General features: G+C 36.6%; 21 protein-coding genes across 46 annotated transcripts in view; 9 read left to right on the top strand and 12 right to left on the bottom strand.

Moving 5' to 3' along the window:
- Nucleotides 1-1,481, bottom strand: part of ccnp (cyclin P) — a 7,457-nt gene extending 5,976 nt beyond the window's left edge. Inside the window, exon 1 of the mRNA XM_051134647.1 lies at nucleotides 1,338-1,481. Coding sequence (XP_050990604.1) covers nucleotides 1,338-1,388 — 51 coding nt within the window. The 5' untranslated portion in view covers nucleotides 1,389-1,481. The remainder of the gene's footprint in view (nucleotides 1-1,337) is intronic.
- A 1,974-nt stretch (nucleotides 1,482-3,455) lies between these two features.
- Nucleotides 3,456-20,925, bottom strand: akt2 (v-akt murine thymoma viral oncogene homolog 2). The gene is made up of 14 exons (XM_051134639.1): nucleotides 20,529-20,925; nucleotides 16,580-16,735; nucleotides 16,302-16,430; nucleotides 14,655-14,766; nucleotides 14,118-14,265; nucleotides 12,129-12,260; nucleotides 11,963-12,028; nucleotides 11,801-11,869; nucleotides 11,591-11,713; nucleotides 11,285-11,413; nucleotides 8,739-8,953; nucleotides 8,569-8,656; nucleotides 8,178-8,280; nucleotides 3,456-5,707 (listed from the first exon to the last, which is right to left on the bottom strand). Exons 2-14 carry the CDS (start codon nucleotides 16,623-16,625, stop codon nucleotides 5,628-5,630), a joined length of 1,440 nt encoding a protein of 479 aa, XP_050990596.1. The 5' UTR covers nucleotides 16,626-16,735; nucleotides 20,529-20,925; the 3' UTR covers nucleotides 3,456-5,627.
- A 4,946-nt stretch (nucleotides 20,926-25,871) lies between these two features.
- On the bottom strand, nucleotides 25,872-70,329 carry vaspb (vasodilator stimulated phosphoprotein b). 3 transcript variants are annotated; one of them, XM_051134641.1, is made up of 14 exons: nucleotides 69,850-70,329; nucleotides 44,210-44,381; nucleotides 39,821-40,001; nucleotides 39,670-39,730; nucleotides 37,194-37,306; nucleotides 36,146-36,393; nucleotides 35,446-35,606; nucleotides 31,655-31,712; nucleotides 31,050-31,077; nucleotides 30,921-30,960; nucleotides 30,678-30,734; nucleotides 28,692-28,764; nucleotides 27,155-27,212; nucleotides 25,872-27,049 (listed from the first exon to the last, which is right to left on the bottom strand). In XM_051134641.1, exons 1-14 carry the CDS (start codon nucleotides 69,852-69,854, stop codon nucleotides 27,012-27,014), a joined length of 1,293 nt encoding a protein of 430 aa, XP_050990598.1. In that variant the 5' UTR covers nucleotides 69,855-70,329; the 3' UTR covers nucleotides 25,872-27,011. The 3 variants fall into 3 exon arrangements, with proteins under 3 accessions (XP_050990598.1, XP_050990597.1, XP_050990599.1); XM_051134640.1 differs by lacking the exon at nucleotides 69,850-70,329 and having other exon boundaries at nucleotides 44,210-44,389; XM_051134642.1 differs by lacking the exons at nucleotides 30,678-30,734; nucleotides 69,850-70,329 and having other exon boundaries at nucleotides 44,210-44,389.
- An 11,353-nt stretch (nucleotides 70,330-81,682) lies between these two features.
- Nucleotides 81,683-85,189, bottom strand: snrpd2 (small nuclear ribonucleoprotein D2 polypeptide). The gene is made up of 3 exons (XM_051134659.1): nucleotides 85,045-85,189; nucleotides 84,403-84,582; nucleotides 81,683-82,187 (listed from the first exon to the last, which is right to left on the bottom strand). Coding segments are annotated over exons 1-3 (357 nt in total). The 5' UTR covers nucleotides 85,047-85,189; the 3' UTR covers nucleotides 81,683-82,012.
- Nucleotides 85,190-93,272: 8,083 nt separating this feature from the next.
- On the bottom strand, nucleotides 93,273-95,123 carry foxg1c (forkhead box G1c). Its single transcript, XM_051134648.1, has one exon. The coding sequence runs from the start codon at nucleotides 94,483-94,485 to the stop codon at nucleotides 93,337-93,339; it is 1,149 nt and encodes a 382-aa protein (XP_050990605.1). The 5' UTR covers nucleotides 94,486-95,123; the 3' UTR covers nucleotides 93,273-93,336.
- A 465-nt stretch (nucleotides 95,124-95,588) lies between these two features.
- Nucleotides 95,589-100,110, bottom strand: pglyrp5 (peptidoglycan recognition protein 5). The gene is made up of 4 exons (XM_051134656.1): nucleotides 98,859-100,110; nucleotides 98,585-98,780; nucleotides 96,629-96,747; nucleotides 95,589-96,389 (listed from the first exon to the last, which is right to left on the bottom strand). The coding sequence occupies exons 1-4, from the start codon at nucleotides 98,899-98,901 to the stop codon at nucleotides 96,205-96,207; spliced, it is 543 nt and encodes a 180-aa protein (XP_050990613.1). The 5' UTR covers nucleotides 98,902-100,110; the 3' UTR covers nucleotides 95,589-96,204.
- Nucleotides 100,111-100,244: 134 nt separating this feature from the next.
- polr2i (RNA polymerase II subunit I) lies at nucleotides 100,245-104,083 on the bottom strand. The gene is made up of 6 exons (XM_051134657.1): nucleotides 103,905-104,083; nucleotides 103,734-103,788; nucleotides 103,363-103,436; nucleotides 100,804-100,878; nucleotides 100,644-100,695; nucleotides 100,245-100,414 (listed from the first exon to the last, which is right to left on the bottom strand). The coding sequence occupies exons 1-6, from the start codon at nucleotides 103,964-103,966 to the stop codon at nucleotides 100,352-100,354; spliced, it is 381 nt and encodes a 126-aa protein (XP_050990614.1). The 5' UTR covers nucleotides 103,967-104,083; the 3' UTR covers nucleotides 100,245-100,351.
- Nucleotides 104,084-110,266: 6,183 nt separating this feature from the next.
- Nucleotides 110,267-141,943, bottom strand: LOC127180528 (uncharacterized). Of its 4 annotated transcripts, XM_051134646.1 has the most exons (10): nucleotides 137,128-137,425; nucleotides 134,987-135,139; nucleotides 127,349-127,497; nucleotides 126,445-126,585; nucleotides 121,542-121,660; nucleotides 121,118-121,186; nucleotides 116,779-116,935; nucleotides 111,617-111,723; nucleotides 111,335-111,450; nucleotides 110,267-111,141 (listed from the first exon to the last, which is right to left on the bottom strand). In XM_051134646.1, the coding sequence occupies exons 1-10, from the start codon at nucleotides 137,302-137,304 to the stop codon at nucleotides 111,127-111,129; spliced, it is 1,203 nt and encodes a 400-aa protein (XP_050990603.1). In that variant the 5' UTR covers nucleotides 137,305-137,425; the 3' UTR covers nucleotides 110,267-111,126. The 4 variants fall into 4 exon arrangements, with proteins under 4 accessions (XP_050990603.1, XP_050990601.1, XP_050990602.1 ...); XM_051134644.1 differs by lacking the exons at nucleotides 134,987-135,139; nucleotides 137,128-137,425 and adding exons at nucleotides 139,503-139,655; nucleotides 141,643-141,943 and having other exon boundaries at nucleotides 110,267-111,450; XM_051134645.1 differs by lacking the exon at nucleotides 137,128-137,425 and adding an exon at nucleotides 141,643-141,943 and having other exon boundaries at nucleotides 110,267-111,450.
- Nucleotides 135,032-184,336, top strand: LOC127180533 (transmembrane protein 255B). Of its 4 annotated transcripts, none has more exons than XM_051134652.1 (10): nucleotides 135,035-135,171; nucleotides 149,517-149,714; nucleotides 150,608-150,753; nucleotides 154,869-154,931; nucleotides 162,352-162,441; nucleotides 163,436-163,516; nucleotides 165,999-166,084; nucleotides 166,333-166,492; nucleotides 180,324-180,461; nucleotides 183,241-184,336. In XM_051134652.1, exons 2-10 carry the CDS (start codon nucleotides 149,657-149,659, stop codon nucleotides 183,397-183,399), a joined length of 981 nt encoding a protein of 326 aa, XP_050990609.1. In that variant the 5' UTR covers nucleotides 135,035-135,171; nucleotides 149,517-149,656; the 3' UTR covers nucleotides 183,400-184,336. The 4 variants fall into 4 exon arrangements, with proteins under 4 accessions (XP_050990610.1, XP_050990609.1, XP_050990611.1 ...); XM_051134651.1 differs by lacking the exon at nucleotides 135,035-135,171 and adding an exon at nucleotides 139,551-139,687; XM_051134653.1 differs by lacking the exon at nucleotides 149,517-149,714 and having other exon boundaries at nucleotides 135,032-135,171.
- Nucleotides 184,337-193,364: 9,028 nt separating this feature from the next.
- rasa2 (RAS p21 protein activator 2) lies at nucleotides 193,365-259,334 on the bottom strand. The gene is made up of 24 exons (XM_051134299.1): nucleotides 259,129-259,334; nucleotides 247,615-247,738; nucleotides 241,502-241,611; nucleotides 241,316-241,410; nucleotides 236,807-236,883; nucleotides 232,749-232,832; nucleotides 232,419-232,491; nucleotides 228,632-228,708; nucleotides 227,837-227,938; nucleotides 222,842-222,995; nucleotides 219,649-219,803; nucleotides 218,485-218,599; nucleotides 217,404-217,478; nucleotides 216,506-216,629; nucleotides 216,236-216,342; nucleotides 215,881-215,967; nucleotides 215,636-215,713; nucleotides 213,793-213,866; nucleotides 213,601-213,707; nucleotides 203,947-204,029; nucleotides 202,484-202,692; nucleotides 202,292-202,395; nucleotides 199,988-200,159; nucleotides 193,365-198,991 (listed from the first exon to the last, which is right to left on the bottom strand). The coding sequence occupies exons 1-24, from the start codon at nucleotides 259,184-259,186 to the stop codon at nucleotides 198,961-198,963; spliced, it is 2,475 nt and encodes an 824-aa protein (XP_050990256.1). The 5' UTR covers nucleotides 259,187-259,334; the 3' UTR covers nucleotides 193,365-198,960.
- Nucleotides 259,335-262,572: 3,238 nt separating this feature from the next.
- On the bottom strand, nucleotides 262,573-286,025 carry zbtb38 (zinc finger and BTB domain containing 38). 2 transcript variants are annotated; one of them, XM_051134297.1, is made up of 3 exons: nucleotides 285,706-286,025; nucleotides 285,122-285,258; nucleotides 262,574-267,131 (listed from the first exon to the last, which is right to left on the bottom strand). In XM_051134297.1, exons 2-3 carry the CDS (start codon nucleotides 285,239-285,241, stop codon nucleotides 263,478-263,480), a joined length of 3,774 nt encoding a protein of 1,257 aa, XP_050990254.1. In that variant the 5' UTR covers nucleotides 285,242-285,258; nucleotides 285,706-286,025; the 3' UTR covers nucleotides 262,574-263,477. The 2 variants fall into 2 exon arrangements, with proteins under 2 accessions (XP_050990255.1, XP_050990254.1); XM_051134298.1 differs by lacking the exons at nucleotides 285,122-285,258; nucleotides 285,706-286,025 and adding an exon at nucleotides 277,935-278,788 and having other exon boundaries at nucleotides 262,573-267,131.
- Nucleotides 286,026-293,461: 7,436 nt separating this feature from the next.
- fbxo36a (F-box protein 36a) lies at nucleotides 293,462-295,287 on the bottom strand. The gene is made up of 3 exons (XM_051134691.1): nucleotides 295,191-295,287; nucleotides 294,160-294,281; nucleotides 293,462-293,629 (listed from the first exon to the last, which is right to left on the bottom strand). Exons 1-3 carry the CDS (start codon nucleotides 295,285-295,287, stop codon nucleotides 293,462-293,464), a joined length of 387 nt encoding a protein of 128 aa, XP_050990648.1.
- Nucleotides 295,288-295,653: 366 nt separating this feature from the next.
- On the top strand, nucleotides 295,654-345,988 carry trip12 (thyroid hormone receptor interactor 12). 10 transcript variants are annotated; one of them, XM_051134530.1, is made up of 43 exons: nucleotides 295,664-295,812; nucleotides 298,440-298,469; nucleotides 304,622-304,768; nucleotides 306,042-306,167; nucleotides 306,276-307,177; nucleotides 316,082-316,187; nucleotides 318,334-318,470; nucleotides 319,520-319,603; nucleotides 320,034-320,129; nucleotides 320,228-320,379; nucleotides 321,959-321,994; nucleotides 322,191-322,286; nucleotides 322,648-322,740; nucleotides 323,768-323,929; nucleotides 324,179-324,247; nucleotides 325,931-326,096; nucleotides 326,256-326,373; nucleotides 326,573-326,729; nucleotides 326,816-326,969; nucleotides 328,940-329,168; nucleotides 329,384-329,502; nucleotides 329,605-329,809; nucleotides 329,916-330,016; nucleotides 330,169-330,343; nucleotides 331,381-331,522; nucleotides 331,692-331,883; nucleotides 333,126-333,277; nucleotides 334,990-335,147; nucleotides 335,233-335,306; nucleotides 335,392-335,591; nucleotides 335,702-335,829; nucleotides 335,928-336,079; nucleotides 337,208-337,350; nucleotides 337,454-337,610; nucleotides 338,073-338,171; nucleotides 338,790-338,904; nucleotides 339,030-339,187; nucleotides 340,225-340,389; nucleotides 340,492-340,656; nucleotides 340,749-340,862; nucleotides 342,084-342,178; nucleotides 344,071-344,174; nucleotides 344,258-345,988. In XM_051134530.1, exons 3-43 carry the CDS (start codon nucleotides 304,671-304,673, stop codon nucleotides 344,452-344,454), a joined length of 6,291 nt encoding a protein of 2,096 aa, XP_050990487.1. In that variant the 5' UTR covers nucleotides 295,664-295,812; nucleotides 298,440-298,469; nucleotides 304,622-304,670; the 3' UTR covers nucleotides 344,455-345,988. The 10 variants fall into 10 exon arrangements, with proteins under 10 accessions (XP_050990485.1, XP_050990487.1, XP_050990492.1 ...); XM_051134531.1 differs by lacking the exon at nucleotides 295,664-295,812 and adding an exon at nucleotides 296,434-296,603; XM_051134532.1 differs by lacking the exon at nucleotides 295,664-295,812 and adding an exon at nucleotides 297,437-297,853.
- A 4,751-nt stretch (nucleotides 345,989-350,739) lies between these two features.
- On the top strand, nucleotides 350,740-475,201 carry veph1 (ventricular zone expressed PH domain-containing 1). 4 transcript variants are annotated; one of them, XM_051135283.1, is made up of 14 exons: nucleotides 350,740-350,883; nucleotides 363,318-363,522; nucleotides 369,137-369,352; nucleotides 373,624-373,798; nucleotides 405,276-405,439; nucleotides 410,692-410,901; nucleotides 438,088-438,305; nucleotides 440,402-440,626; nucleotides 440,931-441,271; nucleotides 444,976-445,115; nucleotides 446,810-446,944; nucleotides 459,542-459,659; nucleotides 469,177-469,313; nucleotides 473,393-475,201. In XM_051135283.1, exons 2-14 carry the CDS (start codon nucleotides 363,385-363,387, stop codon nucleotides 473,627-473,629), a joined length of 2,454 nt encoding a protein of 817 aa, XP_050991240.1. In that variant the 5' UTR covers nucleotides 350,740-350,883; nucleotides 363,318-363,384; the 3' UTR covers nucleotides 473,630-475,201. The 4 variants fall into 4 exon arrangements, with proteins under 4 accessions (XP_050991240.1, XP_050991239.1, XP_050991238.1 ...); XM_051135282.1 differs by having other exon boundaries at nucleotides 363,274-363,522; XM_051135281.1 differs by having other exon boundaries at nucleotides 363,228-363,522.
- On the bottom strand, nucleotides 391,549-398,520 carry ptx3a (pentraxin 3, long a). Its single transcript, XM_051135299.1, has 3 exons — nucleotides 398,194-398,520; nucleotides 396,776-397,354; nucleotides 391,549-392,898 (listed from the first exon to the last, which is right to left on the bottom strand). The coding sequence occupies exons 1-3, from the start codon at nucleotides 398,342-398,344 to the stop codon at nucleotides 392,267-392,269; spliced, it is 1,362 nt and encodes a 453-aa protein (XP_050991256.1). The 5' UTR covers nucleotides 398,345-398,520; the 3' UTR covers nucleotides 391,549-392,266.
- Nucleotides 475,202-500,841: 25,640 nt separating the features above from the next.
- Nucleotides 500,842-512,502, top strand: ankrd67 (ankyrin repeat domain 67). Its single transcript, XM_051135300.1, has 5 exons — nucleotides 500,842-501,018; nucleotides 504,025-504,277; nucleotides 507,120-507,672; nucleotides 510,597-510,893; nucleotides 511,004-512,502. The coding sequence occupies exons 2-5, from the start codon at nucleotides 504,039-504,041 to the stop codon at nucleotides 511,181-511,183; spliced, it is 1,269 nt and encodes a 422-aa protein (XP_050991257.1). The 5' UTR covers nucleotides 500,842-501,018; nucleotides 504,025-504,038; the 3' UTR covers nucleotides 511,184-512,502.
- A 3,219-nt stretch (nucleotides 512,503-515,721) lies between these two features.
- Nucleotides 515,722-525,279, top strand: ccnl1a (cyclin L1a). 3 transcript variants are annotated; one of them, XM_051135290.1, is made up of 11 exons: nucleotides 515,736-516,033; nucleotides 516,400-516,474; nucleotides 517,323-517,432; nucleotides 519,389-519,509; nucleotides 519,592-519,656; nucleotides 521,653-521,752; nucleotides 521,836-521,940; nucleotides 522,030-522,171; nucleotides 523,962-524,073; nucleotides 524,159-524,257; nucleotides 524,335-525,279. In XM_051135290.1, exons 1-11 carry the CDS (start codon nucleotides 515,791-515,793, stop codon nucleotides 524,753-524,755), a joined length of 1,593 nt encoding a protein of 530 aa, XP_050991247.1. In that variant the 5' UTR covers nucleotides 515,736-515,790; the 3' UTR covers nucleotides 524,756-525,279. The 3 variants fall into 3 exon arrangements, 2 of the variants coding, with proteins under 2 accessions (XP_050991248.1, XP_050991247.1); XR_007829710.1 differs by lacking the exons at nucleotides 522,030-522,171; nucleotides 523,962-524,073; nucleotides 524,159-524,257; nucleotides 524,335-525,279 and adding an exon at nucleotides 519,900-519,913 and having other exon boundaries at nucleotides 515,723-516,033; nucleotides 521,836-521,853; XM_051135291.1 differs by lacking the exons at nucleotides 521,653-521,752; nucleotides 521,836-521,940; nucleotides 522,030-522,171; ... (1 more) ...; nucleotides 524,159-524,257; nucleotides 524,335-525,279 and adding an exon at nucleotides 519,900-521,340 and having other exon boundaries at nucleotides 515,722-516,033.
- Nucleotides 525,280-533,590: 8,311 nt separating this feature from the next.
- Nucleotides 533,591-535,833, top strand: selenot1b (selenoprotein T, 1b). 2 transcript variants are annotated; one of them, XM_051135305.1, is made up of 6 exons: nucleotides 533,591-533,762; nucleotides 534,212-534,322; nucleotides 534,430-534,556; nucleotides 534,871-534,958; nucleotides 535,067-535,223; nucleotides 535,791-535,833. In XM_051135305.1, exons 1-5 carry the CDS (start codon nucleotides 533,632-533,634, stop codon nucleotides 535,189-535,191), a joined length of 582 nt encoding a protein of 193 aa, XP_050991262.1. In that variant the 5' UTR covers nucleotides 533,591-533,631; the 3' UTR covers nucleotides 535,192-535,223; nucleotides 535,791-535,833. The 2 variants fall into 2 exon arrangements, with proteins under 2 accessions (XP_050991262.1, XP_050991263.1); XM_051135306.1 differs by having other exon boundaries at nucleotides 535,067-535,227.
- A 1,871-nt stretch (nucleotides 535,834-537,704) lies between these two features.
- Nucleotides 537,705-542,083, top strand: tsen34 (TSEN34 tRNA splicing endonuclease subunit). The gene is made up of 5 exons (XM_051135302.1): nucleotides 537,705-537,882; nucleotides 538,036-538,449; nucleotides 538,546-538,687; nucleotides 541,311-541,583; nucleotides 541,689-542,083. Exons 2-5 carry the CDS (start codon nucleotides 538,081-538,083, stop codon nucleotides 541,904-541,906), a joined length of 1,002 nt encoding a protein of 333 aa, XP_050991259.1. The 5' UTR covers nucleotides 537,705-537,882; nucleotides 538,036-538,080; the 3' UTR covers nucleotides 541,907-542,083.
- A 1,711-nt stretch (nucleotides 542,084-543,794) lies between these two features.
- On the top strand, nucleotides 543,795-546,997 carry bcl7bb (BAF chromatin remodeling complex subunit BCL7B b). Its single transcript, XM_051135303.1, has 6 exons — nucleotides 543,795-543,977; nucleotides 544,565-544,640; nucleotides 545,116-545,218; nucleotides 545,491-545,673; nucleotides 545,975-546,054; nucleotides 546,195-546,997. The coding sequence occupies exons 1-6, from the start codon at nucleotides 543,886-543,888 to the stop codon at nucleotides 546,264-546,266; spliced, it is 606 nt and encodes a 201-aa protein (XP_050991260.1). The 5' UTR covers nucleotides 543,795-543,885; the 3' UTR covers nucleotides 546,267-546,997.
- A 601-nt stretch (nucleotides 546,998-547,598) lies between these two features.
- baz1b (bromodomain adjacent to zinc finger domain, 1B) lies at nucleotides 547,599-571,036 on the top strand. Of its 2 annotated transcripts, none has more exons than XM_051135260.1 (18): nucleotides 547,599-548,302; nucleotides 551,522-551,638; nucleotides 554,675-554,819; nucleotides 555,075-555,267; nucleotides 555,474-555,793; nucleotides 555,877-556,065; nucleotides 557,781-559,293; nucleotides 561,669-561,947; nucleotides 562,209-562,329; nucleotides 562,568-562,666; nucleotides 562,788-562,965; nucleotides 564,503-564,685; nucleotides 565,631-565,778; nucleotides 567,602-567,749; nucleotides 567,897-568,003; nucleotides 568,107-568,405; nucleotides 568,767-568,873; nucleotides 569,374-571,036. In XM_051135260.1, the coding sequence occupies exons 1-18, from the start codon at nucleotides 548,184-548,186 to the stop codon at nucleotides 570,083-570,085; spliced, it is 4,977 nt and encodes a 1,658-aa protein (XP_050991217.1). In that variant the 5' UTR covers nucleotides 547,599-548,183; the 3' UTR covers nucleotides 570,086-571,036. The 2 variants fall into 2 exon arrangements, with proteins under 2 accessions (XP_050991217.1, XP_050991216.1); XM_051135259.1 differs by having other exon boundaries at nucleotides 567,599-567,749.
- The last annotated feature ends 5,680 nt before the right edge of the window (nucleotides 571,037-576,716 follow it).

The following is a 576,716-nucleotide window of genomic DNA, read 5'->3' as shown; positions in this document are numbered from 1 at the left end:
GTTGTTTGAACATTAATGCGTGTCGGCAGGGAATGTATGAATCTACCCTATAATGATACAAATCCATGCAGTGGTTAATTAATCTGTAAAAAAATAACATTCCCTTTTTCAAATCAAGCCATTCTCAGAGGCCTGTGGCGTCACACCGACAGAGGCCGCTCCCACCATAGTTGATTGACATGAGCGTCTTACCTCAGATCAGCTGTAACATTCAGACCTCCATTGTTTCGATGCTGGAGCAGGGATGCAAGTTAGACAAGAATATCTCTGATTGAGCGATTGAGGTGTTGTGTTGCTGGATGTAATAATGAACATAGTGGTCGTTATTTACTCCAGACATCTGCTCAAGATGCAGTGGATTACATTCGTTTGTAAAGGGAATGCGCCTCCCGATCACACATATCCCTCTATGTTTTCACTTACAGCAGAAGTGAGTATAAGGGTTGTTCATGAATCTCTGCAATCACCTTTCCTAATAACGTGCTAGTTAGCAAGTTTCACGGCTAAACACGCTAAATGCAGCTAAAGTAAACAAACTCTCAGAGCAGCTCCTCACTCCACAGAGAGAAGAGAGGGGCGGGGCGAGCAGAGCTCATTTGCATTTAAATGAAAAATCACCCCATTCTGAGGGATTTTTGCAGAGCTCATTTTAACAAGGTAAAAAGTGTGTTGTTTTACAGACAAAACTTTATAGACTTTTCATTAAGACCCTAAAGAATCAAATCAGCTTGTGGAAAATGGGCATCCGATGACCCCTTTAACACTTCAAAGAGCAGCAATCATTTAATATGAACAAGAGTCATTCAGTTTTTAGTCCTAAACCTTGGAAGAAAATTAGCATGGATTCCTAATACAATTCAAATAATTACATTACCCAGAGTTTCAGGTTTTGTTCTACAAAAAAAAAAAAAAAAAAAAAAAAAAAAAAAAAAAAAAGATTCTGAAACAAAGTTCTCATGGAGCAACTTGGATTTTTAAAGGACAAAACAGTTTCAAGGTTCTCATTTGAGGTACAACTTGTGTGTAATTTAAAGCAGAGCAAATTGTTACTTTGAGGAATGTTAACAACAGACCACATTTTACTCAAAATAAGATGCACTGAAGTTCTAAAAGGAAACCATGGTCTTCAAATTGATCTTATGACTAAAACATGGAATCGAATATATTGGTTAACTTCAGTGTGTGTTCAGCTATCAGTAATGTAGCAGACATTGGTGAACTTACACAAGTCTCCCGTTGATAGGTTAAAACACTTTTTTTCTGGTCACATTTTGGCCATAATTTAGTTTACACAGCAGGTCTAGGAGTTAAAGAGAAGATTTTACAAGCATTCTCACCATATGGAGGTCCAACAGTTGCCTGGAACCACAAAACCCAGTTCGAGCCATGATTCACCTGGACACTGTAGCTACCTACACACACTGAGTCTGCAGCTGCGCACTGGCATGCACCATCAGCTAATTAACACCTGTGACACTAATAAAGCTTACTAATTGAACCTTCATTGAGCCCCGCCCTGTGCCACCAGCTTGCTTTTGTCATGCACTTCCTCTGTCATTACCCAGACTGGAAGTTTTGTCTGTTTGGCTTAAATAAAGAGTATGGTAAGAGTATGTCTTATTTTTCTACGATAAATTAAATAACAAAAATTAAAAAAAAGTTAAAGAGAGCTACTGCCCCATTTAGGAGTGTTTATTACTGAGCATAAGTGTTAATTTATCTAAACTATAAAACAATTACTAGAAAAACAAAGATTTAATCATGTTAATGTGTAAAAGTGCATATGAAATGAATTGTGTTAAAGACATTCTTATCATCACTGATTAATTTCTGTGACAAGAATAAGTTTATGAATCCTGGATTTCCTGGATGTCTGCATTGATTACTCATAAAATGTGATCTAATCGTAGTTTGACTTACAATTATACTTTTCACATTTTTATGTAAAACATTAAGAAATCATTTACAGTGCAAAGTAAGTGTACGCTTGAACCTAGTAACTTGCAGATTGTTCTCCAGCGGCACAACCTCCAGCAAATGGACTTTTGACCAACTTAAATCCCTTCCATAAATGTTACAGATTACTGGCATGTCTTGATAGCATAAATCACTTTATGCCACAACATCTCTACTGAATTAGGCCAGGACACAGGAAAACACATTTTGTTGTTTTTCCACTATTCTGTAATAGGTTTACTTTAGGGCATGGTCTAACATCACCCAACCTAAAATCTACAGCTTGAAGATACGAGCTGGCTTTCACCTGTAAAATGTCTTTAACACGGCTTTGTGATGAAAAACGATTAAATAATTTTAATTTTTGGTGAACTATCACTTTTGGGTTAGGGGTTAGTATTTGTTGGAAAGCACTCAGTGCTGTGACTGACATGACCTTTTTTTTTGTGCTTGTAAACAAATATTTTGCCTGACAATAGATTGACAAGCACATCTAAATGTGTGATTCCATTAGTTTCAAGAAATGAATAATCTTTTGGGTTCCTACACTTTTTGAGAACTTTAATAGCGTTTACCAGTTGTTCATAATTACTAGATAATGACTTTTTATTTTTAAGCAAATTTATGATTTTAGAAATTTTATAGCTTAAGATTTTGATTTTCATCATTTCAATCACATTTTAAAAATCACAAGTTCTCTGTGAATGTCAAAAACCTCTTAAAAATGATTTGAAACAATTATGCTAGTTTACGTTTTGACTTTTTTTTTGTTTGTGTTTTATATAGCTTACACTCTTAAATATAAAGATGCTTCACAATGCCATAGAAGAAGCTTTTTTTTGTGGTTCTTTGTGACGAAACAAGATTCTTCAGATTATAATAAGGTAAGAAAGAGATGGTTATTTGTAATGGTTCTTCTATGGCATTGCTGTGAAGAACCTTTTAAGCACCTTCATTTTTAAGAGTGTACTTCTTTCATAATTAAAAAAAAAAAAACAGGCCATCTTGCCCCATAGTTGCGATTTACTGCTCTACAGGAACTTACCATAGCATAACTAGTTTTGAAATTAATAGTTCCGGAGCTGAACGATGATTGATTAGAGCAAAAACTCCAACTTCTGGCCACAGAAGTTTTTTTTCCAGTGTCATTGTTTAGATGCACATTATTATTATCCAAACTACTACTTAGGTAAAATGAATGACCACTAATTATGGTAATTAATAATCACTGCATTTTCTAGATATTGTTGGGGCAAAACAATATCTACAGACACTTCAAATACTTTTGAACAAATAATGTTTATAGTGTAAACGTCTTCAATAAAACAAATATTGTGAACTTTGAGCTGTAGTCGAACAAAGTGATTTGCTGTCCATTCGGTTAATGTGGCATATCGCTGGGTTAGTAAAAGAGGCAGACATACAGTTTTTGGTAAAAGAATTTACTTGCATGAATGTCCTAATAGCAAAGCATATCCCATAGCACTCTGTAGCAAAAAAAAAAAAAAAAAAAAAAAAAAAAAAAAAATTCAAAGAGTTTGCTGAAATATTTCAAGTTTCCCCCAACGTTTGCATCCCCAGCACTAAAAAAGCAAACTGAGCATCAATGATGACATTCGTGATTGTTCATCACATTCAGAACAGAACAGTCGATGGTTAAAGTTGCAAAATAATTTCACTTCAAAGCTGATTTGTCCTACGAGTAGGTATATACACACAAGTGAAAATGGGTGAAAGCGCTACAGCAGAGCATTTTAGATCTTTGCCCCTCATGTCTCCACCCAAAAGTTACTTTTGAGCATCATTACTGTTGTGAACTAGAGTGTGCGTGTGTTATTGTTGTCCGGAGCAATGTGTTATTTGATGACGCAGGCAAATGGCACCATCTAGCGGTCTCTCTCAGTCAAGGCAATAAGGGCCGTTTCAAAACCTACAATATAGAGCGAGTGTTGGGCTTGACCCGTAGAAGCACTTGAGTTGGGCCCTGCTGTTGGTACAAGTGAGGAAGGACCTTTCTGTATGAGCAAGTTCATGGAGGAGGGATGATAATGTAGATCATGTTTAAACATCTCAAAGGAAGCTTTTCATTTCCCCTTGCAAATATATACTGTGACTACCTTATTACACACCCACGCATGAAACCACACATTCACACAAATGGAAAAATGGACAAAAGAAACAAACAAAAAAACTTTACTATTGTAATATATATTTTTATATATATATTTTATCAATTTCAGGGAGTGGGCGAATGAGGGAAAAAAATGATCCAAATAAAATAAGGAATAAAACAAAAAAACAGTTTGATGTTCCTTACACGTGAAGCATTTTAAAAAAGCAAAAGAAGAAAACACCTCACACATCTAAGCGGTGTGTTCTGACAGCATCTGTCTGGAGAAGCACACCGCCGTTACACATATGGAGATGAAGTTGAACATTTTCTCAAACATCCTAACCATTTTATTTCTGACTACACTAATAAAAAAAGGAGAAATGAAAAAAGTGTCAAGGCTGCGACAACGATGGCGTAGCACGCAGGGGTGCATTTCCACCGTTTGCTACTTTAACTGATCGGTCATGCTGACACAGTAGCTCTTGCAGTTAAATAACAGGACATTCAACTCCTCGTTTTTTTTTCCGTTTGTTTTTTTTATGGTTGTTGCCTGCATGTTTGCCTTTAATTTTTGACATCAATGCCTGCAAAACTTTGGAGAGACCGAAAACAGCTTGATGGACAGTTTCTACGATGCGCTAACCTTGGAACATCAAGCCTCTGGGGCTGCGGATGAAAACTGGGAAAACGGCTCTCCGGAAAGCCGGTTTCAAGGTTCCTGGTTGTGGAGGAAACCACAACCTCTCTGTTGACACGCTAGAGCCGTCTTCCTCTCTCTCTTCCCTTTAAAGCACAAACATTTTCACATCTATAGTGTGCGAGCCGCCAATCCCCTAACGATCCCACCCCCCCGTTCGACTCCTTGACATTATGCCCATGTAGAAAATCGAAACACAAAGAGACACACGGTTGAAGATGTAGACTGAAAACACGCATCCGTCGACGCACGCACACGCACACGCACAGCATTCGGTACGCTACCCAGGCAGAGAAACAGCACTACTCCTTTCTGTGTTACCCCATCGTCGGTCCTCCCGCTATTGGTAAAAACACTATTGGTAACAGCTAGTTCCAGAAAGAGCACTTGTACATTTGCAGAAATATGGCTTTAAAACTGTAACAATCAGTGGGAAATTAGTCCAAATTGTTTGATTTCTCTCGTCCCCACAAGATGATTTAGAGTGTGTTCGCTATTTGTGTTTACAAGAGGCTTTAGTCCCGTAGTCCAGTGTTTTGAGTGTGAGCTTGTGTCCTGAAACCTGCTGGTGCCGAGCTGTGTTCTCGATGGTACCTGATTGGTTGAGATTTATTCAGTGATTGCAGTGTGTAGTGTCAGGCTACGATTGGCTGGAAGAAAAGCCAACCGGAAACCAGGACTGACCAGAGGGTACCACCTGTTCAGGACCGTTCGCAGATGCCGTACTCCCGCCTTGAACCCGCTCCTCTCAGAAGGCTTGGGTTGCTGGTGCACGTGTCCTTGTATGAGTTTGCGTTTGTGTATGTGAGGGGCGTCCGGTTTGCTGGTAGGGGTGGGAGAGTGGGGAGGGATGGGGGGTGGTCACTCCCGCACACTGGCTGAGTAGGAGAACTGCGAGAAGTGTGTGCGTGTATCTGGGTCCTCCGCATCAAGACTGTCATCTGCAAGGGATGGAAACGAACAACAAATCGTCTCAGTTAAATCATTTATTTCTCTTAAAGGGACAGTTCATTCAGCCCATCCACAGTTGAGCTCAAGTTTACGTACACCTCGCAGAATCTGTAAAATGTTAATTATTTAACCATAATAAGAGGGATCATACAAAATGCATGTTGTTTTTTATTTAGTACTGACCTGAATAAGATTTTTCACATAAAAGACGTCTACATGTAGACAACTGAAAAATGACCCTGTTCGAAAGTTTGCATACGCTTGATTCTTCATACTGTTGTTGTTCCTGAATGCTCCACAGCTGTTTGTTTAGTAGTTATATAGTTGTTCACAAGTCCCTTGTTTGTCCTGAACAGTTAAACTGTTAAATCCTTCAGGTCCCACAAATTCTTTGGCTTTTCAGCATTTTTGTGATTTGAAAACCTTTCCAGCAATGACTGTATGATTTTGAGATCCTTCTTTTCACACTGAGGGACTCGTATGTAACTATTACAAAAGGTTGAAACGCTCACTGATGCTCCAGAAGGAAAAACTATGCATTAATAACTGGGGTGAAAAATTTTTGAGTCTGAAGATCAGGGTAAACGTAACTTATTTTGACTTCTGAAAAACATGTAAGTATCTTCTGTAGCTTCTGTAGGGCAGTACTAAATGACAAAAATATGATACTTTGGCAAAATAGGAAAAATGTAAGAGCCCACCCGGCTCTTAATGCATGTTTTTTCCTTCTGGAGCATCAGTGAGCGTTTGAACGTTCTGTAATAGTTGCATACGAGTCTCTCAGTTGTCCTCAGTGTGAAAAGATGGATCTCAAAATCATACAGTCATTGTTGGAAAGAGTTCAAATACACAAAACAGCTGAAGGATTTTTCTGAAGAACAGTGTGCGAACTGTTCAGGACAAAAAAACAAAACAAAAAAACAAACAGGTAACAACACAGTATTAAGAATCAAGCGCATGTAAACTTTTGAACAGAGTTATTTTATAAATGCAACTATTATTTTCTCTTGTGGACTATATGTAAACATCCTTTATGTGAAATATCTTATTCAGGTCAGTACTAAATAAAAAAAATAATTTCTTATTTTGGTAAAATAATTAACATTTTGCCGATTCTGCAAGGTGTGTGTAAACTTTTGACCTCAACTGTATCTTCCAAATGCATGTTCTAGATCTTACTGTGAACAATTCATCCATGCATGTGCATGCTTTTTATTTTTTAAAAACGCTTTGACCTTGCATTGTTTAATCAAAACTTCATAGATGATCTTCCAGTTAAAGCGACAGATATATCTGGTGACGTATGCAAAAATTCTCCAGTCATTTAGCCCACTTAAACCCACCCCTGAAAGCTTATGGCTATGTGCTTCCACTTTAACTCTTTTCCCACCATTGACAGAATTTTCCATCATTTATGAGACAGTGTTTCCCCGCTACTGATGTAGGAGGCACTACTACGCATTCTCTAAAAGAGCACTGAACACCTGGATCAAAACACAGCTAAGAAGCAGAAACAAGCCACTACCATCGCTATCATCAAACTTTAAATCAAGCATATAAAATCAAATAATAAACTGCATATAAATCAGAACTGGCTAACGTTACCAAATGACATGTCTGTTCTGTGTTCTAGCATATTGCACATTAAGATATTTATACAACAAAATATTGTGGGGCCATTAAACCTTTGTGAAAATGACGGCATTGACTGGCAACTTAAAAAATGCTGGTGGGGAAATATTTAAAGTGCAAAAGCCAACCACCAATAAATAAAACCAAATCCCAGATTTTTGATAATGCATTACAGTCAGGTGTACATCACAATATGTAAGAAAAGATCGGTTGCTACTTCTGTTTCAACTTTAAATGAACATGGTCATCATCACAAGTAAACAGGATCAATTTTAAATTCATGTGGACTTTAACTAGTTATATTTGTCTTTTTGTGCACAAGCAAGAATGAGATCTGCGAACTATGATAAAATGGAAGATTTTCGGCAAAAAGCTCAAATTTTAGTCTGTTTGACACTTGCGGTCTTTATTAATTTTTGTGCTGTACAGAAACAGCCTTTACATTCTGCTAAATATCTCGCTCCGTGAAAAAAAAATTAAATATACTTTTCACATTTTATTCATCGACTGAAATGTGCTGTGACTTAAGCAGGTTTGGCCTTTATACCAGCCTAAATGTTGTTTACAATGAATGCCACTATACTCTTCAGTGTTTATATTATATTTAATTTACAGATATTTTACATTATTTCTGCATGTAATAATAACATGCATCATGTGACAGTTTTTCAACAATGCATTTTAGATCCAAGTGCAACTTATTACATTTTTGAGGGCTGTGATATTTGCTGTCATTTTGCACAAAGTGACTTGTTCATTATTTTCAGACTCAAAGAGTGGCGACACCTCACAATCAGACAAGCAAGGAAGAAGAACTGAGCTACTCACATTGGTCAGGTGGCGTGACAGTAATGGTCTGTGCAGTGAACTCGTCATCAAAGTAGCGTGTGTCTGTCTCTGAGGTCACTTGCGGCTTGAAGGGTGGGATGAGCTGCAGAAAACAGCAGGAGGGTGAGAGTTGAGTGAGAAAAAGCTCTAGAGAACATGTGGTTTTCACACATCCCTCCTCAATTACATGCAGAGATCAGCATAAATAACTGTTCACTGTTAAATGTCTAATGAAGTGAAAAATAAACAAGCTGGGTTTATGCTGCAATCAATCACGCGACACACATGAATGCAAACAAAATTGGAAAGCATCTGTGAAAGAGATTACCACTGTACATTCTCTTATTTGTGCGATGATTACATCTGATGAATCGGTTCTTTAAAGTCTCACCTTTTTTTGAATGACATCTTGCCAGTTCATGATAATGAAGAACTTGTGTGTCATCACTTCTTTGGCATCATCAGGACCTCCTCCAAGCCTTAAAAACAGCAAATTCACATTATTAAATCACACACAAGATGCCTGTTCATAACCAAAGTAGGAACAGATGCTCCTCATACCTTTGTTTGGGGTCTTTCTTGAGCAGGCCGGCTAGCAAGGCCTTGGCCTCCGGCGAGAGGTTTCTAGGAAAGCGAATCTCTTCCATTAAAATGAGCTCAAAAAGACGTTCATGGTCCTGGTTATAGAACGGCAGCCGACCACACATCATTTCGTACATGACCACTCCCAGACCCCACCAATCCACCGCACGGCCGTAATCGTTGTCTTCTAATACCTACAGCAAAGAGAAAAATGAAAGAGAGCATTTACAGATAGAAAAGAAAACAAGTAGCTTAAACAAGAAATTCTTCAATATCTGGACGGCGTATGAAGGTAATGCAGCTAGCGCTTAAAGACGTGACTTGAGGTGGGCGATATGGCAAAATCTGAATCTTTTTTTCAGAAATTTCACAATTTTATCACAATTCTGTCATGTTTATTTTACTATTTAGCAAGTTGTCTGAGCAGCCCAACTAATGTTCCCATTTTAAAAACAAAGGTTTTCAAGGTAACAAAGTATAACAGCAGATATTTAGGCCAAAGCGAGCGAAGATAAAAAGTCATTATTTTATCTTTGTTATTAAAAAATTAGAACAAAAATTAGATACACAATACAAATAAAACAGTGCTTTATTTTTCAGGTACAGTAGGTGGATATAGCAGTAGTATTCAAGAAACCTAATTAAATATAAAAAGTGAAACACTATATACTTATACACAATATACATCAATTGTACATTGATTCTTATTAAAGCAACTGTATTAAAGTTCTTCAGTAAAGAGCAGTGAGTGATTTTTCTCTTTGTGTTTTTTTTTTTTTTTTTTTTTATTAACATTAAAAAGAATAGTTCACCCAAAAATAAAAACTCTGTCATCTGTCTGTCAATTCTGTCAGTGTTTTATTTTAATACCATCATTTACTCACTCTCAGGTTGTTTTAAACCCGAGTTTCTTTTTCTGTTGAACACCATCTATTTGATCTTTTCTATTATTAAATTCAGTGGGGACCAGCTACTGCTTGGTTACCCACATTTTTTAAACCATTTTATTTTGCGTTTAGCACAAGAAAGAAATTAATACAGGTTTGGGAAAACATGTGAGTAAATAATGACCGAATTATACATTTTGGGTGAACTATCCCTTTAATGACAAGTAGCAGCATGTTTAGTACTGCCCCTTTAAGAGTTGCACGCATCAGGCAAACATCCCTTTTTCTCTCAGTTGTTTACTTTCACTTTACACATAAGCTTCTATAAACTGTGTTTATATGTAAATCTTGTGTGTTTTGATAATATTGCCTCAATCGGACGCAATACATAACTTAGTTCAGTAATTAGGCACTGTTTGACAGGATTTTAGTGTGTGCGCACTGGAAAAGCTCATGTCGGAACAGCACGCATATGAAATGTTTAACTGGCAAGGCTTTAAAATTGTATTATTTTTATGAAAATAACCGATTGTTTCGCTAGATAGGACCATTCTTGCTCAGCTGGGATCATTTACAACCACACTTGGGATCTTTTGAAGCTGCATTTAAACTGCATTTTGGAAGTTCAAAATCAGGGCACCATATCAGTCCATTATATGGAGAAAAATGCTGAAATGTTTTCCTCAAAAAACTATTTTACGACTGAAGAAAGAAAGACATGAACATCTTGGATGACAAGGGGGTGAGGACATAATATGTGAGTCTTTGTTTTGGAAGTGGACTTCTCCTTTAAAGCAAATAATGTACATTCGTGATTGTGAATAAGTGCAGTGAGTGTTACTCTACTCACACTGCTGTGAATGTATGTCGTGTTGTACAGTATATTGAGACGGAGGCGTCAGAACTGCAGCTGATGCAATAGCACGATACTAAGATATTTCTCCAAAAGCAGATCATGGAGACATTTTTATCGTCCACAATCAAAAATAGTCATATTGCACACACCTAACGTGACTAAACTCTTAAATGTGTGGGAAAAAATATCCTAATGATAACCCCTTATTTGGAATTATAGTTATGAACTATATTACATTAACCAGCATTAAATTACATGATTAAGTTAAATTAAAAAAATTAAATATTTTTAAACCAACCTCATGCCTTTAAGACTATTACATTCATATGAAGTAAATGTAACAAAAAAAATAGTTTCAAGCCTTTTGTCTTTCAGCTTTCAGCTACAATGGGCTTGCTTTAAATGTTTTAATATTTAGAGACAAAATTTACGTGATATGCTAAATTCCACATCAAATGATACTTCATAAATTCAGCCTCAACACATTTCTTGTTTAATCCTTTAACTTCACTTCAATACCACAAGGCAAAAATATTTTCTTAAACCTTCATCTAGTACTTCTTGACATGTATTGCGTAATATTGCGAAGATGCTTAGTAGCCCAAACACAAACAACAAGATGGTTTCCTGCTTTAAAACATCGCAGGGCTTCATTATAATGGGTCACAAAATGAACTAATTAAAGCTGGATCTGATTCACAGGGTTTTCCCATTTTTAATCTATCAAAATATGATCCTAAATTTGATTGAAAAAACACATTTATGGAGTGAGTTGGCAATACCTCAGGAGCAAGGTACTCTGGGGTCCCACAGAACGTCTTCATGGTGGCCTCATTAGTAATGCCCTCTTTACACAGACCAAAGTCTGTGATTTTAATGTGACCATCTTTATCCAGCATTAGATTCTCCAGCTGCAGAGAGAAATGCAGTTCAAACAGAATTAGGAAATGGCATTTTGCCATTTGTTGTAAAAAAAAAAAAAAAAAAAAACAAGGAACACGGACTTCATGTCTTTGTGGTCTATGACACAATTTTCAAAAACAATTCAAACTATTTTCACAATAATTCGAATGTTAAAATGAGAAAACCTTTAGGTCCCTGTAGACGACATCTTTAGAGTGCAGATACTCCAATGCTGAAACGATTTCAGCCCCATAGAAGCGAGCTCTATCCTCCGTAAACACACGCTCTCGAGACAAGTGGAAGAACAGCTGGAAATGCGTAAAAAGAAGACAAAAAGAATTTTAAAAAAGGCTTTTCTAGTTTGTTTTCGTAAGGAGTGACAGGATGTGACAAACCTCGCCTCCGTTTGCGTACTCCATGACGAAACACAATCGGTCTCGTGTCTGGAAGGCGTATTTTAGTGTCTGTGAAGAGATTGAAAACAATACATGAATTGGCAAATGTAGAACCAAGGTAATTGTGCAATAAAAAAAAAACCCAGGCGGAGATGAACGTACCGTAAGGAAGGGGTGCCGTGTGTTCTGCAACACTCTGCTTTCTGTGATTGTGTGTGCGACCTCATCCTGAAATAAGACAAAAAAAAAAAAACACACACCACAGTGTCGTGAGACTCGAACAAATCATTTAGGAGCATTTTAAACTTTTGATTCATGCTCTGCCCACCTTTGCAATGATAACCTCTTTGCGCAGGATCTTCATGGCGTAGTACATGCCAGTAGCCTTTTCCCTCACTAGAATCACCTTTCCAAAAGTGCCTTTACCCAGCAGCTTTAAGTAGTCAAAGTCACTCATTGTCTAAAAAAGAAAAAAAACAAGTCAAATTTATTAATTTTTTTTTTTCATAAAATCTCACTATCTATAAAAGGCTTTATAAATAAAACCTAAAACTTTATATTTTATTTATAATAAACACGTTATTGAGACCAAATGAAAACACATTTTAGTCCTACAAAAACGAATGAACTCTCAATTGAATTATCTCAAATGTAGATGCATTTGTTTTTTTTATCAGAACAGATTTGGAAAAATTAATCATGTCACTTGCTCATCAGTGGATCCTCTGCAGTGAACGGGTGCCGTCAGAATGAGATTTCAAACATCTTATAAAAACATCACAATAATCCACAAGTAATCCACACTCCAGTCCATCAACTAACATCCTTAAATGCAAAAACCTGTCCATCATTAGGCAAATCATCAAGATGTTTTTAACTTCAAACAGCTGCTTTTGAGTCCTCTATCAATAATATTTCTTTCTCCAGTAAAAGAAAAAAAATATATGTTTCTGAAACAGGACAGAAATCTGCACAGATCAAACACTCTTTATAAGCAAAAACAGTCCAAAACAGCTCAAAACAAATGCGTGTGTGGATTTTGATGTGAGAGACAAGGATTATGTTCAAATTAAATAGACCAATTTGGAGTAGACGTCACAGTTACATCACTTGCAGCTGCGCGTGCATAGTGGTGGCAGAAAAACACTGGTAACAATTGGAGGTAAACGGGTAAAATTCATGGAATAATTTTGAAGCAAAATGCAGACGTTTAAATGGACATACTATGAATGAAAACTTACTTTCAAAGTATAAATTTGATTTAAACAATAGGTCTCATAATAATAATAATAAATGACATATGCTGTTCATAGGGAACGTATTGTATTAGCCCTACAGTTATTTATACCCATTACTATTAACTTTTTACATAACATTTATTTATTTTATCTCACAATTCTGGCATTTTTTCTTGCAAATGCAAGTTTGTCTCCTAATTCGGACTTTATAACTCAGAGTATAACTGCAGAGTTGTTTTTCCTTATTAGAATTGCGAGAATAAAGTCAGAATTTTGAAATATAAATCAAATTTACCCTTTTTTATTCTTTTATTCCATGGCTCCATAGACTGCTACTTGAACCACCCACAAAAATGTCATCCCTGTTTCGGATCTGTAAGACTATCCCACTATTTAACCATTTTGTTAAATAACAGTGCTTATCGCCGGGTGACAAGCTCTTGTAATATGCAGAGAACATTTTGAAAATGACATCTGATCAACATAATCTATAATCTTTTTAAATCTCACTATTTTGTACCACATCCGTGTAATTCTCTAGCCGTAAAAGCCATCTCTCCAGGGTTTTCGGCAACTATGATGCGTGTGCATCCCGAATGTTTACAAACTGATAATTGGTCTATACACCTTAACAATAAATTTGCTTCTTACAAACAAGCAGCTTTTTGATTTTAACAAAAAGTTAACTGATAAATTAGAGTTATGTCAATTACTTGTGAATTATTGTGATATTTTTATCAGCTGTTTGAACTCTCATTCTGACGGCACCCATTCACTGCAGAGGGTCCGTTGGTAAACAAGTTCATCTATATCTTGGATGGCCTGAGGCTGAGTAACATTTTTATTTTTTGGTGAACTATTCATTAAATAACTGAATATGAAATACCATTTTGTTATTTACGAAGATTAAGATTTAAAAAGAGTACACAGTGTTACGAGAAACATGAAATTAGCACAGCTATGTACGAAAACTAGTTGCTTGGCACAATGGACAACTGAGATGGTTTCTTACGGTGTGCAGACATTGAAGGTTACCCAAACAACCAGAACATGGTTACACTCTTAATTAAGGCACTCACTACTTTGGTGCGGGACTTTGCGATGGCAGCCTCCATCCCCTCCAGGCTGTTGTCTCCCGGGGAGCCAAAGTTAATGTCCATTGGCTCCTCTTCTTCCCGGGACTTGAGCCCATTGGCCACAGCCTGGATGGCACGTATCCACTCCTCTCTGCATTGACATCAAGATGAAATCATATTAGTCATTCATTAAATTAATTAAAATATAAAGCAAGTTACAGTTCCTCTTACTATTTTCTATGATCTTACACTGATGTACACGATTGCTATCCTTTGAAAGAATTGGGCATTTTAGTCACAGTGACCTAAACACAATTCCTGTTTCCACTAAAATGTTTTTCAACTTTCTTAAGATTCAATTTAAGCAACAGGCAGTGAGTAATAACCTGTTTTGGTTGGCCAAAAAACCTGGTTAATACAATTAAATCTGCTTTCCATTAAATAACATTCAGTATCTGCTTCTTAAGTTCTCTCTTTTCCCCTCAGTCATTCACAACAAGGACACAGATTCCAACAGGACCCTTCATCTCATCTCCTCACCTTTCAGCATTGCTGTCCACGTGGAAGGTGCGCTCAATAACAGTGGTCCACTGCAAACAGCGGATGACAAACGTGTTCGGCCGAGGTCGTTCAGTCTTCATCAGCTGACACTCTGTGAAGAATATTATTGAAAAGTTGGTTTTTGGATTCAGATTTGTTCAAATATTTCTAAACAAGGGCCCTATGATTTTCACAATGTGAATGCGGACAGAAATCACAGAATCCAGTCACAAAAACTGAAAAGAATTTGCTGTATAACGCAGAATATATATGTATATGATGATAGTTTGGTGAATATTGGAAGTTTGGATGCAAAAAGACAATACAATATTAAGTAAAAAGTCTATTTAAATATGAATCATTCATGTTTTGCGGTTTTGTTTACTACACACATACTGAACTGCACAACGCTTGCAGTGATTTCAGTGTCTGCCGTTTTGCCAAATGAGGATATAAATACATAAGTACATATTTCCAGAACTGCTCTGAAGTTTCTTCATGAGCATTTTACAGTTTCTTTTCAAAGAAACCATCATCATATACTATACACACAGAAAGGTATTCATAGCAACCCGTCAAAATAAAAGTTTGGTTTAACTTGAAGACATAGTATTATTTAGTAGAATGTACGTTAAGACTACTACAACTATTAGTAAAATTGTTAAAACTTTATTTTTTTATTAAGGAATAATCACACAATATTTCTTTCATGTTTTAATTTTAATAGTAACTTTGTCAAAAATAGTTTGCTCAATTTTTATTTGATTAAAAGATAAATTCAATTAATATTTTATGCCTTCATTTGATAACCAGAAAAATTTAAATATTGTAAAAAAGTTGTAAATATGAAATTTAATAAATTAAGCTGTTTTTATGCATTTAAACAATTAGACATGCTTAAACAGAATTTAGTAACAATAAAACTGAAGGTGAAAAAAAAAAAAAAAAAAAAAAAACATTTCATAGTGACCAAAACATATAATTTGTTAAACTTAAAATAAACTGATGTTAAATTGTATACATTTTATAATTTTAACTAATTAGACTCGCTTTTTGATTAATAACATATAATTTAACCATTAATAAAAAGAGTACAGAAAAATTCAAATGGAATTTGGGGAAAAAAAAAACCCAAACGGAATTTGGGAAAAATTAAAACAGATTTCATAGGGCCCCACTAAACCACATTTTAAAAGTAAACCGTTACTTGATGTTGATCAAATGGCCTCTTGCTTTCTTAATTGGGCAATTCTTCTTACATTAATGCACTTTTATTAAGGTTTAGGAGATTTAAACAAACCAGAGCATCCAACATCGATTAGTGGGGTAAAAACTAACAAGTAATATTAATTTGTTTTGTTTACATACTTCAACAAACATGTACATTGTGTAATTTCTGGGCCACTTTTGTAAAATTTAAGACAATTTAAACAGGTTCTCTTAAACACTGCCCCATTTATAATTGGTCAGACAAACAGATAAACTTTTGCCATAATTTACCACTACCGCTTTAGGTGCTAGATGATGGCAAAAGTGATCCATTTACAAACCATAGCTCAAACTCTAAACTACCTAAGGGGAGCCCATATGTCAGAATACTAAACACAATCTGCTGTGTGTGGAGAGATGCAGTAAAGTGTGGCAGACCTGCAACTGAGAAGTTATTGAGAGGTGGCTGATTGTGATCTGACGTTTCTGGCTTCTCCTTGTAGCCAATGAAAGAGCCATCGCTCTTTAGGATGAAATATCGGGGCCTCCAAGTCTTAATGTATTCACCTGCAGACAGGAGGAGGAAGAGATACAAGGAAGTAGATGGCAGAAGGAAGAAAGCAGGGGAAAAACAAAAAGGCAACAACTCAGTGTTTACAATCCAAAAACATGATATGGATGGTTGCAAAGAATGAGAGATTAAGCGTAATTCTCACCTCTCTTGTGGAGCCAGCCCTCTCTGACGACGCTGACCTCGTTCATGCTGGGTTAGGGGTATGTGGGGCGTAGGGCAGGGTGACAGGGAGGTTGGGGGAGGGGGAGCGCCGAGTCTCGGGTCAGGCAGGCTTTCAGTACCACAGAGCCAGACTCACCTGGAATCATGCAAATAATCCATTGTTAACCACAATAAAAAACAACAACACAGGAAACACCACAGACTTGGGAGTTTTACATTTTTGTCGCTGCGTCTTTTAAGCAAACAGTGTTCATGAACAAAACAAGAACGACGCCAACATTAGATCCCATTGACTTTCAATGCATGGCAGAAAAACATTTTTCATAACATCCTTTTTTGTGTGTTCCACAGACTAAAAAAAAATAAAGGTTTGGAACAGAGGGTGAATACATGACAGTATTTTCAACTACTATTTTCAGTTTTGACTGCATCCAACACACTCTAGCACGCAACTGAAATATTTTCCACAAACGGTCACCTGACTAAAGCTGCAGGAATGCCACCTGTTTAGAAAAGTTTGTAATGTAAACTTGCCATAAACACAGCAATCAGCACTCCGCAGCAGATAAGCCTCAATTTCAGATTTAACAGAAAAGGAACAGCTGAATTTCACTTGTCATCATCTTACTGAATAAAACCGAGAGTCCTGTGCACAATTAAATATCAAACTCTAACTGGGAGCGAACTACAAGATCTTGACAAAGAAGTGAGTGCAAGATGTGCGATGGAAAATTTCAGTGGTATTATACTGCATGAATGAATCTAAAGTGCTGAGTCACTATTCACAAACAAGTATCTTTATATGCGGGATAGAAGTGCTGATGGAGGAACAGGGTTTTGATCCCAGTTGATGCCGATGCATATAATCCATGTTAGTTTGTTTTTTTCATCTTGCACATCTTTAAGATGAAGTAGTCTATGAGTGGACCACGGATCAACTTTTATTATAAAATGGCTTATGTGAACCATGCAAATATTAACCTAACGTCTGTTAAGCACAACCAATCCAGTTCAAAAAGACAAGATGTCTCATTCTTTGAGAAGTAATTTATTGTAGCCATAACGAAAGCAAAATATGAGAATGTATGATGATGGTTTTTATGTCTGTGCTTTACCTGTTCTGAAACCATTTACCTAAATTGATTTGCATGTGATTAGGCTGACATCAGTTACAAAAAGGAACAAATACAATTTTTCTTCTTTTTTATGTTCCCGTGGAACTTGATTTGAATTTACAAACGTGTTTAATTTATGCTTTGTGCTTAGACCAATAAAGTGGGTGCTAAAGTGTTACCTGCTGGAAGAAAGAGCAACATAACCACAAAACCTGCATTTCCCACCCTTACTTGCAAAGCCTTTGCTCTAATAATATACATATAATGCAAATGCTGTGGTTTTTTAAAATCACAATATGTGTGAAGAGAGTAACACACAGACTTAATGAACATGGGACAAGGATGAGGCTCATTTACCACAAAGTGTTTTTAAACCATTTCTGACGGGAAATGCAAGAGCGCTATTCTATCACCATGGAGATGCCAATTAGACTGCAGTAAAGCCGGTGTGAGCCACAGGTGAACGGACCACTTTGTACGGCGAACAACACAAGACACCTGCTGTTTTCAGAAGCAACATTAGAAAGCACAAGGCTTTTGCTGCAAAAAAAAAAAACAACGTTTGATAACTGGGGGTCAGAAACATTCATCCACTTGAAGACAATGTGAGCGTAGTTTGTATATCTAAGCATTACAACGTCGATTTGGCAACTACTGATACATTTTTAGTACTTTATTTATTCATTATTAAAATAATATTGATATACAATAACATTATTAAAATGACAAATTTTAATTAAATAGTTTGCCTAAAAATAAAAATAAAAAAAAGCTGTCATCACTTTGACAATGTGCCCACAAGAGCTCCAACCATCAGAGTTTTTGTTAAAAATTGAAGTCAGTGGACTGTACACTTTGAACGGCCATTGAAAAAGCAGGTGAAACTTTTTTTAAATATCTTCTTTCATGTTACTCAAAGAAAGTTATACAGCTTTGGACCAACATTTGGGTGAATAGCAGTTTTCATTATGAGCTGTACCATCCATTTAGCTAATGAACATAACATTAAAAAAATTATTGGCCTATTGTCTCTGTCAGGAATGTTAATATTGGTGAATAACTTCTAAAAAAAAAAAAAAATCTAAACAAGCTAGTTCTTAGATAAATCCACTTGAAAAGCAACATTACGTAAAATATTAAACTAATGTGTATAAGAGTTATTGTCAGAGACAAATTCAACTATTATTAGTTTTCTTACTGCATTGCCAATTTTTAAATTGGTAAAGCTAAAACTTATCAAATTATGTTACATTTATGCGTAAAAGATTTTAAAAAAAATATTTGAGGAGCAAAAATCAACTTGTTATAGAATGTTTATCAATCTTTCATTAACCAGAAATTGTTTTTTTGTTTTTCTTTCTTTTCTTTTTGCAGTGTAGCAAGTCCAAAAAGTTAAGTTCCAACTCACTTAAATTTTTTTGGTGCTTTGACATGGCTCTGTTCTGGTCCTTTCTTTCATGTAAATGATTTTCCGCTCTTTAGTTGAACACTTAATAAACAACACCACATCTCTCCTTGCCAAGACATGTGATTTGATGGAGTATTTTTTAAATTTGTAGCACAAACTCTGCAGGACAAGATGCGTGTCACGGTTCAACATTTAGTCAAAGGTGTTTGTTCAAATAACTAACCTTAGACAAGCAATATTAACAGAGATTCTGGTCCTAGCAAATGGCATAAAAAAATAAATAGACTGTTCTTCTGCCTTTTTTTTTTTTTTTTTAATTGTTGAGAGTATACAATCAGTCTGTGCCAGAGGAGTTTCCTGGCACAGCATTGCCTCTGGCACAGATCTGGCATGCTGTCCTATCACCATGGGCACAACACTGGATTATCCCTGCAAAATAAAATCCCCACCTTGTGACGCCCCTGCTAGTCCATTACACAACTGCTTAACACATGCTCCAGCATTAAAAACACACTGACCGTCTCCATCCGTACATATGTGCATCTAGTGTGCATGTATCAGTTGGTCAGTGGTCTGCCTCTTCCTCTTTTTCAACAACAACTCTCTGGCACCCACACGCACTTTGAAGTCCACAGCAGAAAGACAAACAAGAGCTGAGACCATTTCAACAAACTAATCATTACATGTTTTCTGTACAGAGCGGAATAATTCCAGACTGAGAAGTCCTATACCTGACCCCTCTCAACCTCAATAACCTTCAGGCCTCATTTACACACAAGCACAAACCTGACAGATGCATTACTTCATATCTGTCCAACAACTGACCACTTTTACCTTAAACATACTTTGCATATTTTAAACAAGCGTACAGAACTCCACGTGGAACAGCATGGCAGCTCTATTTAAAAAAACACAAGGCAAAGTGGCATCCTTTTGATCGATCATACAGTATGTACAGTGAGTTCGCCCTATAGATCAGCATCCATCATGCATCTGTACAGCGTGTAAAGGGCCTGATCGATAACAGTCTCTCATTTCCACTAATTCAGCTGTTCTTTTTTAACTTAATAGACTGACATCTCCATCAAAACACAATGATGCACTTACAATAGATCTGCAAGCAGGGACCCCGCAGGAGAGATCAACTTAAGCGCCAAACGGATTTAAATTAATCTATAACTGTGTTATTTAATAAATTGACTGTAAAGAGAAACGACAAACATGCGTTATGACGGGAGATGGTGTTTTGTGATGTTAAACCTAAGAAACACATATTAATAAAGGGATTTGTCTGGTCCCAAAGCGCAACAAAACATAACGTTTAAGTGCAATTTAAATATAGAGACTCGGGCTAGGCTAAACATCACGCTAGCCATCAATCATCGATGCACGTTTTAGTCCCTTACCTCCACTTTTATTCTCCTGCGACGTGTTGGTTGACTGAAATGCAAAAATCCTCAAAAGCCCATGTAAGTGAGGTGAAACAAGGGTGTTTAGAGACGTGAAGTGTGTGTTTATTCCTCTCGCGAGCTGCTGTGTATTGAGCTCTGCCAATGACCACTCAGCTGCCCCAAAAATAACAACACCCAACCGCCCGATTATCCTCACAAACCGCCCCTCAGTGGCCCGAAAATCGAACCCGGTCGCCCAAAGTCATACCACGACGCTTATTTGACGCGTTTAAGGCTTGTAAAAACCTCGCCGTGGCCGTCCTGTAGGTCTGTGAGCGATGTTACGGTGGTGGTGGTATCGCGGATAGGCCTCCGTCTAGCGACTCAACGGGAGCACAAACAGGAAATGACCTCAGCGCACGCTCCGCGCGACGTCACGAGCAACGTCCGAAATTTGAAAAGGTCCGTTTTTTGCGTTGCTGTCTGTCAGCTTGTAATGATAGCGAGGTTGCGACTTTATAATAAAATTATAAACGTCCGGATTGTTTCGTCGGTTGCTATTTTAATATTATAACACATACATACATTTGCCATATAAGCTCCCTCTACTGGTTATCAACCACAGTTCCTTTGCAGTGTTCATTTTTCAAAGTTAAAGCCTTGAGGTTAAAAGAGAAGATTTGTATAATCCAATGTGAGCATGTTTTCATATTTCCTAAGGATTTGTGAGCATCTTTATAAATATCAAAATCATCAGAAAGCGCTATGGTACTGGCTTTTTGCTACTATTTTTATAAAAGCACCAATTTATTAACAAGATATATGATTATGCTTAGTACAATGCTATTACTTTATCAGAATCAGAATCAGAATCAGAACAGCTTTATTGCCAAGTATGCTTACGCATACAAGGAATTTGTTTTGGTGTCACAGGCTTCCAGTGCACAGAGACGACGACAACAACACAGAGAAAATAATATAAGTTGACAATAAAAAAATACACATATGTAAATATAAATAGACAAAAATTGCAATATAAGATTTAAGAAAATAAATAAATTGTATATACAGTTGTGCTACAGATGATAGAAAAAGAACAGAATAGAATAGAGTAGAGTAGAGTTGAGTAGAATAGAATAGAATGAGATGTCGGGATGTACTGAGATGTAGGTGGTAACAAATAAAGGTTATTGCACAATTGAACAATTTAACTGTTCATTAGGTATATTGCCCGAGGGAAGAAACTGTTCTTGTGTCTGGCTGTCCTGGTATTTGTGGCTCTGTAGCGCCGACCAGATGGCAAAAGTTTGAAAAGGGGATGACGTGGGTGTGAGGGATCCAGAGTGATTTTCTGAGCCCTTTTCCTCACTCTAGATGTATACAGCTCTTGAAGGGTGGGCAGGGGAGCACCAATAATCCTCTTGGCGGTCTGAACCGTTCTCTGTAATCTTCTGGTGTCTGATTTTGTAGCTGAGCCAAACCAGACAGTTATTGATGTGCAAAGAACAGATTCGATGACGGCTGAGTAGAACTGTTTCAGCAGCTCCTGCGGCAGGGTGAACTTCTTCAGCTGTCGAAGGAAGTACAACCTTTGTTGGGCCTTATGATAGCATTATTGCTCCATGGTACCACCCCAGTATTTTTGTACGTGGTGAGTAAATAAATTCTGATTAAACAGTCACTGGCAAATGTTGCATCACAACAAATACAAAATATGAAAAAATACAAAATATGAGAATAAAATTATTTTCTAATCTTTATTTCGGCACCTTACATTGTTACTAGGTGGCAACAAGTGACTGTCCTTAAGAGTGAGTCATTTAATCTATCACTCACCTGATTGGTTCGTTCAGAACCAAAACAAAAGTATGTAGGAATTCATAGTATTTGTGAACAGGCTGCTACTGTAAAGCATGCGCAGAATGACAACATGAGAATTTTGCCTCCTGATGTCATTCTGTTCCATTCAGACTCATACCACACACACACGTGCACGAGCTGGTTAGATTACTTACAAATTGTAGTCCATTAACTGATTCCAAATTACATTACAAAAATCGTAGTTAGTAACATAATCCATTACATTACATTTTAGATAATATAATCTATATTATCAATATAATCAAATTTTAGATTACTTTTGACCTGACTCATATATTGCATTGATTTAAATAGGATAACCTTGCACCATATTGATATAGAAATACAAAGAGTAAGAAAATATATTTTATTCATTGTTATAAAATGAAGTGTATTAAACATATCAAAGTTTCCCAAACTGGTGTTTGTGAAGGAACTGCAGTTAAAGGAGTTAAAGAAGTAGTTCACTTCCAGAACAAAAATTTACAGACAATGTACTCACCCTCTTGTTATCTAATTTGTTCATGTCTTACTTTCTTCAGTCATAAAGAAATTAAGTTTTTTGAGGAAAATATTTCAGGATTCCTCTCCATATAATGGACTGCTAAGGTGCCCCTGAGTTTGAACGTCCAAAATGTAGTTTAAATGCGGCTTCAAAGGGATCCTAGCAGAGGATGAAGGGTCTTATCTAGTGAACTGATCGGTTATTTTCTAAAAAATACATTTACAGTTTACATACTTTTTAACCTCAAACAGTCATCTTGTCTATGTCTGCGTGATCTCTCTCCAATCTCATTTTCTCCTCCAACTTACAGATCGTCCTACACCGCTGTTTTACCTTTTTTTCTAAAAGGGGTTTGAGCTTCTTTGCATGTTCACTTTGTAAACACTGGGTCGGTACTTCTGCAGCGATTTAGGATGATTTTAGAGTTGGAGGAGAAAATGAGATTGGACTGGACCCTATCTATCATGAACTAGAAAATACAGAGTTCATGCAGATCTAGACAAGACGACCATTTGAGGTTAAAAAGTATATAAATTGTAATTTTTTTTTTTTTTTTTTACACAAAATAACCGATCGTTTCACTAGATAAGACTCTTTTTCCTCGGCTGGGATCGTTTAGAGCCCTTTAAAGCCGCATTTAAACTACATTTTGAACGTTCACACTCAGGGGCACCACAGAAGTCCACTATATGGAAAGGAATTCGGAAATGTTTTTCTCAAGAAACATAATTTCTTTATGACTAAAGAAAGACATGAACATCTTTGACAAGGGGGTGAGTACATTATCTGTAAATTTTTGTTCTGGAAGTAAACTACTTTTTTAAATGAAAAGCTGTTTTTAAAATGCTTCATTAAAATAAGTCAATATAAAATCAATCAAAATAAAACACTAAAAAATTTAATATTTTAATTATTTACCTGCATGTCATGTGACCATAACCAATGTCAGAAAAGCATGAACATGCAAATGTGATACCTAATTATTCAAATATTTATTTTAAAACCTCAGGGGTACTTCAAGTAAATATATTAGGTGAAAGAGGATCCGATAAGAATTTTTTTTTTTTTTTTTGTAAATTTGTGAATTCATGAATTTGTGCATTTTAATGTGCTTGAAAAACAAATGCCTTCTAAAGACATAGAAATAAATTCATCAGTAGTTGATGCGATGTTGAAACACTTCTTAAACCAGAAATGATTTTTGTAAAATCAGGGGTCAAATTCTGTCGCCACCTGAATAATGACTGATTATTTTGTGAATGTCCACAAAACTGAGTGTATATAAGCAGCAGGCTATTTTAGAAAGGAACATCTAAAAAACGAGAAAGAGGAATTAGAGAGAATCAATAAATTATTTATAATTTATTGCTATTATGTGAATAATATGTATGTAATTAATAAAAAAAAAAGTAACTAGTCTGATTACGAGTATTTAAAAATGTAAAACCTTACTGTAATTATAAGTACTTAAGTTTTGGAATCTGATTACGTTATCCAGATTACATGTAATCAGTTACTGCCTAGCTCTGCACATTCATACTGTAAAGAGCACACTTTTTTAACATTCACAAAGTAATCACTTATTCAAAAGAAGTACCTACCAGTGTTGAGGAAAGTTACTTTTAAAAGTGATAAATGCTGTAGAAGTAGAGGAAAAGACAATAATGTGCTCTAAACGCATGCACCAATGGCACTTACGTTCATATGCATCCATGTTTTATTTTCGTAATAATTAATATCAATGCATTACAATATTGCAACTTGCATTACCCCAACACTAATTCATTTTCAAACAAACACCACTACTGAACTGCTGTGTGTGGCTCTGTAGAACTACATTTTGTTGGAGAAATAATAGACCAAGTAGGCTAACAAGTAAAACTGTTAAATTCTTGTTTACCTAACTGTTCCATAAAAGCAACATCGTTGCAATCGGACTGTTTGTACTGAACGATTACCATATTTGCGTAATACGATGCATGTCTGTGGTTATTATGACCGTGTTTATTTCCATATGTGGGGCCAGTGCAAATTGAAAAACATGCATGACAAAGAAAACATTGAAAACTATTTCTAAAAAGCAGATATTATCTTAAGAATTGTACCATTTGTGTATTGTTATTGCGCTCGGTTTTGGTCTGTTGTTGAGGTTATTCTAATCCTCTATTCTGAAATCAAATGTGTTTATCAGGGTTGGCTTCTAAAAGCAGAGTGAGATAGCAGTTGTTGACAACTCTGCTTGGGTCCATTCATAACAGGAAACAACAGCTCATTATCCTTCTGCTGTTGCTCTCTCAGCCACGGCTAAATAAACATTTATATAGTCAAAGAAATTGTTTCCTGGATTTCATAACAAGGCTGTTTTTATTATGCCCTGTATGTGTGGATAACAATACATGTGCTGCAAACATGTTTCCTTCAAATCAAAAGCGAGTTTCACTCCTTGTGTCACACGTAGGATACTACTGTATAAATTATTGCACTGAAATAATGGGGGGGGTTTCACTTCAGTATTTCTCATCCTATGTGTCCATGCTAGGTAAACCTATTCATTTTTGTGTCCGAAATACCAGTCTAGCTATAAAAATCACAGAAAATCTCCTAAGCCAAATGTGTTTGTGGCAATATATATATATATATATATTTTATTACCCGTCAAAATCCATTTCTCGATTTTAAAAGAATTTCATTTTAATAAACCAATATCGATTCTTAACTCACAATCAATCTTTTGGTCTATGCTGTTTTCTTCCATTAAAATAGCAATAGGCTAGGCTTTGTGTTACTTTTGATATGAAACAAAGTCTCAGATTTCAAATTCTGTCAATTTCCTTAGGAAAGTCCATAGACTGTTAAAAACTTAGACATATTGTCCTTGACGTCACCCGTAGGTTTCTGAAGAGCATTTTTGAAGCTCTTAGTGGACTTCAGATTTTTCCTCATTGATAAAAAATTTCAATTTTTTTTAAATAAATAAGAGGCAGACACAAGTGCAGTAGAAGAAGCAGCTGTATTTGACTATAAAGGCATCTAATCCAGTGTCTCTACGCAATTTTCTTTATATATTTCAGTGTAAAAAGCCTATATTCTATAGAAAAAAAAAGAAACAAAAGTTTAACAGAAAACTGAAAATAACAATCTCTGAAAAGAAAACATTATAATCACAATAAGTCCCCATTCACCAATCATTTCAATTAAAATAGAAACATTATCTCAAGTTTTCTATCTTTTTCCCTCAAAACAAATATATATACCTTATATATATTTATATTTATATGTATTTTCCAAGGCAGTTTGGCATGGCCAACAGACAAAAATGATCATGACCATATTAATTCATATCTCAACACAAAGTTTAAAAACATCTCAAATGAGGGCTGAAGCTATGACAACAGTTGTTTCGCGCCACCAAATAGCGGCGGTTGACTGACCGCACACAAGATGGCACTGATAAACAGAGGCAAGTGCGGCCAAACGTCCATAAACACAAACATGCATCCACACACGAAACACAAAGCTCTGAGGCTCAAATTAAAGTGAAAAATACGCTTTTGTTTTCCCTAAACCAGGTCTGATGTGAAAATCTCCCAGCTGAAAGCACAAGAGTGGGACACGACATGATGGTCCGGTCATGAGGTGTGTGCGTGCGTGTGTGCGTGTGTGTGTGTGTGGTGGATAGTGTGTACACTGCAGGTCTTCTTCTCCAAGATCTTGTTTTTGCCTCCTTATTGTTGCATCATAGCTCTGCGGGTCTGTATATGCCCATTACAGTCACTGGGATGGTTGATATGCTATATTCCCTGAATACAATCACTTTAGGCAAGTATTGAGTTTATGATGAGGATTTATGCACTGTGTATTACAGGAATCAAGCGTGAGGGTGACAATGTGTACGCCGGTATGTAAAACATCAAGTGGAAAACAAAATATGTAAAACTAAACATGGAGAGAAAGAAAATGGATGAGTGTGAAAGAAAACAATAGCAGGTAAAGGTACAAGAAAGCTCATCTTGGGCTGAACGGTAATGATTGAGGATCAAGTCCCTGGGTGCTTGTGTGAGTGTGTGTGTGTGTGTGTGTGTATCCCTGGGTTCTCAGGACCAAGTGATCCTTTCCCACCCATTTCTGTGGGACTATGTAGATCCTCGTTTCTGTAGCTCCTGAATAAAGGCTGTGCAGAACACACAGGAACAAATTAGTACAGCAAATAATCTTCATTTGAAACACAGCAGAGAAAGGAAGAGAAATGCAGGGAAAAAAAAGTTAATGTTCTCACCTCTGATGATTTCGTCCTTAACCTTCTGAAGCTCTTTTCTCACTTCCTCTAGCAGTTCCTAAATATAAACCAATTCAAGTTCACATGATAATACCTCCTAGTTGAGTAAAATCATGGTAATATCTACAGGGTCATCACAAAACAAAAAAGTACTACTTTTTATTTTACATAAACTCTGCAAAATGATTTCTTAATTAAATAAAGATTTAATTGAGAATTTCTAATAATTCTCCAGTCATTTAGCCAAGTAAACAACCATACATACAGGGCTTAAAAATCGGCATTGGTGAGTTTATTGAACAGTGTCAGTCGCAAGTTGGCGTAAAAAAGTGAAACCTAACCTTTAAAGTGAAACCTAACCTGCTGAAGTTTGCCATTGATGTAAATCAAACAACAACAACAACAACAACAACAACAACAACAAAAAAAAAAAAAAAAAAAAAAAAAAAAAAAAAAAAGAAAGCATCACTTGACTGCTCTAGTCGCTGATTAACTTTTGTAGCTTGAATGAAGATTAATATAGTTTATGCATGTACACTGCCCTCCAAAAGTCTGGAAACGCCCTAGAAAAGTTGGGTTTTGGACAATACTGGCATGAATCCTTTTTAATTTGTGATACTTTTGCACTGATAAAGGACAACACAAACTACAGAAACAAATTTTATTACATAAACAGTTTATACACAGAAAAAAAACATTTCATCAAAATATCCAGCATTAGCAGCTATTACAGCTCTGCACAATCTGGGCCTAAATTCTTTGTATTCTAAACTTAATTGGCAATCAATTGTTGAAGCTATTAAGGTGTGCTGACCCAAAAATCCTTTATAAACCTGGGCCAAGTTTACACCAGTAACCAGGCGTCACAGCTGGCAAAGGGGCATGTCTGACTTTGACATGTATATATTGCCATTATTATGTAATTAAAATGAAAATTAATATTGCTGGTCTTCAATGATAATGTCAAGTTACTTTAATGTATTTGCACCAAAAAATGATAAGGATTTATGCTGATATCGTCCAAAACCACACTTTGCCAGGGGTGTTTCCAAACTTTTGGTGGGCAGTGTACAATTTATAGTTTATGTGAAGACTGTTTTAAAATCACTTAAATTAAAAGTTGTTATACATTTCAGAGCCTAACAATAAGAAATAATAGTTTTTAATTATACTGTAATGTTGAATGGCTATAATTAATAGGTAAAATTGAGGGGAAATGCATCTAAAAGAGACAACAGTAGCAGCACATTAAAAACACTGTAAATATGTTTAGCCATTGTAGTAGTAATAACTGCCTGTTTTTGCAAAAAGTGTTTCATAGCCGGTAAAAAAAAATGAGGTGTGGCAAAAAGTTAGTTTTAGGCCCTGCATATATATATATATGCTATTATTCAGACAAAAGTATTAATTTCTAAAAAAAGAAAAAAAAACACTTACTGAACAGGTATTTTATACTGAACTTTGTAATCAAAGCACTGCTAATCTGGTATTTTTGACCTGTATGGTTAGCTATTGGTTAATTGACTTCAATTCTGACCTGTTTAATTCGTTCCATCTCCGACTCCCCTTCTCCACTCTCAGCCTCTGCTGATTGGCTACTGGGTTTCATCCTGGAAATAGAGGAAGACAAGAAATTAATAAATAGGAGTAGGAAAAAAGAGGAGGGAAAAGGAGAAGGGAAGGCGAAAGCAATGGCCTGCACACCATACCAAAATGCAATAAACCGGTCTAAAGAAGTCCAAAGTGACTTAAGAGTTATTCAGAGGAAAAACCACATCAAAGTCTTATCCACTTCCATGCCTTCAACTGGACTAAATGTCATTGCAAAATGTGTGCAGTTCATTTCTATATCTATATATTTTCTTTAACTGAAGTCCAAAGGGCAAGGGTGTATGCAGTATTAGCTGAACAAATTTGCAAGGACATACATTTTGAAAAAATGCATATCATCAGTGGACATTTAAATTAGTACTTAAATGGTGCTACTTTTAATCGCTATTTAGGAGGATTAATATCTAAATTTGGACAAAAAGTGATGGTGCGGTTTAAAGTCATGGATGTGGAGACAGCTTTAATATGGGCTCCTGTGCAGATCTGGGAACAGAAGGAATACAGTCAGTAACAGAGAGCCCCCAGTGGACAATAAGAGAATAGCAGCAGGATCAATGAAATAAATCCAAGCCTGAAAACGACTGCAAGTACCCTCAAACAAAGCATGTAATACTGTGACAGTGTTGCACAGATCTACAGACACTACAGAAAGCCAAAGAGTCTTCCAAAGGCCACGGGTTAAAGCCAGACAAGCTCAGAAACTCAGATCCACTCCAGTCACATGATGGGTCAAGTCCAGTCCAGTCTACCTGAACCAACTCTGTTTGTGTATGTTATTTTTATAATCTGACAAACTTCCTGACAATCTGCTTAGAAATTACAAGTCAGATAAACATGACTAATTTTGACAACATCCTTAAAGATTAAATTTTAAGGATAATCATAATCATAGGGTCACGTCATGTCATGTCATGTCAATAGCTGATCTTATGGAAACACCCTCCAGAAGTGAAGACTGTCTGAAGTCCATGCAGAATCACGCCAGTGTTTTTGCTGATGGCACAAGCACAGGGCCTCAGAAGGACACAGTTTTATTACTTAAAAAAAACAGTGACGTTACCACCTCATTACTGAGAAATATTCATTATCGAAGGCATTTTATTAATAAAATTCACAGGGCTCCTGAATGTTTCTGTGTGTGTGCTTAAGTATAGAACTGTGATTAAAAGACATGTGCATATCATGGTTTAATTGCACACCTTCCAGCCAATCAGAATTAAGTATTCAGACAGACCATAATATATATAAACGGCCGTTTAGAAGTCTGAGGTCAGTAAGATTTTTTTAATTTTCATTTTTTTCAATGTTTTTATTAAGCGAGGATTGCAAATAGACCAAAAATAAGTCAAGACTTTTATATTGTTGCAAAACAATTCTATTTCAAATAAATGTTGTTCTTTTAAACTTTCTATGCAAAGAATGCTGAAAAACGTGCATCAGTTTATACAAAAACATTAGTACAAAAAACATTATAAAAATAAGATTAATAATGCTTACTGCGCAGCAAACGAGCATGTTAGAATAATTCCAAATTGCATTCAAATTGCATATTAAATTGCATATAAAAACAGAAAACTGTTAATTTAAACCATACTAATATCTCATAATATTCTATTTTATACTGTACTTCTGATAAATGAAGGCTTGTTGAGCTTAAGATACTTTTAAAGAAACTTTTGAATGGTGGTGTGTGTGCGTGATATATATATATATATATATATATATAAAAGCTATAAGATACAAGTGGGCAATGTGATTTTCACAAGACTAAAAGCTGTAATGCATGGACTTGAGTGGTTTACTACTTTATTGCATGTTTAGCTGAATGTGTGTGTGTGTGAAAGCAGGGAAACCAGGGGTCGCCAGCAGTGTTAGTCCATAACCACATGAGAGCATACCGTAGTAAAAGTACCTGGTAAATGGGCTAGAGGAAGAGGGTGACTCCTGACCTCTGGGTGCTGAGTTAGTCCTGTTTGAGACATGCACTGTATATATACTTCACTTTACATTTAAACTACAGCGCCCTATGGACAGTCACACTCAACAGCTGGAGTTCTTCAAACACCAGACTAATGGAGACTCAAGTGCTGGTACATGATTTAAACAATTCAGTGTATAACGAATAAACATATAGTGTCTGTAAATGAATGTTTACCTGGGCATGGTGGCTGATTTTTCCCATGGTCTCCTAAATTCTGTTAATGAAAAATCACAGATAATAAGAAACCCCTCAGTGGGTTTCAAAATATCACAAATCTCAATCACAAATGCACTTCGTTCTTACCGCCTGGGCCTTGAGTGTCAGAATCATCCTGAAGATCATCAGGCAAAGGAAAAAAAAACAGACGAGAGGAGAATGAATGAGTGTTCCCTCAGCGTTCAGTAATAGAGTTGGCTTTTCAAGTCTAACTCAATTTTAGTACTTACATTTAGAGTAATAGAGACTGTATTCCATCTCAAGTCTATAGACACCTCTTTAAATACCTTAAGACTTTTGCATGCACTTTAAATAGTCGATTTACAGGAAACTTATAAGATATGCAAGAACTTTACAGGAAATGCAGCAATTTTTGCAGGATTTTCCCCCCAAACAAATTCCACCCCACAGCCAATTTCATTGCTCAACTTAATGTCTACTTGTAGGAAAATTATAGACTTTACATGGTCACAATAATAATAATCTATCAGGATGTGCTACCAACACTACACTTAAGGTTAAGGGTAAGGTTGGAATTTGTTGTAGCGTTAACCAGCACTGTGACTGATTGATATGACTAATGAAATGAAGAGTCGTTGTTTTTGCACTTTACTGGTTTGGGGGAAAAACACAAAAATGCTTTCTGACACAATTACCCTTAATGAGCCTTAAAAAATTGAAGGGGTTCATACATTACTGGGCTCCTCTGCTTTGGGGGGCGCCTTCTCCCCTTTATCTGCTGCTTTTCTCCTGTACCAACAGACACAATGACAACAATAAAAATAAATAAATAAATTTACAGTCATTTACAGCACATTATACCACAAAGTCAAAAAATTCAAGGAATACTATGGGCTATTTACTAAAGTCTAAAACAGCAACAGTAGCATGATGTCAGTTAAAAAAAACAATAATAATTAAATAAAGTGGAAAATAAAATAAAGTGGAAAAACACATGTACAGTAATATAGTAAGAGTAAGAATTTCCTATCCCTTTTAGGTGGCACACATTTGTCAATTTACTCTAATAAATGTAAATGCTAAAACTGGTAGGACAGAGTGATTCACAAACATTCATATAATCCAGGAAGTAGTAAAGTGCTATGGAATAGAGCTCTGCAGCTGCAGTTACAGGAATTATGTCAGTAATGCAAAACCAGAATTTCATTAGCCTAGTCACACTTCTTCACAGCTCAAGTAACAAATATTTTAGTAATGAGGAATTCATTTAACGAGGAATTCATGTAAGTGCTATACATTGTTGCTATTAAAGCCTCCAGCACCCTTTACATTACAAGTTTATTACCAAAGACCTTCGATCAACAGCTATCTCTGTTACACCCCAGGCTGTTCATTTCTATTTATGCAAGTACATCTTTTAATTCGAAGAGGGAAAGACAGAGAAACTTCCAAAAACCAATTTGCGAGACTTAAATTACCATGCATTTCAGATCTATGGTTAGAAACTGAGAGAAACATTTCAGCATTTTTCTCCATATAATGGACTGATATGGTGCCCCGAGTTTGAACTTCCAAAATGTAGTTTAAATGCAGCTTCAAACGATCACAAATGCGGTTGTAAACGATCCCAGCCGAGGAAGAAGGGTCTTATCTAGCAAAATGATCGGTTATTTTCATTAAAAAAAAGTACAATTTAAATACTTTTTCATCTCAAATGCTCATCTTGTCTTACTCAGCCTGAACTCTGTGTATTCTGACTCAAGACAGTTAGGGTATGTCGAAAAACTCCAATTGTGTTTTCTCCCTAAAATAATTTCAAAATCATTATACACTGCAGAAGAACTGACACAGTGTTTGCAAAGTGAACATGCAAAGAAGATCAAACACCCTTAACAAAAAAGGTAAAACAGCGGTATAGGATGATTTTGAAGTTGAGGAAGAACATGAGATGGGAGTTTTTCCACATACACTAACTGTCATGAACCGGAACAAAAACAGAGTTCATGCAGAGTAAGACAAGACGAGCGTTTGAGATTAAAAAGTAAATAAATTGTACTTTTTTTTAATGAAAATAACCGATCATTTTGCTAGATAAGACCCTTCTTCCTCGGCTGGGATCGTTTACAACCGCATTTGTGATCGTTTGAAGCTGCATTTAAACTACATTTTGGAAGTTCAAACTCGGGGCACCATATCAGTCCATTAAATGGAGAAACATGCTGAAATGTTTCCCTCAAAAAACATAATTTCTTCACGACTGAAGAAAGAAAGACATGAACATCTTGGATGACAAGGGGGTGAGTACATTATCTGTAAATCTTTGTTCTGTACATGGACTTCTCCTTTAACTGTGATAAACACTGCCACTAAATGGTGTAAAGCGAACAGCACAACCGTTCCCAAATTAATCAGTCCAGTTCTTTTTACTGAATCAAAAACAAAGCGTGAAGAATGTAGCTAACCCTCCACATTCACCTTGGCAATAGAATCACCACTGGCTAGTTAATTTTTTAGTTTACACACCAAATTGAATATTAAATCATGTTGTCTGCATTCGCTTGCACTGATTTGCTTAAATCAAAACAATGATGGTAATAGGTGGGTGCCAGCCAATGAGATTGTCGTTTGCACATTAGCTCTGCCTACTACCAAAAAAAGTGGCTTGAGCTTGTTCATAAAGGCTGAATAATTCCAAATTAACTCCAGTATTTTGACAGGAAAATACAACAAAGTAAATACTTTACATGTAATTTACATGTCTCGCTCTCCCTCTCTTTGCATGTGCGAGAGGAACAAAGAGCGATGACGAGTCACACAGCGCATCCACTGAGACGAATTTAAATAGTGTGATTTAAAGACTGAGTGAGACAAGTGAAATATCTGTATTGAACTTATACTTAGCCTCTAACTTAAACACTGGCGAGTGAAATCTTATAATTTATTAGCCAACGGCATTGTTTGGTTGCCTAGCATGTAAATTTAGTCGCATATGCAAGTGATTTAGTCGCACTGTAGAGGTTTGGCAGCCCAATTCAAAAAACTCAAGGTCAATTAAAAAAAGCTGGTTGAAAAAAATAATATACTGTATGTTTATTTGTCCGCCTTTAAAATCTATTCTGCAGTGTCCAAAATCTATTTTTGCTTTATGGATGTCAAATGGAGAAAGTAGGCTTCAGTAGGCTGAATAAACTGCTTTCGTGAGGATACAGCTCATCACATAATGAATCGGCAGGCTATCAGTTATTATTCTATGCTTGCCATTAAAACTGCAATTTGATTTTACACTTTACAAAGAAAAAAAACATTGCTTTGTAAGAGTACCACTGACAATTTTGCAACAGGTAGGGTTTGTTTATGCCGTTTCTTCATTCTTCGTTCATTTTACATACAAGTCTGACTCAATGACGTCAAAGTGATCCAAGTTAAAGGAGTAGTTCACATCCAGAACAAACATTAACAGATAATTTAATCACCCCCTTGTCATCCAAGATGTCCATGTCTTTCTTTGTTCAGATGTAAAGTAATTATGATTTTTTGAGGAAAACATTTCAGAATTTCTCTCTATAAGGTGGACTTCAATGGTGCCCATGAGTTTGAACTTCCAAAATACAGTTTAAATGCAGCTTCAAATGGCTCTTAACAATCCCAGCTGATGAAGCCTTATCTAGCGAAACAATCGGTTATTTTCTAAATGACAGTTTATATTCTTTTAAACCTCAAATGCTCGTCTTGTCTAGCTCTGCGATGCGTACTCGATGTGTAATCCGGGTCAATACAGTTAGGGTATGTCGAAAAACTCCCATCTCATTTTCTCCTCCAACTTCAAAATCGTCCTACATCGCTGCAGAAGTACCGACCCAGTGTTTACAAAGTGAACGTGCAAAGAAGGCCAAACGTCCTTTACAAAAAAAGGTAAAACAGCGATGTAGGACGATTTTGAAGTTGGAGGAGTTTTTCGACATACCCTAACTGTCAAGAACCGCTAGACAAGACAAGCATTTGAGGTTAAAAAGTATATAAATTGTAAATTTTTTTAGAAAATGACCTATCGTTTCACTAGATAAGACTCTTCTTCCTTGTCTGGGATCAAGAGCCCTTTGAAGCTGCATTTAAACTGCATTTTGGACGTTCAAATTCCCAGGCATTGAAGCCCACTATATGGAGAACATTCCTGAAATGTTTTCCTCAAGAAACAATTTCTTTACGACTGAAGAAAGAAAGACATGAACATCTTGGATGACAAGGGGGTGAGTACATTATCTGTAAGTTTTTGTTTTGGAAGTGAACTTCTACTTTAACTGCTGTGTAAAGCTTTAACGCAGTAAAGCAGCGGATGTTGATATCCATTTAAGTGAATATTTTAATTTGACTGCTCCTTTACAGCTCTTTTTTTCCAATCTGAGGGACAAGCTGAAGTAATTGTGGTAACTGATTCCTTAAAACAGAGAAATCTTCCAATGATAATTGAGGATATATCCATGTACACGTTTACTGTATGGTTTAGAAATTTTTTTTTACTGACCGTCGTGCCAAAATTGCGCTCATCTCTCCCATCAGGCCTCCTCCACCGCTGGGCATAGACACACTGCTGCGGCTGCTGTCTGCTTTAGGAGGTGCTGGAACACTGGCCGCAGAACTGCCGCCGCTACTGCCACCTCCTCCTCCACCACTACCAACTTCATCCTGCAGGAGGAAACACTGAGTCAATAACGGCAGCCAGGATTGAATGCATGCAAAACATCATGGGAGATCAGGGGATACATATAAAAATTTATTTTTTAGTATTCACATGGACATTTAATTTAATTTCTAAAGTTCCACCAGGAAACCAGGAAAGTTACCCTCACATCTGGCTTTATACAGCGACTGGTTTTCACCTTCTACCCCATTTCTACTCCACCCCTATTTCCAGTTCTACTTTTGTGAACTTGTAGTATACAAGTTTTAGATTTGCCAGTGTTTCATTCTCTGCAATCTCCAACATGAATTACTGATTTCATCATACTTTATCATATCAAAAATATTGCTGGTCTTTCGATAGTGCATGATTCACGAGGAAGCGTTCCATTAAAAAAAGTGTCATCAAAATGTAACAGCTTGCTCAGCTTCTAAATAAGCTACGTTTCATTTTTAGATGATGTCACCAAGACCGTAAATAACGTTACCAGGAAATGACTCACTGTTTTGACATCTGGAGATCCTCTTATCACTTATTGTCTCACCTTGTTCACTTTGCGGAGTTTGGCACCTGCCAGGGCAGCAGCGAGACCACCGCCACCTGGTCCACCTCCCTCACCTCCACCTCCTCCAGAAGAGGGCAGAGGAGGAGCAGGTGGAGGTGGAGCTCCTCCTCCTAAGGGAGGAGGTCCAGGTGGTGGGGGAGGTCCAGCTGGAGGGGGCCCAGGGGGAGGTGGGGGTCCAGGGGGAGCCGGAGGGCCTCCGGGGGCCAACGGTGGTGCTGGAGGAATGGCTAGAGTACAACAACAGGACATGATTATTAAGCAGAAAAATGATGTTCTTAAAATAATCTCAGAAATAAAGCCAGACATAATCAGTTTGACAGAGTACTTTTTGCATTATTGCAAATAATGATATCACTCATTATTTATTCTTTAATAAGTTCTACGTAATGCAATTAGACGTGATTGTAAAGAACAAAATGCATCAGTGACAGACAGCCCACTTTTTAGATTAATTTCTTTCATAGGAATTTAAAAAATCTTAAACATAATTTAAACAATTTGTATCTATCATTAAAAAAAAAAAAACTTCTTGGTTGGTCTCTACTTTCAGAAGACAGCAATGATCTCATAATCCAAATTGTGACCCTGGATTGCAAAACCAGTCTAAAGTAGCACGGGTATGCATGGGTCAAAATTATCGATTTTTCTTTTTATACCAAATATCATTAGTATATTAAGTAAAGATCATGTTCCATGAAGATATTTTGTGAATTTCCTACCGTAAATATATCAAAACTTAAATTTTAATTAATAATATGCATTGCTAAGAACTTCATTTGGACAACTTTAAAGGTGATTTTCTCAGTATTTTGATTTTTCTGCACCATCACATTCCAGATTTTCAAACAGTTGTATATTGACCAAATATTGTCCTATCCTAACAAACCATACATCAATGGAAAGCTTATTTATCAGCCTTAAGGCAATGTATAAATCTCAATTTCAAAACATTGACCCTTATGACTGGTTTTGTGGTCTTGGGTGACAAATATACAAAATTCTCATCCATAAAACACTTTCTACTCACCTGGAGCTGCTTGCCGTTCTCTCTCTTGTCGTTCCCTTTCCAGTCGCTCTCTCTCCTGTCTTTCTTTTTCTTGTCTCTCTCGATCTAGTTGCTCCATCCTCTGCTGTTCCAATCTGCAGGAAAAAACATGAAGGCATTGCAATTATTTTGATATTTTGCAATTTGAAATGAGATTTGTGAGCTGATAAGGTAGTAACTAAATTATACAAATTGTAAAATTAAAATAAATAAGTGTAAAAAAATACTAAAACACTAAAAAAAATTAAATACTTTGTTTACCTACATGACATGTGACCATTAACCAACATCAAAGAACCATAAACATGAAAACGTGTTGTGAAATTTGCAACTTAAATGCAAACTTAAAATTACAGATGGTATTTCAAGTGAATAAGTTCATAAAAAGCAGGTTTAAGTGGACTAAATGTTTGGAAAAATCTGGAATGTGTTACTAGAAAAAATATCTGATCCATTTAATGGACATTCTGATTAAAAATGAGAAAATTCTCTCAAATGAAATGTATACATGGACAAATTAAACATGCATTTATATATATGAATTATATATATATTTATATATATGAAATATTCATTTCATGCTAACTTAAATAATTCGCTGTCATATAGAACAATTTCACACAGGCTTCTGGGGCCAGTTGCATAAAAGGTTTAGATTAGTCTTAAAAGTTAGTCATCTAATTTTTTCTTTTTCTTTAAGACTGGTCAAAATTTTTTAAATTTGGTTACATAAAAACTTAGATTAGTCTAAGTTGAATCCAAAATATAAGACTGATTAACCCTTAGTTGACTGCTAGTTGGTCAAACTAGTTCTTAAGACACTGCTAAGTTTATGCAGTTGGCCCCTAGACCCAAGTTTCTTGAGTCTAAAGTCTAAATTAGTGAATACAATAGGAATGATCTAGTCTTTGTCACTTTCACAGTAGCTGTGGGGTGAGATGGCAATTATTTGGTGGGTTTACACATTTTGAATCACTCTGAGACCCCTCAAATGAACCAGTTTGTCTTCAAACTTGAAACATGCGATCACAGTAAAACACACAAACAACATGGATACTCTCTGTAGCGACACTTACAAGACTGCAATGTCAAGTTTCATGTTAAGTCAAGCCTCTCTGAGAGCCATTCAAAACATTTCAGTCAAGTCAAGACATGAGTCAACCAGCTCCATGTAAAGTCTTTATCAAGGTAGCCATAACAACTAAACAGTGAAAAAGAGAGAGAGAGAGAGAGAGAGAGAGAGAGAGAGAGAGAGAGAGAGAGCGCAGCATGTTCTGGAATTACAGTCTCATTCCAGAGATTTGAAAAATAATTTCACTAATTTTTTCCACTGCTGCCAAGAATATTTTCTCATGAATGCTCCTGCTATTATTAAGACTATAAAATAGCTTTAAAAATATACACTGCACAGTTCACCTATACATTTCTGCCACGAACATTTGTTACATGCCCAATAGTGTATTTGTTTTTACTAACATCTGCAAGCTGCATTTGTTGTATAAACATTTTTTTTATTAATGCTAATGAACTGATAGTAAGCTAAAAAAAAAAAAAAAAACCCTGCTCCTACTTATAATGAATGCATTTATATAGAGCAGACTGAAACTGAATTAATGTTACAACTGCATTTTTTGCCAATTAGTGGCACATAAATTGTCAGAAGTGGTGCAATACTTGAAGCTTGTTTTAAACCAATAGTAGTTAAAGAACGGTCACATTTGCAATTTTTTGGTGTTGCAAAAAATGCGTGTTTACAATCTGCATCCGGAAATTTTTTATTCTCATGCGTAATTCAAGATTGCATGGATTCCTTTTGAAATGACACAAAAAAATTGCTGGACAACAGTAAATGTGACCTCTAGGAAGCAAATTTTGTCTAGAAAACTCAATCAAATAATACTATAGTAACCTAAAACATCTGTGCTGTAGTCATGTATGTCCATAAACATTTTAGATGATTTTGTACTGTGAGGACTGTTGTACTGTGTGAGCAATGCAAGTTAGACTTCAACTTGCCTGTTTTATGCTCCTCTCCTTATTTTTTATTTACGTTATTATTAAACTGCACAAAGGCCAAAAATGCAACTTAAAAAAAATACAATTTTAAGTTCAAAAAAAGACACAAGGGTTTAATTTTTTGGCCTCCAGTCCTGCAAGAAGAAAGAAGAGGAGAATGAGGAAGGGAAGGAGAGGATTTAAGTGTCAGAAGACCTGACCCAGACTTCTGCCCCATCACTTCAGGGGCTCACGGAAAGCTAAATACTTGAGCGTTAATACCAGTAATCCCTTGAGAGTGTGTGTTTGTGTGTATGTGTGTGTGCGTCTGTAAATGAGGTCAAAGATTGACCAGGAAAACCATGACTTCAGGCAATTCACACAGTGCCACCGGAAGAGAACTAAAACGTCATATAAAACCATTTTGTTACAAACACCACTATAAATGATCCCTAGTTTGTACCTTCTCTGTTGTTCCAACTCTTCTGCCGATGGTCCGTTGGACACGGGTCGTGTGGAGTAACCTAAAGACAGTGCATTTGTAAAAAGTTGTTTAATTATAAATTAAAAGATACAGTCTATTACAATCGTGTGAAAATCCATGTGCGCATTACCTGCATCAGGCATGGAGTTGAGGACATCAAGTGCATGCATCATGCCGTTGGCGAACAGCGCCGCATCTTCCTTGCTGCCAAAATTCAGTCCCCACACCTGCCGAGCGTCCCGCCACTGGTGGAAGTTTGGTGTAGCCTGATTATATTTTATTCCCTTTACAATTGGACAGTTCATCACAACCTGTAGAGAAGAACACACAGATGTCCAAATGTAAATTAAGTCACACATACACAAAGGCATGCAGCTTCTCTTTTATGCCATAGTTAATTTGTTTATTATTCTTTGTGACACTCATTTTGGTGTCCAGATCCAGATCTATTAATGTTATTTATACAAAATTTTAAACGCAATTCATAAACATATTTTCAGTTTATCAGGATTTTTTTGTGGCAATAAAATAATTATATAATGAGCTGTTTGGATTTATTTATAAAGTAGAAGCAATTATATTTAAAAAATATTTTGAATTTAAAAAGACTTGAAAATTTGAAAAGATTTCAAAATAAGTTTCTCAAAATTTCAGACGCATTCTTGTTTAAAAAGTGCAACTGAAAGAAAACAAAAAGCAAGGTTCATTAAAAAAAACTTTAAGACAGAACGCAAATGTGAACAGGCTTTGAAGTCAATGACAGCCAATTTTCATTCTTTAAATTCACTTTTCTACTGAATAATTTACATCATGCTGTCTTTCTCAGCAGATATATGATTATCTACAATTATTTACATTTTTTTCAATTTATTCTAAAACAACGTCTAAGAACGTATCACACACTCATTTTAAACTAGATTTAGATTGACATATATTTGAATGTGCAAAGAGATTTGCTCCTACCCGCCCTTCAACCCTAAAGCTTAAAGCAGATTTGTAAACTTATTTGCATATTCCAACAGAAATAAAACTTTGTTTAACAGATTGTCCAGGAGGTGGCTCCACCTCTGCGGAGCGCACGAGTGCGTGCCCGAGAGATTGCGTGTGTGTGAGCGTTCGCCTTTAGTGAATGTGCTGACACTTCGTTTCTCTGTTTGCATTACAATCATGAATTCCACAAAGTAGAGCAGAGGAGAGAAAGGGAAGAGAGAAAAGAAGAAAACGTCCAAAAAAGCTCAACATGCCAGCCTCAAAGAAACTGACAGCATAGCAGACGCTATGCAGAAAGAGACAAAAGTCACTGAGTCATTCAGACAAAGAGAAATGAGTTCATGGAATCAGACAGATGGACTGAGAAGAGGCAGAGTCATGGGAATGGGGGAGGAGGGCCTAACTGGCACAGGAAATGGTTTGGCTATCTTACAGGAAACAACATCTACTTTAGTAGCCATCTCTGGGGAGCGTTCGCGTCTGTGCGTATAGAGGGCGACAGTGCTGGGAGGGGAAGAGAGAACTCAAGACGCAGGTGATGAAAGGACTGTAAAAATGAGAAACACAGAAATGATATTCTGGCAGTTTGAGGAATATTCCCCCCAGAAATTATATTTTGGTCATTTGCTGACTGATGTTTAAATAGAACGTCCAGACTGCTCTCTTCTATACGATAAGAAAGGATGAATAGTCTGTGCACTATACACTCTTAAAAATAAAGGTGCTCCACGATGCCATAGAAGAACCATTTTTGTCTAAATGGTTACATGAAAAAACCTTTAACATCTAAAGAACTTTTCCCTTTAACAAAAAGTTCTTTGTGGCAAAAAAAAGGTTCTTCAGATTATAAAACGGTAAGAAAGAGATGGTTCTTTAAAAACCATCTTTTGACTGAATCGTTCTTCGCGGAACCAAAAATTTATTTTTAAGAGTGTAGTCTTTTGAAAATATCCGATAGCTTTGTTTGATGAACAGAACAGTATTCAGTATTCACTGAAAGTTATAAGGCAATATTATATACGCATTACTTAGCAAGTGCTCATCCTGGCTGCATTTATTTGATTTGATTTTATATAATTTAATGTGTATTTGATTGCTGGGATGCACAGCGGAATTTTCAGCATCACTACTATAGTCTTCAGTGTCACGTGATCCTTTAGAAATCATTGTAATATGATGATTTGCTGATCAAGAAACATTTCTGATTATTAGCAATGTTATATAAAAAATATTATCATAAAAATAAACATTATAAATTGTGACCCGGAACCACAAAACCAGTCATAAGTGTCAATTTTTTGAAACTGAAATTTATACATCATATGAAAGCTGCCTCTGGTTTATTGTTTGTTAGGATATGACAATATTTGGCCGAGATACAACTATTTGAAAATCTGGAATCCAAAAAAAAAAAAAAAAAATCAAAATATTGAGAAAATCGCTTTTAAAGTTGTCCAAATGAAGTAGTTCTTAGCAATGCATATTACTAATCAGAAATTAAGTTTTTATATATTTAAAGTAGGAAATTTACAAAATATCTTCATGGAACATGATCTTAATATCCTAATGATATTTGGCATAAAAGAAAAAGCAATCATTTTGACTATTGCTACAAATATACCTGTGCTACTTAAGACTGGTTTTGTGGTCACAATTATTAATAACATTTCTGCTGCTTTAATTTTTTGGTAACACTTTAGTATAGGGAACAATTCTCACTATTAATTAGTTGCTTATCACCATACCGATTATTAACATATTGGCTGTTTATTAGTATGTATAAAGCACACATTCTGCGTGACCATATTCTACATGCCTAATCCTACCCAATACCTAAAACTTAAGAACTTAACAACCTTACTATTAATAAGCAGCAAATTAGGAGTTTATTGAGGCAAAGGTCATAGTTAATGGTTTGTTAATAGTAAGAACTGGACCTTAAAGTGTGACCACTTTTTTAAATTAAATTTTTTCCTTTATTTGAAATCAAAACACTTCTGACTAATGTAATGCATCTTTGCTGTAAAATAGCATTTATTATTAGCATTCGATGTATTTTTTTATCTATTCCACTCAATGATGATGGAGGGTAAAGAAAAACAGAAAATCATGGATATGATTGTAGTTTGGGGTTAAATGGTGGAATCATAGACCAATCTGAAGTAGTGGCATAGTGGTTGCAAAAAAGCACTGGTAACAAGTGGAGGTAAATGGGAAAAATAAATATTTTTGTGTCAAAATCAGAATGCAAATAATTTTTATAGAATACTGTCATCAAAGACGCCATTTGAAGCTAAACACAGACACTTAAATGGACATACTATGGATGAAAACTGCTATGATTCCTTTTAAAGCTTAAATTTGACTTAAACAATAGATCTACATAATAATCACATATGCTGTTCATAGGGGATTTACTGTATTAGCCCTACAGTTACAGCATGACATTACTGAAACCTATTACTATTAACTTTTTACATAATATTTATTTATTTTATCTTACAATTCTGACGTTTTTTCCTTGCAAAAGCAAGTTTATATCTCCTGATTTGGACTTTATAACTATGGAAATATGAAATTTAACTCAAAAATATTGAGTCTGTCAGTTCTGAGGGGAAAAAGCCAGAAGTGTGGGATATAAACTCCTATTCTGAACCGCAGGGAAACGAGAGAATGATGAGCTGTTTTTCCTTATTAGAATTGTGAGATATAATCTCAGAATTGTGAGAATAAAGTCAGAATTTTAAAATATAAAATCAAATGTACCTTTTTTTCTTCTGTTATTCCATGGCTCCATAGACTGCCACTTGAACCACTCACAAAAACAACATTCCTGTTTCGGATCTGTAAGACTATCCCCTATCTAATGTCAATTTTGTTGAATAATAGGGCTTATCACTGGGTGACAAGCTCTTGTAATATGCGGGAGAACATTTTGAAAATTACATCTAATCAATATAAATCTATCATCTTTTAAATCTAACTATTTTGTACCGTATCAGTGTAATTCTCTAGCTGTAAAGACTATCTCTCCTGAGTTTTCTGCAACCATGATGCTTGTGCATCCCGAATGTTTACAAACAGATTCAAGTGTTTTGATGGGGTCACTTGTACACAACAACCATTTTCCTTGTGGACCAGCTATGCCATACCTTTATGACTTTTTATGTTTTTTATCTTTGTAACATGGGAAACGCAGTGGAGACATTCTGCTAAATTTCTTCTTGTATTCTTGAGGGGAAAATAATAATATGGCTCTGGAATGACATGAGGTCACTAAATGAATCATTTTTATTTTTATGTGAACTATCCCATTGACACTATAAAAAAAAAAACACACAATAGTGTGATGCTTCTTTTTAGCTGTGGAAGAAAAATAATTCTTGAAGACAGCTGCAAACTACTTTAAAGTGTGAACCGGATGCAAAGTTTGGAATGATCTTTTTTCAGTTGCCCTAAATGTGTCAAATCTCTGCAGTGTAACCTTCAATGAAAAGCAGTTTGTTTGTTGCAACCCCACGCTGTTTACCTGCTGGTCGGTCTGCATCTTACGTCCCACCACTCTGAAGGCGTTATTGCTGGGGTTGTGGTAGATTTGGACCCTGCTGAAAGCTTGGGCACCCGTGCCTGCCGGGACCCACTTCTTATTGCCATCATCGTAGATCATCACGGTGGCCCGTGCCTGACAGATACTTGACTCACTGTACATTTGATAAAAAAAAAGAGAGAGAGACTGACATTAAAAACATTTACAGCACCACCATTCCATATTAATAAAACTGCAAGATAGGAGAGAAAAGCAAAAGAGAAATGGGTACTGGATACAGGGAAAAGAAAGACAAACTGAGGGGGAAGAGAGACTGAGGCATAATGAACAAAGAGACAAGTGTGGTTAGAAATGTGTGAGGTAGGAGGAGAAGTCTGTCTGATCGAAACAAGCCCAGCAAGTACCAACAATGGGGGCAGACAAAGACAGGAAGTGCTCAACATTCCGCTGCTCAGGAGAGAAAGCAGGTTCTAGGAACTTCAAAACTGACCGCGTATCACATTCCCCCAAGTAAACATGCAAAATGAAAATCTGGAATCTGAGGGTGCAAAAAAATTTTTTTTTTTTTTCTCAATATTCAAAACATTGAGAAATCACCTTTAAAGCTGTCCAAATGAAGTTCTTAGCAATGCACATTACTAATGATAAATGAAGTTTTGATATATTTACGGTAGGAAATTTATAAAATATCTTCACAGAACATGATCTTTACTTAATATCCTAATGATTATTGGCATAAAAGAAAAAATGATCATTTTGACCCACACAGTGTATTTTTGGCTATTGCTACAAATAAACCTGTGCTACTTAAGACTGGTTTTGTGGTCCTGGGTCACAAATTTGGAACAAAACTTCTTTAGAATTATGCCTAAAGTTTACAGTTATTTTATATTTACAGTTATTTATTAGTTATTTTTCATATGAAACATAAATGTCTATAACTTCTTTGTGTTTCAATCTGTTAACTTTTTTCACTTAAGCAATAATCTGTCAACTATCTTCCTTTTCAGAAGCATTCAAGATTACAAAAGCAGAGGTTGGAAAATATGTTAACAGGTAATAAATGGCTCGTAGCTATTCCATACATTTAATTTAGTATCTAAACATCCTTTAAAGTGCCCCTATTATTAAAATCTTAAAGTGCTCGCTGTATAAAGCTATTGTCCTTCAAAAGAAAGAGTCGATTTCAAGTCATAAAAACGAGTCGTTTTTAAAACGAATCTTAAGCTGTTTCAAGTTGATCTCAAATTAAATATTAATATTTTTGAGAAAATGACTGATTGTTTTGCTACACAAGACTTATTCCTCGGATGGAGTCATTTAGAGCCATTTGAAGCTGCACTGAAACTGCATTTTTAATCCGTTGAGCACCACTGAAGTCCACTATATGGGGAAAAATGTCCTGAAATGTTTTCCTCAAAAATCTTATTCTTTGCGACTGAAGACAGAAAGATATGAACATCCTGGATGACAAGGGGGTGAGTAAATTTTCAGGATTAGTTGTATGTGTTGTGGTCGCTCGACTCAGCTTGTATCTGTATCTGTTTGCTCGCAATTTTCTAGAAATGTGTTTTTGAATAGTGAATGTTTGTCATTGTTATTACTTGGAGTTCTGATAAAGAATCCAGCAATACGTTGGTGCACAAACTGCAGTGCTTTATCAATACATTTCTGCATTGGGTTACAGTGCTGGGAGTAACGCATTACAAAAGTAATATTACAGTAGTATATTACTTTTTGCTGTAACGCAGTTATATAATGCATTACTAAAAAAATTGGATAATATTATTCGGTAAAGCAACTTACAACAACATATTTAACTCAAAATTAAGTGGTGAATTTACCAACACTGCAAAACAGCACCAGAGAAAAAATTCAGAGGGTAAAATAGTTTGTCTAGTTCCTGTTGCTAAAATTCGATGGTTGAGATGACTGAGACAGATTCTACATATGTGAGATGGACACACTCCGTTATTTTTAGTTCATCAGAGAGAAGCATACGAATGCAAAGTCAGGTCTAAGTGCGACACCAAACTCCCAACATGGAGAAACAGCATGAGTAACAAAAGACTATAGAATAGGCCTATCTTAAAGGGACTTTGGTAACACCTGGACTGACACTAACACTGAGCTAATGGAGAGAACTGTGGGGATGGAGAAGATAAAGTTAGCGGCGGATGATTGCAAGCAAACAACAGAAATAAAAAAAAAAAAATAAAATCTGTTTTTATTAAATCAGTCTATAAAAAGGAATGAATACCCACAAAATATTTGTCTTAATTAACAAAACAAAAGAAAAGGACTGAGTGACAATGCTGAGTTCATTTTTGTGTGGCACGGCGCTCTACAAACAAGTTCACGGAAAGGAAACCAAGATAACAAAAAGTGCATCCTAAAATAAAAGCAAGTTTCGAATGATCTGTATGACCAAAAATGCATATTTTGTGTTTCTGCTGTTTGATTGCACCAGCGCCTCACACACACATACAGCACTGCACATTGCAGCCTGTTCATTATTAGAACAAAATATAGTCAACCAAACATATAGATACACTGGTTAATTTAAATAGTCCATAGGACAACCTGTGCAATTCAGCCTAAACTCGGGCCAAGCACATATTTGCTTATGTGAAGAGAAAACACTAACACATTATGAAAACATTTAAAGGAGTAAAGTTCACTTCCAGAACAAAAATTTACAGATCATTTACTAACCCCCTTGTCATCCAAGATGTTTGTGTCTTTCTTTCTTCAGTCGATAATAAATAATGTTTCTTGAGGAAAAAAATTCAGGATTTTTCACCATATAATGGACTTCAATGGTGCCCCCAAGTCTGAACTTCCAAAATGCAGTTTAAACGCAGCTTCAAATGTCTCTAAACAATCCCAGGTGAGGAAGGAGGGTCTTATCTAGCAAAATGATTGGTTATTTTCAAAACAAATTGACAATTTATATACTTGAATATTTATAATTGAATATCTATATACTTAACCTCAAATGCTCATCTTGTCTAAGTCTGCGTGAACTTTTCCCATTTTTTTTCCCGGTTCAGTCAAGACAGGGTGTGTCGAAAAAAACTCCCATCTTGTTTTCTACCCCAAATTCAAAATCATCCTGCATTGCTGCAGAAGTACTGACCCAGTGTTTACAAAGTGAACTTGCAAACGCCCTTTACAAAAAAAATGGTAAAGCGGCGATGTAGGATGATTTTGACGAGACGGGAGTTTTTCGACATACCCTAACTGTATTGAACTGTATTGAGACGAGACAAGACGAGCATTTGAGGTTACAAAGTATATAAATTGTCAATTTGTTTTCGAAAATGACCAATCGTTTCACTAGATAAGACCCTTTTTCCTCAGCTGGGATCATTTAGAGACATTTAAAGCTGCGTTTAAACTGCATTTTGGAAGTTCTAACTTGGGGGCACCATAGAAGTCCACTACATGGAGAACATTCCTGAAATGTTTTCCTCAAGAAACAATTTCTTATCAACTGAAAAATAAAGACATAAACATCTTGGATGACAAGGGGGTGAGTACATTATCTGTAAATTTTGGTTCTGGAAGTGAACTTCTCCTTTAATGCATTTAAATTGGACTCGTGCCGAAGAGGTTCTGCGTGAGAACAACACCGTTTGTGCTTATCTGTGTTTAACCAAAACTACAATGTAACATTAATGCAGACCTACATACTGGTATCTAAATATGATTTTATAATTTTTTGCTATAGTAGACCTATCACACTCCGCTGGATATAATGAGAAGTAATAAACTAGCCTACATTTTGGCATTTTCAGAAAGTCTAGTCACACTTCTGTAGATATTTTGGTTAAAGTAATTCAAAAGCTTTTTTTTTTTTTTCTTTAAATATTTAACGCCAGTTACTTTTTCCCCCATTTATTGATTGACAAGTCTCCTGTTGGGAAATTGGGAGTAAACATGATGTTACTGTATTCTAGACTAAATGTGAACATGCATTAATTCATCTTACTCACAAAAAACAGATTCAGTTCCTCAAAAAGAATAAAAACGGTGAAATGCAAACTCAGAATATCACGCAACCCTGCAATAATTAAATATTTTAAATAAAACAAATATCTTTATCTACATTACTTTAGATAAACTAACATTTGTGCTTCATTTTTTTATAGCTGAAGGGTGGTCTCCTGCATAAATGTACTTTTCTTTCAGCCTGAGGTGAATTCATTTCACTTTTGGTGTAAAATGGCTTTTACATTAGAATTGTTTTAGATTCAAAACAAAGAAGCTGCCCCGATTTAAAAAGTAACATAACATATTACTTTTCTATAAAAAGTAACTTAATTAGTTACTTTTTCAGGGAGTAACGCAAAATTGTAATACATTACTTTTAAAAGTAACTTTCCCCAACACTGTTAACTAATAATATAAAATGTATTACATTTTGGAAGTAACTTTCCCAACACTGTTGGGCTAATGCATATACCATGGCTGTTAGGGTGTTTACCACCGAGCTGTGGATTAGAGTAATGGTGATGGGTGTTCTGTTTCCAAAATGTGCTGCACACAGTAGACCAATCACAACAGACTGGGTCATCGGACCAATCACAGCAGATTAGCATTGTGCAAAGGAGGAGTTTGGACAAATGATTCTTTGACCAAAACATTTGGGAGTCGTTGTGAAAAATAAATGCATATTACAAGACAATGAAAGTGTTTTCTGACCTTGCATGCATGTCAACCTGTTGTTAGGGACTCCCAAAACCAAAATATGAACCTTTCATAATCCATACATTTTTTTTAATAAACATCCTTCACATGAAAAAACATCTCAGCCATATAAAAAAAAAGCTTATTAGGCAAAAAAAATGTAAATAACAGTCACGGCCATATTTATACAACCACTAAGGGTAAAAAAAAAACAACAAAAAAAAAAACAAAAAAGACAAGTTTTGTTTTTGGCTTAACGAATCCTTTCAGCGATCCACTGACAGCAGACACAGATGGATTTGTCTGCTACTAACATATACAACAAGGACTAAGACATCACTAAGCGAGGGCTGTGATGTCATACTCATCATCTTACTCGTGGTGTGCGCATGTGGCGGCACATTTGTGCCTGGACTGTTTATAATGTCTCTGGAGAAACAATTCTGACACAAACAAACCGTTCATCTTCAAACTCAAATGTGCTGCTGCGCTGGCTCCTTGTTCACATTCTTCCATGCTTATTAAATTAAATCTTTTCACCTACACACAATTACTCAACCAGTGGCAGATTTTTGGAGCCCTCTGTACAGAGAAAGTAGAAAATGAATAGACATTTATAGCGGTTGCATAAAATATTGCCACTTTAGGTCCTGGGAACAGAAAATTAACTTCAAATACACTCTTAAAACTCTCATTAGCTTATTACATTTGTCTCCTAACAACAGCAGACATTCATGCATCATCTGTAATTGTAATATTTTTTTCTCCTTACTACAATGCTATTTTATGAGCATTTTTAGTGGAACTTACATTAAGATTTCTTCACTGACACTTCTGTTTAATTAGTAGCCAATTACACTAACATTGCATAAATTCTATTAAGGGAAAACTGTCTGTCAAGACGGAACTGGCATCACAACTGAGAAACAGTTATTAATAAACAAAACAAAACAAAACAATAAATAATTTAAGTCATTTTTAAAGTAATTTGTTAAAAGAAAAATCATATAAATTATTTTACACAATTTGAAATGCTTCACTGTTTCACTATTTGTTTATATTTTAATACATGTAAAATAACAAAATATATAGAAATTGGATTTTTAAATTCAAGATCTGACTACTAGGAGAAAGGTAAAATAAATTGTTTGTAAAATGCATTATTATTATTATTTTTTTTTTAAATAACAGTATTAAAATTAAAAAAAAAAAGGTGAAAAGGTTTTAATGAAATAAAAATGCCCGGGACACAAAAATGACCAAACACTTATTTAAATTTCTATTTTCCTCATTCTCTCTCTCATTTTTTTTTTCCAAACTGTGATACTATCTTCTCTTCCCGTTACATCACTCAGAGGCCACAGCCCACTTCCTGCTCCAAGAAATGCCGAATAAGGACTGACTGTAAGGCCTGCTGAGTGGTTGGTGCACACACACACACACACACACACACACTTCTCGAGCCCAGATGTTGATTGCTGTTGGAGGGGGAGCTTAGGTTAACCAGATGGAAGGAAAGACGGGATAACAGAAATCACAGAAAGAACAGAGGATAAGTAAAGGAGGACAGGAGATCAGGATGAGCCTGGCTTAGACTCAGCCATACTGTTATGAGAAATAAATACATTTTTAATATGGGAAGGCCAAGCTGGAACTAGGGACGAAACTGAGTGTATGCAGTGAATTATTTATGAAGAGAAAGACACGCACACACACACATACTGTACATAAACAATTGCCTTCATGTACAGATGACAAGCAAATGCAAACTGTAAAGTGTTCATGATAGTAAAAGTACGTATAAAACAGATCAAATATATTCACAACATGAACAGCATTATTCCCTCTTGACCCAATGCAAAAACAAGCATACAGAAAAATGTACATTTTACGGTTGTATTTTTATTTTTATTAATATACATTTTGTATAAATTCTCAAAGACATTTAATTACATTTTTTATTTATTCATGGTAGATTTAAATCCATGCCATATCATGCCAATTTAAATATAATAATATGCAGTAATAAAATAATAAATAAAAATAAAATAAAAATAATAAAATAAAATAAATTTTTTTATTTTTAATTCTTCCAATATTGGATGTTTAATTGTTTCTGTCCATTTTAATTGCCAATTCTGCCTGATATACATTGGTTTTCATTTCAAGTTATTGTTCATCCTGGTTTTATTGGTTAAATAATCTAAAACCTAGCTGGATTTGGTCTTGGAAAACCCATGGCAAACATATATGGTCTATATACACTCAAAGTAGTGGCACAACAATATGTGACCCTTAAGTCGCTGGGGTATATTTGTAGCAATAGCCAAAAATACATTGCATTGGTCAAAATTATTGATTTTTCTTTTATGCCAAAAATCATTAGGATATTAAGATCATGTTCCATGAAGATATTTTGTAAATTTCTTACCATAAATATATCAAAACTAGTAATATAATATGCATTGCTAAGAACTTAATTTGGACAACTTTACAGGTGATTTTCTCAATATTTTGATTTTTTTTTTTTCACCCTCAGATTCCAGATTTTTAAATAGTTGTATCTCAGCCAAATATTGTCCTATCTTAACAAACCATACATCAATTGAAAGCTTATTTATTTAGCTTTAGATGACGTATAAATCTTAATTTTAAAAAATTGACCCTTAAGACTGGTTTTGTGGTCCATGGTCACAGTATCAATACATACTATTTTTAAGTTTTAGCTGTGTTTTCAGTAACCCACTTTGTCCAAAGTTTAAGTATGCTCCTCTCTAGATACTATCAGCAATTTAAACCTCATAACAGACTGTCTCTACTTCAAATAAATACACAACTCCACCACAGAACCAAAAATTGCCAGTTTCCTAGCAATGAATGAGTTAACAGGAAACTGCAAAGCCCGGCTGAAGAAATGTCTGTATAAGGCTGTGCAGACAGCTGCCCTTGAACACTAACAAGTAGAGTCAAGCCCACTAATGTGTCTCAAACTCTCTCTCTCTCCCCTTCATCTCTCCTTTAACGTCTTAAACATGTTCTGTTCCCCTCCGTTCACCTGGTTCTCTAGCTCAACGACGGCACAAAGGGGAAGTTAAGGGCTGAATGGTCACAGCGTAATTACAAGTGACTCACTAAGGATAAGATATGACAGAGACTGGCAGATGAGTGTTTGGACAAAAGAAGAAAAGAATGTGAACTCAAGAGACTCATGGGACTTGAAGGGTCTTTCCCTCAGCAGAATGTGTCATGCTTTATAGCCGTTTAGATCAGCTGTCAAGTCTTGCTTACAGAGTTGTAACTCTCTATGAGTTTTGAGTAAGTTTCAACAAATGCTCACACAACAGGTCTCCTGGTCAAACAATAACTGAATGGTATAAATAGAAATAAACAGCTAGGCTAAAACTATTTTTAAAAAAAAGCTTAGAGAAAAAGAATTTTAAAATCATTCAATATGAACAATGTTGTTAATTTTATTCGTATTTCAACCAAGAATTCAAGGTTGAAGAGAATGCATTCATCTACATTAAAAATGGATTTCAAAATCAAAACTAAATTTCGATTGCTATAAAATATTTTGAGGTTGAAAGAAAAAAAATAATGTTTTTCATGACCCATCACTGCGGTCCTCTCCAAGTACGAAAATTTTTGGATGCTTGTGTCCATTTATAATTATAACTGGAGAAAAAAGCATATTTCCATGGCTGAAATTCTAGATCTGCTTTTCCACTCATGTAAGTGACTTCTAATGCATTCTGAGAAGCTATAATGTTGAAATGTCTAAGTACAGGCTGCTGGAAATGACATAAAAACAAATCTTACACACCACATATGCGTCTATACCGGAGTGCCAAAACTCAAATTTTATTTTCCTCTCTACTGGCCAACGTTAAAGAGTTATTTCAAGAGAATCTACTACTTTGCTACACTGCTATGTCACACAGATGTCAGATTCTGCTTCTAGCATTTCCAGAGAATCATTACAACCACTATGTTTTTCATTAACCACATTTCCATATTAACTAAAAGACAGAGCAGCATTATGCAGCCGGGAAGTAAAACTTTTGGTAATCACTCTCGTGAAGAGGACGTGTGTGAGGTGGCTTAGTGGTTTAAGTCTGGAAAATACAAAGGTCACTGGTTCAAGTCCAGAACTGGAAGAACCATCATAGTTGAGCACGACAACTAACCTCATGTTACAGAGGGACCATGGCAAGAATAACCTGCATGGTATTAGCAAGATACTTCCAAGAAATACGATTTTATAATTGCATGGTAGACATCCAAGTAATAGTATTACTATGGTTTAAAAAAAAAATCTGATATAAAAATCAGTATGCGAGTTGCAAGATAGCAGCATTACATACTGTCGCATTAAAACATCTCAAGTCTGGAGTATGTTAAACCGTTTTTTTTTGGTTGGTTTTTTTTGCCTTAAGTACAATGACTTATTCCCTTGTACTAAGGACTTAAATAAATACATCCAAAAGTTAAATTGGTCATTCAAAGCTGAAATTTGAAGGAAAGTTTGTGATGCCTGTCAAAGCAAAGCACAGCTAAACAGCTTACTTGCTTCGCTCTAGTTACGGTAACTTTTCTCTTTGTCCCTCCTCTCTCACAAGTCTCAGCTTGTTGTTCGAAGTGCTATGGGCTACAGCTTTAAGAGTCTCTGTAAGAAGCACTGAATCATGCAAGAGTCACCTTAACATTTCATTTAGGCTTTTTCCTCTTTAAAAAATCATTTCTCAAAGCAAAACAATCCCAAGCACAATTCCAAGTGGATTTGTCATCCCTTGAAAGACAATATAATTGTGCAAATCAATTGAAACCATAATCAGTGTGTTTTTGTATAATGCACTGAGGTTTGAACTTGCTTTCTCACAAAGCATCAGCTTTTTGACTAACTCTGGGAAGTGATTGAAAGTGGACAAGCTCAAAACTATCTACTTTATACCTGTATGTGTTATCCACTCGGGATTGGATCGATAGAAACGCATACCGGTTGTGAACAGATCTGCCAAATCCCAGTCAAAAGAGTTGGTCAGGCTGGAAAAGCTTACAAATGTTTTGTAAAGAGTTTAAGGTCCATAGCGTTCAACTGGAAAACATTCAACACCACTGTTACTCTAACCAAGAGTAGCCATCCAACAAAAACACTCTAAGAGCAAAGATGTATAATAGTCAGGAAGGTCATAAATAACTCAACAGCAACTTATAATAATCTATAGGCTTCCATGGCAGGAACGCAATGAGCAAGTCCCTGAAAGCGCTGCATTTAGTTGGAATTAATGAAAAAGTCTTGGAAAAGCTGGTTAAAACAAAAGAATGTCATGTTTTGGAAAGTCCTAACCAAAGTCCTTATCTGAATCCAACAGAAATGTTGTGGAAGGAGCTGAAAAGAGCAACTCATCCAAAAAAGCCCACTTTTTCACAGATAACCGTTTGGATGGTTTAGATGGTTTTTCCAGACATTCATTCCTGGGTCATTTTGCTCAAGTAAAAACATACAATGCAGTCTGATTCTCTGTGTTAAAGATGACAACTTGGACAAAGATCTTAGCTGTTTGTAAAATGTATGCAAAAAACATGCTAAAGTCTTAAAAAGGGCCATTGTGACATAATTTACTTACATTTTAAGTAATTCCGATCTTGTATGACTGACTTTCTTCTGTGGAACACATCCTTAAAAGAAATGTCTAAGAGTTTTTTGTCTATATATTGAAACTCACTGAGGTCCAATGTTGTCTGGACTCTGTTCTTCCAAATATCATCATATTTCACAGAAGAAAAAAAAAAAGTCATACCAATTTTTACCAACATGAGGGTGAGAAAATCATGACAATTTACATTTTTAGGCGATTTATGCCTTTAAAGGTTCACAAGTTTTCTAATACTACCAGTGTTGCCAAGTCCACGGTTTTCCCGCAGAATTAGGCTACTTTAACACTGTTGCTGCGGGTTGTTTTTGATGTCCGTGGGTTGAAACGACCCCAATATCGTCATATTTATCCCTTGGAACGTGATTTTTAACAGGCGACCCCCTTGAAACACAATTGGGCTAGTTTTGAGAAGCAATTGGGCAGGTTTTTTTTGTTGTGAAAACCTGGCAACCGATTACTGCTGTATTTTTATCTAATGAAACAGAATGGGCTGTCAAACTACAAAATTACAAAACAAAGATCATTGAAGTAGTTCAGTTTGACTTAACTATATTGCTAACACTTTAGCATAAGGAACAATTCTCACTATTAACTAGTTACTTTATATCATGGCTATTATTTACATATTGGCTATTTGTTAGTACTTAGAAAGCACCTATTCTGCATGACCATATTCTACATCCCTAATCCTACCCAATAGCTGAACTTAACAACTACCTTACTAACTATTAATAAGCAGCAAATTAGAAGTTTATTGAGGCAGAAGCCGTAGTTAATGGTTTGTTTATAGTGAGAACAGGACGTTACAATAAAGTGTGACCACTATATTTCAAGTCAACATTTGTCATCAAATTCAATCTTGAACCATTTGTTGTGGCATTGATCAATTTTATTTTAAACACAAAACATTATTCACTTTCACTGAATGGAAAACAAAGGCCAGGACATTCATGAAACATGTTCCATTTGTGCTCCACACAAGATAGAACATCATACAGGTTTGGAGTGATATGAGACTGTGCAACAGATGACATCATTTTCATTTATGAGTGATCTAGCCCTTTAAGACTCCGCTTCCTCAACATTCAGCGAAAGCTCTTTGAAGCAGCAACAGAACAAACACATTCCTCCTCCTTCACGTCCCTGGCTGGCACTCCACATAGCCATATTTGGCCGATCAAACACGGCAGTAGGTTTTTGCTCTTAATTCCTTTTACAGGTTGGAGCATATCCCCCCCTGACAGATATTTTCCTGGGAGAACCCCCCTTCACAGGGAAATCGAGGGGAGGCAGCCAATCATTCCGCTCTCTGTTGTTCTAACACGCTCATCAGTAAAACTCCAGGGGCGCTTGCAGTTAATACCAAGTGGACTGAGTTAAAGAAGCAGAAAGACAAATTTAATATGAAATTCTTGGAGTTAATAACGCAGCAAATGCAATCCATCACTGGAGATCTGTTGGGGATGAATTGTCTGGTCTGGACAAGCTGATCTGTAACAGAAGGTGAGAGCCATGGCCAACGCTGAGGTCAGGCCCCAGACATCTCAGGACACCAGAACAATTTATCTCAGACTACCGCACTTAACCTCAAACAAAACACTTGCATTGTATTGATTCTCATTTGACTTAAAGATAAATTAGGGGAAAGAAAATAACGCACAATTTACAGTGGGACTCAGAAACAAACAATCAAGTATTAGCGCTTTGACAAAATACCAAAAATAGCTGAGATAACAAAAAGAAAAGTCAGTGGCCTTTAGGTTACGTCATACTGTAACTACAATTTGCAGTGTGCTATTGCTAGTACAGGGGTGACCAACGTCAGTCCTGGAGTTCAGCTCCAGCCCTAAACAAACACACCTGAACAAATGAATCAAGGTCTAACAGTTACTAGAAAGCTACAGGCAGGTGAGTTCTTATCAAGGTTGGACCAAAACTCTGGCAGGACTGTAGCACTCCAGGACCAACGTTGGCCACCCCTGGAATAGCAGGTGGTGTTACACTGAACAATGACATTTTGAAGTAGAAAGGCTTAAAAGGTATTTTCACAGTTTAAAAAAGTGTGTTTTCACACTTTATTTTTTAACCTGTTTTTTTCATCACCTGTTTTTCAGCTTGTTGGGTCATTTTATTGGGTTATTTTTAATATTTTTTACCCAGGTGCTGGGTATTTTTTTCTGTAACTAAGCTGCTGGGTCACTTTTAATGGGTTATTAAATACTGGGTAATTTTTTCTACCCAACCACTGGGTTGAGCCTGTCTCCGATGAAACAACCCAGCTGCTGATTACGGTCAGTCAGCTAAATGATGTCAGTCAGCTAAATGCATTAGCAACGTTCATTGCACATGATGGAAACACCTTTTGCTTTGCATAACATAAATTGATTTTATTCGTTATAATACGGAGTTTAATTTATTTTGATGTTAAAATATGTTATCTAATGTCAGTACTGTTTGTTTATGGGCAGGTTATGGCATCTTTCAGCTACGAGTGAAACGCGAGGCGGCGGTCTGAGGTTCGTAGTTCCCCCGGTGAACATCAGCCTTTCACCGGCTTTGATTTTGTCGACCCACTGGCACGAGAATAACCACTATTTCAGTGAAAATTTATTACAGAAAACAGTTCCATACACTTAAGTTAAATAAATAACTTTAAAGTAATATTTTTACAGTGTATGGGGAAAAACACATTTTTTACAGGGACCGTTCACCCAAAAATGAAAATTTTGTCATCACTTACTTACCCTCACGATCAAACCTGTGGGATTTTCTTTCTTCTGTTGAGCACAAAATAAGATATTTTGGAAAACAATTGTTAATGACTGCCATACTGGGAAAAATTATACTATGAAAGCCCATGGGTACCAGAAACGTTTTGGCTCACATTTTATAAATGTATTTAACTTTGTTTAACTGAGGACAGAAATTCACACAGGTTTGAAACAACCTGTCAGAATTTTCATTTTTGAGTAAACTGTCCCTTTAAAAATCAAAACTTGTGAGTTTGAATCAGTCTAACAACTCATTCATCACTAAAACTATTAAAATGTTTATTACTTTATTGTATCTTATTTTGAAACCATTTTACAATCCAATGAGTCGAAAGGACTTGTCTAGATGTGGAAATCATAGTTTTGTCTAGGTTTCTATATCCAGGGGAGCCCTGTCTATAGAACTGATGCCACACAGATCAACTCTTTTTTTTTTTTTTTTGTGCTAATATAGTGCTATTGAATTTCTTCACATCTGTCTAGACATACTCACGAGACATGAGATCTGTGCTAATAAAGAGTAAATCACAGACTCCTTTACCACCAGGTCCATTAAACCCCATTACAGCCCCTCTCTCTCTCCCTCTTTCTTTCTCTCTCTCTCTGAATATATGGAGCGTGTGTTTAAAACGGTTGTTCTCTGCAGAACAGCTGGTGATTATGACATCACCACCTGTGCACATGGGTCTCAGTGTTGTGTTATCTGAAATCATATGCTGAAAGAAACAGTCTTCAAACAAATAAGTGTACTATGATAAGTAAAACAGCATACGTCAAAGTTTAAGGGTTATTGTTATGTGTGAAAAACCGCTTGGGGCCTACAAAAACTTCCTGCTGTTAAAAAACGAATCAACACAAGCCACACAAGACCCCAGTGAATAAATTTCACTGTTTCAATCAGGAGCTTTGTTGGCACCATGAGGCATCAGCTTTCATGCTCAGCTGTTCAATAGATTTGGAGTCGGTTGGTTTCCTGGATGTCTCTATGTAAATCTGGCTCTAATTTTTTTTTGTTAGTCCCAGAGCAACACATTTCCTTAATATAAGGGGTTAGGTTTACATACATTTGAATTTCACAAAAATCAAACAATGCTGTCCACAACAGAAAATAAAAGCACTAATTTAAGGTCCCTTTTTTTCCACAAACATATCCGTAAGTTTCAGAAATCCTCATATCTGATTGCTAATTAATGGCCTAATATTGGGCCATTTGAAGTTCATTGTCATTTGCCATTAACTTTGTATGCTTGGCCAAAATAAAAATAAATAAATAAAGGATCAGCACTCTTTTCCATCAGCAGGCCAACCAGAATCTATGCCATATAACACCGCACAAGGTTCCCAACACCCCAATAATCTTTTGAATGATTTTCCTTCATTTATACAGTCAAATATTACTACCAAATTTTTTTTAATAAAAAAAAAAAGGTTATTTAAAAATTAAAAATTTCACAACAATCAAATAATGTGTTTATTTCTATTTTATATACATTTTATAATCTTTTACAACATCAAAAAATTGATATTTTAGTGCTGAATAATAGTATAATATTATTATAATATTATTTTATTATAATATTTCAGTGTAAAAAAAATAATTATTTAAATAAAAATAATAATAATAATAATAATAATAATAACCATATATTATTATTATTATTTTATTTTTTTAATTATTTTTTATTTTTAACTGTAAAATTACAATACTAATATTCATGGTCATCATATGGGAGCCCTTAAAGTTTCTTTTTTTTTGCTGATATCAGCAAGTTTATAAGCACTTCTCATTACAAGTTTCAGAGGATGGTTGGCAATTTCTGTGTAAATCCAAATTTTAGAAAAACTTTCTTTGTGCATTAAATAAATATTTGGCTAATTTAATTGTATGCTACTAGTATTACTGTCTATTTAACACAGCTTACCATATTTAAATATAGTACCTCAGTAGATTATCTTTTTTTGTGTGTTCAAAGAGAAATCAGTTCTGGTAAACGTATGTAGAACACAGTCCATTTCCATGGCACAAAACATGCAGTATGGTTATTTTAACTTAAACACCCACAAACATTTAAGAAATAATGAAACGTATTTTCCCAGCATTTAACGCTAGAGGATTCTATAAGCAAACTGTGGCAATTCATGCACCTAATCCTGTACAAGGGCTGCTTCACCAGCCATTCAAAAGCAATCGAGCTGGATAATGAACCAATCAGCAAGTGGCGAGGGCGTGACAGAGGCTTTGTAAGGAGGCCAGAGGCCCAGCTCAGCGGTGTGACTCTGGCCGAGCGCCAGGCTCCTCACAGAACAGAGGCCAATGACAGTGAGCAAATACACACGCCGCAGGGTGCAGGACGACCCCCACTACTGATCTAACATGGTAAATAGATCTCAAAGCACCTCTGAGACATCATATTGCACTTGAATATAGAAAGCGAAGTTAGTTTTTAACATTATTAATAAATCAGTGGTGCAAATGTGGAAGTCTTTCAAGGATTTCCACAATTGCACAAATCCAAAATGGGTTTTTCATAGTTGCTGTAAAAGTGGAATTGTGCAGCCTGAAAAAACCCTTGTTTGTTACAATAAACAAAGTAAGGTTTAGTAGCAAAACCATTAACAAAAACTAAACCAAAAAGTGCAAGACTTAAATCAGAAATTATGGTAATAAATATAAAGTAAATGCTAATTGTTTAAAATAAATTTTCTGTTGTTATTATTAATCTTATGTATCTATATGCATAAAAATACAACTATATACAGATATGCAAGTTGTTTATGAGCACAAGGACTTTATTCATGACTTTTTTGGTGTGATTTCCATTTCCATGTTAGACAACGTATCTGACTGTTGTTTTTTTTCTTTAGGATGATGGCTAGTGTAACTCTTTATAAAAAAAATCTGATTTTTTTAAATAAATCAAAACTTAGATTTTTGGGTCCTAAAAAACATTTATCTGCATTGAACAAGCTTAAATCTAGGTTGCTTCTTGAACGGTTTCATTAATATTAATGTTACACTAAAATCAATTCCTCTTTGAAGAAAAGGAATGGAATTTTTACCCCCGAACATGACTATATATAACAAGCTCAGTTGTTGCAAGCTACTTTACTGTAGCCATACAGAGAAACCTATTATGTTGTTTTATTATTTCAGATTTTTTTTTCTAAACATGCTGTGAGCTATTTGCTATTAGCAACCAGATTTGTATGTCAAAGTACAGCACTGCATGCAAGACCATTACGGCTTTGTCTTCTTTGAGGCACTTATTCTTTATATATTTTAAGCCATTTGAATACACAGAGGGTCAGTCAGATCAATACGCATTTGAGCTTTCAATGCCTATGGGTGATTCATGGCTGGCACAAGGGCTGTAATTCCAAAGATTTACGATGGACCAGCACCATTAAAAATACCAAAGAGAATCAGGACATGTTGAGGCAAGAAAGGCTGTAATTACACAACAGAGTCTGGTTCATGACGAACAACACTTGAAATCAAACAGCCATTTTTGGTCTCAGTCATAACACAAGACTCTATGATGACACACAAGTGTTGTATGATGGGAAGTCCTCTAAGTAGAGAATAATTAATGACGGTCCATTGAATTATTGAAAATTAACGCACACTGTGCATTAGGCTCTCCGAGTTTTTGGGCAGGAGACGCTCTACAAATAGCAAAGCTATCTGAGTTAGTAACGATTTCAAAAATAGCATGTTACCTCACTACTGAGAAATCTGATGTAGATTTTCAGTGTAGACATTAACTGTGTGCATGTTTCTGAGAAAGACAAAGAAATTCATTACAATAAGGATCAATTAGACAATGTTATGTATTAACTAACATGAACAAAGAACAACACAGCATGTATTAATCTTTGTTAATGTTAGTTAATGAAAATACAGTCGTTCATTGTTAGTTCATGTTAGTTTACAGTGCATCAACTAATGTTAACAAACAACTGTTGATTTTAATAATGCATTAGTAAATGTTGAAATTAACATTAACTAAGATTAATAAATTCTGTAGAAGTTTTGTGCATTCTTAGTTTAACTAATGAACCTTATATTGTAATGTGTTACCTTCATTTCTTTATTAATTTTATATAAATATGATAACTGTCATGTATGAAAGCCTGTTTAAAAAGGTAATTGGAACTTTTTATATCAAAATTCAAAAAAAGTTACATCTCACAATTCTGACTTTTTTCTCTGTAAGATATAAACTCGCAAGCACAAATTATAAAGTCAGAATTGCATGATATAAAGTTGCATCTGCATGTTATAAAGTCAGAACTGTGAGATAAAGTTAGTCTTTTTTCCTCAGAATTTGAATTTTTAACTCACAATTGCAGATTTGTATCTTACATTGATGGAAATCATTGTAAGTTTATGAGTCAGAATTATAAGATAAAAAAGTTGCAATGACCTTTTTTATTTTTCAAGTGATGGAAACCAGCTTAAATTGTAATTTTCATGTTGACTGTCAACTTATTTGCTTGACTAATGTCTTTAGGTTCTTCCATGGTAGGATGTAAGGCTCTTAATTTAGCAAAGTGATATGAACCGGTGGTTACGATTTTTAACGCAGTTCAGAACTATTTTTTGTCTATGCACAACTGCAACTATGAAGTAATCAACACCTTTGAATGCCTGTCACGCCAAGGCACATCTATTTATACAGCACTTTATACAAAACTGATTGTGTCTAAGCCACATCCCAGTTATAAACAGGAAAATAGCAGTGTTAATGTTCATAAGTTCATCAAAACAGCTCTACAGAAGGCAACTGTGCCATTATTCAGCTCAAGTCAGGCTGTCATTTAATCAGAATTTACATTCAACATGACTTTTTGCTCATCCTAAGGTCCATGTCCCCTTTAATGGTCTTTCTTGGCAGTGACTATTTCCTGCAAATGTACTGCTACAAGGATTTACATTGAGTAATGTCCACTTAGGGTTGATGAAGACCAAATGATATGCAGTATGTGACCTCAGGCTGACCCGTTCTCACAAAGTATAGCTGCAGTTGTGTGAGGACAGAACAAAACTTTAAAGGGGTCATTGAGTGGAAAGTTGGTTTTTAATTAATCTGTGAAAATAATTTCCCCTTTTTTAAATCAAGCTGTTCTCAGATTCTTGTCTGTGTGACATAACACACAGAGGCTGATCCCACGATAGATTGATTGGCACTGGCGTCTTACCTTAGACCCGCCCTGAATGAGCTGTAACAGTCCGATCGGCCATGTTTCGATGCCGGAGCAGGGACGTAGACAAGAATGGCTAAGTGATTGAGGTGTTCTGTTGTTGGATGTAATAATGACATCTGAACCTCTGAAGATGCAGTGGATTAGATTTGTTTATCAAGGGAATACGCCTCCCGATCTACATATATCCGTCTATGTCCGTGCGAATCATTCGTGATCCAGTTTCACTTACAGTAGAAGTGAGTATAATGGGGTTTTTTTATGAATCTTTTCAATCGCCTTTCCTAATAACATGCTAGTTAGCAAGTTTAGCGGCTAAAAGCAGCTAAAGTAAACAGAGCACGGCTTGTCACTCCACAGAAGAGAGGGGTGGGGTGAGCAGAGCTCATTTGCATTTAAAGGAACATGCAACACAATGGGCTGATTTCTGCAGAGCTTATTTTGACATGGTAAAAATGGTATTTTTTACAGTACCATTTAGAAAGTATGTTACAGACTTTTCATTAAGACACTAAAGAATCATATCAACTTGTGGAAAATGGGCATCCGATGACCCCTTAAAACGACCCCTTTTAAAGGTCATTTCTGTCCATGTAGCATCCATCATCAGCTGGAGTTTACCCATTGAACTCTTTTTTTCTACATTAAAGGAATAGCTGACCCAAAAATGAACATTTCCTGAACATCTACTCACCCTCAGACCATGCCATATGTAAATTTGCTTGTTTGTTCTTCAATCGAATTTATCATTCCATCACTTGCTCACCAATGGATCCTCTGCAGTGAATGGGTGCCGTCAGAATGAGAGTGCACACAGCTGATAAAAACCACCCAATAATCCACAAGACTCACTCAATTAATGTGTTCTGAAAGGAAAAGTTGCATATTTATAAGAAACAAATCTTTTATTAAGGTGTTATAACTTTAAATTGCTTCTGGTCAAAATATGAGTCAATAATCCATAATAACGCTTCCTCCAGTGAAAAAGTCCATCTCCTGTTGTTCTCCCTCACATCAAAACCCACCCACATATTTGTTCAGAGTAGGGTTGTAATGGTATACCGGTATGGCGGTTTATTGTGATATTGACATGTACGATTATCATATCATGCACATTTGCTTATCCGCGGTTTTTAAAAAAAAAAAAAAAAAACAGATCTCACCCGCGCTGCCGTGTATATGCAACTTCTTTCCGCTTGACTGCTGCACAGCGGCGAAAATGTCCGATACGGAGGCTGCAAATTCTAATCTCTATCTCCCGCAGAAAAAAAATTAAAATCTGCAGTATGGGAATATTTTGGGTATCCGAAAAATGATCGTGGGGTTGTCCTTGAAGATGGATATCCAGTTTGCAAGAAATGTGGACGAAGAGTGGCCGCAAAAGGAGGAAATACGTCGAACATGTTCTCCCATATTCGCGAACACCAAACCTCCGTGAAGATAAAGTTAAGTTCCATTTATAACTTAAAGCCGTATTATTTCTGTGATGCAGAGGGAATCCCGGAATCCAGTCATGTAATTGGAGTCAATTACAGTATAATACAGATGCCACGTAAAATGTGCGATTTGATAGATAGATAGATGGATGAATAAATCAAAATATAGCTGTGCAGTAAATCTAATCGCGATGTGCGTGTCTGTGAATATACAGCGCAAAAAGGCTGCCATATATTGTAATTCTATATTCTGTGTCTCTGTATGAATGAGCAGCGCCGTTTCGCCTAGTAGATCTAGTACACACTCAAGTGCGCATGATGCTCATGGTTTTTAAAGCGTCTGCTGTCTCACTCACTATGTGAAGACGTGAACACATGAACATATCCAGAGCTACTCTCAGAGAACACTTAATGATCATTTTATAATTTTATTTAAAAGAATAATCATCAAATACACTAACTGTAAACTCATAGGTGTTTAGTACAACCTGTCAAAAAAAAAAAAAGTTTGGTTTAGCCTGAAGAAGTAATGACTGAAATATATTACTGTTGTGTATAGCTTTTTTGCCCATGTTTTAATTTAGTAAATCTCTCGTGTAGAGAAACAAAAGTTGTTACATTTCATCTGATTGCATTTTCAATAATATATTTTGTATTGAATTATAGAATCCAGACCAATTATATCAGACAACCCATTCAAGTTATGGATATTATAATAATAATAATGATAGTTTAATACCGTATACCATGAAACCGCGAAACCGTGATATTTTCTGAGACGATTATCATACCGTGAAAATCTCATACCGTCACAACCCTAGTTCAGAGATTTTTAGATGTTTTCACTTTAAAACTGTGCTTGATTTGTGCATATTTCTGTCCTGATACAGACCAGACTTTGTCACTGAAGGAAGTGTTATTTAATATAGAGGACTCGTATTTAGCCAGAAGCAATCTTTCAAAATTAATGAATAATTGGTTTAATACACAAAGCGTTAACTTATGGACTGGAGTCGGACTGATCACTTGTGGATCATTTTTCTGATGTGCAGACTCTCATTCTGAAGGCACCCATTCACTGCAGAGGATCCACTGTTGACCAAGTGATGAAATGCTACATTTCTCCAAATCTGCTGAAGAAATAAACTCTTATACAACTGGGATGGCGTGAGGGTAAGTACATTTTCAGCTAATTTTCATTTTGCCCAACACTTTCAGCTTTTTTTCCCCAGCAAAAACACAAAAACTGGTGCATCCCTGGTTTCTTTCTTATTGTTTATCTAAAAATCCACAATCCATTATGTACAATGTAGCAACACAATATTCTATTGCCATTTTACAATTCTATTTCAGCCTTCATCTTAATGCTCTGCTTTTATCCAGCACTACAGTTTATCATTGTGTTCTTGTAAGCATTAAGGTTTTGCATTAATCGAATTGTACCCTGAGCTGAGGTATTCATACCAAACAACAAATGCACCTTGCTATAAATAACATTGGTGAAGTCAAGAAGTAGCAGACTACAAGTCTATCCAATGAGCTTAGGGCACAACATCTGCTCAGAGTTGATCAATGCATTCAGTACTGCTCAATCCATACCATGAAGACCAATCCATACAGCTGACAACACGACTTATATTACTTTGTGATAAAACAAATATATATGTCAATATTCTGGTCAAAAAACAAGTGTAGAGCAGCACAAATGTTTAGACTCGTAAAGATTCTGCTGTACCATTCACACCACAGTGTGTTAGTATAACGTATTTGTGACAGTACAACATTTTATCATACATCAGTCAGCTTGCTCTCTAGATACTGGTATCAGGCATTGAAAAACTCTATCCTTTCAATATCTAACGGTCTGCAACCACCCAGGATCATAAGAAATTAAATACCAGCAGCAGAAGGGCCACACCGCAGCATCTGGCATGGGTCGCAAAGCCACCGGTGCCACCCTAAAGCCCTGGAGAAGTAGCAGAGTGGAAGCCATTTAGATAAAGACATGCTGGGCGAGTCCCTCGCAGTCATCAGTCTGATAACAGCAATGAATCACAGAGCTGCCATTAATCAGACATGCACTTCCACAACGACAGGCTGTGTCTCAGCGACAGAAATACACACACAGTAACAAACTGGACTGATTACACAGCAAGTGTCGAAAGCCAGCTGCATGTGGACCACCTGTGTGCTTGTGTTTTCATTTAAAGCTGAAGGGTGTCATTTCCACTAGTGACACCCAAAAAAAAAAAGACTCCAGTCACTGCTGAGACAAAACAGACGGTCCTGCCTCAAACAACTATTTTAAACCCCTTAAATACAAGCTCTTCCTGATTTTGATTTTTCTGGGACACGTCCTGCTCTATATTTTCTCATTACTCAATGTTTCTGCGTGTAAATATCATAAAGCTTTCCACACCACTAATAGTCATGCAAATATATCTACTGCTGTATATGAATGCTAAAGCAATAGTTAGGGCACAGTGATGTCCAGGATGCTGAAAACACAGACAGAATCACAGAATCCAGTCATAAAAACTGAATTTACTGCAGAATGTCACAGATTTGGCAAACATTTGGATGAATAAATCAAAAGTAGGTCTGTACACTCAATCAAATTGTGATATGGGTTAGTGTCTGTGAATATTTAGACACAAGGAAATGATGAACGAAACACACTACTATTGTACAGTGGAATGTATTTCTTAAGATAATAATATAAAAATAAAGTATTAAAGTATTATGTTTTAAGGAATATCACAATTTCCCTGCCAATTTAAATAGAAAACTTGTCTGGCAAAAAATAAAAATAAAAACTAATATAAAATTTATATTATTCAAAAAAAAAAATGTATTTAAATTTTACAAGATTAATTAAAGAGTAAGTTTTATGCATTTATTTAAATACTACCATTTGTGACCCTGGACCACAAAACCAGTCTTAAGTAGCACAGGTTTGTATCAGCAGCCAAAAATAATTTTATTGGTCAAAATTGGTCAGATTTTTATGCCAAAAATCATTAGGATGTTAAGTAAATGTTCCATTAAGATATTTTGTAAATTTCCTACCCTAAATATTTTTAAAACTTAATTTTTAATTAGTAACATGCATTGCTAAAAATTTAATTTGGACAAATTTAAAAGTGATTTTCTCAATATTTAGATTTAGATTTTTAGATTTTCTCAGATTCCAACTTTTCAAATAGTTGTATTTCGGCTAAATATTGTCCTATCCTAACAAACCATACATCAACGGAAAGCTTATTTATTCAGCTTTCATGTAAAAAAATGTCAAAACATTGACCCTTGTGACTGTTTTTGGTCCAGGGTCACGTGTTTGATCCAGATGAATTAAAAGACAATACAGAATTTCCAAAAAATATTTCATAGGGCACTATTATAGTTCAAATTTTAAAATATTGTTCAAGTTTTAGGAAATTTAAATTGATTAGACATCCTCTTTGATTATTAAAATTTAATTCAATCATTAATACAGAATAAAAAAATGGAAATGGAAAACACCGAATTTGGATGGGAAAAATGAATTTCACAGGGCCCTGAATAGTTAAGTAAATCTTCGGCCACTCGCACTGTTTGATCCATTCTAAGCCACTAGTAAATGGCATACTTCACTTTTGAAAAAGAGGACCATGTATGGTGTTTGAATATCTTGAACTTTGATTGTTCACCTTTGTAATTTTAACCCTGGGACTGGAAGTTAATGATTAAGTCTGGGTTCCCATGCATTCAATGCTGGGCTTCCCACATGAGAAGGTCAGTTTGAGAGGCCATTGTTGCATTGGGTAGGCTTGTGAAATTCAAAACAAGGCGCTAAACGCTCCACTGCATTCTAATATTGACATTCCAGAACATGACGGGACAATAAACTTGTAAATGTGACAACATTCCATTCTTCACCTATTATGCAAGCAGACCCGACACAGTAAACTCATGGTGGTACACATGGTCTGCGCCTACCCGGGCACCCTTTGCTTAGACCCAGCAAACCTCGCTGAGCCAAGTTTTCCTGTGCCACACTGGACATGACATGTAACCCATGTTGCTTGATTGCATCGCTAAACTAAAAATTTGCATGGAATTGCATGCCTGAGGTTTTAGGGCATCTGCTTACTTAAACATTTTTATTTTGGTGCAAGACAGATCTAAAAGATGCTTTGACAAAAACCTGTCAGGCAAGTTACTATTGTTATTTACATTGCAAAATGAGTGTTTTAAATTCTCAAGGTGTTGAAAGAACATGTCTGTGTTGGTGGTTCCCTTCTTTAAGAAATAAACTATGTTTTAAGAACACGAAAAACAGAAAATTCATGATGTAAAATGAAGAAGAAATACTTAAGACCTTCACACTATTCAAATATAAACAAATTTGTGACATTTTGTACAGACCATTAACTCCTTTGTACACATGGACAGATTTGCATTCAAGCACAAGATGTTTTGAAACATTTTAAAGACACTGGAGAACATAATCAGTTTTTTCCTGTCAGTATTTACAGTACTTCTGATATTATTATAACGTAATTTAGATTTGTTGTTTTGTTTTGTTTTTAACTTCTCTGGGCATTGCTAGAATGACACTAAACTAAAGTTGCGCATATCTGTTTAACTTAAACTAAGTGCCCTTGAACTGTCCAAATGTAAAACTGCACAGGCCGCAGCAGGATGTGGAATTATCAGGCTTCGGTGCTCCATGTATGGCGCAAATGTAGGTTAGTTCCGGGTACAGCCCTGATCGCCAGTTTACCAATCCTACTATGGCAAAGGCTGTGCTCATAAATATTACTAAGAATGTCTGACGTTCGCAAATGGGTGGACGTCCCTTGACCTAATTAATATTCATGAGCCAACCCTTCCCCACAGTAGGATTTGCGCATTCGCGCCGCGGCCAACTCCCAGAACAGAAAGAACCGGGAGGGCTCACAAAAGAGGACTGGCTACGTGTTACAAAGAGCCAATTTACCGTTTGACAGCTGCATTTTCAACATGCACAATAAACAACTTCGTGTACACCGCCTGAGTATACAGCTATCGGTATCAGTTGGTATTACTGTGCGTTTTGTAAAACACAATTCTTAATTTTATTCCAAATATTACACCTAGTGCACAATGCAGGTGCAACTTATTTTAAAAAGTACTTGTAAAACAGTTGAAATAAGTTCCCCGACATCTTTTATAAATAAAATTTAAATTTTAAAACGTACAATTAATATTTTAAGTAGTATAAGATAATTTCTCAAATAAATGAAGTATTGTGAGTCCACTATTGTGAGTTTTTACAGTAAAAGATAAATCATATTTGAAGAAAACAAGGCTAGTGGTGGATAAAAACGGACTGGAAAACTATTTTTAAAGAGATGAGTATATCCCACAATATTTATTTTAAAATCACTTCGCTTCAGATGTTAAAGTCTATGTATTAAACGTCATTCGTTTGACAGAATGCCTAAAATTCTTCTCACGACGGAAAAGGCTCTCATTTTGGTTCGTTCAATTCAAACTCATTCAGAAGTATTTCATGAAAAATCAGTGCAAAATTCTTAACAAATGTAGCAGCTAGCAGAGCAATACGAGAAAGAAAGAAGAAAGCCTCTGGCTGTCAAAAGCCAGACAAAACCAACGAGTTTGAATGTGTAAACACTCAAACTCGAAAGAACACACTTGCTCCTGTGATGACCCACCTCCAAAAGGTGCGAGTAGCAGCACGGAAAGTAAGTAACAGACCGAACTCTCTCACACATGCGGCCTCAGTCATTATCAACACTATAGAGTGTTACATTGTAGCGCGCAAAACTAAGTACACACAAAAGCGGCGGCAACAAATGCGCTTTGACGGGCTTTACCTCATTGTTCGACGACAGTGCGGATCCTCTTCAGATGTAAAGCCGAACTTCCAGAGGCGAAAACACAGGAGAGAACGACGAGATCCTCATGGATAAACCCACGGAGGGGTTTGGTGTTTTTGTTTAATCTGTGGGAAGAAGGATAAGCAGCACAGCACGATGATTTCCTGGTTGAGGAGTGAAGGAGGGGGTTGGAGGTGAAGTGTGGATAGAGTTGCTACTGGAGCTGGGCTTGTGTCAACTCTAATCAGTATCCTAGACTCTTGTCTCGCTCCGAGCAAAGTCTACACATATTCCGCCTCATGCCCTCGTCTCCATTCGCGCGGCTGCTTGTGAAGTATGGAAGCGCTTTTCGACAAACTCCTCTCGTTCGCCGGTCAGTCTGTTAACGTTCATTCGCGACCGAAGCCCAACCTGCTCCTCAACTCTGAGGAAAAGCTTTCATTCCTGTCTGTCTCCCCCTCTCCCGAGCTGAAAAACAGGCAGAGAAATGTACTCATCCACTCCCTAGCGGCCGAGCTCCGCAACTCCAGTCCTGCTTTATAAATTAAACTGCTGATGGGGAAGACACGATGAGTTCTAGGGTGAATTCAGGTAAAGTGGGCCACTTGTTGTAAAACGTGAAATTTAGATACCTAGATTTTTTTTTTTTTTACTTTTGTTAACTTGAAGGTCCAGCTGTAATATTTCAATTTGATTATAGATACCAATAAACATTTTTAGATCACGCACTTCAGAATTTTTTTTTTTTAAGTGGGCCATCCCTTATTTATCAAAAATTATTCTGCATCTTAATTAAAACCACATGGTTTATTAATACATATGTGACCCTGGACCACAAAACCAGTCTTTAGTAGCACGGGTATATTTGTAGCAAAAGCAAAAAAATACATTGTATGGGTCAAAATTATCATTTCTTTTTAATGCCAAAAATCATTAGGATATTAAGTAAAGATCATGTTTCATGTAGATATTTTGTCAATTTCTTACCGTAAATATATCAACTTAATTTTTGATTAGTAATATGCATTGCTAAGAACTTCATCTGGATCATTTTAAAGGTGATTTTCTCAATATTTTGATTTTATTTATTTTATTTTATTTTTATTTATTTATTTTTTTTGCACACTCAGATTCAAGTTTTTCAAATATTTGTATTTTGACCAAATACTGTCTTATCCTAACATAACATACATCAATAGAAAGCTTATTCAGCTTTCAGATGATGTATAAATCTCAATTTCACTTATGCCTGGTTTTGTGGTCCATCTTCACATATTATCAGACAAACATATTTAACAACATATTTAACAAATCCAAAATAAACAACCTAGTAAAATAAATAATGTAAATCCTCATCTCAATTCATGTCTGAAATTCCAACTGATAACTTGTTGTGCTGACATTAAATTTGATGATATCTGAATATCAGAAAACAGAATATTGATCAAATTAACTTTACATATGTTAAATGTGACTATAGCACAAGCAATAACAAAAAGTCTAAAAATAAGGGGAACTTTTAAAATGCTCTCTAAACACATTAAATAAACTTTAACTGTGTACATATTTAAAGCTTTATATTCTGCATCGACATTTTGCTCCTCTCATCCTTTCTTCACTTCACAGATTAATGCCTCGACTTTTATATTCTTTTATATTATATTATTTATATTCTCTCTTTGCTAACTTCCATTTCTGACTTGAATTTCCTGACTGCAGTCTCATTTCTGTTTTCTAAAAAAGTAAATTATATATGTCAACTTTACAAAGGTCAAATAGCCAGTTAAATGTCATTATACATTTAATGAGTTTGAGTATAATTACAGAAGGTTAAAGGTCGGCCCACTTTACCTGAATCTGTGCTAGCAATATTATCGCCTCACAAAAAAAATAAAAAAATAAAATAATAATAGTAATAAATAAATAAAAAAAGCATAACATTGTGGAAACACAAACAGCAGGAACTGTCCTAATAATATTTGTTTCCATTTAGTGAGCAAATAAGTTTCAAATAAAAATTTTGTCAAAGGGTTTTTTACCTTTCACCATGACACAGTTCTCCTTTGAGGTGTCATATGGCATCAACCTAAACTATTTTATAATTTAGAGAAATTATAGTGTCCGTTTAATTAAGAACCATTGTTATGCTCTGAAAGTCCAAACCCATTGAGCATAGTTCAATCAAACTTAAACGGCCACTTTACCTGAATTCACCCCACTTCTGACTGAAAAGTTTCCAATATAATTTCTAATCTTTATATGTTATGTACATTAAATATTGGTTTTATGCCTAACGTAAAATGTTTGTTGCATACCAGAGTGTGTGTTTGTGTTGTAGTGTTTATTTTCAACCATTATACCATTAAGTTGTAACCTATTCCCAAGTAATACTTTCTAATGTATCCAAGTCTGCTGATAATGAATATTAAAGTGTTTATAATTAGGTAAATGTTAAATAATGTTTATCTTTCAAAAAAGCGAATCATTTAATAACACTGTTAAATGTAATCTTCAGCAGGTTTCAAAATGAATAAATTCACTTGTGCATTTAAAATGTTTTTTTTTTTATTTTTTATTAGCATCCATCCATTTATTATATAAAACTGGTTATCCCCTGTGGGAGTTATTTAGCATTTTACTTTCAATTTAAATTTTTATTACATTTTAAATCTTTATTATTATCTGTATATAATATATAAGCCAAGCTGAAAATGGTCTTTAAAATGATGCGGCATCGGTAAAGTGAGCATATGTGTCCACACTAGTAATTAAAATTAAAAAAGGAAAACTGTGAGAAATAGCATTTGTGAAGATCTAATATCTTCTCATCTTCTGGCATTTCTTTGGACACATGGAAAATATCCAACCGTGTCACATCTGCCACCTTACTGTCTGTCTCGCTCTCTCTTTCACACACATACACAAATAGTTTGTCTCATGTCTGGAAGCCTATTTAAAACCTTCAGAATTAAATGCCAAAGTAGATATGGATATGTCTGACAAATATATCTGTTCATAAACCACCTATAATCCTCCAGAAGGCAGTTTACATCACTCATGCATGATTAAAAAAAATGTAGAAGCATTTGAAGTAATTATGTAAGCCTCTGATAATTACATAATCAGATTTTCGGCCTGTCAGGCGTGTCGTTTTGGTTCGGAGGAGAACACATGAGAAAAGACACAGATGTATGACTATCAAAAGACCTTTTGTAGTGTGTGTTTGTGCATGTGTAATGTGAATTATACACATCTGACTGCTTTGATAAGCGCCTTATCTGAAAGGAAACTAGTGAGTTGTAATTTTAGGCTCACCCCTCCTCCATCGAGCCACTTTTACAAGCTCCCATTCTGGCTCTGCTTGCATGGCACAGTTTCACAGGATAGAGCTTCGGACTCTGTGGCCTATAACATTCTTCATACTCTTCCAGAAGCATGCTTTTAAATGCATATGGCGTTCAAATGTGAGACAACAGAGTGATGCATTAAAGCATAAAACACCATTAGAAAAATACTGTGCATGTGCATATTATGTGAGTGTGTTGGTCACAGGCGGCCAACTAGCAGGAAATTGTAAAGAATCTCTAAAGGCAGAGGCCAAACAACACTGACCCCGCTTATGTACACTAACAAAAATATGAGCAGTCTGCAATCTCTTGACATGTGCAAAACAAACAGAAAACAGTCCGTTTTATTCTTCTCACGAAAAGTATTTACAAAGCATTTTCACGTCAATGGCAAATTTAAATGATGGTTATATTACGCCACCTAGTGGACAATCTTTGGTTTTACATTAACAGCAAGCTAGTTCTCATATTTACCACTAGATGGGGATGTAAGTACATAGCATGATATAGACACGAGATAGCCCACAGAATTATTTATTTATTTATTTATTACGGTTGAAAAATAAAGTCTAGTCCCTACCCGGAGGTATAATATCACCAAGGTTAAGAATTAGAAACTATAGGGTTCGTGGAAAAAATCCTACTAAAATGACAAAATGACAGAGAAATTTAAAATGTTGGGGGCAAATGTCTTTGTAAATTTTAGTTTTATCTGTTATATATTTCCATTTTGTTCTGGTTATGGCTTTAGTGTCACTGTCACTGTCACATTGCTGCATGTGTAGCTAATATGAGACATTTGCATGAGAACTAAAAAAAGGAACTGAAACAGTTGTAAAGAAACCATAAAATATAGCTGTAAAAACCATAAATGTAAGGAAACACACTTAAAAGGAACAAAACAATTGTTATATGTGACCCTGGACCACAAAACCAATCAAAAATGATTATTCTTTATACATTATAAAGCTGAATAAATAAGCTTTGATGTATGGTTTGTTAGAATATGACAATATTTGGCTGAGATACAACTATTGGAAAATCAGGAATCTGAGGGTGCAAAAAACAAAAAAATAAAAAAAATTGGGAAAATCGCCTTTAAGTTCTTAGCAATGCATATGACTAATCAAAAATTAGGTTTTGATATATTTATGGAGGGAAATTTACAAAATATCTTCATGGAACATGATCTTTACATAATATCCTAATGATTTTTGGCATTAAAGAACAATGGGTCAACTCATAACTCAAACAAGATGGTTCAGCTTCTTAAAAATACTTGGTATTAATGTATTGGTCTGATTGCTTTATTATGACATTTATTCCCATATATTTTAACATACTGGATAAAATATTAAACATAAATATCCAACCTTTTAAGGTTTACTGGTTTACATAATTGTATTAAAATACATTTTTATAATACATTATTTTATTTTATTTTCTGGGTGCTATAATGTTAAAAAAGGACCATATTAAGAAATATTCATTTTTCTTTTTAAAATGACAATGTTTTAAACAAAACATGTTCGTAAATATTTTAATTTGTGATCTTTTCCCCCCAATATCACTTTCTATCCTGTTTTGATATGTTTTGTGGTGTAAGCTGGTTTGTGGCAGTCTAAAACATCTTATCATGTTTGATTACATTTACAGAAATCATTATGAGAAAATCAAAATGTCTAAAGATAGTTAAGAAAAAATAAAATTAAAACCAGTTGTCACCTAAAACCTTTATGATGTTTTGTATCTTTTTTCATTTTTCATCCAGGCAAATAAATAAGTATTAATTAATAATGTTTAATTACATATTTCCCAAAATGTAGTACAGGCCTACATGTTTATAGAAATATTTCTAAAAACAAGCAGGGTACTTAAGTTTTGTTGTTGTTGTTGTTTTTTAAATAAATGGTTTTCATTCTTATTTCAGTTATTAGTACATCAAGATAAACGGAGTGTTTTATTTATTTTATTTCAGTAAAAGTCTATTGTATTTCAAGCAACTAAAACATTTTATAGGTTTAGTTACCTATAATAACCCTGAACACAAACACGTTTGAATATAATAGGAATGAGCCCGGTAACTAATGTGGCGTGTGCACACAGACAGACAGAGAGAGCCAAGTGGCATTGAGAAGCCAAAGGGTGACAGCACGGTTTATCGTGCATCGTGACTGTCCTGCCACCCTTCGGCTGCCCAGCGCGCATCTGATCTCGCGGCTGCGGAGCTGCTTGGAAACAAACTGCGGCGTCTCGAGTTACCGCGCGCGCGATCGATGGCTGATGTGAGAGCGACAGTATCGCGTTGCGCGCGCGGGGGAGACTGAGTATCGACGCGTGACCGATCGCTATCATAATCACACTTCCCCTCTTATCGCCTCAACTTGCTGAATAAAACATACCGCTTTCCTGCCAAGAGCAGTCACCCCGAACAAACTTATTCAAGTTCATTTCACACACTCCGAGAAAATACAAAAAATGAGGAAGATGACATGAGAAAACAGGATAAATCTTAAAACGAATATGCTTGTGTTGCAATTTCAAGAATTAGTTCTAAAACCATACAGCAGTCTTTCAGAAATATGCTCTGGTCGGGCTCAAGAACTTTATAACATTGGCAAAAAGTTTATTTTTATTTTTTCAGTTTTATCAGGTTCAGCCACAGTGAGGGATTAACAAATTAATCGCTAATAAATATTGACATGATGCATGATATTATTAAGGAATTACATACTTTGCTAATGGGGTTTTCTTTGAAACTTTTCAGAGAAACAAAATGAAAATATGAAGAAACATGAAATGTTTCTTAAAAATTACCCGTTTTTTCATCTGAGCTTTTGCATTATCCAGTAAGATGAGATATATATATAATGATGGGAATATGATGGGAAAATGTACTGAACTTGAAGGAGGCTAGAAGAGCTTTGCTGGGTTTCATGGATGTAATCCACTCATTAGACACTGTAAGCAAACAAGGCAGCGAATTTATTTCATTTGTGTCAGAAAACAATAAAACAAGTAAATATGTCATGAACAATTTCAGGTCACTGTATATATTTTCTCTCACAGATATTTGATATAGGATGTATCCAGTTTCCAGAGCTGCACCAAAACTCATGCTTTCTCACATATTAAAGATTGGTCGAAGTTGTAAATATGACAAAGATTATTGGAGCACGTTTATGTCTTAATTTGTTTATGTTGTGAAATTTACTAGCAATTTCAGAGTGAAAATTGCTTCTACACCATTTTTTTTTCTTTACAAAGAGGCTTTTATAATCTTTTATGTGTTTTAGTGGCATTCTGAATTTTTGTATTACCTTCAGCATTTTACACAACTATTTTTTCCAATGTAAATATTTTGTGATCCTTTTTTATACAAATGCAGAAGCCCCAAACCTTTATAATGTAGCTATCAGAAATAAATGCCTGTGGCATTTTTAATGGAAATAGAATACTTTTCTAATGTAAAATTTCATAAAAGCTTCATTTCAAATGATAAATCAAGGAGTGACAGAACTAATACTAATAATTATATTTCAGGATGTGTGCTTTCAAATGAAGTTAAAAGAAAACATCTGTAACAGCAGAGTTAGTGTTTGTAATTTTAATGATTTTGTAAAAGTATGGTTTTATACACTGTAAATTCAGTAACATTTTTGATATTTTTAGGGCGGAATGAAAATCCATTAAACTCATTTTACCTCATTTGAATTTTTTTCAAAATCATTAAAAAATAAAAAATATTTTTTGTTTTGTTTTGTTTTGTTTTTTACAAACAGTTTTGAACAAAAATACTCATTTTACATTGTTCAAAAGGAAGGAAGAGCCCATTTTGTGACACGTGGTTGTAAAATGTTAGTAAATAATGTTAATAGCTAATGTGAATCTCTACATCTGTGGTTACTCTGAACAGACAGCTGGTTAAACAGGACGAGAACTAATGACTAAATATCATCAAATACCAAGATTTGATTAGATAAAGCTGAAATAATAGCTCTGACTATTTGTCAGCACTGTTTGTTTGCAAATTTGTATAAAGTTGGTTTTATGTTGTATATGTCATTAAATAAAAAATTCACACAATGTGGTTTTAGTATCCAAATCTTTGGGACAGTTATTACGGCTAAACTGCTTTGGTGTTACACTTACCAACATTATGACATTATGTAAAATAAAAGCTTTGGAACATGTGAAAGAACTAAATGTATTAATGCTGCAGTGCCAAATTAAGATTAAGTTAAGTTAAGAAGTTTTGAATCTATTTCTGGAGCAATAACGATTTGACTTTAACGTAAGTTACAACAGATCGAGACTTAGTTTACTTTTTAGGTGTGTGCTACAGGTGTGGACATTACATATTACATTATCCGTTGTTTTATGGAATTATTTCTGCGTACAATAATGTAGCTGTCAAGAAAGTGGAGAAAATATTTTTACTAATAACAGACAGTAATTTACAGTAGGGTCAGGAAGGTTATTTTTTTCCTGCCAAGTAAGGATTAAGTATTCACTACTGAGTGATGAGTATTTATGTCTTAGACCATACATATCATATTGTATAAACAAACCAAGGTCCAATAGAGAATTCCCTACAAAATGACTCGCTGTTGAAAAAAGGACAACTCAAACATGACCAAAACACTGCAGACTTCAGCCTATAAATCACAATTTTGACAGCAGTTCATGATATGATCTCAGGCTGAAGCGTCACCTGTAAGTCAGAACTCTAGTATTCAGAGCTTCAGGCAAAGCCACACGCAGCATCCAGGTGCAGCGGCCCAGGGGAAAACTCCACACGCAGGATGTGCCTCTCGCCGCTGGACGGGAGGAACTGGAGAAGTACCTCAAGGTGCACAACACCTCTGGCTTGAACTCAGTTCAGGAGCCTGGGAAAATGATCTCAAACAGACACTCTATAGTGCTGTAATTCATTTTTAAAGGGTTTCTTTACCATTTGTGACCCTGGAGCACAAAACCAGTCATAAGTAGCACGGGTTTATTTGTAGCAATAGCCAAAAATACATTGTATGGGTCAAAATGATCAATTTTTCTTTTATACCAAAAATCATTAGGATATTACAGTTTTTCTGAATTGCTAAAACACATTTTTTGAAATCACTAATTTTTCTCAAAACCTTAAACACAAATCCAAAATCCCTGACTCTTCTGGCAAAATCAAACAATTGCCTCAAAACCTTTTCACCTGTACTCAATATCAAACAAAGCTTTCAAATCATTCACACATTAGTCAATACTATACACACTACAGATCATTCATTAGACACTACAGCAAAAAATGGAGAACACAGTGTCCAGTGCATGTTACAAAAAAAGAATGTTTACTGTATATAGTAATTATTTAGCAATAAAAAGAGATACATAAACATAAACACACTCAAAAAACATACACACTGAAAAGAAATCACACCTACGTTTGGTAATAAACCGCAAAAAAAGGAAAAATACACACACACACACATATATATGTGTGTGTACATATATCTATCTATGTATCTATATATATCTACACAGAAATATATATATATATAGATATAGATATATATGCACACACATACACTGTAAAAAATAAAAAACACAATTTGAGTCAGCTTAAAATAATTTGTTACCCCGCTGCCTTAAATTTTAAGTTCAGTCAACTAAAATTAGTTTAGTCAACTTGAAATGTTAAGTTGTACTAAGTAACAACTTAGATATTTGTGTTTGCTAAACTTAACAGATGGGTAAGTAACCCAGCTGCCTCAAAATTTTAAGTTGATTCAACTCAAATATAATTTAACATTTCAAGTTGATTAAACTTTTCTGAGTTGACTGAACTTAAAATTTTAAGGCAGCCAGGTTAAAAAATTATTTTAAGTAGACTCAACAAATAGTTTTTTACAGTGTACGTACATACATACATATATATGTACATGCATATACTGTAATTGTGCATGTGTACATATATGTCTACATATCTCTATCTATCTATATATATATACACACACACATAAGTGTGTGTATTTTCCCTTTTTTTGGTATATTCATCAAACTTAGGTATGATTTTCTTCTTAGGTCTGATTACTATATACTGTATATAATATCATCTTACGGTATAACAGATACTGGACTTTCAACTACACTGTAAAAAATAAAAAACACAATTTGTTGAGTCATCCTAAAATAATTTCTTACCCTGCTGCCTTATAATTTTAATTTCAGTCAACTAAAATAAGTTTAGTTAAGTTGAAATGTTAAGTTGTACTAAGTAACAACTTAGATATTTGTGTTTGCTAAACTTAACAGATGGGTAAGTAACCCAGCTGCATTAAAAGTTTATGATTCAACTCAAATATCTAAGTTGTCACTTAGTATAATTTAACATTTCAAGTTGAACAAACTTTTTTTGAGTTGACTGAACTTAAAGTTTTAAGGCAGCCAGGTTACACATTATTTTAAGTTGATTCAACAAATTGTTTTTTACAGTGTAGCTTATATTTTGTATATTTAAACATTTCGAAACAAGTGTGAAGAATTTTGAATTATTGTGTGTAAACGATGACAGCTGTGTTACAGTTGTGCTTAATCTGTGCTTTCTTGTGTTTAGGGTTTTGCATCACAAGTTCATCACATATTGTGTTTTAGTGAGTGAGATTGTGTTCAGAGTTTTGCAAAAAGTGTGCATGAGATCTGCAAACAGTGTCTAAACTGCCTAAACTTGTTTAAGGTTTTACAGAAAGAGTGATTTATTTGACAAATTGGTTTAGGCTATTCAGAATTTGGTTTAGAGAATGGGGTTTAGTGTTTTAGCAAATCTGAAAAACTGGAAGTAAAGATCATGATCCATGATGATATTTTGTAAATTTCCTATTGTAAATATATTAAAACTTATTTTTTTATTAGTAATATGCATTGCTAAGAACTTCATTTGGACAACTTTAAAGGTGATTTTCTCAGTATTTAGATTTTTCGCACTCTCAGATTCCAGATTTTTAAATAGTTGTATCTCGGCCAAATGTTGTCCTAACAAACCATACATCAATGGAAAGCTTATTTATTCAGCATTCAGATAATGTATATATCTGTTTCAAAAAACTGACCCTAATGACTGGTTTTGTGGTCCAGGGTCATATTTACCAATCACTGATTGTACAAGCAGGCTCCAAGATGGGTTTACAGGATTTTCACTCATTTATAGTTCACCAGGCATAAATTCAAGATGCTTTAAAAAGTAAAAGCTGTAACATATGAGGCATCATTCATGTGTGGTAGAAATTATGATCTTAAATAGTAATAATCTGAAATTTAAAATGTAAAATAACCAATCGTAACAATTGCTTTTTTATACATATTTTAACAGTTCATTTGTTCCTGTGATGCGAAGCAATTACTCCAGTCTTCAGTTTCACATGATCCTTTAGAAATCTTTGTAATATACTAAAATCTTTTACACTGTGGTACTTTTTTCCTTTTTCTTTTGATGAATATAAGGCTCAAAATAACAGCATTTATTTAAAATATAAATTTTTGTAACATTTATATCTTTACCTACACTTTAGATGAATTTAATGCATCCTTGCTGAAAAGTATTACTTTCTTATAAAAAAGTTAGAATCTTTAAAATGTAATTCTGTCCCCAAACTTTTGAACCGCAGTGTATGTAATTTAATTATATTTATGAGCAATACATCTAGTGATGATTGCCTAAACAAACATTAATGAAATGAATAAATTAAATATTTTAACCCTGATTAACAATTGTTAGAACATACCGAAGCAGATTCCATCAGTTTACATTTGTTTTCTTCAGTTTTGTATTAAAACACATTAAAAGAAATGAACAAACATCTTTAATAAATATGATAGCACTGGATCACAATAAGCCAAACTGATACACAGTGTTAGATTTTCACCGTTCCACTGAATATTTAAGTAACCTGACTGAGTGATTTCCTGAGACTGTCCTCTCAGGTCAAGTCCTGAGATAACCCTTTTGTCCATATATACTCTTAAAAACACCTTTACGTCTATATTCATTTCATCATGGTAAACCCCATTCAGAAAGCTCATTCCAAATGTAAATTACTGTAATTTTCGACAACATTAGACAAATCTGTTAAAAACAAATATGAATTGTTTTAAGCGGCTTTTAGTACGAGGGGTCAGCGCAGCCCACGGTGGAGGGCAGGGGTGTGAAGTGACAGTCAGCACATCTGGTCACATTAATAATGCAGAGAGCTTTAAACGGCAGTTTGTCACTTATTGAGTGCTGCCTGCTGAAATCTACACTGACACCCAAGCTGCTGCCAAGGGACTCTACCAATGAGAGTCGGATGGAGGGAGGGGGACGGAGAGGATGAGAGGGGCACCAGACAGCGAGAGGGGAGGAAAGAGGACAAACAGCAACGTGAAACTTTTGTCTGACGAACACTCTTTTTGCTTTGTCTGTAAACGGTTAATTTCTGAAAGAATCATAAAACAGATTTAGAAGTTTGAATACCCAAACATTTATTTAGAAAAAAAGCACATTTTTACACAACTTAAACAAAAAAAGGTTCAAATGGCATCATCTTTGTATTTTATTTTTTCTTTCACCAGACAATCTCTCACAACGATGCTATCCAAATACAACTGTGACAGCACAAGGCAAACTCTGTATCGTTCCTTGAGTGCAAAAGATCTAATTTGCTCAAATGCCTAATTAACACTTCAACACGGGCTGAGAAGTCATTGAGAGTTGAGCTCACAGGTGAGCAGGTGTGTGAGCGTCCAGGAGATTGCCTGTACTCGAACAGACGTGTTACATGTCAGGTTTATTTCCCAGTGATGAGTGGGTTCCTCAGCACCACGATGACTGAATCGCCTCTCAGGAACATCTTTGAGATGTAACGATCCTTGTTCACTGGCTTTGACTTCTTCTTGCCCTTGCCACTCTTGGGCACCTCCGTCCACATTTCCTTCACATTCTCCAGAACCATGTTACAATGCCTAAAAATCCAGAGAAAAGAGACAGTGAGGATCTAAATTATGAAAACAACCTTTTTTTTTTTACCACTTGGCGCTAAATGTGATTCAGATTCATTGTTTATCTACAGCTGAATTAAAAGTATGCGTGTCTTTTCATTCTGACTGAGATAAATCCACAATAAATTCCTAACTGCCAGAAAGAAGTGCTGCAGATCATTAATAACCTGTTAAACACAAGAATAATTGCAGAGTAACCCTCTGAATCAGACAATTACAATCAGATTTGTAAAAAAAAAAAAAAAAAAATTGCACATGACCTTTTTTCTTTCATTTTTATTGAAAACAATCACCTTTCTGATCTGATATGTGAAGGGAAAAGACAAAACAAAAAGTTTGCCAAAAGGCAGATTAAAGGAGAAGTTCACTTCTAGAACAACAATTTACAAATAATTTACTCAATCCCCTTGTCATCCAAGATGTTCATGTCTTTCTTTCTTCAGTCGTAAAGAAATTATGTTTTTTGAGGAAAACATTTCAGGATTTTTCTCCATATAATGGACGGATATGGTGCCCTGATTTTGAACTTCCAAAATGCAGTTTAAATGCAGCTTCAAACGATCCCAAATGCGGTTGTAAATGATCCCAGCCGAGGAAGGAGGGCCTTATCTAGTGAAACAATTGGTTATTTTCATAAAAATAATAGAATTTATATACTTTTTAATATCAAATGCTTGTCTTGCTGTTCCCGACCTCTTTTTTCCCGGTTCATGACAGTTAGGGCATGTCGAAAAACTCCCAACTCCCTCAACTTCAAAATAGTCCTATATCGCTGTTTTACCTTTTTTGTTAAGGGTGTTTGATCTTCTTTGCATGTTCACTTTGTAAAGACTGGGTCGGAACTTCTACAGGATGTAGGATGATTTTGAAATGATTTTCTGCATTTTGGAAGTTCAAATTCGGGGCACCATATTAGTCCATTACATTGAGAAAAATGCTGAAAAGCTTTCCTCAAAAAACAATTTCTTTACGACTGAAGAATGAAAGACATGAACATCTTGGATAACAAGGGGGTGAGTACATTATCTGTAAATTGTTGTTCTGGAAGTGGACTTGTCCTTTAACTTATGAACTTCTTAATCTAACATAAAAGTTCTTTAAAGTTGTGTTTTGGGCCATTATGATTTGGCACAGCATTTGTCAAATTAACTAAATCCAAAAGCATAACATGGCTTAATCCCTTCAAGTTTTTGCTGCGTGTTTCAAAGCGTAGAGCGATCAGCTTGTGATTCTGTGTTTTTTCGTGCCTCAGAACGGCTCCATTCACAGCTTAATGCAGTGAACTCATTTATTACACGTTGAGAGTTTAGTGCATATTTTAACGGCAGATGATTACAGCAGTACACTAGATTTGTAGTGAGCCAGCCTGATTTCACTGAAGCTTTGTGTCAAAATAAAAGCTTAAAAGCACAGTATGAACTGCTGACAGCTAGCAGTTTAAATGGGTAACACTGCTCTAGTCCACATTAAAAATACCTCTTTCAAGTGTAGAAATGACAAAAGTAGTATTGTAATTTCCCTACTGTAGTGTAAAGAAAAAATAATTACCTATGAAATATATTTATTTTCATTTATTTTACAGTACAATTGTTTTACAATATACGGCTATTACTGTCATTGTTATTATTCTTGTTTTCTAATTAGTTTGGCTTCCTAAAACATCAGTGTGAATGTAATTTAGTCTGAGACAGTACATCACAAATTAAAAGAGGGTTAAGTGTGAAAGTGCATTAGATGGAACAATTTAACTTTAAAATGTAAACATTTTTTTTTTTAAATATTGTAATAAATATTGTATCATAGACTTATCAATATTGTTACAGCCCTATAACTTTGTCTATCCCACCCAGACACTGGTGTAGTAAATAGCCTCTGCCAACAAGGTGACATAGATATTTCATCTCATACATACATTTTTTCATGTACAGTAAAAGGGTAACAAAACGGTGTTTGAAAGGGCTATCTGTATAACACAACATCTATACATAAGTACAGCTGGCTAACAAGTAATCTGGGTTGGTATAAAGTTGTTTATTTTGTTTATTACTGAATGAGACCCGTTCCTTGCCATATATAAGCTTTTTTGTTATAATGCATTAAGATTGACAGAAATCTGTGTGTGTAACTAAAGCTGGTGTGTAGTTACAGACTATATTATATATCAAACACATCAGGGTACCTGTCGAATGCTTTGACTCTGCCCAGCAGCTTCTTATTGTTGCGGCAGTTGATAAGAACCTGTGTGTTGTTTTTTACAGACTGGGTGAGCACTGAAAGTGGACCGGTGTTAAACTCTTCCTCCTCTCGCTTCTGGAGCTCCTCTGGAGTCATCTCAGATTTGGGCTTGTTTAACAAACTCCTGACAAACAGAATAAGGAATTTCAAGAGTCAGAATGTCTGAATGAAGAGCTGAGATGAATATAGTTTACAGTGCATACATACAGCTACTAGCTAGAGAATATTCAGTGTTCAGTGAATTACATTTATACACCGCAAATATGGAAATTGAGTCATGTTTGAGAAAGAGCGATAAACAATACGCAACACTACAACTTATTCACAGTAAATAAAGGAAACAATATAAAACACAACCAAGAACCAATAAATTGGACAAACACATAAAGATTATATTTGTATTCACTTAGACAGGAGAATCCTAATGACCAGTACAATAGAAGGTTGATTGTGGCTGCTAACGTTAGCATTAGTGTTGCTAAATGACCACTTCACCGGCTATAAAACTACAGACTGGCTATTTCAGTCCCAACAGTATCACTTAAACATTTATAACCACATATGTTGTGCAGAAAAGTGAACTTACATGTTTTAGAAGGTTTCGGCTATTCGACTGTCTTCAATGAAATGAGAGCAGCTCCACACAGGCGCCTCACGTTTCCACAACGTTAAAATCACTTCCGGGTTTGTGCCGCCTTACTCAGTTGTAAGTTCCGGTTCCGGTTTTCTCCCGCAATATGAATGTGTAAACTTGTTTTTAGGCGTAATATATATATATTTATTGGGCAAATTATGATGAATAATTACATTTTAAATTAAACTTATGTATTTAATATACTGAAATATAAAATACAATGAGCAACAGCAATAATAATAATGGTTCAAAAATGCCATCATTAAAATTTTATTTTTTCACATGCATACTGTTTAATGGCAGGTTGCCATTGTGCCAAATTACCACATTTAGTCGGTTCCACTCTGAGTTAATGTATATTTTCTTAAAAGCAAAAAGTAACCAGTCAAAAGTTTTTGAACAGTAAGCTTTTTAATGTTTTTAAAGAAGTCTCTTCTGCTCACCAAGCCTGCATTTATTTAAAATATTGTTTACTTTTTAAAATAACTGCTTTATATTTAAATATATATTTTAAAATGTAATTTAATCCTGTGATTTCGAAGCTGAATTTTCAGCATCATTACTCCAGTCTTCAGTGTCCTTCAGAAATCACTCTAATTTGCTGATCAAAAAACATTTGTTATTATTATTTTTATTATTATGTTGAAAACAGCAGAGTAGATTTTTTTCAGGTTTCTTTGATGAAAAGAAAGTTTAGAAGAACAGCATTTATCTGAAATAGAAATCTTTTGTAGTGTTTATCATGACTTTTGATCAATTTAAAGCATCATTCAAGATTTTGAATGGTAGTGTATAATGTTACAAAACCTTTTTATTTTAGATAAATGTTAATCTTTGGATCTTTCAATTCACCAAAGAATCCTGAGAAAATTTTAATCAACTGTTTTGATTATAATAATAATAATAATAAATGTTTCTTGAGGAGCAAATCAGCATATTAGAATGATTTCTGAAGGATCATGTGACACTGAAGACTGCAGTAATGATGCTGAAAATTCAGCTTTGCATCACAGGAATAAATTACATTTAAAAATATATTCAAAATAAAAGCAATTATTTTAAATAGTAAAAATATTTTACAATGTTACAGCTTTTGCTGCATTTTGGATCAAATAAATGCAGGCTTTGTTGAGCAGAACAGACTTCTTTCAAAAACATCCAAAAATCTTACTGTTAATTTTTTTTGACTGGTATGTATTGTGTATGCATATGCTTTTTAATAGCTATATGCTTTTAATGTTTTGTTACTTCTGCTACTTTAGAAATATTTTGCTGTGATGAAATGGAGCAGTGTGATCTAGTGATCTGCCTCATTGAAGTGTTCATGTATCGATAACAGAAGAATGTGTCTGGCCTCTTAGCCGTGGTGTGGGGTAATATTCGTGGGGCAGGGGTCAGGTGTGTAGACCAAACAGACATCTCTTTGTTATGTGTCATGACTGACAGTGAAGACGGCTGTATGATGTGGTGAGTTTGTGAGACAGACAAAGATGTGTGTCTGTACGGCGCTTAGGCTCCAGGGGATTGGCTTACTGCTTAGAGACAGGCGGGCGCCCGCGGAGCGCTATCCCACCCATGTGATTTCACAGGGTGGTGAGTTTGCTCGGGATAATCGCACCCTATAGTGTGGAGATTTGAGGATCATGTCTGTGGAATTGGTTTACAGCCCCGAGTCTTTCAGGTACATCGGCTTATGTTTTCACCTCTCCAGATCACTTCCTTCCTCCCGGTTTCTCTCTCGACTTCCACCAAACACTCTTCACAAACAGAAACCAGAGCATGGAATCTAACCGTGATCAAAGTTGTTGAAGGAGCGCAGCCGTGCTTAAAACCTCCTTCAATCTGTGTGGGTTTGTTTGCTATAATTTGGGGACAAATGTGTCTGATGCAACAACTGAATGAGATGAGATTCAGGCAGATGAAGTCTTTCAGTAAAATTGTAAACTTCAGTAAAAATGGATGCGTAATTCAAACTCAATATGTATTCTATGAAAAATCTCTAAATTAGTAATCTAACCTGATCTATGTAATAATCTTCAGAAGTCAAAGACAAAAGCCTTTGCACATGTTCTAAGAACAGAAGAAAAAGGGAGATAAACTTAAAACAATCGAGGCATAAATATGTGCACTTACAATTTTTTTTTATCACATCATCAGATGTTTGTCTCTAGAAAGTCAATGGCAAGCACATTTATCCATTATGTCATGTTTGTTTCAGTTCAAAGCAAGGTCACGCTGACATGACGCTTACCCAAGGTATGCATATTGTGGTTTTACACCCTTCAAGCATAAACTGTAGAGTTAACATCCTTCAGATCACTTTTGAAAACCAAGAAATATATATATATATATATATTTTCTTTTGCATATATATATTTATATATTTTTTTGGAAAATTCCAATACACCAGTGCCCCAAGAAGTTAATTCAGTTTGACAAGACATCAATTTTGGGACATCTTCAAAACAATATATACATCTGTAAAAGTAAATGAATCTCTTCTGCTAACCAAGACTGCATTCAAAGAACAGTAATTAAAAAAAAAATAATAATAATAGAAAAGTAATTTGTTCCTGTGATGCAAAGCTGAATTTTACTGTCTTCAGTGCCACATGATCCTTCAGCAATCATTTTAATAAGCTGACTTGGTGCTCAATTATTATCAGTTATTACTGCTTAATTATTAATAATGTTTGTTATTATTATCTGTGTCAAAAACTGTGTGTCTTAATATTTTTGTGGAAACTAATTTATTTTTCAGGATTCTTTGATGAATAGAAAATTCATTAAAAATGAATAGAGAGTTTGAATAGAAAGTTCAGAAGACTTTCAGAATAATGTTTCTTAAGCAGCAAATCTGCATATGAGAATGATTTCGGAAGGATCATGTGACACTGAAGACTGGAGTAATGATGCTGAAAATTCAGCTTTGATCACTAAAATAAATGACATTTTAACATAGACTTTAACATAGAAAACGGTTCCTTTAAGCTGCAATAATGTTGCAATTATTACAAAATTTCTATTTTTATTTCTTTCTACTGATATTTTTTAAATAAATGCAGCCTTGGTGAGCATAAAAGACTTCTTTCAAACACATAAAAAATAATAATAAGTAATAAAATAATTATTTAACTTGTGACCAGTATATATTTTACATTCTAAAAATGTTATAATTAGGTTTAAAAAATTAAATCTCAAAGCTAGATATTTGTGGACGTTCTTAATTAGCCAAAATGATTAATAAATTATAATAATAATAAGAAGTCTTGTTAGTCTGTAGTCATTGCAATTAGCATTAATTAGAATAAAAATAGTTAATTAATAATAATAATTATTGTTGTTGTAATGAATTAATTAATTAATTATACCATAAAATATTATAAGTCCCAGGTATGTCCATTTAGATCATAGATCATTATCCTAGTAATTATTTTTAAGGATGCCAAAGTTATCACATTCAATGTGAAAAAATGCTACAAATAAATTTAAATGAAATTTATTTATACTGTAAATCTGAACTTCAAAAGTAAATGTTTTCCAGATAATATTCTAATTAGTTTTAGTTACAAAATTAAAGCAAATTATTTAATTTTAATTTTATATAAAGTGCACGTTGTATTCTAAAATGTGTAAACCACTGTATTTTCTCATACTGTTTGAATGGGTTTTTATACACAAACCTTAGTACACACACCTTAGTATGCGTGTGTGTGTGTGTACTTGTTTTTGCTACATTGTGGGGACCAAATGTCCCCACAAGGATAGTAAAACCTGAAATTTTTGACATTTTGACACTGCAGGCCGGTCCCCACAATGTTAAAAAATGATTAAAAAATAGTAAATGATGTTTATCTGAAAGTGTAACGATGCAAACATGTTTTCTGTGGGGGCTAGGTTTAGGGTTAGGGTTGGGTTAGGGGATAGACAATATCGTTTGGTCAGTATAAAATCTATAGCAGTCTATGGAAAGTCCCCACAATTCACAAAAACAAACGTGTGTGTGTGTGTGTGTGTGTGTGTATGTGTGTGTGTGTGTGTGTGTGTGTGGTCTCACCAGCAGGTTTCAGTGGATACCTACCAGCTTCAGGTTATCATGTGAAGAAGCACATGCTGAAAAGACTTTGATTTATATCTCAGCAGTTTTTGAAGGCTGCACATGTGTGATGTAAGTGTGTAGAAATCGTTACTCACACCTGTCAGAAGGGAGGATGACATTTATTACACAAATTAAAGGAAAATAGTATCAACTTACAGCAGCCTCTGGGCATCTCTGCACCTGTCTATTTGTTTACCTCTACATTTTTCTCTTTTCCTTTCCGCCTCTTATTGTCCTGCAGACAAATAATAAAATTACTCAGCAAAAGTTAGAGTTATCTTTTGCATCAAAGATTGTAGTTTGCCAACAATGAAGTTACAGTGAAGCCGTACTGAGAGACGTCTAAACACATCTGTGTGTTCTTGCTCTTTTCAGGAAATATTGAAAGGTGAGATAAAGTTCAGCAGCATATAATGTGATGTAATGTGTAGGAATGTAGTTTGCTGTAAGCCTAAAAATTGTGTATTGTACATTTTGGCAAATGTAACTCGTATGATAATAGTATGAGTAGTATGCTATTCCACTTTATTTTAAGATGTTCTTCCAGTTGTTCCAGTGTAATATTATACATTTAAAGGAATAGTTCACCCCAAAATAAAAATTTGCTGCAAATGTACTCAGGTCATCCAAGATGTAGATGAGTTTGTTTCTTCATCAGATTTGAAGAAATGTGTCATTGTATCACTTACTCACCAATGGATCCTTTTTAGTGAATGGGTGCCGTCAGAATGAGAGTCCGAATAGCTGATAAAAACATCACAATAATCCACAAATAATTCACACCACTCAAGTCCATCAGTTAACATCTTGAGAAGACAGAAGCTGAAACAAATCCATTATTAAGACGCTTTAAACTGTTGCTTATGCACTGTAAAAAAACAATTTGTTGAGTCAACTTAAAATAATTTGTAACCTGGCTGCCTTAAAATTTTAAGTTCAGTCAACTCAAAAAAGGTTTATTCAACTTGAAATGTTAAATCATACTAAGTGACAACTTAGATATTTGAGTTGAATCAACTTAAAATTTTAAGGCAGCTGGGTTACTTACCCAACTGTTAAGTTTAGCAAACACAAATATCTAAGTTGTTACTTAGTACAACTTAACATTTCAAGTTGACTAAACTTATTTTAGTTAACTGAACTTCAAATTTTGAGGCAGCAGGATAACAAATTATTTTAAGCTGACTCAACAAATTGTGTTTTTTTATTTTTTACAGTGTGGACAAGACATGAGTCCTCTATTTATATTATTGCTTCTTCCAGTGAAAAAGTTGTCTTGTCTGAATTAGGAGAGAAATATGCACAGATAAAGCAGTAAGAGGACAACAGGAGATCACTGGAAGCTTTCGCTTCTCAAGACGTTATTTAATGGACTGGAGTGGTGTGGAGTACTTGTAATGTTTTTATCAGCTGTTTGGTCTCTCATTCTGACGGCACCCATTCACTGCAGTGGATCCACTGGTGAGACAGTGAAGTGATGCTACATTTCTCCAAACTGTTTTAATGAAGAAACAAAGTCAGCTATATCTACATCACTAAATTTACAGCAAATTTTCATTTTTGCATAATTAACTAATGTACTTAAACCTTGGTTTAAGGTTAGTTGCATGTAATTATGCATAATCCACAGTTTTCCTGTGTAACATGTTTAAGATGAACACTGTAACCCCATTATCCCATTTATTAGATGAGTAAAAAAGCACTTAAATTTACATTTTTATCCATTCGATAACAAATAAAATGAATAGAATGAATGAAAATAAATTTTAAATACAGATTTGGGAAAAGGCACGAACTGACTGATGACTCGGTGAGGGCATGTAAGGTCTGCTTGTCTGTCTTTTTTCTGAGGTGAAACCTGTACTCAGTAACTGGTTTCCTTGGTTCAAGGGCAACACATTTCATCTGGCTCACTCAATTACCGCAACTTGTACAAATGTGAAAAACCACTTGTGTCTATTTGAAGTGGTGTAATCTGATGAAAGTGATTTTTTTTTATTTCAAGCGTGCTGTGGTTGAATTCTCTCTCTTTCTCTTTGAATTTCCTCTATCATCTCTTTTTATCTCTCTCCTCCTCAGCCATTTGAAAAAGGAGATCCACTTCATTACTGAGCTGAGGCTGTGATCGCACTCTGGGGACCCTCAGACATTGTGTGTGTGTGTTTGAAAGAGAGAGAGGGGTGAAGAATGCGAAAAACAGTATATAGCATTTTCAGATTTGTTCTATAGACTCAAGCTAAACCTGTTTAATCAGTTTTTTATCATTGCATTGTTTAACACACACATAAACCATTTCTTAAAATATTACATATGAAGTCATAAGTTCCCTATATTCTCAGTATTATTTAATAAATTGAAAATCTATTCATTCATAGGATGAGTTTTAAGAAGATTTAAGAAGAACTGTGAATTTTCCAAACCTCTGCTTTGTTTTTAAAGGCTTTATCTGTTCTGCCCTTTATTAATCAGAGCATATTATTAAGTTTAAAATATTAAACGACAAGCTACTAAATATTACTGATAAGCTACTACTAAATATATTGTAGAAACTTTAATTTTCTGTAAAGTTTCTGTGCAACGATTTGTATTGTGAAAAGTGCTATACAAGTAAACTTGAATTGAATTGAAAATGAAAATTTTATATAACTGTATAAGAAGGTTAATGTTAACTGGAAAATAAACTGACAACACTGGTCCTTTAGTCTTGCAGACGTGAATAAAAATTAGGTTATTCAGGTCTTTGTTTTAAAGTACAAAGAAAAAAAATATTGAAAATGAATAAAATGACAACTTATAATATGGTTGCATTTGCAATTTGAATATATGAAATTTGCAGCTGCAGTGGAAAATTCTTTCATGAAACAATTAATGAACAAATAATTGTCATGAACAACAAAGGTCTGTTCCTCCAAAACATTTATTTCCTTTTAGTGTGTACATGTTTGGGCCAAGACAAAATGACAGGCCAAAACCAGCAGGTTGTGGAAAGCTAATTCGTTGTATGAAATAGTCACACAATCAGGATTATGTGAGTGACTGTAAATGCTGAACAACACGAAGACACCTGACATACGGAAAAGCACCAGACAGAATCATGCAGTTAATCATTTCGCAACCTACATACAACTCACCCAAACTACACTGTATAAAAAACTGTTCTCAAACAGGATAGCATCAAAATGCTTTGACAGACATATGGGGTCAGAACAAAGCATGATTGTTTCTTTTAGCTACTTCCCTTTTTTTCTTTATTAGTAAGTGCACTGTTTTTAAGATCAGCATATTGCTGTCATTTTCTTAAAATACTTGTTTTGTTCCAGTGGAATTTATTTTTTATTTTTAAAACTGAAAATTGCAAAAGAAAACTTTATTTGTTTTTGGCCACAAATATTTGGCCGGAAATTAATGCATAAAAAATATTGCACATGAACTGCTTGTTAATAATACGCTAGGTCAAAATAATTGAAATATTTGAGTTTTTTAAATGTTTCTGAAAGGCTGCATTTATATGATGAAGAATACAGTAAATGTAGTAACACTGTACAATATTATTTGAATATATTGTAAAATGTAATTTTTTGCTGTGCATTTTCAACATCAGTCTTAAGTGTCGCATGATCCTTCAGAATCATTCTAACATGCTGATTTGCTGTTTAAATAACATTTCTGATTTTATTCAGCAAGTATCCATAGACACAAAAATATTAGCAGCAAAAACAATGTTTTCAACATTAATAATAAAAAAAAAACTATGTACAACTGAGCACCATTAATAATTGCTACAAAATCAGCATATTAAAATGATTTCTGAAGGATCATGTGATACTGAAGACTGGAGTAATAATGCTGAAAATTCAACTTTACAAGGAATAAATTAGATTTTAAAATTAATATTAGAATAGAAATACAATACAGTTCTTTCAAATTGTAATATTTCATAATACTATTTATCATATCATAATAGGCTACTATATAATTGCTATATTTTTGAGTACAAGAGGCTTCTTTCAAAAACATAAAACCTTAATTATTACAATTTTTTGACCTGCAGTGTAATAATAATAATATTATTAATAATACATTAAGAGATTTAAAAAAAAAAAAGCTTTTTATCAAACAGCTAAAAAAAACAAATTGCAAGTTTTTCAGTGCATGGAGCTGGCTGTGTTAAAATGAGGAAAATAATTGGGAATGTCTGTACATAGTCCTCCAATATATTCAGTTGAAGCAGATGGCTTTCCCGGGAAAAACTGTCCAGAAGGAGATGTTTTGGAGAGGTACGATTCCTCCTGCGACCAGGGTGACAGTCCCGTTGTGTGAGGCACCTGATGAGAGTAAAAGTAACTGGACTGATTGGAGAGTAAATTAAAAGAGCAGGGCGCGGAGAGAGGAAGAGGCACAGAGGCAGATGCGGTGAAGGAGGAGGTGGAGGTCATCTGTTCACAACCCATCCCATAATAAGCTGCCTCTTGGCCGGACGGGAGAAGAAGTCTTTCCGCAGCGGGACTGACCGAGCTGAAGTGACGCGAGCTTTGGGACAGAACGGACGCGGCGTAGTTGTTGTGGTGAGTCGCGGGGTTCGGATGACGATGCTGGAGGGTCACGAACGGCGGGACGGGCCAGTAAAACGAGCCTGCGAACGCCAGTCCGGCGGCGGTGGAGGTGGAGGACAGCCGCGCGCCTCTCTTCATGGCCAGCTTGGCTCGGGACGCCGCTGTAGACCGGCGCCTGAGCTTTCCGGTGGTTCCGCCGATGAACACATCATCACTGGACGGGTCCAGCATCCAGTAGTTGCCTTTTCCAGGGTCGTCGTAGTGGCGCGGGACCTTGACGAAGCACTTGTTGAGGCTCAAGTTGTGTCGGATGGAGTTCTGCCAGCCCTGCCTGTTTTCTCGGTAGTACGGGAAGTTTCCCATGATGAACTCGTAGATGCCGTTGAGGGTGAGCCGTCGCTCCGGACTCTGGCGGATGGCCATCATGATAAGCGCGTTATAGCTGAACGGAGGCTTGTCGGGTTTACTCTTCTTTTCCTGTCCATCAGTTACTTCGCACTTGGACTCTCCAGCTACCTCTTTTTTATCCGGTCTGTTCCCTAATTCGTTCCGCTCTCGATTCGGCTTGTCTTTTCCGTCGCTTGACTGATTGGAGCGGGTGGGCGGCTTTGCGGCACGGGAGCGCAGCGCTTCGGGCGCGGCGATAGTGTCGGTTCTCGCGCCCTCGTGTCGGAGCAGTAAGCTGCTGATGCTGAATGAGGACTTGTGGAAAAAGCCCACGGGGGCTTTTAGTTCCTCCATGTTTAACACGCTCCTAAAGGTGTCCAACAGGACTTAAAAGTTCAACCAAAGTGGCACCAAACCCCCTAGAAAGTGCTCGTTCATTCTTAAGAAACACTCGATAAAAAACAAAACAAAGATCTGATAAGTTTCCAGCACGGCCAATCTCTCTGACTGATCAATGAACTCTGAAGGCTCAATTATAACACTTCGGAAGCCGGTGAAACTCAAGCCTCTCACCTGAGACCGCCCTTCTGTTTACACATTCATCTGACTGAATGCCTGTCAGAAACGAGTGGGGCAAAAGACGTTATGCTAAGGAGTTCAGATAGACGACAACACTTGGGGATGTGAGTAAACAAACAGTTTAGGATGGACATGAACCCTAATCTCTGGAGGATGCCCTCGGCTCCATATGGGAGCGGGTCGTGCAAAAAATGCAGTGGCATATATAACCAGCTACTGTGCTTATATGCGCTTCAGACTTTTTTTACCTCAGATAAACGTTGTTTTGAAATCTAGTTCCTAAACTGTAGCGTCAAGTAAAGAGAACTGTGGTTACAATCTATCCCGTCATCACAGTGCATTAGAAAGCACGCATGAAAAAACACGCATTTCAATTTTGCGCTTGAAATTTTGCTTTATGTTAAAATACATGAAAGGCAGATGTTATAAATAAATTATTAAACTATTTAGATTCAGATGATACCAGCTCTGTCTTTTCAAACACGAAATTAACTGCAATTTAAACATACAAAAGATTCGAAATTGTAAGAATTTGCTTCTAATTTTTGTTTCTGTTTTGTAATTCAGAATCCTATGGATCCATGTTTGAATTCTGTGTTTGCACCTTCTACTATGAACTTGACAGGATGATGATGATCATTATGCTTATTTGTAATTGGTTGAATGTGAGTGATGCTTTGATTTCCAGTTTAATATATTTATATAATATGTGTACTAGTTGAGGGTATATGGACAGTGCTAAGGCAACTGTATAACTAATAAAGTAGAATAGTAAAAGTGCAATTCCTAAACAGACTAACAGATACCATTAAGTGAAAAAAAAAAAAAAAAAAAAAACAAATAGGAGAAATAATGACAATAAATATGAGTTTATTGATAAAAACACAGACACAAGGATGATCACTGATTGGCTGATGAAAAGGCATTGATGCACAACATCAAATAGACATGTCACTGGGACAAAAATAAAATAGAAAAGCATATTTGCAAACGCTTTCATTTTCTAGGATATTTGACACCTGAGTACTCATTTATTGCACGTAACTGTTCAGTCCATTTGAGTTTTTTTACTACAGAGAAATTATAAACATAACTTAATTGTGATTTTGGACATTTCACAAAAGTCTAGTCTTTAAATAAATGATCTGGACTGCTAATGGGATTTCTATTATAATTTGTATCCAGTCCTAAAGGGATCAAACAAGATGAATCTTTTTACCTAATAAACATAATTTACAGTTTTTATTTTTCGTAATTGTTTTCTATGTTTTACTAGGATCTTGTTTGACTGGACTTTTGGGACTGGTTCCAAATTTTGATAAAAATCAATTCATTAGTATTCCTTTAGAATATTCTGACAATGGATTTTAACAAGGCAAAAGTCGTAACATATAAGACAAAAAACATAACATATTTTAGAGGAAATATCATTTTCACATTCATACATTGCTACACACACACAAGAGGGATTAAATGCAATTAATAGAAAAGAGGTCATTGGTTTTGTAATTGGTCTCGTAGTTTTGGTAGTAGAGCGTATAAATGTTCCCCCGGACACTCTGTTTTGGCCACGTCTCTGTGTCCCACAAGCACAAAATTGGGCCGCAGATGACCGTGAAGCACTCCAATGCGCAGCAGTCTCAGCAAAGCAGACAGTGATGCAGAACTGGGCAACTCATCTACAGACAAACAGAAATGTACTTTAGAACATGCTGTAAACTATCATTTGCATTGTACAGCTACTCCCGAATATTATTACAGTAACATTTGGAATGCATTACATGATCTCTATTTGCATTTATAAACTAACTAAACATCACAACAGAACAATAAATAATATATATTGGGAACACCATAAATTACATTACACATTATAAAACGAAAAGTAATATGATAATGGAGGCAGTCGTATTCTCACCGCTGAAGTTGCCCATGAATGCAACGCCAACAGAACTGAAGTTGTGTTCCTTTGCATGGGCTCCTACAATCCCCCATCCTCGCCCTTCATACACCATCCCATCTCCAGAGATCAGAAAGCTGGAGTAAGACAGACAGAATGGATGTTTAATGTCACAATCCGGTTATGTCAGCAAAATTTAAACAGGACAAAACGATATAAACTATATATATATATATATATATATAGGGCTGTCAGTCGATTTATTTTTTAATCTAATTAATTACATGATGTGTCGATTAATTAATCAAATTAATTGCATATATCACAAAATAAATTTGACTGTGAAAATACCCACAAAACATTATTTAAACCTATTTTTGTGTTAAATGAGAAAGTAGCAAGTAGACATTACAAATTGTAGCTTTAGAAAGAAATATTTTATTTGATTCAGCATAAAATTTATTACACATAAACATTTAGGTTGCAATGGCCTAACGTGAAGTATGGAACATAAAAGAAGATAATTTGAGACACATCTCAGTGTATTTCTAAATAAGAAACTAAATCTGCCAGCAGGTGGGGGTAAATGTCTTAATGAATCATTCATGATTCCTCCAAAACGCGGATTCATTCAAAAACTAAACACTACTTTGTTGCTGGGAGACACAACTATTCTGCTATGGCTTTAAAGATAATATCTTCTCAGCAAAATCGATCAAAAAACACATAACATAATTATTATGTTGCCCTGCGTCATGTCTGTCAAGATGATATATATATATACACTACCGTTCAAAAGTTTGGGGTCAGTACATTTTTATTGTTTCTTTTCTTTTTTTTTTTTTTTTTAAGAAATTAGTACTTTTATTCACCAAGGATGTATTAAGTTAATAATTAAAAGTTTATTAAAAGTTAATAATAAATAATTTACATTGTTATAAAATATTTATATTTTGAATAAACACTGTACTTTTTAAACTTGTTATTCATGAAAGAATCCTGAAAAAAAAAAACACAGGTTCCAAAAAATATTTGGCAGCACAACTGTTGATATTATCCAACACTGATCATTCTAATAATAAATCCACATACTAGAATGATTTCTGAAGGATCATGTGACACTTAAGACTGGAGTAACAGCTGATAAAAATTCAGCTTTTCATCACAGGAATAAATTCTATTTTAAAGTATGTTAAAATAAAAAACATTATTTTATATTGTAAAAACATTTTGCAATATTACTGTTTTTTTTTTTTAATCAAATAAATGCAGCCTTGATGAGCATAAGAGACTACTTTAAAGACTATTACAAGTCTTACTGACCCCAAACTTTTGAACGGTAGTGTATATATATAGAGAGAGAGAGAGAGAGAGAGAGAGAGAGAGAGAGAGAGAGAGAGAGAGAGAGAGTTCCAATGCAAAAGTATATGCATATATCCACTATCCACACATAGTATATGTTCATCAGGTACTTATACTAGCCAGAAAGAAATGCACATTTAAAAAATATATATATGTCAGATGTAGGCTACTTAGAGGCTTTTGCATCTGAACTCTATGTATGCGTGTGTGTGATTATTATTAGGTTATTTATAAAGGGACACATTTAGACACAATCTTGATGATCTACAGGAATGTTTTCTGTATGTTTTTGTTTTGGGGTGTGTCACATGACCACAAACTCGCTTCCTATATGTTGGTTAACACGTCACTGACTTTTACAAATATGGTGAATATCTTAAAGCAAAATTGCTTCAGTGTTTTGTTTTTATTTGTAGCCTATATAACGTAGCCTGTACAAATATAACAAAATTAAACAGTAAAATTCTGACATTACCACTTAATTACCATTTGACGACCAAGCAAACATCTACAAGCATTTCCGCAACATATGCATTTGTATTAATTAGGACTTTAACTGCACTGTGATATAAAGAATGCTCAGATGTTAAATGTAGCGTTTTATTTTCTTACTTGTAGCCGATGTCGTCGAAGCCCCTCTCTTGCATGTGCATGTGTTGAATGTGAGCTAGTTGAGAGATGCTGTCCCGCGGGTGCGCGCAGTACCGGAGCGCAGTGTGGTGAACGATCACAGTCTGCGCTGGATTCTTCATCTCTGTCCTTTCTCGAGGTTCCACGGCGTTCCAACCACGTCGACACACTACAGCCACTGCAAAACAACAGCGCGATCAGATAATCATGCTACGAATTATTATGCACGCGATTGCTTTTGGACGCTTGCTCTCACCTGCGTTTATAGCCACGGTTTGTCCAGGTGCGTGTCCGTCCATATCAGCGATCGACTTTTCGTTCAAACCCGGCGATTGTACGGGACTTGCAAGCTGGCAAGTTTAATAGCCCTGAATGACTGGGAGGGACAAACGTGTTGAGCTTCCGCGTACTTTCCTGTGTCGTGCAGATTCAGGTAGTCCTACTGGCAGACGTGAAGAAATTCTACTGCATGGGCTTTTTATAGATCACAGTGGAAATGCCACTATGAATAGGCGATATTTTACCATTGCAGAAATAACAGAAGTGACAGCTGGGCAGAATTGCATAACATAAAAGAGGCAGTCACTTGCATGAATGCTTTGCACGATTACACAACTACTTCTCTAAGTACAGTGGGAAAACTTGTGATTACCTTGTGATTATTCTCTTGGTAATAATAAATTAATTTGCACTTGAATTCAGGCAGACACGCTGGTAGTCTTTCTGATATGCAAAACAACAGCATGATTAACTGTTTGAAATTGCTTTATGGAACAAGACATTAATACAGAGTATTATACGTTTACGAAACATTTGACCAGACGATGCAATTATTACGCTTTAAAAAACTTTCCAGGGGCACTCGGAAACACCGGGATCAGTGTTTGCATGCAAGCCAGTTCCATTCCGGGCTTTCACCTCCACACACAACTGAGAAAAATAATTGAATTGCGATTTTTCTGCACAGTAGTCAAACATTATGTGATTACATTTTAGCAGAACTACTGTAATATTTCCCTGCGAAAGAAAAAAGTGAATTTTTAAGAAGAAATGTTTTACACTACAACTTACCAATATTTCTTCCTTTACAAACGTTGAACCATCAAGCCTTTATTTTGACGGAAAACCAGACAGACCATAACTTTTCTCCATTTTTTTTTTTTTAATAGTCAGTGTATAAGCTCTTCTCATTACAAGTTAGTGAAGGTGGTTGGTGCATGGAGCAATGGTTGCACATTAAAAGCAACCCAAACTCAGAGCAGATGCAGAGATGAGTTTGTGTGCAATGGCACACAATCAAGCCATTATGAGATGCTTGTATTTAAAAGCTTCACTCTGAGGCACGCAGCTTATATTTATTTAATTTGCAACACAAATCCATATCACAAATTCTGTTTTATTTTAACTGTGCAGTCCTACTCCAAGCCACCATGGAATAAAAACTGCATCCAGAATTCTCAAAACTATAACTTTTAATGAATACGCAACTTATTTTTGTAATCTTTTATTACAAACCTTCAAAAAAATACACGGTGTAGAATTAAAATGACAAACTATAAACACTTCGGGTCAAAGGATGAGTCGCTGGTGTTTGTGCGTGAATCTCACAATAAAATTCACAACTAAAGTTAAACACCAAATGCATCAGTCACTGACAACATACATCCACTCCAGAATAGACGTCTCCTAAACTGAGAAATAATGTTCGGGAATGGAACGACAGTAACACAGGATCCCTAGAACACCTCCTCATTCTGTCCATCTGTGGCCGCAGTGTGGAGCAGTGCAGACGTAGTAAAGCCTCATGGCATCCTGCATTCAGAAAACACGCCATAAAGTTCAATTTTATCCTAGATAGTATTAATGATATTGCTGTAATTAAAAATAAATAACACACAGGAATTTATTGTAATTTAGTGTGTTAGCTTTGTAATTACTTATGAACTTTGCTAGCAATTTCTGAGTGAAAACTGTTTAAAAGTGATTTTTTTTAGTGCAGTTGTCAAGACGAGCAGCAGCAAATGATTGTGCATGTCTTTACCTCAGCCTTCATGCTGTGAGACTGGAAGAACACCGCCTCCTTGTGGCCACACCTAAAACCACACGTTCATCATAAAACGGACCATAATGGGAATCATGGGAATTACAAGAATACCATTTTTTAATGTCTGTCTACATCAAGAAACATATTTAAGTCTGACTTTGGGCAAGGATGATCCTCCGTCCGAGGCAGAGTTGGATCTTGAGCCACGTCTGCGATAATCTGAGTGAGTTCACTGGCGGAAAAGAGGGTTGAGGTTAGAGGCGTCTAGAAAAATCTCTTCAACCAGTAAACATTATAAAATAATCCAGTTTTGGTAGGTAGAACATTTGTGTTTTGAATAGGTTATTTACTGCTCATATGTGTATTTTTTTTAATTAAAGCTCAGATGACACAATTGATTAATCTATTTTAACTGATCTTAATTTTGATCAACAAATTCTTAAATTCTAAGCAACAGTCTTTTAGACTATTATTTTCTGTTGACGCATGAACAAAACTTCCCTAACTTGTAGCACACCTACCGTCTAATAATAGCAATGATCTCTGAACTTTCATTATTAAATAAAGTTAGGGTTAGAAAAAAAGGCATTCAATGTCTATATCTAGTTTTAGTCAACCAGAAAAAAAAAAAAAACACCTATAGTGAGGAGCAATTCCTTAATCTATGCAACACATTACATATACAGTATATATTTAAATAACCTGTAAGTGATGTCTTATTTACTGTATGTTTGAATAAATGTTATAAAAAGTAATGGCCACCTTCATATAAATATTAATAATTTAACAACGAATTGGAGGGGAAAAAAAGCACAATTATACAATTCAAACATTTATGTAAAAACTGGCTGACTACTATATCTAAAATAAACAACAACTGAATTTTAAATCTATTGTTAACTTTAATCTTTAATATTATAGTAATGTACCAACTGACAGGGCTCTCTTTCACAACACATCATCAATCGGCCATATTGGTGGCACTAAAACATAAACAACGCCACTAAACCAAACTGATTATTGCTGCTGGAAACGGTTAATTATTTAGGGCCCTATGATTTCCACGATGCGGAATCCAGTCATAAAAATGGAATTTACTGAATAACGCGGAATGTCACGCAATTTGTTAAAGTTAATTAATTAATCAAAAGTATGTCATTACACTTAAATCAAACTGCAATATGGACTAGTATCTGTAAATATTACACCGCAAATATACCATTTAAATGTGAATCCTGCATGTTCTGCGTGTCTCTGTTTTAATGAATGGCGCAGCGCTTTTGTTCTCTACACACACTAAAGCGTGCGTGACGCTCACGGTGATTTCAGCATCTGTCGTCTCACTAAATGAGGACATAAATACATGAACAACATCTGCTGAGAGTCACTTCATCAGCATTTGACCGTTCCATTTTAGGAAAACTAGCGTTATATCTTATACACACAGAAATGTAAAGGTAGGCAAGGCCACTGGTCAAAATAAAAGTCCGGTTTAACTTGAAGACATTGTGCCAGATATATATTACTACCATTACTAATACTAAAATGAAACAAACATTACTTTTTTAGGGTATAATCACACAACATTTCTTCCATGTTTTAATTTTAATAGTAAATTCCCCTTTTTGCCAAAAAAAAAAAAAAGTTTGCTTAATTTTCAATACTTAAAAGATACATGAAATTAATGTTTTATGCCTTCATTTGATAACCAGAACATTTTAAATACACAACACAGAATTAAGGCTATTTTAAGAATAAATTTGACTAAATTAAGTATGCATTCAAATAATTAGACATGCTAAAACACAGAATTTGCTAACAATAAAACATACGTAAAACATAACATAAAACATGCAGCTATTAAAAAGGAGTTGAGAAAAATTAAAACGGGAAAAACGGAATCCAGAAATATTAAAATTATATTTAATTTTCTAGATTTCCTAGCGCCCTAATTATTGTCATGTTTTGGGCTGTACTAATCGGTCAGTCCGGGAAAAACACTTGGAGTACTATAGATTGGCAAAAGTTATAACAATCAAGCAGAAGAGTACAAAAAACTGTCTGAGCAACAAAACGCATTTGTGGTTGGCCAAACTGAACCAGGATTTCCAGGGCAAGAATCTTGACAACATTCATTTTTGTTCTTATCATTTCCGGTCAGGTAGGTGAAATATTAGGCTAATACCTTAATTAACACTGCTCGTACGGATCTTCTTCACCACCTATTAATTTTAGCTTGTCAAAATATTGCGGCTTTCCTGCTTACTAAGTCTTTCTAAATATGATTTAGCAGCTTCCACATGTTTTTTCCGTAGCTTAGACATGATAAATTAGCAGACCAACGTATTCAGTAGTACGTTACATTAACCGCGCAATCCACGCTGTTGTTTACATCCGAGTATTGTCGATATGGCCGTGCATCCAGGTAACTGACCAAATCGTGTCGTAAGTGCAAAAGCATTAGTTAAGAGATTGTTTTCCTTCAGAAATATTGACATGTGCTGTACCTGATATATCCAAATTCCAAACAAATCCATACTGAAGTCCTATTTTTTTATCCAGCAGTCACCGTGCTTCTCTAAGCAGTACTAACATGCATTTAATGTGACCTAAAAGGCACAAAAAGTCATTCTACAGACATCTTAGTCCAGGTCACACCTGGCATTGTCTCAAACATTGCATCATCTCTCAGTAAATAACACAGTAAGACACTCACTCAACTTCATGGGTGATTTTGTTCACATAGATGCAGCTGTTGTCGGCTTCTTGTTGATAGTCACAGTTTCTGCACTGAAGACACACATGAACACAAACAAGTCAGGGATTGCTCTGTCTAATAATAAGAATCAAGTTATATAGATCACTTCTATGTTAAACCACTTTTAACAACCAACAGACACTTTAAAAGTAAATGCTCTGGATATCATCATGTCATATGTGTGTTAGAGCACATCTGTTAATCAGATCTAACTGTAACCATAAATCAGTGCATGAATCAACGCAAAAAACGCTTGTTTACTGGTTGATCTCTCTCACGTGGACTAAAAGCACAATCCCTGCACGTAGATTTGACAACAAATAACTTACAGCATACAGCAGGATGCGGTTTTCTTTATCCTCTTTAGGATACAACATGTTATTACTGTGGAGAGAGAGAGAGATTTACATTAAAACCGGCTACTGCCATCAAAACAAACACACACATCTGAACAGCGACATGAGTTTGAGACACAATCCAACAAACTCATCTAAACTCACCACTCCTGACAGAACCTGATGCCCACAAAACCAGGCTCGTAGTTGCCACCTTCCAAATCCATTATAAAGTTACCACCGCTCTGTTAAAGGCTTTAGATGTAGTAATAAGGCTAAGAGATAAAGGATAACAACCCTCTTCCACTCCGCCGAAATGTCTAGAAACAATAGTTTGTGCGCATGCGTGACCTCCGGTTAGTGCTGCACAGATAAATCACAGCGCCTCCTGGTGGCGGAGGACAAACAATGATTTTTCCGCGGAAAGAGATCCGTGCTCAATTTATGCTCAATTTATTCTGATTATTTATACATATTGCTATTATTTTATTGACATTAAACTAAGTGATGTAACCCTTGTGCTGTGTTAAAACCCTATAACATCGCTTGTTAAGTTGGCTTGAGAAAGTGAACTTACTGATCTACTATTTAAGAATATTATTATTCTTCTTCTTCTGAGCCAAATTTCAGTATCTACCTCCTCCTGGAGTTTTCAAGCTAGAGCCACCAAACTCGGTCCAGACCTTCAGACCGGTCTGACTCGGTGTGCTGTATCTTTTCTAACTGATCCGGCTTACGGTTTTCGTAAACCAGACTATCAAAACCACCAAAATCCCATGGACTTACATTGACGGAATGTTCAAATGAGCAACACTATTCAAACTCCAACTGTCAAAATTCAAATCTAAACTCCCAGAATCCCTTGAGGCTCAATCAAGCTTCCCTTCTATGTTCTATTTCTAATCCATTTACACTCATTTAAGCTTCACTCTAATATTTCTAATATTCCTGATCTATCTAGCTATCTAAATCATGCTAGCAACATGCTAGTAAAATGCTAATCATGCTAGAAACTTGTTAACAACAAGCTAGTAACATGTTAGCCATGTTGGAAACATGCTAGTAACATGCTAATCGTGTTACCAACATGCTAATCATGTTCGAAACATGCTAACAACATGCTAGTAACTTGGTAATCATGCTAGCAGCATGCTAATCATGTTAGAAACATGCTAACAACGTGCTAGTATAATGCTAATCATGCTAGCAACATGCTAGTAACATGCTAATCATGTTAGAAACATGCTAATTATGTTAGAAACATGCTAACAACGTGCTAGTATAATGCTAATCATGCTAGCAACATGCTAGTAACATGCTAATCGTGTTACCAAAATGCTAATTATGTTAGAAACATGTTAGCAACATTCTAGTAACTTGCTAATCATGCTAGCAACATGCTAGTAACATGCTAATCATGCTAGCAACATGCCAATCATGTTAACAACATGCTAGTAATATGCTAATCATGCTAGAAACATGTTAACAACAAGCTAGTAACATGTTAGCCATGTTAGAAACATGGTAGTAACATGCTAATCGTGTTACCAACATGCTAATTATGTTCGAAACATGCTAGCGACATGCTAGTAACTTGTTAATCATGCTAGCAACATGCTAGTAACATGCTAATCATGTTAACAACATTCTAGTAACTTGGTAATAATGCTAGCAACATGCTAGTTACATGGTAATCATACTGGAAACATGCTAGTAACATGCTAATCATGTTAACAACATTCTAGTAACTTGGTAATAATGCTAGCAACATGCTAGTTGCATGGTAATCATACTGGAAACATGCTAACAACATGCTAGTAACATGCTAATCATGTTAGCAACACGCTAGTAACTTGGTAATTATGCTAGCAGCATGCTAATCATGTTAGAAACATGCTAACAACGTGCTAGTATAATGCTAATCATGCTAGCAACATGCTAGTAACATGCTAATCGTGTTAGAAACATGTTAGCAACATGCTAGTTACGTGTTAATCATGCTAACAACATGCTAGTAACATGCTAATCATGCCAGAAACTTGTTAACAACAAGCTAGTAACATGTTAGCCATGTTAGAAACATGCTAGTAACATGCTAATCATGCATGAAACATGCTATCAACATGCTAATCAGGCTAGAAACGTGCTAGTAACTTGCTAATCATGCTAATAACATTCTAGTAATTTGCTAATTATGCTAACAACATGCTAATGATGCTAACATTGTAATCAGCGTATAAAAATACAAGCAACAAACTAATCATGCTAAAACATGTTAACAACATGTTAAACCATGTAAGCAATGTGTTAAATCATGCTAGCTGCTTTCATACTTTCATACAGCTGCTTCAAACATTCAGGCTAGGCTTTCTCAAGCCAACTTAAAGTTTGTTCTCAAACTTTACTCATCTAGTTATGCTGTAAAATCACCAACTATTGGATTCCGTTTCTGATTTAGCTTTTTTTCCCCTTTTAATTAGTACAGGTTTTGTATTTTTGTATCGTTTTGGAACCTTTTATTTATTTATTTATTTATTTATTTATTTAACTAGGACAGTATTTATTTATTTATTTAACATTATATGCATTATATGAATTGTCTTTCAAAAGTTTGGCATCCGCAAAAGTTTTTTCAAGTCTCTTCTGCTCATCAAGGTTGCATTTATTTAAACAAAAATACAGAAAAAAGCTATACTGCGAAATATTATTATAATTTAAAATAACGCTTCTTTGTTTTAATATACTTTATCATGTAATTTATTCCTGAGATGCAAAGCTGAATTTCCAGCATCATTACTTCAGTCTTTAGTTTCACTTCATCCTTCAGAAATCATTTTAATATGCTGATTTATTATCATTGATGGAAACAGTGCTGCTAATTTTTTTTTTTGGACCTGTTGATCCTTTTTTTATGGATTCTTGATAAATAAAAAGTTTAAAGAACAGTGTTTATTCAAAATAGAAATCTTTTCTAACAATATAAGCATTTGCTATCACTTTTTTCATTAATATTATTAATTTTACACATCCTTGCTGAATTAAAGTATTAATTCAAACAGACCTCAAACTTTAGTGTAATGAACATTGTCACAAAAGATTTCTATTTTCTTTTATTGAAGTCTTTTATTATATACCACAAGTGTAACAAGGTGGGGAAAAACAAAAAACAAAAATTGGCAAGTAGTTATACCCTGTGTGAACAAAGTAAGTTTTAGTCCATTGTGATAACATTAACTAACTTTTTCAAGAAATATAAAATCCTCTCCAGGTGAAAATGACCAGAACACAACGTGAGGGTCAAACCTAAAGAGCGTATTCTTTCTTTGAGAACAATTGGCTGTCATTCATAGCTTAAAAACCACTGATAGACAAATTTGCAAGAAAAACAACAGTTTAATCATTTTTATTTATTTATTTATTTATTTATTTTTTAACTAAATACAACAGTAACTTGTCATGTAATTTCCTTACACACATAAATACAGCTACAGGAAACATGAAAATAATCATGACCTAAAAACACATTTTCAGTATAGTTAAATGAAGAAAATTGAATACATTTCATTTGTGTTAGCAGGAATTTAGTCATGTTTTAGAAAAAGTCAAGAAATCCACGTAAATTTAATATAAGCAAGGTAAAGTGTATGCCTATACTGAATTAAAAGATTTTGTTAAAATATCGTTCTGGTATTAATTAAATGATGTTTGCCATTGAATAGTTTTGCTTGTTCATTTCATGGTCTATGATATTTTATTTTGGACCATAATTCTGCAACATTTGGAGCCATAAAAACAGACATTCCTTAATATGATCCAGACAAGTGAAATTCTGCATTATGCTGTCAAATCAAATGTCATGTTTGGATACTCATTATATTGTGGTGTGCCAATACAGAGGCAGAAGTAAAATAGACGACAAGCTTGTGGATTCTAAATCAATAGAAATGAACAACACACAATGCAGTCTCATTCTTAGCCATAGGGTGGAGACAATACCAAATTTACCAGAAAGCATCTCTAGTCAGGTAGGCTACTACACACAAACACGCTTAAATGCTAACTCTTTCACATTATTCTATGGAGTATGAACATGTCATGCATTAAAAAAAAATAAATAAAAAATCCACGCCAGATAGTTAAGATACAGCCTCGGAGACCAGATCCTGTCAGAAAATATCTGTTTTGTCTGGTAACAAAACGACTGCTCAGCAGGGTTGTCAATACCCCCAAAAACCCCATTAAGTCTTGTCTGGTTTCCAAAACCAGTGTTTTGTCTGGGACCCAAAACTGTAGCCTATTAACAGTCTTCCATCAGCCAAGAACTTGACTGAGTAAAACCAGAGAAGAACAGAAGCAGACGATGAAGTAATGATGATAAAGAAGGAGCAGAGTTTATTGAATAATAAGTTGCGTATGTTTCAATGCTCAGACTTCATCTGACCAGCACATCCCTTACGAAAAAGAAGTTTATTCAAGTGTGCTATTTGTATTCTTATACTTTCAGTCTACTTTTCATGCACTTCTCAGAAATGTGCTTTATGTATGTCTCAGAAATATACTTAAAATTACATTTAAGTATACTTGACATATAAGTCAAAATATATTTGTTATATACTTGTGCTCCTAGAATCCATGTTTTCATTGTTATACGGCAGTGGGGCGCTAGTACACATCTACTGTACAGAATTTCCAAAACACAAGTGAAAAAGAAACTGAGACAACAGATGCTTCCACGTGTAATCTAACATGATCATCAGACATAAAACAGCATCAAAATTGTGTAACGTTGTGGAATAAAATGTGACCCATGAAGAGGTAATAATGACTGTCAAGCTTTGGAGTGTTGATCAACACAATCTACGTTTTGGTTATCATTCTGAATCCAAATCATAGTCTGTTTATTTCTTTCTTTTTTTTTCTTATTTATGAAACTTACCCACATTCAAGTGTTTATAAAAAAGAATGCATGAAGCTAGAATAAAAATGTTTTTGTTTACAAGCAGATATCCTGATCTTTCTTTTGATGTTTTGAATGTTTAGATATTCATATAACAAAATATATACAAATTAATTCTTAAAAAGGAACATATAGTATACTTAAAGTATGATGTAAAGTTCACTCAAAGAAAACATATGAGTGTACTTGCAGTATAAAACTACTAAACTGGTAGTTTACTGAGACTATACTTCAAAGTGTACTAAAAATGCTGCAAGTATTTAATTAGTAAACTATCAGTATACCTATAAGTTCACTTTTAGTGTAGTTGCAGTACAAACTAAAAACATTGATGTAAACTGGTTGTGTACTCAAAGTTTACTACCGTTATACTTCAAGTATACTTAAAAGTATACATTTATATACTAGAAAGTGGGCCAATGTAGTCATAAGGGTTACTGAAATAGTAATATACTACTAGTACACTAGTATTTGTATACTTGCTAGATAAAGTATGCTTAAAATATACTTGAACTTTACTTAAGTATACTTGATAAAATAAACTTGAAGTATACTACTTTTTGGTAAGGGAAATTCAACATGTAGCCTAATTTTATACCAAACTGCTTCACAACATCCCATAAACATCCCATAAAAAATCTCCATAAACATTCCCTCTTATTCATAAAGACAAAACAGCTCATGAAACCCACAATCATAAGATTAAACAACAAAGAAAATGCATAACCAAGGTAAATAAGAAACATAAAAACATCATAAAAATAATATATGATTAAGCAGTAACAATTATATAAATGGTAAAAATAATCAAATGATAAATTACATGAATGACTAATGATCAGAGTTGGCAGCAAGAAGAATGGCTAACGTTACGTATAAGAAAGAGGGAGTTTAAGATGTCGACATGACTGAGAAATAAGACATTCTCAGGGCTGTACAGGGCCACATGTGGAAAAAAAATTGGTCTGAGCAATGAATAAATTTACCACAGTAGCACGTGTGTGATACAGTTTTGCAACGTGTGTGAAATCAACAACATGTTTTTAGTCCAAGTTCACCTAATAACTTCAGTCCAATGTTTGAAATAACTTCCTTGTGTGATCTGACATGGTTTTATAATCACAAAAAAGAGGCAGAACTCACTATTATTTTTTTATAGTATTCTATACAGTGATAGAAGACTTATGACTTTATTCATATAGAAATAACCGAGATGGCTTGATAAACCATACATTGTCACTATCATATTTTTATTGTATTGATGTTTCATCAGGTAAAACGTCTCTATGTGCATTGGATTAACAGGTCACCCTGCAGTTTACTAATTATTATATTGATTCCTAAATACTCTTTTGTACATTATAGTGCAAATGTGTTATTACAATAGTAATATGGTCTATTTTGTTTAATGTTTTTATACAGTAATATATTCGAACAGTAATGCCCTGTTTAACTGATATTAGCATACAGTCATATGGATGCACATTTTGCTAACAAATTAACTTTAGTTAATGGCGGTTTATATATATATATATATATATATAATTAATATATGGTTTGTTAGGATAGGACAATATATGGTCAAGATACAACTATTTGAAAATCTGTAATCTTAGGGTGCAAAAAAAATCAAAATATTGAGAAAATCACCTTTAAAGTTGTCCAAATGAAGTTCTTAGCAATGCATATTACTAATCAAAAATTAAGTTTTGATATATTTACGGTACGAAATTTACAAAACATCTTCATGGAACATGATCTTTACTTAATATCCTAATGATTTTGGCATAAAAGAAAAATGTATAATTTTGACCAATACAGTGTATTGTTGGCTATTGCTACAAATATACCCATGCTAATGACTTCTGACTTTCGATTTCTTTAACTTAAGTAAAAGAGTGTAGTCAGTACTTCAACTTTTACCAGAGTCTTCTTAAACATAAGTATCTGTACTTACTTGAATGAAGAATATGTGTATTTCGCCATCTCTGCTAATGATTATAAAAGATTTATGAACAGATGATTATAAATGAATAAAAATAACGAAATAAAAAATTGCTCTCTTGATCTAAAACACACAGTTTGCATTTGAGGATCCCTGAAGCCTTCATACTTGAAGGGACAAGAAAAAAGAAAGAAGCACTTAAGAACAAACATCCTAATGCTATTTGAGCTCCCAACAGAGCGACATAAAATAAGAGTTGATCCAGAACCCCTGCTGGTGCAGCGCTGACAAATGAGCTTCATAATCTGGAAGTTTGTTGTGCGGTCACATTTGGTGCACGGCTGTTGTCAAACACTATTCAGACCACATGAAAAGAAAGCGATTTCTAAAAACTATGGTGACAACTGAAAATATGGAGAAATGATCCAGAAAAACATTCTTGTCTAAATAAGTAATGTTCTTTCAATATCCTCCAGACAGACAATCTACTTCGTTTTTCCCTTTAGAAATAAAAAATGACATAGTTATGAGAATTATGGCAGACCACTGAATTCAATTACATTTAACAAAATTCCAAGACACTAGTGTCCTTAAAATGATTTGAAGCCTTGTGACTAGAAACACTGATCAAAAATAAATCTCTAGTGTCAATGGTTTAGTCAAGTGTGTAAATCACAAAATCTCATACTGCACCTTCATCCTTCTCCTCTTTTTCCCAGATTTAAGCTCCTTTGCACTTCTAAAAATGGCACCGAATGTTTCTGTGGACATGCGTGTTGAAACTTGGATTTTTACTGGAGATAGTTTAGCTGTCGAAAAGACCAACAAAATATTTACAATCTCATTTTAACAAACTGTCATCACTTAAATGGCTATACGAGTAACCACTTCAATCCACTTCAAAATCTAACATCCTGGCATGAGGTCACCGCTGCCCTATTAAAGTCATATTTCCATATTTTTATAAATCCGTACCGGCTTGTCTGTCTCTCAAGGCCTCTAAAAGCACTTTCCCACCATCTTCTCCGATGTGATTTTCACCGAGATCCAGTTCGGTCAGGTAACTGCAGAACTTAACTATACTGAAATACATTTACAGACACACATACAGTACAATGAGACAGCGCATACATATGTCATATTACATATATTACATATTACCAGTGTTGGGAAGGTTACTTTGGAAATGTAATAGGTTACAGATTACAAGTTACTCTATTTAAAATGTAATAAGTAGTGTAACGTTTCAATTACTTTATTAAAGTAATGTAACTTATTACATTTGATTATTTTTCTAAATTTCTAATATTTTCAACCGTTAATCATTTTGAAACATTTAAACCAGGCAGAGTTAGCCTTACAGTAGCACTCAACACTGATTACTGTCAGACTTTCAAAATCCTTTATCACTTGAATTAAGATCATAATAAGTAAGGGATAACATACATCTTTATTTTGTGATAACAACTGGCTGGATGTACATTATCTCACTTATTACACAGCTGCTTGCCACAAAAGTATATAATTAGACACGAAACACTGATCTGAGTTTAAATATTATTTAAAAATAAGCAGTTGCTAGCAACCTGCAAGTTCAAACTAGACGGACATTTAAGGGATACAGTGCAATCATACCACTTTTATTACACAACATTTCACCACATAAATAATTAAGTACTAGTACTAACAGTACAAGTTTGTTAGTTATCTTATAATCCATTACAGTGTACAAAGCACAATGGCAGCAGCTGCGTTTGCATGAAAAAACAGAGTGAGCCCACAATACCAGGATGACTGAATTAAGAGATTGTACACATAATATTGAATTAGGTTTAAAATTTTATTAGCTGACCAAATGCAAAGCCTCCACCAAGAAAACATATCAAGCGTATAGCGCCAACTTAAGTTGCCCAGTTAAGTCTGTGTTATTAGCTTTTATCAGTTGTTATCAGGGAATAACATACCTTGGAATGTCATGACTGACCAATCAGAATCAAGCATTCTACAGAGCTGTGTAATAATATAAATTTAAAGCACAGCCACCACAAATTCAGACTTAACACCTCTTATTTACTTTGAGATAATTCTGAGGTTAAATACAGATTTAAAATCATAACAAGAAATAGTTTAATAGTTATGATACTGGTTTTGAAATCAAATGTTTGCATAGTTATGACAGGAAATACGGGCATCTAACAATGCCTTGGTAAAAAACAATTAATCTTAAAAAATAAAGTATATGCATAAACCCAAACAGGAAATAAAACTGAATAAGTGTCCTATTCTGTGTTCTAAACTCCTGAAACATTGTCTCATTTAGAGCAGTCAATGCAATTAATGAAGGAAGCCAATTAAATCTGTATGTAGGTGTGTGTGAAAATTCAGATGTAACCCCCTTTGTAATCATTAACATTTTCAAAAGTAACTAATTTAATTACACTTTTTTTTTTCTCAGTAACTGTAACTAATTACAATTACATTTATTTTGTTATTAAATTACATAATTCCGTTACATGTAACTAGTTACTCCACAACACTGCATATTACACACAATTAGCACAAACCTGTTGAGTAACAGCTGTAAACAATTTCAAATGTAAACGCTGAAAGAGTGTATTTTGATCAGCGTTAATTAAGAATATTCAGTGTGCCGCCAGAGAAATCAGATTCCGGTTTACTTAATGTTAGCCAAAACTGATTTGCACCAAAAACAATGATCATTTAATTGTTCTTGATCATTTTCCACTCTCTCTCTGGTCCTTTCAGTTTTACAGGAAGTGAAGTAGCACTGATTTCTTCTGGTGTGCAGCCAAACTACGGCTCTATATTGTAAATGACATGAAATTATTGATTATTTACTATATAATATGATAATGGTCATACTGATAACACGTGAGAAGGAAAGGGGCTATTGGGGCTCTATGTATTATTTTACAGAACCAAAAATAAACTACTTAAATCATTTAGATTTAGTCAGATATACTAAATAAAAATGGCTATTTGTGTGCATGGACAGTTGAATTTCAAACACTATTTTGCAAAATTATTTTGTTACCTCATAAAAGTTTAGCAGTTTCCACTGATACATTGTTTAGAATGTTTTTGACTTTCTCTCCTGAGTTTTGCATGTGATGTGTAAAACATTAGGCCTACTTGTAATGCTGGCTCTTCTACACAGCAGTGAATGCTGTAATCTGTTCATATGGATGTAGAAATAAACAAGTGCTGCATACGTTTTGCAGATGCTTGTGTTAAACAGAAATGCCCGTGCTCAGATGGCATTGCCAAAAGTCTGTTCACAGACCTTGGGGGAAAGAAAAATTAATCAGCAAGGCATGATTTGCCCCATATAACACTACTTTGGAAAAATTCAGTTCACTAAAAGCAGTCATTTTTAGAGAGAGAAGGGAAATGCACAGACAAAAAAAATAAATAAATCACAGTGAGAACTGAAAACAGACATTCTTAATGGAAAAGTCTTATTAACTGGGTCAACCATTATTGAATCTGACCTCTGTGCATAAAATATGATGTGAAGGTATGCAGGCTGAGGAGAAAGACTTAGAAGAATCAACAGATGATTCATTGCTAAACATAACACAGCACTGGTACAAAGCTCAATTTCACAGCTTGTTCTTAGAAGTGCACTTGTAGTCACATCTAGGTCGAATCAAAGTAGGCCTATATTTTTACATTCAGATCATATTAGAATTAAAGAAACTAAAGGCCACCTAATCATACTTAAAGAGCGTACACGTTCGTAACCATGTTTCTTAACACACTCAGACTTTTAAAAAGAGCACTTTGCAAAATGTCAAATTAAGAGTTTTACTTTAATAATCATGGGGAATAACTGAATTAGACTGATGATGAACAGACTTAAATTACTCTTTTCAGAGAATAATTTGAGCTCCATTTGTTTGTCAGCTGTGCCCTGATTGATGCTGCCATGCTCACTTTTGTAAAAAATTTAAATGAGAATTCTCAGAGTGACCCTAGTGACAAATAAATATACTAAAATGAATTTAAAATACATGTATTTCATGCTTAGTATACTACAAATACATATACATTTTATGTACTTGCAATTGTACGTTTAGTATACTAAACATATTTTAGGCTTAATATTAAGAAATGTGCATTGTGCACAAGTAGTACTCCAAATAAAGTTTAATTACAATTTTTATATCAGTAAGTCCGAAGCACTAATAGTCTCAAATGCTAAGAGATACACTTGTGTAAAGTACACTTTAGCATACTTTTAAAAAAAATAGTGCTTGTTTTAGAAGCAATATACTTTAAAAGAATATACTTACATGTGAATTGAATTCATGTTTTTGGACACTTAGTTGCATTTTTAATTGCATTTAAATGAAAATGTATTATGGTTTAAATTTATTATAAATGCTGAACTTTACAGTGCTTTTTTGACCCTCTTAAGCACATCTTTATATGTAATTTAATAGCTATTTTGATTTTCTTTAAATCTTTCTTTAAATCTAAATACTCTAAATGTATTGACAAGCATTTATGGTAAAATAAAACATACTTAATCATAAATATTTAATTACACATTTGCAATAAGGTTTCAATTTAGTACATTTAAAATATAACAACTTTAAATTTTATATTTTATAAAATATCAGTTAATTATAATCAAGTATCCAATATGTGTTTTTGTACATAAAAATAAGTGTACTTCTTGAAAGCATGACAGGATTATTAAAACGTAATGATTTAAAAGTGATTCAAAGTAAAACATTTAATTTGACAGCAATACAAAGTGCACACAGCTACGTTAAGAAATATAGTCATGGAAGTGTACTCTCTTTACTCTTAAAATTCTGTCATTAATTACTCACCCTCGTGTCATTCCAAACCCGTAAGACCTTCGTTCATCTTCAGAACACAAATTAAGATATTTTGTAATGAAATCAGAGAGCTTTCTGACCCTCCATAGACCCTAGTGAAAAAAAGATATACTAAAGTGTATTTATATTACATTTATTTTATGCTAAGTATACTACAAATACATTTACATATTATGTACTTAAAAATACCCTGTAATTGTACCTTTAGTATACTAAACTGGTATATTTAAAGTCTGCTAAACTGGAACAACTAATTTTGTACTTAATGCACTTTAATTGTACAGAAGTAGTGCTGAAGTCCAACTAAAGATATACTTAAATATATTTAATTATGCTAAAGTGGAACTATTACAAGTACACTTTAGGTGCACTTTAAATATTTTGCATTTAAAGACTGATATTATTTAAAGATCATACAATCCTCATCAATAGTAACATTAAAACATATCTTAGGCTTAATATTAAGAAATGTGTATTGTGCACAAGTAGTAAGTCTCAAGCAATATGTCGGTAAGAGACTTGAACTATACTTAGTATAAAATAAATGCATTTTAAATCTATTACTTTTTTACTAGTGGACAGCAATGCAACTGACATGTTCAAGGCCCAGAAAGGCAGTAAGGACATTAATAAAATAGTCCATGTGACAGCAATTGTTTCTTTGTGCACAAAAAGTATTTTTTGTAGCTTCATAACTATTATTCATACGGTTGAACCACTTATGTCACAAGGACTATTTTAACGATTGTCCTTACTACCTTTCTGGACCTTCAGTTGCATTGCTGTCTATGCAGGGTCAGAAGGCTCTGACTATCTTAATTGAAAATATCTTAATTTTTGTTCTGAAGATGAACAAAGGTCTTACAGGTTTGGAACGACATGAGGATGAGTAATTAAAGACAGAATTTGCATTTTTGGGTGAACTCTCCCATTAAGTGGCCTGTTATGTTATAAATACTATCTGCAAGTACAAACATATACTTTTAACAATTTAATTACACTTCAAGCACACAAGGGTAACAGAGAATGCGAATTTAAAGTGCATGCTTTAAGTTTTAGGGCGTGTGGTTGAGGGAATGAAGACAAGCTAATTTAGTAGCTTAGTCTGGTGCGAGTAAACACAGCAGTTTTAAGCCTTTCAAGCATATCTGGTCTTATGGTCAGAAATATATCATATGTGTTGACAATTCCAGTCCCCCAAAAAACGTCAGTTGAGATTTTGAACAATAAATACACACAGTCATGTACTGAGGAGGTGACACTCACATGCAAAGGATTTCCAGGAATCGCGTTAACTGATCTGGTCCTTCCTTTCCTGAGTCATCAATGGAATTGTCAAACATGTGCAGCTTCTTCAGCCACGGGCCCCGTGCAGCGCCACAGCCGCTCTTGGTTTCTTCTTTTTTCTTCTTTGTCTTCCTCCCTGACCACAGCATGACACAGCTGAGAATGATCTGGAATCCATCAAAAAGTCATTGCCTCTTCCCGTTCATCATAAGATGGAATTCATTTTTATGAAAACATAAGACATAAAAAATAAAATATAATTAGACTGGGAAACTAGATCAAATCCTTATGAGAGGCCTATAAATTAAAACTTACACAGTGGCTGAGAGAAATCTTTCCCTGAGTTCTCTCGTTGGCCTATGGAGCAATTGGGGGAAACGGCAAAATGCCATTGGTCACACTGACCATGTGACAACCAGAGTGCGAGACCGGCTCTATTCATCATCACAAACCACAGGTTTAGTTGTGGCCTCCCTATATGCCAATTCACACTGCTCCGACATCACTTCTTAGACATTCCAAGACCCGACAAATGCTGGCCCCACATGTCTGTCAGCGCAGTGTGTATTGGTCAAGACAACGTGATGGATGGATGTGTGTGAACACATTCAATGCATCATTTAGAAGTGTTGACATAGGAAATGATCTTCAGGACCCATCCTTTTGGAAATATTTCTGCGCACATACTTTTGTTAATACTTGTTGTATTTCTGTGTTTTTTGGTTCAGTTATTTACACTGACCAAAATTAAAAACACAACACTTTTTTTGCCTCCATTTTTCATGAGCTGAACTCAAAGATCTAAGACTTTTTCTAAGTATACAAAAGGTCTATTTCTCTCAAATATTGTTCACAAATCTGTCTAAATCTGTGTTAGTAAACACTTCTCCTTTGCCGAGATAATCCATCCACCTCACAGGTGTGGCATATCAAGATGCTGATTAGACAGCATGATTATTGCACAGGTGTGCCTTAAGCTGGCCACAACAAAAGGCCACTCTAAAATGTGCAGTTTTACCGTATTGCGGTAATACCAGCCAGTATCTGGTGTGACCACCATTTGCCTCACACAGTGCAAGAGTTGATCAGGTTGTTGATTGTGGCCTGTGGAATGTTGGTCCACTCCTGTTCAATGGCTGTGCGAAGTTGCTGGATATCGGCAGGACCTGGAACACGATGTCGTATACACCAATCCAGAGAATCCGAAACATGCTCAATGGGTGACATGTCCGGTGAGTATGCTGGCCATGCAAGAACTGGGATGATTCCAGCTTTCAGGAATTGTGTACAGATCCTTGCAACATGGGGCCGTGCATTATCATGCTGCAGCATGAGGTGATGGTCGTGGATGAATGGCACAACAATGGGCCTCAGGATCTCATCATGGTATCTCTGTGCATTCAAAATGCCATCAATAAAATATACCTGTGTTCATTGTCCATAACATATGCCTGCCCATACCATAACCCCACCTCCACCATGGGCCACTCGATCCACAACGTTGACATCAGCAAACCGCTCACCCACACGACGCCATACACGCTGTCTGCCATCTGCCCTGTACAGTAAAAACCGGGATTTATCCATGAAATAACACCTCTTCAAAGTGCCAGACACCACTGAATGTGAGCATTTGCCCACTGAAGTCGGTTTTGACGAGGAACTGCAGTCAGGTCCAGACCCTGATGAGGACGACGAGCATGTAGATGCGCTTCCCTGAGACGGTTTCTGACAGTTTGTGCAGAAATTCTCTAGTTATGCAAACCGATTGTTGCAGCAGCTGTCCGGGTGGCTGGTCTCAGACGATATTGGAGGTGAAGATGCTGGATGTGGAGGTCCTGGGCTGGTGTGGTTACACGTAGTCTGCTGTTGTGAGGCCGGTTGGATGTACTGCCAAATTCTCTGAAACGCCTTTGGAGACGGCTTATGGTAGAGAAATGAACATTCAATTCACGGGCAACAGCTCTGGTGGACATTCCTGCAGTCAGCATGCCAACTGCACGCTCCTTCAAAACTTGCGACATCTGTGGCATTGTGCTGTGTGATAAAACTGCACATTTTAGAGTGGCCTTTTATTGTGGCCAGCCTAAGACACACCTGTGCAATAATCATGCTGTCTAATCAGCATCTTGATTTGCCGCACCTGTGAGGTGGATGGATTATCTTGGCAAAGGAGAAGTGCTCCCTAACACAGATTTAGACAGATTTGTGAACAATATTTGAGAGAAATAGGCCTTTTGTATACATAAAAAAAGACTTAGATCTTTGAGCTCAGCTCATGAAAAATGGGGGCAAAAACAAAAGTGTGGCGTTTATAATTTTGGTCAGTGTATATTAATGATTATATTAATTAATTAATTATATTAATTTTTAAATGTTTGATTTCTAACAGAATATTAGCCAGTTTGTATGTCCCCATCATTACTGTTCAATTTTAATAAATTTAAATTTTTGTCTTCTTTGTTTTTAATTGTATTAAGTTTTAATCAACTTTATGTTAAAGTTATGATCTAATTACCCAGTCAATTCCCAATAAACAAAGTCTCACCATATTTTTATTTAAGTCGTTTCCCTCCTACATGTCACAAATTTAATTTGGCTAATATTCGGTTGGAAATCAAACATTTAGAAATCATTTTAATAATAATTTTTCGTAAACTTTATGCTGTTAAATTTAAAAATTCTTGTCAACAACAAGCATGGTTAAATTAGTCGAATAATGCAAGTAATTTCAGTATCTGATTTTTCTTGTTAATTATATTAGAGGTGCCCAATTTGTTTGTTTATTTTTTTAAATCAGCCAAATAAAATATTTAATTGAAATAGAATTATTTAATGTTGGTTAATGGTCATATGACAAACAGATAAACACATAATTTACAAAAATCATAACGATGAAGATCTTAAAAAATAAATGAATGAAATAAAATAGATCATTAATATAAGTCTGCATGAATTGGCCAAAAAAATCACATTGTAAATATACACAGTGCTGCTCTTTACTCTATACTTTTTCATTAAGTTGCAGCTTTTGATTTGATCTTAAATCAGTTTTATTTCAAACGATTATGCAACCCCATTTGTTCACTTTAATGCTACATTTAATTTAATTAATTATTAGCTTTTCTTTACCTCGCAAACCTCAGCATTTCCCTTACAAACCCGATTACTACATAAATAGTAAGTCATGGGTAAGAAATGGCCCCACTGCCTCAGAAAGTGCCACAAATCTGTGCGTAATATAACACAAAATAACTTAGTTTGATTAAATGAGTTTGTACACGTGTATATCTGCCCACGGTAGATATGTGTGTTTGTGTATAGGCATGTGTGTCCTACACAGCCCAGTGTGAGACTATGATATTTCCTGTTTCTCCACCACATTGTCTCTGTGGATGTGCTGCGTTGTGGAGGTGCTGTAATAGGAGTCCTAAGCAAGTATATTTGCTCAGGTGGTTTCAGTGGAAGTTTTGTCAAGTGTGTTTAACCCAAGGGAAACCAAGGGCCCATTAAGAGCTCCTAGTGAATATGCAGATGATAGTTTGTCTGTTTTTAATTTTTAATTCTTTAAGGTTGTATGAATAGGCTATATATATATATATATATACTACCAGGCAAAATTTTGAAAGTAAGATTTTTGATGTTTTTTAAAGAAGTCTCTTCTTCTCACCAAACCTGCATTTATTTGATCCAAAATACAGCAAAAGCAGTAATATTTAAATATATTTACTATTTAAAATAACTGCTTTCTTTTTTAATATATTTTAAAATGTAATTTATTCCTGTGATCTAAGCTGAATTTTCAGCATCATTACTCCAGTCTTCAGTGTCACATGATCCTTCAGAAATCATTCTGATATGCTGATTTGCTGCTCAAGAAACATTCATTATATGTATTTTTTTAATTCTAGAAATTAATACTTTTATTTAGCAAGGATGCTTTAAATTGATCAGAAGTGATGATAAAGACATTTATAGTGTTACAAAAGATTTCTATTTCAGATAAATGCTGCTCTTCTGAACTTTCTACTCATCAAAGGAACCTGAAAAAAATCTACTCAGCTGTTTTCAACATAATAATACATGTTTTTTGAGCAGTAAATCAGAATATTAGAATGATTTCTGAAGGATCATGTGACACTGAAGACTGGAGTAATGATGCTGAAAATTCAGCTTTGAAATCACCGGAATAAATTACATTTGAGATTATTATTATGGTAAAAATATTTAACATTTTTTACTTTACTTTGGATCAAAGTATATATATAGTCTTGTGAGAAAGTCAAAACAACTCAGTAGTTCTGAAAATTAGTAGTACCTTTGATCTTTGCTTTCTTTTGTCTGGAGGATGTCATATTGCTCCTTTGGGAGATCAGCTCTGTCTCATCTTAAAGAAAGAAACGCGTGAATCACTTTGCACAAAATGAGGTTACGTTACACCCTGGTAATTGTTGGAAAAACAATGATAAGATAATCATTCTCATAATTTAGTCTCTTGACACATTCCAGTGCATGACATAACACACTGCATGTATGTAGCCCACTCATACACAACTGCATTCCATATAGAAATCTGAGGTTGTAGGTTTAGAAAAACAGAAAGAAAGACAAAGTCTTGTTTTGACTTTTTCAGGATAAAACAAGTCCCTGAGTATCAAACAAGTCTCTGAGGCACAATTAATTCAGCAATGATCTGCACTTGATAGAATGAATTAGGTGAAAGTAGATAAACTCACACACACCTGTGATGGATGTGGTTCTGTTTTGGATCTCTGCCAGGTTTTGGCTGTTTTCAGCCACAGGTTTCAGGAGCTCAATGGCACCCACACACTGCAGCTCATTGCCATTGATGTAGAGCTCCCTAAAGATGTGAACCAACCAATGAATGCATTTAATTTAATATTAAAATATAGAGTCTGTTATGTGTGACTTCTAAAGATCTGATAAGAAGTCAGAAACTATTCAATACATACAGACAACAAATTAGGCCCCTGTTTATCATTAAATGATGAGAAAAATAAACAAGTTCATTTTCTTATTTTCTCAATCACCATGACTTGCAAGTAGGAAGGTGTTCAGACATGTTTTAAAATTTAAACTGGTTAAATATCATTCTTACAGACTGTCAGATTCAGTACTGAATCTAAATGCAACAATTAACACATGACTCTGCGATGCAAGATGTCTCTTGAGCTACAAAACCCCTCAAACACATTAGTTTGATTTCTTCTTCATTCTCAGTTGATGAAATCGATTCTTGACAATAGCCTATGCATTTTTGCATCTGGAAAGAGCTTCACTTTATTTAACCTTTGTAAAGTGCATTTTTTCCTACAGAACCTGCAGTTTTATAAGCATTTTTTCCATGGTAAGCGCTGTCTTATGAAACTTACTTCTTCAGAACACGCTGATTTATGAGCAGCTTCTTCTCCAAAAGGTGCACCCAGGATGGCCATGTGCCTTAAATTTCTAGGTACCTACAAATATTAAGTTTACTCACATAGCCTAATTTTGTCATTTTGGACTGCTCTCTGAAGAGTACTGAAGCTCAATGTGGATACAGTTAGATGATCCACATGCCTTAGTGTGATGAATAGCATGGGTGGAATTAATCTCTTTCTAACTTGTTACTGACGCTGTCTAAGCCACATCTTGAGTGCCCCATGATGCCACTCATTGTGCGACAGCATGATATAGGACTGTAGCCCAGATTACCTTTTTTTTCTAACTGACATTCCAGCATGACATTAAGCAAACATTTCAGAATGAAAAAAACCCTCCTGGCTAGAGTCCAGCCTACCACAGGCCACTGAGCAGTAGGGATGATCATGTACACCAACATCACCAGCTATGCAAACATGATTGTAAAGTGTTGGGTGTATCGATTCAACTCCCTGCTGAAATAGGGGAGACTGGGGGCAACTGTAACATTGTTTTTACATTAACTCATAACTTACAGACTACTTGAAATACAATAGTCATCTTCTGATACAAAAAATAAATATAGGTGCACTAATTAATAATACAACTGATATATATACACTAATAAGGACAAGACTATAATATTAAATGCAAGAAGTCAGAATGTTAAAATTGCCCCCTTGATTTGCGCAAACATAGATGCATTTAGGTAGATCGGGGGCGTGTTCCCTTCAAAACAAAAGTAATCCTCTGCATCTTCAGCGGCTCAGATGTTGGGAGTAAATGACGACTGCTATGATGATTATTAACTGCAGCCAACAACAGGATACTTCAGTCACTTAGGAGCCATTCTTGTCTATGTCCCTGCTCCGGCGTCAAAACAATGGTGGTCGGACTATTCTCAGCTCACTCAGGGCGGGTCTAAGATAAGACGGCCCTGTCAATCAACTATCGTGGGAGCGGCCTGGGTTCGTGTGACGTCGCACAGACAAGAAGCTGAGAATGGCTTGATTTGAAAAAGGGGATTCCACTGAGTGGATTTTTATCATTATAGGGTGGTTGTGTACACACACAAATCTTATTTATTCAGCTTTCATATGATGTATAAATCTTTCAAAATGACAAAAATGACCCTTGTGACTGTTTTTTTGGTCCAGGGTCATATATAATATTTAATACATGTGACAAATCCCCCCGATGTTGCAGCCATGATAAAATCTTATATGCTGGCTAGCCACAAATATAAGGATAGGTTGTTTATGTTAATTTTTTATCAATAAAACAGAAATAAAATGTATGTATTAGGGATGTAACGATTTCGCAATCTCACAATACGATAATATCACGATATGAAGTATTGCGATATTTAAAAAAAAGACAAATGAAGAAAAACTGAAAATGTTGTATGTTTTAAAGTTAAATTATACTATCTAATGCACTTTGAGAATTCAAAATTAAGAGCTCCAACCCATGTTCTTAACTAGGATAATTTAAGTAAAAAAAAAGTCAGTGAATTGATGTCACACCCCTGTGGACTGTTTCGTTGTTTTTTTCCTCTTGTCTCCTTATTTGGTCTTTCCTGTTCTGTTTCTTATTATGACATCATTGTTTAATCACTTACACCTGTCCTTGTCTCATTAGCCGGGTTATATAAGTTGGATTCAGTTCCTTGGTCTTGGTTGGTTTTCAATGTCATTTAATGTTAGTTTTCGTTGTGTTAGCGTGTGGTTTCCCTGCTGTTCCTGTTCGTTCCTGTTCCCTTGTTTGGATTATATTAATAAAGTGCGTGTTCATGACTTCCTCGTCCCTACTCCTCCTTCCCGCACATGACGCCTGACAGAAGAACCGACCGAACACAAATATGTTCTGGGTTGAGGAACTCCTCATGAATATTCAGCAGGCGGAGAGGCCATTGGAGCAGTACGTGGAGGAATTTTTGAGCGTGATACATCTGGTGAGTTGGAGCGACTTGATGATTAACGCGTGTTTTCAGATGGGGCTAAAAGATTACCAGTTGTTTTGTTCCGTGACTCCTGACAATTGCCGCAGACCCATAGCGGAATTCATTAACTATATCCTTGCTTTCTGTCATTCCAACTTCAATGTCGATGTAAAGGATTCTAATCTTCCCCCCCATCCGAAAACACACGGACGCTCCAGCTCACCACCAACCAGCGTTCTCCACCTGCTGCTTCAACGAGCTCACTCCCTCCGGTCCTCCCTCGCTCTCCCCAGTTCTCCAGAGCTCCTCCCTCATCCTCAGCCCAGAACCCGCGGCCCGCTCACGGACTCCGGCCGCAGCCCCGCGCTTAAGTCAGCCTACCGCCGCTTCGCGCTCAAGTCAGCCTGCAGCCGCCCCGCGTTCTGGGCCGACGACTTCTCATATGGCGAGCCACATAGGCCATAAAGACATTATGGACCACAATGGATTACTCTCTCCTTCGTCTCCGCTGGTCCCGTCCAGCCCTCCCACGTCTCCACTGGTCCCGTCTAGTCCTCCAGAGCCTGAGCGCCGTCCAGAGCCTAAGCGCCATCCAGAGCCTGAGCGCCCTCCAGAGCCCGCGCCTCCAGAGTGCCCTCCAGAGCCCGCGCCGCCTGAACGCCTTCCTGACCAGCAATGGCATCCCGGACTGTATGCTCCGGCGTGGCCCCCCGAGCTCCCTGACCTGCCATGGCATCCCGGACTGTATGCCCCGCTGTGGCTCCCTGAGCTCCCTGACCCGCCATGGCTCCCTGAACTCCCCGATCTGCCCTGGAGGTGTACCTCCTCTCCCTCCTGTGTCTGCCCTGCACGAGCCTCCAGGGCACCCACCCCCCCCTCCCCGGTGTACTCGAGACGCGCCTTACGGGAGGCGGGAGTAATGTCACACCCCTGTGGACTGTTTCGTTGGTTTTTCCCTCTTGTCTCCTTATTTGGTCTTTCCTGTTCCGTTTCTTATTATGACGTCATTGTTTAATCACTTACACCTGTCCTTGTCTCATTAGCCTGGTTATATAAGTTTGATTCAGTTCCTTGGTCTTGGTCAGTTTTTAATGTCATTTAATGTTAGTTTTCGTTGTGTTAGCGTGTGGTCTCCCTGCTGTTCCTGTTCGTTCCTGTTCCCTTGTTTGGATTATATTAATAAAGTGCATGTTCATGACTTCCTCATCCCTACTCCTCCTTCCCGCACACGACGCCTGACAATTGACTTGTACCTGAACTTTAAAGGGGACCCTCTTTTTATTTGTGATATAATCTCTGTCTAAATTACATTCACACTGGTGTTTACATTTACATTTATTCATTTAGCAGACGCTTTTAAAAAAGCTAAAGAAATGTTTAGAAAGCAAAACAAATTAGAATATAATAATTATTCAAATAAAGGAAAATTTATATTTAATGGGTATATTATTTTTGCTTTACACTACAGTAGGGAAATTACAATAGTTCTTTCCTAATTTCTACACTTGAAAGAGATATTTTGAATTTGGACTGCAGTAATGTTAACGTTACCCATTTAAACCGCTAGCTGTCAGCAATTCATACTTTTAAGCTTTTGTTTTGATGGAAAAATCAGTAGAGCTTTTATTTTGAAGGAAAACTCCACCTTTAGTGAAAACAGGCTTACAAAAACGCGTCTCATTACAAATCTAGTGAAATGCTGTAATCATCTGCCGCAAAATAAAGCATAACTGGTGGCCGTTGTGTTTCCAAACACACGCCAAACTCACAGCACATGCAATAAACGAGTTCACTGCATTCACTGTAAAGGAAAACACCGGATCACAAGGTGATCACCTGAATGGCGTGCGTGCTTCGCTTTGAAACACACAATAGGTGCGTTTACATTACCCTTCAAGATGTGCAAATTTACACCTAATGGAACGCATAATCGAATTTCGCTAAAACTCCCACATATCCCAAAAAAGTTTTACGCTCGCATGAGGTAGTTTTTCAGGAAATTTGAAAAAGGAATATTTAGCAAAACTGCAATGGAAACGGCTTTTTTGCATTTACAGGTCACATGGCACATGTAAAAAATTATATGGTCAGCCCTGTAACTCTTGTCTCTGCTCTAAAACCCCTGTGGCCCAGTAAGATGTCATCAGCTGTAAGCTGTGAAGCTCACATTCATGAATTAATATGTGCTGAAATGTTTCTGCAGAAGCTGATGGATCCCACGAGTCACAGAGATTCATAGGTTAATGGGAAACATAAGCATTAGTGGTCATAACAATTTGTACCTCACAGAACTGTTGGTGAGAAGTGAAGCTAGCAGAGATCCACTCCATGAATCCAAACCACAATAACACAAACTCAGGGATGATATTTGACTGGCCCCCAAACCTCCACTCAGCAAACCTTTCAACCCTTCCTGTCCCACGCTGAGAGAGAAACAGACAGATAGACAGAGAAGACAGGCCATTAATAAACCTACCTGTTAAAAACACACCAAAGATGACTGAAAAAAAAAAAACAAGATATAAGCACAATGGTCAAACATGTTTGTCTTGTGCATAAACGTATTAAAAAATGCAACTGCACTAAGATTTTTTTTGTTTGTTTTTTTAAGGTTGAGCATTGTTAAAATCACCATCCCATCCATTGTGTAAAAAACACTGTTTGTACTGGGAATAATTTTATTTTCTAACCATCATAGCATATGCTTGAAATGTAGTCACACTCTCTAAAAGTAAACTTTTACACCTTTTAGGAACCAATTTGTACATTACAGATACTAATATGCTCCTTTAAGGTATTAATATGGATCTTTTAGGTACAAAGGTGTACCTTTCGTACCTTAATTTCGTACGCTTAATATTCTGTACACTTTAAAGTGTAAACTGGAATGGTTGTGGTACACAAAATGTAAATGCCACGTCAGTGAGTTCACGCTTAACTGCCTGAACTCACAGTAACAGCTTTTTTGATTCTATTGCTTCTTTGAAGCATTCTAATATTGTCTCTTTGTTCACTTTGTGTGACTTTTTTCCCAAACTAGTTAAATGCAAACCATGCCCCGCAGTCAGTTCTGAAGATTTTATTGGTCATATCAATCACAGTGCTGACTGCACATGCATAGCGTTGCGCAGTTTTTCAAGATTTTAAGTGCATCTGAGGATATTCACACAATACACAATCACTCACCGTGTGTAGTCCAGGCAGAGAGTGGTGAGGTAGCTGACGCCTGCAGCCGTGGCCAGTCTTTCCAGAGACCATTCAGTTAGTTTGCAATCAAGTAGCTCCAGCGATTTGAAGGAATAAACGGTCCTTCCCCTCTTCTCCAAAAGAAGACACTGTCAGAAGAAACACATGTGCATTAAATTATGCAGCTGGGTTGGTGAAATGCATCTCATGCAATGATTTTACAGTCACTGTTATTTTGCGCACACAGTCAACAACCACTAATAACACTTCAGCACTGACATGCAGACACCACTTAAATTTTATGCATTTAATCAGTGCTTCTTCGTTTCACACTTTTTATGCTTTTAATGTACAATTTTATCAAACATACACCACATAATAGCACAATAGTCCCAAGATATTTACGGCTGGTTTGTGCTAAGTTACTGCTAAGCAGTTATGAAGAAGTCACTCAACTGACTTACTGAAATTAGAGATCAAAGCTGCAGTTCTTGACAATACTGCCATGTGTAATATCCTCCGGTGAGAAAAAATGACATACAGATATCTATTGTAGCCTATATGACACTCCCCTTGAGATTAGTGATGATCTACAGTAGGAAAAAACTCCCAGAATCTCAACAACACCTTAAGAATGAGGACCACTTATAGAACTCCCAGGCACGTATTGTTATAACCATCTGACCGGCACATATAAATCTGTTTATGTGCCAAATTTATATGTTAGGACTGTCCTAACAGCATTTGAGTGCAGAACTTCAATGGCATGCTTATTCACCATATTGTTTTCCTTACATTCACTGTCTGCAGGTCACTGGCATATGGCATTGATTTTCAAAGCATCAAAGCTGTTCTGGAAGTAAATCTCACCCTTTAATTGGACAGATTTTTCCGATTTATATGAGCTGAAAGTGTGAACATGTGCCCCTGGAAGGGAATGAGAATGGGTGTGGACCGCAGGATAATAAAGTTTGTCAGTAGCCATAACATATAACCGGCAGAAGCATGCGTTGTCTGAAGAGAGGCTTTTCAGTGGTTATACAGAGTGGTTTAGGAAATGTAACACTATGATATTCCAGCATAATTTGGCTAAATTGCACACAATTTTGGAAACAGAAACCTGTTTCTGAGAGGTGATCCAAGGTTGCATCCATCACCTCCAGGCAGGTGAAAAGCATTTGGTTAACAGTGAATACTGACCTATTGTGCATCCTGTTGCCGAGGCCCACCTTGATTGACAATGATTGACAGGTCGGGGGCGTGATCGGCTTGGAATGCATTTTCAAATCCACATTGACTTAAACTACATTCATCACGGGGTATTTAATGAAAATGCAATCGAAATGCCATACATTTAAGTGTCAATGCATTTAAGAAAAATAAAAGACTTTAAGAATTTAAATCACCATTTTTCTACCCTTTTGCTGCATCTTTGGTTCAGAATGCATTCTGAAATTCTCACTGCATTTTGCTATAATTATCACGCGGTATTATAATGAAAAATAAATCCCAAGTGTCCCAATGCATTTAGGAAAAACAGCATTTAAATAATCATTTTCCTACAATTTTTGCTTAGACATGTTAAACATACACTGTCTAATCAATTTGGGTCATACAATCATCATCAAAGCGTTAAAATATGTTTTTGATTTGCATATTAAAACTAGTGTAGGAAATGGCAAATGTAAATTATATAATTGAATTTTCATTTTCATTTTGCAATAAATGTTGTATATAAATAAGCATTCAACTGATGCATGGTTTGTTAGAATAGGACGATATTTGGCTAAGATACAACTATTTGAATATATGGAATCTGAGGGTGCAAAAAAATCAAAATATTGAGAAAATCGCCTCAAAAGTTGTCCAAATGAAGCTCGTAATAATGAATAATACTAATCAAAAATTAAGTTTTGATATATTTGCAGTAGGGATTTTACAAAATATCTTCAAGGAACATGATCTTTACTTAATTTCCTGATGATTTTTGGCATAAAAGAAAAATCAATATTTTTGACCTATACAATGTATTTTGGGCTATTGCTATACCCCAGTCACTTAAGACTTAAGGTTTTGTGGTCCAGGGTAACATATGTATGGGAAAATGTAAATTTAAATTCAGAAATACATTACCATTTTACATATTGCATTGACATTTTGCATATTACATTTCTAATTGAATTTTGATTTGAGTAATTTAGTTTAAGCGTGGTATTTGTAAGAATCTTTCATTTTAGGCATGCTGTGCATTGTATTATATTATCAGCACGTACATGTACATCTATCTACATATCAGTGGGCCACTGTTTTAACTATAATCAAATACAACTGAACAATTTAAACTAAGATTTCAAGTTCAAAGTTGAAAATAACATCTACAGGACGGTGGCTCTCCTGCAGCAGAGTTGATCTGTAACCTGCTAGGCCGTTTTCAAATTGAGGCTGGCTTAAAACAGCAGTGAAAAATCATAAAACAATGCAAGTTGGCTTCAAACTAAATGTTTGCTAATAGGCCTACTGTATATATCACCTTTGAATTAAAAAAAAAATGTTTTTGAATGTGATGTCATCCCTTAGGTTTCTCCCAAGTTCCTACAGAAGTTACAAATCTCATAGTGCTGGAAAAAAAAATCTAAAGTTTTGGCAGTAGCTGAGTAAATCTCCTGATTTTAATTAGGTCTTCATGGACTTGACAACCCGCCATAGCCTCAGAGGTACTGCACTTCTTGTTGAAATTACAGGCCAGTGGTTGGCTGCAAATGGCCTCTCAAACTGAAAAAGCACCACCACAGTGATAATAAGTCAACTTGTCTATATCCAGAACAGAACACGTGTCTCTGTGGTAAACAACGTCTTCAGTTGCTTCTGGTTTAAGCAAAATCTCACCCAAATTTGACAATTCAGTCATCATTTATTCCAAACTCCCATGGTTTTCTTTCATGGAACACAAAATGAGACTATACTGATTCCTCTTTACCATGCAGCTTCAATAAAAAAAAGTAATGGAGCTTTCTAGCTTGAAAAGAGATGCTATAAAAGCACTTAGGGGAAAAATGCCCCACAAATTTAAATGGGACCAGCACAATTAAACAACTTGACAACACTTGACAAGTTGACAACAACTGTTGTGATTAAAGTGAAATGTGAAAAATCAATAAAAAGTGTCACTTTGCAGTATTTCATTTAGATTTATTTTTATGTGTTTTTGCAGCATTGAGCATTGGCCGGTCAGATTGCAATGGCTAATCAGATGCATTCATTTATTTACTTCATGTAGTAGGCTATTTACATTATGCAACTGTTGTGTAAACACATGTATGCCACCTTTAGGCAGCATTTTGTTGACAGCTGTAACAGGCAGGACTCGTAGGAAGCGTGTAAAATCCAAACGCGAGCTTTATTTTACAGATCGTAGTCAGACAGGCAGGGTCAGTATCCAAACAAACAGTGTAGCAAAGGCAAGACAAAAGCGTAATCCACATAAACAGGCACAGTCCAAAAACCAGAGAGAGCAGTCCAAAAAGTGACAAATGAACAGGGCTGTGAAACTTGGCAAAAACTGACAAAACAGTGGCAAAAACAATGACAAGAAACCAGACCGTAATAATCAAAAACAGGGCAATGAAAACAGGAAAAACGCTTGGTAGAGTCCGCTGAGCAAAACAATACTTTGCGCTTCCTGTTTGGTGCAGGCCTCCTTTTATGGCCACCAAACAGGAAGTAACCAACGAGGCAGCAGAGGGAGCAGCAACAGTCAGTTCATGGGTAAGGGCTCCCTCTGCTGGCGTGGCGTTACAGAACCCCCCCCCCAGGAGCGACCCCTGGCGCTCAAACAACAACAGTCCAGGAGGGTGGGGGAACAGAGGCAAAACAGGGGGTGGGACGGAGGGTCAGGTCCATATAGAGGAGGTGGGCCTGGATCGTGGAGCAGGGACAGACAGTGAAGCACTGGAGAACCTGGACCATGGAGCAGTGGCAGACAGTGAAGCACTGGAGGACCTGGGCCATGGAGCAGTGGCAGACAGTGAAGTACTGGAGGACCTGGGCCGTGGAGCAATTGGCAGACAGTGGGACCTCGGAGGACCTGGGCCGTGGAGCAGTAGCAGACCGTGAAGCAATGGCAGAGTAGGAAGCCATGGTGGGGCAGGCAGAGCAGGTAGAGCAGGGAGCCATGGCAAGGCAGGCAGAGCAGGCACAGCAGACAGGAGCAGAGATATCCACAGTGGAGCTAGTGACATCCATAGCAGAGCAGTGTGTTCACGAACGATTTCCTTGGCCGTGGCATGACAGGCAGAGAGTTCATTATTGGCCTTCTTGATCGTGACATGGCGGTCAGAGAGTCCATAATAGGCCTTTGTGGTTGTGACATGACAGGCATAGGGTTCATGGGAGGACGCCGCCCCCATAGGAGGATCCACAGTGGGTGCTGACACCTCTGGAACCATGGGCGCAGATTCTTGGGCAGACGTGGCAGTGAGTTCATACATGGACGCCACCTCCTTAGGAGGTTCTACAGCGTACGCTGACACCTCTGGAGGTATAGGCGCAAACTCATGGACAGTCGAGGCCTCTGGAGCAGACTCATGGACAGTCAAGGCCTCTGGAGCAGACTCGTGGACAGTCGAGGCCTCTGGAGCAGACTCGTGGACAGTCGAGGCCTCTGGAGCAGACTCGTGGACAGACGAGGCCTCTGGAGCAGACTCGTGGACAGACGAGGCCTCTGGAGCAGAGTCGTGGACAGACGAGGCCTCTGGAGCAAATTCGTGGACAAACGAGGCCTCTGGAGCATACTCGTTGCAGGCAGCACAGTAGATAGTGGGATGTCTGTTGGCCTTGAGGGTGTGGATGCTGTGGACTTGTGGCTTGGGAATGTGGGCTCTGCGTGGCTTGGGAGCGTGGGACCTGGCTTGTGCAGTCCAGCTGTGACTTGACTTGGCTCGTGAAGGTCAACTGTGACTTGACTTGGCTCAGGGAGATCAGCTGTGGCTTGACTTGGCTCGGGAATAACAGCAGCAACTTGACTTGGCTCATGAAGATCTGCTGTAACTTGGCTTGGCTCATGAAGATCAACTGTGGCTTGGCTCAGGGAAGACAGCAGCAATTTGACTTGGCTCGTGAAGATCTGCTGTAACTTGGCTTGGTTCATGGAAATCAGCTGTGGTTTGACATAACATAGACATCCCAGCTGTAACGTGACTTGACTCAGGAACAACATGGCTTGACTCAGGAACAACAGCTGTAACGTGACTTGACTCAGGAACAACAGCTGTAACGTGACTTGGCTTGACTCATGGGGAACAGCTGTGACTTGGCTTGACTCATGGGGAACAGCTGTGACTTGGCTTGACTCATGAAGAACAGCTGTGTCTTAACTTGGCACAGAAAGTGTAGCCCTGACTTGACTTGATTCCGGAGGATCAGCCATCACGTGACTTGCTTTGGGTGTGGCAGATATGATGAGATGAGATTTGGATGAGATGATCTTGATGAAGCTCAGGCGTGGCAGCCATCTTGGCCGAGGACTCAGACGGGGCAGCCATCTTGTGAACAGGCTTGGGGATGGCGGCCATCTTGTGGACTGGCTCTGGGATGGCGACCATCTTGTCGACTGGCTCTGGGATGGCGGCCATGACGGGTTCAGATTCTGGAACGGCGTGAGGCCCTGGAGCGGCAGGCATGGCGTGAGCAGGCCCTGGAGCAGAATACGTGATGTGAGTTAACTGTGACTTGGTAGATGTGACTTGAGCAGACCTTGGCTTGGTGGATGTGACTTGAACAGGCTTGGCAGGCATGACAGGAACTGGCTTTGGCTTGGTAGGCTTGGCATGAGAGGGCTTTGGTATAGCAGACATGACATGAGCAGGTTGTGGCTTGGCAGGTATGGTGTGAGAGTGCTCTGATGCAATTTGAATAATCCCAGATATGACTTGAACAGGCTTTGGCTTGGTAGACATGATGTGAGCAGGCTTTGACTTGGCAGGCATGACGTGAGCAGGCTTTGGAGCAGGAGACGTGACATGAGCAGGTCTTGGAGTGGCAGATGTTGTGCAATGAGGCTTTTGAGTGGCCGGCATAATGTGAAAAGGCTCTGGCTTGACAGGCATGGCATGAGCAGGTTTTGGCTTGGTGGGTACTGGAGGATCACGGGGTCCCTCATCCGTGATCCCCACAGTGAATGCAGAACCACCCAAAAGCAGAGCAAAGTCAATGTAACAGACCAGAGTCCAGTGAGGGGTATTACGTGGCATTTTGGATGATATGTCCTTATTTAAGCCAAAGCGAAAAATGTCCTTCAAAAAAGGTTCCTTAAAGTCTACCTGATAACATAGGTCACAGAAGTCAGCCACATAGTTTTCAATGGATAGATTACCTTGACGCAGTCGGACCAGGCGGTCTGCTGGGTCCATGGCGATCTGTGTTTTGCAAGCCACTGGATTTTTGGGAGGCGAAGTATTCTGTAACAGGCAGGACTCATAGGAAGCGTGTAAAATCCAAATGCGAGCTTTATTTTACAGATCGTAGTCAGACAGGCAGGGTCAGTATCCAAACAAACAGCGTAGCGAAGGCAAGACAAAAGCGTAATCCACATAAACAGGCAGAGTCCAAAAACCAGAGAGAGCAGTCCATAAAGTGACAAATGAACAGGGCTGTGAAACTTGGCAAAAACTATGGCAATGAACAGACAAAACAGTGGCAAAAACAATGACAAGAAACCAGACCGTAATAATCAAAAACAGGGCAATGAAAACAGGAAAAACGCTTGGTAGAGTCCGCTGAGCAAAACAATACTTCACACGTCCTGTTTGGTGGCCATAAAAGGAGGCCTATACCAGGAAGTAACCAACGAGGCAGCAGAGGGAGCAGCAACAGTCAGTTCACGGGTAAGGGCTCCCTCTGCTGGCGTGGCGTTACAACAACATTATACTGGTAAAAGTTTATAGTATCCCGACTGATTGAAGTAATTGGATAAATGTACATATTTGACATAAAAGATATTGTCAAAGCCCTTATGTAGGTAAAAAATGTAATTCGATCGAGAAATAATTTCCAGTGTGCACATATTGTCCGTAAATGGAAAAGGTCATTTCTGACCCTACAAAAAAGTATCATGAAATTGATTCCATAAGACACAGAGGTTAATGTTTTTTGATTCTGTTCAAGTTTTACTGCCTTAATTACGTAAAATGATGTGGAAATGCACAGACAAAAATGTGATTCATGGAAAGGGAGAGCGAGAAAGCAGGTGCATTTAACACGTAAAGCCAAAATGTTTTGCAACAAAATGCCGAGATGACAGAAAAAAAAAAAACCTTCGAGTTCTGGAACCTGAAATAATTGTGCAATGCAGAACTCTTTCCAAAACTAAACTGATCCAGTGTTAAGATAAAATGTTAACAGTTATGCCTCATTACCACTTTCTGCTGAAATAAAGGACACACATCTTACTGTGAATGACGAGGCTAAACAAACATTTTTTTGTTTGTACAGAAAGGTTTGGGCTGTATTGCAGCAGACTTGGCTGCCCTGGTGTACTCCTTGTCTCTCTTGTGTACTGGAACAAGCATCCTGAGACTAAATGATTTCCATAACTGCCAATCACAGAACTAGGATATACAGTAAAGTGGGACCGGTGCTCACCAGCTCAACTATATCTTTTTGCTTGAGAGACAGACTCCAGATGTGGAATTCTTGTGCATGTGTGTAACGCTCGTCTCGTATTGCCATTAACAGAGGCTGAAGGCTGGGCAGTACAGCGTCTGACGGCCCGCAATCTGGAAACGACAGCATTATCTAAAGGGGAGGGAGAGGGACAGACAGAGACGGTGAGTGAGAAGGAGATAAGTGCAGTAGACATTTTAACAGAACATTAATATAAAGTGGAGTCACTGATTAACAGGTGAGTCTCATTAAATCTGTCAATGAACATGTCAATTGCACCCCAAAAAGAGAAAATGAGAAAATGAGGTAATTTTCATGACAACTGAATACATTTTCCCCTGAACCTGTGTTGTAATACTAAAAATCTATTTCTTTTGACTGTAATGCACAAAAAGCAATATAAAGTAAAATCTCATTGGTTCCTACAGGTCACAGGACTAAATATCATGACGCTTCAGAAGCATAAATGTTTGACATCAGTCGAGGTGATCAATAATTAATTTAAAGGAAGTAAAGACTTGCATTTGAATCTGTTCATCATGCATGTCATCGTTTCAAATTATGTGCCACAACACTCTAAAAATGCTGGGCTAAAAACAACCCAGCGCTGGGTGAAATATAAACAAACCCAATTGGGTTGTTTTGATATGGTTAAATGTTTAACCCAACCTTCTGGGTAGTTTTATATAACTCAACTATTGCTTAAAAAAAATGACTTCATTTCTTGTTTAAGTTGAATGAATAATAATTTAATAAAAAGCATTTTTTCATTTGCTTATTAATAAATGTTTACTTTTTGATTATTGCTAATGCCTCTATAGTAATTATGAATCTCATTTTTAATTTTGGGTTCATTTTGAGCCAGCAATATAGTCATTTTTAAGCAATAGTTGAGTTTAATAAAACTACACAAAAGGCTGTGTTAAACATTTAACCCAACCACTGGGTCAAAACAACCAGCACTGGGTTGTATTTACCTCGCATTTTTTAGAGTTTAGTATTCACAAATTTTGCTTTTAAATAATTGATGAGAAAATAAATTAAAGATATTACACACAAAATATCCAACTAATATTTTACTCTTTTAAGATTATAGCAAAAATGTTGAGGAATCCTTATGTCATTTGTTTTCTTGCTGTCAAATTGTACAGACATTTTATTAAGTTTATTTTATTAAATTATTTTACTTTTTTGAAAAAAAAAAAAATTGTGAATGGCAAATGGCAAGTGAATACTATTGTGAATGGCAAATTCTTTATTCACAAATGCCTATTGTTAAAACCCCCTCCATTCTGAATCAGAATCAGAATAAGAATGAGCTTTATTGCCAGGTATGTTTACACATACAAAAAATTGTTTTGGTGACAGAGAGCTTGCACAGTGCAACAGAATGACAGTGACACAGATAATAAAAAATAGAACAAGTAAATAGGGAATAACAATTTACAAATTGACAATTATATTACAGTAGGTAATTTTGTACAGGTATATTACCTGCAAATTCTAAATGTATTTTGCATAATATACCTGTACATACCTATTATTATATTAATATTGTAATATTAGTATTCTGTAAGGCTTTCTGTAACAAACTTGCTCTTTCATGAAATCACTTTAGGTTGTGGAAAATGTAAACAGTACATCCGGGTAAGTACTATAAATCTGTATTTGGCATCTTGTGTCATATTTTGGCGTCATGCCATAGGCTATTTGCATTTAGAGGCCTGTTTTATGTAATAATGTTATCTGCTATGTGTTTGCTTAAATGCATACATATAGGCTAACGTTACAACATACTGGAGTGATATGGATTAATTTGACACTTGATAGGTCTGGAGCACTTTCATGAACAAAAAACATTTGACTTTTAAAACATGGACAAACGCAGCGTATGTTCCGCAGTATAAAAAGAAAAACATTTGTGATTTAAACGCCATGACAGAATAAATTAAATTATGACAGAATTTTAGTTTTTGCCTGAACTATTGCTTTAAGTGTCTTTCATTAATCTGAACAATCCAAGCTATGGGGTTCATAAATCAACCTTTCTTGAATAACTTTTCGGTTCCGAGCCCACTTCGTTGGCCACCTTTGGCCAAGAATTTCACTCTGTAAAGTACCTTTTTGAGAGGCTGCTGTTTGTCGATTTGGTGAAGGATGTCCTGTTTGAGCACTGCACTGGGACAGCTGTCCGTCTGAATGCAGTGATGCTCGTATTTCCTCCAGAACGCTCGGAGCTGCAGCACCACAACATCATCGGCGGCGCTCGATGCTGCAGACTGCGCCTTTCGCATCATTATAGGCTACTAAACACTTTAAGAAATTATTTAATGAATAGCAGTTGATATGTTAAGGTTAGAGTGTTTACACGCATTTAAACACATCTATCGGCACCTTAACAACTTTGTTTTGGAACGTTCTCCGGAGCGCTTTGTCTGTTGCCGTAGCAACAGTAAAGTCATACAACAAGATACACCCTCCCTCCCGCCAGTTAGTTTCGTTTGTGTACTGTGTTGATCACATTCCTGTTAACAAGTTAAAGAGACAGTTTAACCCAAAATGAAAATTCTGACTCGTTAAACGGAGATATTAAGCATATGTTACTCAGTCTCCATGCATTCTATTATATATATATATATATACACAGTGTTGGGAAGGTTACTTTAGAAATGTAATAGGTTACAGATTACAACCCAACAAACATGAGACGTCCACCCGACGTGCAGATCATGTCTATATTCCGACAAAGACGTTGAAATGACGTCGTTTGGACGTCGTTTGCTCAGTGGGAAGTTACTCTATTTAAAATGTAATAAGTAGTGTAACTTTTCAGTTACTTTATTAAAGTAATGTAACATAACATTTGATTACTATTTGATTACTTTTCTAAATTTCTAATATTTTCAACTGTTAATCATTTTAAAACATTTAAACCAGAGGCTCTGGCTTGACAGGCATGGCATGAGCAGGTTTTGGCTTGGTGGGTACTGGAGGATCACGGGGTCCCTCATCCGTGATCCCCACAGTGAATGCAGAACCACCCAAAAGCAGAGCAAAGTCAATGTAACAGACCAGAGTCCAGTGAGGGGTATTACGTGGCATTTTGGATGATATGTCCTTATTTAAGCCAAAGCGAAAAATGTCCTTCAAAAAAGGTTCCTTAAAGTCTACCTGATAACATAGGTCACAGAAGTCAGCCACATAGTTTTCAATGGATAGATTACCTTGACGCAGTCGGACCAGGCGGTCTGCTGGGTCCATGGCGATCTGTGTTTTGCAAGCCACTGGATTTTGGGAGGCGAAGTATTCTGTAACAGGCAGGACTCATAGGAAGCGTGTAAAATCCAAATGCGAGCTTTATTTTACAGATCGTAGTCAGACAGGCAGGGTCAGTATCCAAACAAACAGCGTAGCGAAGGCAAGACAAAAGCGTAATCCACATAAACAGGCAGAGTCCAAAAACCAGAGAGAGCAGTCCATAAAGTGACAAATGAACAGGGCTGTGAAACTTGGCAAAAACTATGGCAATGAACAGACAAAACAGTGGCAAAAACAATGACAAGAAACCAGACCGTAATAATCAAAAACAGGGCAATGAAAACAGGAAAAACGCTTGGTAGAGTCCGCTGAGCAAAACAATACTTCACACGTCCTGTTTGGTGGCCATAAAAGGAGGCCTATACCAGGAAGTAACCAACGAGGCAGCAGAGGGAGCAGCAACAGTCAGTTCACGGGTAAGGGCTCCCTCTGCTGGCGTGGCGTTACAACAACATTATACTGGTAAAAGTTTATAGTATCCCGACTGATTGAAGTAATTGGATAAATGTACATATTTGACATAAAAGATATTGTCAAAGCCCTTATGTAGGTAAAAAATGTAATTCGATCGAGAAATAATTTCCAGTGTGCACATATTGTCCGTAAATGGAAAAGGTCATTTCTGACCCTACAAAAAGTATCATGAAATTGATTCCATAAGACACAGAGGTTAATGTTTTTGATTCTGTTCAAGTTTTACTGCCTTAATTACGTAAAATGATGTGGAAATGCACAGACAAAAATGTGATTCATGGAAAGGGAGAGCGAGAAAGCAGGTGCATTTAACACGTAAAGCCAAAATGTTTTGCAACAAAATGCCGAGATGACAGAAAAAAAAAAAAAAAAAACCTTCGAGTTCTGGAACCTGAAATAATTGTGCAATGCAGAACTCTTTCCAAAACTAAACTGATCCAGTGTTAAGATAAAATGTTAACAGTTATGCCTCATTACCACTTTCTGCTGAAATAAAGGACACACATCTTACTGTGAATGACGAGGCTAAACAAACATTTTTTTGTTTGTACAGAAAGGTTTGGGCTGTATTGCAGCAGACTTGGCTGCCCTGGTGTACTCCTTGTCTCTCTTGTGTACTGGAACAAGCATCCTGAGACTAAATGATTTCCATAACTGCCAATCACAGAACTAGGATATACAGTAAAGTGGGACCGGTGCTCACCAGCTCAACTATATCTTTTTGCTTGAGAGACAGACTCCAGATGTGGAATTCTTGTGCATGTGTGTAACGCTCGTCTCGTATTGCCATTAACAGAGGCTGAAGGCTGGGCAGTACAGCGTCTGACGGCCCGCAATCTGGAAACGACAGCATTATCTAAAGGGGAGGGAGAGGGACAGACAGAGACGGTGAGTGAGAAGGAGATAAGTGCAGTAGACATTTTAACAGAACATTAATATAAAGTGGAGTCACTGATTAACAGGTGAGTCTCATTAAATCTGTCAATGAACATGTCAATTGCACCCCAAAAAGAGAAAATGAGAAAATGAGGTAATTTTCATGACAACTGAATACATTTTCCCCTGAACCTGTGTTGTAATACTAAAAATCTATTTCTTTTGACTGTAATGCACAAAAAGCAATATAAAGTAAAATCTCATTGGTTCCTACAGGTCACAGGACTAAATATCATGACGCTTCAGAAGCATAAATGTTTGACATCAGTCGAGGTGATCAATAATTAATTTAAAGGAAGTAAAGACTTGCATTTGAATCTGTTCATCATGCATGTCATCGTTTCAAATTATGTGCCACAACACTCTAAAAATGCTGGGCTAAAAACAACCCAGCGCTGGGTGAAATATAAACAAACCCAATTGGGTTGTTTTGATATGGTTAAATGTTTAACCCAACCTTCTGGGTAGTTTTATATAACTCAACTATTGCTTAAAAAAAATGACTTCATTTCTTGTTTAAGTTGAATGAATAATAATTTAATAAAAAGCATTTTTTCATTTGCTTATTAATAAATGTTTACTTTTTGATTATTGCTAATGCCTCTATAGTAATTATGAATCTCATTTTTAATTTTGGGTTCATTTTGAGCCAGCAATATAGTCATTTTTAAGCAATAGTTGAGTTTAATAAAACTACACAAAAGGCTGTGTTAAACATTTAACCCAACCACTGGGTCAAAACAACCAGCACTGGGTTGTATTTACCTCGCATTTTTTTAGAGTTTAGTATTCACAAATTTTGCTTTTAAATAATTGATGAGAAAATAAATTAAAGATATTACACACAAAATATCCAACTAATATTTTACTCTTTTAAGATTATAGCAAAAATGTTGAGGAATCCTTATGTCATTTGTTTTCTTGCTGTCAAATTGTACAGACATTTTATTAAGTTTATTTTATTAAATTATTTTACTTTTTTTGAAAAAAAAAATTGTGAATGGCAAATGGCAAGTGAATACTATTGTGAATGGCAAATTCTTTATTCACAAATGCCTATTGTTAAAACCCCCTCCATTCTGAATCAGAATCAGAATAAGAATGAGCTTTATTGCCAGGTATGTTTACACATACAAAAAATTGTTTTGGTGACAGAGAGCTTGCACAGTGCAACAGAATGACAGTGACACAGATAATAAAAAATAGAACAAGTAAATAGGGAATAACAATTTACAAATTGACAATTATATTACAGTAGGTAATTTTGTACAGGTATATTACCTGCAAATTCTAAATGTATTTTGCATAATATACCTGTACATACCTATTATTATATTAATATTGTAATATTAGTATTCTGTAAGGCTTTCTGTAACAAACTTGCTCTTTCATGAAATCACTTTAGGTTGTGGAAAATGTAAACAGTACATCCGGGTAAGTACTATAAATCTGTATTTGGCATCTTGTGTCATATTTTGGCGTCATGCCATAGGCTATTTGCATTTAGAGGCCTGTTTTATGTAATAATGTTATCTGCTATGTGTTTGCTTAAATGCATACATATAGGCTAACGTTACAACATACTGGAGTGATATGGATTAATTTGACACTTGATAGGTCTGGAGCACTTTCATGAACAAAAAACATTTGACTTTTAAAACATGGACAAACGCAGCGTATGTTCCGCAGTATAAAAAGAAAAACATTTGTGATTTAAACGCCATGACAGAATAAATTAAATTATGACAGAATTTTAGTTTTTGCCTGAACTATTGCTTTAAGTGTCTTTCATTAATCTGAACAATCCAAGCTATGGGGTTCATAAATCAACCTTTCTTGAATAACTTTTCGGTTCCGAGCCCACTTCGTTGGCCACCTTTGGCCAAGAATTTCACTCTGTAAAGTACCTTTTTGAGAGGCTGCTGTTTGTCGATTTGGTGAAGGATGTCCTGTTTGAGCACTGCACTGGGACAGCTGTCCGTCTGAATGCAGTGATGCTCGTATTTCCTCCAGAACGCTCGGAGCTGCAGCACCACAACATCATCGGCGGCGCTCGATGCTGCAGACTGCGCCTTTCGCATCATTATAGGCTACTAAACACTTTAAGAAATTATTTAATGAATAGCAGTTGATATGTTAAGGTTAGAGTGTTTACACGCATTTAAACACATCTATCGGCACCTTAACAACTTTGTTTTGGAACGTTCTCCGGAGCGCTTTGTCTGTTGCCGTAGCAACAGTAAAGTCATACAACAAGATACACCCTCCCTCCCGCCAGTTAGTTTCGTTTGTGTACTGTGTTGATCACATTCCTGTTAACAAGTTAAAGAGACAGTTTAACCCAAAATGAAAATTCTGACTCGTTAAACGGAGATATTAAGCATATGTTACTCAGTCTCCATGCATTCTATTATATATATATATATATACACAGTGTTGGGAAGGTTACTTTAGAAATGTAATAGGTTACAGATTACAACCCAACAAACATGAGACGTCCACCCGACGTGCAGATCATGTCTATATTCCGACAAAGACGTTGAAATGACGTCGTTTGGACGTCGTTTGCTCAGTGGGAAGTTACTCTATTTAAAATGTAATAAGTAGTGTAACTTTTCAGTTACTTTATTAAAGTAATGTAACATAACATTTGATTACTATTTGATTACTTTTCTAAATTTCTAATATTTTCAACTGTTAATCATTTTAAAACATTTAAACCAGGCAGAGTTAGCCTTACAGTAGCACTCAACACTGATTACTGTCAGACTTTCAAAATCCTTTATCACTTAAATTAAGATTATAATATGTAAGGGATAATATACATTTGTATTTTGCGATAACAACTGGATGGATGTACATTATCCCACTTATTATACAGCTGCTTGCCACAAAAGTAAGTAATTAGACACAAAACACTGATCTGAGTTGAAATATTTGAACGCAAAACTTTCATGAAGAAATCAGTTGCTAGCAAGCGGTAAGTTGACAGAATTAAGAAATTGTACACATAACATTGAATTGAGATTTAATAATTTATTAGCTAACCAAACGCAAAACTTCCACCACGGAAAAACTATCAAGCGTATAGCGCCGACGTAAGTTGCCCGGATGAGTCTGTGTTATTAGCTTTTACCAGTTGTTGTCAGGGAATAACATACCTTGGAATGTCATGACTGACCAATCAGAATCAAGTGTTCCACAGAGCCATGTAATAATTTAATTTAAAGCAAAGCCACCACAAATTCAGACTTAATACTTCTTATTTACGTTGAGATCATTCGGGGGTTAAATACTGATTTAAAATCATAAGAAATGGTTTAATAGGTATGATACTGGTTTTAGAATCAAATGTTTGGATAGTAATGACAGGAAACACTGGCATCTAACAATGCCTTGGAAAAAAAACTATTAATCTTAAAAACTAAAGTATATGCATAAACCCAAATAGGAAATAAAACATACTGAATAAGCAATGTCCTATTCTGTCCTAAACTCCTGAAGCATTGGTGTCTCATTTTAGAGCAGTCATTGCAATTTATGAATGAAGTGTATGTGAAAAAATTCAAATGTTACCCCCTTTGTAATCATTAATATTTTCAAAAGTAACTGTAATTTATTTACACATTTTTCTCAGTAACTGTAACTTATTACAATTACATTTATTTTGTAATTAAATTACGTAATTTTTTTTACATGTAACTAGTTACTCCCCAACACTGTATATATATATAAAATCATTAGAATGAATGATGAATGAGGTTGTCATTATGCATAACATATCTGCCTTACATTTAACTGAGGAAAAAGGAGTTATGGGTAATGACAGGGAACTGAATAAATAATGGACTAATTCCTCAAATATGTTATTTTGTAACAAAATCTAGTGAATTTATGGGGTGTCAGTGCCACGTTGTATAACGGAAAAAAAATGTTTTGCCAGACCAAACGTTGCACAGCTTCTTATAATCTTTTCGAAACCTGCTTTTGCCAAATGGAGATGAAAACATGTAATGTGCCAGTGTTGATTACTGCCACAAGCTGCATTTTATGCAGCCACATTTATAGAAACCACTTATACCATAAAAAATACATTATATGAACGACGTCTTTTCTGGGACTCTGCCTGAAGCCAAACCTGAGTAAAATAGCTAATGATGAAGACTTTTTACCATACAGGCTCTTGTGGTATTAGACTGGTTCTCTATATGTAACAGGCCTTAGCCTATGAAGTAATTTGCCATGTGCCAGTGAATTGTACTGCAAAGGTTTATATATGCATTGTATATGTTTTGCCACTTAAAACTACTTCAGCAGCCTCTCTTTTATCACATAGTTACACTATGTACAGGAGATTCATATTTACATGGCTCCATGCGGTCATGGAAAACATAGAAATAATAGAAATTTTGAATTTGTTTTGATAGATACATAGATAGATAGATAGATAGATTAGACAGCTATCCCACCTACAAAGCTGTAACAGCTGGATTCAAAGCAGGAGGGGTTTAATGTATTGCTTTCTGTTCACTGAAGTGCCTCCCCGCATGAAAGATGTTATGAAGGGGATTACGAAGGGAAGATGTTCACAGGACTGTTGACGGGACAGAGCAACAGAAAGAAAATGAACAAGACACATCATATTTATAGAGCACTTTTGGTGCTTGTTTGCGAAGTGTTTCATGTACTTTCTGCCCTTGAACTTGTAAGGCTTGGGAGGATCCATCTCCCATGGTAAGTCAGATAAGTGTTCAGGAATTGAGTGTACGGCTTTGTGTCTGTATGGTATTAGGGTGGATGCTTTCTAAGAAAAAAATATATTTGATAAATATGAAGCATATGAGTGTCTCAGAAGACAAATGCAGAATGCTGTGCTAAAATGCTATTGTCTTCACTCCAAATTTCCAATATATGGTTTTAATAATGCCAGGTGTAAGTTTCACAGATCCACTATTTTTGATAGAGGGGTCGGGGTTATTATGATTTTTTTTTTAGGGCTGTTAAAGTTAACTAAAATTGGTCAGTTAAACAAATTTACAGCCAAAAGCACTATACAGGTTTATTCATCCACCATGTAATAGTGGGCACTGTTTCCAGAAAATATTTTAATAATTCACTTTGGCGTAATAATATAAAGGCCACATATTTACATTTGTGGACAACATGTTTATAATATCCTGCTTTTTCTAAGCATTTATATAGGTCTTTTCCCCCTTTTATATAGGAGATTCCTCACAGGCTTCATCATATATGTGACCCTGGACCACAAAACCAGTCATAAGTGTAAATTTCTCGAAATTGAGATTTCTACATCATCTGAAAGCTGAATAAATAAGCTTTCCGTTGATGTATGTTTTTTTTTTTTTTTTTTTTTTTTTACTACGAAAAGACAATATTTTGCTGAGATACAACTATTTGAAAATCTAGAATCTGATGGTGCAAAAAAATCAAAATACTGAGAAAATCACCTTTAAAGTTGTCAAAATGAAGTTCATAGCAATGCATATTACTAATCAAAAATTATGTTTTGATATATTTACGGTGGGAAATTTACAGACTTACTTAATATCCTATATTATAATATTATATATTTAATATATTATATATATTATTAATATATATTTTTGGCATAAAGGAAAAATCGATAAATTTGATCCATCTGATGTATTTTTGGCTATTTCTACAAATATACCCGTGCAACATAAGACATAAGTTTTGTGGTCCAGGGTCACATATGGGCTCCTTGGCATCAATGTTTATGAATACTGGAAAGACATTTATGAAATTTTAAGAAACTGCAGTGAAGTTTTGATTTTCATGAGGGGCAGAGACGAGGAGAATCATGAATCTTTAAAGAATGTCAGAGCACAATTTCAGCGTCCTAGCTTTAAAGTTAAAGCACATGTGAAGTTTGTCATTTATTTATTCAAACATTATGATTTATAAAACTTCCTAAACACTTTGAAGTGACTGATAATGTACATTTTAAATGTGTGTAATTCATCGATATATCAAAATATGAATTGGATTGTTATGATTAGGATTGGTCAATATAACATATATGCTAAAATATAAAATATAGTACGACACAAAACAATAGCTGATCATTATTTTTGTTACATGTTCTGATATGTCTTTGATTGTATCCGCTGCCTGTTTAAAAACCCATGACCATATTCACAACATAGAACAACCTCTTGTACTGTATCGCTTAACTGAAACAACAATCAAATCAAACCTAATTTATGTTACATGTGATAGACTTGTAAGCTGTTATGGCAGAAAGCTATTTGCTTCAAAATTTATATTCCATAATATACACTAAAACAGTACTGTAAAAACTAGAATTCCTATTTGTATACATTAGACTATATAGTAGTAACACAATGTGAGGTTAACCACTTAGAAATGAGAGGTGACACAGACCAATTTCCAGATATAAATATCAACATTTTACCCCAGTACTGGAATAGATTTTAACTACAGCACTCTTTACTTACATTACTTAACATTATACAGTGTAAGGTTAACATGCTAGTTTCACAACCATTTTACTATGTAGCAGATAAACATGGGGGAAAATGAGTTAAAGATGTTAACGGAAAAATTGTTACAAGCATCCTCGGTCTCATCAGTATTGAGTTCACTGACCTCGTTGAAATCTGAGATGCTGTTTTTTAGTTTTATGTCAGTGAACCCACACTGACCAATCCTGACTGTCACTGTGAGTTCCAGAGATTCTAGCTGCAGGCAGAGGAAAAACATCACCCACCAAGCTCCTCACACACCTATCAAATATATCATGTATCGTTGTGTGAGTTTGAACACCCTGCAGTACACAGAAGAGATTAATGAAGACATATGAAGACAAGGATGAATGTAATATGGCAAGACATATAGGCAGCTGACTGAATTTGAAGGTCTAATGCATACAGAATCTAAGCTTTTATCACAATACAAAGTCATTTCTCACTGCTAACTAGATCCACCTGCTATCTATAGAAGAGTATGTTGAACAACAGAAATAATTTACAGCCTGGCAGGAATGTGACTTCTAAATGAATCCCAGCTAGGAAAGCATTTGCTGCGCACTTAACACTTTAACTAGTTCAGAAAGGCCAGAAACAGTACAACACCTTCAGTGTTGTTATTTTTATAGCACTTATTTTGGATAAATTTGTTCATTAAGACAAATTTTATTTTAGAAAAATGCTCTGTATATCTAAACACTGTAGTTTTATAGTATTAGCTGTACAAAGTAGGCAAGGTGTCAAACAACTGGTAGATTTGATTGTTTTTAGTCACAAAAAGAAAAGAATAGACACATCTGAGCCTTCTTTCATAAATTATATTTTGCATGTTCTTCAAAATACAAATAATAAGTAGTATAACATCATGAGCTGGACCACAAAAACTTAACGGGTATATTTATAGCAATACATTGTATGGGTTAAAATTATAAATGTTTCTTTTATGCCAAAGAATAATTAGGATATTAAGTAAAGATCATGTTTTACAATAGTTGTATCATGGCCAAATATTGTCCTATCCTAACAAATAGTTCAGGTTTAAAAAATGGACCCTTATGACTGGTTTTGTGGTCCAGGGTCACATATTGCTGAGTTTCCCAACAACACTTTAAATGCAAAGAACTGGAAAGTGTTCAAAGATTAAATCTATTAAAATGTATCTTTGATATTTGAGAGAACGAAAACTGAAGAACCATTTTACCTCGTTTAAACATTAAGAACAGACCAAATATTGGTTATTATATGCATGTGAAAATAGACTTTATAACAAAACCACAGCCGTTTTGGCATGTTGTCACATCTGAATTACAGCAATTTATGTGTTGTAATTATACTCAACATTAAACATAGTATAAATCCTTTCTTTTGGCCAGCTCAATGTTATTTCATGAATTTTTTATGCTTTATTGTTTTATTGTTAAATATGGCAGAAAAGTCTATAATTGGCTTGTTAATGGTCACGGAAGAGCAATATGTTTTTAATAAACGCGGACAGCAGCGCAAAGTTGATTCTGTGCTTACTTAATCTAATATTTGATGGGTTTTTTTTATGTTGTGGATTTAAGTAGCAAATGAGAATCACTAAAATGAATGCATATATTCTGAGACAAATGTCTTCTTAAAGGCACGATAATTAACATGATAATTAATAAAAGGCCGACTTTTCCATTTGTTGACATGACATGGTTAGATTCATATGGTAAATATCATATAATATGTTGGGTGTCCATCTTAGAGATAATCACCATGTTTAGAATGAAACCATCATATTTAAAAACATGCTAATCATATCATATAGTAAAACAGATTTTGTTTCTGTATTTTAAAATGTGTTTTATAATAACATATTTTAATCATAGTTATTGAACAAAAATGATTATTTAACAAAATAAGCAAAAAATAGTACAAACTTTGCTAAAGTGATTGTTTTGAACAAGTAATAAACATTATTTTAGCTAAAGTATTTATCATAAGATTTTTAAACAAAATAAACGACTTGCATGATTTATGTTCACATAAAATCTGTTGCTCCATAAATGTTCAAACAAATGTATATATTTTTCTGCAACCATACACTTTGGGCACAGAGAAAAGCACATTTTTTTCTTACACTGATAAAAATGATTTTGTGGTGAAGTAAATAATACAGAAAAACAAATTTAATTTCTACATTAAATAATTTAGTTCAGGCAAGAATTACAAAAAAGAGTAAATTCAATATTATTACTCAATTTAAGCTTGTCGAATTTAAAGTTTGAACTTATAAGTATATCTTACTTGGAATTGTTTAAGTAAATATCAAAGTCATGATCTTGTTGCTTCCATCATACATTTGGGCATGAATAATTAATAAGGATCATATTGTTTGTTGTTTTCGAGTTGTATTTACACTGTTTTATTATTGCTTTTGTTGTTAGGTTTAGTAACTTGTTAGGTTTAGTACATTTGCTTCTCCAAAATGACCCATTTATACTCAAACACTATTCACTGATTGTGACTGTAGTTGTGTATCATGTGCCAAGTACTGAGGTCTCTGTGTTCATTTAGTTAGTAAATACATTGAGTCAACATATTACCTTAAAAAGAATAAGGTGCTGTCTATGTACATACGTACATGATTGTAAGTGAACCACATGCTGTAATAGCATGCCTTTTTCCAGTGCTACATTGATGGAGTAAATCTTATAAATCATGACTAAGTGAAATGTACTTGTGTACTGCAGATTTAACTTAAAGTAAGTAAAAAATACTCATCAAACTCTGACTACATTAAACTTACTTATTTCCTTTGCTAATTTTACCTAACATAAGTAGATTTTACTTAATTCAATACTTAAATTTTACTTAAAAATGTATGTGTGCAAAAACTTGCAAAACAAAAATTAAGTAAATCTTACGTATTGTTTTTTTCAGTGTAGTAGGGTGTGCCTTTAGCCCCGTTGTGCCCTATAATAATCATTTTCCTGAGCTGTTCTAATATGTAAAAACTTTAAAGTTAGTCTCTTTACAGAAAAAAAAAAAAAAAACTACCCTGAGTACAAGGAGACAGCAACCCCCTAAATAATCTACGTCATATTCTGCCATTAGTCATCTGATTGATGATTTCTATAAACACATTACAAAACCATCAAGTCAAATAGTCAAACTATTCCAAAAAATAAAATGAATGAAAAATCCCAAAACTCTGAAAATAAAATGACGTAACACCACCAGGTTAGACGAGTATCAGTTGAACTGTCCACTTTGTTTAGGCTCTTATTTTACGACGCTCAATTCCTCGGAGGGCGCGGGCACGTGTATAAAAGCTCCAGCCGTCGCGGTGGCGCGCACAGTCTGGATTTACACAGTGAGTGAGAGAGATCGGTTGGATTATAAACATTAACGGGGAGAAATGACAAACGCACAGGAAACGACCCGGCGCGACGCCACACCTCCGCACACTGCTGCAGGTAAGTGTGAGGGGTTTGGATGAGATTTCAGAAATATAGTCCGTTTAGCGTGAGAAAATCTTAAAATTAGAAAGTATTTTTGAATGTAAAATGTTATTATAAATTGAGAGAAATAGAATTTTGTGCACTGACCTGCACTTCTCATTTTAACATTCGAAAAAAAAATGTGTTTAAAGTCAAAACTATTTTCTCTTTTATAATCTTGCATTTGATAAATATAAATTGTGTAGCCTACTGAATAGGTTCAGCGTAGGAAATGTGAGTGGGACCAGAACCAATCATTTTAATGAATGATTGTCTTTAAAATATCAGTAGACAATCAAATGTACCAGTCATTATTAATTCTTTGTCATTTTAAAAAAATGTTTTCATTTGTCTGACGTCCTCATAGTGGATATGACCAAGCTTCAGCATATGGATATGTGTTTTTAAGGTGTAAAAGGTGTATTTAATAAATGAACCATAATAAATTAGATAAAGTGATATATATATATATATATATATATATATATATATATATATATATATATATTGTATTATTTAAATGTAATTACAAATAATACAATAAAAAAGTACTCCAAGGTTTGGGTTATAAAGCTTGCAGTTCACTCTGCATGCCATATGTCATAATCAACTGAATCATTCAATATTTTCAAAACAGTGGAGGTGTTGAGAGATCTTTGACCAAAGTTCAATCCAGAAACCCGGGAAAGGCCAAGAATTTTTCCTCACGGGGCAGAGAATGATTTCATATGTAAACTGAGTTTGTCAATCAAGAGGGGAAACCTGTACTATGTATTTAAGCAGATATAAACTGTTTATGTTATTGATTTGCAATCATTTAAAATGAGTTAACTCCTAAACTCTCTCTCTGTCTCGCTGTCTCTCTCTAGTAGATGCAGTGAGGATGAGGAGAAGAAAGGCTCAGTGGCTTGTTTCAGGCATGTTGTGTCTGTCTTTGGTCATTGTTGTGATTGGTATCTACATCAGCACACGCACTGAGAGCGTCAGCATCACAGGATACGTGTCTGGAGTTATTGTAAGTGTCATAATCATATTTTGATTTGAATTTGGTGTAAATTAAGAAGGGGGTGGTGGGGTGATGTTGTATTTATTTTCTTTGGTATTCTGTCTAACTATGAGACCCACTGACATTCTTGCTCTTTTTGTACATACCCTGGGGAGCTCAAGTTTATTCTAGTCTCAATGAAGATTCCACTCCATCCAGTAAGATCAAAATGTACTTATATGTCTCATTCAGTCGATAATCTGATAAGAAAGTAGTAATTTGAAACTGATCGTCTGTCAAGAAGAACACTAATTTTGGTTGCAACGGTAATTCCCTCAACAACCCAATTCAAATCCACTGCTCTGACTCTATTTAAAACTCATGGACGTTGCCAAAATAGACAGAGACCAACCAAACCTTTCCAAGATAAATTTTCATGAGAAAACCACACACTCTGAAATCAGATAAAACTCAGTTCTATCTGAAATACAATTTGTAAGTTCTGTTTTGGATTAAGTCATTTTGAATCGCACAAGCCCTTCTCTAGATATAGATACTAACTTTATGATTTAGCCTGTGCTTGAAGATTATGTAATTACGGTTATTCCCAAAGAAATTATGGTTTACAGTAAATGCTATAAAATCAAACAAATAGCATTTAATTGTCTTTGGAAATATGTGTTTGATGTGGGTTCGTGTAATTTTCTTGGTCTTCGACATGTGATTATAGGCCCACACACTGATTACCATCATTTAAAGCAGGGGTCTCCAACCTTTTTTTCTCCACGGACCAGTGTATAACTGTTTTTAGACAGTTATACACTGTTATCGGCATATGTTGAAGCAGATTCGTCTCCTGTCGTCTCTGAGAGAATATGCACCGTTAATGCAGCATTAGAAAACTTGGTCAGTTTTTTTACTTTCACTTTCTGTATCCACCTTATTTTTCAATGTGGAAGTAAGCTATTTTTTGGTAATGTGTTAGACATCCGGTTCATAATCCGCCATAGGGAAATAACTAAAAGAATCTCAAAGTGCAGTAAACTGTAAAATAGTTTGCACTACAAACCAGTGTATTCATAATTAAGATAATACATTAAGACACACCAGTTTGCAATATCAAGCAGCAAAACAAGCTTTTTGTGCAGCTAAAAATAGCTGGAAGTGGATGAGACCGGAAGCCAGACACAAAAAATGTACAAATGGCTGCACCCATTCTTTCCAATATTGTGACGTAACCGCAAACCCCCATGCGTATGTATCTTACATGCGGGGAGACATGAAAGAGGAATCAACTCGGTATGCCGTGCTGTCTGAAACGCGTCTCTATGCTTGTGCACGCTTTGGGTGTGTGCAAGAACATACTGCAAGTAACGAATTGAGTTCTGTTTCATTTCTTCTTGTTGTGGTTTTAAATAGCTTGAACTTATAAATTGGCAAATTGATATGCAAATCACATGCCGAACAGTGGGGTCAGGACCTGGTTCGTTTAATTTAACATGAAATCATCAAATTGTTACTCCATATCAATCGCATACAACGAAAGTACAGAATAATTAGAACAATCATTTACGCACAATAAATAACAGAGCATCATAGCTATACAAATTTTCCCCAGAACTTTCACGGCCCGGTAGTGGGTCGCGGCCCGGTGGTTGGGGACCTCTGATTTATAGAATCAAGTTTAACACATAGGAACATTTTAATCACTCATTCTATGAGTATGATAATTATCATTTTGTCACATACTCAGGAGCTTTAAAGTGTGGGCACATTACTGAAATTTTTTGCAAAAGTTTGTGGGCAAAAAACTGTCCATTGTATACAAAACGACCCTATAGATTGTTTGTGCAAGCACCTTATTACCACCTATAGTTACGTTTTAAGTTAAGCACCCTCTAGTGGGCGTAAAAATAATGATAGTGCCCTGTTGTGTCTGTCATCATAAAATGCGTTTATTTAAATGCAATGTGTGAACTTTTTACACCGATCTCACAGTAATTCGTAAATATTTTACTAGGTGGGTAATTGGTATGAATGACCACACTTAACCCCACCCCTAAACCGACCCTCACAGAAATCGTGCAAAATCATGATATATAGTGCATTTACATTTTATGACCACATGTGCTCTCTGGGATCAAACCCCTGATCTTATGATCACATGGTTATATACTGTAGTATAATACAATGCTCTACCAACTGAGCTACATGCAACCTGAAAGTGTTTTGTTGCCGATAGGGGTGCAATTGTAGTATACACTCTGATGGGTCGCATTTCAGAAATTTTGACAAACGACCTATATGGGCGTATTGGTTGGGGGACAGGTTGCCATTGTATAATGTCAATAAAGTAGCGATTAATAAATCACAGCTCACAATGAAGTTACTTTTAAACCAAGCTGCCTCCTATTGGTCAACATGGCAAATCCGTATGATCAGCCTGATCCTGCTGTGAAATCTGCATTGGAAAATCTTCCTAAACAACTTGATTTAGCCAACAAAAGTGTATCAACCAATGCTAGATGTGACTGCATCTTCAGTCTTCCGTCATTATTTTTCACTCCTCATGTCCTTTCTGCCTTTAAATTAATAAGATAATAGTAACATATTTTAAAAAATGTCTCTGCATACAATGAAAATTAATGTGGTCCATTGTTGTTTTGACTTGAATCTGCCAGATAGAAAGGATCCTCTTCATCTCCACACCAAACAATCCACTGGCGTTCCACAGGGTTCAGTAGTTGGACCTCTTTTATTTTCTCTGTACTTAGCAAGATCATCAACTCTCAAAAATCCTATCGATCTTGCAGATCATACTCATACTACTTATCAAAAACCATGTTGTTGTTCATTCCCACTAGAAACCGAACTTGTTAAGATCTATCATTTTCCATCAACAACTCAATCGGCTCACTCACAAAGGAAGCCAAGAACCTGTCATTTGCACCCCATATGCTAACCAGAACCTTTTTTTACTACTACTGATTCCTGGCAAATAAGTAGACCTCTGCAGCTCACCCAGAATGCTGCAGATTGGCTGTTCAAGCTTCCCAAGTACTTCCACGCCACATTGCATCTCAATTTCATGTCAATTTCTACTGCTAGATCAGGTCTGAAACACTTCTAGTGTTAGTTTGTGGCTCTGTTATGGCTTGTCAGCCATCACAGAATAATACATTCTGTATTTTTGTAATACAGAATCATCTTGCATGTAAATATAAAATGTTGTATCCCTAAATTAATCAGTGTGGAACTCAATTTGTACCTTTATTTAAGCATGTTTGGCCTTGCACTCCTCAGTTCACTGACGATATCTGTTGTAAGGGTCTAAAAGAGATCATCCATAAACTGATACAATTTTTATTACACTTTTATTATACGTTGCGTCCTTTTTGAAACTGTAGTCAAGATTGCGTCATACAGGTTTGGAACAACACAAGTAAATAATGACAGAATTTCCACCCCATTCTTATGAACCGATGTTAGAAAAGTCAGTGGTCGCATCTTAATAATACTCAAACTTGCATTTACCCAATTAATGAATTACATTAATGACTTCATCTGTGAGCTCAAGGCTGTTTAGACATTATAAACAAGGGGCTTCTTGTTAATACAATGTCAAATATTATCAATGGGTTCACAGCAGGAAAAAGAAGATAATAAAATCAGTCTGACAGTGAGAAATAAACCTCAAACTGGGTTACCAAAACATCTCTGTTCCATATGTGAACTTGGATGGTCCGTGAAACTTTCCACAACTCCTGCAGATACCCTGCTGGAGACTTAGACTATGAGTACAGCGTGCCACCTCTCATAAGCTGATGGCTACGAATTTTCGCATCCAAAAGGATTGGTTCTTCCAATTAGCTATCAGCAGGATGTTGTGGAGAGGCTTGTTGTGTGTTCTGCAACAGGATGTAATCTCATAATCCTTGAAATATTTGGGTTTCAGACTTCCCTTCATATTTTCTTGTCATTTAAGCTTGAAAAAACATAGAGGGAATGCCATAAATCATTTAGCTTGAAATGTATTGAAACCATGATAATGATTTCCAGTGCTCGTACGGTCATGCTTATGTTCCCTAGAGTTCTTTGCATCATTTGTTTCTCTTTTTACATTCATGTCTGTCTGCTGATTGCAGTTGGCGTTTGGATCATTCTTGGGAGTTCTTGGACTATGCCTAGAGGAAAACCGCAAGCAGCTGGTAGATATCACAATGTAACATTTTCAGTCTTCCATCATCATTCGGGTTTGTCTTCCTGTTTTATGATTCTGCTCAGCATGATACCTTGTCATCCTGCCATGGTCATTTTTAGTTATGCTTCACAAACTATGTACCCTTTTTTATTTTCCTTTTTCTTAGCTCTGGTTAAGAAAACATTTGAATCTCACGCTTTCAGTGTGCAAATATGTGAAGCTCAAGCTTTTAAAAACACAAGATTTTGCACAATTTTTATACCGCAGCCCTGACGAATGATTAACTCTGATTGGTTGAGGGATATTTTATGATGTTCAGAGTTTTTAGTGACTGAATGACTGCTTTAAAGTTTCATATCACTTGACCACAGCCTTTCCAAAGTGTTTAAATGGAATTTCAAAAACCATGAACTCCAGTTTGGAAAATAGTCATAAATTATGCTATTGTGTGTGTCATTTATATGTCTAAGAGCACACACAATTGTTTAGAATTTCACACTGGTTTCACTTAGTGAGGAAACCTCAGTAGTTTTTATTAGGAGATGACGATATTTGCTAAAGACCAGGTTTACCTCTAAATCTAATCCTCACACAAACCTGTTAGTAACTTTAATGAAAAACATAATTTGGTTTATGAGCTGATTTAAGAGCCTATCAAATAGTGTGGACACTTTAATGTCCACACAGTTGGGTTTCTAACATGTTTCTCTATGTTTGTAAAGGCATTTGGCCCTCACAAGTATAATCAAACCTGCACACACACATCTGGTTTGTGGTGGGGCTTTCCATTGACTTTTATTGTCTTTACAATGAGTTTAAGATATTTTCCATCACTCAACCCAACTCCAAGACCTAAGCATCACACAAGCTTTTTTTGCATTTTAATTAAGACATTATTAAGCCGTTTTTTCTTATGTGGTCTGTTGATTGTTTCCAGTAATGTATAGGTGAATTCAGGATTACTTAAATTGCAGTTTAGAAACAGTCCAAGATGCTGCATGAGCTGGGTGAATTAGCGATGTAACAGTGAGCTATGAAAATACAACATGACTATCATTGATATCAAGGTCTGCATTGATCTACCTTAACAGTTTAAAGGAATAGTTCAAACAAAACTTACATTTGATGAAAATTTTTCACCCTTAGGCTGTCCAAGATGTAGATGAGTTTGTTTCTTCATCAAATTGTACAGAGAAATGTAGCATTGCATCACTTGCTCACCAATGGATCCTCTGCATTGAATGGGTGCCGTCAGAATGAGAGTCCAAACAGATGAAAAAAACATCACAATAATCCACAAATAACCACTCCAGTCCATCATTAAACAACTTATGAACTGAAAAGTGCATAGTTAATAATAAGGCATCCTCCAGTGGAAAAAGTCTATAATTTGTTTTCCTCTCAAATAAATATAAATATCTCAAATATATATTTTCACTTATAAATGCTAATTAATCAGCACATATACTTCTGATTCAAATGTGACTTTTTCACTGGAAAAAGAGTTATTACGGATTGTGGACTTATATTTTAGCAATGGTTTAAAGTTAAAATGTCTTAATGGTGGATTTGTTTCTTACAAACACACAATTTTTGTCTTCTCAAGTTGTTAATTGATGGAGTGGATTATTGTGATGTTTTTATCAGCTGTTTGGACTCTCATTCTGACGGCACCCATTCACTGCAGAGGATCCATTGCTGAGCAAGGAATTGCTACATTTTTTAAATTTGATGAAGAAAAAAACTCATCTACATCTTGGAATCCTTTAATGGATGATATAATACAGGTTACTTTAATTACAATGCTACAATCTTCAGAGTTCAAGGCCAATTGAACTCCATCAGCAGTATCTTTGATACACACCCTGTGAAAAGAAAGTACACTTCATATTACTTATTACAGAAATAATGTACGTGCGAATATACTTAAGTGCTGTGAGTAATGTTTTTGGACACATAATTCCAAATTAACTGCCATTAAAAGTAAATGTATTACAGTTGAAATTTATAACAATTGCAGTTAGCTGAACTGCAGAGTGTTTTTGAACTACTCAAAGAGTAACAGAAATGAAAACAAACGTGATCATGAGAAAAATAAATAAATCGTGATAATGACAAAAATGTCGTGATCACAAGAAAACTAAGACTTGATCACGAAAAAAAGGCGTTATGTCGAGATCACAAGAAAATTAACTTGTGATCACGAGAAAACAAGAAGGAAAAAAAAATGCATGGCCGCTTAGAACTTCTGTAATTATGTCACATTTAAATATAATTGTAATTACTCATTAGTAATGTTAAAGTTGCAAACTAGTAGATTTTAAATATTTTAACTTTATATACTATCAAAAAAAATGTTACATTCCAGATTTGTCAACAAAATAAGTGTATGTCTTTAAAGTATGACAAAAGATTTTTCAGGATTATTACACTTTGTAAAAGTATACTTAACTGTGTTAAGAAAGTCATGAAAGTCTCTTTAAGGCTTAAGTGGCCTTTTATGTCATTAATATTACATTATATGCAAATACAGGTGTTTTTTTTGGCAAGGTAACACTTATGATGAAAGTCAGGGCAAGGCATTCTGGAGCATTTTATTTAGTATTGTGCAACTTTTTGTTGAAGCTCGTTCATGAAATTTTCCAGAAAACAAAGTGTGTTGTTTATGCTAAAAATGTTCCAAATGTTCCCTTTAACAGCAGGATGAATTTAGTTATGTGTTATGACCCCATAGATTTCCACTGTGCATTACTGTACATGTTTGTGCTTATTTTTACAAAATGGACACAGTTATTGTCTGTGGTAATCAGCAGCATTTCAGAGGTGCTGTTGATGGAGCACAATCACAACGTAATGGGTTCCTTTAATGATTCACAGATGTATATTGTTTTGCAATGTAACACAATCCATTATATTCTTGACCAAAACATTTTTGCATGTATTAACAGAAAACAACTTTCTTTAGTGCAATAATGATGTTCAGGAAAATGCTTCAAATGAAGCAGACCACCCATATTTTAATCCATGGTACATTTGCTCCCGCCCAGAACATTGTATCTTTATAGCTTTTAGTTAGGTTATATATTCCGCTACGAACACTTTTAATAGAAGTTTAAAAAGATTAAAAAAGGCTGTAGTGGGACAGATACATATCCAAGTCACAGGATTTGCTCTAGGTTGGTGTTTGAAGGGTCATTATACTAAAGGGAGTGCAGACACAGCATGAGCTGATTCCCTGCCCAGTGTTCATGGGCCTGGTGTCAGTCAGTCTATACCCAGCTCCAGCGTAAATTACATTTTATATCACTGCTGGATTTACCAGGGTAACAGGAAAGACTTGATTTGTACTACAAAGTAACTTGATATTTATTGTGAGTGCATGTACAACGCCACTATTCCAGGGCACTGCTGTGCGGCTATGAGTGCACTACTGGGTGGTTGGTAGGTTATTCTGCGTGGAAGAGGCATCATAATTGACCAGAAAATTATGAGGAGAGCCAAAGGTCCATTAAAACTGTCTCCGTTCATCACGGTCCAGCTTCAGTAGCATGCTGAACATATCTGGAAAAGATGCAGCAAATATAAAAGGCTATAACCAGATACAGACTGTTACATGTCTGTGAAAGAGGAAAAACATAAATGCTGGGTGAGGTGAAGAGAAAAAGAACATTTTGTACAGTGTGAAGTGTCCAGACAGATGAGAAAAATGTTTTACAGAAGATGTAAATTTCATATTCCGTAATTCCAATGTATTGGTGAGAAAGCTTTCATAAACCAGAAAACATTTGCTATCCCAGGGAGAGTGTATTTAGGCATTTAAAGGGATCATATTCCACAAGAGTGTTTTTCTGGACAGCCATTTTCGGACAAATAGTTGAGGTTCTACAGTTTACAAAGAACATTCTGTCATCATTTACGCACCCTCACGTTGTTTCAAATCTGTATGACTTTCTCCTTCTGTGGAGCACAAAAAAACATTGGTAACTAAACAGTTGTGGTGACTATTGACTGCCATTGTTTGGAGAAAAGGTTTCTCAGAAGAGAAAGTCATGCCGTTTTTAAAATCAGAAATAATTGTTTAAATTCTTATTATGGCAATAAGATTTTTGGATCTTTTATTTTATTTTATTTTTTTCAAATTGATTTCAGAATCACTCATTTCTCTTTAAAATGTGTTTATTTTCATTTTTACTATGTTAAAAACAGCAAAAATTCTGTCCACAGACAAGTCATTTTTTTGATACCATGCTGTTCCCCACTGATCTGGATCTGTTTGCATGATTGTTTTCTGTTAGTTGCCTAAGGATGATATAACTGAATCTCAGATAAATTCAGTTCTGTGCAGCTTTAAAGAAACAACCGTGTCTAACACTAGAGTAGTCATAGGTTAGGACACAGTGTTATCAGAAATTTGTCATATTCATATATTTGTTCCCCTAAATAACTATACTTAAATTTGAATAGCTTTTTTTTTTTTTTTGAATGAATGAATGAATTAATTCATTAATTAATTTACATACTCACTGGATTCCAACCACAATGGAACAGGGAAAATGGAATATTATTTTCAGGCTAATGTTTCAGAGTAAAAAAAAAAGATGATACACTCTTAAAAATAAATGTTCTTTATTGGCATCAATGGTTCTATGAAGAACCTTCAAAATCCATGGAGCCATTCAAATGCAAAAAAGGTTCTTTAGATTCTTAAAGGGGTAATCAGATGCAAAACTCAGTTTTACATGTTGTTTGAACATTAATGTGTGTTGGCAGTGTGTGTACACAACCACCCCATTATGATAAAAATCCACACAGTTGTATTTTTTAATCTTTATAAGTAATATCCCCTTTTTCAAATCAAGCCATTCTCAGCATCTTGTCTATGTGACATCACACAGACCAAGGCCACTCCCACGATAGTTTATTGACATGACCGTCTTACCTTAGACCCGCCCTGACTGAGCTGAGTGAACTGTAAACACTCCGACCGCCATTGTTTTGACTCCGGTGCAGGGGAAGACGAGAATGTCTCAGACTGAGCGATTGAGGTTGTTCTGTTGTTGTATGTAATAATGAACAAAGCAGTCATCATTTACCCCCGACATCTGTGGCGCTGAAGACGCAGAGGATTAACATTACTTTAGTTTTTGAAGGAAATGCGCCAATCCTCGATCTGCCTAGTTGCGTCTATGTTCCATGAAACATTCGTGATGCAGCTTCACCTACAGCAGAAGTGAGTCTAAGGGTTTTTTTAGGCATCTTTGCAAATCACCTTTCCTAATAATGTGCTAGTTAGCAAGATTCGCGGCTAAAGTTAACAGTACTGGGGCGGGGAGAGCAGAGCACATTAGCATTTAAAGACAAATGCAACAAAATGGTTGATTTTTTACACTACCACTGAGAAAATTTCACCATGTTATAGATTTCTCATTAAGACCCTAATAAATCATATCAACTTGGAAAATGGGCATCCGATGACCCCTTTAAAATGTTTCTTTTATAAACATTTCTGGAGAATCAAAAATGGTTCTTCTATGGTATATGGAACCTTTATTTTTAAGAGTGTATAGATACATTATTTCATAAAAAAACAGATGGTGTGAGGTGTAAAAAAGCTAATATGCCTCATCATGCTACATGTGCTTGTTTTCATGTGCTACTTAGTTCGGAGTTTGGCACTGTACATTTGCTGGCACCAATAAACAATTATTTCACCTTAAAAGAATAATCGCTGCTAAATATTTTTTTTCATAGCTGCTGATAAAATTTGATATATTAGATAATCACCAATAAAACTCTCTTTTGTCATATGCCAAACTTTGTTTTGGAGACCTATAATCATATAATAAAAAGAAAATAATGCATTGGGAGCCCTAAATGAAAATATCCCTCTGCCCTAAAAAAAATTTGAAGCCACACAGCCTAATGTTGTGATAATTAAAACTCTTGGGAAACATTGCGTGTATTCTTCTGTATTTCAGGCGGTCATAGAACAAAAGAATGTAATGTTTTTTCAGGCTTTAGTGGTTGTTATAAAGAAGAAAAGTTTTTAGTGGTCATGTGAAGCAGTTCTGTGACGCAGTTTGGTTTACTGGCAGATATTAAGACGGGAAATGGGACAATCTTGAGAAATGCTTCATTCTTAAATCAACATTTGGCTGTTTCTTCAACATTAGGCACTTTTATGTTCCAGGATCCGAGAAACTTATTTTCTATATTGTGTGAAAACGATTTATATTAATCTTAAAATATATGACTGTCCCACAGTTGTAACCCTTCAAGTTTTAGAGAGAAATATGATGCATCTGATATGTGAATATATCACTTGAGAGCAGATTTTTTTTTTTTTTTTTATTGTGCATCATTTTCAATCAAGCAGTAAAATTGTCAAATTATGTGCTATAATATTAATTATCGTAGCCAAATAGGCAAAGCAAAACAAAGGAGTTAGCCTTTTAATTGTTAAAATGTAACGTAATTTCCACTACTGTAATTTAAAGCTGAAATGACTTTGGCGCCACTAGTGTCACTAAGTGGAATTACCAAAATAACTGTTTTTAAACAGGTTTCTGAACATTCCCCCATCTGCCATTGGTTTGACAAACAGATAGCTCTGTCCCCCGAGAGTCAATTGAAAACAAAGCACACAGTCATACCACAAGACAAGAATGTATGTTTGTGTGTGTCTGTGATTTACATCTGCTATAGATTTCATTAAACTGAACAAGAAGCACAGGTCCAGCTGTCCTAAATGTGGACCTTGTCCTTTAATCTTCTTTCCTGTTACTCTCCTCTCTGTTCTTCCGTTGACCTTTATATACAGTCTGACCATTTACTGTCTCTGTTCACTTCCTCTCTTCCGGGCTCTCCGTTTCTTTTTATGTGCATCTGTCTCTCTGCTGGTGTGTTCAGCTTCTCTTGGCAGTCTGTCTCTGATCAGCTGAGAAGAGATGTGTCCCTGTGGATATCATATTGCATGTTAAAATAAATACACTGTGACATTTGGTGGAATCAGTGCACTCAGTTATATGTAATTTATGGCTAGTTTCAAAGCCAGATGAGTTTTTGTTGCACCCTTAGGAATCACTTAAAAATTTATAGCTTTGGTTAAAGACTGTGTATATGTGCTTATATATAAACATGCTATATACTATGAAAGGTATTTGCTACACTACAGTTCATTTCAAATAAAGCAGTTTTGTATACTGTAATATTAGGCCTGTCACAATTATTTAATATGACTGTGATGATAATCTATCTCTCATGGTGCAGTTGTTAGACTTTAGGGCATGAAAATATTAATACAATTTTAGTAACATTTTTATTATTTGTTATATTGTGTATTATTTATATTTTAATATTAGCTATTACATATTTTGATGTATGTGGAGAAACATGTATCTGTAATCCATTTTTCTTTTTCTGTCCAGCTAATTGCAGCCATCGTGTTCCTGAGTTTTGGTATAATTTCCAGTTTCCTGTGTCTTGTGGTTGATGGCGTTTTCATCCTACTCAACATTGTGAGTATACAGCACAATCACAGTATTAAATGGGTCATCGGATGCAAAACTCACTTTTACATGTTGCTTGAACATAAATATATGTTGGCAGTGTGTGTACACAGCCACCCTATAATGATAAAAATCCACCCAGTGGTATTTTTTTAAATCTTTATAAGTAATATCCTCTTTGTCAAATCAGGCTATTCTCATAATCTTGTCTGTGCGGTCACACCGACCAAGGCCACTCCCACGACAGTTGATTGACATAACTGTCTTACCTTAGACCCGCCCCTAAATGAGCTGAGAACAGTCCAACCACCATTGTGTTGACGGGAAGACAACAATGACTCCGACTGAGCAATTGAGGTGTTCTGTTGTTGGATGTAGTAATGAATACAGAAGTCATCATTTACTCCCGACATCTGTGCAACATGTGGAAAATGGGCATCCGATGACCCCTTTAACAGCACAAACATGACCCACGAAGTCTGAGGGAAAACTCGAGATGTGATGATAAGAAACGTCCTCTCTGAGCTTCTCTTTTTACTCAAGATTTACTCAGACTCAAGACATCCTAGGTGTATATGATTTTCTTCTTTTTAAAGAAACAATCAGAGTTATATTATAAAATGTTGTGGCTCTTCCAAGCTTTATAATGGCAGTGAATGGCTGTTGAGATTTTGAAGTCCAATAAAGTGCATTCCAATTCAACATAAAAAGTACTCCACATGGTTTAATAAAGTTTAATCTCTTTAATGCTGCTGTGTCAATGTGTTGTTATTGCTTTAATCTGGAAAGCCCTAAATTTCACACAGTTTTATGTCTGACACCCTTTTCCGACACTTTTGATAGAAAATAATCTGCTCTGATCATCAGCTGTTTTTAAACAACCGGCAGATGGTTGATAGTGCAGAAAATCACTTATTGGCCAATACATCTGTGCTTCCCTAGTTTCAACACAGTTCCAGGGTAAAAGTCAAACTGAAGACATTTCTTACCTCTCTGCCAACAGGATATGCGTCCAATGAAAGCAGGAAGATGTCAGTTCTACACCAGTGGAAATAGTTACATCTATGAGAACTACTATGCCACAGTGAGTCAAGTCAGCTGTGTAAAATATATTTGTTTGCCTACATGCAGTTACTTAATGTATTTATAAAACATGCACACTTTAATAGATTAAATAACAAAGACAAAAGTCCTAATTTTATGTTGATTTAGGTCCTTGATGGATGAATTGATACTGTGATTCCTGAACTATTACATGCAGTTATTTAGCATCATAATTAGGAGTTCAAGCGCATAGCTTAGAATGGACAAAGATCAGCAATCTCCACTTAAAATTGATCGGGCAGACCAAACCGTAAGTCACAGAGGCTTGAAATTTGGAGGAGCGGTAGTACACACACCACCTACAATGTCACTGATGGGGCCAGACGGGGGCGCTACAGCATTCAAAAGTACAAAATTGCTCATAACTTCTAACCATCAGTCGCAGACTCAAGTCTCTTATGTCATTGGAATCCTTGGCTCATGTCAGAAAAAAGTGCATGCCTTGGATTCATACGTCACCTGGCAAAACTTTTTGGTATTTAGCATTTTTTGAAAAACATACTTTTGCAAACTCATCCTAGGTTTTTTGCCTGATTGGAACTAAACCAGTGCAGGACGATTCTCTGGAGAGTGAATATGAATAATTATCAAAAAAGTTTAACTTTTTACTCCACTGCAAAGGGACGCCAAAACATTTGAAAGAGGCAGGGCTGCCTTTACTGAAACGGCTATACAGAATAAGGTATCTTCACCAAACTCACAATACTATATACTATATACTATATGTAAGAGCTGAATCTGAGGTCACATGAAAAAAGTCGCGGAGCTTGGCCACTTGGTGGTGGTGGGAAAAACATAAAAACAGCCACAACTATGCAACTGTTTGCCCTGTCGACATGAAAATTGGTGCACACTGTCTTGGTCCAAAATGCCACAAGTGGCTATAAGGACATTTGCGTATCTTGCCGTCACTGGCCGATGAGTATTGAGCATCTGCTAGACAAGGTTAATGGAGGCCAATCGGAATGAACTCCGTGGGCCTGTTTGAAAAATTAATAGAAATCAGCCACTGCGATATCACATTTTTCAAGGGTGTAAACTATTGTACATTGCATTTGTTTTTGCACATACACCCGATATTCATATCATATGATATAACTCCTCATTCTGGACAACTTTGTCTCTAGATAGGTTTTTCGCTCATTCTGGACTCTCTAGCTCAATTATTATATAAAATAAGTTAAAATGTACCCTTTGGGAAGTTATAACGGGGTCGTTTAGAAAAGGGACCCGTCCAATTATACACAGAAGCCCTATAAAGTCTAAACAAAAACTCAAAACTTTACAAAAACTGCTGAGCATATGCAACAGGTGATTCTAAATAATCATGCAAAGTTTTAAAGGGGTCGTCGGATGCTGTAAAAGCATGTAAAGTTCACTTTACATTAATGTGTGTTGGCAGTGTATGTACACATCTACCCTATAATGATAAAAATCCATGCAGGGGTTTTTAATTAATCTGTAAAAATAATATCCCCTTCTTGAAATCGAGCCGTTCTCAGATGCCTGTTGGTGTGGCATCACACCCACAGAGGCCGCTCCCACAATAGTTGATTGACGTGAGCGTCTTACCTCAGATCAGCTGTAACAGTCCAGTAACCTCCACTGTTTCAATGCCGGAGCAGGGATGTAAATTAGACAAGAATATCTCTGATTGAACGACTGAGGTGTTGTGTTGCTGGATGTAATAATGAACATAGTGGTCGTCATTTACTCCCGACATCTGAGCCGCTGAAGATGCAGTGGATTACATTTGTTTGTGAAGGGAATGCGCCTCCCGATCTACATATATCCGTCTATGTTCGCACAAATCATCCGTGATCCAGCTTCACTTACAGCTGGATCATGTGCTAGTTAGCAAGTTTAGCAGCTAGTTAGCAAGTTTAGTGGCTAGTTAGCAAGTTTAGTGGCTAAATGCGGCTAACATAAACAGGCTCGTCACTCCACAGAGAGAAGAGAGGGGCGGGGAGAGCAAAGCTCATTAACATTTAAAATAACCTCGACCAGAACAGGATGACTTTTGCAGAGCTGATTTTGACAAGGTAAAAAGGGTGTTGTTTTACACAACAATTGAGAAGTTTTAACTATTATATTATGGATTTTTCATTACAACACTAAAGAATCATATCAACTTATGGAAAATGGGTTTTCAATGACACCTTTAAGAGGATCAGACCAAAGCTGGCACTATAACAGTCATAAACGTTAAAAAAAAAATTCTATGCTGGATTTGCCAAAAATGCTTTTTTTTATGTCATTAAATGCCTTAAGGCACTTGAACCCCAGTAATTGCTACTTGCAGCTATATTTTATTATTATAACAGTAGTTACTGTTGAATGAAGAAGTTTAATGAAGAAGAGATATGTGGATGAAAAAGTGTGCACTGAACAGTTTGTTTGTAAAACAGCGAGAGTTTTGTATATAATATTTTATTTCTAAAAGACACTCAACTGTTTTGTAGGTTCCCTGTCAAGGACTAACGGAATCCTGTAATATGAAAGTCCGCAGTGGAACCTGTTACTGTTGTGATTTGTATGATTGTGCCAAGTAAGTAATTTGCATATTGGTGAAGACAGAAACAGATGCTTTAGGAAACACTCAACAATAATGCAATAAGAACTGTTATTTGTTCACTGCATAGCATAAAAGAAAGCAAAAAACATTTCACTCTTTTAGTAGCACGTTTGCTAGTTTTTGCAAGTATCTCTTATACTACTATTCATATTTACTGGATGAGCTACTTGCACTTTCTTCAGAACATCTAATACCATGACAATGCTTGCTTTGTTTTCCAGTGGAGGATATCTGAACAATTACTATGAGTTTGTTGGTGTGCAGAGCTGTCAGGAGGTTCACTCTCTGTATGTTCTTCTCTGGGTCCTAACCACCCTTAATCTGCTGGCCTTCGTGTGCGGAATCCTGACCACTGCTGTACTGGGCAGCATCAAAGACATGGTGAGTCACAGCTAATCAGAGACAGAGAAACAACGAAAAAGAGTACTCTGTTCTAGAATTGTGCGCCATTCAGAATTTGTTTTTAACGAACGGGATCCAAATAACTAGCAATAATTCAAATTTTAGTCCATTTCTTAAAATCTGTATTTTGTCCATCACTTCTCTGCATAAATCTAAAGCTTAGAGATTGTATTTGCAAGCATTTTTTGACATATCTTGCAAAATTTAAAAAGAGTATTAAAAAGCTTTTTTAATATGAAAATGTAGGTTTGGTCAATATTCCAGCAGTTTCAAAGACAAGGCTTAAGCTTAGTCCTACACTACAATGTAAGTATGAGCAGTTTCAAAAAAAGTAACACTGACTGATTTTAAAATATATTAGTGCCTTTGTTCCCCTTCAGTTGTTTCACTACGACGTTACATATGGGAACTCGCTTGAGAGTCCAATCATCTCCAAGCCTTATTCAAAAGGCCAATGAACATTCATGAACATTGGCGAGTGGTATTTGCATGCCGAGCCACTCCCCCCGTATATACGGGTATATAAGATGGCGGCGTGCAACCACTCATTCAGACTTTTTGCTTTGGAGTCTCGTTTCCTGAGCCGAAAATAAAAGAAAAAGAGTTCCTGAGTTGCCACTCTCTCTGCTGGCGTGCTGCCAAACAACTGAAAGAGCTTCATCTAAAAGAGAGTTTGGCAGCCGCCAGCATAATCCTGCAGGCTGCCTTTTTTTTTACGGCACTTACGAGCCTCCCGCATTCCAGCGAGCCTGCCCGTTTGAGTGCACTGTTGTGCCACGGTTCCTCCCTGGGCGGACCGGGATTTCAAAAGAGTGAATTTTTCACGGCTGTCGAGGGCATCTTCCCGGTATGTCTCTACGGCCGTGCGCTTCCAGGTGCGGTAGTTTCCTCGCCTCTTTGGACGAACATGATCGCTGTCTCACGTGCCTGGGCCGATGGTACATGCGTTCATTGCGAACGTATGTCCATGGCTGCGTTAAAGTCCCGCCGCTCATTCATGAGTAGGCACCCCTTGTTGTCTTCCCGCGGTAAGTCATTGAGCCGTCAAGGTTTTTCGGCTGCCGCGGCGAGGCACTTGGGGAACATTCAGGTGACTGTGCAGAATGTTCCGTCGGCCCCCAAAGCCCCGCGGACTTCTGCGTCACCGCGCAGTCCCGTTGAGCTGCCAGAGCAGTATACCTCCCCGTACAGCGGGCTGGGTATCTCCTTTGGCGCTCCCCAGGAGATCGAGATGTCTGCTGCAGCATCAGAGGGAGAGTCTGACGATGAGGCTGACGACTCGGCGGGTCGGTACCCCTCTGCGGTTGCCGCCCCGTCTGAGACGGATGCTGAACTGTCAGCTATGCTCCTCCGAGCCGCCAAGGAGATCGGTCTGGAGGTGCCCAAAACACCTCCGGCCGATCCCTCTAGGCTGGATGATTGGTTTCTGGGGAGGGCTCCCGCGGCACCGCCGCGCTCTCCCCCAGTGCCTTTCTTCCCGGAGGTGCATGAGGAGCTGGTGAGGACTTGGCGAGCCCCGCACTCTTCTCGTCCACGTCCCAGCTCCTCTCCCCTCGCCTCTCTCGTCGGCGGTGCAGCCCGGGGTTATGAGGCGGTCCCTCAGGTCGAGCGCGCTGTCGCGGTGCATCTATGCCCGCCCGGCACTGCCACCTGGTGGGATCGGCCCCATCTCCCCTCCAGGGCGTGTGAGTTCTCGTCCGCTCTCGCGGGCCGGACTTACCACGCCGCTGGACAGGCTGCCACCGCCTTGCACGCCATGGCCACCTTACAGGTGTACCAGGCCAAGGTGTTGAAACACCTGCATAAGAGGGGTTCTGACCAGGGTGCAATGGAGGAACTCCGCGCCGCCACCGACTTCGCCCTCCGGGCTACGAAGGTGACAGCGCGTTCCCTTGGTCAGGTGATGTCCACCATAGTGGTCCAGGAGCGACATCTATGGCTGACCCTGGCCCAGATGGCAGATGTCGACAAATCACGGTTTCTCGACGCTCCTATCTCCCAGGGCAGCCTATTCGGCGACACCGGACGGAGGCGATTAAACACATCCTGCCCCGCCGCGACATTCCAACCACGTCCGCAGGGCCCCAACCTCCGCCTGCTCGTCGCCGAGGGCGCCCCCCCGCGGCTTCCAAACAACCAGCTCCGTCCCCTGCTGAGGTACATGACACCAGATTGGCAGCCCGACGTCGAGCTGGCCGTGGGAGAGCGGAGGTGGAGAGAATCGCTCTTGGGGGGATGACAACATCAGGCCCCGAGTTCCATCTTTGAGCAGCGCCCAAGAAGTGTCTCCTCGGATTCGGACTCGGAGCCTGATGTCGCCAGCGCGGGAACCAGGGAAGAAGGTAAGCGCTGCCCAGTGCAGTCTGACTTTTCTCCAGGACGTTCTTCCTTCTGGGATCAGTCCCCTTCCCCTTCCCCCCCCCAGGCTGCCCCACTGCGGTCACGTCGGTCAGCGTCCCTTTGATACCCCTGGCGACCAGGCTGGGAGCCTGGCTTCAGCTTCCCAGCCCCTCGCGGTGGTTGATTCGGACGGTACGTCTCGGCTATGCGATTCAGTTCGCCAGGCGTCCGCCCAGGTACAGAGGCGTCCTTTCCACTTCTGTCCATTCGGACACACATGCCGCTGTGCTTCGTGCGGAGGTTGCAGTCCTACTGGCGAAGGACGCAATCGAGCCTGTCCCTCCAGCCGAGATGAAGTCAGGGTTTTACAGTCCTTACTTCATCGTGCCCAAAAAGAGCGGTGGGTTAAGACCCATCTTGGATCTTCGAGCCCTGAATCGGTCCCTTCTCAGGCTGCCGTTCAAGATGCTCACGACGAAGCGCATGCTAACATGCATTCGTCCCCAGGATTGGTTCGCAGCCATCGACCTGAAGGACACGTACTTTCACGTCTCGATCCTGCCTCGACACAGACCCTTCCTACGGTTTGCTTTCGAGGGTCGAGCGTATCAGTACAAAGTGCTTCCATTTGGCCTCTCCCTCTCTCCCCGTGTCTTTACGAAAGTCGCGGAGGCTGCCCTGTTCCCTCTTTGGCAGACGGGCATTCGCATCCTCAACTATCTCGACGACTGGCTTCTCATAGCTCACTCGCGAGATCTGTTGTGCGAACAGAGGGACTTGGTGCTCCGGCACCTCAGCCATCTGGGCCTTCAGGTCAACCGAGAGAAGAGCAAACTCTCCCCAGTGCAGAGGATCTCTTTTCTCGGTGTGGAGCTGGACTCGGTCAGTATGACAGCCCGCCTCACCAACGAGCGCGCGCAGTCAGTGCTGAAGTGTCTGGAGTCATTCAGACACAAAACAGTGGTCCCTCTCAAAACATTTCAGAGGCTCCTGGGGCATATGGCAGCCGCAGCCGCAGTAACGCCGCTCGGCCTGCTTCATATGAGACCGCTTCAGCGCTGGTTACACGATCGAGTCCCGAGATGGGCATGGCACCGTGGCACACTCTGGATTGGCGTTTCCCAGCAGCGTCGCCGCCTGTTCAGCCCATGGTCAGACCCGGCCTTCCTTCAGGCTGGAGTCCCCCTGGGACAAGTCTCCAGGCATCTTGTGGTATACACGGATGCCTCTTCCACGGGTTGGGGTGCTGTATGCAACGGGCAAGCAGCATCAGGCTCCTGGACAGGACCTCGACTGCAATGGCATATCAATTGCCTAGAGTTGTTGGCTGTGCTTCTGGCCCTTCGTCGCTTCTGACCGACGTTGCTTGTTCGCACCGACAGCACGGCGACTGTAGCCTACATCAACCGTCAGGGTGGTCTACGCTCCCGTCGCGTGTCACAACTCGCCCGCCATCTGCTCCTATGGAGTGGCTGAAATCGCTACGTGCCGTTCACATTCCAGGAGAACTCAACCGTGCAGCCGACCAGCTTTCACGGCAGTCCACCCATCCTAGAGAATGGCGACTCCACCCCGAGACAGTCCAGCTGATTTGGAGCCATTTCGGGGAGGCCCAGATAGATCTGTTTGCTTCCCCTGAATCCTCCCACTGCCAGCGATTTTACTCCCTCAACGAGGCTCCCAACAGCCTCGGCAGGGACGCACTGTCACACAGCTGGCCTCCGGGGCCCAAGTACGCCTTTCCCCCAGTGAGCCTCCTTGCACAGACACTGTGCAAGATCAGGGAGGACGAGGAGCAGGTTCTGCTGGTTGCGCCATACTGGCCCACCCGGACCTGGTTTCCAGAACTCATTTCCCTCGCGGCAGCCCCTCCCTGGAAAATCCCCTTGAGGAGAGACCTTCTTTCTCAGGGGATGGGCACAATTTGGCACCCGCGCCTGACCTGTGGAACCTGCACGTCTGGCTCCTGGACGGGACGCGTCAGACCTCTCCGGCCTTCCACAGGCCGTGATAGAAACTATCACTCAGTCCAGAGCCCCCTCTACAAGGCAGGCTTATGCACTGAGATGGGGTCTGTTCGTCGACTGGTGTTCCTCTCGCGGGGAGGACCCACAGAGATGTACGGTTGCAGTAGTGCTTTCCTTCCTGCAAGAAAAGTTGGAGCGCAGGCTGTCCCCTTCAACTCTCAAAGTGTACGTTGCTGCCATTGCAGCGTACCACGATGCAGTGGATGGAACATCCCTAGGTAAGCACCAACTCATCGTGAGGTTCCTGAGGGGTGCGAGAAGGGTTAATCCCCCCAGGCCGCACCCCGTACCCTCTTGGGACCTCTCCGTCGCCCTCCAGGGCCTGCGGGAGGCCCCATTTGAGCCATTTGCGTCGGTTGAGCTAAAATATCTGTCACTTAAGACAGCGCTCCTGACCGCACTGGCCTCCATCAAGAGGGTAGGGGACCTACAAGCTTTCTCTGTCGACAAAGCGTGCCTGAAATTCGGGTCCGGCGATTCTCACGTCATCCTGAGACCCCGGCCCGGTTATGTGCCCAAGGTTCCCACCACGCCTTTCCGCGATCAGGTGGTGAACCTGCAAGCTCTGCCCCTGGAGGAGGCAGACCCAGCCTCTGTGCTGCTGTGTCCAGTTCGCGCTCTGCGTATATACGTGGACCGCACTCGGCACTTCAGACGCACCGAGCAGCTCTTCGTCTGCTTTGGAGGTCAGCAGAAAGGGAATGCTGTCTCCAAACAGAGGTTGGCCCATTGGGTGGTAGATGCCATCTCCCTGTCGTACCAAAACCAGGGTGAGCCATGCCCCTTAGGTGTTCGTGCCCACTCCACACGGAGTGTTGCCTCATCCTATGCGTTGGCTCATGGCGCCTCACTAGCAGATATCTGTAGAGCTGTGGGTTGGGCGACACCTAATACCTTCGCCAGGTTCTACAACCTTCGCGTAGAGGCCGTATCCTCCCGTGTCTTAACATAGACATCACAGGCGAGCGGGAGTCCGGCTGGTGTCGGCTTGCTGCGCCATTCCTAATGGATCCGTGCGTTATTTCCCTCAGTTGTTCCCTCCGGTGAACCTGGGTCCTCCATGCCCCGCAGTCAGGCCTAGTGCGGAGTAGTGCTTGTCTGTTCTCCGGTTGGGTCTCCTTCGCCCAGCAGGTTGTGGCAACATGTTTCAGTATTTTTCCACGGTCAGCCAGAAGGCCGATGTTTCCCTCATATATCCCTAAAATCTATGGATATATTGAATTTCTTGTGTTCCACATGTAGAGATTTCATGTGCTCCGCCCCCCCAACTCCTGCTTCAGTACAACTGGCATCCCTGTGGGGCCCCCTATTGGCCCCCAGGGCGTTGGGAAGGTTACGCTCATATCTGTCTGCTGACACGTCCGCCTGTCGGCACGCGGTGTGTTGCGTAACGCGACGTCTGGTTCGTGGCCTGTTCCATGGGTCTGTTCCCATATGTAATGTCGTAGTGAAACGACTGAAGGGGAACGTCTAGGTTACGTACGTAACCCTCGTTCCCTGAAGGAGGGAACGGAGACGTTACATCCCCTGCCACGACCTGACGTCGCGCTGACGCCGGGCTGCAGCTCGGCTCCTCAGCAAAAGCCTGAATGAGTGGTTGCACGCCACCATCTTATATACCCGTATATACGGGGGAGTGGCTCGGCATGCAAATACCACTCGCCAATGTTCATGAATGTTCATTGGCCTTTTGAATAAGGCTTGGAGATGATTGGACTCTCAAGCGAGTTCCCATATGTAACGTCTCCGTTCCCTCCTTCAGGGAACGAGGGTTACGTACGTAACCTAGACGTTTTGTCTCTGGATGCATAACAGTAATGTAAGCCAGTCTAACTCCTGGCTTAGTCTAAGCCCTGTCTGTGAAACCAGGCCATTCTTTTCAGTAATTGTTTTTGGCTTCCAACAATTATGACAAGACAATCAAGATAAAACACTGCTCATTAATTGCAATGATGCTCTTGTTAGGGCCCGAGCACCAATGGTGTGAGGATTCTTTTAAAATTGCTCAGCTTCTTCTGAATCGCATTTCTGAGGGCCTAAACATGCTCAAAAACTCATGAAACTTTACACCAAAAGTGGTGTAAATTTACATCTGAATTTCAAAATTGGGTGTGGCAAAATGGCCACCACCTATTAAAATTTCAACAAAGTGCCCCTCAAGCTGTGTTTCACATACATGTATGAAATTCGGTGGACAAATGTAACAATACACATCAATACCTACAAAAAAGTCCCTGGTACGAAGTACAAAACCCAACAGGAAGTCTGTTACTTTTCGTTTTTTGCCATTTTCAGGTGTTGTATTTAAACAAGCTCCTTCTAGGGATTTATTCACATCAACACCAGATTTGGTCAGTCTAATCTAAAGCCCTTTCGTGATGTTAAATTGCTAAAATCTTAAGTATTTATTGATGGGTGTGTCCATGGCAGCCTGACAAACTTTGATGTTTCGCCTTGAAACAAGAAGTTGTTAAAACTCAGGCATACAATGCCCGATTTGCACCAAAATTCACATGTTTGATAAGAAACCTGTCCATGCCCAAATTCACTTACAGCCATAGCGCCACCTGTTGGCAACAGAAAGTGACATGTTTTACACTCTAACGAGACTTAATGACATCAACATTATATTCGGTCAGTCTACTCTGAAGGCTTTTGCAATGTTAAATTGTGAAGATCTTGAGTTTTCGTTAAAGGGCGTGTCCGTGGTGGCCTGACAAACTTTGATGTTTTGCCATGGAAAAAGTTGTTGTTGTAACTCAGCCATACAATGACCGATCTGCCCCAAACGTCACACATTTGATTAAAATTCTGGCCTGAACACATCTGAAGTCCAATATTCAGTTATAATCATAGTGCCACCTGCTGGCAACAGGAAATGACTTGTTTTACACTAATGTAAACATGCAATGTCCAATCTGTCTCAAACTTCACATGTTTCATAAGAGTTTTGGCCTGAAGACATCTAATGGCCAATATAGGCTACGTTAACACTGTCAGTTTTTGGGACTGACAACCACATTTACTTACAGGTGTGAGTCTCGAAATGTCCCGTTCACACAGCAGCTTACAGTACCGTCTCAAATACTGTCTGTTTGAATGTGCAACAGGAGTCAAGCCCGTATTCCTTACCAGTAAAAACAGCAACAATGATCAAAGTAATATCAAACATGGTGACGTCCATAAAACTAAGGCTTAACATTTTTTGACACGAGTCCAATCAAGCCGCGAGTTTATCTGTCAAAATCTAATTAACCGACAGCAGATTTTATATTTGTGTGGAGAGCGGAGCATTTGAGTCAAAATTGACAGGAGCAGCTCCGGTAGAGACTAAATATAAAAATTTCAGATGACACACAGCTTATTTCTCCATCACTGTAAGTGAAACCACAAATTAAAGCACACAGCACACGTTAGAGACGCATTTGTGTGGCAGCTCTCTTGCACTGTACGACGTGACAGAAAGCTAGTTCCAGTCCTGCTCAGTTCACACAGCGCGTGTTTTCCGAGAATGCAGTTGTGAATCCTGAAAATTTACGGGTGTGAGTTTGCTTACAGAATGCGGTTGTAAATAACACTGGTAAATATCCGCACTGTGTGTGAACGTAACTGTATTAAGGACTCAAATACAGGACTGACAACCGTACTCTTCTGCTTAGTTACAATCATAGCGCCACCTATCGGCAAACAAGATACGTCATGTTTTGAACTCAAACATACCATGTTTAATTTGCACCAGACTTTGCATGTTTGATAAAAGTCCTGGCTTGAAGACATCTACATGCCAATATCTAGTTATAGTCATAGCACCACCAGCTGGCAGGATTAAGTTTGGCACATATAAATGATTTTGACATATTCCTCCTATATTTACCATTTTAAAAGCACATTGCCCACCATTCGCCTCAGGCACCAGATGGCGGTGAACCCGGATGTGAGGGCTCTTTTAACGCTGCTTGCAGCTTTAATTTTGCCTTGCGTTATTAAATCCAGGATAGATGATTTCAAAAAGTTTCAAAGAGTTTTTAAAGTTCAAAAACATTTTTTGTTACGCTTGTTGAAATTCTCTTCACATCCCGGCAGCAATCAAATGCAGTCTAAATGTATTTAAACTGTCTAAGTTGGACATCCCTTGGTCCAAGGACTACAGTAGGCTGTCCTATGGGCCTGTCAACGTATGTGTTTGCATACCTCATCGCACCTGTTTGTGCAGACATAATACGTCATCATCACGCTCCATTACATTATTGCAGATCAGTGAGAATGGAAGGTGTTATTATTGTAATATTATGCGCTTTGTACTGTAATGTTTTCTCAGCAGTGAATGAGACATGAAGTAATCCGACATTGTTTCACAATTCTGGCCACAATTGGGAGCCAGCGGAGTGAGATCAGTAGGGGTGTGATGTGGGTCCTCTGGCTGATTAATGCTGGATCGTCTGCAGAGTTTAGTCACACTGGTTTGAAGGCAGTGAAGTGACAGTCTCAGCTAAGAAACAGAGAAAGTGTTCTTTCTGCTTTTGTTTATTGATTAATTTTGTTTATTGTGAAATTTTGTTTCTAATAATCCTTCTGTGTTGAAGGATGGGAAGGTCATTTTCCTGCAGGAAAGTCAATCTTGGTTTACAGGCAGATGTTTGGCTGACCAAACCAGATTCTGCTCAAGGATGTTTGTGTATTTGTCCATGTTGACCTTGATACAAACAATCTTTCTAGTTTTTTGTTTTTGTAACTGTGACTATAATGCTGTCATCACCATGTTTGACCGATGGTGTTATCTGAGAGGAGGGCATTATTTGTTTTAAGCCAGTTGGATTACACCTACTTAATTTTCTTTGTTTAATTCCAATTTTTTAAAAATGATATCTGTGACAGAATATTTTTATTAATCATTAATTGAAAAAATATTGTTGTAGTAGTGTAATCAAAATACAAACAGTTTACAATTCACTGTTGGACACATCCTGCAACTATTTATATAATTTATAAACTATTTAATTTGTATTTGAAAAATAAAATAAGTTCATTATTAGTAGTAATCTCAAGTACTAACTACAATTGTCTGATAATAAATGAGAAAAAAGTGCACAACACAACTCGGAGAGTGTTTTTAATAATTTAGCCAGCACTGATCTGTTTTTTTGTTTCGATATTGCTGTGACAGATCTCGCATTTACAGTAGATTGCAAGACTTAATGCACACATCTATTTTGACATTTTAGATTTTCCGTCCAATCTGTTGCTATCAGCATCACTGTCAATCATCACAAGTTGTGAGTGACACAAGAAATAATTCATTCCTGCATTTAAAGGCGATTATCGCTCTCAACACTTTATACAGTATGTGGCTGCTGACTCTTAGCAGTAAGCAAATCTAACTTAATCTAATAGATATGACTGCGATTGATTACAATGCTGCAAAAAACCAATATGTTCTCACTCCTAATTCATCACAACTGACGTTTGGTCGCTTTTTGACACTCAACACTGTAAAAAACAATTTGTTGAATCAACTTAAAATAATTTGTAGCCTGGCTGCCTTAAAATTTTAAGTTCAGTCAACTCAAAAAAAGTTTATTCAACTTGAAATGTTAAGTTATACTATGTGACAACTTAGATATTTGAGTTGAATCAGCTTAAAATTTTAAGGCAGCTGGGTTACTTACCCATCTGTTAAGTTTAGCAAACACAAATATCTAAGTTGTTACTTAGTACAACTTAACATTTCAACTTAACTAAACTTATTTTAGTTGACTGAACTTAAAATTTTAAGGCAGCAGGGTAACAAATAATTTTAAGATGACTCAACAAATTGTGTTTTTTACAGTGAAGGTACTTTTTTAGCATCACTTTTTAGCACACAGGGTACACACATCTTTAGCATCACTTTCAATGTGCAGGGTACTCCATTGCTTTCAGTTGTTTGCCTTAAAGGAGAAGTCCACTTCCAGAACAAAAATTTTGAGATAATTTACTCACCCCCTGGTCATTCAAGATGTTCATGTCTTTCTTTCTTCAGTCGTAAATAAATGATTTTTTGAGGGAAACATTACAGGATTTCTCTCCATATAATGGACTGATATGGTGCCCCAATTTTTAACTTCCAAAATGTAGTTTAAATGCGGCTTCAAACCATCCCAAATGTGGTTGTAAACAATCCCAGCCGAGAAAGAAGGGTCTTATCTAGCGAAACAATCTGTTATTTTCATAAAAATAATTCAATTTAAATACTTTTTAATCTCAGAAGTTGATCTTGTCTTGCTCTGCCTGAACAGTTTTTTTTTCCGGAAGATATGTCGCATAATCTGCCTGTTAAATCCTGTGTTTTATATTGAGAAATGTTTAGGTTTAGGGGCAGGGGTTTGGATTAAGTGCTCATAAATGTGTAAATAGTGTAAATAAAACAGAAGCACAGAACATGTGGATATACTGACATGCTGGCTTTCTCAGACTTTTGTTACTGTTTTCTTTTTATTTCATTTTTATTAGGTTTGTTTACATTTGTACTCTTTTAGTTTTACATTTCATCATTGGCTTGTTTACATTCATACTTTTTTTCGGTAAGCTACTGAATGGCAAAGTTGCCAGTTTAATAAAATGTTCTTAAGTAAAAGTGATTTTTTTGTGAACATGAACATGAACATCAGACATAAAACAGCATCAAAACTGTGTAACGTTGTGGAATAAAATGTCGACCCATGAAGAGGTAATAATGACTGTCAAGCTTTGGAGTGTTGATCAACACAATCTACGTTTTGGTTATCATTCTGAATCCAATTCATAGTCTGTTTATTTCTTTCTTTTTTTTCTTATTTATGAAACTTACCCACATTCAAGTGTTTATAAAAAAGAATGCATGAAGCTAGAATAAAAATGTTTTTGTTTACAAGCAGATATCCTGATCTTTCTTTTGATGTTTTGAATGTTTAGATATTCATATAACAAAATATATACAAGTTATTACTTAAAAAGGAACATAGTAGTATACTTAAAGTATGATGTAAAGTTCACTCAAAGAAAACATATGAGTATACTTGCAGTATAAAACTACTAAACTAGTGGTTTACTGAGGCCATACTTCAAAGTGTACTAAAAATGCTGCAAGTATTTAATTAGTAAACTATCAGTATACCTAGAAGTTCACTTTTAGTTGCAGTACAAACTAAAATTATAGATGTACACTAGTTGTGTACCCAAAGATTACTACTGTTATACGTAAAGCATACTTTTAAAGTATATGTATACTTTTATAAACTAGAACGTGGGCCAATTTGGGCCAAAGCAGTATTGAAATAGTACATTTACAAGTATTCTACTAGTACACTGATATTTGTATACTTAATATGTAAAGTATACTTAAAAATAGACTTGAACTTTACTTAAGTATACTTAATAAAATAAACTTGAAGTATACTTCTTTTTGGTAAGGCAACATATTCAACATTACTGTTTTTTGAAGTGTTTACAGTTTGGCAGCCAAACTGTAGCTGTGGGCGTGATTCACTTGCGTTGTATACGGAAAGACCAATCACAACAGACTTGGCCAGCTGACCAATCAGAGCAGAGTATGCTTATGGAAGCCCAGAACCACTTCAAACGAATCATTTCTAAATCATTGCAAAATGATTCTAACATTAAATGTAGATTCTGAGAAAATTACAATGGTTTCTGACCTTAGATGCATTTAAACCTGTTGTAGGGACTTTAAAACACCATATGACCTGCTCTTTAACCATATTTTGTTAGTTTGTGGCCTTTTTTAGCAAGTAAACTAGATTTCCATGAGGAGGACTGTACTATATATTACTTTAAGATAACGTTTTATCAAAGTGCATGTACCTTTTATGCTAATACCTTCTTCGTTGTCTGTACATGTGTTTGCAATGATTTCTGTGCCATTATTTGATGCAATACCAATTTATTACTTGCCGTTCTATTATGTCAGGTTTCATCATTTGAAGAATAACTTGTGTAAGTCATGATGTGTTCCTGTCTGTTGGTGGCTCATAGCCATAATAAATTCTAAGTTGGCAAGTGTTATTTTTTAGGTTTTGTTTTGCACACATCCTTGGTAATATCTACATAGATTTAAATCCTTTCAAAGTCTGTATGTGAAGTGACAGATGACAGATGAACTCCAACTTTATTTTAAAAGCTCCTATCATTGGATTAGTGTTGAGACACAGATGTTCTTCTGGAAACACTTCTGAAAAAAGAAAGGAAAACAGTTACCTTTACTGGTCCAATTTTTCACGGAAGGTCAAAATAGTGCTGCTTTGAAGACTGTAAGTAGGACAGAATTGGACAGCGTATCACATAAATCACTACAAATGTGTTGGACCGCTGAAGGGGCTTTTTAAAATCTGTCAGAAAAGTACAGTGAAGAGAAACTTTTGGGGTTATTTTTGACATAATTTATCCCCTGGAAAATCCGTGTAAAGACATTGTAAATGTTTGGACGTTTTTTTGCTGATTCAGCTAAATAACTCTGACACTTTGTCTTCATTACTTGGATCTTTCTCTTCTTGATCAGTTAATCCATGTTTATGTCCGGCTTAAATTTACTAGGTTTCTATGTTGTGCCATGTTTATTGTGTTTTCTGAAAAGCCAATACACGACAAACTACGACTCTGCAATCACCAAACCACAACTGTAAACATACGAAATTCTTGATGTTGTATACATACTTGTAGAAATGTATATTAAATTAACATGATATGGCAGATTCAACATGTATACATGTGTGCATTTCAGTATCCTAAAACCACTGTAACCATTTCACTCACACAGATCTCACTCTGTCCAATTGTGTTTAGTATATTTGATGGTTTGTGTTTGTATTGAACATTTTTTGACACTGTGTTTCATTTTGCCTGAGGTTTGTGATATTGAGTTGGTGGTTTTGGCTTTGCGTTTATAGTTTGATTAATGTGGTACTGCTTTCAGGAAATGTGTCTCAGCAATCAGGGGAAACGGTGCCAAATCAGCCACTGTTGTTTCCAAAGACGAGCATTTTGAGTTATATATGGCCCAAGGGGGTTTATGAAAGCTTAAAAGACCACATAGGCTTTAATGAACAAAATTGGAAGTTAATATCTGTTATCTTCCATGCAATTCTTTTAATGCTTCCAGCTTAAATCTATTGAATACCTAAGACCTGCGTGTCACTTTAAGGATCATCAGTTACAAAATAGATTGTGTGCATGCATATAAATCAAATTAAAACACGATTGCATATCGGCTTTTACGCAAACACACAAAATCGCCCCGTGCAACAGAGATACACCAATAAACAATGGACCCTTTTCACATTTCCGAGATTGGAACGCAGAAGTAAACTATACTTTCTTGGGCAATTGTGTAGATAAACTGCTTTGGTAAATATTCTATTGGCATATGGCAGCCAGAGATGACTCTTATTCTTTTTTTCCCTTCTCAACAGAAGTCTGGGGTGGTCGCTCTTGATGTGTCCCAGTGGGGAGGTTCATCTCTATTCTCTTTTGATGGGGCCAACTGTTCTTCCCCAACTGCACCCCTGCTAATGGACCCAAACTCGCACGCAGGACACCAGCTCTACCCGGTCAGTACATCACGCTCGCATGCATGCGGATTCCGCTCACGGTCTTTTATGGTATTATTCCATTGCGGAGAGTTCAATCTGTGTACCACAAAATTAGTGTGAGACTCCGAATCGAATCCCCTGGTGATGCGGTGTGTACTAACAGAATGATCCCTGTCCAAAATCCCACAGCATTCCCTTATAAATCTGTGCCTAAGTACACTGATCCTTGGGCTTGTCCCGATCACACCCCTGCCCTGCCGAGAACGCCAGCCAGAAGTCCAACCAATCCCAGATCATGGATCTTCCAGCACTCTCACCCCTGCTGAGTGATCTGAAGTTGCTTTTGGAAGCATCGCCGCAGAACTTCCACTGGCCAACTTAAACACACATTTCTAAGCATCAGATATTCGTCTTGAACACAACAAATACACAGCACAGACAAATACCCTTACGAAGAAGAAGTGTGCTATTACTTTGTTTACTTACTTATACTTTGTATATATTACTTATATACTTTGTTTAAACTTAAAAAATAGGAAAGTACACTTTTAGTCTACTTTTTGTGTACTTCTCAGAAATATACTTAAAATTACAATTAAGTATACTGGACTTAGAAAAAGTCTAAATATATTTGAGCTCCTAGAATCCATGTTTTCATTGTTATACTGTAGGGGGCACTAGTACACATCTACTGTACAAATTTACAAAACAAAAGCGAAGAAACCGAAACAACAGATGCTTCGACATGTAATCTAACAGGATCATCAGACATGAAACATCATCAAAACTATGTAACGTTATGGAATAAAATGTCGACCCATGAAGAGGTAATAATGACTGTCAAGCTTTGGAGTGTTGATCAAATCCATTTACATTTTGATTATTATTCTGAATCCAATTCATAGTCTTTTTTCAGCTTTTTGTTCAAAATGTTTACTTATTTCTTTTTTTTTTTTTTTTTTTTTTTTTTTTATGAAACTTACCCACATTCAGATGTTTATAAAAAAAATAATGCATGAAGCTAGAATAAGCAGATACCCTGATCTTTCTTTTGATGTTTTGTATGTTTTGATATTCATATAACAAAATATATACAAATTAATACTTAAGTAGGGACATAGTAGTATACTTAAAGTATGATGTAAAGTTCACTTAAAGAAAACTTATGAGTGTACTTGCAGCATAAAACTACTAAACTAATAGTTTACTGAGCCTATACTTCAAAGTGTACTAAAAATGCTACTACAAGTATTTAATTAGTAAACTATCAGTATACCTATAAGTTCATTTTTAGTATAGTTGTAGTACACACTAAAAACATAGATGTAAACTAGTTGTGTACTCAAAATTTACTACAGTTATACTTTTATATACTAGAAAGTGGGCCAATTTAGTCCCAAGTACTGAAACAGTTCACTTACAAGTATACTACTAGTACACTGATATTTGTATACTTACTACATAAAGTATACTTAAAAATATACTTGAACTTTACTTAAGTATACTTCTTTTTGGTAAGGGATTATTCTTAACATTAGGAACTAAATGGCTCATTTTAGGAATGGTTTACTGACGTTAGTCCGCCAATGTTAATCTACTCTCATGTTTGGTTTATTTAACGCAAATTCTGCATTATGATTGGCAGAGCTGGTTAGATTAAACGTTAGATTAAACGTTATATTACATCAAGGTTTCCCAAACTAGTGTCTGTGAAAGAACTGCAGAGGGCTAATAAAATGAAAAAGCTAATAATTATTAAATTATAAAGTATATTAAATTAAAATAAATCATTAAAATACTAAAAAAATCACATTTCATTTGTTTACCTGCATGTCGTGTGACTATAACCAACTTCAAACTAACTAATGAGAATGTGAATGTGATACTAAATTATTAAAATGATTATTTTAAAATCTAAGTGGCACTTCAAGTAAATATATTAGATGAAAGGATAAGATGGCAAAAAAGTTTTTGTGAATTTGTGCATTTTTATGTGTTTTAAAGACAAAAGCCTTCCAAAGTAATTCCAAATTACTGTGTTCATCAGTAGTTGATGCAATGTTGAAACACTTCTTAAACCTGAAATGATTTTTGCAAATCAGTGGTCGAATGCTGCGTCGCCACCTGACTAATGACTGATCTTTGTGTGAATGTCAAAAAAAACTTTCTGAATATAAGCAGTAGGCTATTTTAAAAAGAAACATTTAAAAGATGAAAAAGAGGAATTAGGGATCAATAAATTATGAATATTGTGTAAATAATATGTAATTATGTAATCCATAAAGAAGTAACTGTAGTTTGATTGCGAGTATTTTAAAATGTAATTTAATCTAATTACAAGTACTTAATTTTTGGAATTTGATTGCGTAATCCAGTTACTACCCAGCTCTGATGATTGGTCAGATCACCTGTCAATCAAACTCCCAGCAAAGGGTCTGTTCCAGAAACCATTATGAACCCTAAATGAAAACTTTCATTTGAGATTGTGGATAGGTCATCGTCAGAGAAAACTGAGGAAATTGTCTTTTTTTTTTTTTATTCAGTACTGAAAAAGTACTTTTTTTTATATAAATCAAATGCATCATTTAACCCAGTGTTTCCACTGTGTGCTCTATTTACAGCAGGCAATGAGGTAGTTCACTAGGTTACAGAACACAGCTGAAGTAAAACAATAGTTCTCTGGAAAAAGAGCTAAAAAAATCTCCTTAGTGTACAGATCCAAAAATCTTGATGATGTGCAATTTAAAAGCTAGAAAGGTTGATTTCAACGCAGTTTCTTTTCTTTCCTTTCCTTCAGAAGGCATCGCTTTATGTTTCTCCAGCAGCACCTGCGGCTGCAGGATCTAGTGTGTCTCCAGCAGGATCGGCGGATACGTCCCATGTACAGCCCAACCCTCCTCCCTTCGCCCCTCTCTACAACCTGCTACCCTACAAGACCTCAGGCTTCTCAGCTTAGAGCATTTGAATCCAAACCAAAGACCTTTAGACTGCACTCGCCCTAAACACAACATGAAATCAAAAATGGACTGTTTGCTTTCTGAATAAATGTCTTATTGTGCAAGATTCTTGTAAGCAAGAAAATGGCTTGTTTATGAAATCTTTCATCAAAATGTCTTTTCACTTTCATCACCTCTGTAATGGTGAAACAATGGCTTTTCTACTGCAAGCCTGGGTGGATGGGAAAATAATGATAACTAATGATATTTTTTCGACTTTTCATGAGCAGTCAAACCCTGACGAATGAAGCCCCGCTCTACCTTTGGTTCTAGTGGTTTATACACTTCATTTATAAATATGCCACATTATAGACATTTACTGCAGAAATGCATTGCTGATGCCGTTTCATGTTGTCTTTAAGGTGATATGAGGCTGCAAAGTCTAGTTCTTACTATGGCTGTAAAATATACAATTCTAATGTATCGCATTATAACGTAAATGGCTCATTAAAAAAACAATAACACTTATTACAATCAGTTGTAGACTGTGACTCCATTTGAACTAACTTCTCCACAGAATAATGTTAATTATCATCAATCATCATTAGTTCTCCCATACTTCAAAATCACAGCTGTTAACTTCATCAGCTTGTTACAACTTGAGGTTTTCTTGAAGCACTTTGTGAAAGCAAGGGATTGGAACAGACCGTCAAAATGTAATCTAGATGTTTGTATATGATGTGTGAATGTTTCTTTTGATGAAGTTGAATTGTTGTTTCTCTGTAATGTTTTGTATGTCTTTTATACTTAAAAGTGTTACTTTAATTGTAATTATAATGATATATTTTTGTTTTTGTACAAGCTCTGTTAAAAAAAGAAGTTCATATTTTATTCCAAAGGCATTGTACTTGGCAGTAAAATAAAAACAAAGCTTTATTCTCATAAAGCTGTATTTTAAGGCTGAAATAAAACATTTGTGCTTCTGACTGACACAATCACATATGGCAGTATAAACTTTACATGATTCAAAACTCTATTGGCACCATAACTCTCCATTGTATTAGTAAATATTTGACATTATAACCTGGTTACAGATGTCTAATCACATAAGACAAAAGTTAAAAGCAGCATAAGACTCCAAATAACTGCATTAAGAACATCTTACATTTTGAGAGGGCACGGAAACAGAAAACAGGACACATATTGAGCACAGAACAGCGCAGTGTTTAATTACAGCGTTCAGAGTCTGTCAGCAGGTCGCGGTTCTGCTCATTGTACTCCACAAATGGAGCTCTTTAGCTGACGTCATGCATTTTGAAGCATCACCTGCTTTTATTAAAATGTTGTTTCTATTAATGTCAGGGTTTCTACATGTTCCAGCCTCTCTAAAAATACCCCAAGATATTTAACATTTATGGCTACGGGACGGATTTCCATTAGACTGGAAACAGCTAGGCCACGTGTTATGAAAACCAAATGTTTTGTGTTCAAGCGATGTTCCAGGTTCAAAATCAGTTAAGCTTGATGGACAAGCTCTCTGTTATACTACAGAGAATAATTTAGTTTGTCAGTTTGTAAAACAGATAAAAATCACGTTTACAGTGATGCAAGGTTTACGATGCTTAGTTCAAAATTTTCAGAAGTATTGACAGCAATCACTAAATTAAGTGGTCTAAGTGTATTTATGTGTATATTTATATTATCTGTGGAAGGTGTAGGACCAGGGTTGCCAGGTTTTCACAACAAAACCCACCCAATTACTACTCAAAAACAAGCCAGATCGTGTTTTCGAGGGGTGGTCCTCCATTAAAAATCGGGTGTAAAATACATGTTTTTTTTCTCAGGGTTTCCCTGGTAAATTTGCATTCCAGGAACTAAACATGACATGGGGTCACTTAGACCCGTGGACATGATAGCAACAGTGCAGCAACAGTGTTAAAGTAGCCCAATTCTGCGGGAAAACCATGGACTTGGCAATGCTGAAGTATAAGTCTCTACAGAAAAGTAATGGGAGTTACTAGATTGGGGTGTTTTTTTGACCATGTTATCTGATTGGCTGACGTCATAGTGACAGTAGGTTTAGGGGTGGGGTCAGGAAATGGGTATAATTTTTATTGCATGATTTAGAAACACCCAGCAGTTTAAACCTTCGTCTGAATGGACGAATCCAGGTCTCAGTCAAGCCCAGGACACTAAGTGTCGACTGTGTGGAAAAAGCGGAAATGAAATCTGCTTTGCTAACAGCTGACTGGCAATTCCAGAGGCCGACAGTAAACGAGAAAGTTTCGGTGGAGGAAATGACGATAGGGCGAATTTATGAACACCCAGCAGTTTAAAAACACCCACAAATTTAGAAACGCCCACTTTTGTGCTGCAGAGACCTCAATCTCTCTGTGGAAGGTGTTGGACCAGGGTTGCCAGGTTTTTACAACAAAACTCACCCAATTGCTAATCAAAACTAGCCGGATCGAGTTTCGAAGGGGGGTGGTCCCCCATTAAAAATCCCTTTAAGGGATGTAAAATACACATTTATTTTTTTTAGCGTTCCCCTGGTAAATTTGCATTCCAGGGACTAAATATGACATGGGGTCGCTTAAACCCGCGGACATGAAAAACAGCCCACAGCAACAGTGTTAAAGTACCCCAATTCCATGGGAAAACCATGGACTTGACAACACTGAAGTATAGGTCTCTGCAGGAAAGTAATGAGAGTTACCATATTGAGGTGTTTTTTTTGACCATGTTACCCGATTGGCTGACGTCATAGTGACCATAGGTTTAGGGGTGGGGTCAGGTAATGGATATCATTTTTATTGCATGATTTATAGACACCCAGCAGTTTAAAAACGCCCACAAATTTAGATACACCCACTTTTGCTCTGCAGAGACCTCAATCTCTCTGTGGAAGGCGTTGGACCAGGGTTGCCAGGTTTTCACAACAAGACCCACCCAACTGCTACTCAAAACAAGCCCGATCGAGTTTCAAGGGGGGGTGGTCCTCCATTAAGAATCACGTTCAGGGGTGTAAAATACATGTTTTTTTCTCAGGGTTGCTCTGGTAAATTTGCATTCCAGCAACTAAATATGACATGGGGTCGCTTAAACCCGCGGACATGACAAACAGCCCACAGCTACAGTGTTAAAATAGCCCAGTTCTGTGGGAAAAATGTGAACTTGGCAACACTGAAGTATAGATCTCTGCAGGAACATAATGGTAGTTAGCAAACTGGGGTGTTTTGTTGACCATATTACCATGTTCAGGTAAAGGGGGATCATTTTCTTTGCATGATTTACAAACACCCAGCAGTTCGAAAACACCCACAAATTTAGGAACGCCCACTTTTGGTCTGCAGAGACCGCAATCTCTCTGTGGAAAGCATTGGACCAGGGTTGCCAGGTTTTCACAACAAAACCCACGCAATAGCTACTCAAAACTAGAGTGTTCTTATGCCTTAAAAAATTACGTTTACTCAACTTAAATATTTAGGTTGTCACAAGTACAATTTAACATTTCAAGTCGACTAGACTTAAAATTTTAAGTATGCAAGAACACTTCAGTTGAAACTTTTTTACAGTGATAAACTCACTGTGAAAAGTAATAGAATTTTTTTTTTGTTAGTTTTTTTGATTGTCGCAACATATTTGGGTTTATGGTTTTTGATGAAAGACAGAAATGTTGTAAATAGGCCTACATTGTTCTGCTATTCTCTCTTTTCTGAGTTGAAAAACATACAGAATCACAAGTATACAAATGTCGTAAAATAAACGAATAAGAAATTATACTGCAGGAGAAATATGCAGCAGGAATATGAAAGGAATAGTTGGGCAAAGAACAGCCTGGACATTCTGCCAAACATCTTTTGTGTTGCTCACAAGCAAAAAAAATCATATGGGTTTGGAGTGGCGTAAATGTGAAACAGAATGTTCTTTTGTAATAGTATATTTAATGCATAATGCATAATGTATATAGAAAATAATGCAACATTACATAGCAAGAACAACAGTCGTGAACACAAACAAGACTCTAAAACTGGGACTTGTGCTGTGGTGAGTGTCCCTGGGTGCCGCAGATTTATTGATCCTGAGTCAGGAAACAAGTAACAGAGAAACTCCTGGATGGAAATATGAAACATGAGTTTAATGAACTACAGTAACACATCCTGGCAGTGTTCGAAATGTGTGATGACATACCAGCCAACTCCAATAAATATACTCTATGTGAAATCAGCGGGCTCGCTTTGTCTGCGGCATGTGTTTCAGCGCTGCATTTAGATTAATAGGAAGTGCGTGCGTGTTCTCTGTTGTTTGGTCGATGTTTATGTGTAGATATATGGGAGGTTTTTATCTCTGATTCCTCTGAGCTGCACAACATCAGCTTCATTGTCGGCAGTCTTTTACCGCTGTTATTGGCTGTTCTGTTGGGAATGGGCTCCTGAGCAGCAGAGAGAACGGAGAACGGGAGTGGAGAGAACAGGCTTTGAGAAATATGGAGACAACATAGATGTCAAGAGCAAAGATTGTTGAGGAGAAGTGAGTGAAAAACAAGGGAGGGAGAGGATCATGCCAGGGCAAACACAACACTCACAGCTGGACATGGCTTGGCTTGGAAATGAGAACGCGTTCTCAACGGTCTGGCTGATGGATTCAGACAAATAAATCTGGAGGAAAGATGATTTTTAAAACCCTAAATATATGAATAGTCAGAAATATAACAAATATATATATATATATAATACACATACAGAATATAATAAATAATACACTATCAGTCAAAAGATTTTTAATGTCTTTTCTTCTCACCAAGCCTGCATTTATTTGATTCGAAATACAGCAAAAACAGTAAAACTGTGAAATATTTTTAATATTTAAAATAACTGCTTTCTATTGTAACACATTTTAAAATGGAATTTATTCCTGTGATCAAAGCTGAATTTTCAGTGTCACATAACTCTTCAGAAATCATTCTAATATGCTGATTAGCATTTTATGAAACATTTTTATTAGTATTATTATTATCAATATTTAAAACATTTTTCTTTGATGAATAGAAAGATCCAAAGATCAGCATTTATCTAAAATAAAAAGCTTTTGTAACATTATACACTACCATTCAAAAGCTTGGAGTCACTATAATCTATTATTATTATTATTATTTTGGGTGAAAGCAATTCTAGAAATTAATACTTTTATTTAGCAAGGGTGTTTTAAATTGATCAAAAGTGATGATAAAGACATTTATATTGTTAAAAGATTTCTATTTCAGATAAATACTGTTTTTCTGAACTTTCTATTCATCAAAGAAACCTGACAAAAATCTACTCAGCTGTTTTTAATAATAATATTAATAAATGTTTTTTGAGCAGCAAATCAGCATATTTCTGATTTCTGCTAAAAAATCAGCTTTAAAATTACATTTTAAAATATATCCAAATGAAATACAGTTATTTTAAATAGTAAAAATAGTTGTACTGTTTTGCAGTATTTTGGATCAAAAAAGCAGGCTTGGTGAAGCAGAAGAGACTTCTTTAAAAAACACAAAAAATCTCATTGTTTGAAAACATTTGACTGGTAGTGTACATATAATAATAATAATATATAACTATCTTATATATCCTCTATTTTTAAATAAACCTGAATGCAAATTCATAATTTATTCCTTACATGACCATATAGGTGGATACATTTATCCATATGTACTAATATAAAGAATATGTAAATATTCGTATGTAATAAGATTATGTAATAATCTGGCATTTTAATTATTTATTTAAAAGGTGTCATTTATGTTAAAATATGAATTTATTAGTCTATATAAATTATAACTGAATAATGACAACAAATCAAAATTCTAGTCATACATATCCATCTGAACACCTATATACATTTATAAAAATTACCTTTTTTATATGAAGCAATGTAAAAAATATCAATATAATGAATTCAGATTCAATGACTGTAATAGCTGTAAAGATATGAACGATATATTAAAGGATGATGCTATGTAGCATATCTCAACTGCCTGATTGCCTTTATCATTACAAAATGAAAAATACATAATTTCCCAGCTCTAATCTGCTCAAAGGCATGAAGATATAAAGATATTATCAACATTAACAACATGATTTGTCAGCAAAGTTGCCTTTAAACAATGTGCATGTGTGGACTATATAAATTTGACTAGACTATTATCCAAAAAAATAAGATATTTTTCCTGAAAATTACATGCAATAAATCTCACAGTTGAAAAGTCTGCATATGAAATAGTGTGACATCTGACAGATAAGCCGTTGTGAAGAGAACACAGTTCAACACTGCTACAATGAAAACATTTACTCTGAATGATACAAGTGGAAAACCACCTTTATTTTTATGTTAATGCATCACTTATCAGGTACGAACAACCAGAATTGAGCCACTCAACATCCACATCCAGGTCCAGAAGGAAACCGTGCATTTTTCTGCATTCAGAAATCTGTTTGTCATCAGTCATTATACATATACACAAACTTTACATCACCTCACTGTACAATAAATAGTTATATAAATATTCACGGTTCCACTATTGTTTATACATCTTCCTGTGTTGTTTATAGTCTGTAAGAATTTGTTGAACATGTTACGTGCATTTGAGTTTCCTGGACCACACTTTGTGTTTCTTTGTGTTTCTCTATTGTTATAAATAGCAATAACTTAGAAGGAGGAACTAGTATTGTTGTTGGCATTGCCTGGTTTGCCCATTAAAAGGTGTGAGGTGTGAGGCAATGAAAGGTCAGAGGACTGATCTTAATGAGTTGTGTGAGTAGTTGGTGGATAAACACGCTGCGGTTTGAAGATTGAAGCCATCATTTCTGACTTTAGTGGACTGTTAAACGGAACTGTTTTGGGGGAAAAAACATGAAAAGTTGTGTTGGTTTAACTTTGGCAAACAATTGTGAATTTTAATGTTGAGACTCCAGCTTTATACGACTGTATTTTACACAAACAGGTCAGAAAAATGTTGGCACAACAAATTATATGAGCTATTTTATTCTGCATATATTTGATGAGGTGTATAATTTATTCATTCACTTTGCATGCAACCGAACCGAGTTTAGAAACTTGATTTGTTATAAAACAGGCATTAAAAGTAAATACTAAGAAATTATACAAAAAAAGCTAATTTGAGACAAAATGTTATTACTACAGAAGCCAAAATGATGACATTATGTGAACTTATTAGTGGGATATGGTCGAGAAGGTCAGGATCTCTGTGGTGGGACAGACCATGTGCTTAGAACTTGCTGCTTTTCATGCTGGTGATTTTGCGATAGATAAAAGCTTAGCATTATTATAGCATTTGTTCATTTAAAGCCACATTATCCTGTTTCACTGCAGTGATACTAATAGAGTGGAACCATATGGTTTTATCAATCATTTAGACTTTCTATTTATCCTCTGCAATGTTTAAATTCAACTGATATCACCCATATTATTCTTGACAGCAAATGTTTGAGATGAAGACGTTTGTACGCGCACATACAAACAATACTCCGCCGTATGTTTTCATTTGCACTGGAGCGGTTCCCAGCGTCTGATAATGCAGTTAATCACAGTTCACACGAGGAAAAGCTCAGCACATTTCTATAGATTGAAGGCCACGGGAAAAGGTCGCACAAAAAATGTACAGAAATGTGGAATTTGGAGGGGTCTGCGCACGTCTCCGGTTCAGTACAACGCACGCAACCACCATGTGCATTGTAAAGACAATTGCCAGAGTTCATATTTTACAGGTTTCTCAGTATTTCTGTGAGAAACTGAAGACAGTTTTGTGATAACAATCTCAGTCATTGCAATTTATTCAAATGTGCCAAGTTTACACATGTGCTTTCTTTTAAACACAGATCAACTGATTTTACGCATCTTATTCTTACTATAATCAGTCGGCCAGTTGTGATATTATTGGCAATGTGAAGGTTTAATCGTTTTCTTCTGTCTTTTCTGTAATTTCGTAATACAGGATCCCCCCGTCACTGTTTTTTGTTTGTTTCCCAAATTTCAGTGACTTTTTTTTTTTTGCAAAAAGAAAGAAAGGCAAATTAAATAATTCATCATTATGAGCATTTTTTTGTTCAATATATTATGCATTTATACGAGTACATTTTTAATTATGACTGAGGTGGGGTTCGATTTGTTGCATTCACAAATAAATCAAATTAATTCCACAAATATATGTTTCACAAATATGAAATAAATTCACAAATACTTTCACAAATACTACAAACCTTTGATTTGTGGATCACTTCTTTTGAAGCCATGTCATGTTTTTAATTGATAATTAGAATAACAAAATGTCTACAACAGTATTTACTATTCACTGCTGTAAAACAGTTGATTTGAACTGAATTTAGTTTCATTTAATAAATAATAGTGTGTCACAACAGCTCAATGTGCTATTGATGCAAACTCTGAAAATTACTGTATTTAAATATCAATGTTGGTATAACCGGGGCTTTACAGTTTGACTATTTCAGTCGTGTTTGTGACTAAAAACTACTGCGTGCAACTATGAAAAAATATTTAGGAGCACCATGATCTGACTGACCTGATCAGCATATGTGTGTTTACGCTGAGGGGATTTTCAAAGATTTCTATGCAGTGTTGGCAACTAATTTTCAACAATTTGTTTCTAAAAGTTGCTAGGCAAAACTGCATAGAATACACACTCAGATCTCAGCCAAAAAAAAAAAAAGATTTGAAATGTTCAGTTAGACTTGTTACTAAAAAAATAAATACAATAATATAAATACAATTCATGATGTGTGTACTGCTTCAGACCTTTGATTTCCTCTTTTTGTGTAATTTAGAGGGAAAATGTGTGCCTTTGTATCATTTAAGTCACAGTTGCTAAAAGTTCCCAAATATTGTTAAAAATAGCTACATTTGTAGCTAGGTGCTTTTTGGAAAAAAAAAAAAGAAGTTGCTAGGGTAGTCTGAAAAGTTGCTAAATCTAGCAACAAAAATGTTAAGTTGGCAACACTGTTGCTATGTGATTTTACAACGTTGAGCAATGTTTCACGCACATATCTCACCAATCCTTTCAGAAACAAAGTGTAGAGAGAGTGTAAATAAGAGATTGTGCAGTGCAGAGAGCTTCACTGATTGTAACTGTGAGATCGCAATGAACTACGAGTGACAGCTTTTAATGATCTTTAAGGGAGTTTGTAAATGAGATATTGATTTGATATAACAGTTAAATAAACAAGCAATAATATTAAGTGACTTACATTGTCTGACTATAACACTATTTCCTGATTTTTCTCTATTTCTTCATCAAAACTAGTTTGAAACAAGTAACAACTGAGCCGCTGCACATCTCCATTCAAACACAGTTTGAGTTTAGTTTATGAATGAATTTGCATTTTTAAACGAATCTAGTGAGTCAATGATTCAATTTCCCATTCATAAAGAGTCACTTGCTTTATTCCTGAATGAATCACCCGTTCAAACGAATCAAATGAATGAATGATTCAGTAATTAAATTCAGTGACTTTCTGCCACCTACTGGCAGATTTGGTTTTATTTTTGAAGTATCTTTAAATCATTTAATATTTTTATATTCAAAATGTAATATTTAGAACATTAATCTAACATGAAATTATGAACTTGAACTTTGCTCGTGCCACCTCTGAGCCTCAGTAAACACATGAAAATACACCTACAAGCAGCTTTTGTGTTCTTCTGTGCAAACTCTGTAGTACAAATTTTAAAAAGCTTAATTAAAAACAAAAAAGACATATTTTTAGAATTAAGTTAGAAAAATGCCATTACAGAGGTAAAAACAAAATTCCCCTGTAAATCACTTTAAGGAGTCAAATATCACCTCGTAATGGCAAAGATCATTTTTGATCAGATTTTTTAATTGTTGATTAGAAGGTGCTCCTTAAAAGAAAAGTAAGTGTAGAGCCCTGGTACAGAACCACTGACATCACACACACACAAACCAGAATCACACAAACAATATATTTATTGCAAATTAATTCCACAGAACTAATAACACAGGAATTATGTGAGCTTGTATTGTGAAAATAATGGTATAAAAACATTTAAATAACAAAATGAAGCAAACATGTCCAGTACAATTAGTAATACATTGGAAGAGGAATGGGAATGGGTAGACAAAAAAAACAAAAAGTGGTCAAATTTGTGCAAATATTTATAGCAGTTTTACAGACCTACATTATTGATCTAAAAATATAATAATTTAAGAAATGCATTTAAACTACAAGGTTTTCAAAAGGCGACTTGCAGACCCAATTACAGCAACGGGGTGGAATTCGAGCACAAACATCATAATAACAGGAGCACATAATGGTTTGAAACGTTAGAATCGTACCGATATACATTCGAGACTTCAAGAAAATGAAAAATGACATTGTTCCGTCGACTCAATAAGTGCTAAATTGGGAATGTTAAAGAAGAATCCGGGTCGGGGGTCTTAAAGGCCACTGGATGCTGGTTGTAATGGTCTCTGCGTGTTTACACGAGATGAAAATATGCCCAGTTCAGCGACGGCCGGGAATTACGTGAATACGCACAAACCACTAAATTCGATCCGACAAGTCTAGCCAATGGAGGAGGTCTGCGGTATCACCGCAATGCTAAGCGAGCCCACGCGGCCCTTTGGCTCTACCACAGTTATGAAGTGAGGATGATCAGTACCACATTTCTACTAAAGCTCACTGGAGCCTCGGAGTACCAGATGAGCATCCACGTACCATTCAACCAATGCATCAACAGATCATGACAACATTCAGTTCACAGTGTGCTACGAACATCTACACATCACACGTGAGAAATGATAAATACACACAAATTGGACGTATCTCAAGGACCAAATACAAATATATATATATATATATATATATATATATTCTGACACCATGAGTGGATGGTGAATGTTGCATAATTGTTCGTGCTGAAATGGCAAATTGTTTCCCAGGCCTCTTTAGCGATGCTCAATACAATCTTTTAGCTTTCAAAATTTCATGATTACAAAAATATAAATCTGGTTGGGAGGCACAGCACTAAAATTTCACAAATGTAGACTGATGTTCTGTCGTCTTACTCGTGTTTGTTCAGAATAGAGTGTTTTGACATCTAAACTGAGGTGTGACAGAAATCAAGTTTGCTTTCTCCGAAATACCAAAGTCAAAGAAAGCAACACTTGCTGGTTCCTACGTTCCCCAATGATCATTTTTCACATATTCTTCTCTCATATTGCTAAAGAATGCAAAATGATCATGCTAAGTACACTTTAACTTGATGTCACATACTAACAGGTTAGACTTTTTTTAGTTTGTCTAGATCAGTGGTTCTCAAGTGGTTTTGTGTTTATATTGGACATCAGTTGGTGAACCAACATTGTACCAAAATTGTGTATCACACAGTCTTTCAAGGCTTTCATGCTCTTAGCAGCCAAAATGTTGTGGTTTCGACAAATCATGTCCTCACTGTAACCCGTACGTAATGTAATCCGTCCATGCTGGCATCTGCTTGATCTGGTGAGCTTCTATAAATGACAGATGTCATCAACTCAGTGAATTTATAAAGACTCACATATCCATATCCAGACTGGAGAAAGCCATTTCTGGATGAAATTATCATTTGGGACAACTGTAATGCAATGTAAAGGAAAACGCTGCAAGTGGCACACTTTGAAAATCCTTTCACGCAGGTGTTTATACTTATAGAAAACATTCTCTTCAAAACCAATCAGTCCTATAGACTGCTGCAGGGATGATATATTTTTGTAGGCCAAACCCAGAACAAGTTACCATTTTAGCACTTCCCGTTCTATCATCAAGTCAATGTTTATTTTTTTTTCAGCTGGTTTTTGGTTAAATGCATGAAATGAGATCTTGTCATTTGTTTTATTAAATCAGTAAAACCCCCTTGTAATTTTTTAAAGCTTTTACTTTGTTGCAACCACAACCGTTTCTGAGGAACTACATTGTTTGGCGGAAGAATATTGTTTTTATTAATATCATTACACTTTATTTGCTCTGTTTTATTTTGTGAAACCTTACTACGTATATGGAATACCATTTTTAGAAAACCAATAAGCCCCGTGAAGCCATGGTTTACAGTGAATTTATAACAGCTAAGAGGCTTAGCTGTTATAAATTCACTGTAAACCACAGCTTCACGGGGCTTATTGCTTTGTTGGTCAAAGAGTAGGGCTGTCACAATTTTTTTTCACCGATTAACAATACACGATTACTGATTTGCCTGTGGAAGTTGCACGTTCCATGGACAGGAATCCACGAAAAGCATTATTACACTGTTTTCTAAGGCTGCGTGAAATATGAAAACCAATTAAAAATCACAATAAAGCACAGTGCTATTGTGAAGTCACGAAGGCTGCATTCAAATAAATATATGCGCTGCGGTTTAATATGTTCTTTATTTCTATGCGTTTGTTTCAGCTACGTTCGCAGTAAATGCTGCTCCACACAAACACTTATCATTTACATGTGCAGACAGTCTCAAGCTCCATCTCTGTATATGCTGTGAGTCTGAGTTGCTTGTAATGGTAAGGTAAATAAGGTAAATCATTTAAAAGCCTACGGCAACACAGGAGAATGCATCATTATCTTTCTAAATATGCTAATTGTTCATTGTGACCTTAAAATAAAAGTTCAAACTCTCGCTCTGAGCTTGCATGTTTTAATGTTCTTCTTCAAGAAATGACAGCGGCTGTAGCATCTCTATCACAAACAAGTGGCCAAATATTAAAGATTTGTGGACATTTGAATTAAATGTTGTTTAGTCAATATTAAACAAAGATTAGATTGTGCTATAAAGTGTAAAAACAATCTGTTTTGCTCAGTAAAGCCATAATATTACTTGCTTTTGACATTTTATTTGAACCAATTATTATATCCTCATTGTTATTATGTAATGTTTAAAGACTTTTTTTTCCGCTTAGGTCTATTTTTATATTTTTTGAAACAAAAAACAAACAAACAAACAAAACACTTTAACGTCAGAATAATTGACTAATTATCCGATCACCAAATTAATTGTTAGTGACATCCCTGTCAGAGAGCTTATTTTCTGCAATAAACCAAAATCCAAGAAAAAAGTCCTTTATGGATTTTGTTGAGGGAACCAGGCCTACAACAATACGTCCTGACTGCAGCAGTCGATTGGTTCTTTAGTGCACGTGAGCTATCAAAGTCTCAAATGCAATCAAAGTCAAATGATGACAATTAATAGACTTTTCAATCGCAGAAATTGTCAATTTGTAAACAAAACAGTACAGTGTGCACTGGGCACATAATGACACATATACAGAATGCACAGATCTGTAGTGCCCATAAAAGTGATGCTATTGTTAAATACTGCTAGTGTTTTTCATAATTACAGACGAATAAAACTGAATTGTTAAAATGTTCATTCCTATGTATTTGTTGTATCATTACAAAGAGTGTTATTTTTAAGTTTAAAAGTTGAGCCATTCTTTCTTCTATTTATTTCACTTTTTATAAAACGGATGGTTCCAGTTCTTGATTCTGATTGGCTGAGCCGCATTCAAAGCTGTTGTAAATGACTCTACTAACATACACCTTTGTTTACTTTGGGTGTTGCTCAGCAACCGCTTTGTTGCAACCGCGACCAGAAGAATAATGTTTTTATCAAAATTAAACCTTAAAATGAATATGGAATAACCGTTTTATAAAAGCAACAACCCCTGTGAAGCCGTGGTTTACAGTAAATTTATAACAGCTAAGGGGGTTTTTGCGTCATGCCCAACAACGCCCCTTAGCTGTTATAAATTCACTGTAAACCACGTCTTCTTGGGGCTTATTGCTTTAATCTTAACTATTCACTATCAGTGCTTTTTATTGTTTGCATTTCACGTTGTGTATTCCCATGACCCTTAAACAACAGACTTGTGGAACATTTTTTAACCTTCCAGTTGAGAACCATCGATCTAGACTACGAACAATAAATGCAAAACACAAGTACTCCAAGCAGAACATTACAGTCTCCAATGTTACAGCAAAGACATGTTACAGAAAAACCCTGAATGGGATCATTTTAAAACAACCGTGAATGTGTAGACCTGTAATAAATAGCAGGTGGTGAGCACGAAATGACAATTCCACCACAAAACTACAACTGTGACACAACATCATGATGCAGGTGATTGTTACATATCAAGCAATCTATGTTTACAGCTCCATTCAAAACCTTAGCGAGCTGCCTGGCTGACACTTAAGACAGCACGGTCTCTTGCAAGTCACACAAATAGCTTTAAATCCAATTCCAGATAGACTGTTTGCACGTTGCTAAGCCAGCAGCTCATAGCATACACCCGTATTGAGAAATTAGTTTCTACTGTATCAATGCTTTTGAGTTTGTTGCAGTGGATGATGGGATCGCATTCCCTGCAAAGAAGGCAGAACTCACACAATTAGATGCTGCGAGCACACCTTTGTAGGCAGCTCGCTAGGTTTTGGAACAGAGCTTATGACAGCATTCGATGAAATATCCAAACAAATGTCCTTGTGTGTATGGGGAAAAAATGACCAAGATTGAATGTAATCTTCTTCACGTTTATCAAAATGTTTGATGCTCCCAAAATGTACGTCCGTGAAATATAGATAGCCATTCTCCTTTTTTAAAAGTATTTTAAAAAACTACATATATACCATTTTCAAGTCATGAAAACCTACAAAACAACATCTTTGGCGTAAGAAAAATAGCTAGTAAAAATCTACAGGATATGAACGTTATCTACAGAACATTACACAAGGGTCGATCATGTAACTGATCGATATATCGGGAAAAAAGGTTGATACGACGTATCTAAAACAATCTCATCTGGAATATTCCAAATATCTAAAGTGCTTCTGCATTAGTCCCTAATTCATACACAAGTGTGGGATTGTAAGTACCTCCACGGAATTGATAAGGCAGATTAATTCTATCCACTACAGATAGAAAACCGTGCACACGCTCAAAGGGATGGGTGAGAGCGGGACGATACTACAAGAACATAACATAACAATGAAGATTCCCTTTGACGTGGTTATTTTACTAGCCAAAACATCAGACGACCGGTGTTCTGACGGTTTATAAAGAAAAATGTGAAGGTTGAGTTCTTTCAAAGACTATTTTAGCAGCTATAATTTCTCAGACAAACTCCTGCTGTCTGGACTTTCACAGCCTGTTTAGGAATGGATAAGAGGTGATTGGAATCTTTCCTTACTGTGCGGACTGGCGACTGAGGTTACTAAACGATCTTAAGAACTGATATAAAACAGACACCGAACAGGCACACAGAGAAAAGAGCTAGATTTTTCCAATGATAGCGACTCACGGACACACCACTCCTCTCTCGACTGGCCAAATTTGTCCAAGCACACCGTAACTCCAGACAGGCCATTGCCGGAGAGGTAAGACTCAGTCACGTGTGGGACGGCAGCGCTTCTCTGAGCGTGATCAGAGCGCTGTCCTGCTCCTCCATGTCGACAAACACAGCGCCCCCTGCTGGTGTGGCTGTGTCAGTACCACTTGGTCCTGCCGTCACAATGTTACGCTGTCTTTCCAACTATAGGATTTTCGCTATAAATGAAAAGAATTTCACAAAAAAAAAAAATTACTGCACATATACACACACAAGACTACATTTTGTTAAATAGCTTTTTGGGGGGAATTTTGATTTGGGACTTTTTGCCGTTTGCTGAAAATTCACTTATTTGTCATCCAAAATGTAGATGAGTTTGTTTCTTTCAACAGCAGTTAAGTGCATTAAAAAAACCCTAATATTTCAAGATTAAAGTCATAATATTCTGAGAATAAAGTCAAAATTAAGAGAATGAAGTCATACCAATATGAGATTAAAGTTATAATATATTGAGAATAAAGTCGCAGCATTATGAGATTAAATTCTAAGTATTTTGAGAATAAAACTGTAACATTATAAGATTAAAGTTGCAATATTTTGAGAATTAAATTGTAGCATTATGAGATTATGAAATTGTAGCATTATGAACCCTGCTTGATTGGTGACTGTCCCTAAAGCAAAGTTAAATCTAATCTAATATTTAATTATGTAGATAATTACCTTGAATATTTAGGAATAAACATTTGGCTGGCTAAATGACAAATATTTTTTAACATTACATCAAAAGTTATAGGCCATAATGAGGTTCTACAATGATGATTGACATTTCAGCACTTCATGAACAGACAGCGACTTAAGTACCACTTAAGAGCGTTAATGTAAACAGCATTTTTGGGAAACACATGTAGAAAAGGAAAATATGTTTGTAACCTCTCACATAAAAACCCTCTGAAGACTTCCTATCAGGCAGACAGGAATACAAAGTAATAATAAATAAGCAAGTGTGGGTTACTTGAGGATTATTGTGATGTTTTATCAGCTGTCTGGACTCTCATTCTGACGGCACCCATTCACTACAGAGGATCCATTGGTGAGCAAGTGATGCAATGCTACATACATTTCTCAAAATCTGATGAAGAAACAAACTCATCTACATCTTGGACACATTTTGTGTCTTAATTCTTGCCCATTTCAACACATTTTGTGTGTCTTACATAGTGCCTGGTTCATCAGTTAGTGCCCCCTTTGAGTCGTGGTGAGCCTGCAGATCATCCAGTACTTCTCCGAGCTCTTGAATAGTACGGAAGGTCTCTTTAGGGTCCTGTATAGTGAAGGCTGAGCACTCCTCCTGCTGCCCAAGATACACTGACATCCCGGCACAGGCATCTGTAGACACACGCACATGCGCAAATAAACCAACACTTCTTATTGAATACAATTTTTTTTGTCAAGACAAAGTGGAAACGTAAATAAACTACGTTTCCATCTAAAGTTGTACATTTAACTTATGTACCAAAATTGGAATTCTGCATAAAACATTTGCGAATTAGCACCGTTTCCATCCACTGAGTTAAAGAGAACATTGTCACTTCCTAATAAACTGGCACTAAAAAAAGTAGGAGAAGCCATTGAATATAATAATATTCATATATAATAAATTCCTAATAAATTAGCAGATGAAAAACAATAATACGGTCACAGCTTTCAGAGGCAGATGCTGCTGTTTGGGAACGCAGTCAAGTAAGACACTTCAGAGGCAGTTATACAGAAATACTTTGATGAAAGGCTTTGCTAAAACATTTCAGAATGACCAAAATAACATTTCAGATGCTATGCAATGAGATCAGTCCTCTGGTTAGCCAGGTTATGTCGTCCCATAAAGTGAATTTTTCGATGCACATGGAGGAATTTATTTAGTAAATGTGATGCCATCTCCCATTATTCACATAAAACCTTTTTTGCACAAGTCAAATTTTGCCGTTTCCATCACATTTCTGATGCGATATTTTAAAATGCGCATAAAAACAGGGTGATGGAAACATACAGTAGCTATAGTCATGCATATAGTTTTGCACATTTTGTAGACAAAAGCTATTCTTTTAAAATGTCTATATACTGTATATATATATATATATATATATATATATATATATATGTATATGTATGTATATTTTCTTTGTTAATGATTGATTTAGACTAAATAATAAAGGGAAAAGAGTCATAAAGTGCAGTCATGGGAACTCACAGTATAAAAAGCATGTTGGTTAAGAGAAAAAAACAGTCTGCTGAAATATAAATATGTTTTGATTTAACATTTTTGGTCATTTTGGTATTGCCAAACTCATGCTTCATGGTTCACATGTAGGAAATTATACTGTTAAATGAAATTCCAGGACTTTCAAGGACTTTTCAAGCACTACTTTTTTTAAAAAATTTTTTTAGGACTTCAATCAGAGATCTCACTTATCAAACAATGTCTTCTATTTCAAATTCTAAAAACAAGAAATAGATAAATAAAAATATACTAATAAAAAAATGGCAAAAATAAAGTCAAACACATGCAAAGTATAATACACTTTTACTACAGTAAAACCACTGTTTTGTGTTTTTTATAACTGTACTGCAGTTTGATGATTTCTACTGTTTAAGAAAAAAAAAAAAAAAGATGAAACATCGCTCCGAAATCCTGATCTGAAACAAAAGTCCCGATCTGAATTTGATTTAAAATCACGTATTGTAAATCATTTGATTTGAATTATTTAATTCGATCCCGTTCCGATCTAAATCTAATTATTAGCAATACGCGCTCTGAAGTCCCGACTTAAATCAAATGATTAGCGATACGCAAAGTTCCAATCTAAATCAAATTATTCACGATATGTGATCCGACTGGAGCGCTTCGAAACAATGGTTTAACTGATTCAGAGTTTCGAAAAGCTCAGTTTCACCCATCACTACGTGTTTTTCAAAAAATGTTACAAGTGATGTCGAAATTCAAAAATGATCTGGTTTTTATTTGTTAAATCGCTTGAAATCGATAATCAAAGTCACGAATTTGAATCAGTGGGAATGGTTCCAGCAAAAATGACTCAATTGATTCAGTTCATCTGCTCCTCTTTTCGCATCTTCAGCCACGTTTACACGACACTTTTCTGACATTAGCTGAAATAAGGGAAAAAGGTATGTTTTTTGAATATCGTGAATTTTGTGTGAAAAGATATGTGCTTATTGACAAAATGAAACACTTCTTTCATAGATACATTGTTTTTCAATCATTCAAGCACTTTTCAAGTACCTCTTCGGGAATATTGCTATTTTCAAAGGGTTTTCCAGGCCTTACATTTAAAAAAACAATCAAATTCAAGTACTTCAGCCCTCTAAGAACCCTATAAATAAAAATGACTAAAGTGTGTTCACACATTTAACTGGTACTTTTAAGGGAAACTAAATATTAAGCAGGAAATATCATGCACAAACCGACAAAATGTTTATTAAGAAAGTAAATCGGCTATACACACCCTCCATCTTCTGTAGTCTGGGGCGGTTGGAGGAGAAGAAAGAGAAAATGCGTTCTGTTTCTCTGTCACAGTCGATGTCCAGTTGAATATTAGCCAACACTGTCCTGTAAGACAAAATCAGACATCAAAAACAAGAACGTGTACACGTTTGCACATAAAGCATCAAAGTATAAATGTATTAATAAGTCTTACGCAGTGCAGGGTTTGCAGCCCGGGGTGTTCTCATTGGGCTCCTTACAGCATAACCAGGATCCACCCACGTGAGCGGACGGGTGAAACGTGCTGAGCCGTCCCGCGTTACAGCGGCTGACCTGACTCAGAACCTCGATCCAGCTGTTGGTCTCCACACAGTTCCCCGCCTGAACGTACAGAGGCTTCTCTGAATGGATTACCTGAAACATCTGCAAAACAAACACCGGTAAAGGAGGATGTTACATATAGGTATACACTACAAGTCAAAAGTCTGGAATAATTACATTTTTTATTGTTAAATTTATTTGATCAGAAATACAGTACAAACAGCAATACTGTGAAATATTACTGCAATTTAAAAGAGCTGTTTTCCATTTTTATATATTTTAAAATTTATTCCTGTGATGCAAAGCTGAATTTTCAGCATAATTTTTTTTTCTTTTAATCAAACCAATGCAGCCTTGATAAATAAATATTAAAAAAACACCTTCAAAATCTTTATTTTTTCATGTTTTATAATAATTATTAGGGCTGTCAGTCTATTACATTTTTTAATCTAATAATTACATGGTGTGTTGTTTATTTACTTAATTAAATCACAAAATAAATTTGATTGTGAAAATACCCACAAAAGTTTATTTAAAGCTATTTTTGTGTTAAATGAGAAAGTAGCAAGAAGACATTACAAATTGTAGCTTTAGAAAGAAATATTTTATGATTTAACAAAATTTATTACGCATAAAGATTTAGGCTACAACGGGCTAAAATAAATTATGGAACATAAAAGTAGATAATTTGAGAAACATCTCAGTATTTTTCGTTCATATATTAAAAGTCATTGGTAGCAAACAGTCTTCAAAATACCTTTTTTTTATGTTCCACAAAAGAAAAGTTTGAAAACGACATGAAGGTGAGTAAATGATGACAGAATTATTATTATTTTTTTTTTTTTGGGTGAATCCTTTTAATGTTTTTATTATTATTATTATTCTATTAAATGATACTGTGCATAAGAAACTAAATCTGCCAGCAGGTGGCAATGAAAGTCTTCATTCGATTCATTCAAACATCTGATTCATTGAGGAATGAAGTAAACGGCTCTCTTTATAAATGGGAATTTGAATCATTGATTCACATGATTCGTTCAGGAACTAAACACCGCTGTGTTGCTCAAAGACAAGCAACAATTCTGCTATGGCTTCAAAGGTAATATGTTCTCTGCAAAATTGAGCAAAAACACATATTGTGTTTAAAATATAACACAATATCAACTTCTTATTTACTGAACTGTCGTATAAAATCACATTTAAATCAGCACTCGTGTCACATTGCTCTCCTTGCTCGTGTGATATCGTATAATATAAATATGAGATAAAAACACATACAGGCGTATTTTTTGAGATACAGTAACATAGACACGCACAAAAAAAGAAAAACTGCATAAATACAACTGAGCTACTCACGTTTTTGCGGTTAAAGGCACTTTCTTCCAGTTTCTCGACACCGAGGATGTTTTTCACAGGAATGACGCACAGTGCTTCTTTCCCTGTACACAAATATAAAGATACATTTATCCATGATGTGTAACACGAAAATAAATAAATAAATAAAAAATTCACACTTTAGCACTTGTGTAGGGACATTGATGAATAACGTGCATCATTAAATAAATCTGCAATAATGTAAATACAGAGCCCAGACCGGTGGGACTGTTTGGGTCTGTTTTTGCATGCACACATCAACAAACATCATGGGACTGCGCTTCAGACATGGACACTAAATCTCAAATGATGTTCTGCAACGACCCGTGACTCAGTCTAGTCGGGCCGAGCCCGAGGAGCTGATAGCACAACGTCTTGCCGCGCCAATACAAACACACAGACGTTTCTCAAGCACATTCTACACGTTTGATGAATTTCTATTTTCATCTCCTCCGCTGACGTGCAGCATTTCGATCACAGAACGGCCAAAGTACACAGATGCTTGAGAACTACAGCCACACTCGCCACGTCAGCCCATCTTGTTCTCTTTCTAATGCATCTTCTTCCTGAACGTTTAGCAGGTGTGTACTGCCACTACCTGCCTGGCTGTTTTTCTCCCTGTTCTTCTTTACAGCAAAATCAAGCAAACAATTATATCAAATTCTTTTTTTTTTTTTTTTTTTTTTTAACTTTATTTTTATAAACTTCAACACAATAACAAACAAACAACACTCCTTCATGGGTACATACATAAATATTTTTCCAAAGTATAACACAATAAGTGAAAAATAAATTGAATAAATTTCAGCCTGGTCAACTGGTTACAAAATAAGCAAATATTTGTAAGCATGTATATGAGAATATTTGTGGTCGTACATTCATAGACATGATACTTATTTCTGTAGGAGTACTACCAAGCAGCCATTGATCCTAGTTACATATATTTACAATAATAAGTGAACATATTCCACTTTGGCATTTATCTGACTTCTCTCTGTTTTGATGTGTAGATTGTCCACTTTCCCCAATGCTTCTTAAAAGTCTCTTCTTGCAGTCTCAGTCTGAATGTTAATCTTTCCATCTTGTAAATTTCTGTAACTATTTGTTCCCACTGAGTTCTTGTTGGGGGAGGCTGCTGAAGCCATAGACGAGTGATTGCTTTTTTTGCTGCTGCTAGTAGAATCCTGAGTAAATATTTGTTCATCTTATTAACTGAATCAGGTATATTGCCAAGAAAATTATATCAAATTCTATTCCTAGACAGTATGCTGTATCTCCGGGTAAAACATCGAAATTATTCTTAAAATAAGTTATACAGAGAGATTTCTTGGGATGCTGACTGGCTAATACCAAGTGTCAGCCGTGCTAAAAATAAACAGTAAAGTAAATGATTTAAAAAAATATACACCACCAGCCAAAAGATTTTAGTGTTTTTTAAAGAAGTCTCTTCTCCTGCATTTATTTGATCCAAAGTACAGTTAAAACAGTAAAATTCTGAAATATTTTTACTTTTTAAAATAACCATTGTCTATTTCAGCGTTTCTCAACTCCAGTCCTCGCGCCCCCCCACTATGCTAATTTTGAATGCATCTCTTATCACGTACGGCAATTGTTCTATTCGACCATGAAGTGCCCTGCGAAGTGGACATCCCCGGATATTCCGCCATGATTCCGGTTCGAAACGAGTGTATACGTTCCATTCAAAGGGCATTAAAGAGTGCGAGAGGTGAATTTAAATTGTATTTATTTACAGAAGTATATGATGTCACATTTCACACTTCTCTAGTAAGTTTCGTCTGTGTGTGAAGACGCTGCAGGCAGCGGCGCAGCGCAAATCCATAAAGGAACGTTCCGAAGTGAAGCAAACTCAGGGAGCAGGGAGCAATGAACACTATGTAGGGATCATGTCAATCGGAACACAGTTCATGCACGTAGCTCATGATAACGAGCTGGTTATCTGAATCAGGTGTGTTAACTAGAAGAGACACGCAAAATAAGCATAGCGGGGGGGCGCAAGGACTGGAGTTGAGAAACGCTGGTCTAGTTGAATTCATTTTAAAATGTAATTTATTCCTGTGATCAAAACTGAATTTTAAGCATCATTACTCTAGTCTTCAGTGTCACATGATCCTTCAAAAAAATCATTCTAATATGCTGATTTGCTGCTCAAGAAACATTTTTTTAAATTATTATTATTATCAATATTTAAAACATTTGAGTACATTTTTTCAGAATTCTTTGATGAACAGAAAGATCCAAAGATTAGCATTTATCTGAAATAAAAAGCTTTTGTAACATTATACACTATACCTTTTAAAAGCTTGGATTTTTTTGTGGAAAGAAATTATAGAAATGAATACTTTTATTTAGTGAGGATGCTTTAAATTGATCAAAAGTGATGATAAAGACAGATTTATAATGTTACAAAATATTCCTAATTTCAGATAAATCCTGTTTTTCTGAACTTTCTATTCATCAAAGAAACCTGGAAAATTCTTCTCATCTGTTTACAGTATAGTAATAATAACAATAATAGTAATAATAATAAATGTTTTTGAGCAGCAAATCAGCATAATAGAATGATTTCTGACGGATCATGTGACACTGAGGACTGGAGTAATGAAACTTCAGCTTTGAAATCACAAGAATAAATTACATTTTAAAATATATTCAAATAGAAAGCAGTTATTTTAAATAGTAAAAATATTTCAGAATTGTACTGTTTTTGCTGTATTTTGGATCAAATAAATGCAGGCTTGGTGAGCAGAAGAGACTTCTTTAAAAAACATTAATCTTAATGTTCAAAACATCTGACTGTTATTTATTTTATTTTTCAATGTTTTGTCATTTTCATTTATTTATTTTATTTTTTAACCAGCTGTTTATATCACTGCACATATCATAGAGACCAACTTAAAACTTAAACTTGAAAATTTACTTAAAATTACAACCTTAAAGCTGCTTATAGCTGAACTAATGAACTGATGGACCCTGCAGCATTGACAGTTATTGAGCTGACATTAAATTAGAGTCTTGTAGAGCTGCTTTACATCTGAAATGAATTTGGTTCTTAATTAATTGTACAATGCTGCTTTAAATTGTATTGCCTAAAGTGCTATTTAAATAAATGTGTTTTGGCTCGACTCCACAGAATAAAGAGAATAAACTTATACAGGTTTGGAACAGTATGATAGGGAGTAAACGATGACAGAATTGTAATTTCTTAGTAAACCTTAACTTATATAAAATATTTTAATGAAAAAGCAAGCCATTAGAATTTTATTATGTAGTAAATGTTTAGTACGGCAGTAACACACGAGGCGTTCCTAACAGCACACTTTAACTCCTTTACTTTATTACTTAAACCATTTGCCTGAGAATTAAATAGCAAGGTATTGAACATTTTGAATATATTTTGCCTTGTTCTGCTGGCAGATATTCTTCTGGTTCACTAAACATCTTTTAATTTCTTAGTTTCTCACAGCAGCTTCTCTAATGTGGCTAAACAGACTACAACACCACAAACACATGGTTTTTAGCTTCATGAAACATGAAATGACAAAGATTAACGATTGGTGGTTTGACATTAAAATCCTCGGTTTTGTCATATTAAGCTGCTTGAAGTACAGTAGCAGAAAACTCTGTAGTTCCGAGGACAAAACGGTCTCCAGAAGTGATCAAAATATGGGTAAAAATGATGTGTGTGTACGTGGCTCAAACGTTTTTTTTTTTACTAAATGCTTATCACTGTAGACGTGTGTTTCCGGCCTTGAATAGACAACGGGGCCTGGACTGTGTAGCAGCAGGCCTGCTAAATCATTTTCTCAGACGTTACTCTTGTAAAACTATGAAAGAAAACGGTTAAAATCAAAGGGAGGCTGGTTGTTGCAATCCCATCACCCCAGACTTAAACTGCAGCAGGAAATCTCATCAGTCTGAAGTCAGAAGAGGATGGGCTCTCCTGCCGAGTCTCGATTCAGCCCAAGGGCTCTTCCTCATTTTGGATAAGGTACAATATGTGCTGTCAACTTCCATGTTTAACTGATACGGTAGTGTTTTCATAAGCAAATGGTGCATTTCCAAAACTAATGTCTCATCAGGGTTTATTTTCAGTTATGTTAGTACACAAAATCACAAAGTATCCCATATTTATCAATTATATTTCAAAATGCTATCACTATTACACTTCATGACTTGAAAAACTCTATAAAAAAAAAAAAAAAAAAAAAAAAAAAAAAACACTTTTTTTTTTTTTAAAAAATGCACTTTGCAATAATGTCAAAATAAATCTTTGACTTTAATAATATTAATATTTTGTCATGCTTTAAATAATTACACTTGTTTTGATGTGTTGACTAACATATTGATGCACATGTAAAGTATGTAATTTTAATGTAGTGTGTTATTCAATATTACATTAAAAAATTATTATTTAAATGTACTAAACTTCAGCCTCACCAATACAACTGTCAAATTACAAATATATGTAAATACATGACATAAGTTTATAGAAAAGCACATGTAAAGCACTTGATTACAATTTTACTGTATTTACAAACTAAATATAATTTATTGTACTAATGCACTAAGTTTCAAACTTCAATACAAATGTCAATTACAAATACAGGGGTTGGACAATAAAACTGAAACACCTGTTTTTTAAAAAACAATTAGTACGTTGTTGAGCCTTTTTGTGCCCAATGCAGCATCATTTCATCCTGGGAATGACAAATATAAGTCCTGCACAGTAGCCAGAAGGATTTTAAGCTATTCTCCTCTTGCAAAAAAAAAATTGGCCAGGTCACTACGTGATGCTGGCGTAGGAAAACTTTTCCTAACTCGCTCTTCCAAAACATCCCTCAATAATATTCAGATCTGGTGACTGTGCAGGCCATGGGAGATGTTCATCTTCACTTTCATGTTCATCAAACCACTCTGTCACCAGCCTTGTTGTGTGTATTGGTGCATTATCATCCTGATACAAGGCACTACTTTCAGGGTACAATGTTTGATCCATTGGGTGCACATAGTCAACCTTCACTCTCTGCTCTTACTGGTGCAGTGTGCAATCAGTGAAGATAGGCCACCAGGCTGTGCAAACATATCCATGAAACCTCCAACACTATATTGGCCAGTGTTTCAGTTTCATTGTCCAACCCCTGTATATGATATAATATAAATATATGCCATATAATTTTATAGAAATTAGGGCCCTATAAGTCGAGCAATGTGTAAAACGAAAACTAAATTGAAAAAACTGTGACAGAAATATATATTCCTATAATGATATGTAATGTAATGATAGTACTACTACTAATAATAACACTATTATTAAAACAGAATAGTTACCAGAAAAATGTAAATGAACAACATATAATTTCTGCAGAAATAAATAAAATAATAATACATTTAATAAAAAAAATAAAATCAACTGATTAGAAATGCTTTTGATTATTACAATTGAATTACACCATTACAGTGGAATCCAGAAAATTTGTTAAAAATAAAGATTTTTTTTTGGTAATAAATTGCTGTTTAATTGTGCAATTTCATGATTTCAATAATTTGACATGCTTTTTGATTAATATATATTTTAAAATTTAACCATTAAAACCAGAAAAATTCAAACAGAAAAAAAACGGAATCCAAAAAAAGGTAAAACAGAAAAAAGCTAAGTTTAGAGAAAAAAATAAATTAAATAAAACGTAATTTTAGTTTAGCATAAATGCTTTTAAGGACATTCCACATGTAAACTTTGATCACATTACTCACAATAGAAGCAATTATGAAATTACATAAAGATGTACTTAAGACCTTCAGCTAATTTAATTATGAATTTAAACTTATATATTTTTATTTAATTGCAAGCAAAATGCAATTACGCATCTGAAAACAGTTAATCCAGTTCTTATTTAAATATATTCTGTAAAAGTACACTATTTCTTCAGTAAAAGTAGCATACTTAATTTCACAAGGGAAGGGTGATTTGAAACATGTGCAGTATCTTGCATTCTTTGTTCTTGAATTAACTGATTGCTAAAAGTAGAAAACCTGAAAGATGATCATACTGTTTTGGTGATTACACCAAATGTTCCCAATACATTAAAATGATTTTGTGATTGAACTGACCGCTTACTTGTGGAAAAAGTATCAAAGCAAAAACAGAAACCTTTGTCCGTGGAGCCAAATGACCGCCGTAGATCAACAGATTCTGGCCACGTTTATTAGATGGTGAAACACTTTTAGTATCTTGATTTTTCTTTCCAGTGAGATTTCCGATCACTGAAAGGGTCAGTTTGAGTTTAGCCAGTGAAAAACACACAGAACCTTCCTAACATCCCAGATCTGATATCTAGATGACAGATACGAATGAAAGAGGTGCACGTCTACAGAGGACAGTCCATCATTTAGTCCAGACGCTCAGCGGTCCTGACTAAGAAGATGACCCTCCATTGATCAAATGAGAGGAAATGAAACTACAAGTTATTCATTTCTCTCTCCCTCTTTTACCTCTGATGTGAGCGCATTTAGTCAAAAGTCACTGTCTGCTAAAAATGCAACCTATACTCCCTGATCCCAAGGTGAATTGCATTTTAAGTGTCCTAATACTTTTCAGGGTCACTGCATGGACATATGGTCAGTAGAAAATACAGGAACTGTTCTGTTACTCAGAAAATCCCTTCATTGGTAAACTCAGAAGAATAGTTTGTAAATGAGCTAAGAAAAGTCATATAACCTAACAAGAAACAACACTAATGTCAAACATTATAATTCTTGCCATGTGTGTGAACACAAACAACATGCTTTCTGCCAGAGTCACTCCCTGCACAAGTGCTTGAATTGTATGATAAATTACAGTTACATAATTAAAGCAATGCGGAAAATCAAAATGCATAGAGGAGAAACCACACTGCTAATCTAAAAAGGCTAATCTTACTTAGTATTTGTGTCTTGTTTCTAGTCAAAATATCTAAAACTTCTTAAAGCAAGATGCATTTACTAGATAAGCAAAATTAGCTATTTAGTCTTGTTTTAAGCAAAATAAACTTAATTTATTTTTTCCCCACTGGAAACAAGTAAAATTATCTGCCAGTGGGGTAAGTAAAATATTCTTAAAACAAGAACATAAAAACAAATAATAAAAACGTGTTTTTTACCCCTGGAAACAAGACTAAATATCTAATGTTGTTTTGCTTATCTAGTAAATGCATCTTAATTTAAGAATTTTTAGATATCTTGACTAGAAACAAGACAAAAATGCTAAGTAAGACAAGCCATTTTTGCAGTGCATCAAACAAGATAATAACTGTAATTGTAAAACTATTGCTTTGTGTCAGAATGACTCAGTTCAGCATCCAAAATCTGCTGGACACAGACACACCACATCACTTATTAGTCAACGTCCTTATATTAGACTGATTTCTGAAAGAGCACGTGACGCTGAAGACTGGAGTAATGGTGCTGAAAATTCAGTTTTGATAACAGGAATAAATTTTATTTTAACATAGATTCACATACAAACCATTTCTTTTAAGCTGCTAAAATATTTCATAGTATTGCAGTTTTTACTGTACTTTTACTTTTTACTTTTTCATCAAATAATCCCATCCTTGGTGAATTTAACAGATTAATTTATGAAAAAATTTCAAACGTTTACCAGTAGACAACAGTAATCCAGTTTTGCTGACAGTCCAGCAGGGAGCAAAAGAAGGTCAAGCCACCATGCTGTCATCTTTAGAGATGATCACGCTGAATGATGTTTATTATTACAACAGCGGTTAACGTGTATCATGCGAGGATTGCAATTGGTGACCTTAAAAAACATTACACCTTGGGAACTGACACAGCTCTCGTTTCACAGGAGAGTTTGCTTTTAGAAAATGTGGGAATTACGCAGTTAGAATGTAATGAAACTGGCTAACAGCAGCGCTATAGGGCTGGGTGCTGCACACTGTAGGAATTTAATTACATATTGTTTATCAGTTTGTTGGCGGTGCAAAATTAATCAACGCTGTGAATATTTTCTGTTCCGTATGTCATGACTCATAAGTGTGGTAGTGCTAACAGAGATATTTGTAATAGTGTCCTCATTCGAATCGCAATAATGTATACTGGTACAGATGGGAAGTTTGATTCATGTCTAGAAATCATTTCTTTTGAACTGTCCATTTCTGTGAATCAGTCAAACTATGATTCAGTGATTCATCATCACTCAAAAATGTGGAAATGTATAAAACTGACCAAATGTAAAATTTGCTGTATAAAAGTCTATGATCAGTAAGATTTTAAGTCTCTAATGCCAATCCAGGCTGCATTTATTTGATCAAATACAGTGAAAATATTGTGAAATATTATTTTTTTATATTTTCCATTTGAATATACAGTAAAATGTAATTTATTCCTGTGATGCAAAGCTTAATTTTCCGCATGATTACTCCAGTCTTTCACACTATTGCTGGATTGGTGCATTATAATTAAATATAATAGAATTATAAATTAAATAAAATTTAATAGTATACATATTAATTATACATAAATATATTATAATATAATGTGATTATAATTTCTGATTATTATCAACGTTGAAAACAGTTGTGCTGCTTCATGTTTTTGTAAAAACTGATACATTGTTTCAAGATTCTTTGATGAATAAGTTCAAAAGAAAAGATTTATTTGAAACATAATTTGTAACATTGTTTCTTTACTGTTACTTTTGATCAGTTTAATGTGTCCATGCTCAATAAAAGTATCAATTTCTTTGTTTAAAATTCTTACCAACTCCAAACTTTTTACTGGTAATGTGTTTGAAGGTAAATATTGCTGTTCATTGCAGTTTAAATATTTTAATAAACATTAAATATTATTCTTCCACGTGTTCCTTTATTGACAAACTGTCTTGATTATTCAAATGTATCAGTATATAAACTGAATATCCTGTTATAATGTCATTTTAGGACCTAATTCTCCTTTATGTTCCGATTCCCCTGCTGAAAAAAAACAGCTAAAACCAGCCTAAATTTGTCGGCTGGTTTTAGCCACTTCCTTAGCTGGTCAGGCTGGGAGACCAGCTTAAATCAGCAAAGACCAGCCAACCAGTTTAGGCTGGTTTTAGCTGTTTCTTTTCTCGTCAAAGCAAAACACACGTTTTCCTAATTATTTTTGAGAAAATATTGTGTCAAATAATTAATCTCAGCGATGTCACTAGTTTTAACGAATTAATTAAACAATATTGCATCCATTATATACATAGTTGTATATGTTACACATTATAAGTGAACTACTCAAAACTCAACACTCAACACATTGCTAAACACACACGACCTACTGACACCAAGTACACACCCATGACATAAAGCCGATTGCATACATCAAAAAAGGGAAACAGAACTTTTCACATCCAGAACTGGCCGACCACACTACACGTACAGAAGCTACACAAACAAGACTGTGAAACTGAGGACGAGCTAAAACAATCCAGGGATGCTTTTCATGTTATTTCAACTTTATTACCATATACAAAACTGCCAGCAAAAACAACTGTCTGCACACCCACATTTTAGAGCTGAACTGGATGACTGCTCACAAACTCAGTTCTGCGGATCATGGACCAAACACATCATAGCCGGAATGACTCACCTTTCTGCTTGTGATACGACAGCTCCTGATTGGTCACTCGTAACCAGCGTTTCTTAAAGTTCTTCTTTCCTATTCGCTTCCTGCCCTGGGCCCGCTTATGTACCTCTCTGTTAAAAACCATATACAGAGGTTAGAAGTTTGAGCTACTCAATTAATCAGAATAATCTGAGAACTGTGGCGTGTTTTACTCACCCCTCCTTCAGCACAAATGAGTCCTCCACTCCACTGGACTCCTTACTTACATTAGAGGAGATCTCATCTAAGAACTAATGGGAAAAGATGACAGAAAAGAAATGATACGTAAAATAAAGCCTAAGTTTAAGACACATCATGTTTTATAATAAACAGGGTTCGTACAGATACTGTAAAATGAAATTCCAGGACTTTCAAGGACTTTTCAAGCACCAATTTTTTTTTTTTTTTTATTGCTTAAGGGATTTGTATTTGTGTATACTTTCTTTTTTCTTTTTTGTTTTGTTTTTATAACTGTACTGCATTAATAGTTTGATATTTTCTACTGTTTAAAAAAAAAAAAAAAAAAAAAAAAAAAAAAAAATTCGTGAAAACTGAGAAATCCTGATTTAAAACAAATGATTCATGAACCCACACAAAAGTCCCAATCTGAATCAAATGATTTGTGATCCGTTCTCTGAAGTTCCGATCTAAATCAAATGATTCCTAATCTATGCTCTGAAGATTCCGATCTGAATCTGATTTAGATTGGGATTTCAAATCGCTTATCGCAAATAATTAGATTTGAATTATTCAATTTGCAAAATGATTCACAAATCACTAAATATTTGCGATATGCGATCTGTTCAGAGCGTTTCAAATTTTTTAGTTTCTAATTTTGCGACAATGGTTTTACTGATTCTGAGTTACGAAAAGTTAAGTTTCATCCATCACTTCGAGCTTTTTAAAATCGTTACAAGCGATGCTGAAACTCGAAAATGAATTACTTTTAATTTGATCTGGTTTTTGCTAGTGAATCGCTTGAACTGAATGATCAAAGTCACAAATTTGAATTAATCAGAGCGGTTCCAGCATAAATTACTCAGTTGATTCAGTTCATCTGCTACCTTTTCACACCTTCAGCTATGTTTACATGACACTGTCAGTACTACTACTGTCTTAGCTCGATTGTTTTCTGACATTTACTGAAACAAGCGAAAAGGGTATGATGTTTTTTGAATTGCATGAATTTTGTGCAACAAGATATGCGTTTACTGACAAAATTAAACACTTCTTTCATAGATGCATGGAATATTGCTATTTTCAAGGGTTTTCCAGGCCTTAAATTTCACAAAAAGTCAAATTCAAGTAATTCAAACACTTCAAGCTCCTTGTACGAACCATGAATAAATGAACACAATAAATGCACACTGAGAGCATTTTCATAAAATCATAAACAATACCGCACTGAGAAATGATGTTTACACTGCCACGTATGCCAAGTTCTTAGACATGTACTAACTTTAAAATCATTTTGGTTTAATTTGGCTTGAAAAAGTAATTTTACAGCATTTTTAAGAAATATCAAATGTAGCCATCAAGGAAAAAGCAATAACACATTTTGCTTACACCTTGAGTGTAATCAAAATGTTTGTAAAAATGTTCAATTTATTATTTACTAATATATTATGAATATATTTTATATGTTCATATATTTGAAAAATATTCTAATATATTTTTAACTTAAAAAGGATTTCCATAAATATATACGTTCATTAACATTAAAATTTAAATTATGAGTGTTTTCAGGGGAAAATCATATTTTTAAATAATATTCTTTTATTAAGGCATTATGATATCAGGACAGTCGTATCACACTGACACTTTTTACTTTATGCACTAAAAATCTAAAAATTAAATTTAATTAAACAAAGCTTAAAATGAAATTTAATTTTAATTTAGAACTTAAAAACATGCTCATCACAGAACTGCATTTAAATGTTTCAAATAAAAAAAAAATCTAACTGTTTAAATTAAAAATCGACTGTATCAACCTCAAAAGTGGTTAGTTAGAAATACGTACCTTTTTTACTTTTTCTATACATTCATCTTCTTGGAACAACTTGAAGAAATCGTACATATAGGTTTCTTTAAAGCTAGACTGGGGAACAAAAAAAAAAAAAAAAAAAAAAAATCCAAAACGTCACAACTTAAACAAGACCAGGAATTTAAAACATGCAATCATAGTTTGGTTTGGCTCTACATCCAGAGGAAAACATTTCAAAAGCCGATTCCCTCAGCATACCGTATGACTAATAGCTGACGTACCAGTTTGTTCTTGGAAAGGCTGCCCCAGCTGCCCAGAGACTGGATGGTTTTCGAGATAAGAGTAAGCGTGCGGGAAATTTCAGGGTCCTGAGAGAGAAAGTAGAAGTGAGGTGATTTCACCAACTTATTTTTAATTCAAAGCACTTTCATTTACCGTTCATTACTTTATGCTCTCATAAATAACACATATTGCTGTCTGAAAGCATTCTCAGAAAAGACTGCAGTGTCTCAATGGGTCTTTCCTGGCATAAATAAATGAGTCACATGCTTAAAAAAGGAAGTAAGTCATGTATGTTACAACTAGGTAGTTTGTCTTAGATGTGGTGCGATGTGGCTGTTTTTCTCGCACACTCACAGGATGATGGGATCTCAGCTGGAACGTGTGTGGAGACAGAACAGCCACCGCAAAGAACCTCAGAAATATGAAACTACTGACCGCTGAGTACTGCACATGAGGATCCGCTGTGGTGAGAAACACACAGAGAGAGATTATTAGTCATGTCTGAGCATCTGGCTCCTCCTAGTGGTGAATCAACACAGTCAGCGTGAAACACTGCTGGACGTAATACAAGCGTGCACGAGAAAATGAGACTGAAAGTGCGTCTGCGTGCACGCGCCGCCTCACCTGGAAAGCGTTTGGACGCGAGCTGTCTGAGTGACCTGAAGACGTCACACATGAGGGGAGGACAGCTGGAGCTGGACTGTGTTATAGACGTAAAAACCTTATGCACATAACCCTGAAGATTCTCCTAAGGGCACACAAACACATGCACATGAGATGTAGAAAATTACTTTGTTTTATAGAGCACATACTTGTTTCTAATATCTCAATCATGAGATTTTATTACATCTAACCTCTGCTACAGATAAAATTGCAAATTAAGAACTATATCAGAGGAGACATTTAAAGGGTTACTCCACCTCAAAATGAAAATTTTGTCATTAATCATTTACCCCCATGTCGTTCCAAACCAGTAAAAGCTTTGTTTGTCTTCGGAACACAATTTTAGATATTTTGGATGAAAACCGTGAGGCTTTTGACTGTCCCACTGACTGCCAGGTAAATACCACTGTCAAGACCCAGAAAAGTATGAAAGACGTCGTTAAAATAGTCCATCTGCCATCAGTGGTTCAATTTGAATTGTTGAATAAAAACGTTTTTTACTTTGCGTACAAAAAGTATTCTCGTCGCTTCATAAAATTCATATTAAACCACTGATGGCAGATGGACTATTCTGATGATTCTTTTCATACTTTTCTGGGTCCTGACAGTGGTATTTACCAATGAGACAGTCACAAACCTCACGGTTTTCATCCAAAATATCTTAAACTGTGTTCTGAAGACGAACAAAGCATTTACGGGTTTGGAACGACATGGAGATAACTGATTAATGACAAAATTTTCATTTTGGGGTGGAGTAACCCTTTAACCAACACATATTCAATCAGTTTTAGTTACATATTTGCCTTAATTTCCGACAACTGATATATATGGTCAAATAATGTACTAAAAAAAACCTCACCTTGTTGACCTCCACATTATCGCCCTCTTTCAGTTTGACAGGATCGATCTCACAGGTTTTATTTGATTCGAAGATCTATATAAGCAGAATGAAAACAACAAACCATTTTATACAGTGCAGGTCGGAGTTAAAAGTTAAGTCGTAGTTTACTTCCAGAACATACATTTACAGAAAATGTACTCACCCCGTTGTCATCCAAGATGTTCATGTCTTTCTTTCTTCAATCGTAAAGAAATTATGTTTTTTTGAGGAAAACATTTCAGGAATGTTCTCCATATAGTGGACTTCAATGGTGTTCGCGAGTTTGAACGTCCAAAATGCAGTTTAAATGCAGCTTCAAAGGCTCTAAACAATCCCAGCCAAGAAAAAAAGGTCTTATCTAGCAAAACGATCGGTTATTTTTTAAAAGAAAATAAAAATTTATAGACATTTTTAACCTTAGATGCTCGTCTTGTCTAGCTCTGCTATGCGAATGTGAACTCTGTGTAATCCGGGTCAATACAGTTAGGGTATGTCGAAAAACTCCCATCTCATTTTTTCCTCCAACTTCAAAATCACCCTACATTGCTGCAGAAGTACCGACCCAGTGTTTACAAAGTGAACATGCAAAGAAGCTCAAACGCCCTTTACAAAAAAAGGGGTAAAACAGCGATGTAGGACGATTTTGAAGTTGGAGGAGAAAATTAGATGAGAGTTTTTAGACCTACCCTAACTATTTTAAACTGGACTGCACAGAGCATGCATGCACATGGCAGAGCTAGACAAGACAAGCATTTGTGGTTAAAAAGTATATAATATTTTTTTTTTTTTAGAAAATAACTGATCGTTTTGATAGATATCGGCTGGGATCGTTTAGAGCCACTTGAAGCTGCATTTAAACTACACTTTGGAAGTTCAAACTCACGGCCACCACTGAAGTCCATTATATGGAGAAAAATCCTGAAATGTTTTCCTCAAGAAACATAACTTCTTTATGACTGAATAAAGACAGACATGACATCTTTGATGACAAGGGGGTGAGTACATTTTCTGTAAATTTTTGTTTTGGAAGTGAACTTCCTTTAAGTCTTGTGTGTCTCACCTCATTGAGAACAGGTTTGAGAGTGACGGTCAAGTAACTTTTGCCCACGATCTTCATCATGTCATCTATGCAGCGGGTGGCCAGAGAATTCCCTCTGAATATGGTGTTGGCCTCTCTGCACAGGGACAAAGATGGCATTTCAGAGAACAGATGAAGAAACCGTGTGTTTTTAACCTAGACAAACTTTGGGGCTTTTCACACTGCGCTTAACCCCAGATTATGGTTGTTCTAAACACCACTTTTAACCCAGAGTAAAGGAACGTTTCACAAAAACGTAATTTAGAGTCACAGGAACACTGCACACTGCAAAAACAGTCATTTCAGTTTTTGAGGGAAAAAGGCCAAATTTTGACTGAAAACATGTCATTTAGAGTGAAAAGAGACTTTAATTTCTGCCTTTATAGTCTGAACATCCATTTAGGAAAAAGCTGATAGTACAGTCTGCAAAATATACTGTGCACAATGCTAGAGCTGTTATGTGATCAGGTCACGAGCTGAATTCATCTAGTCAATGAGACTTTTAACCCAGGGTAAATTATGAACAGAGTAAACCCAGGATTCAGGGTTTAGAATGAACCAAGCTTAACTGTTTCAAGTATGAACACCCCAGGAAATATTGCTGACAAAACAAAACAAAACAAAACAAAACAAAACGGTAACACTTAAGTTCAGGCACCAATTCTCATTACTAACTAGTTGTTTATTATCATGCGTATTGGCTGTTTGTTAGTACTTATAAAGCACACTTTAATGCCTTATTCTGCACGGCCGTATTTTTGATCCCTTATCTTCTACCCAATTCCTAAACTTAACTACCTTACTAACTATTAATAAGCAGCAAATTAGGATTTTTTTTTGAGGAGAAAAGTCATGGTGAATAGTTAGTTAATGGTAAGAACTGGACCTTAAAATAAAGCGTGACAAACAAAAATTCAAAAAAAAAAATTAAAATAAAATACAAAACAAAAACTATGCATATTACAAAACAAAACAAAAAAAACAATTATTAACAAAAAAAACCTGTATGCATATTAACAAATCAAAAACAGAAAAAAATGCATGCATTTTAACAAAAACAAACAAACAAAATAAAAATACAAATAGAAAAAATTCAAACCGAAACAAACTAAAAAACAATGTTAGTGTGTGAAAGTAATACTGAACTGTGTATTCTCCAGCTCCAGGGCGGCAACAGAAGTGAGAAATGGCAGCAGTCTGTTGTGATGGAGCAGCAGTCTGACCACAGGAAGCAGTGCCTCATACCCCAAACTCTCTCTGCAAATATCTCCCAGAACATGAGCCGCTGATGCTGAGATCGGCTAGACACACACACAAAGAGAAACCAAAAGATGTTATGTTTGCTAATTAAGCGTGGCTAGTAGTCATAAAATGACAGTTCACGCAAAAATGCAAATTGTCATTATTTACTCATCCTCATGTTGTTCCAATCTAGGGCTGCCCTTGACTAAAGATTTTTCTGGTCGACTAGTAGTCGTTCATACTTAAGCATTAGTTAACTGTTAGTCTTATATTTATTAAAAAAACATATAAATCATAATAATGCGCCTTAAATTGCCTACATAGCTGATTAAGCGCTCAAGCACGTGCAAAAAAACCTTGCCACAGCACACCGGCAGATATAATAATTATGAATGTGTCTGGGAAAAACAGTAAGGAGTCAGCATTAATGTTCTAATAATTTATTAGTAAACTAGAGCTTTCTATGTTTTCGTCTTAAAAGATGAAGTCAGCGACACTGACTCCTCATCTCCGCAGTAGTGATACGCCTGTATGCACATTTCATATGGATTACATAATCTGAGATTATTTGTTTACCATTTCAACTGGTTCATTTGAAAGTAGACATATTGCTCTACAGATATATTTTTAATTTCTGTAAGGCAAGTATACACAGAGTTTTGCACGCAAGTTTACAGAGACCAAGATGGCAGAAAGCGCATCCTGTTTGCTTGAATTATTTTACAAAAGCACAACGTTTTGTGGTTATTGTGAGTGCACACAAATAAACGTCTGTTCAGTCTATACAGATTCGAAAGATGTATTACTCTTATCTGTATGAGCAAAAATGACTAAGTATTTTAAGAGCAAGTGACCGCACCGGCGCCTCCATCTGTCAAGCAGGAAGCGCTACTGTTCAGCTTCCACCCTCTGCACAGACACTTCAATAGTGCACATTTTACAAGGTTAACATTAGATTAAGCTGCCATGTGAAGCTGCTACTAGAGACTGACTGATATATCGATTTACCGATATTTTTCCTGATATTTAAGCCTTTTAACATAATCAGATACAGGTTTTGTAATATCGGAATCATTCATTGCTGTATTTAATCTCTCTGTTGTCTAAATGCTCATCATTTGTCTCGTTAAGTCGCTTTCATTTTGCCGTTCACTCATCGTGTTGATGCTCAGGAAATCCTCCAGCACAGCCACCGCATTATCTTTTACCAAGATTCACTTGTCTAAAACACTCTAAATTATTTTAACATTTACTATATAACCATTATTTCGCTAATACACATCTAAATAAATACATACAACTCTCTGGAAATTCATTATTTAAGATTTCCACAAGTGATCGCAGTTTGAGTATAGTTGAGTATAGTTAAATGCATAGATAAACAGCACTTTGACAGAAACGACAAAAACATTAATAATTCTGATATAACATACCAGTTGAGAAATACAGTAATTCTGTTAGTTATATTCCAGTATTCCAGAGAATATTATTCAGTGAATTATTCTTCACTCTTTAGCCTATTAAACAGCTTATAAACCTACTGAAACTAGTTGATATGACTCCTGTCCTTTATTTTCTCCATTTGAAAACATTAGACATTCTACATTTATTTTGCTTATTAGTGCAGCTGATGCTTTTTATAAAGAAAATGTTTTTATTGTTGTAATATGAAGATTAAATTTAACATAAAAGACTGCTAATTTTCAACACTTTTTTAAGATGACTAAAAGGAGGAAAAACCAACTTGATAATCATGCTAGAAAAATGCTAGCGACATGCTAATACCTTGCTAATCATGCTAGCAACATCATAGTAAAATGTTAATAACTTGTTAATCATGCTAGCAACATGTTAGAAACATGCTAGTAACTTGCTAATCATGGTAACAACATGCTAGTAACACCCTAACAACCACCATGAGTACCTAGCAACTGCATAGCAACACCTTAGCAACTGCTCTGGGTACTCTAGCAACTGCATAGCAACACCCTAGCAACCTAAAAAACACTCAAAGTACCTTGCAGTACCAACCACATGCAACACCTTACCAACCACCTCAGGTATCCTAGCAACCGCCCCAAGTACCCTAGCAACCACATAGCAACAGCCTAGCAACCACCCTGGGTACCACTGCAACCACACAGCGACACCCTACTCTATCTCTGACAAACTGTATTGCCTTCAAAACATTCAACCTTTAACCTTTTAAAATTACTTTAAACTTAAAACTATTTCAGACTGAAATGTTTCTTGCATGTTAGCAACATGTTAGTAACTTGCTAATGATGCTAGAAACATGCTAGCAAAATGTTACCATCTTGCTGATCATACTAGCAACATTTTAGTCATGATAGAAACATGTTAGCAACATGATAATAACTTGCTAATCATGCTAGAAACATGCCAAAACATGCTAGTAACATGCTAGTATCTATCTATCTAAATTTTCAAACTTCAGGCGTTTATAACTGCTTTAAACTTTAAAGCTGGACTTTCTCAAGCCAACCTAAAGTTTGTCTTGACTAACTTTATCTAGTTTTCTTCATAACAGTAAATAAATATTGGTTATCGAGCACATCAACAGGCAAATAATTGGTACTGGTATCGGTTATGAAAAAATCAGTATCGGTTGATCACTAGTTGCTACTACATATATCTTTCAGATGAAAAGCCATATTTGAGGTCAATGAATGATAGATGAGAGTTTGCATGTCCTGCCCTATATACTGTATAACCACACACATCAGCCATTAATGATCCGTCCATCACAGACTGCATGACTTCACCACTTCCTGTGGAATTTTTCAGTGACTAAGCGACTAATACAATTTTAGTCGACCAAGCCTCTTCGTGTCAAATAACGGTTAGTCGACTATTAAGAGGCAGCCCTATTCCAAACCCTTTCTTTCTTCTGATGAACACAAAACAAGATAGTTTGAAGAATATGGGTAAGCCAAACAGTTTCTTGTCTCCACTGACTTCCATAGTATTGGAACGACTTATGTAAATGATGACAGAATTTCATTTCTGGGTAAACCTTTAAGGCATGTGTCAAAGTGCATAAGGTCTTCCAGATATACAGGGCGCACTATTGTACCTTGACGTCCGGGGATTTGAGCATCAGGTTGCGGAGGGCTGTGTAGCAGGCCGAGGGCAGGACGTTGTCCTCCGTGTACGTTACTTTCAGACGTAAAGAACCCAGATCATCTGGTTTAGACTTTGTACCGTTTCCTTTCGGTTGCAGCAAGTACCTACGAACACAAAGCAAAAACAATTTCCCCTTTTTAATGAGCTGTTTTACAGTGTCACACAGCTTTATCATTCAATATGCTGTATTGTTGGATTACACAGTGTATATGAAACATTCATAAAATATATTCAAAACAGTTTAGCTGGCGATGCAAAATTAAGTATCATTGTGACTATTAAAATGATTATGAAGTTCTTTTAATGTAGTCATTTGATGCGTCACTGAACTAACAGCTTAAGAAAGAGACAGTTTAAAAGCAAAATCATTAGATTTGCAATCTTTCCATGAATCAGTTCAAACTATTTCAATGATTTGACTGGAAACATTGCATCAGAAAGTTCTGGTTGAACATTGCGCCATCAGTCAGAAATGTTATATATATATATATATATATATATATATATATATATATATAGCAAGATTTACCTACATATATATGAAAAATAATATATATAAAATCTCTAATAACAGTAAGATTTCTCAGGCACCAAAGCTGAATAACAAAATGATTTCTGAAGGATCATGTGACACTGAAGATATATTAATATAGAAATTGCAATATTTCACATAATAACTGATTTAACTGATTTTTTATCAAATAAATGCAGCCTTGGTGAGCATAAAATACTTTTTTTAAAAACAGTTGAGATATATTAAACAGCGAATAGTGTTAAAAAGCTGAGTGTTGTTAAAATCTAATTTTTGTTAATTTTGTTGCCCAGTGCTAATTTAAAACCACAAGATTTTTCTGTCAGCATTCTTTATTCTTTCTATATGCATGTCTGACACGTACAGTATATAATTTCATCCTTCGTGTCATTTGCATTGCTCAAACTACAAAGCACAGGAATTAATGTGGCAAGACTGTATTTGAGTGTCAGCGTCTGTGTGTGAATATGTGTGCCTGTTTTATGCTGGGTTCATGCAAAAGCTCACCCACGCAGTAGACTCACTGCCCTCATTCAAAACATGCAGATCAGTATCAACAAGTTCCCTCTCTGTCTACACACACACGCACACACACACAAATGCACGCACATACGATGTTTACACAACACTACCGGCAGGACGCTGTGATCCACAGTCTGAGGACACAAGGGAAGCGGGCAACGGAAGCAATCCGCCCAAAACACACACACACCTACACACACCCACAGTGTGTCAAACGCTTCTCAACAAAAAACTATCAGATATAAAACACAATTGCAGCTAAAATTACAGATGCGGCAGACAGCGGACCTCGCAAATCTCACAATGCGTGGCCTTGAGTAAAGGCTTTTAGAGTCAGTAATGCTGAAGTATGTTCTTTTAAGCTCTGACGTCAGAGAGGTGGTGCTCTCATGCCTGATTGGGCAGATAAGAGCAGTGCAGAGCTGGGATTGGCTGTTATCTCCCTTCCTCATCTGTTCATCAGTATACCTCACTCAGACACTGAGATCAGCACATTACAGCACTGCATTAAAGTTTGTGTGTGTGTGTGTGTGTGTGTGTGTGTGTGTGTGTGTGTGTGCATGCACACCTTCACACACCTTGATTTCACATGGTTTGTCTATTATGTATATTATAATTTGAGTGAAAAATTGGTCACCCTTTAATATAAGGTTCTATTTGTTAATATTAGATAATGAAAGTACTTCTAAATCACTTATTAGTCTTAGTTAATGGTAGTACCAGCAATTACTAACACATGATTAAAATCAAAAGTTGTATCTGTTAATATTATTTAACAGCCCGGACCTGCCCAAACATGAACTACTGTGGTGAAGTAAATGCTACAGAAAAACTAATGTAATTTCTACATGAAAAAAGTTAGTTCAGGCAATAATTTAAAAATACAAAGTAAAATCTATATTAGCACTTAGTTCATGCTTGTAAAAATTAAAGTGTTTATGTGACCCTGGACCACAAAACCAGTCATAAAGGTCAATTGTTTGAAATTGAGATACATACATCATCTCAAAGCTGAATAAATTAGCTTTCCAGTGATGTGTGGTTTGTTAAAATAGGACAATATGTGGCCAAGATACAATTATTTGAAAATTAGGAATCTGAGGGTGCAAAAAAAATCAAAATATTGAGAAAATCGCCTTTAAAGTTGTCCAAATTAAGTTCTTAGCAATGCATATGACTAATCAAAAATTAAGTTTTGATATATTTACGGTAGGAAATTTACAAAATATCTTCATGGGGCATAATCTTTACTTAATATCCTAATGATTTTTGGCATAAAAGAAAAACTGATAATTTTGATCCATACAATGTATTGTTGGCTATTGCTACAAACATACCCGTGCTACTTACGACTGATTTTGCGTTCCAGGGTCACATATGTCAATGTTGAAAAATTAAGTAAAATCTTCTCAGCTTTTCTGATCCTGGTGTTTTTATGCTGTTTTATCCTTGCTTTTGTTGTTAGGGTTAGCAACCTGCAATGTTGTTACATCTGGAGTTCATTTTCTACTTAAAATGACATATTCATACTAAAGAAGAACCTCAGAATGTTACCGTCATTGTTTTACTGTGTACCAAGTACTGGAGTATTTGTGTTGGGGTGACTCCCGCATTACTTTTTTATAAGTATGATACGCTGCCTACATGATATTTGTTGTACACTCAAAAAAATGACTTGTTCAGTGAACTTAAATAAATTAAACTTTTCCATGCAATTAGTTCAGATCCATACAACAAGACTAAAACAAGTTCAATTAAACAACTAATGTTTAGTTGGCTCAACAAATATTATTTGTTTAATTGAACGTGATTTAGTCTTATTGTATGGGTCTGAATTTATTGCATGGAAAAAAATATTTACTTAATTTAATTAAGTTCACTGGACAAGCTATTTTTTAAGTATTTGGCAAAAACACATGCATGTTTATAATAATTTTGAAGTATTTGGGCACGTTAAGGACAATTTCATTTATAGTTGTAGTATATACAATAAGAGTTGAACAAAAAAGAACTGGCATTAGCACAGTTATTGCTCACTGCATGAATCATGAAATCATTGAAGCTGCCAGCACCCTAAGCATGAGTGCTACTCTTCTGCACAGTGGTAACCTCAAAACTTTTTCTACTCTCTAAACTTCTTCTAAATCTCAAAAATAACTTACCATTGCACATAAGAACTCTAATATGTAATTTTCTTTCATTAAAAACACTGTCAACGTGTTTCCCTCTTAATGCGACCCCATGCAATGCAAGCTGGGAACTACACATCCATTTGTCAGTTAGTTGTGTCAACAAAAAATATTCATGTAGTTCCAACCAGTGTTGGGTGTAACTAGCTACCGAGTACTAGTTACATTAGTTTATTAACTTCGCACTTGAAACAGTAAAGTGAGGGATTACTCTTATTTTTTCTGTAATTTAATTACAGTCACTTATTATGTAACTGAACTTAATACTGTTTTATAGCCTGTAGAACATTTACAAACAATACAATAGTGGATATTACTAGTTGGTTACTAGCATGAATATTACTGGGATGTTGGCTGTTTATTATTACTTAAAAAGCACATATTAATGTATTATTCTGCAAGCTCTTATTCTAAATTGTTAATCCTACCCAATTCTTAAACTTAACAACTACTTTACTAAGTATTAATAAGCAGTAATTGGGAGTATATTGAGGCAAAAGTCATAGTTAGTTATTAGTGAGAACTGGACTCTAATTTAGTGTAACCAGAATAATTTATGTAGTTTTAATAGATTTATGCTGTAATAGATTTATGTTATCTATTATTTATTTAAACAAATTAAAAGAACCATTTGATGTCCATCCTTGTATCATTAATTTGTCGAGGTTGATATAGGATTTAGAAATAAGTAATTAAATACTTTTTGAAAATTTGTACAGTAATCTAATTACACTGTTGAATATTATTAGTAACTAGTAATTAATTACTTTTTTTTTTAGAGTAACTTACCCAACACTGGTCCCAACAGCTCAGTTAATTCTTACAAATTTAAGTGGACTCAACTTAATGGAAATAAGTTAGGTAAGAAGTTGTTTCTGCTTGAACAAGCATTAAAATCCTTTTTGAGTGTATTATTTACTTAGATGTTTCTGAGTAACACATGCACTTCAAAAGCATGGATTAATTCAGTGCCATATTGAGTAAAATCAAAGTTAAAGTAAAGCCAAGTTAAAGCTACTTATTTTTTTTATGTTAAATTTACTTAAGTAGATTTTCCTCAACAATAACAGGTAAACTGTATAGAGTAGGAGCAGTAAAATGTACTTGAAATGTTGTGCAAATTGTTGCAAAGATTTTATTTATTTAAGTAAATCCTACAAGTTGAAACGAGCAGCTGTATTTTTCTTAACTACAATTAAGATTGTTAAATAACAAATGTAATGTAAAAAATCAAATGTGAAATGAATTTTCAAAGTTAAAAAAGATTACTCAAGTATGTTCTACAAGAAAATGCTATTTCAGTCTTATTACTTTAAAATTTTAATGTTTTTAATGTGTTTCTGGCCATTTATTTGTAATTGTTTGTTACATTTACAAGCGAATACTTAGTAAAAATAGTTTTAAAGTAATCTTACCCTGTTAAAAAAAAAAAAAAAAAACAAAAAAAACTTTAAAAACAGTGCACAATGTATTGTATTTGAATTAAACAAATGTATTAATTTTCAGTTTTGACTTTTTACCTGAATTTTGTGTTTTACCCAAATTTTGAATTTTTGCACTTTATTGTGTTGTGGGTGTTTTAGAGTTACAGAAATGTTCATAAAAAAAATGAATGGATAACGCAGAATTTTGTATCTCCAGAAAATTGAATATTTAATATACTGGCCAGTCTCACTTCTACAGTAAGTATGTGAGTTCTTACCATGCTCTGTGGACATGGTCATTTCTCAGGATTTTCACAGATACCCGTGTCTCTCCGAGGAACACGTCCTGTGCCAAGTTACCATTATTCCACAGCTCCACCCTGCATGGAAAGTACAAGAGAGTACGCATTAACTAAATGTTCATTTACGAACACATACACAAACAGAGCTCTATTTCAATGTACTCAACACACGTTTGAACTTCTCCCATTTTCAGTCAAACTGAATCTGAAATTCAGCACGCAGAGCACAGATGCAATCGCATCAAAGTGGGTTAGTCATTTTTGTCTCCACTACCGAATGAAGCTTTTGCTCACATCAAACATGCACACAAATAAATTGCCTTCGAGTGGAAAATAAAAAACCAACAACACACCAAAACCATGCATAAACACACACACGCACACACACATTAGTGTCATGATCTAATGTGCCGTCCGGTGGTTTCACCTACTCTTACCTGTCAGCTTCTGCAGAGGGCTATATGGGACAGAGTGGCACATTACGCTATAAATCAGATCAAAGCCGCATTCATCAAAACATTTGTGACAGAACAGTCGTCCAATCAAATAAGCACTCGCCACTTATTACCGTATTCATCCACAAACAGTCAGTATGAGCAGTTATATGCTGTTTAGAAGAAAACTTTTAACAAAAACAAAAGTTTGGATCTAGTGAAAGGAAGCAGAAGATCAAACAGAACAAAAGAGAAGAGAAGAGAAGAGAAGAGAAGAGAAGAGAAGAGAAGAGAAGAGAAGAGAAGAGAAGAGAAGAGAAGAGAAGAGAAGACTCACTTGATCTCTAGTTTCTCTATGTCCTCCTCCTCCACGTGAAAATGTGACCTCCCTTTATAACTGCTTGACCTTGTGACCTGCCAAAACATTGTGAAGTGTGAAATTATGGGTAACACTACAGATGCATACAACAAGATACCTTACGAAGTTGTTTAGGGCAAGGCTGTAACCATGTCTTGAACCTCAAGGGGGACCATTTTTTTAATTAACCAAGGAAATAAAGGAAATTCTAGGTCTAACGCTAGTTGGGAAGAAATCGTTTTGAACTACTTGTCAATAAAATTTTTAAATATGCACACATTTCAAAAACATTTCTTTTCTTGTCACATTCAGTAAGGGATTACATGAATCATGTATATTTTTAAATAAAAATGGACATATTTGAGAAAATAAGTTGACTAGTTTGAATCACTGGATATTACTGTCAATCATTTAAAGGAGACCTATTATGTTTTTACAATATGTAATGTATGTCTCAGGTGTTCCTAGAATATGTCAGCTCAAAATACCCCTAAGATTATTTATTATATCATTTTAAAAATGCCTATTTTGCCTGTTTTTGTGCATGTCTCTGTAAATGCAAATTAGCAAGTGCTCCCCGCCCCCTTTTCCAGAACAGAGCTGTGCCTTTACAGCTCATACGTCGGATACTCTGATAAAAAGTCATGCGTTTTAAACCATATCAGTTTAAACTCCTGCACACATTTGAAGCATACGATCAGAAAGCGACTGTCACGCCAGTGAGTACTAGACTAAGTTCTCTTTCATGTCTTATTGCGCTTAGACTGTAAAATACACACAAGTTTATGTTAAAAACACATAATTTACAAAAACAGTCGGTTATGTCTGTGAAGGTAATCCACTGGGAAAGAAATCACATGTTTACATTATATCTATGTATTAAGTGGCAACACTACTACTGTCTACACTGTTAATATGACCCAAACAATAAAATAAAAGCAAAAAAATCACTCACTGCTCTTGACTGAATAACATCTGTAGTAAAAAGAAGACATTTCTTACTTGAACGCTGCTTTTAAAGGCACAGTACGAAAGCTTGTTTCTGTCCTAGGACAGTGTTATGTTTTGTTCACTTGTGTACTACAAAACACAGCTATTCTCTACTGTTTGCAGCTGGTTCTGTCGGCAAAGACAACTCCTATAAACGTAAACATATGGGTCAAATGGAGGTGAAGTTGACAACTCCCATTATTCAGCGCTCCTTCACAGTGTCCTCAAGCTAGGTAGTTTTGAATATTCGCATAGGGGAACGTGTGCGGTTTACTCAGGGAGAAGTTTCTGCTAATACGGAGGTGTCAGTCATTAGTCGTGGGCGGGGCTTGTACAAAGTGACCTCACACTGAACAGATTCTGCGAACGGCTTGTCCTGAGACACTGCTTATGATTTATGGGATTCAAACAAAGGTGCGGGATGATTAATGTCATTATAGGGTGGTTGTGTATTTATGTTCAAACAACACGTAAAAGTGAGTTTTGCACTCATAATCAAGGACACGGTCAGTGTCTTTGCATCGACTGACAACGGTCAAATATCCACATTATCTTTTCTTTCCACTTTTAATGCCGTAGAAACCATGTCAACACAATCTCATGGACAAATGCAGAAATAATAGTTATAGCCTCTTTTAAGCCACTTGCTTGCTTCACTCAGTCATCACGGAACAGTTATTCTTTACCATTTGCAGCTGGTTCTGTCGGCAGAGACACCTCCCATAAATGTAAAGGTACGGGTCAAGTGGAGGAGAAGATGAACCTCCTATCATTCCACGCTACTTCACAGTGTCATCAAGCTATGTAGCTTTGAATATGCGCCCTCTAGTGGCAAAAATTGTTGTGCCTTTAAAAGCTCTCGCGTGAAGATAAACATGGAGGATTGTGTGCGGCTCACTCAGGGCGGAGTCTCAGCTAATACAGAAGTGTCCTTCAACAATCATATCTGCGTCATATCTGCGTTATCCCTGCGTAATCATTCCACGCTCCTTCATAGCCTCATCAAGCTACATTGTTTTGAATATGCGCCCTCTAGTGGCAAAAATGATATATTATGCCTGTACAAAGCGACATCACACTGGACAGATTCTGCGAACGGCTGGTTCTGAGACACTGCTTATGATTTATGGGAATTTAAAAAAAGGAGCGAGTGGATTTTTGTCATTATAGGGTGGTTGTGTACACACTGTCTACACATATTTATGTTCAAACAATATGTAAAAGTGAGTTTTGCATCCAATGACCCCTTTAACCAAGGACACGGTCAGTGTCTTTGCATCGACTGACAGCGGTCTCATATCTGCGTTATCCATGGTTTCCACTTTAAATGCTGTAGAATCCATGTCAACACAATCTCATGGACAAATGCAGAAATAATAGTTGTTGCCTCTTTTAAGTCACTTGCTTGTCATGACGGAACACAGTTATTCTTTACCGTTTGCAGCTGGTTCTGTCGGCAAATACACCCCCCATAAATGTAAACGTACGGGTCAAATGGAGGTGAAGATGAACCTCCCATCATTCCACGCTCCTTCATAGCGTCATCAAGCTACATTGTTTTGAATATGCGCCCCCTAGTGGCGAAAATGATATATTAGGCCTTTAAACGCTCTCGCATGAAGATAAACATGATGGATTTTTTGCAGTTTACTCAGGGCGGAGTCATTGACAAATGCAGAAATAATAGTTGTAGCATCTTTCAAGCCACTTGCTTGTTTCGCCCAGTCGTTATGAAACACAATTATTCTTTACCGTTCGCAGCTGGTTCTGTCGGCAAAGACAACTCCCATCATGGCACGCTCCTTCACAGTGCCATCAAGCTACGTAGTTTTGAATAAAAATTATATATTAATTAAACATGGGGGAATGTGTGCAGCTCACTCAGGGCAGAGTCTCAGCTAATATGGAAGTGTCCGTCGACAGTCGTGGGCGGGGCCTGTACAAAGTGACATCACACTGGACAGATTCTGCAAACGGCTTGTTCTGACACACTACTTATGATTTATGGGATTTAAATTTATGGGGCAGCTGTGGCCTAATGGTTAGGGAGCCTGGTTGCGGGTTCAAAGCCCAGGTCCGGCAGGGATTGAAGGTGGTGGGAGTGAATAACCAGCGCTCTCTCCACCCTCAATACCACGACTTAGGTGAGTCCCTTGAGCAAGGCACCGATCCCCCAACTGCTCCCCGGGTGCCGCAGCGATAGCAATATGGCTGCCCACTGCTCCGGGTGTGTGTTTATGGTGTGTGTGCGTGTTTGAGCACTTCTCACTGCTGTGTGTGTGCACTTGGATGGGTTAAATGCAGAGCACAAATTCCAAGTATGGGTCACCATACTTCGCCACACGTCACGTCCTTTCCTTTCCTTAAACAAAGGAGTGGGATGACACGTCTTATGATTTATTGTGATTAAAAAAAAGGAGCGGGTGGATTTTTATCATTTTAGGGCGGTTGTGTACACACACTTCCAACAAACACTTCTACTGTAAAACAGTTGTCAAATATTAAATGTTTCACTGCCCTTTTAGTGTTAAAATAGACACTTCATGCTGGAATTTACACTGTCTCTGTGAACAGCCATCTCAAACATTTTGACATTCCAGTAATCTCCAGTACTGGGAGGGACAGTTTGGCCATTTCTAACTATTGGGGTGGGGAAATTGTCCCCCTCAGGGTCTACTGTGGTTATGGTTCTGGTTTAGGGAGGTTCAGAAACAGAATTTAGACTCACCAAATCAACATTCATTAACTAATGTTCAAAAAATGAATGAGGGTGTACCTCAAAATGAAAGGTCTCATCAAACTGAGGGTCACTGGTTTTCTTCTTCACTTTAGTTTTTTTCTGGTCAGACCTGAGAGAGAGAGAGAGAGAAACAGAAAGACAGAGAGCAGGATGTTATTATTGAATCAGAGCGGATGTTATGTACTCATTTCTGCCTAGATCAGAAACAGAGGTCTTATGACTGACTGATTTAGAAACAATCACAATAGAGCATTTTGACTGTTCTCAATACTTCATGAGAAACCATCATGTTTAAGGCAAACTTTTGTTCCTTTACAGTAAATCTGGTGATTTCTGAGCACCTTCAGAATGACTTTATAAACCCACCTGGCGGGCCCCACGAGTGTTACTGTGGCGTACGGGTCGCAGTTCTGCCCACTTATTAACGGCAAACCTTGACATGCAATTATCCTGCAAAAGACGCAGCTGTGTTAATGAGCCTGTTATTGAAAATAACAGTACAGATCAAACAGTACAATGTTTGAAAACCACATTCAAGTCTACATGAATCAGCATTCTTAACCCATTTTACTTCTAAAATGTGACGTAATTTCAAGTAAAACAGGATATTTATGCGACTGTTTTAGGCTATATCCATTTGGCCTTTCCCTTAAAAAGCAAAGCTTGAAATTTGATCAAATTACAACTAGATTTATTCAGTTAAATAACATTCCATTGGTGACATTCAAACCAGCAGAATTCACAACAATGTTCAGTTCATCAGAGGAAGCCACATGTTTGAGTTTGCAAGGCATAAACACAAGTACGTGATCACTGAATGTATGCAGTGGCAAGAAAGGCCCCGAAAACCTCTCACACAGGCCCCCTTCCTTTTGTTCATCTCTGACGTCGACATTTTCAGAGGTTCCTCTGCGTCACATTTAAAAATGTGAATGAATGAGAGAATACGAGGATGAAAGAACAAGAAGCATAAATGAAAGTGTCAGATAAGAATGCTGAAAACAGAAGCACTGCTATCCAAGACAGGAAGTAATTCACACTTGTAGTTGTCATGGTGACAGCCATGAAGCGGTGAAGGAAGGTGAGAAAAAACGACAGAGAGCGAGAGCGCATGAAAGAGAGAAAAAAGCAGTGTGACGGCAAAACAAAACCACAGGAGCGGCGCAGTACGAACTTCCTGCCGTCACGGCATCACTTCCTCTTTCGTCAGCCTGCTCTGTGGGAGAGTGTGAATGAACGGCGATGGCCAACATGAAACACACAGACACACGTCAACAGCTCTGTGTCAAGTCAAATCATTTTTCACACCGTTAAAGAAAATACACACGCCCTGCAGAGGTGTGAACGTGAACTTTACAGGTACTCTTCCCCTCTCACACGACACACACACCTCTACAGTTATTAACACAGTGTCCACATGTCGCTGAAAGCACACCGTATGAAGGATTTCATGTGAAAACCACAACAGTAAACCAATTAAGGACCAAAATTAAGGACCAAAATATGCATGATTAAGTAAGCATATACTCCGACATCCTGTTATCTCAGTGGCAGTCGTCCAGACCTTTTTTGGCAGCCAAACCCTTTGGCAATTATTTTCTTGAAATATATTCTAGTTATAGAATATTTATCATTTAACAGCACATTTGAATGTTTACAGTTCTCTGATGTTGGTTAATAGTCACATGACAGAAAAAAAAAATTAAAAAATAAAGTATGAGTGAAAAATAATGAACTAGGGTTGAATAACTGCATTACTGTATTCAGATGTCAAAAACAGATAAATACTATAGAACAGGGGTGCCCAAACTCAGTCCTGGAGGGACGGTGTCCTGCAGGGTTTAGCTCCAACTTGCCTCAACACACCTGCCAGGACGTTTCTACATTTTACCAAATGCTGGGTTCAGCCTGCTGGGTCATTTTATTGGGTTCTTTTTAATTATTTTTTTTTTACCTAGGTGCTGGATAGCATTTTTTAGAGTGTTTTTTAACCCAAATGCTGGGTTAAGCTTGTTGGGTCATTTTATTGGGTTCTTTTTAATATTTTTACCCAGGTGCTAGGTAGTTTTCTGCACTCAAAATATGCTGGGTTATTTATTTTTTTACCCAAATGCTGGGTTCAACCTGCTGGGTCATTTAATTGGGTTGTTTTTAATACATATATATATTTTTTACCCAGGTGCTGGATAGTTTTTCTGCACTCTAAAAAATGCAGTTTTTTAAACCCAAATGCTGGGTTTAGCTTATTGCATCATTTTATTGGGTTCTTTTTAATATTTTTTTTTACCCAGGTGATAGGTAGCTTTTCTGCACTCTAAAAAATGCTGGGTTATTTTTTTAACCCAAATGCTGGGTTCAGCCTGCTGGGTCATTTTATTTTGTTCTTTTTAATATTTTTTTTACCCAGGTGCTGGATAGTTTTTCTGCACTCTAAAAAATGTTTTTTTTTTTTTTTAAAACCAAATGCTGGGTTCAGCTTGTTGGGTCAATTTATTGGGTTCTTTTTAAATAACTTTTTACCCAGATGATGGGTAGCTTTTCTACACTCTAAAAAAATCCTGGGTTATTTTTTAATCCGAATGCTGGGTTCAGCTTGTTGGGCAATTTAATTGGGTTCTTTTAATATTTTTTTTACACAGGTGCTGGGTTTTTTTCTGCAACTAAGCTGCTGGGTCATTTTTTCATGGTTATTAAATACATGGTTATTTTTTTCTACCCAAATGCTGAGTTGAGCCTGTCTCCAATGAAACAACCCAGCTGCTGATTTACAGTCAGTGCACAAACTTTTTGCATCCTCTACAGGAGAGAATGATTCTAAGAACTGATTTGTTGCACTTCTTCAGCAAAATAAAGGTTTGCATACATTTTATTTCATTTATAAAGTCTTTACTGTGCTGTAAATGACATTTTTTTATGCAACGCAACATACAAGGACAAGATGTCAGTCAGCTGCGTCAGCAGCAGTCATTTTGCATGATGGAAACCCCTTTTTTACCTTGCATAACATAAATTGATTTTATTCGTTATTATACTAAATTTAATTTAATTTGATGTTAAAATATATTCTGGTCTGAGGTTCGTAGTTCCCCCAGCGAACAGCAGCCCATCACTGGCTTAGATTTCGCGACACACCGGCATGAGCGTTAGCAGAGAGTTTCGGTGAAAAGTGATTACAAAGTACAGTTGAACACATTTAAATTCTGCAATTTCTAAATTGCTTGTTAAATGACTTTAAATGTATGCAATATTGTAAACTATGCTGTATTCATCCAAATAAATTAAATTTGTCTTATATTTTTGTCCATGAGTGTTCTTGCTTAATAATAAATGTTCATCTTTTGATTATTGCTGTTGCCTCTATAATTCTGTGTGATTTTTAATTTGCAGCCCATTTTAAACCAGTAATATAATATTTTTTAAACAATATTTGACTTTGATAAAACAACCCAACTAGCTGGGTCAAAATAACCCAGCATGTGTTCTGTCCAATATTTACCCAGCGCTGGGTTGCCAAATAACCCAAGTTCGGTTGTTTTTAACCCAGCATTTTTAGAGAGCACGTGCCCAGTAAGAGATGTTTCATTGGTTCAGGTGTGTCTAATTGGGGTTGGAGCTAAACTCTGGCCCTCCAAGACCGAGTTTACTTCAAAATGCACTACAAAGTGCCAATCCTCAAAGAAGCAAAAATCTATTCATAGAATCTAATCTTTAAACCCTGCAGAAGACATAACTATAGTTGCAGATACATCTAAAAATGCATTAATGATACAGCAATTAATTCCATGTGTTAGAAACAAAAACAAAAAAACAAAAAAAAAAAAACTGATGATAAACTGCAGGGAGACCTTGAAGAGTTTAAATGCTTAGTTAACGACACTTTGTGTTGCAAACCTAATAAAATACTCAAACCCACAAAAATGTTCAAAATTATGCCAATGTAAAAATAAACGCACAGCACGCAGAGATGGAACACCCATTTGGGAAGCTCTGGCCTACAGTCACAGAAAAACGATCATGACAACACTGCACAACACGAACCTCCCAGTTACAAACCTTCAATATTGACTACATTGAGCTGTGACAGCAGGGCGTTCAAACCCATTACACGCTTTTAAAGGTCGTACACTGGATGCTGCAATATGGATAATGGATTGGGTCCTAGTTAAACACACTAAAACATACAGTAAGTGACATAGCCTATATGATTTTGACAAAAAGCTACGTATGAATTGCCAACAATGGAGAAAAATGATTTTTAAAACCACCAGCAGGAAATAAAGAGGCCAAACCCTGACCTCTTAATTCAATATCCTGTTTCACTTTTAAGCATGCAATGTTACAAAAGCTGAGAATGCCAATTCATGTTGAGCCAAATAAACACACGTGAAAACACACAAACACATGCACTGACAAGCATCACTTACTGAACCACAAGCTGTTGGCAGATGGAGCCGTTCTCTGTGATCAGTTCATTCAGCTTCATCTCTAAATGAACCTTCCCCTGTAAAAGTAAAAAGACGCATTTCAATTCCAACAGATGCAATTACACTTCATTCAGCTGAGTTATCTACTGGATAACACAAGCAAACACAGTCATGTTGTCTTCAGACAGGACACTGCTTCTTTGTCTGTGTGCGCTGACCCATTTATCACCATTCACAAATTGCATAAAAAAAGAGAAAAAAACTGTAATGAATATATATTTAATTTGCAGTGGTCTGACATTTTATGTAATGACATTCAGACATTTTAAATCAAGTTCATAAATGCTTTTTCAGGTCACTGCTTATGAAATTCAGATTAGAGGATCAATTCTGTCACACAAAACATCATTCAGACGCCTGCTTAGAAAAAGTTTCCTGACATACAGAACGGGTGCCACTGAAGATCAACAGACGTGTTTATGATATATACAATATATGGTGAAATAACCCATCCAGGCAGTCAAATTTGCTGAGGCTGATAATGTGGGAATGAGAAAGAGTGCAAACAGAGGAGAGGCGACGAGGAAAGGACAGGGAGGGAGAAAGATAAAGACGAAAAACAAAATAAAAACACCCACGTACTCCTACGCAATATTTTGTGCAAGTTCCTTTGAGAAATGACACCGAGAACGCACCAATAATTCAACGCTAACAGATGTCCAAAGCAGATAAATAATACTTTTTAAAAATACATTTACGACGTTTTTTTAAATACTTTAAAATACACTACGAAGTGCCAGTTCCCGAATCTATTCACAGAATCTAATCAGTCAGCCCTGCAGAAAATACAACAGTTGAGAAGAACTATATTTGCATCTACAATGGATTAATTACAGAGCAATTAAGTTCATACGTATGTGGAAACAAAACACTTGTTTTGTGTAAATAAGTTGTTGTTTTTTGGAGTAGGTAAGGGCTTTAAACACAGCGATAGAGGAACGTCTTGTGATTTCAGCCAGTTCTGGGCGGCTCTGAACATTATCTGACGGAACTGCCACCCACCTTTTTCTCGTCCTCAGGGTTAAAGACACTTACACCGCAGTGTTTAACCACTGTCGTAAAGTAACAGCGCAACATGGCTTTCATACTAAGTATACTTCAAATCCATTATCATATTTATTGACATATCACTTAAAACTGACTGATATAACAGTATAATTAAAGTTTTGGAGCATTTCTTTATTGCACAATGTATATTTTTTAATATTAAGCCTGCAATGTGTGGTAATATCACTATTAATATGGTTTGTATGATCTCTGGATAATATTAGCTTTTAAATGCAAGATATTCCAAGTGTACCTGAAGCATACATGCAATAGTTCCACTTTAGCACAATCAAATATACTTAAGTGGAGCTCAGCACTACTTCAGTACAATTAAAGTGCATTAAGCTCAAAATTAGTTGATCCAATTTAGCAGACTTTAACTATACCAACTTCGTATACCAAATAAGCACATAAATATATAAATGTATTTGTAGTATACTTAGCATGAAATGCATGCATTTCAAACACACTTTAGTATATTTATTTTTCACTAGGCATGAAAAAATGTGATTGTTGACTGATAAAAAAAAAAAAGAATGATGAAAAAAAAAGGTTTAAAATAATATTTTTTTCCACAGTATTTTACTAAATAAATACTGATACAAATAATCTTTTTTTTTTATTTATATGCAACAATATAACAATACACTAAAATAAAGACCAATGTTTTTACAAAAATATTTTAATGTATGAAAAACGCTACACAGAAACTTGCCGAGAACAATTCTGTGTGAGTGCAAACAGAGAACTGAATTTTTGTCTATTAATTAAAAAAGACAGATCGAACTGATTTAGGGAAAATAATTCAATCTGCGTCATTTTTTGCTACTAAAAAAAAGTCACAAAGTTGCAAAGTGCCAAAGCAGGAAGAGAAGGATTGCAAAACTAGTCTGTAAACATGGCTGCTCTGAGGAAGGCTGTGCGAAGCTGAAATGCGTTGACCAATGATATTACAATGAAATAGCCCAGTTTATTAAAGCCGTTTTTTAACTATTATCCATGTGAATGCCTTGAAGTATTACATTGTTTTACTAGTATTTGACTAGTTTTCTGTTTCTGTCTGACTTCTATCAGACTTCTGAATGATGATCTTTGGGACACCCTAACATCTGAAGCTCATATACAACGAGCCTAAAAATGACTTAAACACTGTAAAAAAAAAAAATCAGACAAATAAAAAGGCAATTAAAATTAGCACAATAACCTAAATCACAATAATCTATTGCCAAATTCCAATTAAAAGCAATGTTATCAATAAACATTAAAAAAGTAAAAACACAAGCTGAAGCTTGCTTGCTATAACAAGTGGAAAACTGCTGTTTAATTCTCTTTGGTATTTTCTACAGTTTATTTCAACAATTTACTGATTTATTATCAATACACATAAAAAACACAAAAGGTCTTATGCAGAAACTTGGTTGCCAGGTTTACTTTCCTGAGTTGGAAAAGTAGCAAACCGTAATTGCCTTTTCATTGTTTTTTTCCCCCAAATACATCGCAAAAATATGTTAATATTTCATCAATTCCAATTAAAACTAATGTTATCTCATAAAACATAGAAACTCTTATGCAGAAATTTGCTTGCTAAGTTTACTTTCCTCAGTCGGAAAAGTGGCAAACCGCTATTTGTAATTGCCTTTTCATTGTTTGTTTGTTTTTTACAAATATATTGCAAGAATATATTTTTTCATTTACAAATACACCACAAAAAAAAAACAACACCACACACAATGGAAGGGCAATTAGCGAATAGCGATTTGCCACTTTACCTAGCAAGCAAATCTCTGCATTTTTTTTTTTACATTTTATGAGATAACATGAGTTTTAAGTTTTATCTGGAATTTAGCACAGTATTGAATATATCCAATGTATTTTTTTAAAAAAGTTGCGATGTATTCGTAATAAAGAAAAAAAACACAGTGAAAAAAAACAATTAAAATAGCACTTTTCCACCGTCCCCAGCAAGCTTAACCAATGTTATCAACACACATATAAAGGGTAAATACACTTTTATTTGGAATTTGATATTTTGAATATATGTGGTGCATTTGTAAAAAAAAAAAAAGAAATAAATAAATTTTAAAAAAAAAAATTCTTCCAATACACTTGTAAAAAAACACAACAAAAAACAAAAAACAAACAAAAAAGAACAATGGAAAGGCAATTACAAATTTGCGGTTTGCCACTTTTCCAATTGAGGAAAGTAAACCTAGCAAGCAAATTTCTGCATTTTTTTTTTACGTTTTAATTGGAATTTAGCGAAGTATTGAATATGTCCAATGTATTTTTTAAAAAAAGTTGCAATGTATTTGTAAAAAAAAAAAAAAAAAAAAAAAAAACACAGTGAAAAAACAATTAAAAATAGCGATTTGCCACTTTTACAACTGAGAAAAGTAAACCTAGCAAGCAAATTTCTGCATAAGAGTTTCTACGTTTTATGAGATAATATAAGTTTTAACTGGAATTTAGTGAAGTTTTGAATATTTCCAATGTATTTGTAAAATAAAAAGCACAGTGAGAAAACCACTTTCCCTAGCAAGCTTAACCAATGTTATCAATACACATACAAAAGTGTAAAGACACTTAAGCTTGCTAGGGAAAGTGGAAAACTGCTATTTGTAACTGTTTTCTTACTGTGCTTTTTTTTTTTACGAATACGAAAATTGTTTAAATACATTAGAAATATTCAAAACTTCGCCAAATTCCAATAAAACTCATAATATCTAATAAAACGCAGAAACGCTTGCCAGATTTACTTTCCTCAGTTGGGAAGGTGGCAAGTTGCTATTTGTAATTGCCTTTGCACTGTGTGTTTTTTTTTTTTTACAAATACATTGCAAGAATATTTTTTACAAATACACAAGTATTTAAAATATCAAATTCCAATTAAAACCAATGTTATCAATACACATACAAAACAGAAACTCATATGCAGAAACTAGGCTTGCTTTCCTCATTACTTTCCAAAGGTGGCAAACCACTATTTGACATTGCCTTTGTCGCTGTGTGTGTTTTTTTCAAAACACAACAGCAAAAACCTTTACATAAACACTTTTTGTTTCTTATACAGTCCACACCCCCGGCCCCTGGTTCAGCTGAACAGTGAATCATACTTGTGTACAAAACAGATCCGTGCATACACCATACACAAAAACAGGATGTGGAGTTGGGCCTGCATCTGCTTTCAAGTCATTGGACCACATATAAGAGCTGACTAATCATACATTGATCTCATTGGGTACGGCGAGGCAATGAGTAATCATAAACTCACCCGATTGGTCCAAACCACGACTGGAGACTAACCACAGAAGGGAAGTAAGGCCGCGTATTCGTGTAGTGCTCTGTCGGGTGTGCGTTCGTGTTTTAAACGATAACTTCTGTGCCGTCTAACCGTTCACTCACCTGTACTTCTGAGTGTGGATCCACAGGCTGCAACTGAAACCAATTCTCTTTCCCGCAGTACTTATATAGATCTTCCTTCCTGATGGCTACTTTCCCTACAAACACACACACACACAAGCTTTAGTTGACATGTACACTGTGCGTTAGTCTTGTAAATGAGACAAAACAAGGGCGAAAGATACTGACCTACAGGTATATCCCCCCTTATTTGGAACATGCTCTTGGCGTACACGTAGAAGGACAGGCATTGGAACGGCCGTGGGATTTCGAAGTAAAAGTCCTCGCTATAGAACGGACTAAAGCACAGAACAGACTGTGTTAATCACAAGCACACTCACTCCATAAACAAAACATCTGCATAAAATAAGGCATTTCTGGTTAAATATAACATCATCCACTTAAGTTTAAAATGTACAGCATGGGTTTGATTCCCAGGGAAAGCAAGGACTGATGAAATGTGTACTTTGAATTCAGTTTCGCTTTGAATAAAAGAGTCCGCCAAATGCATAAATGCAAATGTGATGGTAAACATTATTTGTTTTGCAGTACAGTAATGAGAATGACATTTTTTTGCATTATGCAATGTTCAAACCATTGTGCTTTAGAAATAAATTGCCTTGGCTTATATGGGTTTCTTTTTGTAGAATTTGTGTGATTTCCCTAGTGAAAAATAAATGTACTAAAATGTATTTAAAATACATTTACTTCATGCTAAGTATACTAGAAATACATTAGCATATTATGTACTTAATAAAAATACCCTGCAATTGTACTTTTAGTATACTAAACTGATATATTTGAAGTCTGCTAAATTGGAACAACAAATTTTCCAAAATTTCCAAACTATTGCAAGTATACGTCAGGTACGCTTTAAATCTTTTGCATTTAAAGATCACACAATCCTCATCAACAGTTATATTAAAACATATTTTAGGCTTAATATTAAGAAAGTACTACTCCAATTAAGTTTAATTAAAATTTTTATATCAATAAGTTTCAAGCAATATGTCAGTAAATAGATTAAATAGACTTGAACTATACTTAGTATAAAATAAATGCATTTTAAATCTAATCTCTTTTACTAGGGTTGCCACATAACACACTATTTACAAAAATAAATTAAATAAAAATCTGCAAAAACACATGTATTTTGTGCCAAGTATGCTACAAATATATTTGCATATTATGTGCTTAATAAAAATACCCTGCAATTGTACATTTAGTATACTAAACCGATATATTTGAAGTCTGCTAAACTGGAACAACTAATTTTGTATTTAATGCACTTTAATTGTGTGTAAGTAGTGCTGAAGTCCAACTAAAGATATACTGAAGTATATGTAATTGTGCTAATGTGGAACTATTGCAAGTAAACTTTATCTACACCTAAAATATTTTGCATTTAACGGCCGATATTATTTAAATATCACACAATCCTCATCAACAGTGACATTAAAATATGTTTTAGGCTTAATATTAAGAAATGTACACTGTGTAGTAGTACTCCAAATAAAGTTTAATTGCAATTTTTATATCAGTAAGTCTTGAGCGATATGTCAGTATATAGGTTAAATAGACTTGAACTATACTTAGTATAAAATAAATGCATTTTAAATCTATTACTTTTTTACTAGGGTTGCCATGTAACACACTATAAAAAAAATATAATAATAATAAAAATCTGCAAAAACATGTATTTTGTGCTAAGTATGCACAAATACATTTACATATTTATGTGCTTAATATAAATCCCCTGCAATTGCACTTTTGGTCTACTAAACTGGTTTACTTAAAGCACTTAAAGCAACAAATTTTGCGCACTTAATGCACTTTAATTGTGTGGAAATAGTGCTGAGCTCCAACTAAAGATATACTGAAATGTACTTGATTGTGACATTAAAACATATTTTAGGCTTAATATTAAGAAATGTGCATTGTGCACAAGTAGTACACCAAATAAAGTTTAATTACAATTTTTATATAAATAAGTCTCGAGTTTATATGTCAATAAATATGTTAATAATAGACTTGAATTATACTTAGTACAAAATAAATGCATTTTAAATCTATTACTTTTTTAGTAGGGTTGCAACATAACACTATTCACAAAAATAAATTAAATCAAAATTAGCAAAAACACATGCATTTTGTGCTAAGTATGCTACAAATACATTTACATATTTATGTGCTTAATAAAATACCCTGCAGTTGCACTTTTGGTCTACTAAATGCACTTAATGCACTTTAATTGTGCGGAAGAAGTGCTGAGCTCCACCTAGAGATGTACTTAAGTATATTTGATTGTGCTAAAGTAAACTGTTGCAAGTATACTTCGGGTGCACTTTAAATATCTTGCATTTAAAGACTGATATCGCACAATCATTATTAACAGTGATATTAAAACACATTTTAGGCTTAATATAAAGAAATGTGCACTGTGCATAAAATAAATACTCCAAATAAAGTTTAGTCATAATTTTATATCAGTAAGTCTCAAATGATACTTCAAATAAATGTTTTTTAAATAAATTATGATGTAGGAACTTTTCCTTTTTTAAAATCTTTTTAAAAACTGATTTTTTTTACTCTAATTCTAACCATAAGCAGTCTTCCCTAGCCCATGTTTAATGTTTTTAATACATGTGGAGCACTACTTCAGTCAAATAAAGTTTTTGGCAGTACGATACACAGAGAGCAATCAAAAACACACAAAATGATTGAAAAAATATTGTCGTTTTAACTTGTCGCAGCTGGTAAGGATAAAATACGACTAGGTAATGAAAATCTGATGTATTGTCATAGAAATAATGCCACAGTACAAACAAAATCTTAATTTCGAAGGCCACGATATGAAACGGTTTGAGAGATTCACCCGCTTAAGACATAAAAGCAGGAATTGCATTAAATATAGCAATAGCAATAGCAACAGCACATAAAACATTTCACAAAAAGTAGGTATAATTTTAAAAGATAAACAAAAACAAATAAAATACATTTTTTTAAGTATGCAAACACTTTTTGTAGTCAAAGTAAGCAAGGGATTTAAAAATGTGTATCTCATAAAAAAACAAGGTGTCCAGATTAAAAAGCTTCAACGTGCAAAAAAAAGACTTCTAGCTGTTTGACTACAACAGTCAAATACCTCAGCTGAGACTTGAGAGGAGAATGCTCATCCACCCACACACACTCCAGCTCACACACACACACAGACACGGATTACACACTCATAGCCCCCGCACTCCACAGCGCATGCGCTCACACATACATTCACGCACAAACAGATTCTGACCTCCCGAACACTGCTACAGGTAAAACCACTCGACTCCGAACGCCGAAATCGTGGCGACACGGCACACGCGAACAGGCCTCAGATTCAAAAGTGTTTAATAATAAGCCAGATGAGAGGGAGAAAGATTAGGAGAGGTGAAGAAAAAAACGTCACGCTCTGACAGAGGCCGATTGCAAACGAGTGTGTGAACCAAAGACAAGCGGCGATAGATAGCAAGTGTGAGAGAGAAAAGTGAGGGAACGCGTAGGTGGACAGCCTTCCTCAGACACAGCCAACAGAGCCCTTTGAACAGAGGGGAAAAAACAGTTGTGAAATACCACGAGAGGAAAAGCCTTCAGAAAGAGAGTGAGATAAAGAAAATGTGCTTCTTTCAATGACTAGACGCTTTTGCAACTGAAAATGTACACAATGTAATATCGCCAAACACAACGTTGTACGTCCCATATCAAGATGAACTATCAGAAGGGGCCAATCCGCTCCACAGCGGAAGGTCCACTTTAGTAAAAAACTAATAGATTTAGTATAGTTCAAGTCTATTAACATATTTACTCACTAATCGCTTTATTTGGTGTACTACTTGTGCACAATGCACATTAAGCCTAACGTGTTTTAATGTCACTAGCATTTTGCATTTAAATACACTTTGCAATTGTTCCACTTTAGCACTTTAGTTGGACTTCTGCACAACTAAAATGAGTTGTTCCAGTTCAGCAGACTTTAAATATACCAGTTTAGTATACTAAAAGTACAATTGCAAGGTATTTTTATTACGTGCATTATATGTAAATGTATTTTTAGTATGCTTAGCATAAAATAAATGTATCTGAAATACATTTTAGTATATTTAGGGTACTTTGAGTATAATGAAAGAGTAGATACAACCACATATCTTGCGTAGAATAGCATTGAAAGAGAGAACTGGGATTGGACTTTTTTGACTTGGACAGTCAGCAAACGCCCATCACACCTTAGCAACAAATCAAAACACTCTGGCAACCTGCTAAAACACAGCATAGCTTAAAGTAACTTTCTAAGATATTTTGAACCATTTTTGTCCAATACAATGAAAGTCAGTGGGGTCCAAATAAATTCCAACCCTTTTTTAAATGTTTTCACACACTTTTCAAAATACTTTCTATAAATATATTATATAAAAACATCTTCTATAAATATAATAAAGCGATATGAAGGTGAGTAAATGATGATCTTAAAATATGCATTTTGTGCTAACAACAGAATTAAAGGAGAAGTTCGCTTCTAGAACAACAATTTACAAATACTTTACTCATCCCCTTGTCATCCAAGATGTTCATGTCTTTCTCTCTTCAGTTGTAAAGAAATTGTTTTTTTGAGGAAAACATTTCAGGATTTTTCTCCATATAATGGACTGATATGGTGCCCCGAGTTTGAACTTCCAAAATGCAGTTTAAATGCAGCTTCAAACCATCCCAGCCTTATGTAGCAAAACGATTGGTTATTTTCATTTTAAAAAATACAATTTATATACTTTTTAATGTTAAACGCTCGTCTTGTCTTACTCTGCCTGGACTGTTTTTGTTCAGTTCATGACAGTTAGGGTATGTCAAAAAACTCCCATCTCATGTTCTCCCTCAACTTCAAAATCATCCTATATCACTGTTCTACCTTTTTTGTTAAGGGTGTTTGATCTTCTTTGCATGTTTACTTTGCAAAGACTGGGTTGGTACTTCTGCAGTGATGTAGGATGATTCTGAAATGATTTTTGAAGTTGAGGGAGAAAATTCGATTGGAGTTTTTCGACATACCCTAACTGTCTTGAGTCAGAATACACAGGTTCAGGGAGAGAAAGACAAGACGAGCATTTGACATTAAAAAGTATTTTTTAAAATGAAAATAACCGACCGTTTTGCTAAATAAGACCCTTCTTCCTCGGCTGGGATTGTTTACAACCACATTTAAACCGCATTTTGGAAGTTCAAAATCGGGGCAACATATCAGTCCATTATATGGAGAAAAATGCTGAAATGTTTTTCTCAAAAAAAACAATTTCTTTATGACTGAAGAAAGAAAGACATGAACATCTTGGAAGACAAGGGGTTGAGGACATTATCTGTGAATCTTTGTTTTGGAAGTGAACTTTAACTGAAGTCAAAATTACTGACAACACCAAACACCAACAAAACTAAATTTAAGGGTTATATCAGCCACAAATGGAGGTAACAATTGTGGGTTACCAAGTTTTAAGCGGTTAAGTACTACTCACAATTTCTTCAGAAAATGTTTACATCTATTTGCATATTGCAATATGCAATATTCTAAGCCACGTCTAGTAAAAAGGTAATCGTTTTCAAATGCATTTATTTTATACTAAGTATAGTTCAAGTCTGTTAACATATTTACTGACATATCGCTTGAGACTTACTAATATAAAAATTGTCATTTGGAGTACTACTTGTGCACAATGCACATTTCTTAATATTAAGCCTGAAATATGTTTTAATGTCAGCATTGATGAGGACCGTATGATTTGTGAATAATATCGGCCTTTAAATGCAAAATATTTAAAGCGTAAATAAAATGTACATGCAATAGTTCCACTTTAGCACAATCAAAAAAACTTCAGCATATCTTTAGTTGCACTTCAGAACTACTTCTGTACAATTAAAGTGCATTACGTACAAAATTAGTTCAGTTTAGCAGACTTAAAAATATATCAGTTTAGTATACAATTGCAAGGTATCTGTATTAAGGACATAATATGTAAATGTATTTGTAGTATACGTAGCATTAAATAAATACATTTTCACTAGGGACTACTGTGAAAGGCGACATAAAATGACATAAAAGGGCAGCGTTTCCGCTCTCATTTGAATTACGTGTAAATGGCAGACAGAAAAAAATATAGGCCTGCATTTTGTAAAGCAGCATGAAAACCACACATATGAGAAGTGCTGTAAGATAAATATCATCAGCATCAGCATGTAGTTTGCATGTGATGTTTGTGTGCTTATGTGTGTGTTTACCGTCTCACCTTACACTCTTCTCATAGACTTTTGTGCGATATACTTCCTCCTGGTCCAAACTGATTGTACAGAAGGTGCAGAGGTCACGGAGACGGTTCGGCCCTGAGCTAGGACCCAGATTCTTTGCTTCGCCTGCCGAGAGGAGCATAACATGGGTGTAAGACGACACACATACACTTTGCACGCTTTTATTTACAGAAATAGCTCTTCTGAAAGTTAAAATCTCAGTGTACGGAAAGGACTTTCTGTGTGAGACCCCTTTAATGTTTTTCACAGGAAAAAGAAAATAAGAAAAGTCCATTTTATTTGGTATCTGCATGCGAAATAGAGGTTTGTCAGTTGTGGGGTCGGCAACGTACGGCCACCGGCGCACATTATTGCGCGCACACACACACACACACACACTTGCAGGAGCGCTGTGGTGGTGCAGAGGCTTGAGGCGGATGTGGCCGCTGTACGTGGAGCTCATCTAAGATGTGGTTACAGACGAGAAGCATTAACTTCCTCCCAGCATGCACTGGGGCTTCCAGGAGAGCGCTGATTCAAAAGATCAAATTCAAAAGCACACACATACACAACCACACATATTCATGTGTCAGAGGGCAGATGTAGCCATAACTGATCCAGACCACATCAAACCAGGACGTCACAGCTAGAGATCTTTTCTGAACGCAAGAACAATTAATAAAAACGAAAATGCACCTTTTACCTTTTTACGACAAATTTAGAACATCAGATACTCTGGATTCTTTATTGTGGTTCACAGCTTTCAGTTTTATGCCTCCTCTAAAATCACCACAAAATACTGCTTTTTTTTTTTTTTTTTTTTTTTTTTTTAAATATAGTCATTCATAAATTTTAATTGAGAAAGTTCTGTACTTGTTGTTGACATGCAGTTTGGCTGTTGATCATGGTCTTAGAAGTACAGACAAACCTCAGGTTTGTAAAGAGGCATAAAAGTGTAATTTCACCAAATTATGGCCATATTTCACTACAAAATACAAAACAATAAGAATAATATTTTGCATAAAGATAATAAAACTTATTTTGTGCCAATTACATTTTTTTATTGAACATTATTTATTTAATTTGCAAATAATCACATACACAAAACATTCGTTTTGATATATTTACTTATTTTATATTTCTATTTCGTGTTGCAATTAAAGTAATTCAATATAATTACATAATGTAATTAATTAATATTTAATGTACTAAATATGTAATATTAATGTAATTAATATTTTTTTTTATATTTTGTGTTGCAATTAATGTAAATCAATATAATTACATAATGAAATTCATTAATATATAATGTATTAAATAGTTAATTACATTAATTAATAATTAATAATTAATGTTAATGTAATTAATTAATTCATAATTCATTTAATTCATCAATTGTCAAAACAGGATGATTTTCATTAATTTATTACAGCGAGAATTTCTTTTTTTTTTCTGGTGAAGCAATAAACTTAAAATAATGTCACTATACAATACATATCAAAAGTCTTTGAAATAACCCCCAGCTTTTGTATTTTAAATAGAAATACTTTAAATAGAAATATAACTTCTGACCAGTAGTATAGTGTAATATATAGTTTTAATATATTTACTTATTTTATATTTCAATTTTGTGTTGCAATTAATGTAATTCAATATAATTACATAATGTAATTAACATGCAATGTAATAATTATTTAATTACATTAATAATTAATGCAATTAATATTTTATTCTATATTTCAATTTTGTGTTGCAATTAATGTAATTTGTGCTTATTTTAATTAACTAACTGTCAAAACAGGATGATTTTCATTCATTTATTACAGCAAGAAGTTTTTTGTTTTTTTTGTTTTTTTCTGCTGAAGCAATAAACTTAAAATAACGTCACTATGCAATACATAACAAAAGTCTTTAAAATAACCCCCATCTTCTATATTTTAAATAGAAACATTTTTTAAAAATACCAACTTCTGACCAGTAGTATAGTGTAATATATAGTTTTAATATATTTACCTATTTTATATTTCTGTTGCAATTAATGTAATTTTTGCTTATTTTAATTAAAGACGCATCAAAACAGGTTGATTTTTTTTATTAATTTATTACAGCGAGAATTTTTTTTTTTTTTTTTGGTGGTGCAATTAACTTAAAATAATGTCACTGTGCAATACATATCGAAAGAAAAAAAAAACCCCTCTTCTGTATGCAAAATCTATTTTTCAATCTTTAGAGCTGATATATGACTCTATGATGCATTAATGACCATATAAAATGCACCCTACAGATGCTTATTTTTTCATTAGGGATCAGAAACTGAATGCACAAGTCTGCAGCTTACACCTTTAGCAATTACAAAGTCTCTGTTTCCGGCACACACACATACACACACACACACACACATACACACCTCTTCCCCTGAACCATTCAGAAAACAACAGCAAATGCAACCCTGAGCAGCTCATAATGATGCTCACAGTCGACACAGATAAAGACTCAGAGGAAACTAAACTCCCAAGAGCACATTGCTGCAGGGAGCCGTGATAGCAGCCAATGCCCTACAGTTAACCCTCTCTTCTCACACACATACGCACAGGTGTGATGAAGACAAGCGAATGTGTGTAGCACTGTATGCTTAGCAACGGAAGTGAACACAAACCACAACCGTGAGGCCTGAACAAACAAGCTACACAAGGCTTCACACACATGCAGATACAAAACGCTGGAGTTCCCTACATGCAAGCACACACATGCACTCATACTTACACACATTCATAGATATAAACAAACATGCATGTAAACGCTGTAAAAAAAAATGCAACCATACCGGATACATTTCTGTGAAATCATCTGGGCCGATGAAAAGATATGATTAAAATCACACCAGCTACATAATGCAGAACTCCACAGAAATCTCTGATGGGTTCAACAGAACTGGATGGTCGTCATTTACTGTCCAGAACCATCATTAAAATTCAACACATTCGTGGGCTGTATGACATATTTGCCTGATTTTGATATTTCTTTCAGCTAAAAATAAAAATCTCCTTTTTATTGTTGTTTTTATCACTTTTTTACGGCATTCAGCATTCATCATCACTCTCAAAATGATGATGAATTTTATCCTCTGATGGCAACCGACTGAAATCATTTAAATCAACATCCATTAATACTTTAGGACAATACGGTCCCGTGAGTGTCATTGCCTACACAACAGTTAGTTAATATCACATTCACTCACGTAAAGTGTTGCATCACATCATTAAACAGTGCTTGGTGGTAAAAGCAGAGACTGTTTAGTGTTAGCTGTGTACTGCTGAGGGTGTGTGAGGTGACAGCGTCAATCTGCTTCAGCTCTTTAAAGAACTATTAATGTCTAATCCCAGCGCCGCTGCCTGTGAAAACTGAAGCGACTCTTGAGCTCTGTGCTAAACCCTCCTGCCCCGAATCGCTCACAACCGGCCCCAGAGACCCGTGTGAAGCCAGGCCAAACTGCTTTTAGAAGATCTTAACATAGACCCACTGAACAGTCCAGAAGTTTTTGACCCCATCTTTGACCCTCAGTTCCTCAGAAAAATTATGAATAGGCAGAAAAGCTAACTTTAAAACTAACAGGCCATGTTTGGAACTAGCCTCATGCTGCTCCAACGGTATGTGTTATTCAACCATTAACATTAGCATGGTGTCCAGTATTATCTAAGTAATAAATACTTTAAAAAAATAATAAATACAGTTGCAATCTGCAAAATGTTAATTATTTTACCAAAATAAGAGGGATCATACAAAATGCGTGTTATTTTTTATTTAGCGCTGATCTGAATAAGATATTTCACATAAAAGACGTTTACATATAGTCCACAAGAGAAAATAGAAGTTGAATTTATAAAAAATGACTCCGTTCAAAAGTTTACATATGCTTGATTCTTAATACTGTGCTGTTCCCTGAATAATCCACAGCTGTGTTTTTTTGTTTAGTAATTGTTATTCATGAGTCCCTTGTTTGTCCTGAACAGTTAAACTGCCTGCTGTTCTTCAGAAAAATCCTTCAGGTCCCACAAATTCTGTGGTTTTTAAGCATTTTTGTGTATTTGAACTCTTTCCAACAATGACTGTATGATTTTGAGATCCATCTTTTCACACTGAGGACAACTGAGGGACTCATATGCAACTGTTACAGAAGGTTCAAACACTCACTGATGCTCCAGAAGGACACGTGATGCATTAAGAGCCGGGGGTGAAAACTTTTGAACAAAATGAAGATGTGTTTTTTTTTCTTCTTTTGCCTTAATATTGCATTTTTTCCATTTAGTACTGCCCTACAGAAGCTACAGAAGATGCTTACATGTTTCCCAGAAGACAAAATAAGTTAAATTAACCCTGATCTTCAAATTGAAAAGGTTTTCACCCCCCTGCTCTTAATGCATCATGTTTCCTAACTGGAGCATCAGTGAGTGTTTGAACCTTCTGTAATAGTTGCATATGAGTCCCTCAGTTGTCCTCAGTGTGAAAAGATGGATCTCAAAATCATACAGTCATTGCTGGAAAGGGTACACGGTATTGAAAATCAAGTGTATGTAAACTTTTGAACGGGGTCATTTTTTTATAAATTAAACTACTACATTTTTCTTGTTGACTATATGTAAACATCTTTTATGTGAAATACCTTATTCAGGTCAGTACTAAATAAAAAAATAACAAGCATTTTGTATGATCCTTCTTATTTTGGTAAAACAACATTTTGCAAACTTGTGACCTCAGCTGTATATATATATATACAGTGCACAGCATAAATGAGTACACCCCCACTAAAACGTAACAAATTCAGTAATTACTCTTTACTTAGAAGGCATGTTAGGGTTCTTTGAATATAATATAATATACAATATAATGTTCCAACAAACCTGCTTGATCAGTTACCAAAGAAGGATGTCATTATTCAGGAAAATAAGATTTTCTTATCAAGGTTATAAAATCTTGTGTTGCAAAAATGAGTACATCCTCCTGAAAGTTACTAAAGAAAAATTGCGTGGGCTTGCGGCAACTTCTGATCAACAGGTAAGTATACTGAAATAAAACTGTTAAGGACAAGTAATTTCCTGACAATTAAAAGTGTTTTATAGCCCACTGAATCATACTCAGACTTAATGCCGGCAACAATGGAACGAAATAAAGAGGACAATAATACAAGAGGAATACCAAATTATTGTTTTAAGTGTAAAAATATATCATTCATAAAAAACGGACTTGTGACAAGGCTCCTGAAATAATCAGGTCTTCACTTTAAGTTTTCGTTTAGTGATGAGTGAATTTTCAGCTACAAAAAGAGCTGGAGAAATACCATACAAATGTCTCAGAGCCAGCAAAAGCTATGAAAAGCGTGACACTTTATCTCACAGAGTACGAAGCAGCCTGCAGAAGTGACATGCATGGTTGTTGTCACCACTAGAATTACCTACTGTAGCCAAAGCACAATAAACTCATTTAACCTCTTCCAAGGCCCATATTTACAAAATATAGACTTCTGGGAATCCATACTCTGGTCTCAAGAGAACACGCAATCATTTCGGATCCAAAAGCATCCAAAATGTTGTAGTGTTGCTACAGGAGGAGTACGGTGAGAAGTGCCTGGTTCCCACAGTGACATTCAGTAATAGTAAAGCTCTTATATTGGGATGTATGAGTGCTGAAGGTGTGAGTGAGTTGTGTTTTATCAACGCTGTCATGAATTCACACACAACTGTGTGATGTAATGCAAAAACCTAAAACAGATGCTACCCTCTCCTCATTCCCTGCATTCTTAGGCATTTTTTCAACATGACAATGAAGATATTCATTCACCCAAGGTGAAAATCCTTCAGTGGACATGTATTTCACTCAATCTTAACACTCTTGAGCAGCTGTGGGAAATTCTGTAGAGACAATCTGAGCAAAACCCCCGATTAAAGACCAGGGCATTTAAAGAGGTCATCCTCCAGGAGTCCTTCATTTAAACAAAATTGGCTAATTTAATTATTTTACAGAAATTATTGGCATATATTTTGCTGTTTTTATTAAGTATATGTTTAATACATTTCAATTCTGCCATCTTTCAATGAATCATATTAGTGATCATTAAAAAAATACATCTTTTATATTTATTTAGAGGGGGTGTACTCATTTATGCAGTGCTCTGTATGTATGTTTGCATACAAAGACCTATATAAAGAAATGAACACTTCTTTACCAACATGTTCAGAATCATGACTTTCTGGATAGTTTTAATGTGCTGCTCAAAACTATTTGTAACAAAGTACTTATTGCGAAAGAAGCATGAAGACGCAAGAGAAGGATGAGGTTTGAGAGTGAATGAAGTAAGCGGTCAGAAGGTTATGAGTCAATGAGTGTGAGCCACAACTCTTAAACACCAACCTCAGCTTGTTTGCTACCTTTAAAGGCCCCATGAAATCACTTGACACAGTACTTTTGGGCGAGACATATCAAAGAGCTTTACTGAACTACTTCACATCGCAGCTCACAAAATCATTGCTACATGCTACTGGACAGCCCTTCGGACACGCCCATGAGTGCACGATGAGTCATCAATATTTTTGTATCTGTTTTCTAAGGAGAAAGACAACCTCGAACAAACAGACATGAACTAAAACCCACAAAACTAACCCACTACAGGAAAAGCGAATGCTCGTACAGTGGTTTAAATATAATAGACTATAATATTACATACGTCTAGTACTGGAATGTTCTAATAAGGGCATCAGAATTGGTTGACACCGGAACAATGTGGCCAGTTTAAAGTCGTAAGAGTGTGTTGTAAGACGGTCCTCATAGAGCCAGCCCTCAGTTCAGTTCCTCTTTGTCGGCAGCTATTAGTATACTACTGAATGCTTCACAGTTCTCTAACACATCACAACACGAAAACATTTCCTCCTGCTGTTTGTATATGTGCACGCACACCTGCCGATAGCCGGTGCTGGTGACCACATGTAAATGTGGCCGTTTGTGTGCAAAAAGAGGGGAAAAGAAAAGAAAAAGATAACATCACAGTGAGCAAAGAAGTCTTTTGGTCCATGAGGGTGCCAATTAGTACACTACACTACTTTCCAATGGAAAGATCACGGCTCGACATCTCACAAAGAAAGTTTAACATGCTATGGTATTTTGAGAGTTTTAAAAATGTTCTGAATAGTTTTTAGCAAGTTTACAGTGCTCTGGGAGAATTTTAGCATGTTTAGCATCTGTATTGTCTTGACATTTCCTTTTAAAACTGATAGGAAAAACCTATCCAAATCATTCCCTTGTCACTTCACAATTCATATTCAATAAAGTGCCGTTTTTCTTCAGGGAAGCTATTTCTCTGCAAAACGATAAACTACAACACTTGTCACTGATATTTTGATCAGTTAGATCACATATTCACACCTATTCAGTTTTGCCTCAATAAATGCCTAATTTGCTCTTTATTGATGTTAAGTAAGGAAGTTGTTGTAGTAGTTATGTTTAGGTATTGGGTAGGGTTAAAATATGGACATATGTGACCCTGGACCACAAAACCAGTCATAAGGGTCATTTTTCATAATCTGAAAGCTGAATAAATAAGCCTTCCATTGATGTACGGTTTATTAGGATAATATTTAAAAATCTGTAATCTGAGGGTGCAAAAAAATCAAAATTTTGAGAAAGTTGCCCAAATTAAGTTCTTAGCAATGCATATTACTAATCAGAAATTAAGTTTTGATATATTTACGGTAGGAAACCGACAACATATCTTCATGGAACATGATCTTTACGTAATATCCTAATGATTTTTGCCATAAAAGAAAAATGATCATTTTCATCCATACAATGTATTTTTGGCTATTGCTACAAACATACCCGTGCTACTTAAGACTGGTTTTGTGGTCCAGGGTCACATATGGAATATAGTCATGCATTAATATGTGCTTTATAAGTACTAATAAACAGCTAGTAATATGCATGCTAATAACTAGTTAATGGTGTCCCCTAATCTAAAGTGTTACCTTCTGTTCATTTCCTGTGCATTTTGTGGCCTAAATCTGATTAAAACCATATATGTGACCCTGGACCACAAAACCAGTCATAAGGATCAATTTTTTTAAATTGAGCTTTATACGTCATCTGAAAGCTGAATAAACAAGCTTTCTATTGATGTATGGTTTGTTGGATAGAACGATATTTGGCCGACTATTTGAATATATGGAATCTGAGGGTGCAAAAAAATCTAAGTATTGAGAAAATCGCCTTTAAAGTTGTCCAAATGAAGCTCTTACTAACGCATATTACTAATCAAAAATTAAGTTTTGATATATTTACAGTAGGAATTTTACAAAATATCTTCATGAAACATGATTTAATTTTTGGCATAAAAGAAAAATCAGTCATTTGACCCATACAATGTATTTTTGGCTACTGCTACAAATATACCCCAGCGACTTAAGACTGGCTTTGTGGTCCAGGGTCACACATTTTTTTTAAGCTAAGGGATTTCAGTGACTTTAGCTGATGAATGATATCGCATGAAAATTAATAGCATCATAAATGCGGCATGCACAGAAATGACGGTGTGTTTGTCGAGGCCGTAACCTAATTTGTGGTTATGCACGGTGTTGACATACGTCCCGATTAGGACACTTACATGGACAAAGACATCACTGCAGCGTGACGCACTGCACACGGTGGCCTACGTACTCATAACAGTCATTCTGAAACCTTGGTGTGCTTTTGTGAATGAAAAAGCCTTTGAGCTGTATTCATTCACCTCACGGACCAATGGGCAGTAGCCCTTATTAGACATAACAGTCGTTGTCAACCAACTACAAAACGTGAGTAAACAAATGAACGCTCTTATCCTTTCATAAAAATAGCTGACGACTAGAGCTAACCACACTGTGCATTAGAGCCTAGTGTGTTAATACAGAACCCACAGGCTAACTGCACAACGAAAAGAGCTCAGTACTGATCAATTGTTCAGTGTCACGTCTGTCACGCTGTCCCTTTTAGGATTTTCGTTTATGCCGGACAATTTGATTTAATAGCGCATGATTGATGTCATGGGACATGTCTTTGTTTACAGTGTGCCATTCAGTTTGCGTCGCCCTGATTTATCCTGAACCTCATCTTTTGAGTCAGGCCAAGCAAAAGCCTGAGCAGGAAGTGGTTTGATCATGGTTTGGGCATTTTTAACAACCAGAAGTTAATCGTCGTCTTTTTGTTGCTCTTTGTTTATTAAAATAGCTTAAAATTGCAGGAAAGTCAGGTCAGATACTGTAACAGTAAACAGTACCTGGTTTCTTCCCTAAGCATTTACAAAGAAGAGAGCAATTATTTAACACTACTCTGTAATTTCCAAAGAACTTTCCCTAAGGAGTTTTTCCTATAGGCATCTGTAACTTTTTTAATGCACTAAGCATAACTATTTTAGCTAGTTTATAACTATTACAATACAGCTATTTAGAAAAAAAGCTACAAAAGCTGTCACATTCAATTCACATGGCAACATGTTATTCTCTAATATTGTTTATTAGTACTATCGCTTTACTATACACGCTACTGGAATTGACCTGAGGTTGGGGCTTTCGAGTTTCCAAATGTCCTAAAAGTCCCAATTACACACTGTTTTCCAAAAACTCCCTGTCTCTGAATGCCCCCACATCTCCAGCGTAGACAGCTGCTTTAGTACAGTGGCAAACGCAGGTTACTGTAATCAGAAAAGCCTACCCTCATCCAGGTGGAAAGATAAAAGCGATGACTTTCACACAGTCATACGCATGCACAGAGTTTAAAAAAAAGGCTGTACGTAAGATCACAACTGACGGATCTAGATCTTATTCTTTTAAAAATTTAAAAAAAAAAAAAGATTTTCAATATTGTACCACAGAACGTCTTTTTCATTCCATTACGTCGTTTTTTCTTTCTACACTCTAGTAAAATCAAGAGCTACTCCACTTCACATGAATTATGCAATATCATGTGGATATGAGGCTTCCAGTGAGCTTTCCAGAGAGCGATGATTTACCACGAAGTCACTTGCAACACAGAAGGTTTCGGTTCAATTTTTTTGTTGTTTTGTATTTTTGTGGGTGAGGGGTGGGAGACAGTAAAAACACGAGCACCAATCATTTTGACAACGCTAAGAAAATATCTCCAAATAAACTGAGTTTCAATTTAAATCAGCTCAGTCTGTTCAAAACACCTGACTTTTATTTCAGATGCCCGGCGATCTTTCTTTTGCTCCGACGGTGTCAAAATATCAGCTGTCGCGTCATATCCTTGACCAAAAGTACCATTTTCACACAGTACACTTTAAGAACATAAATTGTTTTCAATATGTTATTAACATGTTTACTTGACAAAGCATTTTTACAGTGTACTGCGTAGTGATGAATTGCAACAGATCTCATGTACAATGGAATTTAAATAATCCTTATAAAGAACAGCATGTTATTACTGTGGACGCATGCCAAATATAATAAAGTAATACCATGGTATACGTCCGAAATGTATTGTAGTTCCATGCTACTTTGCTGTGCTTCCATGGTACAAGTGAGAAATACATCTTATAAGTTATAACTCAATCAACCTGGCCACGTTGGGTTATACAAATCAATCTAATAAGTGTTTTTCACAGTGTAAATATAATAAATACCCTAATTAAATCATAATAGGATATTCAGCAAAGAGTGTAAAAAGAGTTAAGAAGCTTTTTGTCATGTTATCCTAGATTTTAGACTACAGTAGCTGCTAATACCACAGTTTTATTGTACAAACTGTAATAAATACGATTTTTAATTTAACGGAAAGTACCTGAGGTAACGTTACGTACGTTAAGTCATAAATAATTTGAAATCTACTACTTCACTATTGCGTTATAGTCTAAATGACACAGAATTCACTATAAAAATCGTTTTGAAGATTTTTATAATTATGTGTGACAATATTCGTGTATTTTAAGCGATGCAACAACTTCCGTCCAGCTCAGAATTTGTCAAATTTCGGCGAGGATCCCACCGTTTATTTCACACCCTCAGCCCGGGTAAGAATGAATCAACCAACCGTCAACTCCAGTGACAAGAAGACGGGGTTAGTTTTAACGGCTAAGTAAAGACTACTTCACTTTTGTACGAACATTTAAGTGAATAAATGCGACGGTTGTGAGGGGGAACCAGGCTATACAGCACGTTAGCACCTCGGCTAACTCACAGATAATGGGCAAAAGCCGTAGCCGTATCTGTCACTGGTGACATAAACTTGATTTAAACGTGAAATATCCCAAATTAGGTGATCTACGTATCCAAAGTGTGCGCAAAACAGCGCTGGTTTCTCAGAGCCCCATCCAGTAGCGCTGAGTATATAATGTGTGTGTGTGTGAGAGAGTGTGTGTGTTGCTCCTACCGCGCCCCTCTTTCCCCCGTGCCGATCCTTTTCTTTCTCTCCCAAAGCCATCTAAACACACTCTTCCATTCACACACACTCAACTCGCTATTCAAGCGGTGTGTCGCACTTACATATCTTTCCTCGGAGGCTTTGCAAAATCCGGATTTTCGTGTCGTCTTCTTCCGCCATGGTCCAAGTTTCGTCTCTGTACAGTACATTCAACACTTATCACATCCGTTTATGAATGCAGGCGCACGGACGGACGGCCCCTCCGAAGCGTCACCGGCTCAGCGCGATTGGTCGCGACGCCAGACCGGGATTTGTGTGAATCAACTCACACAGGCAACATCATGTAGTCAAAACAAACGGAAGCCCTAGTGGAGGACGAGCGACAGAGCAGATGAACGGGCCCCCTCGAAAGAAACCCGGTGACTTGCGTTTTAAACCCTATTGAACTGCCTAACGAGAGGAAACTTTTGGCGTTGTCAAGTTGCATCGCTCACTAGGTTGCGAAACAGTCTGTGTGAGGACTTTCTAAAGCAAGTCCTTAGTGGATTTTAAGATTTAGAATTTAGACTGATTAATTATTACTAATGCTTTTAAATAAAACTTTGCAAGTGAATCATGGTATGCATCATCCATTTATTTTTATCATCCAGTATAACAATAATAATGTATGATGTGATAATATTAATCATATTATAATACTATATTATTGTCAACAATCAGACTATACACTTTTTAGACTGTGAAGATGCATTTATAAATAACAGAATAAATAACATTTATTATTTATATAATAATAATAATAATGCATTTATAACATAGCCTGGTAATAATTTACTACATATCAACGCTACAGCTGGAAATCTGTCTTCTGACTGTCACAGTTCATCAGTGTGTTTGTTTTTCTATTTTGGAAAATTGTTGAAATGCAATTGTGGATTGATTTATTTATTTATCATTTGTATTTAGTTATTTTTGTTATGGTCTCCCATGAAGCTGCTATCGTTTTCAACTAAATGTGAGATGTGAATATGCTACCAGTCAAAAGTTTTTATGTGTTTTTCAAAGAAGTCTCTTCTGCTCACCAAGCCTGCATTTATTTGATCCAAAGTGTAGCAAAAGCAGTACAATTCTGAAATAGTTTTACTATTTAAAATAACTGTTTTCTATTTGAATATATTTTAAAATTTAATTTATTTCTATGATTTCAAAGCTGAATTTTTAGCATCATTACTCCAGTCACATGATCCTTCAGAAATCATTTTAATATTCTGATTTGATGCTCAAAAAACATTAATTTTACAAGTTTCTTTGATGTATAGAAAGTTCCGAAGAACAGCATTTATCTGAAATAGAACTCTACTTTGTATATTATAAATGTCTTTATCATGACTTTTGATCAATTTAAAGCATCCTTGCCAAATAAAAGTAGTCATTTCTATCATCTCGATTTCAGATAAATGCTGATCTTTGGATCTTTCCATTCATCAAAGAAAACTGTTTTAAATATTGATAATAATAATTAAGAAAAATGTTTCTTGAGCAGCAAATCAGCATATTAAAATGATTTCTGAAAAATCATGTGACACTGAAGACTGGAGTAATGATGCTGAAAATTCAGCTTTGAAATCACAGGAATAAATTACATTTTAAAATATATTCAAAAAGAACAAAAAAAAAAAAATTAAAATTATACTGTTTTTGCTGTGCTTTGGATCAAATAAATGCAGGTTTGGTGAGCAGAAGAGACTTCTTTAAAAAGCATTTAAAATCTTACTGTTCAAAAACTTTTGACTGGTAGTGTACATGTAGACAGAGCCACCGGCACCAAAGGAGCACAACAGTGTGAGCCAAACTGTAAATTGCATGTTGTTCTACTCTGATTTCTTAGCTCATCAAGCATGACCACACTGTTAGTGTCTCTAAAGATTGATCCAGTGGATGATGGTTATCGGCATTGTCTCTACGTCTTGTTTTTGCTCAGGAGTTTTATTAGTTATTAGTTTATTTGTTAAGGCATTTGTTATATATATGATCTGTTTCAAATTGCACCCTCATCAATGACTTGTCAGTTGGACCCATTGTACTTCTGTAAACTTGTCAGACTTCAAATGTCACAGCACTGTGTTAAAATGTCTCCTTTGTAACATATGTATTGTCTTTGTATTATCAATCTCAGCTTGAATGTTCACATTGGTTAGACAGGAAACATTAGGCTAATATTTGAGTAGACTGACAGATGTTTTCTGACGGATTAGGCATGCAAAACAGATAAGTTGCTGATAGGCTGTCTGGTGGAGTTTTTCAAAAATGTGAAACAAAGTTCAGGTACAGATGAATGAAGTACCAGACATTCCCTGACAACCTGGAATGAACACAAACCTTCACAGACATTGTACTGATATTCGGTTTTGGGCACAAACCTGCTACCAGCATTTCTCCAGAGAGTGGAGTTGACGGTGGTGGAGAGTTCAGAACATCTGGCGCTGGTGTCACGTGGGCCCGGACGGGACACTGTGAATGCGGCATTGTGTGGAGGAACACCGACAGAGGAACGGGAATGAGCTTCTCAGATGGGTCAGCATAGAGGCCCAAAGACAGAGTGAGAGAGACAATCTGAATGAATAAACAGAGTTCCCACTTACAAGTACTCAGTTTCAGGAGGAAGGGAGCTCTGGGCTCTGTTTCACTCATTCTCTTTCTGGATCTCTCTCTCAGTCATCCTCTCCAATGATTTTTTTTAATGAAGTTGTACTTATTTTTTGTATATTCCAATAACATGACATTTAACCACTTAAATGTGATGAAATATACGTGTGCTCCCAATGTAGAAAATGGCACTTGATATTGAGGAAACCCAGCCAACATTGCAATAGACCTTATTCAATGGTCAGCGCTGCTTTTAATGTGCCACAAATGAAAACAAGGCAACTGTGGCACACTGTGCGTAAAATAAAATGACCTTTTGTAATGTACAAATGAGTCATTTTAAATTTAAAGGCACAATATGTACGTTTTTCGCCGCTAAAGGACGCATATTAAAAACAAACAAAAAAACAAAGGCGTAGTTTGATAATGTGGTGATTGTGTGTGGAATCGTGGGAGTCTTTATCCCCACAGCTGATGCACTCTTTGGGCAAAAAACATGTCCATGGATGAGCTAATGTGTTAAAGGTCACTTATTAAGGTAGTATGAAGCAGGGTGGGGCTGAAAGTCGTGGAAGCAAAACGAGGATGCTGGAGTGATTGCTAATGAAGGATGAGCACGATACAAAGCTCATATTTTATTTTATTATGCCACAGTCGAGCGCTTGCGCTTCTTCCGGTCACAGTGTGTAAGAAAATTGCTACTCTGTGTGTTCGTCACATGTCTAATAAAAAGAATAACATATTAAAGTGTCTTTGGGGTTTCCATGTTTTGTAAAAAAAAATAAAACAGGAAAATCAAGGGTGTATGACTTCATTGGCCATTACACTAGTTAAAATTGCTTATTTCACTGGATTTAAACATTCTTGGAAATATTTGGGATAATTTAAATACACAAGTCAGCAAAATATATAACACTGTTCTAGTGGTTTTTGAATATTTTAATCAAAACAAACTTACATATTGTGCCTTTAAGTCTGTGAATACATCCTATTACAGCCTTGTTTTCATTTGTGTTCAATTTAATGTCACAAAACATTACTGTGGCTTAACATGATTACATTTTACAGCACTACAACAATTTTGTGATAAGATGTTGTGATATGCTTAATAACATGACTTTTGTGTTATGTGTTATTTTTTTATTTCATAATTTGTAAGTATTTCACAAAATTATTTAATCTTATAAATGAAAGGTAAAACATTTGGTATATTCTGTAAAATCATTTTTAGCATTTATCAGTAAGATCAGCAGAGTTATTAATGCATTTGTGTGCAACAAACAAACTGAAATGGTGGTAAAGGTGTTAATGTTACAATATAAGTACAATCACTCGCAGTTATCTTTACCATAAGGTGCTGCTTAGTCGTTCACTTTACTTGATGCATAGAGTACAACACAATGAGCAATGGATTAGGGAAGATCCACTTAGACAAATAAAAACGTATAAAAATAAAACCACTTCTTCTCTCTTAGAAAAACATGGAAAACTACCAATAGTATTTAATGTGAACGACCAAAAATACTCTATATTTACATCTCACAAGTTCTCTTGAATGCAAAGTCACTACGCCAACCTCCTCATACTTTCGTGTGCGTTTTTCCCCCGTTTTTCAAACGTAGAAAGGCCTGCCCCATCACTTACGTCATTATTCTACGTGACATCAGCAGGAGATGCATTTCCTTCCTGTCGTGGGTGTGAAAATAAGGTTCCTCTTTGCAGAAGTGCTGTTCTGACTTGAGCAACTGTAGGCTGTTGGGAAGTTCCTTTGGTTGCAGGCATGACAGATTGGACCGAGTCAGCACTTTACTTGACTGTACCTGTGTCAATCCTGTTGTCCCCATATCAAATCCTCAAATCCAAATCCTTTAGAACGTTCCAAAATGCTTTTTTTCTTGGACGTCTTCCTCTTTATTTCTGGGGAAAGAGGACTGAAAGACCTATCTGCTGCATATGGAAATGACAGAGATGTTTTCTTGTAGACACTGGTGATTGCAGGATAATTCGCCTCCGTTTCCATGTCCATCTTTGGCTTGATCTCTGAGCTGGTATACATGCTTTCCCAAGGCTCAGGCTTGATCTGTCCCTTGCGCTCTTTAGCGGTAGAAAGTGGACTGGTTATTTTACACGTCACGTCTGGATCTTCTCCGTCTTCCGCCTTGAAGTGCTTGCTCTCGTGCACGCTCAACAGCACTGCTGATTTGCACACCTTTGAGCAGTACCTGCAATTGTGTCCTTTTCCTGACTTTTCTAAATGCTTCTTCTCGTGGCTTTTCTTGGTGGCGAGGTAAAGGAACCGCTGAGGGCAGTAAGAACATCTGTAACGCTTTTCCATGCTCAGGCTGTGGGATGCCACATCCGAGCTGAAACAGGAGCCGTCCTCGTTGCAGCTCTTGCAGATAAAGTCACCACTATCCTCTCCAGTGGGCCCAGCTGTGCTGGACGTGTCTTCAGGGGGACATTGTTTACCACATATTCTGCAGCGTGGCTGATGGCAGCTGATGATGTGCATGCTGAGGGAGGTCTGGCTGGAGAAAGAGCTCTCGCAGCTGTGGCAGGGGAAAGCTTCCTTTTGGCTGCTATGCCTCGGCTCCCTCCTGACCCCATAGTTGTCTGCTGAGATCCTCTCGTCTGGAGAGAACGGTGCCTCCCTGAAATCTTCACTTGCTTCAGGTGACAAGGGCCTGGTGTAGCATCTCAGATGCTTCATCCTCATTCGTTTTCCTTTCAGCTTCTTACTCTTCTTTTTAGGTTTGTACGTGTAATAGGGACGCCACAGTTCGTCCGTTTCAGGATCGTTTGGGTCATCATATGATTCGTTTTCTCTAACCGAAGTCGTGACTTCCGTCCTCACCCTCAAACTCGGACTTCCAATGCTCTCCTCTGCAGGGGTTCTTTGGCCTATGCCCTCTTGTCTCCAGCTTTTCCTTTTCCTCTTCTTGGGAAACAGCTTCGAGCCTTTTATTTTTCGCCGAACAATTGCCTCGTTGCCAATTTTCACTGTTATTTGGCAGAGGGGAAGGACTTGGTTGTCAATCGATGGGCCTGGGCATGCAGGCTTAGCAATGTACGTTTCTGTCTTTCCACTGGGCGGCTGATCCGCCGTTATGCTCTCAGGTCTTGCTTGTAGCAGCTGATTAGCCATGTCCTCGATGGTTTGCGCTGCTGCTGACAGTTCGCTCAGCTTGCTCAACCCTTCGAAGGAGCACACAGATGGTATGTTGAGGAACGGAAGAATATCTGTGCTGTTTTCTGTGTTCTTCTCTGTTGAAGAATCACTTCTTGTGTGCGTAACCAGAGAAGACTCTGAGTTCTTTTGTATTGCTTTTGAGGAATCTGTATATTTGTAGCTGAACAGCGGCGACCCTTTTCCATCAAATCCAGACTTTTTCTTGAAATCAGCAGAGAGGTGTTTCAAGGTTTGGTCTATGTCGGATGGCGCAGGAAATCCTACATTTTGGTCACACGGTTTGTCGAAGCTGATACGAGGCGTTTCTGACGCCATCATTTTCGGAGTGGCCATGAATGTGACTGGCAATGAAAATAAGGACTGACCGCTAACAACATCTGAATTAGCCGTCGGCACTGTACTGTCAAAAAGAGCACTGGGGGAACAGCTGCCCAGCGGTGCGCTGTACGACTCATCGTCGCCCTCGATCCCTTCAGAGTATGTCCGACTGTAAGACTTGTAACGTTTCTTTCTGAACTTCATTGGGAGAAGCCTGTAAAGCTTTATGGGGTAGACACTACTCTTGAATCCACCGTTTGCAGATTTTTTATTGACAGCCAGTTGGGGATCGATGCCATGAAAGGTCTTCTGGTGATTCTTGAGGATGTAATAAGTCAAGAAGGTCTCTAAGCAGAAAATGCACTGGTACCGGCGTTCCCCAGTGTGCCAGATCTCATGCTTGGTGCGGTACTCAGCCAGAGCAAAAACTTTGTTGCAGTAGTGGCAAGGATAGGCTCGATGCCATGAGTGTACATTCTCATGTCTTTTTAGGCTAGAAAGAGTCACGTAAGCTCGTTTGCATACAGAACATTTATAAGTCCTCGAAGTGCTTGTTTTTAAGCTCCCGTTAACTTGATCCTGAGACATCTCAAGGGGACTAGTCAACGGGGGCTCTAAATCTAAAGGGATATGGAGATCTGGTGGAGGTAAGGAGTGTTGCGTGGAATTTGCATTAGATGTACCGTTAGAGATCGGGACTCGCAAAGAGTCCTTATTATTTGTCTCTAACTCAGATGGACCTTTGAGGGATTTAATGCAAACCTGCTCGTGATTGCGCAATCTTTTCAGATGCATAAACTTTTTACGGCAGTACTTGCAAAACAAATGGCTGACAAATCGCTTGTGTATTTGCATGTGGATGGTGAGAAGCCCAGAGTCGCTGAAGGTCTCAGGGCATTGCTGGCAGCTGAAGGTGGGTGTATTCTGAGGACTGAGGCAGGGTGGCTCTGCATCCTGAGAGGGTGCAATGTCAAGCGGTGGCAACAGATCGAGGCTGGACTGTATTTCTGGCGCTGAATCTGAAGACAACTGGGAGGAAGATAATGGAGCAACGGTAGCCTTTTCCACTGTAGATGTGCTTGTAATAGTGGGTATGGTTGCAACCGGCTCATTTGAGAGAGGTGGAATACCATTACAATGTATGCGACGCTTCTTTATAGGTCCAAGCTTTTGGCTAACCAAAGTCTTAGATGGAGGCATGACAGGTATGATGCTTCTGTTATCATTTTCCTGATTAACCTCTTTAGACTCTTGCCCCTGGCTCACTGCATATGAGTGCTCAGTTAGGGCATTGGCAGGCTCACTCTCTATGGGTGACATGCTTGTATCTTGGGAGCTAGAAGGTGGATTCCCTTCCTCAAGTCCCTCAATAACTTTGTTACGGCGCTCCAGTGTAGAGAATGGGTTGTTGACTGCCTCAACCTCAGTAATGGAGAAAGCATTGGTGATCCTTGGGCCCTTAGAGCAGTCCAACTCCTCAGGCTTGAGGGTTTCTTTTTTCAATGTGCAGGTGTCTGCCAACTTTGATTGAGCGTTTGATCTTCCGCAGCTTGCAGAGGCTTGGCCTTGCAAGAGACTAGTGCTCTGCCTTTCAGAGTCTAGCAATTTCTCCAGAAAGGGAATTCCTAAACGCTTTCCAGCTGCCACCAATGACCTGCTGTCCTCTGTACTACTTGACTCCACTCTGGCATTGTAGATGAAGTTTAAGATGCTAGCAAAGACCTCCGATTTCAGGTCTGTTAGCTCCAGCACCTGGCTGGACGTGTAGACCTCGGGCGCTTTGAAAGCATTGCGAAAATATCCACTTGTAGCAGCCAGTATGTTGCGGTGGGCCCGGAATTTGACATCCTCCACAACGATAATTACATCACAGAATAGGCCTTGTGAACGCTGTTCACTAAGATGACTGAGGACAGCTTGGGGGTGGGAACTGTCCACCAGACCAAGAGTGCTGGGGTTGACCACAGTCATCTGCAGAGGAGAGACATAAAGTAAAAAAAAAAAAAAAAACTATTTAAATCTGGGAAATTTTGAGATAACGGCATAAGACCTCTGAACATAGACCTAAATGATAAATGTGACCCTGGCCCACAAAACCAGTCATGAGGTTCAATGTTTTTGAAATTGAGATTTATACATCAATGTATAAATAAGCTTTCCATTAATGTATGGTTTGTTAGAATAGGACAATATTTGTCTGAGATGCAAATATTTGAAAATCTGAGGGTGAAAATTGCCTTTAAAGTTGTCCAAATGAAGTTCTTAGCAATGCATATTACTAATTAAAATTAAGTTTTGATATATTTACAGTAGGAAATTTACAAAATATCTTCATGGAACATGATTTTAATATCCAAATGATTTTTGGCATAAAAGAAAAAATTATAATTTTGACCCATACAATGTATTTTTGGCTATTGCTACAAATATACCCATGCTACTTAGGGTTTTGTGGTCCAGGGTCACAAATTGTTTGCAAAAAAAGGGAAAATAACTGGCTGAGGTATTCACTTTTCAATAGCAAGTCATTAACATTTAATAACAAGGCGCTGTGTTGTTTCAAACTTGTATGACATTTTTTCTTCTGCAGTGCTCAAAAGAAGAAACTCCACTGTGTTCCATTGAAGAATGACATGCATAAAAGTATGGATCAACATAAGGGTGAGTAAATAGTGATTGTTTTGTTGTTCATGTTGTTAAACAAATGAAGAATTTATTTGCAAAACAAGATAACTCCCTAAAAAAAGTAAAAAAGTAACAGATTTAAAATGCATTTGTTTTATGCTAAATATAGTTCATGTCTATTAATATACTGACATATTGCTTGAGACTTACATTAAAAATTGTAATTAAACTTTAGTTGGAGTGCTACTTGTGCTCAATGCACATTTCTTACTATTAAGCCTAAAATATGTTTTAATGTCACTATTAATGAGGACTGTTTGATTTGGTGTTTAAATGCTAAATATTTAAAGTGTGCATGCAACAGTTCCACTTTAGCACAATCAAATATACTTAAGTATATCTTTAGTTGGACTTCAGCACTACTTCTGCACAATTTAAGTGCATTAAGTACAAAATTAGTTGTTCCAATTTAGCAGATGGTAACTATACCAGTTTAGTATATTAAAAGTACAATTGCAGGGTATTTTACTAAGTACACAATATGTAAATATGTTTGTAGTATACTTAGCATGAAATAAATGTATTTAAAATACATTTTAGTATATTTATTTTTTGCTAGGGCCATTTTTTACTTTTTTAAAAATCATGTTTTTTAATTATGTTATCATGTTTTTGTGTGTGTGTGTGTGTGTGTGTTAGTTATCTGTATTATTTTAGATATGTTTACTTAATCAAAATAACCCAACTGCAGTTTGAATGGCATTATTTGGAATGCACAATGAAAAAAAAAAATGATTTTTTAAAATTTTAGTAGTTATCTGCTTTTGCAAATGAACTCTTCAGATACACATTTAACCGTTAACAAAAAAGACAGCATTATATAAGACAAAAGTGTCATTATTAGATGACTCTAATCTAATCATATCAAACCACTAGATGGCAGCATGACTCAACCCATGAGCCACTTGGTTCTCTATGACTATAAAGCAGTAATCAAATGAAGCTAGTTAAGTTAGTATAACATACAGTGGTTGGCAGACGCTGTTAGCTCATAACATAAACAACCAAACTGTAATATATTCATCTGTTATACTCAAATACTGATAATGACAACATAAGTTATAGTACATAGTGAAAAGACAGATGCATATTTTATCTTAATTTGATTTGTTGTGATGCAAGGAAATGAGATGAAGCTACTAGAGATTTGTTGCTAAGGATGTTTGCGTACCGCCATGACAGTCTTCTTCTTATCTTACTACTTTGATCTGAGCTCCTTAGAAAGCCTTCATTTATTTATTTTTGCTCTCAAGTTTACAGAGTACAAAAGCAAACTTTGTACAGGGTAAGCACACTCAGATACAAACACAAAGAAGGGCATAAAGCATGAACAATGCACATGAAACAAGGAAAAGCACTTATAGAGCAATGCACAATGATGCACAAATAGTTACAGTCCTTCAAATAAAATGTTTTCTAATCTAACATTTTAATTTTTCTTTCTCTCTCACAGGTTAAAAAAAGACAAATTATTCAGATAACCCTGTCATCAAACAATTTCATCCTTCGCTAAGCCTGCTATAACCTGGCGGAGTCTTCAAAGACAATCTAGACGGAGAACGGGTGAGATGTTTCATACATGATGACTCATGATTGAAAATGCTCCTTTTGTTTGCTTGAGGAGCTAACACCTGGACTGTGGGAGATGGCTCACCTGTTTAATCCATTATATACACAAATATTAACATAAAAATGAAAATTGTTTATTAAATTATATTTGGATACAAATATGAGGTATTGTCTGACTGGGGACTGCTGTTTGAAATAATCAGTCATGAATTTATTTTTGTTGAAAAAGTGTCAAAAACAGTGACTCGGAAAATCAACTTTTACACATGTTGTATGTTACTCCTGGAATTTCCCAAATCCTACCTACACATATACCACTGTACCCCCTTAAAAAAAAAAAAACAATGCCATAATATATTTAAAATACATTTATTTCATATTAAGTGTAGTTCAAATCCATTAGCATATTTATTGACAAATCACTTGAACAAATCAGACACGTTATTATTTGTTATATTTAACAAATAATCCAACAGACCTTTCACCCAACAACCAGACTGGGTGAGAACAGAACCAGCTTTTATTTATTTTATTAGTCTTAAAACTCCTTGTTTTGTATTTGAAGAGTTCAGATGCAAAAGCCTCTAAAAGCCACCTTGGTCAAAAAAGAGATAATGATACTAAGTGAAAGCTCTCCACACATATTATACGTCCATCAAATACTTTTACTTCAAACTCATTAAATCCCAGCCTCAGCCCAATCAGAAGTACCAGTACTTAGGTAGAAACCTATACATAGGAGCCTGATAAAAATGCTTATTTTAAAGAAAAACATCAGATGGAGGCTTTTGCATCTGAACTCCTCTGAGCTTCCGTGTTCGACACATTCATCACGCGCCGGCTGTAGTGAACGTGCTCAGAACATTGCGGTGGATCAGAGGTAAAAAAAAAAAATGATAGAAATATTGTTCCGTTTCGTGTAAAGACCGATTGTTTTCTGTCTTAACACCTAAATGTATCGCCACAAGCTGCAGGGCTTTATTTGGTTTTATCTGTGCGTTTTTTTGACTCTCAAAGCCATGGACTGCCATTATATGACTGACAGACAGCAACGGTTTGAGTTAAAAATCTTTGTTTGTGATCTACTGAGGAAACAAAGTCACCTACATCTTGGATGCTTTGGGGGTAAGCAAATAAGCAAATTTTCATTTTTGGGTGAACTATCCCTTTAAGTAAACCTGTTTAGAACACCAAAAGTACAACTACTTTACTTTTAATAATCACATAAATATGCAAATGTATTTGTAGTATATTTAGCACAAAATAAATGCATTTTAAATACATTTTAATATATTTCTAACTAAGGCTATTCTGTAATAAGAAACAGAGATACATTAAAGGATTAACAGGAAGAAAGTGCACGGAAGTCTTTTTGACTAAACCAAGTTTATTGTGGGAGTCTGGGTTTTTTTCTGTAAAAGCCCAAAGCCGTCACAGAGACAAGTGTGATATTTCAGGACATCAGTTCATTCAAATCAGGCAAAAGGGCTATTTTCTGAGTACCATTAACAATTGTGAACTGTGGTATAGCTCAAGAATTCGACAGACCATTCTCTAGTAACTATAGAGTAGACTTCCTGTTCTACAGCATCTTCCCCACCCTTTTATATCCTGTTTCTGAAGCATATTAAAATCCTCTTTGACTAGCATTAACAGCCGCTTGTTCAATATTCTATAAATATGCCAAGACGATAGCAAGATGGTGCTATGTAGCAAACAATGTAAGCATAAATTTGGATCTACCAGCAGGCATTTTTGCCACTTTCATCTCCGTTTAGTATTTATTTTTAGGGCAGCTTGGGTTACTGGATAATAACTTATGTTTGGAATGATGACCATCATTGCTTTTAAAAGCATGTGTTGAAAGACACACTATGACTCCCATTGACTACTGGAGGAAGTGAGCAAGAAACCATGGCTGGGAAAGTTCTGTCCTCTACCAGCACTTTCACTGAGTAAACCATATTGCTTAAAATCAAGACTTTGTGATCTATATGAGTCTTTAATTCAAAGCGACATACACCGGATTCAAGGTGTACATTTCATGAGTTCATGCTTTCCCTAGGAACCAACTATTTGAGAAATGCTCGACGGTCAACTGTACTAATGGATATTCAAGGGATGATGTATTTACAGACTGGATTTACTTTGCCAATGTGCGTGTCATTCTGTTAGCAATGTTTCTCTGGAGTGAAGTTGACCTGGCCCAACTCAACTTGAAGTTCATGCTACCGTCGCTTAACCTTCATAGACCACTCGTCCATGTGACCATATTGATATTAATAAGTGAAACCAGTAAGGTTGCGTTAGGCTTCCCTTACGAAAAAAGAAGTTTATTCAAGTGTGCTATTAGTATACTTCTTTTAAACTAACAATAAGAAAGTATACTTTGTCTACTTTTTAAGTACTTCTCAGAAATGTGCTTTTTGTACTTCTCAGAGATATACTTAAAATGACATTTAAGTATACTTGACTTACACTTAGAAAAGGTCTAAACATATTTAAGCTATACTATACTAAGCTTAGAGAATCCATGTTTTTATTGTTATACGCTATTACACGTCTTCTGTACAGAATTTCCAAAACACAAGTGAAGAAGAACAGATGCTTTCATATGCAATCTAACAGGATCATCAGACAAAAAAAAAAATCAAAACTGTGTAACGTTATAGAATAAAATGTCGACCCATGAAGAGGTAATAATGACCGTCAAGCTTTGGGGTGTTGATCGACTCCATCTATGTTTTGATTATCATTCTGAATCCAGTTCAGTCTTTTTTCAGCGTTTTGTTCAAAATATTGTTTATTTATTTCTTTATTTTTTATTTATAAAAATTACCCACATTCAAGTGTTTATAAAAAAGAATGCATGAAGCTAGAATAAAATGTTTTTGTTTACAAGCATCTTTTGATGTTTGGTAAGTTCAGATATTCATTTAACAAAATATTTACAAAAATAATACCTAAATAGGGACATAGTAGTATACTTGGAGTATGATGTAAATTTAACTTAAAGAAAACATACGAGTATACTTGCAGTATGAAACTACTAAACTAGTAGTTTACTGAGACTATACTTCAAAGTGTACTAAAAATGCTACAAGTATTTAATTAGTAAACTATCAGTATACCTATAAGTTCACTTTTAATATAGTTGCAGTACAAATTGAGTACAAACTAGTTGTGTACTCAAAGTTTACTACTGTTATACTTGAAGTATATTTAAAAGTATACTTTTATATACTAGAAAGTGGGCCAATTTAGTCCCAATGAGTATTGAAATAGTACACTTACAAGAATACTACTAGTACACTGATATTTGTATACTTACTACTTAAAGTTACTTAAACATATACTTGAACTTTACTTAAGTATACTTAATAAAATAAGCTTGAAGTATACCGCTTTTTGGTCAGTGTTAACGCTGCAATGAGAAGATTTTTTCCTCCTGGCAGTCTAGATCCTAAAGGCTTATATTACCAATGCTTTTCTGTGTTATTTCACCTTCAAGTATCTGTATGTTCCTTCTAAACAAATTGCTTTTCCAGTTTTGCTCACCCAAACTTGCTGCAAATGTGTTTGACTTTTTCATCCGCTGTAAAATAAAAAACAATGGGAACCAACATTGGAGCCCATTGATATTTGGAGGCATGTCTAAAAAAAATCTTATTTTATGTTCAACAGAAGACAAAGTCATACAATTTGGAACAACATGAGGGTGAGCAACTGATAAAAGACTTATTGTTATCTCTCTAAAGCAAAGAATACAAAAAACATGAATACAAAAACAACACATAACAATAACATGCTACAGACGAATAATATCAGACATGCAGGTGGATATATCATATCATACAGATCATAATATCAAGTTACATCCTGGATTTAGGCTGCCAGTGGAATGATGTGGAAGCATGTGACAGAATTATGATTTCCTTACTATGATGCAAGATCTTACCAGGTGCACTTGAAGGCAACAAGAGAGCAGGCAAACACAGGGGCTATAAACAGTACACACAAGAACTAATGAGGGAGCAAAACACAGCTGAATACAATTAGGTCACGGGAGGGAAACATATGACAGAGACAAAAGACTAACGAGAAACAAGATGACTTTAAAATAAAGGACACGGATAAGCAAAAACAAGGTGGAACAAAAGAGAATAATAACAGATGCTGGCTTTTATTGACAATGTTTTTACACAGCATATGCAGAGTTTTGAATTTCTTAATTATCTGTTCTTTCAAAATTGTCATCACACTTGTTTGACTCATAGTAGGGTCATTCCACAAAATCGGTGCCTTTTTAAGTGGAAAAATTGTAAATAAAATAAGTTCAATCAATATTTTTTTAAATGTCCATGAAATGAAGGCACCTTAAAATGACAAGAAATTGGACTGTGTCATCTCAGGCTATGTAATTTATTATTTTATGACTATTTTTCACATGTTTTGGTATTTTTGTCAACCCTGTTACTGACACAAGTATGCCACTGAATGACATAGGCATTATCTCAATAATATACAGAGGGTTTAATTTTACACAGACAATCTTTAAAAACTGGGTCGAACCTAATCAGTGTCATCCCTGTTACCCACGTCAAAACCTGTTACTCAAAAAAGTAATAGGTTGGCAGTAACAGGTTTGACAATTTCAAACAAATTTGCTAATTGCTAGCTAATAGTCAAGTTCACAAAAGCACGTTGAATGAGTTTTACTTGTATATATTGATTATCATTGTTTAAATATACACTGCCGCTCAAAAGTTTGGGATCAGGTAAATTTTGAATGGTTTTTAAAGACGTTTCTTATGCTTATCAAGGCTGCATTTAGTTGCTCAAAAATACAGAAAAAAGAGTTATATTGCAAAATGTTATTACAATATAAAATAATGTTTTTTTATTTTAATATACTTTAAAATATAATTTATTCCTGTGATGCAAAGCTGAATTTTCATCAGCTGTTACTCCAGTCTATCCTTAAGAAATCACTCTAATATGCTGATTTATTATCAGTGTTGAAAACTGTTGTGCTGCTTAATATTTTTTGGAACCTGTGATACTTTTTTTCAGGATTCTTTGATCAATAAAAGGTTACAAAAACAATATTTATTTAAAATAAAAAGTTTTTTTAACAATATACACTACTGTTCAAACTTTTGGGGTCAGTAAATTTCTTTTTTTGAAAGAAATTATTGCGTTTATTCACCAAGGATGTGTTAAATTAATAAAAAGTGATAGATTTAAATTGTTAGAAAAGATTTATATTTTGAATAAATGCTGTTCTTTTTAACTTGTTATTCATCAAAGAATCCTGAAAAAAGAATAACTGATTCCAAAAATATATATATATATGTTTCTGGAGTAACAGCTGATGAAAATTCAGCTTTGCATCACAGGAATAAATTATATTTGAAAGTATATTAAAATAGAAACCATTATTTTATATTGTAATAACATTTTGCAGCATTATTGTTTTTTGTCTGTGTTTTTGATCAAACTTTTGAGCAGTAGTGTACATTTTAAAAACAGTAACAGGATTGACATCCCCAGTCAAGCCTCATAAATCATCAGAAATAGAACATTATAAAGGAGTGAGAGAAACATGCTTGTGTTTTAATTGTTGGAATCCTGGTTGAGAGATGATGATGTAACCTCCTAGAAATGAATGTGTCACCTGAATGTACATTGTTTTACAAGGTTTTTTTGATGAGGGTAACAGGGCTGACATGAAATCAGGGGACACCAATAAAATGACTTACACTGCCCTCCAAAAGTTTGGAAACACCCCTGGCAGTGTGGTTTTGGACGATATCAGCATAAATCCTGATTTTTTTGGTGCAAATACATTGAAGTAACTTGACATTATCATTGAAGACCAGCAATAATAATTTTCATTTTGATTATATAATAATGGCAGTATATACATGTCAAGGTCAGACATGCCCCTTTGCCAGCTGTGACGCCTGGTTACTGGTTTAAACTTGGCCAAGATTTTTGGGTCAGCACACCTTAATAGCTTCAACAACTGATTGCCAATTAAGTCTAGAATACAATGAATTTAGGCCCAGATTATGCAGAGCTGTAATAGCTGCTAATGGTGATATTTTGATGAATCGAAAATTTAAGTTTATGTAATAAACTGTTTATGTAATAAAATATGTTTTTGTAGTTTGTGTTGTCCCTAATCAGTGCAAAATTATTACAAATTAAAAAGGATTCATGCCAATATTGTCCAAAACCCCACCTTAGGGCGTTTCCAAACTTTGGGAGGGCAGTGTATATTTTATAGAAAAAAAAGCATGCTTGTGCCAAAAACGTTGCTTAACAACAAGACTATATTTAGAACAATATGCAAATGTGATTTTTATATCATTTTGCAAACTAAAAGTCCAGCTTGACAGGCCCAAAACCTTACCGGTACCAACATAAATACTATTTAAATAATTTAAAATAATAATTAATTGACTTTTTTTAATTGCACATTTATTTGTTGTTACATTATATCTGTTTGATTATTTCTTAGAGACGCAAAAGGCACCGATTTCATGGAATGACCCAGTAAGAAAAAGAAAAAAGGTAAGATTCCACACCTTCCTGGTGATACAGGAAGACAAAAGCTTCCGAAAATCCATCCTAGCAAACTGACCCATTTCTGCTTCTCACTATCTATTTCAAATTCACATGCACCCAAGAGGGAGACTGACCTGCTGCTGCAAAGTGGAAATGTGTCATGCAGCAGCACTCTCGCCTAATGCACCATCAAAGCATAACGCATACGTTCTCAAAGCGAATGCAGTTTTTCATGCTGATTGTTTGTCCTTTGCCTCTCATTTGCACTACTTTACGTCTTGATCTTTTTGTATGCGATGCCCACTTTTCCGTGTGACGGTCGTGGAACTGTCCACATTATTATTCAAATGAGTCTTGCAATGTGATTTACAAGCTTTTTCAGGCAACCACTGGCGTCAAACGGCCCGTTTAGTTACCAAATATGCACAATTGCTTTTTAGACACTTACATTAACCTTGCATTTTCTGTATGAATTTTGAAGATCTAATCCAGTGGTTGCACATCCGTGAGGAACATATAAATCATTTGGCGAAAGTTACGCTTTCCCATTGTTAGTAGTTCAGTTTACAGCAAATCATTTGCAGTAAACTGACCGCGTTCAAGTACGTACTTAGAATAAACGTTCTGCAATGTGCAGAGGTTTCGCTTTTTCAGCAGTGTATGCGAGTGTGACGATAAGGTATTGGTTTGCGTGTCTCTGTTGAGATTCTTTTTTTTTTTTTTCTCAACAGAGCAGCCATTTTGAAACCACTACAAAAAGCATCTTGACATAAAGTAAAATGGCCGCTTGTAATGTTCTATTAGACTGTCGAGGTCGATCTAGTTCAGACGTGCGATTATAGATTTTAAAGTCTAAATTCTGAGAACGGCATTAAAAATGAATATGCAAAAGACTGACAGGCAAAGCCTTGTCTGCTCAGCGCTCAGTTTCTGAACAGATAAACTAGTTAAGAACATTTCCTCAGGCTTTTCTGTGGTCGCCGTGATGCATTATGCTTTGCTCAAAACGAGAAAGGAAACAAGCAAACCACAAAGGCATCTAGCATATATCAGCCTCTGATCATCAAAAACAGCATGACACAGCATTATTGTTCAGCCTGTGCCTTTACTGAGCAGTCTGAATGTAACAGCGCACCAGATTTTTTAATCTGTCTATTTTAATCTGTACTGTTTGTGTATGATTGCGCTAAACGGGAGAGCCAGACCTCTCTTAATCGCTGGGAAAACATCCGCCTGCTCCCTGTCTGACAGGCCTCCGTTGTCACGGCAACATGCTGTGGCGCAGCACTTATTGGGATTTGTATGAATGGCGACCGAGCAGGCAGTTGTGTTTTCCGTCCGGAGAAAAACGGATCGCTCCTACAGACCGCGCCATGTTGGAACGCCCCCGGTAGCATTTTGCAATGGACAATCGCCAGGGATCACCGTTTTCTGTATTGGTGTGTGTGTGTGGGTGTGTGAGTGTGTGTGCGTTTTGTAGACTTGCATGCAGTCGAAATCACTTCCCATAGACTCGCAGAGCTGGATGGCAATGCTAATTTAAGTTGAAGGGCCTTTTATGTAAAAACCAAAATAAAACAAAAAAAAAAACCCATAAAATTTAAATGTTCTATCCTTTCGTTTAATGCCGTAAGGCATTTTATGTAAGCGTAAAATGACATTTGTTGTCTGTGGTTATATCTATCTGCCACACCCTCGACGTGACTTACCATACCGGATGAGCGAAATGGCGGAAAAATAAAAATCCCCTGTCTTGCATTAAACTATTCAGTGCAAAATGAGAGAAACACTGTCCACGAGTATAAAATGTCCAGTCAGACAAAGAGCGAAACATTAGCTTTCATTTTTACAGATAAAAACCACATGAGTCTTGATGCGCTGCCCTGCAAAAAAAACGCGCTCGACTGTGTCTGTTTGAAACTGGAGGCAAAAGCATGCTGAACGTACCTTTATTTCAGTTAATCAGAGAAAGCGCTTCAATGGACGGAGAGCGGAAAACATCGCTCACGCCTTCCTCGTTCCTGCGATCCACTGATGGCTGGAAAAAGATGTTTCGTTCACAGGCGAAAGTGTTACAGCTTGTTTTTTTTTTTAGATTCAACTCGTCACTTGCTGCTCTCTGCTGCGATCGCAGTCTCTCCTATAAGTCTACCCTGCCTGCTCTCTCTCTCTCACACACTCTCTCTCTTTTTCGTGCACCCTAGTCCCAGTGCCCTCTCTGCGTGAGACGCCCAGTCCAGAGGTGGCAGGGGGCATCAGTCTGCTCCACCGAACCCCGCTATAGGTCTCGTTCCTTCCGTACGCTCGCTAGCTGGCCACCAGGGTCTTTTCGCCCACTGTGGAGTTTATAAATAGTCGGCAGGGCAGCTCTACTGCTGTCTGTGCATTATTAGCAGCGGAAAAGAGATGCGGCGTGCTAGCAAGCCCTGCAACTTCATTAAGCACTGCAAAAGGGTATCCGGAAAGAGAGAGCGCGGAGAAAACGGATCAGCGTGCTAACGTGTGAGAAGCGCCTTGCGTGCCGTGAGAGGTGGATGCTGCAACTCGTCCACTGGTGTCAACACAAAAACGGCACCTGGCGCGAGGCAGCTTTTGACATTTTCCATCACGTAGAATAAATAACGGCGATGCTATTTCAGATGAGCCCCCCTCACTCCTCCAAAAAAAGATTATGAACTGCTATGAATTTAAATGCACAGGCAAGCTCGTGTTCTCCGTCCACCTAATGAAACATGCTTTACACTGGTCCACAGTTTGTGCACATATAAGTGTGCTGTTTGCTGGTACGGCTGAGCTGCACCGCTACCGCTGCAGCTACATCTTTATGCGTGCATCTTTGTAGTGGCGGGTGGGTGGGTGTGCGAGAATGAAGGAGAGAGGAGGGGAGAGAGAGAGACTGCACGGTCTGCTTGTCCATCGCACATTTCTGATATCAAACAGAAGGAGGGCGAGCAGCCGAGGAGAAGGAGAGGATGAGAGACTGCATGAGCAAGCAGAAATGGCGATTTGAGATGGGGATAGCAAGAGAACATGGGGGACAGATAGAGAGGGGTTTTAGCGAAAGGTTAAAGTGAGAAACCAAGCTGACAGAGCGAGCGCGCAGGAGCGCTGAAGAGAGAACGAGAGCTCGGGAGGAAGTGGAAAGGTGGTGGAGAACGAGGTTCACCTTCAACATGGCTGCTGATTGATGCAAAGGGATGCGGCTGTTCTGCAGAGAGAGCGAGAGAGAGGGAGGAGACGGGTGGGAGGGAATGGGAGAAAAAGGACAGAGAGGCGCTGCTTCACATTCCATCTGCAGGTTATTAAATTTCGTGGGCCAAACTGGGTGTTTTTATTCAGGGTGAAGGCTACAAATAAATACTGCATGCAAATCCTGTGAAGACTTGTGGTCATTTTTTAAATCAGATTTTTTTTTTTTTTACATTATTTATTTTCACTCTCTTTTTGGGGGGGTTCTGTTTTTCAGCATAATTAAACTAATATTTATTATTTTTCCATAAAAAAGTTATACTCTTAACATGAACACTACTAAGATGAAAGTCTGCAATTAAATCAGTAGACTATAAAAGCTTTTCTACATTGAGCCGGTCACTTCATGTTAACCAACATATCGAGATCAAACTGCTAGCTGAATACTTGCTTCATTTCAATTAACCCTGGTATTATTGAAAACTTTCAAAAGCATAATAAACGAATCATTGCTGACTGCTAACATGGCATTTCTACAATGATTTTAGTTACAATGGTAGCTAAAAACGATTGATTTTGCATAATGCTGCATCCACAGCTCTAGGTGTCAGTATCCAGCACTGGCACACTGACCAGTTTTTTCAAACAAAACACTAAAATGTATTTGAAATACATTTATTTGGTGCTAGATATACAACAAATACATTTGCATACTGTATATTTGTGCTTAATAAAAATACCTTGCAAACGCACTTTTGATTTACTAAACAGTTTTTCTTAAAGAGGTCATCGGATGCCCAAGTTGATATGATTCTTTAGGGTCTTAATGAAAAGTCTATAATATACTTTGATTAAAAATTCTCAGTGGCTGTGTAAAACAACACCCTTTTTACCTTGTCAAAATGAGCTCTGCAAAAATCATCCCATTCGAAGGGATTGTTCCTTTAAATGCAAATGAGCTCTGCTCGCCCCGCCCCTCTCTTCTCTCTGTGGAGTGACAAGCTGCTCTGAGATATTGTTTACTTCAGCCGCATTTAGCGTGTTTAGCCGTAAAATTTGCTAACTAGCACATTATTAGGTAAGGTGATTGCAGATATTCATTAAAAAAAACCCCTTGTACTCACTTCTGCTGTAGGTGAAGCTGGATCACGGATGATTTGTGCAAACACAGACACATTTATGTAGATTGGGAGGCGCATTTCCTTCACAAACAAATGTAATCCACTGCATCTCAGATGTCGGGAGTAAACGACGACCACTGTTCATTATTACATCCAGCAACACAACACCTCAATCGCTCAGTCTGAGATATTCTTATCTAACTTACATCCCTGCTCCGGCATCGAAACAATGGAGGTCAGACTGTTACAGCTGATCTGAGGTAAGACGCTCATGTCAATCAAGTATCGTGGGAGCGGCCTCTGTCGGTGTGATGCCACACCTCGATTTGAAAAAGGGGATTTTTTTTTACAGATTAATTAAAAACCACTGCATGGATTTTTATCATTATAGGGTAGATTTGTACATACACTGCCAACACACATTAATGTTCAAACAACATGAAAAAGTGAACTTAGCATCCGATGACCCCTTTAAAGTCTGCTAAATTGAAACGACTAATTTTGTGCTTAACACACTTTAATTGTGCAGAAGTAGTGCTGAAGTTTTAGCTCGTCAACGTCATCTTTGAGAACAGCCAAAAAGCCTTTTGTGCTTCAGTAGAAGGAATAAGATTCATCTGTACAAAGGGACACAAATTTACTCGTTCACCTACTTAAACAAGTGACCTCTTTGCTTTAATTTTTCTCAAAATCTATTCTTCAACAGTCTATAAGTCCAAGTTAAATAGGAACAAAATTCCCAGATTTTCAAAGTGGTTGGCACCATCAAGAAGGGTGTATTTCACTATATTTAGCCTGTATTTATTTCCGTTTCTGTCAAATAGGCTCTTATTTACATCTGAGGTAATGTACCAGACCCGCTTTTACAGTCGCCGAAGCGTCTCTTTTAAGCTTGCAGAAGGACGCCTCCTTCAGCTCCTTCAGTGCAGCATGTGAACCTAATGCCCAGATACCAGCGGTTATTTCTGGAAACAGGGCTGAGTGCTGATTACCTGGGTGCCGTGAAGACAAGCTGCTGCAACAAAGGCTGCATTCATTTGTGGCCTGGCCTGTGTTCAGCTCCCAGGATGTTTCATAACTTAACCACTGATGGTGAAATAAGAACTAAAGACTAGATTGATCACTGAACTATCTAGCCCACAAGCTCACAGCTTCCTTTTGCATATCTAGGAATATCAAATTATTGGATCTTTTGAATAAATTGCCACATTGCATCTCAAATTTCATACATGATATCAGTGCTCCAACTATTGTTAAAAACTGTGATTTTCAGGCCTGGACACATTCCAAGGATGTTTTTTGTAATACTGGATACTTATGTAGACTAAACTTTAATATTTATATATAAGCAATATAAATAATGATCTATATTATCTAATTATATACATATATTAACTGCAAGTATTGTAAAATGATACATTAAAAAAAGCTCAGATTAGGAAAAGTCATTGGTCAAGCAGAGTGGGCCCTTGAAATATAATAACCCTTATTTGTATTCCATAAATAATAATTTCCTTATAACCTTAAACATTCCAATAACCTTAAAACTTGACTGGCTAGATTTTCAAGATCTTTATATGAAAAATTATGTTGGCATTGTCAGGAGAAATTACGTCTGACTTTTCTGACATTTTGTTTGAGTAATATCAATTTTCGCCATCAGATAGAGGGCTTAGAGTTGCGTATGTCAGATTGAACAGATTAAGTAAATCCTTTGTTCATCAGTCTGTAAATACATTAGAATTGGGGGTCTAAGTAGGCCTCCGGGCTCTGGAAAATAGAAATGACTACACTAATGCACTGTAGCCATGTGTTTATGTATTTATATTGTTGTTTTTGTATTAAGTTGTGTCTATTGTACTGTTGTGGAACTGCATTGATGTGAACTGATGCGAGACAGTACACGCTCTGGAATGCAAGACAATTTTTGGAAGAGATTCCAACAATAAAGTGTAATTGAAAACACAAGACATGCAGAAAATTCCTTCATATTATCACTATGCATTGGGCCATATTTTTCTGACTTTACTAAGAGTGTATGAATAAAACATATTATTCACAATCGTTAATAGCATGATAAATATACAGCACTGTAATACTGCTGTTGGTATACTCTGTTTTTGTGTACTTATTGTTATTGTTGTGTGTAAAATAATGACATGTATTTCACTAACTTTAAAAATGTGTATGTGCATTACCCTAGTAAAAAATAATAGATTTAAAATGCATTTATTTTATACTAAGTCTATATGTCTATATGTACTGACATATCATTCAAGAAGCTTTATTTGGAGTGCTCCTTGTGCACAATGCACATTTCTTAATATTAAGCCCAAAATGTGTTTTAATGTCTATATTTTTTGATCTTTAAATACTATCAGTCTTTAAATGCAAAATATTTAAAGTGTACCTGAAGTATACTTGGAATAGTTCCAGTTTAACACAATCAAATATATATTCAGTATATCTTTAGTTGGACTTCAGCACTACTTCTGCACAATTAAAGTGCATTACGTACAAAATTAGTTATTCCAGACTTTAAACATACCAGTTTAGTATGCTAAATGTACAACTTTAGGGTATTTTAATTACATAATATGTAAATGTATTTGTAGTCTACATGAAATAAACAAATAAAATAACGGATGCAAAGGTGCTTTCTTTATCAAAGCTGGCGGTATTTTTCCCCTGGAGGCCCTTACGAAAAAGAAGTTTATTCAAGTGTGCTATTAGTATACTTCTTTTAAACTAAAAAATAGGAAAGTATACTTTCAGTCTACTTCCTATGTACTTTATGTACTTCTCAGAAATATACTTAAAATGACATTTAAGTATACTTGACCTATACTTAGAAAAAATCTAAATATATTTGAGCAATATTTTTCTCTGAAGAATCCATGTTTTCATTGTTATATGGTAAGGGGTGCTATTACACATCTTCTGTACTGAATTTCCAAAACACAAGCGAAGAAGAAACTGAAACAACAGATGCTTCCACACGTTTTCAACAGTATCAACAGACATAAAACAGCATCAAAACTGTAATGACATGGAATAAAATGTGACCCATGAAGAGGTAATAATGACCGTCAAGCTTTGGAGTGTTGATTGACTCCATCTATGTTCTGAATATCATTTTGAATCCAATGTAGTCTTTTTTAAGCTTTTTTTTTTAAAAGTTGTTTATTTATTTTTTATTATTATTTATAAAACACCCACATTCAAGTGTTTATATAAAAGAATGCATGAAGCATAACATATTTTTGTTTACCCTGTTCTTTCTTTTGATGTTTTGTATGTTCAAATATTCATATAACAAAATATATACAAATTAATACCTAATAGGGACATAGTAGTATACTTAAAGTATGATGTAAAGTTCACTTAAAGAAAACTTATGAGTATACTTGCAGTATAAATAAACTAAACTAGTAGTTTACTGAGACTATACTTCAAAGTGTACTAAAAATGCTACAAGTATTTAATTAGTAAACTATCAGTATACCTATAAGTTCACTTTTAGTATAGTTGCAGTACAAACTGAAGACATAGATGTAAACTAGTTATGTACTGTTATAAATAAACTGTTATAAAAACTTAAAGTATATTTAAAAGTATACTTTCATATACTAGAAAGTGGGCCAATTTAGTCCCAAGGAGTATTGAAATAGTACACTTACAAGTATACTACTTGTACACTGACATTTGTATACTTATATAACATATTTGAACTTTCTTTTTGGTGGGTGGAGTGGGTGGGGCCATTTGTAATTTTTAACAGCTTCCGGTCTCATCTGTGTCCAGCTACTTTTAGCTGTGTAAAACAGCTTGTTTTGCTGCTTGATATTGCAAACTGGTGTGGTGTTTTAAAGTATTATCTTAATTATGAACACACTGGTTTGTAGTGCAAACAGTTTTACTGTTTACTGCATGTTCTTATTCTTCTCGTTATTTCCTTACAGCGACTAATGAACCGGAAATCCCACTCATAGGCTTACTTCCGCGTTAAAGAAAATGTGGATATTCTGGGAACAGGTAAGCGAAGTGAACCATGAGCGAGAACATTTCTATTTCTGTTTGAGCACTTCCTGTTAGCATTGCTCCTAATAAAAATGAAAGTTGAAGGTTGTTGTGCTGTAGCAAGTGACTTCCCACTGAAAAAAATAAAAATGGTTGCAAAGAATTCTTCTGCAGTGCGACATACTGCTTCTAAATAACCTCGGGGTGTAAGGAGTTCCACCATAGCAGCCACAGCAGTCATAACTGAGTCATATCAAGTATGCAGTGAACCGTTAGCAGACAAGTGCTGCATCGCTGAAGTACTTTTGTTCTTTGTCACTCGATAATATGTGTGGGATGTGGCTCTGAAAGCATCAAAGATGCTAACACCTCTGAGGCCTGTCAAAGTGAGGCCTATAGTAAGCCACGGTACGAATGAGTTCATTGCATGAATCCTCCACTCAAGACCAAAAAGACCTAAAGTATAAAGTTAAAAAGCAAGAGAAAACACTATGATAAATCGCTCTGACGATCAAAATGAAGCCTAAGTCAATATGTGGGCCACTGTGTTTCGTAATGAATTATAGATGGAAACTCAGCCGCTTATGAAACCAAATTCGAGCAGTGAGCTATTCAGCTCAAATGTGAATACGCAAAAGACAAACAAATGGTAATCAAACATCAATATCACATACAGAAAACCACAATAACATTGTCGCCCTGCTAGAGCAAAAGCAAGAAGGCAGGCTACAGTTTTACGGTTCCTGCTATCAAGCGACTAGAAGTCTTTAAATAACACAGTAAGATTAAAATCCCTTTACCAACCTGACGTTTGTTCATACCGCTCCTCATAATCGAGATCGTCTTTCCTCTGGTCCCTGTTGGTGCGATTAAATGTGCGTCTGAGCGAGGAACTGCACTGATGTGCCCCCTGGTGGTCATCATGCAGACGTGATCCAGTCCTGCAATTTGTAGTATGCATGTTTTGTTTTGTTTTTTAAAATGCTTTACAATATTTCATGTTGCAACTATTGAAAAGTTCCACAGTTCTAGATTACTGTGCACGTAATGTTTAGTTTTATGCTGTTTACAAGTTATTATGTCACTATGACAGTAAGGCCCGCCCTTTTTGGAACATAATCAAGAGAAACGCACTCAAACGACTGTCTCCGGAATGTCCATCTGGATGGATTCCCACCATATACACTCAAAACAAGCTTGCAAACACACAAACACACAGTCATTTCGCTCATGGCCACTCGATCGTCTCACCAGTCCCACAGCGGAAACCTTTTAGCGCATCTTTTTAGTCAGCATTAATGGACAACGGCTCACAGTCTCTCTGTGTGTTAGTAGAGTGAGTAAGAGAGCGAAAAAGAGAGTTTCGAGTGAGTGGGGCTGATATATACCTGATCTATTCCGCCTCCTCTTCCATATTTGAGCAGCTGCAGATGTAAACAGTCTGGCCCAGGGTGAGATCAGTTTGTTCTGCCATGGTTGAGAGGACAGCGAAGGATAGAGACTCTGCAGCACAGTTTCTCCTTCAGGGCCAGATCAGCTGCTCTCTCTCTGCAGTACTTCCTTTGTGCCGTTGTGTGTGTGTTTGTCAGAGTGTGTGCGTGTGTGTGTGTGTGTGTTTGAGTGTCAAGGCCGGCCAAAGCAGCGCCTCTCTGTTATTCTCTCGGCCCTGCAATCGTTCCACAGGCCTCTGTCGCTGCTGCGTCATCGAGTTGCTGTACTGGCTCTAGAGAAAGAGAGAGAGATGGGAGGGAGGGATTGGAAAAGGGAGGGAGAAGCAAAGGAGAGAAAAAGAGGGAAAGCTGGGCTTCCTCTCAAACGGTTTTGAAACGGTTTTATGCTCTGGGAACAGTCGATGATTCTGTCAGGATGAGCACAGATGAATAACTTAATTCTGTTATAGGTGTTTGCTAAGGCACGTACAGAGCTGGGTAGATTACTAACAAATTGTAATCCGTTACTGATTCCAAATTACACGACAAAAACTGTAGTTAGTAACGTAATACATTACATTACACTACACACTTTTTGATTACTTTTAGATTACTTTTGACCTAACTCATTTATCACACTGATTTAAAAAAGATAATATTGTAACATTACCACATAAAAATACAAAGAGTAAATATGTTCCATTAGTTGTTATAAGGCAAGACACTGCAGGTGAATGGGGCAAAAAAAAATAATTTTTGATTGATTACATTGACAATTGCAAACATTTTTTGTATTACAAGTTTTCTAAAATGTTATGTTTAAATATGCAAATGAGGCATTGGTTTATTAAATATGCACAAATTTGCATACATTTCTAGTACAAAAATCTAAACACTGGATAAAGTCAGTTTCAAAATTCTTTTTTTTTTTTTGACATAGTAGTCAAATGTTTTTACAGAGGGAATTTTGGATATCTCATTTTTGTCACATAATTTAAAAAAATACTCAAAACAGTCAGAAAACTAGATATATATATATATAAAACTATATATAAAACTATATATATATAAAAACCTTCAGCATATAGACAGGAATAAAAATGTAAAGTTTGGTGTGTGTAAGTGCTGCTGAAGTGGAGATTTATGGCTCAGTGTAGAAGAAAAAGGTCATTTTGGGAAAACGGCCTTAAAAATATACTGTAATTGAAATCTGTGCTATAAAAGAAACACTTCACAGTTTGTCTTCAGGATGTTTTCTTTCCACTAGTCTGAAAAAAACACTTTATGAAAAAACAAAAAGCCCAAAATCTCAAACTTGACAGGTGCAGTGTCTCCCCTTAACAACATGAAGTGCATTAAACAATATATTACGTTATTATTTATTTTAGAATTTCAGGGGTACCTCAAGTAAATATATTAAGTGAAAAATGTTTAGATGACAATGCAAATTTGTGCATTTTGATGTGTTTGAAAGACAAAATTATCCTAAAGACACAGAAATAAGATTTTTAATCAGATAAAAATCAATGTGTTCATCAGTAGTTGAGGAAATGTTGAAACACTTGAAATTATTTTTGTAAATCAGAGGTCAAATGCTGTGTCGCCACCTGAATAATTACTCATCTTTGTATGAATCTCCACAAACCCTGAAGACTTTCTGAATCTATATAAGCAATAGGCTATTTTAGAAAAGAAAATTTAAAAGATGAAACAGAAGAATTAGGGAGAATCACTAAATTAAGAACAATTTATTGCTATTGTGTAAATAATACGTAATCATGTAATCCATAAAAAAAAAAGTAACTGTAGTCTGATTAAGAGTATTTTAAAATGGAATTTAATATTACAAGTACTTAATTTTTGGAATCTGATTATATAATCATGTAATCAGTTACTACCCAGCTCTGAGTAAGCATCACTTTTGCTATTGTAGAAATGGGTTGGCATTAAATGGAAATTCACAATAAGACACATTTAGAAAGTAAACAGCGTCTATTTCATAAATGTGTATAATTGAAACAGGTAATCTGGATTATGTAATGAGATTCCAAAAATTAAGTACTTGTAATTAGAGTGTAATACAGTTTAAAATATTCATAATCAGATTACAGTTACTTTTACGGATTGCATGACTACTTATTATTTACACAGTGGCAGTGAATTATTCATAATTTATTGATTCTCTCTAATTATTCTTTTTTTCTCTTTTAAATTTTAATTTCTAAAAATCCTACTGTGTGTCATACCATTTGGATTCGAATATATTCACAAATGTCATGTAAATAAATGTGCACACCGCCTCTCAAACAACTAGATGAACTATGAAACTAATATTTATGCCTGTTACTAAACACTAGGGATTTATAGTTGTGAAACACTCGTCATCGTATCCAGTCAAATATAATAACTGTTGATTCTGGAAGTCTGGACAAAATGTTTCAAACCTGAAAGATTTCGGGCGTCCTTTACGAAAAAGACGTTTATTCAAGTGTGCTATTAGTATACTTCTTTTAAACTAATTATAGGAAAGTATGCTTTCAGTCTACTTTTTATGCACTATTCAGAAATGTGCTTTATACTTCTCAGAAATATACTTAAAATGACATTTAAGTAAACTTGATTTATACTTAGAAAAAGTCTAAATATATTTGAGCTATACTTGTGCTCTGAGAATCCGCGTTTTCATTGTTATACATGAGAGATACTATTACACATCTTCTGTACAAAATTTCCAGAACGCAATGCAAAACAGATGCTTCCACCCTGTAAAAAATGCAAATACATATTTTCCATTTTACTAAACATTTTGTCTCAAATACTAAAAAATGCTATTTTCTTCAAACTAAAAACCCTTGCCAGACCAACAAAATTACGCAAATGTTGTCCCAACTAGTCAAACGCAGTTGTCTGAGCAAAGAATTTTATATTGACGAAATTTTAAGGCTTTGTAAGATCCCAGCATGCATTGCAGCATGAATAAATTAGCCAGTTATTGTTATTGTTTTGCTGTTTGCTGACTTCATTTAAACTCTGTTGTTGTTGTTTTGTCATTATTGTTAGTTATTTGTTGTACTGTGACGTACAGATCTAATCTTTTTAATATTTGCTGATTGCCACCATTCTTGAGGTTTGTGTATCTAGTTTTGAGGCCTAGATATTTTCAACCACTTATATTCATTCACTGAATATCTTAATCTTGTAAAATGCTTTACAAACAAAGACAACATTGTCTACATGTTAGACTAAGTTATTTATAATGTTTTGTATATTCAGATATTCATATAACAAAATATATACAAATTAATACCTAAATAGGGATATAGTAGTACACTTAAAGTATGATATAAAGTTCACTTAAAGAAAACTTATGTGTATACTTATGGTATAAAACTACTAATCTAGTATTTTACTGAGACTATACTATACATAGTGTACTAAAAATGCATAAAAAAGTATTTAATTAGTAAACTATCAGTATACCTATTAGTTCACTTTTAGTATACTTGCAGTACAAACTGAAAACATAGATGTAAACTAGTTGTGTACTCAAAGTTTACTACTTTTATACTTAAAGTATACTTAAAAGTATACTTTTATATACTAGAAAGTGGGCCAATTTAGTCCCAATGAGTATTAAAGTAGTACACTGAAAAGTATACTGCTAGTATGCTGATATTTGTAGACTTACTACATAAAGTATACTTAAAAATATACTTGAACTTTACTTAAGTATACATAATAAAATAAACTTGAAGCATACTTCTTTTTGGTAAGGGGTGTAATGTTATTGTTGTTTAATGTTATTAATGTCAGTTCATTTACTACATGAATTCACGAACTTTTTTGTCAGGCGATTAAAATATTTACTTGAAACTTACTTGAAATATCTCTGAGGAAGTTAATATTTCAATAATTTAAAAACACATTAGCATGTTCACACTTACCTTAACTGTCAGGAAGAATCTCCACAGGTTCGTCTCGATATGCATTCCATCAAATTCTTCCATCTTGTAAAAACAGCACCAATGTTTACCCTTGTTTTATTCTGTTGTCTGTCTCTGCGTTTTTTGGGAAGTCGTCGAAGTTTCCCTTGCACCTTGAAAGCGAATCCTATTAACCGTCATCCCACACCAGCTAACACCCTCTGGTTTAGCCCGCTACAGTAGCCACGCCCCCAAACTCTCGCCATTGGTTGAGCTGGAAAGAGATTGACGTATACGCATGTTTTAACGGTGACTGATCGGATTACAGTTTTGAGGGAAAAATAAAATCATGAATAGCATACTTACAGTTGTCAATGAACAATAAAGTGGAGGGAAGAGAATGAAAATGCAGAATTTTATTTCTGGTCGTGTTTCTTTTGTGTATCATCTGTTTCTCTTTCATTCTTCCATAGGAACGTAATAATATATTGTGTCACAATATATCAAAATGTAAACATTTAAAAATATATAATGTGTAAATTAGTTTACACAAAAATTTAAATTTAGCTGACTTTTAGGTTTTTATTTAAAAACTGCATGAACCTTATGCATTGACCCTTAATTAACCTCAATAAATGTCACCCCCATTTTTTAACACAGACAAAAAAAGTGCACTATTCAAACTTAAATAGTTATAATTCATGAACATGTACATTTTGTAATATGATCTTGAAGTCCCACGTCCATGGTAATGCAATGTCTGATTTTAAAATGGCTTTCAAAGGATGAATTTTGAGGTTTTTAGCTTTCGAATGATGTATTTCTGATTATTTCTAAAACGTGATAGGGAAAAAGAAAAATACTTTTTGTGACAAAGGTCAGAATGACGTAGTTTTTTTTTTTTTTTTTTAATTTATTTACAACTTAATCAGAATCAAACTTCCCCCCACCTTCCCAGCCACCCTTCCCTTGCGGTCTCTTTAAAATGGGGTATCTAATGAATTAAAAAAAGATAACAGAAAATCAAAGCCACAGGAATCATAAAACATAAAATTCAGCAATCAAGAATGCAAACTAAAAATACATAAAATAAAAACTACAGCGTTAAGACATTCTTTCTGAGCCCTGGTCATTGTTTTGTGCAATGTACTTGGAGATCTTCTCAGCAGCTATAGTCCAGATCATTAGACATTTGTGCCAGGTTCACCCGAGCTGTGGATATTTCAAGCATTATAATATCCTGAAGTTGTATCAACCATTTGTACATATCCAGGCTATGTGGTGGAAGAGAATGATGCAGTTATGATGTAGATTTTTGAGGTGCACTCTTGTCATAAATTAATCTATTACTGTTCCTACATAATTTGTAACAAGAACAGTGGTCAAATATCTATTTAGGAGTCTTAGACCTTTCCAACGATATATAATTTGTCATGATAAGATTAGGATTTATTTGTAATATAGTGAAGTAAACTTCCCACTGAGGGGACAGTGACAGTTAAAAGGTTAATACACTTAAAATAAAATTCTTTATTTAATAAAATATAAAACAGTTTTTAATGTAGACTTTTTTTTTTGAATTGTGAGACATAAACTCACAATTATGATCTTTTAAAAATCGTTTTATTTAGTGGCAGAGACAGGCTTCCATACTTTAAGGCTTTATTAAGTGATTTTTTTAACAGGTTCAGTGATCAATCAGCAGGTTTTGATGTGACAATCTACCCCCATATAGTGTGACAATACCCAATTACAGGGTGAATGTATGTTAACTAGGTGTGTGTGTGTACTTGTTTTTGCTACATTGTGGGGTGCATACACCAAAAGTTCCCACGAGGATAGTAAATTTTTGACATAATGTTAAAAAATGATTAAAAATAGTAAATTATGTTTATCTGAAAATGTAACGATGCAAACATGTTTTCTGTAAGGGGTAGGTTTAGGGTTAGGGTTGGGTTAGGGGATAGACAATATTGTTTGGTCAGTATAAAAACTATAGAAGTCTATGGAAAGTCCCCACAGTTCACAAAAACAAACGTGTGTGTAAAAAACCCTGAGACATATTAATTGGTGTAAGAAGTGTGACCATTACTGTGGACTCCCCTACCTTACAGTTTATAATCTGTATACTAATTTCTTGATTTTTGGAAAAATAACGACTTGAAGATCACATTAAACCTATGTGTTCTAGTTAACAAATTTGTGTTTTCACAAGTATTATAGTTATGTATGACAGTTTCAAACACACAGGCTAAACAGTGGTAGATTTGAACATTGTTTGTGATTTATAACCTTCATAATAAAATGTATGTATCATATTTTTTATGATGGAACTTTTGGACAAACAAGTGATCACAGAAAATCACCCTGACTAACATTAAGATAAGAGATGACTGTGAAATGGAGATTATGAGTGCAAGTGTTAGAATATCAACTCAAGCTGCCAGCTAACAGTCAGTCATACTATTAGCACTGTGTACTGCAGTATTAATGGTAATAATGTGAATGATGTGGTATTACTTTTATACAACAGTTCAATAAACAAAACAGTAATACTCAGTAACTTAGATCAACTTAGATAACTTAGAGCACCAGATTGTGACAATTTACCCCTTATGGAATGATAGCAATGGATTAATGTCAGTTCAGTAAACTGTATTTTTTATTTAGCTATGTGTGTCAATACAGAAATTGACTTCCTGTGTATCATGTATGTTTTTATGACAAAATTAGATATTTTTCCTTAATAGATAGATAAACACTGACTTCTCATTACAAAACCACCCACACTTAAAATGTAGTATTTTTTTTAAATACAGCATACTTAAAATAAGTTTTGAGTGATTTTATGTTTACCATCCCTGCTTTATTTTTACCATCTAGTAGAAACATGTTTCAGTGGTTTCACACTTTTTTTTTTTAATTGCAAAAATGTACATAACAAGACAGGAAACATTCAAACACATAAGGCACATACACCATCAATACAAATACAAATAATCAACAAAGAAATGCAACACACAAGGAGCAAGAAACAGTAGAAAAAGAACAAAAGACAAATACATTAAAATAAATATTTTGAGATAGAGGCAAAGAGTTTCCAACGTTCTATGTAGTTTTTTAAACTCTGAAACATTTTAACAAAGTCACAAAGAAATACAATAAAAGAGGGCTTACATTTTTTCCATTTGCATGTGTGAATATGATATTTACCCAACAATAAAACAAAGCTGACATTTAAAAAAAAGTGAATTTAAATCACAATTAAAAAAGAAGATATCTTGCAAATAAAGTTTCCATTTTTACTAATAACCAGCTATGAATATTAAACCAGAATTAAGAAGTAACCTCAAAATAAAAGAATAGGTGATCAAGTGTCAGGAAAAGAAAGGTTTTTCACATTCACTTTATTGACTTAAAGCGCCATCTCCTGGTCACTTTGCATTGCAGTTAATGAAAAGAGCCATGAAATAGTCACCACTAGAGGGCAGACGTACTGCTAGAGTGCGACAAAACAGTGGATTTGGGTGATTTATATATATATATATACACAAATAGTGAATATCTATAATACGTATAATACGAGTTATCTTAAATCAAATTAACACTTGAAATATTAATACTCTTAATAATAATTTTTCAAAAAACTTGTCTTTGATCAATACCTGCAAGCATGAAAAGACAGAAATAGATAAATTAATGAACACTTTAATAACATATGATTGTCATTTTGACTGACTCAGAGTTGCTTTAATAGCTCATGGAGATTCAGTACTGTCTTTATCTTCTTCCTATGCAGGACTGGCATGTCCTTTTTTATAGTAAAACTCAAAGATGTTCTTCCAACCCATGATCTTCGCCAGAATCTCAGTCTCTTCATGTATCTTATCACAATGACCCGGCACAGCCTGCTCCCAGATCTCATCTGAGTAACAAAAAAAAAAAAAAATCATATCATACTCTATAACAGGGGTCCCCAAACTTGAGCGTTTAGCTCCTTAGGTCAACACACCTGCCTGAAAGTTTCAAGTATACCTGTTAAGAACTTGATTAGCTGGTTCAGGTGTATTTGATTAAGGTTGGAGCTAAACTCTATAGGACACCGGCCCTCCAGGACCAAGTGTGGTGACCCCTGCTCTATAACTTCTATAGCACAAACAGGACAAGTTACAACAAAGTTTTAATACAGGGGTGCTCAACCCTGGTCCTGGAGATCAATCTTCCCGCAGAGTTCAGCTCCAACCCTGACCAAACACACCTGAACAGGCTAATTAGGATCTGAAGGAGCATTTGATAATTACAAACAGGTGTGTTTGTTCATGATTAGAACTAAACTCTGCAGGAAGGTAGTTCTCCAGGAAAAGGGTTGGGCACCCCTGCTTTAATACTTCAAAGGTTAATTTGTGAGCAATAGCAATGCTTTCCTTTGCTTGGCATGCTTCATTTCACTCAAAAAGCAGAGGAGAAAGGAACAGGGTATTGTTCTAACCTTCCTAAACCTGTTCGAGGTTTGGCTCATGTGGCCAATGTCCTGTAAGGAAATGTAGGAAAGGATTTTAAGGAGCAGCTTGTTAGGTAAACGCTCCAGATAGTCGAAATGCCCTCGACAGTCTGGTGAAAAAAAAACAGCATATGCTGGTAGGTATGTTTTGATGCTGGTTTAAGCTGGTCCTTGGCTGGTTTATGCTGGTCCTTGACCAGCAACATGACCAGCAAAAACCAGCAAAGGACAAGCTTAAACCAGCATCAAAACCTACCTAACCAGCATATGCTGTTTTTTTCACCAAAGTGTAAATCATAAATCACATTCACATGTATATACAAATCATGATGATGAACTCAAAGCACATATGTGACCCTGGACCACAAAACCAGTCTTAAGTCGCTGGGGTATATTTGTAGCAATAGCCAAAAATACATTGTATGGGTCAAAATTATTGATTTTTCTTTTATGGCAAAAATCATTAGGATATTAAGTAAAGATCATGTTCCATTAAGATATTTTGTAAAATTCCTACTGTAAATGTATGAAAACTTAATTTTTGATTAGTAAAATACATTGTTAAGAACATTATTTGAAGAACTTTAAAGGTGATTTTCTCAATATTTTGATTTTTTTGCACCCTCAGATTCTTGATTTTTAAATAGTTGTATCTTGGCCAAATATTGTCCTATCCTAACAAACTGTACATCAATGAAAAGCTTATTTATTCACATTTTATATGATGTATAAATCTCAATTTTGAAAAAATGACCCTTACGACTGGTTTTGTGATCCAGGGTCACATATTACATCTAAAGCTGGAGAATAACGACCTTGCAATCTCTCCAGGTGGTGTCTCTCTCCACCACCTCTATATAACCTGTTAGTAATGAAGAGTTATGAAACATGACACCTAATATGACTAACAAACAAAAATTCAAGCTATAAGCATAGAAGAAATTAAAAGGTGAGAGACAATATGCTATGCAAAAATTGACCTGTGCATTTACACATTTGTCTCGTATCATTTCATGTACTTCTAAATACCTCCTTCGGTGTGACAACAAAGTCTTTAGAGGGAGGTGGACCTTGTCCATTGGTTTCAAACAGTATCTCACTCAGCAGAGACGCCATATTTTGATGCTTAGTGGTTACCATGACAACAGACACCAAAATGATCTCTTTTCCAACAGAAATCGATTTTATGCTCGTGTATTTACATCTGTCTCGTCAGGAACACACACCACAAGCCTCTAAAATAATAATTAATGAGTTTACATTAAATTATGTAAGGGTGAACGTTTTTTTTTAAGATGGTGGTAGTGGGGGGGTCACGACCTGGCGGATTGATATTGTGAAATCCTGACGTACATTGCTGATGCACTAGTGATGCATTCATAGAGCGCGGGGTTCATGGTGAAACGACCCGTTCGCGGTACCTCCAGTAGGCGTTGTTACCGTCGGCACGGTGGTTGGTAAGGCTTCACCGCGACGGTTGTTGTCGTAATCGTTTTTAGTGTGGGAAGTAGTGCGCGGCGGAAGCACGGAGCGCTGTGGGAGCGGAGGTGCTGCGGCAGTTCGCAGGTCGCTCAGCTGATGAAGGTAAAGCTGCTGCTGCTGCACTGTGTCTAACAGCTACTACAACACTGGAACAAATAGGTAATTACAACAACACCGAGATATACACGTATGTGTTTCACTTTAATGTCCGGGGATCGTCTTACATCATGTGCGCATCGGAGCCCTTCGTGTGGATCAGCAGCCGTGTAATATGAGTGAGAAAAGCCAGACGAAAGAAAAAAAATGGTTTCCAGTTGTCATCCCTCGAGCCCTTTTCCTGCTTCCCTTGTTTGTTTCTGCTTGTGTATTAGTTTGATATATTCAAGGAGGACAGTTGATGGCATTAATGTGATGGTAGATGCAATAAACCACTCGAATCTAACAGCGTTTGTGAGGTATCGAGAGGGAATTGAGACTCGTTTACATCCCCTTTGGAAAAAAAAAATAACGTTACGGGACATTATAACAATAAAACTCAGAGATCAGCATCTGATTAGCACTACGTATACGACGACTGATTTTCTGCAGTTTTTGTTAGCTTGCTATGGGATGGGCCAATTTAGAGATGTGCAAAATATTAATAATAACAACAACAACGTAATGGCCCACAAACTAGAAGGTAACGAGAAATGAATTCAAGTTTTCTCTTATTCATTTGCTGGTAATGTCACGCCTGATTGAAATAGAGGAAGTTTGCATCCATCACAAGTGATGGTTTTCCTGTGGCATCCAGTCGTGTTCAGGTGAAATGTTGATTGGTGTAGTTTGCTGGTAGTTTGTTTACGTCTTCAGTCAGTCACTTTGACCTGATCTTGCCCGCATACACGTCGACAGGAGACCGGCTTTGCTCTTTAGCTTTACCATATGTAGGCCAAATACTGACAACAACGGTACAATCTTACTCTTTTCCTAGCGCTATTGTGATGATTGTTCATATTATATTGTGGTTTGCCTTTGCTGTTGTAATTAAGACCGGTTATTTGTTGATAATCGCTTGTCACGCTTCGTCCCTTCAGCAGATTAGCATCGGTTAGCCGTGCTAACGGTGCTAGCACAAACAACATCTTACAACAAAACCGGACGATTTTTCTTATTCAGCACTTGAAGCCGTGTCAGGCTGTCTGTCGGGCTTCAGAGTGGTGTTAATTTACAAGCATCTACATCCTCTGAGGTTTTTGAGCGTTTTATTTAACTTAGCATCGCTAGCGTGATGGCTAGCATTAGCTGATCATGATTATCACTTCGAGTGAACTTACTTTAATTCACTCTCAGTCGTGTGTAAATTCATGTTGTGCTTTACAACAAACGTGACAACGTAGTTGTGAATGTTTATTCATTTTGATGTGACCACCACAGCTGATTTGAATGAGCAAATCGACTATGCAGGGCCACAAAACGCGAGACCGGTGTGTGAGGCCTCGGAGTGCGAAAATCTATTTATCTTGATGTATTCTGTTTATTTGTAACGAACAAAACTCGTACGTGTTCTCGTGAGGTGGCGGTTCGTGTGGTTTGGTCGTGTACGGACAGTAAGTGTGTTTTCGGCTGATAGGAGTTTGTTTCGTGGACTGGGCAAAATAAACAAAAGGATCGGCTCAGGCCTGTTCTGAGAACGGCCTTCATAATCATGTCGTATTTTCATGTCAACAGTCCAAATACACACACCAGCACAAAACTGCGCATGATTGGATCTAATAATGGGTTGGTTTTGTTTTTATAGTCATTTGAAGGAATTCAGCTGCTAATCATCGATATCACTTCACCCTGTCTTCAGGGAAGTGGAAGTCTTAGTAGTATGCACGGGGTGTTTTTGACATGTTTAAGACAGTTCGTTGATTGTTTGGACTTATGGTCGCGTTTGTTGTTCTGTTCTTTTATGTTTGGGTTTTAAATCGTATATTTGACGTCTAGTAGTTTGTACGTCACGGACGTTGCATGGCTTGAAGTAGCGTTAATGGTGGTGTCGTTGTGAGGAGGAAGGCCTGTCGACTCGTTTAAACATAAATATTCCTTATGTACTCACTTCAAAACTGAATTTTGTTCCTTAACGGCTGTCTTTTCGAATTTAGCGAGCTGACGACCCAGACATTATTTTTTTATACTTCACGGACGGTTTCAGACGGTCGTTTCGTCTGTATGTGTATGTATGTGCATATGCTTACTCGTAAAATGTTAGTGAAATGCATAGAAATGTTTATGGATATATGATTACATTGAGGTAGTCTTGAATGAAAACACCGACAAAAAAGCTCTCATCTCCTTGTATGTAATAGAAAAGCAGCATACTTAATCAGTGGCGTTTGCAATGACTGAATACTTAATGTATTTGTATAAAAGTGAGTTGGAGAGACAAAATTACTAGTGCATTAAATAAGCTAACGTTAAGTTGTTCTCCAGTTAAAATGCTCTATCCATGCCAGTGGTCAGAGACTCTTTTATAGTCTTTAAAGTCATCTAGAGGTTATATAGCATAACTAAGTCTGTTCAGCATTTCTAATTAACTCATTTGAGATTAGTTCTTTGTCTTTTGCAAAATGGTCAGTGGCATAGATTTTGACTATATTACTGAACAAAATGGCTGCCACCTTAGTTGTAATTCATTTTTTTGATTTTACGTTGTCATCATTTAAAGGAATAACATATTTGACTAAAATCAACTTTTTTTTTTCCACCCTTTCCCCCTCCTTCCTTTCCCCCATTATTGTCCCCCCTTCTTGTCGCCCTAGGCTGCTGGTTGGGGCATTTGCACACGGCTGGTAAGTTCGCATAGCGCTTGCCGTTACCTTCATGCTGACAGGATCCAGTGAGGGACAGGTGTGGTGGAGAAGGGGGTTAAACAGGAAACTGACAATCTTACAAGTTTACGTGACATCCAGAATATATGGCTTGTGCAGGTGAATCTTTGTTTTTAGTGTTAGGTGTGTAGCGTTTAGATTTGGTGTATGTGGAAACGTGCGCAGATCGTCATGTTAAGGTGAGCAAGCACGGGTAGTTCTGCCAGAGTGCGTTAATGGTCTTAAAAAAGCAACGTTGTCTAGGTAATTACGTTTTTAAAATAGGTTGTTATATTTTTGGTAATTGGCAACAGAGGAGTTTTTCAGAGTTTTTCAGAGGCCTTATTTTCTTAATACATTTCCTTGTTTTAAGGAAACTGATTCATTGGAGCATGTCATTCGAAAGATTTTTTTTATCTTTCATAAGAATTTGCTGACTTGCCCTTATTTTTTTAAACCCTCTAATCTAATCACCGGTCAGAAAGATCTATTTTCATGATCCAATCAATTCCTGATGGATAAATACAAAAGGTCTATTTTTACTAGTCAAAAGTATTTATTCATTTGGACACTTTGAAGGACAGGACAGCTTTTCCTGTTTTACAAGGTTACTCCTGCTAGTGTCTCTGAGCAGGACCAGTTTTAGTTTTCTTGGTGTCTTGATTTCGGCTGTAGAGCTGATCCTGTGTCAGTTATGACAGGGGAAAAGTAATTAAAGCCATTTGTTTCTCCTCCCAGCATGCAGTCGGTGATAGTGCCAAGCAAGCAGAACCGCAGGAACAAGCATATTTAAGACTACTGAATATTTAGATTAACTTGTATTGTATTTGAATAACAGTATCCTGTTCAAACAGGTTTCCCCTCTTTTTTTAAATAATGCAAATAGCATTAGATGCAACACATTTGAAAGCATGTAAATAGAATTATAAAATGATACAGGGAACTTGATGTGGAGATCATGAGCTGCATAAATTGGGTGTTACATTTATTTTATTTGTTGATGATTGTTACGTTGTGTTTTTTTTAATTTATTATTATTATTATTTTTTATTTTAGACCTGTAGGCTGTTCTGTTCTTTAACATGATTGTGTAATAGCATAAACAGTTTGTTCTTGGGAAAGTTAAGTTGAGAGCCTATTGGTTGTAAAATTCTGCCTTTGAATGCCTTTCAGTGGTTGGATGACATGTTAAGCAAATCATTTGACAGTTTAAGGGCAGGATGCACTTGCATACTTTGGCAGTCATTTATATTCATTTCTAAATTCTAAGACAACAGGATCTTTTAGATGTAGATTTTTATAAACATGTAACTTGGAATATTAAGCTCTTTCAACAAGACAAGCATGTGTGATTGTGCAAGTTTGCATGCATAGGATTAAGAAATATAATATTTTAGCTGTTTATCAGTCTGAATTGCATCTAGAAAATGTTCCACTTTCAGAATTGAACTGCCATGCAATTTCCTGTGTGAGCGTTTGTGTGTGTTCAAATGTGTGTCCCACTCCTCACCACTTCTGAAAATGGAAAAAGAGAACTATTTCTGTTAACTTCCATTTACATGAACCCGTCATCTTAAGTCTGTCCTGTAGCCTTCTATTCTGCTTCCAGTGTATCCACTGTGGGTTTTGAAATCTGGTTTTCTTTAGTTTCAGTGTACTAGTCGTTTCCACTTGCCAGAGGAGAGTTTGACCAATGTCATTTGTTGTCAAGCCATGAATCAACTTGACCTGAGAGTTTGAGCGTCCTGTCTTGAGAGGATCTGTGTTTAGCGGCAGGAGCATCCATATTTAAAGTGACACATTTGGCCTGAGAAAAATGTATCTAGGTTAAGAGTCCATAAATCCCTGTCCTCCCTTGACGCTAGACAAATGTTGCACTGTAGATTTGTATTTTGCACCACGTAAGTTGATTTAGTGTTCTGTAGTCTTGTATGAATTTCACATAAACCAGACCCTAATTTCATACAAGATTATTCACATTTTGTTAAAGTAAACATGAAAGCCATTTGACTTTAAGTGAAACAGGAAATTTAACCAGATAAAATGTTCAGCGGATGCTGGACTTGTTTTTATTTATTGCTTATTGATCATGAGCTGTGATTGACGCATAGACATTATGCTGTGTTTTTTCAGAAAGTTAGCGCTGTTTTGATCCACCAAAACAAGCTCCTTTGTTTTGAACAGATTTTAAATGATGTTTAACTTGCTCATTCTTTGATTCTGCTTGAAGTATAATGTGGACTTAAAACCAAAAACATACATTCAGCAAGTAAATAGTGTTAACTTTGATTGATCGTCTTTGATTTGAGAGCATAAAAGCAGTGAGATTTGACCAAAACTTAGTTTATTGTGAACATTAAGTCTTTAAAGATGCAATATAAAAAATTCATTTACTAGCATTTTGTCACAATAATTAGTTGTGATAAGTGCATTAACTTTGATTGTTTGTGCACGCAGTCAGTATTTAATCTGCTCCTATCTGTTTTTGTATGAATAGGAAAATTTCGCAATCTGTTGTTACATACAGGTTTTAATGTCGGTCACGTGGAACAGGAGGATACTCATTAGAGTAGGCTGCGTTTCTAGATTCCTGTGAACTTGATTTGCTCGTCACCTCCCACTGTCGTACCTGCTACTGTATGTGTTTTCCACCCCAGTTTATGTTTATGGTATGTAGCTTAGCGACATCTTTTTACTATATAAGTGTTATATTGTACTGTGGGAACCATTAGTATCTTCTCACTTTCTTCCCAACAGGTCACACTTTAGGTGAGCATCTGCTCAAAGTGATCATTTATTTCCGTTTGAATGTCAGTCACGAAAATATCCGGTTTTGTATAAATGCCAAAAGTGTTTCAAAGAAGCACTTAGAATCGGCACCTACAGCTTTTTTTCCTCAAAGCTCAGCAGGGTTTCCGGGTCATTCTAAAAATGATACCCCCCCACAGTGTTGTTTTTTTTTTTTTTTTTTTTTTTTTTTTTTTTTTTTATCATTATAATTGCATTTTAGTGGAGCTAACTGTTTATTAGCAGTTTTTCTAAGAATAGTCTCGCGTAGCCAGACCTTCAGACTGATGCCAGAAGGTCTGGGAACTTTGGCCGCTTTGAATGGACAAGGCCTGCCCCAAGAGGCCATATGACTGACAGGTAAAGCAACCAATCACGTTTCGTTGCTGCAATTGTATGCTGCAGACTTTTTAACGTTTGAAAATCCAGCGTTTAGTTGTTATAGTTTGGCGCCACAGCATTTTTGTTTCCAGGTGGAACGTTAAAGAACGCAACACGCGTCTTCCGGAAATCCTGTAGAATCTAACCAATCCGGGGACGACTTCGAAACTCCTGAAGCGTTTCCAGCTAATCGTGCCATATGCGTCAGACGTTCAGCCAGCGGTCCGTGGGCGTAACGTCTGAGGCTGAGACTATTCTAAGAATAGCACTTTCAGAATAGTCATAAATAGCGTTTATAATGAGTTGATTTTTGATGGCAGTCAGAATTTACTCTATGTAAATAGAACACATTCAGTTGAACGCATTTCACCATATTTAATTCTTTGGGGCTGCAAGTGAAGTTGCGATTTTAATAAATTTTAAATAAAAGTACCCATCTTACGCTGATGTGGAGGCTCATTTTGCAATATTATGGCACATGGTTTTGATTTACAGCATTATTTGGTCATTATGGAGTGAATATGATTGGTTATGTTCAGCCGTGCTTTTAAGATGTTGCACTGCTATTTAAATGATTTGCATGTTTTTAATAGCAGTTTATGTGGCCGTAATGCTTAATAATCAACGCCACTAATGCTCTAATAGTGCGTGAGTGTCTTGTATTATGTGTAACTCTTGTTTTATATGAATATTGAGTGTTTGTAGTAAATAGTAAGTTTAGAACAGGGCGTTTTGTCAGCTGAACCCCATTTTTTAAAATATTTATTTCAAGTACCCCCTGAGATTAATTTACTATTTTTATAATATTAAAACACATTTGTATGTGTGTGGCAGGTGTTTTTTTTTTTTTTTTTCCCTTTTTTTGCAGTATAGAGCTGGATGGTTTACCAAAAATTATCATTTGGATATTGTCGTCTTCCTGTTGTGATTTGATATACATTTAATCCCACCTGAAAACATAATTTTTTTAATATATGTATATATTGATATATTGCTGCTGCTGGGACATTCAGGCCAAGAGAAATGGTTGCTTTTAGAAACTGTTAATAAAAGCTTTACATTGACTTTGTAACTGGACTTTAAAGTGGACTCAGACCTCTTTTTAGTTGTGATAGTGTCTCAGTCCACATCACATCCACACTGGTGTTTTTAGGAACTCAGTCTTACAATAAGAGTAATACAAGTACTATTTCATGACAAATATATTACTATTGTATGTGTGCAGTAAAAATTTATATTTGGTCATTATAATAATAAGTGTATTTTACACTGCAGGTTAAAATACTAATGTTTATGCCATAAATTCTTAACTGTCAAGTGTTACATTCTCTCAAGCTTTTATTTTAGTGGAAAAATGCAAGGAGATTTTTAAGTTTAGCTGACCACAGATTTATAAATAGCTTCTTATTACAAATCTGCTAAAGTACTGAAAACGTCTGTCCTCAAATTTGAAAATTATGCAAATGTAGATGCATCTTGACACACGTTTCTTTGTTAAATGCATATATGTGACTTGCAGAGATGAGTCGAGTGACTAAAAACACCAGATCATGAACTGCTTGTGTGTGAATGAACACAGTTCTGTGCTTCTCTCTGAAAAATGCAGTGCATCAGACTAAATTGTCTTTTTGTAAACTTTTAGTTTGTTCACAGTAACAGTAACAATGTAACAGCAGGAGTGTTTACCCTCTTTACCTGAGAAGTGACTGATATGTTACAAATGCCCGCCAAAACTTTTAGAGGAAATGTATGATGAGTTGCCATAGAAGATGCAGTATTATTTTCTGACTTTTTTTCACGACTGCACGTTCTACGGAAACTGAGGTTTAGGATCAAGATCATTGATAGTTATCAGCTCAAGCGCAGAGTTTTGATTGAAATGCATCACATAATGTCTAGTCCCACAAGTTCTTTCAAAACAAATCTCAAGTTGTTTCCGAAAAAATTCCATGGATAAATTCATGTCTGTTGTTTGTTTTAGAAGTGAAGTGCGACTTTGAGTAGATCAGGCCTCGACATTAGAGTCCATTGACACCATTTTTCATAGTCTTTCATTTAGGCTATCTCTCGTAATCATGCACCCCCATTTAAATGACGGCGCTGTAACACATCATCTCGCATAGTCACAGAATAAAGGTGTGGTGGGATTGTGTGTCTCTGCGGTGTCTTGGTGATTGATGGCTAGTGCTGCTCATTACCACTGAACTGAGGAGGACACAAAGGCCCCCCTCCGGCTATTCTGTCTATGTTCAGGATGCGTCTTATCGCACTGTGTGTTGTGATGCCGGCCAACACGCTGTCGTCTTCAAAATCGCCTTAAGCTTGATGCCGTCATGCATTACAAAAGAAATGGGCAGCAAACACAAATTTGATTGGTCATTGTAGAAGCAATTCCTATTAGTGTTTGGTTTTCATGAGCGTTTGTCCTTTTCTCCTTCAGTGTCTCTTTAGAAAGCTTTTGTCCTATTGATTGTCTCTCTCTCTCTCTTAGACCTTCATCATTTTCTTAGTGTCTTCATGGATCATTTGTGCAGCAGTACTGTGACGTATGTTCATATGAGATGTGAGTAAGGTTATTGATCTCTTACGAGTGGCGGAGCCATGGATGTGATGCGGTACATGTCTGTGATTCAAAAGACGGCATTGAGCTCCTATTGGCTTTGCATAAATGGAACAGGAGGGGCATTTGGTCATGGTTGTTTTGACCAGACAGAATGCAGATGAATTGATCATTTGGTTGTGTGGTTGTACAGTGAGACTACAACCACTTTGTTCACCAGTCAGAGTGACGGTCAGTTCATATAGTGTATCTGACTAGTGAAAAAATTTGTCTTGGAAGTTCATATTTCACTGACGGTTAATAAAAAGGGGGGGTTAAAAAGGCCCTCGACAGAGAACATGAACTACAGAGAACGATTCACACAACTAACCTTCCGTTTCTTTCTCTTTTTATACCTTGTTACCAGTGAATGGTAGTGTCTAGAAAGGGTATGTCCCTTCAGGAGAGAGGTGCCAATGTCCAACCGGCCTAATTCCAATCCAGGGGGGTCACTGCGCCGTTCACAGAGGAACACAGCCGCGGCCCAGCCAATAGACCATACAATTGCAGGAAGGTGAGTACGTAATGGGTACGCTTTACACCAAAGTGCTTGGTTTAGGTCTGTGCGTGTACCTTTATCTACCTGTCTGTATCTAAAGCATTTTTTCCTGCAGAATTCTGTTTGTGCAGCAGTTACAATGTTGAGGTCACATGACCTTTCCAATGCTACTTTTCTGTCTTAGTAAGTCTCTGTGCATATATGAATAATGTCTAAGTAGCCCTCCTTTTAAATGGCATCAGTAACTAATATAATTTCCACCTACGTGACGCATCGCTAGGTTTCTTTGTAAGTCCAAGGCGACAGCCGTATTGACCAGTGTGACATAAACAACATTACTAAGTGCATTTGTAATGGTTCCTTAACCACCGCATTAATGAAACGCCAAAGCAGCACTTATCAGAATCAGCACCCACAGATTTTTGCTTAAAGGACAGCAGGGTTCCAAAAAATTATACTCCTCTGCCCTACTAAGTGCATCTGTAATGGTTCCTTAACGATTTCAATAAGCAAGCATTTATTATTAATATTGACTTTTTCCAGAATTGTCTGATGAATTGAAAATTAAAAAACTGCTTTGATTTTGATATGGAAATCTTTGTTGCATTATAAACAATGCCCTTTTGATCAATTTAATATGATCATTTTATTAAATTATTAATAAAAAAACAAAAACAAAACATAAACTGACCCCGAACTATTGAACATTAGTGTAATGTGATAACTCGTGTTCTCAAGGCGTAAATATCTAAAAAGGATCATTTCTTCCGGAAGCAGACTGTACTGGTTATGTGATATCAACAGTAGAAATATGTATAGATTACTTAAGGGTGCTCATTCTGTCTGTGTAGTCGTATTCGATTCACACTGCAACACTTTACACTCTCAACTTGAGTAAAACATCATTTCCTTTGCCGTTGTGCTGTAGATTCAGTAGTAGCACAGCAGGAAAGACTGACAGGGTGTCTCTTTTAGGCCTGAAACGCAGACATTCGGCACTTGTGGGGATACTTGTGTCTTCTCTTTCAAACAAGTTCTTTATATCCTCCAGTGACACAGGCAAATGACTAATAGTTTAGCTGCCCAACTGCCCAATGCTCTCAACTTGAAAAATGTCTAGCTAGAGACTCGTAATGATTGCTGTTTGTCTTTGCCGTTGGGTTGACGGGTGTGTAGGAAGTGCTGTAGGACTGCAGGAGTAGTCAGCTCATGAAATTGAGTTTGAGGTGCTCCTCATCTACTGCCCATCCCACACTGCTCTCTGCTGTTTAATTCCCAACCTCTCCAGGTTGCAGCCAGAGCAAGTAAACCAAAAAGCAAATTCCCCACCTGAAAGTAGAAGATCTAATTCTAAGGCTTCCAAAGCCCCGCCCAGCTCTGCCGTCGGCTCCGCCCGCGGCCACGCCTCTCGAAGGTATCGCTTTTTCCTCCTGTATTGCGTGTGGGTCTCGCAAGTTCACCGTGTGATGACCGCTCTGTCTTGGGTGCTCAAGTCTTTCCCCTTTCCTGTTTGTTTTTACAGGAACAGCCTCTCTCTATCTGTGGGTTCACACTCGATTCCAGATCCAGACTTGGAAGCAGCAGGGACTTCAGGCCAGCAGGGGAGACGGGAGGGCAGCAGCACCCGTGCTCTCAAACGCAGCTCCGCTTCAGAGCCCAACATCAGCTTTTCACCCAGCCCGGCCAAGCGGCCCAAAGCGGTGTCCAGCCACCTTTTGGAGAGTTCATCCAGCGGGCCGTCGGCCCCCACGACCACACCCGAAGTTACAGAGCCAAGGAAGGCTCCGGCCTCTGTCAGCACCAAGTCCAAAAAGAGACGCTTAGCAGCCGAGCCAGCTCCCGCTAGAGCCCTGAGCAAGAAGAGCGCATCCTACCCTGGCCCCAGTGGGGCCTCAAGCACCCCCTCTCAAAAGCGCAAGAAGGCAGACGCCTCTTCGTTGTCGTCCTCCTCTTCTTCCTCCCTTCCCAGCTCGAGCAGCGCGGCAGGCCCTCTGCCACCCCGCAGCGAGGCCAGCCGGGCAGCCAAACCCACCAAGCTGGCGTCCAAATCGGCCGCCTCAGCCAAAGCTGGGTGTAGCACCGTGACTGACTCCTCCTCTTCCTCCGCCTCTTCCTCTTCCTCCTCTTCCTCTTCCTCCTCGGCCGCCACAGGCACCAACAGCTGTGCCCCTCAGGGTGCCCGGCTAAAGCAGGGCAAGGACCAGAGCAAAGCGCGACGGTCGCGCTCTGCGTCCTCCCCTTCTCCACGAAGGAGCAGTCGGGATAAAGAGCAGAACAAGGCTGCCGGTTCCTCCAAGTTTGACTGGACATCCCGCTTCAACTCCAAAGTCAACCTGCCAAAGCCCAAACTGTCCCTGCCGGGATCGGCCAAGGCTGAGACCTCCTCCAAGCCTGGGCCCTCCGGACTGCAGGCCAAACTAGCAAGTGAGTGTCCAAACTGCTTCTGTATTTTCAAAGCAATGTTCCAAGTTCAGAACAAGTTAACAAGCTCTTATTCATGGTATGGGGTTTCCAAGTTAGACAAAAGGGGAGTGTAGACAATCTTATGAAGACTAGTGTTGTCACGATACCAAATGCCAGTAGTCTATGCAAAGTAATAGTTTCAGGACCATAGAAAAAAAATTCTGATTATAATAATGATTATCAATATATAATGATTATCCATAAATTTTAAAATAAAACAATATGGCCGCCACATATTTTCAGTTAACTAAACAAACATGGCTTTGCATCTAGACCAATTTGTTGTTTGCAAACAGTGATTTATTTATTTATTTTATTTTATTTTTTGTGGGCGGAGCTTATCTGGTGGCAGAAAATGACCGTTTAAGTAGCGTTCCATGAAATCCATGGAATAAAATAATTACAAAAAATTAAATTTGAGTTTTTATTTGAAAATTCTTTTCTAAAATTTTTTTTTCCTCTTCTCTCAGCTCAGAATCATGAGTTTATACCCTTCCTGTATTTTTTTTTTTTCCCCTCAGAAAGGACACTTGCTGTTGTTGATTTAAATCGAGTTATATAATATGACCTAGGAGATATAAACACTCATTTGCTGAGAAAAATAGGGTTGGGTATCTTTGGGTATCTGATTCCGTTTCTTATCGATTCCTTGTTCTATTCCAATAAGATAAAAAAAAGTTAGATGGAAAAAATTAAGTGAAACATTTAGATTTCAGACATGCATACAAAATGTTCTGTTGCAGCTGAATAACATGAGCAAGCAGCTTACAGAACACTTAAACCTTTTACATTTAGAAACATTTGCCTGTGGTTTTAACAAAAAATACCACAGTGAAAACAACTAGACTAATACGTTTTAAACATTAAATGGTCAGTAATAAGAATGGAACAAACAAATCAATTAGCTATAGTATAAATACAACTGAACAAATTTCAGGTACAGAAATTGAAAACGAAAGTTTAAAAACACAACAGTTTTCTTTTTATAAATATACGTTAATTATTAAAGTTCAAAGGATATTCAATCAAGATCAGTGAATGATTTATTTTTTATTTTTTTGATGCAGGTCTAAAAATACTTTTTACCTGTGCGTTTCTTTCGCATCTATATTTACGTTTACTTAAAACAAAAAAAGCTCTGTGTTTATGGTAATATACTGACATGTTTTTGTGCATATTAGTCGATAAATGTGAAAGAGAAGCACGGTTGGGTTCGGATTAAATCTTCTGCAGTAGAAATGCACAGAACGTGTATGGTGTGGTCGTGCTTCGATGCACGCAAACAGTGCTCTAGTTCTTTCCCTTCCTGGGCTATTCAGAAAATGGGCACGCAGGAATCGTTAATTGAAATCAAAATGCACGTGTCTTATCGAATACATGGTTCTTGGAAATTTTGAACCGGTTCTAAAATGGAACCATTTCTCAATACCCAGCCCTACTGAATTGTGCAATAAATGTTATGTAAAATGTTATAGGTTTAAATACTATTTCATGCTGTAACTGTAATACAAAATGTCCCCTATGAACAGCATGTGTGAATATTATGTGGACCTGTTGTTTAAATCATATTTATGCTTTAAAAGTAGAGTAATCATAGTAGGTTTCATCTATAGTCTGTCCATTTAAACTCTGCATTTAGCTTTAAATACTTGACAAAAGTATTCTATAAAAATGATTTGCATTCTGATTCTGACATCCAAAGGCACAACAATACTTTGTTTTTTTTTTTTTTTTTTTTTTTTTCCCCTTTTATTCTATGGATTTTACGCGTTTCTCTCCACTTGTTACCAGTGTTTTTCTGCCACCACAATGCACACGCAGTTGCCGGTGACCTAACTGTGACGTCTACTCCAAATTGGTCTATTGTAATAAGAAGAACAAAGAGACACATTGCATAGAACAAGTGGCAGGTCTGTTAGGTTGTATTTATACTCTGACTTGAATCACAGATCTATTTTGACATGCACTATCAGTTGTTGTTGTTTTTTTTTTTTTTTTTTGTCCCACCCGTTGCTAAGCAGTATGAACAATTAATTAACCATACTTTTTGTTAACTATTTATCATGTCTTAGAACTTCTTGTGAGAGTGTCACATGTCGTTGAGTACTGTGCTTAACATTACAAACATATTGTAAATAAAAAATTTGGATGCTCTTCGAATGCCCACAAATATTCACATGAGCCTTTGAAAGCAGCTGTCAGCAAATACCAAATTTACCCAGTTATTGGTAATACCCTTAATGCAAAATGACTAGCATTGTTGTAACTCAGTACCAGTGTAGTAGTGCTTTTGAATATTTGTGTATCTGTAATATCAGGGCTGGGCTCTTTTTGGTAAGATTGGATGTCAGTGTGTGCACACACGCTTGAACTATTCTACATCCAGGCTTCAGTTTCAACATATTGCACATGTAGAACACCAGCTGCACGGGTGCTAGAACCGGACTTCAGGCACCTGCCACTAGTGACGCAACTGACACGCAGTTTCCGTGACAGAACTGATGTATCTGGACGTGTGGCAAGATATGAGATTGATTCAGTCCAAAATATATTAAGGGTATAACACATTGTGCTGCTTCCACTGCTTTTGATTCTGTTAAAAAATCTTTTCTCACTCTGGGACATGCACACCTTTCAACTAGTGGTGCGCCAGTCACGAAAATTTGAGGCAGATGCAGTTACTAATGTTTTAACACCAAGACCAGCCGATGCCAGTCACCAATATATATATATTTTTTAAGATGTCATGAAACCTCAAGTCTTGTTTTAGCTGTAAGTTCCCCTTGTCACACACAAAATAAGAGATGTATATCAATTACATGTAACTGGTCATTACAATTTCCAAAACTGCTCAAGTTAGAAAAATATTAGTTTTGTTGTTCTAAAAATTAAGAGTAATTGGCATTAAAAAATGTAGTTATTGAAGGTTAAAATAAAAATCTCTGTATATAAACATGCATGCATTTAATTTCAATGTAAAAAAGATAAAATTAGAATAGTGCTGGCCAATCAATATTTGTTTTTAGCAAACAACAAAACAAACTGACTTATTCATCTGAATTAAAGCCTATTTAATGAATTTGTGAAGTAGCAAATGATTCACCCCTTTAGTCATTAGAGTAGCATCGTACAGTAATGTGCTAATAAAAGATGAGTCCTGAATTTAGATCGGCATTAATCCATCAACAAGCACACATATACACATTCTATTAACTGAATTGTAGATGAACAGCCTGAAAGTCTTGGGCAGTCATACTCTCGAGCACCCTTGCAAAGAGTATTTGTTTTGTTTCGATATGAAGTATGATCCTTATGTCACTTCATCTCATTCCTTTGTCAGTCTGGGTGATATTTCAGCCTAAAATCAAAAAGAAAGCGAGAAATTATTTAGAAATGAATGGTACTTTTAGGACTGTTAAGGGCTGTGACATATTAAATTAAATTAAATTAAATTAATATTAGCATAAAATGCACACAAATACTGCAGATGTGTAAGTTCTGTACAAACTTCTGTATTACAAACACAAATATGTGGACAATTATGGGGTATAATATATAAATATAACTTTTAAGAGTGTTTTTGACAGGTTTCATGAAAGTGAATGTCGGGCTTGGTCGTTTTTTACGTAATCATTTTAGCTGATCCTTGACCTGACGGCTCATACCCTGAGAAGCCCTGCCTTCACAAACCAGTGTCTTCGCTAAAGGCGTGATGGTTGTGATTGTGATCATTTCTAGCCCCAGTAATAGCGGATGGGGTTTTGGCTCTGGTCATGGCAGGGGGAGCTGGCTCAGGTTTCAGTCCAGTTCAGTGCCAGTGTACTGGTCTAAAAATACCAGCCTTCTGCTGCCTTACAGTATTGTATGGACAAGAGTCGCGGCTGGATGCATGCTGAGGTAGGAAGGGCTTTTGGTGTAGTTACTTTGCTGTGTTGAGTAGCCAAGCAGAGCTTTGGAGTATCACAATGCCTATAGGTTGGTCAGAGCACTGTCATGTGTGGATATTTAGGCTAACGAGCGCTGCCGTTTGGATGTTTAGGATCACATCGGCGGTATTGTTTGGATGTTTTGTCTCGTTCCTGATTTTTCCACTAAAGGTTGCTGTCAAGTGTTCTGTGAAGGCTTGTTGAAAGTGTTTATTTTGAGTGTGAGAGGTCATCCTGTGTAGACATAGGTCGGGCTGGGTTGATTATGGAAGGACTGTCTCTGATATGAAGAGTCACGGGAGGGCATTCTGCCAAAGGGCAGGGGGCAGTGCATTGCCCAGAATAGACCCTCAGTGTTAGGGATTGACCACCAGACTGGAGCTGAGTTGGAGGCATGAGTGATTCATCTGACTTTACAGGGAAAGCGCTGTCAGAGGTCTTTTAAAGGTTCTTTCATTTTTCTATTTTCTTTCTTTCTATATTAAGTAGAGCTGGGTACTGTGAAGATGCACTGTATATCAGATGGGTGCTTCAGGTGTAGTTCTGATGTACCCTGCCACTCATGTCTGGTGTAACTCTAAGTCGTTTATGGTAGCTAAGCCACATTTAACATTTTTAATAGTGCATATAAGTATAGAATTTAAGAGCTGTTTGTGTTGTGTAACTCATTTGATCAGTTGTGTATTAGTGTTTTTTTTTCTTTTTCTTTTTTTTTTTTTTTTTTTTTTTTTTTTAAGCTGTTTTTAGATAACAGTTAGCTTGTTAGGAGCAAAGCAGGCCCCTTTTCTTGAATCATTGCCTTAAGAAAAAAAATATATAAAATGTAAATTAAAATATTAAATATAAAATTTAAGTAGTGAATAAATTTAACAAAGCGATTGGTTGAATGAAAAGTCAGATTCGCTTTGGCCACGTACACACCGCAGCTAAATTCGGTTGTCAGTTTACCTTTTACTCCTTAATCACATTCTGTACACACATAATTCTCTAAAATACGGGAGTGACAACTGCGTTAAGTGCTGAAAAATACAGGTAGTGACAACCGCATTTACAGTAATTATATGCAGTGTGTACGGAACTGGACTGAACAACTAGTTGTTAATGACGTATTTAAATGCACATCTGAAATGTCTTAATCTGTATGTGAGATGCAAGAAAATAATAGTGAAAGTCTTAACCTTTGCACATTTTGACAAAGGGCTAGTTGCACTCATGAGTCCTATGGTAAAGTATCAGTGTTGCCAGATCTTCATAGGAAAAAACAACAAACAAGGACAAGCACAAAAAACACAAAGACACGAATGCTGTTTATAACAGCCAAAAAAAATCATGTATCTCATTTCCACAACAAACCACTTTATCAGGAGCACCTTCTAATCAATAATCAAAAAATCTGATAAAAAAATTATCCTTATTACGAGGTGATATTTGACGTCTGAAAGTGATTTACAGGGGAATTTTGTTTTTACCTTTTGTAATGGCATTTTTCTAACTTTATTAAAAGTATTGGTATTAACAAATTTGGTAACAATCTATATTTGGTTGTACAAAAGAACACAAAAGTGGCTTGTAGGTGTATTTTCAAATGTTTAATAAGGCTCAGAGGTGGCACCAGTCCAATCAAAGTCATAAATTCATGTTGAGATTGTTTTAAATATAATATATATATTCTTTTAAAAACGTAAGTTCATTCATAAACAAAACTTCTGTGTTTGAATGAAGATGTGCAGTGGCTCAGTTGTGACTTGTTTCAAACTATTTTTGACATTGAAATCAGGTAATGGTTAAGTCTCTTAATATTAACTTCTTGTTTATTTAACTGTTGAATTAAATCAATATCTCATTTACAGACTCCCTTAAAAATCATTATAATCCGTCACTCGTCTTAGTTCACCACGATCTCATAAAGTTCCATTATAGTCAAGGAAGCTCTCTACACTGCACAATCAATCTCTTATTTACACTCTCTTTACACTTTATGAAAGGATTTGTGAGATGTCTATGGTACATTACTTATCGTTGCTAAAACGGGTAGATTCCATTAAAGCTTCTCTCAGCGCAAACACAAATATGATTTGGCTGATAGGGTCAGTCGCACTGGTGCTCCTAAATATTTTTCATACTTGCACGCAGTAATTTTGGTCGCACTGTAGAGCCCTGCAAGACTGCAATCTAAAGCAGCCTCCCAAGTATAAACAAAACACAGCATGTCTATCAGCAGTGGTTTAGTTAAAATTGACAGACGAAAAGAGTCTTTAGCCACTTATGCAGTAGTCAATATTTGAAGTGGATCAAAACCTTTCATCAAAGTTGTCCTAAAACCAAAACAACAATTGTTTATATCTTAGGACAACTTTGAACTTTTTTTGTACTATAGTTTGTGAAACAGCAGCACTCTCAGTTTAAAAAAAATGTATTAATGGCATGAAAATGTTCAGACTAACGTGAACAGACACATTAACAGCTGTAAATTGTTCATCTGTTCATCACTCTTGGTGTAAAGGTTTTAAAAATTTGGTCAAAAGGATGCATGTTAGAGTGATTCCTTAAGATGCTACCTACATAGGGTGCACACAGACTTTTGGACTAGGCATATGTTTAGTCAGTAAAGAGAGCATATCTCCTTCTGATTATTTTCTACAAGGCTGATGTGGAGCTGATGGCGTCGTGGAGTGTAGATGGTACGGTGTGGCTTAATTTACACACAGTGCTAATGAGATGACGTGCAGAATGTGCTGGTTTCTGTGGAAACTGTCTAAACACGTGTTCTGTAGTAAAGTGCTTGTTGTGAGCAGTAGCCAAGATCAGAGCTAGATGATGGGTTAATGCTATACTGTGCAATTATTCACATTGTTTTTAAATTATGTTTGTCCTGTACATCACATTTGTCTCTTGACACTTCTTTATAATTTCTGATGTCTAGATGATCTTGATGTATGTTTCTAAATCGTTCTAGTGTAAATAGTGTTTTTTGATGCTTTTAGGTAATGATTACTATTTACACAATGTTTGATATTATATTTGTGAATTTCAGTAGTAATATGTGATACCTCTGGTGCTACCAAATCAATTCTGGATGCCTATAGTAGATCTATGTAAGGAACAGACCCAAATTAAAGTGGCTTTTAATCTAAAAATCTTTACCTCTGCTGCAGCTCTTAAATCTCATTTGCACAAGATGTGTGATAACCAGTGCCCCCCCCCGCCTCATTAAGTACGTTTACATGCATTAATTTTAAACTGAATGACTTCAGTCTAAATTCAGATAGTGAGAGATTGTGATCTTCCTCATAATCATGTTTACCATTCCATTTCTTTAAGGGGTGCGCTTTCGCCTCTTTTAAACTTAACATCCAAATCAGTCCAATCATGTAATGCGACTTGTAATATGGACTCTACTGTGGTACATGCTTTATTTTGAAAAGAGTTATTAAAAGTGCATTAACCGCAAAAGATGTGTTCTTTGTGTGTGCACTGACAAGGAGCTAAACACGAACAAGCAAAGCATACTTGGGGTTTCAGCATCCATTATAGATCAACTAACAAGATTTTGTACTATTATACAGCTTTGTAAACAACAAAATGCATTCACTTGCATGTATTTGAGAATCAGAATATTAGATAGTTGATGCCATAGTTAAGTTTGTGAATATTTTGAATTAAAGAAGGAACAACAGAATATAAGCAATACATCTGTCGTGCAGCGCTGTTGTTGCTGCAGTGTCACGTGACAAGCATGACACGTCACCATGGAAATAAGGTGATGCGTTCTAAAATAATGTTCGCCTTTAAACTCCAGAATATTTAAAACGTACTTGAGATGTTTAATTCTGTTTTTTAAAGAAGTCCACTTCCAAAGCAAAGATTCACATATAATGTACTCACCCCCTTGTCATCCAAGATGTTCATGTCTGTCTTTCTTCAGTCGTAAAGAAACTGTTTTTTTGAGGGGAAAAAAATTCAGCATTTTTCTCCATTAAAATTGACTTGTATGGTGCCCCGATTTTGAACTTCCAAAATGCAGTTTAAATGCGGTTCTAAACGATCCCAGCCGAGAAAGAAGGGTCTTATCTAGCGAAATGATTGGTTATTTTCATTAAAAGAATACAATTTAAATAATTTTTAATCTCAAATGCTCGTCTTGTCTTTCTCTCCCTGAACTCTTGTGTATTCTGACTGAAGACAGTTAGGGTATGTTGAAAAACTCGTATTTTCTCCCTCAAATTCAAAAATCATTTCAAAATCATCCTACATTGCTGCAGAAGTACAGACACAGTGTTTGCAAAGTGAACATGCAAAAAAAAATCAAACACCCTTAACAAAAAAGGTAAAACAGCGATATAGAGCGATTTTTGAAGTTGAAGGAGAACATGAGATGGGAGTTTTTCGACATACCCTAACTGTCATGAACCGGAACAAAAACAGTCCAGGCAGAGTAGGGTAAGACGAGCATTTGGCATTAAAAAGTATATAAATTTGTGTTATTTTTATTAAAACAGCCGATCGGTACGCTAGGTAAGACCCTTCTTCTTCGGCTGGGATCATTTTCAGCTGCATTTGTGATCGTTTGAAGCTGCATTTAAACTGCATTTTGGAAGTTCAAAATTGGGGCACCATATCAGTCCATTATATGGAGAAAAATGCTGAAATGTTTTCCTCAAAAAACAATTTCTTTACGACTGAAAAAACAAAGACATGAACATCTTGGATGACAAGGGGGTGAGTACATTATCTGTGAATCTTTGTTTTGGAAGTGGACTGTGGATGTATGGTTGTATCCTGCTGAGGAATAGCATACTGATCTCTGTGTGATTGATTAAAACATGCTGTTCTCCTGTGATCGTCTCAGTGACGACTCGGCTTCTAATTTAGTCTCGGGATCCTCCGTTTTCCCTTCGTTTTGATTGTTGGGTATAATGCTGTGTGTTTTTCTCTGTAGGTTTGAGGAAGTCCACTAAGAAGCGTAGTGAGTCTCCCCCAGCAGAGCTCCCCAGCTGTCGGAGGAGCACACGTCAGAAGACCACGGGCTCTTGCGCCAGCACCAGGTACTGAACCGCCAGCCTCTTTAATCCCAGAACAGCTTGCAGATCTAGAAGATGCACAAGCTCAAAAAAAACATGCATATATACTGTATGCATATGTACATCCGCATCACAGCACATCACACCTGTGCTTTCCTTTTTTTTTTTTTTTTGACCAATTAGTTCATCCACAAGGTGGCAACACTGGCTCACGCTGTTGTTTCACAGTTGGAAAAGAAACTGAGATGACAGAGCAAAAACAGCAGCGAACTACTACATACAGCAGCAACAGTAGATTCCCCCAACTCCAGTTTAAATGATTACAAAAATGATTTTTATCACTCATAACGTTTGGAGTATTGCACAGGCGCTGGCCAAAGATGAATCTTTCTAGTGTACATGCTCGTGCAATATCATATGGAGTACACTCGCGGGGAAAAAAGTTACTAGGCAGTAGGGCTGCCCCCTAATAGTTGGCTAACCGTTAGTCGACAAGAAGAGGTTTGGTTGAAATTGTATATAAAATCTTCAGGCAAAGTCATGCAGTTCGTGTTGGGCAGGACATCCAAGCACTCACCTGTCGTTTATTGACCTCAACTATGGCTAATCATCTGAAAAATCTAAGAAGCAGCAACTTTACATGGTCACTCAATCTAATTTTAACCTAGTAAAATATGCGCTATTGAAGTGTCTGTGCGGCGTGTGGAAGCTGAATGGTAGCGCGCTCACAGCAAGATGCAAGATGGAGGCACTGGTGCGGTCACTTGCTCCTAAAATACTCCATTTTACAATAATAACAAAACATTGTGCTTTTGTAAAATAACGAAAGTGTACAGGATGCACTTTCTGCTGTCTCAGTCTCTGTGAATTTGAATGCAAAACTTAGAAACTCTGTGTATACTTGTCTTGCATACGTGAAAAATATACCTATGTAGAGCGAAATCTCTACTTTCAAATGAGCTAATTCAAATGGAAAACAAATATTCTCTGATTATGTGATCAGTGTGAAATGTATAGAGGTGCATCACTGCCGCAGAGATGAGTCAGTTTTGCCAACTTCATAAGATGAAAACAAAGACAGCACTAGTTTATCAATAAAGTACTAATGTTAATGCTCCTTACTGTTTTTCTCCGACACATTCATAATCATTACTTCTGCCGGTGTGCTTTCGCAAGCTTTGTGTGTGCACTTGAGCGCTTATTAGACTTTGTAGGCACTTTAAGGCTCATTATGATTTAAAATGGTTTATAATAAACATGCGACTAAAAGTTGACCAATGCTTAAAATGAACAACTAAAAATCTTCAGTTGAGGGCAGTCCTTTTCACTTCAGTAGGCCTTAGTCTGGGTAAAAGCCATACTAAATTTTACATAGTTAAAACATTTAAAAATGCTACTACCCTGTTTAAGGCGTATTGTGTCTGGATCTGAGACGATTCAATACATATTAGTCCTGTTCATTTATTTAAGTTGTGGTCACATTTACTGTTGTTTTGTGAATTATTATTATTATTTTTTTTTTTTTTTTCTTTTCATTTTCATTCTGTGTGAGCTGTGCTTAATACATAGCTACACCAATGACAACACACACTACCATTTCACTTATGTGACTGCACCTTTAGTTTACTATAACTATTCATTAGCCCATCTCTCTTCTCTAATGCTGGGCAGTGTTCTGTGGTAATTGCAGATGGGTGTTCCTGTTCGGTTACTCGCTTTACTGGAACTTCCAGTTCATCCTAATAATAAATCTGGCGAAATGTTTTGGATTATATAGCAGAAGAAACTATAATTGGCTAAGTCTTGTTCAAAGCCATTGTGTCACCTCATTACATCAATAAATAACTCAGATAAAAAGCCTAACAATCCCCCACAGTTCTAAAATCATTGTAAAGGCCCATTCACACTGAAAACAATATAATAACAGTATTAACACTCATACGAGTGTGTGCTACAGTTATGTTGTCTGTTGCTTTAAAGGTTTTCACTCTTTAAATTTGGGTTGATTGTGTTCTATTTGAATATGAATGTTATATTAATTAGTAGTTTGTAAATAGTAATATTTAATAGTTTGTCATCTTTTTGGAGTAGTATGTGTGGATATGCACATTTTAATGAAAATATTGATCTTTATTTTTTGTTTTTTGTTTTTTTTTTTTTTTTTTTCTAGTCGGCGAGGCTCAGGCCTGGGCAAGCGCGGGGCAGCTGAATCTCGCCGACAGGAGAAAATGGCCGACTCAGACAACAACCAGGATGGGGCCAATTCATCGGCCGCGCGCACAGAGGAGACACCACAAGGGGCGTCAGGTAAAAGGGCAGCAGTGCCATGAGATTTTACTATACGTGGTATCTAATACTTTGACCGTATATGTTAAAGGAGAAGTCCACTTCCAGAACAACAATTTACAGATAATGTACCCACCCCCTTGTCATCCAAGATGCTCATGTCTGTCTTTCTTCAGTTGTAAAAAAAAAAAAAAAAGTATTTATTTTTTTTTTTTTAAAGAAAAACTTTTTAGGATTTTTCTCCATATAATGAACTGATATGGTGCCCTGAGTTTGAACTTCCAAAATGCATCCCAAATGCGGTTGTAAACAATCCCAGCCTAGGAAGAACGGTCTTATCTAGCGACATGATCAGTTATTTTTATAAAAAAAAAAAAACAATTTAAATACTTTTTAATGTCAAACGCTCGTCTTGTCTTGCTCTGCCTGAACTCTGTGTATTCTGGTTCAAGACAGTTAGGGTATGTTGAAAAACTCCCATTGTATTTTCTCCCTCAACTTCAAAAATCATTTCAAAATCATCCTACATCACTGCAGAAGTACAGACCCAGTCTTTGTAAAGTGAACATGTAAAGATCAAACACCCTTAACAAAAAAGGGTGAACATGAGATGGGACTTTCACCCTAACTGTCATGAACAGGAAAAAAAAATAGAGGTCAGGAAGAGCAAGACGAGCATCTGACATTAAAAAGTATATAAATTGTATTATTTTTTTTTTTTTATGAAAATAACCGATCGTTTCGCTAGATAAGACCCTTCTTCCTCGGCTGGGATTGTTTACAACCGCATTTTGGGATCATTTGAAGCCGCATTTAAACTGCATTTTGGAAGTTCAAACTCGGGGCTCCATATCGGTTCATTGTATGGAAAAAAAAAATGCTGAAATGTTTTCCTCAAAAACATGATTTCTGTACGACTGAAGAAAGTAAGTACATTATCTGTAAATTGTTGTTCTGGAAGTGGACTTCTCCTTAAAGTGCACAATGATAGTACCTTAATGTCAGCATGAAATGTTGGTTGTATTCCTTGTCTCAGTCTCCTGTGTTCATTTTCTCTCTCTGCTGTGAAGCGTCTAGCTCAGTGGCTGGAGCTGTTGGCATGACCACCTCTGGAGAGAGTGAATCAGATGACTCTGAAATGGGAAGACTGCAAGGTATGTTGGCTCTACCTGTTATTTCAATAATTGTACTGTTTTCTAAAAACAGTTTTTAGGTATTTGTCAAGATAATATGATTGTATTGTATCTTCAGTGATGATATTCTGTATTTAAAATTAAAAAAATGTGTATAGGATGTATTTGGATGTTAATTAACCTACTAGCAAAGGTCTTGAGTTTATCAGATTCATTAATTGTGCAGCTTCAGCTCACAGCAGCTCAAATGGGTCAATTTTCAACATTTTTCTGTTTTTTCCCTCCCAACAACACTGTTGTGCACTGTAAATAACTTGTAGTGTTCCCGTTTTACCTAATTATTATCAAAATGCACAATTTTTCTACTCGTCTTTTTATCACTGACATTGAAGTGATGAAACCCAAACATGTAGGTGTGCGTAAGGTTTTATGTTTCCTTTACTCTCCGCAGCTCTACTGGAGGCCAGGGGCCTTCCTCCTCACCTGTTTGGCCCGTTTGGGCCCCGTATGTCTCAGCTGTTTCATAGGACCATTGGGAGTGGAGCTAGTGAGTGACCTTGACTTATGTTTGTGACATTTTGAGGGGATGATTGAGTGTTTCCTCTGCTCAACATGTCCATCTTCTGTCTCTCTCTGCGCTCACAGGCTCAAAGGCACAGCAGCTGCTGCAGGGGCTTCAGGCTACGGGAGACGAATCCCAGCAGCTCCAGGCTGCGATAGAGATGTGCCAGCTGCTAGTGATGGGTAACGAGGAGACGCTGGGAGGATTCCCCGTCAAGAGCGTCGTACCCGCCCTGGTGAGCACTCTCCCTGCATTAGGAAATTCACCTGGACTTTGTAGTTTACATTGTAGTTTTTTTCTGCCTTGTTAGACAGGAAAGAAAAAAAAACATTCAAATGATCCACCAAATAATAATAATGCTAGAAAGTAGTTGTGTTTTTATGGCAGTGTTTACCTTATGCATTTATATCATGCCTGCAAATTCTTGGCTGCTCTTCTAATAGTGCTTTGTATACCAGGGTTATAAGCGCCATGTTTGCATTTTTGTTTTTCGTTTTTTTTTGTTTGTTTTTGTTTTGTTTTCCCCCCCCATTCAGCCGCCTACTAAATCTCATGATAATATCTCGATTATGAAGTCCACGGATATATTTATTGCGATATTAAAAAAAAAAAAAAAAAAAAAAAAAGACAAATGAGGACTTTGAAAATGAAAATGTTGTGCATTTTAAAGTTACATTCTAAAAAAAGTCAGTGAATTGACTTGATCAATTTTATCTTATTATTCCTATGACAGTAATAGCCATATATTGTAAAACAACTGCACTGTAAAATAAATGAAAATAAATATTTCATAGGTATATTATTTTTGCTTTACACTACAGTAGGGAAATTAAAATCCTTTCTAATTTCTACCCTTAAACGCAGGGTTGCCAGATTTTCACAGCAAAACCTGCCAAATTGCTACTCAAAAATAGCCCAATTGCGTTTTGAGGGGTAAGATGCAAGTTTTTTTTTTTTTGGTGTGGTTCCCTTGGTAAAATTAGCATTCCAGGGGCTAAATATTACATTATTGGGGTCGCTTCAGCCAGTGGACATGAAAAACAACCTGCGGCAACAGTGTTAAAGTAGCCCAATTCTGCAGGAAAAACGTGGACTTGGCAACACTGCTTGAAAGAGAGATTTTGGATTTGGACCGCAGTAATGTTACCCATTTAAACTGCTAGCTGTCAGCAATTCTGCACTTTTAAGCTTTTATTTGACAGAAAACTCCTTGCAGAAAATGGCTTGCAGAAACTTGTCTCACTACAAATCTAGTGAAATGTTATAATCATCTTCCGCAAAAATAAAGCAGGACTGGTGGCCGTTGTGGCTTTCGGTTTAAGTTCGTTTGACAGATACTGTGCTAAAGCATAGTGGCCCAAAACACAACTTTAAACACCTTTTATGTTAAAATAAAGTTTAAATTTATTTAAAAGTGTTAAAAGTGCCTATTTATTCAACTTTCAGATGATGTATCAAAAAATTGACCCTTAGGACTGGTTTTGTGGTCCAGGGTCACATTTGATTAAACGTTTTGTCAAAATTTGTATGATTTGAACTGTAAAGTTGTTTAAATTGTTGATTAAAATGATAAAGTAGACAGTGCCCTACCCTGTCCAAATGGTATTCATTTAATTTATGCAGGTCTTAAAGCTTAAAAACCCATAAATTGGGTTTTAAAAACCTTGCAGATATCTTAGGTTGTTCTTGGGTCGTAAAATTCATAATCTGAAAAAATGAACAACCTCCCGTCTGTGTCGAGAGTCATGCAGAGTCTCTCTTGCCTTTTTGTTCTTACTCTCATGTCCTGTTCTTCTCTTGTCTTCTCTTTGCAGATCACACTATTACAGATGGAGCATAATTTTGATATTGTGAGTATTAGGAACTTCTGTGAGTGGGTGCATGTGTCCATGCAGAGTCAGAACATTGTGCGAGCCGATCGAGGCCGACTGAGGCGAATCTATCATCTTGCGATGATTTCCACCATCTTTTCACACTCATTCAATTTTGACACTTAAAATTAGAGAGTAACGTAATAACTGTTCACCCCATGTGTCCTTTCTGCAGATGAATCATGCATCTCGCGCCCTCACCTACATGATGGAGGCTCTGCCGCGCTCCTCTGCCGTGGTGGTAGACGCCATCCCTGTCTTCCTGGAAAAGGTAAGTGGCACTTCTTGGTTTCTTTGAAACCTGGCTGCCAATTATATGGATGACATAATTAAAGGTGCTATATCAGGAAAAGCAGGCTTTTATTTGCTCTTCTGAAATAATAGTTGGTAAAAAGTGAGTGAGGCAAAATTTTGTTTTGTGAGCATTCGATGTCTATATTTATACTAAGCTGAAAAACAAGTTACGACATCAAAACCGCATTTGCAAATAACCACTTATATTTGCATATTCACTGTTCGCCAGCTTGGGAGTCTGACACGTGAAGAAGTTAGCCATTCATGAAAAAGCTTATATTTAGAAGAGGATTCGTTGTGTTTGTTGTCTCAAATCCATGTTTCCCTTGTGTCCACAGCTTCAGGTTATACAGTTTATCGATGTGGCAGAGCAAGCTTTGACCGCCCTGGAGATGTTGTCAAGGAGGCACAGTAAAGCCATCTTACAGGCTGTAAGTACTAAGTACTGAGTGTCATGTTTATTAAGTGCTAGGACAACCAATATGAGACAGCAGTTAAACTGAGTTAAACTTTAGTTTTGTCAATAAGCACGTATCTTTTCATGCTAAATTCACACAATAAAAAAAAAAACACCCATCATACCTTTTTTTGCTTATTTCAGTTAATGTCAGAAATCAATTGAGCTAAGCCAGTAGTAGTACTGACAGTGTTGTCTAAACATGGCTAAAGATGTGAAAAGAGGAACAGACAAGCCGAATCAATTGAGTCATTTATGCTGGAACAGCTCGGTTTGATTTAAACTCGTGACTCAATCATTCATTTCAAGCGAATCACTAGCCACCTCTACTATTCATTTTTTAATTTCGACATTGCTTGTAAGGTTTTTAAAAAGCATGTAGCGATAGGTGAAACTGAGCTTTTCGGAACTCAGAATTGGTTAAACCATTGCGTCGCAAAATGACCCACTCTTTCGACGCGCTCCAGTCAGATCGCGTATCGCAAATCATTTGATTTAGATCAAAACTGTTTTGTGAATCATTTTGCGAATTGAATGATTCAAATCAAAAGATTCACAATACATGATTTGCAATCCCAATCTAAATAAGATAATTTACGATTGCTGCTGTCAAACAAATAAATTGCTGTTAATCATCCAAAATAAGTTTTTGTTTACATAATGTGTACTGTATATTTATCATGTGTGTATATATAAATACACGCATATAAAGTATATATTTTGAAAATATTTACATGTATATATTTTATTCTTTTAATTAATATTACATATTTTGAATGTGTGTGTGTGTGTATATATATATATATATATATAAAAAGTCCTTGAAAGTCCTGAAATTTCATTTTACAGTATCTGTACGAACCCTTGTTCTGTTTTATAAGAGCTTTGAATGTGAACTCTGTTTTGCTGGCCCCATTTTATTTCATTACAGAAAATGACAGTGCACTAATTCTATGCTGTGTGTTTTTTTTTTTTTTTTTTTTTTTAATGTCTTTCTATAGGGAGGTCTAGCTGACTGTTTGCTCTATTTGGAGTTCTTCAGCATCAATGCTCAGAGGAACGCATTAGCCATCGCTGCTAACTGCTGCCAGAGCATCACGCCGGACGAGTTTCACTTCGTCGCTGACTCTCTGCCCCTGCTCACTCAGAGACTCACACACCAGGTGATGAGCTGAAGCACAGCAGACATCTCATCCACATTTATTAGAACAGACGAGCAGATGTCATGTCTGGATCTGTAACACAAACATAAACACCCACAAGGACGTAAGCGATATGTTTACCGTAGTGTTACTGGTGTGAATCACACCTGGTTGACATTCAGATGCCGGACTTTGGGTGTAAACAATAAAATCAATGCCGTCCACCTCAGATGATTCAGCTCTTTTTTTATAATGACTCTTGTTTTGCAGGATAAGAAATCTGTCGAAAGCACTTGTCTCTGTTTTGCCAGGCTGGTGGACAACTTTCAGCATGAGGAGGTGAGAAATGATTACTCACACACACTGACACAGCAAATGTAAATAACCTTAAACCTGTGTATGATCAATTTTAGCAAGGTGGTTTGCGTACAAGGTTCATTTCAATAAAAATAATAAAAAAAAAAATTACATGTAAGTAAATGACAGAATTATAATTTTTGGCTGAACTATCCTTTTAATGACTAGCGGCAGCATGTTTAATACTGTCGCTTTAAGAGCTGCACGCATCTAATATACAGGCACTTATCCATTTACTTTCACTTTAGACATAAGCAACTGTATTTATATGTGAACCTTGTGCGTTTTGACAGTTTTAGCACGATCAGATGCCATACGCACTTTCAGTTCAGTAATTAGGTGCTATTTGACAGGATTTTGGTGTGCATGCACTGGAACAGCACATGTCAGTACAGCACTCATATGAAATGTTTAACTGGCAAGACTATAAAGCAAATAATGTACTTTTGTGATTGTGAATAAGTGCAGTGTCCTGTGAATGTAAGTCTACTGCTGAGTTAACACAACTGTGAATGTATGTGGCGTTGTACCGTATATGCACTAAATGAACAGTGTGTACTTTTCTCCGTTACCACTACTCGGATACGTTTATTTCTCAGCAAAATGCATTGTTTTGCATCATATGGTGGACACTTGACCGCTCCAGGGCTTTCAATAAAACAACAGATTGAACATCCTTTTTATATTACTGCCTATGGACAGTCAGATGAATGGAAAGGTGGTGCTAAAATCAAAAATGATTGAAAAGTTTTTGGCCAAAAGGACTGCTGCAGGTTTTTTTTTTTTTTTTTTTTTGGTCATGTTTATGTACGGTAGTCAACATTTGAAGTGGATCAAAAAAGTCCATCAAAGTTGTCCTAAGACGAAAACGGTGTATTGTTTTGGTTTTAGGACAACTTTGAAAGTTTTTGATCTACTTCAAATGTTAAATACTACATTTTGTCAGCAGTAAATTAGCCTTTTTTTCCTAACTGCTTTTCATTCTCATTTTTGGACAATTATGTAAAGTGCATTTTAGCAGATGTTTGTTATATCTCTGCATTTATGTAATAGATAGTAGCCATAATGTTAGAGTTCATAGATTTAATTGATATGTGTATATATGTGTGTGTATATCTATCTATCTATCTATCTATCTGTCTATCTATATATATATATCTATATATATATATATATATATATATATATATATATATATATATATATATATATATATATATATATATATATATATATATAGTTTGCCTAATATATATGTGTGTAATTATGTATATGTAAATACACACAAATTAATGTATATATTTAAGAGAAGGATGTTATGTACAAAATAATTTTATTTATATATAATATAAATTCTATAAAAATTATAATAAATATATATATAATGTCTTAAATATATTTATAAATATATTTATTTATATATACATAATAATTACACACAGTACACACAAAAATATTAGGCAAACTCAATTTTTTTGTATGCGATTAGCCATTTGCCAGCCCTAAATTTTTAGTAAAAATTACAAATGGTTTGTGAATCACTTTAAATTAGTCAGCCAAAGGACTTGTTTGTGCATTGGCTGTCACTACTCTGGTATGCAAAAACACTTTTGTGCTTTGAGTGTGACCTCATTAACCGCTGCCCTGTGTGTCACTGTCTCACAGAACCTGTTACAGCAGGTGGCGTCACGGGACCTCCTGACCAACATCCAGCAGCTGCTGGTGCTCACTCCACCCGTGCTCAGCTCCGGCATGTTCATCATGGTAGTGCGCATGTTCTCTCTCATGTGCTCCAACTGCCCATGCCTGGCCGTGCAGCTCATGAAACAGAGTGAGTCATTAAAATGCATGAATTAGGAGTCCTGCTTCCTGTTTAAATAAACACCAACACTGAATATGGTCCTTAAGAGCAGGTTGTTTTGCACAAATGTGGCCTGTTTTATCAATTCGAAGTCGGTGTATGTTAAGTAACTGTTTTGTGTGTTTGTAGATATAGCAGAGACCCTGCGTTTCCTGCTCTGTGGCGCATCTAATGGGAGCTGTCAAGAGCAGATTGACCTTGTACCCAGAAGCCCCCAGGAGCTTTATGAACTCACCTCACTCATCTGGTACGTCTAGTTTTCCTAAACCTCTCCTCGATCTGTGTGGTTCTGCCAGTGACATCTAATTAACATGCTCTGAGTAAACGGAGACTCAGATTGGAGGAGCTATTATGGAGTTTAACGGATTAGTTCACTCCAAAATGAAAATTGTCATCTTTGCTTTAATGAGTGCATTTGATCACTGTGTTTTGTCTCTCTGCTGTAGTGAGCTGATGCCATGTCTGCCCAGAGAGGGCATCTTTGCGGTTGATGCCATGCTGAAAAAGGGCAGTGCCCAGACCACAGAGGGCGCCATCTGGCAGTGGAGAGATGACAGAGGCCTGTGGCACCCGTACAACCGCATCGACAGTCGCATCATTGAAGTATGTTCAGCGCTGTGCCGATGTAGTTAACATGACATTCAGAAGATCAGATTATGATTTGAACTTAATTGCTCACTTTTTTCCAGACTGCACACCAGAATGGAGAAGATGAGATAAGTCTGTCGACACTCGGCCGTGTCTACACCATCGACTTCAACTCTATGCAGCAGATAAATGAAGACACTGGCACTGCCCGTGCCATTCAGAGAAAACCCAACCCTCTGGCCAACCCCAACACAGGTGCACATGCCACACTCATGATACATTTAAATATTCAGAACAGAATTCTTTATAATGTTGCCAAACTATCAAATAGAGCAATTTTTTTTTTCAGATATCAATAACTAAAATCTAAAAATAGAAATAATCAACAGTAGTTTTTAGAGGGGATATCAGATGGCCATTTTCCACAAGCTGGTATGATCAAAAGCAGATAAGCCATTAACATTTTTTCACGTTAACTTGGTTGATATTAACATCGTGAAATTTTGATTAACAAGATCTACTTCACTGCATGTCTGCTTTATTAAATTGGATTTCGACTCTGAATATGATCTGCACAGTTCCTAAACTCATGTCTTTTTCACAAAATGGCAAATTAAGATGAAAAGCATGCATCTGTCCTTGACTTTGTAACTTGTAAATCATAAACATTCAAACTGCTGTTATCCTCTAATTTTGTTGGTGAGCATGCAGTACTCTAAGGCCAAATACTTGCAAATCTATGTAGAACTGTCTATCACAAACAATCACCTCTTATTATTATTTTTACATACAGCCAGTAGTTACAAAGCAGCTATCAGTGCCAGTTAATTAGGATAATTAATCATTCTGACTTAATGGGAGGGAAAAAAAGGACCTCAAACGACCTATCTGCACCATTTAATCAGCAAATATGATGTATTGGATGCCTCCTACTGTCTAATAATTAAGACCAATGGGAAAAAAAAAACACAAATGTGTTACACTGCCAAGTGTTACAGGATATTTTGCGAGAATAAAATGTTCAATTAAAATTTTAATCTAATTAATTACATGTGTCGATTAATCTAATTAATCACAAAATACATTTGACTCTGAAAGTACCAAAACAAAGATTATTTAAAGCTATTTTTGTGTTAAATAAGAAAGTACCAAGTATTACAAATTATAGCTTTAGAAAGAAATATTTTATTTGAGTCAATATAAAATTTATTACACATAAACATTTAGGCTGCAACAGCCTAACAAACTATGGACCACAAAAGAAGATAATTTGAGAAACCTCTTAGTATTTTTTTTGTTCATATAATTCAAGTCATGGTAACCAAAACAGCTTTGTTACCAACAATCTTCAAAATACCTTTATGTACCACAAATGAAACAACATGAGGGTGAATAAATGATGACACAATTTAATTTTGGGGGGTGAACTATCCCTTTTATGTTTTTATTTATTTATTTATTATTATTTTATATTTATATTTATATATATATATATATATATATATATATATATATATATATATATATATATATATATATATATATTGTTATTGTTATTGTTGTTATTATTATTATTATTATTATTTTTTTTTTTTTTTTGAATGAAATATACTCTAAATAAGAAGCTAAATCTGCCAGTAGGTGGCAGTAAATTTTGTCATGAATCATTCATGCGATTCATTCAAATGGTTGATTCATTCAGGAATTAATTAAATGGCTCACTTTATAATTGGGCCTTTGAATCACTGATTCACACAATTCATTCAAAACACAGATTCATTCAGAAACTAAACACTGCTGTGTTGCTCAGAGATGTGCAACAACTCTGCTATGGCTTCAACGGTTCTCTTAAAAATCAAAACACATAACATAGTGTTATAACACAATATCAACTTATTAACAGAACTGTTGTATAAAATCACATTTAAGCTCATGACAGATCGGGACAAAATCAGCACTAGTGTCATATTGCTCTTGCTGCCTCTGTGATATGTGATATGGCCTATATAAATATGAGACATAACACATACAGGGCCATTTTTTTGCACCACAATCTTGAATTTTAGGGCATAATTGCATTTGTGGAATTGTTACCCTGCATCATATTTGCCAGTAGTCAACTATATGAAATATAAGATGACATGCAGGTCTGGGGGCGGGGCCAGCACTGACAGTAAACTGACAGCCCTAGTTTTAGAACAGTAAAACTCTGTCCGTCTTCACAGGAGGGCACTTAGAGGTGCGGCGAGAGGACGCACGTGCACAGCTGATGAAGGAGGACCCTGAGCTGGCCAAGTGCTTCATAAAGACTCTGTTTGGGGTCCTGTATGAGGTGTACAGCTCCTCAGCGGGGCCTGCCGTCAGACACAAGTGCCTTAGAGCCATCCTCCGGATCATCTACTTTGCAGATGCAGAGCTGCTTAAAGACGTACTGCGCAACCATGCTGTGTCTAGGTCAGTCAGTGAATGCAGAGCTCTGAGTGGTATATGAAAATTTCAAAGCAAGATGATGTCAATTGTTATTACACCACAGAGTTTGTGCACCTGTTAATTCTGTTTTAATTGTAAATTAAGTGAAGATGCATGGCTTATGCAAAGCTTGTAATAGTGCTTGTTTGGTTTAACTAATTCTGAACTAATGTGCGCAAATGTTTGTATTTTGTCTGCAGTCACATAGCTTCCATGCTGTCCAGTCAGGACCTGAAGATTGTAGTGGGCTCTCTGCAAATGGCTGAGATCCTCATGCAGAAGCTTCCAGATGTGTTCAGTGTTTATTTCAGACGGGAAGGTAATGGATCTGGTTTTATATAAGCTTCACATCTAACCTCTGCAAAAGATATGTGATTGCAGTAATGCGTTTCCGTTGTTTTATTGCTCTTGTTCTGTTCAGGTGTAATGCACCAGGTAAAGAACCTGGCTGAATCCGAGGTGTTCCTCACCAGCCCTCCGAAAGCGTGCACCAGCGGCACAGCTAGTCTTTGCACCACCACCATCACCACAGCAACCACTACAGCTGCCTCTAACGTCACACCCGACTTGGGCTCCCCCAGTTTTCAGCACAGCATGGACGACTCGCTGGACCTCAGTCCACAGGGGTATAGAGCCACTCTCACACGCACCGTCACTGCTCTAGCGTTTGCAGGCTTGGTAACTAACATCTTGCCATCTTGAAGTTTAAAAACCAATCCCTCTGTTTTCTAGTAGGTTGAGTGATGTTCTGAAAAGAAAGCGCCTTCCTAAAAGAGGACCAAGGCGTCCCAAGTACTCCCCACCCAGAGACGATGACAAAGTGGATAATCAGGGTACGTAGCTTTCCTTGTGTTGAGAATCACAGTGGTGCCAAGAGACACTTGATGTCTTATTTAATGCTATGTTTCAGTGCTTTGTGAATTCAGCTGCTTTTTTTGACCATGGTAAATGCTTAATTGTCTTATACTGCCTGTTTTCTCCACAGCCAAGAGTCCGACAACCACACAGTCACCCAAGTCCTCTTTCCTGGCCAGTTTGAATCCAAAGACTTGGGGTAAGCTGGGGACTCAGACAAACAGCGCCAATTCAGAGCCCTCGCGCACAGCTGGGGTCAGCGGTTTGGCACGAGTGCCGCCCAAGGACTCAGTTTCAAACAACAGGTAAAACCACGTTTATTTCAGCTATGATTTTATATATACTTATTTAAATTGGCTGTGAATGGGGATGTGAATTAGTTGATTTATAAAATACATTTGCAGCTCACTACACATGACCATTTTGTTTTTAAATGAATGCACTTTTACAGTGTGTTGTAATCTAAACAGGATTGTTGTGATGCACCAGTATATAAACTACTGTTCAAAAGTTTGAAATGAAAGAGTTTTTTTGGTTAGTTTTTGTGTATTTTTTTTTTTTTTTTTTTTGTATTATCCAAAGCTGCATTTGTTTTTAAATGAATTATAAAAACTTTTTTTTTTTTTTTTTTAATTGTAATTTATTTCTGTGACGGCAAAGATGAATTGGTCATATCTCGTCTTCAGTGTCACATGATACTTTAGAAAGCATTCTCATATGCTGATTTGCTGTTCAAGAAACATTTTTTTTTTATCAGTTGAAAACATTTTAGTATTAATATTTTTGTGGAAACTGTAATCTATTTTCTTAGTGATTCTTTAAATTTGAAATTTCAAAAGAACTTGATTTGAATTTGAATTAATTTGAAATGTTAATTTTTTTGTAACATTACAAATGTGTTTTGTCACTTTTGATCGTTAATGTGTCCTTGCTGAATAAAATGATATATTTCTTTAAAAAGAGAATTACTGTCCCCAGACTTGTAAACAATAGTGTATATGTATGCGTGTACATTCATGAGTGTAGGGCCCTACGATTTCCGCAATGCGGAAAACAGACAGAATCACGGAATTTACTGTATAATGCGGAAAAAATAAATGATGTGAATGGGCTCAGTAAGATGTTATTGCATAGACATTTGACAAGATACAGAAAAAAGAAAAAATGCACATTTTGTTACATAAAATTTCATTACAAAAAGTATGGAAAGCAATAAGTATGGTAATATGGTTGTCACTGTTGTTCTTCAGACTCTTGGTTACATAGTTTTGACTTGGTTCTGAAGTACCAGTTCTTTTAATATAAGTAAAAAAAAAAAAAAAAAATTTTGTTGATGTTTCAGGGATAAGATAAAGGCTTGGATAAAGGAACAAGCCAGCAAGTTTGTGGAGCGTTACTTTAATTCTGAGAGCGTGGATGGAAGCAACCCTGCACTGAACGTCCTGCAAAGACTCTGCACTGCCACAGAACAGCTGAACTTACAGGTAACCATCCATACAAAGTCAACATTTGTAGCCATTACAAAGCAGTTATTATGCTAATTCTGTCAAGTTAAATTAGATTCCACAGAAACTATTTGCATGTGATGAAACCGTTTATGTCATCCAATGCAATGTATTTATTTTCTCGAACTGTGTGTCATGTATGTTTCAGGTTGACAGTGGTGTAGAGTGTCTAGAGGAGATAAGCAGTATTGTATCTGAATCAGACGTGTCCTCCTTTGAGATCCAGCACAGTGGGCTTGTGAAGCAGCTGCTGTTGTATCTCACATCAAACAGCGAACGGGACACTATCAGTAGAGACGAGAGAATCAAGAGGTTCTTGCATGTGTTCTTCGGCTGCCCGGTTAGTTGCACTGTCAGCCTCTCATGTTTTTCACTTGAAAAGACAAATATAGCTTGCTGTCTCTCACAGTGCTGATTAACCTGCATTTCCTCCAAATACTATCGATAACCACTAACCGCTGGCACAGCTTAATCTCTGACACACTGTACATACACACACACACACACACAAAATATTGACAGAAATGTTTAATGTAAGCCGGACAGAACAACGGAATCGAGTCACTAAGATGGAATTTACTGTACTGCATGGAATTTGTCCGATTTTTAAATCTTGATATAGACTATATAGTGTATGTGAATATTAAACTGCAAAAATATGTAAATATGAACTCTACATGTGTAATGAATGGAAATGAATGGTGCAGACGTGCGGTTTCATTTACTACACACATACTGAAGTGCGTGTGGCGCTCAGTGATTTCAACTTCTGCTGTTTCACTGTGTGATGACATGTTGACATGAAATTCATCTCCAGCTGCTCTGAGAGTCACTTTGTGAGCATTTTATCGCTTTATTTTAATTTGAGAAAAACTGTCGCCTATATACACACACAGAAACAAAGAGCTTCACAACAACCTGTCAAAATAGAAGTTTAGTTTAACTTGGAAGAAATTGTGCCCGAAATATGTTTCTGTTGTACAATAGAATGCACGTCTAAATAACAATCATTAGAATACTAGGTATTATGAAATTTTTTAAATTTTTAAAGAATAAGCATGTCTTTCATGTTTTGATTGTAACAGTGTACCTCTGTTTGCAGCACTTTGTTTGCCAAAATTTCATTTTATTATAAATAAAATTAGTTTTATGCCTTCATTTGATTACCAGAAAAAAAATTTAATCACAGGATTCTAAAAATGTGTTTTCTTGTTAAACTTAATAAACTGTTCTTAATTTGTGCAAGTGTCATGATAATGTTTAATTAATAATACTGATGATAGATTTAATTATTAAGACATGCTTTTTGATTAATACCATTTAATTTACGCTTTAAGATAGAGTCCAGAAAAATTAAAACCTAAAACTGATTTCATAGGGGCCCTAATAATGCTTTTATATACTGGCAGATCCAGTATGAATTTTTATAAAAGGATCATGAGGCTGCTCATTAGGGTAACAGTGCTACACTTCTTCCTTAGCACTGAATGTATTTGACTCGTTAATTCGTTGTTGTTGTTTTTTTTTTTTTAGTGTCAGTGGTGTGATCAGTGTGACTCAGTGTTTGTTGTATGTGATTCAGATACCAGGGCAGGAACCTCTGGGGCGTTTAGACCCAACAGAGAATGGCCCACTGCTGGCGCTGGTGCACAAGATGAACAACTGCCTTAGTCAGATGGAACAGTTTCCTGTTAAAGTGCATGATTTTCCCAGTGGGAATGGCAACGGAAGCAGGTAATGTCCCCTGTACCCTGCACTTCATCTTCTTTAAGTGTTGCTGTTGTTGAACCTTCGTCCATTAATCTTTAGCTTTCATACTCCCTGTTTTCTTATTTTACTCTTTACATCTTTGTTCTTCATCATTTGCTGTTGTTTTTTTGTTTTTTGTTTTTTTTTTTAAATGTACCCCCCCCCCCCTCCCTTTGTAAATATACTGACAGTGGCCTGATAAATTAGATTAGGGTTGACTGGTATCTTTTTATCAGTAATTTAATATTACGAATACGATGTGCTAAATGTATTTTATTTAAAATTAATTCAAACCAAAGTATTACATTATTTAAGTTTGGCTTTGGTGAAAACACTTTAAGTTAAAAACAGAAGTAGGGATGTTCATTTTGGTTATTTTTCCTAACCGACAGCTGGCGCTCGTTAACAGACAAGATTATTTTAAATTATAATTTAATTATTTTAGAAAGCAGAAGTGTCTGACCCGATTATAAATACCAAAATTTGTTTTCGTGGGATTAATTTTACATGCGCAAAAAGCAGCAAACAACAAAACATGAGGATTCCAATCACATCATGCACGTGCAGCGCTTATGTATAATCAATGAATAGACCTATACGATAAATATTTTTTCTTAATTAAAAAAAAAAAAAAGACAAAACTGTGCAACAAGTAGCTAGTATGCAGAGTTTTGGTTTATTTTTGGGCTGCTCGAAAGGCACCCTTTTTTTCTGCTTAATCATTATCACCGTACTGCCATGATATTATGCCAAACAATTTGTTTTATGTGGATATTGGAATGCAAGTGAGGTACAAAACCAGGTTTACATACTAAATAATATTGTGGCATTCAAATACAAATACAGAGACCCAACGTTAGTTTCGATTTTACTTTAACCTAAATGAATTCGTTTTGGCTTTATATAGCCTTGCTTCCTTATATTTTTCATTCTTGTTGTTTTCTGAATACTGTTAAATTGAAAGGTTTTTTTGTGGAGTGAGGGGAACTAAAATAGCCTAGCCTATGTTTACTGTGTTTGTAAACATTTCGCGTTGGCATCAGGTATATTTTTGAAAGTAATAATAAATTACGATTTGACGTTATAGGCCTGTGTAATTTTTTTTTTTTTTTTTTTTTTTTTTTTTTTGTACTCTCTCAAAAATGCAATTTTATTTTACCCATCCAGCTAACGTTTTAAAATATTTTTATAAATTACTGGAAAAAATAAATGACCTTTTAAACCATTTAACTGTTTGTATTAATCAGTCAAAATTCCTTCTGTTGGTTAACAGTTAACCAGTTAAAATGAGCATCCCTAAACAGGAGTTTAAAGGAACACTCCACTTTTTTTTGAAAATAGGCTCATTTTCCAACTCCCCCAGAGTTAAACAGTTGAGTTTTACCTTTTTCGAATCCATTCAGCCGATCTCCGGGTCTGGCGGTAGCACTTTGAAAGTGCTAAAAATGGTAAAACTCAGCTTAACTCTTGGGGAGTTGGACAATGAGCCTGTTTTCAAAAAAAGTGGAGTGTTCCTTTAAAATGGACGCATACAAAAAGATATGGTTACTTGGAACAAATACATTGGTGTTTGTACAAAAAGAACAGCTGCTTTAAAAAGTAATTTTCTGTTAAAAACCAAAGATTTAAAATGGTAAAACAATCTACTTGTCATATCTTTTTATCTCATGCTAATTGCTATTCTTTTGTGTTTGCAGGGGTTCACAAGCCCTTAAGTTCTTTAACACCCATCAACTAAAGTGTCAGCTGCAAAGACACCCAGACTGCACTAATGTCAAGCAGTGGAAGGGCGGGCCAGTCAAAATTGACCCCTTGGCCCTGGTGCAGGCTATCGAGAGATACCTAGTGGTTCGAGGTATACACACAAGAATCTGAACACGGTGTTCTCGGTTCTCTGGTTTCTGAGTTCTCAAGTGAGATGATATTTGCTGTCTCCACAGGGTATGGAAGGATCAGAGAGGAGGATGAAGACAGTGATGATGATGGTTCCGATGATGAGATTGACGAATCTTTGGTACGGATGATTGTTTTCATGTTTAGCAACGGATCAAAATGACATAATGTGTGTAATATGATATTTTGTAATTTATTTCCCAAAGGCTGCCCAGTTTTTGAATTCTGGGAGTGTACGTCACAGGCTGCAGTTCTACATAGGAGAGCACCTGCTGCCGTACAACATGACTGTTTATCAGGCCGTCAGGCAGTTCAGCTTACAGGCCGAGGAGGAACGAGAGAGCACAGATGATGAAGCAAATCCTCTGGGACGGGCTGGCATCTGGACCAAAACACACACTATATGGTACACAACTTGCATGCCATTCACTCCAATCACTTATGTTGCAGATAACCCAAACCCTTATTATTTGTATTCACAGTGTATGTTAATATGCGTTTTTGTGTTTGTTACAGGTATAAGCCAGTCAGAGAGGATGAAGAGGGCTGTAAAGACGCTGTTGGAGGGAAGAGAGGTCGAGCACAGACGGCTCCCACTAAAACCTCCCCTCGAAATGCCAAGAAACAGGACGAACTGTGGCATGGTAGGGAAATATCGTGTGACGCTTACATACTGGTAACCTACTAAAGAATTTATGAGTTCATCTTTATTCAGACTGTGGTGTTATTTTTGTGTTTTCAGAGGGTGTGTGTCCCAGTGTGACAAACCCGTTAGAGTCATACCTCATTAGTGATCCTCCAGAGGGCATCACTTTTGATGACCCTTCCATGGAGGTGATTCTGCTGCTGAGGGTCCTGCACTCCATCAGTAGATACTGGTTCTACCTGTACGATGTGAGTACCGTGTTTTAAAACATTCATACAAAAGCACAGATACAATAATGAAATCTTTATCGGAGTATATGCTTAATTATGGTGATAATCAAAAATGTGGATGATGTGGTTGAGTAAAGTATCACGGATATATCTCACCAATCCTTTCATAAACAAGGTGTAGAGAGTGTAAATAAGAGATTCATTGTGCAGTTTTGATGATAATGGAACTTTGTGAGATTGTGATGAACTAAGATGAGTGACAGCTTAAGGGAGTTTGTAAATGAGATAATGATTTAATACTAGATAAATGAACAAGAAGTTAATATTAAGTGAGTTAGATTGTCTGACTCTAACACTGTTGCCTGATTTTGCTCTATTTCGTTGTCAAAAATAGTTTGAAACAAGTCACGACTGAGCCGCTGCACATCTCCATTCAAACACAGCGTTTAGTTTATGAATGTGTGTTTTTAAACAAATCTAGTGAGTCAATGATTCAATTTCCCATTCATAAAGAGTCACTTGCTTTATTTCTGAATGAATCAGCCGTTAGAACGAATCGAATGAATGATTCAGTAATTAAATTGGTCACTTGCCGCCACCTACTGGCAGATTTAATTTCATTTTTAAAGTATCTTTTCAGTTATTTAAATCATTTAATATTTCTGTATTCAAAATTTTATATTTAAAACATTAATCTAACATGAATTTGCTTGCACTCGTGCCACCTCTGAGCCTTATTAAACATAAAAATACACCTATAAGCAACTTTTGTGTTGTTCTGTGCCACCTCTGTAGTACAAATTTATTTTGTTAATACTGATTTCATTAGATTGGTAACTTATTCTATTTGTTCTTATTCTGTTGTTTTAATTTAAAAATTTAAAAAGCTTAAATATAATTTTTAAAAAATTGGCATAAAAGATGACATACTTTTTAGAAAAATGCCATTACAAAGGTAAAAACAAAATTCCCCTTTAAATCACTTTGAGTCAAATATCACCTTGGGAAGTCAAATTTTTTATCAGATTTTTTGATTATTGATTAGAAGTTGCTCCTAAAAAGAAAAGTAAGCGTAGAGCCCTGTTAACCCCATAGCAATACAAACAGTAGTTCTTACATTCTTACATTTTCGTCTCTTTTCCCCAGAATGCTGCATGTAAGGAGATCATTCCCACTGGTGAGTTTATTAACAGTAAACTGACAGCAAAGGCCAACAGACAGTTGCAGGATCCACTGGTCATCATGACAGGGAACATCCCCACATGGCTCACTGAGCTCGGCAAGACCTGGTACTGCAAACTCCTCATCTTTCTATTTCCACTCATGTGCTCTTAAACTCACCCTGAGTCTCTTGCTCTGTATCCTTAACACCTATAATCTTCTCTCTTCTAGTCCATTCTTCTTCCCGTTTGACACGAGGCAGATGCTCTTCTACGTGACAGCGTTTGACCGCGATCGCGCCATGCAACGCCTGCTCGACACCAACCCAGAAATTAACCAGTCTGACTCACAAGACAGCCGTGTCGCTCCACGCCTTGACAGGAAGAAGGTTGCCCTAAAATTCCAGTTTAAGCTTTGTGCATGCCATAGCAGTGGTATATGTGATCCACAAAACCAGTCATAAGGGTTGTTTTATTATTATTATCATTATTATTATTTTTATTTATTTATTTTTTTTTAATCTGAAATCTGAGTGTGCAAAAAAATCAAAATATTAAGAAAATTGCTTTTCAGAGTTGTCCAAATGAAGTTCTTAGCAATGCATATTACTAATCAGAAATTAAGTTTTAATATATTTAATGTAGAAAATTTACAAAATATCTTCATGGAACATGATCTTTACTCAATATCCTATCGATTTTTGGCATAAAAGAAAAATTAATCATTTTGACCGATGCAATGTATTGTTGGCTGTTGCTACAAATATACCCGTGCTACTTACGACTGGTTTTGTGGTCCAGGGTCACACATTTTCACAAACAACTTTCTAACATTCTTTTTGTATGTATAGAGAACGATAAATCGTGACGAGCTCCTGAAGCAAGCAGAGTCAGTGATGCAAGATCTCGGGAGTTCCAGAGCCATGCTGGAAATTCAATACGAAAACGAGGTATGCATGACTAAAGATTAGGCCTGATACATAATCTACACAAATACACAAATTCTTGGCAAGTACATTTTAACCGTATCATTCGTGTTTTTGCTTTACTGTGTTACAGTAACAAACAAGGCTCTGCTCATGTGTTGTTATTCTGGTAGCTTGCTATAAGTGTACTGATAGTTTAACTTGCTCAGCATGATTCTCTAATGCTCCACCATGACAGTAGTGTCTAAAAGAAAAAACTGACCCTAAGGTGTTTTATGCAAAAACACCTATGGTGCCCCTAGTGGCAGTGCTTAGAATGCAAAACAATGTGAAATCAAACTTGTGCAGATGGCAACAGTTGTTTATGTACTTGTATGTTTCTAGCTTAAACATCCATCAATCACTTATACAGATGGTTTTGTTCTCACTGTCACCCATAATCCTATATTTATGTATATTTGATCTAAATTACATTTATATAATGTGTTAGATGTGGTTGAAATGCCGCCACTGTTATTTTACAAGCCATTTGAGTCTGTGTATTTCAGCCAATGCAGTTTTGAACAAGTGTGTCTGTTTCTACTCAGTCCACTTTTCTGTCAGTCTTGTTTGATTTATATCGGTCTTCTGTCTTTGTCTCAGGTGGGAACAGGGCTTGGCCCTACACAGGAGTTCTATGCTCTGGTGTCTCAGGAGTTGCAGAGGGCCGATTTAGGTCTTTGGAGAGGAGAGGAAGTCACTCTCTCCAACCCTAAAGGTAACTGTTATACATTTGTCAAAATAATTTGAATGTAAATAGCATTGTACTGCTCTTCACTAAGTTTGTTTCTTCTCTGTCTGTCTGTCTCTCTCTGTCCCTCACACACACACTTTGTCTTTGAGCAGGGAGTCAGGAGGGAACCAAGTATATGTTCAGTTCCAGAGGGTTGTTTGCTGTACCGTTTGGACGAACTACCAAACCAGCTCACATCGCCAAGATCAAAATGAAGTTCCGTTTTCTTGGGAAACTCATGGCTAAAGCTATCATGGACTTCAGATTGGTACGTTTACTCAGGACAAAATTACTTGAAGGACAATGAAAGTATTTAAACTTCACTACTTCAGAAACTATATAACATTTAAAATTAATGAAATTTAATTTTTATGCCTTTTTCCTTTTTTTTTCCATTTGTTCATGTATTTAAAATAGGGCTGTTGCAATATACTGGTATTGACAATCATAATTTAAAAAAAATAAAAAAAAAGATTATGTAAAAAAAAAAAAAAATCATAAATATCATAATCATAAATATCATATTTTTTATTAGTAATATGCATTGCTAAGAACTTCATTTGGACAATTTTAAAGGTGATTTTTCCTCAATATTTTATTATTATTATTATTTTATTTTATTATTTATTTATTTTTTGCACCCTCAGATTCCAGATTTTCAAATAGTTGTATCCCAGCCAAATATTGTCCTATCCTAACAAACCCTACATCATTGGAAAGCTCATCTATTTATCAGCTTTCAGATAATGTATAAATCTCAGTTTCAAAAAAATGGACTCTTATGACTGGTTTTGTGGTCTTGGGTTACAGTTACCCCATTTTGATGAAGCAAAATAAAGTGCATCCATCATAAAAAGTGCTTCACACAGCTCTGGGCATTAATAAAGGCCTTCTGAAGTGAATCGATGTGTTTGTGTAAGATAAATATCCATATTTAAAACTGTCATACATGTGTTCACAAGAGAGTGGCTAGAAAGTCCCTATAGTGTTTATCTTTAACTGCCACACAATATCATGTAAGAGTAAAAAAAAAAATAGCAATAATATTGTTATTGTGAATTATTTTGGTCACAATAATAGTGTAGTGAAAATCTGATGATATGACACTTTCCTCTTCTGTTTAAATGGATAACTAACATCAGCTTCCCAGCATCAGCTCCAGCTCTGGTTTTTGCTAGCACAAAAGGCTTTTAGCCAGTTTTCTGGAATGAAAGCTTAGTGTGAATGTAGCTACTGTCCTTATGCATTTAGATTTTTGTAGGGTTTGTTTGTTTCTATTTTTCATGTGTGTGTTTTTGTCTCTAGTTGGACTTGCCTCTAGGTTTGCCATTCTATAAGTGGATGCTGAGGCACGAGTCCTCCATCAGCTCTCATGATCTGGTCAATATTGATCCTGGCGTCGCCAAATCCATCCAGCACCTGGAGGACATCATCCGCCAGAAGAAGAGAATAGAGCAGGACAGATCACATGTGAGCACTGACCCCTGACTCTACATAAACACACACCAAAAACAACATACTTTGACATCTGGACTGTTTTTGTATTATAATTTAACTGCCTGTGTTTGTCAGACGCGGGAGACCCTCCAACAGGCCTTGGAGAGTCTCAACATGAACGGCTGCTCGGTGGAAGATCTGGGCTTGGACTTCACCCTACCTGGATTCCCAAACATCGAGTTGAAGAAAGGGGGCAAAGACGTGCCAGTCACCATTCACAACCTGGAGGAATACCTCAGAGTAGGAGACTGAATTATCTGACATATGTCATCATTTGTGTAGCCTGAATAAACCGCTCTAACTTGATCTCCTCTTGTTCCGTCTGTTTGTAGTTGGTGGTCTACTGGACGCTCAATGAGGGTGTCTCTCGGCAGTTTGAGTCGTTTAGGGAAGGATTTGAGTCTGTCTTCCCTTTGCACCACCTGCAGTACTTCTATCCTGAAGAGGTGAGCGCTTTCTCTGCTTTCATCGATTAAGTCATTCAGTTTTAAAGGCGGAGCGCTGAAGGTGGCACCGGTACCTACTGTGTTTGTCGGCTTGATTCTTCTCATTGCACAGGAAGGATTTCGTACAGTTGTTGGACAAGGGGTGGCAAAGAGCTCATGAATTGAGAAATCAGAGTTTCCCTAATCTTTTGACGTACAAGTAGTAGGGACTGTGTGCTTTTAGGCACTGTCAAAAAATAATTTATTGCCATTTATGCATCAGTAAATAAAGCCAGCGACTAAACAGCCGACTTCCTCTTGTTGTTAGTGTTGTTAAATTCATATGCAGTTAATCAAATTCTAATTAAATCAAAGAATGCTCCCCCCCTTATAATTACTGGAGCTGTCAGTAATTTTTTTTTAAGCAATGCAAGCTCCTGCCAAAACTCAGTGTTACTGTCATAATTACACTGAACAGCTGTACAAGTGCATTTTTTTTCTTTGTGAGACTGTGGGATATAAACAGAAGCCATTTACCTTAGTTCAAGTCAGTGTACCATCAGATTGATTTTGAAAATGATAATTCAAGGTAAAAACCTTACATACAGTTGGTTTAATTGAAATAGGGCTAAAATATATAAATATATATAACATGAAAATTGTAAACTGAAAAGCTAAATCGAAATATTTAAAAATGACGCATAATTAATAACAATTAAATAAAAGCTGAAACCAAATTCAGTTCAAAATGTGAGTAAATACTATGATATATAAATAACTCTAAAATAACAGTGGTTTGCAGTGTTGGCTTTCATGAGGGTGCAGAACACATTGCACTGGGGAGGTCTTTGCATGTGTGTGCTCAATAGAAATGTTATTAGCTGTAATGCTCAGTGCTGTAACTTTGAATGCAGTGGAGTAGATCTTAATATGTTATAAACCACAGTTAATCTCAGCAGCTGTAATAGTAAAAATAATGCAAACATTTTCAAAAGCATTACACATTTACTTAATACACGTTACCCAAAAAGAGCAGTTGGCATTTACATAGAAATCTGGAAGGAGATGCACCAATTTAAAGTGTGCAAATCAGGGTGGAAAGTTGACTCATTTCTAAATTAGGTCTTCTACTAACATAAATTCACCTCGGGAAACAACAACAACACAAAAATGCAGTTCATGATCGTTTTAACTGTTTTGCAGTGAAATTTGTATTTAGTTGAATCTTTTCTCTCTTTACAGCTGGATCAGTTGTTATGTGGCAGTAGGTCAGAGTCGTGGGATGTGAAGACACTAATGGAGTGCTGCAGACCGGACCACGGCTACACACATGACAGGTATATAATCACGCCTGCATAGGCTGGAATATACTGTGCAGCAGCTGCCCCTATTTGCGGTCTGAAGGAGTGGACACTAGTTGATGCTTGTTGACCAAAGTCAAAGCCAGTCTGCAGAGTCCTATAAAACCAGTTTTAGTTTTTTCAGAATTCCATTTTATTTATTTTCAAATTCCATTTTTTTTCTGTTATAAGATTTCTGGATACTATTTTTTCTATTTTAATTTTTTCAGACTGTGTTTTAATGGTTACTTTGTCACTACCAAAAAAGGCTTTTGTACAGCTTCAACACACCTCCTGTGTGGAGAAACTAGTCGCATGCCTTGCTCAGCTGTGATTTTTGTCTTCAAATCTTGAAGGTTCTGTGGGCCTCTTCTATGAACTCTGATCTTTACTACTTATTTTCTATTGGATTCAAGTCAGTTGATTAGCTGAGCCATTCTAGCAGCTTTTTCTTTTTCTGAAAAGAATTAAGTGTTTCCTTGGCTGTGTTTGGATCATTGTTTTGCTGAAATGTCCACCCTTGTTTCATCTTCATCATCCTGGTAGTGTAGGTGTTGGAACTGAACCAGCTGATATTAATTAGGGGAAGGATTGCTTTCTAATTACTGATAGATAGATTTCAGCTGGTGTCTTGGCTTTCCATGCCTTTTGCACCTTCCTTTCTTTATGTATTCAGCACTTTTTCCCTGTATTATTCCATTTTATTACGCATAATTTATGAACTCTGGTTTGGTTTTCTTTGTATGGATGGATTACTTGGGTTGTTACCGACATCTGGTGAAAATTTCAAGTCAACAGCACCTTTAGAAATATATTTACTGAGAAAAATGGTGATGTGTTCAGTACTTATTTTAACGGCTGTACATTTTATTTTTTTCTGGATTCCATTTTTATGGTTTCATTACATTTTAGTGATCAAAAGCCTTTGAAATTATTTATTTAAATTTGAAATACTGTATTTGTTTTTCTGGTTAAAAAAAAAAAAAAAATAAATAATAATGCTTTTATTTTTAAAAAATCTGTTATTTTATTTCTTTTTTCAGAAATACTGTGTAAGTACATTTTTCTGGTAAAAAAAAAAAAAAATTCAGGTACATTTCACTGGTAAAAAATCTACTTAAAAAATGTTTTAATCATTTTAGTAGTAGTACTACCATCAATAATGTTAAGTAATATCTTTCTGTCAGTTAAACTTTTATTTTGATGGGTTGCTGTGAAGAAAATTATAGTTTTTCTCAAAATAAACCGTAAAATGCTCATGAGGTGACACTCAGAGCAGTTCTAGAGATCGTGTTCATGTACTGCATATGTTAAGGCTGGCGAGGCTGAAAACTGCATGCGTCATGCGTGTACTTCAGTACGTGTGTAGTAACCGTGTGTAATGAAGCCGTGATGTGTAATGACACACAGATAATGCAGAATTCATATTTAAATAGTCATTTTGTGGTTTAATTTTCACAGACACCGGTCTGTACATGATTTAATTTACATGCACTGACCTATTTTTGATTTATTCATCCCAAATTTGGCTAATTCTGTGACATTATACAGTAAATTCTGTCATTCTGTCCATGTTTACCACATAGTGGAAATCATAGGGCCATAATAATGGCCAGAGAGTCAGCTAGTGTATAATGAGCACAGAATGTGATATATATATATATTTTTTTTTTTTTTAGCTTCAGAATATGGTTCTGTCCAGTCAAAGGATATTAAACGTGGTATGAACTGATTGTAGAACACATTGTTTCTTTCTCTGTAACCATTTACTAAGTTAGCAAGTGTTTGATGCCTTAAATACAACATGTAATCACAACATGTATTATAATCACACTATGTGTAACATCCCCAGCTGTATAAATGACAGAAATGTTGTCGTGTGTCTGTAGCCGTGCAGTGCGGTTCCTGTTTGAGGTGCTGAGCAGTTTTGATGCGGAGCAGCAGAGACTTTTCCTGCAGTTTGTCACAGGCAGCCCCAGACTTCCTGTCGGAGGTGAGAACCCGTTTCAACCCACAGAGTATCAGCGGTCGGGGAGACGTTCTCACATAACGTGGCCTCCATCTTTTTGTTTCCAGGATTCCGGAGTTTAAACCCTCCCCTCACCATCGTCCGGAAGACGTTCGAGTCGACGGAGAACCCGGACGACTTCCTCCCGTCGGTGATGACGTGTGTGAACTACCTGAAACTGCCGGATTACTCCAGCATCGAGATCATGCGCGAGAAACTGTTGATTGCTGCGCGCGAGGGCCAGCAGTCTTTCCATCTGTCTTGATCTCACCTCCTGCACCCTCTCACTCAAAATGGCCTTCAATCAACTCACTGCAGAACCACACAAATCGTGACTTCTTCCTTTAGAGTTCCTCTTCCTCTTTCATTTTTCCTGCCCTTTTTCTTTCCTTTTGTTTTGTTTTTTTAAAAACACCCACATTGAGGCAAAACATGTACAGCCTACTTGTTTAAAGAAAAGCAGCTTGCAGAAACTAAACGATAGAACATAAGAGACTTACTTTTGACTCCTAACCGGGAGGAAAGGGTGTTATGCGACTCATCAGATTTAAAAAAAAAAAAAAAAAAAAAAAAAAAAAAAAAAGAGAAGAAAACATTTTTTTAAGGAAACATTTAAAAAAAAAAAGAAACACTTCAGAGCAGATTATAAAAATATATCAGTAGTTGAGAGATGTTCAAGCCGAAAAAAAAGAGGAGAAAACCTGGGTGACATTTTAAAACTTGCGTTGCTGTCTGATGTATCAAGAAAAAAAGGGATGTTTTTTTTCCTCTCCTGGTGAATGACATCTTCACTGTGTGTTCCTGTTGGGGAGGGGGCATCCATCAAGCCGGCGAGGGTTCCTATAGCTCCAAAGATCATTTGTACAGACAAACATTTGCAGATTTTGCTTATTCGACACATTTGATAGAATAGCTGTGTGCTCTCCTGCCCAGTTTCCCCTCTGTTCTGTATTATACCCCCGAAAGTCTTGTTACGTTTCGTTTCGACTTTAATTTTTTCTCTCCTCTCGTGTCACTTTTTTCCTCCTTTTTATTTGAGAGAATTTTGAACGTGTAAGAGAGTTCCAGTTGGTTGAATGCGGGTAGTGTTGGAAGTGTAGTATCTTTATTATATTATTATTATTATTATTATAATTATAATTATTATTATTATTATTTTGTTTTGTTTTTTTTAACCCAAGTTGAAATTGTTTTCTGGCCGGCATTTCACAAAGTGTCAGCTCCGTGTTGAAATGATGTATCCATTGTGTTGGATAAATAGACTCCTCTATGGTTATAGTAGTGTGCCTCTGCTGGACTTCTGGGGACTGGAGGTCTTAACGACGGGCCTGCTGAAGTTACTCGGCTGGTGAAGCCGGGCTTTAATCCCATAATGTAGCCGAGCACAAGAAATTCATTTAAAAGGATTGGCTGGTCTTATTTTATTGTTTCATGGCCAGATAGCATTTCAAAAAAAATAACAAAAAAAGTTCATTAAATAAAATAAAGTTTATATGCAGTTTTCACACCCGGTTTGAGGTGGGACTATCTGCTTTTTTTGTTTTGTTTTTTTGTTTTTTTTAATTTTCTATTGTTTCTTTATTTTTTTTTTTTATTTTTTTTCCTCTTGCTGTAGTTTATTTTTGCACTGCTGGCTTGGAACAAACCGTGGTGTGCACTGCAGTCTGTGGCCAGGAGAAGGTGCTTTTGTGCGCTCTCCTGTCCTCATCGTTCATGTGCTGGTTTCTAAGATCTGCAATAATTTACTGCATCAGGTTCATGTTTTTACCTGAACATAAATAAAGTAATTGTTTGACTCAGTCTGTCCTGTTTCTGACCAAGCTCAAGTTTGTGTTGGTTAAAGTCAAAGGTCAAATCAAAATGAGAAGTTGCCTTCAGTCAGTGATAAGATAGATAAACATTTCCCTGCTGATTCAAGTGCCCGGATGAAATGCCTCAATTTAGCAAGTTACGGATATGACACAAATGTGTAAATGCAATTCGATGGCAGTGTTCGAGCTATAAATATCGGTTTCCCTGTGTTTAGGGTGTGCATTTAAAATGCCGGCAAAAGCATCAGGCAATAATATCCCAATATTGAGGGTTCCCACAGGTCCTTGAAAGTTTGTGTAAAAAAATGTCAAGCCCCTGGAAAGTTTTTAAAAATGAACATGCTTAGATACAGGTCCTTGAAAGTGCTTGAATTTATTTTGTGCAAGACATTTTCTGGAAAAAATTCCATATTATTCCCTCAGGGCCACTAATGTGTTATTTTATTTTGCCAACATTTCATGCTCTATTCATACTACCTTGCTTGATTTCTGTTAGTTAGGGTGACCATACATCCTTTTCCCTGGACATGTCCTCTTTTTGGACTTAAATGCGTCTGGCCAGGATTTCTAACGCCCAAAATATCTGGGATTCTGCTTTTTTCTATTTAAGCCCCACACTGGACTGTTTTCTTGATCCCGCTCCTGCTGAATTTAGGGCCATTACTGCCTGCATGCGTAATCATTCTAATGTTGAATATAATTTTTACGCATCATGGAGCCACTATCGCATGCGGTGCATGAGCGGCTATTCACTTTCACTTTCAATTTCGTGATCACACGTACTCTGTATTAAGGTAGCACGTCTTACAAGATCAGATATGAGCACATTAAATCCTCCAGCATGATTTGTCAGTCATCTCTTTTCCTACTCAGTTTTCATGATCAGTAAAATCTGATTCCTGCATCTTGTGTTGGATGCAGGGTTACCAAATCCACATTTTTGTTCTGTACGGAAATGGGCTGATTTTTCTCCTGTAGGTTAAATGTTTGAAATATTCCATTAGTTACATTTGACTGGGTGCTTTTATTCTACCTTGATTAAACTATTAAGTTTTGTGATGGCAAAGAAAGCCTTTTAGCTGTGTTTATGATCAGTCTGCACAAGGGTGACTGTAAAATATACATTTTAGGTATGGAAATGAAATATTTTGAGTTTTAATGGAGGATATGGTCATTGTGCTACTTTGGGGGCTTTTAATTATAATAAAGATAACAAAGAATGGCTTGCCAGAGATCCAGGACCAATTGGCCACATGGTCGACAAAAACAGAAATAGAAAATAGAACATTAGATCCCTGTCATATGACCAAAAATAAATTAAAGAATAAATAATAATAATAATAATAAATGCTTTTTTGCATAGTTGACACACAAAAACTGTAACAATGTATCTTATAAGGTCACACAATGTGTCTCCACATTAAGTCCTTGAATTTGAGAGTATTGGACCTGGAAAGTCCTTGAAAGGTCTTTGAATTTAAAATTAACCAAGGTGTGGGAACCCTGAATATTACTATTATAGCAATACAATATAATACAATTTTGTTTTAATAATATTGTACTGTAAAAAACAGGCCAGTATTAAAAACAAGAATCATTTTCCGGAACAGTGATAAAATTACAGCGTGCTAATATTTATGGGTGTTGTAATTTAAAATGTTACCATAGAGCTTATACTTTGGCAGGAAAGTACATTGCAAATTTGGGAGGAATATTTGCCTTGTGTTTTCACATGGATGCACAGCACTTCGAAAGATAAAGTTTGCATAGAGCAAAATTAGCCAAAAACTTAGTTGTTTATTCAATGTATACAGTTACTATAAATTTTTTTACATTTGATTATTAAATTTCAGTTACCTGTTAGACCAGCCTTAAAAATCTGTTGAATGATTCAATTTGCAAGACTTGAAGGAATTTTATTTATTATTATTTTTTTTTTTTATTTTTTTTTTTTAAATAAATGTACTCGCCCTTATGCCATCCGTAATGTAAGAGATTTTTGAGTTTAGCATTGCATCACTTGCTCACCAGTGGATGTTCTACAGTGAATGGGTGCCGTCTGAACGATAACCAAACAGCTGATAAAAACATCTCAATAATCCACAAGTACTGTAAGTAACCCAAAAACTGCATGTTTATAATAAATGCATCAAGGCAGTTTAACTTTAAGCCACTGTTTCTGGTTTTATTCAGAATATCGCATTTTCCTGTAATCTTTCCTGAATCAGAAGAGAAATATGCACAGATCAAGAACATTTTAAAAGCAACAGTGCTTCTAAACCTGTGCATATTGATGTAAGAGGACAACAGGGCATAGATTTTTTGCACTGATGGAAGCATTGTTGTGGTTTATGGGCAGCTGATTTGGCTAGAAAGCAAAGGTTTGAAGTTAAATGACATTGATGTTGGATTTATTGGTTGCAAACATGCGGTTTTTCTCTTTACAAGACATCAATTGATGGACTGGAGGGTGTGGATTACTTGTAGATTATTGTGATGTTTTTATCAGCTGTTTGGACTCTCAATCTGATGGCACCCATTCACTGCAGAAGATTCATTGGTGAGCAATTATAATGATACATTTCTCCAAATCTGATGAAGAAATAAACTCCTCTGCATCTTGGATGAGTTTCAGCAATAGTATCGTCATACTAGTTTTAAAGTACTGTATTACTGCTAATGCTGCCAAACAGTACTTAAATAGGTCTAAATGTGTCCAAATGTATTGACAAATCTCACCACAGATGTGAAATGATGCTGATTTTTTTTTTTTTTTTTGGATGTTCTTCTAAGTTTACTTAGCCCAAAAAAGGTCCCTTCATAGAATCATTTGTTGTTTACATGTGTGTATTTTAAGCGTTGCGTAAACGCTTAAATGTATAACATAACCAGATATTTTGGACTAAATGCAAGCTGATCTTATGTTGCCTTTTTATTGATGTTCTAGCAGTTAACACATAAAACAAGCTAACTGGTGCACTTGAGTTTAGTTAAAGTATAGTCACTCATAATAATAATGACATTTAATTTCCATGACAGTCATGGTCAGTTGTGTTAAACAGTTTGTTTGTCCAGTTTTATTAAAATTAGTCATTTAATTCCAAACCGTCACCACTGGTGGGAAGTAGATGCGTTTCCTCTCAGGGCCACACGGGGGCGCCAGACATCTTTAGGTTTTTGTCCTGATTTTGATCAGAAACATCCAACAGGGAAATCTGGGATGCCAGTGTCTGTATTATCATTCAGGCAAAGGTTTCATGGGGAAGAAACATAATGAATAAATCACTGATCCAGCTGATATACTGATGTACTTGCTTTAGGGGCAATTATTTACACTGCTATAGATTTAACAGAAAAATTTGCATTCAAATAGAAATTTATGGAGCAGAAATGCAAGAACAGTGTTTGAGCTGTGCAAATTTTGAGATCAACAAAAAATTTTGAAATCCATGGTAAAACTAAACGTTTTTCAATAAATAAGATTTATTCACAAGTTGTTATTTATATGTAGGCTATTAAAACCCACTTAACACACACCAGTTTCTCCATGAGATACAGGATGTGCTTCATGGATTCATAATAGATTCACAAAAACTGACTGGAGCAACATGCATATTTCTCAATCTGTCAAGTTTTGTATTATGGTTTGGATAAGCATTTTCTCTCTTCCTCTTCCAACTTACAAACATATTTTCATTTACCCAACTTTCTCTGTGCTGCAAGTTGTGGTTTTATAATGTGATCAATCCAAATGTGTTTTCTCACACTGACATGTTTATGTGAACTGTGAGATTTATACAAGTCATAATCATTTATATGGTAACAATAAATTTATCATCAAGAAAATGCTTATGTTAAATGGATTTTTAAAACATTTCCAAACATTTTCCCCGTCAAATAATTTGTTTAAAACTGATGCAAAATAGATCTGAGCAAAGTTCAATAAAACCATGTCAATGCATCAACTTTTTAGAGCATTTGTTTGCTAAGGAAGGAAAACAACCAGACTGAGGTCATATCAAACACAATGTGATGTGTGAAACAAAGAATAATCAAGGTAAAAATCTTGTAAGCAGTGTTATTTAATTTTGTAAAATTATGCAAAAAGATTCTAAATATTAAATGTGACCTTGAACCACAAAACCAGTCTTGAGTAGCAATAGCCAACAATACATTGTACTTTTATGGCAAAAATCATTAGGATATTAAATAAACATCACATTCCATGAAGGCATTTTGTACATTTCCTAACGTGAATATATCAAAACCTAATTTCTGATTAATAATATGCATTGCTAAGAACTTCAAAAGGCGATTTTCTCAATACTTTATTTATTTATTTATTTTTGCACCCTCAGATTGCAGATTTTCAAACAGTTGTATCCCGGCCAAATATTGTCCTGTCCCAACATACATCCATGAAAAGCTTATTTATTCTGCTTTCAGATGATGTATAAATCTCAATTTTAAAAAATGACCCTTATGACTGGTTTTGTGGTCCAGGGTCACAAATAATTGTGTGTTTAGGATGCTTAATAGCTATCAAATTAGCCTCAGAAAGACAAAGAAGAGACATCATGTTATGAAACACACTGCATAATTTGATATGTGCTGGAAATGTTGAGGTTTTTCAGGGGGAAAAGGTGAACGTGTCCCCTACAGGACCTCAGAAATGCACCTGTTGCTAAAAAAACCCCATCCCTGACCGCACGGCGGCGAAGCGGCCGCCTGCTGCTCTCCGGCGACTGGAAATAAAACTGCGTCCTGCGGGAGAAGTTGGTAGAAACAGCGAGCATCGCGCTTTGGACTATTCCGAAAGCCAACATTTCGCATTCCTGTTTTCATATCAGCTGCAAAGACGCGGACCGCGGACACAAAAACGGGTGAGTGACCTTGAGTATTTCGAGAGCCTGTTTTTGCTCGTATGATGCTTGAGGAAATGTGTTTTGGCATCAGCATGTCCCAGCAAAAGTTGATCGGGGGTGCGAGAACCACAACATCCACCTGCTTGCAATAACGCTTTAATCACAAATACTTCAGATTCAGTGAATTCATGTATATCGATGTGTTCAAAATCGGACCGACACTAACTCTGATCATAATCACGTGCAAAGGATCCCAATGCAAAAATAACACGAGACTGTGTTTTAAAATAAAGTTGTTTTGTTAGGCAAATATGGATCATATGCTTATTCTAGCTTGAATGCTACATTTGGCGGTGCACACTGTTGATGTGTAGCGGCTCTGCTATGTAACGTCACTCTCGAAGGATGAATAAAGCACCGCTGATCTTAAATTGCAGTTGATGTTGCAAGGTTTCCGCGCGCATTCCACCGATCGTCACCTTGGCAACAGTTCGAATCGTTTATTCGAGTCTGGCTTTTTCAATGAATCGATTGAATCGGTTCACAAAACCACTAAAAAAGGATTGTTTGTTTTAGTACATATATTAAAAACCATTGGCACCAGTGGTCTGTAGGCTTATGATGCTTTAGGGGAAACTCAGCCCTTAACCAGTTGATGACGATTTTAAGTTGGGCAGTTTCAAAGACTAACCACAAGTTTCTGGGGGGCGCTACTGTAAAAAAGAATGTGGGTGCAACTTCCGGTGAGGCGGCGGACGTAGTATACCAATGGTATTTTGTGTGCTAAAGCGAAGAGGCTCAGTGTTTTTAGACCATTGTTTACTTTGTAAAGATGCACACCTTTATGAAAGATGTCATTACGTTCTTATGGACAAGGTATGCTTTTCGAATTTGTTCCCACATCATTAGCAAGTTTGGATCACTAAATCTTGAATGATCGACTGTCAGCTAGTGAAATGACATTTGAACCAAGACTTAAGAGCTTGTGTTAAAGGGCATATGCCAGATGAAGCCTTAATTCGAGGCTTGTTAACGTGGAAATCCCTTTCGTAGAAGCCTCACTTTCTGTCCAGTCATGTGCGCGATTCACTTTGCGTGTCCTAATGTTCGACCCCCAGATCTTACTTTGCGAGCACATTTTCATTGGGACCTATTTAATAATTACATTTTTAAATACCCAGTCATATGAAAAATACAAATTATTTCAGAAAAAATAAATATATGTCGTATGCAATTAATATATGTGTACATTATTCTTTTATTACATCATATTAATAGTCGTACTGGCATTTAATGGCACTATTCAATGGGTAAATTAATTTATCAGAGACAGCTAGAAAATCAACAAACAAACACACACGTTTAAGCTTTTATTTGTGCATATAACATGGATCGATCTATGGAAATTGTGGTGAATGCTTCTTCCGACGGAGCTTTAGTCTTTTGGCTGCTTTATTTTTTACACTCTCGAAGCTTTGAATCTTTTACCGAAACAGTCAGAGGAAAGTCTAGGTGCTTCACGAGGCTTCATTTGCCCGTCACTCCTGTCAACTGTTGAATGAATGAGTGTCAAGTCCTGCTTGTTTACTTTGAAGTGGAAGACGATCCCACTTTTGACGCAAGGCCTCATGGGGCGTAGGAAACTTGTGGATAGTTTTGAATGGAAAAAGATGCAACGCTCATGGCCGCGAAGCCCCGCCTTCTTGATGAAAGAGCCAATCGTTGACTAGTAAAGTCAGCGCGTCACTGCCTTAAAGGGACTTTCACAAATCGGAATAAATTTGTTCGAGCAATTCGTGAATCAACTCACCTTAACGCTTTTCCAATGACACTTCCTGTAACCTAATTCTCAAACCGTTCTTCACGTTGTCATCAGGAAAGTAAATGATGTTACTATCAAAATAGAAGAAATGTTACTAATAAAACGAATTAGAAAAATAAATTTATGACTATATAACGGGTTTATCAACACACTAAAACTATATGGCTTTATTGCAACTTAGGACTAAACATGTAAAATAGCCATGCTCGGATGCTACAAGCCACATAATAAATTTCTGAATATGAACCGAATCTTTGATTCGAACTGTTCAAAACAAGTTGTTAGGGGTGGGAATCTTTATGTAGCCTACCTGATGATCCGATTTAAATCGATTTTTAGGGTCATGATTCGATTTAAATATCAATTCACGATTTTTCGATTTTTAATCACGATTCACAGTTTTCATCACATTTTTTGTGCACAATGGACATCAAATGCACCAGTGTTTTGATACTAACAGTGCCGATCCAGGACTTCAGGGGGCCCAATGCAAAACTAATATATAAGAAATATATTTCAGTGCTTTCTCTCACAATTGTATTGTTGGGCAATTATTTAATATACAAATTGCAAGTTTCAGGGAACCATTATTAATATGCTCACTTTTTACTTTCACTTTCGAGATTTGCAATCAGACATACTCTGTGTATATTACCGAGCGGCAGAACTTACTCTGTTTATGTGGTAAGTGAAATTTTATGTAATGTAATGTAACAGGTAACCGCTAGCAGGCAACTAAACATATGTCCCTTTTGTGGCTCCGTAGAACGCGTTTTCGTTTTCCATGCCTTTGTGAATACAGGTTCGGGCACATCCCTACTTCCCATAATAACAAAAGATCAATAATTACTTTTAATAATTACTTACTTTTAATTTTTTTCCTTAATAACAGTGGAAGCTTAAAATACGTCGTCATGTTTGTTCATAAAGGTAAGAGTAATACATCATGCGCAACTGCAGAGGGTCTACTTTTATTTGTGTAAACTGTCAATATCAACAAAACGTTGTGCTTTTGTAAAATAAAGAAAACAAACAGGAAGCGCTTTTTGCCGTCTCGGTCTTGAACGGCAGCACTTCACAAAAATGAACTGAAACTTAGTGAATATTTGCCACATAGACATGATAAATATATCCAAAGAAAGCTTTAAATTACTGTAACGAAATAATTCAAACCGAAAACAAAAACTCTTTTATTATGTAATGTTTAAAGATGCATTTCTTTAATAGATAATTCAAATATCTTCTTACTACAAAGCTTATTGTGATTATTGGGTGCGACAAATAATGAATGGACTAGAAAACATTAAATATTATTTTCAAATACCTAATTTTTTTTCTTCCAAATTTACCTGCAGTGCTCATGTAGCCATAGAGGATGTTGAGTTGTGCATGTTTGCTTGGAATGACATATTTTCCCATATCTGTTCCCATGTCAAAGCTGGAACTTGTCTGTTTAGCCATGGTAGTTGTGTGGATGTGTATGCAAGAAAGGCCATTCCAAGGAGTGTATGTGAGTATCTGCACTTCATGTGTAAGCTTCCAGCATTGTTCCTGTCATCCAGTCCTGCACAGCAGCTGCAGCACTGCAGGCCATAAATAATGCAACATCTCTCCAAGCTGTTCATGCTGATTCCTTCATGAGCATGTTTAGCAAATTATGATGTTCTTCTTGTTTTTTTTTTTTTTTGTGGAGTTCAGAGCATGTCTTTCTGACACTTTTCGGCAGCATCTGCATAATGAGAGAATGTAAATGCAAACATTGCTCGCATACCAGCGTGTGTGACCCACTTTGCAACAAAAATCTGTGAAAGGATAAAAATCAACATGGCTGTTCATTTTGCACAGAAATAAGAAATTATATTTTGACAAAAAATAATGTCAAAAGGCCTATTGTAATTTTTTTAAACATTATCCTAATTTAACTCGTTACTGTACTGTGATCCAGTTATAGCCAGTTATTGTATTTTTGTTTTTACATTAGATGTATTGCCTTTAGTTAATGCTTTTGTATTTTTATTTGGAAAAAAAAAAAAATCACAGGGAAATAAGAAATCATAATTGCAGAATCTAGGCATAAAAATGGAATTTGGCAAATATCGGATGAGTAGTTTAATAGGAATGCTGAACACTTAATTAAATTGTTAATATTAAACCACAAAAAGAAATTATAAGATAAGCTTGTTCTGCGTGTCTCTATATCTTGGTTAAACTTGGAAAAATTATGACAGAAATATATTACTATTATACAGTTGAATGCACATTTCAAAGTAATAATAACAATAATTATACAGCTATTAAGCTATAAAAATTAAGAAATATCACACATTTTTCATTAATGTTTTTATTTTAAGAGTACGCCTCAGTTGCAGCACTTTGCCAAAAAAAAAAGAAAGGAATTGCTCAAATTTCATTTGATGACTTAAATGATTAATTCAGTTGTTTTATGCATTTATTTTATCAGCACCATTTTTTTTTTTATAAAGAATTTGTATTAAATCATAAAACACAGAATTCAGACAACAGTGAATTTCTGGAAACAACAACAACAAAATAAATTAAAAAATAGTAAATTAAATGGAATTTTGGAAGAAATGAAATGAATTCCTTAGTGGCCTATATAGACTATTAGTCAAAAGTTTTGGACAGTAAAATTTACAGCAAAAACAATAAAAAAAAATTATATATATATATATATATATATATATATTTATATATTTAAAATAACTGTTTTCTATTTTAATATATTTTAAAATGTAATTTATTCCTGTGATTTCAAAGATGAATTATTAGCATCATAATTCCAGTCACATGATCCTTCAGAAATCATTTTAATATTCTGATTTGCTGCTCAAAAACATTTGATTTCTGAAGGATCATGTGACACTAAAGACTGAGTAATGATGCTGAAGATTCAGCTTTGATCACAGGAATAAATTATATTTTAAAACATATCCAAATAGAAAGCAGTTATTTTAAATAGTAAAAATATTTCATAATATTACTGCTTTTGCTGTATTTTGGATCAAATAAATGCAGGCTTGGTGAGAAGAAGAGACTTCTTCAAAAAAACATTAAAAATCTTACTATTTCAAAACTTTTGACTGGTAGTGTATATATTACTAGTTAACACAGTATCTTATATTTTACTTTAATCCTCACCCTCTTTTCATCAAACAAATCTAGCTCAACAAATACAACATAAGCAGTTTGGACAGCCTCGGCTACAGTTCTGCTCCAGATATCTGACCTTGAGGGGTATCATTTCAAGGACGTTTATCTGGCGGCCTGCATTGTTTTGATTGTGATGGTGAAGGAATGTATGAATGGGCACTTTGCTCCCACCCTCATCCCTGACACACAAAGCCTCTCTTTGACCGTGAGCCTGGAGGAAACCCACTCCCACCCTGTCTGGGACGGCACACACAAACCGTGTGTTGTGAACAGACTCTGTGTAGGGAAGAACGGGATGGAGAGAGGCCGGGTGAACAGGTATAAAGGGATGATCATAAGGATGTTCTTCTGTCTGCTCTCGGCAGCCTAAGCATCTCCATTAGGGGCTGTGATCACTGCAGTAGAGGAGGGGGGCAAGGATACAAAAGACTCAGTGTTAGTCAGTCTCCCCTTAAAAAAAGACTGGTTACGTTCAGTTAGTGATCCTTAAAAAGGTCAAGCTCTCAAGCAGTCCATGGTCATTAACATGACATGCGCTGCCTTTCTACATTCACTAAAGGTAATTTCCTTAGGGCTGCGCTGAGTGGTTGTTAACTTAGGAAGTTGCTAGCTGGTAGTTAGGGGTCATACAGATAGATAGTATATAGATAAACATACATCATACATATATTTTTTTACTCTCTGCAAATATCTGTATACATTGGATTGATTTGAATAAACTGAATGTACATGAAGTGTGCACCAAACATACATTCCTGTAGAAAAAGTACTGGACTGGGACTCTGTATGAGCAGATACTCAATATACAGTGACTCAAATCGAATCGGTGCATATAAAACCTGATCAGGACATTCCTACTAAATATTTTCAGTTGCACCATTAAACGTAGTTTAATTAAACGTACCAGATTTTTTGAACATTGAGATATGCAAACAAACAGTCATTTTTATAGTCTGGGGAATTGACTTTTGGGAAGTACTTACAGTTGCCTACTTTCAGGCTTTGGTGCACCTTTTCTGTTAAATCTTTTTTTTTTTTTTTTTTTTTTTTTTTTACAGATCTCATTGCTTTAAATTACAGGCTATCCATCTGTCTATCTATTATATTAAATGAGCCATAAAAGCGTAATGTATCAAATGTAATTTTCATAAACAATAAAATTACAATATTCAAACTTTTTACATTTTTAACAAAAATAATTTGGTCTAAAGTTTAAAGTCCCTCTGTAGTCAAAATTTTTATCCCTTAAAGGGGTCATCGGATGCAAAGTTTACTTTTACATGTTGTTTGAACATTAATGTGTGTTGGCAGTGTATGTACAAATCTACCCTATAATGATAAAAATCCATGACGTGGTTTTTAATTAATCTGTAAAAATAATATGCCCTTTTTCAAATCGAGCCAATCTCAGATGCCTGTCGGTGTGGCGTCGCCCCCATGATAGTTGATTGACACGAGTGTCTTACCTCAGACCCGCCCTAAATCAGCTGTAACAGTCCGAGCTTCATTGTTTCGATGCCGGAGCAGGGATTTAAGTTAGACAAGAATATCTCAGATTGAGCGATTGAGGTGTTGTGTTGCTGGATGTAATAATGAACATAGTGGTCGTCATTTACTCCCGACATCTGAGCCGCTGAAGATGCAGTGGATTACGTTTTTTGAAATGAAATATTTAAATGTTTCTTCTTGTGAAAATAATTTTCTCATGCCTTAAAACAGCTTGAATGTAACTCTACCCCCCTTGCCTCATTTACTATACGCGGATCATGAATATGCAAATTAGCCCCGCACCCACGCATCCACTAACTGAACTGTAGTAAACTTGATATAATGGCGAAACACGGATAATGACTAATAAAACTATGTTTTTATTAGCAGACAACTACAGTGGATAGTGTAACATTTGTTAAAGTTACTTACTTGACGATGTTGTGCCTTCAAAATGCCTTGAAAGCTCCAATGCAGCCTATAGCACATGGGAGTAAAGTGCAGACGCAGTGCGGGAGAGGTGCGTCTGACTCCGGGCTGCTTCCACACTGTTGCCGCGGGTTATTTTTCAAGTTAGCGGTTGTGCTCTATTTAGTACTGTATATATGCTCTATTAAATGCTCTATTTAATATTTGGTTTTGTACTGATAATTCTATTGGTATGTTTTGCATGCTAATGATAGGAATCTAAACTTCCATAACACACACACACACACACATGGGCCAAAGTCAGAGTTGGAAACATCTTGAAAAAAATGTATTTTCCAAAACAAAACAAACAGTATGTATGCAAATTGTATAATATCCAAGTTACACATTTCTAGTAATTGTGTAGATAATTCTCATATTGTATGTTCAGAAAGTTTTGGAATATTTTTCCTCTCCCCAAAATATTCACTACCGAAACACAGTAATATATCATGTAATTAGAAGGATTATATTGACCTATTAAGATTTTGCTTACATCTGCATTGTAAATATATATTAAAATATTATTATTGTACATATATATATATTAAATCAATAACAATTGCAATTTCACCAGTATTTCAAATGTGATTTAGGAGATTTGTTGTATTTTAGGTCCAATTTTTTTTGTAAAAGGCAAAAAGTTGATCATACTGATTTTTAAAGTTAAGCATTCATTAGTTTGAATATACATTAAACCAAATAACATCTTAGTTGATAATTCAATATACTTTATTTTTGAGAAAACATCCCATGTTTTGGTCGTGACAGCACATTTTCGGTAGTGACAGTAATGCTTTGGTAGTGACCAAATCACATTACTGAATTTTAACTCACATTCTTAAACACTACTAAAACATACAAAAACACTAAAGTTGAGTTTTAGGGGTTAGCGTTCTCCTCCCAATTGAAAAGGCCCAAAAAATGGTGGTTTTATATATATTAAGCTTACTAATATTTAAAAAATTATGGGTTTCAATAGATAATAGAAGGATCTTAGTAAACATCTAAGATTTGAATCCTTAAATCCTTTTTTTTTTTTTTTGTTTGGTTGTGGGACAGCAGTTTTTTTTATATGTCAGGCTTTACAGGGTTAAAAAAGTACATAAGTCAGCTGTTGTGCACCGGCCTGAACAGCCATGTGTGGAGGTGCTTTGCTTTTCCTTCAAGCACTTTGCATGTGTTGGCATTGTATCATAGTGCATGCATGTGTGCATTGAAGCGTGTGCGTGCCAGTATGTTTTTAAAGACTGCATTCCTGAGATTGCTGAGCTGTAACCTTGAGATTAATTGTAACTGGATTGTGACTGGGTGATTGTTTAAGAGACCAGACCCAGTGACCTACTTTCTGTCCAACACATACAGACCTTTCCAGTTACAAATTAGGGTGTCATCAGGTGTTTGTGCATTCACACTAGTTTTGGATTTTTTTTTATAGTTTTTGCTTTTAAAGGATTAGTTCACTTCCAGAACAAAAATGTACAGATAATGTACTCACCCCGTTGTCATCTAAGATGTTCATGTCTTTCTTTCTTCAGTCGTAAAGAAATTATGTTTTTTGAGGAAAACATTTCAGGATTTCTCTCCATATAGTGAACTTCTATGGTGCCCATGAGTTTGAACTTCCAAAATGCAGTTTAAATTCAGCTTCAAATGTCTCTAAATGATTCCAGCTGAGGAACAAGGGTCTTATCTAGTGTAATGATCATTTTCTAAAAATAAATTACAATTGATATACATTTTACCCTCAAATGCTCGTCTTGTCTTGCTCTGCAAGAACTGTTAGGGTACGTCTAAAAATTCTCATCTCATTTTCTCCTCCAACTTCAAAATCGTCCAACATCGCTGTTTTGTTAAGGGTGTTTGATCTTCTTTGCATGTTTACTTTGTAAACTCTGGGTTGGTACTTCTGCAGTGATTTAGGACAATTTTGAAGTTGTAGGAGAAAATGAAATGGGAGTTTTTAGACGTGCCCTAACTGTCATCACTGGACACAGAGTTTACACAGAGTTAGATCAGACAAGCGTTTGAGGCTAAAAAGCATATAAATTGTAATTAAAAAAAATAATAATAACTGATCGTTTCGCTAGATAAGACCCTTTTTCCTCGGCTGGGATCATTTAGAGTCATTTGAAGCTGCATTTAAACTACGTTTTGGAAGTTCAAATTTGGGGGCACCATATCAGTCCATTATAAGGAGAAAAATCCTGAAATATTTTCCTCAAAAAACACAATTTCTTTACGGCTGAAGAAGGAAAGACATGAACATTTTGGATGACAAGTGGGTGAGTATATTATCTGTAAATTTTTGTTCTGGAAGTGAACTAATCCTTTAAAGCAATCTGATAAACCATTCATTAAAGACATATCAAAGCCATTGAAAGATTAAAGGCCAGTTAACTGTAACTATATTAGCATCCACACCACGCTGCAATTTTTTTGTCTACTGTTGTAAATGCAGAAATTTGGGTGGATTGTTTTAAAATAAATAAAACATGAAATAAATACTTTTTTTTTTAATTCAGCTGATTAAGTGTGCTTTTTGCTTATTAAAATTAAATTATAAAGCAGATCGTTCCGGTCCTTGATTCTGATTGGTTGAGCCACGTTCAGAGCTGTTGTTAATTACTCTACAAACATACACCTTTGTTTACGTCTGTATGTCGCTCGGCAACCACTTTGTTGCAACCACAACTGTTTACAGTTGTTATTAATATCATTAAACTTTGTTTGCCCTGTTTTATTTTGTGAAACCTTACTACGTATGGAATAACCGTTTTATAAAAGCAATAAGTCGTGCCTAACAACGCCCCTTAGCTGTTATAAATTCACTGTAAACCACGGCTTCTTGGGGCTTATTTATTAAACAATTAAAACAGAAAATCAGAATTTGGGGAAAAATATAAAACCTACTTCACAGGGCCCTAAAATGCTATTTTTGTTACTTTGTTTTAAATTAATTGTTGTTAAATTCTGTAAGTTTAACGATTTCAAGTAATTAAAGATTCTTGTTGATTACCAAATTTTAACCATTAAAATAAAATTCTGAAGAATTATATATATATATAAAAAAAAGGAATTCATAGGGTTCTAGTAATATGTGTCTGTTGTCACGTTTTTACTCTAGCATTTATGAAATGAGACATGAACAGGTGGATTAAAGTTTTTTTTGTTTGAGGAATTGGACAAGCACAATCAATAGAGGCTGACAGAACAGGAGCCTGTTGTGCTGGCTCAGATGAAGTCATTGGGATTGTGTTTGATTATTAGTGGTTCGGTCAGACCTCCGAAGGGTCCGTGAGCGTTCTTGCTGTGGTATCCTAGCGATGCTCAGCTCTGGAATGCGAGGGCGGGCTGTGAAGTGCAGCTGTGTTGTCGCCTCCTCAGCGACTCTGACATACCATTGGCTGCCTGCCTCATAAAGCTTTCTGATTGGCAGGACCTCTGATCCGTTTGGATCACTGACTGATGATAGAACAAACAAGAGGCCCAAGACAGGGATCTTTCTTTAGAAAGTTTTATTTTGTATTGCCAGATTGCTGTTCGTTGCTGAGCTTTGCCGGTTTTCTGGCAACCGAAAATTCTGAATCCTGCTGCTTCATGCAAGAGATAGCCGTTAAGGAAAGCTGCTAAGGTTTCGTAACTTTTAGCCAATGACCGATCCATCTTCGTGACAGAAGTAAAATGACTGAACACATCCGCTCTTGCGGTGATCCATGTGTGCATGTTCAAGAGTTTGTGACTGCGAGTGTGACATTTTACACTCTTTAATGAATGATGGAGTCTGGCAGGTACGGGTTTAACACATTACAGATTAACAGAGGTCTAGCTTTACTCCGAGGAAAACACTGCCAGAATTGTTTTCTGAGAAAATTTTACTAACAGGAAGTCTGACAGCCTGGAATTCCATCCAGGTTCACTTTAGAGGCATATTTTTATGCATATACTGAATATTATAAAGGAATAGTGAAAATAAGAATCCTGGCTATATTTGATCACCTTGTTTATTTACGCTACCAGTTTTTGAACAGATTTTTGAAAAGTTTTAATGTTTTTAAAGAAGTGTCTTGTGCTCACCAAGCCTGCATTTATTTGATCTAAAATACAGCAAAATCAGTAATACTGTGAAATATTTTTACTATTTAAAATAACTGTTTTATATTCAAATATATTTTCAAATGTATTAAATAGGATGAATTTTTAACAAGCTGAATTTAGTCACATGATCCTTCAGAAATCAGTCTAATATTCTGATTTGCTGCTCAAAAAACATTTATTATTATTATTATTATTATTATTATTATTATTATTATGTTGAAAACAGCTGAGTAGAATTTTGGGGGGTTTCTTTGATAAATTGAAAGTTCAGAAAGTTCTGAAATATTCTGTAATATTATAAATGTCTTTGTTATCAATTTAAGCATCCTTGCTAAATAAAAGTATTCATTTCTATAATAAAAAAGATAAATGCTGATCTTTGGACCTTTCTATTCCTCAAAGAATCCTGAAAAAAAATCACTCAACTGTTTAAATATTGATAATAATAATAATAATAATAATAAATGTTTCTTGAGCAGCAAATCAGCATATTAGAATGATTTCTGAAGGATCATGTGACACTGAAGACTGGAGTAATGATGCTGAAAATTCAGCTTTGATCACAGAAATAAATTACATTTCAAAATATAATCACATAGAAAGGAGGTCTTTTAAATAGTAAAAATATTTCACAATATCACTGCTTTTGCTGTATTTAGGATCAAATAAATGCAGGCTTGGCGAGCAGAAGAGACTTCTTTAAAAACATTAAAAATCATAAAACTTGTCGAACAAGCGGAGTGATGCAAACAGTCAAAAGTCTTAGTGCTGTTAAACTAAATATTAGTACTCTTGTAGTACTCTAGTACTGTAATTTGCTGAATGCCATTTGTCCAATGTAGGGCGCTATGAAATATGTATTATTATTCCACCCCCATTTAATTTAATTTTTTCTGGATTCTGTTTAAATAGAGTAACGTTTAGTAAAATGTTAGTATTTTTATTTGTGTGGTTTTTTTTTATTATTATTATTATGATATTTTATATATAATTATGTAATTAAATTATATTTATATAAATCTATTTATATTTAAATTATATTTATATATATTTCAATATTTGCTAAAATATACTTCATAAAATTGAATATCTGTGATGTGGATGTTGATGAAAAAATCATTTTAATTATTATTATTTTTGTTTTTTAAGGATATAATTTCAGCTTCATAAGTCTAAGTATATCCCTATAGCCCTTAATAAAAAATGTACAATGCTCAGTAAAGTTTAATTGCATTGATGTCTTTTTCTTCTGTTGTCTCTCACTCCTTCTTTGCCTTCTTGTCTCCTTTTTCCCCTTAATTCATCTTCCTCATAGTTGCCTTTCTTCTCTATCATTTTTCTCTCTCTCTGTCTGCTCTCAGATTGTAGGTGTGAGTCTGATGCATGTGTACCGGGTGCATTTCAGGAGCATGTCAAGTCATCGCAGTATCACGGGGCAGGGGCAGCCTGCTCAAGTCTGAGCCTGTCCCAGAATGCACCAGCTGTTCCGTCTAGTGCTGGGACAGAGAGACCTGTCCCGTGCAGGAGACCTCTTCTCTCTGGATGACAGCGAGATTGAAGACTGTCTGTCCCAAGCCCTGGAGGAAATCAAAGTCATATCCTGTGCCCCAGTGAGTACGCTGATCCCGAAACAGTATATTCATGACACAACATTCTTAAATGAGGTTAAAGAGGTCAATTTATTATTATTTTTTTTTAAAAAAATAGTTTACCTAGAATGTTACTCAATGTTTTTTTCATGCCAAATGTTTATTTTTGTCTAGTTAATACACAGTAAGAAAAAAATCTTTAAAATTTACTGTAAAAAAACGGTAGCTGTGGTTGCCAGAATGTTGCCATAAAACAGTAGCAATGTTTTAGGTTTTACGGTTTTAGCTTAAATTTACGTTTAAATACAGTAATTTCATTAACTGATATAATGTTAATGCACCAACCAGTTAAAGTACTGAAATCTGTTTTGTACCTTTGTAATACACTGATAACCACCAAAACCAGGTGGTGATGAGAGTCACATGATGAACCAAAGCCCATCACAAGCAGATTTTAAATATTAACATATGTGACCCTGGACCGCAAAACCAGTCATAAGTAGCACGGGTATATTTGTAGCAACAGCCAACAATACATTGTATAGGTCAAAATGATCCATTTTCCTTTTATGCCAATTAAATCATTAGGATATTAAGTAAAGATCACGTTCCATGATTGTCACTTAAACTTAATTTTTGATTAGTAATGTGCATTGCTAAGAACTTTATTTGGACAAAATTAAAGGCGATTTTCTTAATATTTAGATTTTTTTGCACACTCAGATTCCAGATTTTCAAATAGTTGTATCTCGGCCAAATATTGTCATATCTTAACAGCCATACATCAGTGGAAAGCTTATTCATTCAGTTTTCAAATGATGTATAAATCTCAATTTCAAAAAATTGACCCTTATGACTGGTTTTGTGGTCCAGGGTCACAAATATAGAAGGTGCACAGTGTCACACAAACACTAAACACCATCATGGTAACACACATGAAACTGAAGTTCTTTTTCAACTTCCAAAAACGGTATACTACCATAAAATTACATGCAATGTCCAATATAGTTCTTCCACCATATATATTAGGGGAACTTATCGTTAACCATTTAACAGGTTTTTACTGGAGCATTTTTACAGTTTTTTTACTGTTAAATTCACAGTCATTTTTACAGTGTTTTTTAATCATAATATGATCACTGTCTTTTTTGCCAAAGTTTGCATTACTCTGTTAAAGGTTCCTGTCATGCCACTTGATTCGTTTTCCATTAAACTGCATTATATTTGTACTGAGTTGTTCTTATTGTACTCATTGATTTCACCTTAGACTAAAATAAACACTGTATCAATTATATGGTTATGCCAGTAGGTGGGAAAAGTTTTTTTTTTTTTTTTTTTTTTAAATGCATTTGTTATTGAATCATTATTTAAGAGATTTGCTAAATTTGCTAATTCACTGATTATGAGTAAATATTTTTAACCTCAGGACGGGACGCCTAAGTTTACTTCACCATGTTACAAATAAATCCTAATCGTTGGAAAGGTCTAAGACTCCTAAATAGATATTTTACCACTGTTTTGTGTTACAAATGATGTAGGAAAAGTAATAGACTAATTTATGACAAGAGTGCACCTCAAAAATCTACATCATAACAGGAGTTCTGACCTTTGTCACAAAAGACTTTCTTCGCTGCCTTTTTCCCTATCACGCTTTAGAAATCATAAGAAATTACATATGACTTGAAAGTTTTTGTTTTTGTTCATGAATTATAAAAATTAAAGTTTTCATGTCTATGTTTAAAAATGGAAGTGACAGTTAAAGGGTTAAATAGACTGCATTAATTAACATTTTATCAGACTCCAGTAAATTTTCTGTTATTTGGTTTGCCTATTCAGAAACATGGAAGAAAATATTACAGCTGTGCAGATCCTGTTGTTTTTTAAACAGAGATTATAGAATTCTCAGAATCTGAACAGTCTAAATCATCACAATAGCTAGAATTCATTGAGCAGTTGTGCCTCTCATAACAGCATTAGCTAAGATTGAGCATGGATCACATAAATCAAGGTGATGTTGATAATCTCTTCCTTCGTCTACGCATCCTAATGTTTGAACATCCTGTCGGTCACGATGAAGAGAATGATATCAACAGGGATGATTTTCCTGGAATTGTTTTTACAGTAGAGTATGAAGACCAGCATGGCCAATTGAAGCATCTAGAAGTGCGCTTACCGCGGTACCTGACTGCATTTAATCAAAATAGAGTATTGCTGCACACGCACAGAGCTCTCAGAGAACTCTTTTTGTATCTCTGGAGACCTGACACCAGTTACAGTCCTTTGGCCTCCATGCTGGCTTGGCATACGGATGTCTGGGGGGTCACTGTGCATGCTGCGGGCGAGTCCTTGACCCTTGGGTTTTATCCCTTGCATGCTAATAACCCACCCGCAGCACATGATGAGATACCTGCGGGTGACGAACATCCTAGACCTTCTCACCAGGACAGCAGAGAGGCCAGAGCTAGAGCATCCAGTGCTCCTGCTGGCCAATGCACTCAGGCTGTGCCAAGGCACAGAGGAAAAAGCAAAAGAAAAAGCAAGACCTCTCAACGCCCAAACACCCAAAGACGGAGGAGTAGATCAGACCCTCTGTCTGATTCGTCACATGATTCCTCTGGGTTTTATGGCCCAAATATCACTGTAACAGGGAACCATTTTTGGTGACATGTTGGCCCTAATGAAAATAAATATACTATATTGTATTTAAAATATATTTATTTCATGATAAGTGCACTACAAATAGAGTGACGTGTCAAACTGAAAAAAAATACACTCTAAATGTAGTTATTTCATGCTTTCATCAAGCACAAACTTAGTGCACTACAAATTAATTTGTGAAATAGTATGCTTTTTTTCCAAATGCATTTGGGGAAGGATGAAGTATATATTCATCTTTAAGAACGTGTACTGGGCAGATTCTTATTTCTGTTTACAATATGTTTAGAACTTGCTAAAAGTGATTTTAAGTCCATATAATTTGTGCTGTGATTGATGGAAAAAAAAACTACTTAAGTATACTTAAGTAAAGTTTAAGTATATTTTTAAGTGTACTTTATGTACTATACTTTTAAGTGTACTATTTCAATACCCCTTGAGACTAAATTGGCCCACTTTCTAGTATATAAAATATACTTTTGAGTATACTTTTAGTATAACAGTAGTAAACTTTGAGTGCACAACTAGTTTACATCTAAATTTGTACTGGAAGTATACTAAACATGAACTTAAAAGTATACTGATAGTTTACTAATTAAATAATTTTTATGCATTTTTAGTACACTTTGAAGTGTAGTCTTAGTAAACTACTAGTTTAGTAGTTTTATACTGCAAGTATACTCGTAAGTTTTTTTAAGTGAACTTTACATCATACTTTAGGTATGTCCCTATTGGTACTAATTTGTGTATAATTTGTTATATGCATATCTGAACATACAAAACATCAAAAGAAAGATCAGGGTATCTGCTTGTAAACAAAAACATTTTATTTGAGCTTCATGCATTATAAACACTTGAATGTGGGTGAGTTTCATAAAATAAAAAAATAAAAAATAAATAACATTTTGAGTGAAAAGCTTAAAGGGGTCATTGGATGCCCATTCTTTAGGGTCTTAATGAAAAGTCTGTAATATACTTTGATTAAAAATTCTCAATGGTTGTGTAAAACAACACCCTTTTTACCTTGTCAAAATCATCTCTGCAAAAATCATCCTGTTCTGGTCGAGGCTGCGTTAAATGTTAATGAGCTCTGCTCGCCCCGCCCCTCTCTTCTCTCTGTGGAGTGACGAGCCTGTTTACTTTAGTCGCATTTAGCTGCGTTTAGCCACTAAACTTGCTAACTATCATGTCATTAGGAAAGGCGATCACAAAGATTCATAAAAAAAACCCTTATACTCACGACTGCTGTAAGTGAAGCTGGATCACAAATGATTCACGTGAACATAGACGGATATATGTACATCCGGAGGCGCATTCCCCTCACAAACAAATGTAATCCACTGCATCTTCAGCGGCTCAGATGTCGGGAGTAAATGACGACCACTATGTTCATTATTACATCCAGCAACACAACACCTCAATCACTCAATCAGAGATATTCTTGTCTAACTTACATCCCTGCTCCGGCATCGAAACAATGGAGGTCTGACTGTTACAGCTGATTTGAGGTAAAATGCTCATGTCAATCAACTATCGTGGGAACTTTTAGTTTCAGTGTGTATTTGACACTGTTTTTTCTCAAATGAAATGGTGAAAAGTTTGTTAAGTGATACTCAAAACAGCTGTGGAGATGAAGTTCATGTCCTCATGTCCTCATGTACTGAGACAGCAGATGTTGAAAACATAGTGAGTGTTACATGTGTTTGAGTTTGTTTCAGACAAAACCTCACCACCTCACCAGAACATGCAGACTTATTATGGACATGCACTGACTGCTGTTGCATTTATTTCTGTTTCTTTTCTGTTGTGTTATCAACATATGAAGAGTTCAGATCCAAAAGCCTCTAAATCCATCTGACGCCTTTCTTTGAAAAACGCATTTTTATCAGGCTCCGATGTATAGGTTTCTACTTAAGTACTGGTACTTCTGATTGCTGATGGCTGAGGCTGGGATTTTAGCGAGTCTGAAGTAAAAGTGTTTGATGGATGTATAATATGTGCATTCACGAGAGTACATTATCTCATTTTTGGCTTTTAGGGGGATTTTCACCTGAACTCTTCATTTATTTTATTGCAATCTTGATATGATATTGCATTGCCAAGCCCTACTATATAACAACACAACAAGCATTTTCCAATATGTAAAATATGGAAAAAATAACATGTTTTCCTTCCTTATTGTCCCTAGCTGATCACACGCCTAGTTGATATTATGCTGTTAAAGTAAAGTTAGAGAGCATATGGCCTGTTCTGCCTGATCACTGACCCTGTCAGCACTGCATATCTGAATAATTTGAATAAGGTGACCCCTCATTTCCACACTTAGTGTATTTTAAATTTAAATGAGTGAACTTCTACAGTAATGTTGTTGTCAGTGAGCGTGATGAAGCCAGTTCCTCTTGCCTCATTGGGCTTCTTTGTTCTGGCTGGCTTTTGTAAACAGATTTGGGCTCATCCAGCGTCTCAGGGGCAGCCTTCTCTCATTCTCTCTTCATCTCGTTCTCTCTTCTCTTGTATTTCTCTCTCCAGGGCCTACTGTGTCCTCCTTTCCACAGTCACTTGCATAACATGATTCTGAACATGCCATGAAAATATTTGCTACCAAACTTTCTAGTTTAAAGATACCTCATGCTTTCAGAAAGCTAAATAAAGCTGTTTGCATGTAAATACTCTGTAGCTCAATTGTCAATAGATGGATGTCAGTCCATAAACCACATGCAATTTATATGATTTATACTGAATGATTGATAAATCTGCCATTTGTGGTCAGACTAAATTGCTTCCATTATAATCAAAGCAGCTTGCAAAGTAAACTGTAATTCTCTCGGTATAAATAGCACAACAGAATTTCTGCAGTTTGATTTCTGCTGTCATGTAATATATGGCACAGATTTCACATGCACCTGATAATTTGCAACCTGTAACAGAGTCTTAAATGCACATCTCCTTCATTCAGTTATGTCATTTGTGATGGTTGCAGGACTACTTGACCAATGACAACGACCAAGCGGTGGTGGAGATCTGCATCACACGCATCACTACAGCCATTAGGGAAACCGGTTCGATTGAGAAGCATGGAGCGGCTCTTGTGTCATTATGGGAGTCTTGTCTCGAGCATAACCTCCAGCCGCAGGGCAAAGATGAAGACACACCCCATGCCAAGATCGCCTCTGACATCACCAGCTGCATCTTGCAGGTAGGAGCAACACTTAAGGGCCAGAGCACACAAATGACCAAGAATGACATTAATAATTATTGATAGGGAGGTAAAAGGCACAATATGTAAGTTTTTGCAGCTAGAGGGCGCATATTCAAAACAAACAAAAAAACAAAGGCGTAGTTTAATGATGCTGTGATTGAATGTGGAATCATGTCTCCATCCCCACAGCCGATGCAATCCGTTGGGACTCGGGCAGAAATCATGTTCATGGATGAGCTAATGTATTAAAGACTTATTAAGGTCACTGTAGTATTAAGCAGGGTGGGGCTGAAAGTTGTGGAAGCGAAACGAGGACACTGGAGCAATTGGTAATGAAATGCAATACACGGCTCAAAAGCAGCGGAGCTTTTGTTATGCCACATTCGAGCACTTCCACTCCTGACGGTTATGTGTATGTGGGAAAAAGCAGCGCTGTTTTATCATCCCTGCTGAAAAGTCCAGCATTGCTGGTCACCAGCATAAGGTATGTTTTGCATGCTAGGACTAGGACTAGGACATGGGATACTGGTTTGCTGTTTGCCTATTAGGCATTTTTTGGTTTTCATATCTCTAAGTGAATTTGTTATGCAATGTACTCAAGCTCTTAACTGCTTTGAAACGTTTAACCAGTTTACCAGTGACATTAATTAATAATGTAATCATAACTAATGCAATTAAAATTTTTAGTTCAATAAATCAATAAATAGTTCAGTAATATTGAATTTAACTCAATAAATTCAGTAAATCATGTTTTAACCCTATATTGTTCTTCTGTTGATTTGTTAAATAGAGAAATATGCAAGCAATAACTATGTCCCTTGTCCTCAAAACACTACTTGCATACAGACAGCTGGGCTACTGACACTCCACCCTGCAAGACCATGCAGGTGAACCAGCATCACCAGCTCCATGCTGCTTGAGCTCCAGCATCACATTTTGCTTGAGAACAGCATGGATATGCTGGTCCACCAGCTAGACCAGCACTATACCTGCATAAACCAGCACTATACCAGCACTTACTAGCATAAACTAGCACTATACCAGCATAAACCAGCCTGGACTAGCACTATACCAGCACTAACCAGCATAAACTAGCACTATACCAGCATAAACCAGCCTGGACTAGCACTATACCAGCACTAACCAGCATAAACTAGCACTATACCAGCATAAACTAGTCTGGACCAGCACTATACCAGCACTAACCAGCATAAACTAGCACTATACCAGCATAAACCAACCTGGACCAGCACTATACCAGCACTAACCAGCATAAAATAGCACTATACCAGCATAAACCAGCCTGGACCAGCTTGGAATCCATGCTGGTTTATGCTGGATGTTTCAGCAGGGATACTAGATACATTCGAGTTTGTTGAAAGTTCTGTTGTAATTCTAGTGTGTTTGTCACCAGTCTAATAAAATGCATAATATATTAAAGTGTCGTTGGGGTTTCCATGTTTTCTACAAAATAAAACTGTGAAAATCGAGGGTGTATGACGTCATTGGCAGATAACACAATGACACGGCCCGTTACACTAGTTAAAACTTATTTCTCTGGATTTAAACATTCAACATTTTTGGACATTTACTAATTTACACACTAAACAGGCTTATAATTGTGTGAAGTTTAAATGTCGACTCACTGGTGAATTTTATTTGCTTAAAAATAAAATGCCTTTCTCTACCTATTTGCCACCACATGACACCGTTTTGGATTTCCAGGGTGTCAAGTTCAAAATTTTGTTCCATCACACATCAGAGTCAGACTTTCCATACTGAATGTAACAGCATGAGAAAAGCTCTAATATAGTTGGTTTGGTATTTTGTGATTTTTAAGGTATTGTTCACCCAAAAATTAAAATTAGCCCATGATTTTAAAAAATTAGCCTCAGCCTCAAATGACTTTCTTGTTTAAAACAAATGCAATTAGAGTTATATAAAAATGTCCTGGCTCTTCCAAGCTTTATAATAGCAGTGAATGGCTGTTGAGATTTTGAAGACCAATAAAGTGCATCCATCCATCATTAAAGTGCTTTTCATGGCTCCAGGGGGTTAATAAAGGCCTTCTGAAGTGAATAGATGCATTTGTGTAAGAAAATTATCCATATTTGAAACTTTATAAAGCGTAATGTCTATGACGTACTACGTAGGCATAGCGTGAGATATACAAGTTTTGTTTACAACAAAGGAAAACTGATCTCGTTTCGGCTAATATCGAAATCTGACATTTTTCTTTAAAAATCCTTGTTTTGCACTTCTAATTCATGACCGGTGTTTTGTTTTGCTCTCTCCTTTACACTTCCGTGTTTGTCACATCATACATGTCATCTGCTGGAACGCCACTCTCTGGTGAACGTGTGAACAACAGTTAGCAAAAGATAGAGATTATAGTTAATAAAATTATAAATACAGACATTTTCTTACATAAATGGAGACCTTTTATTAACCCCCTAAAACTGTAAAGCACTTTTTATGATGGATGGATGCACTTTATTGGACTTCAAAATCTTAACAGTCATTCACTGCCATTATAAAGCTTGCAAAAGCCAGGACATTTTTAATATAACTCGATTGTATTCATATGAAAGAAGAAAGCCATACGCACCTGGGATGGCTTGAGGATGAGTAAATCATGGGGTAATTTTCATTTTTAAATGAAATATCCTTTAACGACTGACATAGATTGAAGTCAGACTGTCCTTCTGCTATAGATATTCACCTAATTATAATAGCCTCACATACACAGACCTTCAGACTGATCTGATTTCATTGGCCAAAATCTGCCCAAGAAGACATGTAAAGCAGCCAGTCACAGTTTGTTTTATTCAGCGTCATGTTTAGGGGCGTGAAAATGTAAAGTGGATGTTTCTACAATAACAGACCGGGTGTAAACACAAGAGCTGTCTCCTTTTGTGAAGGGGTTTGGCGTCACAACAGCTTTGTTGTCCAGGTGACACGCACGTCTCCCGGAAGTCCTGTAAAAAATCAACCCATCAGACAATGACTTAATTTTGTGTGTCTTGTGCATCAGTCGTTCTGACATCTGAGACTGAGACTGTAATTATGATGACTTTCGCTTCTGAAATGTGAAAACAGTCCATATTTGTCAATTCTGAAGCAATAATTACACCCATTCTCAGAAAGTGACATCTCTCGAAATGGAACTGACACGCCTGACAACAGCAATTAGCTGAAATCTCTTTTTAATTATTTCTGTTTCAAAAAGATTTTTCACAGGCATGACACAGTTTCTCCTGCTTTTCTCTCTCTCTTTCGCACACACACACGCATTCACTTATATAATAAGCTGCATATGAATCTCAGAGCAGGGCTTAAAGAGAGGCTGTGCAAGAGTGATGCATTCTGGGTAGTGCTGAAGATCAGTATTCATTAGAGAACTGCAGCTTGAACAGTCTTATGCCTGAGCTCTTCAGAACTATTTGTGGAAGGGCTCTTTGATCTGAGCAGCAGTCACATATTCAAGTGGCTGTTTTATAATTAGCTTGGGCTCTTTGGAAGTTATTTGCCCTGCGTCACGCTTTTTAAAGTTTTAGTTTCGATATTCAAAGACTCTTTCCCTTCAGGCGAGAATATAAAGGGCCATTCTTTTTACAGTAAAGGAAAGTATTTTAATTTGCTACAGAAGAAATAAAATTGCACATGTCTGTTGTGTGCAGTACCTAGATTTATGAATATTATTTTTATTATGGCACTCAAACGGTTAAGATTTAAACATTAACTGAATAGTTTTTTTGACCACATATATCAAATGTAATTGCTATGTTGTAGTGTAAAACTCACCATTTAAAAACTTCCCATTTCTTTCACTTTCCATCTGATTTTCCACCTGTTTCGACCTGACATGTTCACATCTTGTACTCTAGGGGGCAGCAGAACATTTCACATACTTTCTGTGTTCAGTTCAGTTTGATCTTTTAAAATGTTTACTGCTGCCTTTCATGCCTTATGAAGTATCTCTTATTATTTTTATTAAATTAACTAAGCAGCCAGCTAACCCTAATGTGATCACTCTCTGAACTATTAAAATCTTTATTGAGTGATGTTGGCATACACTAGTCAGAATTAGCACACGCTGGTACATTGATTTTGCCTTATTTGAGTGCAACTTCTAATTGGGCTGCTCAATTCAGACTGCAATGTTTGTATTGGTCGTAACTACTAAACAGTTTACAGATAATTGAAAGTCTGCGACCTGAGATGCAGGTCTAAAGTTGGGTTGATGTTTTGTTTTGTTTTTGTTGCAGAATTACAACAGGCCTCCGGTGATGGCGTTAGCGGTCCCTGTGGCCGTGCGGTTCTTGCAGCAGGGGAACCAAGAGCTGAGCAGAAACATGTCCAGCTACTTGTCACTGGCTGCCATTGCTAAAGCTGAACTCCTGGCCCAACACACAGAGGCCATCACCTGCAGCGTGCTGGGAGGTAGGGGTGCAAAAATCCTCACCTCCTTACCATGATAGCATTAGGTTATGGTGATTTCAACACTGAGATATAACAGTCACATGTCCTAACCAGTCACGGGCGTGCTAAGGTCTTTATCTTCAATTTAAATCTGATCTGGTCATGACTGTGAGAACTTAAGAAACATTTGACAATTCAATTCTGTTATCATTTACTTATCATCTACCCTCATGTTCCAAAAAACATGTTTTGAAGAATGCTGGTACCCAGTCAACAATTTCATCTCACAGAGAGCTCCCAAGATACTCATGATGTGGTCACAGTGTGAGGTCACAGCGGACTAAAAGTTTAACTCAGTGCACTCACTGTGTGCTTATACTGTGAAACCATCATTGTGTTGAAGAGCAGGTCAAAAATGGGTTTTTGAAAAATATCTTTTTTTGCAGTTTGTAACGTAGCTATCCTTCAACGTAAACAGTCTGCAAAATTAAGCAAAAAAGTGCATGATAAATAAAGAACCTGTCTCTCTAAAGAAAGATTCGACTCCTTATGAAAAAGAAGTTTATTCAAGTGTGCTATTAGTATACTTTTTTAAACTAAAAATAGGAAAGTATACTTTCAGCCTACTTTTCATGCACTTCTCAGAAATGTGCTTTATGTACTTTTCCGAAACAACAGATGCTTCCACATGTAATCTAACACAATCATCATACAAAACAGTATCAAAACTGTGTAAAGTTATGGAATAAAATGTGACTCATGAAGAGGTAAAACGACTGTCAAACTTTGGAGTGTTGATTGACTCCATCTACATTTTGGTTATTCTGAATCCAATGTGTGGTCTTTTAGTTTTTTGTTCAAAATGTTATTTATTATTTCTTTTTTTTCCCTTATTTATGAAACTTATCCACAATTAAGTGTTTATAAAAAAAGAGTGCATGAAGCTAGAATAAAAGGTTTTTGTTTACAAGCAGATGCCCTGATCTTTCTTTTGGTGTTTTGTATGTTCAGATATTTATATAATTAAAACATACAAATTAATACCTAAATAGGGACATAGTAGGGACTTAAAGTATGATGTAAAAAACGAGTATACTTGCAGTATAAAACTACTAAACTAGTAGTTTACTGAGACTATACTTCAAAGTGTACTAAAAATACTACAAGTATTTAATTAGTAAACTCTCAGTATACCTATGAGTTCACTTTTAGTATAGTTACAGTACAAATTAAAAACATTGATGTAAATTAGTTGTGTACTCAAAGTTTACTACTGTTATACCTAAAGTATACTTAAAAGTTTACTTTTATATACTAGAAAATGGGCCAATTTAGTATCGAAATAGTACACTTACAAGAATACTACTAGTACACTGATATTTGTATACGTACTAAATAAAGTATACTTAAAATATACTTCAACTTTACTTAAGTATACTTAATAAAATAAACTTGAAGTATACTTCTTTTTGGTAAGGGCCGCCTTAACAAGTCGTTATTTTTCTAATCTTCTGCCTGTTACCGATGTACGTCACTAGGTAACACATTAGCATTCATATTTCGAAAATTACGTTTTCTGATGCATTTAAGCATGTTGTAGGTGACTCCAATACAATATTAGGACACTTTAAAATACCATACGACCTGCTCTTTAAACTCTCATTCTTTTAGTTTAGTGTGAGTTCACTGTGATCTAAAGCTTATCTTATATTGGTCAGCTATATCACAAACATTATGTAGAAGTTCATTTTTTAAAAGTATTTCAAAAATTCTGTTTCCTAGTTTATTTTGTATTCTTTTCAGTCCAGTGTCAGCATTTGATACAAATGTTTCTATTTTAATGGATGCGTTCATATTCTGGTGCTGTATTTACTTCTTAAAGGTATAGTTCACCCAAAATGGAAAAATTCTGTCATTAATTACTCACCTTTATGTTTTTCCAAACCCGTAAGACATTTGTTTATCTTCAGAACACAAATTAAGATATTTTTGATGAAATCCAAGAGCTTTCTGACCGTGTATAGACAGCAATGCAATTGACACATTCAATTTCCAGAAAAGTAGTAAGAACATCAAAAGGACAATGAAAACATTTTAGCATTTTTCTCCATATAATGGACTGATATGGTGCCCCGATTTTGAACTTCCAAAATGTAGTTTAAATGCAGCTTCAAACGATCCCAAATGTGGTTGTAAACGATCCCAGCCGAGGAAGAAGGGTCTTATCTAGCAAAACGATCGGTTATTTTCATTAAAATAATACAATTTATATAATTTTTAAAGTCAAACGCTCGTCTCGCTCTGCCTGTCTGTGTTGACAGTTAATGTATGTCGAAAAACTCCCATCTCATGTTCTCCCTCAACTTCAAAATCATCCTATATCGCTGTTTTACATTTTTGTTAAGGGTGTTTGATCTTCTTTGCATGTTCACTTTACAAAGACTGGGTCAGAACTTCTGCAGCGATGTAGGATGATTTTTAAATGATTTTTGAAGTTGAGGGAGAAAATACGATTGGAGTTCAACGTACCCTAAGTGTCTTGAACCAAAATACACAGAGTTCAGGCACAGCAAGACAAGACGAGCGTTTGAGATTAAAAAGTATTTAAATTGTATTATTTTTATGAAAATAACCAATCGTTTTGCTAAATAAGACCCTTCTTCCTCGGCTGGGATCGTTTACGGTCGCATTTGTGATCGTTTGAAGCCGCGTTTAAACTGCATTTTGGAAGTTCAAAATCGGAGCACCATATCAGTCCATTATATGGAGAAAAAATGCTGAGATGTTTTCCTCAAAAACATAATTTCTTTACGACTGAAGAAAGAAAGACATGAACATCTTGGATGACAAGGGGGTGAGTACATTATCTATAATTTTTTGTTCTGGAAGTGGACTTCTCCTACAATGACAGAATTTTCATTTTTGGGTGAACTATGCCTTTAACCACTATTTCTTTTTCTTCTTGAAAGGTCTTGACACATCCTGAAACACAGAGAGCAATATGTCAATGAAATAAGTTGCTATTGATCTTGACATTACATTTTTTAGAGCAGGTGATTCTACACCTGAGCTGGCAGGATGGCTGCATATTGCGTATTGGCATTATAATATCATACAAGCGTACGTGAATAGCAATTAAAGAGACCTCTCACCGTTTCTCCAGTGTATCAGTTCCATACATCAGTCTAGAACACATCTGTACAGCGCAACCAGTTTGCTAATGTATCCACTTTTTTTCCAGTGTCGATAAACAGGAAGTAGAACGTCCCCCCCCCCGTGACTGATATTTGAACTTCCTCGTGTCATCCTGCTCAGCATTTTGAATTCACAATGAGGTCACATATTACTCACACTATGAGTATCACAGTATGGTGTGATGTCACTCTGATCATGTGCTGACCTGAATGAATGCAGAAACGTGCTGACGTGTTGATGTGTTGACTGGTTAACCAGTTAACTTTAACACTCAGGGTAGCCTGTTAGCTTTAGCTTTGTTATTGCTTTCAATGAGAAACCTTGGGCATTGGAAATTAAATCTTGGGAGTATTAATAAATAGCTGTAAATAAATATTTAGACAATACAGTGTTTATTTTGTTAAGAAAATATTATCTGATTGGCCGCGTATCATGGTACACCGGTTTCTCATTTATTCTTGACAGACAAACTTGTTGCACTGATCCTGGTTAGGAAACATTGTCTGATGTAGAATTGGGTTTAGGACTGGCGTAGTTAATTGTTAAGTTTGTTTGACAAGAATATTGTTCTAGGACCAACAACAGATGTTGATCCAGAAGCACGTCCTACTTGGCAAAGTCACCGTCAGCGTGTGCTGTATTGGATTGTGCAATAGAATAGAATACTGAGTCATGGAAGATATAAAACCATCATATCCCCCATGATTTAGTGCTTTCCAGACCGTGCACCTCATTGCCTTTGTGGTAATTAGAAAAGAAGTCCCTTTGTTCCTTTACAAGAATATCCACACACAGAGACCAGCGATTGTTTAGTTTCCACAACAATAGTGTGCCACACACAGCATTAGTGTAGTGTAGATGACGTGTGCACTTCCTGGCCCGCAGTGTGTGGCTCTAATTTCTGGTCCCAAACCATGCAGTTAAATGGGTCATTTGAGACATCCACAATGAAGCAAACTTTATTACATCCATTGTTCTTTTAAAGTGATTGCAGTATGTGTTATTCAGTGTTTTTCTGAATGAAAGGTTTGCATTTTTTAAGGAGTTGATCTGTCATATGAGGAATGGATGGTATATTTAACTTGGTGTATGTGCCAAAATACACTATCACCTCAGCTGTTCAAACACTCCACTCATGCAAATTGTTGCCCATCGAAGATAACAGTCTCATTGGTGTGGTTTTACTTACTGTGTTAAAGCTCTGTCATTATGGAAGGGCCAGACTGCGGGTTTGTTGGAGTCATCAGAGGCGAAGAACAAACATTTGGTCAGCCCAAGGACAACAATATTGTAAATGCCTTAGAACTGAAAATGTTATCACAATATAATTATCACGATAAACTTAAAATCTTTTTTTTTTTTTTAAGTTCACCCAAAAATGAAAATTTGATGTTTATCTGCTTACCTTCCGGGCATCCAAGATGTAGGTGACTTTGTTTCTTCAGTAGAACACAAACAAAGATTTTTAACTCAAACTGTTGCAGTTTGTCAGTCATATAATGGAAAAAACATACACAAACAAAACTAAATTAAACCCTGCAACTCATGACAATACACTGATGTGCTAAGACATGAAATGATCGGTTTGTGCAAGAAACTGAACAGAATTTATATCTTCTTTTTACCTCTGATTCACCACTACGTCCTACTGTCCTGAGTGCATGCACAGCATCTGGTGCGTGACGTGTACGCGCTCTGGCGTTATATACGCAAGCGCCGGAAGCGATCTGCGCTTATACGTCACTCATTGTTTACACTGCACAGAGACTGCGGACGTGTGAAAATCTAAAGATATATAGAAGTACAGGTCATCAGATGATTTTTATATATCATCAGACAATGTGAATTTTTTTGCCCAACAATACTTACAGCTATAATAACTTGAAAACACACTGTGTATTATTAATATTATTATTTCACTTCACCCTTACGAAAATTAACCATGGTTTTACAAAGGTTTAACTACAAATCCAACCAAAAAAAATTGTTTTTGTAGTAAAACCATGGTTAATAAAAATTGAACCATGGTTGTGCTTCCAAAACCATAGTTTAAACATGTTGGCTGTATTAAAACAGTGGTTATACAAATGGAAGTCAAACCACTAAAAGACATATATATACTACATCAAAAATTTATTTTATTAGTTCATTTTCGTAAGGGTGCCTTTACAAATAAAAAGGACACATACAATGATCTTGTTTGATGTGAAAAAAAACCATAGGCACAGCTGATGATATCAGTTGTACGTGATCCCCTCCTGGCTCTCTAAAATCATCAGGGGAAAAATGATCGCTGCAGACCCTCCACAGTTTTAGTAAGTTTATGGGTGTGTTGATATCCAGCCGAAGACTTCAAGCGATCAGGCTCAGAAGTTGAGAATCGGTGAAAAGTCAACAATCCTGCATGAGTTTGCGCAAGAAAACGTAATTTTTTAACTTTAAATCAGTTTGAACAATCAGGATAAGTGGAAGTAAATACCATTTTGAATAGCCGTCATACCCACAATCTCTGTGCAGTGTAAACAATGAGTGATGTATAAGCGCAGATCGCTTCCGGTGCTTGCTTATACTATGCCAGAGCGCGTACACATGTCACGCGCCAGGTGCTGTGCATGTGCTCAGGACAGTAGGACATAACGGTGAATCAGAGGTAAAAAATTATATAAATACTGTTTAGTTTCTCGCACAAACCGATCGTTTCGTGTCTTAGGACATCAGTGTATCATCACGAGTCACAGGGTTTAATTTGGTTTTGTTTGTGTATGTTTTTTCTATTATATGACTGACAGACTGCAACGGTTTGAGTTAAAAATCTTTGTTTGTGTTCTACTGAAGAAACAAAGTCACCTACATCTTGGATGCCCTGTAAAAACTGTAACAACCTAATTTTTATAGGTTAAAATTTAATTAGTATTTTTATTAAAATTAGCCATTGGTCTTCCATAGTAGCATATGCACACAGCACATATGAAAAAGTATATATTTATGGTTTCTAGATATTTGTATGAAATCAGTACTCTAAATACATTTAGTATAAATGCACAGTGTAGCTTAATAAAAAAATACTGAAATTATATTCCATTAGTCCTTTAAAGGTGGCCATTTTCCACAAGCTGATATGATTCTTTAGGGTCGTAATAAAAAGTCTATAACATACCTTGGGTATGACGTCTCAATTGTAGTGTAAAACAACACTCTTTTTATTTTGTCAAAAATAGCTCTGTTCACAGCGACCCGTTTCAGTGCATGTCCCTTTACATGCTAATGAGCTTGGTGCAAACACTTGAATTCCTTATATCAGCGGAAAGATGTGATATCCGTCAGATAAGAAAAAGACATTCAAAACGATTTGTTTTTATTTGTATACCTTCAAAATGACAATGAAACATTGTACATTTGTAAAAAAAAAAAAAAAAAAAAAAAAATTTGCTTGCATTCTTGGTCTCTGTGAATCTCCTAAAATGAAGTGATACTGTCTTAAGTGTTTACGTTTTTCATTTTTGACATTAAATGCATTATACAAGTCACTTCGGAATATAAATCATAGCAAGTTTCAGAATATAAAAAAAATGTGAGTTGGCTTTGCGTCACCTAACCCCTGGCTGAGGAGACATTCTTGTCTACACCTGCTCTGAAACAATGGCGGACAGTTTACAGCTCACTCAGGGTGGGTTTAAGGTAAAACACCAGTGTCAATCAGCAATCGTGAGAGGGGCCTGTGTAGAACTACATCACTCTGCCAAGAATCTGAGAATGGCTTGTTCTGGGAAAGGGGTTATTATTTATAGGGATTAAAAAAAAAGTGTGGATTTTAATCATTATAGGGTGGTTGTGTACACACACTGTAAACTCACATTTCAGTTCAGACAGTTGAATTTTGCATTTGATTACCTTTTTAACACATTTAATAAATGCCTACACTAATATAATAAAATTCAATATGAATATCCCACATACGGATATTCACGGCACATAACGGTACTTTAATAATGCATTTTAATAAGAGCCATATTTCCTGAGTAAAACACTGGGATGAATAGATTAAAAGTAGCCTAGGTTAGTGCACTTAAATCAAAATGTGAAGGACTAGTGCCTGTGAACATTAGGCTGCAAAAAAAGCTGCATGAATCCTGCATGTTTTAGCGAATGGCGCAGACGCGCAGTTTTATTTACTACATACATACTAAAGCGCGCATGATGCTTGCGGTGTTTTCAGCCTCTGCCGCCTCAATATTGTCACATTCATGTCTGTGTTTGTCGTTGGTTTCTCCCATTGTCTCCCCCTGTTGTTGTATTTACTTTGGTTTCTCCCTGATGATTGTCGACACCTGTCTGTAATTAGTCCCACCCTTTATAAGTCTGCTTGTGTTCTGAGTTCGCTGTCGGTCCTTAACGTTATTCTAAGTGTGTGGATGTATCGTTGTGTTCCTGCCTGTTCCTGCTTGTTCCTGCCTGATTCGTATGAAGATTTATATTAAAGTAATTGTTTGTATCGTATCTCGTTTTCCGTCTCGTCCGTCCAGCACGCATCGTAACAGAAGGACCGACCGCGAACTCAGAACACAAGCAGACTTATAAAGGGTGGGACTAATTACAGACAGGTGTCGACAATCATCAGGGAGAAACCAAAGTAAATACAACAACAGGGGGAGACAATGGGAGAAACCAACGACAAACACAGACATGAATGTGACATTTCCCTGCTTCTCCTGCTCCGGGTAATGTCAGAGATTTGTGTGCCATTTGGACTGTTTATGTTTGTTTTTCCTGTTGTGCCCATATTTGGTTCTTCCTGCCCTCATTATGTCCTAATTGGTTAATTTGCTTCACCTGTCTGTGTCTGATTCACCACCCTTTATAAATTGTTCTTAGTTCTAGTTCTGTTGTCTGATCTCAAGGTTATTTTGGTTGTGTGTTCTCCTGTCATTGTTGGAATTACCAGTTTGGATGTGATTAAAGATGCCTGTTCGTTTTACTCTCGTCGTTGTTCGTTTCCTTGCCACACGCAACCCGTGACAGAAGATCGGACCCCAAAAGTTTAGCGGCGTTTTCCCCACGTTTTCTTTCCGTTTTTTATTCAGTGTTTTATTTTCTGTTTCTCCCCGTTATGGATCTCCCTACCGTCCTCCTCCCTATCCTGGAGCAGGGGAATCGTTCTCTCGAGGACCAAACTAAGGACTTTATGTACCTTGCCTCCATGACACACTACCCGGTCAGCAGCATTTGCTCGTTCTATCTAACTGGACTTAACCCGACCACACGAGCTCAGCTATCCGGAAAAGGTCCTCGAGAGAGCCTCGCCGCCTATGTTGAGTGGGTGCTGGTGTCCAGCAGATCTTCGTGGACCATGGAGGATGACACCAGCCCCACTGCAGACCCAGAATCCAGCCAACCATCACCCCGTTTCGCGGAGCATGAGCCCGAGCCCACCGTGGACGGAGAGCCAGAGCCCAGCGTGACCGAGTCATCGCCATGTGGAGCGACAGGACTGCGGATCGCCCAGGAACCAGAGCCTCTCCTGTCTGACCAGGTGCGAGAGCCAGCTACAGAGCCTGCGACGGTGGACGTTCCTGATGGGCGTGAGGGTGCTGAGGACAGCACCGCCCACTGCACCACCGCTGAGGGTGAGCAACGCCTGGATCTGGGACTAATTGTTCTAGAACAAGATTTGACTAATTTCGTTGAAGATATATACGAAGACATGCCCGCTCTTCTTCCACCATCTAAGCTGCCTGATAACCTGGAACAAGATTTGATTAATTTCTTTGAAGATGTATGTGAAGAAATGCCCGCTCTTCTTCCACCATCTAAACTGCCTGACAACCTGGAACAAGATTTGATTAATGTCTTTGAAGATGTATATGAAGACATGCCCGCTATTCTTCCACCATCTAAATTACCTGACTGCCTGGATTACCCACCCTCCCTCCCTCTGTCTATTGTTTCTGCAGCCTCAGTCCCGCCACCGCTGTCTCCTGGCAGCCCATCTGCTCACCCTCAGCCCACCATCAGTGCGGTGGGTTCGCTGCAGGTCTGCCAGTCTCCATCGGTGTCGTGGTTGGAGGATCCCTCATCTCCACCTCCGGCCTCTGAGTCCCAGACTCCGCCTCAGTCCTCCGACCCAGCGGCTCCACCCCGGCTCTCAGCTCCCTCATCTCCACCGTCGCCCGTCGGCCCACCAGCTCCACGCGCCTTCCGGGAGGGGGCGGTAATGTCAGAGATTTGTGTGCCATTTGGACTGTTTATGTTTGTTTTTCCTGTTGTGCCCATATTTGGTTCTTCCTGCCCTCATTATGTCCTAATTGGTTAATTTGCTTCACCTGTCTGTGTCTGATTCACCACCCTTTATAAGTTGTTCTCAGTTCTAGTTCCGTTGTCTGATCTCAAGGTTATTTTGGTTGTGTGTTCTCCTGTCATTGTTGGAATTACCAGTTTGGATGTGATTTAAAGATGCCTGTTCGTTTTACTCTCGTCGTCGTTCGTTTCCTTGCCACACGCAACCCGTGACAAATATATGAGTACATGAACATCATCTCTAGAACTGTTCTGAGAGTCACTTCATGAGCATTTTATTGTTTCTTTTGTGGAAAACTATCCTCATATCATATACAAAGAAAAACCTAAAGGTCTTCACAGCAACCCATCAAAATAAAAGTTCGGTTTAACTTGACAGTCAAAAATATATTAAATAATGTAATGATAGTACTAGTACTAATAATTAAAAATATTATTAAAGCAACATTTAAGGAATATTTACCAAAATGCTTTTGATTATTAAAATGTAATGAAACGATTAAGATGGAATCCAGAAAATTTATGAAAAAATTTGAGAAAAATAATAAAACATATTTCGTAGGGCCTTAAGAACATGTCATTTTTGTCAAACTTTTAATAAATTGCTGTTAAATTGTGCAAGTTTCATGATTTCAATTATTAGACGTAATTTCTGATAAATATTTTGATGTAACCATTAAAGGGGTCATCGGATGCCCATTTTCCACAAGTTGATATGATTCTTTAGGGTCTTAATGAAAAGTCTCTAATATACTTTAGCTAAAAATTCTCAATGGTTGTGTAAAACAACACCCATTGTACCTTGCCAAAATCAGCTCTGCAAAAATCATCTCATTCTGGTCGAGGCTGCTTTAAATGCAAATGAGCTCTGCTCGCCCGCCCCTCTCTTCTCTCTGTGGAGAGACGAGCCTGTTTACTTTATCCGCATTTAGCCGTGTTTAGCCGTTAAACTTGCTAACTAGCACATTATTAGGAAAGGCTATCGCAAAGATTCATAAAAAAGCCCTTATACTCACTTCTGCTGTAAGTGAAGCTGGATCACGAATTATTCATGTGAACATAGACGGATATATGTAGATTGGGAGGCGCATTCCCTTCACAAACAAATGTAATCCACTGCATCTTCAGCGGCTCAGATGTCGGGAGTAAATGACGACCGCTATGTTCATTATTACATCCAGCAACACAACACCTCAATCACTCAATCTGAGATATTCTTGTCTAATTTACATCCCTGCTCTGGCATTGAAACAAAAGAGGTCTGACTGTTACAGCTGATCTGAGGTAAAACGCTCATGTCAATCAACTATCGTGGGAGCGGCCTCTGTGTGTGTGACGCCACAACGACAGGCATTTGAGAATGGCTCGATTTGAAAAAGTGGATATTATTTTTACAGATGCATGGATTTTTATCATTATAGGGTAGATTTGTACATGCACTGCCAACAAAAACATTCATATTCAAACAACATGTAAAAGTGAACTTAGCATCCGATGACCTCTTTAAAATAGAGTTTAGAAAAATTAAAATGGAATTTAGAAAAAAATAAATCCGATTTTGTAGGGCCCTGTTTGTGTCTTTGTTTTATTGTAGTTGTTCTTAGTTTGTTACTTGCATCTAGGTTCTTATTATTAACAAAGATAAAATAACAATATCATGATATGAATTGTTATTGTGAAATAAAATTCCTACATCATGAAATAAGATTTGGCTTTATCCTTTTAGATAACTTACCAATATAGCAGAAATCTGTAGGCATGGTAGTTGCTCACCATTTTTTTGTCATAGTATCAGTTCAGTAGTAGTATTGTGATATCTTAGTCAGATATCGTATCTGTCAGACACCTTGGACTGTTTGGTTTTGCCATTTGTCACACCCCCGTTGGACTGTTTTGTTGGTTTCTCCCTCTCGTGTCCATATATGGTTTTTCCTGTTCTGTTCCTTGTTAAGTCATTATTGGTCAATCACCCACACCTGTCTTTGTATCGTTAGCACTCCATTATAAGTTGGATTCTGTTCATTGTTTGGTCGTTGGATGTTAAAGTGATGTCGGCGTGTTTGTTTCCCTTCTGTTTCTGCCTGGAGTTACCGTTTGTGAAATGTATTAAAGACTTTTCGTTATATTCCGTCGTCGTTCGTCTCACTCAACACACAGCCGTGACCGTATCGAAGTTAAAATTTTGGTATTGTGACAACACTACTACTGGCTGTATCATTGCACACAGTCTTTCTCCTGTTTGTCAAAACTATTTCCATCTGGCTTTAAACTAGTTCAAATCACAGTCATTTGTTTCTTCACTGAATTCAAGACCTTCACACTGGATCTCACAGCGCTGTTTAGTGCTCGCATGACCAAGACTCATCAGCGAGTAAACACATCTGCTCTAGTTGATCAATAAAATAGTACTGTCAGACAGCTACAAATGACAGGCCTTCTTAAAGGGGGCACCTGACTCTTTTAAGTGTTCTAGTGGACAGCCTGGCATGTAAACACAATTATCATGTGCCGTGATACATTCGATGTGAGCAAGGCACCACAAATAGGTTGTCGGAAACTAGAGGACAAGATGTTTTTGACTTCCTGGTTTAGTCTTTTCACTTCACAACATGAAAAGAGTCACCACAGACCAGAGATACTATTTAAGTGTTTTTGTTTGTTCAGCAAATAAATAAATAAATGCTTTACGGTTTCTCATTCTACTTTGTACATTCCATTTCTGCATTCAACATTCAGCTTCTTGCCAGCACAAAAAACATTGCCTCAACTGAGGAAGGACCCTCTTGGGTTTTAATTTGTATTATTTAACAGTCGATGGGGGTTCGAGATCTAAATGAAGTGCATTGTCTTAAAACTGGGCTGCTTGACCATCATGTTCATCCAAGAACTGATTACGCAACTCTCAGTTTTGAAACTGTCATGACGACTTCCACTCAACACTTGCCCAGGTTTTCAGAGTCCGAGATACAGCCAACAATTGGTTGTTTACTACAGCAAAGCAGCTTGCATTGGGTTTCCATATTCCCTATGCATTGTGTATGTACGTTCAGGCCTGCTTTGATTACATCTTATACCATCACAGCACTCCAGAGGGCTGAGTGGGAGAAGAAAGCCGATATGCGAGTTAGCAGAACCTCTGGAATGAATCCTAGAGATAGAAAACAGAGCACTTACCCAGCTCACTCATTCTCAAAAGCTACATAACACAGCGCAAGACCAGGATCTTCAACTCAGCCTGCATTTCCTTGCTGAAATTCTGCATGACTCCGTGATATTACAATACTTGGTTGAACTTTCTGTAACAGTCAGTTATCCAGTATAAGCATATCAGGTTTTGTGGTTTCTGCATATGCCACGCATTATAGCAGAGGACCAGCTAACAGGATTATTAGACCTTAATAGCTCAAACTTGTCCTTCCTCAAGCCTCCCGCTGGGGTCTGTCCTCCTAATCAGTCTCCTTTCCCCTTCTCTCATTAACACCACCCTGGTCCTACTTCCTATGGGTTCACAGAAAACCAAAAAACGTGCGACCTCTTCATAGTCCGTAAAGCAGGAAGTGAGGTAATGGGATTCAGGTTAGGTTTTGTGGGGTACCATCAAGGGGCTCTAAACACTAAACAGAGCAAAGGGAAGGGTAGAGCAGTGATTCATCGAAACAACTTCTTTGGTACTACAATTAGATTACAATTTTCATGACCTATTTAATGCTCAGGCCAAGCTCCTTCTGACAAATGGCTTTTTGACAATCAAACATTTGCAATGGTAAGTAAAGAAAAAGGAGACCTTCTTGGCTACTGGTAGTAAGTAACCCTTACCAAAAAGAAGTATACTTCAAGTTTATTTTATTAAGTATACTTAAGTAAAGTTCAAGTGTATTTTTAAGTAACTTTAAGTAGTAAGTATACAAATATCAGTGTACTAGTAGTACACTTGTAAGTGTACTATTTCAATACTCCTTGGGACTAAATTGGCCCACTTTCTAGTATATAAAAGTATACATTTAAATATACTTAAAGTATAACAGTAGTAAACTTTGAGTACACAACTAGTTTACATCTAAGTTTTTAGTTTTTAGTAGTACTGCAACTATACTAAAAGTGAACTTATAGGTATACTGATAGTTTACTAATTAAATACTTGTAGTATTTTTAGTGCACTTTTAAGTATAGTCTCAGTAAACTGCTGGTTTAGTAGTTTCATGGTATATTCAAAATATACTCCTACGTTTTCTTTAAAGGGGTCATCGGATGCAAAGTTTACTTTTACATGTTGTTTGAATATTAATGTATGTTGGCAGTGTATGTACACATATGTATGTATATATACATACATATAATATAATATAATGATAAAAATCCATGCAGTGGTTTCTTAATTAATGTGTAAAAATAATATTACCTTTTTCAAATTGAGCCGTTCTCAGGTGTCACAATGACAGAGGCCGCTCCCACGATAGTTGATTGACATGAGCGTCTTACCTCAGATCAGCTGTAACAGTCCAACCATTGTCCATTGTTTTGATGCCGGAGCAGGGATGTAAGTTAGACAAGAATATCTCCGACTGAGCGATTGAGGTGTTGTGTTGCTGGATGTAATAATGAACATAGTGGTTGTCATTTACTCCTGACATCTGAGCTGCTGAAGATGCAGTGGATTACGTTTGTTTGTGAAGGGAATGCGCCTCCGGATCTACATATATCCGTCTGTGTTCACGTGAATCATTTGTGATCCAGCTTCACTTACAGCAGAAGTGAGTATAAGGGTTTTTTTATGAATCTTTGTGATCGCCTTTCCTAATGACATGATAGTTAGCAAGTTTAGTGGCTAAACGCAGCTAAATGCGACTAAAGTAAACAGGCTCGTCACTCCACAGAGAGAAGAGAGGGGCGGGGCGAGCAGAGCTCATTAACATTTAAAGCAGCCTCGACCAGAACAGGATGATTTTTGCAGAGATGATTTTGACAAGGTAAAAAGGGTGTTGTTTTACACTACCATTGAGAATTTTTAAGCAAAGTATATTATAGACTTTTCATTAAGACCCTAAAGAATCATATCAACTTGTGGAAAATGGGCATCCGATGACCCCTTTAAGTGAACTTTACATTATACTTTAAGTATACTACTATGTCCCTATTTAGGTATTATTTTTGTATATATTTTGTTATATGAATATGTGAACATACGAAACATCAAAAGAAAGAACAGGGTATCTGCTTGTAAACAAAAACATGCATTCTTTTTTTATAAACACTTGAATGCAGGTACGTTTCATAAATTAAAAACATAAAGAAATAAATAAACAATATTTTGAACAAAACGCTCAAAAAAAGACTGAACTAGATTCAGAATGATTATCAAAACATATGTAGCGGTTGTTCCTCTGCGTTGTGTTGTTGTTGTTTTTTTTTAGGTGTATAAATAAAGGACTGTCCACACAAAGCTGGGTTTTGTGGCGGGTGATTTAATTTCAGTACCTGTATTCGTAAACACAAAACAAAAACAGGCACTATCAGCGTTGCTTGTTCTGCATTGCCTCTCTCCACTTATAGCATCACCGGAAAGAGAGCACTCCAATCATAACATTTACACATTTACAACACACATTTACATTATATACAATGATATTATAATAATAGTATAATAGTATATATAGTACAATAATATAATAGTATAAACAATAATAGTAATAATATTTAACAATGATAATATTAAGTGAAGTTCGTATGCATTTTTGTACATTCATACCAGAAATACAGTGTTTAAAATATCAATTAACATACCTGTATTCGTAAACACAAAACAAAAACAGGCACTATCAGCGTTGCTTGTTCTGCATTGCATTGCATCAAAGAGAGCACTCCAATCAAACATTTACATTTACAAATTTAACCAGGATATTATAATAATAGTATAATAGTATATATAGTACATTATAAACAAACATAATAGCAATAATTTTAACAATGATAATATTAATGAAGTTCGTATGCATTTTTGTACATTCATACCAGAAATACAGTGTTTAAAATATCATAACATAATTCGTAAACACAAAACAAAAACAGGCACTATCATTGCTTGTTCTGCATTGCCTGTTAAACTAAAATGCATGTTAAATGTACCAGGTAGTTAATCATTAAAACACATCATTTTCACTTCTTAATACTATCTTCATATAATACATACATCTCATTATACATATATCTCTTTATATATATCTTCATATCATAACCGCAATAAACTGTTCACCCGATAATTAAACTCAAAAACTTATTTTAACACACTGATAACTCCAACAAACAGTTTGACATAACATCAGCTTGAATACTTTCTCATATTTGATCGTTTAAACATGAAGTGAACACTTATGAAACATCCTATAATATGAAATGAACAGAGTTCGTGAGATCGTTCTCTCCACTTATAGCATCAAAGAGGACGAACCTAGATTGCACCGCAATTTTCTTCTCTCACCTACGTATGACGTCAGCCGATACTGCGATTACTACCTTTAATAAGAGCTCACAATTGTCTTTCAAAATAAAATACCCCATTACCAATAATATATAACGAATAAAATAAAATATTATAAACAAATAAAATGAATAATCTGGTGTAACAACATATCTCTGCTACACATAGATGGAATCGATCAACACCCCAAAGCTTGACAGTCATTGTTACCTCTTCATGGGTCGACATTTTTTTTTCCATAACATTACACAGTTTTGATGGGGTTTTTTATGTCTCATGATCGTGTTAAATTACACGTGGAAGCATCTGCTGTTTCAATTCCTTCTTTGCTTGTGTTTTGGAAATTCTGTACAGAAGACGTGTAATAGCGCCCCCTAATGTATAACAATGAAAACACGGATTCTCTGAGCTTAGTATAGTATAGTTTAAATACATAAAGCACATTTCTGAGAAGTGCTTGAAAAGTAGACTGAAAGTATACATTCCTATTTTTAGTTTAAAAGAAGTATACTAATAGCACACTTAAATAAGCTCCTTTTTCATAAGGGAACCCTGCTCAAAATATCATTGATTGGTGTAGACGGCTAGTTGGGACACCACCACCATAAAAAAACATATGCCGCTCTTTTCAGCAGGACTAGCTACAACTTTTACAATCATTTAGTCTCTGAGCTACGTAGGCATTTTCACCATGAGCTCTCATGTTTCCTTACTGTGTAGTTGCCTCGGCAGAGGGGTCTCGTGTTGAAGTCATGTCGGATGTACGAAGTGAGTGTTTGTAGTGGTCTGGAGTGTGTTAGAGACACGGCTCCCCTGGTGTGTACACTCACTACAGGAGCAGGAAAGGTAGAGGTGGAAAAGAGCATCTTTGAAACATTAAAGCTTTTGAATGGCTCCCAAGCTCCCTCCAGCAATGCTCATTATTAGTAATATCCCTTCAAGAATGCAGTCTCCCTACCACCATCTGGATCCACTAATCAGTCTGAGGCCTGAGTGCTTTTGCTAAGCCAGGGATTTTTTCCTGTTTTACGCTGACCCGTGACCAGTGTCATCCGGATCCTTGGTTATGTTGCATGCTGTAAATGTAAAATACAAGACACTCCATGCTGGTCCATGCTGTTTGATTAACTGATTTACGGGATTTTTTTAAACACACAATCTTATTGCACATCAGTGTGCAAGTAAAATGAGTAAAATGTTTTTTGAGGAAAACATTTCAGGATTTCTCTCCATATAGTGGACTTCTATGGTGCCCCCAAGTCTGAACTTCCAAAATGCAGTTTAAATGCAGCTTCAAAAGGCTCTAAACGATCCCAGCCGCTCCCAAAAAATTTCCCATTTTCTCCTCCAACTTCAAAATCGTCCTGCAGAAGAACTGACCCAGTGTTATAAAGTGAACATGCAAAGAAGATCAAATGCCCTTTACAAAAAAAGGTAAAACAGTGAAGTAGGACGATTTTGAAGTTGGAGAAGAAAATGAGATGGGAGTTTTTGGAATTTGCTTGTGGAAAAGGGGCTACAAAGGGTTGTTTGTGAGTACTGTAACCTAAAATGATGAATGGAACAACCTATGGTCTCGCACACTTTACAGATATCACTTCAAGTGACATTTGGGACAAGGCCACTCTCTCTCACTGACATTTTTTTCACTCGTAAAATCTTTGCACAGTTTTAATTTGAGAATGTAGCCACTGGATATGTGGCTCATGATCCATCATAATGTATTGAATCACAACATACAGTTTGTATCATTTGTGCTGTCAACTAAAGCACTCACCTCTTGGTCACTTTTGCATTCAACAGAACCTTAGTTTTACAGTTTTATTATGGTTTGTTTTTCCCAACCCTCAGAAAAATATCTATGTACATTATACATTCATCTTAGCCTCTTAAAAAAGTACATTATAATACATTTAATCACATCAGCGGAAACATAAAAATAAAGTCACAATTTGTAAACATTTTCCACAGTTCCATCATCAAAAAAAACATAGCAACCATCTTGTGGTAAAACGACAAACCAAAGACAAAAAAGTTACTTATTAGCAGAAGTCATACAACAAAATATTTTAAAATGAATCACAAGATATAGTTTGAAATGCATAGGAAATATAACAATGGAAGTATTTCATTACAAATAGATTAAAATTAAGTCAAATCTGAATGTAAACATTACCAATCAAGATAAATAGTTTGACGATACACAATATATATATTTTTTAAAATCCCTCCACTTTGTATTAATTGAAAACATTCTTGTAAAACAGAAGAGTTTGCAATAATAATCATAAAAGATATATGATATGACATCCCTCCAATGGCAGCAGTTTAACTATTGTAACTTGCTTGACTAAAGCCAGTTCAACCTAAATCACATTTTCCCTATGAGGGAGCATTTTCCGCACATCTAAAGAGAGAAAAACTATTGTTGTGTGCAGGTGTAGCGAAGCAGGTTCTTAATATGTGCTTGTAGGAGCTCAGCTGACTTGTATACAGGGCTCAGGTGGTTAAGACAGTAGAGGAATTTAGTATATTAGCTTAACGCCCCCTTTTGGCTCAATGTCAGACACGCCCCACGCCACCACATTACCACGGATCCCACAACCGCTCCCGTCCAGCCGTGCTTGCTGGGATATCTGCTTTGAATCCAAAACATGGTCCCACATGTTCACTCCGGTCATCTTCCCTGTGAAGGCCAGCTCCGCATCAAATGTGTCTGGGATGCTGAGATGCCTGAACAAACGTCCATACTCTTGTCCCAGTAGTATGCTTCCTTTGCTGCGTAGCTCATGACCTTCAGCCACTCCAGGAGAGCTTGCCGCCTGTTGACCGTTCACCCAAAGTGAAGCCAAGCCCTGATGTGAGCTCCAGACTGCACAAATGTGCGACCACTGGCCCTCTTGAACTGCCCCTGAAGCTTCCACCAAATGGCTTTCGCCATCGACCGTAAAGAAGACACTCTGTCCGTTCAACACCAGCTGGAGCTCGTAGGCATTGCCGGTTGTGCTGTAAGAGAAGAGGATGGTCTTGTTGGTCACCTGCGTTGGTTTCACCCACAGGCAAATGGTGGCGGCACTGGTCTGAAAGGGTGTCTTGGGTGAGACTTCGACGTGAGCTGTAGATGAACGTGTGGGGAAGAGCAGCCCAGTGTCACAGTCTGGAAAGGAAGAAGAATTGAGAGAGGGAAAGGGAGAGTGTTGAAGGAAACATTGGTTTTCTAATTATTTAGGGTCTTCAAGAAATGTCTGCAAAACACTTTGGTTAAAATTCCTCAATAGTTGTGTAAAACAACACCCGTTTTACCTCTTCAAAAACATCTCTGTTCAAAGCAAAACTATTTTGGTGCCTTTCTCTTTAAATGATAACTGCTCATTCCACCCCTCTCTTCTGATTTTCTGTATTTGGCGACTGTTATGTTCACTTTTACATCCAACTACAAAACACCTGCATTGCTTACGAGACATTGTTGACGCTACAGCTGCTTGAACATGGAGAAAATGGTGGACGGCGCACAACTGGCTGAGGGAGGCAGAAATATGGTATTACGGGACAGTCAGGCTTGAGCAAAATGACGTCATACTGCTCAGAAAATCAAAACGGCAAGATTTTTTTTCTGCAATTTCGAGTTTACATCTTGCAATTCTGATTTTTTTCTCTCTGAATTGAGTGATACAAGCTTGCAATTCTGACTTTTTTTTGAGTGATACAAACATGCAGTTTTGACTCTTCTCAGAATTGCATGATATAAACTTGCAATTCTGACTTTTTTCGTCTGAACTGCACGATACAAACATGCAATTGTGACTTTTTTCTCAGAATTGTGTGATACGAACGTGCAATTTTGACCTTTTTTCTCAGAATTGAGTGATATAAACTTGCAATTCTGACAGTTTTCTCAGAACTGAGTGATAAAAACTTGCAATTCTGACTTTTTCCTCTGAATTGCATAATACAAACTTGCAATTGTGACTTTTATTCTCAGAATTGCATGATATAAACTTGCAATTCTGACTTTTTTTGAGTGATACAAACATGCAGTTGTGACTTTTTTTCTCAGAATTGAGTGATACAAACTTGCAATTCTGACATTTTTCTCAGAACTGAGTGATACAAACCTGCAGTTCTGAGTTTTTCCTCTGAATTTCATGATACAAACTTGCAATTCTGACTTTTTTTCTCTGAATTGCGAGATATAAACTCACAATTATGATTTTTTTTTTCTCAGAACTGTTTTTGTATCTTGCAATTCAGATCTTTTTTTTTTTTTTTTTTTTTACAATTGTGAGTTATAATGTCCAGTTCTGAGGTGAGAAACAGACTGATATTTTCTCAGAATTAAAAGTTTATATGTCGCAAATTGGGGCTTTTTTCTTAGAATTGCAAGTTTACATCTCGCAATTCCGACTTAATTACTCGCAATTGTGAGAACTGCGAGATGTAAACTCAGAATTTCAAGAAAAAAGTCATAATTGTGAGATAAGTTGAGATGAGTTTAGTTGTTTTGGGTATTAAAGAGTGAATGGATTTTTATGATTGTAGGGTGGTTGTGTTCACACACTGCCAAGACACATTTATATCCAAACACTATGTAAAAGTGAATTTTGCATCCAGTTTCCACAAACTTTGTTTATTCATTGTTAGAAGGACCAGAATGAATCTGTTATGATGTCTCTTTTCCTATTTATTTCAGGGGGAGAACCACTGCGCCTCTCCACCCATCAATAGGTGCAACGATTGCATCACTGAAAGCTTATGATTTTATCTGAATAATCTTCACACAAATCTTTCAAGAGAATTCGACACGAAGTGCAAATAAAAACATTAAAATGTCAGCGTTTGTGATGTAATCTTCAGCACATCCTTTATATTTTAATGGGAGTTCAAGGTAATGAGTTACACTGTAAACATTTAGTCATTGTGAATCCTGTCCAGGCTTTGCTCCTGCCGAGCCTCCCAAAAGAGCGACAGAGATCAAGAGACCTCATGCTTTTAATCTTTATTCACGGCTAAATGTGAGGAGAACTGGTTAGGTAGAACCCAACTATGATGCAGTTGTCTTTTGTAAGTTCATGCTTGCATGAGCATGTTTCATACGGATGGCCAGTTTTGTGCACGATTAGCTGGCATAACCATTGAGAGAACCTTCAACCAGAGGAAACAAAATTACAGTGGAAGGCTTACAAAACGGAAAGAGACTGAAGGGAGCTTGGTTATGGGGTTTGATACGTTCTCTCTCCTATGGGTGATTGCTTTGCTATGACAGGCCGCGGCTCTCCTTTCCTACCGTAGCTTACAATATTTTCATTACATTTGTCTTGGGTTTCCTGCTTTGGGAGGATGGAAGGAGGCTAAGTCATTCTCTAAACAGTCTCATCTGGTTCTGCTTTCCCCCCTGGACACTTTGGTGTGGTCGCCCGCATAGCTGTTAACAATTATACCTCCCTCTGTCTTTCATTTACTCTACCTCTACAAAGCTATTTAATGCAATAAGCATGGGCATTTGCAGATTAAATCATTTTTAGCTTAATCTGAGCAGAAACTGTATCCGTCTTACTGAACAAAGTGATGCCTACGAAGTTTGTTTCTTACAACTCAGTAGGAGCTCGAAGGTTAGACATTTATCAGATTTTGAGGGTATCAACCTCCTACCTTGAGGTGACGGTGGTCTCCTCAGAGGTCGTATGAGTTGACATGCTTTGTGTTTGTGTTAGCTAAGTTGGCTAGTGGTTTGATCGTACCATGTGGTTCGCATAAATCGCAAATTTACAGCACCAAACCGGAGTCTGTTTTAGTCCTGTCCAGATTGAGCTCAGATGATTACCTCATATAAAGCAATATACTTGTAGAGGGTGTTGGAGTCAGCGCATGGTGTTTTGTTGTTTAGAACCTATAACAAATTTACATGTGTTTTACCCTTTCCATACACTTTGAGGCATCATTTAGATGACAAGATTTGACTTGCTGCCCAACAACGAAGCAAAACTGACTACTTTTGCTTTTTATACCCTTATAAAAAAGAAGTTTATTCAAGTGTGCTATTAGTATACTTCTCAGAAATGTACTTAATGTACTTAAAATGACATTAACTTGACTTATACTTAGAAAAAGTCAAAATATATTTGAGCAATATTGTTCTCTGAGAATCCATGTTTTCATTGTTATATGGTAGGGGGCGATATTACACGTCTTTTGTACAGAATTTGCAAAACACAAGCGAAGAAGAAACGGAAACAACAGATGCTTTCACACGTTTTTAACACGACCATCAGTCATTAAACAGCATCAAAACTGTAACGTTATGGAATAAAATGTGACCTATGAAGAGGTAATAATGACATTTTGATTATCACTCTAAATTCAATTCATAGTCTTTTTTTAGCTTTTTGTTCAAAATGTCGTTTATTTGTTCTTTTATTATTATCTATGAAACTTACGTACATTCAAGTGTTTATAAAAAAATAATGCATGAAGCTCGAATAAAATGTTTTTGTTTACAAGTAGATATCCTGATCTTTCTTTTGATGTTTTGTATGTTCACATATTCATATAGCAAAATATATACAAACTAATACCTAGATAGGGACATAGTAGTGTACTTAAAGTATGATGTAAAGTTCACTTAAAGAAAACTCACGAGTATACTTGCAGTATAAAACTACTAAACTAGTAGTTTACTGAGACTATACTAAAGTGTACTAAAAATGCTACAAGTATTTAATTAGTAAACTATTCAGTATATCTATAAGTTCACTTTTAGAATAGTTGCATATATAATAAAACATATATAAACTAGTTGTGTACTCAAAGTTTACTGTTATACTTAAAGTATACTTAAAGTATACTTTTATATACTAGAAAGTGGGCCAATTTAGTCCCAAGGAGTATTGATATAGTACACTTACATGTATACTACTAGCACACTGACATTTGTATACTTACTACTTAATAATATACTTGAACTTTACTTAAGTGTACTTAATGAAATAAACTTGAAGTATACTTCTTTTTGGTAAGGGATAACTTAGATGTCTCACCTGATGGAAGGCCGTTTGTAAAGACTGATTTGCTGTAAAGGGTCAGCTGTTCCCGGATGGTTTGCAGCTCAGTGGAGATGGTTGCCAGAGTCTTCTCCAGCCTACCTCCGTTCTCTGTCTCAGTCACTTCTTGCATGAGATGTCGTGCCTGAAAGCTCTTGGATTGGGAGGCCAGACCTCCTCCCCCACATTTCAAGCAGCCGTTCTCCAGTCGCTCCAGCCGCACAGCCTGGCTTACGCTGGCGGCCAGAAGCTGCTGCAAGGCCTCATCATGCTGCGCGTACTGATCAGTTGAGACCTCTTGCACACGGTCCAGCGCGTTCTGCAAACGCGTCTCCGTTTGAGCCCCGACCCGTCGGACCGAGCTCTCGACCGCGGATGCGCAAGAGCCGCTGTACTGTGCCACAAACTGTAACATCTCTTCTCGCAGACTCTGCAGCTCCACCTTGATGATATCATCAGTGTTCTGCAGGAGCATGTTCTCTTTCATTTGGGAATTTTCCAGCATTGTGAAGAGCTTGTCCCATTTAGTGAAGGCTGGAGCTTTGCAGGGCTCAGGGGAAGGTGTGGGGGTCTCCTCTGAGAGAAAAATCAGGGGAGAGAGAGAAAGAAAGAGAGAAAAGAGAGTTAAGATGACATGGTTTCTATATGTACCTAAGGTGACACCATTAAATTTGAAGGGTTAGCAGCGGAGAGTGCACGATGGTCCAATAGTACAGTAACTCAGATAACGTGAACTTTAATAAAGAAGTATTGCATCTAAAACAGTCAAATCATGGTTGGAAAACTCATATAGAATATAGAAAAATGACTGATTGAAACGTAACCAGAGAAACCAAAGCAAACAGAAATGCAAAATCTATTTCTTCACATGCATGCTTTAAAAATATTTTGAATGCACTGACATGTATCTTCAAAACATGACTTGGGTCCTTTATGAGAAATTTTTCATTGATAAGATATAATACTCAGTTTAAAAATAATGATCTTTAAAGCTATAAAGTTTATGATCATCAAAAATATTTTGTTTGGTCATTCTGGTTGATAATAACAAATCAGATTATTTTTCTAAGTATCTGCTACTTTCTCCCCACTTTTTTCTGTCGTCAGAGACGTACTGTATACTCAAGACGACACACAATCTTCAAAAAACAAAACTTTAATTTATAAAATGTCATGACACAACACATGCATTCTGTTACACCGCAGCGAATATCCCTGCATTCACAAATGTTTACACAAATGATCCCAGTGAGTCACATTGTTTATTTTTCTTTGTCTTTTTCCTTGCTAATATAACTCCTCGCTGAAAGACATGTCCACACACACGCTGAAAGTTTATTTGTCCTGTCAGCACGCACATCACAGCTAGTAGTACTGATCACAGTGAAATATTTAATGTTTTTAAGGTTACTCACCATCCGTCTGGTCCTCGAAATTTATCTCGTTAAAATAACTGGGTCCATAGCTCACCTCGATAACCTCTCCATAATTCTCAGGTACTGCCATGGACAACGAAACCACCAGACACATGGCCTGGAGGAATGTCCACTTGGATGTGCTGGCCATGTGTGAATATGAAGAAGGCGCAGAGTGTTTGTGTATAATTGTCTCTTTTCTCTCTGGTGGTCCTCCTGGTTAGATGCTGAGCAATCGGTTGGCTGGACTCCTGCTTGTTTGGTGAACTACAGCTGAAAGGCAACTGAGCCTGATAGAGGAGCTCTGTGGTCTATATAAACATTGCGCTCAGAAAGAGAGAGAGAAAAAGAGGTGGGGGAGAGAGAGTTAGCTCCAGTGAGAAATTCTTCGTTGGAGGTATGGGTAGTCAAATTGTTGTACTGATCCTGGTAAGAGAGGGAGAAAGAGACTGGGGGAGGATGTTGGGAAAGAGGTACAAGCTGAAGACCTGAGAGGGGAAGTACTGGTGAATTTTGAAATAGTGGCCTGGAGAAGTCATAGGAATTTCTGTAATACCAAATTCCTTACTGAAACATATCCCTAAAATCAGACTTTTCCTTCCCCCAGCCCTTAATTTCATAGTCATATTTCTCTCACTACCATCTCTTGTGAGGCAGAATCTCTTTAGTCTTTACTGACAGTGCTTCTTGTTTTTTTTAAAAGCTAGGGCTCACAAATTATGTTGGGGCATCCAGCGACAGAAACATTTACAAGCAACTACTGTAAGTACAGTGATCTTGTGACCACTAGTCATTAAAATGGCTGGGAATGAGCATAAATCCAATCCAACTAGGTTTGCAAAGGAGTGGAAAATTTCTGGAAAACTTTCAAAGTTTTCAAAAAATCCTGCAAAGTTTTCAACATTTCTGGGAAGTTTCCGGGAATTTACCACCCCTCTGCAATCCTAGTCTCAACTTCTGTTTTCCAGTCCATTTCTCAATCTTGGAAAACCAGAACTTCTGGTTCTTGATTAGGATCTGCTGATTAGGACATGGTTCAAAAACTTAACCCTAAAATCCTGATTAGTTGGTAGGACTTTATTCACATGTTTTCTTATTACTGAATGATGTGGCTTACTGTATATTAATGGTGACCTGTTTTACAAGAAAATAAGTCTCTGATGTCCCCAGAGTGTGTATGTGAAGTTTTAGCTCAAAATACCTGACAGATAATATTTTACAGCTTGTTAAAATTGGCACTTTTAGGGTCAAAACATGCCGTTAATGTGTTTGTCCCTTTAAAGGAGAAGTCCACTTCCAAAACAAAGATTCACATATAATGTACTCACCCCCCTTGTCATCCAAGATGTTCATGTCTTTCTTTCTTCAGTCGTAAAGAAATTATGTTTTTTGAGGAAAACATTTCAGCATTTTTCTCCATATAATGGACTTGTATGGTGCCCCGAGTTTGAATTTTCAAAATGCAGTTTAAAATCAGCTTCAAACTATCCCAAATGCGGTTGTAAACGAACCCATCCGAGGAAGAAGGGTCTTATCTAGCAAAACGATCAGTTATTTTAATAAAAATAATACAATTTATGTACTTTTTAAAAAGTATATAAACGCTCTTCTTGTCTTACTCTGTCATGAACCGAAAAAACTGTCCAGGCGGTTAGGGTATGTCGAAAAACTCCCATCTCATGTTCTCCTTCAACTTCGAAATTGTCCTTTATCGCTGTTTTACCTTTTTTGTTAAGGGTGTTTGATCTTTGCATGTTCACCTTACAAAGACTGGGTCGGTACTTCTGCAGTGATGTAGGATGATTTTGGAATGATTTTTGAAGTTGAGGGAGAAAATATGATTGGAGTTTTTCGACATACCGTAACTGTCTTGAACCAGAATACACAGAGTTCAGGCAGAGAAAGGCAAGACGAGCGTTTGAGATTAAAAAGTATTTGAACTTTATTTTTTTTTTAATAAAAATAACCGATTGTTTCGCTAGATAAGACCCTTCTTCCTCGGATGGGATCATTTACAGCCGCATTTGGGATCGTTTGAAGCCGCATTTAAACTGCATTTTGGAAGTTCAAACTCGGGGCACCACATCAGTCCATTATATGGAGAAAAATGCTGAAATGTTTTTCTCAAAAAACATAATTTCTTTACGGCTGAAAAAAAGAAAGACATGAACATCTCGGATGACAAGGGGGTGAGGACATTATATGTGAATTGTTTTGGATGTGGACTTTTCCTTTAAATGCAAATGAGCTGGTGCCCCCACCCCTTCTTCAGAAGAGGGCGGAGCTTGAAGAGCCGGCAAAAACAAAAGACAATCTCACGCACTGAAAATGTCAGAAACCCTCAGTAGCGATGTTCAGCCTTGAATATGTTTGAACCAGAATTGGTTTAAAAGTCAGTCATCTGATTGTACTGTGCATAATAAATGCGTGTTTATGAATTCCACAGACGGGGAGCACAGCGCTATAAAATAACCACATAACTGGTCTCGTTGTGCCATCGCGTGCTATCACAAATTTTGTGATTATGAGCTTGACAAATTCAAGCGATCAACTCGCATTGCTTTAATATGCAATTTTGAAGCTGATATTCGCGCATGAAGCATTGGTATTGATCCCTAAACATATAGGGGACTTTACCGATTTTTTCCGAGACATTTCCTTTGATAATGAAATTAAACCACAGTGTCCTCAGCGGCTCAGATGGAGAGAGTCTGTGGAGAACCATTAGGTTTGTTTTTGCGACCCAAAATACAGCACTTGTAATGCCTCTTTGGCGCTAACATGCATATCTCCAGTAATAGCGGACTGCTGCTTCTCACTTACGACTGTGTTAATGCTAATAGGGCGGAGATCGTCACAAATGGGCGGAACTTTTTCCCTACAATGATTTGTTTGTAGAGAGAAATCTGGAATGGCTTGTTCTGGTTGTTTTAACACACCGCGGCCACACAACTGTGTTTAAACACCTTATAAAAGTGATTTTAGCATAATAGTTCCCCTTTAAAATATTTACTCTATTATTTTGGTTTTGTTCTGGGTAGAAACAATGGGTCCACAAGCTTTGCTTGTGATAAATGAGTATTGTGGATAATAAACCACAAAGAAAACATGCTTGTAAGAAAGACTCTGTTTTTCGTTTCCTGTGGGGTGCTGGGGTTTGGGTCATAGAAATTGGCTGTCATTTGGTGCAAATCACAGGCGCACTTACCCAGAAACAAAGACTCCACACCCAACTGCAAATAATTTGGTGCCTTCTAAACTAAAAGGATTGATATATTTCATGCATGCAGACACAAGTGCCGTTTAATGGAAACAGAAAGGTCCCATGACATGTAACCTTCGTGAGGTCGACATTAATATGTCTGCAACACAAAATGCAGATGGATTTTTCAGCATGCCAGCAAATCTTTCCAGAATGTGTGCTTTACATTAGTCATCAATCCATTAACAGTCAGAGGTTTACTCATCAACACATTCTCTGCATGAATTTCAGCTGATGAAGATCACATCCCGCAGTGTCTCATTTCCCACAGTAATGCTGTTTCCTACTCAGGACGTTTACTTCATGGTGTCCGGCGCAAAAAGCATAGAGGCGTATCCGAATGTGAACTCGGGCAGGGTTACAGGACAGTACAAATATGAATGACTGGTCTTGTTGTCTGAAGGGAACACAGTGGAAGGTCAGCTTTGGCTAATGCCGTCAATCTGCCACCTTGGAATGAAAAGTGCTGATGATGAAATTCCAACAGAACCTACACCACAATTGACGGCAAAGCCCGGACAATGAAGTCCTCTAATCGTTTCAAAACGCCACAGTATTCCATGACAACATCACACCTACGACCCAACGAGTGGGCTGAGCAGGAAGGAAATATTAAAATGAACACCTGTGTATTTATCATTCCCTTGAAATCAATATTTGTAATGTATTGTACATGGAGTGCACTTTGTTGTTTACTGTAAAATGTGTTACTGCTGAGTTAAAGGGAACATTTCAGGATAGATACAATGATACATTTATAGTTGTGCAGACTATAATTACACAGTTAAAAACAGCTGTGAAGTTGTCTAAATCATCTTTTTGAGAATGGATTGAACTTTTTTTTGGTTAAAAATGATCCCAAATTAATTATTGAGCAAGTACATAACAAATCACCAATCTCCTTACCTTACCCCGATTCACAACGGCAAGCTTGTAATAATGTTTTCTAATTTGAGTGGTACTGGCAGGTTTTCGTGGGAAATACAAGCATGCCACTGTTTGTCTTTGCATCATTACATCATGTCTGTAAGAAGGAGTCTAGGCTTGTAGGCTATGCCGCATGTGAGTATGTTGCAGGTAGTGGATCATTTATAGCCTTTTCTCACTGCAGCTGGAAAACTTATAATTTTGATGGTGGATTGTAATCCAGAAAGAATTGTGTGTTTATGAAACACATGTAAATGACTGAAATTAAATTATATTCCAGTTTTAAATGTGCATCTGATGTTGTTAACATTAACAATTTGAGAATGTACAGTTGAGGTCAAAAGATTACATACACCTTGCAGAATATGCAAATTGTTAATTATTTTACCAAAATATGAGGGATTGTACAAAATGCATGTTATTTTTTATTTAGTACTGACCTGAATAAGATATTGCACATAAAAGACAATTACATAAAGTCCACAAGAGAAAATAATAGTTTAATTTATAAAAATTACCCTGTTCAAAAGTTTATGCTTGATTCTTAATACTATGTTGTTCCTGAATGATCCACAGCTGTGTTTTTTATTTAGTGATAGTTGTTCATGAGTCCCTTGTTTGTCCTGAACAGTTAAACTGCTGCTGTTCTTCAGAAAAATCCTTCACGTCCCACAAATTCTTTGGTTTTTCAGCATTTTTGTGTATTTGAACCCTTTCCAACAATGCCTGTATGATTTTGAGATCCATATTTTCACACTGAGGACAACTGAGGGACTCATATGAAACTATTACATAAGGTTCAAACACTCACTGATGCTTCAGAAAGAAAAAAAAATGCTTTAAGAAAACTTTTGAACAGAATTAAGATGTGTTAATTTCTCTTCTTTTACCTAATTATCTTTTTTTTTTTTTTTTTTTTTTTTTTAGTACTGCCCTTCGGAAGCTACAGAAGATACTTACATGTTTCCCAGAAGACAAAATAAGTTAAATTTAATGATCTTCAAATTCAAAAAGTTTTCACCCCCCAACTCTTAATGCATCATTTTTCCTTCTGGAGCATCAGTGAGTGTTTGAACCTTTTGTAATAGTTACAGTACTAAAAATCAAGTGTATAAAAACTTTTGACAGTGGTCATTTTTATAAATTCAGCTATTATTTTCTCTTGTGGTCCATATGTAAACATCTTTTATGTGAAATATCTTATTCAGGTCAGCACTAAATAAAAAATAACATGCATTTTGTATGATCCCTCTTATTTTGCTAAAATAATTAACATTTTGCAGATTCTGCAAGGTGTATGTAAACTTTTGACCTCAACTGTAGTGTAACGACGATAATTTGCAAGGTTTGACATAATCTGAGGGAATTTTGCATTTAGATTTAATCTCCAGTGGTAGCGTGATTTATTGTAAAATGTTTTTTTCAAGTGGTCAGAACAAAAGTGGCATACATGTTACCTACTTTTCCAGTAAAACGTCTTATTTTGGACATAATTTTTTTTTTTGTATAATTCACTTATATGCCACAATTAACTTTCTATAATGTCTTTGTATTATCTATGTCAGATGATAATAATCATAAAATCTTGTCAGATCAGCTGTGTTTTTGGCACAATCTCTGCTCCTATGACTCTAGGGAAACACTCATGTCTTTTCTGTGAATAACTTTTGGTTGCTTGCTTTTAGTTGTTCTCGTTACTGGTTGAAATTTCTCTAGAAATATAAAGATACCTTTTGCCAAAACACCTGGCAAAGATTAAATTTCTTATCACATGTGGTCTTTAAAAGTGAATGAATGATGTTTGATATTTCCTATTAACTGGGCAACGTATCCCGACTGTCTCATTATAAAAGGTTATATATAACACTAATCCTTCATTAACATCACCCACTGCGTGTAGAAACAGGTGGGCAGGTCTTTTGCAATCCTAAATGTCCCCCCTGAGCCAGATGAAACATCTCGTTTACAGAATTATGTCCGCTGTCCGACCGCCCTGACTTAGATGGCTTGCCAGAGCTGAGATTAGATTTATTGTTGATGTTGGGTGGGAGTTTCCTACCATATTTTGTTTCTGATGAAGTGGATGATCAGTAAAAATCATTCACTATGATACTAAGTAAAAGCTGGCTCACGGAAATTGGTTGACTAATTAATTAAAGTCTGTTTATCATAATCTTCCAGTAAACTTTTCAAAGGCCCGTTATATAACATCTAGCAGAAATGAGTGATCTTGCACAATCTTTGCTTAAAAGGGCTTTTGCAAATTTAGTTTTACATGATTGTTTTCCACTGCATGCAAATCTGATTTGTTTTTTTTAAATAGATTTTTGGACTGCAATAGTGAAACGAGGTTACTGACTTGTGCTTGAAACCCTCTGCCATCCATTCACCCCTTTTCGCTATCTGTTTCTAGCTTATTTCACAGAGCTCAAACTACAAACCGAGATCTTTCTGATTCATCAAGCTACAGATTGTTTCCAGATCAAGAACTTAATTCACTTAATTCAGAATTCTGAATCTTTTTGTTCTTTGTTCAGCACAAATCATTTTCTCTCTCTTAGTGTTGTAGGTCTTTTTACTCTGTGAGATCATTTCTGCCACATGTGTGTCAGCTAAAACAGCAAGGCCTGACATTTCCAACTATATTAATGAGGAAACAAAGGGCAATAAAATCCAAACAACAACAACAACAACAACAATCAGTCCTCGTTTAGGGGTTGCAGGGGAAATGACATGCAGATTTCCATCGCGGTCCAAATTTTTTAAACTTTGCTGGAGGTTGAATTCATCATGTATTGTGTTTTTCACATTTATTTTGCCATAAGTTATGGCTACAGTGGTCATTTTTCTGTAAGAGGAGTGTGCTGTATTGATTCATGCTTGGTTTTGATAGGTAATGCCATGCTGTTGAGAGTGCTGCCATCTGTGTATCCACGACACCCAGAGCCCATCCATCACCGCATCCGTGAGCTGACGGCGATGATGTCCCATTTGGACCAGGCTGGCAGACAGCACCTGCTCAGACTACTGCAGATGATCTCTGACCTTCACCCCCTGGTGAGTGAAGAGACAAATGAGCGCGTGAACGGATGAACGTGGTGTTTGAGGATGAAGCCTGGTCAGGGTGAGTTATTCTAGGAACTGGAAAATAATTCGAAGGTCGCCAAGGGAGTGGAAGGGTGTCCACATAAATGAGTATGAAGTGAGTGATTTGGCATTTATTTTAAAGCGGACAGCTGCAGTGCAAGGTCAAACACAGTAAAACGGTTCGATGATTGACACTTCGGCCGATACCATAGTTGAGCAGCCGCCAAAAACGGATGGGGAAATATCAGAAAACACATCCTAAGCTGCTTCCCCCCAACAGCTCTGAGTGAAGACACATTTACAGGAAAAGAAAAGTGGAAACCACACATTTGGCAGAAACAGATCCAGTCGTGTTTTTTTTACATTTTGAAATACTTTTGAGGGGGATTGAGGGGTAGCCTGCTGGCAAATAGCAGATGCTAGGAGTCAGAAGAATGCATTAGTCATGAGAAGTTAATTTTGGATTGGGTAATCATCACATGCATATCACTCAGCTTATTCGTAAAAACACTGGATGCTTGAATAGGGAAGATTATGAGGCATTATTTTATAATAACGCTTCTGTTGTCATTTCCTTTCACTTACATTTACCGAAATAGCAAATGGGAATTATCATTCCTGAAGCCCGAAGTCCAGCCATATTAATCATAGACTCCGAGAGGCTATTGTAGAGGAATTTATCATCCCAATATTCAGTTTACTTTTTAATAAAAATAGCATTTTTGAATGGCTTAGTATTAGGGGTCATTCCATGAAATCGGTACCTTTTCCACTTGGAAAAAATTAAGAATAAAACAGGTTTAATCTATATTTTTTAAATATCCATGAAATGAACACACCTTAAAATGACATGAAATTGCATTGTACCATCTCAGGCTATGTAATTTATTATTGTATGACTATTTTTCTACCTCATGTTTTAGTATTTTTGTCAACCCCTGTTACTAACATAAGCTTTATTAGATCCTATAGTTTAATTAAAACTCATATGCCGCTGAGTGATATAGGCATTAGCTCAATAGTATACAGAGGGTGACCTTTAAAATGTTTGAATTTTACACAGACAGTCTTTAAAAACAGGGTCAAACCTAATCAATGTCACCCCCGTTACCCACATCAAAACCTGTTACTTTAAAAAGGTAACGGGTTAGACGATTGCTAGCTAACAGTCAAGTTCATGAGCGCTCATATTGTACATTTTGAAAGGATTTTACTTGTAGATGTTGATTATATTAAATGTAAGTAATAATTGTTTAAATTTACATTTTAAAAATGGTAACAGGATGGACATTGTGTGATGCCCCACGCCCCCTCAGTCAAGCCTCATAAATCATCAAAAATAGAGCATGATAGAGGAGTGAGAGAAACATACTTGTGTTTTAAGTGTTGGAATCCTGGTTGAGAGATGATGTAACCTCCTAGAAATGATGTCACTTGAATGTGCATTATTTTACAAGGGTTTTTTGGTGATTGTAACAGGGCTGAAATCATGAAATCAGGGAACACCAATAAAATGATTTATATTTTATAGAAAAAATGCATGCTTATGCCAAAAACATTGCTTATCAATGAGACTATATACAGAATATTGTGCAAATGTGATTTTTATATCATTTTGCAAATTAAAAGTCCTGCTGAAAATGAAAATTCATAGTGAGGGACCAGCATAAATGCTATTTAAATTATTTAAAATAATATTTAATTGACTTTTTTTGACGTAATATTGATGAAAGCATACATGGTATTATGTTTTTAAACTGCACATTTATTTTTTGTTGTATTAAATTTTATTAAAATTGTTATATCAAATCTATGTTTGATTATTACTTAAGGACGCAAAAGGCACAGATTTTGTGGAATGATCCATTTAATGACCACTAATCAAAAGTATTGCTACAGCCTTGCAAAGTAGCAAAATATTTTTATTGTTGTTAAAACTTTATTTAAACCGATTATTTTAACATGATTTCAGCCCCTCACAGGAAGTTTAGAATCCTTATGCATATACTTTGCATAAGCACACTAACTTCTTTACCTTTAGTATTTTGTGCCAAAAAAAAAAAAAAATCCAATATAAATAATGAGGCTAAAATGAAATATTCAAAATGGATATTTGGAAAGAAAAACTTGACGCCAGAAAGGTCAGTTATTGTTCACACAGTAACAGAGCTGAATAGACTAAAAGCACAATAGGTTTTTAGTTTTTTAGGACATGGAAATAGCCTGGATGGATGGCCAGTCCATCGCAGGGCTAAAACACAGAGACATGCATTCACATATGCACATGTTTAGTGGCTGTAATTAGTGTCTCTGATTCATCTGTCCTGCATGTCTTTGGGTGGTGGGTGAAAAACATAAGACTTCAATTCAAAAGGTTTTAAGAATATGAGAAACATGCATATACCGTAGGCGTGTGTGTAATGCATGTGACTCATTCTCAGGAAATGGTGCAGTTTGTTTCAAAGACTACGAAGTACAATCAAAGTGCTATCTACTTACTAAGACTTGCCACTAATGATTTATAGACAAGTTCTGAAGAAATTTTGGCTAAAAGCTGACATGCAGTGGAAATTGTTGCATGTTATAGACATTCATTTGGTGTTGTCACTTCTATTTCAAATAAAAAAAGTTCAAATATGTCAAATAACTTGGATGCCCCCAATATTAATTATGTTAAATGCATACAATTTAAATGAAATGAATGATTTTTTTTGTTTACTCACCAGACTAATATTAAATATCTGATATACTATTATATAGTAGTCAACATTTGAAGAGGATCAAAAAAGTTCTAAGACAGTTGATGAAACAACACTGAACTAGCACCTACCAGCATAGAAATGTATAATGGTTTAATGGATTCTTTTTAAATGGATGCATTAATAGACAGGTACTTTAGTAACTGTCCTTCTATATCAGAAATCATGTGGGAGAGGAGATACCCCAGGCTCTGTCTGTCCCTGTGCTGCTAGTTTATATAGCGATTTGGAAGCAAACGGGATTAATAAAGATTAGTCAGTGGTTTTCACTTCCTGACCGAGGCTGGGAATCCTGCTTCTCACAGGACGTCCTGTCTGCTGCCCTCCCAGCTCCCAGATTCTCTCTTCGTCCTCTCAACCACTGCCAATTTAAAGGTGAAGTGTTTCACAATGAAAAATGACAGGATTAAGCAAATCCTCGCTAAAAGGGTGTATGTAGTTGGATTCATTTCATCTGCCTCTATAGTCGTCACTGCAGTTTGTCAAACATGAACGTCCACCAACACACGGGATTTCGCTGATGATATCTATTACTTCTGTGAGTCACTGTTCTTTTTGAGGTCATCTTTGCTTTGATATAACAGACAGAGAAATCTAGATAAACTCTCCGTAGTGGGAGGATGATAACGAGTTTCCTTCTGCTCTGCTTTTTTTTTCTGTTACTATCTTCTCCAGTTTTTCTCTGTAAACTCATATAGGAACCAGGGAGTCCAGTTAATGAGTGGGCAGCACTGAAATAAACCAACCAGAGTGCTGTGGTTCTTTACACAACACGATTACAACCATAAGGGACCTCTGATAAAAGAAAAGTTCAGGAGCAAATGAGTGTGTTTGTGGTGTTTTTACTTCTTTTATTACATCCCCACTGTGAGTCCAGATAGCATGTCCTTATGTGCTTCCAAGAACAGCGGAGAACTGTAGAAGTGCTGTAATTACCTCCTTAATTCTTTTTTTTTTTTTTAAAGATTTTTTTACAATGATTTTTTACAATGACAAATATATATAACATAAAAAAAGAAAAGAAAAGAAGTTACATGTTTTGTGTTTGGGTCATTTTAGACCTGGGAATGTATGGAGCACCATTAGGTGTCAAAAATGCTTTTTGTTATATTATCTATGAAGTTAAATTAGAAACATTTGTATAATATATTTAGCCTTTTCCACATATTTCACACACTTTTAGGACTAATCTTTGTTGGTAAACATGAATATGACATTGAAGGGGTCATTGGATGCCCATTTTCCACAAGTTGATATTAACTTTAGGGTCTTAATGAAAAGTCTATAATATACTTTGGTTAAAAATTCTCAATGGCTGTGTAAAACAACACCCTTTTTACCTTGTCAAAATCAGCTCTGCAAAAATCAACCAATTCTGACGGATTGTTCCTTTAAATGAAAATGAGCTCTGCTCGCCCCGCTCCTCTCTTCTCTCTGTGGAGTGACGAGCCTGTTTACATTTTTAGCCGCATATAGCCGCGTTTAGCCACTAAACTTGCTAACTAGTACGTTATTAGAAAATGTGATGGCAGAGATTCATAAAAAAACCCTTATACTCACTTCTGCTGTAGGTGAAGCTGGATCACGAATGATTTGTGCGAACACAGACACATTTATGTAGATTGGGAGGCGCATTCCCTTCACAAACAAACGTAATCCACTGCATCTTCAGTGGCTCAGATGTCGGGAGTAAATGACGACCACTATGTTCATTATTACATCCAGCAACACAATTGCTCAATCGGAGATATTCTTGTCTAACTTACGTCCCTACTCCGGCATCGAAACAATGGAGGTCGAACTGTTACAGCTGATGTAAGGTGGGTCTGAGGTAAGACGCTCATGTCAATCAACTATTGTGGGAGCGGCCTCTGTGGGTGTGACACCACACCAACGCATCTGAGAATGGCTCGATTTGAAAAAGGTGATATTATTTTTACAGATTAATGAAAAACCACTGCATGGATTTTTATCATTATAGAGTAGATTTGTACATACACTGCCAGCACACATTAATGTTCAAACAACATGTAAAAGTGAACTTAGCATCCGATGACCCCTTTAAAAATATCATTTTTTTTCATCTGAAAGTGAGAGTTTATGCAATTAAAATAAATTTACTTTGTTTGAAAGCCTTTCAGAGTAATATTTATGCTGTTTTGATATGTATGTTTCATTTGGACTGTTTTTGAGCAATCATGAGTTATAAAGTCAAAAAAAGTAAGTTCTTATAAATTTCAAACAGCAATGGTTTAGCGTCATAGTTTGTGTGTTTATTTTTGTTAATATTTCAAAAAGGGCTAAATAACGTAGTAACATTCAAAACTTCTTGTCATTTAAAACTTCAAAATTTGGTTTTAGTTGAAAAATATTAAATTACGACAGTAAGTAATTCTTCGTGTCCAAACAGACTTTGAATGCATTATGAGGGTTAAGTTTTGGTCTTATCTTTTGTCTCCTCAGGTATTGTCGTCTTTGGTGCCATTGTTGATTGGTTACATCAGTGACAGTGATCTCAGTGACACTGCCTTGGGTGTGTTGGTGAACGTGGCTCAGGCAAGCCCTGCCTCTCTCATTCCTTTCCTGTCCACGCTAAGAAATGTGGGTCAGAAGAACCCTTGGTTGCTGGGACACATCGCTAAGATCCATGGGGCAGTGGGTCTGACTAGTGAGGTGGGCATTTACATCACAATACATTTTCATGCATCAAATCCAGCTAGTTGAACACTTAATGTACTTGGTAATATGTCAGAATGCTGATTCTGCCACTAGACCGTGACCTTTTGTGTGTCAAAAAGTATTTTTATTTGTTGCTTTATTTTTAAAGGGGTCATCGGATGCCCATTTTCCACAAGTTGATATGATTCTTTAGGGTCTTAATGAAAAGTCTATAATATACTTTGGTTAAAAATTCTCAATGGTTGTGTAAAACAACACCATTTTTACCTTGCCAAAATCAGCTCTGCAAAAATAATACCATTCCGGTCAAGGTTGCTTTAAATGCAAATGAGCTCTGCTCGCCCCGCCCCTCTCTTCTCTCTGTGGAGTGATGAGCCTGTTTACATTAGCCGCGTTTAGCTGATAAACTTGCTAACTAGCACATTATTAGGAAAGGTGATTGCAGAGATTCATAAAAAACCCTTATACTCACTTCTGCTGTAAGTGAAGCTGGATCATGAATGATTTGCGTGAACATAGACGGATATATGTAGATCGGGAGGCGCATTCCCTTCACAAACAAACGTAATCCACTGCATCTTCAGCGTCTCAGATGTCCGGAGTAAATGACAACCGCTATGTTCATTATTACATCCAGCAACACTACACCTCAGTCGCTCAATCTGAGATATTCTTGTCTAATTTACATCCCTGCTCCGGCATCGAAACAAAGAGGACGGACTGTAACAGCTGACCAGAGGTTAAACGCTCATGTCAATCAACTATTATGGGAGCGGCCTCTGTTGGATTGATGCCACACCGACAGGCATCTGAGAATGGCTCGATTTGAAAAAGGGGATATTATTTTTACAGATTAATTAAAAACCACTGCATGGATTTTTATCATTATAGGGTAGATGTGTACACACACTGCCAACACACATTAATGTTCAAACAACATGCAAAAGTGAACTTAGCATCCGATGACCCCTTTAAAGGAGAAGTTCACTTCCAGAACAAAAATTTACAGATAATTTACTCACCCCCTTGTCATCAAGATGTTAGTGTCTTTCTTTCTTCAGTCGATAAGAAATTGTGTTTCTTGTGGAAAAACACTCAGGAATTATCTCCATATAATGGACTGATATGCTGCCCCAAAGTTTGAACTTCCAAAATGAAGTTTAAATGCAGCTTCAAATGGCTCTAAATAATCCCAGCCGAGGGAGAAGGGTCTTATCTAGCAAAACAATAGGTCATTTTTTAAACAAATTGACAATTTATATACTTTTTAACCTAAAACACTCGTCCTGTTTAAGTCTGCCTGAACTCTGTTCCCATCTCATTTTCTTCCTCAACTTAAAAATTGTTCAAACTTTTGGCACCATTGAAGTCCACTATATGGAAAACATTGCTGAAATGTTTTCCTAAAGAAACACAATTTTTTATCGACTGAAGAAAGAAAGACATGAACATCTTGGATGACAAGGGGGTGAGTACATTATCTGTAAATTTTCGTTCTGGAAGTAAACTACTCCTTTAACATTTTATTAATGTTACCTAACAATTTATTTATTTTGCTACACCGACTGGCTGGCTGTACAATATCCTGCAGAAAGCTTCTGCTGAAGAAAACTATCATAGTCCTAATCAAAAAAAAAAAAAAAAAAAAAAAAAAAAAAGGTAGGTAATATGCATGCCAAGAGGAAGCTTTAAAGTTTGACAGTAATCACTGTGAGATTTATTGTTGAAAGAGGTGAACATGTTACAGAAGTGGTGCTTTGATGACTGTAATGGTGTTGCCTTAGGGGTGAGTGTAGGAACAGACAGGGGCTTTAGTACGCTAAAACTGCTGTGATCTTTATTAGATGTGACACTCTTCACATTTCTGCTGGTATTGAAGTTTTATGCTGAAACGTCTATGTGGTGCATTTTTCTCCGGGTTTCTTAATGTAAGATTCCAGTGCAGATCTGGGCAGCATTACAGTTATTGTAACAGGCGATGAAGAGTTAAGATGAATGAGGAACATGTGCATGTGTGGATCCCGTGGTTTCTTTGTGTTAGTATATTGGCACCCTGGACTGTTTGTTCCAGAGTTATTGTATCATTATCAGAGGTATGCCATCACGTTAGAGAAATCAGAAGAGCGTAAAATGGCTCTTTTTGCTCTGTTGTTTTACTACAAACACGTGTTTTCACTAGACTTCCTCTTTTTTGCAGCTTTTATCTTTCTTTCTTAACATCTCTGCTTCTGCCGCTGTCCTTCTCTTTATTTCCACAGTGAGTTTAAGTTATTAAAAATATTTCTTAAAATTACTTTCTGTCCTTGCATTTCTAAACTTATTCCATTTCTTTTCTTATTTTCCTTTTATTCCATAGTTGCCTTTTCCATATATCACTTAGTTATTAGTGTTTTTACACTCATAAATTATAACTGATTACAACAAAATTATTAAATAGGGATATTTAATAACAAACCACTAACTGTTTTAAATCTAAACTGTAAAAATGTACTGTGAACCTCAATTAAAGTTGTTGAGAGGTGTGCCATTTCTTAGAAGAGATTTTCTCTGATACAATAGATGTTAGTTGTATTTAATTTAGTTGTAAATGAAAATGAAGGTGTAGGATGTAGATGTACTGTACATCCTGTCCATTGGTTTGTATTGTGATGTTTTTGCAACACTGATATTACATTAAGTTTCTAAGTGAAACGTTTAGTCAGTGGTGGTAAAATGTGCATTCAGTACATGGCTGTGATATAACTTTGGTACATGTATGTATTTCTACATTTTTATTATGTAGCTTCAGGCACATATTGTGACTGTTCAGAACTGAAATGTCTGGGGTGTGTTGCTAAAAGCTTAATTCTCTATTGCGTTGAAAAATAACATACCCCTACACCAAACCCAACCCTCAACCTATCTATTAGTGCAAAAGTGATATAAGACCACATGTGCTGATGCAACTGTGCTATTTTAACTTCCTTGTATGCAGGTTTGAGCTGTTTTGTCAAACCGTAGTTTCATGAGATACCGGAGCGCTTCACCTCACAAATGCAACACCGTAACGCATGAGCTACCGAGCAAACCTGCTGAATTAGAAAACTCATTTTCATGTGATGCTAACATTCAAAAATATACGTTTTTCAAATCTCACAGCATGTTAACATTGTTTCAAAGTCGTAACATAATATTGTGCTTTCTTAATGGAAACTCTTTGTGTGAAAAGGAGTTTGTAGTGTTCATTTCAGGTCAAAACTGAGGTATGTTTTTTGAGTATTGCAGAAATGTAGGTAGAGGCTTGATTTCCAATGAGGATAGGTAGTTTCCAAGAGTATTAGCAACCACTAAGGAGCGTTATTAGGAGATTCATAAAAAAAACCCTTTATACTCACTTCTGCTGTAGGTGAAGCTGGATCACGAATGATTTGCGCGAACATAGACGCATTTATGTAGATCGGGAGGCGCATTCCCTTCACAAACAAACGTAATCCACTGCATCTTCAGCTGCTCAGATGTCGGGAGTAAATGATGGCCACTACGTTCATTATTAGATCCAGCAACACAACACCTCAATTGCTCAATTGGAGATATTCTTGTGGAGGTGTGACTGTGACAGCTGATCTGAGGTAAAATGCTCATGTCAATCAACTATAGTGGGAGCGGCCTCTGTGGGTGTGAGAATGGCTCGATTTGAAATTATTGGATATTATTTTTACAGATTAATTAAAAACCCCTGCATGGATTTTTATCATTATAGTATAGATTTGTACATACACTGCCAACACACATTAATGTTCAAACAACATGTAAAAATGAAGTTTGCATCCGATGACCCCTTTAAACTTTTCTTAAGAAATCCTCAGTGATGAAATATATAGGGAAAATAGTCTTTTATTCAACTGAAAAAGACAAAATGCAAAAAAATGTAGGTGCATTTTGAACTTTATTAAATTAAACTTCCATTTTAATTAATTATATGCAGTAATAAACAAGATTTAAACAAAAGCTTCAAGACTCGGGATAAATTGAGAATCCCGGTTGTTTTTAATAAATTGGAGACCATGATTCTCTCACGATTCTGGAGAAAAAAGATTAGAAAACTAAACAAAATAACGTAATTTACTAGTGGTTCTGACAAACTGTTCATTGCTTAAGTCTTATATGCTATATAAAAGCATATATTCATTTAAACAAAATTAAAAAAAAAAAACATTCAATGAAGAAGTCATGATATTGTGCCCCAATTTTGAACTTCCAAAATGCAGTTTAAATGCAGCTTCAAACGATCCCAAATACAGTTGTAAATAATCCCAACCGAGGAAGAAGGGTCTTATCTAGTGTAGCGATCGGTTATTTTAATAAAAATAATACAATTTATATACTTTTAATGCCAAACAGTCGTCTTGTCTTACTCTGCCTGGACTGTTTTTTTCCGGTTCATGACAGTTAGGGTATGTCGAAAAACTCCCATCTCATGTTCTCCCTCAACTTCAAAATCGTCCTATATCACTGTTTTACCTTTTTTTTTATAAGGGTGTTTGATCTTTTGTGCATGTTCACTTTGCAAAGACTGTGTCGGTACTTCTGCAGTGATGTAGGATGATTTAGAAATGATTTTTGAAGTTGAGGGACAAAATACGGTCTAAGTTTTTTGACATACCCTAACTGTCTTGAGCCAGAATACACAGAGTTCAAGGACTGCAAGGCAAGATGAGCGTTTGAGAATAAAAAGTATTTTTTAATGAAAATAACCAGTTGTTTTGCTAGATAAGTCCCTTCTTCTGGACTGGGATTGTCTGAAGCCGCATTTAAACTGCATTTTGGAAGTCCAAAATCGGGGCACCATATCAGTCCATTTTACGGGGAAAAATGCTGAAATGTGTTCAAAAAAAAACTTATGACTAAAGACAGAAAGAAAGACATAACCATTGTGGATGACAAAGGGGTGAGTAAATTATTTGTAAATTGTTGTTCTGGAAGTGGACTTCTCCTTTAAGTCTTGTCTGACTATTGGAATCTTCAATGACATACTTTTTTAAAATGGTTGCCACCTCCTGGCGGAAGAGGATAAACGTTACAATACATACAAGTGTAAAGATACTTTCGTTTTTATCGCTACTGTAGACAATAAGTGTTTATCCCAAAATATAAACTGTTATCGCAGTACTTCTATTATTTAAATGTCTGTAACACCAAAATAATGGTTATAATGTGGTTGAAAAGATTGTTTTGTGTTGCTTTTTCTGCGTTCATGTTACCCCGACCCTCTGATTCATTAACATGGGCAGCGACAAAACATGCTTCTCACGCTCCACTGACACTCGCGATGTGAAACAGTCCTAATAGACATAGCTAAATCTTTGTCATTTAGGAATAAGATTGCGTCGGTGTTTGAATCAAGATCTCCATATTTTAATGATTAATTGTATCTCTAATGTAAACACTGCGAAATATGTTTTGCGAGGATATCGTCACATCCCTAGCACCACCTTCAGCACCCTGGTATTGTGTTGGTGATTTTTCACAAGCAAACACCACTCACGTTTTCCTCAGAAACTAAAATCTAGTTCATTTTCTTTAGTTTCCCCACTTTCAGCTGCTTCAGTGTTTGTCATCAGTAATTTAGTCACTAATGGCTCTCCTCGCTTTTGTGTCATCCTTTTCCTGTTAACGAAGTAGCCTGCAAGTGCTGACACAGTTCTGGATGTGTCAGCATTACTAAGCTTTGCTCATCCCTGAGGCGTCCCGGAATTGCTTGCTGTGCCGAGGGATGAGAAATCATTTTAATGCCTCATTCTTCCTAGTGTTCTTTCTTTCTTTCTCTGTCTGTTTGGTAAACCGATACCTGCAGCGTACTTGGACATATCTGAATGTTGCCTAATGTGTTTGCTTTGGAAATGAACCTCAGTCTGACCAGTTGTGATCTGGGCCATGTGGAGATAAAATGGCACAAGCTGAAGGTTTAAATCCAGTTACATTCTGAGTGGACCTACTCAGAGCTCCCATATGCCCTAGCAGAAAAAAAAAATAATCAAGGAAATATGGCACCGTCTTCAGCTTTTACTTCTGTACAACTATGATGTAACTCTGAAAGAATGAAATAATCTTCCAAAACCTATCACAAACCTAGTGAAAACAATTTTATAGATCCTGTGATGGGTATGTTGACATGACAAATGTACATATGAGATTTCTGGTTAGGTCTGTTCAGGAAATGGCCAATTTTTTACTAAACTGGCTTCATGTGGCCGTATTCCCTGTCGTTTAGAAAGTGTTGGCTTGTTAAGTAGTCGCATGGATATGTGCCAAATTGCTGAATGATGAAAAAGTTGTTTCTTCCTTTCATATTTGCAGAGGGGCAATTGAAGGAGACAGCAGAAAAAAAGGTCGAAAAGAAATGTTAATGTGGTTTTAGAAAGGCATCACTGAAATGTGAGCCACTGAAAATTTCACACGAAAACAAACACGTGCAAAAGCATGCATGCACACACATGCTCAACCACCATGAAGAATAGATCAGACTATTGTTGGATGGTAAATCTCAGAAGATTGCTTGAGACAGGCCAAACTGCTCCCTTTTCTCTGCGTAGCGCCACATGCTGCGAATTTGCATTTTTCAAAGTGTTCCTGCTCCTTCTGGAAAAAAACAACTGTTGTAGTTAAAGGCAAAAAAGGCAGGAGTGAATTGATTTAGCATGTACTTTTTTTTTTTTTGGAAAAGTCAAGAAAGTTCCAAAAAAAGCAACACAGAAGTTTATTATACCACTCTGTTATAAACCACAGTCAACCACGTTTACGTTTAGAGTCACAGGTGTTTTTCTATGAATTTTGAAAGTGAGAATTTTGAAATGTGTTCAACTACTGCTTTGTCTTGTTTCATGTTCAGTAGACAGTAGCCAGAGGCATCACCACTGGCCAGAAAAAGTGGGAGAATCCATAAGGCCCAAAGGCTAAGAGGGGCCCACAACAGTGTCGATTAGGGGGCATGACTCAGAAAAAATATTTAATTTATTGTGCACACTGTAATTTTTCATTCATTTAATTTGAGAGTGAAACACCACATTGCTTGACGGTTTATGTAAGATTCACACAAACCATAGTATGTGATTCTGGTGGTCAGTGTGGTATTGACATCTGTAGGGCCCTAATAAAAATCTGTTTTATTTTTTTTCAAAATTCCGTTTTTTCCATTTAAATTTTTCTAGGCTCCTTTTTACAGGTTAAATTAAGTTTTATTATTAAAAAAAACATGCCTACTAATTAATTAATAACTTAATAAATAATTAACTAGACATGCTTATTTAAGTTACTAAATAACTTATTCATCCAATGTAACACCAATTTATTAAATGATCAAAAATGACATTTTTAGGGCCATATGAAATATGTTTTATTTTTCTTTCTCACGTTGTTTTGTTGTTACCAAATTATGTGTTTAAAGGGGTCATCGGATGCAAAGTTTACTCTTACATGTTGTTTGAACATTAATGTGTGTTGGCAGTGTATGTACAAATCTACCCTATAATGATAAAAATCCATGCAGTGGTTTCTAATTAATCTGTAAAAATAATATCACCTTTTTCAAATCGAACCATTCTCAGATACCTGTCAGTGTGGCGTCACACCGAAGCAAACTTTTCAGTGAAGCAAAGTGCTGCAACTATGGATTGTTGCTGAGAGTTTAACTATGTACCAAGTAGACAAGACAGTTTATTTCTCAGACTTCCCAAAGCGTTGATAGTAATGATGTGAACCATGTAATCCTTTCCAAAAAATGATGTCGCTTGTGCATATTTTGTCTTGGGGTAAATTAAAAAAAACTATTTTTACTTTTAAGTATTTAAGTGAAAATGCTTTGCATTTGGTTATGTTTATTTTAAATTAAAGAAAAAAGTTTGATTCATTTTTCTGGTGACATGGTTGAATAGTCAATATTGATAAATGCTGACAACATTACATTTATGTAAATATTAAGAAAATGAAATTAAACCTTTAAATTGACTTTCCATTGTGCAGAGTCCAAATTGTGTTACTCCTCTGTATCAAAATTTGAAGTCATGTTTATTTTTTCGTAATAAGGCACAGCTGACTATTAGGTTTTTGGTAACTAAAATAAGTTGGTTATGGAAGGCTCTCTAATTTCATGACTGGTGTGTCTCAGGTGAATTCTGAGGGAATAAGTGGGAACTTTGTTACAATGGTGTGTGTCATTCTCGTGGTATAGGGTCCAGCGTGCAAGCTTGCCTCTTGTTCATGCTCTTTGTATAATTCTTTTGGGACGTTTCTTAGAATTGAAGGATGTTTACTCCAGTCTGAGTGATGAAACTAGGCAGCTAGTCCATGTGCGAACCACAGTGTGGGGCATCAAGTGAATGCTTCTAGCAGTGCCTGTTTTTACCAGTGCCAGTAAATGGCACAATTGTCGCTTTGATTTGGCTTTGCGTGTTTTGCCTAACTATGATATTTTAACATCTGTTTACCTTATAATGACTTAAGAACAAGTAGATTATTTGCAATAATGACCCAGGCACAATCACCAAGGGTGTTTTGTAATGTGCTACAGTGGTTTCCAAAAAACGTTCGTCAGATAATAGTTTGGAATTTTTCCTAGAAACTATTCAAACTGGAAAGCAGATTTAATTCTACAGAACATCTAAGGATTTTTTGGGGATGTTAAAACACTTTATCCTGTCATATTTTAACTTGCAGTGACGCTATGAATAAATCTTAGTACAGTAACACCAGACGCAGTTCAGTAATGTCAGCAACAACCTGTTTGTCTGTCCGCACAAGAAACACAGCTACAAAACACAATAAAAACGCAGCCAATCAAAAGAGCGTGTGGGTGGGCTCTCTCTTGCAACAAAATGAATAAATACATAATCAAATTTAATACAAAAAAAAGGAAAAACACAAATTAAACTCAAACGCGCATCCCAGAACCTGTGCTACACGAGGTTTTGTACTTAAAAAGTATACAAATTTTTATTTTCTGAAAAAAAGCCAGATCGTTTCGCTAGATAAGACTCTTCTTTCTTGGCTGGGATCGTTTAGAGCCCTTTGAAGCTGCATTTAAACTACATTTTGGAAGTTCAAAATTGGGGCACCAATCAAGTCCATTATATGAAGAAAAATCCTGAAATGCTTTCCTCAAAAACCATAATTTCTTTATGACTGAAGACAGAAAGACATGAACATCTTGGATGACAAGGGGGTGAGTAAAGTATTTGTGAATTGTTGTTCTGGAAGTGGAGTTTTCCTTTAAATACTCGCTTTATGGCAAGCGTCTGTGACATGTTGTTGATTACCCTAGAGAATCATTTTGACTTCAGTCAGTCACAATATCATGATCATTTAAAGCCAATAAACCAATAAATCCTTTGCACGATATCTACACAAGCTTAGCAAGAAAGTGTGTTTTTTTCAGTTGTTGCACATAAAGCACTTATTACTGGATTAAAAAAAGATGAATTTGGAGAAAATATAGACCTAGTGACCACTTTTTGAAAAAAGAATCCAAAGTGGGTGCAGAAAGTGCCTTTTCTGCCCACTTCTTTAGAGCAATGTAATTTACATTACATTTGACACTGAACAGCTGGGGTAAATTATGCAAGGGTTTCACAAGTTTTTAGCTAAGAATGCCTGTCTATCAGTGGTTTCTGGTTTAAGAGATGCTCTGTGGCTTGACACTATGTTCCCACTGGCACTAAGAACTCTTTTAGATGGGGAACTACAATATAATTGCTGGAACACACAATCGCTTCTTGGCTAGTTTGCAAGAGGAGTGAAATTCCCTATTGGGGATGTCTTTGGTATATCAGTTAGAGATGCCCTCAACGAAAGATTTTTCTGGTCGACTAGTAATCGTTCATTTTGAATAGTCGAGTAATCACACATTTATTAATAAAGCATTTAAATCATGATAATGAGCCTTTAATTGCCTACATAGCCTAATAAGCACTCAAGCGCACATAAAGCTTGCCACAGCACACCAGCAAAAGTAATGAGGTTGCATTAACATTTTAATAAATTATTGATAAACTAGTGCTTTCTTAGTTTTTGGCTTAAGAGATAAAGTCGGCGACACTGACTCATCATCTCCGCAGTGGTTATGCGCCAGTATGCATGTTTTATATGGATTACGTAATCTGAGAATAGTTTTATTTGTTTTCTATTTGAATCTGAACTCTCTATAGATATATTTTTCACATCTATAAGGCAAGTATGCACAGAGTTTCACAGTGACGCGCTCAAGTTCATAGAGACCGAGACGGCAGAAAGCGCATCGTGTTTGCTTTCATTATTTTACAAAAGCTCAACGTTTCGTTGTTATTGTGAGTGCGCACAAATACACGTAGAGTCTTTACAGATTCAGAGTCTTTTAAGTGTAAGTGACCGCACCAGCACCTTCATCTGTTATGCAGTGAGTGTGCTACTGTTCAGCTTACACATTCCGCACAGACACTTCAATAACGCACATTTTACTAGGTTAACATTAGTTTGAGCTGACTACTACATCTGTAAGATGAAAAGCCGTATTTGAGGTCGATGAATGATAGATGAGCATTTGGATGTCCTGTCCAAAGGATAGGTTTACCACATAAACCAGCCGTTAACAATCTGTTCATCAGACATTGCCACTTACTTTGTAATTTTTTTTCGAGCGACTAAGCGACAAAATTTTGATCAACCCAACCTCTATAATGCCTCTTAAAGGGGTCATGAACGGAGAAAACAAAATTCCCTTCATCTTTTGATGTAAGAGGTCATTGTACTATAAAAATATCCTGTAAGTTTCAGAACTCAAAACTGTCTTATTTGTCTCAAAACAGCTTATATTGAAGCTTATATACAGGTCGTCGAATGTTCCACTCTTGATGTGACACCAATTTGCACATGTACTGTAAATAACGAGACAGGCAAATGCAGAAACCAAACTATAAAGATGGCTCTAAAGACAAGAAGAGACTGTGCAGTGCTAAATTGTGAGAAAAACAGTCTTTGCATTGCCTTCCTTCTGATCCTAACAATAGGAAAGAGTGGATGAACTTTGTTTTTAATGAATTTTCGGACTGTGTCAGTAGAACTTGGTCCTTTGTTTACTTCATTTTACCGCAGATTTGTTTACAAACAAGGCACAATTCGACGTGGGATTTTCAGAAAGATTGAAAAAAGACAATGTGCCGAATATATAGCATCCAACAGTAATGTCACAGCACAGAAGTGAGAGTATCACTTATGTAGTCACTATTGCTTTGTCTGTTATTACAGATCGTTTGATATGTACTGAGTATTTACACGTTCATTTGTAAAGGCTGTCAAACACACAAAACTATTTTTCCTAAAGCACAAGCCAAAAAAAATTAAAAAATCAGCAACATGGCATAGTTGCTGATGATATTCAGTTGAATTAACATTTATGTACATTTATATCCAAAGCGACTTACAAATGACTTAATGTTGAGCTCAAAAGTTTACATACACCTTGTAGAATCTGCAAAATGTTAATTATTTTACCAAAATAAGAGGGATCATACAAAGTGCTTGTTATTTTTTTATTTAGTACTGACCTGAATAAGATATTTCACATAAAAGATGTTTACATATAGTCCACAAGAGAAAATAATAGTTGAATTTATAAAAATGACCACTGTTCTTATCCACTTCTGATCCACAGCTGTATGTACACATCTGTACAATAAAAAAGACGTGAAATTAGTATTTAATATTTCTTTAAACTTCATTTTATCACAGAAATAATGAAATCAAGTAAATCACCTTTTCAGACTTTTAGTAACCCCCAACCTTAACTCTGTCTATAGTTCTCACAACTGAAAAAACTAGAAAGCGAAAATTTAGAACTGGGAGAAACTGAGCAAGTTTGTTTTGCTTGTTAAAAACATAATTTATGAAATGAGAGAAAAAAATCTATAAAACCTAGATTTACCACGGTGCAGAAAGACAGGCCAAACATTTATTTTCCGACAGCATTAGCCGAAAGACTCTAGAAATATAAACATTTAGAAAATGGACGTAAAGCATCCAGCTGTGGATAAGTGTTATGATTACCTGTATCCCTGCCAGCTCTTCATGAAATGTGCACTAAGCATCCAGCTTTAATCACTCTTAAATGGGTAACTCAAATATACAGCTTAAACGATGGGAATGCAGGCCCCCAACGTCCATTAAACGCATAGAATGGCAGTCTGCTTTGAGAAATGCTTGATGTCTGCTCAGAAATGTGCAAGAGGCAAGGAAACTTTATTAAAATATTTCTTCGTAAAGCTTAAAAACCAACTAACACCTTCTAGTTCATTTGGTAATTAATCACGAACTTGGACTGTTGGATGCATTTCACAGGGAGTTAGAAGCGTGTTACCTTGCACGTACAGCAGTTAATTGGAGTTTTGTCTTGACTTTAGATGCAGTAACTGCCAGGTGTAATAACATTGTTTTGCTTGTTATTTCTGCACTATTGTTTTTAAACACTCTCATCATTAGTTGGATAAACATATAGTTCCATACCGGGCTCACACAAATGGTTGAGTAAATTATTTTATTTCTGACTCAGTCTGTAAACTCAAACAAACAGATTCCAACTGCATTTGGTGCCACGAGCCATGTTTAGGGGCATGAAAGTGTAAAGTCATAACAGACTGTCGTGCAGCAAATAATTCATTCATTTAAAAACATGGTGCAAGTTTACTACAACAATGATGCAGAGAATGTGCCACGAAATTTGCATACTTAGGAAAATGCAGCTTTAGTTGATCCTAAAAAGCAATAGCCTTATTCAGACGTAATTGTTTTTCATATGGATGTCTGTAAAAATAAATTTCCATAGCACCTCAGTGATAACTCATGGATTCAGATGGCGACTTATTCACAGTGAAGACGTTCAGTGATCCTATGAATGAAGTGAAAATAGATGCACAATAGTTAATGTTTTTCTGCCTTGCATTTTATGTCTCAAAAAGATTTATGACAATCAAATATGGAGATTAGCAGAAATAAGATAATCCAACCTCTTATTTGCATAAGGTAAACCAACGCTGCTGGGTTTATATTTGTATGTACTTTACATAATTGTATGTAATACATATTTTTAAATTGTATTGCATACCTGTTGCTGCCATAATAATGACCCATTTCAAATGTTTATGTGCTTTTCTTTTTTTTCTGCTCCCACTTGCTGTGATGAAATATTTTTCCTGTAAATACTTTCCAGCATTTCAGTAATAAATGTGACCCTGTGTTTATGCTCTGTTTCTTTGTTAATGTTTTCCAGAGTTCCCTTGTCTATCAGTTTCAATGGTTGTCAATCAGTTCCACACCTGTTTCTGTTTCTTTCTGATTGCCCTCTCTCATTATTTAATCCCTCTGTTTTGCCCTAGCTCCTTAGTTCCGGTATTGATGCTGATTTGTGTTTATTTTCTGTTTCTTCTGCCTGTGGATTTATTAAAAGACTTTCTTGTTTATTTCTACTCCTGCGTTGTGTGTTTCTACAGCCACGTGACAGAATACCGGAACTCCAAAGTTTAGATATCTGCAGCATTTTCTTTCATTTTGTTTTTTTTTGTTTGTTTTCATTTCTTTCCCCTCTCACAGAATAGGAGAAGGACTGTTCGCTGGAGGGCCACACCAGGGACTTTTTAGATCTGATGTGCCTTACTCACTTCCTTGACCACTCGCTTTGTGTCTTTTAATACACCAGCCTGAGTGAGCGGTGTAAGTCATGCCTGCCAGCAAATGGTCCAAAAGACAATTTCGCCACATTTGTAGAGTGGGTGCTGGTGAGTTGTGGAGGACTATACCAGCCCCACTCCAGACCCCGTGACCAGCTAGCTGTCATCCCGCTGCAGGGAGCAATTGCCAGAGCCCACGCAGATGGAAACCTTGAGCCTGCCGCCGAAACATGAGCCAGCATATAAAACTGCAAGACTCATCTGACCAGGTGCAAGAGCCGGCAACATCACCCATTCCAGAGGGAGGTTTGGTGGGGATTGAGGGCTTGGAGGGAAGCCCCACCCACACTCCCACCAATGAGGGTGAGCTGCAGCTGGTAACTGAACATTACTATGAGGATATAATGGACTGTTTTAATGAAGAGGATCTGATTGACTGGGTTGGGGAGGTAATGTCCAGCTCTCCTCTGTCTTCGCTTGTTCCGTCCAGCTCTCCTGTGTCTCCTATTCTCTTTGTGACTCTTAAGCTCCCACCCAGCCTCCCTTTCCCGCCTCCTCTTATATCAGCCAGTTCCTCAGCCCTGTCCCTGCTGGTGCCAGTCAGTCCCTCAGCTCACCCTCAGTCAGTGCCATCTGGGCGCTCTCATCCGCCTTGGGACTTTCAGTCTTCAGCTCTACATAGGCGTGAGGATCCCCTGTCTCTGCCTCCAGGAGTCCTTGACTCCACCTCGGTTCTTTAGACCACTGGCTGCACCTTGGCTCCTAGCTCCCTCGTCTCCACCGTGGCCCGTCATCCCACTGGCTCCACTGGGCTCCCTTGTCCTTCCGGCTCCGCCTTGGTCAGTCGTCAACCATCTGTTGCCTCGAGACTTCACTCCTCTGGCTTCGCCTCGTCACTTCGTCCTTCTGGCTCTGTAAGGCTCCTCCTTCCCTCTGGCTCCACCTTCATCCTCAGTCACTCTGACTCCGCTGCAGTCTGGAGTCTAGAGGCTCATGCTCCGGGGCAGCGATTCTCGCAGAGGAGGACCACAGCGGTCTTCCGGATCCCTACCTCCACCTTGGTCGCCTAAGACCTCAGCTCCACCTTGGCCTTCCGGATCCTCAGTGTCGCCTGTGGCTTTCTGTCTGGTCTGCTCTGTCCTGGGCTCCTCCTTCCATCGGCTCCATCAGTCATCCCTAGGGTATTGTCTGCCAATACTTGTCCTGGCTGGTCTCTGGACCAACATCTGGCTCCTCCTGCTCCTGGCTTCCCTTTGGCTCCTCCCACCCTCCACTCCCCCTTGTACTTCTTTTTTTTGACCTTTGTTGTTTCTGCCTCTCTTCTGCTCCACCTCCAGAACCCCCATCGTCCCTCCTCTGTTTTCGAATATTTGTCGGCGCGAGGACATGCTTTTCCGGGAGGGGACACCCTGGAGCGCAAAACCAGTCATTAGGGTCGTTTTTTTTGAAATTGAGATTTATGCGTTATTGCTTTCCATTGCTGTATGGTTTGTTTGAATAGGACATCTATTTGAAAATCTGGAATCTGAGGGTGCAAAAAAATCAAAATACAGAGGCAATTGCTTTTTAAATTGTCTAAATGAAGTTCTTAGCAATACATATTGCTAATCAAAAATTACGTTTTGATATATTTATGGTAGGAAATTTACAAAATATCTTCATTGAAAATGATCTTTACTTAATACCATAATGATATTTGGCATAAAAGAAAAATTGCAACTCATACAATGTATTTCTGGCTATTTCTACAAATATACTTGTGCTACTTAAGACTGGTTTTGTGGTCCAGGGTAACAAATATGCATGCAAATTACAGTGAAGTGTAACAGTTACCGTACAGTGTTTGGCAGTGGTCAAAAAGCATTTAAACAGTTAATTTTAAATCAGTTTCTTCTTGTAAACTCTGAGATGTGGATTCGGCCTGGAATTAAATTAACACATGACCTTGCAGTTTGTCAAAAAACAGTAGGTAATTCAGCCGGGGATTTTACGGAGGTGGTGAGAGATAAACACTGACATTCTGGATTCAGAAAATTCAGCAATAAAATCACTGACTAACCTTGTAAATATTGAAACTAGCCCTCAAGTCTCAATGAGCAACAATTACTGTACGAGTCGGGCTGTTTTCACAGTTGTAATCACTGTTGTATATCACTAATGCGCACAAAGTTTCACACTATATTTTTGGTATGCCTAAAAACAAAATACATTTATGCAATGATGCTGGATAGTTCTTCCAAAAAGTGTTGTCATCATTACTTCACCCTCATTTCATTCTGTGCAACACGTCAAAAAATATATTGCAGAATGTTCAGTGCTTTTACGTAGTATTTCCACAGAAGAATTAAAGTCATACAGGTTTGGACCACAGGAGGAAGAAATAAATTATGACATAATATAAATTTTTGGGTGAACTGTCTTTTTGAGACACGTTTATAAAGTATGAGGTGTATAGTGGGCGGAATTGTTTGTGCCCCATCAAGGGGAAAAGGTTGTTGTTCTGATTAGTTCAGTTTACATTTTAGCTGACTCATAACTGAGTCAGAGGAACAAATCAATCACTTTAAATCACAGACCAAAAGCCTAGTTGGGTAATTACAGAGCAGTGCTGAGACAGATCTCCTCTATCTCCATCACTCACGCCACTCTCCTTAGACAAGCATTGTTTCTTGTTGTTTTAAGCATGTTTATTTGCACTAATTTTCACAATGAATACAGTCGTATTTCAGATTCTGTTTATATGAACACTGAAGATTGCAATCCTATTCACATATTTCTTTAAATGTGCATTTCACATGCTCTGAACAAAACTTCAGCACTTCATGCATTTAGAACCAGAGAAGCCACAGCGATACCAACATCTCCAGAGCAAGAGCAATTTTGCCTTGGCAACATCCCTAAAAAGAAAGATGAGATGTTGAGAGCTTTTTAGCAAATATTTACCAACCACGTCATAAGACGCTAAATAAACATTCAGACATTTTTACACATTACAAAATGATTTGCAAAATGAGCTACTAAGGAAGCATCATAACCAGTAGACCCCTAAAGCACTGATTTGGTACCAGATCAATACTGCATTACAATGCAACGAACCAGTCTTTCTCTATTATCGTTAGAGCTTATTCAGTTCACTGCCAAAGATCTATCTGTCAACATGCACACTGTATTTGTGCATGTGAACATGCTAGGTTTTGGAAGTTTTCGGAAGTCCTGTTTAACTAAAAACTGTACAAGGTATTGTTGCCTTAATTTTGGCTGATAATCATTTTGATGAAAGTGATCTCATTAGGCCGAATACAAATTAGTGGTGGTTTTAAGCAGAGATTACAGTAAGATGGAGTGTGTTGATTTATTGAGCGAGAGCTCAACCCGATGTCTACGGGACAGAGTTTCCTGGCCAAGGCTTTTCTTGGCACTCCTGACTTGATCTCTGGCCCAAAGCTCGTATCAGATTTAAACACAACCAGATGTTTACATATGCACTCAACCTGTAAAATTCACATGTGTATGCCAAAAATCTGAATCCCTCATTTGATTTTAACAGAAACTGCATCTCATCATTTACTTCCTTTTTATCGTTACAAGCTATATCTTGTCATTCTGTGAATGCTCTGTCCTGATCTCCCCACTTTATGTTTGAGTTTAAGATCGGGGAAGCACAGTTTTATTGCCTTTAGGTATATGTAAATAATGTTAAAAAAGGTGTATTTTCAGATGTGGCTTTATGAAATTAATGCAATGATTAACAATAAGGAACAATTCATATTTTTTAATAAAATAAATTCGATGTGCACATCTGACTGAATAACAATTAGGCAATGACAATGACATTAGGACTATGGAAGCCACTATCACATACCAGCTGGCCAACTTGCGTCATATTGATAATTATTTAAGTGACTCAAGAGCATATATCGAAGGCGTGCTTTGGTTTTCCATTCGGATGGCAGCCAACATGAATAATAAATAACAACCACTGTCTTACCTAATTCAGCAAAATCCAACACTTGAACCTGACATCACAGGATATAATCATATAGTCATCAGCAACAAAGTGCCAACTTGAAATGTTTTTAGAAGTTGGGATAATTGCTTGTTTAATGTTTCTGAAGATTTTATTTTTATTTTGACCATGTCAGGTTCTCTGGATCGAGTGTTGATTGAGACCTAACCCTAATTGCCTTAAATGTGGAAACATTTAACATTATTAATGAAATCTGTACTTGTCACACTCATGGACTGTTTTGTTGTGTTTTCTTCCCTCATGTGCTCCTTGACCTAGTTTTCCCTCATGTCTGATTATGTCATTTGATTCACCTGTGTTCTTTTAATTATCCTCATTTGCTTTAGTATTTAAGTTCTAGTCTGTTTTGTGTTCCCTCGTCCGGTATTAAATATCCATGTGTGTGTCTCCTTCCTGCCTATCTATGGAGTTTAAGTGGATATATTAAAAGACTATCTTCCTTAATCTTCTTTGTGCGTTTATCTTCAACACCACACTCTGAAAGAATACCGGACCAACAAAAAAAGTTTAGCGGCGTTCTTTCCCCGTGTTTATTTTTGTTTTTGAAAGTCTTTCTTTTTGTCATGTACCGTCCTGAATTCCTCCTCCTGCTGGAGCAGGGGAACAATGTCTCGAGGACCACACTAGATTCTTCCTGGAAGTAGCTAATTACACCATCTACCTGGACAACGCAGAGCGCAGTCATCTGAGGTGGGTCCTCGAGAGAGTTTTGCTGCCTTTGTGGAGTGGGTACTGGTGAGAAATGGATCTTTGTTCACCGTTGGATTTGAGGATGATCTTGCCAGTCCCACTCCGGACGCTGAACCCAGCCCACCATCACCCCGCTGTGTGGAGCCAAAGGCTGAGCCCACCACAGACAGAGAGCCCAAGCTTGCTGCAATCAACGAGCCAACGAGGAGAGCGACAGAGCTGGAGATCACCACGAAGCCAGAGCCTCAAAGACTGTCTGACCAGGTGTGTGAGCTGGCAACAGCACTTGGCATGGGGGAGATCGCTGTGGATTGCGGTAGAGCGGAGAGAGGCTCCATCCACTGCACTATAGCTGAGGGTGAGCTGAGATACCAGTCGTCATCATCTGAGTGTCCTGAAGCTCCGATCTGCCATGAACTGACTGCCCTGAATTCTCTGGCTGTCCTGTTTTGGCCAACGAGGCTGTTTGTGAACTGTCATTATACCCTGAACTGTCTGTCTGTACTACAGTGACCACAATGGCCATTCCCCTGTCGCTGGCACACCCGGTGTTGGAGGTGGTCCTCTGGTGTTTGTGGGCAGCACATACCGTTTTTAACCCCCCAGGCTACTCCTTCTCTCTGTCTCCACCTTGGTCCTCTGTCACTCAGGCTCCACCGCAGCCTTCTGGATCCCCACCTCTGGCTATGTCACCGGAGCCATCTGCTCCACCTTGGCCCTCTGGATCCTCACCCTGGCTCATCGGTTCTCCACCACCACCTGCCCCACTGCTGTCGGTCCACGGCCTGGAGTCATCAGCCCTTCTTCCACCATGGCTCCTCCCTCCATCAGCTCCACCGTTGGTCTCGCCTGGCTCCTCCTGCACCAAGTCCCTTCAATCTTCTCCCTGGCTCCTCCTTTTTCCCTGATCATCTCCACTCTGGACTCTGTTCGTTGTGCTCCTCCTGGGTGCCCGTCCTCTGCTCAAACCTTCACCAGTATTGTCTGCCTGCCTTCTTGCTAGCCCTGTGCCATCCCCTGTCACCATCCACTCCGTTGTCGTCCTCCTTAGTCTCTCTCCATCCCTCCCTTTGTTTCAGCGGTGCAAGTTTGCGCCTTCCGGGAGGGGGGAGGGGGACGGGGGAGGGCGGATTGGGGTGGGGCAGTAGTAATATATTTTGAGTTTTTACATTTCTGCATAAATTTAATCCAAAAGATTATCAGATTTTAATGCAAGTCATGCAAAATTACATATCTTTGAAAGGCAAAAGTATGTGAATCTCTAGAATTACCGGTCTGTTCAGAGTCCATCTGTTCAGAGATGTTTTCCTTCAGTGGAATGACTATCAGGTGTCATTGTGTGCCCTGTTTTATTTAGAGAACAGTGCTCTGTCAAAGTCTGATGATGTTTGTGGAAGTGAATCATAGCACGAACAAAGGAAATCTCTGAGGACCTTAGAAAAAAAAGTTGCTGTTGTTCATCAGGCTGGAAAAGGTTACAAAATCATCTCTAAAGAGTTTGGACTCCATAAATACACAGTCAGACAGATTGTGTACAAAGAAAATTCAAGACCATTGTTACCCTCCCCAGGTGTGGTCTACCAACAAAGATCACTCTAAAAGCAAGATGTCTTGGGTAACTTCTTGGTAACTAAAAGCCTTTCTCACAACATTCATGAGTCCACAATCAGAATAATAAGCAACCATGGTATGCATGGCAGGGTTACAAGGAGAAAGCCACTGCTCTCCAAAAAGAACATTGCTGCTGTCTGCAGTTTAATGTGGACAAACCAGAGGGCTACTGGTGAAATGTTTTGTGGACAGATGAGACTAAAATAGAACTTTTGGTTTAAATGAGAAGCACAATGTTTGGAGAAAAGAACACACAGCATTTCAGCATAAGAAACCTATCCCAACTGCGAAACATGGTGGTGATAGTATCATGGTAGCTTGTTCATGGCCTGTTTTGCTGCATCTGGACCAGGATGATTAACCATTATTGATGGAACAATGAATTTTGAATTATACCAGCAAAATTCTAAAGGAAAATATCAGGACATCTGTCTCTGAACTGAATCTCAAGAGAAAATGGGTCATGCAGCAAGACAACGACTCCACACAAGCTGTTTTCCCAAAGACCAAGTCAAAGTCCAGACCGTAATCCAATTGAAATGTTGTGGAAGGACCTGAAACAAGCAGTTGATATGAGGAAACACACCAACATCACAGAGTTGAAGTGGTTGTTTACTGAGGAATGGGCTAAAAGTCATTGTGCAGGACTGATCAGCAGTTCAAGAAACGTTTAGCTGCAGGAATTGCTGCAAAAATGGGGTAACACCAGATACTGAAAGCAAAGATTCACATACTTTTGCCATTCACAGATATGGATCATTTTTCTTAATAAATAAATGACAAAGTATATATTTTTGTCTTATTTGTTTGACTGGATTGTCTTTGTCTGCTTTCAGAATTTGTGTGAAAGTCTGATGATGTTTTGGGTAAAAATTAAGTTTTATGTAGTAGTCAACATTTGAAGTGGATCAAAACCTTTCATCAAAGTTGTCCTAAAACCAAAACAATTCCCAATCTTGTCTTAGGACAACTTTGATGAACTACACTTCAAACAATATATATATATATATATATATATAGTTTTAGAAACTATGGGAGGCTTATGGAAGGTAATTGCAACACCAGATGTTTTACTCATGGGTGCAGGACACTATAGTTCACTAAAGTAAACTGTCACATGATATACCCAAAAATTCATCATACAGTGGACTACCAGTAAAACTGCTACAAATTTGGGACCAAAAATTATTCAGACACTTTGACCCGGTCATTTTTTGCTTACACGTGTTTTCTTTAATTGCTAATGTGACCTTTTTACACCACAGACTGAAAAAAATTAAGCATTGCTCAGTAATAGGTCAAAAAGTATTGATAGTTGTGTGAATATTGTCATATTAACAGTTGTCTGAATATTTTTGGGTTGATTGTAATCCATTACATACCTTTCTATCAAAGTTATCTGACATTATCGAGATGAATTTGTTCTGACACGGTTTAACTCTGAGTTCTTGTCATATTTTATTACCATTTTCTAAACTAAAGCGAATAAACTGTGATAGTGAGAAATGTCTGAATACATTTTGGTTTGACTGTATGTCACTATTCTGTCTTTTTTTTCTCGTAATTCTAAATTATAAGATATACATTCAGAATTGTAAAATATAAATTTGCAATTAGCTTATTTATTTATTTATATTCTGTAGAAAAATACATTCTGTGCTCCTAATGGAACCAGACATCATGACAATCCTTTGGTTACAGTGTTTCTTATGTTGATTGTCATGATCTGGTCGGTGAGCTGCGGACCGCTCACCACCAGATGTCGCTCTTGCGTTTTGTCACGCACGGACTGCCACACTACACCCCGGACTACACTCCCCATCAGCCATTGCACTTCCTCCTGTCCAATCAGAGACTGTATAAATACCCCGGTCTTCCTGTCACTCCTCGCCGAGTATTGGATTGTATTGTTTATCTTTCATACGAAGCGTTTCTCCTAGTTTTCCCCGTCTAGTTACCTTGTTTGCCTTGTTGTTTTTATCTCTCGCTTGTCTGACCACTCTCTTGCCTAGCCCCTCTCGGATAACGTTCGCCGCTGGATTGACCCTCGCCTGTTACGGTTTACTCTTGTCTCGCTGTCCATACACCTGTCTGCTGTTGTTCGACCCTGCCTGCCTTTGACCATGTCTTTGTCACGTCCTTACAATAAAAGTTTGCGAATGGATCCGCTCGTCTCTCGCCTCACTCCCTACGTTACAGAATACTCGGCCACTACAGGATCCAGCAACTTCTCATCCGGACGCCACGCAGGTATGAACACCACAAAACTGTTGTTAGCCCTCGAGCAGGGCACACGAACGCTCGAGGGCTACATCCAAGAATTTCTGGACATTGCCCATTACTCCGATCTCCCAGACTGTGTTTTAATAGATCTGTTTCACGAGGGCATGAATCAGCCGCTCAACTCACGGCTCCGTCGTGAGGCTCCGCGTTCTTCCCTTGAGCGTTTTCTGGATTATGTTTTGTTGTGTGTGGGATCGCCGTTTACTGTGGGTGTCGCGGAGGAGGAACGCGACAACGCGGTAATGGCGGCCACGCATCCCGCTGACGGAATGGTGGCCGCGCCGGGCGCGAAGCCACGGACACATTTGCCGCCTGGATCGCTCGTGAGATGGCGGCCGTGTCGGAGCGCGCTCGAGCAATGGCGGCGAAAACAGAGCTCCGTCACGTCACAGCTGCCATGCCAGAGCCAAGTCACGCTGGAGCTGTGTTTCCTGCACCAAGTCAAGTCAGCGCTGCTCTTTCTAAGGCAAGTGAAATTAAAACTGTGTTTCCTGTGTCAAGTCAAGTCAGAGCTGTTGATACTATGTCAAGTCAAGTTACAGTTGTCGCTTCTGTCTCAAGTCAAATTACAGCCATCAATCCTGAGCCAGAGCCACTGCACAAGATGGCTGCCACGCCAGAGCCACTGCACAAGATGGCTGCCACGCCAGAGCCACTGCACAAGATGGCTGCCACGCCAGAGCCACTGCACTGCACAAGATGGCTGCCACGCCAGAGCCACTGCACAAGATGGCTGCCACGCCAGAGCCACTGCACAAGATGGCTGCCACGCCAGAGCCACTGCACAAGATGGCTGCCACGCCAGAGCCACTGCACAAGATGGCTGCCACGCCAGAGCCACTGCACAAGATGGCTGCCACGCCAGAGCCACTGCACAAGATGGCTGCCACGCCAGAGCCACTGCACAAGATGGCTGCCACGCCAGAGCCACTGCACAAGATGGGCGCTACGTCAAAGCCTGCTAACGCCTCGTCAGCCAAGCCACAGCCTGTTCACGTCATGTCTTTTGCACCCGAGTCTGCACCCATCATGGCCGCACTTCCTGACGCGGTTTCTGAGTCAAGTCACATAACAGCGGCTGTTCCTGAGTCAAGCAAAGTTGCAGCCGTGGTTCTTGAGTTCGGTCACGTCTCTCCTGACATCCCAAGACCACGGCTTATGATGGCCCACGTGCTGGACTCACCCCTAAGGGCCGTATGGGCAGCTAAAGTGGCGCTCCTTCACGTCGCGGCTGCTACCCCAGGGTCAAGTCAAGCTTCCAAGTCCGGTCAAGCAACTGAGTCAGGTCAAAGCACAGCTGCCGTTCTCCTTGAGTCAAGCCAAGATACAGCTGTCGTTCTCCCGAGTCAAGCCCAGTCACAGCTGTGCTCCACGAGTCAAGCCCAGTCACAGCTGTGCCCCACGAGTCAAGCCATGTTGTTCCTGAGTCAAGCCACGTTACAGCAGATCCCCACAAGCCAAGTGACGTCATCGCTGCTGCTCTTCCCTTAGTGGCAGTGGCCATGTGGTGTGTGTGGGCGGCCCACTGTGCTCCTGAGGACACGCCTGTTCCCAGGTCAGCACCAGAGCTCTCGTCTGATCACAAGCCTGCACCAGAGCTCTCGTCTGATCACAAGCCTGCACCAGAGCTCTCGTCTGATCACAAGCCTGCACCAGAGCTCTCGTCTGATCACAAGCCTGCACCAGAGCTCTCGTCTGATCACAAGCCTGCACCAGAGCTCTCGTCTGATCACAAGCCTGCACCAGAGCTCTCGTCTGATCACAAGCCTGCACCAGAGCTCTCGTCTGATCACAAGCCTGCACCAGAGCTCTCGTCTGATCACAAGCCTGCACCAGAGCTCTCGTCTGATCACAAGCCTGCACCAGAGCTCTCGTCTGATCACAAGCCTGCACCAGAGCTCTCGTCTGATCACAAGCCTGCACCAGAGCTCTCGTCTGATCACAAGCCTGCACCAGAGCTCTCGTCTGATCACAAGCCTGCACCAGAGCTCTCGTCTGATCACAAGCCTGCACCAGAGCTCTCGTCTGATCACAAGCCTGCACCAGAGCTCTCGTCTGATCACAAGCCTGCACCAGAGCTCTCGTCTGATCACAAGCCTGCACCAGAGCTCTCGTCTGATCACAAGCCTGCACCAGAGCTCTCGTCTGATCACAAGCCTGCACCAGAGCTCTCGTCTGATCACAAGCCTGCACCAGAGCTCTCGTCTGATCACAAGCCTGCACCAGAGCTCTCGTCTGATCACAAGCCTGCACCAGAGCTCTCGTCTGATCACAAGCCTGCACCAGAGCTCTCGTCTGATCACAAGCCTGCTGCAGAGCTCCCATTTGATCACAGGCTTTCTTCAGAGGTCCCGTATGGTCTCAAGTCTGCTTCAGAGGCCTTCCCCGTCGGAGAAGCTGCGCCAATGCCTCCAGAGGTGTCGGCGCCGGCCGTAGAACCTCTTACGGAGGGGGCGTTAACCACCAAACTCTCTGCTTCTCCCTTTTTCCTGTCTGCATCCTCTGTCACTGTTCTCCCCAGGTCCCAGTCAATGACGCAGCCTCCTGTTCCGCCCCGGAGGGCTGCTCCGCCTCCTGTTCCGCCCGGAGGGCTGCTCCGCCTCCTGTTCCGCCCGGAGGGCTGCTCCGCCTCCTGTTCCGCCCGGAGGGCTGCTCCGCCTCCTGTTCCGCCCGGAGGGCTGCTCCGCCTCGGAGGGCTGCTCCGCCTCCTGTTCCGCCCGGAGGGCTGCTGCGGCTTCTCCCTCTATTCTGTCTGCCTCCTCTGTCCCTGCTCTCCCCAGGTCCCAGAGCGTGATGCAGATTCCTGTTGCGCCCGCAGGGCTGCTGCGCCTCCTACTCCGCCTCCGGCTCCACCCTGGAGGGCTCTAGTGCCACCTGTTCGGCCTCCGGCTCCGCCCTGGAGGGCTCTAGCGTCGCCTGCCCTGCCTCTGGCTCCACCCTGGAGGGCTCTTGCACTGCCTGCTCAGCCTCCGGCTCCGCCCTGGTGGGCTCTAGCGCCGCCTGTTCCGCCTCAGGCTCCGCCCTGGAGGGCTCCACCGGCTCCGCCCTGGAGGGCTCTAGCGTCGTCTGCTCTGCCTTCGGCTCCGCCCTGGAGGGCTCTAGCACCATCTGCTCCGCCCTGGAGGGCTCCACCGGCTCAGTCCTGGAGGGCTCTTGCATTGCCTGCTCCGCCTCCGGCTCCGCCCTGGAGGGCTCCCGCTCTGCCGGTCCTGCCTCAATCACCGGGTCCTCCGCAGGGGCCTGGCCCTCCAACCCTCACCCTGTCTCGCTCCCTCCCCACCACTCCCATGGACTGTTGTTCTGTTGGAGCGTCTGGAAGCCGCTCTTTGGGGGGCTATGTCATGATCTGGTCGGTGAGCTGCGGACCGCTCACCACCAGATGTCGCTCTTGCGTTTTGTCACGCACGGACTGCCACACTACACCCCGGACTACACTCCCCATCAGCCATTGCACTTCCTCCTGTCCAATCAGAGACTGTATAAATACCCCGGTCTTCCTGTCACTCCTCGCCGAGTATTGGATTGTATTGTTTATCTTTCATACGAAGCGTTTCTCCTAGTTTTCCCCGTCTAGTTACCTTGTTTGCCTTGTTGTTTTTATCTCTCGCTTGTCTGACCACTCTCTTGCCTAGCCCCTCTCGGATAACGTTCGCCGCTGGATTGACCCTCGCCTGTTACGGTTTACTCTTGTCTCGCTGTCCATACACCTGTCTGCTGTTGTTCGACCCTGCCTGCCTTTGACCATGTCTTTGTCACGTCCTTACAATAAAAGTTTGCGAATGGATCCGCTCGTCTCTCGCCTCACTCCCTACGTTACATTGATGAACTGTTTCTTTAGACCCTGAGATTTGGCATCATGGGATGGAGATAGATCAGTCTGTATATGATATCAGAGGTTGTTTTGGACCTTTCACATTCAGATTCTGACACATTAGTAGTACATCATGATATACATATCTTATGTTTTCAAAGGGGAATTGATATTGCTGATGCCAGCATGATAATTTATTATCCCCCCTTTGAGTGTGATGTAGTTTTTGCTTTGAGTCACCACTCTGACTGGGGCAAAAACATGTTTTGAATCAGATCCACATATTAGTTTAAAATAGGAATGGAAAATAGTGTTTCGATATGCTTACAGCCACAGCCAAACGCACACCCATTGTGCAAGATGTAATGTAGTCCCTGTTGTGTGCGTTTATAGAAACTTCCTTTCATGAAATCCATCATTCTGTGATCTTTCCCTATTTCTGGACCTTTCTTAGTATTTTAAAATATTGTTTATTGTGCTGGATGTCCTGTAATACTTCCAGTCATTTTGTTCCAGTTTTCTTGTACTATATACGGTAAGCTATTCATCAACTGTTTGTTTAAAAAGAAGTGATTTTTCTCAGATGTACCATTTTAAATTGTATATTTTGAGGTAGCTGGTAATCATTCAGTATGGTCATAATAGTACTTTTTTTTTTAAAGGATTACATTTTTATATTTATTAAAATATTTAGAAATACTGTATGTTATCTTGATTATAACAATCATCAGTAAGTGATTAACATTACACATTACAATTTATATTATTTAATGCTTAACAACTTATTAGTTAATGCGAATTTATATAGTTAATAAACGTCGCTACTGTTCAACCGTTTGAGGATGGTAAGATTTTTTTAAACGTTTTATTTTTAGAAATGTCTCTTCTGCTCACCAAGGCTGCATATATTTAATGAAAAATACAGAAAAAACAGGAATATTGTGAAATATTATTCTAATTTAAAATACCTGTTCTCTGTTAATATATTGTACAATACATTTTATTCCTGTGATGCAAAGCTGAATTTTCAGCATCATTACTCCAGTCTTCAGTGCCACACCTGTCACACACATTTTAATTCTCGTGCACAGGTCCAGGCTCGCGGGGCACTGCAGTATCTGGTGTCTCTGTTAGCGAGTATGGAGCACAGTGCCCATCACACGCTACTGCTGGAAATCCGCTGTCTGACGGATCGCTACGCCAACATCCTGGGCGGCGGAGGAAAAGACATCTACCGCATGAGCAACAGTTTCACTGCCATCGCTCGACTGCTGGGACGCAAGCTGGAGGCTGACAGTACACTTAGCAGGTAGTCACACAATCACACACGTTTTCCCAGTTATGCCACTTGCTTTGATTTGCTGAATAGCCTTGACATGTTCCAATATTTTTTTTTTAAACCACACGGGTGATTAGTTTTATTGAAGTAATTGAGATTTTACTATGATGGAGTAACTTCTGTTTAAAAGCTCCCTAATCCACAGGCCTTTGTCTGCCTGTCCACTGCAAAATTCTTCAGCTAATCAGTGTTTTGGCACTTTCGTTGCTAAACGTCTGATGAGGTTAGGATGCACTCCAGTTTTGTTCAAAATATTTTGAAATGAACATTTTGTTCATTTCTCTGTTTCTACGAATTTGTTCTCTCTTGAGGAAAATAGGTTTGCGTAGGAAAGATAACAAATGAAGAGTAATACTGAATACTGGATAATGGATTGTTTTGTTATTTATTGATTTATTTTACATACCACAGAACTGTCCTTTTTCCACTTTTGCTTTTCTTTCTCATTTTGTTCTCGCTTATCTTCTTTTCCAAAATGACATTTAACTTTGTCAACTATATGTGACCCTGGACCACAAAACCAGTCATAAGGGTCATTTTTTTAAAATGAAATTTATACATCATCTGTAAGTTGAATAAAGCTTTCCATTGATGTATGCTTTGTTAGGATAGGACAATGTTTGTCCGAGATACAACTGTTTGAAATTCAGAAATCTGAGTGCAAAAAAATAAAAATGTTAAGGAAATCGCCTTTAAAGTTGTCCAAATAAAGTTCTTAGCAATGCATATTACTAATCAAAAATTATGTTTTGATACATATACAGTAGGAAATTTACAAAATATTTTCATGGAACATGATCCTTAATATTCAAATGATTTTTTGCATAAAAGAAAAATGAGATTATTTTGACCTATATTGTTGGCTATTTCTACAAATATGCCTATGTAACTTATGACTGGGTTTTGTGGTCCAGGGTCACATATAAAAAATGTTTTTTTATATATGTTCCAGACTAGTGGAAAGAAAACAACAAAAAACACTGTTGAGTGCTTCTTTTATAGCACTTTATCTATTTGTGTCAATAGATTTCAATTACAATCAATATTTTTAAAGGCCGTCTTCACAAAATTAGTTTTTTCTTCTACACTGAGCCATAAATCTCCACTTCAGTAGCACTTATACACACAAACCTTTTACATTTTTATTCCTGTCTATATCCTGAAGGTTTTTACAGAGGGATTTGTTCATATATAATTTGCTTGATTTTATATAACATTTTATTCCCCAAAAAAATCATGAAAATACATTGTTTCTGTCTATTCAAGGTATTTTCTGAAATTAAAAAAAATAAACAGGAGTTTTGGAACTGACTTCATCCTCTGTTTAGATTTTTGTACTAGAAATGTATGTAAATTAGTGCATATTTAAGTAAATAATGCCTTGTTTGAATACTTTGAATACCTAACATTTTAGAAAACTTGTAATACAAAAAATGTTTACAGTTATAATTGTAATCAAATTATTACTATTAGTTATTGTTTTTACTCTATTCGCCTGCAATGTCTTGCCTTAAAGTACATTTATTTCATACTAAGTGTACTTCAAATCTATTAACATATTTATTGACATATCACATAAGACTTAAGAAATTATAATTAAACTTTATTTGAAGTATTTCTTTATTTTTATATATGTACATATATACATACATATATTATACATGTACCATCATAGTGACAACAGCCAATCATATTACTTTTCCGGTGTTGTGATTGGCTAACGTCTTTGCCTGGGTATTTGCATAAAGGTGATCTGATTGGCTGACACCTTTGTTTTTTTGTCAACTTTTGCCACAAGCAACGGCAGTGACAAAATGCAGCGGAGCCATAAATCAGTTCAGTAATGCATGACGTCACCCGTTCAGTGTAAATGAGAAGGGTGTATGGTTATGTAATTAGGCATAACTGTTATTGCTATAGTAAGTACAGCAAATGTAAGATGTGTAACAAGTTTACTACTATTTTAAATACTGTTTTTAAAAAGTATACTGTACATGCTGTTCAATATACACTAAGCAGCCCAGGTGTATTCCATTCTGAACATGGTCTTCATCTTTGTTTGTCAGAGAGGAGGAGAAGGTGCAGGATTTGTCGAGGCCATGTGAAGCCGAGTCTAGTTCTGAAATGTTTGCTGAGAACCAGCGTCTGCAGGTGAAAATCCAGGCTTTTGAGCAGAAGATGGGCGATGAGGTGGAGGAATTAGAAGAAGAGGGTGCTTCTCCTGGTCCTCAGAGACGCCACAGTCTGGGTCAGGCAGCGCGAGACGAGCGCAGAGAGATGAGGTTCAACAGGTGGGCCTGACCTGTTAGAATTTATAAGTAAATAATGACAGATAAATGACTGTCCACCCAAATAATCAACCAGATCTCTGCAGTGATAAGCCTTGTTGTTTTTTATAACATTTGGTCTGTATGTACGCATGGTATTAATTTTATTTACGCAAGTCTTAAATTTGAGTTTGCTCAATACAACACTGGAAAAATATGTTCTGTGTATTCTAGTAGAGCATGGCACTTTTTAATAACTCTCAGCCTAAAATAAATGAACTGACTTTGAGTTTTTGTATTTTGACATGTGCTGTTCTCTCGTGTTCAGGTCAAAGAGTCTGGCTCTTCACGCTCTACGCACACGATCCATTAACTCTGACAGCGGTCCAGAGGGAGAAGGGGTGGATCTGAGCGCAGAACCTGATGACTGTGAGGCCGGTCCCAGCCCAGAGACCGGTCCTCCCCTCACAACCCTGCAGGAGAACCACAAACTCACAGAGACGCAACCTGACACATCTCCAAACAGTGAAGGGCAAAAGGTGGCGGCTGGAGACCCCCGGGAGGGAGACCGACTCTGGATCCACCTAAGAGACAACATGGAAGAAATCAAAACCTTCTGTGCGGAAATGATCAAACAAATCCCCGTACCTGAGCAATGTGTCATTGAAGGTAACATGTCAAATCTCAGAGCAATCCACACAGTAAACGTTTAAAAATACGTTGCATTTATGAGGAGTGCATAAGCAGTACTCTCCCCACTGATTTTGCCAGAAATTATTTTGAACATGGGAACTAATTTGAAAATGAATATGTTTATACAAGACTAAATTTCAGGTCAGCTTCTAGTTCAGGTTTTTGTTTTTGTTTTAGCAGCATGAGGAGATCATTTTCCTGACATATTTTGAAATATGTTCAAATATGTGGTCACGCCAATGACATATTAGGTTGCCATTCTAAATTGTCCAACGTCTTTAGTCAGGTCGCTTTGGTCAGATCACGTGCTTTCTGACTGAACCACTGATGATATTCTCACTATTAAGTTGACACTAAATGCTGCTCTTTAAATGCCCAGACACTTTGTTACAAAACACACATATAAAAGGATATCTTCATTAGACTGCAGTTAGAGAGCTGTTGCTATCATTGTTCTATCAAACATGATTATGATTATAATATTGCTTACTATTAGCTATCACATTGGTTATTAACATTTTCTGTAGAAAAAGTGATGCTTGCCCTGGAAAAACTCCACAATAGTTAGGCAATATCACAACAAGAGCACTATTTATTTTTTCTTAATATGTGCACAATTCCAAATGTGATGCTGATTATATTATACGGGTCAATAAAACAAAGAAAAACAAAACAAAACAAACAAAAAAGATATTAAACCAGTTACATTTGACCAACAAAAAAAGTTCCAAATAAAGCCACAGCAGAACCATTGCGTATCTTCGAGCAACAGTGTTTTGCTATTGCATGAATCTGCTTTCTTAACCAGATGGTTTTAGTGAATGATTAATTTACCTATTCATAAAGTCTGTTTCTCAAAATGCGTTCTTAAAGGGGTCCAAGGGGTCCTATTATGCTGTTTTACAAAGTCTTGATTTAGTTTTGGGGGTGTGCTAGAACATTCTCTCATGCTTGGTGGATCAAGAAATGCATTATTTTTCACATAATTTACATTATTACATTTGAAAGCTGAGACTTTGTTTCTTATTAAAAGTAACAAAGCACAAAGATCCTTTTTGTGATAATTGGATTGGAGGCACATTACAAATGTGTTTTGTGAAGGGAAAACCGTGAACCTGGCAACCCTGGTTTGAACTAAAGGTTCATAGATTCATAGGGTCAAATTGAACCAATGTTAATGATGCTGCCTTAATGCGTTATTATTGCTTTAACCAGGGCAGCCCTAAATTCAACACAAGAAACGTTTTCTTAACACAAATGGGCAATTACAGATAATTGCTTTTTGGCTGATATATTGGTGCATCCCTAGTCCAGTGGCTTAAAAAAAATAATAGCACACTTCTCATCAGCGAGCCACATGAATTGTAATACCATTAATGTCAATGGCAGTGCAGGTTGAGTTATGCTTATGTTCAATTTATACGGTTAAAGTTCTGTTTAAATCCCTAGATATGAACAATAGTTAGAGTGATGCTTGCCCACACCACTATTTATCATCTATGAGCACACTGAGTGTGATACGCTGAGTTCAGCTTAGGGTGGCAGACAGATTGAGGGGCAGCTTGGCTCTGGTATCCAGATGTAAAGCCATCTTAAAACCCGGTCTCTGCCTCTCATTCACATTATTCAACAGCTCTCCCACTGAGGAACTGTAAGGTAATCGATCAGTCGGCGACCTGCTGAACTGGCATGTGAGTGCATTTATGTGTGTCAGTGTGAAGGATTCAGTGCAGTCGTACTCACCACATCATCAGCTAATGTCATAGTCATGTGTGGTAAAGCTGTCAGAAAGAATTTTGTGAAGATTTGCTGAACAGCGTCCAATTACTGGCAGACTTCACGATGAGAGTAGATCTCTGGTTTTCTGCTCTAGTCGTTTGTGATATACTTTAAACATTTAGTCTATCCCCTTTAAAGCGCACAACTAGAGCGAGCAAAAAGCATTCGAGTGTGGATGTAAAGAGGCATTTCATTTGCTGGATGCACTGAACAAACGTGCCTCTTCACTACATCAGAAAGAGTTTGGAGTCTGCACAAAAAGAGAACGATCACATGAGCTCTACCTTCTTCTTTCCTATTGGCTGTTGCTCCCGAATGTTTGCATAATGTTGAGGGATTCTGAACTTTGTCGCATCACTGGATACGCCCCATCCGGTCGCCAACGGTTGCTGTCGCTCTTGTCTCCGTAAAATCGCCAGCTCTCCATTGAAATGAATGGGATCGTGTCGCTTTGACGCTGCGTGTCGCTTGTAGTGTGAAAGGGGCTTTAGAGCAGTCAACAAAAAGGACAAAAAATGCATCTACTTTATTGTCACTGCTTTATTGTGGATAAAAACTTTGTTTAATCACTGAATTTAGAGTCTCTAGTAGATTGGTAGACATGCACATTTTAAAAAGACTTGAACAAACCTGTTGAGTGAATAATTCAATGACTTACTCATAAGAAGACATTCACTGCTTGCCACGTGCTGTGACTAATGAACAGTCTAAAGATTTGAATCGCTAAGATGAAACAATCATCAACAGCATAATTACCAAAGTATAATTGGCTTGTCCACATTCTACTCTGTCTTGCATGGGTTTTTCTATCTCTCCAGTTCCACGAACTCATTTTCTTTTACAAGAATACACTCATTTATCTTCAGCCCATCAGGATTTAGTTATTCTAAGAAGCCCAACTGCAGTTTCTCTCTTCTTTCTTTCTTTTTTTTCCTCCTTTTTTCACTGATTTCATTAAACAGTTGATGCATAATCCACATGTCACTGAGTCACATTTAAAAAAAAAAAGAATATAAGAACCCCAAAGCATAATTATGCTCCAAGTGTTGTTTCATAAACACATATGGAGAGTCAAAGGACATTCAGGCCGTCACATATACAAACCCAAAAACATAAACGCAATATAATATTAACTTCACTCTTCTTCTCTCTCGCTCATATAGTGTCAGTGAAGGCCAAAGTGAATGCATGATTGATGATGTTTATAGAGAGGCTGATTTTAAGTGATTTGTATAATCAATAGACAGAACAAAACGACACAGTTATGACTAGTGGTTTACCAATATAGGCTTCGCGATGGCCAGTGGGAATGATAATATCTACAGTGCCGGGTTAGATTGTCTCAAATGGCACAACCAAATAAATAAATACAGTAACCTGCCAACCGTGAGACCAACATGTAAAATGACCAAACGCATCAGATGGTTAGTCATCAGTCCGTTGGCGTATCTAATGGGTGGTGGATTAGACCAATAATATGGTCAATAGGAAGTACAAAAATACTTATTTTCACAGTATTTAATCATATTCCAATAAGGGTGTTTTGATGACTGGGTTTTTTGGAACATCTGTTTAGGAACCCAGTTTGGTTCATATTGGCATATGTAAACATGATAATCAACCCAATGAACGCAACATTGTTTCAGAACGAAGTAAATGATCTACAGGTCTGAAATTGCCTTACAACGTCATAATGCCTGGTTTTATTGATACATACTTGATTGTTTTCTTCTGCAGTGGTTTGGAGTCTGACTACACTATTGTGTTTCAAGACGAAGCAGTTTAGCTGCTGACAGTTTTTTTTAGGATACTTTGTGGTTTTGGGATGTCGGCTATACTTCTGGCGAAGGAATTCATAAGCAATTCATGCTCCTGTGTTTATGTGTGTGTTTGTGCTCCAGACTCTCATCGTGGCTGTGTAGCTAAGCTGTCGTTCTCCTGTCCACTGAAAGGACACTACTGCCTGTACGGGAAGTCCTGTTTCTCACTGTGTAGCCGCCAACCACACCTCTGGATCCAAATCATGCTACTGGCACTGCAGGTAACAGTCAGACGTGTTTTTGTGGCTGTATGCGTAGGTTTGTACTTGTTCAGCTATACTTGTGAGGGCCAAATGTCCTAATTGATGTAATAAAATATCATGACAGCCAACTCGTGAGGACATTTTAAGTGGCTAGGCTTTTTAATCTGCCAAATCATGTTTTTATTTGAATCTAGTGATTTGTAGTGGTTTCTGTTAGGGTCATGTTTAATAGTTGGGGTCACGATAGAAAATCATTCATCTGGTATAAAAACACTGAAAGTCTGAGATGTACTCACTAATATGTTGAAACGTGTTTGTTTGTGTGTGTCAATGTATTATTGTTGGGTGTAAATAACTAAAAGTGGCAATACCATTAACTTAATTTTCGAATTTACACATTTTCCAAACATGATGGGTTGCTTGGCTCTAGCTTTTCTAGTATCTTTTATAGCTTTTCTAGTAACAAGTTCTCGTTCCAAACTAGTAGCATTGCAATAAAACACCACATCTCTCTTTTAGTCAAATTGTATTGCATAACATAATAACAATCTGAGCCAAAGACAATATCCTACAATGTCAAGTCTCTCAAAGAATTCCTAAATTAAAGCAAATCCAGTTAAAAAGGAAAAACAGTCCACTCACTACTGTTCCCAGAAGTCCCAATGTGACTCTTAAGATTTTTTCATGTTTTGTAGAAAAATAAATAGTGTGTTTTGGTTTATGTGTTACATGTAATATGTTTTACTATACATCTATACATATAATAATATGAAATAAATATTTACAAAACCTATAAAAAGTATATTTATAAGAACTATTTTTAGAGCTTGTGCCAAACTAAAGTGATTTATATAAGTGCTCACATTCTGTATCACAATTTGAATAAAAGTTTTATTTTCCATGCTGTTTTCATGCAATTAACTTTCCATTTGGGTAGTGACAACTGTATTCAAATCGTGATTGAATCTAAAATTATGATGATTAACACAGAAAGCATGGCAACAGATGGAACAAAATAGATCATACTAGTATGCACACCCTAGTAAAAAATAACAGATTTAAAATGCATTTGTTTTATACTAAGTATAGTTCAAGTCTATTAACATATTTACTGACATATCGCTTGAGACTTACTGATATGAAAATTGTAACTGTGCACAATACGCATTTCTTAATATTAAGCCTATATATGTTTTAATGTCACTATTGATGAGGACTGTATGATCTTTAAATAATATCGGTCTTTAAATGCACAGTGTACCTAAATTATACTTGCAATAGTTCCACTTCAGCACAATGAAATATATTTCAGTATATCTTTAATTGGACTTCTGCACAACTAAAGTGCATTAAGTAGGCCTACAAAATTAGTTGTTCCAATTTAGCACTTTAGGAAAACCAGTTCAGTACACTAAAAGTACAAGTGCAGGGTATTTTTATTAAGTACATAATATGTAACTGTATTTGTAGTATACTTAGCATGGAATAATATTTTAAATACATTATAGTATGTTTATTTGAGGTACTAATAGGCCTCTCCCTCATTCTATTATGTGTTTCCTTGTTCTTCATTTTATTATTTTGGCTCAGTGGTTATTCTTATCTTGAGCAACCATGAGCAGCGGTCAGTATGATGCTTGCCTTAGCAAACATCACTAATTATGAGTAGCGTGTATTTTGGCAAACTAGCGGTGTATCCTGTCTGTGTGCAGAGTAAAGTGAGCGAGGCGTTGTGCTGTCAGGATAAGTGTGTTAAGCAGCTGAGGAAGCTTTGGGAGAAAACACAGCTGACGGGAGCTCACAGCTTCGAGCTGGCCATGACCCAGACAACTGTTCCTCACAAGAAGGTAAAGTCCTAAAGCATTTATTTTGTGCTCTTCTTCTTTAATGCTCTCTCTGTCTGTCTGTCTGTCACTCACACAAACACATGTGAACCAACATGTATCCACTCACGCAGCACTTCTCATTTCTCTTGAGAAATGACACTGGATTTGGCTTCACACATCAGTCCATCTGATTTTGAGCCACACTTGCTTTTTGAAGGGATTGTTCACTTCTAAAAAGATGGCAACATTAAATTGGTGCATACAAATCTTGTGCAGTATTCCGAGTTTTCTAAAGCAAAGCAGTCGCAGACACACACTTGATTCTTAATGCTGTGTTGTTACCTGAATGATCCACAGCTGTGTTCTTTTGTTTAATGATTTTTCATGAGTCCCTTGTTTGTCCTGAACAGTTAAACTGCCTGCTGTTCTTCAGAAAAATCCTTCAGGTCCCACAACCTTTGGTTTCCCAGCATTTTTGTGTATTTGAACCCTTTCCAGCAATGACTGTAAGATTTTAATATCCATCTTTTCACACTGAGGGACTCATATGCATCTATTACAGAAGGTTTAAAACTCACTGATCTTACATGAACATCTTAGATAACATGAGGGTGAGTAAATTATCAGGAAATTTTCATTCAGGAGTGAACTAATCCTTTAATTATTCCAAATATGTATTAGTAATGTATACAGACAGAGTCAGAAATGATTTATATTGCTTTCTACTGATAATCCCCAACTCTAAGATAGAATAAATAAGCAGGAAAAATCAGTCATCTTCCCTCTTCCTTGCTGCAGGATATTATGAGGAAGAAGTGGCCCAGCAGGGTAGGAAAAGTATGTCTCATCCTGATCAAGGATTACATTTATGCCTTCGAGGAGAAGGTATTGGTTACCACAGTGGAAAACAATTTATGCATGTGTTAACTGTAACCTTGTTGTACGACTCAAAGTTCTCTGTGCAGAGCAATAAAGAAAGACCTAATATAAAGTACACTCTTACAAATAAAGGTTTCCATTGGCATTTATGGTTCCATGAATAACTTTTAACATTCATGGAACCTTTAAATTGCACAAAGGACTCATTAGATGATTAAAATGTTCTTCACACTAAGAAAAAAGAAATGTTCTTTTTTGAAGAACTGCATTACTCCAGAACCACCTGTATTTAACATTGCAGAGCCCAACATATGCCCTCCGTTACAGCCACGTCCATAGTTGAAAAGAGCCACGTCATGCAAACTGTGACAGGTGAGAGGTCATGATAGCTGCTGAGACGTGAATGTTTACCTTAGGTCATTTCCTCTTTACGGTGCCATGTAAATCCAAGTGCTCTGATGATCTTATCAAACATCGTAAATGTCAGCTCTAGAATAATTACATAGTACAGCTGGTGTCTTTTGTGTCTTTATGCTGTCTTCCTTTTCTTCCTCCCGTTTCTAAATCTAGGGTCATTTTTTGTCCAGTAAAGAACACATATGGAATCTGTTTGTGTTGGGCAAATGCGCACATGCAAAAATACGAGGCAGGACACTAGCAAACCCATCTTGAATGCACTCGTAAACATCCCTTAAATGATGCCCTAACCCTGACGTTTCCTTTGATTTATTCTCTGGCCTGTGCTTAAAGCTGAGCCAACATTCATATGATAAAAAAGGATTTTTTTCTTTTCTTCTGAAATGAGATGTACTGTGTGGACATACTGTAGACATATGTGACCCCACATAGTGAGACAAATACATTGGGGCATTGTGGCCAATAATGGTGGAAACGTTCAAAAGGTTTTTTTGTGGTTGAGACATAAGGTTTATGTCTATATAGGGTTTTACTTAGGGGGAAAAATAACCTCCCCTGACAAATGTTCACAAGAGTAAAATGTGAAACTAGTTAAGTTTACATTGAAAACAAACAATAATTTCAAGAAAATCACAAACTGGCTATATTGTAACAGTTCTGATTCATCTCAATGTGCAACAACAGTAGTGCACTATACTACATTGTGAAGAAAATCTGTGAAATTTTCATTAAATAAACAGTAGCAAATATAGTAGCAACATTCTTATCTATATGGATTGAGCATAAATTAAAAACAATATTTTATTAACTCATATAATGTTAATATAACAAAGTACTAAAATACATAAGAAGAAACATACAGGTGCATCTAAAAAAAATAGAATATCATGAAAAAATTTTTATTGTAACTTATTTTAAAAACTGAAACCTTCTTATATTCTATATTCATTACATGTAAAGTAAAACATTTCTAAAGTTTGCTTACACAAGACACATTGGAAGGTGGAAACAGTAAATGTGTATAGGCTGACCTCTTTGGATCACTGAAAAGGCATCTAAATAACTCTATATTGTGATTAATTCTTTATCATGATTCATTTTTCACATCCGCAGTGCATATTTTGGTGTTACAGTATGCAGTATAAACGAACACCAGCATTATAGCACTGAAGATTGGAGCAATGGCTGCTTCTTTGCCACCATCAAAATAAATTACATACTTGGTCGGCAGCACATATTACAGCAAATGACTTGCTCCTAGCACAAATTACAGCATCAGTGAAGTGTGGCATGGAAGTGATCAGCCTGTGGCACTGCTGAGGCACTATTGAGCCTTTAGATTGTCTGTATATTGTTGGATCAACTGTTTCTCACCTTTCTCTTGAAAATATCCCATATATTCTCAATAGGGTTCAGGTCCGGCATGGTGGCTGGCCAATAAACCAGAGTAATATCATAGTCAGCAAACCACTTGGAAGTGTTTTTTGCACTGTGGACAGATGCTAAAGTCCTGCTGGAAAAGGAAATCAGCATCTCCATTAAGCTTGTCAGCAGATGGAAGCATAAGTGCTCCAAAATCTCCTGGTAGACGGCTGCACTGACTTTGGACTTGATAAAACACAATGGACCAACACCACCAGACATCACAACACCCCAAATCATCGACTTCAAAAACTTCACACTGGACTTCAAGCAGCTTGGATTCTGTGCCACTCCAGTCTTCCTCCAGACTCTGGGATCATGATTTCAACATGAAATGCAAAATGTACTTTTATCTGAAAAGAGGACTTTGGGCCACTGCACAACAGTCCAGTTCATTTTCTGCTTAGCCCACGTAAGATGCTTCTTAGTTGTTTCAGTTTCAGAAATGGCTTAGTAGCCCTTTTCCTGAAGACGTCTGAGCATGGTGACTCTTGATGCGCTAACTCTAGCTTCATTCTACTCCTTGTGAAGCTCTCCCAAGTGTTTGAATCGGCTTTACTTGACAGTATTCTCAAGATTGCGGTCATCCCTGTTGCTTGTGCACCTTTGCCTACCCAATTTCTTCCTTCCAGTAAACTTTGAATTTAAAATGCTTTGATACAGCACTCTGTAAAGAGCCACCCCTTTCAGTAATGACCTTCTGTGAATTACTTTCTTTGTGGAAGATGTCAATGATTGTCCCCTGGATCATTGCCAAGTCAGCAGTCTTCCCCATTAGTGTGGTTTCAAAGAACAAGAGATACCCGGAATTTATACTGTAGGGATGGTCATTTAATGAAACTCAAATGTAAATATTCTAATATTTTGAGATACTGGATTTTTGACTTTCATGAGCTGTACACTCTAATCATCAAAATTAAAACAAAATACTTTGGAAATATTTTACTTTACATGTAATGAATCTAGAATATATGAAAGTTTCATTTTTTTAAATAAGTTACAATAAAAAAAAAACTTTTTCATGATGTTCTAATTTTTTGAGATGCAGCTGTAATTAAGAAAAACATGCCACATAGGGAATCCAGGAATGTCAGTTAATGTTTTGTTTTTTGTTTTTTACTGTTAATTGTGCAATCTTCTCCAATTTTTCACTTTGAAAATTACATAAACTGTCCAGCTGGCTTTGTATATAGTAATACATAAGTTACTTTTGATCACTTAGCAGGTTTTTACTTTTACATTCATTACAGTCATTTTTTACATTGTGCTACATTGTATTCCACAGTGTTTACACAAAGTTTGAATTTATTTGACAAGTTTTACTAAATTGTACAAGAGGGGAAAAAATAAACATCTCATACAGTTTAAAAAAACTGACAAAGGATAAACAAATACAATGAAGTCTACGGCTTGAGGTTCTTTAAGCTTTCCAAGCTTTAAAAAATAAAAAATGAGCTAAGTGTACTGTTCGTAATGGGGAAAGTTCCCCAAATACATGACAGCATCATTTGTTTTATCAGTTTGTTTATATTCTTTAAGGTCAGTGTGACACCAAGAATTTAAGTCTGCTAGTATAACACCAGCTTTAATAGTCTGGTGACAAAAATCATGTGTAAACCTCTGTTCTAGTGCATGAAAGTGGACAGTGGAAATTGGATTAAGTGCTAGAAGGCACCAGGTCATATGTCACATACCTGAGAGAGGGTTAAACTCACCAGCGGTATGCCTTTACAACAATTTGATTTTTCTTTTCTCTCTACTCAGAAAAAAAATGAAGTAGACAAAAATAAAATTGCAGGAGGTCTTAAAGGAATTTTCACCGCACAACATCTTGAAGGCATTATAAGTATGTCACTTTACTAATGATAGATCACACTGAAATAATAGTAAATAATGGAAACTATTTGGAGAATATAGAAAAGCCCCTTTGCTTCACATCACTGTTTTACTGACTGGTGGATGGGATCCTATTACCATCCCTTTGAGAGTGTATATGTGCATGTGCTGTGTGTGTTAGGCCGACTGAGGCTCTATAAACGGACACTGAGAAGAGTGTTGCAATAGTATCCATTACAAACAGAAGGACCTCTGGTACTTTTCCGGTCTCCTCAGGATAATGATGACATGTTTGCTAGCATGTATAGGCCCCATGGTTTTGGCTATTCTCCCCTGACGCTTGTGCACATCTGGGGCTTAGCGTTTTCGGTGCACATGTACGCTGGGGTTTCGAGAGTCAAGGTTGGTGTTGACGTGTTTCTTTTGACATGCTAGAATAGCATAGTCCCATTGTTCAGCTCTGTTTCCCAACACTGGCAAGCTGCCGGCCTGGATTGCCCAACATTTTGGATCAGAAATAGAAAGTGAAAATTAACTTGCAGGCATGGTAAACGCTGTTGGGGACCTCTCTGTTAATTATCCAACCACCCTCAGTGTGTCATATGTCTCTGTGATTCACTGGACTGACTGATCATTTCCTGTTTGTCACTCAAGTTGATGGGAGATGGGAACTCAACCACTGACAAGAGAGAACAAACCTTATTGATTCTTGCATCTACATTTGGCTTCCATTCTTTATGAACTTTTTAAAGTGTCAAGGTTTTGTTGTAATGGGCTTTCAGTGGAAGGACAAAAATCTCTTATGTTGCAATAAAAACACTTAGTCTTATTGCTTTGGGATGTTTTAATATGATATCTGTTTAAAACTGCAGTGGAAAAATGGTGAGCTAAACATTTGTATGTAAATGGCTACAATCCTATTTGGTCAAAATGATAGTCCCTTTGATTGAAAATGATGCATTTTTTAATTTTTCAGAAGATTCAGCATCTTCAACGTTCAATATTTCTTTTAGAGTTTTGAGGAGGCACTGCCTCCCCTGCCTCCCTTGCCTCCTCAGAGACTGTATATGTATATATACTGCATACCAGTGTTGTTATATGTCATCCATTTGGTATGGTAGTTTGCTACAGCTAAATGAGTTCACAAAGTATGTTATAAGTGAACTACACACTCTCCAGCTGGCCATCTGAATGATGTTGCTGCATGGTGTTATTTACAGTATATATGCAGTCACGCTATTGGTGGAGCCAGAAGTTGACATATTGGGCCGCTCAATTAGAGGTATTTTTATAGCATTAGAGAGACCCAGTGTTTACACTCTTGTGGGAAATCAGCCTAAGAAATGGCTTCTTGAAGTTGTCTCTGCACATTAACCTGAGATAGGCGAAAGTATTTTACCATCCAAACAATGACACACATAAGCTTTAACTACCATTTACAATCAATTTGTCCAGTGGTCTGCTGATTGTTGGATTATAAGAGAATCTCTAAAGGTCTACATGTGCAAATAAATCACCAGCACATGGCCTGTCTACAGTCTAATATATATTTACACTGATACAGATGTCTGTTCCTGCTGTTAACATCTCTCTTATTAGCTTTCATCCAAACTTGACAAGCAGCCATGGCTGAGATTTTGCCGTAGCCAAGTGTTCAACCAGACCAGATTGTTCAAAGGTAACACAGTCCTCAAAATTAAATATTATTATCTTATTTTTGCTATCTTAATTATGTGCTATTTATATGGTTAGTTACAATATATAACTGCATTTATCATATTTTTTCCAGTTGTTTGCAACCTTATCTGAACAGACCTGCTGTTAGGGTTGGGTTTAAGCCTCTTTCATACTACACAATTTTTTGTCAGTTTCGACGGTCACTGTGTCAGATCATACAGTTTTGCCTCCTAAGATCTTATCGTGTCGTGAAAAAGAAACATCGTCTTTAACACAGTGCGGGTTGTCATCAATATGGTGGGACTAGACAGAAGGTGCCATTAGTGTAAACAAACAATGGCTAGCAAACAGCTTGTTTTGCCCTGTCTTGTTATCAGAATAGCCCAGAAATAAAGAAAACCTGACAGTGAACACAAATCTGGACTGCATGAAGAGGACAGTATGGACTGTCAAAGAGAACTGATGTAAAATAGTTTTTGTTTGACCTCTGTTCCTTAAGGAAACATCATAAATGCAAAAGTACAGAAACAAACATAACAAAAGGCACATGCTCACACCTGACAATATGCGTGGTGTACCAAACCTCACAACACGAGAGCACCCTGCCAGTGAAAGCCAGGTGCTCACAAACAAACAAAACCGAAATCAAATGAAAGATCCAGATACCATGCTTCACACACACAATGCACCACAAAGATGAGACGCCGCATAGGCAGCGCTCCAGCAGGCCACAAATACTGGCAGATGGACAGGGCGGACAGACCAGGGGGTTTCTGGAAACCCTGGTGGACAGCCAGGGCAGAGCTGGAGAGATGAACCATGGAGCCTCCAGGAGATCAGGGCCCCCAGCAGATCGCAAGATTGGAGCAGATTCTGGGACAAGCTCTGTGTCCGTGACAGAGAGACTCAAGGGCCACCGGCTCCAGACTTAAGATCTTCACAAGCACCTGCTTGTTAAGCAAAGGGCGCTCTCCCTTCCTCCGCTTGCAAAGATGATGCTGTGGTGCGGAGTTACCCACCTCTGGACAAGCTGCAGTGCACTCAACCTCCTCCGGGGCACTTCTGGGTGGGATGGCAGGTGAGGCAGACATAAAGCATGAACGTTAGGACCCTGACTTTCAACTGAAACCAAGCTAGACATACACCATACACAAACAGACAGAGGTGGGGCTTTGGCAGGTCAGGAATCTGGTGGTTAGACAAGGCAGACTGACCAGGGGGCCTTTGGCAGGTCAGGAAGCCCAGTAGATGGCCAGGGCAGAGCTGGAGGGACAGATCAGTGAGGCTTCGGAAGATCAGCAACCTCTGCAGATGCCAAGAATGGAGTGGTCTCTGGGACGAGCTCCGTGGCTGTGACAGGGAGAGTTAAGGGCCACCGGACTCTGGTCCTCCAGGACCACCAGAGTCCAGACTCGGGATCTTCAGAAGCACCAGAAAGGTGAAAAGCTGCAGTGCACTCAGCCTCACCTGGGGCAATTCTGGGAGGAACATGAAGCATGAATTATGACAGACAGGACCAGACAGGAGTGTTAAAATTTATACACCACACTCTGCACACACAATGCTCCACAAAGGCAAGAGGGTGCACAGACAGGGCTCCGGTAGGTTAGGAATCCTGGCAGATGGACAAGACAGGCTGACCAGGGGGCCTCTGGCAGGTCAGGGAGCGCAGTAGATGGCTAGGCAAAAGTAGGAGGAACCAAGCAGGGGGCTCTAATGGATCAGGAACCCCAGTGGATGGCTAGGTCAGAGCTGGAGGGACAGACCAAGGAGGCTCCAGGAGATCAGGGACCCCAGCAGATGCCAAGAATGGACCGGACTCTGGGACAAGTTTAGTGACAAGTTAGTGTAAAGATGAGGTGGTGGCACAGAGTTGCCCACCTCTGAGAAAGCTGCAGTGACCTTTCTCGACCTCCTTCAGGGCACTTCTGGGAGGGACTTGAAGGATGAATGTTGGGACCCTGACACTGAAGTGAAACCAAACCAGACAAGAGTGTTGAGATCCATACACCACACTCTACAAACACATCATACCGCAAGGGCTCGCCCCAGGGTGCATGGCCCAAGCACACTTGAAGCTGCACGCTTACACAAATACAAGACAATAAGAGTTCTTAGTCTAAGAATAAACCTAAAGTGACAGAAGCCTGACACCTGCATCCTAATTATGGGTTAACCACCAGTTCCAAGACTACTACTTTAGAGTAAGTGATTTGGCCAATTCCTCTTCAGCTTGTTTTTGAGCCCAACTTTTAATGAGGAACATAAACCACAGCACAAATACCCCCTACTGGACTCCACATGTGAGAACATGTACACATACACACACATGGCCCTCATTTAGATCTATGTACTTGACTCATCTGTAAAAAATACGTCAGATACCATTTGAAAGATTTTCATTGCACAGTAATCAAATGCACATTACATTTCGTGGTCGATTCTTACACTGATTTAGTTGGCATGAAATAAGAGATGACAGAGCACTAGTAAGATGACTCGACTGTTCTTAGCTAGAGAGCCTGTCCGCGGGGGTTCGGTAATATCCTGCATCAATCTACAGGCAAGAAGGGAAATTTCAAAACATAAGATGTGTCTCCCTTTGCTCTAAACTGAGAGATAGAAAAGCTCTCAGTTGTGATATTCACTCACAGGGAAAATTAAACATAAGTCAGATTATTGTTTGATTATTGTTTTATTATTTGGTCTGAACAGCTTGTATCATGTAGTTCTCATGGAAGTCGTTATGGTTTTAGTTGTCTTTTGAGAATTGACCACTTAACTGAAATTCAAAACAGTTTTCGAAGCCGTTTCTTCTCTAACAAATTAAATGTTGGTCTGTTGTCTGGGAAAGCTGGACTGTGTCCCCTGCCTTAATCTAAGTAATGCACTGCCATGCTGAAGGAGATAGTGAAAACTCCTGCCATTCATCTCTCTGAGCCTCAGGTCTGAAAAATCTGGAGTGACTGATGACCTGGTTTTGTTCGCTTGAGGTGAAACAGTGTGTAATGTAGAAAACAGAAAACCAGACCCTCTTAATGGAATAGTCCCCACTCCCCCAAGCTCTAAAAAAATAATAAAATGCTCTGTATGACTCAGGCTTTATGATCTTATAGGGATAGCTTTCTCACTTACCTGTATGACTCATCTGCAGAACACAAAATATATTTTGAAGAATGTTGGTTTTGTTTACCTTTGACTTCCATTATAGGGACAAAAAAGACCTTTTTACCCTCAAAATATCTTCTTTTATTTTCTACAGAAGGATTTTATGGACAGCTTTGTGTGATATATAGTTTTAGTAACCACATGTTGTTCCAAACCCATAAGACATTCATTTAGCTTTGGAATAATGACAATATTTCAAGATATTTTTAAAGAAACCTGAGATGTTTCTGTCCCTCCACTAAAAATGTCCATTCAACCACAATTTTATAAAGTCACCATAAACGTAATCCATATGAAGTAACGAGTGGTCATTTTATTTGATTAAGGCTTTAATTTACATATAAGCAAGGATTAAAGCACATACATAGAGCACATCAGATATGGACAACGGCAGCTCAGCCATACTTATGCAAGAACAAACCTATTTGGTTCTTGCACAGAAATCTCTCAGGTTTCATTAAAAATATCTTCATCTGTGTTTCAAAGATGAATGATTTTCTTATTGGCTTTGGAATGACATAAGGGCAGCTGATGTCACAATTTTCTTGTTTGTGTGAACTATCCCTTTAAGGGTGGAGGCAATGCACAAGCCAGTGATCGTGATTTCTTGGAAAGGACTTCTGAAAAATCCTTGTTTTTCTCCCAGCTCTTCCGTGTGATGTTTGTGATCGTCCGTTTCCAAAAAATCTCAGCTCAGTATAATGGCCACTTCACTGATTTAGATATCTGTAAAAACAGATAATTTTTAAATATCATTGGTTTTCTTCATCTTGGCAGACTGCTCTTGCTAAAGGCCACACACCCTCACACCCATTGGGAATTCTAGTCAGTAAGCACATTTAGATGTTGAGGCTCATTGTTCACTGGTGTCTAGCTGTGCTGTTAACTCTCAAATACGTAAAGTAAATCCCAGATAGTCATTACACAGCTGTTTCAGTCCATTGACGGCTTTCCGCAAAGACTTTAGAGACTGATTTTGGGATAACTAGATCAAAAGTCTGTGCTGTTTAAGAAACATTTAAATCAATGTAGTGATGTGTTAGACCTGTTCCAAAAACTAGTAAGATGCCTCATTCACAAGGTGAAAAAGTTTTGTTAGCATAGATATCTCAATAAACCCGTACACTCAGTGACTGACAGACAGAGAGCACCTCGTTTGATTGGCAAAACATGGTAAAGTTATAAAATTTGGCACAGAGATAGAGGATGATCTCAACTTTAACCATAGCAAGTTTGAAATCTCTGCCTCAGTCTCTCTACACTGTAAAAAATAAAAAACACAATTTGTTGAGTCAGCTTAAAATAATTTCTTACCCTACTGCCTTAAAATTTTACGTTCAGTCAACTAAAATAAGTTTAGTCAACTTGAAATGTTAAGTTGTACTAAGTAACAACTTAGATATTTGTGTTTGCTAAACTTAACAGATGGGTAAGTAACCCAGCTGCCTTAAAATTTTAAGTTGATTTAACTCATATATCAAGTTGTCACTTAGTATAATTTAACATTTCAAGTTGAATCTTTTTTTGAGTTCACTAAACTTAAAATTTTAAGGCAGCCAGGTTACAAATTATTTTAAGCTGACTCAACAAATTGTTTTTTACAGTGTAGCACCACCAACAGCTCAAATTTGTACTCATGTTTATGGTAATAACTTTTGAACTATAAAGTTTAGAAGCAAAATTCTTTATTTCTCAAATTTCTTGGCTCATGCTGAGTTGAATACATACCAGAAATTTGACACAATTTTTAAAACTGGCCTTTGCTTATTTGATGCATCATGCCGAATTGGCTGATTTCTAATTGTCCAATATTGGCCATTTTGGGAATTGGCCATTTAGAATTTTGTCGTAAACCGTTGTATTACATGAACACATTAGCGTATCATTTTGAAACTCCATATGTGTCATCAGAACTATATTCTGAAAGTGCTCAGAAATGAACAGAACAACGCCATCTTCTGATAAAAATTTATAATGAAATTTCGAAAAATGCTAATAGCTTTTGATTAATTTAGACTGTTTTAGAAAAAGTGGTATTGATCGATTTCCTAAATAATGCTAAGAATATCAATACCAATTATTAATTATAAATAATTAAATGGGTCTACTCCAACAAACTACTACTATAAGCATGAGCCCCATCAGAGTGGTCGTGGGGGTGGTGTTGCAACAAAATATACTGATACTCTCAATGTTACTCAGAAACAGGATACAGGTTTAATTCATTTGAATTGCTTTTGCTTAATGTTACTCCACCAATAAGCAAAAGAAATCTCTCCTATCTCTTGTTTTAGCTACTGTGTATAGACCGCTAGGGCCTTATACAGATTTCCTAATAGAATTGGCAGAATTCCTTTCAGAAATATTGGTTTCTGAACCAATACCAACCATTTTGAATGTCTATGAAAACCTACTTTTTCAAACTCCTTCTTTAGCACTGCTCTGATTTTAGATTTTTCAGACCATGCAACTCTGTAACATATTCACACCAAACTTTTTCTCATTGACCACACCATAATAATTTAATAACAACGCCAGCTATTGTTCAAAAGTGATAAGAAATTAAATTGTATTACTAGTGTCTGTATTTGTAATTTTTCAGCCATCTCGACTAAAATAATCTAAAAATATCTTTAACCTAAGCATGGCTTCCTGCCATGCTTAGCTCCTGTTGAGCTTGGCCTCATAATTGCTTCTTGCAGCTATATTTTGATGCTTATTTTGGTTATAGAATCTTAAGTTACAACAGAAAGAGGTTTGATGTCTCAGGACACATATTTCAGCAATGATGCTATCCCATAAAAGTGTGCACAAGAAATGTGACTTGCCTGCAGTTAATTTCAATAGTTTGGGATTAACATGTTTCTAAGCTGTCAACGTGACATACGTTAAATACAATAAATACATAGATACGCACACATAACTGTTGTGTGAAAACGTTAAAAAAGTATACTTATAAGCATTTATTTTAGACTAAACATTTATATGACTGAACATGTTGCATTCTAGCGTTCCTTGTAAAGGTTACATGTGTCTTAGAATATGGCTAAAATGAGGTATTTTAGAAGGAAGCATAATTACTCATAATTACTTGTCTGGTTTTGGGAGCAGACTGTTGTGTGATCAAGTAGCTAATGATTCTTTCTCTTGTGTGTCATCTTTAGTTCTGTGGAGTAGCCTCTTCTGCTTTCATCACTCCTTCTCTATATTTACTCACAGGATGTGGACAGCTTGCAGATGTATCTGGAGGAGGTTCGTTTTTTTGACCTGTTCAGCTACAGTGAAGAGGAGGGTGGCTGGCTTTGTTTCATGTGCAGTAACCCAGAGAAAGCCACAGGTAAATAACACTTGCTTGTTTAAACATATGCACATAATAAATGACTCACTTTCAAACCTGCGACAGCAATACCATGGTTATAATGTTGCAGAAACTATCACAAGCTAGCACTGGGAGAAATATTGGTAAGTCTTCTCACTGAATCAGTTGATGCGGTTCACAAAAATAGTCTGATTCGTTCACAGCTTGGGCTGATCTGGCTGTCGAGTTCACCTCGCTGACTCGATTTTGGGCGCAGCTGTTAACAGCTCACTGGAGGGCAAGATTAAAAGCGAATAACAGTCATGATTTTTAACGAGTTACAGTTGATCCTTTTCTGAAGTTAATGATTAGCGGCTACATGATTTTGCAAAAGCACATCAGGACTCCAGATGTCAGATACAGCTTAAGTCCTCTGTTATGATTGCTGAAATCTGCTTTCCATGAGGAGAAGAAAGAAACAAAAACTAGAGGAAAAGGTGGTTTGTCTCATTTCTGTTTCTGAGATAGTTTGCGGCATTAGGATGTTCATCACTGAGACAAAGAGGCTTCTGATCCCATTCAAGTGCATCCACAATTGCTTTGTTTTGAATCTTCTCCAGACTTACAGATGTGCTCTTTAGCAGGATTTTCCACTAGAACCAATTAGATACAATAGAGAAGGTTTTTGCCTCTAGCCTGAATGTTTACCCAAAAACAATGAAACATATTGTAAATTGGTGCACATGGAGCATGTCTGTTTCATCTGAGATCATTTATAGGCATTTGAACCACTAAAGGAAAGAAAGTCTGAGGCCTCAGCATGGATATTGCTGAAACACGGCATCATTTTCCATGTGTTTAACAGAGCTTCTGCATAGCCGTAGGTGAAGCTTGCGTAGCGAGGTCTAAAACAATGTGTTCTTGTAAGCGGATAGCTTAATTGCTTAAGCTTCGTCAACAGGTCAATGCATTTTGTCTAGCTTCACCAGCAAAGATTTGCATGGCTACTAGCTAATTAAAGTGAACTAATGCAAAACATTCTGGAACATGTCGAATGTTAAATTTGTTATGTGGATGTTTACTTTCTCTGTTTGGATCATTTTTGCTTGTCGTAACTAGTATGGAAATTCATATAGAGACCAACACAAACAGAAGTGCATTTCCCGTACAATGACGCAACTTGGTGCTGAACCACCATAGTGTGCAACATTGTGAAATGAACTAGCACAATTTTCCACGTTAATCTTGCAAAATTATCATAAAATTGGCAGATTAATGCCACGGGTAATGTTACAACTTCTCATCCTAGAAAATTGCTCATTTACCTGTTTTTATAATATTTTATTTTATGCTCAGTAGACCATATTTGGCTTTGGTTCTTTACTTTGGTTTTTGGTTGTTACTCTTCATGTTTTTCTACTTTGAAGATTTTACACCCCCGGAGTTGAATGTTACAATTGTTCACTGCTGTTTGGTAGAGTATTGGATTGCTGCGGTACTTGAAATATTGATTGCGTCACTTCACTTCAGAAAGCAAATGTTTAGGCAACGAAGAGACACTTTAATGAGACAGGAAATGTTTTTACACACCACTATCCAGCAGCCAAGGTGGGAATAAAAGACTCATTGAAACCTCAATCGCAAGCGCTGCTCATTAAACAAAGGTTGTGGCACATATTCTATCTCCTTTATCCTTATTTGGAATGTGGGACAGTTTCCACCAGCAGAGAGCGGGGTTTTAATAGAGCGAGGTGAATGTTTACAGAAATAAGGATTTGGGGAAGGGTAAGCAAAACTTGGACAGGCAGCACATACCTTGGCAGTGTTATGGTCTGACAGAAGTCTGCTGTGTTGTCAGCTCATGAAGCACGTTATGTGCTTTGAGAGGGCTCCAGAGTTTGGCTTTGACATTAATGAGAAATTCAAACTAGGAGGACAGATCGCAGTAATACGGCTTCACAGCTACCAATATGATGCTATGCTGCAGAAATTTCACGAGGTGCATCCTGGCTGTTGGCTGCTTTGCTTTTACTGTCCTGTCTAACTTGTACATTTCAAAAGCTTTTAATTGAAATTTCAGTTTATGTAAGAAAACTTTTAGACTTTATATTTAAGTGTTGCTTTAAGAACAAATTATTTTTAAAATCATAAAAAAAAAAAAAAAAAAAAAAAAAAAAAAAAAAAAAAAAACCTTCAGGCATCCTAGGTGTATATGACTTCCTTCTTTCAGACAAATGCATTTTTAATTATATAAAAAATTATCCAGGGATTTCCAAGCTCTATCAAGGCAGTGGGGAGGCGTTTCTCTTCATCAGTCCAAAACAAGTCCAATAAAGTGCACCCATCCATAATAAATAAATAAAAAGTACCTCACATGACTCTGGGGGATGAATAAAGGCCTCCTGTAGTGAATCGATGCGTTTTTGTAAGAAAAATATTCATATTTAAAACATAAGAATCAATTTAATCCAGCTTGCGCTGACTGATCGTACACTGAAGCAGCTCCGGGTGGATGACGTAATACGTCGGCAATGCGCATGTGCCGCTTAGAAGTGACAAACGTGAATACACAGTAGAGAAAGGTAAACAAAGCACCAGTCAGGAATTAGAAATTCAAAATGAGGATTTGTAAAGAAAAATGTTGGATGTTTTTGATATAAACCAACAGGAGACTGTTTTTCCTTTGCTGATGTAAGGAAGCTTTGCTTCCTTTGCTCCTGTAAACAAACATTGGTTTTCGTGAGACTTCCAACATCCAATGTCATCCGCCTGGAGCTGTTTCTGTGTGTGAACAGTTGGCGCGAGCTAGATTAAAGTGATTATTATGTTTTAGATATAACTTTAATATAACTCTGAACGTATTCATCTGAAAAAAGTCATATACACCTAGAAGGCCTGGAGCGCGAGTAAATAATGGGCTAATTTTCATTTTTGGGTGAACTAACCCTTTAAAGGAGAAGTCCACTTCCAGAACAACAGTTTACAGATAATTTACTCACCCCCTAATCATCCAAGATGTTCATGTCTTTCTGTCTTCAGTTGTAAAGAAATTATGGTTTTTGAGGAAAGCATTCAGGATTTTTCTCCATATAATGGACTTCACTGGTGCCGCAAATTTGAACTTCCAAAATGTAGTTTAAATGCAGCTTCAGAGGGCTCTAAAGGATCCCAGCTGAAGAAGAAGGGTCTTATCTAGCGAAACGATCGGTCATTTTTTTCGAAAAATAAAAATTTGTATACTTTTTAAGCACAAAAGCTTGTGTAGCACAGGCTCTGGGATGCACGTTCTTGAATGATTCGTTCATTTTTAAACCTCATGAACGTATAGTGATGTTTCACCTTTTAAAGCCCCAAATAAACTCCTGAACTTTTATCCTGTGTCTTGTTTTTGACATAGAGTTGGATGTACGCCAACTTTCCTAAATTATGTGAAACCCTGTCCAGTATATATCTATAGAAGTGAATCCACATTCTCAGCAGGAGTTGCTGGAATCCTGTCTGACTGTCGGAGCTTCTTTCTTTGGTTACTCTAAATCAACAGTAAAGCAGAACGCTGGCTAAAGCCCAGAGAAAAACATATAACATAACCAGCCAGCATAAAAATAAACACTGGCCTTGCTTTCCCCACAGTGACTAGCAATACCCTCACTGCATGAATTTACAGTTGTAGGAGAACTGGAATAAACAACACTTACCTCAAAAGATATATTGATGTATTGGTAACATGGCGTTCCAAACCTCTTACTCATACTTTTTTTTAAATCGGCTGTTGATGTTTTCTGTTCTGCGTGTGATTGGAACTGCCAAAACCCAGATTTCCAAATGGGCTGCATCCAGATTAGTATGATACAGTATACTGTTTACTACAGATTAATACTTCGCTTGTGATGGGAGCACACATCTAAGTGTGCCACAAACAGGATCTTGTGTAATTTCAGAAAGACCAAACAATCTGTCTTACTTTGGACACGCTGAGTATCTGTTTTTGGCCTCTGCTCTTATCATTATGTATGTTCCACTTGAATGAACACAAACAGACAGTACAATATCATATACACAATAAAATAAACAGAGAACAAAAATCAATTTACAGGCTTTTATTTAGAAGCACAGATGCTTTTAATGTTCCGGGATTTACAAAACATACATTTTCTATTTGTTCTGCTCATGCTCTCACAAACACACATAAGTGCTTTGATGCATGCATGCCAGAGAAAGACAGAGAGAGTAAAAAAATCAAAGACAAATGAAAGAAATAATTTGGAATTCATAATAGAGAATTATTATGTTGCTTATGGGATAAACACACAATAATTCAACTATCAATCATTACCAGCAGACATCTGCAGAAAGTTTTGGATTGAAACAACCAGAAGAACAACTATTATCTCCCCCTAAAGCTTATCATTTGTTCTGCAATTTTTTTTTTTTTTTGTTACCTAAAAGTATTTTACCATTTTAAGAGTTTTAGCACTCACATGATTTCTTGTTTTCTGCATTCTCGTAAGTTATGAAAACTACTACATATTGTAGAATGAAAAAGAAAAATTATCAATAGAAGTAGCTAATTTTCCTCTCTATTCTTTTGTCTTTTTGACCATAATGGATTTGGGCTGTCCCGTTTTAGAGGTCTTGGCATTCAGCACTCATTACTCATTGTGTATTTGATATTAATATTCAGTGTGTTTATTTTCTAACTAATTTTAATAACAGATCAACATTCTCTGAGGGTGAAGCACCTCCTTTTGCTGACCGTTTGTTGAAGAAAAACAAAATACTTATTTTTTTATGGTTTTAGCTTCTATTTTGTATCCAATATCCCAGAATTAAATGATTATACCAACCTAATAAAACAAAAGTGTCCCTTTTTTGTTTTCCAGGAAGCAGAGGCAGGTCAAATGTAGTAATTTCTACCCCAGTGTTAATCAGTGCTTGAGTGTTTTCTAATTCACAATGAGCTTATCACAGTTAGGTGATTATTGGAGATCTTGCTTAATCTTAAGCGGGCTATCAAAGCGCTGCAGATTCTCATCTGTTTTTCTTGCTGAAAAAAGGAAAACATCAGACAATGGGCTGCTTTGTACCATCCTGGAAGGGCTATAACACAGCTTCCTGTTTAACTGAAATAGACCCATGAGAGAGATCTGTGAAACGATTTGTGTAGTTCAGACAGACCCAGCAAACACAGGCAGGAGACGCAATACTCACAGTGCCTGAAACCACACCAGATATTTCAACGTGGTGGTAAACACTGAGCAACGCTCTTTTGTTCATCTAATGAGAAAACTTTACCCATAATTCTCAGTGTGTGTAAATAACATGGAGTCGGTCCAGCAGAGGATAGCTGTGCGAGAGAAGAGTATTGTGTTTTGTTGAATGCTAAGTGACTGTTTCTGTTTCCTTTGGAGAGAATATAGCTCCTTTCACACATATTATCTTTAATGGTAAATTACTGGTAAATTACCCTTTTTAACAATACCAGTAAATCAGTTCTAGCAATTTTCCGGTATGAGAAGTTGTCACTTTTCCAGTAAACAGGCAAAACCATGCTACAGTATGTGTGAACAAAAAATAAGATTACCGAAATGAGCACACATAAGGTCTGGATGCGTTGACGTAAGAAGTCTGCTTTGGTGCCAATCATGAAGTTCTGAGAGAGATGACATGATTTTTCCGGGCCGTTTACAGTACACTGCAAAAGAAATATATATATATATGTATATTTTAGGGGTGTAATGGTACACAGATGTCACGGTTCAGTACGTACCTTGGTTCGGGGGTCACGGTTTGATACAATTTCAGTACAACAGGAAAAAAAAAACAACAAAACTACTATGCTTGTTACGCTGTTTGTTTTCATTTATTTTTAAACAGACAGTAATACAAATTACAATTTTTTTCCACCTAGATGTGAAAAAACTAAATATTATGTCAAAGTATAATGTTATATATAATCTTCAGTACATATACATACAAGGAATAAATACTTGAAATATATTTGATTTAGTTAACAGATAAACAAGGGCGGGGGGCGGGGGGAAACAGTGTGACACATAACGTAGCCTATATATGCTGTTTCAGTTCATTTTTGCGACAGAAATGAAACTCAAATAGCAGAAAGTGACATCCTATTTGTTTTCTTTAATGTACAAAAGAACTTTTACAGTGATGCAGTATTAATAGGACAATAAATGATTTTAAGTTGCACACAAACACAAAACAGATCAGTTCCAGGCTTCCAGCATTGCTAACTTGACAGCGTAGTTGGTACTTTATCAAAATAAAACACAGTGAACCAAACGCGCCCGCCTCACTGTGTCACTGTTAGAATGTGACTGAAGTACTAAGTCTATAATTTACATAATAAATAAAAGTTTAGCATTTGGATACATCGCAAATATGGAAATATTATGGAATATTTGGATTTGTGCAGAGTGCAAGAGGTAGGATACAAGAGCACAAAGCTCCATTTTGCAGACAGTTGAAAACATTTAAAGTAACGTTATACTCCTTTGTCAGTGAGAGACGCATTCAGAATCAGCACATGGTCACTGTCTAGTGGGCTTTGTTTTCAAGTGTGCAACTCCTGGCATTCGCTATTCTTCTGCCAACAGTTATCAAACAGAGTTGCATTACTGTGGGTGCCCACTTCTGGATTGAGGGTGATTTGCCTGTATTCGTTGTAAGACCTCATGCACCGAACCGAGATGCCCATACCGTGACGGTTCAGTACGAATACATGTATCGTTACACCCCTCATATATATACAGTGGGTACGGAAAGTATTCAGACCCCCTTAAATTTTTCACTCTTTGTTATATTGCAGCCATTTGCTAAAATCATTTAAGTTCATTTTTTTCCCTCATTAATGTACACACAGCACCCTATACTGACAGAAAAACACAGAATTGTTGACATTTTTGCAGATTTATTAAAAAAGAAAAACTGAAATATCACATGGTCCTAAGTATTCAGACCCTTTGCTGTGACACTCATATATTTAACTCAGGTGCTGTCCATTTCTTCTGATCATCCTTGAGATGGTTCTACACCTTCATTTGAGTCCAGCTGTGTTTGATTATACTGATTGGACTTGATTAGGAAAGCCACACACCTGTCTATATAAGACCTTACAGCTCACAGTGCATGTCAGAGCAAATGAGAATCATGAGGTCAAAGGAACTGCCTGAAGAGCTCAGAGACAGAATTGTGGCAAGGCACAGATCTGGCCAAGGTTACAAAAAAATTTCTGCTGTGCTTAAGGTTCCTAAGAGCACAGTGGCCTCCATAATCCTTAAATGGAAGACGTTTGGGATGACCAGAACCCTTCCTAGAGCTGGCCGTCCGGCCAAACTGAGCTATCGGGGGAGAAGAGCCTTGGTGAGAGAGGTAAAGAAGAACCCAAAGATCACTGTGGCTGAGCTCCAGAGATGCAGTCAGGAGATGGGAGAAAGCTGTAGAAAGTCAACCATCACTTCAGCCCTCCACCAGTCGGGGCTTTATGGCAGAGTGGCCCGACGGAAGACACATGAAAGTCCGCATGGAGTTTGCTAAAAAACACCTGAAGGACTCCAAGATGGTGAGAAATAAGATTCTCTGGTCCGATGAGACCAAGATAGAACTTTTTGGCCTTAATTCTAAGCGGTATGTGTGGAGAAAACCAGGCACTGCTCATCACCTGTCCAATACAGTCCCAACAGTGAAGCATGGTGGTGGCAGCATCATGCTGTGGGGGTGTTTTTCAGCTGCAGGGACAGGACGACTGGTTGCAGTCGAGGGAAAGATGAATGCGGCCAAGTACAGGGATATCCTGGACGAAAACCTTCTCCAGAGTGCTCAGGACCTCAGACTGGGCCGAAGGTTTACCTTCCAACAAGACAATGACCCTAAGCACACAGCTAAAATAACGAAGGAGTGGCTTCACAACAACTCCGTGACTGTTCTTGAATGGCCCAGCCAGAGCCCTGACTTAAACCCAATTGAGCATCTCTGGAGAGACCTAAAAATGGCTGTCCACCAACGTTTACCATCCAACCTGACAGAACTGGAGAAGATCTGCAAGGAGGAATGGCAGAGGATCCCCAAATCCAGGTGTGAAAAACTTGTTGCATCTTTCCCAAAAACACTCATGGCTGTATTAGATCAAAAGGGTGCTTCTACTAAATACTGAGCAAAGGGTCTGAATACTTAGGACCATGTGATATTTCAGTTTTTCTTTTTTAATAAATCTGCAAAAATGTCAACAATTCTGTGTTTTTTCTGTCAATATGGGGTGCTGTGTGTACATTAATGAGGAAAAAAAAATGAACTTAAATGATTTTAGCAAATGGCTGCAATATAACAAAGAGTGAAAAATTTAAGGGGGTCTGAATACTTTCCGTACCCACTGTATATATATATATATATATATTAGGGATGCAACAATACAGTTAGTCCACGGTACAATACGTAATATTTATTTTGAAAGAGGTATTATTTTTCAGATTTTTACACAAAATAGGATGGGTTTTATTTATGCTGGATGCCAAAGGGTACCCTTGTATAGAAAATCCACATATGCGTCAAAGAGATAACGCTGGAAATAAAGCCAGGAAATCTCTAATATGAATAAAGGCATTGCTATTGCTGTAACTGAATAAAAGCAAGATATAACGTTAAATGTTTTGAATGATGAAATGTAAGGACAATAAACACTCGTCTGCAATAATATATGGTTTATCTGTGTTCTTCAAGCCATGTCACACACTTCCTGTCTCCGGAGGTACCTTCTTTTGATTAAATTTTGAAGGCAGCGTAGATGTATCCTTCGCTGCTTTAGATATCCCATAATTCTGTGCGTTCTATTCCGTGACGTTTGAGCGAAAAAAATAAAGATGGCATCTGAAAGTTGCGTTAGGTGGTCAGTTTGTGTGTAAATGTATATTTCTGACTAAGTTTTTGCACTTTTGATGTTGTGCGTGGTTTCAGCACAGACAGGGGACACGCCCCCAGCGTTTAAATGTTTTGATACCTTATTTTCTTAACTTGCCGGGTTTTTTATCATTCAAATTTGTCTTTGTCTGTGACTGACTTTTTTTATGGAGCACAAAAAGAGAAAATTGAAACGTGTCAATGCTTCTGTTTTTCATACAATGAAAGCATCATAAAACATCATAAAAGCACAATTACAACAGTCTATCCACCTTATTTTTCCCATAAGAGTGGGCACGGCCATTTGTAAATGTAATGTGTCTGGCTTCCGGTCTCATCCGCTTCTAGCTATATCATTAGCTGTACAAAACAGCTCGTTTTGCTGCTTGATATTGCAAACTGGTGTGTCTTACCATATTAATTTAATGTGTTATCTTAATTTGGAGCACAATGGTTTGCAGTGCAAACAGTTTTACCATTTACTGCACTTCATTATTCTTCTCGTTATTTCCCTATGGCGGATTATGAACTGGAGGTCTAACACATTACCAGAAAACAGCTTCTGCATTGAAAAATAAGGTGGATACAACAGTGATTCTTCCCTCTGCTTTAATGATGTCTGACCATTTTGACTGTTTCTGCTCAGTTGTTAACCAGGATGGCCAGCCACTCATTGAGGGAAAGCTGAAAGAGAAACAAGTGCGCTGGAAGTTCATCAAAAGGTGGAAAACACGTTATTTCACCCTTGCTGGCAACCAGCTTCTCTTCCGAAGAGGAAAATCAGTAAGTGTGTCATTTACAAGACCTCAGAGTGTATCATTTTTGCATTCCTCACTATCATTTTGAAAATAAATAAATACAATTCAGCAGGGAGAAATTAAAGTGATCAAACGTGACATTACAGACTCTTAAAATGTTACAAAAGTTTTCTATTTCAAATGAATGCTGTTCACTGAAATTTCAATTTATCAAAGAATTCTGAAAAAAAAACAACAACATATTACCAGTTCCACAAAAGTATCAAGCAGCAGAAAAAATAAAATAATAAAATAAAATAAAATAAAACACTGTTTTTACTGTATTTTAATCAAATAAATGCAGCCTTGGTGAGCATAAGAGATTTAACAAAAACAGTTTAAAATATTATCAACATATTCCTTACAACTTCCAGATCTTCTGAAGTCAAATGATAACACTTTGTAAGAACCAAGCCAAAATCTAAGCTGTTTACTCAGTCTTGCTTTTCATGCTGCTTTTAAACACGTCTCAGAGTTTGACAGCGATGCCAAATTCTGACGCTTCCTGTGTGTCATGTGACTGATTGCGAAGTAGCAAGTTTGAGAAACACAATGACAACTAAGAGTAATGCCAATTATTAGTGAACAATCACTAAAATTTATGTTTGTTTCTCACAAAAAGCTATTGTATTGCTTTCCAAGGCTATTGTACTACTTCGTCTGATCACTGGTCTGGTTTCAATAAATTGAATAGAGCAGGGTGAACATAAATCTACTTTGTGGTCCACGAAAGAAAGAAAGTCTTTCTTATAATGACAGTGAGTGAATGCAGAGAAAATGTCAGTTTTTGCATGACTGGTCGTTTAATTAATTTGTTTTTCAAATTTCATCTCCTTGTAATCAATTCATTACGGTATCATTTTGACTGGGGGGCAAATGTCCTCCTTCAAGAAATTTCTGCATGTCTCCCTCATGTTCCCATGCTTCAGACTGTGACTAAATTGGTTGTTTACTGTAAGGAAAACACTGGACACTGTGTCCGTATGTGTTTTTTTTTTTGTCCGATATAATTTCTTGAGGCAGCATTAGATTAGAATTATATTTGAATTAGATGCAATGTCTATAAATGATGCATAACTAATTCCTGAAACATACAGAAAAATACAGCAGATAATCCCAGTTAAAACAAGCCCAAATGAATCTAACATGGTACTTAAATCCTGAAATAATTCTCAAAGAGCAACTTGACTTGCTAATTTAACTAAAACAGTATCTTATGGGAAAACTAGCCTTCTTGCGTCTGCTTTTGAATCTTCAACCACCACAAAAGATTGCAAACATGCTATACAGTGTTTCTGAATGACCATCTATATTGATGTTTTGTTTTAGAAGTTAATGGCTCACTAGTAATGTTATTAATCTAGAGTCCTGCTTTCTGGAATGCGCTCATTTCTTTATATAAAGCCAAAACTTAATCTTGACATTCCCCAAAGCTTTCCCTGTAGGGATTTATATGAACTAAATAAAACTAAAATGGCTTGTCAGAATCTCTCTGTTGTGTTTAAACAAAGCAAATACCCTGTTTACTATATGTCCATTTAACTTGGAGCCATTTAGGGTTGGGCAAAAGAGAATTCCTAACCAAAGCCATGACATGCAAACAGTGACTCAAAACTGACACAAAGCCATCAAAAGCTTAGTAAAAATGAATTAATTTGTCAGAGCTGTGGGCACATCAAATATTGATTCATTGTAAATCTTAATCTGGAAAAGCGATGCGTTGCTACAGTCTTGACAGCGACTTTATTTTACCAGGCGTGGAACAAACGCTTCAATTTGATTCTGAGGGCAATCTGGTCTCTTGTCATGGTATCCTGTTTTTATTATGCCTTTAATTTGCTTGCAATTCTGTAGTTTTTCTTTTATTTTAATGCTGCTTATTCTCATCACTGGGCACAAACAACGATAAGCCTCATTTTGGCAAACTCTGCGCAGCGCCTCTTAAAAACAAGTTGAGAGACAGACAGAATAATAGAGCAGGAGAACTGGAGCCATCAAGAGAGGACATGCATGCTTTGATCCTCCAACCGAAAACCGCATAACCCAAACCACATCCCATGTGCATTCCCATCAGGGATTAGTGGTTGACTAGTTGACTAGTCACTGAAAGATTGTGTATATTATGTAAATGGACCCTAACCCTTGTGAAAAAGAAGTGTGTTTAATTGTCCCTAATGTGCACTTGGATGTACTTAAAGGCACAGTATGTAAGTTTTCGCCACTAGAGGGCACATATTCAAAACAAACAAGAAACAAAGGCGTAGTTTGATAATGCTGTGATTGAGTGTGGAATTATAGGAGCCGTTGTCTTCATCCTCACAGCCGATGCAGTCCAATGAGACTCAGGCGTGTTCATGGATGAGCTAATGTATTAAAGACTTATTAAGGTCACTGTAGTATGAAGTAGGGTGGGCTGAAAGCGGTAGAAACAAAACGAGGACGCTGGAGCAATTGCTAATATAGGACGAGTGCGATACATGGCTTTATTATGCCCTAGTCGAGCGCTTATGCTTCTTCCCGTCATGTGTGTGGAGGAAAAAGCAGTGCTGATTTATTATACTAGATACATTTGAGTGTGTTGTAAGTTCTGTTATAATGCTACTCTGTGTGTTCGTCACCTGTCTAATAAATTGCATTTTAAAGTGGCTACAAAATAAAACTGGAAAAATGAGGGTGTATGACGTCATTGGCAGGCGACGCAATGACACGGTCCATTACACTAGTTAAAATTGCTTATTTCTCCGGATTTAAACATTCTTCGAAACATTTGGGATAATGTAAGTACACAAGTCAGCAAAATAAAGTGGTTTTAGTGGTTTTTAGATATTTTAATAAAAAAAAAAATCTTACATATTTTGCATTTAAAATCTAAAAACTTTTAAAGCACATTTAAATCATGATGTTTTAACATTTAAAATTTAAGTTGTGCTTTAAAGAACACTTATTTTAATGTGTTGCCTTACTAAAGCACATGCAGAGTACCTAAATATAATTTTAACTGTAGTTTAATATATTTAAAAAAATGTACTAAACTGCAACTTCATCATTGCAAATGTGTAATTATAAATATATTTAAATAAGTTTAAATAAAAATGGCATTCAAGTATATTTTGTGTACAATAAATGCTACTTCAGTGGGTTAAGCACTCTTAAATTGATTAACTGCATTTAGAATGTTTTAAAATGTTTTCCTTTTAATTAACATGCAATTAAATGTGCAAAAACATTAAATTTAGTTGCACTTAATGACATTCTTTTAAAGAATATTATTTATGTATTAAGTATGCTATAGTGAAAAATAAATATACTAAAATGTACTTAAAATACATTTATTTCATGCTAAGCATACTACACATACATTTACATATTATGTACTTAATAAAAGTACCCTGCAATTGTACTTTGAGTATACTAAACTAGTATATTTAAAGTCTGCTAAATTCTAACAACTAATTTTGTACTTAATGCACTTAATGCAATTTAATTGTGTGCAAGTAGTGCAAGTCCAACTAAAGATATACTGAAGTATATTTGATTGTGCTAAAGTGAAACTATTGCAAGTATACTTTAGGTACACTTTTTTGCATTTAAAGACCGATACAATTTAAAGATCATACAGTCTTCATCAATAGTGGCATTAAAACATATTTTAGGCTTTAATGTTAAGAAATGTGCATTGTGCACAAGTAGTACTCCAAATGAAGTTTAATTACATCTTTTTTTGTAATTTTTATATCAGTAAGTCTCGAGCGATATGTCATTAAATATGATAAAATACCTAAACTATACTTAGTATAAAATAAATGCACTTTATATCTATTACTTTTTTACTAGGTCTGATTGGAGTCAGGTGACCCTAAGAGTAAAGTAAGTAAAAATTCAAAGCAGATCCTCTGTGGTGACCGCCAATGAAACAAAGTTTACTTCCAAGCTGTAGGCGAGGTGTAGAATCTGACTTACTGGCTCAATGCACATGGCTGTTGTCCATACAAAGCTTTCTGAATGTTAGAGCGTAAAGCATTAGCTTTGATTGATGGCACTTTTTTCCCCTCTTGTTACTCACAGAAGGACGAACTGGACAACAGCACAATTGAACTCAGCAAAGTGCAAAGCGTCAAGGTGGTTGCAAAGAAGAGGCGTGACCGCGGGCTGCCCAGAGCCTTCGAGATCTTCACCGATAGCAAAACCTACGTGCTGAAAGCTCAAGACGAGAAGCACGCAGAAGAGTGGCTGCAGTGCATCAACGTGGCCGTGGCCCAGGCCAAAGAACGTGAGAACCGTGAGGCCACCACATACCTGTGATGCTCGTTCTGCTGAGGTGTGGGTATGTGTTATTGGCACGTTATCTCATTATGACAACTGATCTACGTCAAAGACAAAGGCCCTGTCTCAAATGCCACCTTGCAGTTATCCTTCACCTAAATTCACCTAAAGACTGTCAGTTGGTAGTTTGTATGGTGAGCTTGGCAAAGGGCATCAAAGGCACATTGTAGCCAAAAAGGAAAACCCTTCAGAATCATGAAATGATCAATGGGACATCCTGCAGACTTATGGCCTTCTCAGATGTGTTTGGAAAGGGCACCAGGCCACAAGTCAACATCAAGTGCGTCATTTGGGACATGACCAAAGAAAAGAGTGACGTACAATGAGGCTGAACAACATTGAGCTGTGCCTGTTTTACACCTCACACTGACGGTCGTTGTGGGGGTCATATTTCAATGTTCTGATTCATTTCATCTTTGTCTACCAGAAAAATATAGAGGAGTTACTCCGCTATCACGTACAATTAGGCCTGTCATGGTTAACATGTTAACACATGCAGTAAATAAGTTTAACACTTAAATATTTAAACCAATGCCACATTTATTTAATTAAATATTATATACTTACTGACTTACTGTCTCATTCTATTTTGTGATTTCGCTTCTTGTTTTTTTGTGCAAATGAGATGAGTAACATTTATGATATAAGCAAAATATATAGATTTATGAACCTAATAATTAAATAGTCTTCTGATTTTATTTTCTTTCCTTTAAAATTAACCGAGTGTGTTAGCATGTTAACAATAGAGATTAAAATGTTTAATCCAGGAATTCCCAAACTTTTTTTTTGTTAACCAAAGTCCTTCGATGTAATATTACTTGTATTTACATGAACTACACCCTGAGATTTTAAATTAATATTTAATAATATTTTAATAACGCATTTACATGTTCACTGTTTTCTGCTAAAAATATTACTTCTAATAAAAAATAACAAAAAAATGTATTAGTAGTAGTAGTATATTTTAAATAATAAAAATAGACAGAAACATAGTTAACACTTTACAATTAGTTAACTACATTAATTAACATGGACTAAGAATGAACAATACTTCTACAGCATTTATTAATCTTAGTTAATTTCAGCATTTACTGATGCATTATTAAAATCACAATTTGTGTTGGTTAATGAGAGACTAATCCAGTGTGAACTAACACAAACAAACAATGAACAACTGTATTTTTATTAACTAACATTAACAAATATTAATAGCGTAATAAATGTATTGTTCATTGTTCGTTCATGTTAGTTAATACATTAACTAATGTTAACAAATGACACCGCAGTGTTGGGTAAGTTACTCCAAAAAAGTAATCTACTACAAATTACTAATTACTTCTTTAAAATTGTAATTTGATTACATTACTGATTACTGCATTTAAAGACTAATCAGATTACTAATTACTTTACTTTTAAGTTGGTTTACTTTTCTTTTCAAGTTATTAAACCCAAAAAATACACAACAAAGAGAAACTCATAGTTGTTTCATTAATTTAATATTGACTGAAAAATTACATAAGTATCATTTGTATACACTCCCAATATCAACAAGGGGGGTTGTAAAATAAAGAAAACAAATAGTGTGCTTTCTCTATTCTCAGTCTCCATGAGTATGGAACGAGTGACTAAAATGAACCAAAATGACATACAGTATAAATACAGTATATCTAAAGAAATCTTGAAGTGTCTATTATTAAATGAAGTAAGTCATGTCGAAAACAAATATTATCTAATAAAATAATCAGTACATGAAATCATCTGCATTTTCTGCAGTACTCATCTGCATTTTAGCTTGAATTCTCCAGTGATTATTAAAGGGCATACTGACGCCCAAAACATGATTTTAACTTCATATTTTTTTAACACTGCATTTGTTACTAGTAATGTAATTTTATTGGCATTAGTAACTGTAATCAGATTACATAAATTAAAAATGTAACAGACATTAAAAGTAGTTAGATTACAGTAACGCGTTATACCCAACTCTGCATCTTATTGTAAAGTGTTACTGAAATATGTTACTGTTGCATATTACACTGTAATATAGTACTGTTGTACAGTACGCAATTTGATAATTATAATGAAATGCCCATTTATTCTTTCAGTATAGTTCATTAATAGTTTTTTATCAACTCAAGAACCCCTTGCAATACTTCTGTTTGGGAAACCCTGGTTTAATCAATTGACAGCCCTCCTTCCTCATGGCATACAGTAAACACAAGGCTTTCCTAATCTTTTCATAATTTTATTGCCAGCTCCTCTGCACTCCAAGAATACAGCAAGAGCCAATGTTATCCAGCAGTAGTATTATACAACGTTTAGCACTCAGTTATGAAATCATGTGAACTGTTACAGCATACAGCAATAAAAGAATTAAGCTGGTTTGATTTCACAAAAAAGGACCAAATGTATCAAGAAGTGCCTCTAACAATCAGCCGATGAAAGCATTCACCACTGGGGATACGAGTGTATGCCGAATGTGGTGGCAGAAGAGGCTTTAGTACACACAGTTCTTTGGCCACAGGACTTCGCGTGTCAAAAATGCTGATTAATGTTGTCTTGAATAACACAGAGGACCTCTGCGAAGTTCTAGTGAACCACAGAACAATAGTGTTGAAAGAAATTTGTTCCACTGGTGTCTGTTTCAGAGCTATGTTCTGTGCGCCGGGGTGGGCTTTCATGTCTCAAGGCAAAGTTTGTCCCTTTTCTCTACGATTTTTATAAATGGATGAAAACCAGTTAGTAGTGACTCAAATAGAAGCCTTTTATTTATTTATAGCAATAATTATTTTGTCATGCAAACGCAAAACGTAGTAAATGAGACACGCTGGGTCTCTTACAATAGGTTCCGCCCTGTGACAAATTGGTTTGGCTCAATTATGTTTAGATTCGGAGAGAACAGAGGATGAAATTGTATCTCAAATCAATCAATATTCAATCGTTTTTCTGCTTCAGTGTTGATACTGTGGTTTGGCTTCGGAAGATTATCATGCATCTGGACACTAATCATGATTTTAACAAAAAATGCAGTGGGGGGAATTCACTAACAATGAATATAGCTCAGTTTATGCAAGTGTTGTTTTGGTGCCTGGTTCAATAAAGGAATTAAATTAGGCAATGACTCAAGCGTACCCACAAAATTTGTACTGAACATAATGTGCATGGTACAATTCCCCACTGTGCATTTCGATTTCGACTGCTATAATAAAGTTAATTTACTTTGAACAGGGAGGTTTTGTGCAGAAAATATTTTAACATGCAGTAATATTTCAACACATTTAAACTAGATAACAGGTTGTTCAGTACCATGCATGGTGAATTTGCCATTTTGTATCTCTATGTATGTTCCAAGAGGTTCAGTTTTTGCCTCTTGTCATCAGCCCCCAGAACAGTTAACCACAACACACAGTTGTTTTACTCTATTGTAAGGAGGTTTGTTAGATATAGAAGAAAGAGGCAGGAACTTGCTTAAATTAAATGTACTAAAAGTACTAAAAGTAGTTAACTTCCAGAACAAAAATGTACAGATAATGTACTCACCCAGTTGTCATCTGAGATGTTCGTGCCTTTATTTTCTTCAGTTGTAAAGAAATTATGTTGTTTGAAGAAAACATTTCAGGATTTCTCTCCATATAGTGGTGCCTGTGAGTTTGAACGTCCAAAATGCAGTTTAAATGCAGCTTCAAAGGGCTCTAAATAATCCCAGCCAAGGAATAAGGGTCTGTCTTTTTCTAAAAAAAATTAAAAATGTATATACTTTTTAACCTCGAATGCTCGTCTTGTCTAGCTCTGCCATGTACATGTGCATTCTGTGTAATCCGGGTCAAGACAGTTAGGGTATGTCGAAAAACTCCCATCTCATTTTCTCCTCCAACTTCAAAATGATCCTACATTGCTGCAGAAGTACCGACCCAGTGTGAACATGCAAAGAAGATCAAAAACCCTTTATAAAAAAGGTAAAACAGCGATGTAGGATGATTTTGAAAATGAGATGGGAGCTTTTTGACACAAACTTACTGTATTGACCCAGATTACACAGAGTGCATATGCGTTTTGCAGAGCTAGACAAGACGAGCATTTGAGGCTAAAAAGTATATATATGTGAAGAGTTCAGATGCAAAAGCCCCTAAATCCAACTGACGTATTTCTTTAAAATGAGCATTTCTTTCTGGCTACTTCATATAGGTTTCTATGCAAGTACTGGTACTTCTGATTGAGCTGAGGCTGGAATTTAGCCAGTTTGAAGTAAAAGTATTTGATGGACGTATACTATGTGTCAGGAACATTCACTCAGTATCATTATCTCATTTTTGACCGAGATGGCTTTTAGCTGCTTTTGCATCTGAACTCTTCATATATGTACTGTATATCACAGGTTGCGCTAGACTTTAACATTGTCCGTCATTTTGAAGGAAGGGTTGTAAAAATTCTGTCATAATCTATTATTACCTGTCATTATACTTTTCATCTTTTAATTAGAATGAAACATTTAATTGCTTTTATTGTTGTTCACATTTTCATTTTTAATCATGAACCTACAGGATGACCATACAGTGTTTACAAACAACAAAATACATTAGGGCTGGGTAAAAAAAAAAAAAAAAAAAAAAAAAAACAGTACATAGTGCATCTTCCTACCAAGAAGTAACACTAGGCTAGGCTTTGTGTTACTTTTGATATAAAACAAAGTCTCAGATTTCAAATTCTGTCCATTTCATTAGGAAATTTAAGCAATAAATACCGTTTTGACGCTCTTTAATGTGGCGTGATCGTTGTAGCTTCTGTGTACTCGCCTGTGCATAATCAAACGCATAGGAAAACATTTGTGACAGTTTCGTTTTTGTTCTGGATCCAGTGCTCTGCTGCCAAACTGGAGTGTACTCGCCACCAACTGGACAATGGTGGGAATTACAGCTGCAATTTACAATAGATCACCCTCAGTGTAATCTGTCAAAATGACAGGCCTTCAGATTTCTCCATCATTGATAAAAAAAATTCCATCAATGACGGACAATTTTTCGGTTAACGCAACCGATAATTGACTGATTGTTTTGTTAGATAAAACCCTTCTTCCTCAGCTTCCTCATTTTGGACGTTCTAACTTGCAGGCACCATAGAAGTCCACTATGGAGAACATTCCTGAAATGTTTTCCTCAAAAAACATAATTTCTTTACGACTGAAGAAAGAAAGGCGTGAACATCTTGGATGGCAATGGGGTGAGTACATTATCTGTTAATTTTTGTTCTGGAAGTGAATAAAGTGTCTCAGACCTGATCCTCTCTCTTCCTACACTGTTGTTACTTCTCTTTATATTTCCTTATATAGTTCCTCTGTGGGACTTGAGACCGGTGCTCATTAGCACTCACGCCACCAGCCTCACTCCATTCCCACGGCTCTCAGTCCTGCTCTGCTTACCACAATTATGTCTGAGGTTTCCATTTTTTAAGCTTTTCTATAATAAACTGTCCACTTTCTTCGTTTTTCAAAATGAGGATAGGCAAGAATTGAAGCAGTTTATGATTGCTTGTCTGTTACTGAACTGTTGGCCTTTACATCACAGCATTTCATTGCGTCACAATGAATTGTGCAAAAGTTTTGTTATATCCCTGGGTTAAATGTGGCTTTAACCCAGGGCTAAAAAAGATGTTAAGCATGATGTGAAAAGCACTGTTATAGCTGAAATTCTCAGCATCCAAAAAACAAACAGATGTATGCCAGCAGATGTTTCATGTTTTGCTTCACAGTGTTGAGTTCCTTTGCTTATTTACTTGAGTTGACAACATAATCCAGTCAGGATGTATGTCAGCATCTTGTAGCATTTATTTAGATCTCACACCATAATGGCCCATAACAGATAAGCTTTCATTTCAGCAAGGTGCCCCGAGGTACCAGCATAGGTGACATTTGCACATTTGCATTTGCACGTCCAGTTTGCAGTTTCATGTCATTTACCAACTATAAACACTCTTTTGGTTAACTGATACATCACTTTTTTCACGTATTGGGGTTTCTGAGCTTTTTTCTATTGAAAGTGTTTTGTTTTCTGTTTTTGTTTCATCTGATTTGAAATGCACTTTCAGGCAGCTGTATAAATATCTGTCCAATTACTTGCAAATGAAGGTGTGCACATGTGCACATGACCTCTGTGACATGAGCATGGCTTATGTTTGCGCTGTTTCTCCTGAGGGACGAATGTCTGTTTTCTCTGTATTGAATGCTGGAGGGTTTTGTCCTCTTCAAATGAAGTTGCTGAACTGTGTGTTTTTCTTTTAAAATACTGGAATGTACAGTGAAAAAAACTACCGACTGTGAGAGCTGATTTTTCGTTCAGTGTTAATAGAAATTTTTTTATATATGCAGAAATATTAGTCAACATGAAATTGACCCTATTAACTTTCTTAAAATGTGTTCGTGTTCTTGTTGTGAAAGATTTATCTGATCATGTTATTCCAAAGAATTTTGATATCAAATTATCCATGTGAGCTAATGGGTAATGTGAGTAGCCAAATCTATTTAAGCATAGTTTTAGCAAACACAATTCATATTCTGACTTTCTGGTATGGTACACCCTGTGTCCTGATCATGATTCTCATTAGATAAAATCAAATCTTGTTCCAGATTTTTCTTGTTGAATATACTGAATATACTAAAATATGTAGGGTTGCAAACAGCAATTCATGTTGACTTTAGGAATTTTAAACATGAAAAGCACACTGGATAAAATCAAAATGTTTGTTAGTTATTGTAATGTTCTATTCATGTTTTAATTTTGTTTTTCTTTGAATCTGTATTTATTTCAAGTGTTTTAAACTATATGAATAAATGCTCATATAATTGCAGATTAATGTTAGCTAACATTTTCCAAAGCTTAGTTTCTTTAGATGAACAGTCTGACTAAATCTACTCTTGATTGACTAATGTAATGAAAAGAAAAGGAAAAAAAAAAAGTTTTTATGTGCATTTTGATGACATGCAAACTGATTTTTTTTTTTTTTTCATAAATAAATGAATAGAATTATTATTATGGCTGCATTTACTTGCATTACTTTGAATCTTAAACACTTATCTTTGTGAAATGTTGATGCATTTTCATTTGAGTCAATTAAGGGGTAAAAGTGGTAGCAGGAGATTCTGAGATGTTTAGATATTGTTTGGTGATGGATATTATAAATATTTAGTTTTTAATGGAATACACATGGGAAAACTGATTGGTTAGAAAAGACACAACACACCAAGTCATTCCTGTAGCTCAAAGAGCAGTGGTGGACAGTAACGAAGTTACTGTACTTAAGTACATTTTTCAAGTATTGGAGTAGTTTTATTTTGAGTAACTTTCACTTTTACTTCAAATAAAGCGCAAGATCCTACTTTTTACTTCACTACATTTCATAAAACATATCGTTACTCCTTGTAATATATCACGTGCTCCAAGACGCAGAAGCGGTGTCTGATTCATGAACAAACTGATTCTTTTCAATGAACCTGTTAAATTAATTCACAAATCACACCAAACGGTTCATTCATGAATTGGAATGATCCGATTGCAGCTGTTCTCGAGTCGACAACTCACTGATTCAAATGATCCGTTTATACCGAGTCTCCAATGAAGAGAAGAAAGAACCGGGAGATGTTCGTGCGCAACTGATGCTGCGAAAAGTAAGTTACTAAAGTCGAAATTTAGGATTAATTATTGTAACTGAAAACCATATTTAGGTCAAAACTGTCCGTTGTTTGTGAATTAAATCTGCTGTAAAGAGTATCTGTTTAAGCCCACTGAAATGCTTGAATTCAGACACATCAACATCAGTGTTTGTATGTTTTAGGTCAAAAAACAAACAAACAAAAAAAAAGTCAAATAACACAGAATAAATAAAATAACTCATGCACGTTCATATTCCCCGCTGCTGTAACGTTAGCAGTTTGTATAAAATTGCAAAATGAATCTATCAGTACTTTTTTCCTTAAAATACATTAAAAAAATCGAGTAAATTGAAAAAGGGGCACTTTTACTTTTACTGGAGTAATATTTTATCTTACGTATCTGTACTTTTACTCAAGTAGAGCATTGTGACGTCAAGGTCATGGTTTTTGTTTCTCAGGGTATGAATGAACTGATAAAAATACTTTCTCTGAATGCAGCATTAATTGCTTTGAATAAAGGAGTTACATTTTAAAATGTAGGTCTTCAAACCCCCAAGTTTAAAAAAATAATACACATTTGCTGCAGAAAATTATTGGAACACATAATCATCAGTATAACACCAAGTCAATTACACTTGAGGGATATCAGTCTGTCTGGTTAAGGATCACATGTGATTGTGAAACAGTTTCACCTGTTTTGGTGCAAATAAAAATGTCAACAGGTCCATTGGAAAGACAACAGCAAGACAACTTCTAAAAAGGAAATGGTTTTGCTGGTGGTGGCTACAACCATTTGGCCACAACCAAGTTTTCTCCTTATCCTTCCTGACTGATTTGTCTATAGTTTTGTGTTTTGTTAGGGTCCTTCTCTACATACTACTTGTAGAATAAGGCAGTACACAGGTAGTCCAGCTCCTCCAGTTTGGCGTATCTGCCAGCTCAGTCTCAAGCGTAGAAGAGATACCGGGAGACGGGCCATTGCACGAGGAGAGCTGATTTGCCAGATAACACTAGATTTGGCAGGTCCTCCATTGGCATCCTGTTCTCTTCACTGATGCCTGAGCACATCTGACAGACGTTAAAGAGTGTGGAGATGCAGTGTGAAGCATTATGTTACGCTGCCTGGAACATCATCCAGCAGGACTATTTTGGCAGTGGGTCAGTGATGGTATGGAGTAAAGGGTCACACAGACCTCCATGAGCTTCCCAACAATACGCTTACTGCTGTTAGGTACTGGGATGAAATTCTCAGAGCCGCTGTCAGACCTTACGCTGGTGCAGTGGGCCCTGGGTTTCTCCTACTGCATGACAATGCCCGGCCTCATGTGGCCAGAATGTGTAGACAATTTCTGGACGACAAAGATACTGATACTATTGACTGGCCCTCGTGTTCTCCAGACCTGAATCCATTTGAGAACCTCTGGGATGTTTCGTGTCAAAGCATCCAGTAGCACCACAGATTGTCTAAGAGCTCACTGATGACCTGACCCAGGTCATACACCCAGGACACCATCCGTCATCTCAGCAGGAGCATGCTTAGACTTTGTCAGGAGTGCATACAAGCACATGGTGGTGCTACTGACTTACATTATGAGTTGCTTTAATGGGATAGTTTCCCCAAGAATGAAAATTAAATCATCATTTACTTACCCTTGTGTTATTCTAATGCCATATGCCATATACATTTTTCGGACGACAAAAGGAGATTTCCTGTGCATACTTGTTTATATAATGCCAGTGCATAGTGATCAACATCAAGCTTTTAAAAAAAGATGCAAAGGTATCACAGAGTGGTCCAATGCGACACATACTGTATATTCCAAGTGTTCTGGGGCTACACAGTAGGGTTTGGTGAAAAACAAACCGAAATTTAACTTTAAATATTATTTAACAAATATTGCAATGTACTGCCATTATATGGACAAGCACACACAGGACATTTTTTTAAATTGTTGTATGTGATTGTTTGACTGTACTAAAGCATAAGCATACCATGTTATATTTAAGAAAACATGCTAGATATTTAAGAAAACATGCTAATCTCACATACTTGTTTCTCTTGAAAAACTATATATATATATATATATATATATTTTTTTTTTTTTTTATTTTTATGCCTTTTATTAGACAGAACCGTGTAGGTGGACAGGAAGCAAAGTGGGAGAGAGAGAGGGAATTCTAAATATTTTGACTATTTTGATTTTTTGCACCCTCAGATTCCAGATTTTCAAATAGTTGTATCTGGGCCAAATATTTTTCTATCCTAACAAACATCAATGGAAAGCTTATTTATCAGTTTTCAGATTATGTATAAATCTCAATTTCAAAAAATTGACCCTTATGACTGGTTTTCTGGTCCAGGGTCACATTTGTGTTCCACGTCGGAATGTTTTGGTCTGTGTGAGTCTGCCCACTGCCAATTTATCCAATAGTATTTTGACACTCCTGGTTGCCAATTGGTGGAAAACACAGTGTATTGTAGTCATGGCAGCTAGTAAACAAACTGTCAAATTGTACTTGACATAAAAACCTTGGCATCTATCTAAAAAGCTCTGTGATCAGAGAAATACTAAACACAGAAATGTATAAATTGACACAATAATTACCTTATTAATTTTAGTGTAAGGTTCGTCACCTTTCATTGTCGATTACACTTGTTTCTGTTGTGTGTCCTCAATCTGGCAACCCACGTGAGTGTGGAATCTGAGGAGAAGGGATAAATAACACTCTCCAGTATTTTCAATTTGGACTACCTATTTCAAACACTAGCTGTCAAAATTAGATACTGCACCTTTAAAAATCTCTTTTTGCGGTCTGAAATAGAAAGAAGGACATAGGACATTAGAATAACGCAAGGGTGACTAAACAACTTAAAGCTGAATCTGTAACTTTTTTTGTGTTTATAATTTATAAAATTTATATAATAAGTGAATACATCATGAATCCATTTTCCAACCCGCATTTTTGGCTTATCCTGAATCACTACAGTACACCTATAATAAGTTTTTATATTTAGACTATTTTAGCCCAGTACCTGCATGATTCGTCATATACATAATAAACAGAGAAAAGTAGCTCCGGCTACAGTGTTCTTCCGCAAGATGCATTCAGTTCTGTTTATTAATTGCTAGAGCAACCAAAAACTTTCATTTTTTGGTAAACTATCCCTTTTATTAAATTTGTGCACGTTCAATCAGCCTGTAATTTGATTTTTTTGACTTTCGATTCAGTTTTTTATTTTTGATTTTGAATCCAGTCCTCAGTGGTTTAATGATTTTGGTTTCCACTGACCATTGTCACATAATTTTGTTTTCAACATATTACATTATATACTGTACATGTCTTGATCCAGTGTGTGATTTAAGTGTTCCCTTAATTTTTTTAAACAATGTAGTATGTTTTCTTTGTGAAGTTGCCCTTTTCCTGCGTATTTCAGTAGAGTTTTTCATGTTGTTCACACAACAGACAGAATTCCCTCATAGGTTGTACATTAAATTGCTGCTACGTGCCTAAACAGCAGTCACCACACTGAACACAAAGGAATAGTCCCTAAACATGATATGACAGTGCATCAGCACCCTTGAGTAGACACAGCAGCTCTGCCAAAACATATCCATGCTCAACCCCACATAACAGTCCAAGGAGACACTGGAGGGATGGTGGACCCACTCCAACACAAATACAATCACCATATGTACTAAATACACATTACCAACATGAGTATGTGTGCAAGTAAATTACACCATTCGTAAAGCCAACTTGAACTGAGAAAACATGAACAAGACCCTTGGGACTATAAGGGTTCTGTCTGGAATCTTCTCCTGGCAGACAGATTTTTGTTTGGCCTCTCCAGTCAGCACACAGAGACCCTACTGACACCATGTCAGGACCAAGCGTGATGGGGCAAGTTTCCAGCGCCAACCGCACTGAAAGTAAAACAGCTGTGCAGCGTGACACAGACACAGCCGATCAGAATATATTTGATGTTTAATGTACAGTGATGAGAAACAGAACCCATCAAAAATGTCTTTTCCCAGTGATGCATACTGCACAATGAATTCTGAAAAGTAATGATGGTCTTTCGGGATGAATGTAAACGTTTCAGCACTAGCTAAAGAGATGACATCTATGGATGCCATCACGTAATAATTATATAGACATATACAAAAGCATGGCTTATTGTTATATTTCATAACTCAGAGAGCAGGATTTTGGACCAGTGAAACGGTGTCATTTGTTAAATGTAAACTATAGGTTTGCTTCATTCTGATTGTTCAGGCATTCTACGCTCTTAAAAATAAAGATTCTTTATTGGCATCAGTAGCTCTATAAAGAACCTTCAACATCCATGAAACCTTTCAAGTGCAGAAAGGGTTCTTTATAGTCGAAAAAAGTTAATTAGATTCTTAAAATGTTCTACAAAATGGTTCTTTGGGGAACCAAAAATGGTTCTTATCACTGCAAAAACACCCTTTTGCAACCTTTATTTTTAAAGGGGTCATCGGATGCCCATTTTCCACAAGCTAATATGATTCTTTAGGGTCTTGATGAGAAGTTCATAACATACTTTGGTTCAAATTTCTCAGTGGTAGTGTAAAAATCGTTCTATTAACCTTGTCAAAATCCTCGCTGTTCAGAGCGAGCCATTCTATTGCATGTTCCTTTAAATGCTAATGAGCTCTGCTTACCCCGCCCCTCTCTACTGTGGGGTGACGAGCCGGGCTGTTTACGTTAGCCACATTTACCCGTGGCAAACTTGCTAACTAGCACATTATTAAGAAAGGCGATTTCCAAAGATGCATAAAACCCTTACACTCACTTCTGCTGTAGGTGAAGCTGCATCACAAATGATTGGGGCAAACATAGACACGTTTATGTAGGTCGCAAGGCGCATTTCCTTCTAAAACGAAAGTAATGTTAATCCTCTGCATCTTCAGGGTTAAGATGTCAGGGGTAAATGATGAATGCTATGTTCATTATTACATCCTGTCACGGATGTGTGTTTCAAGGAAGTGCACGAAGACGAGAATAACACGACAGGTATTTTTAATCAAATCCAAACAGGTAAATCCATGAAGGGCAGGAGAACACACATCAAAATAACCTTGAGATCGCACACAGACATAGAACTGAATACAACTTATAAAGACAGGTGATAATGATGAACATAATTAAGGTGAAACAAGGTTAACTAATGATGACTAAACGGGGACAGGAAACAGGAACGACCAAATATGGGCACACAAGGGAAAAACCAACATAAACAGTCCAGTGGGGTGTGACAATGGGCAAAACCAACAGAAAGAGTTCAAGGGGTGTTACACATCCAACAACAGAACACCTCAATCTTTCAATCGGAGACATTCTTGTCTTTCCCTGCACCTGAGTCGACACAATGAACCACTTGCACAACTACTTCCGCATTCTACTTATTACAGCCCCGGAGTTTCCGGTTAGTGTTCAGCGCACCTACATACAGAAAGCTGCTAATGAGAACGCAAATTATTATTACATTTTAGGGCTGGGTTTTCTTTAAAAAAAAACAATCATTCTCTGTTAACATGAATTATCTTAACCTGCTGAAATGTTACTATAAATATATTTTCCTTTCCTATGTGCACTCTGAATAATAAATAAATATATTTCCCCACTATCCTGCTGCATTCTCATAAACTCATGGTTTTACTATAGTAAAAGTGCCATGTTTTTTTCCATTTTTACCATTTGTATAACAACACTTTTACTTACAAATAGCCTACCATTGTTAAACTATGGTCAGTGTAGTAAAACCTGAGTTAATTTGTGGTTATATGGTTTAACTTCAATTGCAAATGTTGGTTTTATTTGTAGTAAAACCACGGCTAATTTGTTTGTGTGTGTTGGTGCTCTTATTCCGAGTCCCTACTGTTTATTCTGTTGTTTAAAATGGCTAAATGAATGTGCGTAACTGCCTTACGTAACAATGTTAAACATTTAAATAATTTTTAACAGTAACACGTTGACACTGTGACTACTTTGAATATTCATATTTTGGCATGACACAGAATAGTGACTAACATATAGATGAATAAAGGTTCATTGTGATCATATTCATCAGATCTCACAAACACAGCATCGAGATTAGAACACTAGTGTAGAGCACTGACACCCTGTGGTGAAACATTCAGGTATGATTACCAGCCACCACTTTCTCAGATCGGTTTATGTTGGATTAAAACTTCTGTTGAGTTTGGAAAATTCTGTACACAGTAATCACCAAAATATGGCTTCTGGTGTCTCTGAAAATTTCCGGATTTCCGCAAAAGCGCGATCACCTCTATTTTTAAGTCTAGTTCTGGGAACATAGAGTAAATCAGAGTTACTTGATCTGAGTAATCTAGACTGTGTGGACGGATGTAGTAAGTCGGCTAAATACCGTGGAGCCTGACTTCGTAGAGACTTAAAAACAAATAGCAAAACTTTAAAATCAATTCTATATTTGACCGGTAACCAATGCAATGAAATCAAAACCGGGGTAATATGTTCACACTTACGCTTCCCTTTAAGAAGTCGAGCTGCAGCATTTTGAACCAACTGCAATCGTGCGACACATGTCTGGGGGGCACCAATATACGAAGAGTTACAATAATCTAGTCGTGACGTTACGAAAGCATGCATGACAGTTTCAAAATTCTTAACAGACAAAAAAGGCTTAACCTTTGCTAAAAGACGAAGATGGTAAAAGCAAGACTTCACCACAGCACATATCTGCTTGTCAAATTTAAGGCTGTTATCAAGTAAAACCCCTAGATTCCGAACACAATTGGTACTGTATGGTAACAAAGTATCGAAATCGAGCTCATGAATGCTATGATCATTTGAGCCAAACAAAATAATTTCAGTCTTATTTTCATTTAGACTTAAGAAGTTACTAGCAAGCCAGAGTTTTAACTCGTCCAAGCAATCTAATATAGGCTTTAGGGCAAACCTATTGTCACGCTTTAAAGGCAAATATATTTGTGTGTCGTCAGCGTACAGATGATAAGATACGCCATATTTAGATAGAATAGTACCCAAAGGGAGCATAGAGGTTAAACAGTACCGGGCCAAGAATAGAGCCCTGAGGGACACCAGAACTTAAAGGTATATCAGAAGAGGAATTGGGGCCAAGGCAAACAGAGTAGCTCCTATTAGTTAGATATGATCGGAACCATTGTAGCACCATACCCCGAAGGCCCACACATGTCTCTAGGCGTGATAAAAGAATACTGTGATCTACCAAGTCAAATGCGGAGCTAAGGTCTAACAAGACCAAAGCCACAGACTGCCCAGAATCAGTAGTGAGCATTACATCATTCATGACTCTTAAAAGTGCAGATTCAGTACTGTGATGGGCTTTAAAACCAGACTGAAATTTCTCATGTAAATTATTTTCATTCAAAAAGCTCTGAAGTTGACCTAGGACCACTTTTTCTAAAATTTTCGAAAGAAAAGGTAACTTTGAGATTGGACGAAAATTACTCATGAGCGTAGGATCCAGATTAGTTTTTTTAAGTTGAGGCAAATCAGAAGCATGTTTAAGACAATCAGGTACGGTCCCAGTTTGCAGACATTTGTTGATGAAAGACAACAAATCAGGGCCAATAACATGAAAAACTTGCTTAAGAGAATGTGTGGGAATCACATCCTGAGGACAATTGGTAGGTTTTAACCCTGCAACAATCTTATTTAGGGAAGGCAAGGTGATAGGCTCAAAGACATACCATGTAGAAGAGCAAAGGGAAACATCACCTGATGTACAGGATGACAAGGGCATTAGAGATTTAATCAATAAAATCTTATCATTAAAATATCTCGCAAAGTCCTCACAAACAGAGATTGATGTCTCAGAAAAATGATTAATAATGGGATTGAGAGCAGAATCAATTATTGAAAATAAGGCTTTAGGCCTGGTGCTATTAGATGAAATCAACTCTGAGCGATGGCAGCTCGCTGGAATGCTGAAAGAGAATCCTTAGAATTTCATAGGAGACTTGCAATCTATCTGTTTTCCATTTACGTTAAGCCCTTCTACAGATCTGTCTGAGTGAGCGAGTAGTATCATCTAGCCAAGGCTTTAAGACATGCTTATGTTTTTTCACCTTGAGAGGAGCAACAGCATTTAAAATATTAGAACAGGTAGAATTAAAAAGAACTAAATGTTTGTCCGCATCAAGATGGCTTAAACATGAGTCCATGGACAGATTCGCATATGAAGCAGTAAAATCCTCGATTGAGCAGTCAGTAAAAACACGAGTCAGCCTTGGACGAGGTTGATGCTTGTGTGTATTTCCAGCAGAAGGTAAAGAAAACAAAATTGGCAAATGATCCGACAGGCCTGTATCAATGATACTAATATCCAGTACAGGTAGTCCACGAGATAAAATTAAATCCAAGGTATGCCCCTGAATATGGGTGGGACCCGACACCCACTGAACAAAATCAAAAGAGTCAATGAGACTTTTAAACTCCTTAGAAAATGTCTTAGAATCACAGCATACATGAATATTAAAATCTCCCAAGATTAAAATTCTATCATGGCTGGTAACAATGTCCCCGAGAAACTCAGAAAACTCATTGAGAAAGTCCTTATTTGGCTGAGGTGGACGATAAACCAAGGCAAAGGCCACTGAATTACTTGATGAAGACTGAAACAACTGTACTTCAAATGTGCAATGAGGACTAGTTGTTAAACAGCGACAGAAATGAGAGTTTTTAAACACTGTCGCTAATCCCCGTCCCCGGCCTGATAGCCGAGGAGAATTTAAAAAATGACAGTCATCCGGAACCAGTTCAGTAAACAGACTTAACTCACCAGGCTTAATCCAAGTTTCAGTGATGCATAGAATATCCAAAGAATGAGACGTGAAGAAATCATTTAATATAAATGACTTATTCAGCACTCACCGTGCATTGATCAGAGCTACCTTAAGTAGCGATGGAGCTTCCACGGCCCGTGATGCTTGATTTAACGGTCGGAGGTTGAGAAGATTCACTCCACGGCGACAAATACGGGGGGAAATATCGCGTGCCAGCATACTGTTGCGTGGGACAACAGGTCGAAGCCACCGATAAGATGCTTTCACAGGACGCCAAAGGATACGTTGTTCGTAGTCCGCAGTGGGATCAATACACATAGGCGAAGACCGTAAAGCAGATTTCATCCGAGCAGCCGCTCCACCACGTTTGCCACGCTTCCTCCGACGCCGTCGCCTCCAGGGAAGATCAGCGGGATGCCAACACAGGTGAGCGGGGAGGTGCGAAATAGCAGGTGTAGGGAATCGACAAGGCACACCAATGCCACTCCTAACAGAGTCGATAGCCACGCGAATATTCAATAGTGTTTGGCGGTCATAAACCAGTGACATTTTGCAATCAATAATTAGTAAAAACAAACATAAAATCATAAAATTTAAAAACCAAAAAGAGAACGGCAGACGGCGTGCCACACACAACGGCGCCATCTTGCTCCCCAAGGGTCTAAGGTAAGACGGTCATGTCAGTCAACTATCGTGGGCGCGGCCTCTGTCGGTGTGACGTCACACTGACAAGAAGCTGAGAATGGCTTGAACTGAAAAAGGGGATATTTCTTATAAAGATTACAAAAATACCACTGGGTGGATTTTTATCATTATAGGGTGGTTGTGTACACACTGCTAACACATTTATGTTCAAACAACATGTAAAAGTGTGTTTGGCATCCAATGACCCCTTTAAAGGAGAAGTCCACTTCCAGAACAACGTAATACAAAATAATCAACAACAAAATAATGTACTCACCTCCTTGTCATCCAAGATGTTCATGTCTTTCATCTTCAGTCGTAAAGAAATTATGGTTTTTGAGGAAAGCAAACAGCGTTTACAAACTTACTTGCACTTTCTTAGTCTTTGCGCATTCACTTTGTAAACGCTGGGTCTGTAGTTCCGCCTACGTTCCGCGTGACATTTTGACGTGATTTGAATAGTACGTAGCATCGTGAACGCGCATCCCAGAGCCTGTGCTACACATGCTTTTGTACTTAAAAAGTATTAAAACAAATATTTTCCAAAAAAAAATGACTGATTGTTTTGCTACAGGGGTTGGACAGTGAAACTGAAACACCTGGGTTTAGACCACAATTAGTATGCCGTTTGGCCTCCTTTTGCAGCCAATACAGCATTATTTCATCTTGGGAATGACAAATACAAGTCCTGCACAGTAGCCAGAAGGATTTTGAGCCATTCCTTTCGCAGAACAGTGGCCAGGTCGCTATGTGATGTTGGTGTATGAAAACATTTCCTGACTCGCTCCTCCAAAACACCCCAAAGTGGCTCAATAATATTCAGATCTGGTGACTGTGCAGGCCATGGGAGATGTTTAACTTTACTTTCATGTTCATCAAATCACTCTTGTCACCAGTCTTGCTGTGTGTATTGGTGCATTATCATCCTAATACACGGCACCACCTTCAGGGTACAATGATTGAGCTATTGGGTGCACATAGTCAACCTTCACACTCTGCTCTTATTGGTGGAATGTGCGATCAGTAAAGACTGGCCACCAGGCTGCATAAATATAGCCATGAAACCTCCAACACTATATTGGCCAGTGTTTCAGTTACATTGTCCAACCCCTGTAGATAAGACACTTCTTCCTCGGCTGGGATCGTTTAGAGCCTTTGAAGCTGCATTTAAACTACATTTTGGAAGTTCAAAATCGGGGGCACAATTGAAGTCCATTATATAGAGAAAAATCCTGAAATGCTGTCCTCAAAAACCATAATTTCTACGACTGAAGACAGAAAGACATGAACATCTTGGATGACAAGGGGGTGAATAAATTATTTGTGAATTGTTGTTCTGGAAGTGGACTTCTCCTTTAGGAGTGGTAAGTAACTTTGCAACTACACATCAGCTACCTCTTATTAATTTTCAACTACATATCGACTAACTCTCAGTGTATTAGCAGACTGGTTTTGGTTGAGGTTAGTAGAGCAACTTGGCATGTACTTTGCAAATTACTTATATTCAGTAGAATATCTGTTGAGGATCTTTAAAATAGAGTGTTAGCACATATTAAGCATATATTGTGAAAATTGCTATATAAATACATTTGTCTTGTTGCAGCTGCATGGTTTTAGAGCTGAAAATGTCTGTACTGCATTCCCAAGATGACGTTGGAAAAATGATGATTACAGTTCACTTGTGCTAGAATAATGGGGAAAAAAGCTAAGTGGTGTTTTAATGTGGGTTAAAGCAGTTGTGTGACCTGCCGCTACTAGTATTTATTGTCTTTGGCTGGTCTGGTCTGCTTGCGTTGTTCTTTCCGCTCGGCTGCATTTTGGTTTGTGCCTGGAAAAGTGAAGAGGAACTTCGATAAATCTTTGTCTTCATCATTCCAATCAGCCCTTGGTGCCTCTTTTAGATCAAATAAACTCCCGTCTTGAAATGTTCCACACTTTGGAACAATCATGCTGTGTAACAGTCAGTGCAGATGTTAATGCGACAAAAATGTATAATGGATTTTAGATTAATATTTAAAATCTGAGTAAACTGTAGAGTGATAAACTGTTAAATTGCATCTCACTTTAAATTCTAGTGAAGAATATTCCTGAAATAGCATATGAGGTGTGTGTTATTTCAGTCTTTCTCTCACACGCACATGCACTTACCATTTTAGTTGTTTTTAAGGCAGCTTTATATAGAGAGTTATAATGTATTTGTTTGAAATTTTTATGCATGTTAGTTTGTTGGAAACTTTGAGGTTTCATGACGGTTAGGATGAAGGTAGTTTCCCATGTAGGCAGAAGACGTAGTGAGGCAACTCACTATGGACCATTTTTGGAGCAGAGCCATAGATTACTTTTGGCAAGCAGAGTGTTTTCAAAGTCCAGAACTGTTAGCTAAAGTTGTATATCAGTGTCTGGTTGTTGTTTTCTTTTTCTGAAGCTAGACTATGTGTGCTCGTCACGTGTCTGGAACTCTGGACCTTTGTGTTCCTATGACTGCATGCGAGCCATTAGGTCATTTCATAAATCTATAAGAGATTCATAAATGAGAATTAGAGATGATCTCAATCTGTAGGAACAATCAGTGATCGCTGGCCGACTGGGCACTGTGGATTCGCAGATGAGGTGCTGATTGAATGTCAAAGGGCCTGAAGGCCAAAGAAAGCATGAGCAAAGGTTGTCCTGTAAATAAATAAACTTATAAAGGAAATTACAACAAGAGGTTGAGAAGGATCTTTTACATACTGGAAGATCAGCGTCTATAATAGTTGGAAGAGGTTTTGCTCTGTGAGAAGTTCAGCCAAACCCAAAACAACATTACCAACTAATTACAACTAATTATTTATTTAACTGATGCACAAAGCCAAAACATGCCAAAATGTGTCACAAAACATTCATAACGCATACACATATTGCGATATAAGCACTGCCACAAGGAACGCTCTAGCGGGCAATAATATAAACCTTTTTTTTTCTGTTGTTTTTCTCTTACAGATCAATTGCTGTCATGACGGAGCAACAGAGACTAAATCTGTTAAGTTACTTAAAGTTAAACTGTATACATGCACATGTACACATATCTGAAATGACTTTCCTTTTCAGCTGCTAGTACAGCGGTCCATCCTTTGCAACCACTGAGCTTAATTCTGATATAAAACACCCACTTTTCAAAATCCACTTAATACCTAATGGATGAAAATGGCAGATGCTTTGAAGCAAAATGTCTTAAAGGTAAACATTTTATTAGATCAACTTTATTTTTTCCTGTAGAATATTCTGATTCACACAAGAATTACATCAGATGAGAGAACTAAAACATTTCCTGTTTAAATTATGTACAACAGGACAGTTCTTTTGCATCTGTGTACTTGCATACAGATGTTTTGGCCTAAAATATATATTTGTTAATGCTATTTTGCATGAACATCCCCTCAGAGCTCTTCTAATGTAATGCCAAAGTTACATTGCAAAGGTGGCACAGAAATGCTTCTGAAGTGGCGTTTCAGTATGTTACTCAGAGCTGGCATACATGCATTTACACCTAATATATACTTTAAGCGTGCTCTGACCCTAATATTAATTTAATTTTGTAGCTTTTATGCAACGTTGTGTCTTCGCACTGAATTTTGTGCAGGCAATCTTAAGATGCCTCAATATACAGTTGAGGTCAAAAGTTTACATACACCTTGCAGAATATGCAAAATGTTAATTATATTACCAAAATAAGAGGGAACATACAAAATGAGTCTTTTGTTTGTCCTGAACAGTTAAACTGCCTGCTGTTCTTCAGAAAAATCCTTCAGGTCCAACAAATTCAGTGGTTTTTCGTGTGTATTTGAACCTCAAATTTTGAGATCCATCTTTCCACACTGAGGACAACTGAGGAACTCATATGCAACTATTACAGAAGGTTCAGATACTGACTGATGCTCTAGAAGGAAAACAATGCATTAAGAGCCAGAGGGTGAAAACTTTTGAACAGAATGAAGATGTGTACATTTTTCTTCTTTTGCCTTAATATATATATATTTTTTTTCATTTAGTACTGACCTTCAGAAGCTACAGAAGATGCTTAAATTTTTCCCAGAAGAAATAAGTTAAATTTAGCCTGATCTTAAAATTCAAAAATTTTCACCCCCTGGCTCTTAATGCATCATATTTCCTACTGGAGCATCAGTGAGTGTTTATGTAAACATCTTTTATGCATTTTGTATGATTCCTCTTATTTTGGTACAATAATGAACATTTTGCAGGTTCTGTAAGGTAAATATGTATGTATGTAAACTTTTGATCTCAACTGTACACTTCTAAGGTGGCACAGAACCGCCTCTAAAGAGGCATTGCTGCTCAAATGCATGTACACTGTAATTACAACTATATAAGTCAAACCTGCTCTGACCCTAATATTGATTTAGTTTAGCTTTTATGCAACACTGCATATTCAAACTGAAATTTGGAGGCACAGATCAGCCTCGGATCAACTCAGCGCTGTAAAGATATCTTACGTTGCACATACAAACTGCTATAGAGCCATCTAAACAAAAACAGTGTCTTAAATATGATCCTCTTCTTTTAAGATGTTTTGCCACTTACAGTATACTTCAAAGTATTAATAACAATGTGCAACTGAATTCCAGATATTTCCTCTCCCTTAGAGACACGTCTCACTTTGTGAGGGGTTGTTTTTTGACATCTGGTGCCAAGACACGTCTTGGATTCATCCCTTTAAAACCACACTGAATTGAAATCAGTCACTTGCAGAAAATCTTCTCTCTGAGGATGATACATCTTTGTTTGTTTAAGTCAGTTACGCACAGTCTCCTCATTAAATACCAGAATGGACTGTTGTTCGGAGGTTCCCTGAAGACTGAAAGAGAAAAGGAGAGAAACAAAACAATAATAAAATATAAAAGATTTGGAAATTGCATTAGAAACAAATCAAATACAAAATCCTTGAGTGGGACAAAAGTGAAGTGATGAAGAAACAGCATGAGTCGGCGAACACTAAAAGCGAGGCAGCATGTGTTTTCAATTGAGTCCTCTGGCTGTGATTTGCTTAGAGGCCCTGTGGGGTCCCGCGTGTGTCTTAATTACCTCAAATTTCGCTTTAATAAGGCTTTTTGTAGAGCGTTGACTCTACCTGATTGGACTCCTGGCTCCAGGCAGGCTGATTTGTGACTTGAATGTTACATTTCAAGTAAATATCAAAACAAAGCCGACACATACTGCTTTAACTCTGTGAAGCACATGCAGAAATGTGATATAAGACCATTAAGTATAGGTAGCACACAATCTCAGAAACTCCTGAGATGATGCAACAGCTTGGCCTTGCATAATGTGAGATTCATTACACAGATAAAATCATTCTCGCCTGTGTGATATAAACATAGAAATCTAGGACATAACTCACAATTCTGAAGAGAAAAGTCAGAATTGCAAGATATAAACTCACGATTCAGAGTTTACATCTCACAATTCAAAGTAAATCTAACAAATCAGATTTTTTTTTCACAGAACTGAGTTTGCATCTCACAGTATTTTTTTCTAAAAATTTTGAGTTTACATCTTGGAATTTTGTTATTTTTTTTAAATTCTAAGTTTAATAATGTGTTTGTTTTTTAAATTAAAACAAAAAAATGTGACTTTTTATTACAAAATGTATAAAAAAAAGTTTATATTTTACAGTTCAGAATTTTCTTCTCAGAATTGGAAGTTTATATCTCACAATTATGACTTTTCTCCAATTCAAAATTAAAAAAGTGATTGTAAATTTATATGACACAATGATTTTCTCACAATTGAAAGTTCTCAGTTTAGACTTTTGTTTTTAGAATTGCAAGTTTATATTTAGCATCTTATTTCTCAGAATTGACAAAAGTCAGAATTGTGAGATATAAACTCAGAATTGCACAGAAAAAAGTATGCATTGTGAGTTAAAAAGTCACAATTACTTTATTTTTATTCATGTTCATTTGAGGGTAGAATATTGACACAACTTTAATACCAGCCTGATCTCATTGAATACAACTATTTTTAAACATGACTAAAAAACATGACTAAGACTATCATTTATCACTAGATGGTAAATTTACGTATCGCAAAAACTAAGTGTCCTATTTCTAAAGTCAAGACATTGTGTAATTCCCAAACTGCTCATTAGTATCATAAACAACATCATCACGGCACATTTGTCATTTGATTTATGAAAGACACACATTCTTCTTTAAACTATACGTATACATGTTTCTCTACACATATACATGTCCGTTCGGTAACCTGAACGCTCTGGACTTTTAGAATATGATGTTTGAATTATCATCCAGCCGTTGACTCATTCCATCTGTTAAAGCTCTTAACGGGAACTGCTGTGTCAGTGGAGCGCTTAAATGACGTGAACGTGACGTCCTGTGAGAGCTTTGGCAGATTTTAGGAGCAGAACCCCTGCATACCACCAGTTTCAGAGTCTGGTTTATGAAGCATTCGATCATGGATTATGGTTTGTCCGTATATATTAAACCACAAGGCTTTTGAGAAAGTCTTGCTCAAGGACTTGGATGGTTTGTATATGCTTCATATGGATGTCATAATCACTGACTGGGGAATCTGGGGGTTCCATCCATATAGTCGGACTAACCTTTTACACACTTGCAGTGGAGTAATGAATAACTCATAAATGACCGAATATTGCACTCACTTAAAACCATGGGGCTTAATATGTGTTCTCATACTGTGTATCAGGTTCATGCAGTTTCGTTTTTAAAACATGCTTTTATTCACTTACTCAGCAGTTTTATATCAGTTTTTGATTTCAGATTTTTCAGTAATTGCCATGTAAATTTCTTGTTTTACACTTTGAATTTTATATGTGACCCTGGACCACAAAACTTAAGCAGCATGGGTATATTTGTAGCAATAGCCAAAAACACATTGTATGCATCAAAATGATTGATTGTTTCATGAAGATATTTTGTAAATTTCCTACTGGAAATATATCAGATTTTATTTTTTGATGAGTAATATGCATTGCTATGAACTTCATTTGGACAACTTTAAAGGTGAGTTTCTCAATATTTTGATGTTTTTGCACCCTCAGATTCCAGATTTTCAGATAGTTGTATCTTGACCAAATATTGTCCTATCCTAACAAACCATACATCAGTGGAAAACTTATGTATTCAGCTTTCAGATTATGTAAAAATCTAAATTTCGAAAAATTTACACTTATGACTGGTTTTGTGGTCCAGGATCACATATGTATAATGCATTATAAAGCTATTTACAATTTAGGTTGTAATCTGTTATAGTGCATTTTCATTAATAAATAAGTTAAGATGCATTATAATATTTGCAGATTCCTTGTTACATCTGTTTGCCATGCATTATGCTTTCCAAATGTGCATTATAATGTAGCATTATAAGGTATTATAACTGTGTTTACAGTTAATTATAAGATCATAAGGTGCATTAAAATAATGCATTAAAACTTTTATAATGCACTGCATATAAAGGCTTCTGTTAAAAGTTACCGTTGTTTCTTATATCGCAGAAAGCTATAAAGCAATTGCATTTGAACACATGGAAATTGAATTGTGATACTTTTAAAGTGTTTTTGATCCCTTTTGGAGTTTGCTTTTGTTGTAAGGAAAAGGGCAGCGTGAACATTCTTCAAAATACCTTTGTGCTCCAAAGCAAAAAGAAAGTCATGCAGATTTTGAATTGAACATATTAAACAGTTTTTTATCTTTAAATGTTCAAAGTATTTACTAAACTAAGCGGTACATAAGACTAATCATCAGATACAGCACAAAACAGGTGTGGTTGTTTGAAACTGTGCACATAGATGACATTATATCACAACATTATGTCACACTGGACCGACTGAGGTCTCAGATCACCGATGTCTTCCTCTAATATAAGACTGGCTGCTGTATGAGCAGGCTAATGAATGTTTACCACAGCACCTCTAGTGGTTCAGTGCAATAATAAATCTTTGTTAGACAGACATTGCCCTCTTGTGGGTCAGTGCATGTACTTTGATGAAGGTCAATGGCAGAAACCTGCTGGGAAACCAAACAAACATGATGTACTATTGAAGAGACTCCCCCTGTGAGGCCCATAAAAAACGGACCTAAACCCACCCACCATTAGCACAACATTCAGATTCAATGCTCAAAGCGCAAATAAACTGCAGTAAAGATGATGTCATTTCCATGTCTTAGATGTCAAGACTTTGTTTATAACACATTTGGATGGCTGCTAATTTATGCCTGAAGTCAACTGAACAACAGGAGGTCTTAAATAAGACCTTTCTGACATGGAAATGTGAACCCCATTACAAACTGAGCATGATAAGGCCATATGAGTTCATTACACAAACTCTTCCAGAGTATCTATAATCTACTGTTGTTCACCAAACTTCAAAGGTGACATTTGTGAAATAATAAGGAAGTAATCTTAGTAATTTCACATCTTAAACTGTACTTAGACCTGTTAAAAACAATGTCTGTCATCAAAAGTTAAAGATCACTGTATCAACATTCGCTTCGTTTCTTTTTATTTCTTCCAATGAATTTCAGGAGAAATGTCTATGACAGGTTACGATGACATATCTATATACATAATGTTTATATATATATATATATATATAAGATGTATATGTGTCTTTTTCAAGATTTTTTCAGGATTGTTCAAGATTTTTTATGTTTTTTAAAGAATTATTTTCTGCTCACCCAGACTGCATTTACGTATTGCATAAATTGCATTTATGATGCAAAATTGGAGTACATTTTTTCAGGATTATTTGTTGAATAGAAAAATCCAAAGACCAGCATTAATCTGAAATAAAAAGATTTTGTAACATTATACACTATTCCATTCAAAAGCCTGGAGTCAGTATAATATATATATATATATATATATATATAGCTTTTTTTTGAACAGCAAATCAGAATATTAGAATGATTTATGAAGAATCATGGGACTGGAGTAATGATGCTAAAAATTTAGCTTTAAAATCATAGGGATAAATTACATTTTATTGTATATTCAAATAGAAAGCAGTTATTTTAAATAGTAAAAATATTTCAAAAATGTTCTTGTCTTTGCTGTACTTTGGATAAAATAAATGCAGACAGAGACTTCTTTAAAAAAACATTAAAAATTGTTTTTTAAAAAAACTCGCAACCTTTCTGGTAGTGTGTGTATGTAAATAACAGCATAAATGTGTGCATCTATACGTTTATTTCACACGTAATTTCAGTATTATAGACAAACAATGACAAACAATTTCAGTATTATAGACAACAAAAAAATTGAATACAATGGCAAAGAGACATTATGTTTGCATAGATTTATGACATTTGATTCATAAATTAAATTGAACTGGCCACAAACAACAGGAATTTACTGAATTATAATTCAGTGGAATGTAACACTGTGAAGCAACAAAGGAATTTCACTAGTCCAAATTGTTCAGTGAAAAGACATTAATTATTTCATAATTAATTATGCAATAATACACAGATGTATTCCATGATATGTAGAACAGATGTTTTCTGTCAGAACACTTGAGGTGTGTAAATTTGCCACCAATAAATTATAATTACAGCAGTTATATAAATTTATTTAAATTTATTTAGTTTAAATTCTGCTTCCCTAAATTCAAATTGAATTCTGCGTTGCTACCTCAATGCATATTCAGGAACTGAATTTGAAGTTAAAAGGCATTTCTCAATTTAATTCTGCATGGTGCATAACCCTGATGGAAACCTCATTCTAAACATTAAAAATGCATTCAACTGTGAAAGATCACAATAAGCAAAATTATAATAAGTCGATTTGTAGCACATTTCAAATACAATGGTAATTCAAAGCATACAGAATATAGTAAAAGAGACAACTGCATGCAGTGTGTATGTAATTGTACCACAGCAACCATCAGGCATGCGCAGCCCCAAACCTCTCTCTCTCTCTCTCTCTCTCTCTCTCTCTCTCTCTCTTTCTCTCTCTCTCTCTTTCTCTCTCTGGTCTGTACCATCATACAATAACAGTGCTCTATAAGCTCATTCTCACCATAGCAACCTCAGATGAACATAAAACACTTGATGAACGATATCACAGGGGGTGGAAAGACCGGACTTGCGTGTTATGTCACCCTGAGAAATCTGTTCTACAGCACACTGGGGACAAGCAAGACATCATGGAGTAACTGGCACTCACAGGTAACTTCTGTCTCATTTCCAGTCAACTCAGTTGGATGGATCTGCACGCTGAAAAGCAAATCTCTGGTAATGTATTTATGTGAATGCTAATTTGATCTCACAAGAAATTATGCAAGTTTAACTGATAATTGTTTGGGGTACCATTAAAAATAGCAGTTTAATAGCCATTAGTAAGAACTATGACTCAAATAATTTCACTATAAATGCAACAGCTTTATCTTACTCGAAGTCTAATTGTTAATGTTCCTCAGCAGCAGTGTAAGTGTGCAGTTGCGTTTAAAAGATATTTTGCCTTGATAAATGGCAAGGCAGGAGGCAAGGGCAGGAGCCAGTTGTCCACCCACATAATCCCAAACTCCCACGACATGACAGGCCGTGCACGCCTCCAGATCTCCTGTGGCTCATAGCTTGACGTGGAACACGCTTTCACACTAAGAATAACACTTAAACTGTAATCTGTTTAAGCTACATCTCTTTTTTATCTGTCAGTAAGAGTTGTGTCGTTCCAAATCTACGTGACTTTCTTTCTTCTGTGGAACATAAATGAAGATATTTGGGTCATTCTATAATTGTGGGTATATCTCATATCCGTATATTTTTAATATATTTTCATCAATATAAAGCTGCAATGGTTAATCTTCTAGTACACAATTGTATTATCCCAATCACACTACTATTTGTTGAAAAAGTCATATCTTTTTTCAAAAATGATGTTCATATTACATACAACCTTGGTATTCAGCTTTCTGATTTTGTAAAGTTGCTCATTATATTTTGCATTTAAAGGGGTCATCGGATGCAAAGTTCACTTTTTCATGTTGTTTGAACATTAATGTGTGTTGGCAGTGTATGTACAAATCTACCCTATAATGATAAAAATCCATGCAGTCGTTTTTAATTAATCTGTAAAAATAATACCCCCTTTTTTAAATCAAGCCATTCTCAGATGTCTGTTGGTGTGGCGTCACACCCACAGAGGCCGCTCCCACAATAGTTGATTGACATGAGTGTCTTACCTTCAGACCCACCCAAAATCAGCTGTAACAGTCCGACCTCCATTGTTTCGATGCCGGAGCAGGGATGTAAATTAGACAAGAATATCTCAGATTGAGCGATTGAGGTGTTGTGTTGCTGGATGTAATAATGAACATAGTGGTCGTCATTTACTCCCGACATCTGAGCCGCTGAAGATGTAGTGGATTACGTTTGTTTGTGAAGGGAATGTGCCTCCCAATCTACATAAAAGCATCAATGTTTGCGCAAATCATTCGTGATCCAGCTTCACCTACAGCAGAAGTGAGTATAAGGGTTTTTTATCAATCTCTGCAATCACCTTTAGCAAGTTTCGCTAAATGCGGCTAAAGTAAACAATCTCTCAGAGCACAGCTCACCCAGAGAGGGGCGGGGCGAGCAGAGCTCATTTGCATTTAAAGGAGCAATCCATCAGAAGGGGTTGATTTTTGCAGAGCTAATTTTGACAAGGTAGAAAGAGTGTTGTTTTACACTACCATTGAGAATTTTTAACCAAAGTATATTATAGACTTTTCATTAAGACCCTAAAGAATCAGAATTGTGGAAAATGGGCATCCGATGACCCCTTTAAGCATGAAAATGACCTTAAATATAAATTAATTTCATAGTTTTGCTTTCAGTTAGTTTAGGTTATTAAGATATTTGGGTGTGCACTTCAAAAATAATAAGTGTTTATTGTGATATAACTTGTTTTTTTGTGCCCAAAAAACAATTGTTAACTAAGTAACCCATTAGAAAACCCCCTCAAAAAGGAATAGTTTGTCCCATTCTCACATAATTTGCGCAGTATTATGATATTTACTAGAAGCACATGGATGAAACACTAGAAGTTCTGTTCTCTCTCTTTCCCCTAATATTGGTTAAACTAGCAAACTTGTGTCAAGAGTGGTTTAACTGACTGTCAGCAGTGTTACACAAGTATTACTGCTGCAAATTTAAAAAAAGACTATTTAAATACAACTTGTGATGTGTTTATGAAAATATACTTCTAAACACTAAATACTATATGCTCAGTAGTTCTAGACTTTCATGTTGAGAATAGGCCCAAAACAATAAAAGTGTCAACTAAGTTACCTGTCAACTGTGTTACCCAGTAAAGGTAACATGGTGGACAGTAGCAAACAGTAGCATCATATCACCTTTATTTATATAGCACTTTATACAATATAGATTGTTTCAAATGTCATGTTTAGGTTTTTGGGGAAAAAGGAAAACTTTTTTCTTCACATTGTCAAATTCTAAATGTACCCCTAATTATAGAATGATCCATTTAGAGAAATGTCTTTTTGATCCATACAATGGACGTCAGTGGTCACCAAAACCAACATACCAAAAATACACAAATTAAAGAAAGTCATACAGGTTTGGAATGAAATGATAATGAGAAAATGATGACAGAATTTACCTTTTTGGATGAACAAAAAAAAGTAGCAACTTTTATTTTAAACAAACTTAAGGCATGCATGAAAACCCTATAGATTTACAATGGAATTCTAATAGCATCACTAAAATGTTTTCCATGTGTTGTTCTTCTCTATACGACAGACTGCCAGTAAAGTTAATGAAAACCTCTAAAATAGTAATTGCAGCCATTGTTACCATGACAACTGTGTCTCTAGATGGAACTACAGCAGAAAGACGGATCAGAAGAGTCTTTAAAAACATGCACTGAAAGATCAATGTAGAAATTTTGGAGCCATTGGTACAGTGACTTTATTGGTTACGCAAGCGCTCCAGTGATTTACACAAACTAGAAATGTATCATACATTAGATGTAGGTCCAATTTAGTGATGCAACCAAATTGGCTGAGAATCTTCTAACTTCTGTAAACTTTTACCACCCCCTGGTGGAACAACTATATAGTTATTCAGAAACTACTTTGTACAATACTCTAATATCCACTAAGGAGCAATGAAAATAAAAGGAATATATTGTTTGTTTGTTTTTCACACAATGACCTTTTTCTTTCACAGACTATTCTCCTGCCATGGCCCACGCAGGCCCAGACGTGTATTGGAAGTGGTTGGAGCTCCATGACTCAGTGTCTTTGGGGTCGGTGGAGAGGAAGGTCCGGACGGCTTCAGGAACCAGACAGTGGAGGATCCACCGTCGACCCAAACCCAAACACTCTCTCCTGGATGAGCGCAGGCTGCATTACGCTGCTTGGGACGGATGTCTGGACCAAGTCAAAGCCATGCTGGAACATGGCGTGCCTGCTAACTGCCAGTTAGTGATCTATAATCTTAAAGGAACAGATCATCCAAAAAATTGCTATTATTTTCATGTCGTTTTAAACATGTCTTATGATGCTATTTTTCATGTGAACTACATATTGCACCATATTGGTGGCCATATTACACATTTTTGAATGATCAGAGGTGCATTTCCCGATAATGTTGTCTCTTAGAAGACTCCAAAGGTATATTTTAACTAAAGATATACCTTTTCTAGGCATGTTCCCGAAACCATAACTTAGGAATTTGCTTAAGGTATACCTTCCTACATGTGACGTTTCCAGGTGCTGTCCGTGGCAGCGGTGCTGAATTGGTTGATATTGATAACTTGAGAATCGATCATTCACTCTGTGCAGGGGCTGCTTCACTGTGTTAAAAGCTCTTCAGAAATAGCTGAAACTGCATTTATCAGGACTCATGGGATCTTAAAAAAATAATCCAAATTGCAAGCTAAATCCAAACCTGGATGGTTTATGTGATTTTAAAATTTCAAATGTGTGAACCCGCAACAGAAGGCATGAATGTTTTAGGAATGTTTTGGGAAACACTAATAATTAGGTAACTTAAGAACGCACCCCTGATTTTGTAGCTTACATTATGCGACATGATAAAGCAACAAATGATAAAAGCTAAGTTTTCCATGTTAAGTTTTTGCTCTCATATAAAGTGCAAATGTGCCTGCCCACTTTTTTAGCAGCCTTGGTTCCTATAGTTTTTTTTCCATTAATTTTTCCAGTTGATTCTAAGATGTCTATACACACACACACATAAATACACACATACATACACAAATATTTAAGCAGTTTGAGAGCTCAGGAAGACTGACTTGATTGCGTTGTAGTGCATCATGAGAGTTAGCAGGCATTTTTGGTGAGATTTGCTTATATAAAGTTCGAATATTCAAAAATATAAGCATATAACATCTTTTAAAACTTTGTAGCTTACAGTAGGTCTGTCTTTAATGGTTTATAAATTATTATTAAACTATGTTTAAAGCCTAAAATTAATTGGAAATGTACCTTTTTTTTTACCTTTTTGGTTATCCGGACTTTCAATGGGGGAACAGAAACCTCTTAGGTTTCATAACAAAAAGTCTTAATTTGGGTTTTATGGGCTGAGTAAATGATGACATAATTTTCATCTTTGGGTCGACTATGAATTAGATTTTTTTTTTTTTTTTTTTTTAAAGTAAATTTAATATGAAAAAGTTATACAAGTATTTTTGCTATAATGTTGTTTATGTCACACTTTCCATGATATGTCCCTGTGAAATACAGTGCCCTCCACTAATATTGGCACTCTTGGTAAAAATGAGCAAAGGTGGCTGTGAAAATAAATCTGCATTGTTTATCCTTTTGACCTTTCATTTAAAAAATTCACAAAATTCTAACATTTCATTGAAGTAAAACAATTAAAATTGGGAGGAAAATCTCACTGTGAAATAAATGCTTTCTCTTGTCCATGATGGCCACAATTACAGCTCTGGATTTTCTCCTATCAGAGAGCATTCCTTCATTCAGAATCTCTTGAGATGCCTTAGATTCCCAGCTCCATGTTGGTGTTTCTTCTCTTCAGTTCACTCATTTTCTACAGGGTTGAGGTCAGGGAACTGGGACGGCCATGGCAGAAGCTTCATTTTGTGCTCAGTGGCACATTTTGATGTTTGTTTTGGATTATTGTCCTGATGGAAGATCGAACCACGACCCATTATAAGATTTCTAACAGAAGCAGTCAGGTTTAGATTTTTTATCTGTTAGTATTTGATAGAATCCATGATGCCATGCATCTGAACAAGATGTCCAGGACATGGGGTGCTTTTTATCCCTGTTTGCACCAAATCTGTCTTGAGTGTTTGCTGCCAAAAGGCTCTTTTTTTAGTTTCATCTGACCAGGTCAGTCCCATTTGAAGTTCCAGTCATGTCTGACAACTGAATATGCTGGAGTTTGTTTTTGGATGAGCAAGGAAGATTTTTCTTGAATCCCTCCTAAACAACATGTGGTGATGTAGGGGCTGTTTGACATTTTTTAGGGTTTCTGGCCACATGATTCAACTAATCTCTGAATTTCTCCAGCTGTGATCCTTGGAGAGTCTTTGGCCACTCAAACTTTCATCATCAGCATTAGGACGATATAAACACATGTCCTCTTCTAGGCAGATTTGTAACATTTTTAGTTGATTGGAACCTCTTAATTATTGCCCTGATGAAGGAAATGGGGATTTTTTTTTAATGCTTTAGCTCTTTTCTTACAGCCACTTTCTATTTTGTGATGCTCAATAATATTGTTCTGTACATCAGAACTATATTCAATGGTTTTACTCCTTGTGATAGACGATTAAGTGAACTTAGCATTTGTGTTCCTCAAATTTATAATCCTGTGGAACAGGAAGTCATGGCTGGACAATTTCATGCTCATAGTCACCCTGGTGTGCTAAAAAAAATTTAAATATGAATAGAAAAATACTTTAGAGATATTTTACTCATAAAAATTTCTAGGGGCGCCAATAATTATGGCCATTGTGAACTAGAAAAAACCATTTATTTCATTATAAGGTTTTTTTCCCTTTTTCAGTTGTTTTACTTTAATGATAGGTTAGAATTTTGTGATTTTTTTTAATGAAAGATTAAAAGGATAAACTATGCAGATTTATTTTCACAGCCGACCAAGGGTGCCAATTTTTGTGTAGGGCACTGTAAGTATTAGTGTCACATGTACTAACAAAAGGTACCAGCATAAAAATAGTAATGTCTAATACCAGGAAAAGATTTGTTGTGTTATTCCCAAAATAAACATATAGACATATTTTTGCTGACCGTGCCATATTGTACTTCCAGGGACCCGTATGGTTGGACAGCTATCCACCACGCCTCTTTCAAGGGTCATCTCATGCTGATCAAGTTCCTGTTGCAAACCGGCCAGGTGGAGGTAAACAGTCAGGACTTCTTCAACTGCACTCCCTTGCACCGCTCCTGCAGTGGAGGAAACCCCGAGACCACAGACTTCCTCCTCCAGAAGGGGGCATCACATTCAGCACGGTCCTGCTCCGGCCAGACGCCCCTTCACCTGGCAGCAGCCAGCGGACACCTGGGCACGGCTCGGGTTCTGCTCCAGCACTTGGCCTCACCGAACCCCCAGGACTTTCATAAGTGGACGCCCCTGCACTGGGCAATTTTTGGAGGCTGGGGGGATGTGGCAGAACTCCTGCTAGATAATGGGGCAGACGTGGAGGGAGGAAAAGGTGTGGGCATGAGCCCCCTGCAGCTGGCGGTGTTGGTGCGGAACGAGGCGGGGGTGAGGCTACTGCTCCACCGAGGTGCAGATGCCAATATGAGGGGTCCTAACGGCCGCACGGCCATGCACCTTTGTGCCTGCTCTGGAGACAAGAAGGTGATTATGGGCTTAAAGTCTGGTCAGCTTTGAAAGTGCTAACATGTAAAACAACCAACTATTTGTTTGGTTTACGAGCATTATATGTATGTGAACCTGGACCACAAAACCAGTCATAAGTGTAAATTTCCTGAAATTGAGATTTATACATCATCTGAAAGCTGAATAAATAAATAAATAAGCTTTCCACTGATGTATGGTTTGTTAGGATAGGACAATATTTAGTCGAAATACAACTATTTGAAAATCTGGAATCTGTTGGTGCAAAATAATCTAAATATTGAGAAAATCGCCTTTAAAATGGTCCAAATGAATTTCACAGCAATACATATTACTAATCAAAAATTAAGTTTTAATATATATGTTAGGAAATTTACAAAATATCTTCATGGAGCATGATCTTTACTTAATATCCTAAGGATTTTTGGCATAAAAGATAAATCTGTATTTTTGACCCATACAATGTATTTTTGGCTTGCTATTTTAAAAAATACCTACATGTTATTACATCTGTAATTAATTTCTGTAATTACATTCATAAATACACTGTTAACCCATCCCTCACACCTTAACCCATCTTTAAACCTACTCATACCACCAAACCTGTCCCTTCTTACCCATATCATAGCAGCAGAAGTGATTTGCAATACAATATGAACACAATAAGTACATTGTTCTTGTAGACACATCATAGATTTGATTTCATTAACCTGATGAGTCTTACAACTAGTTTTATTCTAAGAATGGCTCATATCATTAACTTGGTACATTGTAAACATGGTTTAAACAGGTTTAAGATGTCGCAATGCGACTTTAGGTCTTCACAAATGCTTTCCAATTTGCACTAAAAAAAGAAGTTCATGTTAATACCATTTTCACATAACTGAAGATCATGGTTTCTAGTTTAAACCAAGTTTGCAAATAACACCCCTCACAGAAAAAAAAATTAAGTCTTTCAAAGTCTTTATATTAGGGAATTTAAATTAAACATTGATGTTTTCAGTTTTATCTTAAATGGAAATTCTAAGCTTTCTATAGCTAGCTTTTATTTATGGTGAAAACTGAATTGTAAAAATCCTCCCTAAAAATTATATTGACCTACATTATGAAACATTTTGGCTTGTGTCTACAGAAAATAAGCATATATGGTTTTTATAATCAATAATCTTTTATAGGAAAAGTCCACTTCCAGAACAAAAAACTGCAGATAATGTACTCACCCCGTTGTCATCCAAGATGTTCATGACTTTCTTTCTTCAGTCATAAAGAAATTGTGTTTGCTGAGGAAAACATTTCAGGAATGTTCTCCATATAGTGGACTTCAATGGTGCCTGTGAGTTTGAACGTCCAAAATGCAGTTTAAATGCAGCTTCAAATGGCTCTAAATGATCCCAGCCAAGGAATAAGGGTCTTATTTAGCAAAACGATTGGTTATTTTATTTTTATTAAAAAAAAAAAAAAAAAAAAAAAATATACTTTTTAACTTTAAATGTTCGTCTTGTTTAGCTTTGTCATGCGGATGTGTACTCTGTGTAATCCGGGTCAATAAGGTTAGGGTATGTCAAAAAACTCCCATCTCATTTTCTCCTCCAACTTTAAAATCATCCTATATCGCTGCAGAAGTACCGACCCAGTGTTTACAAAGTGAGCATACAAAGATCATCAAATGCCCTTTACCAAAAAAAAAAAAAAAAAAAAAAAAAAAAAAAAAAGTAAAGGATTTTAAAGTTGCAGGAGGAAATGAGATGGGAGTTTTTCAGCATACCCTAACTGTATTGACTCGGATTACACAGAGTACGCATGCGCATCCCAGAGCTAGACAAGATGAGCATTTGACATTAAAAGGTATATAAATTAGTGTTTTTTTGGAAAATGACCAATAGTTTCCCTAGATAAGACCCTCCTTCCTCAGCTGGAAGTTCAAACTCAGGAACACCATAGAAGTCCAATATATGGAGAGAAATCCTAAAATGTTTTCCTCAAAAATATTTTCTCGTCATAATTCTTTATGACTGAAGACAGAAAGGCATGAACATCTTGGATGACAATGGGTGAGTAAATTATATGTACATTTTTGCTCTGTAAGTGAACTTTGCCTTTAACTTAGTATGAATGTTCTGTCATTTTAAAAAAAGTTCGTAATTAATATGAACTTAAAATGTAAGGTTTGAACCAAACCATACATATAATTTGGTTAAAAAAACAGAATCACTTTGACATTTACAAATTTAACACAGATTATTTTTTAAGTTGGTCCAAAATATAATTTTTATTTTCATTGTAGTCCGTGACAAAATTATGGGTGCTGCTGCCTTTGAGTTAATTATGAGCTATATTTTTCAGTTAAATATTACTACTGTTTATTCATTTAATGTTGGATATTTACAGACACATACAATTACAAAACCACTGTTGTCCATAACATGGATAGGCAAAACCTCACATCTACCAATTGTTTCCAGAGAAATTGTTAAAAACTCCAGAAACTGTATACATTACGTTTGTAGCTGGTGAGATGCTGCTTGATGACATGTAAAATGATACATAAAACTGCAGTGTAACATGTTAGGTACTATCAAATAATGTTATCCAGCACTGATCATGTGATCGCTGAATTGTTCTCTCTAAAAAATCTGTATATATGAAGTGTCCTATAAACACCTCAAAGCATTTGTTTCCAATCAACCCTATTACCGCAGCGTAACCTGCGTTTGCCAAGACTGTGAATTCAAGGTCTTGCTGCCCTTTTGGCTATGTTCTGTTAGAGTCAAGCCAAATGCACGCTGTGAAACAGATGGCATTTGTGTGGGTGAAGGGCAGTGTGCTGTTCCTGTCTCCTTAGCACCATTTGATCTTTCTTTACTCTCTGCTTTCCATCATCCATCGTCTGTCTCATCTAAACCGTATCTTCTTTTTCCCCACAGATCCTCCAGCAGCTGCTAACAGGCGGGGCTAAGGTTGATGTCAGGGATGGAGATGTGGCATCTCCGCTGCATCTGGCTGCCCGCAGTGGCTCCAGAGCTGTGGTGCACTTGTTGATTCTGAACGGAGCAGGACTTGAGGACAGGGACAACCTCAGAATGACCCCACTGCACTACACAACACTCAGGGACAATGTTGAGGCTGCCAAACTGTTGCTGCACTATGGAGCAGATGTGAATGCTGTGGAGAGGCTCGGACAGACACCTTTGCACTTGACCTCTGAGAGGGGTCACTGCAAGGTGTGTTGATTCTGTGTCTTTTTACAGTTTCCATAGGTTAATGCACTATCGATTGGGGATTGTTTACCTGTCTTATTCCTTTCTCACTACACCTGTGATTCAATCCACAGGTGCTCAAGGTTCTGCTAGACAAAGGTGCTGATCCCGCTATAAGGAGCAGCTGGAGAGAGACAGCAGAGGACGTTGCAAGGGCACACAATCAGCTAGGCGTAGTCCAGCTCCTTCAGCAACACCAGGTGGTCAGGATGAGAGAAGAAGCTCAGGACAGTGTGGAGAGGGAGAAGAAATAACAGTGATTTAAAGGACAAGTCCACTTCCAGAACAACTATTTACAGATAATGTACTCACCCCCTTGTCATCCAAGATGTTCATGTCTTTCTTTCTTCAGTCGTAAAGAAATTGTGTTTTTTGAGGAAAGTATTTTAGGATTTTTCTCCATATAATGGACTGATATTGTGCCCCGATTTTGAAATTTCTAAAATGCAGTTTAAATGCGGCTTCAAACGATCCCAAATGCAGTTGTAAATGATCCCAGCTGAGGAAGAAGCGTCTTATCTAGCGAAACGATCGGTCATTTTCATACAAATAGTACAATTTATATGCTTTTTAATGTCAAACGCTCGTCTTGTCTTACTCTTCCTGAAGTCTGTTTTTGTTCAGGTTCATGACAGTTAGTGTATGTCGAGAAACTCCCATCTCATGTTCTCCCTCAACTTCAAAATCGTCCTGTATCGCTGTTTTACCTTGTTTGTTAAGGGTGTTTTTGACTGGGTCGGAACTTCTTCAGTGATGTAGGATGATTTTGAAATGATTTTTGAAGTTGAGGGAGAAAATACGATTGGAGTTTTTTGTCATACGCTAACTGTCTTGAGCCAGAATACACCTTTAAGGGCTGTTCACACTGAAGATTAAAGTTATAATGATAGCTATAACTATAAAATTATATTATTCATTTTAATTCCAAGAGGAGTAATATCCATGCAGTTACCTACAAAACGACTATCTTTCCAGCTGATGAACAATTGAAACATTGACAGCTAATCAAAATCAACCTGCCTTTAAAGGGCTCAAGATGTCTTTATAGTTGCCATCTTGTTGTGAACAGGTTATATACAACAGTTTGAGTTCACTGATTTGATTTGACGAGTTGAAAATATTTACCTTTCAGGTCAAAAGTTTACATACACCTGGCAGAATCTGTTATTTATTTTACCAAAATAAGAGGAATCATACAAAATGCATATTATTTCTTATTTAGCACTGGCCTGAATGAGATTAAAGATGTTTACATATAGTCCACAAGAGAAAATAATAGTTTAATTTATAAAAAAATGACCCTGTTCAAAAGTTTATTATTTTCACTCTTAATACTGTGTTGTTACCTGAGTGATCCACAGCTGTTTTTTTTTTTTTTTTTGTGATAGCTGTTCATGAGTCCCTTGTTTGTCCTGAAGAGTTAAACTGCTGCTGTTCTTCAGAAAAATCCTTCAGGTCACACAAATTCTTTAGCATTTTTGTGTATTTGAACCCTTTCCAACAATGACTGTATGATTTTAATATCCACTTTTTCACACTGAGGACAACTGAGGGACTCATATGCAACTATTACAGAAGGTTCAAACACTCACTGATGCTTCAGAAGGAAAAAACATGCATTAAGAGCAGGGGGTGAAAACTTTTTGAATTTGAAGATCAGGGTAAATGTAACTTATTTTGTCTTCTAGGAAACAGTCTTCTGTTTCTTCTGTAGCTTCTGAAGGGCAGTACTAAATGAAAAATAAATATGATATTTAGGCAAAATAAGAAAAATGTACACATCTCCATTCTATTCAAAAGTTTTCACCCCCTGCTTTTAATGCGTTGTGTTTCCTTCTGGAGCATCAGTGAGTGTTTGAACCTTCTGTAATAGTTGCATATGAGTCCCTCAGTTGTCCTCCGTGTGAAAAGATGGATCTCAAAATCATACAGTCATTGTCATACAGTCATTGTCACTAAACAAAAAACACAGGTGTGGATCATTCAGGTAATAACACAGTATTAAGAATCAGGTGTATGTAAACTTTTGAACGGGGTCATTTTTATAACTTCAGCTATTATTTTCTCTTGTGTACTGTATGTAAATGTTTTTTATGTGAAATATCTTATTCAGGTCAGTACTGAATAAAAAAAAATAACATTTGTATGATCCCTCTTATTTTGATAAAATAACATTTTGCAGATTCTGCACGGTGTGTGTAAACTTTTGACCTCAACTGTATATTATAAGTATAGTCACATTTACCATTGTTTTAATAGAAATTCACAGAATAAAGAATTGAGGGCAAAAGAGTTTCCCTTGCAGATTTTGCTTGGGTTCAAGTTGGTCACACAAATTTACTGCAGCGACCAAGAGAAAGCTGCTTGGTTTAAAGTGGCTTCTGCGCTTAATGTGACTGTGACTGGAATTACTGTTTGTTCCTTCTCTTACCCTACAAAACATTGCCACTGTAACCATAATTTATGTAAAAATATATCAGAATTATGACTAGGGCCATTGCTAGAAATCATGGGACATGGAACAACTTCTTGGGTTATTGTATTTTATTTATTTTTTTTGACGGTGGTGGATAATTAGTCTGATAATAACTGTAGTGCCTATAGTATTTTGCCGTAAAGTGTGTTATATTTTTAAGGGTCAACATGAAATACAATCTTTAATATTCAGACACTGGATTGACCGTTTCTACTGAAACAGGTGAATTAAAGCACACATTAGAATTTTTATGTATAATGTTGATTTCAGTTATTTTTTTTTTATTGCATTGAAGAAACAGCACTGCATTTAATACACATTTTAAAAAGCAATTATTACATTTTATAAAAGGAGATACATTTTATTCATCATCATTTTATGATTAGACTGCTAAAAATAAATTAAGCAGTTACTTCATCGGTTTTACAGAATACAAAATTGGAAACTTAAAGGGGTCGTCGGATGCTAAGTTCACTTTTTCATGTTGTTTGAACATTAATGTGTGTTGTCAGTGTGTATGTACAAATCTACCCTATAATGATAAAAATCCATGCAGTGGTTTTTAATTAATCTGTAAAAATAATATTCCCTTTTTCAAATCGAGCCATTCTCAGATGCCTGTCGGTGTGGCGTCACACCCACAGAGGCCGCTCCCACAACAGTTGATTGACATTAGCGATTTACCTCGAATCAGCTGTCACAGTCCGCCCTCTTTGTTTCAATGCCGGAGCAGGGATGTAAATTAGACAAGAATATCTCAGATTGAGCGATTGAGGTGTTGTGTTGCTGGATATAATAATGAACATAGTGGTCGTCATTTACTCCCGACATCTGAGCCGCTGAAGATGCAGTAGATTACGTTTGTTTGTGAAGGGAATGCACCTCCCGATCTACATATATCCATCTATGTTCACACGAATCATTCGTGATCCAGCTTCACTTACAGCAGAAGTGAGTATAAGCGTTTTTTTATGAATCTTTGTGATCGCCTTTCCTTATAACGTGGTAGTTAGGAAGTTTAGTGGCTAAACGTGGCTAAATGCCGCTAATGTAAACAAGACCGTCACTCCACAGAGAGAAGAGAGGGGCGGGGCGAGCAGAGCTCATTTGCATTTAAAGGAACAACCCCTTAGAATGAGATGATTCTTGCTGAGCTCATTTTGACAAGGTAAAAAGTGTGTTGTTTTACAAAACTATAGAGAATTTTTAATCAAAGTATATTAGAGACTTTTCATTAAGACCCTAAAGAATCATATCAACTTGTGGAAAATGGGCATCTGATGACCCCTTTAAGCAAATTAGCAATTTGGGAGTTAGTTAGGTAGATATTATGAAGCACTTTTATTTTTGAAAATAATAGCAATAATAATTTATAAATGCAGTATGTTCTAGGGACTAATCATGCCCTTTTTCAGCAAATACTGTCGCTTTCATTACGTCAGGACACAACTGTAGCACATACCCGCGGAATGATATGTACTACACACTGACGTCATTTCAGTTCCTGTCATCAGCGTCACTGGAACTTCACGTCAGTGTCCGGTCAATGGATAGAATCCAATTACAGTACACATAAAACGCATGTAATATATAAAATACACATATTTACAGTGGCAATAATACGCGTATATGTATAACTTACTTTATCCAAGGAAATAACGTATATGCGCCCACTAAGTGTACTATTTGTTTTCCAATATGCGTTCATATTGAATAGACTCAAGACTCAACATTATAAAATCTATAATGCTACAAACAACCAAACAAACAATGAATATAAATGAATAACAATAAGTTCAACAACACGGTGCTGCCTGAGAAAAGTTTCTTCCTAAACAGACACATAACTTGGAAACAGAATTATGCTGACAAATTGCTATTTTTATGTATTCATTTATGTTAGACGTGAATAAAATACATTTCATTCGGCTCTACAATGGGTCGCGGAAGTGTACAAATCCGCTGTTTGTGAGGCCAGGTTTACGTTGGTGATACGTTCAATCCTGACAGAAAAACAAACCTGGAAGTACATGTCATTTATATCAACTGACTGCGTTAAGGTCCATCTGCAGGAGGCGCTATAAAAACTATTTCGTCTAATAATCTCTACCTGTTTTGACGGCGGTTGCATCCCAGCACAACTAGGAATGTATTTAAAACGTATAATGGGCGCCAAAACGTACTTTAATGTACTACGGTGAGGTAAAGCGTTGAATAAAGTAACACTTATCTGACAGCGATTGGTTTGTTATGGTCACGTGACACGTCCCCGCACCAATCAGCGAGCCGTCACATAGCCAGCGATGTGCAGTGCTGTTTTCCGCTCTGGGTTGCGAATTTAATTCTAGATTCTAACGTCCTCGGCAGGTACCGACGACAGCGATCATGGAGGCGTCGATGGCCACCGCTCCCGCCGCAAACGCGCCTGCTACTAGCGAGGGCATATTAATAGGGGATAAAGTGTATTCCGAAGTCTTCCTGACCATCGATAATTCTTTGATTCCAGAGGAAAAGCTCTCCCCGACCCCGTCTATGCAGGATGGCCTCGACCTGTACACCGAGACAGACCTGCGGATTCTGGGCTGCGAGCTCATCCAGTCCGCCGGGATCCTACTTCGACTACCGCAGGTAATAAACGTTAATTGTTTTGTCAGACTAATGGTGCCAAACGAATAGTGGAGCTGTCAAATGATGGTGGCTTTAAATAAACCATTGTTATGAAGCAATTTCCATGTGACAGTATCAAACAACCACCCATAACCCAACAAAACACACCGAACTTGGACTAAAAATAATTTTCCTCTCAAAATAAATGACGTGTACATTTTGTTTATATCACACGCCTAATCTAGAGATCAAATTCAGTGATTTTGTACGTCTTTGACGAACGGTGTTTGTCGGTTAGACAAAAACAAAATGGCGGGCGCTGCTTTTTGAAACGAAACAGACCGTTTATACTTGTTTAAATTTTCTTTAATCGTATTTATGTTTCAGGTGGCCATGGCGACCGGACAAGTGCTTTTTCATCGATTCTTCTACTCGAAGTCTTTCGTCAAACACAGTTTTGAGGTAAGAGAATATAAAGCCGTATTTACAAGCAATGCGGATGGCAGCCATGTTGTTTGGGTTACAGTAAATGACATTCAATCAGATGGTAACCAAAACTATCGCTCAGTAGTGTATAAAGATTGTTTTTTAAACGTTGGCGTCATAATAGATTAATCATATGGGCGTGTTTTCAAATAACACAGAAGTGCCTAACTAGACAGCATTTTTGAGAATGGATGACACAGGGATACAGTACTGATGTTTTTGATTTTGAGCAGACCTCCATTGGCTGACACAAATGTGACCCTGGACCACAAAACCAGTCATAAGTGTCAATTTTTTAAAATTAAGCTTTATACATAATCTGAAAGCTGAATAAATAAGCTTTCCATTAATGTATGGTTTGTTAGGATAGGACAATGTTTGGCCGAGATGCAACTATTTCAGTATTTGGAATCTGATGGTCCAAAATAATCTAAATATTGAGAAAATCGCCTTTAAAATTTTCCAAATTAAGTTCTTTGCAATGCATATTACTAATCAAAAATTAAGTTTTGATATATTTACAGTAGGAAATTTACAAAATATCTTCATGGATCATGGTCTTTACTTAATTTCCTAATGATTTTTGGCATAAAAGAAAAATCTATAATTTTGACCCATACAATGTATTTTTGGCTATTGCTACCAATATACCCCAGCGACTTAAGACTGGTTTTGTGGTCCAGGGTCACAAATTAGATGCACATTACACAACAATTGCTAAAATTCACTAAGAAAATGGTTTTATCCGCTGACAAGTTTTGAAATGTATGTATTTATTGGCCCGTTAACTAACGTATGCTCTTTCTGTCATCTGTTTTCTCTAGATTGTTGCCATGGCCTGTGTTAACTTGGCTTCAAAGATCGAAGAAGCCCCTCGACGAATTAGGGACGTCATCAATGTGTTTCATCATTTGAGGCAGCTCCGAGGCAAAAGGTAAGCATGGCTCATTCTGTCACGCCGTTTCCTCTGTTCGTTACCTGTGCAAGCAACCTCCCACCTTAACCGGTTTATTTTTCTTTGAATAACATTGAATGTCATCACCTTAAATTGTAAATGATTCAGGTATACTTAAACATGTTAACTGTGAGTAGTCTGTGCACTTCTGTTTGTCGTTGATATGATGTCTTAATTTTGTTTGCTTTATTCTAAACCATTTTAAAGCTTTTCAGTTCCTTCATCAGTCATAATTGGTAGTAACAGCAGGATATTCTGATTACCTGAGCAAGTAAAAGACATTCAGACGGCTCAAAAGATTAATCTAGATCAATGGAGATATGATGCCAATTGAGCTATATTGTGGCTAGTGTCATTTTAATTCCAGAATGAAGTAGAGAACAATTTAAAGAGGATAAAAAGGAAAATTTGTTCAGCTGAAATCAAGGACGCGGTATTAACTTGAATTCTTTTTTCCCTTGCAACCAACTAACAGCGACCAGCTACATTTACCAATGCCTGGGTGATGTGGAATGGTACGTAGAGATGAAGCAGTCGGCATGGCAACATTGAGCGAGGTGTCGCTTCCCCCCCTCCCCCGGGAGAAGCCAGTGGTCTGAAAGCGGTCACTGGGATATCGGGGATCGACAGGTTGGCCGCTGGTCCGAAGCGTCTGGGTGACTCCTGTATCTCAGTTTAAACTTATTGTCTCTGCCAGCACAGGTGATGATCTAACTTTTCATTTCATTGTTGTTCAAAAAAAGACACCTCACCACACACGTCATAGCTTCCACAGAAATATTTCACGCTGCACATCCAAGTTTGAAACCTCTTAAATATTCACATGACGGGCTGTGAGGTTTGCCTACTGAGAATGTGCCGTTTTTTTTGTGTCATAATATAAGCGTTATGTTCACATTGGGTGCTTTAGACAATTTATTTACAATTAAAAGTTCCGTTATACAAAGTACAGTTTGGTGGTCAGAGCCGTTTTGTGAGATCATTGTTTGTTTTCTGCCTTAGAAATTGCTAACGGAGTCGTTTAGTGTAGATGATTATGATTTCAGATGTAATTGTTTGTGCAAAAAACATGAAACATTCATGCACTCGTGGATGGCGCAGTGAAAATAAAAACATTCAGATAGTAGATGTGAAAATGTGTAAAAGTAAAAAAGTTAATGCAAATAAAGAAACCGTTATAATTAAATTCTGATATTTCAGTAAAATATAAACTAGACATTTTGCTATATGCATAGTTTATCTTTGCTATATTAGGTGACGTATGCAACAGTTTCAGCAAAATCTTAAATGTGAAGTGTTGCTCTTTTTATAATAACTAGACAGTATTTCACCAGTTAAAAGAGTACAAGAATAAATCGTTTAAATGCTTTGTAGTTAGTGTTTCTTACTGTTGGGGTGCATATTTAGATCATGTGGTGAAGGTGACCATTATTTACATGATTACCTGACATTACCTGACATCTGAAGGCCCATTCATGCTATTTTCAGATCGTGACTCAGCACTGTTAGCATGTCATGAACTTGTTCTGCTAGTAGTGTTTTTGATAAAGAGCTCACGTCTCATCTGCGTATTGATTGTTATGCTGGGACTGTGTATGCTATGTGTTGAGATTTTGGTGCTTTTGTTCCAAGATTGACCTGGCTAGTGCATTATTGTGATGTTGCTTGTGTTTATAAACTTTCTGTTGGAGCTATGATGTGGTGAGAGGTGGAGCAATTTCTTTTTTTCTTTAACAGTCACTTGTGGCAGTACTGAAAGTCTTACACTGAAATTACAGGAGTCAAAAAACTGGACCTGTTGCCTGTAGTTGGTTGAAAGGGAAACAGAATGCTTTGAATTTAAAATGAAGCAAACAAAAAGGCAATTTTTATTCATTGTATTGAATAGTATTTGGGTAAGGGAAACCATTTTACTTTCGTTCCTCCATGAATCAGGAGTCCAAGCCCATTGATACTTGATCAGAACTACATAAACACCAAAAACCAGGTGATAAAAGCTGAACGGCGTGTGCTGAAGGAGCTGGGCTTCTGCGTCCACGTCAAACACCCACACAAGGTACGTCCACCATCTCAGTTCCTGCTCTCACAGTTTTGTTTTGAAACAGTTATCTTAACGTGCATTTCCGTCGGTTTTGTAGATTATCGTCATGTACCTGCAAGTCCTTGAATGTGAGAAGAACCAAACGTTGGTCCAGACAGCCTGGTGAGTAAATAGACAACCCTGCATTGGCTGTCTAGACATTGCGGTGTAACCAGCCCACTAATGAACCCCTCTGCCTCTGTTACGTAACACTTCTGTCCCCTCATCTGATGGATTGGTGTGTTCGTGCCTCATGTGTGTGTTGGTGTATGTCCTCTGTTTTAAATCTCTTGTTCATGGCTTTAATTAAAGGAAAACGGAGAGCTTAGTTTAACTTTGTCCTTTCTCTCTACTCTTTGATTAAAGGGTAGTCCATGATGGTAAGTGTCATAAAGAACCTCTGAACTCTGCTCCTCCAACCACATGACCTCAGGAATCTCCCCCCATTGGCTGCCCTACTCGAGACAGCCAATCCAGTGAGAGCTCTCTGCCCGAGAATCACTGAAGGGGGCCTTTTCCAGCTGCCAGCAGCATCTTGTTTTCTTGCGGTTGTCCAAAAGGATTTGTATTTTGGTTTTTGCTTCAAGTTCTAAGATTTATCTCTCTCTCCTTTTTTATTAAATGAGTTCGTTTCACTAAAAGGTAGTTTTAAAACCTGAATATTTGCATTTCATTATTAGACTTCAACTGCTAGATTTAGGCTTTTATCCTAAATGTACTCCAATTTAAAGGTTAAATTGCCCCAAAATGAAAATTTTATTCACCATGTCTTCTCAAACCCATGTGATTTTCTTTCTTTCATAGAAAGCAAAGGAGAAATGTACAAAAAAAAATGCACATTGCTCATTCCCATAAATTGAACGTTTATAGTTTCCAGAGCCTGTTAACCTAGTCCAGACTTCTCTTTATTCCAAGTCTTCTGAACTGAAATTCAAGCCCAAATGTCCTCTCATCTCATTTGTGCTGTTACACATTCAAATTTGCTATGTCTTTTTTTTTTTTTTTTTGACATGCATAACCTAACATATAACCTCTTTGCACTCAAAGCTATTATAGGTCTTCAGAAGACTTGTAATATGGTCCATTTCCATGCTTTTATATTCATTTTGGTCTGTGCTCACCATATGCATCTGTATGGGGGACCTTGATCTTGTTAAATATTTCTCCTTTTTGTCTTCCACTAAGGAAAGTCTCATAGGTTTAGAATGACATGATGGTGAGTAAATAACAGTTTTCATTTTTGGTGAGCCGTTCCTTTAAATATGCAGTTGTTATCAATGATTTGGTGTGAGGCGTTGTGTCTTACAGGAACTCTCTCCTGCTCAGTCTACGCTTGAATGACTTGTTTGACACTCAGCTTTTCCATCTAAATCCAGTGTTCTAAGGCCTGCAGCGTAAAATCTACAGACTTTCTATATTAGCATAATGCACATCGGTGTAGTTTTTCCCATATTTTTCATAATGACATGGAGCGTTTTAGGTTCACGGTGTCCATCTGCCTGTTTGTTTGTTTTTTTTTTTGTTTTTTTTTGTTTGTTTTTTTTAATAGAGAGCTTTGCATCTCATATCTGGCTGTCATTTAGAATTGATGTCTCCACTTAGCTGTCTGGTCTAGTACTACAGGAGTTGTGTATTTGTTCATTCCCAGGGCAGATCATGATCTCGGTCCCGCTTTGACTCCTCGTCATCATGCATGCTGTGTAGTGTAATGAGTTGCATGCTTTCATGAGTGCTACTCCCCCACTGCGTTAAAATTCCTGATTGTCTCCATTTTACACTCATCTGCTTATTTTATGCAAAGTAGAAATGGAGTTGTAGTAATTTGTCGCATGCACACCAGTGAAAATAGTTTGACGAACCTATTTCCATAAGTTTGTGTTTGTGCACACATGTGCACTGAACACGTGCCCGTACACACTGCATGCATGTCTTTATGCTTTTGTAGAATGACACAGGAACCTGAGACAGAGAGGGAAAGGACAAAGTTAAACTGAAGCCTCCATTGATATTTGGTCTTTTTTTTGCATCATGTGGCAAACCTCGTACATAAAAGTAAAGTTTTAGATGAACAACCCATGTGGGGAAATTGCAATTTTGTGGTTCACCTTCTGTGTTGCAGGAACTACATGAATGACAGCCTTCGCACAAATGTGTTTGTGAGATTTCAAGCTGAGACCATCGCCTGTGCCTGCATTTACCTCGCTGCACGTGTGCTACAGGTACAAGACCGTTCTCTGTCCTGCATCATCTCAATCTGTGTTTGAGCTCTGGTTTTGTTAATTCCCATGATTCTTTCTCTCAGATATCATTACCCTCTCGGCCGCTCTGGTACCTGCTGTTTGGTGCCACAGAGGAAGAGATCAAAGATATATGTGTAACCACTCTGAAGTTGTACACCAGAAAAAAGGTTAGACCTGTTTCAGCTTACTCCTGTTTTAGATTTAGCAGGTCTTTACTTGTGTTCTATTGAGTTTTTATTTCCTGTTTGTGTTTTAGCCAAATTATGATTTGCTGGAGAAGGAAGTGGACAAACGGAAGGTGGCTCTACAGGAAGCCAAACTGAAGGCCAAAGGACTGAATCCAGATGGCACTCCTGCTCTCTCCACATTGGGTGGATTCTCCCCTGGATCCAAACCATGTAAGTTGTCACTTCCTGCATAAAGCTATTGTATGGTTTAGAAGGCTTGATATATATAGCACAGAAATCATGTGGACTGTTTGAAAGGGATGGTTCGCCCCCAAAAATGAAGAAATTAGGCCGATTAATAGGCAGGCACGTGTGCGAGCAGCTAAGCGTTGTTGTGGAACACGGGGAGTGCCATTTGCTCGGTTTCTCCACATAATCCATTCACAATTTGAAGTGAAGTTTTGGTGCCTTAGAGGACCCAACCTCCACGTATACTGTTTCAGGAATGACAAAAGCAAGTCAATCCGCTAAATTGTTTCGCTAAAACAAGTCATTGCTATGATTGACAGTGATAACTGTAGCAATGGACGGAATGAACAAAACGATCTGTCAAGCCTTGTGTCAAAATAGAGCTGTGCATTAATGCAAAGTAAATTCAGAGTAACAAAACTATAGCACCAACAAATCTGTGTTGGCTGAATATATAGCAGCTTCAGGCAGTGTTTCTAAATTTAGTTTTTAACCCTTTCCCCACCAAACACAACATTTTCTGTTATTCATGAGGCAGCGCGTCCCTCCTAAACATGGAATTTTCCGGGTTTCTGAGTTTTCACTGTTATACGCTAGGGGGCGCTATTACGCATCCCCTGATGACTCTAGAACAGGGGTGCCCAACCCTGTTCCTGGAGATCTACCTCCCTGCAGAGTTTAGATCCAACCCTGATCAAACACACCTGTCTGTAATTATCAAGTGCTCTTTCAGATCCTAATTAGTGTGTTTGATTAGGGTTGGAGCTGAACTCTGCAGGAAGGTAGATCTCCAGGAACAGGGTTGAGCACCCCTGCTCTAGAATGTACAGATCAAAAACACAGACCAGGAAGATGCAGAAACGAGCGATCTCATATGTTTGCACATGCATATGAAAAATAATGCGGTCATCAACACTAACTACATATAAATGAAAATTGCCTAATGTTACCGAGTGCAATGGCAATCCAGGAAGTAGTAAAAGCCTGTGCAAGCTTTGGGAGTACTGATGGAAGCCGTCTACTGCATCTTTGCTTTGATAATATTACTGAATATGATCCAGATGTAGTATTTGATAAAAATGCGATTTTTCTCAGCTTTTTGCCTAAAATGTAGCTTTTTTTTTATGAAACCTATCTGCATTCAAGTGTTGATTTAAAAACAAAAAAAAAAGCTTGAAGCTAGGAATGGATTTATTAAAAGTAGAGGGACTGATCTTTATTTTGATGTATTGCATATTCAGAAATTCATACTACAACAATTTTCTGGCTCTTTGAAATTTTAGGGAAAATCGGCAAAAACGCTGGTGGTGGCTTTGTTCTCAGAAACATCATAAATGCTGCAAAGTGAACTAAGCTTTTAATGACTTTGTTAATTACTTGAGCACTATTTTATTTAAAATAAGTAGAATTCAGGGGAAAATTGTCCAAAAAAAAGTTATATATAATGTATTGGCGTCATATATTGGCCATCAGCTGCCCTGATTTCTGAATATCAGCATCAGCATTAGCCAGAGAAACCCATATCTGTTGACCTCTAGTCAATGTGACATCAGTGGTTTAACTGTAATGTTACGAAGCTATGAGAACACTTTTTGTGTGCAAAAATAACAACTTTATTCAACAACTTATTTTGGTCACCCTGTCCCTTTAAAACCACTTTTTTGTTGTTGGAGCTAAATTTGGTCACTTTGATTAAATTTGGAAATGAGCAGCAGGAACATTTCTGCTGAACGTCTTATGAAACAGTCATTAAATTTGATTCTTCCCGTCAGGTTCACCTAATATAATGAAAGCAGATGAGAAGTCTCCTAACCCTCAAACGCTTAAGGCCATGAAGAAAGAACCAGAAGATCGGCCTCAGGGCTCTAAGAGCCCACACAACGGGTGAGTGTTTAACAGGTTTGACTGTCATCAGATACTTCTGTTTTGTTTAATTAAAGTGCACTAACCTTCTTTGTGTTTTTTTCAGACTCAGGAAGGATAGCAAATTAGGTCGGAACAGTAGAAGTGGGAGTCGTTCTCGTTCCAGAACGAGATCTCGGTCAAGATCGCGTTCTGCCAGACGACAGTAAGTAGCGCTTGCGGCGCACCGCTGTTTGCTCTATGATGTTGGTGTCTGTGCCTAACTGTCGTTTTACTCTGCAGTTACAATAACAGGCGCAGTCACTCAGGCACTTACAGCTCTCGCTCCCGGAGCCGCTCTCACAGCCGCAGCCCATCTCCACGACGACACGCCAACCACGGCCCTCCGTCTCCCCTCCTGCCACACTTGAAGTCAAAGCAGCGCTCAGACGACATGCACCAGCACAGCAGACACGGCCACAAGAGGAAACGCTCGCGCAGCCGCTCTCGTTCCACCAGCAAGCCCCGCGAGCGGGACAGAGAGCGCGAGAGAGAGCGGGACCGGGATCGAGGTTCCTCGGACTTGGCGAAGAAGCACAAGCACGAGCGTAGCGGCGGAGGCCATCACCGCGACCGGCGGGAACGCTCGCGCTCGTATGAACGCTCTCATAAAAGCAAACACCACAGCAGCAGCCATTCAAGCCACAGTCGTCACAGACGCTGAGTGTTATGTTCCTCTTACGTCACGTCCGTGAGACTGCGAGTGCGTTTGTGTTTGATTAAAGTGGTCAGTGTTGACCTTGTTGTCTGTTTTACTTTTTTTTGTGTTATTTTGGCGTTTTAGTTTTAAATGTTGAAAAGATATGAAACTACATATTTACAGTGTAAAGATGGGTTCAATGTTGATGTAATATGGGAAATGCTTTGATTTATAAAAGCAACCTTTTTCAGAAGATGGGAAAATCACTAGTTACATACAAAAATGGAAAATGTTTTCAGGAAAGACACAGATACTTTGCACAGTTATAGGAATAATTAATGAAGATGCTCTACCGGTGGAAAAAATTGGTTTCTCTGAAAATAGATCATATTTTTTTACAGCTGGATGCAGACTTTTTTTCATTTTTTTTTTTTTTTTTTTTTTTTTTTTTTTGGATCATGGTGACTTTGTTACACTGGTTTTTAGTCTGCACGTCTTCATGTCTGATTTTTACTTAATAATAAAAAGTGACTTATTCCTACTGTCAACTGTTGTTTTTTGCTGTGTTGTGGAACTTTTTTTTTTTTATGTTAGACTTTCATTCATTTCATTTCATTTCATTTATTTATTCTCTTTTCATGGTCATACAACACAAAATACCACAACAATCCAACAACACAACCAAAAATACAATCCATGACAAAAAGAACAGGAGTAGGATGAAGAAAAAAATCTTATAAACTCCTACCCCATTCTAGTATTATAAAATTTACAAATTAAATTAGATGACCTCACAGACATGAAGAGAAAAGGAAAAATCCTTCCAATATTATTAATTAACTTACACAACGTTAAACAAACAAAAACAACAATTTTACAATAATAATAATTCTGACAACAAAGAAAAAAGATAAAAAGAAAAGAAAAACAACAACAAAAACAACATTAACCCTCATCTCTATACAACTGAAATATCTTCTGTTTATACTTATATTTAAATCGAAAAATATCTGAACAACATTTTAGATCATTTTCCAATAAATTCCATCTTTTCACACCAGAAACTGAGACACACACATTTGTTTGAGAGTATTTCCAGCAAAAGGTTGTTTAAAATCATTATTTCTTCTACTTGTCTCACTATTCACAGTAAAAAGGGTTTGCAATCCATCCGGTAACATACAATATTTTGCTTTATAAACTACTAATAAAGTTTGCAAAGAGACCAAATCCCTCAATTTGAGTAGTCCTGACCTCAAAAACAATCTTGTGGTATGTTCTCTTGGAGCAACTCTATTAATTATTCTTATGGCCCTTTTTTTTGCAAAATAAATAAGGGCATTAAATTAGTAAAATATGAATTACCCCATACCTCCAAACAATACATCAAATATGGCAAAATAAACGAACAATATAGGATTCTCATTGCCTTATAATTTAACATAAACTTTACTTTACTCAAAACAGCAATATTTTTACAAATTTTATTTCTTACATAAGCTATGTGTGACTTCCATTTAAATTTTTCATCAATGAATACTCCTAAAAACTTAAATTCTGACACTCTCTCAATAATTATTCCATTTAAAGTCAAACAAACATTATCAGGGCATTTTTGATTTGTAAACAACATAAATTTTGTTTTACTTAAATTTAACGATAATTTATTTTTATTAAACCATTTCTGAAGTACAATCAATTCCTGTTCAATAGTTTTAAGTAATATTTTTAAGTTCTTCCCCGATACAAAAAAATTTGTATCATCCGCAAAAAGAACAAAACGTAAAATCTTCGATTCATCACAGAGATCATTGATATATAAAATAAATAACTTAGGCCCCAGCACAGAGCCTTGGGGGACTCCACACTGCATTATTTCCAACTTAGATTCATATCCCATATACTCTACATATTGTTGTCTGTTTTCTAAATAACTAGTAATCCAATTTAATACTACACCTCTAATTCCATATGTCTGTAATTTAGATATCAATATACCATGATCAAGAGTATCAAAAGCCTTTTTAAGATCAATAAAAACTCCAGCTGTATAATTTTTATGCTCCAATTCTGTAATAATGTCCTCTGTGATTTTCATCAAAGCCATAGCTGTTGAGCGGGTGCTTCTAAACCCAAATTGATTATCGTGTATCAAAGAATATTTTTCAAGAAAACAATCAAATTTTTTAACGAAAAGCTTCTCCAAAATTTTTGAAAATTGAGAAAGCAAAGATAAAGGCCTATAATTTGTGAGACTATGCCTATCGCCAGATTTAAAAAGGGGAATAATTCTGGCCACTTTCATTTTTCTGGAAAAGAACCTGTATTAAAAGACAAGTTAATTATATATTTTAACGGTCTAATAATACAACATATAGTTTCTTTAACAATATACATATCTAAACCATCACTATCACATGAACATTTACTTTTTAATTTAGAGACAGTAGAAATAATTTCACTCTCACTAACTTCATCCAAAAAAAAAGATTGCATAACTCTACTTTCACCTGTCCAACTTTTATTTTCATTATAAAATGGTATAGTTTTAGCAAGATTCGGACCAACATTAAAAAAATGAATTAAATTCATCAGCCATTTTTTCACCACTTATCTCAACATTCTGTTCATTCATTAAATATAATGGCTGACTATAATTAATTTTACTGCCCATAACCTCCCTCAAAACATTCCACATTCTTTTGATATTACTTTTATTTTCCATCAACACATTTGTATAATAATCTTTCTTTGCACATCTCATTATAGTAGTTAACTTATTTTTATAAGCTTTATATTTCTTTTCTGCATTTTCTGTCCGATATTTTACAAAATCCCGATACAGCTTATTCTTCTTTTTACAAGATTTCAATATACCCTTCGTCAACCAAGGTTTATTATTATTTCTTACTTTATCATTCCATATTTTTTTTTGGACAATTTTTATTATATAACCACAAATACTTTTTAAGAAATGATTCATAAGCCTTAATTACATTTTTCGTGTTACAAACATTATTCCACTGTTCTTTCATAAGATCATCCCTAAATCCATTTAGTGTTTCCTCAGTTCTTAACCTAATAACTTTACTAAACTTTTCTTTGTTAGTTTTTATTTCACAAAAATAAGTTACAAATATTGGAAAATGATCCGTTTTATCATTTATCAAAAGACCACTTTTAACCGTTTTTTCAAATTTATTTACAAAAATGTTATCAATCAATGTAGCACAACTGGAGGTTATTCGACTAGGCCTAGTAATGGTAGGATAAAAGCCTCTACTATACATTAAATCTAAAAAATCTAAACTACTTGTATGGTTAGACACATTCAAAAGATTTATATTGAAGTCCCCGCAGATTACAGACACTTTATTTTCATTCATCCCAACTAATAATTGCTCCAACTTATTATTAAATACAGTAATACTAGACCCTGGGGTTCTATATATACATGTGACAAAAATATTCCTCTGTTTCTTCATTTCAATCTCAACAGTTAAACATTCCATTAAATCTGCTATTGCAGTAGTCATACACTCAATTATTTTACATTTCAGATCACTACTAACATATAGAGCAACCCCCCCTCCTCTCTTATAAATCCGATTAACATAAAACAATTCATAACCTTCAAAATGAAATTCCACACCTTTCTCATCCGTTAACCAAGTCTCAGACAACGCTATAACAGTAAATTTATTTTGTAAAGTATTTAAATAATCATGTATTTTACTAAAATTTTGAAACGTGACTTTGAATATCTGGTTTATTTTAGTTAACCATCTCAACAAATGGGTTCATGTAAATGAACAGAAAAACAAATTTCAAGTGGTATTGAGACCCCATGGTAAAAATCAACAATACAACATACTGGAATGCCACTGCTGGATGGACGATTTCCAGCCCAAAAGCTCATCAAAACCAGGGTTGCCAGGTTTTCACAACCCAACTTGCCCAATCGCGTTTCGAGGGGGGACCCCGTTAAAAACGCTTTCTGGGGGATAAAATACACATTTTATTTGTCGGGGTTCCCCTGGTAAATTCGGATTTCGGGGGCTAAATATGACATTATTGGGGTCGCTTCAACCCCCGGACATCAAAAACAACCCACAGCAACAGCGTTAAAGTAGCCCAATTCCAAGATTTGGCAACTCTGACCAAAACCCGCCCACTCCAACAAAAAAATGCCCTTTAACTGTAATTGTCAAAATGTAATAGAATATCAGTGTTGCCAAGTCCACTATTTTAACACGGTTAAAGCGACCCAAAAACCCCTGATATTTAGCCCATGGAATGGGAATTTTACCAGGGGTAAATTTTTCCTGGGGGACCCCTCTGCGAAACGTGATTGAGCTAGTTTTGGGCTAGTTTTGAGTAGCAATTGGGCAGGATTTGTTGTGAAAATCTGGCAACCCTGTAGAATATAGCACGGTTGATAAGGACCAATTTTTACTCCTTAAAACAAAATAATGACAACAAAATAATATAAATATACCTAGTTAAATTCTCAGTTAAAGGGATCAAATTAGGGCAAATATATTAATGTTTCCCTGTCAAACACAGAATTTTCCAGGTTTCCAAAATGTCTTAAAAATGTCAAAAATCTGCAATGACAGATTTAACTTTTAATGCTGATAATCTTGGTTTACTGCACACTTAAAAAAAAAGAAAACAGCACATTCTTTTTTTTTTTTGTTTGTTTGTTTGTTTTGTTATTATTATTACTCCTATGTATTCATTCATTCATTTTGAATGATCTTTATTTTGAATCAGATCTGCTTATGTTTACATTTAGCTAATTTTATCCAGAGCAAAACTATGATTCTGATGGGCTACATTTTATAAATTTCGTCAATAAAAGTTTATAAATAATCAAAAGATAAACAAAGAGGTTTTGTTGTGTAGAATTTTTAATGAGCTTAAAATATTATCAAGTAAGTAGCTGAACTCTTCCTACTTCAGTACAAAATAGTGCTGAACTTTGACAAAAAGTTTTTTTTTTTTTTTTTTTTTTAAATTTTATAACAGTGATTTTCTAATGTCTAGTTATAAATCCAGCAGCATAATGTGAAAAAAAGCTATATTAGGGAGTGGAAACGGCAAATTAATAAATGAACCAGTGATCCTCTACAGCTGGTCATTGTGGTAATATCATGTCATTTTCATTTTCCAAACCTTCCAAAAATTGCTTAACTAAAGTATGAGCAATATATGGCCATCAGGAGTTCATGGGGCTGTTATACAACACTTGGTTTTTGCTGTGGTATGGAAAATTGGGAGGGGGGTTGCATTTTTCTCACTTTCACCCCTGATTGCAGAACATTTTCTGTGAGGGTTAGTCTTAGGGAACAGAATATATGGGGAGTGCCAACACTGATCTAGTTGCCACCCCTAATTCTGCCCTTGCCCCCTCTTTGCCACCCCAAGTATAAAATCCTGGACACGCCCCTGCTTACTGGAGATGCTGCTGTGCTTCTTTATGCTGACTCTTAAATATCACTGACTATTTTTTAGACATTTTATTATTCATACATATACAGGAATCTTAGAAAGTGTACATTGAAAGTGCCAGCAAAAAGCAGTGTATAAATTATAAGCATTAAAATAATAAACTAAAATCAGTAATTTAACTCAGTAAGATTCAATGCAATCCAAAAGTATGAGAACACATTTTCCAAAAGTAATAAATACATACATACATACATACATACATACATACATAATTAGTTCAAGTTAAACTAAAAAGTTAATATGAATTCTAGAATTTCTTCTTTGTGAAAGGTGATGATCATGCTGTCCCTCATTTCTTGTTTGCAATCTGAAACAAAAACAGAAATTAGGTTAACTGTTCACATACATTACACAAACAACATATAACATATTTATATTTAAAGTAAGTGGAAAAACAAGAACATTTGTTGAAATACATTGCTAAAGTTTGTCCTCTGGCTATATGACACTTTCAACATGTAACAAAGCTAATGTCAAAAATCACCAAAATGTATTTAATACCTTAAACCAGCTGTGGAGACTGAGTTTTTCCAGTTCAGTCCGCTGCTTTGGATCGATCTGCAGACAGCAGCGAATCATATCGCAGCATTCTGTGCAGGAAGAACAGAGAGACTGATTATAACCTCAAATTTACATTTACATTCTACTTTGCATTATTCAGATGTACCATTGTCTTTTGTCGAAATGAAGATCTCACCTTCTGACAAGCCGTCTTTGGCCCAGGTGTTATTGTTGATCTCTTTCAGATCTTGTATCTTTGGAAAATCTCCACACACCAGTGCAAACAACAGGATCCCGAGTGACCAGACTGTCGCGGGTTCCCCGTGGTACTCGCCGGTCATCAGATACTCGGGAGGGCAGTAATCTCTTGTGCCTGGTGGAAAGAGATTTCATTTCCATTAACACAGCATTTTAACTAGATATCCATTATCCATTACCTTATTTTCCATTTGAAGACCCAGTTTACAGCTTTGGGGGATCATACTTACCAGCAAAGGACGTGTAGCTCATTTTGGTGAGGAAGTCACCACACCCAAAGTCGATTAACTTGACTTTGAGGGTGTCCGGGTTAATCAGGAGGTTTTCCATCTTAATATCCCGGTGCAGTACTCCACGTCAGCAGCATGTCTGAGCTGAAAATACTGCCTGGTGCATGATGACCCGGGCCACTTCCTCTTCAAGGCTCATTATCTGCCGCAAGACGAAACAATTTAGCTCCTCAAAATGCATGGGACGCTCCGGGACCAAATAGTCAACACATGATAGCGCTTACAAAGGAAAAAGTGAGGCAATAATATGACAAAAATGATTAGCTACATAAATATTAACGAAAATTGACACCGTTGAAACCGTTCCAAAGCTTCCTCTACCCAGCTGACGGCTGAGTCCATAACGGCATGAATTGATGACTGTTAAAAGATAAATAACAGATGTTGACATAAAATGAACCATTGAACTGCTGATTAAAATGTGAGTGTGTTTGGATTATGTTCAGGTTATGGTAGCAAACTGACCAATAACTGTTGTCTCATCCTGCAGCTGGCTTGAATGAGGTGCCACAGTGTCCTCTGACAGGTTGTAGTTTCGAGGACGTCACCACTACTACAGTCAAACGTCACAGCATGACGATGGAGGGACGTCATCACTATAGCTGGATATGCCACAGACTGTAGCTTCAAGGAAGTCATCACCACTACTGTAGGACATTTCAGAATGTGAAGATGGAGGGACGTCATTGCTACAGTAGGACACGGCACACAAAAAGGCTGAAGGGATGCCATCACTACAGTCGGACTTAGCACAGACTGTAGCTTCTGGGACGTCATCACTACAGCTGGACGGGTCACAGACTGTACTTTGGGGGACGTCAACGCCAGAGATGGACATGTCTCCAGACTTGGACATGTCACAGACTGGACTTGGGGCACGTTAACGCCAAAGTCGACCATGTGTCCAGAGTCGGATGTGTCACAGATTAGGCTTTGGGGGACGTAAATGCCAGAGTTGGACATGTCTCCAGAGTCGGACGTGTCACAGATTAGGCTTTGGGGGACGTAAATGCCAGAGTTGGACATGTCTCCAGAGTTGGACGTGTCACAGACTAGACTTTGGGGGACGTCAACGCCAGAGATGGACATGTCTCCAGACTCGGACGTGTCACAGATTGGGCTTTGGGGGACGTAAATGCCAGAGTCAGACATGTCACAGACTGTAGCTTCTGGGACATCATTGCTAGAGTCATGTGCGACTGGAGTTTGAACGGAGTTAAATTTGCCCATAACATGAGCATGGAGGACGTCAGCACTCCATTCAGACAAATCACCAACTATATCTTGAAAGACTTCATCGCTCCATCGCTCCATGATGATGTACAGCAGCTCGATTATTGCTCGTGTTATATTGCTTAAATATGTAAAGTAGACATCTATTAAAATATGTGCTCATACATCATCCTTAAATTTTAAGATAATTAATTTTGTTCATCCCTTTCACCCTCTCTAAAGTACGATGGCGTTTTTCGTTCTACATTTTATCTCAACTTTTTTTTTCCCGAAATGTATTCTCGGAATTTAATGAGTTTATTCTCAACATTTTATCTTGATGTTTTTCTCTAAATTTAAAGGTCTTATCTAGCGAAACGATCTGAGATGTGGCATTAAAGTTTGATTAATTCTAGAGAATTGCCTCCATCTTAAATGGTTCTTTTTCTTTTATTTTTGACTTGGAACATCTGGTTTATTCTATTAAACCATCTCAGCAAATGGATTCATGTAAATGAACAGAGTTTCCTTCTTGAATTAATCAGGGGTTCAAAACGATTTACTGAATGATTCACTGATTCATTGTCCCCACCTACTGATGCAAAGAGTAAATGAAAAAAAAAAAAAAAAAAAAAAAAAAAAATAATAATATATATATATATATATATATATATATATATATATATATATATATATATATATATATATATAGGCCTGTTCAAACCTAGACAAGTGTCTAAGACCAATATGGACATGTGCATGTCGTCAGTGTGACGGTTTAATTTTATATAAAGAGGTGCTCTAATAAAATTCTTATATATATATAAAGAAATATTTCTATATATATAGAAATTCTTATATATATGTGTGTGTATGTTTATATATATATATATATATATATATATATATATACATACATATATATATATATATATATATATATATATATATATATATATATATATATATATATATATATATATATATATATATATATATATATATATATATATAAACACACAGGCTGGCGAATGGACGGGAGCTTTTATTTTGACAGGCTGTATATATTCCGCCGGAACTTCCGGGTACAGTCAGAACGGAGCTTTCGCAAGCGGATGGTGCGGGATGGAAACGCGATGTTTATGTGTTTTACTGGTCTGTGTGCTGTCACTGAATCATGCCACAGCCGACAATGGCAGCATTAAAAAGATGAAAATACATTATGCCGGCATGCCACTGCTGAAGTTTCAGATTTGGTGAGTTGCACCGAATACGGAATGTTTTTCCGTTTCCTGTCAGTGCGCTTACAGATCAGTGTCACGTGCTGATAAAGCAACTGATTTAATCTAAACATTTATGACGTACAATCAGTAAATGCATTAACGGAGGTTTATGTATATTTCCTATTCGTTGAGCTGAGCACATTGGTCTAAACCTCATTGCGCAAGAATCACATGTACCATGTGATTGAATAATTACACTTATATCGTAGTAAACGTAGTGTTTCATGACGTTTAGTGACTCTAAGACGTCACTTCTTGGTCTTGAAAGGGGAAAAAGAACAGAATTTATATTATTTGATATTTTTAAGGGAAATAATATTTTAGAAGTATAGTCCCTAAGTGATTTTTTTTGTTTGTTTTTTTTTTGCATATGCAAAATGTCTATGGGTCACTTGCTAAATACAGTGCTTCTCTATTTGCAGTGTATCCTGAGGGTACAGGCGGGTGTTTGAAGAGTACACTCGGGTTCTCACCCAGAGGTACCCAGACATCCGCATCGAGGGAGAAAACTTCCTACCACAGCCTTTATACAGGTGGGTTTCTCATGCATTTCTCTCATACAAATTTATGAATTGCTTCTATTAAAATAGTAGTGACTTTAACTCATACACTGAAATTAAAATTAATACTTTATTTTTAGACACATAGCTTCCTTCCTCTCTGTCTTCAAGCTTGCAGTGATTGGTTTAATAATTCTGGGAAAAGACCCTTTTACATTTTTTAACATGGAGGCTCCTGGAATCTGGCTTTGGGCACAAGAGAATAAGGTCAGCGAGGGCCATTAAATGCATATCTGTTTCCGTTTAAAAATATTGCATTATATTTTAGAATATGTAACTCTTAGTAGGTCTTGCATTTATTGTCAATATTTATTCATTTATTTTATTCATTTATTTATTTATTTTTTACATTTTTTTTATTAACTTATTAAGTTTAAAAGTATATTTTCTGCATTTTGCATTTATCTGTGCTTTAAGTTGTTCCTTTTTATACATGTAAAAGTATACATGCATGTAGAATAAGTTTTAGTACATGCCTACTACATGTGTTTGTGACCTCAGTTTGTTGTGTTTTTGTACAGATATATGCCTGCATGATGGTGTTCTTCCTCAGCAACATGATTGAAAACCAGTGTATGTCCACTGGTGCCTTTGAAATCACTCTTAACGGTAAGACCGATGATTAGTTATAGATTGAAACACTGCAGTGCAAATAGTTCACATCATGTTTAACACTAGTGATTTTTACTCTGCATGTGTATGTTTCTCTGCTCACAGATGTGCCTGTTTGGTCAAAGCTGCAGTCAGGCCACCTGCCCTCTATGCAGCAGCTGATGCAGATTCTGGAGAACGAGATGAAGCTGAGTGCACACATGGACTCTCTCCCACACAGACGGGCATAGAGAAGCAGGACTAAACAGACTGGCTGTGGCTTGTGGGTAATTTGATGGCTTTAATTCCATCAAAATTGAGATTAAAGATCTTAAATCTGTCAACGGGGTTTCTGCGGGTATATTAACCTTTGTTTTTGATCCTTAGATCAAAATTCAGTTGCTTGAGATGAAATTTTTTGAAAAATTGAACAAAATTGAGTTTATTCTTAAATCAAGTACCAGGGTTCGTACAAGGTTCTTAAAGTACTTGAAGTTCTTGAATTTGAATTTTTAAATTTTTTTTTAAATATTCCTGAAGAGGTAGGTGAGAAGTGCTTGAATTATTGAAAGACAATGTATCTATGAAATAAGTGTTTTTTTAAATAAGCACTTATCTTTTCGTGCAAAATTCACAGAATTACTTTATTTTTTTTTTTTGCCTATTTTAGTTAATGTCATAAAACTATGGAGCTAAACCAGTAGTACTGACAGTGACAGGTTGGGCATAAAAAGATCTTAAAAAGTTTTAAATGTACCTTTATAAACCTGCAGAAACCCTGCTCCAGAAGCATTGTGATTTATAGAATATTCTGGAAATGCATCACACATCTTTGTATTTTTCTCTCCAGGTGTGTGTTGTGAGGCCTTGGTGTGTGTGATGGCATTAATGAAGGTTTGCACTGAAGGCAGTGTCTGCTGGTGCAGACCGGATGTCCAGCCCTCTCTCACTGCTCCATGGGTCTCTCTATACACACAGCCCTACGGTCTCCAGCTAGGAATTAAGAAGGAAATTGAAAGTTTCGCCTGCAGATGTTCTGCAATCATCGACCAATAAAAACACATGATGCTAAGTGGGTCAATTTGGTGTTAAACACAGTATTAACCTGTTTTGGGTGTGTGCAGTAGACTGCTGTATTAATTCATGAAATCAGTTTCCAAATTTGGATATTGAAACTCTGTAATATGTGCAGAACTACAATTCTGTATTTAGTTTTTTTCTCTGTTATCTTCTACACCCTTTACTTTTCTTCATATGTGCCAATTTATTAATTCCACTGATGTTGATGCTAATTTTCAATGTATGTTTTACGACAGTGTTCATTAAAAAAATATAAAGTTAATATAAAGTACATTTATCCAATAACTAAATATGCACATATCATTAAGGATGATACTTTGATACGTTTTGATTTTTGATCATTTTTAATATTTGTTTATACTCTGTTTTGAATAAATTGGATCAATGAATGTGTAAACAAATCGTATTTTCACAAGAGGGCGCTCGATGGCTCAGAAGACCGAATGCGTTATTGTTTCTTTCTTTCTTTCTTTCTTTCTTTCTTTCTTTTTTTTTTTTGCTTGAAGAGAACCTAAGTACCAAGTAAACAATAAGAAAAATTTTAATGAAATTCCAATAAGTCCAAATAGAGGCATAAAAAAATTAACAACTGGAAAATTCAGGAAGAAAAAAATACAAAAATAATTAAATAAATACAGAAATAAAATACAATAATCACCAAAACAAAAACTTCAAAAGGTTACACAGTTTAAGGCTTTTTTAATATATATATATGTATATGTATATAAATATGTGTATACACATATTTATATGTATGTATATATATGTGTGTGTGTGTGTGTGTGTGTATATATGTATATATGTGTGTGTGTGTGTGTATATACATGTATATATGTGTGTGTGTGTGTATATATGTATATATATGTGTGTGTGTGTGTGTGTATATATATATGTATATATGTGTGTGTGTGTGTGTATATATATATATGTGTGTGTGTGTGTATATATATATATATATATATGTATGTGTGTGTGTGTGTATATATGTATATATATGTGTGTGTGTGTGTGTGTGTGTGTGTGTGTATATATATTTATATATATGTGTGTGTGTGTGTGTGTATATATATATATATATATATATAATGAATGAGTTTTAAAAATTTGAAGATCATTAAATATTTCTGAAAAAGTAAGAAAGTTTGCATTTATCAATAAAGTAATTGGCCAAAATCAGAATATTATTAGCCAAAAATTCGACATCACAATTCCGACAAAAGGACAAATATTTTACAGTTTTAAAATAAGTCAGGTATTACATATTTAAAATATTAACCAAGCATAGAGGTCATCCAAGAGTTATTTAGAGAATTTGCATAAATAAAACAAATGTTAAAATCACTATGTCTGCTTCACAAAATGTGCGCTCATTGCACGGGTGCACTGTTGTTCATCAGTGATGAAAGATGAATGATTTATCATTCACCATTCCAACTGATATCCAGTTGTGTGATTGGTTCATCTTCAACAGCGATGAAAAAAGTAACAGATACCACGTGATTAAAACTAACAGCATCTGTATATTTAAAGGGAGATTCCATGCGACTTTTTAAAATAAAAACCAAAATATATAAAATAAATACTATTACCATTGTTTTGCCATGTAACGTTTTTTTAAATTATGCAAATAAAGCTAACCGAACGTGTAGCTTTTAGAGGACCACTGGGTGGCGCGCGTTCTGTTTCAAATCGAGATCATGGTCACATGGTGCGTTTTGCAAGGGAAGTAACTTGTACAGCAAACACGCGTGTTGTGAATCGAAATGTGATTTGCGTTCTAGTTTTTTTGAAATTAATTTTTAATGTGAAAGTCTTTCAGCAGGCGAAATTCTCAATTAATATTCATGTGGAGGAAGCGCGAGGTGAACGTGACCATGAATTCTTTCTCAAACTGGCTGTCTGTGCCATCAGTGCATTCGTGTACATAAATTTGCTTCTTGTATAGTCTGCACCGGGATATATTTCGTATGATCACCATGTATTTACTGTTATCCTGTTTATTACCAATACAAAAGGTCTCTGCAAATGCATTATAGAGCGGAAGCACAGCTTACAAGTCGATGGTCACATGTTTAGACGTCCAGGTGTGTTTTGGAAAGGTGATGGATGGGGATCCAGCTGGAATGAATGTGTCACAGCAGTCATCAAGCATGGAAGTGAATGAGGATATGGATACCAAAAGTGAAAGTGAGCATCAGCCATCAAAAGATGCTTTGATTGACATCAGCTTTTGCGGATCCACTCCTCTGTTGTGGAAAGTGTCGGACATGAAAAGGTGCAGATCCGCGGGTGTGATCGGGGCTCTGGTGGGCTCTCTGGCCCGGCAGCCTCGGCAGAACGTGCGGCTGGGGAGACCGCTGGAGCTCCTGCAGGAGGAGGCGCTGCTGCTGGAGGAGACGAGCACTGCTGCTGCTTCACTGCAAACTCAGGTGCACAGAAAGAATGCAATCATTTGTCTAACTGTCCATCTGAAATGGGTTTCATGCTCTGTGAGTGATGTGTGTGTGTATTATTATTTTCATTAGGATTGTGGAGATGAGGAGGTGCATTTGGAGGCTGTGAGACAGTATGAGGCCGGTCTGGAGAGCAGTTATAAGGAGCAGTGCGCTCTGGCCCTGGAGGACAAGAAGACAGTGCTGAGGAGAATCATGGATGAGAAGGAGAATGGTGAGAGAGTGTCTGGTAGAATCATAGGAGCAATTTATTTTACATTTGTTCTATTTGCATATTCACTATTCACATATTAACACAAAAAAGATGTTTTTTTTTTTGTTTTTTTTCATACAAGACGTTATTAACCATATTTGTATCACTATAAATGTATACGTCATCTGAAAGCTAAATAAATAAGCTTTCCATTGATGTTTGGTTTGTTGGATTGGACAGTATTACAGAGATACAACTGTTTGAATATCTGGAATGTAAGGGTGCCAAAATCAAAATATTGAGAAAATTGCCTTAAAGTCGTTCAAATGAAGTTCTTAGCAATGCATATTACTAATCACAAATTAAGTTCTGATATATTTACAGTAGGAAATTTACAAAATGTCTTCATGGAACATGAACTTTACTTAATATCCTAATGATCCTAATGAAAACTGACTACATGGGTTTAAAGGCACAGTATGTTTTTTTTGTTTGTTTTTAATAATGTTTTTTTTTTTAAGATATCCAAAAACTACAGAACAGCTACAGATCTTTACATAATATCCTAATGATTTTTGCCATAAAAGAAAATAATTTTGACCCATATTGTTGGCTATTGCTACAAATATACCCGTACAACTTAAGACACCAGTGAAATTTCACAATTCTCGTTTCCAGTTTCAGTAACATGTCAAAAACTACTAGCCAAACTAATATAGAGATAAAGATAAGTGAACAGTGAGTAATAAAATGAGAACAAATGCTGGTAAGGATTACTACAGAATTGTAATGTATGAATGTTCCAGGTTTAATACAGGTTAATATTTGCAGACAAAATATGTGGCAGTCTGCCGATTGCCACAGGGAATAATTGTAATTTGGGGGGGAAAAAAACACTTAGTTTGAAGATACTGTTGATGTTTAAGGAGCTAGAATAAATGTTAAAATGGTTATTTTCCACATATATTACAACTCATGTTAATAATTTGAAATTTGTTAAATCCCTTTACTGCCTTTTCTTGATCAGCTGACAGGCCAGTGGCAGTATTCACCAAGATACTGCAAATAATCTCTTGACCTATTTATGGTTTAAAAAATAAGTCATAACTTCCCAACTTTGTTTCTAAACTGCCCAAACCTCACAGACAAATCTGTGTAAAATCTACAAGTTTAATTTGAGGTATCAAATCTTTGAACAGTAAAAAATAAACAAAGTACTGGACATTACTAATTTATTATTAATTATTACTGGACATTTATTTGCTTGGAAAAAAAAAACATACAAAATACCAAGTCAACAAGAAGAAAAATCCTAATAAATAAGTCCAAATAGAAGCGTAACAAAAATAAACATAATTTAGAAAATTAAAATAAATAAATTAAAATAATAGAGAGGGGAGAGGGAAGGGGTGGGGTTAAAGAATCTGCATTTATGAATAAGGTAATTGCCCAAAATCACAATATTATTACCTAAAAATTCAACATCACAATTCCGACAGAAGGACAAGCATTTTACAGTTTTAAAATCAGCATTTTACAGTTTTAAAGTCAGGTATTACATATTTCAAACTTAACCGGGCATAGAGGTCATCCAAGAGTTTTTTTTTTTTTTTTTTTTTTTTTTTTTTTTTGGAACAAATGTTCCAATGACTCCATGTCTGCTTCACAAAAGGTGCACTTATTACACGAATGCATTATTGTTCATCAAAGAATTATCATTCATCTTTCAAACTGATATCCAGTTGTAATTGGTTAAGATTGAACTATTTGAAAATCTGGAATCTGAGGGTGCAAAAAAAATCTAAATATTGAAAAAAAATCACCTTTAAATTTGTCCAAATGAAGTTCTTAGCAATGCACATTACTAATCAAAAATTAAGTTTTGATATATTTACCATAGGAAATTTACAAAATATCTTCATGAAACATGATCTTTACATAATATCCTAATGAATTTTGGCATAAAAGAAAAATTGACAATTTTGACTCATACAACATATAGCCAAACTAAAATAAAGCTCAAACATTGTTAAAGACAAGTAAACGGTCAGTAATAAAATGAGAACAAATGCTGGTAAGGATTACAACAGAAATTGAATGTAAATTAAATTAAATGAAAAGTAATTAAATGTAAAATAACTGTATAAATGAAGTATAAAATAAAGTTATTTTTTTTGTCTTTGTTGTTTGATAACATTAATGAGACAGACAGCAGAAGATTTTTAGGGTGTTGCCACTTTAAGACAGACTACGTGGATTTAAAGGCACAATATGTTCAAATTTTTTAATTTTTTATTAAGATATCCAAAAACTACAGAAAAATGTTCTATAATTTGCTGACTTGTGTACTTACATTATCTCAAATGTTTCCAAGAATGTTTAAATCCAGAGAAACAAGCTATTTTAACTAGTGTAACAGACCGTGTCATTAGTGGCGAAAACTTACATATTGTGCCTTTAACATATGCATCTGATTTTCTCTCAACTGTTCAAGTTCACATTAGACATTACTGACTGTGTTTACAAGGATACTTGCCAAGACCCGTTTTTTGGCCTAATTTTATGTATTTGTTCAACCGCAGTAAGATCTCTGATACTGTTTATAAAATGTCTTAACGATGTTAAGCTTTCTGTGATCCCACAGGCACCGATGACTCTGGCAATGCAATAAGAGACCGTCTTAATGCACTGGACCAGGCTTTCCGCTTCCCATTGCCGGCCATGGCGGTTCAGCTCCATACTGCCCGTGCCGGCTTCAGCCACTGTCCGGAGGAACGCAGTTTCCATTCCACTGATTGGCCAGTGCCTAGAGACGAACGCTTGAACACTAGATTCTGCGTGTACAGAGATCTAAGACATAAAGGCTTCTACCTGACCTCCGCAGGGAAGTTTGGAGGAGATTTCCTGGTATATCCAGGTATGTTTGTGACAACCAGGAATATCGGAAGGATATATCGAAAATATATAAAATATATTTTCAGTGCAGCTTAACAGTGGAGATCTTTTTACTGTAATTTTGCAGGTGATCCTCTGCGTTTCCATGCTCACTTCATTGCATTATGCATCTCCATGGATGAAGAGTTACCTCTCTCTGATATTCTAGCGATAGCTCGTCTGGGCTCTAATGTGAAGAAAACAGTATTGCTTTGCTCTCCACGGAGCCGCAGCGAGACCGAAAAGGATGAGAGTGTGGAGGGTGATGTGGTGTATTCATCGCTGCAGTGGAGTTCTATGGTGTAACAACACAAACGTAGTTTGCTGGATTTGATCTGATAGTCAAGAGATGATGCTTTTCAGAAACTAAGTGTGCCTTTTGATGTGTGTGTGTGTGTGTGTGTGTGTGTGTGAGGTTTCAACTTGCACGAAGAGCTATGCAGAGAGAGGATATTACATCATCTAATAAATTTTGTGTTTTGAGTCTTGTTTTTTTTTTTAAATCTAAATTTGTAAATTTGGTTTAAACCTCACAGGTATCTTATTATTACTGAGGTGGCAAATATATACAATGAGATTGTTGCATCATTTTTGTTTAACTTTTGAAAAATAGATTATTAAGCTTCGGGTAGAATTGAGTAAATATTAAAATAATATAATGCTTAAATTATTTTGAGTGAAGAATAAAGAAATTTTGAACTGTTAATTTTTTATGTTAGAAGCTGGGGTTAAAATGACTGACACTGAAGTAGTTATTTAAAATTCACACTGTGTTCACTTGTTTGTACATTAATCATTTAAAATCATTTACATATTAAAAAAATACTTTCTCATTAAAAATATGGAATTGTTTTATTTTATCCAGCATAATTATCAGTGCTTATATTATTTGCAACTGGAGTCTGGTACTTATTCAAAATTATAGTTAGTAACATGATCTATTACACTTTCATTAGGTAATATAATCGGACTACTTTTTGATTGCTTTAAGATTACTTTTGACCTAGCTTATTTATCACAATGATTAAATAGGATACTTTTGTACCACACCGATATAAAAATACAAAGCAAAAGAAAAAATACTACTTTTGTTGCTATTAACAACATGAAGTGCATTAAACGCTTTTTCTGAAAAAACTGCAGGGGGGTTGTGAAATGAATGAAAAGCTAATTAAATGATAAAAATGTAATTTTATTATCAAAACCACTAAAGAAGTTTAAATATTTTATCTGCATGTCATGTAAGCATTAAGCAGTTAACTATTTTAGAAGAAATTTGATGAAAGATGAAAGAACAATTACGGAGAATCATTCATTATTTATAATTTATTGCTATTGTGTAAATAATATGTAGTCAACACATCAATAACACCAGAGTATTTTAAAATGTAATATGTGACCCTGGACCACAAAACCAGTCTTAAGTCGCTGGGGTATATTAGTAGCAATAGCCAAAAATACATTGTATGGGTCAAAATGATCGATTTTTCTTTTATGCCAAAAATCATTAGGATATTAAGTAAAGATCATGTTCCATGAAGATATTTTGTGAATTTCCTACTGTAAATATATCAAAACTTAATTTGATTAGTAATATGCATTGCTAAAAACTTCATTTGGACAACTTTAAAGGCGATTTTCTCAATATTTTGATTTTTTTGCACCCTCAGATTCCATTACTGAAATAGATGTATCTCGGCCAAATATTGTTCTATCTTAACAAACCATACACCGATGGAAAGCTTATTTATTCAGCTTTCAGATGATGTATAAAGCTCAATTTCTGAAAATTGACACTTATGACTGGTTTTGTGGTCCAGGGTCACATATAATCTTAGAAATGCTTTTTGGAATCTGCTTGCATAATCCAGATTACATATAATCAGTTACTACTCAGCTCTGATGATTATCACATATTATGGTGAAGGCTTGAAAAGTACTGCATAGCAATCCTGCTCCTGTCAACTCCAATGCAGAGTATTTTTAAGTGAGAAACGCGGCCATCTGCTGGTGTGATGAAGACATTATGGGCACCTAACAGCTTCTTTTAATGAGGCACACCCATATTACGGTTATTAAATAACATAATGCAACTAATGTTTTGTAAAGAAAATAAATTTACCAAAAAATTAAATATGGGTAATGTGAAAACTGCAAAGAGGCAGTGCCAGTGGCGCGTTATGAAGTCTCGCGAGACACCAACGAAGACAGGGCGAGATCAAGTCGCAGACGGAGGAAGGCAAGAAAAAGAGGGAGATCTTGACAAACTAATAAAACCCATTAAAATGTCGGGACGGTCCGTGCGAGCGGAGACACGCAGCCGTGCCAAAGATGACATCAAAAAAGTGATGGCGGCAATTGAAAGGGTCCGTCGGTGGTAAGTTGCTTGTTTGAGGAGGGAGACAAGTTTCTTTTCTTCTACGTTACAAAAATAAACTTCAGAGTGGCGGGGAGGGTGACGTCATTCACTTACATGACGGACAAGCTGGGCAGCCAATGGGCCGCACGGTATACAGCATGTGGGCGTGTCTTAGACGTGCCAATGGGGATTGAACAATCTGTTGGTAGTCTGTAATGGAGTGAAGTGATTCAGTCATACGCATTTCTGTTCGGAATGTCTAAAATGTAAAAATAAGCACTTTTTAATATTAATTTCAGTTAGTTTCTGTTTGAACATCCTTGTCATGTATATGAGTGAATCTCACGAAACCTGTCAATAACACGAGGTAGTTTTTTCCATATGAATTATACATTTACTGTATTTTTATTGTGTTGTGATAAAAAGTACTGTATTATACTAAGCATCTAATGATAACTACCACTGAGAATAACAGAAATTACAAGGGGCCTCAAAAGAAAAAACATAGGGCTGCATAACAGTACTCTGAATTTTTATTTTCTTCTTCTTCTATTAAAATAGATGCGTTTTTGTGATATTTACCTTGAACATGTCTGTCTTCCCAGGGAGAAAAAATGGGTTACAGTGGGAGACACATCATTGCGGATATTCAAATGGGTCCCTGTCACAGAGACTAAACAGGTGTATCACGTCATCCCATGTCACTGTCCGAATCCCAAATATATAAATATGTGACCCAGGACCACAAAACCAGTCATAAGGGTCAGTTTTTTGAAATGGAGATTTATACATCAACACATCATCTGAATAAATAAGCTTTCCATTGATGTATGGTTTGTTATGATACAACTATTTGAAAAACTGGAATCTGAGGGTGCAAAAAAATCAAAATATTGAGAAAATTGCCTTTAAAGATGTCCAAATGAGATTCTTAGCTATGCATATTACTAATCAAAAATTACGTTTTGATATATTTGCAGTGGGAAATTTACAAAATATCTTAATGGAACATGATGTTTTGCCAAGTCAATCATTTTGACCCATACAATGTATTGCTGGCTATTGCTACATATATACCCATGCTACTTAAGACTGGTTTTGTGGTCCAAGGTCACATACATTGTTCATTTTCTAAATGTCTTTGTCTTTCTTGTAGATATACAAGCCTAAAGTGGCGGGTACTGGAGTGAGGGAACTAAAGGGCTTTCCTACAGACGTAGTGTTGGAAAACGCCCGTTCCGTGCTACTGGATTTTCAGGGTAATACGGGACTTTACAGGTTATGTTTATGTCAGACACAAGAGAGCATGATATTTATTCTGTAAACAGTTCTGAACGTCCTCTATTTAATATAATGCAACACTTATTTGTGTTGTTATGCTCTAGTTGTTTAAATTACCTTGCACCTTGACAGTATGGATTGCATTACTATTTTAACCTAGCAGTATGCTAAAGTACCTAGACAATTTACATGTTTCTAAAGAAGACTTTCCACAAATATATTTAATTCATTTATTTATCCTTCTAAACAGATGACAACAGTAACCAGAGTTTCCTATCAGATGCCTATCAGTCTAATACCAAAGTGGACAGCAGCAGCAACTCCAGTCCACAGCATGTGAGTGAGGCAGTGAGCCCTTCCCATGCACCCTACTTCCGTACAGAGGATTCCCAGCCGCCCACCCTGGGACAGGAGACCATGGATGCAGAGAGAGGTGAGACAGACCAGTGAAAAAACACGATTATTTAACTAATTGACAAGGTAGATAAATAGTATTGGTTTTCAGAGCAATGATGATTCTCATTACTGTAATATAAATTTAACATGCTTCATTTCAGCAACATTTAATTACGTATTTTTTATTTTTATTTCTGGGGTGGAATAAGACATGCATGTTCTTAACAGGTTTTGTTAGGCTCACCTAAGTATGTAAGATTATCAATTGTGCATCTTTCATTTCACATGCATGCATGAATTTGAACTTTTTATTTTTCACGATCAAACCCCGTATTTAGAGGCATCAACAACCAGCAGCGAGGTGACGGATGAGCCCCCAACTCTAATTAAAGAAGATGTGTTGTCTCTCTCTACTCAGGTAACGTCTACTAGTCTTCAAATAAATGTTCACCTATTGCATTGTAGGAATACATATTGTAAAAATGATGCCAATCTGATTTGCGCGTGTCAGCAAAAAGATTGAATGCATGTCATGTATGACATTATTGTTTTTCATAGGAGGAAGAGGATGCGATTGGAGCCCCGCCGCTTAAAAGAGTTTGCACTGAGCAAAACTCAACTCTCAGTTAGCACCACTATGCTGAACATCGCAGGTCAAAAATACAGGAGCATTTGAGAGACTAAACTGTACATTTAAGAGACTTTTTACAACCTGCCAAATGCCTGAAATTCACTTTTACAGTATTCGATCAAGAAAAAAAGCTTGAAATGTTTTCTTTTTTTGTACATTAAAAAAATGTTCAGGTATTTTCTTATGAAGGTAAAGCAGTTTGTATTGCATCTTAAAAAAAATGGTTAAACTGCATGTTTCTCAATCTAAATTGAGAAAGGACTTTATCAGTATAATACACGTGACTGCATGGAGTAATGATTGAAAACAGTTGAATTTTAAACTTGTTAACTTGTTTTGTGTTTGTGGCATTTCTAAAGATTATACGAATAAATTTTATTAGCTTGTCTTACTTCGTTTTATTGTAAAAATACTTAAAAGCATGCATTTTAGGGAAGTTTTGGAATAACATCTGTGTTGTGTGTATGTTTTCTTTCATTTCTTTATTATTGTTCAATGCACTGCATCCAGTTACCAAACTTTTTATTAAAAAAGAAGGAATGCTTATCTTTTATAAATGTTAAGGTCACTCACAGATTTGTATTTTAAATATGAAGACTTCCACTTTCCATATCCAAGTATTTTTCAAATAAAAAAGAAATATGTGTGTATGATCCATATAGTGTTGCCTGGTAAAAATGTACCTGGACTTCTCCACAGGAGAGATGGAAATAAAACCACTTCGGATTTATGCAGCTTTCCTCTGATTGCATCATTTGTTCTATGGCAGAGAAAGAAAACTACTGTACATATGAAATGATTCTCTTGAAATTCTATGATTTCAGTGCAGTGTTTAAATGAGTTTATATACGTTTCATAATTTAGCTTTATTATTTCATATGTGGCCGTGAAAAACAATATCTTTTAATGTACACTGTCTTCACCACCAAGACTGGTATTAACATATTAATCAAGACTGTCTCTTTAATTGGATCAGAAGTGTCGTGTGCACGCTCTATTGTCTCCGTTTAAATTCCACAACCGCTGCCCCTTTCAGTTAAACTCTCATATAAATTATGTTCTGCTGAAAAATAAAATATCTGTTATTAATACTAAAGTATACGAATCAAACTGCATACTGTCATTTTGAAATTATCCACAAATTTGCCATAAACTGACCTCTAGCCACGCTTCCAAACACTCCTTATATTTGTGATTGGAGGGGTGTTGCTCTGACAAAAGGTGGAGTAGGTATAACTGACATTTCAAGCGGCCAATCAAATGTCTCAGTCTGTGTCGTAGTTGTTTAGTAACCAATCGTAGGAGACGATGGGCGGGACTTATTCTTGCGTCTCTGCTTGCTACCGGGGTAACGGAGTTTTGAGGTTGCACGGAATGTTGCCGGTGTAGCAGGAACTCCCGCCATTTTTCAATCAGCTATAAACCCTCTTGTTTGTTTATGTAATCAACACGTCCCTTCGAACGGTATCTACGCAGTCTATAGGCTCTGCGGATAGGGGATTGGTACGTCGCTTCGGCCTGGAGAATCGACTACAACACGGACCTGAGTGGCATAAGAAAGCCCGCCATACCAGCTCTGACGGGCCGCCTTTCGCGCTTTCATCCCCGGCACCCAGGAGCTTCCGTTCACTCCTTACGCGCTCTTCGGGCGTCTCACCATGACCCCACCGGCTCCTCCAAAGCAGCGGATTTCACACGGGAGATGTAACTAATCCACAGAACTGTACTTTCGTTTTCCTTTTGTTTTAACGCGCTTCATCAAAGTAACGTTAAGTAAAATAGCGCGCTAGCCTAGCCCGATGCTACGCCGCTGAGACGCGCGGATTTACGGCATATTCAGTTCAAGCTGAGATTGAGCGGGGGTTTAGTTTAGTAGTTCACTTTGCAGACAGATCCGGGACCGCAGCAAGCCCGCGATGGCACCGTTACTAGGCCGGAAGCCGTACCCGTTGGTTAAGCCGCTGTCGGAGCCGCCGGGCCCAGGAGAGGAGGTGTTCATCATCGAGCACACTAAGGAGGCCTTCAGGAACAAAGAGTATCCTTTCTCACTGTCTCCACTATCCACTTGCAAGCACTGGACATACAAACACGTGCCCGCGAGAGTCTCGATCCGTTGTTTCCACGCGGATCGTGAATTCTGAGCGTGTGTAAGCGCGGTGTTTTCGTTTATGCGTTTATTATTGTTTTCATCTTGCGCGCCGCATCTCATTGTAACGCTAACCGGCTAAAGGTGACCATGACGTTTAGATCAGCTGAGGTAAACTCTTAAGACAGGGCTAAATGTTATATTGGTCTGATTTTGAGTAGTGAAGCATGGTGAAATACGTGTTGTTGAGGGGTTGTTCTTGATCTGTGTGCATTTTAGAGCGAGCTACTGTTAGCGAGCTAGCTTCAGGACGCACAGTGTGTGTGACGTCTGGCGAAACAGTTTCTCATCCAAACTGCCATGACTCAGTCTTGTGTAACAGGCACACGAGCGCACGCTCATTTACAGTATAAGGACATATGCGATGGAAGCTTATAGACTGATGCTTCTGAACAGCCAACCATCTGTTGAGTGAGACCGTGTAATGGTTATCTATATGCTGGGAGTTTGTGATTGTGATTGTACAAACAGTTTTAGCTGCTGCGCGAGGTCATTTGCGCGCGAGATACTTTTTCCCGCGCCACGTGAACTTGGTTGTGAATGACAGGATGTGTAGGAATGAACTTTAGGGCATCGGCAATCAAGTATATTAGTTCTGTGGTGTATGTTGTTTAATTATTATTTGTGAAATATTTAATTTTTGTAATTTATAGACACTAAAGACAGATTAAATTTTAATTGCTGTGTAAGCCTGCTTTTTATTTGTTCTAAGCGAAATCTGACAGATATCTGACAGATATATCTGATGTAGGTTTCCAGAGAAACTACTCCTGCCTCTATAAACAGTATAAAAAAGGAAAGTGACCCGCATGTGTTATGGAATAGGGAAACTAGCCAATCAGAAACGTTCACTGCCTGTCAATCACGCTGCGCGTTCGGGATTGCGACATGTGGTTGGCTGCCGTGCCTGTAGAGGGCGGGCCTTGGAAATAAAGGCGTGTTGCTGAAAGAATGAAGGCAAGTTTTATTAAGATGGCAAAACGATTGAGTTTGCGGTTGCAGGTTACGCTGTTGAGAACCGTATGACTCGTTCTTCAAGATTTAATCACGTGCATAAACTTTAACCATGCTTTCAGTAGATCCATCTCAACACCCAAAACTAGAAGCTTGTGTTCTAGTTTAGTTTGTTCTAGATCTGCCAAATCATTGTTTGCGTCAAGCTTGACTGAAGTTTTGAGTCAGAGTTTAGCGTCATAAGAGGTGTATAAAGTGGTGTGACACTACACATAATGACAGAATAATAAATCAGGTGATAGGATGATTAATCAGATATTCGGCCATTTTAAGATTATCTTTATCTGCCATTAAGTTTTGCTTGTCTGATTAACAGAAGTGTTTTCCTTTCTGTTAAGCATCGTCCTTGTAAAATATGAAATTTTAAAATTGGGGGGAAAAAAAGTTTTAAACTGAGTAATAATTGGCCAGTGTTCATTTAATTCTAGCAATTTTGTCTAAGTCTTTGCTGTCATACCTAGATATCTGGATATACTGACATTAGGCATTTAATTAATAATTATGCTTTGCACGTTTATGTAACATAATAATGCAAAATTAACCTATACACAGGTATTTACATTGCTGTTCAGAGGTTTGGGACCAGTAAGATTTTTAATGTTTTTAAAAGAAGTCTCTTCTGCTCATCAAGGCTGTGTGTATTTGTTCAAAAATGCATAATGTAATATTATGAAATAATAGATAATGTAATATTATGAAAAATGATGAGTTTCTATTTAAATAAAGCTGCAAAGCTGAATTTTAAGCATCATTACTCCAGTCTTTAGTGTCACATCATCCTACAGAAATCATTTTAATGCTGGTTTATTATCAGTGCTGGAAACAGTTGTGCTGCTTAATATTTTTTTGTAACCCGTGATATGTTTTTTCAGGATTCTTGGATGAATAAAAAGTTTAAAAGAACAGCATTTATTCAAAATAGAAGTCTTTTCTAACAATACAAGTCGTTGGTATCACTTTTAATCACTTTAACACGTCCTTGCTGAATAAAAGTAATAATTTTTTTCAAAGAAAGAAAGAAAAACATAATGAACCCAGACTTTGGACGGTAGTGTGTATTGTTACAAAAGTTTTCAACACTGATAATACATCAGCATATTAAAATGATTTCTAAAGGATCATGTGACACTGAAGACTGGAGTAATGATGCTGAAATTTTTTATCACAGAAATAAATTGCATTTTAAAAAAGATAAAAATGAAAAACACTTTTAAATTGCAATAATTTTTCACAATATTACAGTAGTTTTTTTTCAGTATTTTTAATCAAACGCTGCCTTTATGTGCAGAAAAGACTTCTTTTAAAAACATTAAGGGCCAGATTTACTATCAGCTTGTGTCCTCAAACCCTCACTTAGCCTTAAAAAATGACTGGCAGCACTTACTAAAGACATGCAGTTGGAAATTAGCGCTGAAAAGGCGTGGGCACAGTTATTTTTGCAACTCAACTTATTGAATATGCATTTGTAGGTGTTTCCCTTTGATCAGTGCATTTATGGGAGGAGAGTATTTAAATGAATCACACAACGCAGTTTACTAAGATTTGAGCTCATCAATTTACTGGTATTTGTGACATCAGTTAACACTCAAAAAAGCATGTTTTAGTAGATTGTGCTGGTCATTACGGAAATGATCTGGCTGCGTCTGTGTTCTTTAATCACAGATTTTCCCCTCCTATTGCACTTTAATGGAATTACACTCTAACGCCTTAGTAAATCTGGCCCTAAAACTCTTACCGATCCCAAACTTTTGAACGGCTATCTTGGCTCTGAAATCATTTCACTTCAGAGTGCTTGTAGTAATAATTTTACTGAGGCTGTTGTATTTTTGGTTATGACTGCTGTTCTTAATTGCAAGTTTAATTATAAAAACGTGTTTATGCGGAATCGGCTGCTGGCCCTTTAATTACTGAGCTGCTGTGCTACACGCATACATTACGAATGAGTCTCTCTCAGACAATGGACCGCACAGCTAACATCACTTGATCAGCTGTACATCTTCGGAAGTACTGCTTGAGATTTCATACGTTTCAGAACAGCTGGAAATGATGTAGTGCTCGAGTTTTTGTTTTTTTGTCCTTAACATTATTGTTCAGAGAGTATGAAGCTCGACTGCGCAGGTATGCAGAGAGGATATGGACATGCAAAAGCACTGGCAGCAGCCAGCTCACACATAAGGAGGCTTGGGAAGAAGAACAGGAGGTCACAGAGCTGTAAGTAACAAATGTGTGAATGCATGAGTGAGTGAATGAATAACTTTGGAGTGTCAACAGCATCAAGTAGTCTTATTCTGGCTCTGGGTTCGTCTGTATTTAGAGTTTTACTGGGCAATTTTTTGGCTATCTCAGTATGTAGTAAGCTATTAGTGCCTAATCTAGCATTTTGGGCGTCTAAAGCACAGAAATGCAGAGTAGGTAAGCAGCTTGCTGGGTTTAAGCTATAGCTTTAGTCATATTTAAAAAAAAAAAATAAAATTATTGGAGTTCATGGCAGGGCCTTTATTTATTTTTTATGATTTGCTAAAATATACTAATAGACATTCAAGGTAAAAGAAAAACAAAAAAAACAACAAAATTACTTTAAGATTAAAACAATAAAAATGTAACAGCAAAAACTCTTTCAGAATATTAATAAAATAATTTTATAATATAAAATAAAATAATGCTGGTTTGTGATCTTAGAACCCCTGGAAAATCAATTTTAAAATTGGAAACATGTAAATATTTTACAAATCTTTGAAGAAGAACTGATTCAGTGAGAGGCCGTTTGAACAGTTTCACAAACACAAACTGTTTTAGCTACTGACATTTGAATCAGAGAATCATCTCTCATACCCGTCTTAACACATTTTATATTGTAAACGTCGTCACAGATATATCTGGAATCTTCAGTATTTTGTTGTGTTTTTAATCTAGTATTTTTCTTTTTTTTTTTTTTTTTGGCTCTAAAATATTTTATTGTCTTAAAATTGCTCTTACAGTTTTATTAAAATGAGTAATCGGTAACTATTTAAAGGCACTGAAATGCATTGGGTGTGGGAACTCATTTTTTTCCAGCTTCTCTTCTGTGTACAAGCTGAGCTTGTAAATTAAACTGTTGTGTTCAGGAAATGTCATGTGGCCAAACCTCTTCTCTCTCATTGGTGCCCTTTTCCTTCAATCCCCCTTCCAATCTAATAAGAGAGTGTATTATTGATTGAGTCTTCAGCAGTCAGGTTAGAGAAATGCTGTGCTTTTCTAATTTGTGAAACAATAGCACTTCAAGTAAAAACCTGTGACCTGCTCAACAGATGTGCAAACAGCTTTCTGTGTGGGTGTGGATGACGGAGAGAAAACAGTTTAGACTCATAAGCTGCTTATGTAACCAGACACTCGTACACTCAGAAACCTGTTTGCTGTACAGACCATATAGAGTGTTAGGCTGCTGTAAGGGTCAGTGTGTTTTTGAAGCTATTTTTACAGTTCATTCTTCACTCCTGTGTTTCTCATCTCCCTCTGCTGGTCATGAAGTGTGTGAAGTTGTTTTCCTATGAGCTTCACTGGTTAGTTTAACATAAGTCCTCCCAATCGCATGAAAAAAAAAAAAAAATGAAGGTCTTCAAATGCCAGCAAAGCATTTTGCAATATTTGCTGCGTGCGTGTGTGCGTTTCCTAATTAAAATAAGATGTTTTTTTTGTTTTTTTTTTTTTTTTAAAGAGGTGTAGGGCTGCACGATTATGACACATCATAATTGTCGATTATTCCCTTGAAATTGTAATTGGGGTTATTAATTGATTATTACAATTTACGCTGAATGTTTTGAAGAGTTTTATACCATTGTTTGAAGCAACTGCATGCCACATTTTTATAAATAGTTTCTTCTTTAAATATAAAGTAAAAATGTAAAAATGAAAACAATGAGGAAAAAAAAAAAAAACTTAAGATAACCTGTAGGAAAAATACACACACTCTCTCACACACACCTTAAGAAAGCAGAATAATGTAAGTGTATTTTATTTATTTTATTGTGCCTTTGAACAATTACATAATTGTGGGATCTGTAATTGTAATCACGCTTAGAAATTGGATTATTCTAATTGTGCAGCTCTAAAGAGATGCACCAAATGCAATTTTCTTGGCCAATTCCGATTTTCTGTATAAGAGCTATAATTGACAGCATATACAAAGAAAAAACGTATTACCTTTTTTTTTTTTTTTTTTTTTTTTTTTTTTTTTCCCCAATGCCAAAAAAGTATTTACATAATAATAGTAATAGTAATAATAGTAATAATAGTAAAAATTAAAACATTACAATTCCCCTAATATGGAATAAGTTATAGGTATTCTCTATAAATGCATTTACACTACAAAATTTCAAATGCATAAATAATTTTATAAAATTAATGTTTTGAATATTTTTTTTAAACATACACATAAGAAATGTTTTGAAAAATGTCATGATACTTTTAAATATGAAACCAAACCACCAGTAGTTGGTGGCAAATGACTGTTTTAATGAGTGAGTCATTGAGTCTTTATGAACTCCGCTGTGTTGCTCGGAGACATGCAGCAGTTCTGCTGTGGCTTTGATTTTCAGAATTATTTTTCGGCAACAAACTTAAGCAAAAACAGTGAATAATGTGTCTAAATTTGCTTAATTTAAACTTCTTGGCGTAAATGTAAAGTCAAAACAGACCTGCTCTGGTAATTCTGGTCGCTGGCCGGTTGATCGGTGCATCTCTAGTGTTTTTGTGACTTTCCGTCCATATCTTTTAGCTTTGAAGTCATCTCCCTACTGCTATACTCTTACAAGTTGACACAATTTTCTTTTAGCAGATATTTACATTAAGTTTTGCAGCCTTTCTCTCCTGGTGGGAAAGTGGATCAAACATATTCATGACATAAATAGTTTTTGTAGATTTGTTCTCTAATAAGGCTGTCGCAACATCAGTGTTTTAGATACCAGTGAAAATTTCACAATTCTTGATTCCTAGCCTAACTAATATAAAGTTCAAACATTATTAAAGACAAGTAAACAGTCAGTAATAATATAAAAAACAAATGGCAAGCAATGGCACTAATGAATAGAGTGGAACAAAGATATAGTAATCAGTTTTAAGTTTTCAGGTAGGTCTAACATTAAAATGTTAAAATAAAAAATATGGACTCGACTGGTTGAAATCATACATGCCATATCATATAGTTTTAAAAGTCACAGGTTTGTTTTAAACTTGGGTTGCCATAATATTGATTGGTTTGATTTTCGGCAGGCTTCAGGAGGAGTATCCGGTGTGGTTTGAGAAGCCCGTTCTGGAGATTGTGCATCATAACACCGTACCTCTCGATAAGCTAGTGGATCTGGTCTGGGTGGAGATTCTCACCAAGTATGCTGTGGATGAGGAATGTGACTTCTTGGTATGTGCTTGGATTTAATAGTTGGACTAATAAACAGAAAATGTCAGATGAGAATTTTGTCTCTAACAGTGGAATTTTTCTTATGTCTACTTATGCTCAGTTTAAAATTTGCTTAGATCAAAATTACACTGGTAAAAGTGACATCTGTGTAAAATAAATCTAATGGAAAAGGCATGTTTAGTTTCCATCTTTCTCCAGTTCTTCTGTTCTCTGTGTGGATGTGAAATGGTAGTTCTGTCTGTCTCTCTCTGTAAGGTTGGCAAGGATAAGACTTTGCGTGTGAAAGTGGTGAAGATTCATCCGCTGGAGAATCCTCCAGAAGAAAATGTGGAGAAAAAGATGGAAGGAGCTTGTGATTCTCCATCCAGTGATAAAGAGAATGCTAGTCAGGAGAACCTGAAGAAGGAGCCACAGTCCAAAGAGGAGGACAGCAGGAGAGAGAGTCTCTGTGAGTCTCAGTTGCTCTTCATGGTCATCCTCATGATGTCTTTCAGCATATTATAATAATTAATATTTGATTCATATTTAAATTAGTAATTGTAATCTTTTATAATTATATTTTTGTCACTTTAATTGCTGATAAATACATTGAACAAGGATTGCATATAAAATACTGGATTGCATATTTAAAATGATTTTTTTTTTGGTCTGTAGCTGATAGGGCCCGTCGCTCACCCAGAAAACTCCCCACCAGTATGAAAGAAGAGAAGAAGAAATGGGTCATGCCCAAATTTCTGCCCCACAAGTATGATGTCAAACTTCTCAATGAGGACAAAGTGATCAGTGACGTCCCCGCAGACAGCCTGTACAGAACGGAGCGGCCTCCCAACAAAGAAATAATGCGCTACTTCATCAGGCACTACGCTCTGAGGTTGGGCTCGGGAGAGAGCGCCCCCTGGGTGGTCGAGGATGAGTTGGTGAAAAAGTACAACCTGCCAAGCAAATTCAGCGACTTTTTACTGGACCCTCACAAGGTGGGATGCATCAATGTGATGCTAAGTGTGTGGTATTTTTTTGTAGGAAATTGATTTATTATATTAGATTTTCCTGTGTTTAGTTTTTGGCAGAAAATCCATCAGCTAAGAGGAAAAGCATGAGTTCACCGGAAGGCAAACCCAATAAGAAGCTGAAGACTGCGGAGGCAGGAAAAGACGGTGAGGGAGTAAAAGTTAAAGGGGAAAGGAAGAGGAAGAAAAAAGATTCCCAGAACATACCTCTCAGCCCAACCCTCTGGAGTCATATGCAGGTATGAATAATAATATCCAAAGCATAAAAGCACTCTTCACATGACTCACTCTAGATTCTGTAGGCCTACTAAAAAATTGCTTCTAATTGAGTGTTCATGGATTGCTGAACTACCAGTGGGATACTCTGATAAGTGTAAAAATCAGGGCTTTGAACCAGTTCTAGGAACGGAAACAGACATTTTGACAGAAACGGAAAGAAAATCAAATTTTATAGTTCCGAACAGAACTGAAAATTTGAAATGACCATTAACCGGTTAATAACGTTATTTTATCGGCCCATTTAATATTAGAAATTTGCTGTCAACCAAACACAAATTGAAGTACTATGGCCTATGCAAATGTGAGCTGACACACCGAGTGAAATGCTTCGCTGTGTAAGTCGCAGTGGCATTAGTTTATCCGAGGATAGTGAATGGATTCAACAGATCACACACACCTGCAGTTCTTCTGTGAATGGAGAAAACAGAATATAACTATAGGCTTACATAAAAAGAAATATATAGGCCTGTTCGTCGCACTTAAATCATTGACAGATTAAAAAAACGAAATAAAAAAAAAAATCTGCTGAGTTTGTTTATGATGCGATCAAAAATTTGTGGAAAGGAAAATGAGCCTCAATGACCCAACATATTTTTGAGACATTGCAGCCTGTTCATTATCAAAATAAAAATCTGTTGCGTTCAGCGTGACCACCGCCTTATTGTGCTGATATAGCTGATGTGAAGGATGTGTTACGTCAATGTGAATGAAGTCCAAAGCCTGTTACATAATAAATTATATTTTAGCATCCGTTGCGAATATGGAAACATTTAGATTCGTGCTGAATGAGAGAGGTAGGCATCACCTTGAATTAATTTGTTTTTGGATTGACGTTTTTATAGCCTGAACACATAGCCTTAACTTTCGAGGATTTGTTGTGAAGAGAAGGAAACTAATAACTGTATATAATGTTTGTAAACATTTTGCTTCACTGGCATTTTGGCCTACATTATATCTGATTGTAAAAATAAAATGCGACGTGAGCCTACGTGTTTTTTTTTTTTTTTTTTTTTTTTTTTTTAAATGCAGCAAATTTTTAAATATCTTGTTTAAAGCGTTAGTAGATTTTTATTTGTGTAGTAGCCTACATTTGGCCATAATCTAGAAAAGATGATGCTGTGTTTGCTGTGACTAAAACCTAAAACGCAGCGGGTTAAGATACCAGATCTCTTCCTCCTTTTTTTTTTTTTGTTTTTCTTCCCCCCCCCTTCCCCTCTACTCAAACCAGTTTCGGGATGATAATAATAGAGGACACAGGAACAGAAACATTAAAATATTGGTTCTGCTTAGAGTGAATGGACTGAAATTTTTTTCCCTTCTCTTTTCAAGCCCTGGTAAACATGCTTAACACAAGTATAAAATTATTTATAAATTATAAATAATTCAAAAGTATTTACCCAAACTGGGTATTAGAATTTTGCTTTTTACAGTTTGGAACAGAATTCATGGTGGGTAAAAAAACTACAATGTCTGAAAAGTCTGTCTAGGTAGTAAGGATTTTAATTAATGATTAATGAATTGGTGTTAATAATTAAATTTTATATATATGTATAATATATATGCGCATACATGCATGATATTTGGATAATATATCTCAATTTATAATTGTGTAAATAAAGTAATTTTTTAAATACTTGTTGCATTTGTACATTTTTCTGTGTTTTCTTTTGTTCAGGTGAAGAAAGTTAACGGATCTCCTTTAAAAATGAAAAACTCAGGTACATCTAAGAAATGTGATGGGGAAAACATTCTCAGCACCCCAAAATCAAATAAAAAGCAGGGAGACAAAAAGTCCACTGACCCCAAAAAGAGCCGCAAGAGTGGGGTCACCAAGACTCCCAATGGCCAGAGGCTCTCCAAAAAGGAAGACAAAAGCGCCGGAAGCGCCAAGAAACCCAAAATGAAGCAGATGACCCTTTTGGATCTTGCCAAAAGCCCACCTGCCACAGGTAGCCCGAAAAAGCGAGGCCGAAGTTCAAGTACTGGCTCTGCTAAGCTGGGCAAACCTTTTCCGCCCATGGCCTTACATCTCCTTCGTTTTTACAAGGAGAATAAAGGCAAAGAAGACAAGAAGACCGCTCTATCCTCACTGGTGTCAAAGGCGGCCAAAACGCTGTCTGCGGAAGATCGTGGCAGGCTTCCTGAGGAGCTGAAAGAGCTGGTTCAGAAACGCTGGGAAATACTTGAGCAGAAACGCCGATGGGCTCTTATGACCGAGGAGGAGAAACAGGACGTTCTGCGGCAGAAGCGCCAGGAAGTCAAGCAGAAGCTGCGGGAGAAAGCCAAAGAGCGGAGAGAGAAAGAGCTGCAGATGAGGCGGGAGATGTCACGCCGTTATGAAGATCAGGAGCTCGAAGGCAAGAGCCTGCCAGCGTTCCGTTTGTTCGACATGCCCGAGGGGTTTCCCAACACCCTCTTTGGTGACGTAGCCATGGTAGTCGAGTTCCTTCACTGCTACGCCGGCCTCCTGATGCCCGATGACCAGTATCCCATCACCTCCATCGCTCTGATGGAGGCTTTAGCCGGAGAGAAGTCGGGTTTCCTCTACTTGAACCGTGTGCTGGTGGTGCTGCTGCAAACACTTCTGCAAGACGAGTTGGCGGAAGGTTACAGTGAACTGGACATGCCGTTATCCGAGATTCCTCTGACCATGCACTCCGTATCCGAGCTGGTGCGCTTGTGTTTGCGCCCGTCGGACGCCCATGAGGAAGAGAGCGCTCGTGGCTCGGATGACTGGCAGCCTGGTGCGGGCTACGACGACGTGGTGAGCAGTGAGTTCTTGGAAAGACTTGAGACGTCAGAGGTGTTTGAACTGACCTCTCAGGAGAAGGTCAGCCTGCTGGTGGCGCTGTGTCATCGCATCCTCATGACGTATTCGGTGGAGGATCACGTGGAGGCCACGCAGCAGCGATCAGCCGAGCTGTGGAGAGAGCGGCTTGCCACGCTTAAAGAAGTCAATGAACGCAAGAAGGCAGAGAAGCAGAAGCGCAAAGAGCAGATGGAGGCTGGCGGAGATGTGCTAATGAGGGCAGACAGGAGGAAAGATTCAAATGTGAAAAAGGAGACACCTAAAGTTCCACCCAAAGTGGAACCAGAGCCGGAGGACATGATCAGCACAGTGAAAAGCAGACGTCTGATGTCCATCCAGGCCAAGAAAGAAAAGGAAGAGCAGGAACGCCAAAACAAAGGTGAGAGATGTTATAAAAGTAAAATCGGAATGCCAGAAACTAGGTTCAAAGGAACAGCTTGTTGAAGGTGAGGATGAAGTGGTATTCCAGAAAACTGCAAAGAGTAATGGGGAAAATTGATAACTTTAAGAGGTTCAAGAAATAAAAGCAGCAGCGCTAGAGGAAAGTAGGGCACAGAGACAGTGAAGACAGAGTCTGAAAGCAGCAAATGGTTATGAAATGACTGTTTTTACCCTCTTCTTGGGAAAAAAAAAAAACACCCACTTTTTCCCTCATTTCGCAGTAAAATGGTATGTGAAAGCAGTTTCATGCTGCGCTTGACCATTTACACAGTTTGCAGTTTGGGGGACAGTAAAGTGGAGGTGATGATTTATTTTAATTTTGAAAATTAAAGTGTTTTGTTCAGTAAAGACAAAATTGAATTTTGAATTTTTGCTTCTAGTTAGGGGTAGACAAAAATATATCACTCTACACACACACACATATATATACACACACACACACACACACACATATATATATATATATATATATATATATATATATATATATATATATGTATGTATATACATATGTATATGTATGTGTGTGTATATATATATATATAGTATATGTATGTGTGTGTGTGTATATATATATATATATATATATATATATACATATACATATACATATACATATACACATACACATACACATACATATACATATGTGTATACATATATATATATATATATATACACATACATATACATATGTATACACATACATATACATATGTATATATATATACATACATATATATATATATACATACATACATATATACATATGTATATGTATGTGTATGTATGTGTGTATATATACACACATATACATATTTTTCAAGTTGTTTAGGTTGTTTTAAACCTGAATGAATTTTTTCATTTTTTTTTTTTAACATTATGACAGAAGTTAATACGGATTTGTGACAACATGTGAATAAATAATGACAGAATTATATTTTTTGGGTGAACTATCCCTTTAATGACAAGCGGTAGCATCTTTAGTACTGTCGCTTTAAGAGCTGCACACATCTAATATAGGCTACAGGGATACATCCGTTTTTCTCTCAATTGCTTACTTTCACTTTAGACATAAGCAACTGTGTTCATATGTAAACCTTATGTGATTTGACAGTATTAGTGCAATCAGACGCGATGCATAACCTGTTTCAGTAATTAGGCACTATTTGACAGGATGTTAGTGTGCACGCTTCAGGTGTATGCGCACTTGAACAGCACGCATATGAAATGTTTATCCGTTAAGGCTTTAAAGCAAATAATGTACTTTTGTGATTGTGAATAAATGCAGTGTCCTGTGAGTGTTACTCTACTGCTGAGTTAACACTGATGTGAATGTATGTCGCTTTGTACAGTATATTGAGATGGAGGTGCCAGAACTGCAGCTGATAGAATAGCGCGATACTACGATAATTTTCCAAAAGCAGATCGTGGAGACATTTTTATCATCCACGATCAAAAATCTTCATAGTACTCCTATTTCTAATAAATGCTATTCTTTTGAACTTTCTAGCAAATCATGGTTTCCTCAAAAATATCTAGCAGCGCAACTGTTTTTAACATTGATAAAATTAAAAAAAGAAAATGTGCACCAAATCAGCATATTAGAATGATTAATGGTTCTATGACATTGGAGACTGGAGTAACGGCGGCTGAAAATGTAGAATTTCCATTACAGGAATAAATAAATTATTTTAAAATGTATTAGAATTTTGATCAAACAGACGTAGCCTTGGAGAGCATAAAGGACTTCTTTCAGAAACATCCAAGCCTGGTTTCACAGACAGGATTAGACCAAGCCAGGATTAGGCCATAGGTTAATTAGGATATTTAAGTAATTTTTTTAAAAACGTGCCTTAGAAAAAATAAACATTACTTGTGTGCATGTTGAGACAAAACAAAGGCACTGACATGTTTTAAGATCAATCAGTGCAAGTTTCTTTCAGTCGAAACAGCTCAGATTTCCATTTTAGTCTAGGACTAGGTTTAAGCCTTGTCTGTGAAACCAGGAGCAAACGTCTTACTAACCCCAGACATTTAAATGGTAGCGTTTATGTAACGTTTTCTTTAATATTTTTTTTTCCCAAAAGTAATTTCATTAACTTTACAATTAACTTTTAAGGATCCTTGACCTTGTCTACACTGGTCAAGTAGGAAGTTTATGCCAAATAAATTCAAAATATATAAAATGCAAGAAGGAAAAGACCTTAGAGCTTCGTAATGGAACTGCAGGAGTTTCATGTCATGACGGAAAATGCATTAAGACTATTAATTTTATTTTAAAAAGGTGTGTTGTATGTGTATTTCCTGCAGAGCGAATGGAGAAGGAAGCAGAGGAGGAGCGAATTAGGAGGCAGAAAGCCGCAGCAGAGAAAGCTTTCCAGGATGCCGTCACTAAATCGAAGCTGGTGATGAGGAGAACACCACTGGGCACTGACCGCAATCACAACCGCTACTGGCTGTTCTCTGATGTGGTTCCTGGCCTGTATATCGAGAAGGGATGGGTTCATGAGAGCATCGACTACACGTTCACTCTTCCTCCTGAAGAGGAGCCTGTGTCGACAGAGGAAGACAAAGAGGAGGAGACCGAAGGTTAGTCAACCTGTGCTTGGTTTTTTTTTTTTTTTTTTGATCTTGTCTCTTTGTCTGCTGCACTTGTTGTTTAAAGAAGCCACAGTTTTTTCGTGCAAACTTTTATATTTTTTTTTTAGTTGAGTCCTTGATGGCTTCTCTTTGGGGATGGAAAAATGTATAAAATGTATTTTCAGATCAAATGCATTAATGCATAAGTTACAGAAAAAATGCTGTTATTTACAGTAAATAAATGTTTGAAAATGTTTCTGGCTTTCTCAGATGGAGAGAAAGAGGATGAGGGCAGCATAGTCAGCACTACTAATGAAAATGGCCAGCAGGGGGCACCAGTGCCTGAGTCCTGCATTGAGACCACTGTGCCCAAACAAGGCCAAAACCTCTGGTAAGTGTTCTTCCAAATTCCCTGTTGTATCGTTGGTGTCTGGGAAATCAGCCTTTAAGTAATTTGTGAGCCTTTTTGTATGAGACTACACATTGTTTGTGAGGAAAGAATTCCAAAAAGAAAAAGTGAGTTGTAATGAGGATTTTACACTTCCATGGTTCAGGACAAGGCATGACATCTGTCTGGACATCGGTATTGGACAGCAACACAAATGCTTGTTCTTAAATTGTTTTCCCAGGTTTGTGTGCGATTCACAAAAAGACCTCGATGAACTAATAGAAAGTCTTCACCCTCAGGGAGTAAGAGAGAGTGAACTCAAACTCAGGCTTCAGGTTAAGTGAGTATATACACAGAGACAGACACTCATATCCTTCCTCCTGAAAACAGATGTTTTCACACCTTACTTGCTTTCCATTCCTGTAAAAAGGGATTCAAATGAAGATGTTGTTTTGTTTTAGTTACCAGGAAATCTTGCATTCCATCCATCTGACGAAGAAAGGTAACCCGGGTCTGAAGACCTGCGACGGAAACCAGGAACTGCTTAAATACTTGCGCAGTGACATTATCGAGGTAGCCTCTCGTCTGCAGAAAGGAGGCCTGGGATACATGGAAGATACGTCTGAATTTGAGGAGAGGGTAAGAGACATTAAAACTACACAGGGTGGGCACTAGGGATGCAACAGTACGGATAGCCCACAGTTCAACACACCATGATTTTCAGTTCAGTTCTGATGGCTTTCTGATGATGTTTTTGGAATTTACGATTTAAAATGCGATTTTTTTTTTTTTTTTTTTTTTTTTTTTTTTTTTTTTTTTTAACAAATTAACAAAGTGTGTATATATTAAGAACACCAAGTTTGTGTGTTTACAGGGCTGCATGATTTGCCATAAAATAGTTTATACATTAATGACTAATAATTATAAATAATTATTAGAAATATTAATATAAATATAAAAATATATAAATATTATCAATAGAAATATATTATAAATAAAAATATTAACCAAAATAAGGAATTGCTATGGTAATAACACTTTCATTATAAAAAATAAAAAGAGCATTTAAGAGTGAATATATCAGTATAATCATTAGAAAATAATAATAATAAAAACGTAAATTTTAAATAAAACTATTTTTACAAAGAACTGCAGGGTTACTTGTTAACATGCATGCAGCTTATAATAATACATTGTTGGTAAGGTCTAAGATTGTATTATAAAGTATTATACTATTATGATACATTTTTGACAGTAAATTTTGTCATAAATGGGGATTTAATGTTAATATGAGCCTTTTACGCGTCCACTGTAGGGAAAGGGAAGAAAACATTCTGTACACTGGACAAAACATGGATTATGTTTACTTCAAATTTCTTTTGAGAGAAGCTATATATATATATATATATATATATATATATATATATATATATATATATATATATATATATATATATATATATATATAATTTTTTTTTTTTTTTTTTTTTTTTTTTCCTACTTTTACCCAAAAAAGGATAGAGTGCTAATGCATGTAATGTCTGTTTAATTTAAAGCCATGTCAGATATTTTCATTATAATCAAATATTATAATCCATTTCTAATCAACATAGCCTTTATTACAGTATAGAATATATTTGTTTTCTTTACTGTGCAAATTTATTTTTATATATATTATAATATATATAAAAATAAATTTACACAGTACACGGACATAGTACATAAGATTATTTGAATTTTGAATCGGTTAATAGCGACTAATGGCTATTAAGAAGCCAGATCAGATCACAAAAGGAAGATATTGCAAGCATTCGACTGATGTTGTGATGAAAAAACGTTTTATGTTCTCTTTTGTTCAAATGTTCTCTTTTTCAAAATCATTGTTCTAAGCATGGAAGCGTTTCCTCATCACAGTGCATAGACTTATGGGCGCATAAACAGCCGATTTGTAGAGAAATAAATGCACAGATTTTTTTTTTTTTTTTAATCCAAAAACAGAAAAAAAGCATGTCACAAGCACGTATCAAACTGGATGTCATACCGTACGGTTCAAAATTATATTGACAATTGTGGCAACCCTGGTGGGGACTATAATATCTATTTTGTGCTATGGTAATTGTATATCATGGATATCTCCTCCACTTTGAACTTACCTGACCTTTAACTTGTGTTTCAGGTGCGTGACTTGGAGAAACTGCAGGATTTTGGTGAGTGTGTAATCACCTTGCAAGAGAGCGTTATCAAGAAGTTCCTGCAGGGCTTCATGGCACCTAAACAGAAGAAGAAAAAGAAGACAGGAGAGGAGAGCACGACAACAGAGGAAGTGGATGATCAGAAGAGACTGGCTGAAGAGGCCAGGGTGAGTGTGTGAAATTTATGGGGTACAAGTTACTAACACTGCAATTGATTTCATGGTTCTCAGTACCATAGCCAAAAATATATAATATAGGACAAACTGCCTTATTTAGGATTAAATATGACTATAAATAAAACAAATTAAAATGGAGACATGTAAAGACATCTTAACACTTAATACATTTTTACACCAGATCACTTCATGTGTTTTCTCTGAAGACTGGATTTCTATCCATTTTGTAAAGTGGCCAAGTGTAAATGGAAATGTTTTAACAAATCAAATAGATATCTGATCGGAGAAATCGCATGAAGTGACCAGGTGCAAATAGGCCATTAGTGACGTAAACATTGTAGCATTTTAGGCACTGAATGAACAAGCTGAAATAAAGGGAAAAGAAAATTTGTCTGTGTTAGTACCAGCAAAAAACATGACAAGATTAAACAAGATGAGAAAAGACACCAAGGCTGCATTTAATTTACCAAAAAGCAACAATTTTTACCCACAACAGCTGTGCTATGTTTTTGTGGAAACTGTGATGTTTTTTTTTTTGTTTTTTTTTGCACTCCAAGCTTTTAGTAATTACTCCGCTCCGAGTTGATCATTTCCCGCTCTCTGCTCACTTCTCGCTTAACAGAAAGGCTGCTACGCCTTCACTTCATAACAAAATCTGCGTTAATTGCTGCTTCACTCTAAAAATTTGTCAGTATGTTTCAAAATATCACAAGTTGTATATTTTGAATAATAAATTCACAATTCTGGAAGAAAATCTTCAACATGGTTTATTGGAAATAAACATGCTAACACTAGCAAAACTGTTAATTGATTGTTTAGCTCTCTTTTGAAAGAGAAAAAAAAAAAAGTAATTTCTTACTGAGCCTAGACTTTTGAATGGTTGTGTGTATTTACATTCACACTAGACTAAATTTCTTTTGCATTTTGAATTTCTAGGTAGCAACAGCGGTGGAAAAGTGGAAAACTGCCGTTCGTGAGGCTCAGACTTTCTCTCGCATGCACGTTCTGCTCGGCATGCTGGATGCCTGCATCAAGTGGGATATGTCTGCAGAGAACGCTCGCTGTAAAGTGTGCCGCAGAAAAGGTGAGACACATGAAGATCAACCTAAAATGCTATGAAGCATTATTTGATGAGTGCATTTTATACAGTCTGGACATCATAAAGTCACAAAACTATGAAATGACACATTGCAACATGAGAATTATGTAGTGACCAAAAAATATTTAAGTAGGGCCCTATGACTTCTGCAATGCGGAAAATGCAGACAGAATCATGGAATCCAGTTATAAAAATGGAATTTACAGTTTTAACGCGGAATGTCACGGAATTGATCAAAGTTTGGACTAATTAATCAAAAGTAGGTCGTTACTCTTATAGTATCTGTAAATATTAAGCCGAAAAAAAAAAATTAAATTAAATATGAATCCAACATTTTCTGTGTGTCTCCCGGTATGAATGAATGAATGAACAGCACAGAGGGTCGTTTTTGTTTACTATTTGTACTAAAGTGTGCTTGACGCTCGCTGTGATTTCAGCATCTGTCGTCTCATTAAATAAGGACGTAAATACTGCTCTAAGAGTCACTTCATTAACATTTTGGCGTTTCGTTAGGGTAAAACTAGATTTCTATGCATGTATGATATGACACTAAAGGAATTCACGACAACCTGTCAAAATAAAAGTTTGGTTTAACTTAAAGACACTGAGCCAGAAATAGGCCTATATTACTTTTATTTAGTGCTCTACTACTACTACTACTGTTGGAAAAAAAAAATACAACTTTATTTTTTAAGAAATAAATCACACAATATTTCTTCCATGTTTAAATAGTAATAAATTTAATAGTAAATCACATTTATTTGCCAAAAAATAAAATGTATTCAAAAAAAAAAAAAAATGCATTCAAATAATTAGACATGCTAAAACAATAACAATAAAACATAAGGTGAGAAAAAAATAAAACATTTAATTAAGCTGTAAACACTTTATTTATTTATTTATTTATTTATTTATTTATTTTTGGTTAAACTTTAATAGTTTGTTAAATTGTGTAAGTTTCATGATTTTAGTTAATCAGACATGCTTTTTGATTTAATAAAATGTAATTTAACATTTAAAAAGGTTTCCAGAAAAGAAAATTAAGTTTAAAAAAAAAATTTACCGAAAAAAGTGAATTTAGGAAAGAATAAAATGGAATTTGGGAAAAACAAAACTGATTTCATAGGGCCCTAATTTAGTTATTTATTAGAGTTGCCACCCTTTGTCTAGATTTCAACTCTGTGCACTCGGCTGCATCCTGGGATGCTTTTTAAAAAGCACTTAACGAGTTCATGTGTGCTGGACGCTTGATGACTCCTCCATCTAGTTCAGTTAATCAAACATCAAACATTTAAAAAAAAAATCCATTTACTTTTATGAATTCACAAGTTGACAATTTATATTGGTCTATAAAACAAATTTCAAGTGTGTTCTAACTCTTGAATGATCATGTTCAGTGTTTCACACAAGTTACTGGACTGTAACAGCTTTCATTGGTTTTGTAAATGAAAATATACTCCTTTCAAGATTTCAGATTGATGCATCCAACTTCAACATGTACAAAAATGTATTCCAAGGTCCATTCACCATAGTCTCTCTTTAAAACCAAAAAAACGTGGGAAACACTACTGTATTTTAAACGACCTTCAGACTTCAGACCGTAGAGAGTAGTTACTTTACACCTTTAGAGTATGAAATATGAAGTGAAATACACAAGGGACTGAATGACCATCAAAGTGAGAATGTCTGAGATTTAAACCGCACCTGTTGCTGTAATGTGAGTGGCACGCAAGAGGAAGTGCTGCGTAGTAACAGGAAGATTTAACATGTAATTGATCTGGTTTATGATTGTCTGTCTTTTTCAGTAGGAGAGGATGATCAGTTGATTCTGTGTGACGAGTGCAATAAAGCCTTCCATCTGTTCTGCCTGCGGCCGGCACTATACCGTATACCGGAGGGTGAGTGGCTCTGCCCAGCCTGTCAGCCAACCACCGCCCGACGCAGCTCCAGGGGCAGGTAAGAACATGCACACATTGGGCCTCTTTCATTAAACTTTTAACATGCAAAACGGACCTTCCCAAAACACTCCTCTGGATTCACAAATGCATCATAAACCTATGCTCAAAGTTCCTCATTATTTATTTTAGACATTTCTGTTTGCAGAAACTATAATGAGGACACAGAGGAAGAGGAGGATTCAGAGGAGGAAGATGAAGAGGATTCTGAAGAGGAAGAATCAGAAGGAGAATACAGGGACACTGGCCACAGCTGTGAGTTTCACCTTAAACTTATACACACTTATTCATGTACTTATTCGTGTTTTATAAACGTCGGCACAAACTCTAGTTTTGACTATTTGTTTGCTTGTCATAGTGAGACCTAGAAAGAAGGTGAAGTCCTCTTCGAAGTCCAAAATGCAGAGTAAACCACCACAGAAGAAGCATTCACCTCCTAGTGCCAGATCTGCATCCAAACCAGATCCAAAACCTGCACTCAGATCTGCTTCCAAGCCAGATCCAAAACCTGCTGTCAGATCTACTACCAGACCAGATCTTAGACCTGCTCCAAAATCTGCTTCCAACACAGATCCTAAACCTTCTAACAAATCTGCTCCCAAACAATCACCTAAATCACGAGCTGCACCAAGCAGCCCTGCAGACATTGATGAGCTGGTGAGTAAAGCGAGATATGTGCAAGTGTGGTGTATGTTCAGTACTGTTGTCATGCACAGCATTTTACTGTTTGCACTAAATTTGTTTTAGATTAAGTGTTGTATAGATTTCGATGAAGATTGAGTTATTTATTCAGTTGTGCTTATTCTTTAAAGCAATTGATTTTTCAAATGCTCTGCAAATAGGTTCCGCAGAATCATTAAAAATTACTGTTTGTTCAGAAAAAGAACGGTTTGTTTATTAACAAGCATAACACGTGGTGTGCTAAGGCAAAAAAACATGTAAATGAAAAAATGAGTGCAGGGTTTGCATTAGTCACCATTAGGCGCCATAAACAAAAAGTGTTTTTGATCGTTTGCAGGTCCGACAGAGCTCCAAGCCTGTATCGAAGAAACAAGCTATTGAGCTGGAGAAATGTGAGGAGATCCTTCAGAAGCTGATAAAATACAGATACAGCTGGCCCTTCAGGTAATCCCTCACAAACATTATGATTGATTTTGTGTGTTTTATATTTGTTGTTCACAGTTTCGTCAAACGTTTAATATTTAAGGTGGTTACTTGACTACCTAAAGTGAATGTACCATTGTTTTAATGTTTATATAGTTCGGCTGGACGATAAATCAACGATAATTATCACACAAGATAAATTTCCTCGATAAACGATAATAAGAGTTTGATAAATGTTCAATATGTGGCAAAGGCGGAACAAAGGAGCACTAGTCACTTGAAGCGCACCACTCTGACTGTTATTGGCTTGGATCAAAGCTCAAATGGCGGCGCAACGCGAACTTACCAGAGCAGATGCGTTCACTCGTTGATGAGTCTCGGTCATGTGACCACAAAACAGTGCTGTGAAATCCAGTGTAAAGCGCTTAAAAATGAGTGAAGCAGTTTAACTGAGGAGATCACTGAAAGTAATCATGGCATAATACTCACACATTCCGGTGCTTTCTCTTCTCCTCATCCAGGGAACCCGTATCTGCTGAAGAGGCCGAGGATTATCGGGACATCATCAGCTGCCCGATGGACTTCGCCACCATGCAGGACAAGTTCAAATCCTCCCAGTACCACAGCGCCAGCGATTTCCTTGAGGACGTGAAGCTCATCTTCTCAAACGCAGAGGAATACAATCAGCCCGAAAGCAACGTCCTGACCTGCATGGCACGCACCGAGCAGGCGTTCGTCGAGCTCCTGCAGAAAAGCCTCCCTGGGATCGGCTACCTGCGACGTCGAACGCGCAAACGCCCAGCTGCTCACTCCGAAGAGGAGCAGGAGGATGATGACGACGAGGAGGAGGAGGAGGAAGAAGAAGAAGACGAAGATGAAGAGGAGGAGGAGGGCAGAAAGAAGATACAAAACGGGAAGCAAAGGAGAGCCTCGTCCAGACAGAAGGAAGACGATGAGGAAGACTCTGGACGAAGGAAGACCAGACACAGCGGTGGACAACGAAACCAAGCCGACAGCGAAAGCGAGGAAGACGAGGAGGAGGACGAGTCTGTGAGAAGGAAGAGCAAGCGGACAAATCGAAAAGATTATCGGGAGCAGGACAGCGACAATGAGAGGGACAGCAAGAGAACTGGATTGAGACGGACTGCACGTGGTGTGACGGACGACAAGGAGGCCAGCAGCGATGAGGACTCGGGCGTCCATCGACATTCCAAGAGGCTCAAACGCTCATGAAGACCAGGGTGCTTTTTTGTGTTCTTTGTATTCACTTTTGTACCCCCTCCTTATTAATCAGAAGGCGAAACGGCGAAACCCACCGCATATCAGAACCCTTGCTCTCCCCGATGTAGATGTTTCTGTTTATTTTACTTTTTTGGAAGTTTTTATGTTAATATTGGAGAAAACTGATTTATATTTGTAAGTTGAATTAATAATGGTGACACTTGGTTTTTCAACCTGAAGATTTGCATTGAAAAAGGATGTCATCTCCTTGAGCTCTTAAGACTTTTTTCATTTAATATTTGACCTAAAAAAAAAAATAAAAAAAACACTTGTATCCCAAAAAATATTGTAATTGGGTTGCAGATGGCACCCCAAGCCATGTCTCATTTTGATGACTTGAGAGGTTTTGCTGCAAAAGCCGACCTGTAAATGCTCTAAAGCGATTCTGAATGAAACTTTCGAATTAATTGTGAACAGTGACCGTCCAGAACTAGGCTCTTTCAATGAAACTGACCTCGTGTGTTTCTGTGCGTCTCGTAAGAGTTGTTTAATTGGCACTAAACCCCCATGGTGGTAGGACGTTGAACTAAAAGTCTTTATTTTTGAATGTGCCACCAGATTCTTTAGTCGTAAAAGCTGCCATCCTTAAGTTTGGTTAAACTGTTTTTGAAAAACAGGAGATCATTGATCCTGTTTAATGTAAAACCTCATGCTGCTCTTATTCCCTGGAAACCAGTAGGTGGCACTCTACTACAGTGGTATTTGAAAGAAAGCTCCCCTTGGTGTGAAACTGAAACTGACAATTGAATGTTATATCCCCACTAAAGACCTTTGCAGTGATGCACTGAACCTAAAATACAATGGTGAAACACTCAAGTGAAATTAAGATCACAGATTGGTTTAGTGCGTCCACATACGAGTCTATTAATCAAAAATGACTTTTTTTTTTTTTTTTTTTTTTTTTATATTAACATGTGAAAAAAAAAAAAAAAAAAAAAAAAAAGCTGATTATATTTTGGTTTTTGATCGTAGCCACGGAGGTCTCGGCTTAAAATAAATGTTTGTCCACAGCAGATGTGCTGCTCAGGGCTGTATTCTTGATTAAAACTCATATTTAATGGAGATTTCTGCTTTATAATTTTCCCCCCATCTGTTTAAACTTTCGAAGTGAGGTCTCTGTCATAACCTGCTTGTTCTTTGAGCTTTATCATTTGTTTGTATACGTTTTTTTTCTTTTTTTTTTTTTTTTTTTTTTTTTTAGTACTATTTTCATAAACACTTCCCCGCATATTGTCCATCACATGACCTGTTGTTTTCCATCAGAAAAATATGGGCGGAAACCGAACCGTGTGTACCTTTAACATTCGCAGGCTTGGAAAGCAAGTTGTCTCACAGGTGTAAATGCTTTCTTTCAGTTAGGAGGTGGTCAAAGCTGTTTTCATATGTATTTATAGCTCCACGGGCTGGTAGGGAAACTTTAGGGATATCCTTACCCTTTTTCTGCACCCCCAGATTTCCTAAGACTTCATTCAGTTTTCTGAAAGTGTTTTCTTTTTTGAAAGACCCCTTCAGTGTCACTGCCAGTTGTAAAATCTTGTGTTATATAAAAGCAAGGGGTAGGGAGGGAGGGGGGCCTGGTAAATTTGGGGACCGATAGTGATTTTTATTTTTATTTTTTTTTCTTTTGTGTAATTCTTTACTTTTTAATAAAAACATTGTACAATGTCCAAGATTTGTCATGGTCTCTAATCCTCTCCAGTTTCTCTCATCTGAACCATAAAAATCTCAGTAGATTGTCATAGTTGGGCTTCGTTTCAAAACCTACATGCATTTTAAAAAATGATGGGTGTGCTTTACACAGCCTAGTTCAGTGATTCTGATACCCAAGTCTTGCTGAAGTTGAAGTCTTGCATATTTTGTGAAATCTAAACCCAGAATTCACCTCTGTGGACTTAAAAATGGGAGAAATTTTGATTAAGTTAACTAAGGTCATGATAAAACCAAAGTATCAACAGATCTTTAATACTGTATTGTGATGAACAATTGACTGTCAGATTTTTGATTTAAAAAAAAAAATGCACTAAAAAATGGAGGCAGATAAATAAGAGCCTGTTTAAGCAGACTGAATGATTGGAAAAGTCTGTAGTTTGTATTGATATTTTATGTAAAAAAAAAAAAAAAAGCGCAGAAAATGTGCCCTTATAAAATAGGGTGCATTTTAATTTTGTTCTACTTTAATTACTCAAAATTTTAAATAAAGTAACAATATTATCACATGGATAGTTCCGGTCCTTGATTCTGATTGGTTGAGCCGCATTCAAAGCTGTGTAAGTTACTGTACAAACATACACCTTTGTTTATATCTGTGTGTTGCTTGGCAACGACATCCGTTTCTGAGAAACTACATTGTTTGGTGTAAGAATACTGTTTTTATTCATATCATTACATTTTATTTGCTCTGTTTTATATTGTGAAACCTTACTACAAATATGGAATAACTGATTTATAAAAGCAATAAGCCTAACAACGCCCCTTAGCTGTTATAAATTCTGTGAATCACAGCTTCTTGGGGCTTATTGCTTTATTTGATTTTATATTTATTATTATAATACTTGAAGAGTATGGTGTAATTAGCTAATGTGAAACTATTGAAATCCGTCACATTGTAACTGTGTAAAGTGTTTTCTTAAAAAAAAAAAAAAAAAAGCGCAGCTGTTTTGGAACAGAGCTTTAGATTTACTCTACGTGTCATGGAGAAAGTGCGGTAGTCGTAATTTGGAGAGGGTTTTTTCTTTGTCTTTTATTTCATGAAAGACGTTTATCTCAAGCGTTCCCGCACTGGCCCCTGGTGCTCCTCCTGTCCACGCGTAATGGGGCACTGATCATGAAAGGGTGAGAGAGTAAAGAGAGAGGTCCGCCATTCATTCTTTAATTACACACACTGGTGTTTTTGTTGGAAGTCTCGGGTGGCAGAAGGTAATTGCCCTTCCTCACGTCGCCGCTCAGCCAGCCTGGCTCCAGACTTTCCACTGAGGACAGAGACTGGGCTAAAACCTAAGATAGAAATGAATATTTGAAGTGCTTGGATTGAAAAAACACTGGAGGAGAAGAGAGAACGGAGGCTGATGGGGTAAAGTGCATGTGTAATGCAAAACAGGGAAGTAGGTTGTCGCAGGTCTCTGTTCCTGATTGAATCATGTGTTGTGATGATGTTGGTCCTGCTTTATTCTGGGCAGAGAATCTTATAAGAATAGCTTTTATGTCATTTTTGTACTTTGGTATCTCAGCATGTCTTTTGTAATATTCTGTTGGGCAGATCAAGGCTAAAATGCCACCAGTAATGACCATGATGGACCTGCTTTTTCAGGAAACTGTTTCATGTGTTGTATGCTCCATAAGGTCGCTGGAAAATGTCACATCTTCTTTGAAATTGATAGATTATCACTCTCTTGTCTTTCCTGCGCTGGTCATCCTCTTTTGAAGATCAAACACTTTGTGTTGATCATCTTTAAAGCTGAAAGAAATAAGATGAAGCAGCACTAATCTGAGAGCCTCTACATCAGGGGTCTTGTGTTTAAATGTTGTGTATGCATTGAAAAATCATACGGCACTTATGAAAAATATTAATAGAGTTATATAATTAACTTTGCACAGATCCAGCATAGGATTTATGCAGCTTTTGCTTGCTCTTATAAGATGAAACCTACCAAGTTTTATACATGAGACCCCTAGTAAGAATTGTACACTCACACAAACAACTACAGCACATTAAGATAGAGAAATTAACAACAGTTTTCTTTAGTTTATGTTGAAAGCAGGAAGAATGGGCAAGTGAAAAGTACATTACCCTTGTACAGACTGTCAGTCCAAATCCAATTTTTGTGCACATCTGACTGCAATCTGATTTAAAGGGGTCATTGGATGCCCATTTTCCACAAGTTGATTTGATTCTTTAGGGTCTTAATGAAAAAGTCTATAATATACTTTGGTTAAAAATTCTCAGTGGTAGTGTAAAACAACAGCCTTTTTACCTTGTTAAAATCAGCTCTGCAAAATTCATCCTGTTCTGGTTGAGGATGCTTTAAATGTTAATGAGCTCTGCTCGCCCCGCCCCTCTCTTCTCTCTGTGGAGTGACGAGCCTGTTTATTTTAGCCGCATTAAGCCGCTAAACTTGCTAACTAGCACGTTATAAGGAAAGGTGAACGCAAAACCCTTATACTCACTTCTGCTGTAAGTGAAGCTGGATCACGAATGAATTGCACGAACATAGACGGATATATGTAGATCGGGAGGCGCATTCCCTTTATAAACAAACGTAATCCACTGCATCTTCAGCTGCTCAGATGTCGGGAGTAAATGACGACCACTATGTTCATTATTATCACATCCAGCAACACAACACCTCAATCACTCAATCGGAGATATTCTTGTCTAACTTACATCCCTGCTCTGGCATCGAAACAATGGAGGTCGGACTGTTCCTGCTGATTTAAAGTGGGTCTGAGGTAAGACACTCATGTCAATCAACTATCGTGGGAGCGGCCTCTGTGGGTGTGAAGCCACACCGACAGGCATCTGAGAATGGCTTGATTTGAAAAAGGGGATATTATTTTTACAGATTAATTAAAAACCACTGCATGGATTTTTATCATTATAGGGTAGATTTGTACATACACTGCCAACACACATTAATGTTCAAACAACACGTAAAAGTGAACTTTGCATCCGATGACCCCTTTAAATGTTTGACTCCACACCATGTATCCCATCTGTTCAGATCCGGTTTGTGTGTCCGTTTTTGTTTTTAACGATTTTTAAAGATGATCTGCTACAATGATGTTGCGTTGGTATTGCTGTGTTAAAACCAACAACAACAATTAAAGGGCTCTCGCACCTGGGCTCACCACCACCTGGTGGCTTTAGGAAAACAGCGAACGGTGAGCAATATGTATTTAAAGTGCTAAATATAGAAGGAATATATCAAAGTCATTTATATGTGCCAAACTTCCTGCTGCCAAGTGGTGATGCTATGACTATAACGATATTGGCATGTAGATGTCTTCAAGCCAGGACTTTAATCAAACATATGAAGTTTGGTGCAGACTGAACATGGCATGTTTGAATTAATGCAAAGCGTGACATGTGCTGTTGCCAACAGGTGGCGCTATGATTATATCTAAATATTGGCCTTTAGATGTCTTCAGGCCAGGACTATTACAAAACATGTGGACTTTGGTGCAGATTGGACATTTAAGTTAAAGTTAGTGTAAAACAAGTCATTTCCTGTTGCTAGCAGGTGGTGTGATTATACCAGAATATAGATGTGTTCAGGCCAGGACTCTTATCGAACGTGTGAAGTTTGGGGCAGATCGGACATTGTATAGCTGAGCTACAACACCTTCCATTCTCATGGTGAAACATTGAACTTTGTCAGGCCGCCACGGACACGCCCTTAACAAAAACTCAAGATCTTTACAATTTAACATCGCAAAGGCCTTTAGACTAGACTGACCAAATATAATGTTGATGTCATTAACTCTCTATGAGGAGTTTGATAAAGCATAAAATTGCCACTTCCTGTTGCCAGCAAGTGAAGCTATTACTATAACTGAATATGGGCATTGGCATGAGTTCAGGACAGGACTTTTAAATGTGAAGTTTGGTGCAGATTGGATATTGTATGCCTGAATTAAAATAACTTCCTGTTTCATGGCGAAACACTGAAGTTTGTCAGGCCGTCACGGACACGCCCTTAAATGAAAACTCAAGATCTTCGCAATTTAACATCACAAATGGCTTTAGATTAGACTGGCCAAATTTGGTGTCAAAACTTGCTGAGAAAATTCAAAGTAACAGATTTCCTGTTGGGTATCGGACTTCATACAGAGAGGTATTTGTGTTACATGTGTCTACTGAATTTTGTACATGTATGTGAAACATAGCTCAAGGGTTACTCTGTTGAAATTTTATAGGTGGCACGATGGAGCCATTTTGCCACACCCACTTCTGAAACCCATATCAGACAAAAATTTTCACCACTTTTGGCTTGTGCAGTTTTATGAGTTTTTGAGCATGTTTAGGCCCTCAAAAATGTGATTCAGACTTTGTTTCTGCAAAGGCATTCAGCATGTTTTCCACAAACAACATCTGATGTGTTTATATTTTATGTGGTGTAAGAATGTGAAAAAGCTAAGCAAAATCTGATCTGATTGGTCGGCTTGAAACAGATTTTAAGAAATGCAATTTGAATTAGGATTGGTAAATGCTAAATATGACTGAATTCCAAACAGATATGCACAAAAATCTCATTCTGACTGACAGTCTAAATAAGACTTTTGAAAAAGCCAGACAGTGATGGCTAGACAACTAGAGCATTTCTAAAACAGCAAGTCTTGTGGAGTGTTTGCAGTGATTTGTACCTACCAATAGTGGTGCAGGGAAGGAAGGACAGCCAGTAAATAGCGTCAAGGTCATGAACACCCAAGGCTCACTGGGGTGCGAAGACTAACCCGTCTGGTCTGATCACACACTAATGTAGCTCAAATTAATGAAAAACTGAAAGTTGACCATGATAGAAAGGTGTCTGAGCACAGTGCATCACAGACTGGTCAGATTGTCCATGATATGACCTCTGTCCACCAT

Source organism: Labeo rohita, chromosome 18 (genome assembly GCF_022985175.1).
Source record: "Labeo rohita strain BAU-BD-2019 chromosome 18, IGBB_LRoh.1.0, whole genome shotgun sequence".
In the NCBI taxonomy this organism is placed as follows: Eukaryota; Metazoa; Chordata; class Actinopteri; order Cypriniformes; family Cyprinidae; genus Labeo; species Labeo rohita.
Note: the sequence above shows the minus strand (reverse complement) of the source record. Positions and strands in the feature narration are given on the sequence as shown.

Bases quoted from the DNA above. Each gene is read 5' to 3' on its own strand.
- akt2 (XM_051134639.1), bottom strand. From the start codon at position 16,625: ATGAACGAGGTCAGCGTCGTCAGAGAGGGCTGGCTCCACAAGAGAG. The intron at 11,714-11,800 runs GTTTGTCACATC...ACGCATTTCCAG, and splicing joins AGTACGCAAACGGAGGCGAG to CTGTTCTTCCACTTGTCTCG. The intron at 8,281-8,568 runs GTGAGACTTTAA...TGTTTTCTGCAG, and splicing joins AAGATGTCATTCAAAAAAAG to CTCATCCCACCCTTCAAGCC.
- vaspb (XM_051134640.1), bottom strand. From the start codon at position 44,389: ATGTACAGTGAGTCAAGTATCTGTCAGGCACGGGCCACCGTGATGATC. The intron at 40,002-44,209 runs GTAAACAGCGTG...TCTTCTCTACAG, and splicing joins AGATGCAGACCGACCAGCAG to GTTGTGATGAACTGTCCAAT. The intron at 30,735-30,920 runs GTAAACATTCAT...TGTCTCAAACAG, and splicing joins AAATCAGCCACCATGCCCAG to GACTAACTCAGCACCCAGAG.
- snrpd2 (XM_051134659.1), bottom strand. The intron at 82,188-84,402 runs GTACCCTGATGT...CTGGATTTTTAG, and splicing joins AGAGTCAAAGCATTCGACAG to GCATTGTAACATGGTTCTGG.
- foxg1c (XM_051134648.1), bottom strand. From the start codon at position 94,485: ATGGAGGAACTAAAAGCCCCCGTGGGCTTTTTCCACAAGTCCTCATTC.
- pglyrp5 (XM_051134656.1), bottom strand. From the start codon at position 98,901: ATGGACGGACACGCACCTGGACAAACCGTGGCTATAAACGCAG. The intron at 98,781-98,858 runs GTGAGAGCAAGC...GTTGTTTTGCAG, and splicing joins AACCGTGGCTATAAACGCAG to TGGCTGTAGTGTGTCGACGT. The intron at 96,748-98,584 runs GTAAGAAAATAA...GTCTTACTCCAG, and splicing joins TTCGACGACATCGGCTACAA to CTTTCTGATCTCTGGAGATG.
- polr2i (XM_051134657.1), bottom strand. From the start codon at position 103,966: ATGGATTTGGAAGGTGGCAACTACGAGCCTGGTTTTGTGGGCATCAGG. The intron at 100,696-100,803 runs GTCAGACTTAAA...GTGTGGTTTTAG, and splicing joins GAGGATCATCCTTGCCCAAA to GTGTGGCCACAAGGAGGCGG. The intron at 100,415-100,643 runs GTAAAGACATGC...TTCTGAATGCAG, and splicing joins CTCACAGCATGAAGGCTGAG to GATGCCATGAGGCTTTACTA.
- LOC127180528 (XM_051134644.1), bottom strand. From the start codon at position 141,819: ATGATGCGAAAGGCGCAGTCTGCAGCATCGAGCGCCGCCGATGATGTT. The intron at 121,661-126,444 runs GTACAAATTGTT...TCACATCTTTAG, and splicing joins CTCACCAACAGTTCTGTGAG to GGAGCTCTACATCAATGGCA. The intron at 116,936-121,117 runs GTACTACTAATT...TGCTGTGGTCAG, and splicing joins AAAGAAAGCAAAGATCAAAG to GGAGGAAGACAAAGAAGAAA.
- LOC127180533 (XM_051134652.1), top strand. From the start codon at position 149,657: ATGACAAACGCACAGGAAACGACCCGGCGCGACGCCACACCTCCGCAC. The intron at 163,517-165,998 runs GTGAGTCAAGTC...ACTGTTTTGTAG, and splicing joins ATGAGAACTACTATGCCACA to GTTCCCTGTCAAGGACTAAC. The intron at 166,085-166,332 runs GTAAGTAATTTG...TTTGTTTTCCAG, and splicing joins GATTTGTATGATTGTGCCAA to TGGAGGATATCTGAACAATT.
- rasa2 (XM_051134299.1), bottom strand. From the start codon at position 259,186: ATGGCGGAAGAAGACGACACGAAAATCCGGATTTTGCAAAGCCTCCGA. The intron at 222,996-227,836 runs GTAAGAACTCAC...TTGTGTTCGTAG, and splicing joins GACCATGTCCACAGAGCATG to GTACTTGCTGCAACCGAAAG. The intron at 216,343-216,505 runs GTGAGGCGGCGC...TTCTCACCACAG, and splicing joins CGCGTCCAAACGCTTTCCAG to CGGATCCTCATGTGCAGTAC.
- zbtb38 (XM_051134297.1), bottom strand. From the start codon at position 285,241: ATGATGACCACCAGGGGGCACATCAGTGCAGTTCCTCGCTCAGACGCA. The intron at 267,132-285,121 runs GTTGGTAAAGGG...TCTCCTCTGCAG, and splicing joins GCGGTATGAACAAACGTCAG to ATGACTGTGGTCAACCCCAG.
- fbxo36a (XM_051134691.1), bottom strand. From the start codon at position 295,287: ATGGCGTCTCTGCTGAGTGAGATACTGTTTGAAACCAATGGACAAGGT. The intron at 294,282-295,190 runs GTACATGAAATG...TTTTTTCACCAG, and splicing joins ACCGAAGGAGGTATTTAGAA to ACTGTCGAGGGCATTTCGAC. The intron at 293,630-294,159 runs GTTAGAACAATA...CCTGTTATAGAG, and splicing joins CCTCGAACAGGTTTAGGAAG to TATGATATGATTTTTTTTTT.
- trip12 (XM_051134528.1), top strand. From the start codon at position 304,671: ATGTCCAACCGGCCTAATTCCAATCCAGGGGGGTCACTGCGCCGTTCA. The intron at 307,178-316,081 runs GTGAGTGTCCAA...TTTTCTCTGTAG, and splicing joins ACTGCAGGCCAAACTAGCAA to GTTTGAGGAAGTCCACTAAG. The intron at 335,830-335,927 runs GTAGGGAAATAT...TTGTGTTTTCAG, and splicing joins ACAGGACGAACTGTGGCATG to AGGGTGTGTGTCCCAGTGTG.
- veph1 (XM_051135283.1), top strand. From the start codon at position 363,385: ATGCACCAGCTGTTCCGTCTAGTGCTGGGACAGAGAGACCTGTCCCGT. The intron at 363,523-369,136 runs GTGAGTACGCTG...TGATGGTTGCAG, and splicing joins AAGTCATATCCTGTGCCCCA to GACTACTTGACCAATGACAA. The intron at 373,799-405,275 runs GTAGGGGTGCAA...TGGTTTTGATAG, and splicing joins CACCTGCAGCGTGCTGGGAG to GTAATGCCATGCTGTTGAGA.
- ptx3a (XM_051135299.1), bottom strand. From the start codon at position 398,344: ATGGCCAGCACATCCAAGTGGACATTCCTCCAGGCCATGTGTCTGGTG. The intron at 397,355-398,193 runs GTGAGTAACCTT...TTTTTCTCTCAG, and splicing joins TTTCGAGGACCAGACGGATG to AGGAGACCCCCACACCTTCC. The intron at 392,899-396,775 runs GTGAGACATCTA...CTTCCTTTCCAG, and splicing joins TACAAACGGCCTTCCATCAG to ACTGTGACACTGGGCTGCTC.
- ankrd67 (XM_051135300.1), top strand. From the start codon at position 504,039: ATGGCCCACGCAGGCCCAGACGTGTATTGGAAGTGGTTGGAGCTCCAT. The intron at 504,278-507,119 runs GTTAGTGATCTA...TTGTACTTCCAG, and splicing joins GGCGTGCCTGCTAACTGCCA to GGACCCGTATGGTTGGACAG. The intron at 507,673-510,596 runs GTGATTATGGGC...TTTTCCCCACAG, and splicing joins CCTGCTCTGGAGACAAGAAG to ATCCTCCAGCAGCTGCTAAC.
- ccnl1a (XM_051135290.1), top strand. From the start codon at position 515,791: ATGGAGGCGTCGATGGCCACCGCTCCCGCCGCAAACGCGCCTGCTACT. The intron at 519,657-521,652 runs GTGAGTAAATAG...TCTGTGTTGCAG, and splicing joins ACGTTGGTCCAGACAGCCTG to GAACTACATGAATGACAGCC. The intron at 521,941-522,029 runs GTTAGACCTGTT...TTTGTGTTTTAG, and splicing joins AGTTGTACACCAGAAAAAAG to CCAAATTATGATTTGCTGGA.
- tsen34 (XM_051135302.1), top strand. From the start codon at position 538,081: ATGGTCACATGTTTAGACGTCCAGGTGTGTTTTGGAAAGGTGATGGAT. The intron at 538,450-538,545 runs GTGCACAGAAAG...TATTTTCATTAG, and splicing joins CTGCTTCACTGCAAACTCAG to GATTGTGGAGATGAGGAGGT. The intron at 538,688-541,310 runs GTGAGAGAGTGT...GTGATCCCACAG, and splicing joins CATGGATGAGAAGGAGAATG to GCACCGATGACTCTGGCAAT.
- bcl7bb (XM_051135303.1), top strand. From the start codon at position 543,886: ATGTCGGGACGGTCCGTGCGAGCGGAGACACGCAGCCGTGCCAAAGAT. The intron at 545,219-545,490 runs GTAATACGGGAC...CCTTCTAAACAG, and splicing joins CGTGCTACTGGATTTTCAGG to ATGACAACAGTAACCAGAGT. The intron at 546,055-546,194 runs GTAACGTCTACT...TGTTTTTCATAG, and splicing joins TGTTGTCTCTCTCTACTCAG to GAGGAAGAGGATGCGATTGG.
- baz1b (XM_051135259.1), top strand. From the start codon at position 548,184: ATGGCACCGTTACTAGGCCGGAAGCCGTACCCGTTGGTTAAGCCGCTG. The intron at 567,750-567,896 runs GTAAGAACATGC...TTCTGTTTGCAG, and splicing joins CGACGCAGCTCCAGGGGCAG to AAACTATAATGAGGACACAG. The intron at 568,004-568,106 runs GTGAGTTTCACC...TGCTTGTCATAG, and splicing joins CAGGGACACTGGCCACAGCT to TGAGACCTAGAAAGAAGGTG.